Below are 502104 nucleotides of genomic sequence, written 5' to 3'. Positions count from 1 at the left end.
AAAGCACTGAGAAAGACAGTGATGACATAAGACACTCAGGGGATTCACCACTTGATCTGGGTCTTATGAAAATACTTTAAGCTGTACCAAAATTCAATTTAGAGCAAAATCAAATTCAGGCATGATTGAAGTCCAGCTCTCAGTCAGAGCTCAGGGAACAGTTTCAGTCGTTCGCCTCTGTGACGGAGCTGAGCTGCTCGGGGAGAACAGGACGGTGCAGTCACCGATGTTCAGGGAATGGTGACTTCAAGTTGGGTCTCAGATCACAGCAGAGCTTTAGAAATGTCTGTTCCTACAGTGATCCTGAAAAGTCAATGCACTGTAAGTTAAGAAAACACATGCGAATAGATAAAAACACCAGAACATGAAGGAAACCTCTTCACCAATTTGACAACTCATGAACAAAACACAACCGATTATAGAAAGATAAATAAATAAATAAGACGGTGGCTGCTTGGTGAAGGCGCATACGACTTAGCTGCACGATCCATGGTTCGATCCCCTATCACTGCCCTTCCTTCCTGTGTCTCTCTAGTTTATTAAGTAAAAGCAAAATGCCAAAAAATTATTTCTATAAATCTGAGGTGGGGGATTTGAGTCACATGATTTGACTCAAGTCAGACTTAAGTCACAAATTGTTTTCTAAATTTTTTTTTAGATAAGTTACATTTTGCTTTTGAAACATGATCGGGTGAGTTCTAGTGTGATGCCTGCAGACCAGAGTCCAGAAATACATATACTTCAGATGGTAGGAGGAAAAAGAAAATGGCTCGGTGCAGTTCCACAGAGAGACGTATAGTAATTAGCACGGCCAAACAATCCTACACATTAAAGAAAGTAATCAAAAAAAACCTCCCGGATCCGCCCCTTTAACCAGATCTGCACCGGTATTCAAGGTGCTCTTCCCTGGCCCCTCCCCCACCCCTGTAACAATAACAATAATAAGACTAAAAAATAATAATTGTGGTAGTGGGTGGCTGCAGTCACAGATCTGGACTCTGCATTGCCACAAATATCAGTAAGATTCACAGAGTGTAAACAGCTGCAACAGTTTTCATTCATGTTGCAAGTAAAAGTAAACTTTTCATGAGCACTGTGTTTAACTGATTTCAATGTGGAACTCGATGATTTCCTTGATTCTCAACACAAGACTTGAAGATTAAGACTTGAGACTCGCAGGTGTGTGACTTCTTCCCACCTTTGTAAAAAAAGAAAAGACGCCCAAAACAGAAATGCTGCAAGTCACACGGTGACAAACAACAGTAGTTTCCAGGGGACAATAAAAAGTGATGAACACGCCTGACTGGCCTTGACACAGTTGGGAGACATTATTTGTCGCCATGGTTACCGGCTCATTATGTTACTGAGGTTGAGTATTCATCAGTGGTGTTGATGTGCAAACAAATATGAGGTTTTTTAATTTTAATGTTCCAGATGTTATTGCAGATACTGTGTCTGCTGTAACCCCAGCAGTAGATTGTAGCAATTAAAATAACAGTAAATATTTTCTGACTCATGCAATCAGATTATTAAAACATAACAACAATAAAAAGAATTAAAAGGACATTGTTGGCTCATTTTCATGAAGTGAGTTCCTTGTTGTATTTATAGTATTACACATTTCATGAGCTCATAGGCATTGCACTGCAGTTAATAATACTTCAAAAGGAATACAGCTAAATTAAATTTATACAGTATAAAACAACATTTGCATCCTGTTTCACAGACACACCTCCAGATTATGAAAACACGTTAATTAACAAGTGAAAGTTGTGGACTGGGCAATTCACCTGAGCCACAGTTTGGTCCTTTATGCAGAACACTACAATGATGAATAGCGCACACTAAGGAGGTCTCTCATAGAAAGGTGCAGAAGCATGGGCTGTGGTAGCAGCTCACCTGGCGTCTGATGGAGCTCCGGATAAGGTCTATTTATCAGCCTGCCTCAGTGAGAGATAGCCCTGCCAGCACATCCACCGCTCACAACGGGCTACCTTGAATAAATAATGGAAGATCTGTGGGAGCGAGGTGGCACCCCTGCCGGTGACCACAGCTGAAAGAGGCTCCTCTGTCGCTGGACTGGAGGGGAGTGTCGGCAGAATGATGAATGTTTTTATTGGGCTGATAAAGCTTTTTATACATATATATATATAGAGAGAGAAAATGAAGGAAGAAAATGACAGCATGTCCACACAACAGGGATGAGTATGTCATGACTTGCTTTCAGTTTTCTTTCCAATTTCCCAGCAAACAGTGTGAATGTGAGACATAAATGAGTTGATGCGTTTTCCCGTCTGACACGAGTCTTGAAAGTAAAAAAATCTGCCCCTAATAATCCGTACAAGTGAGATTTCAAATCTTGCACCTCTCAGAACTGTATTTTGCTCTTACAGCTTATACCGAGACACGTTCTGTGGAGCAGTTTTCGATAACCAGCTCTGCAAATCATGTTTCCAGGGATTTGGACCTGTCAAAAAGCCACAGATGGACAGAGAGAAGTGAAAGTTTTCACACTTCACCTCTACAGATATTCCATGAATGCATCACATGTGGGCAACGGGTAGATGCTAGCTACAGCACACATCATCATGGGCCCCATTTACAGGGGATTTTGGGCAACAGGAGTGCACTGTACAGTGTCTTCCTAGTTGTCATTTCAAAATATGCCAATATGAGGGGCCACTGGGGGCCCCTTTTCCCCTTGGGGGGCCCCAAACATTTGCCTGGTTTGCCTCTCCTGGCAGTTCACCTCTGATGAGACCACTAATAATCAAATCCTGGATCAAAATATCACTTTGCACAAAAAATATGAATTGATGTTTGATGTAACATTTCATGCATCTGGAGATACAGTCTGTACAAACCAGATGTTCGTCCCATAAAAAGAAGGAAGGGAACAAAAAGATGTTTTAACTCCCTTTTCCTTACATCCATTCGCAGCGGTGTGTACCACACAGCTTGAAGATTGCTACCGTCAGCTAAATTAAGCATCTCATTTAAAAACCTAATTGCAGCTAATTTAAAAATCTGTTCCCTCGAAGTAGGACCGGTTAGATACGTGTAAGAGATATCTGAAGAAGAGATGCCTGTATTCACAGTCTCTCCTCCTTTATACCAATACTCCCTAATACATGGGGCACCACCTTTTAATAAGGTGTACTTATAAAGAATGAAGAGGCTGTAACTAATGGCTACATTAATGGTCAATAATTAAAGCTTAATAAATCAGTAATACACTATTAATAATGTAAATATATTATAGAACAGAGGTCTCTGGTAGGCGGACCACAGTCCAGATCCAAACCCAGACCCATCCAATCCGGATCTCGATGTATAACCTTTAAATAATTGAGAATTATTAAATTTTGAGTGAGTTTTTCTAGCCTTCACGGCGCTGGTCATGTGACACTACTCCTAGGTCAGCCAATCACTGCAACTCAGTCAGTGAGATACGCACACATGGCGAGAGATGATGTCGGAGAAGTAGGTGGGGGAAGTCGGACAGAAGAGGGAAAGACAGAGAAAAGGTCGTGTTAAAGCTGTTCAGTTGTTAAGATGTGCGGCGTACCTACCTTTGTCGCTATGGTTACTATAATAACGCTCATGGCTTGGTTAGCTCTATGAAAATATTAGGATTAAGGTTAAAATAAATACTTCCTCAACATTACACAGTCTTTGTCGTCATGGATACATTATAAACTGCTGGTTTCACATGGGACTTTGTCTCTCTTTATACTACGTCACCGCACTTTTCCCTTTGCTCCTGTCATCATTACTACCACCACTAGATGTCGCCTAGCAACAAAACGTAACTATGGGTCATAATAATGTGCTGCACAGACGACCAATGGGCTCGTTTTTTTGCAGGAGGACAGTCTCATATAAACGTAAAATGTTCAGGAACTTTGCTTGAGGAAATTTTGTCTACCTGGACCTCTTTGAATTTTAATTGAAGACCCTTGTGGTGGTAAAATTATCTTATTTGGATAATTGGAGCAGTTGAGGGCTGCTCCACCAGTATCCTCCTTTAAATATTAGTAGAATTTTTGGTATTAATATTTCTTACACTATTTGATTAAACAGTTGTGAGGACTGCAGACCTCAGACCTCGTTACATGCCATGATTATGTGGTTATTTCACAAGAGTTCGTAAGGCCAGGGTGAGAGTGAATTTCATTTTTCTCACGTGTATTTCAAATAAAAAGAAAAAACCTCTATAAAAGAAGAGGCTGTGAGGAAACCATTTTTATCTTCAACTCTTCCTTGAGAGCGTGTTTCTGAATGCTCTGCATGCAGCCGCTTCTCCAACCCTGCATGAGCTTTCCTCAGCAGTGTGGTGCGACTGTACTTTAATTAATAATGCAGCCGTCTCCATATAAAGTGGCCAGTGGATGGAGGCAGTGCTTTTACTTGACTGAAAAATGTATTAAAACCACAGTGATGAGGGAAACACAGACCAGAACCTTCTCTGCTCACTGTTAACACACATGTATGATGAGATGCAGACAAAAAACCTGCCTCCATCCCTCAAGAAAGAAGATGGAAAGGAAGAAAAAACAAGTTTGCCACTTGTTGGTGAACCTGACCAAGGCTTTTTTTTTTTTTTTGCCGACAGTCAAAAAAACTTGATGCCTTTTTTTACATGTAACTCGCTGTGAAAAGGTTGGTAATATACGCAACGAATCTATATTTCTAAACTTACTTTTCTGCACAACCTAATAATTCAAATCAAATGAACAGAACAGCCGAACTGCTGTGGCTTAATGGGGAGCATTTGGGGGTGGGGGTAATCAACCTTAAACATAGGAAGTGATGCAGGTAAAAGTAAAAATATCAATAAAGTAAAACAAAATAAAACATAAAATATTATTAGATATTAAAGTTGAGCATTTAAAATGTAATTTGAGTAAAAAGTATACGTGTCAAAACATATCCTACTTCCTACTGGCCCATTTCAAAATCATAGGCTATACATACATTATATCATTTGATTTGAATTATTAATGCATTAATGGAAACACAGCTTTAATGCTGCAGCTGGTAAAGGTGGGACTAATTTTAAATACTGTATATACATCTGGGCAGCTTGTGAATCTTTGACCAGGCATCAGTGAAGCCTCGTCTTCTTGGCTTATAATAATAATACACCGTCATTTATTTGATGATTTTATTTTACACTTTTCTAAAGTTGTCAGATAAATGTAGCAGAGTGAAAAGTACAATGTTCTACTCTGAATTGTAGTTGAGTAGAAATATAAAGAAGCAGAAAATGAAAATACTATTATTATTATTAAACTGTGCAGTTATATAAAATATTAAATCACACAGTATGAACAGAAATGTTGTCGTCCTGTTTAAACCATTCTCAGTCTTCATACTGAAACCAGTGATGATCCCAGACTCTGCACATCGAAGAATGTGCAGACTATTTGCAAGCACTACAATTTACAGATGTTCCCTGAATGCCTCACATGCAGAGTGTTGGTAGTCACTACATCATGCATCGCTTGGGGCAGCAGCAGTGCACTGTATAGAACTTTTATGGGAGGTTTAAGAAGGTTCATAGTTGTCATTGCAAAATGTGCCAAAATGAGGGGCCACCAGGGGCCCCTTTTCCCCTTGGGGACCCCAAGCATTTGCTTGGTTTGTCTCTCCTGAAACCCACTATCTTTGTCAATGGTGGAAGAAAGAAGCAGAAGAAACCTCAGACTAGTGGAAGCCACTATTTATTAGTGGTAATAACCGTAATGAAGCTGCTATATCACAGCTGTACAGTTATCTTTAAATAATGCATGGCCTCTGGCCAATGGCAATAATCTCCATGTGAATTGAAAACAGTCAGAAGAATATCTGTAGATATTATCTGCTGCTCCTGAAGCTTAAACAGTGAGCCATAATGAAAATGTACAGTATTTAATTATACAGAAATATTTAATATTTTATTAACCTGTTGAGTTTATTTTTATTGTCTTCCAGGTCAGTGTTTATACAGTTGTATGCATCTGGGCTGTGTTGGATGAAAAGCTGTTTTGCTCTGTTTTGTGAAGTGCACAGAGGAAGACTCTTCAGGTTGATGCTGAAACATAAGTAGGACTTGAAGTCGTTAGTAATGTAATGAAAAACAGTTGAGCAACAGTGAATCATCACTTAATGAAGACAAGAACACAATCAGCCTTTTGCTTCCTAACATTTATTCCCATCTGTAATTTGATGAAGCTAAGTGTTGTGAAGTGGTGAAAACAGAAAACATGATGATGTGAAGTAAACAGTCAGTACAATCAGCTTTTATGCACCAGGGTGCAGTTAGACATTTTTTAAATATCATTTCTGACGGTCAGATTAGAGTAATCTTCATGATCTCCATGAAAGGTACTTAATTATTTAGCGCCTTTGATCAAATGCTTGACGTCTCTAAGGGTGGCAAAAATTAAGCTTTAAAGGAGCACTTCATCAAAAATGCATTAACTTTTTTGAAGTGTTTTTGGTGATTCTCTCATCTTCATTCTGATGAAAATGTTGGGCTGTGCAAGAATAATAAGTCAGCGGCCCTTAAAAAAAACACATCTGACTGACTTAAAAACATATTGACACAGTCATTTTTTACTAATTTTCTACTTGTTCAATTAATGTGGTGAAAATAACAAATTTGGATTTTGATATTGATGCACCAATACCTGAATCAGAGCTCTCAGTGTGACCATGTGTATTTGCTGCAATAAAACGACTTGGAATTTAGTGAGGAAGCGTCACTATCAGTATCGCATCTCAAGTACGACTGTGTTTAGTAAATGTTAGGATTTCCTCCAGAAAATCACAGTGTCTCATCCGATCGACTTTAAACTTCACAGGTGAATTGCTGAGGAGCTGAGGAAGTGCAGTGTCAACTCTGAAGTTTTTTTGGATGAGAGGTTCTCAAGAAAGCTTCAAACATCTCTTTCGTGCACGTTAGAAGACAAAGTTGGAAGTACAGTACGAGGGCAGTTTACAGCACGCACATCACATGCCAGGTCACTAGCTGATATTCTTCTGACCACAGTAACTGTTGTAGTATTTAATCGAAGGTGCTGAGGGCACCCGGTGAATGTAATGACAGAAAAGCAAACCCCTTTTATGCAGCAGCGGCCACACAACAGGGATTTTTGGGGTTACCACCTGTCCCGGTTTTCCCGGGATTGTTCTGTTTTTTGAGTGACTGTCCCGGAAAATTAATATTCTTTCCTGGGACATGAATTGTCCTGGTTTTTGTAAAATGCACTTATAATTTCGAATTTCATAGTTTCAGATAAAACCTTATTTCTTTCCTTCTACTGCGTTTCTGTTTTCTTCCTTGTTATGTCCAATCCTGTGTCCGTAAACGTATGAAAACACTGCCCAGTTTACCTTATACTGTATTACCTAGCAACTGCACCCCATCCACATCCACGAGCCCCGTGACCTGGACATCCTGATAGCCGAGTGATTAGGGTGCATACCAAGTGGGTGCAGCGGGTTCCTGATTTGACTCCTGACTGGCCAGCAACCTCTCTGCAAGGCCTAGCAAGAGGGTTAGATAATGATGACACCCACCCCCACCCCTCCAAAAAAAACAAAAAAAATAGTGAGACCAATTGACCACACACACTGCAACAAAAAGCTGCTATCTGGATTAATGCAGGCCAAGCAATCATCCCCCACTGACAGACTCAGAGCTGTGCACTAGCACCAAAGAAACTGAGTAGTTTCAAACAGTTATCTCAAATTCTCTCAAATGTTACATTCAAAGAAGCTACCCAAACGCGGAGCAGATGTTATCCTTGGCACTGTGGTGTTACGTGTGTGATGTTGAGAAAAACTAAATGCTCATTTTATCTAAAGAAAAAGAGAACGAAGAGTGTGTCTTTTCTGCAGACGGCATCACGTGATCCTTTTGTTCCTGGAGAATGAGTGAAGATTCAGACGTCCTCATGGCTGAACATTATTTCAACCCAGCGTGCACCCGCTGTTTATATGTTGGAGGCAGTTTACTACCAGCCATGTTATAAAAAGTGCAGATTTGTTCCATTTAATAATAGTAACAGGTGCAGCCTATTTATGGCTCGTTTCCTTATGTGTGACATAAATCATGACAATAGTCCTTCAAACATTCATTTCTTGTTTAAATCCTTGCTGTTGCTGCTCTGATGGTGAGTTCACAGACTTTTCTTATCATCATCCTTTAGTACAACCTTTGTGTTTAAATTCTGAAGTAACAAATCATGCTGTAATTGCTGCACACACACACACACACACACACTGGAGTGTTTATTTCTTCAGGGAGTCCCTCTGAGCCAGATCTAATCTATGTAAGAGGATGGATTAGGTTATAGATTATTAATCTAAGGATGGATGGGGATGATGAGCTGGTCCAGCCTCTGGTGTTTTGGCTTTGCCACTGTGAATGCTGAGAAATTGATCTGCAGGTCACTACTCGGTTCACCCTGGTCTATCATGGAAGAGACGTCCCACTGCGCCTCTGGAGAGCATTCATTCATGTCGTGGGGAGTCCCCGAGCGGCTCCTGAACCTGACCAGGCTTCGCTTGGATTAACGCGGTGAGAGAGCAGCTGCTGCCTGCAGAGCCTTAAACACCACCTTCTAATTGTCACGATGAAAGATGAGACGCTGCATGCGGATCTTTTTTTCATCTTATTAGTCAGCATCCCACTGTAAGCAACTTTATTGCCTTCTCAAGTCGCTCTGTCTCCTGTGCACGTCGTGTCAGGGAGCTGCTTGAATTGAGCAATCATGAGCAATCGAAACACTGTTCTCACTGTGGCAACTTTATTGTCTGAAGTCAGGGAAGCAAGAGAATGGTTTCATTTGCAGAAGTCCCCAGGTTCTTTGAAGCAGGAGTGGACTACAATGAGCGTGGACCCCGGACATGGATGGATGCACATGTTTGGGTTTTATTTTCATGAAGACAGAACACTGGAACACTGGACAGCTGAGAAAATAGTTCCTGTTGTGGGTTAGTTTGGTTTAAAAAGACAATTTACACAGTACACATTAAGGATTTTCATTTCTTTTTAATGGAGGGCTGCAGGAAGGAGTCCCACAACCTGGAAATGAGTTAGCGTTTTAGCACTCCCAGTTCCCTCGTCCTGAAGTCTATGGGTTTTTTTAATTGGGTTTCTTGGTTAGATGAGTAGTTAGGTTAGTTAGATGAAGCTAAAGTTAAAGATTGATGGGTCGACAAAACATGACAACTTTAACATGAGAGATCGCTGTTTGTTTCCCATTTCAAACTGATAGTCATTACTGTTTCTTTTAATCATGGCCACATCTTTAACCTTAACCGTGTGTTATTATTTTAACCACGACAGCCCGCTAACCGTATCGCAGTACTTATTTCAACCGAAACCTCATTCTTTTCCTAAACTGAATCGAGTTGTTGTTGCACCTTATCCTAACCAAACCTTTCCCATAGCACTGTCGCATCGTGAAAGGGTTAGTCATTGAGTTTTCAACAATGACTTTTAACATTTTGGGCACTATATTAAACCGGATGCAAAGTGCATCACAAGTGTCCTTGCACTGTTGCAGTTGTCTTTTTCCAGTACGGTGCCCACGTTGTTTAAATTGCAAATACAGTAGTGACCATCTCAGCGCCCATGGGTGTGTTGGTCTTGAAATGTGGCGTTCTCAGGTGCATCGTTGGTACATTGCTATCTCGAGGCAGCCTGTGACAAAGGCCTCGTCACTCTAAATGGGGGCACATGGTAAAACTCTGGTTCATGCACAAACAAATGTTTCCCCTCTGTTTCCGTGGTGAGTGCACGCACCACACTGGACATTCGTTCATACATCATATTCCTCCCCGACAATAACATAAAAGAAATGCACCACACACATATAGTTTATTTCATTTTACCATTGTTTGCTTGTGGTTCCCTCCTTCTCTCCTCCGAGGGCTAACCAGAGCAAATGAAGTGGGCTGTGTTATATAGTGGTGGCAGCTTCCTGTTTGGCAGGTCATTCCATTGTTCCCTGAGTGGTAGGGGGGTTTTTGCCTTGACCTTGAGTTGACTGCTTATTTGTGGTGATTTATTATTGATTGAAGAATGTTTGATGGGGGAATGTATTAAATGTGTATTTGTTTTGCAGGTCTATTGTGGATCCTATTGCAGAGGTAGTTGGTGGAGCAGAATAGGAGTCTGTGGTTTAATTGGGAGTTGGTTGGGCTGGGGCGGAGCTTAGGGTATATAATGCCCCGGCCAACACCAAGCTCGAGAGAGAGTGAGTGACGCACGCCAGGGAAGCACATTGTGGGTGTAATTTGGGCGTCCGTTATTATAATTGTACACTGTAAATAAATGCACGGTTTAACAGCAGCTTGCGACTCCAGCCATCATTCTTTAACAACAAGAATTCCACGTTTGTTTGACACAGCCAAAGCGATTGCCCAATTGACCAACAAAAACCTGGTCTTTAGTCAGTGTTGCAGTATTTCAGTTATTTTAAGGGCGCACTGTCAAGAGCTTAACATGCACCTACACCGGCAGGTGCACAACCTCTGCCTGTTACTCCCAATCAGAGTGTGCCACAGTGTTTCCCATTCATCTCCTACACTACATTTGTCCACAGTTTCTTAATAACAAGTAGACTCTGATTCTGTGTGAAACACTGCATCGTTATAATAATACACCGAGGTGCAAACACCCTTGGCCTTTAAAGGGAATGGGAGATGGTACTCTGATTGGTTTATTGTATGCTACGCCCAAAACACTGCCATGAGTAATTGAGGAACTTAAAACCCTTTTGAACCATGCGCCTGGAGCAGCGACTGTTTTTTTTTACATTTGCACCATATGCTTTAGACCATGCGCTTTGGGCTGTTCCAGTATATGGCTGTTAAGTTTGGAGAATTTATTGAGTAGATGTGAAAGTTGAGTAGATACCAAAGTTGTACTCAGAAACAAAGTTTTAATGGTCGGATTTGAGTGCCTTTGAATATCAGACCTTATTCTCAACACATACCTTCAGGCATATGCTAATGCTGCAGACCTACAGTGGGGACTGTTGAGAGGATTAGCAACAAATACAAACAAAACAATCATAAGCCTTCAATAAACACAGGTATGTGGTTTTCTCTCCCCAGGTGTAATGCTTTCATCTTTTGCTGTATATTTGGAGGGATTTTATTCTCTAGTCTCTAATACTTGGACACGGAGGCTGCATCTGTGCTACATGACTGTCTTTATGGCTGCTTAGAATCCTCTAGTAATTATTCCTTTCTCTTCCCAAAACATTTTTACACAAATTCATCAGCCGACAGAGAGATAATGATGTCATGAATATGAGCCTTATTTTTTCATTAGCTCTTATTGGTGAGCATCTATCATCTTCTAGATGTTGCTGTTTTTATATTGTTATGTACTTATTTGTCCGTGTGCATGGTTTGTATTGTATCGTATTCTAAACTAAAGATACATTGAAATTATGGTTTTATGTGTATATCCTGTGTGAGCTACAGCAGTTGCCTCAAAATGATTCCACTGCTTTTTATTGTTCCATATCCATTCATACTAATAATGTGTAATGAGGTTTCTTTGATTGCGTTAATATCACAACAGTCCTGTTGGTTTGTGGTCTAATTGCCAAACCTGATTGCTCATCTCTCCCATCGCCCCCTCATCGGCCCTGCACCACATGGATTCATCACACTGTGTGTAAATATCTTATTTTGAGAGAATGTAAGCGTGATGGCACCGGCCTGTCAGAGCGCAGTGGCAAATTATGGCTTTGTGAAATGACAGTGCTGTGGGGTATTATTGTAATTAGGAGAGTGGATCAGTAAAGGCTGAAGATGAACAGAGCCGCAGAGTGTGGGTCCCTACACACACGACTAGTTCCTTGTTTGAGCCGCAATGACCTGGATGAGGCTGAAAGAGCAGTTTATCTGACAAAAATGGCTGATTGTGTTAACTATCAACAGTTGTTGTTGTGGTAGTTGAAGAGCTGAGAAGGCCAAAGAAGGTATGGAGAGATACAGTGTTGGGTGGCCTTAAAGGTTGTGTCTGCATCTGTGAATGAACAAAATTACAGCAATCACTGCATGATGTATGTACCTCCTCTGAGTGAGTTGACTGAAGCCCCTTTTCTCAACCCGTCTCCAACCTGAACAGGCACACTGTATAGAGAGTGGTGTACATCGTCACCATGGTTACTATAATAACGGTCATGGCTTGGCTAGGTTTATGAAAAGATAGTGATTTGGGTTTAAATAAGTACTTCCTTAACATTTGATGACCTTTGTTGTCATGGTTACATGGAACACCACTCTCCTGACGTGGACTTTGTCTCTCTTTATACTACTGTCACCGCACTTTTCCCTATGCTCCTGTCATAATTACTGCAACCACTAGATGTCGCCTAGCAACAAACGTAACTATGAATTATCATAACTTGCTGCACAGACGACCTGTGGGCTCAGTCTCCCTTTGCTACACCTGTTATATCCATAGAGCTTCGTGCTCCCATATGGAACAGTTTAAAGCGGTTGACAATGATAACAATGGGAAATTTACCACTTGAAACTCTTCATGACTTTTGAAACAATCAGTCTTTGATTTCAGAAAGAAGGAAACTAAAGCAACTGTTAATTTCTACCTTGTAACCATCAACTGCTCACTGCCTCTGGCATATTTTATGAACTGTATCTAGTTACTTTAACTAACTAATTAACTCCAGGAGTTGGTTCAACACTGACTTTTACATGAATGTTTCTTGTTTCTTGTTCTTGAATCTTAAATTGGTCTTAAAATACACTTGTTGGCTACGTAATGTAGAAGGTAAAAGGCAAAAAGTCATCATCCTTGCCACCACAGATAGAAGACATGGAAACAGCATTGTTCTTGTCTTGTAATGTTGACCATAGTTAGTCTGTGTATTATTTCGTAGAAGGAAAATCTACAGTCAGACTGTTACTTAGCACTAACGTAACCCTGGCTGCAAGGTTATACACTTGTTTGTGTTTTTAAACACTATGTTTCACTTTTACATGGGGCTACACGAGATAAAGATTGAATGAGGAGTAACTGATGTCTCTGGGGAGAGTCAGTTCTTCACATAGTACTGTACAATCTGCTTTTGTGTTTGTATGGACAAAAAAAAAAAAGGTGTGACATCATTCCCAGCTCCAACATCTGACTTCTCCGGTAAATGTAACACAGCAAAAGGTAATTACTGTTTGGAGGAGGGTGTTTGGTTTATGTTAAAATATAGTGTACTGTACAAAAAAAATCATTGACAAAATGTTTTTGACAAAGAAATTTCAACTCAAGGTTCTCTTACTTTATTTTTCCAAAGCTCATGTTTGCAAGGTCAAGAATAAACTTTTATGTATAAATTAATAAAATCAGTTCAGTTTAAAATAACAGACAAAATGTGTGTATACATAATTTTACCAATCACATCTACTTCTCAGTGCTGGGACTTTGGCTCTTGTGATTCCTACTGTTTGGAAGTTACATTGAATCTTTAAGCTAAAAATGTAAATCAATCAGAGCTGAACGGTTGGTCAATTAATACACATGAAGCGCCATGTTATGACTCATAAGTGTTACAAGAGATGGACCCAGGTACTCTAATGTTAAGCTTGTCAAGATCTATCAGAAGTTTATTATGAGGGAGTTGTCACCTGTAATGAAAGCCATCAGGTGTGAGGGATGATGCTAAAATGGCATGATGATTGTAATTCAGTTCATTGCATGAGCACTATTAATCTTAAGTGGGCAAGTCACTTGAAAAGCATTACAGTGATTAAAACTCACACAAAACACTGTGACTAATTATTCATATCAGCGAACCTTTGGATTCGGTGCATTAGCACAGAGCAGGACCTTAGCTTTTTGAAGCCCAAAGTGTTAATAAAATGAATTCTAGCTAACAGGTGCTAACTCGCTAACTTTGGCAGTTGTTTCGCTTGCTAGTTTAAGAGGCACGGGGTTGTGATTCACTTAAAGGAGAGAGTGGTGACTAACCCACTGTCATGAAAAGACATCAGGTGACATGAAATAAAGACAGACTTTTGAAAATGGGCATTTTGAAAATAAAAATTCTATTATGAAATAAAAATGAGGCCATATAAAACATATATAGCGTATATATGACATATATTTTTATATATTATAAAAATCAGAATGATAATATAACATGATCATCAGTAGAGCTTTAATATTTTCAGATTTTACAAAATGTTGCTCAGTATATCTATTTTACACAATGTACCGATGTGATTATCTATTTCATAATTATATGTTTTTATAATATTGGACACTTTGGGACTCCATACTAGCTCACCTTATGGGCTGCTACTAAAGGCAAAGCATTTATCGGTTTATCGGTTCATCTATCATGATGTTTTGTTTTTCATTTCATTATTAGTTTAATCTGTTCTCGCTGTATGTTAGATGTTTGAATTTAATCCATTTTGTGGCTCATTAATGTAATGAGCACAACTGCCGTGCATAAGCCTTGTCTTCTCTCTCGCATTGGTATTTATGTTTTCTTACCTAATATTTTCCCCACCATCTGTACTCTTTCCTATTGTGTGAATAAAATAGATCTTAAAATTGAATGCACATTTTCACTTTATGGTCTTGCTTTCCCTGCATGCAGGGGAAGCCGAGGGCTAAATCCAGTGTAACGCACATGTCAGTATCAGCACCTAATGGTCCCATTGTCACGCTTTCTGTCTGCAGGATAACAACTGGCATCACAAACTCCTGCCACTGGTCATGAAGATTTGGACAGGTAATTGCACTCATTTCATGCACGCAACCCAACTGAGTGCAGGCAGTGGAAGGATGAGAAGACTTAAAATCTCATTTGGAGTCCATTCCAGGTACAAGGTGAGCACACCCCAGAAACGATGACCCATGAAATCAAGGTGTGGACAACCGCCTCCACCAGGCCCCATACTCATTATGACATCTTGCAAAACAGGGAAGAAAAGGTGACGGAGACTGCAGGACAGAAATTCAACCTTGAGAATGTATACTACAGCATATATGCCGGGAATACACAGTGTTGACATGGTCAGGGGGAATCAGCAGTGCCTGTTATCACAGCATGAAGTTAGATGAAAGGGTTTCTGTGGATCCTTTTCATTCAGTCTCTACATGCACAAAAAAGCCAGGTAATCAGACATTGTTAAGCCTGCTTAAAAAATGCAAATTGCTGGCTTTTGGTTTCATAACAAAGAGTAAACAGGGACAAGTCTTTGTCTCCCACTGAGCTGTGATGGACTCCGTGAGATGAGGAAGCTATTTCCCCTTCAAAGCAAATTGAACAGAATTGATTCCGTCCCATCCTTTTGCGAGAGTGCAGCTTCAAAGAGGATGTTTCTCCAAGGCCTCGTAACCAGTGTCATCTTACTGAGGCAAACCAAATCCCCTGTGTTGTGTGTGTGATCCAGTCCCCGCTGAACGTGTAGTTAATTAATTCCTCTTACAGACAATTAGTCTGTTCAATCAAATCCTTTGGGCATGTTTGAATTTGGATAAGTCCAATTTCCCACTAAAGCTAATGATTAATCACATTGATTGCCCACTGTGTTCATAAATAGATTTCTTTTTATCACTACACAAAGTCAAACCCTTTCTTCTCCTTGATCTCACAGTTCTGGTCATGCATAATGATTTACACCACAAACAGCTTTTTGGTTTATTAATATATCTCATTATGTAAGCTGATTAAACTTTAATGCTGATCACAATGCATATGTATGATTTCACTCACTAAAATCTGAACATTTTAGCATTTTTATTTTACATATCAAATAACCCTGATCTGCAGTGCAGGACTGCTCATGTTGTGACAAACACTTCAAATGCGTGTTCATCTTGTAAAGATCCACTCACAGTTCAAGAAATGTGATAGGAAGAAGAAGGATAAACACACTTACTTAGCCTTGGGATATTTTGTATTAACATTTCTATGCTTTCGAATCAATTCAGTGATGCTCCAGGGACAAGGGCATGTGCAAAGGGGATAACTGATGGGTCAGTTTTCATGTGAAGAAATTACTTTTTTTTTTTTTTTTCTTGCAGAAATTGATTGCTTTTAGTTTTTTTTGTTATATTTCCACCAGAACGAACACACATTTTGCAGTTAGCTTTAATATCCTTCAGTTTCTGAAATGGGAGTTGAATGTAATATTCCCAAACAAGATTTTTTTTTTAATGAATTTAATTTCATAATAATGCATATTGGTATAAAAGCTGAACATTGTTCTGTAAAGCAGGTTGTTCCTTTTTCAGTCATCAACATGTGAATGCACAGCACTATTATTGTACTCAAAAGAAGCACACTTTTAATGGAATCGGCAGCTATACTCACAGTTATCAGTAGATTCAATAACCTGAAAGGCTTGTATAGTGACATATCAGCAGAATGGGCAATAACACATGGAATCCTGCTTTCTAATAGTTATACATGTCCATTAGCCACGGCTTTTGCATGTGTCTTCTTCACTTAATGTGAAGCTCTCAGGAATTGCTTTAATGCTGCAGCTCTGTCGGTGTGAGGAGAGAATGCGGGGCCATTCATTTAGTTGGTTGAATCCAGTTTCGCCCGTAGGTCCCACCAATCTATTACCCACATCCACCGCTCGCTGTGCGTCAAGCACTGTGCACACAGTGGTGCTTTGTAGTGACAGAACAAAACCCAGTAGTCATTGAAAGAACCTATTACATGATGCATGCATGCTCAGTCATGCACATCACCTGTAGTGCTCTGCCTATGGCTATCTGAAGGAGGAGTTATTAGTTATTGAAGAGTGATATGTATCTCTCTGCTGTTTAATATGATGCACTAACAACACAGAGGAGAGCTTTTTATCATTTGAGATGTGCTCATGGAAACACATCTGCACCTGGGCTCAGCTGCATTTTAGAAAGCAAATGCATGTGTTTATATACTTGTTAATGGGTAAAACTTTAGCTGTTTTTCAAACAGGAACTAAAAAAGGAACTCTTGTTGTTGAAGTATTCCAGTGTGTTCTGACATGGCTTCATCAGGCATCAAAGCACATGAAAAGCGTGTAAGTTTGCAACATGTCAGCGATTTTTAAAAGCTTTTCATGTGCAGATACAGCGACAGACAGAAAGACGTACAATTTGCAAGATACAAAGACTGCACATTCAAACACGCTCACTCCTGCATGCAGCTGTACACACATGCATACACACTCTCATCACGTATTCAGGCATGACAGGTAATGTCGAACCTGAAGCTCTTGTTTCACTCACAGTATGCCCCCCCCCCCCCCCCCCCTCATGGAACCAAGTCCACTGCACAGCCTATTAATTAATCTGCCAATACACAGCTGCACATGCAAAGTAATTACAAGAAAGGCTGAACATGTATGAGCCACCACCTACAGTAATTTACACCTGCCTGTACATGTTAAATTCCTTTAGCTGTATCTAATCAGATGACCCTAATTAGCACAGCGTAGCCTCCTTCCAGTATTAGCACCAACCATTCGGTTTATATCAAAGCTTAAAGCTTAAAAGCTTAAACAAACTTGAATATGATATGCCTCTATGCTGAGAATTAATACACTGCGGAGTGGGACGACAGCAGGCAATAAATGAATACAAATGAATAGCATTATCTTGTGTGGTGTCTCTCCCCACCATATACAGACATTGATATGCATCCTCAGACACTTGTAGAGCAAAAACCTAGTCAAGACACAATGGGCAGGTTTTCTGTACAACATCCCTCTAATGAACCCCTCAGATAACAATGCATGATGGGAAACAGATGTGCTACAATTGTCCAATTAGCCCCCAACCTTTTGATACAGAGGGTCCCTAAATATCTCAACATGCTCAGCCATAACTATTTGCAAAGCGGAGGCCCAGGGAGACATGCAGAGAACAGAAATTAGGAAAAAAGAACAAGAACAAAAAGAATAAAAGACATTTTTTCCCCCTCTTAGACAAAGAAGCAGAGCTGAAACACCATGCCACCAGAGGGCTGTGTGTAATTTATCAGCTTCTGAAGGCCACTGCAGACACATTTACTCACTGTGTCATGAAGAAACATATTTCTCCCCTGCCTGTGGAATCACCTCATATCAGCCCCTCTCCCCTGTAACCGAGAGTTTCCCTCAGCACTGTAATAAGATTGTGTCGCTGTATGCCATACCATCCATGATTAGGGTATTTATCAATGCTAAATTCTATTATTTATCCATATAGTGTCAAGAATAGTGAATTACGTATGCTGGGCGCTGAGTACACTTTTATCTGACTCTACTCTTCCTAAGGTGTACCATTGTAATAGCTTTTATGGAGGAGGGAGAAGATACATTCATTCTATTTTCCATTTCACAAATGATATCATGAACCAAAATGGTTTGACTGCTGGACACTGGAGTCGGGTACAGCAATCAAGGTTTAAAATTACTTGCGGCAGTTTTCGTTTTTGTGGAAGTAGATAGACTTATGAAAAAAAAAATTGCTTTAACAGTTAGTGACATTATGACATGATCCAAAAGTCATCCTGACAAACAGAGTAAAATATGGTGTACATGATGGGGGTTTGACTGCAGAGGTTGGATATCCCATGATTGTAAGAAGCATCACTTTTATCCTCCTTGATCACCATCATCATGTCATGGATAATGACTGGTCAACATTATGTATAACACTTTGTCATACATAATGTTGTGTATGTATGACAGTTTTAATGTTTATTGTCTGAAGGCCCTGAAGGCCCCACGTTTAGGTTTAGTAATCTGTTGTGTTTGGGACTATGCACCACTAAAGCTCTGGATAACCTAAAATTATGAGAACCTTAAGGCAGTTCCTCAATTTTTACATAATTCGAAGGCTATAGAGTTAATATCAGTTCAAATTTGAATACCTTTATTGGCCTATTTCAGTTGATATTATGCTTACACAGCACATATTGTACTGTACTAAAGTTATGTTTTATCAAATTAACACTAATTAGTTGAAGCACAGCATCTACAGCTGTGTGCACTCGGCTTAATGGGAAATCAAAACCACCTGAAGGAGATTTGTGAGTTAAACAACCTGAAAACACAACACTGACATTTAATCACCTTAAAGGAGCTATATAAATGTTTTGTTTTTGCTACATAGCCAATGTTAGCATTAACAGATGTTCACTCACTAGTCTAGACGAAATGTTATGAGCTCAGCATCGAACTTCATTCATTTACTCACCAACAGCTGTCTCCAGAGGTGGAAAGACCAATGTTAACTCTTTCTTTGCTTCTATTTCTATCAATTCTTTTCTTCTACTGAAGTTAGCATGCTAACCAGCTAGCCCCGGTTTAGCTGGACAGTCGCATCACTTTCCGATAGCGAGTCACTGTAACCTGAAGAAGTAGCACTGACCAGAGGATTATAACCATCACCACCAGAAAATACAGGCTTCAAATAGCCCCTTTAAGCCAATATGGCTAACATGTTAGCAAGGAGTTGCCTACTCAGTCATTCAGCAGACACAGTGGCACCAAGCATTCATGACACCTGACATGTTTTGGTCTCTGGCAACTCCTGAATGAAATATGCTGAATGAATATCCTGAACGCTCTTTGGCTGCTAACTGCTCTATATTTATAATGTCTGATGTTTGTTGCTGAGCAGGTGCCAAGACAACAAAATTATTCCAGCATATGGCCGCATATTTATGGTTCATCTGACTCAACTGTACACCCAGTTCCTTGGCCCAAGTCCGGCCCACATACATACATGACTATCAAATGCTATGTCCACATCTTGACACACATAAATCTTATTGGCTGTCTGCAGCTAAACAGTGGAGGATAACAGCAGGAAACAGCCCAGATGTGGAGGTATACGAGCCAGACTCGGGCCGAGGACCAAGGCATATGTTGGGGCAGAAGTTTAATTTTGCTTTGTGGATTACAGTGGGTTTATCTTCTTCACTGACAGCAGCTGTCTGCTGCTGCTGGAAATAACGCTGATGAGAGCAAAGAGAACGGATCAAAGCAATAAAAAAAAAAAAAAAACCCAAAGCAGTGGGTTTGAAGAGGCAAAAAACTTCAAAGATCTGAGGGAAACTGTAAACTCGTGTGGTAATTCTTTGTGACTTTCTTTGATTTGCTGCTACAAGCAACACCTTTCATATTAAATGTAACAATTTGATCCATTTTTAATATCAAAAGGTTGATTGGAGCAATGCTCCATAGGCAAAGAATGGATACACCAGCTTGGTTCATTTTTGCCCTGGGATTTGCTTGCAGGTTATGTGTGTTTCCAGTGGTGTCATAGATTCCATTAAATTGTTTTTTTATGCACAATGCATTAGATATCACGTGAAAGCAGATGCACTGCTATTTTACATAATTTCATGTATCTATCAGTCTATGTTGAGTTTTGACTTGCCCACTTGCTTTATGAGAAGCAAAGAGAAGGGATTTCAAAATAATAATAAAAAAATCCTACATAAATTTCAGTGCTCTGTCTTTTTGTTTTTGTGGATGTTGGCAGAAACCTTGTCATACTTTAGGCTTTAGGCTTTACTATCCTCTGGCCACCCCATTCAGAAAACTCTCCGGTCGCTCCTGGTTACCACTCATCACCGGTCATCTGTGCACATGCCTACAGACCGCGCAGCGCTGCGCGAGGCACACAGTCTACAGTAGCTGTCAGATGCGGTTGCGCGCTTCGCTTCCACCGCACAGCGAACAAAGACGGAAAACAGTGAACATCCCACGCTGTAGAGTAAAACAGGAGACTCCTTTTGTTTTTCTTCTCTGCTGTTTTTGTGTGTGTGTGTTTGAGACTTGGCTTGGAGGACAGTTTGTGCCGGCGTCCCAAGATGAACCAAACCGCCACTGTATCGCATCAGGTTAAATGCCAGTCTACGAAGGCCATCAAGGTAGGCTTTATGAACCATTCTCCTTCGCTGCATTGAACTTACTCCTGTTTTATGTAACTCTGTATCATCAGCAGCAGCAGCAGCTCTGTCACTGCTCAAAACTTCGGTGCGGGCTTGGTGAGCGGGTATGCGCATTGACGCGCAGCGCTTTGGAGATGGGTTGAGGATATGCATAATCAGCATCCCCGTTACAGCCCGATGAAGTTACGGCTCCTATTTGAAACAGTTTTGATTTGAACATGAAAGTATGCAGGTAACCTGAATCCTCTTGGCTCGGGTTTGAATGAGGGAGCTCCGGCTCTTGACGTCCAGTGTAAACGTGCTGGATGAGGAGCCACACACACACACACACTGGCGCAGTGGCGAGATTTCATTCATATCACGTCATGCACCTTATGATTATATTGTCTGTATGGGCTGACAAGGAATTATACAGAGTCTGCCTTTAGACAAAGCGCTGCACTTGTCTCTGTCTGCGACTTTCACGCGGCTATGGTGAGAAAAATACCTGAAGCATCGCGCCATCAAACACCATTAAACACATCTGGTGGTGCAGAGCAGTTGGTTAACTTTGCCCTGCACAGTCTCTGGAGATCATCCCGATTTTCAACCTGTTGTTTGAATCAACAAATTGCATTTAAGTGGATGCACGGATGCTGCAAGAAGTGTGTGTGTGTGTGTGTGTGTGTGTGAGAGAGAGAGAGAGAAAGAAAGAGAGAGAGAGAGAGAGAGAGACAGGTAGCCAATTAACAGCGTGATTTTCTGTCACAGTCACGATCGAGAAACGTCTCCAAGCATCTGCATTTTCTTCATTTTGTGCACTTAAACCTGCGATGGAGAGAAGAGGAGAGAGAGAGAGAGAGAGAGAGAGAGAGAGAGAGAGAGAGAGAGAGAGAGAGAGAGAGAGAGAGAGAGAGAGAGAGAGAGAGAGTGTGTGTGTGTGTGTGTGTGTGTGTGTGTGACTCAACAACAGAATCGATTTTGCCGCGGGTCCTGCATCACTTTTCAACCTCGATGTCCCACCAGAGAAATTTAGCTTGGGGCAAATTTCATCGATCCTCCTCCCTGCCATCCCAGAGGCTGCAATTTTGGAATATAAGGCTGAATGTGAGAATAAGCAGAGTTCAACTTTGGGATGAAAGATGGGTGAAAATTGGTTAATAGGATCAATTATGCTTTTCTGTTTTTATTTTCTTGTGGCGTTCGAACAGTTGGAATCAGAAAACACTCTGCGCCTCCTTGTGTGTTTCCAGCTGCTAAGATATGAGACATCATCCACAGTCATCACTTACTGCTTATACAGCCTCCTGATGCTGGGACCTTATCTGTGACCCTTGTGCTGAGGCCAGCTCCTCATCTGTCATCTGTCTTTGTGGTGCTGATGTAGCTCAACGCACAGCGGCTGATTTTTACCAACCAGCCATCCAACCATTTTTATAAAGCCACAATTCAGGATGCTCATAAAAGGCAATGGAGTGTGTCTGAAATGAAGCTGTGGCTTCCACATCGTATGTTTTGGATGTTTGAGTGTTATTTTTCCTCTATGTATTAGATGTAGACTTCTATATGTATTTAGTATTTAGAGTATTTCAAGTATTGAACATTGCACCCCTTTGCATGGAGTTGAAATAAAAAAATACGCTTCATTATCCTCTGAAAATATAAAGCTGTCGGATACATAAAGCTGATAATATGCTACATGTATTTTATTTTTACAGTAAATAATAAAAATCTAGCAACTCCTATGTGCAACCTAACCAAACTGCAGCAGGGATCAGGAGTAATATCCACAGGCTAACATGCTAATAGACTAACAGGCGAACAAGCGGAAGTTTGTAGCGCTGAATGGCGAGCACATACAGCTACGGTAAGCCCTGAGGGACAATCGTGTCAGTCGTCACATGTACTGCTTGAAGCTATTATGTTTTTAAATATGGCTTTGTTTTTGATTTAGGTTTAATGATAATTCTGGTTTATTTCAGCTGGTTTCTCGTTCACGTAGCTGTTTTGGCCGTCGTCAGTTCATCAGTGGGATCTGGGGAAAACAGCAAGATTGCTACAAGTCTGATCATGGAAGAAGCACAATCATGATCAGGCAGGTCGTAAACAAGCCAAAGGTTCAGCCATATTGTCTGAAGCAATTTATTTAGAGGTGAAACTGAAATTGAGCAGTTGGTAAAATGTTGGTAACAATAGTTTATGGCTCAGGAAAAGTGTGTGTTCACAACTACAAAGTACTATAGGTCAAAGTTGTTCTGCCAACCTTGATAGATGTGTACAGCAGACAGTGTGGAGAATAATTTTACCAATCACTTTGCTTTCACCTCCAAATAAGTTTGGCTAACTCAGGGCTTTGACTTGCTTTTATTGTTGCTGCATTCACTGATGTCAGTAATTCACTTGGTGAGTACAATGTTAACACAGAGAGGATGGACAAACTACCAAGACTTACTGTAATGTAATGTGATAAATCAGTATTGTCCATTTCAGCTCCTGTAAAACAGACTTTATATATTTAAATATTCACGAGTAAATGAGCAACAATTAACGTTAAAAGAAAAAAAACATCTCCATTTTTTATTACTATTCAGTTAATCTGCTTCTTCGTGCCTGTGTGGGCGTCGTTTCATCAGATTTAATTGACAATGACAAAACAAAACATCGACCGTTATCACATTTTGACTCAAATTTGGCTAAACTCTGATTGGTGCAAAGAGGTGCATGACATCACCTTTGCCAAACCAGCGAGAAGAACAAAGACAAAAACACAAATACATAAATCTCTCATGTGAAAGAACCAAAACTTTGGCAGAAACTCCAGTGGTTCCGGTGGATTCCATGATTCATAGTGAGAAGCTGACTGAAAACACCTGCTGTCAGGACCTTTACGCAAGAGGAAGGAAACAACAGCGTATCAACATAGTGGATATTTCACATAATGGATAATGGATAGTGAAATATTGTTTTTCAGGTTTTTATTGTACATAAAATATCCCTTCAATCAATGGAATGAATAACATCCATCCATCTGAATGTGAACAAAGGCGGTGGTTGAAAAGCCACTGAAAGTTTTCCTTTTTGTAAGAGCTTAGAGAAAATATGTGAATATGGTGACAGATACAGAGAGATATTTGTCATTGTGTGCCAACAGTAGCTGCATCGGATCTCTACACTTGGTTTGAACTCTGTTCATCACTCAGTTAGTCGTGCTCGATGAGTCCAAGCCACAGCTTTGAGAGGGACTATACCAAAGTGTCCAAATGTGACCTGTTTAAACCTGCATGGGACCATTTATAGAATCAGAGTTTCACAGTCAGTCAAGATGGAGGAGCCGTCTCCTCACTTTGATTTGAAGTATCTACAAAGTGTCTCAGAGGGGAGGGCGGTGGTTTGGGAGTTTGTGGCTGCTTTAAACCAATGAAGATCAATGAGGGCAATTAGACAACGGCGCCAATTGGTTGGAGCGGCCGAGGAAAAGAAAACAGACGGAGCAGAAATGACGGTGACAATGTCTTATCCTTATTGTTACGTTTAGCCTGTGATGTCAGTTTTAAAATGGCAGAGGAGCAAGTGAACAGGTGTTACTTTAAGTGAACCAGAAGAATTGGATTGACAGTGCTTGTCCTGGTTCGCTTCACTACAGCTTGATGTGCTGACACATATTGATACACGGGTAAATTGTCTGAGCGAATATAAAAACCATACAAACAATATTGTGTGGAAAAACAGAAGTTGCTGAGACAAAATAGTTTTGGATCTTGGCTTCCTCTCACAGTGGCAATAAACAGAGCTTGAATTACTTTTCCTTGAGAATATTCAGCCTCATATTCTGTTGTTTAGAGGTTTGCTGTGGACTGATGCTCTGATGGCTTGCAGGAGTGCCTGCTTACAAAATACATTTTATGAATCTCTGTGTGCAGCTCTGTCGTCTTTCACCGTCTTGTCTTTTTTCACTTTTATGGAAATCGAACCGAAGGTGCTCGCTGCATTCGCAATCGGAGTTCTGTATAAAAACTACACCCGAGGTGAGCAACGCTTTCTGAGTGTCCGACACTGTAGCTGATGCACGGTGCCTTCAGCTCGAGCAACCGTGTCTCAGGAAGGAGTGGAAAAGCAGGGATCATGGTCAGGATTAAGAACTCCAAAACTCTTCTGTGTTGCACAAACCCCCCCCCCCCAAAAAAAAAAAAAAAAAAAACGCTAATCTCTCCATGTCTGACCCCTGTAGTCTGGTGCTGAGGTCGCAACAGCTCTCTGTTATCCTCTTAAATGCCCCCTCTTCATATCATAGCTGTGGCCTTACGCCACTAGCCAAGATAAGAAATCCAATTAGGACAAGGCAGCAGATTTTTCGTGGGTCTTAACTGCCCGGGTCTCGCTGAGTTTAACAAGGCTGGATACAGCCCAAGGCTCGTGTCATCAGCGGTCCTTGGAAGTGTCAGGTCCACCCACATGCAGATCGCAGCTATAAACTGGGATTGTCAGGGAAGCAGGGAGCTGTGTCAGTGCTCCTCTCCCAGTGTGCACATCAGTGATGGGAGCACAAGGCTGTGTAAAAGAATGTGCTATATTTCTCAAGCTGTGCTGTAACGCCGTGGGTTTACAGTGATTTTACACGACAGGGATCTCGACAGGAAGTTTGGTAAGTGACAGTCAGTGATTTATGTAAGTGCAAAGGACTGAGCCTCTTTTATTTTTGAAATACCAATTTTAGGATCCTGTTTCATGATGACAAGATGAAGTACGTCTGAGCGAGAGCAAACGGCTGTATCCGACACCCACTACCTGCAAGCCATTTATAGTCACATCACTTTAAAGGTGCATGAGTGACAAAAAGCCTGGAACTGAAAATTAAAGTGACATGAAGTCTTCAAACAGTGGGCACAACGGTCTCTTTAATAAAACCAGAAGTTCTGATTGATAAAATCCCTGCCCTAGAAAAAACAGTAAAGCAGTTTCTGCACCAGGAACTGGAGGCATAAAACTCTGTGTAGGCTCACAATTACAACCTCGTCTCACACGCACGGAAATATACATGCACACTTTTTTAGATAGATTTATGAGTGCATGAGCATGGTATTGTGCAGTCAATACAAACACGCAGAATAATTCCTCATGCAGCTTTGTATCCTGATATGTTCCACATCAGTGCGTAAAGTCCGTCACGGTGCTTGACCATGAGGGTGAAGAATATATATGAGACGAATCATTTTTAAGGGACTTGTATTCAAGTTTCTCACCCTGAAACTCAATTATTTATTTTTTTTAATGGTGTTGATATTAATGCAAGATTTGTGCAGGTTCTGCCGCTTTACAAAGTATAAAACATTACAAAACATCCACACCTCTTATAATATTCACATCAAACCCCTCAAGTTAGAATCTTTAAATTGTTCATTTTGAAATTGTTAAATGGTTCAGAAATGAATAATAACCTGTGCAGACTGGTTGGTGTCTTTCTGCTGCAGCTGTGGAAGGATGCTCCGCTCCTATAACACTGTCAGACTCATAATGGACAGTTTAATTAAAAAAAAAAAAAAAAAAGAAAAGGATGCAGCAGAACCAGATGTTGCTTATTGTCTCTCTTTTATTCCACATTCTCAACACCTAGTGTGAGAATGTGGAATAAATTACCCACAACTACACTCACGACTGAGTGGAGATTCGGGGGTATTTGTGCTAGTAGTGTGTAATGACTACGCCTTAGCTGACTGGCTGACTTCTCAGAAATGCACCTGTTAACTCCTCTGCTGCGACTCACAGTGAAGTCTCTTTGTCACGAGTCACATGCCAAGGTACAGCGTACAGTACAGAAAGAAGTGAAAGGAGTGTCAGACTCGGCAGCAGGGCAGACTGTGCAGACCTGCAAAAAAAAAAATCTATATTATGAAAAATACTGCATTTGGTGGGAAATACCAAAGATTATATTTGATATAATGGAATATTGGCCCAGGCCTAGCACACAGGACCTTAATCAGTTGTTTACATGTTAATATTTCTTCCTCTCTCCACCAGTCTTCAGACGTTTCAGTGAACATTATGCGTAAGACTGTCATTGATGGTCTTGTGGCATCAGTGAGGTTCAACAGTGTCAGAGCAGCTGTCACAACACGTGGCTGTTACACAGCTGAGGCCATTTAGAGTCAGACTTTGAAACGTCTGGTTTACTGCACTCTAACTGCCTTAAATATAGACATTTTAATGTACATAACAACAGGCTAATTCAAGAGGCCTTTAAATAAAACATAAAGTTGAGCTGACAATCCCAGTTAATTAAACACACCACTGATACTCATAATATTTTATTATTAGATAATGTCTAACATTGTACTTTTTATTCATTCTTCACCATATGACAGTGGATCCACATGGTCCACAGTACAGCTGAGGTGTCCGTGTTCTCACGGCTTCTTCTTCTTCTCTTATAAAAACCAGTTCAGGCAGAGGTCTCTGCTGCTTGCATGTTTAATGTGTGGACACACTGATTATATATCTGGCCTCAGGAGATTTCTCTGACTAACACACCTCATCAGTGAAAATACTTTATCTATAATGTCATTAATTATACGTGTTTTAATGGCTAATCATCTATTTGAAGAGCAAATTGAATATGCCTTCGCGGTTTAACAATATTTATTGATTGCAAATTGAGTTTTTTCAATGTTGAGACTAAGGTTGTAATTATTGATGATAACCGTATATTTAAAAAAATGAAATATCTATATGAGCTAATATTACAGATATGATAATATGGTGATGGCAGATTTTTTGTTCATCAGTTCATCTTGTTGTCTCTTCATTATCCATGACGTGTAATTGTTCTTTTTGTGGTTGTTACGGTTACAGACTGTCTCCCCACCTCCCTACTCTTCAGTCTAATTCATTTGCCAAAAAAAAAGAGACAAATGACACAAAAACCAAAGTTAAAGGTTCATTTGACTGATAGCATTATTTTTATATTGTTATATAGATATGGTGAGGATATCGTTATCGTGATTTCCTTTGATAATTGTCTAGTGAAAATCTGATATTGTGACAGTGCTAGTCGAAATCATTATTTGGAAAGCCCCTTCACCAAATGATAAATGATTTCCTCTGTATTAGACTGGCCCAGTGGCGCAAAAATACTCTGGTGTTGTCTCACGTCGTCCATGAAAACTACCTCAAAATAGAGCGTTTGTGTTGCTGCAGATATATTGGGAGTTTAAACACTGATGTGCTTTGATCCACCTCAAACAGCCTCATTTCAGATAAGACTTTGACAAGTTCTCATGTTGCTGCTGAAGCGGAGACCCAGACTGATTTCCAAGATAAGTTAGGAAAAAACAGTGTTGCTGTGGATGAACTCTGTCCTGAGTCAGAACAAAACAGATTCGAATTTGTAGCACTTGTAGTGTGTGCTAAACAGTTTAATGTGAAACTTGTCCGTCATTAAAATAGTGCATATTCAACGTGAAACCCCCAAATCCCCCCAGATGTGCTGTGTTTTCCACCAGTTCAAATGATGCTGGCTGCGTTGCTGCGTATTGCGTGATGTGCGTCTGTGTTAAAAGACAGAAGAATATCAAATGATGAAGGGCGTTCGTAAAGACTACAGATACGATCCCTTGTCTGGATAAACAAAAATATTAAACTGCAAACATTTCTCTTTCATTTATATTTGACAGTGCATGTTCGCAGAGGCGCGCTCCTCTCCTCTCCTCTCCTCTCCTCTCCTCTCCTCTCCTCTCTTCTCCTCTCCTCTCCTCTCGTCTCCTCTCCTCTCGTCTCCTCTCCTCTCCTCTCCTCTCCTCTCCTCTCTTCTCCTCTCCTCTCCTCTCCTCTCCTCTCCTCTCCTCTCTTCTCCTCTCCTCTCCTCTCCTCTCTTCTCCTCTCGTCTCCTCTCCTCCTCTCCTCTCCTTCCTCTCCTCTCCTCCTCTGCTCTCCTCTCCTCTCTTCTCCTCTCTCTCCTCTCCTCTCTCTCTCCTCTCTCTCCTCTCCTCTCCTCTCGTCTCCTCTCCTCTCCTCTCCTCTCCTCTCCTCCTCTCCTCTCCTCTCCTCTCCTCTCCTCTCCTCTCCTCTCCTCTCCTCTCCTCTCCTCTCCTCTCCTCTCTTCTCCTCTCCTCTCCTCTCCTCTCCTCTCCTCTCCTCTCCTCTCCTCTCTTCTCCTCTCTTCTCCTCTCGTCTCCTCTCCTCTCCTCTCCTCTCCTCTCCTCTCCTCTCCTCTCAGTGGCGGGGGGACGAGCTTTGTTTGCAGCCTCCCTCCACCGATAGCTCTCATCTCCGTAATTCAGCCGGCTGGATGCTCGACAGCTCAGCCAGCGGGTTATTGAACCTGCGAGGCGTTCCCCCTGTCCCGACGATCTATCACATAAACAGTCTTTAAAAAGTGCTCGGGAACCGGATCGCTCTGGCTCTAATAGATTGCAAGAATCGGTCTCATAAGAATGATTGCATTGGCTCTTGAGGTTGGTGAGTCTATAAATTATAGAGCTATGCCAGCTGATCCCAATGTATAGAACCCCCCCCCACCCCCTCTCTCACAGAGGAATATGTGATAGATGTGTCTCTAATTTGTTTTGCGGTTGAGACATATCTGCCACTCATTTGCATAAGAGCGCTTTCTCTTGAGGAGGCTTATTTGTCCCTGTAAGGAAGAATAATGTAACATGATATAACCAGTCGTTTTCCAAGCTGTGCATCTTACACTTGCACTGGTGGGACCTATAGAGTCCTTACTGCTGCTTAATGACTTCACACTTGACCAGGAAAGTAGTTGCTCTATGAAAGGAACTATGAAAATTTAAGAAAAAAAAAGAAAAAAGCAAAAATTCTGCCCAGATTTTCTGGAGGTCACATGTTTCCACCTAAAACTAAACATTTCTCCTTATTAAAAAACTGAGGTTTTTACTTCTGAAACAAACCCATTCATAATTACGTCTTTAAGACTTTTGAAGTTGAATCTGTGCGTCAGTCTGATGAAGCAGAGTCTGAGAAAGAGACAGTGAGGTTATGTCAGCGCCCAAAGGGGGTTCAGGGCCTGCTGTGCACTGAAATGAATAGGTACGAATGGACCATCAAATGCTGACAGGATGCTCTGGATCCTGATGTGTAAAATGAGTAAAGTTCTGGAGGAGGTTTCGCAATAAAACAAGTAGCATATATTTATAGCACACATATATATATATATATGTATTTATACTGGATGTAGCTGTATAAGTGATAAGTTAGTATTTAGGTAAGTAAGTTTTAGGGCCAGAGTGGATATCATACAACACTTACAGTTTATTAAGAGCAGAAATCTTGGCGTATCTAAAAAAGAACCTCTCCATAAGGGTTAGTGTAAGTGTTTAGATCCCACAGGTGTTGTTTGTTTTTGTTGTTGCTTGCTTTATTGTTGTCTTTCATGGTGTTCTGCGGTGTTTCCATATGGCAGGACCATATGTGCTTGTTGTATCTGGTTGTCCTGATTGCAGGAGAACAGCTCAGACACATGGTTTTGACATGATGCCGTTTTTCAGAAGCCATCTACTGAAGATATGTTTACTTTGGGGTCTCGGACTCTCACTTGAATATACAGTATGTAGAATCATATGGCAGGGAGTGGGACAACGCCATGGGAAGTTTGGTCTCCGGGTTGTCACACAATTACAGTGCATGTAAATGCATCAACACATTTCTTAACTCAGCTGCTTTTTGTGTGTTTGGTACTCGTATGGCGAACAATGACGAGCACAAGCTGCCGCAACATTTATGAAGATTTCTGGAGAACACCTCAATCCTATTATTATAATATTTCATAACCATGGTGCTGTTGCAGCAACGACTTACAAGTTGTGTATGTGTTGATCAACCAGTCCTCCAACCTGAACAACCATACAGTTTGTTCCAACCCTCTGATACGCCTCGTAGGAGTGTCTCCTGAAATAGCAACCCCCTACAGTGGCAGGTGTACTGGACCTCGGTTGTCATGGTTACCATAATAAACAGCGGACTGTGCCGACAGCGGCGTACCTACCTTTACGTCCATGGTTTCTATAATAACGGTCATGGCTTGGTTAGGTTTAGGAAAAGATCGTGATTTGGGTTAAAATAAGTACTTCCTCAACATTACACAGTCTTTGTTGCCATGGTTACAGCATAAACTGCTGGTTTAACATGGGAATCGAACAGCGCTCTCCTGTGTCATATTCAACCATCCACCACAGCCTCCTCCTGATGTGGACTTTGTCTCTCTTTACACTACGTCACCGCACTTTTCCCTTTGCTCCTGTCATCATTACTACGACCACTAGATGTCGCCTAGCAACAAAACTTAACTATGGGTCAAAATAACCTTCTGCACAGACGACCTGTGGGCTCGTTTCTTACAGGAGGACAGTCACATGTTGATATGTGCATTTAAACCAAATTTTGGTTGCAACTGTATCGCAGTGCTTTCACCTACAGGCCAGCGGTTAGTATGACATAACTAAATCATAACCTTCTGGGGGTTTTATTCACATATGTTTTGTCTCAAATTAAGAGTAGACTGTAGGAGGAATGGTATGAGCTTGAATATTGAGTTTTGACAATTTTCAAAATTTTCAATATGCTTGTTTTATGTATAAGGTTTTGCATGGACTCGCCCCACCACCTTTAAATGAATTCATTAAACAGAGCTGACAGTGTCATTGGCACCAGGGCGACTACGAGAGGGAACTGTAGAGTGAATAGTAAAGGGAAGTAAATATTGGAATGTCTCAGCTTCAAGCCGTATCTCAAACACTGGCTTAAGTCGAACCGGATCGGTGATCACTTCGTATGCTGCAAACTGTATTGGTCTTTTTATTTGTGTACTTAATATTTGTAGTAGTGTATTGTGACTAGTAATGTTTTTTTGTTTGATGTTAACCTGCCCAGGGACTATGGATGTAAATGAGCATTTTTGCTAAACTCTTGCATGTTTACATTGTGTATCTGTACTGATCTTTATTAACATGCATTGCCCCTATCAAATAAACAAATAAATAAATGAATACGCTTTCTGCACAAAAGTGACAATGGCATAAAATCTGTTTTGTCCAAAATGAGATTTATGTATAAAGACAGACACTTTGTGGCAACCAGGATTTAGCTGCCTGCTGCGGCTTGTCAACACCCTGAGAAACACCCACTTGTACGAGGTACTTAATAATCTGTTTCCAGTTTGCACCACCGTTCAAACCACTACCTTTTTAGCTTCTATGAGTCAGTGGCAGAGAGAGAGAGCACAGAGCACAGACGGCAGACGCAGCACAATGCTACGTGTGACATTAATTCAAAAGTGTTTAATCCCTCGTGAACATCTCTTCCACCACCTCTGACACCCGTCCTCACAGGTGTCTTCGTCCTCTGGGATCGCTGCTACACTTCTCACTGCTCGTTTACAGAAGTCAGCCGCTACATTTAATACCTTTTTTATTAGATTCCTTAAAAATCGACATATATTATATGAGTCCGGACAGACATGGATGTAAACTGCAACTTAATTTCATTTTTCTTTTTTTTTTACTGAAAACAAACTGAACTAAACTCAAATTTTGTTGTGCATTCATTAACTGAACTGTTTTGGAACTGAACTGAACTGAATGCAGTTGTATCGAAAAGGAAAACCCGTAATGGATCTTTGAGTTGGAGTTTTACATTGTATTATATATTTCTTTATTTTTTATTATTATTTTATTTGACATATTTTACGCCACAAAACCTGTAAACAGACTTTGATATGTAAAATTGACAGAGTCAAGGTCCATTCACTCTTTAAACAACATCCATATTAATAAAAAGATGGGAAAGAATCCAGATGCCTGATGAAGACAGTGAAATGATGTTGAATGCTCTTGGTGAAGCTAATAAGTGATCCTGGTGTCAAGATGTTTTTGTCAAAATGTACTTGTGCTTACATTTACACATGTCACAGTAGAGAGAATACAGGTGCAAATAATAAACTGGATGATGGCTGTCCTGTTGTTGGTGTTCATGCTGCTCACCGTCACACTGTCATGGCTTGACAGAACAGAGTCCTCTTTAAAGGGGACCTATATTTCTATATTTTTATTCTGGGGTTCCACTAGAGCAGCTTTGCATGATTCACAGTTTTGAAAAAAAAAATCCTTATTTATCTCATACCGCTTGTTATGTAACCGCTTGAGTTGAGCCTGATTGAAAGAGGCAATATTTGCTCCGGGCTCTTTAAGGTCCTCCTCCCTAAAAACATCATTTTCTTCTGCTTGGGGGGGGGGGGGCACCCAGAGACCTTGTGCTTGTGAACACCAACACTGAAATTACTGGTGAAAGCAAACTAATAAAACTACTACATTACATAACTGATTGGAAATGGCTACTCCTCAGATCCATCTGTGCGTGCTTGAGCCCCATCTGAATATAAGAGCGAACAGCACCAACATACGACAAAGACTACAGCAGCAGTCTATGTTTAGTAAATATTACACCCATTACCTGCTTATTATGTGACATAATGGTGCATATATTCCATCTATCTATAAAACGTTTTTCTATATATGGCTCTTTTAATAGGTGCACATGTGGGAAATGCACTACAATGCCAACTGAAGTGGAAAATAACTACTGTGAGGACACACAAACTAACACTGGTAGTAAAATGTTATTCTGCTGCTGCTAAATGACTGTATATTACTATACATATAATATACTATACACATAAACTTGGAGGACGAGGTGCGCTTGGAAGAAGAAAAAAAAGCATTTGAAACGTAACGTTCAGAGCTTTTGTTTCACCTGGACTTCACTTTTACATACCTTTACCTCATGATTTGAAACTTCCCTTTTCATGTTATTAGTTACACCTGTGATTTTCCTGCTGCGAAAATGTCGGCTGCGAAAAAAAAGACATGCTAGGTAATCTTGAGGCAAACTTTCAAGCAAAGTTGATTGAAATATTTCAGGTAGTCTGAGAGAGATATCCTGTGAACTATTTAGACAAACAGATCTGAAAACAGCCTCCGCGGTGGACGTAAAAGGTGAGGGCGACCAACAATGTCAGACCATATCGGTTCTACGGCAGCTGATGACGTTTTGTCAGCTCCAGGGTCAATTTAGGGCTTTACACTGCTGTTGTCTTTTCTTCTTTTTTTCTTTTATATACTGTTTGTGAAGAAGACCTTTATATGTATTGAGTATTCAGTGTCGTGCACACAAGAGTGCAGGGTACACCAACATGATATACCAGTGTCCAGGGGCATCGTTATCACCCCGAAATATTAAGAAATTGAAGTGTTTTAAGTCACTGTGATAACTGTGTCGATGCTGCGTGTGTATTATTTGCACAATAAATAAACAGAAATCTACCAACTCATACTGTAAGCATCTCGTATTATGACAAGAATCTAATATTTAAATCAAAATTCACTAAAAGGCACTAAAAGTTGTGTAACTTAATCAGCAGCAGTGAGTCTCTCCAAAGTCTGGACTCAGGAGTAATATCCACAGGCTAACAAGCTAACAGGCTAACACACTGAGTTTACTGTCCGTCTTGCGAGCCCCAAAGCTCCCAAGCGGTTTCTTCTTCTTCTTTGGCATCTTTGGGCTGGTGCACTAGTTAAGACTATTGCCTCCCCGGTCTTGATTTCAGTTCAGAAACATTAAAACATTTCCTTTTAACTGCCTGGCATTGGCTTTCTGAATTTTTAAGCAGGACACAAAAGAAAATATTTCACTTTTTAGCATCCTTCATGAGTTAAGATCTTTTCTTCCAGGGATTTCTTGTGTCTCCTCCCTTACTTTTTCTATTTTGCACTGGTGGAGTGGTCAGCATTAACACACACACACACACACACACACACACACACACAAACACACTTTTATTCCAAGATAAATATTAATACACTGTCAAATGCCAGCTTGTTCCCCAGGGAGTGGTCTTCAGTAAAGTGCTAAAGAGACATTCTTTGTTTCAGTGTTTCTTTTAGGGAAATTATTTTACATTTTACACTCATCTTCAGATCATGAGTGCATTAGTATGCCAGCATTGTCTTACAAAAGCAGTGAGCCGCCTGATGAGTGAGAACAAAATTTGAATGTTTTTATTCTAATCACCATCAGCAGACTAACAAGCAAGTGCATTTGGGGCTGATCCACAACTGCTGTGACCTCTTGTACAATGTCTGATGTCAACTTTATCACACACACACACACACACACACACACCTACACACACACACACACACACACACACACACACACACACACACAAACTCGTAGAAAAACAGCAGCCGGCTGAGAGCGTGAGTTCATTTATACAGGTGTGGATTTTATTCCAGGTTTACAGAGGGGAGGACAGGTCGCTGAATATAGTCATTAAAACAAAACCTATTCATCAAATTCACCAGCTGACACTATTGGCAGGAGTGTTTTTTTGTTTTTTTTTCCGTCTGAGTGATTTCTGTTCTGGCTGCAGGGAGAATATTGCTTCAGATATACAGTATGTCGGAGGAGTACGCTCCTATGAAGGATGTCAAGTCACATTTTAGATATCAGTGTGTGTTTGAGCATCTTTTAGCTTATTATTTTGGCTTTATGGCTCACAGCTTGCTCATGAACCTTGTTTCCAGCTGTAGCAAGCAGCTGGTGTTACTGCTAAGAGAGGAAATATTGAACTTCCATTCATCATTCTTCCATTGTGTTTGCTTTTCTCTAACACATTTGACACAACTTTTCAAGGTGGTGTGTTTACAACTTGTACTGCTGTCCCCGATTGCTTAAAAAGCAATTACTGCTAATGAAGAAAAACAGGAAGAGTGCTGCACAGGGTCAAAAAGGTATCGTGGAGAATCTAAAGAAAAATGTGAAACCAGATCCATCTTCCAGGATGAGGCCAGTGGTCACATAAACTAGCAAAAAACAACTGTCCAGTGTAATAACTCTTATGAAAGTTGAAATTGTACGACGGCAGTCCGATTATAGAAGTGAAACAAAAGATCCTTCATAAATATATGGATACGCCAACACATTTCGACTCACAGAGTCGTCATCAGGGCAATTACTGCTATTTTTAAAAGGACGCTTTCATTGATATATTTGTATATTTGCTTTAAAAAGCTCTTCAAATCCTATATATTATACACCTCTACCTGCTCTCTCCTGCCTTAATGTGATTATCACTTGTTGGTGACCCGGTTGTAGTCAGACAGCAACAGTCAGACAGAGAACCATCTGTTTCACAGCTTGGCGGCAGTCTGTCTGCTGGTATGCTGCCTCAGGACTCAACTCTTTAAGTCTAAACCTAAAGGTGGGCGTTTGTGCTGTGAATACATAGACCAAACATAATATACGCTTCAGCTAAACGAAGGGATGATATCCTTTTTCTTTGTTCTTAATGATTATTACCTTGCCTTAAAGTGGCTGCTGTTTTGAAGGTTTCAAAATCGTTCTTCCCTTTACTTTGCCTGGAGTCAAATTCACACATACAGTACTGTTTGTTTTTTTTAAGCATCAAATAAATTTTAGTGATATTAATACCATAGACTGTGGATGGGTGTAGCCTCTGTGACGCACACACAGGTTTCTGAAGAGCAGTTTTGAAGCTCAGAGTGAGCTGCTCCACTGTCACCATCTTGGCAGTGCCTGACTCAGCTCCCAGCTAATCCAAATATGGGCAAAGAGGTGGAGCGTGTCTGGAACTGATACTTCAGTGCATGCCAGTTTAATAAATGTGGCTAGCGCACGTTGTCATTAGCATCGTTTGCACAGCTGGGTGCCCTTGGCGTCTTGCTTGAAGGCTAACCCAAGGCTAATATATTTTCTGGCCAATTAGCTGGTTAATAAGCCAACTAACAAGCCAGGTATGATGACAGCATCACTGATACCTGCTAATTAGCGCTAACATATACTGTAAATAAAATAATACTAGAATTTCACTCACCTCAGAAAACAGGAGTAAAGACGTGCTTACAATCTGTTAGTGAATTAATCGCACAACACCACCACAAACACAGAGAGGTAATGTTCAGTTACTCAAATTAGCTGAGGTGACGCTGGGTAGACACCTAGCGGCTAGACACTGATTGCCCCCCCCCCCCCGTGACTGAACCCACCTGTCAAAGTGGCCACGCCCTCAATTATACATAACTTAAAGCCTTAATAAAATGTAAACAGGTGAGTTATATAAACAGTTGCCATGCAGGAGGAAATTGGCTACAGAGACCAAAGCAGATTTTGTACCAGGCTGAAAACATGTTTATTTCTGCTGTAAAGTTGAACATTTTAACATGGGAGTCTATGGGGAGTGACTCACTGTTGGAGAGAGACTCTGGCACTGGTCAGTTTTTGGCACTCACATGTTGGCTTCATTTTTCAGCTGTAGAGGTTGCTGCTTGATTATTAAACCCTTTGGCTTTTTGCAGAACCCAAGTCTCGTGGCCTTTAGAGTCATGTCAAAAAAATATTTTTTTGCTACTATAGCAAGTTTAAAGCCTCCTTCCTCACAATTTCCCTTATTTGATAGTCACGGAAAATATTCATGAAAACCTTAGTATAGCAGTAAATGTGTTTACCCTACTCAATGTCTTATGAATTATAGCCCGTTACCCTTTTTTAAGTACACCACTGGTCTATTTAAATGCACATTAATCCTCCAACAGTATGTAGAATCCTTAAATATTTAAGCATCAGCATTATGTGAAGGTCATATCCTGTTCACAACAGCAGGTTAAGCTCTTGCCTTGAAACACAGATGAAAAACACACGTACACTATACTTTTCTCCTGCGCTGCCTCAGCACTGTACTGATGATAACATACATGCACTCTAAATATTCACACAGGGACATTTTTGAGATGTGAATATTAATTTAGACGTATCCTTATAAAGGATAAACTTTAGTCACTGTTCGCTAATGGCCAGAGGAAGAGAAGGCAGTGCAGAGGAGGAGAGAAACATGCATTAGCATGTGTTGACATCTGAATGTTACTCCAGGTAAAATGGCCAGCGAGGGGCCACGGGGCCATTTTGGCTTTCAGATGACTGTCTCCTGGCAGTACAGGACATTTACAAAGATTTAATTCAGAAAGTTAGTCTGGCCCTAAAAGGCATGCTTTGACATTTTAGTTAGCCTTTCTAAGGGTAGCAAATGCTCTATCTATCTATCTATCTATCTATCTATCTATCTATCTATTTATCTATCTATCTATCTATCTAAAACTCAATATAGTGATATAGTAAGTGATTAAAAAAAAGACAATACTGAGACAGAAACTTTAAAATGTCAAGTTTTCCCTTTAGGCAACATTGCTGTACATTGAAACATCTATCACATCTGTGACTCCCACACTCTGCTGCAGAAATCATACATCAGTAATTGCCTGAGATGAGTGGAGAAACAAGTGAGGTGGCATATCCAACTCATTTTTTTTAATGCACAAAGCGCTTCCTTCTGTGAAGGAACACTCTGCATTATTTTTCTTTAAATGGACATAAACACATTTAAATGCACGAGCTCCTGGAACAGGTGCATGTAGAGATTGGCAGGTGAAGTTGTCTTCTGTCCTTGAAAAGTATCAGAAGACAATGACTGGTCACCTTTGTGAAATATCGCAAAGTCTGGTGTCAATGGCAATATTTTCTATTTAGCTGCATTTCTGTTACTGGGAGTACTGAAATTCCTGTCAGTGTGTACAAATAGCCATACATGACATGGGGGGAACCCGAGGCATTCCCAGGTCAGGTGTACCCCGAGACCTCCTACCTCGGGTACTGTTATGCGGTATAATACAACAACTAAGCCATACATATTACACATTATGATAATAATAATGATAATAATATGAGAATGAAAATGTTAGTGCAATAAGAAGTATAGTGCAGTTTACATAGTATATGTGCCTAATAATATGGGTATGATGATATTAGTGGAATAAAGTATAATGCAGTATAATTCAAAATAAGCAATAAACTACACATTATGATAATAAGGATGATGATGGTGAGAATGATATTAGTGCAATAAAAATGATAATGAAGTATAAGAGTACATGTAAAGATGGATAGCTCTGCATGGCCATTTGTTGAACATTAATAGCAGCATCAGTCTAGGTGCAAGTCACTGTGTGTGTGTGTGTGTGTGTGTGTGTGTGTGTGTGTGTGTGTGTGTGTGTGTGTGTGTGTGTGTGTGTGTGTGTGTGTGTGTGTGTGTGTGCGTGTGTGTGTGGGTGCGGTTGGGGTGAGCGAAGAGACAAGGATGGCTGGGAGTTGAGGAGCTGAACAGCCTTTGGGGACAAAGGTTGCCCTTCTCCTCTGTGTCCTGAGGGGGGTGGGGTGGGGTGGGTGTGTGTGTGTGTGTGTGTGTGTGTGTGTGTGTGTGTGTGGGGTGGGGGGGGTCCTGTAGGATCCTGCCAGCTTGGCATCTGCTGCTCACATAGGCTGGAGGAGAGTCCAATAATACGGGAACAGACTCCGACAGCGCTCTGCAGGCGTTTTCTGTTCTGGAGGGTAATGGAGTGGAACCAGCAGGTGAAGGAGAACATCTAAATGAAGGAGAAGTGAAGGATGTCCTCGCTGACACCAAAGGAGTTGAGCTTCTTCAGGAGACACTGCTGCCATCTCCTGAGGATCTCCTCTGTGTTTGAGGCAAATTTCATCAGGTCATCAAAGATGGTTCTGAGGTTCTTCTTGTATTCCTCAACAATCTCCAAGGGCACCCTGTGTGCAGCGGTGGTGATTGCTGAAGCCAGTCACCTGAGCTGAGCTGTGTTGCTGTGAAGAACCTGAGACAAGAGCACTGTGTCATCAGCGTATTTGACCATGTGACAGTTTGAAGAGCAGGGGTGAGAGGACGGAGCCCTGCAGGGGACCAGCTGAAGTGTGGAGGAGTTCGGGGGAAGATGTTGTCGACCAGCACTGTCTGTGACCTGATGGTGAGTAAGGCCATTATCACCAGGATAACCAGGTCAGTCATCTGACTGCAAGCTGGTGCAAGGTGTTGAATGCCGAGGACAAGTCTGCGAACAGAAAGCTGAAGTGTCGGGGAGTTCCAGATGCTTATGTACGGTGTCTCTAATGAACGTTTTAATCCCTCTGCAAACTGGAGAGTTTCCATCTGTGAGTCTGCTGCCTTGATGATGTGGTTTTTGATGACCCTCTCGATAGGCTTCATCACAAGAGAGGTGAGAGCCAAAGGCCTGAGATCATTCAAAGTCTTGATAATGCCCTTCTTTGGTATGGGAATAACAGCTCAGCGCCTCAGGGTACGACCGCCGATGTTGTCTAGCCCAAGTGCTGTGCTCGCTTTGGTATTCTTGAAGGCTCTCACCACGTCCTCTGTGTACACGGGGAGGGCAGAGGTGGTTGTATCTAGCTGGGGGCTGTTGTCTGTCTCAGATCTGGTGTTGAAGGAATTGAGGTCATGAGGGAGTGATGCTGGGCCTGCAAACTGATTGAAACTGCGGGTGGTGGAGGCAGTGTTCACAGCTTCCATATTGTCGAGGCTGAGTGGAGGTCCGCATTTGGTCCACTTTGTCTTTCTGTTTCAGTCTGACGGTTCTGATGGCATGTTTGACCTCTGTGAACCTCCTTGTTCTCGCGGAGCCAGTGAAGTACGCTCCTTTCTTGATGATTTCTATGAGTTCTTTAGTCACCGAGGGTTTACTGTTGGGAAAGCTTGTGACCTTGTGGGAATGATATTGTCCACACACAAGGATGATGAGACTGGGTCCACTTGTTCATTGATGTTGTTGGATGGGGCTATGAGGTTATTCTAGTCAGCGGTTCGAAAGCATTCCTGTAGCTGTCAGTGCTACCACTGGTGGAATTACCTTCTCCGTCCTCCTTACAAACAGTGAGTAGGTTGGTACGAGCACTTGGCGTGGTGGTCGGCAGAGCCTGGGGTCGGAGTACAGTCTAGCTCTGCTCTATTTGAAAAATGCCTTGATATAATGTCTGTTGTGATTTGGCATTATATAAATTAAAATCGACTTGACTTGACTTGGGAGGGTGGGGGCTAAATGTAGAAGTGGGACTAGAACCATGGCATTTTTCCAGTGTCTGACGACTTGGTAAAAGCCTTAAGGATGTCCATGTGAGTTATTAGTGACTAGACTCTGACAGCAATAACTACTGAGGACAAAGGACAAACCCCTTCAACTGAGATGGAGGGAACATATCTTTTATTTTAAACATATCTAAAAATGTATTTATGCTACAGTAAGAGGATCAATGGAAGATGATGGAAGATGGAAGATGACACACTGTTACTTCAAGCTTCTGTAAATATGAGTGCAGGAAATGGACCGATTGGACAACAAAGTGATTCATTTATTTTTTGTTTATTGTTTGTTTATTATTTAAGTTGATTAGTGAGTTTAAGGAAACTCCTGACAGACAGGACTGGAAAATACAGCCATCCTCCTGCAGCTCTCCCCTCATAGGCGTATGCACATGTTTCATACACACAAGCAACACAGTTGCAGCAGTGAGCCTCTGGCTACAGTTAGCAGAAGGCTAAACTGTTAGCAACATTCAACATAGCGACTCACTGACTGCTTTCATGGTAAATCTACCTGCACAACCAACCACTACACATTTAGTTACTACAGGACAGTGGGGTTAACAGCCTGTTACCTGTACAGGAGGAGTATAGCAAGTTCGCTCCATCTCTGAAACAGACATCGACACATGTCCATCTGAAAGGGCAAACATCTGCATTTGTAGAGCAGCCAATGGGAATGCTCTCTCTCCCTGAAAACACCTGTGGTTGGCCAAAGTCTCCCATCAGGAGCCAGAGGTCTGAAAACAGAGCCAAGAGGAAGTGCAGACGTCTAGTTTGCTCTCAGACCAGTTAAATTACAAAATGGTGACTGTAGAATTTTTTTCCCAACGATGGTAAAAAAATCACTGCCTACCCCAGGCAGCTTTCTCTGGGGGGGCGGTGTGGGAGACACATCTCCTGTCTTGGCTTGAAAACAATATATTTGATCTGTCGACAGTACCCTGAACGGCTGGCTCTTCAAACAGAATATAAAATGAATGGGGCGGATAGGTTGTGGGGGGGGGGGGGGGGGGGGGGGGTTTGCTAAAACTGCACCTGGTTGAGGAGACTTTCTGACGGAGAACTCTTTCAGCACCAAGGACGAAGTCTTTGAGGCACTCTGCATGTTGGTGCTGAGTTGTTTTATTCTTTGTCCTTGTTAATCCGGCAGAGAAAGAGGGTGTTGATTGGTGCTGCGCTTTGAGATTAACGTGCGAAAACCTGGCCAATTAACAGTAGGATTCATCTACTGCACTGCATTAAGCGCTAAGTGATTTTGTTCACGTTACAATCAGGAATAAAGAAGGCGACGGCTGACTTATCCATGGTTTTAAATGTTTTTTTTCAATGAAAAATAGCACAATTTATGATAAATCATTATCAATTCTCCCTTACAAATGTTTATCCAGTGTATTACCAGGAACCATAGATGAATTTGTATTTTGTTCATGAGTCACCAGCAATAACGTGTATTGGAGTAGACATTTAGTAATATCTCTTGTTGTAATTATATTTTTTGTGTGGGGGTTGTTTTGATTGGTTGTCTGTTTTGTTTGTATGTGTTCATGCCGGGTCAGCACTATAAGAAAGGTGTGTATTTAATTCGGAGACTGTCCTCCTGTATAAAAACGAGCCCGTAGGTCGTCTGTGCAGCAGGTTATTATGACCCATAGTTACGCTTCGTTGCTAGGCGACATCTAGTGGGGGTAGTAATGATGACAGGAAAAGTGAGGTGATGTGGTATAAAGTCAGGAAGAGGTTGTGGTTGATGAATGGATATGACACATGAGAGTGGTATTCGATTCCCATGTGAAACCTGCAGTTTATGTTGTTTCTATTATCCATGTAACCATGACAACAAAGATCACCTAATGCTGAGGAAGTACTTATTTTAACCCAAATCATGATCTTTTCCTAAACCTAACCAAGTAGTTTTAGTGCCTAATCATAGTAACCGTGGCAATAAAGATGGGTACGCTGCAACAGTCCTATCAGTCGTATCAGAGAGTTGAAAAAGACAAGCTAAATGGTTGTTCAGATCTGACGTCTTGTTGGTTTGTATCTTGCTCTTCCAATATGTTCTGTTATCCACACATCCAAAAATAGAAGAGGAAAAAGAACGAAGTGTTTGGTGTAAATCAGCCACAGGTTGTGTGATGTGACAGACTGCACCTTTAACATCTGAGTTACCACATATTGTTCCTGTGTCATCATCAAGCTTTTACCAACTATATCACCTTTGTTTCAGTGTTATAACCTGCTGAGGGAGCCGGTCTTGCTCTGCTTTGAGGCACCTGAATGTAGAATACATTGTGAACATGTCGCAGTCCCTGACTGGATATTCACTGAACAAAATAGGCTGGACTGTGAAATGAGTGTATTCCTCATTGCCTTTGCTGTGGCCCAAGGCTGCCAAAGAACTCTATAGAGAAAAGAGGAGAGTTATTGCTGTGAGTGTATTTATGTGTATGCTGTGTGCATTTGTATGTATAAAGTGTTGTACCGATGTGCCTGAGGAGGAAGCCAAAGCTCATCCCAGTAACACAGTGGAGGGGAAGGGAAGAGGTGTCAAAACATTAATGTAACGGTTGTGTGTTCCTCCATTCACCGCTCCAGTGTGGTGACAGAGCTGCAGAAACAGGAGAATCGCATAATGAGTCGCTGCGAGAAGAGAGTTCACAGGAACACGCTTGTGCACATGCAAACATACACACACACACACACACACACACACACACACACGCACACACACACACACACACTGCAGGAAAGCTGCTTAAAAAGATGGCTTGGAAAGAGAGCCGCTGGCCCCTGTTGGATACCAGAAGAAGTGACCGAGAGCTGGACACAACCACTTGGTTGTTTTCAGATACTTTGTCCCTCAGCGTTCAACCCTTTGTTTTTTGTGCACAGTTTTCACTCCTTGTATTTACAGACTTTGTTCTGGCCAAAAACACTCAGTTTTTCTGCTGGTATTTTTGGGAGTTCGATATGAACACCAGGAACTAGCCATATGCCTGCCTCCAGGACTGACTGAACAAGTTTTTCCCTCAGGGGTTACTGTAGCTGTGTTCGCCCACTGTTTTCAACACTTTCCATGTAAACCGAACTGCAGCTCAAATGCTGAAAAATACTGAAGAGACTGCTGGGGAGCTTTGGGGCTCGCCAGATTCATTTATACAGAGGGTCAGCTAAGAAAAAAAACAGAACCATGTGTAAATCTATACTCTCGCTTTACAAATTTGTGGGTACAGATTGCAATTGTGAGAGAACGGTTTATAAACTATGTGCATGGATTTGTAAACCGGGAGTATGGATTTACACATGGCTTTTTTTACCATAAAGGGGCTCCATACATTCTTGTATCACAGCAGAGCTTATTACGCAGTTAGCGTGTTAGCCTGTGGACATTACACCTGATTCCCTGCTGCTGCTGTTCAGTTAAGTTACACAACTTTTGGTGGCAGTTAGTAATTGTATTTCATTTTTACATGAATACTTTTGTCATCTCGAGACAAATGCTAAGACGTGCAGTTAAAGCTAAAAATAGGGGACGCTGCGCGTACCACATAGGTTAAATCCGAATGGCACTGGCCATCAGTTGGAATCCGACCAGTGGCCCTTTGCGGCCCCTCTCTCTCCCTGACTTTCCTGTCTCTCTCTCACTGTGCTGTGTCCTAGGCCAAACATCCAGGCTCCCCTGAGGGCACTGATCTTTGCAAAGCCAAATATTTCATTATATTTCTTTTTAATTCATAGTTACTAAAAAACACTTTTTTTAACCACAATTATGTGTCATTTTCTTCAGGTGTATTCCTTATTATATTTACACTAGCTAATATCGTAGGTTGTCCGGGTCTTTGTGGTGTGTGTACGGCGGGAGATGACACAGCTTTTGTTTGTTTCCGATCTTTTTGGTCAACTGGGTGTTTCAGGTCCGTAACAATAGTCACATCTTGAGTTTGTTGTTCGCTCTGTCCAACACTTCTATGTCTATTTAATCTACAGTGTGTATCTTTTAAAGCGTGAAGACACTGAACATTAAAAGCTGACAAAAGAGAGAAACTCATGTCTCTCATGTCTTCTCCTGACTAGATAATGGCTTCTCTTCTACATGCTCAAAACAGGAAAATTCCTCAGAAAGCAAAGCCAGTTCATGGTGCAATAGGATTTAATGGCAGTAATAATCTGTAGCAGCAGCAGCAGCAGCAGCAGCTTGACAGGTGATGCAATTTCCTGGGACTTTGCTTTTCTTCTAATCTGGTTTAATAGGATGTGAAGCTTTGGTTGTGCTTTAATCTCAATGAACAGACCACAATCCTTTAGCATGCTCATAGCTAAACTTGATATGACAGGGTACTCAGCAAATTATTTACTTGGAAAGAGATTATTCTGTGCGCTGAAAAGTGATGTAAGTTTAGCCGAGGATTGTTTTTGCCAGCGCGCTGCTGCTGCTGCTGGATGTTTTTTTTTTTTTTTGGGGGGGGGTGTGACAGGGACACAACGCTGGCTCTTCATTGGTATTCCAGAGCTGCTCTGCCTGTCTTGCTTGTACTATAGAATGCATAGACTTTGTGACAAAGTTGATGAAGCATGCATTTTCGTCATAGTGCCAGGGCAGAGTGCCGACAGTGCCGATGGAAGCATAGAGCAGCAGCAGGAAACTAAAAAAAAGGGTTGTGTGAGGACATAAGTAGCGCACATACACACACAAGTTATGTAATGCGTTTTAGACGGACAGATTGTAGTGCATGTGCGTGTGTTTTCTCGTGTTTGTGTACCATATCTCTCTATATACTGTATCCCTAAGCATGGCAGCTTGTATGTACTGTCTACTCCTACATATTTATATCATGTGGCATGTGCATAATATCTGATGTATTCCCCAAGCCCTTCCTTTGCTCTTCAACACTTCATGGCATGGATTCCTCTGAGACTCTGCTCCATGTTGACATCACCGCATCACATCATTTCTGCTGATTTGTCAACTGCACATTGATGCTGCCAATTTCCTGTTCTGCCACATCACGAAGCTGGTCTACTGCATTCAGGTCTGGAGACACCAGCCTGGACTATTGACACAAGGCAAGGCAGGTTTATTTATATACCACTATTTGGACAAGGCAAGACAATTCAAAGTGCTTTTATTTTGTTTGGTTTATTTCTTTCTTTGATAGGGACAAGGCAATTTAACAGTTTCAAAGCAAGGCATGAAACTAATGTGGTGCACAAAGAGTTTACAGCTGTTGCTAATTCTCGACTCCTGTCCTTAGTTAGGATTTTACATGTATAATGTAATTAAAACAGTCAATAGCAAAAACAACACAAAGCAGACAACACAATTGATGATATCCTACAAGTAATTAAAAAAATACAGATGTGCATTCTAAAAACAACAGCACTACAAGCAGACAAATAGTCAAACAAAAACAATACATACAATACAATTGACGAGAAATGGGCTTTGCAGAGGCATGGAAATACATTACTAATAGAACATTAAGATGACATTAAAATAGCATTTAAAAACAATAAAAACAAATCTGAATAGATAGAAATATATAAATAAGTCATATCAAGATTGCATTAAATCAGGCAAGAAACTCAGGACATGATTTTAAAAGAAGTGCTGCAATGATAAAAGACATTAAAAACAAGCAAATGCAAACATGGCACAATATTATAAAGATGTTATTTGTGTAATTTATTGGTGAGCTTCAGTAAACAGTGAAGTTTCAAGCCCCGATTCAAAGGAGCTGACAGTTTCAGCAGGTGAGGAGCAGAGAAACTAAGGTCCATGGATTCATCCTGTTGACACCCTATTCTGACCACACCATCCTACCAACTGTCCAGTGTTGGTGAGTCTGTGTCCACCGCAGCCTCAGGTTTCTGGTCTCGGTGACAGGAAGTGGAACCTGATGTAGTCTTCTGCTGCTGTAATCCATCTTCTTCAAGGTTCAATGTGTTGTTCACTCTGAAGCTTCTCTGCTCACCATAGATGTGGTTATCTGAGTGACCGTAGTCTTCCCGTCAGCTCCAACAAATCTGTCCATTTTCGTCTGACCTCTGACTTCTCTTATCAACGAGCTGTTTCCGTGGATGTTTTCCTGTTTTTGGCAGAAACCTCTAGAGACTCGTTGTGTGTGAAAATCCCAGCAGTTTCAGAAACACTCACACCAGCCTGTCTGACACCAACAATTGTGCCCCAGTCACAGAGATTTCCCCCCATGATTTATACGTATAATGTATGTGTATGTAGCCGATACAGTATTTACTATATATATATATATATGTGTGTGTGTGTGTGTGTGTGTTTGTGTTTTTCCTCCTCATTACTGATTAATGATGACTTGTCCTCTGCCTTGGAGCAAGCAGCTTGTGCAACATTAGCAGCAACACTGGCTCCTAATTGTACAATGAAGCTACTCTTGTGTTTTTGCCTATAAATCAGAGGCTCACACCCCCCCAACCTACACTAGAAAGTGGAAGGGAGTTCCTTCTGGGGAAACAAATGGAGGGAAATTTGTACTAAATAGACTCTTACTTTGAAAGATGATGACTGGATCCAGCTTGGCGAGACCAAAAACCCCATGTTTACACTGCACCTCATGTAGGTGATGAAAATGTATGGATCTGATAAGGAAGTCTGTCATTTAGTTTTCTAAGCTCTAAGCATAAAGAAATCTGCCAGGGGCTTGTGACATATACACCCCTCTGCTTGTGAAGATAATGATCATTTTGCCACCGTGAGTCCGTTGTCGCGGTTCAGAACGTTTGGACGCATCTTGTGTGTTGCTGAGCTCGTCTAGTGGCCCTCTCCTCTAGCGCAGAGCTGCCGCACATTTAACTTCGGGGAAGACGCAGTGGGACCACTCTGGTGAAGAAGTGATACTGTAATGATTAAATGGCTGAGTGCTGAGTTGGGTTCAATAGTGGTGGCAAGCTGTGCCCTGTCTGCTGCAGCCCATAATTAAACCATCTGAAGAGGGGCAAAGAATAGTGATTATTCATGGCTGGTTTATGGCACATTCACAGGGGGCTGGTGCAATACTTTCTTCATCTTGTCATGTTTTCCTTTCCCTCTCAAATTAGCCTTTGTTTGCTGCCTGTGCATTTGCCCTTTGAGGAACTTGGTCAAAGGGAGACAGCTCGACACAGCTGCAAAATTTTGAACAGTTATAGTATTTTTTAAAGATTTTGGTACTGCTTATAATAAGGATATATAGTACGTAGAAAGACATTTTTTAAATATAAAAGAAAACAAAAAATTGAGAGAAAAGGCCATTTTCTCAACAAGCTTGTTGACCTCCAAACACAAGCACAGTCACCCCGGTTGCTCAGCTTTATAGATGAACGATAAGATGAGTTGCACACTGTTGGTCACGATGTGAAAATTAATTATCTGAAATTTTGAACTCAAGGTCTTCGTTAAAACACAATCATGGCTCAGCTTTGTAGAAAATGAAAGGGCCACTGGGGACTTCAACTGATTGTAATTTAGTTCAGGAGATCAATCAAGTCTTGAGAGTTGTTAAGGTACGTCAGTGATCATGTTGGAGACCAGATAGTGAATTGCATTGATTTTACACATCTCTTTCAGTTGACACGAGGAGTACTATGAGTACTACTACTGCCTGCCAACATTACAACAGCTGTGGTGTGTTTTTTGTGGCTCTGTAGGAGCTTTGTTCAGTCTGATTAAAAAACCCAATAATGTCATGAGGGAAAAACATGAGTGTTTACCAAGTAAGGACAAAGAGCCAGACAGAGTATAGTCAAAAATGGACATGGACATGTACTGTACATGCATGTGGTTGTGTGTATACTACATTAAGTGGATGTATTCATCTTCTAACATTACTCTACTGCTAGAAGTGCACAGGCACCCTGCGCTGTGTTTCCATATCTGGTGTTTTTACAGCCATCGGTTGTAGTGTGCACCTGTTCTGTAAAGGATAGAGATTTATATTCCTTGTCCCTTTGCAGTCCTTCCTCTCTTTATTAAATTAGACTGACAATACTACATTGGTGAGAGCAATACTGAATTGGAAGTGATATCTTTCCTTACATCTGATCTCAGAACAGAGTACTGTAAAAGGAAGGTAATCACACAGGTGGGAAACACAGGAGGGTAGGAAGTAAAGAAACCTGGAACGAGACATAATGTTAGTATCAAAATAAAACAGGGAAGACAAGACTTGAAACACTAGGGAATAATGATAAAAACTTAACCACCAGGACGGGGCGTGACAAAGCCAGGAAAAAGGAACAATGCAGAGGCAGTAAACTGCAGGGTTGTCTGTCCTTCTGCCACGAGTATCCCAACCTTATGGAGATGAAGTACTAAATCACCCTTTGAATATAAACAGCTGGCACGGATTACTGGATGTAAATGGAATCACCAAAACATGTTATAGCCCCAGGATTGACTGGCGCAGGTGTATCCTGCCTCTCTTCTGCTATACATACTCAGATGGGCTCCAGGCCCCCGGCGCTCTGAGCTGTAAAGAGAACAGCTAAATGTTTCACAGCAGCATTGTTGCCTGTGTCTGAATCTTGTTCCGTGAATCTGGAAAAAATTTGATGTCTCTGGAGACTGTATGTCCTACACAGAATTGTAAGGAAAGATAACACTATGTCATTTTTTTCCTAGGGCAATGAAGAGAGCTAAAGTATTGGTAGCTGGAAGATCAGTGCTGGGTACTAAGAGATAGGTAACAAAGTCAGTGATGCATACAGAGTGTTGATGTTCTGAATAAAATTATTAAACAATCCGTGAAAATGTATTTTGAAAGTGTCAACATATGATGGTTAATAGAAGGGGAAGCAAAACCAAGTAATTTCCAGTCACTTTAAAGGTCCCATGTAGTATAAAGGTAGATTATAAAGTATTACAAAGCAGGTCTAGATTCTATATTAATACTGTGAAAGTATCAAAGTGCTCAGTGCACAGAAAAATGCACACTTTGTGATGAACTTTGTGATGTCACAACTAAAGAGTCACTGCCCTCAGTCACGCGTACCTGAACCCAGCCTTGAAGGATTTCCTGTGTTTTCCTGAAATCTGCTAGATGCTTAGATCTTAGTTCTTAAAACCAGAAATCTATTTTCTTATGGATCAAAACCTCAAATAAAACACTGGAAAAGTGTAAAACACTGAGCCTTTAAGTAGAATTAAGTAGAATTGAAGCAGTGTCGAGTACACTGGCCACTGTGGGGGTTTGTGTGATTCAGTCTCAAAACAAAAAAAAGAGAAAAATTAACTTTACTCCTACATCTCACCTACTCATTCACACTCAAGTCAGACTACCATGAAGAAACCTCACACTTTGTAAGTTCGGCTAAAATTCAAAGAGAAGCATTCTGTCACCCCCCCCCCCAATCCACCTGCAACTTTTGTGATTTATAGTTGCCAAGGCTTTGACTTATTTATTTATATTTTCTCAAGATAGCTGATCGTAAACCAGGAAGGCGAGGGGAGAGGGTGGAGTGGAGAAGCAGCTTGATAAATGGTCTGTGGAAAAAAACGAACACCTGATAGGCCATTCCGACGGCTAAGAGGCGGATATTGGCCAGAAAATAAAAACGCCTCCCTTAGCTCAGATAACACCTCAATCTGTCTCTTAAGGGAGTGAGAAGAATAGAGCGATGGTTCCATTAAGGGGCACAACCGATTCTTTTCACTATCTTTTCAGTAAGTGTGCCTTCGTGTCCCCTTTTTTGAATGCCGGTTGTAGCTGTTGTCACTGTGGCTGGGGCTCAACAATATGGAAACCAGGCAGAGATGAATTGGCCAATAATCAGTTTCCCCTTCTGGATTTGCTGATTACCAAGCATAGAGAATCGAACATAGAGCCTAAACAGAGGGCTCATATGTGTCCTCAATTTCTCTAAACTGGAGCTGAGACAGAAAACAGATATAAGAAAAGCTGTTTTGTGTCCTGTTTGAATAAAAAGAAATGAGGAACTAAATGGGCTTTCCATTGCTTCATTCAAGCCAACCATTTTCTGTCTGTGAACGCTGTTTAGTTGTTCCTCAGTCTGTTCAAACTAACAAAACTGCTGCTGACATCAACTGTATTAAAGATAAACCTCCTCCTCCTGAACTGTGTGCTCTGAATATTCAATTCTGCCTTTCACTCACGAGGCTCCTGTGCAATTTCATCTTTGTGTTCGGAATTATTTTTGTGAGCAGCACAAATAGGCAAAGGTGATGCTGAAATTCTCGCTCAATAAGCAGACCTTCAGTGATGATGCATCCTTTCAGACAGGATAAATACAGTGTGCATTGGTTGGTGAGAATGCTCTCCTGCATATGTAAACAGAGGGAATGTCTGCAGAGAGCAACCATATGTCATGTCTCCAGGCTTCACTCAAAACTGGGTGCAAGGTCTTTGTTGCTGTTCTGTTTGAGAGGAAATTGTACATAAAACTCCCTGCTTATGCATTTCCTCCTGCTGGCCAGCAGGAGTCAGCATTGTTCTACATGAGAGGTTGGTGTTGCCCTACAAAGACAGAGCAGTAACTACAGAAAGCAGAGTTAAAAGCTCCAATGCCTTCATTTAATGCCTTTTTAGGCAGGTTATTTTACTCACTGCCGTTAAATTACCCATTCATAATACCTAATCAATACATATATACTCTCTGGTCTTGAATAATCCTCAGGGAATGCAAGGGGGGAAATATAAGAGCACATTCAACAAGAGACCCATACAACCCCACTGCATAAGGGAAAGTTACAGTAAGTCATTCCTGTCTAATGCAATAAGACTCTATACTGCATCTCTATAATTCACCTAAACACTCTCACCCTTGCACATTGGCCCATATACCTATTGTATATTATTATATGAATCTACTTTCTAATTACCATTGTATACTTCTATGTATATTTGTCTTTGCTATTTAATTGTATTTTAATTGATCTGATTATTTGCAGTTCATGGAGTAATTGAATTAAATTAAATAGGTTTCTGTTTCACTATGTGGCTGTCAGTTAGACTACCAGGAATATATTGCAATTAATACATTGAATTATTAATCACGTTAATACATTTAAATGTGTGAAAGTTATCCTAACCACATCAAAATATGCTCCTTAATAATAGGGTGACCAGACATCCCGTTTTCCATTCATTCAGCCGCTGGAAATGTCCCTTTTAACTGAATTAAAGACTGACAGCAGAGCAGAATGTTTTTGCCAGCAGAGGGCGCTGGCTGCTCCGGGCTTCACAAATGATGCTAAAACCATAAAAATAGTTATCCAATCAGATTTGTGTTTTTGTTGTCTCTAGGCAAAAGGTTAGCTAGCCCACTCATTGGTTAGGAGTTCACTAGGCAGTAGACTAAAGAAAACAAGCATCCCCAAAGCATGTTGGAAGAGGTGGAGAAGAAAAAGTTGCCCGCTGTCTGCAATGGACTTCACATGACAATATTCACAACCTGGAATATTTTTATGAAAACCCTTTTGATTGTAATGATCGGCGGACCCTTATGAACAAAGGGAATATAAATAATCAAGACAGAGATTCTGACCATTTACCTGTTTTGCAAGTGTATGATGCTGGTAAATATGAAATGAACTATACTGTTGTGTTCACAGTCTCTGTAAAATGGACTTAACCGTTGAATTGTGGAGACGCTATCTGAGCTAATGATGTGTAGCATGTTAACATCGACAAATGTTTAAGCATTCGTATCATCTTTGTGCCTGTTGCTACGCTGCTCTGCACAAGCTTTAAACTGGTCACCAGCGACCAGGTGGGTTTTAAGAGGCTCAGTTCCATTAGTTGTATTTTTTGCCCCCACTGTTTGAGCTTCATGTAGAAAAATAGCAAATCAACAAAATTATACTCAAGAATCTGGACCACAATGGGAAGATTCATATCTATGAGTCAGGCTAGCTCATATAAACTGCCCTGTTTTAAGAGTCTCATGTTGATGGCTACATAATGTTACATGTCTGTTTTCCGTCTAAAGTAGCCATGATAACGTTGGCAAATTTACGGTTCCACTTATTTTGAATTTGTTTGGAAAATGTTGCTAACTCCAGCTGGCTAAATGTCAGTGTTGCTGTGGAGCACATTGCGGCTATGCTAGCTTGGGCTAATGGTTGTGGCTGGATTGTTTTTTGTTGGCTCTTGTGTACACATTAACTTTATTTAGTTAATTTGGTTACAATTACAATCGTTTACCGAACCCCTAAGTATTGCCAAATTGCTGAAGTTTTGCTAACGGGTAACATTCCACACTTTGCCATTTTATCCAGGTGTGAAACTGTAGCTAAGTTTATTAATAAATTACGTGGTATCAGATTGGTGCATATACTCATGTCTCTCGCTGATACCTGATCCAGTATTTTTAGCAGTATAGGGGCATTTCCTATACTAGGAACAACAGTAGTTATTAATTCTGATTCTGACACATACGTGTTACAGAATAATTGCCCTCTTGATATCAGACACACAAGGCGAACATTTTTCATCAAGTTATACACTGAATGTGTCTGAATGTCTGAATCTCTGAATGCAAGGCAATGTCACAGTTTTCTAGAATTGAGAACAGGAAGGTGGTAGAAGGAGAGGTATGATACCACAATCTGAGTTATTAAAGTGGAGGAGGGGCAGCACTATAGACAGCAGGAGAGGATCAAATCCAGAACAAGAAAATGTCACACTGCACAATGAAAGATAATAGGAAATCTCTCATGTAGTCATCGAATCACCCTGTGGAGTTTGGGGTCACACCTTTAGTTTCTGGGCCTACCTGGGGTCCGAAACACACACACACACAAACACACACACACACACACACACACACACACACACACACACACACACACACACACACACACACACACAGGTGTTTCTGCTGTTGTACACTCATCCTGTCAGCATGGAGGATTTATTGTCAGCAGCCCAGGCTAACAAGAGGCCACACAGAAACCCCTCCTCCTGGGTTCATCATCGCTCCTACCAGTCATTGCTGAAAAATCGATATCTGATGCTGTGACACAGCACGATCGAGAACTTTCCTGAATGTTTTCCCCCTGTTTTTACACAATATAGGATGCAGCAAGCGACCCAGTCCTTCGGTATCAAAGAGATTGTTTGGAGTGAAGATGTGGCCTAGTGTGGTGAATGAAAATAGTTCTGCTCCCGTCTTCTGATTAAAATGCAGGCATCAGTGCTTGGATGTTAACGGTGACCCCTTAAATTGCATCTCAAAGACAAGATGAAGATGATCCGTCTTCATTTACAGCTCCCTGTATCAGATTGGGCTGTTGTGTATATTCAGTTGATCTGCTCATAATGTTATGAATTTATAGTATATAAGGTTGTCTCTCAGAGTGAGTACCTATCTGCATTCCTCTCATCTTTCACATATCAGTATAATCAGCAAGTACAACACTGACATTCAGAGCCTTGACAGTAAAGCAGTGGGGACTCCTCGGCATACTAAATCACACAGAATATGAATACATAACAATGCTCTGAGGCACTTGTGATGCATGGATGTGCATAATTACACAACACAGGATTTTTCTCTCAGAGGCACAGCTTTGTCAGGAAATTGTCCTTCCTTTTGACATAAGTTTTATCTAGGGGGCTTTAGCAAGCTGCCCCCACATACCCTGTGAGTGATGGGAAGATGTGTAATGAAAAGATTCCAAAGAATAAGAATAAGGCTGATAATTATATGGTATTGTGTGTTCTTATTGTCATCAAATCCCATGAAAAGAGCAAAACAAACAATGCATGTACTCTAATGTATTGTGTGTGTATTCAAAGGCTGGTGCATGTTGTCCCCCGCTTCATAGAGCTGCATTGTTGCTCAAAAACTATTAAAAACACATCAGGGAGCCATACTGTTGCATCAGGTGACATTTTCCTTGATTAACCATGAGCACACATGCAGTTATTTATTTGTTTGCTTTACACTATACCTATGACGGCAAAAAAAAGGTAATCTCTGAGATTATAAAATCATACATTAGACCGCTCCTGAAGGCTCTGTATTTTTTTTTTTTTTTTTTTTACTTACAGTGGCCCTAATACACCGTCGAAGTCCAGCTGTAGCCCAGGAAATTAATTTTAAATTATTGAAATATATATATTTGTGACTTGTTAAATATTTAAGTCTTCAGTTGGAACCAATGTTAAAATTGTAGAACAGCTTATCCTTAGAAGGCAGAGGAATGCTTTTAAGAATGGGTCCCCATTTTGTTTGTGTCTCCTCTCACACAATACACAGTGCCACTGGTTTCACAATATTCCCCTGATCTATGGGTGATGGTGAAGAGCCAAGAAACCTAGCGACGTGCCAGGAAAAGGCTGGGAAGAAAAAGACTGCCGGCTAGTAGCACTGATGTAAAGAATACTGGCTCCAGTATCAAAAAATAAAATCGGCTTTGAGGAAGAAAAAAACATTTGATGCTTTTATCAACCGCGAGGATACACTCAGTGGTTTTTGGTTAGAGACACTGAATGCAAATGTTGGCCATAGACCTGAGGTGTGTATTTACAGAGGATGTTATAATTCCAGCTGTGAACTGTTCTCCTGTTCCTGTTATCCTTCACGTGGCATAGGTCCAGCTTTGTGTTGCTGCGATGAGACCTTCAGGCGTCTGGTAGAATGAAGGAGAAATTAGACTGGAAAAAGTCAGAATTTGAAATGATACAGACTTTGGCAGAACAATTCTCTCCTGGGTCTCTAAATGCAGGACAGAGTAGCAACCTGTGATTATCACATTCAGGACAGAATAATAAAAATATAAAAGGGTGTATAAAAGATGATAGAAAGGGAAACTGGTTAAAAGGGAAGAAATAAAATGAAAAAGAGGGAGAAAGAATCGGGAATGCTGGGAAAACGAGGTGCAGGTATGAAAGCCTCAGCCTGCAGCAAAGCAGTGGACTAATGGACACATGTCTCATGTTAATGTGTGTCCCTGCAGAGTTAATGGTGTTATCGCATTATACATTGTGCTCCATAATGTTCGCACACTCCACCAGTTGTTGCACAAGTTGTCAGTGATGTTATGTTTTCCACTGTGAGTTGGTTATGTTGCTGTTGTATCTCTGTAGCTACCGATAACACTGCAGTTCAGGGTGAGCTCTACTGTACTGACTCTACTGTTGTTAGCATATGGGAATCTTAAAAGCATGCTAATGTGTTGTTGCTTGTATGAAGCAGGAAGTCTTGTGCAAACCACAACCTGAGTTCCCACCAAAAAATATTCTTTTATTTCTCTTGAAGGCAAAGGCTGGTGCAGCATAAATATGATGCAGCCCGCTGAATATAACACAGTGTAACATCTGACTGGTGCATGGTCTGAGAAAGCCTGCAGTGGTCGGCAGGGATAAACTGTATATATATACAGTGAGCAGGGCATTCAAGTCCTGTATATCAAAAATGACCAGCCAGTGTAGGGATGAGCCTTATTGATTTATTCATCAAAGAGAAGTTTTACTGATGTTCGGAGCTTGGCAGGTGTTAGGATCAGACACTGGTGCCAAAGTTTAGCGCTGAGGCAGAGTGGTGAAAGCGCAGTGGGATATATTTATTGTGAATGTGTGAGATGGTGGTGGGGGGGGGGGGGGGGAGCCACTGTCCTGCAATTTCAGCTCAATACATAGCGCCTGGACCAGTCCATGACATTGTGGGCATGGAGAGATGATGAATGTATGGACAGGAGTATGTCTTTGTTTTTGTGTATGTGTGTGTGTGTGTGTGTGTGTGTGTGTGGGTGTGTGTGTGTGTGTGTGGTTGGCTTGTGTTTATGTGACAAAGCGATGCAACAGCTGTCTCCAGGAGTCTTAACACCAAGACTACAGGGGCCATCTGGTGAATTTTGTGTTGTCCTGCCTTGGCACTAGCTAGTCTTCAGATGATACAGATTGTTTTACTGGATGAAGAGGAACAAGCAGAAAGGCTTTTATTCTGAAATTCCGTGTGACGGTTCTTAATTATTATAGGGATAATTTGACATCTTGTGGAGTATTGTTCGTTGTCTTGTTGAGAATTAGATGAAATATTCATGTTGCTTTCATCTCTGTATGCTAAACACAAAGCCAGCCAGCAGCCAGTTAGCTTATCTTAGCACAGAGACTGAAAATAGGGGGGAACAGCTTGCCTAGCTTTGTGTGGAGGTAAAAAAAATCCACTTATTGGCACCTTCAAAGCTCAGTGATTAACTCCAGGAAATCATAAACCCCGCAAAACCAAATTCTTATTATACTTCAGTTTTTGCACGGATTAAACAAATGTCATATAATGTGTCATTAAAAGAGCTTTAGATGTGCTGGTAGGTGGATTTAGTTACATTTGGACTGTAGTCGAAATCATGTCGGCTGAAGAAAAGATGTTCAGATTCAGCCGTCTCAGGCTGAAGGATTTACTGAACGCTTGATGCACAGAGGAGAAAAAGATGAGCAACACACAGTCAGAAGGGAATTCAGAGTCGTGTCACACCAATGTCCTATATATTCCTAGGTATCACATGGTTACAACATATTTCCGTATCTTACCTAAATAAGGCCAGTCTATAGTCTTCATCTGTATGTGTATGTGTCCTCTATTGGTCACTTAAACTAAGCTAAGTCACATGTCTTAACTAACTACTGCTACATATGCCCAGATATTTACCTCACTTCTCTCATCCTTGTTTGGAACTGGATTTGGGCTGTTTTCTCTAAGTTATGCTTTCCCCACGCATCTTTACCTGTAAGACCATGGTTTCCGTAGCTACGGAGGGAGGATAGTAGTGTCTCCATCTGGACACAATCAGTCCTAATAGAACTAAACAGTGGACCATTGTCTACCATTGTGAGATCTTTATAACCTGTACGTGGAGTTCTTTGAACGTTACTTTCGGCCTTCTCAATAAGAAAAGATGAGTAAAAAAAAAAAAGGTGCCCCCTCTTTCCAGTCTTTATGCTAAGCTAATCAGACTATAGCTCCATAGATAGTCTACAGACATGAGAGTGGTATTGATCTTCTATTTCCCAGAATGCCAAGAAGAAGAACTAAATCTTTATTCTTCTGTATTACTAACTGCTTCAGATATTAATAAGAGGAGGAGTGTTGTGTTGTGTCGGCAGATGCATTATGTTTTCTCATTTATAGATCTGTCCTGAACAAAAACACACTCCTATGTACATCCTACATATTGTGCACGTGTACTTTATATCCTTGCTTCTCTTAATGCTAGATGTCTTTTCAGATTATATTACAGTTACTATAGAAGGAATGACATTGTTTATGGCTGTGGAGGAATTAATTACACCAAAAGTGGTTACCCGCACACGGCAGCAGGAACCAATCAGGTCTGATTTGAGCGATCCGTTCAGCATCTCTATCAGACAAGTGCCGCATGCTGCCTCATCAGATATGGACATTGTTATGCTGTTCATTGATAGCATGGTCAAGGAAACATAATTGAAATCTACATAATTCCTCATAAAAGTTTTGAACGGTAAGAAGAATTGCCCTGAACTATCTCCACTGGCTTCCAGTAATGTGTTTCTTATCACAGTTGCAGGGGCTGTAATGCACCATGGCACAATTTTGTTATTAGATGCGCATTGCAGCTTTTAGGACAATTCCAATTTTTTTCTTGAGGTAAATGATGGCTGCTTCTTTGGCCTGAGAATAGTTTGTACCCTCGGTGAATAAATGCATCTTTTGCCTCTACAGTAACCGGGACAGAAACCATGCAGAGCTGAAGGGTCATTTGAATCTGAGTTACAGTAAAGTATCATTCGCAGTTGTCAGTCATATGTAGGCATATGACTCGCAAGGTCTCTCAGTGAATTCTTAATCTTTTTCAATGGGCAACATTGTTAAGATTTTTATCATTACTGTACACCTCACTGTGGTTTTGATTTTTTTTTTCTTTTTTTTCCCCATAGTAGGACTTTTATTTTGTATTTTACAGGGATATGTTGTCCATTTCAGTTATATATTTTGAAAAATAAGTTATATTAAAATATCTATAAGACTGTCAAATATTTTTTGTAAACATACGGCTGCTCTTAAACCTTGAAGTTGCTATAATTAATTCTTTTGCATGTGGAAGAGTACGCTCGTCATGATGAAATCACATAGGATTATCATCTGATATTTTACAGCGCCCCTCAGATCTGTGGAGCTTCATAGCATTTGTCAGCTCTTTCCTTAAATGTTTGGCTGCAACTTTCCTGTTCTGGTCCACTGTCACTGAGCTGTGAAAACTCACTGTACTGTACCAACCAGCACCAGAAGCAGATAGTGTTTAAGGTTAGCTGATTATTATAGGGGAGCATATTTCCTTCATGACTTGGTAGAGACCAAAACAAAAGCAAAAAAGGTCTTAATTGAACTTCCATTAGCAAGTGGCTAGATTTTCGCTTTGCCTCACCAGTTGTGCCCGCCTTTACTGTTATCACCTCGCAACCTTGACAACACGTAACTTCTTTTCAGAAAAACTTGAGGTTTTAAGGACCTTGGTTTTTGAACAGTTGTACCGTTAGCTGTTGAATGGAGCTGGAAATCAATACTTACATTTAAAAATGGAATCCTCAGGCTCTCTTTCAGCGTTATTTGCTGCCATATTAGTAATTTTAGGCAGCGACAGCTACACCATGGTGCAATGACGTAGATTCTGTATCGATACTTCCTACCATTGTAGCCCAACTGTCTGCTACGGGAGAATCACTAGTTTGCCGTATCCTGTCATACGTGAAAGAGTTAGTCGGCAATTATACATTTTTGTCATATTTGATACTGTCATTGTGTTCACATTCAATTATACCATTAGGAGTTTGATCATGAGCGTATTTGTTAAGGATAACTGCTAATTTGACTGATTTTTCCAGTTTATTCAGACATGCTGAGAGGCAACCACGATAAGAAGAGAGCTAGAATCATGTTCCAGTGGGCGATTTGGGTGGAGGTATGCTAAACCCTTTGTTAACAAAAACTCCAAATCAACAAACTATCGTTAACCTGCCCTTCTCCCTCTCCAGCCCACAACCTCACTGTGCTTTGTGTTGATGAAACCATGACGCTGTCCATGGTGCTGAAGTAACAGAAGGATTTATACAAACTCCTAAAGCAAATATCAAGAGCTCTCAGGTCATTTTAAGAGACAGAATGTAGCAATGTTCAGAGTGACCTCAGTCTCTTGAGGTAGTGAAGTAGCCGTTGTTAGAGCTGAAAGTTGCTTAGCGATCCATTATTACGGCAACCATTTGGAAAGTATACGGGTGCCATAGCCGTCCCTTGCTTAAAGGCCATTTTCTTTTCATTACCGGCCTGCAATGAATCTTGGGATAGCTTGGGCCACAAAGGATCCACCCATTGGATCCTACGTTGCCCAAGAAAAGAAGGATGCATTTCTTGCTGCATTTGAAGGAACCTTTGAAATGGGACAGCCACTGTGACGCAATCAGTCTTCAAATGCAGCCTCCAAAGGATGTGGCGCCTGAATTGGGACGCAGCTAAAGTCATACCCAATCCCCCAGTTAGTGCTTCCCTTCATGTCGTCTGTCTCTCCCAGGATATAAAAAAAACCCATCTGTATTATTTGAATCCCTCATACTGCCCATTATGTTGGAGGTTAAATGATGTTCATATTTGCATGTGAACTACCAGAGAACCGTCCAACTATCACATGAATAATAAGCAGACGTACTGTAACTACCTGCACAGCAAAATAGAAATATGTATGCTAACATTACCCTCTTAATGTAAGTCCCATGTGGTCCTGGATGACAAAAAAAATCGCTGTCCTTTGCCAAATAGCATTTTAGTCTCCAGTGCACTACAGCAGCAGTCAGACTAAAAACCATGGAGAACCTTTTTAAACCAGCACTCTCTTCATTTAATCTTCTTGCTCCCTAACCTGATTCCCCTTCATCTCCTTTGCCGTCAGTGGCCGGGGGAATCTAATTCATGAGAGGTCGATGACAGAATGGGGCCTGTGGTCCTGTTAAAAGGCTCCTGTGCTTCTGCCAGTGTGGAGAGATTACTGTGTAGTTAAAGCTGGACATCAAAGGATGACCAACAGGGAATTTATTAGAGTGGGTGTTACTGGAGTTGATATGAGCTTGATAGAAATTTATGAGTGAAATAAGAGGGTTTTTCTTTTTGTGCGAGTACTGACAACACTTCAGGAAACAGGATTTTAGTATAACTGAATGACCATTGCAACAAAGGTGGGCCGTCGTGTGTGTGTGGGACAGATTAAAACAAGAATGGTCAAAATAGTAGCACAGGGCAAGATATGCTAACATTTCGTCAAAAACATTAGATCCTACGTTTCCCATGATGCAGTTCAAACCTTCTCTTAAATCCTGTCAGCTGTCAGTGTGCTGGTTTTTGAAACTCCACATATCCAGAGGTTTTAGGTAGGAATTAAGAATTTGTTAAAGACTGTAGTCTGTGAGTGGAGCTGAAATGACCCCGATGATGTCATCAGGATCATTTTCTCCAATTCTATAAAGCTCTCTTCAGCTTACACCAAAAAACATTACACCAAAGATACACTATCAAAAAAGATGACGCATTACAAGCAGCGCCCATGGTGTGAAATGTTAAACACTTCCTGTCTCCTAAGTGGGTGTAGCGGTTGATTATTCATTGTTCATTTTCGCTATGTTAATATCTGGTCAGCCCAGTACAAGATCATATCAGCGTAAAAATAATCTCTGTTTTCCCTTCAAAAACAGTTAAATAATAATAATAATAATAATGGTATTGTTATGCAAAGAAACAGAAGTTTTATTTAAGTTTTAATTCATGGTTTCACATAAACTTCTTGCCTCTAAACTTCTGATTGTTTGAAGGTGATGACTAAATCAGAACTGACAGAGAGAAGAGATCTATGTTTCTCGCTAGAGTTTGTTGCCGAGACAGAAACAGGTCTCAAACAAAGTTCTTCTGATCCGTCTGAAAAATTGTGATAAATGGGACCAATATTTATTTCAGTGACTATGAGGCAAAAGAATCAAAATCTGTAATCCCGTTCACTTCTCCCATTGGAGCGGATAGACACTGACTCGCTGCTGGTCTCCTTAAGGGGTGGGGAGGTGAAGAAACCCACCTGACACATTTACAGGAAATAAGTCTAAATGCACCGTCCCCTTCCTCAGCTGTCTCTGGTTATACAAGTAGAAGTAGAACATGCGACAATGAGTAAACCGACCTTTATGTGTAAAATTGTTGAAGTTCCTCTCCAATCCGAAATCTTTCTCCATGATATTGTCTACCTCTCTGAATACCTGACAGAAAATGCCAGCTCATTTTCCTTTCCTCATCGCCACCCTGATGCTGCAGCCTTGAGCACAACAGAGCAGAAAAACCTCAGCCACATCAATGCGCTGGGCCGCTGTTCTGGCAACAGACATTTTGCTTCGGTCAATTTATGATTCGTATTGTGCTGCTGTTGACCTGCCTCCAGAGAAGAGCGGCTGGGTTGCCCACAACAGCGATTTTCCCCCCCTGCAATATGAGCACCCCTTGCCCAGGCATGAAATTGACCTTGGCCTGCAGGCTCGGCGCTGAGATAAGCCCAAACAGGCGCGATAAAAACTTGATTCCCCCCCGGCACGCATGGACCGGAGTGGTGAAAGAGCAACCTTGGAGCGATGACGTCAGGCGTTTTATTATCCTCTTGCTGCAAGTGGTGGGGTGGGGGGACATGCAGAGAGTCTGAACGCAGGTTGCCTACCCACCTGTCTGTTCATACCCTTGTGTGGTGTATTAAAATTCATGAGATACGTTGGTTTGAATGCCAAGGTTTATGGCAGCATTCTCTCTCTGCATAGGTCCTCAGGGATGAACACTGGGAGAGATTAGAGAAGGACGGTGGGGAGAGATATGGGATCAAGAGGGGAAGAGAGTGAGGGAGAGAGATATGGAGGATATGAAGAGATAAGGAAAGAATGGAGGAAGGGGAAGTTAAAGATAGTGGATGGAAGTAGGAATCTCAACCGTATTGCCAGACACAATGTTGAATTCATTAAAACCCCAGATCAGATTCAGTGTTTGTAAAATTATTTTTTTCTACAATATCTGCACATAGAGAATTTCCTATAGTGTGTTTGAGGTTAGGACAAGATTGTGGATAATGGTCTAAAACAATATTCACTGTGTTCAAACTGAACTTAAGATACGTTTCCTTAGAGGTGGTAAGATTGTATACAAGCCAGTGGAAAGTAAGTTATACCCCCATACACATGCTGCATCAGTTTCTGACTAGTTTACAGCTAATAAATATATGAATGTGAATAAACCATAGAGTGTAAATAAAGATGGATGTAGACTCTATGACATCACCCACAGATTTCTGAAGAGCGGTTTTGAAGCTCAGAGTGAGCTGCTCGCTGTTGGCATCTTGGCAGTGTTTGACTCCGCCCCTAACTCCCAGCTATTCCAAAAATGGTCAAAGAAGCGGGGCGTGTGCGGAGCTGAGACTTCGATGCACACGGGTTTGTGTCAAGCATATGCTCACCCTGAAGCAAATTCCAAGGCAACCCATGCAATATCTATCGATATATTTCATCAAAAACCAAACATGTCAAACCTACGGGTGCTTGAGGAGAAGTCAGGGGATCACCAAAATCAGGAGCAGATCATCTGGGTCCATCCAGATAATGAGACAATTCATTGGATATAAGTGAAAATATTGAGCTGCTGGTGGCACGAGATGAAAAGTCAGGGGATCAGCACAGTCTGAAGGATTCACCCTCTGCGGACAAAAGTCAAAGTGGTGGTGGTCAAAGTGGTGAAACAGCTGATTGGCCGGCATTACCAGCCACGCCTCTGCTGTGGCTAAAGATGCAAACATTTCTTGTAACTCTGTTATGGAACTTCACCATCCACCACAAAGACCTCCATACCTCAACTTTTGTCTCTCTACTTACACACATTACTTCACGCACTGGCGTACGTAAGTCCTGCACAATCATTCAGGATAACTGACAACATAAATTCTTAGGGATATTGGTCAGACAGATTCTGAGCAAGGATGAGAGGAAAATTTCAGCGACATGAGCGCTGGGACAGATAAAGGAAGAGAGACACAAGGAGCCAGAGGAATTGAAAGTGGCATAAAGCAAAGAAGTAGTAGTGACAAGTGGCAGAAACTAAATGAATTGCTTGAGGCGAAAGAGAATAAAACTCCAAAGAGGTTTGAATTGCAGAGAGCTCAGGCATGCTTATACAAAGCAAAAAACATGGGGGGCTTTTAGAGAGTAAAAAGTTTCCCTGTAGAGAAGAAGGCTGACCAGAAGCAGGTTGTTGACAGTTAACAACATGGCAACTAAGACGTGTAGTGTGATGGATAGGGGGAAAGTGTAGGTGAGTGAATGAGGGGGAAGTGAGGTGTGCAAATGAGGAGAGAGGGATGGAGTGACCGAATGAGCAGGAGACTGACAGACTGAGAAGGCGAGGCACTGACTGAATAAGGGAATGGGACACAGCTGACTGACAGATAGAGAGAGAAAGTGAACAAGGGAGAGATTGGGTGACAGTCTTATTTAGTGAGACATTGGATGGAATGAGAATCACAGGAATGTGTTGGAACAGGAGGCTTTAGGCCGTGTAAAGACACAGGGGGGCAGTGTTGCATTGAACACATACACCACTTGGTCCTGCAATTGTGATGAAGCCATGGCAGTCTTTGCAGCTGAGGGGCTTTAGGCAGGTTATCATTTCAGAGGTTCAAATTTAAGGCATGTGGTATTTTAACCCCTTTGTTTATTAATGTAATAACCAGTTTATAAAAAAATGAATGGTTAACTCAATCAATGTTATTCATATTATATGATATTCCTTTTCATCATATTACATTTTGACATTTACAGATGGCATCCAGTATATCAGTACATTTATACAGTAGATTAAAGCATATTAGAATAGTTTTAAACCTGCTACTATTAGATGGATTGCCCTGTAATTTGGTGCAATCATCAATCATCAAGTTCCCCTGTGAATGAATTATAATCATCTCTGTGAGCCCTTCACTTCTCATGTAGTGCCATCACCAGGTCAAAATCTTTCAACGACTAACTAAAAAAAAACTGATGACATTCCCATCATCCTCGGCTGTACTTTGTGTGTAGGGCTAATTAGCAAATCTTAGCATTCTAACATATTAAAGTAAACGTTATACCTGCTTAGCATGGTGGCATTAGCATTTAGCTCAAAGAATCAATGTGCTTGCGCACGGCTGTAGACTTAGAATTGTTGACAAATACATTATTAAACAATTGAATTACCCTTATATTTGCTTATAACAGTAGCAAGTTGTGTAATAAACAGTTTATTAAGTGTTGTTATACAGTTTATAAATGGTTAATAGGTGGGTTTAAGCCAAGAGTTGCCAGGTATGTAAAAGACAGGTGCATTTTTCTCTCAGCAACCTTCTCAAAAACATTTGAGGAACATGCTTGAACACATGAAGTAGAACAACATCCAGTTCAGTGTCAGGAGAACAACCTTCCGTATTATCGCTCAATATGATTTAGATTGAAAAACTTATTGCAACATGTGAAAAGCATGAATATGTTTTACTGGAACTTAAATGTCCTCCTGGTGACTGTGACACTCTGAGAGCTTCCTCAACTGCATTTCATCTTTCGAAGCAGAGTCTCTGATGTGGTGATCAGCTGACAATGCTTTAAGTTGAACCCCCGAAGACAATGACAAAGAGCTGCTAATTAGGAACCAGAATGAGAGCTGCCATAGGGAAGTCAAGAGCTGCAGTGATTCCCAGAAGGAGGGTGAACAACAAGAAACCTTCTCTGCACTGTGATTTGCCTTTTACATGACTGGATTCATGCACATGTTTGTTATTTATAATCACTTCAATCTTCCATTTTGTTTTAATGATGCGTGTTACTCCTGAGCTAGCCCGCATGTTGGGAACAGAACCTTGACACAATGACGTAGAGCAGCAGTGAAATTGAGTAAGTAAATACAACAGATTGGATAAGTTGGATATAAATGATCAGTCTGTCTGTTCTGTCTTTAAATAAGTTAGAATAAAAACAGATGTCTTCATGGGATTCAAAATCCCTCCTCTAAATGCCATCGTATACTATTGCTTTCTCTCTCTTTCTATTTTTTGTCTGTGACATTTCCAGCAGTCACAGTTATCTAAGGAGGAATTATAGTTCTGTTGAAAATAAGCACACAGCAACTTACACAAGCTCCACTGCAGTGACTATTTAACTGAACTATATGGTGCAGAAATGTACATTTACAATCATCAAATGTGTACATGCCGATTATCTCAAGTTTATTGTATTGTAGTACTCAATTCCTGTATGTACGCCAAGAGAAGTCTTGGTTGTTGTAATTATTCCTTCTGCCTGTACTGGCAGTGAAGTGATCCCCTACTAACGAGACTTATAGTTATGTTAAGGATTTATGGCCTTTGCATGCAGCCAAACTGACAGCAGGACGAGTGGAGATTGAAAGAACTGTGATTGGTCATCGGCTGCTTGTGTTTGCTACATGTTTCTGATGCCAGTGGAGATTGTTGAGAGTGAAGACAATGTTAATGGTCCCATATTGTATAAAGTGAGATTTCCATGTCTGAATGTATGAATTCATGTATGGTTTCAAAAAACAAGCCTAAATGATTCCAGCCATTATGCAAATGCAAAACGAAAGCTGCCATTTCCAATCACTCATTTTACTTCGATTTAATATGAGATAAAATTATAACATATTTCAAATTCAAATGTGAAAACCTAAGTTACATCATCATTTTCAAGGTTACGTTCTGTCAACATCACCTTTTCTAAAATGTTAAAGGTCCCATATAGTTTAAAGGCAGATGTCCGCGTGTAGTTTGATTATAAAGCAGGTCTAGGTTCTATATTAATACTGTGAAAGTATCAAAGCCTCAGTCCACAGAGAAATGCATACAGCCTGTATTCAGAAACTGAGTCTTAAAACCAGCTGTCAGGACTTCTGTAACTTTGTGATGTCACAAAAAAGCAGTCACATCTCTCAGGCACGCCCCCAGCACCGCCCACCTGGACCCACCATCCAACCTTGAAGGATTTGGTTTTTCTGCCATATTTTTATTATATGACTCAGAAAACAGTCAGCCAATCAGAAGAGAAGCTCTCAGTCATAAGACTACTTAAAATGTTTACAGTGAGTAGTACCCTCTTCAATAAACAAAATCTCCAACCAGTACAACCATATAGCTTGTTTGTCCGTACCCTCTGAGACAACCCACAGAAGCATCTTCTGACATATCGCCCCTAACTCATACAAGACCTTTGTCATCATGGTTCCAATAATGAACATGTGGTGATGCTTATTGAATGGTCATGGTTTGGTCGAGGTCAGGCACAAAAACTGCTTGGTTAGGTTTAGGAAAGGATTATCATTTGGGTTAAAATAAGTACTTCCTTAAGGTTAGACAACCTCCGATGTCATGGGTTAGGGTTAAGGTAAGTTAAGTATTTCCTAAAGCTTAGATGACCTTCATTGTTGTGGTTACAATAATAATGCAGTTAATGTTGTGGAATGGTCAGTTGAAGCAACGATGACTATTGGTTTCAAACAGGAAACAAACACTGGACTCCCGTGTCAAAACCCTGTGTTTTTTCTTACCCATTCATCCACCACAACCTTCTTCCTAAAGTGGACTTCTGTTATTCCTTCTAGGTCACCTGACTTTCTCCTTTACTCCCATCATAATTACTATGGCTGGTAACGGTTACCTAACAATGAAATATAACTATCGTTTGTAATAAGTTGCTGTAACACAAGACCTATGGACTGTTTACAGGAGGACAGTCTCTAATACACAGTACATACATTTGAATTTTGTATTCTTACCTTGCACCATTTGCGTGAATCTGACCACTGGACCATTTGTCCAGCTAATGAAACAGCTAATGTACAAACTTTATTGACATTGGGTGAATTTGCCCCTAATTGCATCCTTCCATCAACTTTATACGGAACTTGTCTTGCATTTTCAGAACACACCTTTAGACAGGCTTTAAAAAGAACCTATCCTTGCAAGGTGTTCTTGTAATTGGGGTTAAAGCCAGTTCTGATGTTGCAGTGGTTGAGTAATTAAATCTACAGCACATATTTTCCTACCTACTTTTGGGTCATAAGCCACATATTGAGAAGCTTTACAAGGGTCAGTAGTTTTGGCTTTGCGATGCTCCACTACAGATTAGATGTCCTCTTTTACAGTTGTGGTAATTAGAAAAGGCTTACTTGGCACTTTCCCAGGGGTGTTGTCCCCAGAATATTGCTCTCAAGGCTGTTAAACACACAATTAATTGCCCTGATGACTGGTTGTTCCTTTCACCTTCCATCCCCTCTTGTGTAGTTTTATTGTTTCCTTTTTTTTTCTTTCTGCTGTACTTAATGTCTCTCCCCTACTTTTGTTCTTCCTCTCCTCTCTTCTGGCTATATGTGATGAGGAAATGAGTTCTATTTTAAGATAGCCCACGCCAGACTCAAACACCCATGGGCGTCTCTTTCTTTAAATCTGTCTCACTGTGGTACTTCACCCGTTTCTGTGTTAATTATATGGCCAATTCACAAGTTTCGAACAGGAACTGGAAAATTATTATTAATAACTTGAGACCCAAATACATTGTTTTGTTCATGAGGCAGTTCGGGGGAAACCAGTCCCAAAGATTTTGATTTCATTGGGAATCTTGTTATATTTAGTTAAAACAGTGAATTTCATTAGTGAAATCAGATGGATTTGCTGTGATTAGTGTACTTGCTTGCAGACATTAACTAAATCCATGCATTTTTTTGAACAGTCTTTACCACACTGACCTTTGAGGGAACAGAGAACCGGAGAGTCAAACATGGAGGAAGATATTGTAGCCTTTAGCTGTGTCACCTTTAACCTGTTCTGTGAGACAGGGGTCAATGGACAATTCTCAGTTAGCAGGCTAGTCAGCTGGGTCACTAATGGGTCAATAAGTTCAATTACATATAAATACGTCAATGGTACTGATACCTCTTGTGAAAAGGTAAAAAGTACTTTACCAACTAGTCATGTGGTCACTACCTTACTAATGGAAACTCACATTTCTGATGCAAGCAGTTTTTGTGAAATTTAAGTTTTGATTCAAGTAAAACCAAATAAGTTAGTACTTGGAGTGCAGCACTCACAGAGCTTTAAAGAGGATAAACCAATAGCAAACAGTCTTGACCACGCTGACCTTTGAGGGAATGGAGAACTGGAGAGTCAAAAATGGAGAAAGCTACTGTAGCTTATAGCTGTGTGTCACATTTAACATAACCTGTTCTGTCAGTCAAAGAACTGTTCCACAAAAGAGGATTGATTTAGAGACAGTTGCGCGACAGGAGTCAATGGACAGTTAACAGTTAGCAAGCTAGTCAGCTGGGTCACCAGGCCTTGCATTTTCCTCATTACCAGGTTATTGTGGTGCTTATCTTAAAGTTTTGCCTCAAGTACCACCAAAGAATTTAGTAATTAGATTTCAGTACTCACAGAGCCTTAAAGAGGATAAACCAAAGTCGAAGGCTTGTTGTAAATCAACCAATTCATTAGAAAATCCTCTTAAATTGATTTAACGTAGGTACAGCACTCCACAAACTGTGAGCTGAGTTCATATAAAATGTAATTTTATCTGGAAATAGATGACTGATCACCTTATTTGCTTTGAACAAATAAAGACTTAATGTAATTTAAGGGACATCATCAAGTTTCGAGACTGCACTGCAGGTCTGAGCTGATCAGGTGACAGGGAAAAGTTTCATAAATCTGCTCCCCAATTAAAGATGAGCATAAAAGAGAGAATTACCCCAAAGGTGATGTGATTTAAATAACTCCTTTTAATAGGCAGTGGCTCGCAGGGGTTCGCTGGCAATTATCACTTGTGACCCACAGCAATTATCACCTGCTCCCAGCAGACAAAAGACAATTTTCAACTAATTGAGTGCTAAGCCAAAGGAATTGTGAGAGCTTGACCTTTCAGTAGTGGTTTGGAGGAGGCACAGGCACATTTTTGAGGCCAATAAGCCGTTTTGAAAGTGTGACAATCAGCTCTACCTTCCTGACCTCAATGATGTGCAGAAAGCCATGGAGATGGAAACAATACTAGGTTTATACATCATAGTACACTGTATCACATCAGTTAGTTAGCCAGCCAGATCTAATAGTGGCTTAGATTGCCACTGGTTTCAGCAGCATTAGGTTGAGTGTTTGATGCTGAGGATGGCTCTTTGTCACTGGAGGTTCATAATCATGACAACCCCCCACAGAAAATGTCCCTGAGATACTATACTATTTTCTGCTATTAGTGAGGCAGCTGATGTTATTGGTGACATCTGCTAAAACAAAGGCCAAATTAGTATGTGTATGATTCAGGCTGTGGTGCTATCTCAGTTTATTCCAGGCATTCACAGATCAATTCTTTTAATGTAGAGATGTTGGAAATACAAAAACACTGGTGGAAAATTGACATTGTCAGTTAATGTCATTATTTTACAACTGACTCCAGGCAGAGACAAAGAGTGTAGAGAGTGTACTCAGTAACAGACAGAAAAGATTGAGAACCATGAAGGGCAGTAAGAAGGAGATTCAATGATGTAAAAGGCCATTTACAGTGAAGTGAGTTGTCTCCAGATGAAGCCACTCAATCTCTAAAGCTATTTGAATAAATGTCCAACATACACAAATATTTCTGCTCTGTGGATTTCAACTAACTCTGCTTTGAACTAGTGCTGACGTAGGGATGGGAATTGATAAAATGTTATTATCGATTCTGCTTATCGATCCGATTCTTTATCGATTCCTGTGGATTTTCTGTGTGGAAAAAAGTAGGCCTCTGAGTCTCTGAACACTGAACAAGATAGATAACTGCTCTGTAGTTGTTCAATCCCTCGAGGACGGGGGGCTGTCTAACTCTTTAGGTCTGCCTTGTATTCATTTACTAAAAAAGAAAAAAAAAAAAACCCTGCACATCACTAACACGTACCTTCACTGCTCTGCTGAGACTGAGAAGCACTTGTTGACCGGCGGCTTAGAGCATCAAACACATGGCACTCCTGATATTAAATGCCCTGCTGAGTCTTCAAATGTTTCATGTTTGTTTTGAAATGAAGCCACACTTCCTCGACTCCTTGGTTGTCGTTCGCGCTGACTGCCCCTCGCGAAACTGTGACGGCTTTGTTTTGCGAGACACGCAGAACTGAGTGGAAGTTCTAGTGCTGACCTTAATCTTATTTTCCTCATCATCGCGATATGAACATGTGCAATAAACACATTGCAAAAGACGCAATGTCTTTATTTGATCAAATTTTTTATGTTGCAGAATTTTAGAAATTTATTAAAAGGAAAAATCTGAAACATCATATAGACATTAGTATTCAAATCCTTTCCTCAGTACTTATGTGAAACACCTTTGGAAGCGATTACGTCCTCGGTTCTTGTGACAGGCTCTGCACATCTGGATTTGGGGATTATCTGCCATTCTTCTCTTCAGATCCTCTCAAACTCTGTCAGGCTGGATAAGGACTGTCGGTGGACCGCCATTTTCAGATTGGCTTCAAGTCAGGGCTGTGGCTGGGGCACTCAAGTACATTCACAGAGTTGTCCCTAAGCCACTCCTGTGTTGTCTTAGCTGTGTACTTAGAGTTATAGTCCTGTTGGAAGCTGAACCTTTTGCCCGGTCTGAGGTCCTGACTGGGGTGTGTTTGGGGTGGGAATACTTTCTGGATGCACTGTAGGCTACATATGAGGTCTGCATAATCGTCAGTCAAAGTGATGCACTACAGTACCTGGTGCTGGTCTGTGTAGGTGGGCACATGCTCTCCTGAAATGATGGTACGGATAATAACAACTGCATGAACCAACAGAACGTTAGACAGTAGACTGATCTACTCATTTTCCATGTCTGAATCCTCATAGAAAAAGTTTTGTTTGGTCTCTTAAAAGTTTTCAAAGATAAGATTATTATCTTTTTTTTTTTTTTTTACCAGTTTTTAGTTCTACAACAGTGCAAATCTTACTCAACAACAAGTCTTACCTCTACATTTACACCACCTGCTGCGGTTTGATTATCTGCATAAAGGGATTTAGCATTATACCCGCTGCCTCACATGCTGCCTACACTCTATTTAAATAGAATTTGCAGCCGTCACCCCTACGTTAACAAGCCAGCGTAGCCAAATGGAGCGCAGCCACAACCTACTTGCTCACTGACTATGAGAGTGCTGTAATTTGCTAGAAGCCACAAGTATACCGCATCCACACTGATGGAGAAGCACAGGCTGCTGCAACAAAGCTCCTTCAGACCTGAATTTTTTTCCCACTTGTAGAGATGAGGCTAAATGTGTTTATGTCATTATTATATGTTTTACAATACAATCAAGGTCACTCCTGACAATGTAAAATCTCTTGAAAACCATATTGTGGATTGTAATATTAAGCAACAAAAGTACTAGAAAAGTCTTTGTAGCGTTTGTTGAATTATATTTGTTTGTCATTTTATAGCTCATTTAGGATTCTGGAGGCAGTTGCACCAGCTGTTTTTGAGTTTGAGTGTTTACATATAGACATAATTGAATTAAAGTGGGTTACAGCACACAAACATGTTTATGTGGGGCTTTGATCTTACAAAATGCTTCTACCTACTAACAACTAGATGTAATGACTGTGTAGTCAATAACCAGCCCAACAATTTGCCTGTTATGGGAATAAAAACGCAACATATGGACAGAATATTTACTATTAGCAGGTATTATGTGTCAGGCCAGACCCACTCCATCTTTATGATGGTGTGGATGTTTATGCTCATGATACCCATCAGGCATAATGACGATCGTAGACTGGCAGCTAATGCTCATAAGCACTTGTAAGTTGAACTGTCAATTAAACTTTCTAATGAACTTTATCTTTGTTGTGTATATGGTTGAATTCTTTCAGACTGGATGCCGCCACATATGTTTCTTTGTAATTTGCACTTTACTAAAGGCTCGATAGATAAGACATCTATTACGTTTGAATGGTGCAACCCAATTTAGTACCTCGCTAGTTTGAAATCAGCTACGCACAAACTGAGTGATGGATTTATGAACAGCAGTCCTGGTGTGTTCAAAGCAGACTTTGTTGAAATCCACAGAGCATAGACTGTATGTTATATATGTAAGCGTATATGCACATCACTCTTCTGACGGCTTCTTCATTTGTGATTCATTTGCAGAGAAACATGACAAAGTCAGCCTATTAAACCTGGACAGCTTGTGCTGCAGCCACAGAGTTGCTGGAGATGAAAGCTAGCTTAGCTACGTTTTCATACCCGAGCCTGTTAGATGAGCCTGACCTCTGCTTGCACTGCAAGCTTTGCCTCAGAATAGATGTTTCAAATGCGGCTTCATTTCCTCAGCACAAGACAGGAAATGAAATCAAAAACACAAACTACTTGTGTTCATTCGCCAATATAAATTCTAATTAAATAATCATAATTACAACCTACTCCATCCATGGTATCATATAATACTACATAGCTATGTTTGGCGGACTGCTGCGTAATATCTGTGTGAGCGTGTGCATGCGTGTGTGTCGTAGATGTGCTCTCGCATCCAAATACATACTCAGTACTAAGCTTCCCTAGGTGGTTAATACTGACAGCACTGCTGACCCATACTGTACATGTAATGACAGTCCTGGATCGCAGCTAATTACTGTAGTATATCAATGATATCCTAGCTTATACGCTCTGCTGTAATGAGATATACAACTGTATATTCAGTACACATGCAATAAACTCAGAAGCACAGAAGTATTTAAATTCTCTGCAAAAAGCAGTTGTAAGAACAGAAGCTGTACCAGCCCAGTTAAAGTTTAAATGTATGCACATGACCAGGAGAGTCATACATACAAAACATAAAGGACCTGAGCTCTTCCCAAAACGATTCATAGGGTGTAATTGAAAAGGGCATTGGGTGCTCGCAAAGACTTTGATTTCACCCTCACTGAGGCCAGATGAAGGAGCTATTTTGAGCGTGCTGAGTGCGCTGAAGGTCAGCTGAGACCATGGGCTTTGATCCTGGATACAGATACAGCCCGCGTTGTGAACGAGCTGGTGTGAGGGAGTCTCGCAGTTTTCTGTCCTTACTCATTTATGTTGCAGAATTCTTGACATAGTAGTCGTGTTTGTATTTTTATTATTTATCTTATTTTTTTCTGTAGTTATTTGAGTTATTTCTTCTCTGTGTGGTGTACATGTAAAGAATCTTGCTACAGTTTCACTTAGAAAGGCTGTAAGAGACAGTCCAGAGTATTAATGCTATGTTAGCTCGCTAGCACGCTATACTGTTAAACCTTGGGCACAGGTGTATTCTTAATGGCCCTTTCCTTGAATAATTGTATGTCCTGTGCAAAAACATTACACAACCACAATCCCTCTTATCTAATTTACACACAAACGCCACCTCCACTTCAAATGAATTTCCCAGTTGTGGGATTAATAAAATGAATCTAATCTAATCTAATCTAATCTAATATAATCTATTGTTTAAACCATAATTATGAGCAGCTGCGTGGGAAAAACGCTTCATATCAGAGATATTGGGAATTTGTGACGGCAGCAATATCTCCCAAACAAACAACAACATACTTGTCAAAATGGCTGCAAATGCACCAGCAACAGTTAATAAAATCTAATATCAACACAATTACAACCCTTCAGATAGTTTTCCGGGAGCTATACACAGTTTGTATTTTGGTTTCCCTTCGTAACAAACAGCTACAAATATTTAACACAACAAAATGTAGGATATTTATCTGGTTGGACGACATCCATGTCGGGGGGGATACAGGACTGAGTGTAGATGTTTATGGTCCATTGCTCAGAGATATAGCCAGCCCAATCATCTGCTCTGCTCCGCCTGTGGACAGCTCGGCTCGTGTGGTCCGCTGATCAGTGATTAGGTCGTCAGCTGCTGACAGTCCCTGCAGACACCTGCAAGACACATCATTTACAGTGATGCTCTGGAACACCAGACTATCTCACTTTAATCCTGGGGTTATTGTTGTGGATGAAAACAGTTAAAACACTGGAAAGCAGACACAATAAAACAGAGTGTGTTGGCCTGTTAGGTTCTAGATCTAATCTGGAATTACATGAACCAACTTTCAGTGGTTTAGATCCGGATCGTTTCATTTCATCTCTGTTTGACCTTTCCATTCAACCCTCACAGCCTTTATTTATATGTGCCATAAGCTTATGTCCAGTTACACAACATGTCCTACATGAACACACACTTTTTGGGACAGCACTTGTCTTTAATAACCCCAGTCCTGTCAGGCGTGCAACCTTCCTTTGGGGTCTGACTATAGTTTGATTTAAGTGATAGTTGTGGTTTTGTGTGAGGTACCTGTTCATAGTCAGTGTATTACCTGTAGTAGATTTGGATTGGCACCTTTGAATTGCTCTGCGCACTGTATTATGCCACACATCAGCTGTTAGAAAGAGCTCTGAACCGGAATGCCAGTTTGTGAACCGATGAAAGGAGTGGGATGAGTAACATTAGACTGGAGATAAAACCTACAAAGCGAAGGTTCTAAAGAGCAGGTGTTTTGTGCTGGGAGTCAGTCGCTTGTTGATGTTAGGGTACTGCCATTTCTAAGCTAACCTGAGCTACTGTTGCACACTGTTGGCGAGTGGGAGAGAGGCATTGAGGCAAGGCAGCGGTGAGCGAGCATAAAGCCCGAGTCCTTTACAAAGAAATCAGTCCACAGGCTTTTATAGGCGACTGAGAAAGTCGGAGAAAGGTCTCGTTTTTCATGTTACAATTGGTTTAAAAAAGAAAGAGGATTATTACAAGTAATTTGATTCACATTTTTACATATTGTATTTTTAAGCATGTGATGGTTTGGAATTTCCTGCATGGAAGGTTTTCTGACACAGGCTTAATAACAGTGGCTCTAAATGAAATATTTAACCTCAGGTGTGCTTGTTTCACAATACGTGAGCTACAAGGTTGCTACGCTTGAATGGAGCATCACCTTGAAAATCACAGGCATCTCACTGTCTGTCATTCACTGGCAGGTGATGGACAGTGTGATATTAATATCAGTGATTAAAATCAATGACCCTGTCCTATTACTGCCAGTCAAACTGGAGAAGGCAGAAACATATTCTGGTTTTATACTGGACTATATTTCATTACTCTACTTTTTTTTTTTATGGAAACTTCCTTTTCTGACAGTGGAGTAAATCCACTTGTGTCGCAGCTAATATCCCATGTAACACGTGCATTAATTGAAGCTGTTTATCATTCCTCTGTTGTCCTGTTTCACAGCACAGTTTACAGAGGTGGGTTCAGTATCCGGCTCCAAGAACACAGGTAGATCTTTGTGTATTACTTTTACACTCAGGTCACAGAGTTAAGCATCAGTTCTCAGAGCTTTTCCAGAGTCTTGGCCTGGTAGGTGTCAGGGTGGGGAGGAATCACAATGAAATCAGCACTTTAGCAGAACTTAAGACACAGTAACTTAAAGAAAATATAGGGGTGTCTCTTTTTAAACATATAGCAACGAACTGTACCAGAAATCAGCTGTAATAGTCTAAATGATTTTTTTTAACCTATTTTATTACATTTCTTATCCCGTATTTATACATTTGAATCTTTAACACTCTATATGTATTTATATGTTTTGTAGGGATTCTTTTTAGCCCTTTACACTTATGTCTGTTCTGACAAAATGTTTTATTACTAGTCATATTGTCGATGTCCATTTATCTTTTATTTTCATACAAAAATAACAACTTTTTTTTTATTGGTTCATACAAAATGAGCACGCCTTCTATCCCGGTGATACCTGGATATGGAAAGTGAAATATTTGTTATTGAGTTGGGGAATACATTCAGAACAGTTGTAGGTGTTTTAAATGACCTTCTGTGTTTGTCATGAATTTGTTTTTCAGAAAAAACAGATGCTTAATGTGGAAGAAAAAAAAGTACTACAAATGTGATTCAATTAAAAACCAAAGAAAAACAAAATCTGTACTTTGAATCCATATGACCTAACTCCTATTTTGAAGTATTATGAAATTGTTTTTTTTTTTTTTAAAAAAAATCTTTTTCTCAGGCTTTCAATCACATCAATGCCAAATGGAGTCGGCTCAGTTGTCCAGGACTTGGATCTGTTCATTACATCCATTGCACTTTGAAGATTTCATGTTTGCCTATAAGTTAGTAGGAAGTAGCTCTAGTTTTAGTTCACATCAGTTTACCTCTAAATATATTGAGATAGCTGCAGCCTCTTTCAGATGCAGTCTTTCTTTTTGCCTCCTGGGTAATATTTTTCAGGGCCTTACTGAATAAATGCAAATTAGAGGTAAAAATCATAATGATGCACTGTTTTGATAATTGTGGTAAAAATGTTGTCCAATTACACTTATTGCCTTAATGAAACTACTGTTGAGATGTGTAGAGTCAGTCTCCAGTTTATTTGGTACAGATACAGATACAAATAAAACAAATCCAACAGTCCTGTAATAACTGATTCAGTTGTATGCTCATTTTGGTGGATGCAGGTTGTGGCACTGTTTAACTATATTGCAGGGCTGTTGTATCAGACTGCATTAGTTACAGGGGATGTACGTAATATAGTGGCAACACAATTTGTAGATGCATATTTATATAAGAGAAGAAATGACTGCACTGTATTTCTGCCTCTCTTAGCCTCAGTGTAGTAGCTAGTGCTGGTAATCCATTTACACAATGAAGTGTATTTTTTTTTTTGCATTGTCCCAAAATGTCCCGACTGGTAACACAGTCTATTGTGTAACTTGTGTTCTCCAGACACTGTATGTATTGTATTGTATTCGTCTACCATTTCTTCTGGGCTGTAGCACACAGTCATTCATTCGAGCAGCGTCTGGCAGCAGTGAATTCATTCTTGCTGTGCAGTGGGGGGGGGGGGGGGTGGGGTGGGGGGGGGGGGGGTTGAATTACATGTTGGTGTGGATACCATGAAATGGCTTATTGATTACATTGGTGCGGGGGTGATTAAAATTCATTGAAGGGGAAAGACACACAACGGCAGGTGCGGCGACAAAACGCTCACCCCGACCTTCCACACGCTGCGTAAGCTGTACATTTCAATCAATTGTTGTCCAGTGTTGCTCATCTGTCAGCCACGGCACACTGGCTTGTATAATACCTGACAGTGACCGAGATCGACGCTCATTGTGTGTGTGTGTGTGTGTGTGTGCTGTACATTCACTCGGGTGAATGTGGGTAGGTGGAAACATGTTGCGAGCCCAAACATGTTGAGATAAGACTTATATGCCTCGGTTCTGATAACGTCCTGCTGATACTGATCTGTGGCTGTGGTGCATCTGTCATCAATAACTTTACATCCGGATTCAGACGTCAGATGCTGCTGATTTGAATAATGGGTTCAATTGTAATATACTGTTGGCTAAGACAGATATTGTCAGTAACTGACGACTGTTATCATCTATTTATACGACAAACAATTCTTCAGTCCTGACTGAGAAGATTTTGAGTTCACAGTTACTTTATTGTATTCCTGTTTCTTACACATCCAGCAGACACACAGAAACATTTGGAGCTTTATTTTAACAATCCAAAACGCACAGTCTAAAGCGCATGGTGTAAGTGTATTTAAGGCGTGTCCATATCACTTTTGTTATTTTTTATGGAAAAAACAGTTGCTGCGCCAGAGTGGTATTTAGTCTCTTAATTAATCATGGGAGGGTTTTGGGTGTAACAACCAAAAAACCGATCACAGTGCCATCTCCCATTTTCTTTAAAAGGCTGGCGCGCTTGCACCTTGGCGGATTGCTATTCTAACGGCGCGCACAAAGACATCTTTTATGCTATATTAAGAGTGTAAATACATTTTCAGTTCATTATTAAACTGTGGAAAAATGTCTAGGAGACGAATGGGAAACACTGTGGCACACTCTGTTTGTATTATGTGCCCGCCCATGTAGGTGCATATTACTCTCTTGACAGTGTGCCCTCAAAATAACACTGAAATACTGCACCAGTGACTTAAGACGAGCTGGTCAATAGTGTAATCACTTTCCGCTGCCTCAAGATAACAATGCGCCTCATTTTAAGACCATCACACCCATTGGCGCTCAGATGTGGGCGCTAGCAAATGAGAACTGTGTCAGCCTGCAACTGACAAAGACACTTGCCTGGTGTAAGATATGGCCCCATGATTCATTTGGGGTTTTGTTTCTGCACAAATGACAGCCTGAGAATATGTGGCATTTAGCTGCTAAATGGTCCAATGTGTTCTTCTTTGTCTTCCGTTTATCAGAGCTAAAATAGCTGTAGTAGTAATATTACACCATATTTCTAAGCACCTTTCAGGACACCCAAGGACTCTTTACTGAATTTTCAGTTGTGTCCTAAAAGAATTTTTGAATTTATAACCTGCTTCAGTTACTTCTGTCTTAAACTAGCTCCATGATGTGAGATCAGAGCTCTGCAGGGACCAGACCGTCTGCCGCAGGACTCCTTCATCCTCTGGTCTCTGAAGACAGGCCTTTACGACTCTGACTGTATGTTTGGGGTTGTTTTCCGGCTGCACAATGAGACTGATCAGACCGCTCCCTGGTGGTTTGGTGTGATATACTTTATTTTATATCCTGCATACATTTACACTGTAGAGCAGTTGACACAGTGCTGTGGTGTTAAGCTTTTGTTGCCTCACAGTAAATTACTTCTCCTTGTGGAGTTTAAATGTTTTGTATGTGTGTGTGTGTGTGTGTGTGTGTGTGTGTGTGTGTTCCCTCTTGGAGCTCCAGCTGCCTCCTACAGTGCAGAGACATGCTGATTACATAAAAGGATGACTCTAAATTACTCAGGAGTGTGATCGGATGCCGTTAGCCCGTCCAGTGTGTGCTGAGATAGATTCCACCCACAGGATGGACGACTTGATCAGTCACTTCCGTCTTTTAAATGCACCTGTTGTTATGGATGATGAAAATGTCAGTCTGTCTTGAAGGGAGCGTCATTTTGTGGCTCTGATCGGAAACCAGAAAGGAACAGATTCATGTTTGAACAGACACACTCTATAATTTCACATCAAATACAGGATTAAATGAGTCTTTTGGAGCTTTTGAAAAAGTGAAGCAGCTTTGCTTTGAATTCTGAATGACTGACTTGAATCTTTCATCTGGCTCTTTACAGCTTATCTCGGCAAATTTAATATGTATTTCACTGCTGAAGTACCTTTGGGCAAGAGAGCTCCTCCAGTGCAGCTGCTGAGCATCCAGATGTTCTGTTCATAGTGGTGCGGGCAGCTCTCAGGTCTACATCTGTCTGAGAGTTCGCTCCTCCGCAACTCTGCACCAGAAATATTATTGTTATCATTTGTCATTTTGCATTGACAGTCTAAGGAGTGACACCCAAGCACCCCCCACCCCTCCTTACCCCTCCCACAGTATCAAGATCCAAGGCACTATGCAATATATAACATAACGACGTTAACAGACAATAAGAGACTTATGAAAGCAGCCATCTTTCTGCATGATGTATAGTTTTCCCGGGCAGTAGACACAGAAGTGATTTATCATTCAGTCTGCTGAGCTTTAAATAAACAATGACTGTGTTCACACCAAGTCAAACATATTGTGTCTATTCTCAGGCTGCTGCTGCTGCCGCCGTCCTCTCTTAATTCTTTCTCTGGTCAAGGTCAAACACAGAGAGACTAAGAGCAGCAGGAATTGATCAGCCTCCATTCGTTGTATTTACTGTGCTGCTTTTTCGACGATTTGATTGCCGTAGATCAATCTGTCTGCACCCCGGCTGAGGTTGCAGCGTTTGGGAATGCGACTGAATTGTGGCTAAATGGATCTGAAATCGATACTGATCTCCCGGTTTTGCCCAGTAGTAGACATAATTCATTCAATAAGAAAATACACAAATACAGAAAAAAAGGCTGAATTGTGCCAGTTCAGTGTGCGCGCTCTATTGAAGTTATTTCTCTTACACAAACAAAAATCTAAATACAGAATAATCACAAACACATAGGAAGACAGTGCATTAACTTACATCCATTCCCCGGAGGCCTGACACTTTATACATGACTTCCCATTGAGATTTCAAATCAAGAGACACCTGGCCAAGAAAGCCCCATCAACATACAGACAGAGAGACTATTATGTGTAGACAGTAGCAGTGTGCACAGCTCTATGGTGGCGCTCACAGATAAATAGTCTTCTTGTTTGATGCGAGGCAACGAACGAACCGACTCCTCCCCCAACCTGAACATCCACACAGGTCCTTTTTCTTTTTTTTTTAAAACCCTCTGACACGACCCAGAGCAGCGTCTCCGGAAATAGTGCCCCCACACCAGCGGGCGGACTGTACCGACAACGGTGTACCTACCATCATCGTCATGGTTACTATAATAATGGTCGTGGTTTGGTTAGGTTTAGGAAAAGATTGTGGTTTGGGTTAAAGTAAGTACTTCCTCAGCATTAGACGATTACTACAACCACTAGCTGTCGCCTAGCAACAAAGCGGAACTATGGGTCATAATAACCTACTGCACAGATGACCTATGGGCTCAAAATCATCTCCTCCTCTGTTGAGGTCATATGAATGTTCATACATCACAAAAGTATTGTGTGTTTTACATGCATTTATTTACCAGTGTCTATTAGGTATCTCTGTAGTGTGGGTATTTGTTCTTTAACTATTTCTTTAGCTGTTTGTCATCATGTGATGCTGTTGTCATGGCCACGCCTCCGTCCTTATTGGGGGTGTGGCTTCTCTGTGATTCTCTCACAGATGTATCTCCTTAAGTCAGGGGTTCACAAACTTTTTCAGCTCAAGACCCAAAAGAGAAATTTGGTCTCTCCCCGGGACACAAACTTACAGAAATGCATCATGTATTGCCGTAACATCTACATATATATACTAATGTTATAGAACACAACATACATGAATTTAAAATGTATATGAAACACATTTATTGATTGTGGTTTCATGTACAAAAGTAACTTGACATCTTCTGTCAGTGAACAGGGCCCCTCAACCCGCTGAGATGTGGCTGTGCTCAGAGAGGGCGCACTAAAGCAGTTATAACAAATCAGAAGATTTGAAGCTGAAGATAATGACTCTGCAGACATCAGCTGCTCCCCAATGGAATGGGGCTTCTTTGCCTTGGCAATGTGGAGGCTGACTTGCTATGATGCCTTCAGTGCTGCTCTGTTCCCTTTGAATGCCTGGTAGATGAGGGAGAGGACATTATCATTAAAAATCACCAGTCATCACCACATAGTCACACACACACACACACACACACACACACACACACACACACAGAGCTCTCACCCAGTATCTTTCTAACTCCCTCTCCCATCTCTTTTTTTTAAGCTTTCAGTACTGAGCACCTCCCGTCAGAAAACGCACTGATGCCTCTCCTCTGCATTTCCAAAGGCTTCGGTGGAGCCGACATTTATGAGCTCTTCTTTACATTTTCGCTTTGACATCATGGACACCGCAAGCTGCAGTCGTCACTCGGGTGCCGCTCACTCACTCTCTCCACAGCTCGCAGGAAAGCCAGAGTGTGCGTGCAGGTGTCACTGACCAGGGTGCGTGAAGAGGGGTGAGGGGGAAGGGAGGGGGGAGTGACAGCCCCACATACAGCACTGTGTAGCAAAAAGAATACCAATTCTATTTTGATTAGTAAAATGAATTCAGTCGATTCTTAGGCATTTTACTCTGCCAGTCGGTGACCCAATAAAAACAGGCTTGCGACCCATTTTGGGTCGGGACCCTAAGTTTGGGAACGGCTGCCTTAAGTAATCATGTATTCTCTTTGTCAGTTGCAGTTTAAACCTCACCTTTCTCTATAAATTGTCACATCCATGACTGCTGTTTACGCTGATGATGTCTCCCAGCTGCCCCACATTAAACAAGAAGACTTTTTATCTGTGAGTGCCAGCATTCTGTTTGTTCTATTATTCGGCGCGTCCTCATTGATATAAATGAGGTGGGCAGGTGTTAATAGAAACACCTGTCCGTATAACACAATACAGTTCAACAGCACCACAAACTGCAGCCTCTAAATGATCGCACAGCTGACTGGAAACCTCTAACCGAGGTTCAATAAACAACTCAACATTATAACCTTCATGAAGGAGGGTTTATTGCAGGGCTGCTGTATCAGACTGTGGTAGTTTCAGCTGCCAGCTGAGTGTATATTCCTCACAGTAACTGTTCCATTTACTTCCTGATGTACTGCAGTACTGAAGTGCTGTGGTGTTGCTGCTTTGCCTTGTCTCAATTTGCTGTAAGTGTGTAACAGAAAAGGAGTGGATAATGAGTCTCTCTAAATACTCTAGTCAATATCAACATCAATACCAGCATCAGAAACTTTTATGGTATCTCCATAGTCTTTGTAGCCGCAATGAGGCACACGTTAGCTGCTCTGTAACCCACTGTAGTGTGGCTACACCCTCTACAGTCCTCTCTGTGGAGGGTCAGAGGACATGGAGGGGAACTGGCTGACCACTGTTTATGGACAGTGGTGCAGAGCTGGTAGTCAGAGCTAAGCAGCCCTGAGAAGCCACTGTCAGACAGGAAGAGTCAGCGTGTTGGGTGCGTGTGCTGTAGCTGAGCTACACTCAGAGGCTCTGCAGTGTATATGAGTGTGGGGGATTGTCAGTGCACAGCTGTAACATTACTGTGTATCAGCCCAAAATATCTTGTCAAGTTCTGGATATAGTGCAGGTATTTTGGACCCATGTGTTGTGTTCACTGACACCGCAGAGGAAGAAATCATGTATGATGTATTTCCATCGTTTATCAGTCTCACTAATACAGATGTCAGCAGGAGCTCTGTATGAGCTGGGGGTGGCAGCTGATATGTTATTGACCACTTGCCTGTTACAGTCAGGGAGGGGGAAGAGAATCTGGCTGAACCACATTTTCAAATCCAAGCAGTCCGATATGATCTAATTTTGAGAAGAAAGGCAAAATGTGTTATAAATCATAATTATAATCATGATGTATAATTTATAATCTTTAAACATCAAGTCAAAACATTCCTCTTCAGCCTGACTTTTAGATAAGTATGGTTTTTAGTCATTGCTCACTTTATTTTATTGTATGTATATTGTACATTTTATTTTATTCAATTTTATCTGTTATTGTATTATCAATATTATATGTTTTCTTATGGTTATTGTAGCTTTTAAATTCTATTTCACGGCATCTGTAGCTTCCTTATTGATTTGTCCTTTGTTCTGGTTTATCAGTCGAACCTGTGTGAAAAGTGCTATACAAATAAAGTTTGAATGATTGATTAAACGAATTAGAAACTCATCTTTGGTGTAACCTTAGGCTTAACAGATATATGCTTAACCCTGCAGCTTTAAATTAGAGACTAACTAACTTCAACCAAAAACATGCGCCATCACACTATGTGTAATAGTTGTAATAGATCTGATTTTATGCCTCTGATGATTCATATCTTTGTCATTGAAGTTACAGCCGTTGTAACCATGATAACAACTGTTAATTTGTTGTTGCAATATAGATGTACTTTTATGTGTAGATGTAATAAAAGATGAATTATATAAATGTATGTTTTTATTGTAGCTTATATATAAAGTATATATTGTAAATACACAAGTCAAGCCAAAAGTGTACGGTGAAAGTCTGTCTTTAATATAAGCTTCAGATAAAGGCCTGGTGCTCTCTGCAGCTGAGGGAAACCCCGGCCACTGTGTGAGAATTTAAGGTAAATACAGGACTGGAGTAAATGTATTTACTGACTTTCCACCAGCGGCTGATCCATGAAGGCGTTCATGTCAGAGAAGCAGAGGAAAAAACTAGGTGAAGGATTTCATCCATGGTGATCAAGAACCTCTTTAATACCAATAACATGTCTCTGTTAGAGAAACGCTGAGGTTAAGACAACAGAGAGGCCAGCTCCCAAATCACTACACCCTCTCCAGACATGTACAGTACAACCTCCACTCACACACACACATACATACACAAACACACACATAAGCCCATGTTTGACACATGAACCAAAGGCAAAGGCGTACACGTGTAAACACACACACACACACCCACCTGTACAGTGTGTCCTTTACGTCATAACTGCAACTGCCACAATTTCTTTGCTATTTAAAATTTTTGAGTCACGACTTCTATTGAGTCTTTTGCTATTTTGACATACACAGGAGCAGAATGCGGTGGTTTCCTGTGCAGACGAGCTCGAGGATGAAGTGGGTCCTTTAAACCCTGTCTCTATGAGCCAGACTAACCAGAGAGAGGCTACAATTAAGGGATCCATTTTAAACAGAAGTGCTTCACCGTGCAGCGAGAGGAAGTCATTGTCCCGTCGGCCTCATGTTTTAACCATGAAAGCCATCTCACTGATAGGAGAGGAATGGGTTGCCTTCTGAAGAATGAAATATCCAAACCACTTCTGTCTCTGTGAATACAGTTTCTTCACGTTCATACTCACAGCTAATGGCAGCACGGCATCAGTGAAATGAGATTTCTTTTGGAAACAGGCTGAAATAATATAAACAGCTTGGCAGATTTAATCATTTATTTTAAAGGTCCCATATTGTATAAAGTGAGATTTCTGTCTTCTTTAATTGTAAAGTAGGTCAAAGTTCTATATAATCCTAGACTAGAACACTAAATTAATTTAGAAAACAAGACGAATCTGGCTATAGCGCAAAAGCAAAATGAAAGCTGCCATTTTCAATTACCCATTTTACTTTGATTTGATCCATTTCAAATTCAAATGTAAAAAACTAAGTTGCATCATCATTTTTAAGGTTACGTTCTGTCAGTAGCACTTCTTCTGCCATTCTTCACAGAACTTTGGAAATTTTAAAGGTCGAAAAGTAGAAAAGTAGATGTCTTTGATTATAAAGCAGGTCTAGGTTCCATATTAATACTGTGAAAGTGTCAAAGGGCTCGGTCCACAGAGAAATGCACACAGCTTGTATTTAGAGTCTTAAAATGAGCTGTCAGGACTTCTGTAACTTTGTGATGTCACAAAAAGTAATAACCGCTCTCAACCATGCTCCAAGCCCCACCCAACTGGACCCACCATCCAACCTTTGCAGGATTTGGTTTCTCTGAGTGTTTTACCTGAAATCTGCCATATTTTTATTGGATCACTCAGAAAACAGTCAGCCAATCAGAAGAGAGGCTCAGAGCCTCCTCTCTTCTGATTGGCTCGCTGACCTGTTGTTCCTAGAGCTCCAGAGAGAAGCCGGAGAGAGGAGATGTAAAACTATATAGAGATAGTTTTTTGATACTTAAAATCACAAATATGTCTCCTTATGGATCAACACTTCAAAACACATGAAAAGTGTAAAATAAGGAACCTTTAATTTTATGAGCACTTTGCTATCAGGGTGAAGTGCTGCGCTACAGTGCTTCCTATATGTGTTAGTTAAATGATGCACACTGCTGCTGCAGCACCACATTGTTCTTTGTATGTGTATATATTATATCACTTGTCATGTGCAGGTGATGAAGTAACTGTGCTCTGGCTGCATTAAGCTAACAGTGTCACAGCTAATTTATAAACAAACCAATTATACTGAGCTTCAGGTCTCTGTGTTATTACCTACAGACAACCGCCCACTGCAGCAGTAGCAATGTATTTAATGCAACTCTCTATACAATTACTGAGCAAACACACGGTGTCAGTTACTATATTACGAGAGCTCCAGAGAGAAGCCTGAGAGAGGAGGAAAACTACACTGAGATGGTTTTTCTTCTTAAAAGCACAAATATATCTTCTTATGTATCAACACTGCAAATAAAACACAGGAGAAGAGGAAAATATGCAGCTTTAAGAAAGGTTTTCTACCTTTGCAGACGACAGAGTTGTATTCTGTTCTATTCTACAAGAGCTTTTGACTAGAACTATGTATAGAAGATCCTGTACCTGTTACTAGTGGTGAGCAATACCACACAATAACACATTCAGCACATTCAAGCTAGTTCAGTGTCCTCAGTGGAAACCCTGAATTGCTAACAGCTAACCAGACTGTGGAAGCTGTAAATTAAAAAGCTAGAAGGATCATTAAAGTATAACAGTTGGCATTTCATTATAACAATATACTACTGCACTAAGTCTTTAGTGATGAAGCAGAACATTGTGCCCATGTTGCTGAAAAGTACGACTCCTTGGTTTTATATTTTCAACCAGCAATGAGCTGGTTAAAGCCTGAGGCAGGTTGATGTAGATGCAAGGACTCATTTGTAAAATCAGTTTGATGAGTCTCAACAGATGTGCAGTGCAGTACAGATGTTGCCCTACTTGTTGGACAAGTTGTGGTTTGTTAGCAATATTTTTTAGCAATATTTCAGTTTTTATCACATCCCACAACCCGCTCAGTAGATAATTACAATCAGCTCCATCTTTACCAGCTGGCATAAAAAAGCACCTTATATGTTAATGCATGGTGATGATTATCCAACAAAATGTTATTCTCTAAAAAACTATTAAAAGATACTTTAAGTATGTTTTGCTTATAATATAGTAGTAGTAGTAGTAGTAGTAGTAGTAGTAGTAGTAGTAGTAGTATAGTAGCAGTATAATATAATAGTAGTATAATATTTATGTACAGTTACTTGTATAATTTTCACATTATTTATAGTTTTGCTTAAGTAAAGGAAATGAATTGACTCAGTTTCTTCCAATTTCTAGTGCCATATTTTCATTAAATCTTAATCCGCTGTCTAATTGCTTCATGCTCAGATGAGATCAGAAAAATGTGTGAGTAAAGATGTGCCTATTTAATGTGTTTCCTCTTGAAGCAAATGCACCCAAAAAAAGTAAATGAACAATCCACTTATCGCTGATGTTTCCAAGCCATTACCATATGTCCCAGTTTGCTTGTATTTCTCCCTTTGGTCATGCTGAAATTACACCAAGATAAATAGTGTCACCTTGGCACGATATTAAGCGTGTCCTTTGCTCTAATAGTAAGATCTCAAGTGGCAAAAGCCCCACGATGATGGACTGTCTGGGTTCCAAACCGCCTGCCATCCATCTATTCACCATCCCAAAATGTGGTTTGGCTAAATGTCTCTCAGTTATCCTGCCAAGTTATAGTGAGGCAGAGAGGATAAAGCAGAATCTAACTGGTTGTCATTTTTGTATCAGGAATGTAAATGTATAGAAGAGAACGTCCGAGACAGAACATGCTACACACACATCCTCATGCTAGAGGCTGCAGTGCAAAGGCTGAGTGTGACACAAAACACACACACATAACAGTATCATATTCCATCACAGCGGTCACCCAGGCTGCATGATATACAATAAGACTGAGATAGGGTATTGTTTCCAGCAGTGCAATGAACCACAGCACCAATATACTTGTAATACTGTACAGAATGAAATGTAAGCACACGCTACAAAACATCCACCGACTGCGTGCAATGACCAAAACATCCACTGGACTCTGACAGCAGTCCCACAGGGCTAATAATGGCTCTGTCTCTGCACCCTTTGGCTTAAAAATATAATGTCTGTGCACCGGGGCGATGCTGAGGCTTGTGTTGCCAAACACCAGCGTGCCATTATCACTGCTTCCAGAGTGGCAGCGAGGCGGTGACATTTAGCAGGGTGTCAAACTCACTGGAGTCCTCCATCAAACAGCAGCGGCCAGAATAAAGGCTCTGTCAGAAATACTGACAGCTGTAATATTTCACCTGGCCCTGGAAGCCGTTCCATCAGCCAAAACACAGACGCAGAGAAATATTTCTTCTCTTTACACCCCCCTCCTCTCATAAGGATACATATGAATATTTTGGGGGTTATTGCCTACACACAGTTGTTGTTATTGTTGGGCTAATGTGGAGAAAGTTAGGAGAGCAATTTTTCTATTGTGCTGCCTTAGAAGGCGTTTGGAGTGAGGTTGATTTACCAGCAGAATAGATGTTTTCTCATTAAGTCGAGTATTTTTGTCTTTCATTTTTATTCATTATAGTGGCTTTGATAAATTTGGGATTTTGGCTGAGTGTGCCTGGCTAAAGATGAAAGTGGCTTCAAAGTGTGACTCCACTTTCACATTGTGGATGTGTAGCTCTGTAGTTAATCAGCACAGTTAAGAAAAGTGTAGAAGGAATCACATCACTTAGAGTATCTGCTGTAACAGCCTCTACAGTGACTTTGGAGGGGGCTGCAGGCTGATGGAACTTAGTACGTCTCATTTAAAATAGTCTAAAACAGAAGGGTAATGGGTCCTGGTGGCAATCATGTGATATCAGTACTGATTAAAAGCAAAGGGAATGATGTAGGGTCTCAGAGTGAGCTGCCCTGCCGTGGCCAACTTGGCAGTGCTTGACTCTGCCCCCTAACTCCCAGTTAACCCGAACATGAGCAAAGACGAGGGGCGTGTTTGGAGCTGAGATTTCAGTACATGTTGGTTTGTGACAAGCATACGCTCGCCCTTCTGTCACTCAAAGAGGCCACGCCCTCAAGTACTCGTAACTTTAAAACCGTTGTGTCCGACTCACTGTTGGAGCCAGACTCTAGTGGTCATTAGAGGAACTGCAGTTTTTAGTTCTTCAGTGTTGGCTTCATTTTTCAGCTGCAGATGTTACTGCTTGACCCAATTTTATAAAACCTTATACATAATAATAATGATATTAATAAAAACTTTATTTGTATAGCACCTATAAAAACTGAGTTTACAAATTGCTTTACAAACGAATCAGAAACAATGATAGTCAAAAGCAGGACAGAAATAAAGTCAAGTAACAGAGGGAGGACAAACAATATACAGTAATTTAATATAAATAAGGACAATTATTTATTCAGTTATGATTTTTCTTCCCCATAATTGTAGTGTGTAAACAGATTTAGGTCCCTACAACATGAGGAATACCTGGACTACACACACACAAACACACAATAAGTGTCAATTATTGGTTGGGTGCTGGTACAGGTCTACCCTGTTACACTGCAAAGAAATACAACGACACAACTGCAATTTTTACTCAATGTAAGTATTATGTTCACATATTCACATTAACGCCTCATTCTCCATCTGAATAGATTTATAGCTGAGCTGCAATCAGTCTTCATAGGACAGTTGCACCTTAGCCATCACCTGCTCTAATTTCTGGTTTGAGTATCACCTTTCAACACGTTTAATTGCCATGCTGCTGCTCTCCTTCCTGACGAACACACAGAGGCGGGGTGAAAAGGGCTTCCTGGCAGGAGGGAGATGTCACGGTTAAGGTCATGGATCATTTTTAATTGATGTCACAGACGCTGTACTCAGTGTCACTCATCACGTCCCACCACTGGAAATCATAGCTATTCATTTTTCTTAATATATTGTATATTCAAAGTCCATTCATCCACTGCAGTCACAGTGTTTTATGGTTACATGATTGCAGCGCAGCAAATATGTCTGCCTACAGTGCCACTGGCTAACATCTGAAACAGTAAGTACACAATATCGACTGTGTGTACGTCAATACTAATGCATGCAACATGCCTGCTACCAATCTGTCAGTGCTCTGTCAATATCTGTAGCTCCATGGATCTCTTTTCCATCAAAATGCAATGAAGACTCAAACCATAATCAATCATTTAATACTCGTGCTGATGGCAGACTAATGGTTGATGACATGACATGATTGAATGGACCAGGGGGATACTACAGCTTTTCTTATGCCACCTTCCCTTTGTATGAAATTATAAGAAAAGTATGGTAAGGTTTATTTCTATAGAGACTTTAGACAAGGCAATTCAAAGTGCTTTAAAAAGACTTCAAAACAAAATGAAAAAAGGCATTAAAGCTACCCTGTGGAGTTCTTCTTCTACTAAGAGCGCTTCAGATCAGTGTGTTTACAAGTCAGTCCCCATGTTGTTTGTTTTGTGCGGACTCGCGACGGTGGTCGGGATACTCAATGATATTCAATACTCATGTTGCTATACAGCTGACTGTGATGATTACATGCAAAAAAACCAAAAAAAAGGCTGCAAACTAATAAACATGGAAGTAAACTAAATAAGTTGAATAAATAACCTAAATATTTAAATATTGAATAAAATATTTAAAAAATGAAGAAAGGGAATGGATACACAGAGCATGTGAACATAATTTTGTTTGTTTAAAAAAAACAATGAAAATCAGTTTAGCAGCTGTGTGCAGAAGGCAGCATAATAAAAATATTGTAAACATGTATCTTAATACATTACTAACATGTATGAAATGTGTATGCTGAAAGAGATACTGGTTTCTGTAATCATTTCTACCCTCCATACTGACCATGACTCCGCTGTAAGAAATGGGGAACATCCACAGTCCTTGTTCCATGATTTAATTACACTCTGAAGCTTAGCTTCAGCTAATAAGAGTCTGAGTCAGCCAAGTCAAATACGTATCTACCAGGATGGAGATATGGAGATATCCACTTGGCTACCTTTGACTGCAGAAACCTCATATTAGCTTCAGATGAACTTGAATCTTTTTGTTTTTTTTGCATTGGGCAGGAATTGTGAATTTCTCTCTTGCATCATTTACAGTGTTGTCACTGTACAGGCAATTGCATAGTGGCCAGCATGGACAAGAGAAATGATTACAGTGATCAGTAACTCTCATTTGAACTCTTTCAACCTGCATATGGCCACAGGTGAAGATTACATGATTGCCTCATCTTTGCTAGGTAATTGTTGGCAACTGTGAAAGAGCCATTATGCATAAAGAGCACAGGTACGTTTGTGTTGCCAATAAAATGTTGAGTGCAGGACTCTTACTTGTAGATTACCTTGTGGTGTATGTTTACTTAGTCACCCTCTGTTATAAATGTGTGTGCTTGCAGACTTTAACCTTGGAGAATCTTTTACTTTCTCAGTTTGTCCCATAGAGTGTATATAAAGATGGACGTAGCCTCTGTGACGTCACACACAGGTTTCTGAAGAGCAGTTTTGAAGAGTGAGCTGCTGCACTGTTGCCATCTTAGCAGTGCCTGACTCCTCCTAACTCCCAGCTAATCCAAAAATGGTCAAAGAGGTGGGACGTGTGTGGAGCTGAGACTTTGGTGCACGCCGGTTTGCAGCAAGCATACGCTCACCCACCTGTCACTCAAAAGAGACCACACTCTTAATTATACATAACTTTAAGCCTTCATAAAATGTAAACAGGTGAGTTTTATAAATAGTTGTCATGAAGAAGGAAATGAGCTATAGTGACCATAACAGTTTTTGTACCAGGTTGTAAACATGTTTATTTCTGCTGTAAGGTTGAACATTTTAACATGGGAGTCTATGGGGACTGACTCACTGTTGGAGCCAGACTCTAGTGGTCATTAGAGGAACTGCAGTTTTTGGTACCTTAGTGATGACTTCATTTTTCAGCCTGAGTTTGCTGCTTAGTTTCTTATAGTTATGTACAAGATGTTTTTGTGGCATCACAACAAGTTTTGAAGCCAGTGGTGGTTCAATATACTAACACAAGTGTGATGTGGAAAGTTGAAACCTCCAGCACACAAGCACTTCAAATGGACTTTTCATTGAAGTAGCAGGCATGTTGTGTCCAACAGTTAACCTTTTGAAATGATTGATACTTGTATATTTAGATATTCAGTGAGGTTTAAGGAGGAGATGTAACTCTAAGAAGTTTTGTGTGCTACAGAGGTGTCACTTCTCTCTAAATCCACACCCTCAGATTTGTTGTACCTTGAGCCCCAGCTGATTCTGACTCAAGTGACATGACTCAAGGACGTTTGTCTCTGGAGCCACAACAGGATGTTTTTATTCTTCTGCGCCGGCGACAGCCAGAGCCGGAGGCATATTGCTTTTGGGTTGTCAGTCTGCCCCGTTCTTGTAACACCTTGACAGAACTTCTTCAAATTTGGCACAAACATTCACTGGGACTCAAGGATGAATTGATGATAATTAAATTTTGGTGGTCAAAGGTCCAGTTTGTGGTGACCTCACAAAACACAGTTTTGGCCGTGTGAATGCAGTATCTCAGTAACGCTTCTTCAGATTAGGTAAAAACGTTCACGGTCACAGTGACCTCACAGAACACTTTTTAGCCATTACTCAAGACTTGACACAGGGATGTAACCTGAATGTAGTCTGAGTGACGGAGGCAGAGAACCATGAGGATTGTGATTCTAGTTTTTTATATTTGCTGTAGCAGGAGTTTTCCTTCATGATATCAAGCACTGGCTTTAGCACAGTTCCTCTAATGTGGCTAGAAACATAACGAAAATGAGATACTGCCCAGGGATACAGGTGTTACTGTTGCTGTGGTCTGACAAAAAAAGAGATGATGATAGAAATAGAATCCAGGTGATCATTAGTCATTACTGACTTTTTAAAACCTTATTAGAGGCCTTTCCTGTCCTTCCCTCTCGCTGTCTCTCTCTCACACACACACACACACACACACACACACACACACACACACACACACATGCATAGAACCGATGTTAATCAGCACCTTTCATCCATCAAACAAGCAGCCTGGCAGAGTATTACCACTCTACTGGCTGCTTTTACTAATTAAAGAGCTTCACTAATTGAACTTTCTATTTTCACCTGAGCTCTTCATATTTGGCAGTGGTGTGAGTTAAAAGGTAAAATAAGAAAACACACAAAGTGACGAGGTCAGGAACCTGTGTGTACTGGTGATACTGAGACATGAGGAGAGCGGTGCTTATTAACAGCTGTTGTCTCTTCGTCCTTGTTTCTCTGAGATGACGGGGGAGGTGTGTGTTGCTGCAGTGTGTGCTGGACGCCTGTGTGCCTGTGGTCAGCGTGTGAAGAGCTGCCGTCGGCTGACCGGGCTCATACGTCCTCTCCATCACCTGACTGATCCACGCTGATGCAATGTGGAGATTTGCAGGCAGCAGGTGGATGTGTGGAGACAATCCCCAGCTTATACGAGGAGAATTGCATTAGAAGAAGATTAATTCAATTCCTTCTCTGGTGTGTCCTCGGACAAAGGTCCGCGGGAAAACAAATCATTGATCCTCCCGAGAGGAAAAAGAAGAAGCTCATTCTTTAGGAAATTTGTCTGAGAGATAGCGAATTGTTTGCCAGGAGAAGACAAACTCATCCACAAGTGCACGGTTCATTAAATGTGTGAAGCTTTTGACAAATGCTCTCTGCAACAGTTACACATTCTGCATGTACAGTACGGAATGTCTACGGTCAATAAATGGATGAGTGCATGCGGGTGTGTGTGTGTGTGTGTGTGTGTGTGTGTGTGTGTGTGTGGGTGTGTGGAAGTGCATAACTGAGTTTCCCTGTGCCCTTGTTTGTCTTTTTCATCATATAGGCTCATTGGTTAAAATGTCAAGAGCATCAGTCTCCTGAGATAGCAAAGCCATGCTGCGCTTTTTAGGCCAAGGGCACCTTTTTCAGGATTTGTGTTCTGCATTGGAAGAGACTGGCATAATCAAATGACATCACTGAGATGCTTTTGCCCTCTTCGGGTCCTCAAGAACTCTCTCAACACATATCATCATATATACATGACTACAGTCATATACGAGGCAGTTGTCTAGCGTGCTTAACAACTGCTGAGGAGAATTTGGATATCCAAAACTAGCATCAGTGTAGTTTTATATCTCCTCTCTCAAGCAGATTTCAGGTAAACACTCAAAGAAAAAAAATCCTGCAAGGTTGGATGGTGGGACCGCAGTGACTGCTTTGTTGTGACATCACAAAGTACCAGAAGTGAGTGGGCTCATTTTAAGGATCAGTTTGTGAATACAGGCTGTGTGCATTTTCTCTGTGGACTGAGCGCTTTGATACTTTCACAGTATTAATATAGAACCTAGACCTGCTTTATAATCAAACTACACATGGGCGTCTGCCTTTAGACTATATGGAGCTTTAAAATTAAAAAAAGTTCTGTGAAAAATGGCAGAAAAGGAACTACAAACAGAACGTAACCTTGAGGAATGATCAGTTATGTTGTTCACCTTTATTCTCAGTATTCTAAACAAATGACAGTGAATTCTACTCTGACGACGACCTTTGAACTACTAGTGAAATATTGTACCGATGTACTGCTGCAGAAAACTAAACGTGGTGCATAATCCTTTTTCTTGCGTCGTCCTACATGTATATATTATTATATATTACATTTTCTCCTAAAACATTATTGCCCTGAATATACAATGACTTTTTCTTTTGGAAAGTAGGATTGTCACAACCTCTAACACACACATGTATGACAATGTCTTCTTTCTAATTGTAATCTGTTTCAAAGCATGCCACAGATTCACTGGGCACACCTGGCCATGAAAGTAGCAAAGTGTGCTGGGCACACCCATGTCATACAGGGCAGGGTTCAGGTTCACACTGCCAAGGTCTGGCCCAATATGGCAGCTACATTATATGGACCAGAGTCGGTCTGACATGGTCTTTTCATGCCACAACACACAGCTTTGTGCTTTACTGGGTACCGAACCGATATAGAAATTTTGAACTGTGTTTACCTTTTCATTTGTTGTCCCCGGATATACATTACACACAGTACACCCCTCTTCCTCTGGGGCTGAAGCCACAAACCACACTGGTGAATGACATGCATCAAGACAGACCTCTGTTATTTTCTGTATAAACCCATATTCTGTGCTAGTGCTGTGCACAGACCACGCAGACAGAATGTGCCATTTTCCTATTTTCCAGCACCGATGCTCTGGAGAAGAAGCGCTGTGCTTTCCTCGCACCTCAATTACATCCTGATGATCGTACCTTCACTGCTTGTCATGTGTTGGTTCTGTCATGGTTTGTTAAGGCAGACACCTTTTGTTAGTTTTGTTTGGACTTTCTCAATTCCTGTTTTATTTTGTAATTGGTTTCCTTGTGTGTCTCAGTGTTTTCGCTTCCGGTCTTGGTCCTGTTTCTGTGTGGTGATTGTCTGCCCCGCCCTAATGTGTTTCACCTGTGTTCAATCAGCCTTGCCTCCTTGTCTATATAGTCTTTGTGCTTCCCTTTGTCTGTGTCAGTTCGCCTGTTGTCTCTCTGGTGATCTCTGGGTTTGTCCTTAGTCTGTTCATGTCTCCTGTTGTCATCCCCTCGTGCTTCGGTTTCCTTTTCAGTTGGGTTGCCAGTTTTTGCCTTGTTTGGATTTTGAGTTTTTGTAAATAGTTACTTTTGGTTATTGTAATCGTTTCTTTCCACCAGTGTTGTGTGAAAGCTTTAAGTTTAATAAACCTGTCTGCACCGTCTCCCAAGTGTTGGCTGCATTTTGGGTCCTACTTACCCCTCAAACCCTGACAACCCCTCATAACCGTGACAGGTTCTCCTTAGTTCTTTATTGTAACCATCGTAGAAAGAGGAAAAGAAACTCACTAATGAGGAAGAAAAATACCTCGATCTTTACAATCTGCATTCTTGGCAATATAAAGATAATTAGAAAAAAAAAAACATTACCTCAAAACCTATTGAAGTCAAGGTTGGCTCTTCAGTTGAGGAATTAAGAGAAATAACACACAAAACTGTTCTGAATTCAGTACAGCGTCCCAAAGTTAATTTATACATCAATGGTCCCATATTGCATAAAGTGAGATTTCCATGTCTCAATGTATGAATTCAGTAAACAAACCTGGATGATTCCAGCCATTATGCAAATGCGAAATGAGAGCTGCTATTTCCAATCATGCATTTTACTTTGATTTAATATGTGATGAAATTATAACATATATTTCAAATTCAAATGTAAAACCCTAAGTTACATCATCATTCTCAAGGCTATGTTCTGTCAGCAGCACCTTTTCTGACATTTTTCACAGAACTTAGCTACTACTACCACGTTTAGTTTTCTGCAGCAGTACATCGGTACAATATTTCACTAGCAGTTCAAAGGTCGTTGTCAGAGTAGAATTCACTGTCATTTGTTTAGAATACTGAAAATAAAGGTGAACAACATAACTGATCATTCCTCAAGGTTACGTTCTGTTTGTAGCTTCTTTTCTGCCATTTTTCACAGAACTTTGGAAATTTTAAAGCTCCATATAGTCTAAAGGCAGATGTCCATGTGTTGCTTGATTATAAAGCAGGTCTAGGTTCTATACTAATGCTGTGAAAGTATCAAAGCGCTCAGTCCACAGAGAAATGCACACAGTCTGTATTCAGAAACTGTTCCTTAAAACAAGCTCTCAGGATTTCTGGAACTTTGTGATGTCACAACAAAACAGTCACCACTCTCAGTCACCACGCACAACACAAGTCCTGCCCATCTGGACCCACCATCCAACCTTGCAGGATTTGGTTTCTCTGTTTACATGAAATCTGCTATATTTTTATTGGATCACTCAGAAAACAGTCAGCCAATCAGAAGAGAGGCTTAGAGAAGAGGAAAATATGGAGCTTTAATTGTGAGATATGAGAGGACGCTGGTGTGTATGTCACAGCTTCTCATTCCGTGGCAAAATCTTTTTCTTTTTTTGTGCTTTCCATTCCTATTTTGTCTATTGTCTATTGATGTCAGCCTTTGCCGAACAGCTGCTAGACTAGCCCTGCTAGCAAGAGATCCTTTGTCTCCACCACTCAACTGCAGACCAGTTCTGTTTGGCTGCTGCTTTGGCCTGAGGCTGAGGGTTTCCTCCACAGCCTGCGGCTCCAGCAGCTAGCCGGCGCTCCTCTGTTCCCTGGGACTCCTACCTCACCCCGTTAAGGCATTGCTCCCCCCGCTGTTCATCTGCCACAGTGCTCCCTCTCTTCCTTCACCCTTGTGGGTGCTCCTCAGTTCCACCTGCTCTCTGGACTCCATGCCCACAGCTGTGGTCAAGGCATGTCTACCGGCTCTGTTCCCCCCTCATGATGGACATCATCAACTTCTCACCGGTTCAGCACCCTCCTGATTTCAGTCTTACCTCACCAACCGAAAACAGTTTGTCACCATTGGAGGCTCTAGCTCAGCCCCTGCCTCAGTCAACCACCGTGTGCCCCAAGGCTCTGTGCTTGGACCCCTCCTCTTCACCATCTACATGCTCCCCCTTGTTCAGATCATCTGATATATGCTGATGACACATAGTTTTAATCGCGGCACGAAACCCTCCTCCCAGCTCCCCCCACAGTCACTTGTCAACTACATGCACGAAATCAAAATCTGGATGTCATCTAACCTACTCAAACTCAACAGCAATAAAACAGAGCTCATGGCTGTGGCTCCCAAGGCCCAGCTCCAGAAGGTTGGAGATCAACATGTACTTCTGGACATTGACGGCTGCTCCATCTCCCCATCCCCAGAAGTCCGCAACCTGGACTTAACTCTCTCATTCCAGGCACATGTCCATCACCAAATCTGCTTTCTTTCACTTCAAAAACATCTCTCAACTCCGGCCATCACTCTCTGACTCTGTCGCAGAGACCCTCATCCACGCCTTTGTCACCACCCGTCTGGATTACTGCAATGAAGTCCTATTCGGGGTTCCAAGCAAAACCCTGGACAGGCTCCAGTATGTCCAGAAATCAGTTGCCAGGGTTTTCACCCGCACCAAGCCCTGTCAGCACATTACCCCCTACCCTCAACATTACCCCTCCAACTTCAACGGCTTCCGGTCAAAGCCCGCATCCAGGACGAAAACCTCTCCCTCACCTACAAATCTCTCCATGATCTTGCCCCCCAGTACCTGTCTGACCTCCTCCACCCCTTTACCCTGTCCCGGAACCTACAGTCCTCTGACACTGGTCTGCTCTCCAACCCCCTACACCAGCCTGCGATCTTTTGGTGACAGATCTTTCATTGTGGCAGCCCCCACCCTCTGGAACTCTCTCCTGGAAGAGATTCACGCAGCTTCATCTCTGGACACTTTCAAAAAACTGCTGAAAACTCACCTGTTCACCAAGGCCTATGGCCTCTTCTCCAATCTCCTCCAATCATTGCCATCCTTATTCTGTCTCTGTTTATTTGTTTTATTTATTTTTTTGTGTTTCTTTCTCTGTAAAGCGGCCTTGGGTACCTTGAAAGGCGCTATGAAAATCCAAGTTATCATTATTATTATATGAGCACTTATCAGGGTGAAGTGCTGCGCTACAGTGCTTCCTATATGTGTTAGTTAAATGATGCACACTGCTGCTGCAGCACCACATTGTTCTTTGCATGTGTATATATTATATCACTTGTCATGTGCAGGTGATGAAGTAACTCTGGCTGCATTAAGCTAACAGTGTCACAGCTAATTTATAAACAAACCAATTATACTGAGCTTCAGGTCTCTGTGTTATTACCTACAGACAACCGCCCACTGCAGCAGTAGCAATGTATTTAATGCAACTCTCTATACAATTACAGAGCAAACACACTTGACATCAGTTACTATATTCAGGACTACGTGGTGTTTCTACTGATCCTGTAACCTCTGTGTTTTCTGAAGGTTAAGCAGCATACTGTGTGACAGAGATGAGTTACCACTGTCATTGTGTCTCCCATTAATCCTCTTTTAATCCGGCTGATGTTACTGTACCACTGAACACACACACACAGACAAACACGCACAGCCTCTACACGTGTGCCTTTACACACACATACACTGACACACACACACACACACTCTCTCACACACACACACACACACACACACACACAGGTAAATACAGTTGTTTTCATTCATGCTACTATTTGACACCAGTGTAAAGTAAGGACAGAGAAGCAGAGGGATATACAACAGTGTACCTCCACCCCTATCATAACCTCAACACACTCTAACAGAACTTTATCTGTAAAGTTTCTTTTCTATTCACAAATATTAACCCAGAACTTCCTTCAGCAACCTGAGCGGAAGCCTCTGCGCATCATGTTAAAAACAAGAAAATGTGTTCACCATGTGTTACATTATTCAGCAGAACCTCATGAAAAATGAAAGCAGTGTGAAGGTTGGAAACATAAACAATAAAACATTTAAAAAATCTAGAGTGGACTGTTGACTCAGCTTACTATTATATTATTATAAGTATAATAGTCCTATAGTATTCCAGTAGTGACTTGGAACCTGTGTGGTATGGTTTAGTGACCGTACAATAACAGAGGGTGAGACTGTCTAAATCAGCTAAAATAAAAACTTAAAAACTTTGAATTGCACTTTTGTGTACGAGATCTGTCCCCTCAGCCCTCATTGTTCTGTTTTCTTCTTCTTCTTCTTCTTTTCTTTTTTAGAGTAGGGTTGAAAGCGTTCCCAAATGATAGCGGTTACTCCAACAGCTGTGTCCCAATTCAGGGGCCGCAGCCTTCGTGGCCCGTCGTAGTCGTCGTAGCCGAACTGAAAATTAGACGGAGGATTTTTGCAATCCGTCACCAGCTGTCCGAGTCTTTACTATTGTGTCACAAAGCGTGGCTCTTGTCGTCTAGCAACCTTAACAACACGTGACTATTTTTCACAAAAACTTGAGGTTTTAACAACTGAAGCGCTGGCTGTTAGCTGCTGAAACCCAATATTTACATTTAACAGTGTAATCTTCAGGCTCTCTGTCAGTGTTTACTGTCATATTATTGTAATTACAGGCACACAATGAATCTTGGGATAGGTTGAGCCATGAAGGATCCACCTGTTGCAGCCTTCGTTGCCCAGGAAAAAATGTTGCATTTGAAGGAGCCTTCGAAATAGGACAAAGTCCTCTCTAGCCTTCTAATGCAGTCTCTGAAGGACGCCGCCTCTAAATTGGGACATAGTTAGTGTGTGTGGAGCTGCTGCAGTATCTCAGATATGTACTGTGGGTCTTCTTGGTGACTGACTGCTGCCTGGTCGAGGCTCAGTCTCTTACCTGCAGCTTCTCTTTGGTTCACATTTTATCTGGAAATCTAACAGTTGACATTGTAGGATGTTTACGGGATTAAACAACAGGTTTCAGTGTTCTTAAAGAAGCTAAGATAAGTAGCCATTAGTCAAGGCTGCTATTTGAGAAAGGATAAACACACACCTCACTCCATTAAGTGTATTTTCTGTTTCATACTTGTAACTAATCCCAATTTAATTTGACTTTTAACTTCTTTCTGCCTCCAAATCCTCTGAAAATACCAAAACCAACTATGAGCCAGCCTCTCTTCCCCAGCCTATCTGTGCCATCAGCTGCAAACCTAACATTTCCTGCTGATGATCAAAATGTCTAAAAATGGGTCACAAACACACAGTTTCCCAAAACAGCTGGGCTTGGTAGTTTCTAGCAAATGTTACTCAAACAGGAGTAAATGGTACATTTGTTGGGGACTATTTCCAGCAGCAGATTAAAACCCATTTGGTGCTCTGATACATACATAATTCACAGCAGTAGAGTGGTGACTCCAGAAAACTGCTGTGCCCATGTTCATCGTAATGAAACAAGGTGTCAGCCAGTAGATGACACACAGGAATATCATGTATCAGGCTTTCATTGATGTTACTGGATGTTGTTACCAGATGTGGTTTAATCCTGATTTAATCCTAAACAATACAGCATAGCCAACTGTAGGTGATCACTGCTCCCTTCATGTAACAGATAAACACAAACTGAAAATCAGCTAACTTTCCCATTAAGAACACCCATAACAGCAGCACGATAGCAGCACCTACCTGTCGCTCACATTACAACAACCTCTACGATGAGCTCTTACAGGGTCTTCTTCTCCTGATGGCTGTCATTTTTTCTGTTGTGATATTGGTTGACAAATATGTGCTCGAGTTAGCATTGCTACCGCTATCACTTTAGGAACCATTGCCTGTACATACAGATGGATGTAGCCTCCATGGTGTCGCCCATAACTTTCAGGAGAGGAGTTTTGAAGTTCAGAGCGGGCTGCCCCACCGTTGCCATCTTCCCAGCGTCTGACTCCGCCCCTAACTCCCGGCTAATCTAAACATGAGCAAAGAGGTGAAACTTGTGTGGAGCCCAGACTGCGAACATACGCTCACGTGCCTGTTAGTCAAAGTGGCCACGCCCTCAATTATGCAGAATTTTAAGCTTTTATTTAGCTCTAAAATGTAAACAGGTGAGTTGAATAAAAATTCATCCCCGTACAGTTGTCATGAAGGAGGAAGTTAGCTATAGACACCAAAACAGTTTTTTGTGCCATACTATAAATTGGACGTTTCAACATGGGAGTCTATAGGGATTGACTCACTGTTGGAGCCAGACTCTACTGGTGATTCGAAGAAGTGCAGTTTTTATCACTTCAGTGTTGGCTTCATTTTTCAGCCCTGGAAGTTTTTCACACAGAGCAGGAAAGAAAGAAGGAAGGAAAGAAAGATCCACAATGAAGTAGGCTTCAACAACAGTCACTCTTTAGAAGGTAGTTTGGGCTGTAATTATTACTGAGGTGGGGATGAAAAGTTATCTACATATAAACTCTGGAATTTAAATCACTGACCAGTGTAGGTAATAGAATCACCCCACCGCCACTATAATAATTATACTACTGCTACTACTACTACTACTACTACTACTACTAATAATAATAATAATACATTTTATTTATGTAGCACTTTTCTTAACAAAATTACAACAAGCATGTTACAGAAAGAAAAAGGAATAAAAACCAGCAATTAAAAACAAAGACATCATAAAACAGAAGTAACACAAAAATATAAATTGTCCATATCATGGGAAAAAAACAACATATCAAACATTCACAAAAGCTTTCTGATGAAAAAAATTGGGTTTTTTTGGGGGCATTTTTGCCTTTATTCTGATAGGACAGTGACAGACAGGAAAGTCCGGGAGAGAGAAAGGGGCTGTGGGTCAGACTTGAACCCACGGCTGCTGTGGGTAGGACTAAGCTTGTGTGTTACGCGCCCTAAAAGAATGTTTTAAACAGAGATTTAAAAGACACTAATGATGCTGCCTGTCTCATCTCGACAGGTAGACTGTTCCACAGTTTGGGGGCTCGGTCACCCTTAGTCACTAGCCGAGTAATAATAGTAGAATAATATTAAAATGATGATAAAATAATAATACAATAAACAGCAGAGCTCCGTCCACTGATCTAAGTAGAAGCCCAGGCACATGTGGGAGAAGTAAGCCCAGTGTGAATGGGGCTTAGGATGAACTCTTTTATTTCACAGCCAGTAATAACACGATCAGACTGTCTTTTCATGACTGGTTTTTGAGATGCAGGTGCTGACAGGTATTGTTTTTGAGGGCTTCAGACCATGAGTTTGTCTCCTACAGTGTGTAATGTCACAAAAAAAAAAAAAAACCCTGATAGACGCCTGTTTCTTTGTCTGTGATCAAAACAACAGCAGGCTGCAATCTGGTGATGGTTTGTTGCACATCTAGCTCCCCTGAGCTTCACCTGCTGAGTCTCCTGTAAACACTGAGTCACGTACAGCTGAGGTCAGAGGGCAATTCACACATTCAGCGCTGTTGCTTTTTGTCTGTATGGGCAACTCCATCATAGACACAGACACACACATCTGCTGTTTCCTCCATGGTGTCGGCGAGTCATCAGTTTCCCACTCATAAATGGGGAATGAGTGATGCGGCTCATCTCGCAGACATCCAAGGCCAAACCCCTCCCCTGCAATTCCTTTTCTTCACAGCCTCCGGTGTATTTATTAAATGTCAAGCAGCCAAATCGGTCTTTTCCGGCCCGCGGAGAGTTTTCAGAATGGGACGTTGAAGCTTGCAATAGGGAGGCAGGCAGCTCTAACCTGGATGGATGAGCACCCAGGACACAGCCTGTAATTTAGATTTCATTACGATAGCAGCACAGGTACAGTAGAAGGCAAGAGGCGATTTGGTGAGGTGGAAGATGGTGGTGAAAGATGGGGAGCCCTGATGGATCACCAGGGAAAGCACTGCAGGATGGTGAGGAGGAGCGGCCTCAAGGGGGAGATGGTTGTAGCAGATAGTAAGTGACAGGACGGGAATAAAAAAGTGGGTGAGAAGGAACACAGGTGAACGGTTTTGTGGAGGTTTCAAGAAAGGTCACTGTCCCTGCTCTAAGAGGCGTGAGGTCCGTTAAGTACCAGAGTGAATGTTAAAAGCGGATCAAAAGATGGACATTGATGAAAACGAATGGGCAGGTGAGGGCATCCGAGGGCAGGGGAGATTTCTCCAAAGGGGTGCTGATGAAAATGACCATTATAGAGGAGACACTTTATTCAGCAGTTGCTTTTTTTTTTTTTCTTTCACATCCTTGCAGAATAAGAATTATATCATCTCCTCCGTGTCTCTTTGGCCTGTGACTGAGCTGGAAAATCAGAGCAGCGGGATAAGCATAATAACATCATTTCCCTCGGATAGAGCTGGAAACTAGTCAAAGCAAGTTAATATTCCAAATGGGTATTTAATAAGCTGTGCAAAACAAGTCAAGTGAACAGTGAGCGGCGTGCATTGCAATCCTATTAAAACTTTTGCCACTTCTCGGGTCGTTCCTCTGATCTGTCAAGCTGCAAACCCTAATCTTACTCCCAGATGTAACTTCTGTCGCAGATACTGAAGGTCTGGATGTCATCTCCTGCAGCCAGCTGTTAATTAGATGTTAAGCTGTCCACTCTGCTGCAGCCTTATCAGCTAAATTGTCTTATTAATGAGCTTCAGCTTTCTAAATTATTTAGTCTTGACATTTGAAAGCTGTTTTTTATTTTGGAGATTGATTCTTGATAGAACATCATGAACTAATCATAAGTTTACGCCCATTTAAAAAAAAGAAAAGCACAGCATCATGTTATTAAGAAAGAAAGAAAGAAAGAAAGAAAGAAAGAAAGAAAGAAGGAAAGAAAGAAAGAAACTTCTTGGGAAATGTTTGCTGATAAAATTATTGTGCTACCCCTCCCCCATATAAACGTTCTGTCTCCAAAATGTCAGAACAGTTTTTCAGCCTGATCAACTTGTTTTTTTGAGGTTTTAATAGGTTTTTAAGAATTGGCAAAAGATATGATTTACAATGCTAAAACCAAACACAAATACAGTTAGGTCCCATATTTTCCTCTTCTTCTGTGTTTTATTTGCAGTGTTGATCTGTAAGAAGATATATTTGTGGTTTTAAGAACAAAAAACCATGTCAGTGTAGTTTTACGTCTCCTCTCTCAGGCTTCTCTCTGGAGCTCTAGTAACAACAGGTCGGTGAGGTGAAAAATATCGCAGATTTCAGGTAAACACTCAGAGAAACCAAATCTTTGCAAGGATGGATGGTGGGTCCAGGTGGGCGGGGCTTTGGGGTTGTGACTGCTTTGTTGGGACATCACAAAATTACAGCTTGTTTGGAGCTGAGACTTCGGTGCATGTCGGTTTGTGGCAAGCATATTCTCACCCACCTGTCACTCAAAGAGGCCACGCCCTCAATTCTCCATAACTTTACACCTTAAGAAAATGTAAACAGGTGAGTTATATGAACTGTGGTCATGAAGGAGGAAATTTGCTACAGAGACCGAAACTGTTTTTGTATTGTCATATACTGTTTTGGATTGACTCACTGTTGGAGCCAGACTCTAGCGGTCATTAGAGGAACTGCAGTTTTTGGCAGTTACAGGTTACTGCTCCGTTCCTTTCAAAATAACTTCTGTATTGACCAAAAGAATGCAAAAGAATGAGAGCAACATGTGCAGCTGTTTGTTAAACTGAGGACACAGAGGACGCCGAAAGTTCTCGCATCATATTGTTTTATTAAAGAAGACAGTGGTGTGGCTGCTGTGTGCACAGTACATGTTGTTTTCCACTCAACAGCAGCGAAAAGGTGTTGTTTACCTTCCGAAGCCTGTTGTCTGCTCCTTTTTATCTAACAGCGCCCTGTGTGTGTTTCTTCATGTGTTATAAGTGGTAAAATTTGTGCTTCTAACTTACCACTAAACTCTGCAACAAATACAATACAGTGGCTGCTTCACAATAAAATGCCTGAAGAATATCTGAACGATTGAAACCACAGCAGCAGTAAATAAGAGAACATTGTGGGAGCAAAGGACACAATGGAGACTCTACTTTTTTTATGATGCTTCACAACAGAATCCACCCCTTAGCAGTTGAACGCTTTAAATGTGAGTGCAATGCAAGTATTTGGTTTGCATTTAGCAGTAACACACAGCCGTGATACAGCTGTAGGAGAGGGATCAGTGAATAGGAATCAATTAGATAAGAAACTCTGAATCTCCTGGGCATAGGAAGACAATTTGAATCCCCCACAGTAAGAAGTGACTTCACCATTAACAATTAAAAGTGAATAGTCTCAAGAATGTGGTTATAATTAATGATCATCTTAAGGACTTTACGAACAACACTTACTTACATGCTATTTCAATCTGATACCAAGAAACAGCAGGGCCAGCATCACCAATACTGATATGTTACTTATTAAAAGTGGCTACTGAGGCCGTGTGTCAGGATTTATGAGCTGGATGTGTCATTAACTTCTGAACACTGAACTGTTACAGATTAGCCTCAGTTAAACCAGACACTAGAAGACACTGAAAAGACTTTGAAAAGACTTAAGTCTGACACCTTCTCACATCTAAAGACAGTGTGTCATAAGTTTTTAGTCTCACACTATAAGATTTTTCACTATTTGCAAGACTAGATTCCTTTGAGATTATTTCCCATCATGCTCCTGGTCGAAATTTACGGGAAGAAAAAAAGTTTTTTTTCTTGCTCTTTAATTTTACATAATAATAATAGTTATTATATAAAGTTTGGAATTCAACACTATAATTGTCATCTGCACCTAAAATGACTGTCTTTTGTTTTCAAATTATGTTCCTTTTTTCCAATTGCACTTGCCTCCCTTATGTATTCAATGCCGGCCTTAAACCAGCGCCTCCATGTTCACTATCAACTCTGTTTGCTGCTTCCTGTTTGGTGCTGGAGGTGTTTAGTGTTCACGTCACGTCACTATTTGCATGAACCAAGACCAAAAACATACAATAATATCAAACATGTTTGATTTAATCGCAATGTCGAGAACAAAACAGATGGCAGACATGTTCAAACAAGGCTTATTTGGCTCGTTGTCAAGTTAGATGACAATATTGATACCACTCTCCTGTCTTAATGCTAGACATGGAGCTCCAGCAAGCAGCCAGCTAGCTTAGCTTAGTATAAAAACTATAAATGGGGAAATAGCTGTTCCAAAAATCCACCTACTAGCAGCTCTTAAGTTCAAGAACACCTTTGTTTTGTCTGCACTAAAACTAAGTTGTGGTTTATTTTTTGGTCAGTTTGGGGAAAGCGGAAACTAGTTATGAACATAACGTTGACACATCGGCACCTTTTTAAGTAAAAAATGGTGAACTTGTTAGTAAAGTTGCTTGTTAACACATAAGTTACGCAACCACATTAGCAACCATTTGAATCTGTGTTTCTGCCCCCCCCCCCCCGATGAACGTAATTCCAGTGTTCAAGTTTTCTAGCTCTGTTTTGGTCTCTACCATCTCCTGAGGGAAACATCTGGCTCTTAAGCTGTTAGATGCTTCACTGTGTTCAACCGCTCATTGCTTGATTGCTGAAAGTGAGAACTGTGAGAACGATGAAGCGAAACAGTACATTTTCATCTGGCAACCATAAAGCCGAGGGGAGCTGCAGATTCAGTTGGTAATTCTCTTTAAGGTTCTATAGCTGCTTTAACTTTGGAGACAGGCTGTTTTCCAATAATCTACCGTAATGGAAAAAGATCAGCAAATCTGTACAAAACAAAAAAAAAAAAAATCACTACAGACCTGCACTGAACCAAAGCTCCTCTCTCCTGCAGTTTCTAGCTCATATCCACTGTTCTACCTCTCTGCGGCTACGATGCAGAACGTCAGCTGTAAACGTTTAAATTACACAGCTCTGCCTCCTCTGCTGCCAGATGAACTGCGATTGCTACATTCATTTTTTTATTTACCTGATAGCGTGACAATGAGCGAGATGTTCATTTGATGTCATGACAATAAAAGATGCTGAACCTCACAGGTAAAACATTCATGCTTCCTCATGAACAGAATATCAGTGATTTGAAGTTGTTTCCTTTCAGGAGGCAATTTGAGGCGTGATGAGTTCAGGCGCTCTGATTGCAAAGCTTGCTGGTTTTGTGGGCTGGATGCCATCGGGTTTTGTGTGAAGTCACAGTTTGGCACTGTAATTAGGAACCATGTAGAGCGTACTGGGGATTTGAAAATCATTTGTCTCGGCTGCCATTGATTCAGGAAAGCCAATCACACAATTCACTTTCAGGTATTTTACTTGCAAATATATGATAGCATGACTGATTCATGAGCTGGATCCGAGCCAGCGTTTGGTTCTTATTGTTGCAGCGATGCTTTAAATCTAAAAGCTGTTAGAATTTCAAATGCGTGTGAAAGTGTGCAGACCCTGTGAAGCATCCTTTCCTTTCACGCCAGTCCTTGTTGCTCTCAACTGACAACAACCTGATTGAAGGCAAATGGATCAATAAAACAATCCCTTGAAACCTCTTTCCCGCAGTCCTCTGTGCATCCACATAAACCTCCGGGTGATAGCATCTAACACGTGGCTAACAGTCCTGACTCTTGGAGAGACTGCTGCCCTGGCCTGCAGTCAACTGAATGGCTATCCATCAGAATGGGTTATTTTCTCTGCATCAACTATGTTGCTCTCCTCCCACACACTGCTCAGAGAGATTTGGCTGTGTAGCATGTTGCTCTGTTCTTCTGTCTTTTTCTTCCTGTCTCCCTTTTTGTCCCCCCTTTTTCTGTCAAATCAAGGAGAAGCTTGAAAGTGATTCCCCTCAGTTGTTCCACAGTCCTGTCACTTGCTCCGTTTTAGATTTTGTTTCCTTTTGGGTTTGACACAAATTCCTGAATCCAGTTTAGAGCAATGTCGATTTCCAACCCCGTCTTCTTGAAAGTATGTTTCTGTACAACTAAACTGCAACAGTAAATATGTTTTGTAGGAAGTATAATAGCTGCCTGGATCCCAATGTATCTCTCTTTTTCTTTCTTTTTTCTTTTTTTTATGAAGTAACATCAGACAAAGTTTTATATTATTAAATCTTCATCCATCTGTTAGTTCATTTATTTAAGGTCCATATAGTATAAAGGTAGATGTCCATGTGTTGTTTGATTATGATGATTGTATGCACACAGCCTGTATTCAGAAACCGAGCCTTAAAACCAGCCGTCAAGACTTTGTGATGTCACAACAAAGCAGTAACTGCTCTTAGTCATTCCCCAAGCCCCTCCCACCATCCAACCTTGCAGGATTTGGTTTCTCTGAGTGTTCATCTGAAATTTGCTATATTTTTATTAGATCACTCAGAGAAGAAGAGACTGGACGAACACACACCTCAGATATAACCAGAAAGTCACAAAAGTCTTTTGAAGACCAGTTTGTGCAGAGACCTTTAAAGAGAAGAAAGGTTTTAGTTTGGATCAGATTGGACGATCCATCAGAATATTTAACACATCACATAATATTATTTTCTAAACTCTGTGCTTGAGAAATATTATCAAAGTGCTTCCTGGCAGCATCAACTCTGATGCCTACTTCTCTCTGCTTAAGTAGTAATTTGTTTTTGGCCTATTACATGATTAATGCACTTTTAAAATCTAATAAGTCTCTGAATTTTGGAGCCTTTCATTTAATAAACAGTGGGTATATTGATTATTGATTATAGTAGTTTTGTGTAAAGTTCTTATCAAAGTATAAAAGTTTGATTTGTATTTGTTTTATTTTTCCATCCCCATATTAACTAAACAAAAATATATATATGAAAGTAAAAGTACACAATTTTAAGTGTATAATGATGTTTGATTAAAGATTAAATTATTTTTCTCACAATATTATAACAAACTTTGACATTTCGGCTTTGACATACTCAACATGTGGTTTCCAGCATCATGTGTCATCGACTGTATTCTCCATAATCACTCTCAAAAACTTGATTTCAGACACTTTACTCTCAACATCACCATCTAATTTTCTCTTAATTACCAAGGATGATGAATTCTTTCTTGCTTAAACTCATTGACAGTTATAATAGTTATAATTAAACTAACTCTTCAGAAGTTTCAGTTCTTTTTCAAATGTATCACGAAGTTCTTTCAACTTCTCATCAAATTAGAATAAATAAATAAATACTTTATTTATTTGTAGATGATACAAACTACTCAAATTGTAGCATCTACTGATAGTCTGCATGTGGAGGGGATGGTGTTTATTGCATGGGCTTCTTCATCTGGGCCCAGAATTGTCTAGGATAACCACTGGGAATCACAGAAGTAACCTTAGGTAATTTGAATTTAATAGTATTTATCTAAACATATTTTCAGGTAGCTGCATGTGCAACCCTTCTAATATAAATCTTTATATATTTTTAATGTTTTTTTTTCAGATAAAAAAAAATACCCCTACTGCATATTCATCATCTTCTACTGCAGTTTATGTTTCCTCCACCAGCTCCACTTGTGCCAGTAAAGCAACCAATCAGTCGTTTAATCTTCAGCCTGAGTCACGTCACTGACTCTGGCTGAAATGTCGACTGAATTAGCAGCTGTTCTAACTGCGAGCATCATGAGTGGGTGATTTAAGGAGTGAGGGAAAGATGAACCTGAAGGAAGAGACGAGGCATAAATTCACTGGACTGGAGCCTGTGACCTTGAATAAATAAGCTCTCACTAAATTTTGACATCATTGGGTGGACTCAATATTTCCTCTGAAGGGTCTGGGAGAGGGCGGCTCCTGCTGCTGCTGCAGACACTGGCCCACTTAAGAGCCACTGGTGGTTTTCTATCTGGGCTATCATTGATCCCAAGGCAGTTGCACGTTAATGTTTGAGCTAGCTCGAGGAAGCTTTAAGTCAGCTGTATCTGGTAACAATGAACAATGTTTTGCTCTCTCTCTCTCTACGGTAGCCCCAAGGGCACAAAGTTAGCTGCTTTAATTCCTTCCATGTCTGAAAAGAACATGCACGCTTCTGTTTACTCAAACTTTAAACTCCCCAGAGGGTTGAGTCTGGAATAGACTTTTAGTTATCTTCATATTAAATTTAAATAATTACTTTAACCAATTCCATAGAACCTTAACTGCTGATTGCGTAGGATGTGTTTTCACAGATGCCTTATGACCAGATGTAATAAAGGATCTCATGTTACTGATTTACTGTGCATAGTGAATAAATATTGAGGAAGACGCCAACATATTATTAGTGTATGAAAGCGATGCTGTTTATAATGTCAAGGTGTAATTTTCTACAAAAGAAGGCTGATGGTACATATAATCCAGCCTGTTGGTAAACATGGGAATTTACAAATTGAATTTAAGTGCCTGGATTTGGGAGAGCTCAAATGCATTTTTACTGTGGGCAAAAGCATTTCCCATACGCCCATATATGAATATATGAAATGTATGTACATACAAAATAAAATCATATGTAAATATTATATATGAAACCGATGTAGTTTACCAAAACTGTTATTTTTGTGCAGCATGTATATTATTGCTAGTGTTTGATCAGAGGGGATAAAAACAAATCATCTCACTGGTGCTATGTTCATTTTTATTGACTTTTCTCTCATTTTTATGATGTGAGATTCTCTCTGTCATTTCTTTTTTTTCTAACATTAGACATGCTTTGAATTGAGGGTTATTCCCTTGGGAAAGTCAGCAGCGTTGCAGCTCTGAGGAAAGTGAGCATAGAGGGCTTTAAAGGTCCCAGAGGGAGCCCTCACAAGCCTGGAGCCTTGTGGACCTTTTAAGTTTAGTGTAAGACTTTCTGATGCACAAAGCCCTGAGAAATCAGGAATAAGTTTTCTCTGCCCATGTTGTTCATGTCATTTATGGCTGATCACAGTAAATGTCTGCGCTGTTTTTCCTCTGTCTGCCGCTGTTTTTGTCCGTCCTGTAGCTACAACTCAATTTGTTCTAGTTGCCTATTAAATATTCATATCCCTTGTAAAGTAATTGCCCTCTTTACACTTTGTTTCTATAGACAGGATGTCTATATTGATTAACACTGTTTTCCAAATCACTTTACAACAGAAAAACTATCTCAGTGACACAGGGATTGTTTTTACTATCGGCCATGTTCCGTATAAGTTGCACATGCAGCCTTCGCTTTTCTATGGCGAGGATGAAACATTTCGCCCAATGTCAAAGAACGCCTGAGGGCTTTCATCGCCCTTTACTCTGCAGCCAAACTCCTGCTTTTGCCTCTGTTGATCAGCGATGGGCAGAATGCAGAAACAAGCTTTTGAGAAGAGAGAATGTTTCAGTGCTGCTACATGATCGGATGAGACCGAGTGTCTTTGATCATAGAGGGAGGGCTGGAGCTTCTCATTACCCCCTCCCTCCTCCCTCTGCAAAGACCCACAGGCTGTATTGATTTTGAATAATGCTTTGTGTCTCCACTAGCTGTATACATGCATAATTTGTCTTCATTATGTCTTGGGCAGAGGCATATCTGTGTGTTTTTGCATTTATTTCAAAAGCAGGTTTGGATGTAGAGGGAGAGGTCGGGATTACTGTAAGAAAGGCGGCAGCTAGAGAAACGTACACTGTAAACTGCATAGCCTCTGTTATGAGCTCGAACTTCTGTGCATCAGTACTGATATTAATATATTTCACCAGTGGTGAAACATGCCTATACTGTGTGTATATATATATATATATATAGGAAAGTGTGTTTTGTTTAAATTCCATTAGGATTTTACTGCTGGGTAATGTTGCATTTGTTGGGGATGTTTTCATGTGATGCTCTTGAACATATCAGCAGCGGCAGCAGGATGGTGTATGTGGTTTGATATTGAGTCAGAATGAATTGGCGTGTGTGTTCATGGTAATGAAGGATCAGTCAGTGCAACAGTGTGGCTCACTCGTGTGTTTTCAGTTTTTGGACAACAGAGCTCCAAGACACAGAGGAATACTTGTCAGGAGGATCAATTCATTGTTTGATGTGGGTTTTTTTGTGGGATGTGATAAGAAAAAGAAACTGCAACTTGTCCAACAAGTAGGGCAACATCTGTACGTCTGTTGAGACTCATCAAACTGATTTTACAAATGAGTCCTTGCATCTACATCAACCTGCTTCAGGCTTTAACCAGCTCATTACTGGTTGAAAATATAAAACCAAGAAGTCGTCCTTTTCAGCAACATGGGCACAATGTTCTGCTTCACCACTAAGGATTTAGTACAGCAGTATATTGTTATAATGAAGTGCCAACTGTTGCGCTGGACATCATTGATCCCAGTGGGAAATTCTAGCTTTTTACTTTCCAACTTCCACAGTCTGGTTAGCTGTTAGCAATTCAGGGTTTCAACTGAGGACACTTGGGCTGGGTGGATGCCTGTAGCTCCTTTGCTTGAATGTGTTGAATGTTTTCCTTTCCATTTATTGCCCACCACTAGTAACAAGTAAAAATCATTACAATAGAACAGAATACAACTTTGTCATCAGCAAAGGTGGAAAACTTTCTTAAAGGTCCAAGATTTTATACTTTATGTTTTATTTGAAGTGTTGATCCATAAGAAGATATATTTGTGGTTTTAAAAACAAAAAACCATCTCAGTGTAGTTTTACATGTCCTCGCTAATAAAATGTGATCTAATAAAAATTGGGAAATAAAGAGATTTCAGGTAAAACACTCAGAGAAACCAAATCCTGCAAGGTTGGATGGTGGGTCCAGGTCGGCGGGGCTTCGGGCATGGCTGAGAGCAGTGACTGCTTTGTTGTGACATCACAAAGTTCCAGAAGTCCTGACAGCTGGTTTTAAGGCTCAGTTTCTGAATACAGGCTGTGTGCGTTTCTCTGTGGACTGAGGCTTTGATACTTTCACAGTATTAATATAGAACCTGGACCTGCTTTATAATCAAACTACACGTGGGCGTCTACCTTTATACTATATGGATCTTTAAGTCATTCGTTACATTGACAAATGAAATGCTGCTGCAGTAATGGCGACTTCCATCTTGGCATTGTGTAGGTGTAACTCAAACTTCAGTAATAAAACAAGTGCTGTCTATCACCTGCAGATAAAAGTATGTGCATACCAGCAGGTGTCTGATTGAATTGCTAGAGTCTGAGCTGGTGTGGCCTTCCTCTCAGTGTGGGCGACACCCTCATTAGGATTTCATTCAGCTCATCTGACACACCCCTGATCATATCAACAAGCACAGTGGGACAACACAGCAGTAATAAATAAATTACACTGACTGCAAAATGAATGACGTTGCAATGTCAACAGCAGGGTGCCTCAGTGCTGTGCAATCGCAACCCTGTCGCATAAAATTGAATTAATGAATTAGTATTTGCTGGATGGAACACAACATGTTGCCTCGCAAAGATGTATGCTTGTTGCAGCTCAGTGTGATGGCGTTCGGCCCTCAATCAGGCCACACTGCACTTATTCTGTCTAATCTCATAATTTCAGTTCTTACGATGCTGCAGAGTCAAAAATTAGAAGATAAAGTAATTATATGTTGCACTATCTGGACTCATTCCACCTCTTGATCACTATGCAATAAACTTAATAACCTGAAATCTTTCTTTTTTTAGAAAAGCAAAGGGTAAAAGTATTGTTCCCCTCTTGAGCGGTATTTTACTTAAAGGAGCTATTTGAAAGTTTTGCTATTTTGCTTAGTATTGTGAGTTCAGCATCAAACACAGATTTTATGTCATAGAATATAATGTTATAGGCACCTTAACCGAAAACCCATTCAGTAAACCCATTGACTCCGGGACGAGAGAAAAGGAAGTGGTAAAATGCTAACTAATTTCCGGGTCATAGGCAAACTCATTCCTGCAGCTCTCTGTTTCCATCGGCTCTCTAACAACATGAAGTTGAGACACTGACGTCAAACCTACACGAATACTTTATGATATACGGTATACTCTCACTCACTCACTCATTTATTGGTTTTAGGACTCATTCCTGCAGCACTCTATTATAACCTGTTATATAATAAAAACAAAGCTGGCTGAAACTCTTGTCATGCAACAATCACCACTACTCGCTCCTGGCAAGAGACCGCGTTCGGAGGCAGAGAAAACTTACAAATAGACCCTTTAAAGTGATATGTTGCAAAAAAGATCCTTTTGCTCAATTTGTAGTACGATGAAAAAAGCCTCAGCTGGTCATTTGGTGCATGTGATCATGTGAAAAGCCCAAATTCTGGAACAAATCAACCATTTTAACTCCAGTATTCATGGCACTGGGCTGTTCATACTGATGCTGATACTGTTGATTTGCTGCTTCGTCTCTGTCTGCTTGTTCCGATCACACAGTAAGACATAGACTGAGGGATGATTGATCTGACCATACAGACAATGATCTATACACCCACGCACACACACACACACACACACACACACACACTTCAGAAAACAAACCTACAGATCAAAGAGACAAATCAGCAAGTGTGTGCAGCATGGCTTTATAGAACACACACTGACAATGTCCAGGTTTAAAAAGCAGTGATTGCTTTACTTTACTTTTGAAGTCAGAACTCCAACCCATCAATCAGCACTACAGGTTAAAGCTTTCATGAAAGAACAAACAGAAATCAGAGAGAATGACTCATTGTTGATTGATTTGATTTGGTGTTTGTGACTTTGCTTTACATCAAGCAACATGACTTAAAGGACACGAGGAACACCGACCCAGGAAGGAGCTTGACTCTGCTATTTATTAGGAATCCAGGGTGGAAATATTATTGCTATAGTCAGAAGTGCTGGCAGTTGCTATAATAATGTGAGGTGCTGAATGTGTGAGTTGCTCCGGCTCAGCCACAACGGCACACAGTGGAGTTTGGTCATGAAACTTTCATTAGCGGCCTGGTGGCGTGGAGTTCCTGAATGTCTGCACTAAATTGCCCCAGGGTCATAAATACTTTATCAACAGTGAGACACTTCAGCAAAACACTTCCCCAGGGCAGCCCCCCCCCCCCCACCCCACACACACACACACACACACACACACTCTTTCTCTGCCACTCCACACCTCTAGTAAAGCATTTCACCGAGCAATTGCATACTCTCGCTACCTTATAACTCACACCTCACCTTACCAATTATATTATGTCATGCTCATATACCGTCACTGCACAGGCAGAAGTGTTTGTGTGTGTGTCATTATTGGAGTGGCATGTTCCCCTACTATTGAGTGTTAAGAAGGATCTTGTCTCTTTTTCTTTTGACAATTTAATGAAAAAGATAGAGACAGAAAACATCAAATGCACTGGTGCAAAACTCTAAACTTATATCTTTTTAAAGCACTGTCTTTGATCCCGTGCCCGCAATTCAGCCCAGCCTGCTTAGCTTTAATGCCACTGCCTTTATTCTCACAGTGGCGTGCATGGTAGCATTTGAAGTGCGACACCGAGAGGAGTATTCGTTCAAAGAACCTCAGCAGACCTTAAACAAGCTGGAGAACGAGCGCATCACAAAGAAACTGAGAGCTCAATTTGAAGTGGAAAGAAATAACCGTCAGATCCTGCAGCAATCCCACTGCAATCACTGTAACTGTAACTCTGCTGTATAAGTAGACATGAATCCAGCCCAGAATGTGAGTCATCAATCGTGAATCATGTGAAATACAGATTGTCTCATCTCGCCTCGCCTCACTCTCATGTCTTATGCTCTGAATAGAAGACTGGCATTTTTCTGTCCTAGGTTTTTCTTATTTCTTCTCTTATATGATCTATGTGCATTTTGAATGTAGCAATGGGGAAAGTGTAGGTCCGTGTCATTATTTGGGTGCACATGGTATCAATGAAATTCTTATTGAGTACCTTTTTATAAGTACTAAGAAGGAAACCAAAAGTTTAGGGGATCATATTTTTTTTTTGTTTAGGAGGGACTCAGAAATGCAATGCCCACCACTAGTAACAAGTGCAGGATATTGCTAGTCAAAAGCACGTGTGGAATAGAACAGAATACAACTTTGTCGTCTGCAAAAGTAAAAAAATTATCTTAAAGGTCTCATATTTTACATTTTCCAGTATTAATTAATTAATTATTTTATTTTTATATATTATTATATACTGTATAATTCTTAATAATATTGTATGATGTGTTAAGTTGTTATGTTTTTCTTTAAATTTTACATTTCATCAAAACCAAATAATCCCTTTAAATATAGTAAACAAAACACTGGTAACATGATGCAGGGTAGAGTCTAAATGTGACGCTAATTTCTGACTTTTGCCATTTGAATTTGACCATTGGGCTGTTTGTGCAGTCCATGTTGATTCTCCCTAAATGTACCAACTGTACAGACGTTAACTGTATGCTAGCTAACAGCACACACACTGGCCATGTTTATTTGTATTTAGTTCAGCCTCTGACCGACGCCAGTATATCATTGATTAAGAAGACAATGACATACTGCCCTACCCTCATCATGAGGGACATATGTCTGAGTTTTGTGGATCCAAAAACACAGAAAACACCAGAACAGGAACATCACCATAATATAACCCACAACTTTAAAGATGCTTATGGAGGCTAACCAATGTAGATACAATGTTTACCCTCAGATGAAACAATCCACTAAAGTTTATCGTATATATCCATCATCCAAGCACATCCAATATGTGCATCACTCTCTCTTCCAGGCAAACTCCATTAGTCTCTCTCAGAAAGTGGTGCACACAAGCAAAGGTCAAGAGGAATTTATGCTAATGAGAGCTCCACTAATGCACTCAACACATCCACACAGAATGAAACAGATTTTTATTTCCTTGCTTTTCACCTCAAATTCTTTGCGTGATCCAACCCTGTTGTTGACCTTAAAAGATGACCACCCCATGTTACACGTTTGTTACACAGTATTTACTTTACAATTATTTCACGTCTCTGACATTCTGAAGGTGGAGCAGGTCAAACACAAGACGTCAATATTTGAGCATTAGTGTTTTGGGTGAAAGAGATGTTTAGACTGCCCTACCAATGTGAAGGTCTTCTGCTGGCATTTCTCTCAGTTCTGTGAAATATTGGACGGGGGATTTACTCTATGTTGTCACTGTGTGGTGGAAATCCGAGTGGATATACTGTCTTCTGAAGAGCAAATGCCCTGTTTTATCTTCTTGGCATCAAGGAGTGGTGGTTTTGGTGATAAGATTGGCAATTTTTGAGGGAATTTGTACTCACAACTTCTACTACGGTTGATCATGTGATATCCGTTAATTTTGTGGGCCTGTTTTGTAGATGGTGCCTGTGTCAAAATCCATTTTTAGACCTAATAATTTCAGTTTGAAGTCAGTAATAGTGAATTTAGACTTCATAATATCAGCTAGCTAAAGCCCTGACCCAACAGGAGTGAGGTGTTGGGAACAAAAAACAGTGATGGGCAACTGGCTGTCAGGTAAGCTTCTCCCTGAGCAGTGATTGTCCAATCACATCTTTTCAACCTGCACAATATTTCTCTCTGAAATGCAGTGTAGTAGAAGTATAAAGTAGCATAAAATGGAAATGTTCAAGTAAAATACAAGTACCTAAAAATTGGACTGTACAAAACTGCTGAATTCCTGAGTGAAAACAATTAAAGGGGTTGTCTATTATAGAAACTAATATCAAAAGGATAAAAGACTAACTTAACCACCACAGCCACACAAAAAAGATAAAAGAAGCTAAATAATAAAGTCTATTGATGTCAAAACATATCTCTACAACAACTAATCCTCCATTCTCTCACTGCTATATGACATTTTATATTGGTAATATCAGCTAGCTGCCATTAGCTAATCTATAGCTTGAGGCTAAAGGTAGACACTAGCTAACTTTATTGTTTATCTGTACATATTTGACACAGTCTAATCTAATTCAGAAACTCAGAAGGTAATAAATTAAAGTGTATTAAACAAGCTAGGTTGTTAGCTTCTGCAACTGCATGACATACAGGAGCAGAGACTTCACTGTGAGCCACTGAGGCAGGCAGACGTACCCTGGTGGAGGTTATGTTAAAAATACAAGCCCTGTTCACAGCTAGAACATCCACTGTGTAGTATTATCCCACTGTGTAAAGTTGGATGCTATCCCAGTTTAAGCTAACATTAGCAACAGCCTGCTCTTTATTGGATTTGGAGATGTTTACACTCCACCAACCTCTGCCAATGTTAACCAACATAGCGTTTCATGTACCCCATCCTGAAAGTCTTTTCTTTTTAGCCATTAAAAAATGAAAATATTTGAAAGTATAAATGTATGTATGTCAGCTAAGCAGCCAAAGAATGGCATGTCCCTTAACGAGCTTTGCAATAGAAGAACAATGTTATCTCTTTATTTTTCAAAGTATTTGTATCATCACCTAAGTGACAATGCTGACTTTTTTTTTTACATGGGACCTATTATCTTAAGTTACAGTCTTTTAGCATTATATCATGTAGCCATTAAGTTCATATTAAACTCTAACTTCTACAGGATTCTAGTTTTAATATGTGGCAGCTGGAAACATTAAAAAGTCAGACTCAGTAAGCTCATGAGCTAAAGTTATGGATGAAGCTACAGCTGATAAAATCTGGTGATGGCAGCTGTCACTTCAGATGGAAAAATCTGGCTCCAAATGAGAAGGGAGCTTTCATCTGTCTCTGTCTTAAATCACAGACCTGTTTGCAAAATAACAAATAACTACAAAGAACCACATGTCAAGCTTTCTAGACCGCAGTGGCAGATATACAACTTGAGGCATGGGCACAAAACAAATATTTGCCCCGGTGCCTGTAGGTTAGGTTGCCCCTGATTGATAGCCAAGTTGAAGTTACAAGAAAATCTAAATGTGGTAAAATAAAAAAAAACAAAAAAACAAAAACAAAATGGTGCAAGATATTTACTCTATGTTCTCATTTACAAGAGCTCAGAAAGAAGAAAAACATCTCAGTACAAGTATTGCTGCTGGAGAGATGTCGCTGTGCTAACTAAATTATAAGGTCTGCTTCTCATAACAATACAGCTGCAATAGCAGCACTGAGTGGAGCTGCAGGCCGACCTGGAGCGACTTACTTCTCAAAGTGGATTGATTACCCTTGTCTACAAAATGGAGCACACAGATCGATTTGTGCCTTTATTATAATAAGAGCGGGCTAGTTTTTTCAGCACTGCTATATTCAGCTCCACTCCTGTCAAATGAGATCCCATCTCTCCTCCACAGATGACTGACAAATGACAGACATATGAATGCAGATGCTTCCACAGGGGAGGGGGGGGGGGGGGTCACTGAATGATTTTATGAAAATGATGTGAATCATTCTGCAATGGCTTTTACACAGTCACCAGATCTGAACCCAGGATTTTAGAGCTCTCCACCACCATCATCGAAACACCAAATGAGGGAATATCTATTTGAAGAATGCTGTTCATCTCACTTTATGATAAAAAATGAGCAGTTTTAGTTCATTGATTTTGTTTATTCAATTTATTCTCCTGTAATGTGTTTGAGCTAGAGTTTGGGACTGATTTGAAACAGTAATATCTGAGAAGGATGCTTGACCAGGATCTAGAGGAATGAAAGCCTTCAGTGAGGGCAGAGTCTTCTTCAGCGTTGCTTTAGCTGAGGTTTGATTTAGCATTGCACACAAAAGCTGCACCCCAGACTCAGATAACATAGCTACTGAATCTCAGCATCATTGAGCAGGATAAATGTCACAAATCAAAACAATCGATACGAATATCAAAAATCCATCATTTTTAAATATGATGTTGATGGACATTATTCTCCAACCACACACCGAGCAAAAGAAACGGAGAAGCTGCTCACAGTTAGAGAACATTAAAATAAACTGTGGATGGTGGTGAAAGAGCACCGTGAACACCTTGGAAAAAAATATGAAAAACCATGTTTGTGAGTCGTCATTAAGTTTTATTATAAAGTTGCATAATGCACTCATTGCATTATTTGTGTTTAATTTTAAAACAGGATGTTATGTGTAAAGTGTGTTGAGTTCCTGCAAAAAGCAGTAACATACACAACCAAACTCTCATAGAATATACTGTGAAACATGTGAACAATATTTTACTTGATTAAAAGTACAAACATGATGCTAAATTTTATCAGCTGGAAGACCCCAGTTGATGTAATAGTGGCCTAATCTGTTTCAGTTTAGAGGTCGTTGAAATTAAAAAGTGGGAGACCCACTGGTTTAATTTCATTAAGTGCAGTATACTTTATAAACTGATGTTTTCTATGTAGCTGTAGAGTAAAAGGTTTCTCTCTGAAATGATGTGGGATAGAAGTATTAAGTAGCATAAAACAGAAATACTCAATGAACTGGACTTAGTTACTGGTGTGTCGTCATGTTAGTCAGTGTGTGTGTGTGTATGTGTGTGTGTGTGTGTATGTGTGTGTGTGTGTGTGTCATGCCTCACAATACGCGTGGTAATTCACGGCAAAAGTCAAACGCAGATATAAAATATCGATCGCAGTCTGGCGGAGGCATTAGAGATATGAGAGTTAATATCTCGGCCTCTCACTCTGCCTCAGCGCGAGGGCTTCAGCTGCTTCAGCGTCTGACCGCAAGAAACATGGCTCTGTCTTAAGCCCGGCCTAAGTTTGATATAGCGCTGGTTCACAGGTGTCATCTCACTGCTAAGTACTCCAAATACCGATGCAATTGCATTTTGGCCCTGCACGTATTTAACAACCCACAGCGAGCTGCGGTGAATCTCTCTTTATTGACCGTTTAAGCTCCTCGCTTTAGGCCAAGTAAAAGCTCCTGTATAACAAAACAACAGGGTTTTCAGCTGGAGAGCAGCCGCCTCGCGGAGACTGTGGCCGCTGTTGAGTGCATGATAAAGAAAGCAGAGCCGTGGCGTGGTGTACGCGCCTACGCCAGGGATTGAAGAAGAATGTGCGGCGGGGTTTTCAGCACCGCGGACAGCTCCTGCACGCCTCCGGGCTCAGACTGGACCTGGTGCAGGGTTCCAGCTCATACACTGTAGATTAGGAAAACTGTCACAGACAAACAGTCTGCAAACACACGATCTACCGGCGACAGCAGTTCGTGCTGCACTCTAAACGTGAGCTTTTTTATTTCTTCTTTGGATCCTGCAAATGCAACCCCCCACCCTCACAGGAAACCATCACAAGACCACTTGAGCACCCCTCCTCCTCTTCCTCCTCCTCCTCCCCCCTCCTTTTCCTCTCCCGTTATATCCCCTCACCCTCCAAAATACCGGCATCCCTGAGAGTAGACAGGGAGAGAGTTGCAGAGCCCCTCACCTCCTCCCCCCAGACCGTACACCGGAGAAGTGGTGGGGTGGTAAAATGTGAGAACACTTCTGCTTTCTCGGTTCGATAACGAGCGTGTCCGAAACTCTCCTCCCTTCCCTGGCGGGGGGTGATGTGAACGCACAGGCTGCGTTGGCTTCTCGTCAGACGCTCTCCAAGACCTCGCAGATATTCACTCGTGACGGATCTGTCCCTCCGCTCCTCCACTCCTCTTTAAGATTCCGCATTTGACAAGACGGCTCTGCCCGCCGCATCCTCCCCTCTCCTCTCCTCTTCTCTTCTTCACACGGAAAACGGGAATTTTCTTCAGGATTCAGCCAAGTTTTATCATACGAGGAGTTTACAATGACAGCAACCAAGGAGCAGCCGAATCAGAGACCGAATCAACCGCAGCAGGATGAGGTGGGCAACTGGCTCATTTTTTTTTTTTGACTTGATCTGCAAGTTTCGTGCACTTTATATTGTGCATTGCGCTAAACTCTATAGGATAACCTGTTCTGCAAGGTCAACTCATGCACCAGTAACATTTAGCTTCATTAGGTTTGCTTCAGAGTCAGCTGACAGCCAGGTCTGGCCACATACATGAAGTGAAGTGTGTGAAATGTGTGAAAACGCATTAGTTGATTGGCTGTGGAGCCTCGTTTCCATCAGCACCAATTTTCTGCACAGATGAGGATTCAAGTTGGGATGATGCACATGCCAGTGTTAAAACAATCAAGCCGTCGTCAGCCGTGCTCTCAGCTCATTGTCAGCTGTCACAGAAATCCTTAACGCCATGGGCGCATGCAGAGTCAGTGAAGAGGGGAGAGAGAGAGAGAGAGAGAAAGAGAGAGAGAGAGAGAGAGAGAGAGGAAGACTGCGCAGGGCGCATTGTAATTCAGCCGTTGCCTCCTGTCAGCTGCCCCACGACACCTTGAAAGAGAACAGTCGTGGAAAATCATTTAGTAAGAGAGGAAGGAATATGCACATTTCCTCCACACACACTCACAGTGACTTCACCCCAGCGCTCAGTCTCTCATCAGGCAGCCGCTCTCATTCGACCGGAGGGGTTAAACATTCCCGTTTTAGGTACCTTACAGGTGGCGTCGCGCACTGCATTGAGACCAGGGTCTTTGCTATATGACTGGTGTGTGAAATTTAACATCCATGCACTTGTGTGTTTTCGCCAAAAAAAAAAAAAAAAAAAAAAATCCGCTTCGCCTCGATCGCCATCAATTATTGATTTCTCCTCCGTAAATGTTCTCAGTGTTCCTCCAGGCACGTGTAACCTCTGCTCAGCCAGTGTGAGGCAAGTTTCATATTCCTCTGCGGGTCTTCCTCTGAGAGAGCCAAATATATTCTGGGTGCTCTTAATTGAATTCAGCCGCGTAGGCCTATTATTCTAAGAAATCAAAACCTCGGCCTCGTAATTGACTTTTCTGTGCCTGAAATATGAGAAGGCCTCGTGAGATGTGGTTGAAATGTGAGAGCTCACTAGGCCTGCTCTCTCCTCTCTGTTCAAAACTCAGTGGATACTACTCTGTGGCCCCTCCGGCCGTTTCAAAGTCATGTTGCTGAATTTATGTGTGAGCAGATTTCAATGATATAATTAGTGATGATACTGTGTGTGTGTGTGTGTGTGTGTGTGTGTGTGTTTGTGATCACAGCTGTGAGGAGCTGCTGTTGTTGCAGTGTGAATGTTGGGATGCTTCTATTAAGTTTGTTGGATGCTCTTTTCGTGTGCGCTGACTCCAGAACTGCCGCACAATATAATATATGAAATATATGAAAATGAAAGATGAAGATTGACGTGGTTGTGTACGCCCATTTTTACCCACAGTCTAAAAGCCTTGGTACATTTTAGATCACTCTGTGTCAGGCAGTCAGCTGAAGTTATTGCGTAAGAGTTGGTGTCACGTTTGCAGATGTTGGCGGGGTGAGAGTGGAGCCTTAGCAGAGCCAGTGCTATTACTGTCCCAGACTGTCTGTATACAGAGCTGCTAGCACGCTCTTAACAGGGTTACTCTTCATCAAAGTTGCATGACCATGCTGAAGGACTTACACAAGAGTGTGTGTGTGTGTGTGTGTATGTGTGTGTGTGTGTGTGTGGGGGGGGGCACTGAGGGATCTTTAAATAAGAGGTGAAGAAGAAAACTGAGCTCTGAGCCATTTTAGTATCTGCATGGTGGAGGATCAGCAATTCTCTCTTTCTAGTCTGTTTGCTTTTGCTACAGTTAAGTGCATTGTTATGCATTGAAAGCCTGTTTTTTTTTGTCAGTGATTTAGGTATGGCGAGAACATGTGAATATCTTGCTAAACAGATAAGGTTGGTGGGAACTGAGAGACATAAATCTATAACTCTCCATTTTGAAGATAGTTTTTCTGTCCACTCACAGGATTTGTTGCTCTATGTTTTTCAGCAGCTCTTGGAGATTCTTTAAAATTCCAAGATTTTTTTTCAAGTCTACCTTAATCCATCATTCATAGAGTACATGTACATTAAAATAGTGCAACGACAGTGACCTGTAACTCTCTCAACATATACAGCTTGTGACTGTTGCACTAGAGATAAAAGTGAAAACATCCAAATCAGTCCTTTAAAATGATCAGCATTGTTAGATACAGGGATCACACACACATATTTGATGTCTACATCAAAGCAAGAAACCAGTGACAAGAGCCAATATTCAGTATATTTAAAGTTGGGCCACAACTGTATTTTGGCACTACTTGCATTTATCTCACCTTCAAAGTCTTTCATTAGCTTCAAATATTGATATTTTGCACATTTTCTATTTCAGAATAATAATATTTGACATTTAAGTAATATTTGATGTGAATAATTGCATAATTTAGAGTAGATTTTTTTTCTATTTCATGAAATACATTTTATTCCTGAAGATGTCAAACATGATAAATCATCCCAGAGCAGCAGCTACTCAGTAAAATTGATGAAGTTTTTTGGTGAAACTTGCTGCAACTAAGGGCAACAGTCTGAAAACCAACAACTGCATCAAACCTTTACTCAAAGTAACTTTTACTCAAGTTTCACTCAGGTCAAATCATGTCTTATAGGGGAACTCCACCAGCTGCATGTATTCCCCCCAAAACATCTGGCGGTGTGGAGGTCGAGCGACTCACACCTCTGTAGCCCGCTCCTCATCTGCGCATGAGGCTACATTAGCTGCATCTTCCTCCTACAGTCCTAAGACAAGCAGGTTAGGTGAAATGGAAAGTAGCCTGCCTGAAATAAAGTATGTATGTATGTCAGCCTGGTGATAGACTGCTGACCTGTCCAGACACATGGGATGAAGTGATGATAGAAAACAGATGGATGGATTTTTTTTTAGTAGCAAACCTTGATAGTGATTTAAAAAAAAAAAAAAAAGGCTTGGAGACAGATGGATACATGTTGCTGATGTGACAGCCCAGACAGATAGCAATATGAAACTTGGCCCAACATATGCCCTGGTCTTTGGCCCGAGTCTGGCCCACATCTGGGCAGAGTCCTGTTATCCTCCGGTACTGACTGACGGCCGGAAGATTTTCCATTTGTGGAAGTTGCATCTTACAATCCTGATGTGTATGAGGCAGCTTCGGGCGTATGCTGGGCCAGAGGAAAACAAGCATGCGGATTTATTTTACTGTCTGACTTCACCCTCGATGTGAATAATCATAACCTTTCCCAGCTTTTCTTCATACACATAAAGCGTGAGTCCAGTCGGCCAATGCTGAATGGGCGCACCGGAGCGCTGTTGGCAGGGAAAGTGGACGGTGTGGCCAAGCTCGCTCTAGTTTCACTGAAAGAAAAACCTGAGAACAAACCGACTCATTTGACATTGTCTGGTCTCAAGCTGAGTTACTGCCTCCTGTAACCACAGACATAACACAAGCTGACTGAAAGGTTGACCTGTGTGAGCGACCCCGTGGCCAACCCAGGCTCTGTGCAGTCAGTGGGGTGTATAGACTTACCACCTGCCCTGACAGAGTGTCCTCCTTCGTTGTGTTAATGGAGCTGTTGTTGTCTGAGCTTGGGACAAAAGGCAAGTGTGGGGAGAAAAGGATACTTAGCTTATTGTGAGTAAGAGGTACGGTTTCACATGCTGTGATCCTCCGGCCCGGGAAACTGTAAATCACACTAATGGAGAAAATGCCCAGGACGCTGCTGCTGCTTCACAATGGCCTGAGAGAGGGTTATAAAGAGAGGGATGAGCACAGGGAGGAGGAGAAAGAAGAGAAAGAAGGGGATAGAGATAGAGAACTTAGAGGGCAACATGAGGGGAGCAGAGGGCAACTAAGAGAAAGAAATGTAGAGGAGGGAAAGTGCAGAGGAGGAGAGAGGGCAAAGGCGGGAAGACGGGAAAGTACAAGGGTGTGAATGACCGAGTGATTTATAGAGGCTGAAGAGGAAGAGGATGATGGGAAGGACAAAATGAAATGAGAGGAAGAGGTGCTAATGTATGACGGCTTTGAGTAATACACAGAGATGGGAGTGTGAAGTACAGGACGGATTTAGACTTAGCGGGTTTTTGCAGTTTTATCAATATGAATTAATGTAACTCAAAAGTGACTTGTGAACAATATAAGTGATATTGTTAGAATAACGTCTCTGGCAATGTCTCTTGTCACGATGAACCTTCAGTCTGAATCTGCGCCCCTCCTCGGCTTTACAGAGCTTTATGGTGCGTTTCAGCTCATTGTTTATCTGTCCACCACTTTACTGCTCTGGTTCACGCTCACCGCTCCCAAAACATCATTTATGGCCACAACAGGCGGCTGTTTTCAGACAGGAAGCTGTACCTGCCCCCCCCCTGCACACGAGCCGCTCAGCAGCCAACAGCAGGCAGACAAAGACAGAGTGGCGCATGTATTTCAGCTGATGGAGACCAAAAACAGAGCTAAAAGAGAGAGAGAGAGAGAGAGAGAGAGAGAGAGAGAGAGGACACGACTCCCAATGAATGATAATGTTGATCTGTAACTGCTGGATGTATGAATGAGCATATGTTTGCAAACAAGTTCACTTTATAATCCACAAAAGTTAATGACATCTTAATACGGGTTAGGGTTAGGGTTTTTTTAATATCTCTTGCGGAAACTGTGACATAAGCACATGCTTAAGTTCAAGCATTTCAATGCGGATCATCAAAAGAAACAACTGATGGCGTCAGTTTCCCAGCTCGGTATCTAGGGCTGGGAAATAAACCGAAACAGCACCAAAACGTCTTGGTCATGTCGATTAGTTCGGTCAACACTTTCCCCAGTGTGTGCGTTCACAAACTGTCAACAGATACTTCCTCGAGTTCACTCTCGAGCCTTCGCCCCGACCCAAGCAGCTTGTATGTAAAAAGAACGCCATGTCCGTCGTAGGGTCCCCTATTGGCTTCATTGAAGAAGAAAAGAAAAGAAAAGAAGAAATCATAGTCAAACACTGCAGAAAAACAATTGCAGCGACCAAAGGTAACACACCATTGATTTTTTTAATCACTTGGAACACAATCACAATGACGAATAGCTCAAACAAAGACAGAGACCGATAAGCACCAAAGTAATCGATCATTGATTGTAATCGAGGTGAAATTTTTGAAATAATCGTGATATTGATTTGAAGTCAAATCACCCAGCCCTATGAATTATGTCTTGGATAATTCTTATAAAAACACAGTTCTTCTAAATTGATAACAGTATTTTCTTCCCTTTTCTTTTTGGGTGGATCAATGAAAGAGAGAGAGAGAGAGAGAGAGAGAGAAAGGGCACGAGAAGAGTCATTTTTGAGGACGGGACTTAAAAAAATGGCCTTAATGAAGGAGGTTTGCTGCAAATACTGAAGCAGCCTATTAGAATTCAGGATGTGTCTTTGTATGGATGGACTGTAAGGTCATCCTAATAAATGTTCAGCCCACATACTGAGGTCGATCACATGGAGGTGCATTTTCGAAAATATGACAAATGTGCTCACTCACAGTGCAGTATAGGGACATAGGACAGAGGTTCTCCATCTGTGAACTGGATTCAGATTCGGATTGATTATATTTCGGTTTATTCTTATACATATTTTCATTATCAGATTTAATCCAGCGGTTTCAACTTCTTCTGATTACACGTTGCTTAAAGGCTCCGGGCGGACAGCTGTTAAAGGCTGGGGCAGAAGCAGTTCTTCCACATTGATGTTTCTGTCCTAAATGTTCCAGCCTGTGTGGTGATTCACACTTGCGACCTTCATGTCATAAGCTCTCCTCTGTATCCGGAGGCGACCGGTGCCCTGAATTAACCGACGCTGACACATGTTCTGTCCTCGAAAGGATTAAAAGGCAATTACAAAGTTTGAGTCATCAGTTGTGACACAGACAGGGGACAGACTGTGGTAAAACCTGAGATAACAGGAATTAGGAAGAGGGAACAGTCAGACCTTGTGTGTGTGTGTGTGTGTGTGTGTGTGTGTGTGTGTGTGTGTGTGTGTGTGTGTGATAACAGGGCACCTTGTAAGTGCATGTATATGCATTGGGAAAACACACCGCTCAGCTGCCTTAATCCACTCAGATTTGATGGGTTCAGGAGTAACTACCTTGTATCTTCCACTCCGCCATCTTTGAGATTTTCTGTGTAGATGCTTATTTTTATTCCTCGCTGGTCTCAAAAAAATGACCTTGCTTCGGGCAATTTTCTTCAGCCAAAAAAAGAGAAACATCAAAGTGAGATGCCATAAATATGCCCTGACTGGTCAGCTGTAATTGTGGTGCTGGGTATTTGGACCATTCTGAACAACGGCAGCAACAAAACGGGGCAATTACAGCAACAAATGTCCTGAGACACTTGCTCTCTCCGACGCATGCACTTCCTTTCTTGTTTATTATTTGATACAATGATATAGACAGTCTGCTTTGGTAAACATGAGCCTTCTGTGTGCAGTTTACTGTTAGCATGATGCAATGTGGAGCCACCAGTGGATGAGGTTTCCTTTCAGATGCAAATAGAGCTGCAGGGATGATGTATTTTTTTAGGAAGTTAGCATCACCACAGTCCCCTCGACAACAGGCTAAAGGAAGTTTTCCATTGTCATTTGGATTATTACAGAAAATAAACAACAGTTTCTGATACTGACAGGTTTAGTTCAGCAGGATCATCTTCTCTAATGAACATCACTTCATGATGTTTGAAGCCTAAATACAATCAGCAGAAGTAAAAAGCTAATGCTAGGCTATAAACCAACTACACCACAGTCACATGACTTCAACGTCTCCACCACTAAACTTCAACTTGTAGTTTGATTTAGCTCTGACCTCTTCTACAGAAGCTTTTCCTCTGACACAGTTAGTGACAGTTTGTATAAACACAACCAGGCTGTAAAGGTGGACTGGTGAGTGGATCAGTTTTCATCTTCAACGTGATGATGTTTAACGTCCCCGACAACCTCTGTAGTCTCATTTAGACACTTGTTAGCAACCAGGACTGGAGTATTTACTGATGGATTTTAGACCTTATACCTTATACCTTCAGGACCAAGGAACAGGAAGTGGTAAAATGCTAACTCATCTCCAGGTTTAAGAACTCATTCCTGCAGCACTCTGTTTCCATTGGCTCTCTTACAACATGAAGTTGAAACACTGACCTCAAACCCACACAAATACATGATGACATATATGAAAGTTAATTATAAACCGCGCGCCTTTGATGATCTTATGTTTATGTGTTAATTAATATCATATGTCACTGGTGCAGTTTCTCCCCAACACTGAAGCGCAGACATGGTTTTGAGTTTACTCCATGAATGTTATTCTCATTAATATTGACAAGGCGGCTCCTGCCAGGCCTTTACTCACCACTAGTTCATCAGCTGAGCTCAGATGAAGTGAGTGTTTCTGGCAAACAAGGTTTTCCGCACTTTCAGGACTTATAGTAAGCACTGAGGGCAGGCGGGGATCGATTTCACTCCCCAGGGTAGATAATCAACGGCTCATCTGAAGGGCATTGATATTGATAGCGCTCTGCAGATAGACAGATATATCCCTAGGCCATGTTTTCACCGAACATGGATGTATAGAGTGTCTTATACAGACCTGTACAGGATGCGTCTCAGCTCACAGGTTCACAACAGGTAGCACCAGTCTTACAGGAAAATGTGTGGTTTATTACAACTTGGATCCTTTCAGTGAGCCAGGCCCTGAAGCGGTCAGTGGACTCCTGACCCCATGGTTAGCTAAATTTTGTAGAGGCTGCAAACTAATCCTCAAACTATCAGGTGTAAACATCCATCAGAGTTTACCGAACAACTCCCAGGCCCAGCTTTGACCTTTTATACTCAGTCAAACTTGTGTGCACTACAGGTGCAGTCACTTTAGCTTTTAGCTCCAAATAAAGCAGAGTTTCAGAAGTCAGACAGTCAGAGGGAAGTGAGACCACGGAGTCCTTCCAGCTGTTGAATTCTCAAACAGGCAGCGGCTTTATAAGGAGTGTCTTTCTTCTATGCACATTAATTCACAATGTGCATACGGAGATAATGCTATTCTTAATAAGTGTGAGTCACATTAACTCTAAATTGAATCTAAAAATATATCATCATGTATCTGTGTGTTCAGATTTGGCTCAGTTATGACTCAGAGAAGAAGTAAAGACTTTTTTGTTGTAGATTGCAGCAATCAGGCAGCAACTGTCAAAGGATTTTACACTTGGCTAAATATCTGAATCCATGGTGCATTAGACTTCATCTGGCTTCAAGCAGACTCTCTCTTTATGACTGTCTAATGTTATTTTCTGACTGCACTTCAATGCATAACTTGGACAAGCATATATGTCATTTCTCAGGAACTTCCACAGGGCTTCCATTGCGCTTCTTCAGGTTGAGGGGTGCAGCTCTGCTGTTGCAAGCTTGACTGATGAAAAGTAAAAAAAGAATGAAATTATTTTAATTGCCCCCAGGAGTGTCAGCTCTGAGCCACTATTGCTGCTGCAGCTACAGACTGTGTTGATTAGCAGGGCAAATCATTAGGCCAAACAAGAAATAACAAACTTCACATTGTCTTTAGAAAACTGGTGTGCACTTGATCCTTTCACCTCATGCTCTTTGCCTCACCTCTCTCCATCTATGCCCCCCCCCCCCCCCCCGTGCCTCCGTGGGAAAGTGTCTGCCATGCCAAGAAAGCAGAATTACAATAAGAAGATCAATCACAATACAAATCATTTTGAGGTTCTTATATTTTCAGTTTCTATCTTTGTCTGTCCGCGTGAATCGTGTCCACTGCTGCTGCCGCTGGCTGGTGTCAACACACTGTCCAGTGATGCAGGAGAAGTGTTTGCACAGCTTTATTTCTATACAGCCGAGAAAAGTCCCAAAACTCATATAGTGTATTGAAAAAGAAAATAAATAGGACAGTCACATGAAAATGTTATTATTGAGCTTTGAACATCATCATTATCACATCATCTGCCTGTTGGAGTTGCATCAGTGCAGCCTGCGGTTATCGTCTTCATTCTGCTGAAATATTGAATTTTATGAAGACTGAACTTCACCGATCTGACTATAATTAGCATAAAAATAGAAACAGTTTAATTCGACCCACTGCATTAACCATTGCTCAGCTTACCCCTAGAGCTCATTTGAATGGCAACCTGATTACTAAGGTCACATGCTAACAAGCTAACCCCACTGACTGACTTTAACCCTAGCAAACCTGCAACTAACCACCTACTGCATTGAGACACGGAGCCGCTCCTCTAGTGAGTCACTAACACAAAATTCAAGACAAATAATATTAACAGTGTGAAAACAACTTTTCTAAATAGACTCACTCTCAATTTGCCCTTTCCAGTCCTGCACTAACCTTGATCTACAGAGCTACAGTAAGTCACACAGCGATTTTTCCTGTCAGCCTCGGTGTTTTCACACTTCACTAACTCAGAAAAATAAATCTGTTACACCTTTTTTTTTTTGTTGTTTTGTTTTGAAAGCTGCCATTTCATGAATCGAGATGTCACTGCCATCCAAAGATGCCATGGACTCCATTCATATCACAGTTGGTGTTTTTCAGGGCTGGCTAAGCTCTGCATATACAGTCTTACCAACCATATTTAAGTGAGGATCCTTTTAAAAGTAATGCCGAGACTGACTCCATGATGTTGAGATCAGAGCTCTGTGGGGCGCAGGACTCCTTGTTGCTTTTGACTCTGAAGATAGTTCTTTATGACTCTGACTGTATGTTTGAGGTCACTGTGTGGGACTGATCAGACGCCTCCCTGACAGTGTTGCGTAATGGATGTGAAGAATCTAAAGATGAAAAGTACCTAAAACTTTTGTGTATTGCTGTATTTCCTTTTTTACTCAAATCAAATGAAAAAAAAAAACAATGTCTGCTTGTATGTCTTATTCCTCTGTGCCATAGAGCTCTATTGTTTTCTACTTATTTTGGATCAAACCCAAATCCACCATCCTGCTGCTAGAAATATTCATTAGAGCACCAAATGTATTAATCTGCAGCCAAAAATAGTCCTCAACAAATGCACCATTTACTCTGCCTAGCTGTTTTAGGAGAGTACCGAGACTCTTCGCTGAGGCTTCGTTAACCATCTATAAAGACTTTCACTATGCTCAGCTGGAACTGAAAACTGAACCGTAACCAGACCTTCATTAAAGATATGGAAAATCATAAAAACTCACAAAGATCATTTTTGCCAAGGTCATCTTGGAAAGGCACTGACAATGTCACCCTGACGATGAAGGTGCCGGCTGAGAAATGTTCATAAAGATCATTTTTAAAGAACATCCAGTGCAGTTGTCTCATGTGGAGGATGTTGTTTTATAAATTCTATCCACAGAGCAGCAGATGAGCTCGTGTATGGATGGTATTGTGCATTTTATGACTAAAGCATGAAACTTTCTCCAGTCTTTCTATAAACAATGACGTTTATTTTCAGACGTGGAGGCATTTCAGATTTGACTTCTGGGACAGGGTAGAGAGTGACCAGATTTCAGGCTGTCAAATTTCAATTTTCTTCACTTTTTCACAGGCATGAAGTCGATGAACATCGATTATATTTTATTTTTATGCTTTATGAGTACACATAGATCGCACAGAACTGCTGTGGTTCACAGTGGCTGCCATCCTGTTGCTTGCTTCACCAGGCCCCAATAAGAAAGGCTTGGCAGGTCAAGGTAGTTGTGGTCAGTTGCCACGGCCAAGAGCTTGCTGCTTGTTTTAAGCACGACCAGCTTGTCGGGACTGAATTCTTTCAGGTCTGCTGGCTCTTACTCAGAAGGGACCATCATGTCACGAACATGTACTGAGCCACATGATGTCTTTTGCTTCTTTTAACTTTTTTGAAGTTGTAAGTTTTTTTAATTACTGGTCCACTTCCTCTGCCCTATATACTTGTATACAGACCCCCTAAGCTAAATGGTTTTATTGATGAATTCTCTGAGCTCTCCTCTCTTGTTATACCCAAATACGACTTGAAAAATGCAATGCTGCAATGGTCAATGACCTCTCAAGGTCACCAGAGGTCGGATATAAATTGCCTGACATATCTTAAAACCTCAGGGTGTGTAGATTATATGCTGAAACTGTCATGCTTTAGTCATAAAATACAGTTCCCTTGTTAACTGGCTTAAATAATTAAAGTTTGATAGTGTTAACTGCTCCAACTAATCTGAGTATGCATGCATTTTACACTCTTGAAAGTCAGTGTTATGTTATGGAAGAAGTGTATAACGTTTGACGTAGTGGTTTGTCAATGGGGGCACGTTCTGTTTAGCTGCAGTTAGGACACAACAGGTAGACGTCTTTAATGGCAGCCAAGAGACTCGGCCCCAGGATCTGTGAGGTTCATGGTGATAGTTTAACCCAATTAAGAATAACAGTCGTGTTATGTTGTTCATGCACTGCAGCCATTGTCTTTATTTTCTCAGTGCAGCACAGACTCGTTTCTGTCTTTGTGTGAGAGATTGGGGCAGATTGTATTCTGCTGTCAAGACACCCACCTAATAATCACCAATCACAATCAGCGAGGGGAGAGCCACTGTAAACATCACCGATGGCGAGATGATCAAATCAGTTGCCGAGGCACACCTCCTCGTCCGACTCCCCGCCGAGCTATCCCTCCTCTCCACCCCTCCATCCCCGCTAATTCCCTCTCAACTAGCAATTTTATAGCTCAGTGCCCGCTGAATCCTCCAATGTCACCCTATAGGTATAGAAACACACAGCGCCACTTTTCAACCACATACAGAGAGACAATTTCCTGTCTTCACCCGGACACATCCAGCTCCCATGTTGATGAGCCTCTGTTGTTACTCCTGCTCATGTCAGGTTCCCCCCTTCACATTTTTGTCTTTTTAATAAATGAGATTTTGTTTTTGAATGGAGAGGAAATGGCTAGAACCTTTTCTAGCCATTTCCCTTTTTTTTTTTTAACAGAGCATCGTTGTCAGCTCTAATTGCATTCAGAGATTTGACTGCAGGGGACAGACAAAGGCTTTGACGCCCACCATGTAAATAGAATAGAAAATCACATTTAAATGTGCAGAGAAAACTCGCTGTAAAAAAAAGCTGATTAATGGAATTTGTTTTATTGTCCTGCGTCCTTCATGTACTGTAGGTGGCTTGAGCTTAGATTTAGCCACTGGCAATGGTCTGATGCCAGTGAATACATCTCATTAAATCCTCTGCAGGCCTTTGTTTGTCTAATAAAATCAGGCGTCGCTCCCTTTGTGTGCATCAGTGACTTCTACAAGGCAAGCATTAGAATTAGCATTAAAAAAGCTTCATACAGTAAACAATATTAAAATGCCTTAACTACTGAATACATTTATACCTCAAATGCCTTTCTTTCGAGAAAATGGTCCCTCCAGTAATCAGTCCCCATACAGTATGTGTATTGTATCATACATTTTCTTTCACCTGTTATTCACTGTAAGTAAAGGAGGCGTCAGAATTCAGATGTGACTCAATTCTTTGTTTCATGTCTGTTATCCTCGACAAACCAACCTGACCGACACATGTGCATCATTTCTGCCACGTTAATCCTGCAGCTGGGGAAAGAATATAGATTAGAGCAGTGGTTCCCAACCAGGGGACCACGAAGGCATTGCAAGCGGGCTGACGAATCATTTACAAAAAAGTACCATTTTGGTGACAAGATGTAATTATAAAAAAATACAAATACAAAAGATTTTTAAATGTTTTAAAACAATATGATCTCTTTTTTCTTCTCTTCTTGTATTAAGAACTAGTACTAGCAGCTTTTCCATTGCAGTTTTGCACAAAATGGAAGCGATTTTCTTTTAGAAAAGTCGACAAAACAGAATTGTGACTGGTCTGTGTTTCCATTGAGTGTTGTTATACAAAAAAAAAAAAATCCTCTCGTTATACTGGTCCAGTTAAACATGGCAATTGATTTCCAGGATCTGCTAAGTGTGGAGAAAAGTGCAAAATTTCAGAACTAGTTAAAGGCTGAGGTGAAAGGATAAGTCCTACGTGTCTTGGAGGTATGTAGTTAACAAGAGAGTTAACAATGTGGCCTTATCAGGAGGAGAATTCATCATCATGCCATATTACTTAAAGGTAGAAAAAGTGTTTCCATTTCAATTTTGCGATATGTTGCCTTGTCAAAAAGTTTTTTGCTACAATTGAGAGTTTTTCCATAATTCATGTGTTTCGATTTCAAATTGCGCATTAAGCAGGTTAATGGAAACACGGCTACTGTCGTAAGCCAATGATAGGAACTTCTGTTGTCACGGCTGGCCACATCATGTATTTGTTGACTATCTCAGTCTGATTGTGCGCTAAAATATTACATCCTTGCCAAAAAGTGGAGAGTCAAAATGGATAGCTGGCTGGCAAGAGGAAAAGTTAGAAGGAAACCGAGTCAAACAAAAAAGAATAATTTGGAGCAAGTTCAGAGTTCAGATGATGTGGTAGTGACTGTGAAGCTTCCTACATGTTTCCCCTGCTTTCAGTTCGGTCCTGAATGTGTTTGATCATTATCATTAGAATAAAAAGTGCTTTTAGAAGTCATTATTTGGTCTCTGTATTGTTATGGGGTTAGATGTGCATCACTAAAACATTTTCAAGTGGGCCATGAGTTGGAAAAGGTTGGGAACAGGTGATTTAAATTATATAAACTACTGCTTGATTTAAATAGACAGACACTTAGACAGCCTTGATACAGAGCCAACATTTACATGACCAGACAAATACAAGTATCATCATCATCTCATGTGCTGAACATCTAAAAGATGAATGTTCCTGTCACCTCGGATAATATAAATACACAGTGTTTCAATGGTGAGTTTGAACCGCCTGAACTCCCGCATATACAGACTTAACTTTGACATTTTCGCTCCTCTGTCTTTTTCACTCATCGTTTGAAGGTTGGTTCAAATTCAGCTGCTTTGCCTTTCACTCTTTTGTCATTGGTTATTTCGCTTTGCTGAAGCTATTGAAGGCGTTTGCTTAATACAGGTGAAGGTTGAGTCAGCTCGGGGATACGCTAACTGATGGTTCAGGAAAACTTGTTTGATATGCAGTGATACCGCTTCACATTTACTTTTTAATATGCCAGACACAGAAACATACATATCCCAGAGGAAGGTGTGCAAAGCTACAGTTTATTTAATATAACAAGATGTATTTTTTTTTTCACCCACTAACAATTTTAATGCAAAAGCAGAGTAGCAAAGGTGCTTTATTGTTGCAGTTTATTCCAGATGACAGGAGAGGAAGAACATTAAAATCTACAGTCCAAACGATGCAATTCTCATTAGTGAAATATTGTAAAATGAATGTTAATGACAAAAAGAGATTTAAGTTGGTTTGGAAATGGAGGCATGAATGCTACACTCTTATTTTAGGTTTGTTGTTTTCATGATGTAAGTCTCACTGTTGGAAACAGAACTCTAGTTACTGATAGGAATATCGAATGCATTTACAGAGACTATAATCAATAAGGCAGCACATTTATTTAGTTAACGTTAGCATTAACAGCTGTTTACTTACCAGTCTAGAAGAAACGTTCAGCATTAAAATTCATGCTTTTCCTCACCAACAGCTGTCTCCAGAGGTGGAAAGCATCACCAATATTAACTCTTGTCTCTGTCTCGTCTTTTCTTCTACTGAAGTTAGCATGTCAAACAGCTAGCTCCGGCCTGTCTCGTCACTTTCCCATATTGACTCAATGTAGCATCTGGTCTGCCCCAAAGATTTAACACTGCTCACAGGACGTATTATAACCTCTTGTATTATAAAGACAATGATGGCTGAAGCCCTTGTCGTCACCACCACCTGCTCCTGGCAGGAGACCACGGTCAGCGGCAGAAAAAATGTACAAATAGACCTTTTAAAAGATACTGAAATTGAATTATGTGCAGTTTGCATTGAGACTTAAGCCATGTTTCCACCGCAGGAACTCTCCCCAGCAACCAGGAACCTTTTGAGGAACTACGCCCGTTTCCAACGAAGGAACCAGGGTCTAAATTTAGTTCCGGGGTAATTGATCGCCCCCCCAGAAAGGTACCTGGTTGGGGCGGTAGTACTTTCCAAAGGTTTCCAGGAACTTTGGGGGTGTGGTCTGCAGTGCTGAACATTTCTGACTGGTTGAGTACTCGCTGCATTTTATTTCATGTGCGATGTTTAAAAGTCCGCAGAGAGTGAGCACCAAGCGAGCAAACACATTTTCCACACTGTGAAACAGGTCCGGGAGAAGGTAAAAAAACTGAAACAGGACTTCAGAGAAAATAAAGGACCACAACAACCCGAGTGGCGAGAGTTGCCACCGATCATGTATAATACGGAATATTTGAAAATAAAATTCTGTGTCCCGTATTGAATATATACTGGATGCAGTTTGTTCCGTATTTTCATTCATGTTATGTCCTGAAGTGCTGTGAATAATGTAATGTCAATTAATAATTTTGTATAATCTTCCTGGGACTTTAGGCAGAAAACAATGGGCCACAGGAACCTTTTAGTTCCTGAAGAAAAGTCCCTGGAACTAAAAGTTTGATACTAACTTAGTTACTAAAAGCTATGAGTCATATTTGGTTTGACTTGGTTTTCACACATAAAAAGTGAAAAAGGGAAACTGGGTCTGAAGCTCATCTCCTCCTACTTCCTGACTGAGAAATCTGGACTAGGCCTTGTGCCCCGCCCACCACCTGCTCCCTCCAGGTGGACAGGTGAAAGAGCAGAGAGCATCAAGATGGTCAGAGGAGGAAACATCAGAGAGACTCAACCTCATGTTTGAGCCTCAGTCAGACCCAGACTCAGAGGAGGAGTCTGTTGAGACCAGAACCAGAGACTAGCAGACGGATCAGAGCGGTTAGCGCAGTTAGCATCTTTTATTTGTCATTGGTTCACTGCAGTTCAAGGTGGAAACACTCAGTCATGGTGTTGATGATTATTTCACTCATCACATGTCTTGTATTATATAAAAACATCATATGGACATTAACAAGGTTAAACACTTGATTTTCATCGGAGGGTCTTTAAAGCAGAGGAAGAAGAGGTCATGCAGGATTTTTCAGTTTGACATGCGTGAGGAGAGATGACAATATAATATTTTGAGCAATGAGATTTTATATGTATTTTAAAAAGCTCCAAGTTTCAACTTTGTTTGGAGAATTGGGGGAAAAGGTGAAAATAAATTGGTGATAATTGTGAATATGGAGAAAGTGAGAGAATACCAATCACAATAGATTAACAGCAAGCCTCACTTTGACTTTCCATATTTCTATCACTTCTTCACCACCTTCACTGGTATGCCAGGAACTAATGCTGTGATCCTGTTGGTTGTGTATAGCTAATCTCAGCAGTAATATTTATATTCAGTGATACCGCACTGCTGTGTGACTCAACACCCTCGTGTATCCGAAACCAATAAGGCCGGGACAGTGACTAATTGAGAATTATCTCACAAGGACCAAAGGCCAATGACAGTGTCCTTCAGGCCAAGGCTGATAATGCTAAATACAATAAGATGACAACATGTAGCTAAGCTTTGCCGTTTCCTATTAGCCAGTGGATCAATCTCAGATGTTAAGCTTCAACACCCCAGCGTGGCTTTGGCTGCGGCTGTCAATGAGTCACGAGGCAGTGAGAAATGGTATTTCATGGGTAAACAAAAATAAGCCCCTGCAGATGGCATTATTTTTTTTCACCCTCTGCGACCTGCTGTCATCTGCTCAGCTTCTGCCGAAATGCTGCTCGTCATTTGTCACACTCTCTCCAAGGTCAGAGTCCAGGACAGGGTAAACTCACAGCTCTATAAATAGCCCGACGCCTCCAACATTTCTGCATGCGCACGAAGGGGCGTGCGGACGTCCGTGCGCGGCCAGACGGTGAAGGAATAGGCGTATTCGCTGGAATTTGATGAAGCTTGGCAGGGATCTTAATCAAACATCTCAGAGGCATTTCATTCTCACTCTCTCCCACTTTGAAAATCAGATGTTCCAGCAATAAGTATGCAGGGATGTGTGTATGTTAGAAACATGCAGCAGTTTTCACATTAGAAATAACAACAATCCATGTCAGTCTTTCTGTGAACCTCTATGCTCAACCCTAAATGACTGTGCTCTTCCTATAGCTTTCAAATGCAGCAAAGGACACAATGCTAATGTGCAGAGCATCAGAACATCATTTTTTTTTTTTTTTTTTTTATTTAATGGCAGTCTGGTCTCATTTATTGTCTCCAGCTGAGCGGGAGGAGAGTGATCAAAAGTGCTGTTACCAAATGCGCTGTTATGTAGTGACTTTAAAAAGCATGGCAGTGCACCTTTTCATACAACATCAACATTTACAGCAGTACTACAGTAGTAGTACTGCAGACTGATCGTGCAATATATATGGTACAGCATATTAGAACATATACTTTCAGTCTGTGAAGTGAAGCAGAAAAGCATCTCTGTGTCTCTGCTCTCATTATATGCCTGCTTTAATAATTTTTTTTTTTTTTTAGTTTAAGTTGTTTTCTCTTGGTTTTGTCAGCTATTCTTCCTGTTTCAAACACAGATGATGTGATATGTTGAGGAATCAGGAGAGTTTATCTCTGTTGTCCTGTCATCCTCTTTACTGCTCTTTTTCCAACACAGATGCCTTCCAGACAGAAATCTGGAATAATCTTACCGCAAATGACATACTCTGAAACTGTATGCAAATAATTAAAGCCCCATATGGTCCCATATAGTCTAAAGGCAGATGTCCATGTGTTGTTTGATTATAAAGCAGATCTAGGTTCTATATTAATACTGTGAAAGTATCAAAGCCTCAGTCCACAGAGAAATGCACACAGCCTGTATTCAGAAACTGAGCCTTAAAACCAGCCGTCAGGACTTCTGGAACTTTGTGATGTCACAACAAGGCAGTCACCGTTCTCAGCCATGCCCCAAAGCCCCGCCCACCTGGACCAACAAGCCAACCTTGCAGGATTTGGTTTCTCTGAGTGTTAACCTGATATCTACTATATTTTTATTGGATCACTCAGAAAACAGTCAGCCAATCAGAAGAGAAGCTCAGAGCCTCCTCTTTTCTGATTGGCTCACCGACCGATATATCTTCTTATGGATCAACACTTCAAATAAAACACAGCAGAAAATATGGAGCTTTAAAGGGGCTGATTTTAGAAGTTGATTTACTAACTGTGTAGAGTACGCCTGTATGTTATAAATGGAAGAATGTGATTCTGGTTTTAGATAAATTGCAATGACGCAAAGCTAGAAGACAAACTTATGTGTTTGCATATGTTCATGTGCACACCCTGAACCCTCCATTGTCAGTCAGATCCTGTTGGAATTCATGCATGGGTTAACACCATCATCACTGTTCACTCAGCTATGGCCCCTCAATGCCTCCCTAACAACAAATGTGTCCCATTATCTTCTGTGGTCTACTTGACTTGATGAATAATTGATTGTACTGATGGAGTGTGATGGAATTTATCCCAGAGAGAGAGAGAGCCAGGTAGAATTACAGTCAGATAAATTAAAAGAGGGCTCTAATCATTGTCTGGGTTGAATGAATAAATAATAACTGATTGAGGTAAAATAAGAGCCAAGGGTTTGTACACGTGCAGGCGTGTAGTATTTCTTTTTTGTCTGTCAGGACATTGAGATCTAACATGCGAATACATTTATGGTTTCCTTTTAATTTTTTGTAACCCCCTAAAAGCACCATTTGGATGGGATTCACATTACAGGGGAGGTGGGAAATAAAATATTAACAGAAGAGGAAGCCAGAAACCTCTCCAGGGGGGTGCAGGAGGGTTGAAGTGGGGTGAAGGGAGCGATGTGAAGCAAAAATACTGCATTAAGTGAATCATACATCAAACTCCGCCTCCTCCTTCTTGGAATCACCACTCCATCAAAGTCTAACACACAGACACGAAACACATTGAAATGATTCAGTGTGACTGCACTATGCAGAGGATTTCATTATCTCTCAGTGTTTATACAAATAAACATAAATAAATAAACCATAAATCCACTTGAAAACTAAAAAAAGATGCTTCAGAACTTCCCAGAGAATCATCAGCTTTCTAAATTCTCTTCAGTATCACAGTGATCCAGTTGTAGCTGTGCTGTACATTCACACAGAGGCACACGATCAGGAGAGGCAACCCAGGCAAATGCTTGTGGCCCCCAAGGGGAAATGGGTCCCCTGATGATGTATGCTATGGCTAGCATCTACCCGTTGCCTGAATGTGAGGGAACATTGTGTGTGTGTGTGTGTGTGTGTGTGTGTGTGTTTGTGTGTGTGGGAGGGGCTGGAGGGGCCCTCCCCAGAGTCTATGATCTTCATCCATTGCAAACAAGAAGTGCTGTTGGCTTATTCAGTAACTATTAACATCGACGGTTTGCAAAGATGAAACTAAATATATGACTGAAATATATCTTATTGTATTTGCAAAAACAATAAGGAAATTGCAGCTGTATTATTATTGCATAGTACCTGCATTGACGCTTAAAATCACTGACCAGTACAGGAAACGTTAAAATCATCCCACCTCCCCTGTAGAACTCGAGTTTAATGCACGTACATGTAGACCTCTGTAATAGTGTCCCGCCTAAGAAGCAGCTGTCTTATCAGCAGCAGAGGAGCAGGCTGATTAATATCAGAATGAATAGATAAAAATAGTTTTCAAGGGAGCTCCATGATGTGTAAACAGACTACAACATTCGTCTCTATTGATAGATTTATTTTATTTCCTCAGCTCACTGTAGCATCTACTGTAAACGCCCATAGAGAAACTGAAAAGCTCATAAAATTGCTGGTCAGGATCAATAACGTACAGATCAAAACATATAGACCGAGGGAGATTTGAGTGATTTGAACAGCTGCCTGTGGAGATTACACTTCACTTCGCCGGAGGAAGAAATAACACCGAGTGCAACACACACGTCCCTTTGAGTTTATTGTTTTATTTTCAAAAGTGAAAGCAGAAAACAGATGATTGATGTATGTCAAACACACTTCGAAACACATCTCTCTTTTTAATAGAATTATTTCTTGATTTAAATATCGTTCAGGTAGAGCTCTGTCATATCTTTAACACTATTAGTGACACTGCATGTAGTTGTCATAGTACATTTAGCCAATCTGGACCCTAGTTGTTTTATACCAACATAACAAATGGCTACACAGGGACTCTTACAAAGTGAAATATGTTTGTTTGTTGTTGGAATTTGATTCAGGGCATGTTTGGTGCATCTTCGTACGAAAAATGGAATATGACTTTTTTTGTATTATATTTTGTTATAGTTTCATATCAAATGTACATTTGATAATTTTTCTACTGAGTAGTTTGAAATACTTTTTCGAAAGAAGCTCAGGCTAACCAAACTAGATTTGTCCCATGGGAAGCTTTGCTGTAGTTCAACGTCTTCCAGTGTAAATTATTTGGTAGTTTTGCAGTGCTTCCCCAGCACTGCAAGGTACTACGCCTCAAGCTGCCGCAAGAGTCAGGTAGGTGTCATTCAGAGTAACAAAAGTGTGTGAAGCACACACACACACACACACACACACACACATATATGTTTATATATGTTAAACCTATATATATATATACCCATTAATCGGAAGCTCTCTGGCTCCTTCACTGCACATGTTGAAGTGTCCTTGGGCAAGATACTGACCCCCATATGTCCCCCTATGAAACATCAGTGTGCGAGTGTGTGTATGGTAAAAAACGCGCTATATGTAGGAAAAACTTTATGAATGTGGCTTGTAATGTAAAGTGCATTGAGTGGTCGACAAGACTGGTAAAGCCCTATATAAGTTCATTCCATTTACCACTTGTACAATACTGGCCCTGGTCCCAGTGTGTGTGCTAATGTAGGCTAAACATGTATGGGACTATTTTCTCTACTGAACCCACAGAGATGACAGTGATATCAACCTCCTCATCCAATACACCATGAGAGAGCAAAGCTTCTTCACAATATAACTTAACTTTAGCCTGAGTAGCTAAACTTAATTTGACCTCTAGCTTTAAGGATAGCAACTGTTGTTTGCACAGTAAGCACCAGAGGTCACTTATAACACTTTAGCCATTTTGACATTTTGTTCTGACATTTAAATATATGCAATTATGCAATCACTGCAGATATGACATGGCAACCTTAGCAAAGACTATAAATAAAGTTAACAGCAGATTCTACCCCTGCACAGCACAGCTATACATTTATAGGTGTATAAAGCAGGTTACCAGTATAATAACTGTCGGACTCCTACGAGCTGTCTTGGTGTCATGTTGCTAAAGAGGGACACAAGAGAAAATGAAGAGACACTTTTATAGGAACGGGGCTTTGTCCTTGTACTTTTACTTTCAGGCACGGAGAAATGAAGTGCGCAGGCTTTCTTGTTCTTACTGCCCGGCCTGTCAGGAGTTTATTTATAACCCAGCATGTCCCTGTGCAGACTTACAGAATGGCACCTTTATGCGAAATAAATGAACACATTTAGAAAGTAAATGACATGCTGACAGAAAAAAAAAACAGCAGGTAGAGGAAAGTGTTAGTGCATGTGTTGTTTGTGTTAGTGGAGGTGACATCAATCAGATTTTTCTTTTTTATTATAAGAATAATAATGTGTCTGATAAAATCGTGTTAATGTCACAGAGTAAAGGTTCTGACAATACTAGTTAGCTAGCTCTTCTTTATATATATAATAATGCCTGTAATGCTTATTGGTCCCATTTTATAAAAAAGCCCATGAAGGCCTCAGTCTATCCTCCAGCCTACATAGATTTATAGAGAAATTTATTTCCTCTGATGAGGGTCTAACGATTATGATAAAGCCCAGTTGCCGTCTCATTCCTTCTGGTGGGCTAACCGTTTATCAGGGTCCTTTCTATGCTTCTGCAATAATGGTAATTCAGTGACTAAGCTGGTCAAATTCTCTTAGTGCCTCTATCATTGCTCATAATTAGGTCAATAAATTGAGGATGATGATTCAAAAGTGGCTAAATAGGAAATTGGGGGAGAAAATGAGACAGGGAGAAAGTGCGGAGGGAGAGGGAGAAAGAATCTCATGCATGGAGGCACAAGGGCAATTTAAAAGTTGCCGTCAGTTTTCAAGGACACATCAGCCCTTTGTGCTATTAATGAAATGAGCAGCGGTCCAAGTCCTGATAATAGATCAGTCTTATGAGTCCAGTGGGGGCTGTGAGTGATGTAAAACTGCATCCATGTTATATGTGTCTGCAGTCCTGGTGACGATGAGCTGCGTCTGTGTGTTAGAGAAGGTCAAAGTACTCTGAGGTTCACCTGTCACTCTAAAAATATATATATATATATATATATTAACAGCCAAACCGTTTTCTATATGCAAATGTATTACATTAATATATACTGAATGTCCATATATAAAATATACAGTACATGTTTGTAAAAATTCTATATAAAACCTATTAGAAGTTGGTATATTGACATTGACATTGACATGTTTATCTTTATGTATGTAGGTTTATATTGTAGACATATGTTACATAAATATCTATCCATCCCAAAGCCTGTCAGTATATGTTGATATTATAATCAGTCTGAGATGACTTTCCCAGAATGAGAAGATAGAAATGTTTAAAATTAATGAGGAATTAATAATAAAAACATATATAAACATATAGAATTTTTTATATGTATGTTGTTTTAATAAACTTAAATTAACATATATGGTTGCAAAATGTTATACCATATAATAAATCACTATATAGACATTTTTAAAGCTCCATATTTTCCTCTTCTTCTGTGTTCTATATGAAGTGTTGATCCATAAGAAGATATATTTGTGGTTTAAAAAACAAAAACCATCTCAGTGTAGTTTTACATCTCCTCTCTCAGGCTTCTCTCTGGAGCTCTAGTAACAACAGGTCAGTGAGCCAATCAGAAGAGAGGATAATCTGAGCTTCTCTTCTGATTGGCTCACCGACTGGTCATATGGGACCTTTAATATATGTACAAACAAACTTAACAAAGGTATTTCATATATGAACATATATGTCCACATATCCAGAGGATGTATACAGTATATGTGATAATAATATATTGTTACATTTCTGTATGGGTCTGTCTGCTGCTGTGGTACATGTGAAATAACTGTGGGTACTTGAGTTATTATTTGCTCATCAGTCAGTATTTAATTTCTAGTCGTGACCAAACTGAGCCACACTGATTTCAAACCACCAAGTCAAGTACATAGAAGATGTATTTCAGAAAACATCATGAGAGAGACACAAAGAAAGCTCCTTTGTTTTCCCTCCCCTCCAACCAGTCAAGGTGTATTGGGTTGGGGGCTACTAATCACTGCATTTCACCTGCAGGGTTTTGTGGGTAATTGAGGCCAGGAGACGCTGCCGAGTGGAGAAATTTATAGGTGGGAGGCTTAATTCACCTTATCAGAGGCAGCAGATGTGGTGGAATACCCGCTTTAAGACCCTCTAATACCAGGACTCTGACGTGGAGTTGCAGGAAAGAGCTTCACAAACTCTCCTGGATAGCTGTTTCACTGTCGATAATATCACACACAGTATACTCCACGGTCACTCAGATTGCGAGCACCAAGCCTTTTCTGCAGTCTCTCTGGTCAGTGGAACATTTGAATGCAGGTGCCCGCTGTATTTCTCATCTGCCGGATGTATCAACATCTCTGTTTCAGGGTCATAACACAGAAAGAAGTGACTCCTGGCTTTGGCAGACAGACTGTGTCAGGTCAGAGGGTGTGAGTCGAAGGGAAGGTTGGCCAAGGAGAATGACTGAACCATGCAAATGCTTTTCAGCTTTGCAGCATTGAAACATGAATCAGAGACTCCGGGTTTCATTTCTCAGGCTCACGGTTGGGGCTCGTGCAAAGCTCTTCACTGTGCAGGGGGATTGTATCGGTGATACAAAACCTCACTGTCACCCATATTAATAGGTGCCGTAAACACTGTGTGCAGTGTGATCATCAGGATGGAGCTGTGTCGTGCTATGTGCTGCGCCTCTTTCGTATTTGTGTCTGAACAAATATCTAGCTTCATACAACAATCAAGTTTGTATGTATCACGTCTGTGAAACTTAAAGCGATGTAAAATGTGTACATCTATTCAAGCCTAGCTCAGCAAAGGGAGGGGCTGTATTCATATTTGCCCCTCTGACCTCCATCTCTCTCTCTCTCTCTCTCTCTCTCTCTCTGTCTGCAGGACCTGGGTGGGGTGAGTCCTCCTCAGAGGAACTGGAAGGGGATTGCCATCGCTCTGCTGGTCATCCTGGTGGTCTGCTCCCTCATCACCATGTCGGTCATCCTCCTCACACCAGGTAACACATGAGCGACTGTGCGCAGCTCTGTGGATGCACCTTTCCAGATCAAAATGACTCAGGGTGCGTCTGAAATTAGTCGAGGTGCACTAGTGTGGACACCTAAAAGTCATCATCATCCAAAGAAAAACTGATAATCGCCCAGTTTATATAGCTCAGCTTTTTATGTAGCTGCTTTTATCTGGATCAAACAGTCATAATGTGCAATTACACATAAATACAATCGTTGTCCATGGTAACAGCAAAAGTAAGGGGAATTTTAATATTTCTTGTAACAAAAAAATGAAAGAAGCATGATTTATGGATGGTAGATATATAAGATATATAATATTATTACTAAAATATATAATTTATGTATATATAAAACACATGGTCTCAAGTCTGGTCCCAGATGTGCTGGAGCACAGCTGGTAAAGCTGCAACCAGTAGACACACCTGCACAGGCTGTTCTTTACTGAGGTCATCTTGCACTTGTTGAAGTTGCGGGAGAAGGGGTGGGGGTAAGTCAGGCGGTGGGAGTGAGACCGCCGTCTCCATGTTGCCTTGGTGTCTGCATCGGCGGACGCTGTGTTGCTGCCGCTCTTCAGCTGTGGCCTCCCCAACCATTTCCACATATCAATACACCAGTAGACTGAAGTTGTGCAGACTGACATGATGCATCAGACCTGCACAATTTCAATCACTGTTTTGCAGAGAGCATTGCATGATGGTTAGATTAACCATCATGTAATGCTCTCAGCAAGATTTCCCACTCACCACTCACAATCAAATGATGACACATTTATTATTCGACCTTTAGTTATGTTTTCTTGCTAGGCGACAGCTAGCATCCGTAGTAATAGTAGGGAGCAAAGGAGGAAGTCAGGTGACGTGGTATAAAGAACATGTATAATGGATGATGATGATGATGTTTGGAGGGTTGGGGTGCGTGGATGGATAGTTTGTGAAACTGATAACTAAGGACTACGATCCTGTAACGCTAAGGAAGTACTTACCACCAACTTTCCTGAACATAATCAAATAGTTAAAAAAAACAAAAACAAAACAGTGTTGTGGAGCTCTCACAGTTCCACATACGTAAACATCAGTTCATTATTGTTACCATGACAATTAAGGTCCAGTACTGCTGCTGCTGGTTCGCTGTACAGGTCATATTCAAGGATAGGGAAAAGTTACCTATATGGTTCTTTAGGTGGGAGAACACACTGACTGTACGATGTGATATAACGCAAAACTAACCTTACATAACAATAACGCTGCTCTTATCAGTATTTCCTATATTAACAATGGATCAAATAACTAGAAGTAATGTAAAATGGTCATACTTGATGATCCTGCAGAAAATCTTCACCCAACTCTGCAGTTTCCTTCAGCTCTACTGAACTTTTAAGTTTCTTTAAGATCATTGTTTGGTTTTAGGGCCCGTAGATTCTGTTGTAATCAACAAAATTACAACATAAATCTTTAATAATGATTAAAATAATTAATAATTTTAAAAAATGAATGCAGGTGTAAGTATTTTGGGGGCGACTTCAACAAGAATCCTTAACAAGAATCCTTAATGCTGTAAGAGTCTAAACGTGTTTATAATTCGTGCCTTTAACACGGCCATGGATGAACAGATGAACCTATAAGAATAAGAATATGTGTCCAAATTAAAGTTGCACTAAATCATTTTTTTGCTAGAAATAATGGATATAACGTGAATGGGGTGATTTGTAATGATGAACCCACAGATAACGATCAGCACATCTGTACTCGCCTTAAGTATACGGAGCATTTTAGCATCTCTCAGCTAATTGTGTTCTGTTTTACTGTTTCAGTTCAGCCAGTCCTATTTCCATCTGATAATTATCTGTTTAACTCACACTGCCTGACCTGCACCAAACAGGAGACGGGTAGAGTGAGTGAATAGCTGCTGAACATGGCGGCGCATTCAGCAGATGTTTTTCTCAGGAGTTGGCTGACATCCAACCACCGCTAAAAAAGCAGTGTGAATATCGTGCTTACATTTGTCAGGTGGCTAGACACACAACTTCAAATGAATGATAATGTCCTTCTGTGTTTGCTGCATGTGTAGATACAGTGCATTCAGAAAGTCTTCAGCCCCCTTCTGCTTATTTACATTTTCTTATGTTGCAGCCTTGTGCTTCGACGCTCAATCACCCGTAATGACTATGTGAAAACAGAACTTTAGAAACTTTTGCAAAGTTATTAAAAAAGAAAAAAACTGAAATATCACACTGACATACTGTAAGTTTTCAGACACTTGAAGTTTGGCTCAGGTTCCTCCATTTCTCCTGAGCTTCTCTGAGATGTTTCTGCACCTCGACTGGAGTCCACCTGTGGTAAACCCAGCTGATTGGACATGATGTGGACAGACACACACCTGTGTATATCAGGTCTCACAGCTGACAATGCAGATCAGAGCAGAAACCACCAGGAGGAAGGAACAGCTGCAGAGCTCAGAGACAGGATTGTGTCGAGGCTCAGATCAGGGGGAAGAATCCAAAAACATTTCTGCTGCACTGAAGGTTCCTCAGGGGACGGTGACCTCCAACATTCTGACATGGAAGAAGTTTGGAACAACCGTGACTCCAGCTGGTCACCAGGCCAAACTGAGCAATCAGGGAGAAGGACGTTTGTAAGAGAGGACACCGAGAACCTGATGGTCACTCTGGCTGAGCTCCACAGATCCTGTGTGGAAATGGAGAAACTTCCAGAAGTGTACAACACTATTGTACACTGTATACCTGCTCCCAAAAATGATGAAAGATAGCACCCAGCATTACTCAGATGTAAAAAACCATCACAATCCTCTGCCCGTGCAGCCTCGCTCCCCCCTGGTGAATTCCACGGTTGGTTATACTTTCATTGCCTCCATAAACAAACATGCTGTGCGGAGTGATCAAGGAAAGCCAATATGGCTGACATTCAAAACGACTTGGCCCTCCTATTCTGCTCACAATCAGCAGCTGTCCTATTCAGAAGGAGCTTTCTATTGGCGCATTCTCTTTCTGCTAAAGACATAACATTTCATAACTAAAAATGAAACACATGGAACAGCTGCGGGATTTTCCAGCCCAGTAATGATCACATCAGTGAACATATGAAAAGCTATTGAGAGAAAATATATTGTTCCATGTTCTATGCATTTTTTTTTTCATTGTCATGTGTGTGTCTGTGTTTGTGTTTGTGCCTTTATGTATATATCTCGTTTAAAAGGACACTCAATACGTCTGTCTGGCCGGCGGATGTAAAAACATCCAGCTGTCCATGTTTTCTCGTTGACTTGGAAACACAGAAGACTTGTGGTGACTGCTTTAAGTTTTTTGGTTTTTCAGGTTGCAGGGAGGAAGTTATACAGTTATATTTAACTTGACAGAATCCCACTTTCAAACCTAAACATTAAAGCTACACTAATCAACTTTTCATGTCACACCAGGAGCATGTGGAAGGGGCTTTTGGAGTGTTTCGTCTTTTTGTTGCTAAAAACAGCTTCCTACTTGATGAGTGCAGTAAAACTGAGCTGTACAGGAATATGCACACATGCGGAAGGAAGTAAAAAGCTCTGTACAAATGCAGAGCTGGGTGATATTTCTCTGTGGGCTTGTCACCACAACGCACTCCTGTCGCATTATACAAAGTCATTTGAACTTTGGGATCAATCATGGTTGATTAAAACAAAAAAAAAGGATTTTCAAAGGCTTTGGTTCCGATCCCTTAAATTGATTGATTGATGAATTGTGACAAGTCACGTACTGAGGAGGATATTTTACAGTTGAATAGATTATGTGCTGACAGCACTCTTTCTAAACTACTTCAAACAATTCTTTGGCTTTAATATACCACAAAGTCTTGTCACTTAAGAGCCAACATAGACTGTATGCTAAGGTAAGGTAAAATCAACCAATAATAGACCATACTGTTATATGGCTCAAACACTAGTACTTATATTGAGGTAAAATGTATTTGATATATGATTTATAATGTAAAAACGTGACATAGTTTTTTGTAACCGCATCTGCACCACCTGTGTTTGGGAAGCTTATAGTCTCTAACACATGCACACAGGTAAATTGTGCTCAGGATGCGTTCGGTTCCCAGTAGGGATGTGCGATCTTAACCATGGTCTGATCGTCCGATCATCACCCATGTGAAATTGCCAATAACGTAGAGCTTTTTATGTGTGTATGGGGTTGTCTTCATTACAATCAGCTGATTGGAGTGTGTGTTTGTGTGTGTTTGTTGCAATCACAGTTAAATGCAGTTATATGTTAAACTGCGGCAGGGCAAATTAAATTAAGTATTAATTTAATACTACAAATAATAAGTTACTACATTAATGGGAAAGCAATTCAAATATCGTCTCTACAGCAGAAGTAAAAAGCTAATGCTAGGCTACAAAACAACTACACCACGGTCACATGACTTCAACGTCTCCACCACTAAACTTCACCTTGTAGTTTGATTTAGCTCTGACCTCTTCTACAGAAGCTTTTAATGTGACACAGTTAGTGACAGTTTGTATAAAGACAACCAGGCTGTAAAGGTGGACTGGTGAGTGGATCAGCTTTCATCTTCAACGTGATGATGTTTAACCTCCCCGACAACCTCTGTAGTCTAATTTAGACAGTCGTTAGCAGCAGGCCTTTTTTTAACAGATGTAGAAGCTTCAAGAGTCAGGACTGGAGTATTTACTGATGGATTTTATGATAGAATAAAATGTGAAAAAAATGTGTGGAGCTTGTGTTAACCACAGACCTCAGGCATTTAACCAAAAGCCCACAGACTGCAGGACGAGGGAACCAGAAGTGCTAAAAATGCTAAGTAATTTCTGGGTATTAGGACTGATTCCTGCAACACTCTGTACCAAGGTCAGCTAATCATAGAACTGAGAAGAGAACATCTAAATGGGAGACACATTTTACAAAAAAACACCATACAACTTAATTCATGGCTTGTTTTCTTGCAGCTGACAACCAAGCTGGGAGTGACACCAAACTGACTGTGGAGGATTTGTTCAAACCCGAGTTCAAGGTCCACGACCCCGAAGCCAAATGGATCAATGGTGAGTTTTTCTGTCAATTCCTTCAGCTATGAATGGAAATAAGCTGGACCCTGAAATGGATGGAGACATGCGATTGATACGTAGAAAGTTCTGAGTTAGTGTTTATTGACCTTGAGGAGATTTCAGCTTCTGTGCACTTCAGCAGAAACACAAGGCTTGATTTCTTTGTTCACCACAGATGTAGCTCCGTATGACTTGGATCTATTATACAGTTACTTGAGTGACAGCCTGGTAAACTGCCTATATGCACCTGTCCCCTACTGCATGCTACCGCACATATATTTATACCAAACGCAGCCGGACTCTTTCTTGACACGACGTCTGGATGAGTTGTGTGAGTGCGCTCTGCAGAAGCAAACAATAGGACTGCTTTTGTTCAGCGGCAGGGGGATGACATCTCTTTCTCTCTGCTGTCTCTCCTGCTTTGTAATTGAAGCTCCCTAAAAACAGCCAGCAGCCACTTTTAAACAAGGCTGACATGTTTCACCCACCTTGCATCTTGTTATGCAAATTCAGATGTTGGGATTTATTTTCCCTCTACTTATTTACATTGTATTGATTCCTTATTTGCCAGAAGGGGATCATATGTTAAGCCCTGGAAGGCTCCGGCTGGAAATAAACCGCATCAAGTGAAGTGCAAGTGAATCTGATTATGGCTTTGCTCAGAGGGAGGGAGGAGATAAGGACACCTCAGAGGGAGAGGAGGGACAGGATTGTTGCGTTCACACTTTGCTCTCTGCGTGCAGATTAGTGTGTTTGTTTTGGCTTTTCCTTTTTTGTTGCCCATCGACCGCCTGACGCTCGCTCCACGCCCCGCGGGCAGGAGAAAGAGGCGAGGCCTTTCTGTCCATCAATATTTCATTCCCCGGTGACATTTTTTTTTCCACTATCTTTGCAACGCCATCTCATTCCCCAAGCTGACCTCAGGCTTGACAGAGAGAGCAGCGGTGTTGTGCGATGAGGCAGTCAGAGAAGTTAGCTTTATGGCGTGGCGTGTGGATGGATGAGGCAAAATAGACCCCAGACAAATGGGAGAAGATAACAGACGGACAGGCGGGAGGAGAGATTGATCACTGGGATTTGAAGCAAAAATGAGATTTTCTTTTTTCCTAACACGGAGGCTTTGGAGGTTTGAGGTTGAGAGTCTTTCGTCTCTGTCTGCATTAAGGGGAATGCGAGGGGGCCAGGTCATGTGCTCTAATGAATGATGGGATGCAGCGGAATAACAAATCATATTTAACGTTACATTTGCATTCCATTAACACAAATGTGCCAGAAAATAAAATTCCAGTCATCATACACGTCATTTACAAGTATTCCATATATTAATGGATGTATTTCTTTCTCTAATTTGTATATTTTTGTGATTAAAATTTTTTCCAACACAAATAATAATGTGCTGGAATCTGCGAATGTATACTGCTCACTGTAGACACTACAGTAAAAAAAAATGCAAATACATATATTGAATTTCCATATATGTACATATAAACATGTAAAAATATACGTATATATGAAACCTATAAATTGGAACAATTTCATATATTGACATATATGTCTACCCCATGTGTATGTATGTATGCTTATATTGTAGACATATTTATGTTGCATACATATATATCCATCCCAAAGATAGAGTAAGAGTTGTTTAACATTAATGACAAATTAATATAAAAAATACATATAAACAGAGAGAATTTTTATATTATTTTTATATATATATATGTATTTTTTTGTTGTTGTTTTAAATAAGCATATATAAATTAAATATTTATTATTAACATTTATGGTCATAACATGTTATACCATAGAAATTCATCATAGACATATTTTTAAATTAATCTACGTGTAAACATTATACTATCATATATGTTTTAAACTTATATCTTCATATATCCAGAGAATGTGTATATTACATTTCTATATGGGGAATAATGTATAATGATATAAGGGAAGAAAGCAAGAAAATGAAAAAAATAACTTAATGTGTAATTTTATTTAATTATATCTAAATATGTAAGTAAAGTCTGCTGTAAATGAGCATCTGATTTCAGTGAATTAACACCTCACTGATGAGTATTTAGTGCGCATGAATGTAAATCCCTGTTCACTCCGGTTCATTCAGGCCAGGGGTCTCTAACATGTGGCTCGCGAGCTCCCAGCGGTTCAGATATAAACTCAACTTTTCCAACAAACAAAAATATGTTGCCATGGATACAGAAAATTAAACTGCGGGATTAAACTTGAGCCCTGACTTTTTAGTACATGTTTGTTTACATTTTGGAAAATGAAGTGTAGTGAACGATCTGTTTTAACTTCCTGTTCGTCATGTACCATTGGATGTACTGACAACCATCACTGATCACTGAGCGAGGAGCTTCTTCTTCTCTGGTTTCTAATCAGATTTATGGAGCTTTATTTACAGCGGTGTTGTCATGTCTGTGTGTTCTGATTGAATCACGACTCAGATTTTTGTCTGATGTGAGTTTGAGACGTTTGGGACATTGATATGTGATGACTTGTATTCATCTTGGTTTGGAGATCAGTTTGAGTGTTTTGATAGTTTATGTGAATAAATGTGACCAGTGATGTAAACCATGAGGAGCTCTCAGCAACTTTTATCTAGTCAAAGTAGCACTCAGAGGAAGAGGTTCCAGACTCCCGCTTTAAGCTGTTGTTTGAACTTGGTCTCCACCAAACAATCAGACTCAGACCTTTTTTTTTTCACATGGCGTCACCTTCCTCCTGAAGCGCGGTGCAGGTTGTTTGTGTCTTTAAAGTCTTGTGGATCAAGATGATGATTTCAGCATGAATTCAAAGGCAGAAATGGTAAATGTTCTCCTTGTGCTTGTAAAAAGGAAGCAGTAAAGAATCTACATAAGATCATATGGGAAGTCCACTAATTGGAAGGTCGGCGGTTCGATCCCCGGCTCCTCCGGGCCGCATGTCGAAGCGCCCTTGTATCCAAATGGATTTTTGTCAAGTCTTCACTGAAAAGTAAATGGATTGTTACAACCATTCACCCACATGACCCCGAGCCGTCCCCTCATTATTTATGTCCATCTGAGGTCCAGTCTCATCCTCGACTAGTGGCCAGCTGTTACACTGCGAGCTCTCTGGGACCACACCAGAAGATGAGTGAACACATAAGTGCAGTGAAGTGGGCTGTTGTTGCACATTGATTGCCACCAATGGTTTACTTGTCACTTCACATGACATATGATGTTTACTGACCTCATGCTGCACAACCATTTTTTTCATTTGCTGGTTTTGTCTCTTAACCTCCAGTTGCCGCCGGTAGCTACGGTAAATAGAAATCTAATTTACATTCCTAAATGTTGGGAACACGCCTGCATGTTTGTAGGAGGCCATGTGACCTGAAACCCCCACATCCACCACGGACTGCAGATTAAAAAGCCTTCGACACAGTTATGTTTGACTTTAACTAGCTCACAACCTGCTCGACGAGCTCACTGTGCTGCAGCTCGATGTGTCTGTGAACATGGGAAGAAAATGTAGAAGAGCCCTGACGCTCAATTTATCCAGATCATACAAGATATTAAGTTATTAATATTATTTGTTTTCTTCAGTGACTAACAGTCACTAAACCAGTGGTTGGTGTGGAGTTTTCTTTCCACCTGATATGTCATGTCATATTTATTTTATCGATAATATGGTTTACCAGATTTACCTTCATCCCACGTCTGATCTGGATTTACCAGATCAGACGTGGGATGAAGGTGAGTATGTTCAAGGCTGGAACATAAACAACTCCAGATCATAGACAGAGTTCACCCCTGTCCGTTCACATGTTGCAACGAGCGTGACAGACGTCACACTTACGACAGCCAAATGGTTCGGGTGCACAATCTCTGAGCGGACGAGTCACTGGTCTGCCTCGATCGGCCGAACGTTTGGCTGTATGTCATTCCCCTCTCTCTCTCTCTCTCTCTCTCTCTCTTCACATTTCCTGTCTCTCTACACTGTCCAATCAAATGAAGGCACAAAATAACTTTAAAAAAAGTAATTTGAGTTTCATGTTCTTCTTTTGTCTCAGATTATATAAACTCTGGACTATAAAGAGGATCCCTTTTATACTGATAATTGTGGTCTCTGTTGATTCCTCTTAACATCATTCTTCACAGTCAGACATATTATCTTCTGGCAAGATGCCGTATTTTACTTCTATGGAAATCTCCTGCGGCTCCATCTATTTCTCTGCTCTACTTCTCCTCTCACACTCTTAAAGTTGTTATGTATTTTATAAAGTTAGAAAAGATAAGATTCTGCGTGAAAGACGCCTATGCAAAGGTTTCTTTCATTACTTTACCTCCATACAAACCTTGCTCACTGACTGATATTCCTACACTATAATTCACTAGTAGCATATCATTTTCTACCATAACAAAAATGAGAAGCACTTGTAATTATCTACCTCTGCATTCATTTTGTTTCCCCAATTAAAAAAGATTATTAAGAAGAAAAGGAGACAAAATTATAATAGAAGATAAATGTCCAAGTATACCGATGACGTTAAATCATAGTGAGTGGCGATATGAAGATACGGATGGTTGCTGTGATGTGACATTCCAGCAGGGTGATTAGTCAAATGGAGTGCATCGTTTGCCTCGTCTGAGATTAAATTTGCTGGTGAGAGCCGTGTGATTCTTCAGGTGCACCTCCATCTCCATCTCCCGGCTTAATGGAGCCAGTTTTCCACAGGACATTGTTTCTTTGAAATGTCTCACCATCTCATCTGAGACACGCTGATGATGATGATGATGATGATGATGATGACTATAACCCACAATTACATGTAGGTTAGACTGCTGATTGGCCCATTCATCATTAAATCAGTCACATCATCTTTTTTTTTTTTATATCATTTCACATATTTACTGTCATTGTGAAACACATTAAAGGGTGCGTTTGCAGGATTTCACTCGTCCGCCTGTTCTGCAGCGTTCCACTGAAATGTGCGTACGGCTGCTATTGATGAAGGTCTGTGCAGAGATTACAGGGAGACATCTGGTTAATGTCGGGGACACAGGTGTAAAAAATGACCGACAACAGTTTGCTCCAGCTGTTGTGTGTGTGTGTGTGTGTGTGTGTGTGTGTGTGTGTGTGCGGGCATTTGTTTTTCACACCGGTGCATGTGAGGGAGAAAGTCACATTCAGCCTCTGCCGCACGTGACGGTGAGTCACAGGCTGGTCACCCTCAGTCTGCCACTGACAGTCTGTTAGAGAGTTCAGACACACATCACATCACATCACCATTACCCCCTCGCCAGAGGTATAAACCACATAAGACACAAAACACGGTAAGAACATTGTACACGTACTGTAGCACGTAGCGTAACATAAAGCAGCGGTTGGCACCTGGCATTTAGATTTGTTTTTAATCTTACAGTATTGGACTGACACTCTCACATTTAGCATTTAGTTAAATGCTCATTATATTTTTATCCATGAGAGTGAATGACACAAACAGACACGTCAGGCTGCTCTGTAGTCAGTGCACAGCGCCTGGTGCTAATGGTAATCTCCATCATGGGGCAGCAACAGTTACCCACAAAATCACTTCCCCTCAGCCATTTTGCCTACAAAGTAAAAGCACAATAAAGTTTGGTTGTCTTTTTGGGATTTTTTTTTGCACCAATCCTTTATTTCAAGTTATTGTGACCTTTCATTCTGACACGTTATGACAGGAAGTTCCAAAGGTCCTGTTGCTTGCTTGACAGACCTCAGAAAGAGTATTTATACGATGTGCCATATATAAAATAAATAACACCAGCTCAGTAAATCAGTCAAATATACAGTATATATGTGACTGAACAGTTACAAACCACATTCTAGTTGCATTGTTATCAATCAATTTCTTTATTAGTCTTTAATTATGTTCTGGTATTTATTGAATTAGAAAAAAATTGGACAGAGACCAAACTAACTTGTCGACTGACATTCAGCATGACATGAGAAAGGCACAGTAACTATTTCATGTTGTCACATCTTTCGGCCCAATTAAAATCTTTGTAATTCATGTGATAAGAATTTCCATAATCACTTGAAAATGTTTGAACTTGAGTGAAATAATGTGCTTGTGCCAAAGCTTTACGAATGCACCTCATAAATACAGAACATGGAGAGCAGTGTCCTTATCTTATTAATGTCACTTCAGAGTAGACGGCTTTTTCCCCACTAATTAGTAGGGTACCATAAATTACTGTAAGTCCAATGTTTTCTTGACCCATTCATCCTCCCTGACCTTCTCCCTGAGCAGACTTTGCTGCTCCTTAACAGCATCCCCTGTCCTCCTCTTCTGCTCCCGTCATTGTCTCTGCAGCTCTGAAACTACAGTCACTTGAACATGAACATATGTTGTTTCGGAGCTCTGTGTAATGCTGCAGTATCACTCTTCTGGTCTGTTGACTTGACTGTCTCCCATCTCCATTTGGACCATGAACTGTATTAACAGAGGCTTGTAACTCTTCAGTGTCTCCTGGGGAAAAAAAACAGTTTAGACCTGACAGAAACTTCATGTAGAATCTCATATTACATCAGTTTTTTATTGCCAGATTAGCAGAATTTGATTTGGGGCCACCCCACTGCCTCCGAACCTCAATACTATTGACTATTATCAATGTTTGATTAGTCACACACTTGCTGTAATTCTAACACATCCATTATCAGTGTTATCAGCTGTAGCTGTCGCTCTGACAGGGGCAGCAGGAATCGATTAAACCTGTATTAACCAGCCTGTTAAAATAATATTGTATTATTGTGTGATTACCATTGGCATATCACTGAAGATGATACTGATTAAATCTTGTATTGACACAGTTTGTCAGGAGTGAAGCTCTGCCTATTTACACTGCAGTCGTCTCTGATGTGAGGTGTTGCATTAATGAAGCACATCTGGCAGATGTGCAGTGTCTAGTTTATGTATGGATTTTCATACGTGCTCATGCTATGAATGTAACAACCAGAATGAGCGTGCGGGTGCTCTTCACTTGTGCGGCATGCTAATGTTTTTTATGCTAACGTGTGTTTCACTGGTGTCACTTGATGTTTTTGGACACACACACACAGGTCATTTCTTTCCACATGAGGAGCTAACTTTGTGCAAGGCTTTGTTCAGCACCATCACTGCTGCCAGCTGCTGTTTCTCATTGGAATCCACTGTGCATCATGTTAGCTGCAGGTGGCATGTGGTTAAAAAGGTCTACAATGGAAGGATGTGTGTCACATACAAACTCAGGTCTAAGTGAAAAATTTGATGTATTTCCAACAATGTGCTTTATTCCTATAGCGAAGATGTTCATATATAAGCTGTTATGTTACAGCAGAAACATGTTTTCTACCCAGCTGCCTCAGGCATCTCCTCCATAGGTCATTTCCAAAACTCCAACACTTCAAATATCATGGGGCTGTAATTATATTTTACCACACTTTTCTCAAATTATACCCAAATGATTCTTTTCCATACTCGATCTCTCTCTCTCTAATGTCAAGTTCAACACCATTTCTTAATTTTTATTTATTTATTTATATATTTTTTAACATCAAAAGCACATATATATGACACCAGTCCTCTCAGAGCAGATTCCAGAAATATTTTCTGTTTTTAATCTTTGTTCCCATAAGATTCTATAATCCATAAGCACAAGGAAATAAAAGACGTGATGAACTAGCATAAAAAAAGATAACAAAGTTGGAAACTGTCCTCTAGAGGTCCTTTACAATTATACAGCCCATATGCCCACGTATATAAATAGCTTCTGAGGACCAGGATGGAGTAAAGAGACTTTAAGATGTAATGTCAAACTTTATGCACATCTGTATGCAGCTGTCCAGCTCACCTCTCGGATCAATAAATGATCAGTAGTAATCTGTTATTGAATCTTCAGCTGTCGATACTGTTTACCTCAAACAAATTGCCCCTCAGCTCCACCCAGTTACCCCATCAGCTGTCAGTTCACTTCATTCACCGCAATCAAATTCACCTTTTTTTATTCCCAGGTTTGTTACGGACAGATGAATAATTCCTGTCTGGACAAGAGTACAGTCGTGTGTTCGTCTTGTACCTGTGCACCTACCAAGCTGAGCTGTTGGTTTCCATAGGGATGTCTCCATCACGGCTTCTTTCCCAGCAACAGCATCTTTTCACGCATGTACGAATGAAGGGGAAATCTGTGCGAGAGAATGACACATTTATACACATGTCAACATGAGCCAGGTCGGCGTAAGATGTGCCTCACCTGCTGCGTCATGAACAGGTGACGTGTCTGTAGCTACGCTGACTGTGATGATACTGAGGAGGTGGAAACGCAGGAAAACGGGAGGCGACATCCGCTGAAGGAGAAGTCACGGCTGCGGTCGAGTGTGCGTCCTTGACGATGATAAATACTTTTCCCACTCTGGTCTAATTACTGACATAAGCTGACTAATGCTGGTTCATCTAATGGAGAATCCCAGTTTCCAGCCAACACATCATCTGCTTGACTTGATTTATGTAGTGCAATGTCCCTGCTCGCCCTCAGTGTCATGTCTGAGCACATGTCTGCTTTTTGATCCTTTTGTGCAAGTCTTCTGCAAAAACTGTTAATCCCTGTGAAAGTGAATGTCTTTTACAAATCCTTCTTTTATTTTCTGCTTTCCTCTGTTTTTCAGACAGTCTGGGAGAATATAAGTGAGGATCTGGTTTCATTTTTTGAGGGGCCGCTTAACCAGACATAATGATACCATAGTAAATGATGAAATAAATCAAAAACTAGTTTAAAAATGTGGTTTATATTTAATTATTATCGATGCACCAACTCTGAAAATTACATCTAATTTCATCGATAAAGAACTATCCAAAGACAATACTGTTTACATTTCAAACTATAAGTCACAAAACAAAATAAAGCGTCAGGACTGAAATGTAGTTTTAAGTCACCAACCATCAATTCTTTTCTCAATGATTTTTAAATTTAAAAGATGAAACTACACACAATGGCGATGTGAAGCAAAGATACTGTGTGAGGTGGCAGGGACAGGTACATGTCAGTGTTCTGAAATCAATAGGAAGTTATTGTTATTTAGCCCAGTGATTTGTCCAGCAACGCCATGGTGAGGTCCTCTCAGCAGAGGCTGTGACGCAGCTGATGGAGGCAGTTGAGTCAAAATGACTCCGCTGACTCAGAGTCATGACAAAGTCAGATCTTAACATGTGCACACAGTTATCTTGTTTTTTCGTGTGGCCACGGTGTCTGACTGTGAAAACCTCTGATCTATAATGAGAAGATGACTTGATAATGAAAACGATTATTAGTTGTAGTTCTAAACTTTTATGACTATAATCTCTAAAAAACTCCATGGAGAGGAGGATGTGTGAACAGTTTCACGTTGTGTCTGCAGAGCTTGATGTCTGGAGGAAATCAAAATGGAACTATTGCTGTGTCTCAAATCAGATACTTCAGTCAGTCTCGGTCTCACATGGTGTATGGTGTGTGTGGATTTCAACAGGGTAGTGTTCCCAAATCCCAATTCAAACAATGCTGTTGCACATGTGACCACGATTGTCATCCCCCAAACATATCGGCCAGCTGCTTTGCTCACTTGACTTGAAAATAAACATTTTGCTTTCCTGTATGTGCCCCCTGGATCATGCAACATGGAAATTAAAAGTCCCATACAGTCTAAAGGCAGATGTCCATGTGTAGTTTGATTATAGATCAGGTCTAGGTTCTATATTAATACTGTGAAAGTATCAAAGCCTCAGTCCACAGAGAAATGCACACAGCCTGTATTCAGGAACTGAGCCTTAAAACTAGCTGTCAGGACTTCTGGAACTTTGTGATGTCATAACAAAACAGTCAGATGATGCAAAAAGCCATTCCTCAAGCCCTGCTCAACTGGACCCACTATCCAATTTTGCAGGATTTGGTTTCTCTGAGTGTTTTACCTGAAATCTGCTATATTTTATTCAGGTCACTCAGGAATCAGTCGGCCAATCAGATAAGAGGCTCAGAGTCTCCTCTCTTCTGATTGGCTCACCGACCTGTTGTTGCTAGAGCTCCAGAGAGAAGCCTGAGAGAGGAGATGTACAACTACATTGAGATGGTTTTTGGTTCTTAAAACCACAAATATATCTTCTTATGGATCATCACTTCAAATAAAACACAGGAGAAGAGGAAGATATGGAGCTTTAAGACACTATGGCTTTCATCAACGTGTCCACTTTCTTCTGTCACTGTTTTCAAAAGTTTAAAAAGTATGCCAGTGGTCCCTCACCTTCTGCTACTTAGCCAAGATGGGGATCGAGGAGTGTCCAACGTTTTACACTCAACTTCCTGCATCATCTGGGTACTTACAGTGCTGCATGATGTACTTGTCAGTGTGAACACATTCATAATAACAAGTGTGAGTGTGAAAGTATGAGATTTTAGACAACATTTATCTAACTGTTGGAGACAAAGTTAGGACTTTGAGGAGAACATGAGGGGAGGACACTCTCCTCCACGGGAAATGAGAACCACTGTTTCTGATGCCCAAAGGAGATGCAACAGATAATGTCAAGATGATCTTCGCCACCGGCGTTCCCCTCGAGCGAGACACTTACCTTGGCACTAACTTATCCTATTACCCTCACTGTGGGGCAGTGTTTTGGTGAATCATTGCTTTTCTTCCACACCTTTTATTCTACATCAAGAATTTGGCACGCAGCGCGAGGCTCTTGGCTTGACTGCCAATGAACGGGCCGCCACCCAAGTCGAAGCTGGATGGGGTGCGGATGCTAAGACAAACTTGAACTGAGGTTGCATGCTAGTGGGTATATTTCACGGGTGTGTGGAATTAAGATAGCGTGCACATTCGCTTCATTAGTGCTAAACGCATACAGTAATTGCATGTCAATGTCAAATCATGGTCTGATTGTCAAATAGACATTGGTGTGCCGGCAGATTTGTTTTTCTTCTCTGGATGACTCGTCACTGCCTCTCAATTCAGCGGGTCTTCTCGTGGCGAGCTATCAACTCACCTTGATTTTCTTTCATTTTCCTAATTAACTAAATGATCACGCTCATTAATCTGTATTCCCCCGCCACTCTGTGCGGTGGCGAAAAAGGAAGAAGAGATCAGCCACGCTGCTGTCAGCCGCCACCGATCTGCAAAGTGGTTTGCAACATATGGATCGGTAGCAGGGAAACAGCGTCTTGAAAAAGTAAATTGGATTCTTTTTAGACTGTTTTTCCACTTGTAAGCTCTTGCAGCATCATTCTCAGGGGTTAATTAGGAATCGCATGCTTCAGTGACTCCCATTAATTAACATTAGAGACTCCCCAAACTGTGCTGGGAACTGCTGCTAAAGCATAAGTGAAGGGATGGCGCTGTGTGTGTGTGTGTGTGTGTTTGTCTCTCCTGACATGCAAATGTGTGTTGCACATACATACGTCTGTTAGAGTGTGAAGGTTGATAAGCTGCTAACTCTCAGCTCCTTTAAAGCTCCATATTTTCCTCTTCTCCTGTGTTTTATTTGAAGCGTTGATCCATGAGAAGATATATTTGTGGTTTTAAGAACCAAAAATCATTTAAATGTAGTTTTACATCCCCTCTCTCAGGCTCTTCTGATTGGTTGTTTTCTGAGTGATCCAATAAGAATATATCAGATTTCGGGTAAACAGTCAGAGAAACCAAATCCTGCAAGGTTGGATGGTGGGTCCAGGTGGGCAGGGCTTGGGAGAGCAGTGACTGCTTTGTTGTGACATCACAAAGTTCCAGAAGTCACATGGACATCTGCCTTCAGACTGTATGGACCTTTAACCCTCCGGTCGTGTTCACCTCCCGCCCCTTACTTTAGTGTTCCCGGTCAAAATTGACCGGTCTGTTTTAACTGCTCTTAAATTAGCACAAAAACCATTTTTCACCACCAAATTTTTATTCAACATTCTTTAGCTGTGAACAATGGCTCAAAGTAGTGTTTAACATGAATTTATAGAATTAGACATAAAATAACTGCAGTGAAAATACAAATAGGCACTGAAAATGTATTACAAAATGTACATGTAATGTAAAAAATAAATAGAAAACCAAAGATCCCTCTGCATCCCACAGACTTTTTGTAGCCTCATTGTTTGAGTGATATACTCCTGCTAAAATCAACAGACCTATGTAGGATTGGAGGTCTATCAGGTCGAAATTTCTCTCCAGGTTGGAAGCTGGACTTGATGTCATCCACACGAGATGTAGCATACCGTGTTGGCCCTGACGTCATCTTTAGATTAGATTAGATTAGATTAACTTTATCTATCCCACAATTGGGAAATTCGTTTACCACAGCAGAAAATAAACATCTATAGAATAAACATCGGAATATGGAAATATACAACAAAAATATACCAAATATACAGTAATAATACAATATACACAATACACACGATATGTACATGAAAAAGTGCAAGTTTGCACATAGTCAGGAAGTTGTGGAGTCTGACAGCTGCTGGAATGAAGGACGTTGTGATCTGAGCGTCCCAGCGTGATGTTGATGTTTTCCACTCTCGCTCTACTTCCTCTGTCCTGGGTGGATGAAGACCAGAGCAAGTGTCCACTCTTGGACTGGAATGTCTCCTCAGGTGCCTGTTCTTCAGGTGCCTCTCCATCTGTTGACTGGTCAGTCTCCTCAAAGTCTGGATCAAAATCTGTGTTGCCTTCCACTTCCGAGACATCCTCCTCTGTCTCTGGTTCACTTTCAGTCATCAGTCCATCATGTCCAAAAACCTGGACCAGAACCTCTTCGACAGAGAACCGCTTGGTCAGTTGCCTACTCATTGTGCTCAGAGTAAAAGGAGTGCAAGGCAAACATCAAGCTATATATATATGGGGTCCGTGTGAGGATGATACATTGATTAGTCTGGAAGGTGCGGTTCACGTGGGACGATCGGCACATAAGCGCGGGAAAGAGATGTGTACCCGCAAAAGACATTGTTCAGTCTGAAATGTGTGAGTGAGTGAGTGAGTGAGTGAGTGAGTGAGTGAGTGAGTGAGTGAGTGAGTGAGTGAGTGAGTGAGTGAGTAAGTGAGTGAGTGAGTGAGTTGGGGTGGTCTGTATGAGGATGTTTTCTGTCTGATGGATGAATATAGTCTGGATACCCATTCATTTCCTATGGCGGTCACTTTTGACCGGGAACACCACAGGTGTAACAAGGTTGATTAAAACACTCAAAATTCAATGAAAGAGGTGATCATCACTTTTATATGTTAAAGTGCATAGTGTGGAGGATATCATAAGGCCTTGAGGCAATCAGATGTAAAACACAATATTTATGAGTGTTTTAAGTTGTAAATCGGTCAGATTTGACCCGAACACGACAGGAAGGTTAAGTTATTCAGTACAGTGTTTGTCAACTATGAGGACATATTTTATATTAGTACATCTGTGTTTTCTTTATTGTCATTTATCATCCGTTTGTAAAGCAGGAGGAGGATGAGGAGTTACAGTTGTTAACAAATAAATTACTAAATGTTTATAGCTGCTTACAACTATATTATAGTGTGTTGTAAACCAACATTTATATACATCTACTACACATGGTTTATTAACTATATGATCTTTTCCTAACCTCAACATCATGTATTAAGCAGAGATATTGCACACAGCTTTGGCTTTACTTAAGGACCTGTTTTATAATCAAACAAGACATGGAAATCTCACTTAATACAGAATGGGACCTTTAAAGCAGCCGGACAGAATCCTCTTCCTTTTTCTCGTCTCAGAGACAAAATATTCAGTTTCCTCATTTGTGTGAACTCCAGTGCCACCCAGCTCTAAGTTGAGCCTGCTGCTAAGCTGTATGTTTCTCACACTCCTCTCCTTCCTCCATTAAGCTCCAGTTAGCCCATCCTATTTTTGCAGCTCCTGACATGCCCATTATCACTGCTGCGAGCTGTGAGGAAACACTGATCAAAAGGGAGAGATTGAATCCTCCACTGTTTTCTCCGTGGCCTCTCTCATTGTGTGTGATTTTTAACAGAGACAATGCCAAAGTCAGACATGAGCACGGCCATTAGTACATCAGAAGTCTGGTGATTCAGCGCTGTTATCATAACTACTATTTCTCAATATCATTTTCCAGTCAGTGGGTTGGACTGTGGGTGCTTCATTGTTTTGTATAATAACCCAACATGAAAAAGCAGAGAAACAGCTTACCAAAATAGAAAATTATAACGACGCCCCAGCCTTAAAAACAGGGCTGTCAGGAAGCCGTCACAGTGCATGATGTGTAGGCTGGAAAAAAAGGGAGGAGGGCACGGAGTGTAAAACACTGTAACAATCAAGTGAAGAAATGAAATGTCTGTCACACTCTCTGGAAAGAGCTCTTCTTGTCCTCTGTGTGTGTGTGTGTGCGTGTGTGTGTGTGTGTGAGCGACGGGGACGGAGCAAGTGTGTGACAGCTGAAAAAATTGTTCACATCCATTGATGCCCAGCGAACAGAAAATGATACAGAGGTGTCAATTCACGACATGAATCTTAACACTGGGAAGAAAAGCAAACGCCCCAGTTTCAGCTTTAAATACACTGTTTTCTGTGTCCTGTTGAACCGTGATGATAAACTGCTACAGGCTACAGTCCTTACAGGCAGCTTTCAACAGTCTGACTCCATTACAGTGGCACTGAAATGTTACTGAAGTCTGCATGAGAGTGGACAATCTGACGATCTGCTATGGTGGACGATCTTACATTGGCATGTGATCTTCTTTTCAGAATAATCCTACAGATTGTGTCATTAAAAGGTGCGATATTTATTTATTTAATTATAGAAGTTCAATAGCTGCTGACCAACCAGAAGAACAAAGAACCACCAAACACCGAACAGGAAGTGGTATGAGGTATAAGAGTTAGCAGCCACTGAAGTTTCAAATTAAAATACTTACATATAGCACCTCATAAATAAATAGCAGCGCTGTCTAAACAAATACTCCAAATGAACTAAGAAAAAAATTGAGATTGGTTGTGACAGAATTTATAAATGTGACTCACTTCCTGTAAAAAATGAGTCCACAGGCTGTTTGTGCAGCAGGTTATATGACGCAGTTAAGTTTTGTTGCTAGGCGACATCTAGTGGTCGTAGTAATGATGACAGGAGCAAAGGGAAAGTGCGGTGACGTAGTGTAAAGAGAGACAAAGTCCACGTCAGGAGGAGGTTGTGGTCGGTGAGTGAATATGACACAGGACACAGCTATGTTGTTTGTTTTATCCATAACCATTTGACAAAATTAACTACATTGTTATTATTGTAACCGTGACAACAACGATCTGTAATGTTGAGGGAGCACTTATTTTAATCCAAATCACGATATTTTCCTAAACCTAACCAAGTAGTTTTAGTGCTTAAACTTAACAAAGCCATGAGCATTTTTATAGTAACCATGGCGATGGCGGTAGGTACACTTCTCTCGTTATAGCCCATGTGTTTATTATTGTAACCGTGGAAACCGACGTCTGGTACATCTGCTGCCGTAGGAGCTCTATTTCAGGAGACGCTCCAGTGGGTCGTATCAGAGGGTTGAAAGGAGCGGTTGTTATAAACAGAAGACAGCAATTAGGGCGAAGAATAGTGGCGAGCAGACACGAATCACAACTTCCACTCAGGGCTTTCACAATAAAACCAGAGCGGAAATAGGATGCAGATCGAGGTTCAGATCATGAGGCTTGTCATATGATCTTCTGGTCAGATTGCACAGCCCTACGTGTGTGCCCTACGTATCCCCTATGTGTACGCCATATCATATCAAACACGTCTTCATTTCTGCTTGCACGTTGCTGTGATAAGAAGATATCATCTGCGAGCGCATCGGCCTTAATGACAACACAGTGTAATTGTTAAAGGGCATTTTGGTGGGGACTCTAACGAGGCAGAGTATTGATTGGCTCGGACCCGGCTGTGGAGAGAAGACAGTGATGTATTGGATGGAGGTGGATAGCTGACGGATCTCAGCGGCAGGTCCGCTGTGGGTTAAAAACCACCAGTCACAGCCCATTCACACTGACACAACTCAGCTTTGTGTCCGTCACCAGACTTTATTTACCCAAGCATCTCAAACACTATATGGACAGACATCTCTCTGTTTGTGCCATTATTAGAATATCATCAAAAACCAGAAACAGAAATGAATCATCTTAAGGTTAAACGGTTAAACTTTACATACCTCAGATTTTCTCTAAAGGCCGTTTCTCTTTTTTTAGCTGCCTGTGAAATGACTTCATGCCTCCAGGTCTGATGGCTTTTAGGCTCGTTCAGGCCGGTTGAAAGCTATTCATAGCATTTTGTTTGCAGGTGGAGAGAAGTATACTGGGTTTTTCTTTTTCCTTTTTGCTCTCTTATTTCCATCCAAAAAGTAGAAAGGGGGCTTTAAAATTGTGGGTGCATCACAAATTAAAGTAAAACACAATTTGCATCCAAATGCCAAATGATTTGGAAGAGAATAAATTACACTTACATGAAAAAAACCGTCTGCCATTCCCAGGCACAAGGCAGATTTATAAATAATTTGACTGCCTCCTGAGTAGATGGTTAGAGATCAAGGTATAAGATGGTAAATTTCCTCTACCTGAAAAATTGGTTTAGGTTTTCATCCTTGTCTTTAAACAAATCAAACATAAAGAAATGTTTCTTGCCTTTCATATACTGCATAATACAATGCAGCTCCATGTTGACAGGCTGTGCTGTGCTGTGTTGCACTATGAATTGAAATGGACCCTTTGTCTTTCTCAGACAAGAAAAGGCAGCTTGTGAGTGCACAGAGAGGCTATAGGTGTTGTGTTATTTTGATACAGATTTCATAGGAAGGTCGTTGCATGTTATTTCATACCATCCACAATAGTAGCAACATTAACAACATAACATAACAAAAGACAGTGCGCAGTGTTTGGTGTGGAAGAGGGAGATGCATCAGAATTCAATTGTTCAGTGTTGACTGTGGGAATGTACAATAGTAAATGTTCTGCCACAGCGTGCAATGTTATATTCAACATGCTACAGTTTAGTCGTCGTAGTTCAGTATTGTATAGTGTTTTGTACTACATGCACTGCGCTATGTGTTGTGCTTTAATACATGCTGTATGACTGACTATTAAAATGAACACCAAGCAGAATACATGTGTTATTATACATGTAATATATATAACAGGGGTCTCCAACCACTTTTCCTCTGAGAGCTACTTTGACTAGATAAAAGTTGCTGAGAGCTCCTCATGGTTTACATCACTGGTCACATTTATTCACATAAACTATCAAAACACTCAAACTGATCTCCAAACCAAGATGAATACAAGTCATCACATATCAATGTCCCAAACGTCTAGAAACTCGCATCAGACAAAAATCTGAGTCGTGATTCAGTCAGAACACACAGACATGACAACACCGCTGTAAATAAAGCTCCATAAATCTGATTAGAAACCAGAGAAGAAGAAGCTCCTCGCTCAGTGATCAGTGATGGTTGTCAGTACATCCAATGGTACATGACGAACAGGAAGTTAAAACAGATCGTTCAGTCCAATTAACTCTCCAAATCGTATACAAACTTAACTCACTGCAACCGTGTTTGTTGGAAAAGTTGAGTTTATATCTGTTGTGTTATCAGAAGAGTTTCTATCACTGCATGACGTCTACAGCTATGTATGACATGTTACGATCTTACGACGTTATGCTCAGTTTTTTCGTGCATAATCCTACGAATGTCCGGAACCACAAGCGATCAGCCCCTGCAGCGACAGCCTCAGGCTAAATGGCTGCCGCTGTTTGAGTCAGTTGCATTTGGAGCAGATTTACTGAGTTGCTCTTAACCTTTGGATGAACTACTGGGAGCTGGCGAGCCACATGTTGGACACCCCTGATATATAGTGTGTATTATAGTAATATTGCAGTTTTTGTGCAGTATATTGTAGCATTACAGTACATCATACACACTATACATGTATATATCTAATAACATAGCGCTGATTCATGAATCAGTTGATTAATAATAAACAGAGTTGCTAATTGGTTACAAATTTGCATAATTCATTAAGCTGAAGTCTCTGTATGTCTGACAAAACGAGCGATTTGGAGATATGACCTTTTGCTCAGGGAGCGTTTGATGAGCACCGACATGTTATAAACTAAAAAGAAAATAAACAAATACCAATAAATTATTAAAGCAATCATTACGATGTAATATAGTATTGATTATCGTTAATTTCACTTTTATCATCTCCATATTGGTTTTGTTATCATTTCTATAGGAAATAATGACATTGTGTGCATAACATGTCACCTCTGAGATCTTTGAATCTGGCAGTTTTGCTAGAAAGAAGTCTGCAAGAAACACGAGGAGTCACATGATCAGGTCGTAAACACACCCACACTTTAGCCATGCTTATTGTTTATTTGGAGAAAACAAAAGGCAAACAGTAAAATTATGACCCACATAGACCACTGTAAACATCCAGCACAAGTTTAAGACCAACTTCCTGGTACAGCTTTGACCTACTGCACTTGCCGTAGTTGCGCTTGCACAGTTTTCCTGTGCAGCGAAGAATTATTGCTGTCATCACAGGTCCAGGTCCCCCTCACCTCACCTCCAAATAAAATGCTTTAGATCATGTGGCTACATCGTTGACGTGTTTAACAACCTTGTCTGATCATCCAATCAAATCCAGGCTTTGTTAAGGTGAAGTCATCGTGTTCCCAGATCAATATCTGGGAACGTGATGCGGCAATATCTCAACTTGGCAACTGCTACGCCAGAAATATCGTTCAAACCTCAAGAAGGAATGAAAACAAACGTGAGAGCTGCAGCTTCCACCAGCGGGTACCGTTCACTGACGCCCGGTGTCTATCGGCTGCCTTCCCATGTTGCAGCTGACAAACCTGAGGCTGGAACGGTCGTTAATGGCCGTCATTACAATGACAGCAGCTCTTAGACTTTACTATCTGTACTTGAACTTGTACCAGGCTGTGTGTGTTTTACTAAACCTCAGAAACTCAGCGGAGATTCCCTTGAATAACAATGAAAAACTCCTTTATTACACATCTCAAGAGAGCAAAAAAGTAAAATGTGAATGGCTCTCTGCCCGACGAGAATCGGATCTCAGCACCCTTTTAACCGACTGGCAGGAAGCCATTAGCTGTTCATGCCTTAATATACATTAAATACATGCATGGGACTTCCAGGAAAGAGGCCTTCTTGGTATGATAACACAGAACATCTGCTACTTGATGTCTTCACATTCTTCAGCCGCATGAATCCCAACAGGCAGAAGAGGAGTGATTAAAGGCTCATGAATAAATGATTCGTGCTTCAACGGCAGCAATTGTCTCCATGTGAAAGGAGGGAAAAGGTGCAGAAATCTCCAACCAGCAGGACTGATGTTAAGAACTTTATTCTAACTGTCTTAAAAAATAATTAATTTCCTAAAATATGTCCTCAGACAGGACACTGGAGAACTTAGTATGGATCTGTGGTGGCAGTTGTGTCCAGTTTTGGTGTGATTCTAATACAGATCCACTTTGCACACCGCTGTTCCCGGGTGTCATAGGGGTCAATGCATTATGGAGTGACATTCATATTCCATCTGTAACCTGCACAACCCTGTGACATTTCACTGCATGAAGTGTTCAGCACATTTCATGTTCCATCTCAGATACAGGGCCAATGTGAAAGGACGGAGGTTGAGGATGAATTAAACATAGAGGGTTTAAATATAGACTCCTTGGGAAAATGGTACCTCATTCTCCAACCTCCATCGTCACATATCAGGGGCCGCGCTGATAGATCAGAGAGACACAGGTCGGTTTTTTGAAAAATAATGTCTATGTTATTTACAAAAAGCAAAAAAGAACAACAAAAATACATCAAGCCATAATTCTGGGCCCATAAAAGAACTAAACTCAAGCCCTAAAAGAAGTGAACTTAACAGCACAAACTCTACAATAACCACAAAACATGTCAGTATAGTGCTGCACCATATTAACTGAGGAAAAGCACTGAAACAAATAAACTCCAAACTCCACATGCTGGAGGAACATGGTGCAGTCCAATTAGTAATCAACACCATTTCAGCAGGTCTGAAGGAGCTGGGACTCCTTTTGATGGCTGGCCAGGGCAACTCCAGCAGCAAACCTCATTATTAACTTCATGACGATTAAATAACTTAAGTTTATGAAACTAATACGGAAAAATTGACAGAGAAAGAGAATTCAAAGAGATAACTGGACCGTCAAATATTGCAAATAAAACTCTGTATGTTATATCAAACCAAAACCTGTGTCTGCAAGTATTTATTGCATATTGTTTGTGTATGTGAATTATCATCATGTGTGTTTTGGAGCATGATGAAAGCAAGTTAGGGTGTAGCATTAAGCTGTAATACTTGATGTGTTTCATCTTCCACTTGGAACCACTGGAATGCAGAACTGCAAAATAACATGGGTCTTAAATTAGTGATGATGAAAAAGCTGTGGGACTTAATTCCTTCTACACGTTTGTTTTTTTAATGAGCGTGTGATTAACACACTCAATAATTGAGACCATGTCGGTGACACCCGCTTTGCAATGCAAATCAGATGATCATATGAGATCATATCAGGCAGATGTGTATCAGAACAGACTGCTAAGAGGGAGTGAGTGAGCTACAGTCAGCTACACCGGTCCATCTTTCAACGCACTGTCTCACACTATTAAAGATATAAGTTAGAAACCTTCAAACACCACTCAGCCACTTTAGCAAATATGCGGTAGGGCTTGGTAGAAGATAAAGAGGATAGCAATTAAAGTGAGTCTATCTATCTATCTATCTATCTATCTATCTATCTATCTGTCAGTTTAAGAATTTTCATTGTAGAATTTTGCCACATTGTCATTTCTTCATTCTTTGGATTAGATGAAGTTGGCAGTGGAAGAAGGTATTAAAAATGCTTATTGGAGTCGACCTAAAGTTAATAGTTGGTATGAGTTTCTACAAGGTAGGAAATACAGGAAACCTCCCAGCATGCATCAGGCTAGCAGACTCGTGGACTTAAGCAGATACATTAGAGAAACCATGGATGTATGACTGAGACGCTTCATGTCATTTCCCAGTTTTCACGAGCCGCTCGTTTTCAGAACATTCTGATTTTTCAGATCAACAGATCAGGAGAAAATGAACTTTACTGGAGACCTGCCTCTGTCTCAGCACCATACTCTCACGAGATGTTTAGATGGACCAGAGTTACTTTTGGATTGACTTACTTATATGTGAAACCTTGCCCTGTTTCTCAGACTGTAGTTGTCATTTTAACAAAAACACTCAGACTCTATAAATATTCTGTGCTGTCGCTGCCATCCCTCCTCCTCCCCATTCTCACTGAGGTAAACAGTGCCCCTCTAACTGATGCGTGAGCTATAAAAACCTTCTATAGACTAATGTCACGTCTCAAGGAGGCCAGGTCGATGTCGGCATTCCTTGATGAAAAAAAAAAAACAATCAGATAAAGGTATCGTCATGCCACTGCCAAACTGGGATTAGTCAGGACTATGCCAAGGGAAGCCAGCCGCCCCCTGTCCTCACAACCAACCAGATCATGTTTATAACATCATTCACATTGAAATTACAGGAGATAACCACTAACTCAACAATTAATTAAAGGATAAGGAAGTACGCCAAGTATTTGTGTATGACAAGCACATAAAACAGAGTTTGTAAGTCATGTGTTTGATACATCTGTTACTTGACGACGTGAAGCTGACTTGAATGCGTCTTTTATTCATTGTCGATCCTGTACTGACCATTAAACCGCTGGTTATGCATTTAGGTGGGAGGCTGCATAAGTGAATAAGATGTTTAGGGCAGTGTGTGTGTGTGTGTGTGTGTGTGAGAGAGAGAGAGCGAGAAAGAGAGAGAGAGAGTAGGTAAACCCAAGTGAAGATTAGTATATATCACATGTGTACAAGTCCTTCATCTTTATGATGCAATGTTGTGTAAAATGATACCAGGAGCTCCAATAACAAACCTAATCAAGCCATGACTGTTTATTATTGTAAATATGGCGATGAAGGTCTGTATGTTGCTGTCAGTATACTCCATGTGTTTATTGGTGTAACCATGACAACCAAGGTCCGGTCCACATATCTGTATATTTCAAGGAGACATTCCTGTGGCTCTTATCAGAGGGTTGGAACAAACGAACCTGTGTGGTTGTTCAGGTCGGAGGTGTTGTTCTATTTAAGAGGCCAAAGCTTGAAATGAGCCCAGTTTGAAAATACAACACTGCAGCTTTATATATACAGTATGAATAACATGAATGACCTACCGCGGTTTAAATCAATCATTATTGCATCTCTGCTTGAAATAGTTTGTCTCGATTAGAAAAAGCCAGTTTCATTTAAATGCATAGATTCTAGTGACTCGTTACCGTAAAGATGGGTCACAGTTAACATTTTTTCCAGCTTAGTTTTGCACCCCGTCGCGTTTAAACACTTAGCTCAACGCTTTTGGCCGCGCTCGCGATGTTACTGTATATACTTAGAGCCGGTGAGGTGACCTAGTGATGAAAGACCTTGAGATAATGGAAATGTTCCTGTTAGAGCCACAGGGGAGGTGCAGGTTACAGGCATAACTGCTGACTGCACGGAACAATGCAGCATCCAGGTGCATGCTGGGAGGCCGGGAGGCACCTTCGAAGCAGAGGTAGAGAATACCCGAGGTAGAGAAGCCCTCGCTTTGAGGGGGAAGGACCGGCTCCGGTTTCTGTAACAGTATTCTCGGGAGAAGCTTGTGTGTTGTTCACCTGCTTTTATTGCTGACATTGTTTTAGATGACGGAGACGATGAGGAAGAGGAGAACATATATGCAGCTAAAGAATGACATGATAAAAAAAAAACTATATTCCCTTCATCTCGTGTTTCATAAGCATACGCATCCTGAAGCAGCAGTGCATGCATAGCTAGATGGAGAGCTTTTTTTCCCCACTGCATGTCATTCTGAGTTTGCATATGTGCACAAGTGTCAGAGTCAAGAACTTGATGGGGTTGGAGTAGGTGCTCGGCACACAGAAGAGGGATCTGTTGAAAGCAGCAGTCCGCCTTTTTGTACTCGTAAATTATCCGCAGGTCTGATAAAAACGAAGCGTGTCATCATTAGCGCGTTGCGGAGGTGGAAGAATTAAAACGAATGGGCATATTAGATGTGATATACAGAGCGAGAGTGTGTTGGTAATTTCCCTGTTTGTTCTGCACACGCGCTAAAGACATCATTGAAGCGGCACTCGACTGTATCAATCCTTAAAAATTCAACCCCACTGGCGCGTGGCCCTCGGACATTGTAACACAAGCCCAACAAGTCAATTAGAATGATTCAGAATGGCTTGTTAAATGAGGTTCAACAATTAATTAAAGGATAAGGAAGTACGCCAAGTATTTGTGTATGACAAGCACATAAAACAGAGTTTGTAAGTCATGTGTTTGATACATCTGTTACTTGACGACGTGAAGCTGACTTGAATGCGTCTTTTATTCATTGTCGATCCTGTACTGACCATTAAACCGCTGGTTATGCATTTAGGTGGGAGGCTGCATAAGTGAATAAGATGTTTAGGGCAGTGTGTGTGTGTGTGTGTGTGTGTGAGAGAGAGAGAGCGAGAAAGAGAGAGAGAGAGTAGGTAAACCCAAGTGAAGATTAGTATATATCACATGTGTACAAGTCCTTCATCTTTATGATGCAATGTTGTGTAAAATGATACCAGGAGCTCCAATAACAAACCTAATCAAGCCATGACTGTTTATTATTGTAAATATGGCGATGAAGGTCTGTATGTTGCTGTCAGTATACTCCATGTGTTTATTGGTGTAACCATGACAACCAAGGTCCGGTCCACATATCTGTATATTTCAAGGAGACATTCCTGTGGCTCTTATCAGAGGGTTGGAACAAACGAACCTGTGTGGTTGTTCAGGTCGGAGGTGTTGTTCTATTTAAGAGGCCAAAGCTTGAAATGAGCCCAGTTTGAAAATACAACACTGCAGCTTTATATATACAGTATGAATAACATGAATGACCTACCGCGGTTTAAATCAATCATTATTGCATCTCTGCTTGAAATAGTTTGTCTCGATTAGAAAAAGCCAGTTTCATTTAAATGCATAGATTCTAGTGACTCGTTACCGTAAAGATGGGTCACAGTTAACATTTTTTCCAGCTTAGTTTTGCACCCCGTCGCGTTTAAACACTTAGCTCAACGCTTTTGGCCGCGCTCGCGATGTTACTGTATATACTTAGAGCCGGTGAGGTGACCTAGTGATGAAAGACCTTGAGATAATGGAAATGTTCCTGTTAGAGCCACAGGGGAGGTGCAGGTTACAGGCATAACTGCTGACTGCACGGAACAATGCAGCATCCAGGTGCATGCTGGGAGGCCGGGAGGCACCTTCGAAGCAGAGGTAGAGAATACCCGAGGTAGAGAAGCCCTCGCTTTGAGGGGGAAGGACCGGCTCCGGTTTCTGTAACAGTATTCTCGGGAGAAGCTTGTGTGTTGTTCACCTGCTTTTATTGCTGACATTGTTTTAGATGACGGAGACGATGAGGAAGAGGAGAACATATATGCAGCTAAAGAATGACATGATAAAAAAAAAACTATATTCCCTTCATCTCGTGTTTCATAAGCATACGCATCCTGAAGCAGCAGTGCATGCATAGCTAGATGGAGAGCTTTTTTTCCCCACTGCATGTCATTCTGAGTTTGCATATGTGCACAAGTGTCAGAGTCAAGAACTTGATGGGGTTGGAGTAGGTGCTCGGCACACAGAAGAGGGATCTGTTGAAAGCAGCAGTCCGCCTTTTTGTACTCGTAAATTATCCGCAGGTCTGATAAAAACGAAGCGTGTCATCATTAGCGCGTTGCGGAGGTGGAAGAATTAAAACGAATGGGCATATTAGATGTGATATACAGAGCGAGAGTGTGTTGGTAATTTCCCTGTTTGTTCTGCACACGCGCTAAAGACATCATTGAAGCGGCACTCGACTGTATCAATCCTTAAAAATTCAACCCCACTGGCGCGTGGCCCTCGGACATTGTAACACAAGCCCAACAAGTCAATTAGAATGATTCAGAATGGCTTGTTAAATGAGGTTCAGTAATTAATTAAATGTCATTATTGATGAAGTCTAAAGGCTTGGTGTTGCGGAGGAGGTGTCGTGCACCATCTCCTAATCTTTTAATCTAATCAGAGAATGTTACTCGTTTATTTTCTCTGGTGGTCAGAGGCGGCGGTGGGGGGGGGGGGTGGGGTGGGGGGGGGGGGGCTCTAATTTAAGACGCACGTCTGCTCTTATCGTGACAGTCACAGGACGGCGGGAGATTCACAGCAACAGATTATTGGATGCAGCTTGTGGTGAGCAGCATTCGGCGCTCGTGACTGACGTGTGCAGGGATTCAGTGAGTGAGAAATAGCAGTGAACATTAACGCAGTCTGTGGTGTTTGAATGAATGTAAGGAATGCAGGAGGTGGAAAAGGAAACTAAAACCCCTCGAGTAGAAGATCTGCCTTTACAGTCAAGAGCGCAATTTTCACTGGGGACAGGGAGACGGTTTGCCTTCCTCATTTCCAGCTTGATTTACGCTCTAAAATATACAGTTTCATTTGGTTTTAGTCTATAAAATACACAGGTTCAGTTTCAGTTCGATTTTCTCTCTAAAATATCTTTAAACAACATTTACTGATGGTCCGGCTTCCAACATCCAGTCAAGCAAAGGTCAGACAGTTGATAGAAATGTTTGTAAGCTTGTCTAAATTGCCTGCAGTCCTTATTTTTTTTTGCCTTACAGTCAAAGTCCGCTCCTCAGAGCTGAGAAAATGACCACACACTCATCTGCTTGTTTTTCAGGAAAAGATAATCAACTTGTCATGATAAAGTTATGATATTTATATTATGTATTAATGGTAATATTCTCCTAAAACTGTTAGAATTGAAGGCAGGGCAGGACAGAGAAACACTGAAGATGCAGCCAAATTTAAATGAAACTAAATGTTGAATCAAATTGAAATTTTCTTCCTGAAATTCTCTTTTGTCTTTGTGAGAAACAACAAGGACTGGGTGATCTTTTCAAACCAGGACTATTGATGTAACATGAAATAATTTTCTTGCCATGATCATCAGTAAAACTCCCGCCTCAGGACAGATTGCACCTATAATAAATATGAAAGTTTGATTCTCTTCCTGCGTCCCTCTGCAAAGATAAAGCTAAACTATACTCACAAGTGTTTAATGAAGGAATTGAGATTCTGGTTGGTTTTGGTTACAGCGCCTCTTTGAAGTCAAAACGTTCAAAGCACCCCAGAAGAGAGAATTCTACCTTCATTAACATGAAGATGATGATTTGAAGTATGTAAACTCTCCACAGCCACTTTAATGTTCTGTAGACACTCATGTCCATAGAAAGATTCAGAGGAGGGGCTATAGTCTACCCCCCCCCCCCCCCAAAACATGTGAGTGTGTTTGCTCATTAACAGCCATCGCTCTGAGTGGGTTATTGTTTGTATAATGTTGTTGTCATGCAGCTCTAAACAACCTCTTGTATCATTCATCTTCTGCTGATTTGGAGTCTCTCTCCTCTCGGGGTTTTATTTTTTCTTCCACCAGCATTAGTACAAATCTTCAACATCCTAAAACGTAATCCCACCAAGTGTGTGTGATGACACTTGATGTAATGTATTTCTCCATTTATCTCTATCAGCCGTGATCTAATCCAGAATAAATCCATGGTTTTTTGTAATGGTTGTTATAATGTTTGTGGAACAGAATTATGAATAAATACATAACTGAAGAAGCAGATATTTTTAAATTACAGTTCAACATCTACAGTATAGTTGCAAGAACAGACAATGTTAAAGTACTGTATATTTATAATGTACATTTATAATGACCATTTTTATATCTATTGTATTCTTATTAATCTCCATAGACATCTTTATATTACTATAAGGAGTGAATTTCCAGTTTTGTTATGCAATGTGTGACATATACAGTATGTCCCTATATCAAGAGTGATGTTGCCATGTATGTCACCTATTGGGGGATATATTATGTCACATACGTATATACTGTACATCTGTATATATGATGGTATAAGTTTATATATTGAATAGGCTACGTATAGTCCAATTTGTACATTTATTAAAAATATCCATATGATGAATTTTCATATGGTATATCATGTTGCGACCATATATGTAAACCATATTTATTTATGCAAGTTTATTAGAACAACATACATACAATTTCTATATTTGTATATATGTTTTTCTTATTAATTTCTCATAAATTTTAAACATGTCTATCTTCCTGTTCTGGAAAAGTCATCTCAGACTGTTGGACTCTACAGTTTATCATATCAACATGTACTGACAGGCTTTGGGATGGATATATATTTATTTAACATACAGTATTTATACAGTATAAGAATACATACATAAACATACATATTTGTATGGGCTGGACATATATGTCAATATGAAACTTGTTCCAATTACTAATGTTAAATATGTAATTTTTACAAATATGTTTTTAATGTATATCTACATACTGTATATTCATATAAGGAAATGTACATTTATGATATGTTTATTATATAGTATATGTACGTATGTATGTATGTTTATTTTATATATATTTGAGTATGTACAGACTAAAGAAATATCTCTCTATAGTAAGTACACCTTGTATTGTTTGTTTGCAATACATAAGGATGTCTGGATGTACTACAGTACAGCATGTACCCAACAGAAGCCAGTCAACATATTAATGTCTTCTTCTGTTCAACAACCAGAAGACTCGAGTGTCTGAATCACAGGTGCCATTCTTAATTAAACACTCTAGCAGAAGCAGCGGCTGGGCCTGAATCCTCACATGCTGCCATATTTACTGTCGGCATCTGCAGAACCAAGCTCTGGTGTTCTATCTTTAACACGTCGGCTTTGAGCTTGACCAGCTGTGACATTCGCCGGGAACCTTAGGGACCGCAGACGCAGAACTCCCGCATTACGTAACCTTGGCTAAATAATTTAGTGTGCGCTATGCATATTATATTTTCCACTTGGCCCAGACAATGCGCCCCATTGGCTGTGCATCTTCATCTGCTAGTGGACGGGCTTTGAGTCAGGCCAAAATTTGCTGGTGACTGTCTCATGTAGGGAAGCAGTGAGGAGGAAAGGTTAGTGGATGGTAGTGTGGCCCGTCGGACTTACATGCAGGAGATCAGAGCTTGTGTCTGTCACCGTTGCTGGAAGGACTAAAGTAAAAGCAGTAAAACCAGAGTATAACAACAATACTCCATTGTAAGTCCTGCATTCAGAATTCTACTGAAGTAAATGTATTTAGGTATTATCAGCAAGATTTGTCTGCGAGAAGTACTCATTGGGTAAAATGGCCACTGTCAGAGTGCTATATTTATCATATATACATATATGTTTAATTATTTTCTTAGGTAGTTACTCTAATCATGATCCTATTTGATAAACTGAAATATTTCCCTCTATGGTGGAGTAGAAGTATAGAGCAGCATACAATGGAAATACAAGTAGAAGTACAAGTACATCAAATTTGAGTAAATGCAGAGAGTTACATTCCACTACTGCCCGACTGTCACAGCTACACCTTTTTACCTTTACCTTAAGTTACTCTATTTAGCATTTGTAAGCATTATATAAACATTTGATGAATGGTTTACGTAACATGATAATGCAGAGACACAGCTAGAAAGAGCTCCATATTTCCCTCTTCTCCTGTGTTTGATTTGAAGTGTTGATCCATAAGAAGATGTATTTGTGGTTTTAAGAACCAAAAACCATTTAAATGTAGTTTCACATCTCCCCTCTCACGCTTCTCTCTGGAGCTCTAGTAACAACAGGTCGGTCAACCAATCATAGGAGAGGAGGCTCTGTGCCGCTCTTCTGATTGGCTGACTGTTTTCTGAGTGATCCAATAAAAAATAGCAGATTTCAAGTAAAACACTCAGAGAAACCAAATCCTGCAAAGTTGGATGGCGGGTCCGGGTGGGCGGGGCTTGGTGCATGGGGTGTGGCTGAGAGTTCCAGAAGTCCCGACAGCTGGTTTTAAGGCTCAGTTTCTGAATACAGGCTGCGTGCATTTCTCTGTGGACTGAGGCTTTGATACTTTCACAGTATTAATATAGAACCTAGACCTGATCTATAATCAAACAACACATAGACATCTGCCTTTATACTATATGGACCTTTAAGTGTTTGTTCATGCACAGTGCTTCTCCTATGAAGATATATTTAATGTTATTGTAACTGTGTTGTCTTTATTGTCATTTATATATTTGCTTGTACAGCAGCCTTTGGAGGTCCACATGAGGAGTTACAGTTGTTAACAAATACATTAATAAATGTTTTTAGCTGCTTACAACTATATAATAGTGTGTTGTAAACTAACTTTTCTACAGCTTATAAAAGCTACACATGGTTTTAACTATATGAGCTATGTATTTACCAAGCAGAGATATTGCAAACAGCTGTGACTTTGCATGTAAGGCGGGAAAAGGTTGGTATTGAACATAATATAGTCTGCAGACTCTGGCAGTAGGTTTGTTGCTCTGGTGAAGCTGCTGCTGATGTTGGCCGATAAGGTCTGGCTCACTGTCAGCTGTTTTTTTAAGGCATATTTTACACACATTTCATATATACTGTGGCATTAGCATTTCCCTCAAGTGACAAAATAAAAATAGGCATGCGATTAGGAAATGTGACACAGTGCCAGTGGCTTCTATAGTTAGCACTAAATACGTTTTTTTTCCCCCCTTTATTGCCGCCTCCAGTCAGTGGGAAGAATTAATCATTTATTTCCTGACAGTCATGGTAGTTATGTGGGCAGCAGGCTCTGGAGCTGGACAGTTAAAAACCTAAATAAATCTGCTGTTTTCAAAGGAAAATGACAATCCGCTCATGGCTCACTAAGTACAAACACTGGGAGAGAGATATCATTACTGCAGCCTCATTTATTCCTTCAAGGGTCCTGTGTTTGGCTGCTTAGCAATAAAATTGTAATAAACTCACCTAGAAGAGAATTTGAAGGTATTATTAGTATTTGAGGGTTGAAAATGGCAGTTTTTTTTCTTTTTCAGCACGTTTCTCTCACCTTTTGGTATCATGGTGATGTGCTGGGAGCTATCAGGAACCTCTGTGGATATCATGGCCGGCTCCACTCGGTGACATTTTCTTCCTCGAGCGAGAGCGAGGTGCATAAAAGTTCTTTAAAAAAAAACATTTTCGATTATAACTGCTGTATGTCCACATGTTGCTGACATTTGGAGAGAGAGCTGTCACTGTGAGGGAAGCAGGGGGGGTTGTTGGCAGCTGCATCATTTGTGGATGTTGCAGCAGCTTAACTGACCCCTGCAGTTTCCTGCTGGTTCGTGTAATGTGTCTTCAGAGGGAATTTTCACCTGGTGTCATTAACGGTAATTTGAACTGTTTGTGTATATTCAGCCCAAACTCTAATCAACTGAGCATGCCAGTAAAAATAAACCTGCGTATTTGTGTTCTTCTTCCTCTGGTTGAAAACAACTTCAGTTATCTCCCTCCGGTCTCTCTTCTTTTTCCTCTCATCTCTGTGTGTTTGATTCGTGTGAATTTTTCCACTGATTTTCTATCGCCTTTGTATACAAACACACTTCCTGTAAAGTTCACTGTCTGAACCCAGTTTAAATCCAAGCAACAGAACATTTTCAGCTTCTTATCCTAAACTTCTCTTTGTTTTTTTTTCCTGTGAGGCTTGGTTGTGCGACTGCTCCAAGTCGGATTCAATGAACTCAAACTGGAGGTAAATAAAATGTGTTCACAAGGAGCCGCACATGTGTGGGATTTGATCATTAGTGTAATCAACTCCTCTGAAACTGCCACATGGGGCTGATTGTTCCGCTCTGTTTGGCATTACAGGACCTGAAACAATAAAACACATTAACAGTGCGGCTGCCAATGACGTGTCATCAGAGCAGCTTTGTAATATGACAGCCACAGACATGAAGAGAGAACAGCTCGACATAAAGCTGAAGCACATATGAAGGGATATATTATTATCACATACAGTATATACATCATCTGGATCTATGGAGATATAAATTTATAACACATATGAAAGGCCCATGGTAAAATTTGTATATGTACATTTATTAAAAATATTTATATGATAAGTTTTTGTATGGTATAACATGTTGCAACCGTATATGTTAAGAATATATATTTAATTTATATATGCATTAAAACAGTATATATATAAAAATTTAATTCTCATCACTTTCAAACATGTCTATCTTCACATTCTGGGAATTGGTATCTATAATATCAACATATACTGACAAGCTTTAGGATGGATATATATTTATGTAACATATGTCTAATATAAGAATACATACATAAACTTCCATATTTGTGTGTGAGATTTGATCATTAGCGTACTGATCAAATGTGTGGGCTGGACAGATACGTATGTCAACATATGACATTGTTCCAATGTCTAATTGGTTTTGTATATAATTTTAAGATATATATTTTTATTTTATATTCACATATATTTCATATATGAAAATTCAATATATGTACATGGAGTCACATCCATAGATACTGTAGACAAGAGAATATTATAAAGTACAGCAGACTAAAGAGGCTAACGATTACTGAAGTGTTAAAACTGTTGATGAATTTTGATTTTTTTTCAGTTCGGTTCTGCTTCATACTTAAAATCCAAATTCATTCAGATTAAAAATTATGATTCTTAAATCAAACAGGCTTATTTTCCCTTATAGGCCCATAGTCTCCTCCCCTGCTAATGCTGCATATCACTGTGGTTGTGATCCTCCCATACAAAGACGCCACCTTGACTTTCACGGCTCACTGTTCTCTTCAACATGGAGCGTTCAGAGGATTGAGAGTTCAGGTTTCATTGGTCATGACTCATGCCAGCCTCCTCCTCTAAAAACGCTGATGATGTGTTATCTTTTAATTCAGTTCTTGTTTCTGACTGAAACACAGTTTGAGCCACAACATTACATCATTTGACAGGGTCTAACATCAAAGAGCATCACATAGTGACAGATTATGAAGGTATAATCTGACCTTTGCTTGAGGAGAATATTGTGTTATAAAACACACACACACACACACACACAAACACACATGCTGCAGCGGTAGCATGTGGCGTGAACAGCTACCATTACTTAATGCACGCAGGTCCTACCTAAGCTGCAGAGTTAAGCCTGGTTGAAAAAAAGCCAAGGTATTTCATTATTCATCGCTTTACAGACGTAGGACATTACTTATACATTAGAGTCTTAGCTTGTTCTTTTTCAGCTACAAATGTTTCATTATTTAAGGAGACAAGTGCAGAGCAGAGCAGAGACCTGTGGTGATGTTTTAAAGATCACAGGAAAGAATTCCTCTCATTGACATGCACTGATTTCAGCTTTAACACCTCTGGACATTAAATTAAAATGATATAGATGCTTTGGAAAATAATGTCATTTGGTCACAAATTTTCAGGGAGATAGAAGTCACACAGATCCAGAGGATTTACGTCTACTTTTTATTTAAAGCATATTAAAACCACGGATAGGGTCGTATGAGACTACAGGATACTGCTCTTAGAAAACTATGTTTTTCTAGATATCATATCATATATATTCTGAATCATGCCTTCATGCAATTATTTCTGTAACACTTAAGGAGCCATTTGACAACTCCAGAAGAAACTTCGTGGATTATCGTGGAAGACGGAGAAACCTCAGGGTGCAGACGGAGCGCCACCCAAACGTAGCCTTGCCAGCTGTTCGGGATGAGCGAGGGTTTAGCAAAGACAGCTGTGTTTACTTGTGAAGCTCTTCATTACTACTGTAACCCAGACATGACCCTTACACCCAACCACCAACACTCTGTTCTCCAGGCTCTTCTCCTTTAGAAAACAAGCCCATGCCAGCAGATTTCTTTTGACCAGCAGGTACATTTTTATTGTAGGCGACCTCTCGTGGCTTTAGGCAGCTATGACGGGAACAAAGAAGGAAGTCAGACGACGTAGTATAAAGAGCGACGGGTCAACAAAACACGGGACTTTCTCACAGGAGATGGTGAATGGTCTGCACTTACAGTATGTAGCACTTTTCTAGTCTAATCAACCAATCATAGCTTTACACTACAAGCCACGTTCACCCATTTTTATTTCACACTCACACTCACTCACCGATGACACACCGGGGGCGATTCAGGTTTCACTGCTTTCCCATGGACACTTGGACATGCGGACAAGAGGAGCCGGGAATCGAACCACAACCGTCTGATTGGCCAGTTCGAGTTCGAGACCGCTGTTCATTTCCCATTAACATTGTGGCTTTTATCCATGACCGTTGCACAATCTGAATCGTGCGTTTATTATTGTAACCTTGACATCAACTGTCCGGTATGCCTGCCACTGATACGTTCCCATGGGTCTTAACATTGTTACCATGACAACACACCCTCTCTAACCTGGAGAAAGTACCTGTTTAAACTAAGACCACAAACTTTTTCCTAAACCGAACCAAACCATAAATGTTTTTCAACCTTAATCTGCATGTTTAGGATTGTTACCATAACGACAAATATCTGGCATGCCCCCCACTGGTACGCTCCCAAACGTCGTATTATTATTACCATGACGACAAAGGTCCAGTACGCCTGCAGCTGATACGTCGGGACAAGTGACCTGTATTGTTGTTTAAGTTGGACTACTTGTTGGTATTCTCTCACATACTTGTGACATTTACAGAGAGACAGATAATACACCTCTACCCCACTGCTGTCATGGACTTTTCCATTTTATTTTTTACAAACAATATATGTATAAAATATATAAAAAGTATATTTTATTTGGGAAATGTAGTGCAGGAGTGAACGTGAAGGGTGATACAAATATAAAAACTCAAGTAAAATAAATATGCTCCCAAAAAATACTTAAATACCACTGGTCTAGACAACCTATGGTCCAGCACAGAGAGCCTGAGTGAAAAGAGACAGAGAGGATAAAATAGAGAGACAGAAAGTGTCAGGAAAAAATATGCTGTTAGTACAAGGTTTAACAGAGCGACAGGCTGAAGGCCTGAGGAAATCAAACAAATAGCAATTAATTGATAGTTAAGGTGAAGAAAATGAGTGTTAAGTTTGGATTTAAAGGCCTCCACAGAGTCGGACAGTCTGATGTCAGCAGGGAGGGTTTTTGTTTTACATGAAGGGGGCCTGATAGGAAAAGACCCTGCAGCCGGCAGGCGTCTTTTTTAACTCTGGGGAGCCCTGTACTCAGAGAACGCAGAGCAGGGGATGGAATAAAAGGTTTAAGGAGATCAGACAGGTATGAAGGGGCCTGCCAATTTTAAAATTTTGTAAGGCATGAGAAGCACATTAAAGTGTGATTTGACATGGACAGGGACCCAATGGAGGGAAGCTGAAATGTTAACTGCAGCATTCAGAAGCATTTGAAGAGTTAGTAGAGGCCTGTGGCAGGGAAGTCTGGGTGATAACAAAGGAGCTGATCTGGGTCTCGGGCAGAAAGAACAGAAGTGTCTTGGTGATGGTGACATCTCAGTCGCAAAGCAGCAGTGGAGTATGATATGTCAGTTATGTACAGTATTGGGAAAGTTACTTTTAAGACATTACATACTGCCTAATTACATGTTCTATTTTTATCATATGTCGAAACAGAATAAAGAATTAAGGTTTTTAGAGATGGGAGCGCAAGGACAGCTGTCATGTAGTAGAAAGTCTAACTAAGGAGCAGTGAACATCGTGAACAGAGCTCATTATGCATCTATTTCAGTACAACTCTGCACGTTCCTCTTCACTCCTCTTCAGAGCTGCCCTTGGTTGAAAACATCAGTATCTTGTTCATGCTGAGATTAATGATTGTCTGTCTACATCCTGTTCAGGACTCAGCTCAAATTGCAGTCATGTCATATATGTGGTATTTTATGTTTTATGCTAAATTTAAATATGTGGTGTGGTTGTATGACTGCTAACTTGGCCAGAGAGTTTTCTTTATCTCAATGGGACTTCCTGGTAAAAATGAATTCATTTCAACACAGATCTATAATGTGCACTGGAAGTTGTATACTATAAAATTAGAATAAAGAAGAAGAGGCAAGATTGAATAGAGGAGTGTACTTACCATAACAACTACCAACAATGAAGCTGCAGGTCTCTTACAACCTCCGACTAACGTTAGCAAGCCAGCCAAGAGACACAACATGTAAATAAGACAACTTTGGAGCTACTGGAATGTGCATTTCTGCTCTTTTGGGAGACACTCAAGCCTCTGCAGCAGGCTGACACTGTCTGTTTACTGTACGCTGAGAGACCAGACTGAGACAGATCCATCAAACTCCTGTCAAGACAGCAAGAAATCCAACAAAGGGTTGCAGGGGTTAGATTCCATATTTTACACTTTTCTGGTGTTTTATTTGAAATTGATACCCATAAGAAGATACAGTATATATCTCTGGATGAGAGCGGTGTCTGCTTTGTTGTGATATCACAAAGTTCAAGAAGTCCTGACGGCTGGTTTTAAGGCTCAGTTTGTACAGGCTGCGCTTTGACACTTTCACAGTATTAATATAGAACCTAGACCTGCTTTATAATCAAACAACACATGGACATCTATTCTATTCTACTATATTGAGCTTTAATGTAATACCTGCAACTGGAAAATTACTCGATTTAACTGAACCTCATGGACATAGACAGTATATGCACATTGGCACAGTTGAAAGGGCCCAAAGAGCTTAATTTAAGAGCTGCTGTTGAGATGAATGTGAAATATCTGTCTGCTGTTCTCCCTGTATCTAGTTTACTGTTTACACACAAACACACTTGTATCTCCAGCTCATGCTGTCGTGTGATGATTTTTTTCAGAAAGTGAAACCGTCTACAACGAGTGTGATAATCAAACAAGATAATGCAAGTGCGAGATCGGGAATTACGATGAGTCATTTTCATTTGACGCGGTCTTTGAGCGTCCCTCGTTTAGGAACGATCTTTGGCCTGTGGTCCCTCGACAATAGAGTCATACACACACTGACTGTTGGATATGATGATGTCTATCATTGTGACGGGCACACAAGGTCAACAATGGTTAACAATAGTGATGTTCGGCAGGATTAGTACAAACTCACTCTTAGTACGGACCCATATTTGGCAATGAAAAAGAAAAAGAATTAGCTTATTTGTTGGTTTATTTATTTATTTGTTTATTTGTTTGTTTTTATCTCTCACATTTTTAGCTCATTTGATTTGAAATAATATTGTTTTTACAGCAATGGAAAAAGGGCCAGATTTGATATATTTAACAAATATGTATTACAGTTTTCATTCAGCTTGTAGCCACAGATTGCATGTCTATAACACCTGATTTACTAAGACAGCAGCCCTCCAGATGCATTCTGGGACTGAGGAAATATTTTTAACCCGCTACATCCGGACTATGTGTTTCTTTTCTTGTCAAATAAACAGCTGATTTGGTTCTTCAGTTAAAGCCCAGCCTCCATCTCCAGCGCTCAGCCGCCTGGCCTCTGGGCTTGCCCCACTGATGGCCGGATCTGGTCCCCGTTTCCACTGGGGCCCCCCAACCCTACCCACAATCGACTGACATATACACACCACACACCACACACCACACACCACATACACAAGCTCCTCTTTTTTCCTTTTTTCTTTTTTTTTTGTTTAATTGGATTATAATTATAGGCGTATACATGTTGATACTGTATGTTTATGTGTGTAGTGTGTAGCAAAAACTAGATGCCGTTTACAATTTCTATCATTATTTTTTTTACTTTGTTGTCTATATTTACACTTGTCTTCTCTTGTTTTGTAATCACCTGATAAAAAGGAAAAAAAAGCTCTACATTTCACAACCTATAACTTTCTGAAATAAATTCTGGAAGGAAAACTAGTTTCAGACACACAGTTGACAACTTGATGCATAATGACAACTGGTGAAAGACAAGTGAGAGGACAATTCATTATTGTGTGTTTTCTCCCCGAGCCTGTGTTAATTACTGCACCTGTTGTACTGGAAAGGTTGAGGATTATGTGCCTTGCTCTAGGGAATATTGTCAGTCGTTGGTGATGAAAATATCTCCTCTTTTTTTGGCTGTTTGAATGCTGGATAAATTAATTGTCAGCCTGAAAACAGAGAGCAATATATTATTTTTCATTCTCTTTTACTGTTTACGGTCAGCAGCACATTACGCATATAGATTGTTAAAGGTCCATGAAGTATAAAGGTAGATGTCCATGTGTAGTTTGATTATAAAGCAGATCTAGGTTCTATATTAATACTGTGAAAGTATCAAAGCCTCAGTCCACAGAGAAATGCACACAGTCTGTATTCAGAAACTGAGCCTTAAAACCAGCCGTCAGGACTTCTGGAACTTTGTGATGTCACAACAAAGCAGACACTGCTCTCAGCCATGCCCCAAAGCCCTGCTCACCTGGACCCACCATCCAACTTTGCAGGATTTGGTTTCTCTGAGTGTTTACCTGAAATTTGCTGTATTTTTATTGGATCACTCAGAAAACAGTCAGCCAATCAGAAGAGAGGATCAGAGCTTCCTCTCTTCTGATTGGCTCCCCAACCTGTTCTTACTAGAGCTCCAGAAAAGCCTGAGAGAGGAGATGTAAAACTGCACTGAGATGGTTTTTGGTTCTTAAATCCACAATTATATCTTCTTATGGATAAACACTTCAAACAAAACCACAAAAAGTAAATTGTTAAATATGGACCTTTAATTAGAACAAGTCGGACACATTGCTATGTTCACCGTTAACCGTTGATGTTCTGTACACGAGTGCATGTGTTCATCATCATCATTTAAAGTATGTTTGTGCATGCTATTGTGTTGACAACAAGGTATTATTGTTCGTGACAATCCCCCATTCCATGACATTTGAGGTGGGCTACGTTTCTGAATGTTTGGCTTTGACACAAAACAAACAATGCAGTTACGTCCAACCAGTCCGGCTCAGCACAAAAGATGTTTTCCTGGCTGTGCCACACAAAGCTCTTCCCATCAATACACAACATGCTGTGTTACGTGGAAGATGAAAAATGGAGGCCTTCCCTTTGTGTATGTCTGGCAGTGAAATCTCACTTTTGATTCTCACAGTTAATCACATTACATCACAGCCGCTCAAAGTTGAGCCTGTCTGCTGCGCTGGTACTGTTATTCAATTTGAAGGAACAATGAGGCTGAAAAAGTATTTGTTTTTAATGGCATCTGTGCAATTGTAAATGGATTTCTGGATGGCTGCTTTGGTCTGTTTGTGCTTTGAAGTTTTTCTCTGTAGGGATTTTTTTTTTTGGGGGGGGGGGGGCTGCTTTCAAAATTCACTTTACTTCATACAGATGTTTTTTGTCTTTCTGTCTCTTTCTATACACAGACTCGGAAGTCATCTACAGGAACAGTGATGGCCACGTCATCAAGTTCAACATCCTCACAAATGAAACAGAGATAGTCCTGACAAACACAACATTTGTAAGTTGATGTCAGTCTTGCACACCGTATATATATATTTTTCATGATACTATAGTGTATGTATTTATCTGGCTCTTTTTTATGTCTTTCTTGTTTCCACTAGATAAATTTCAATGTGGCCAAATATGCTGTCTCCCCCGACCTGAAATATGTTCTTTTTGCTTATGATGTGAAACAGGTAAGTTCCTTATCAGCACCTGCACAATGATTGTTTTTGCATAAAAAAGAAATTATATTATATTATACATACATACAATAATGTACTGTACTGTACTGGGAACTAATGACAGACTGATCTAAAATAATCTGTTTTGCAAGTTTTCATGTTACCGCACTTCCAAGTCACTGTTGTCATGGAGCCTTGTAGATTATTGTCCACAGTGGGCTCAGGGTGCAGCAGCTGTTTTCCTAGTGATCAAAGGAGGAGTAAGCAATTTTGGAGAACTCAACAGCAAAACAAGACACCCCTCTCTTCAGTAGTTCTTCAGAAGCCCCCCCCCCAAAAAAAAAAAAAAAATTCATGGACGTGCATTGCCAAGGCAACACCACAATGGCAGAATCCAGAGCATTTGATACCGCGTGAATGTGAATACTCTTTCTCATCGCTGAAGCAAAAGAAACCATATAACACATCACCAAACAAACGACATGCACACAAACATCCAAAACACAATGGAGTAAAAATGAGAGTTATTTGTTTAGACAGAGGAAGAGGACCATCGATTTGTAGCTATGCTAACAAGGAAGGTAAGGTTAGCAAGCACAGCATTTCAATATATGCATCCTATGCACCAGGGTCGGACTGGCCATCAGGACTAATAGGACAAATTCCCGTGGGCCTCGGCAGCAGTAAGTCAGATTCATGTGCTCCAACACATTTGTCGGCTGGTGGACCACCACATTCATAGTGTTTTTATTGGCTCGCTCTGTGTGCCTGCCATTCAGGGTGCAGGCCAGTCCCACCTTATTAATCCAGGGCTGAAGTTCTTTCCCAGTCTGACTGTGTAGTCTCCGCCATTGGAAAGCCACACTGTTATTAACACAGCTCTTCGTCCTTGCCTGACCACATTACTTCTTGTTCAATTTTTGTTCTTACATTTCATCTTTGACTGTTCCTTGGCCTTCTTGCCTTCTGCTCATGTTGTGGAGTTTACACTGCCATCACGCTGCTACTGGGAGATGTTCCCCCCATTCACTCACCTAAATAATGCCGCCAGTCTCTCGTCTGCAATCCCAATAAATCCAGTTCAAAACTCCACATGGTGTTGCAGCGACAGAAGGGTAGACAGCTCCTTCTCTTTCCTCTGCTAATACTTAAATTAGCACTATCCATTAGTATGCACCAGATTTGCCGTCTCTTGCGCCCACTGCCCTTTCCCCATCTCCCTTTTTCTCTTCTTCTTTCCCTTGTCCTGTGCAGACAGCGAGCGGATAGTCATTGAATTTGACAAAAAGTGTATTGGATCAGAATCACTTTCTCCACTTTTAAGTAAAAACAGAAATTTAAAATTACTGTATTACAAGTTAAAGGCCTTGATCCAAATTGTTACATAAAATTACAGAAGTATTATCAAAGAAAATTTTCTGTCCTAAGCATGAAATGAAAAATCTTCTTAGAAGTGGTCAGAATTATTTTCTCAGCCTTCAGAAGCTCCTGTAGATTAAACTTGGCTAATGAAACACTTAATAGAGTGTAGTAAGGATGTAATGACTAACTCTTAAATACACATTACAGACTTTAGACACTCCGTAGCCAGGCAACTTTAAGGCTGCAAACAGCCCACGATGTAATACTTGATGTGGGAGCAGGTGTTACAGACTCACACCTTTCAAAAAGAATATCTAAGGTTGTGAACATGTAATTATCTCGCTCCGATTATAAGACGACTCCCACTTTTTCAAAGCAAATTTCCATAAAAACATACTGTCTTATATAATCTTTTATCCTCATCAGTATCTTTCAACAAAACCTGTATTTTTGGCTTTTTTTTTTTTACTTTTGTATTTACAGGTTTTGCATTGGCATGTAGCCTGTCATCATTTTCATTTTCATGCCTGTCAATAATAATAATAATGATAATAATTAATTTAAAAATAATTCAGTGCAACTTCCTTCTCAAAAATATGATCACAGACTTTAGGCAGCAGGCAGATAATAGATGTCCATCAATAGTGCTGTTCCAGATTCTGAATCACCACCATCATCACTGGATTGAAATAGATATGTTGTGCTCATTGACACCTATTATGGAAACAACTGATCCAATCAGAGCACTGTAGGCAAGATTAACAATGATGATATCAGTTTTCTGTGATGCAGCTATCCATGATGTTGTGAGACAACATGTGTAACAATACATTCACATATTTCGTCAGCTGATACATGTCAAAAAAACATACTCTCTGCATCCTGTACTGCAGCGTTCTCACTTCAAAGAGACTTCAGTTCATGTGTATATGCTGTGAGTTTGGCTCAGGTGAAGGAAATCTGCAGCAGTATTACCCTTTCTTAATGATTTCTTGTAGTAATAATTCACTCATAGATAGTTCAAAAACCTGGTCAGATGCTTCAACTTGATTTGTTGTTTCAAAGTCGTTGCTGATGTCGCTGACGTTCTGATTTGTTTTTTTGGGGGGTTTTTTTGGACACAATTTGCATAAAACGTGGGATGTGATTTCTTTCTGTTGGAATATGCACTGATTTGTTTGTAAAATTCCTTCAAATATTCATATGCGAAAGCTTCAGCAGTACCATCACTGGACACCATTTGCACGCTGAGTGCCGTAAATCTGGTGCCGTTCTTCTTCTGATGTTTTTTGGAGGTTGCCAAACAGCTTTTTGATGCATTACCCCCACCTTCTGGTGATGCTCACGTTCATTATTTGCAAATGGTTCACTGTTCAAAAAATAAGCGCGTTCAATGAACAGCTTCATGCCAAACACTGCTCTACTGTGTTAGGAAAATGTCACTGACAGGATGAATGTGTCAGTTACTGTTGTTAGGGTGAAAACAACTTGAGGTAACATGATGTTGAATGAAATCAAAAAAAAAGAATTCAGGATTATTATCTGGTCAGCGTATTCAGCTGAATTTAATGGGTATGCTATTATTATTTCTTTTTTTTAAATGCCCTGCTGTACCAACTTTTGGCTCTGGCCAGAGTCAGAAGTAAATTGAATCTCTGTTAAAAAGTCAGTAATATACATCACCCTTCCTCCTGTCGCTCACGTCTTGTATTTTAATTGGTTGTAAGAAAAGACATCCATGGGTTCTAAATACAAACCCATGCTGAAGAACATTGTCAGGGTTGAATAAACATCTACACTGTAGTCCTCTGGAGCTTAATAAATTTTGACGAGGGCCGGGGTTGGGGGTGATTAAAATTCCATTGTGGCCCGTGTGCGACTGGCAGGTCATATTCATTCACTAACAGAGCAGCGGGGCAAGCTTGAACCATACTGTAATTACCAGCTTTCCATCAGAAAAGAGTAGATGCAAAATGAGATATGCAAATTGGACCCTTCACTGTGGAAGGGATCAACTGTGAGGATTAGTGACAAGGCGATTAATCAGAACTGATTTGCATATTTTGCATGAAGGGTTAGACCTACAAATTGGATCAATAGACCCAATAACCACAAGCTCAGTGAAGGAAGAAGGTCAAAATTATACTGTTGGTCTGTTTCTGAGTTTTTAAAGCTACATATTTTCCTCTTCTCCTGTGTTTTATTTGAAGTTTTGATTCATGAGAAGATATATTTGTGGTTTTAAGAACCCAAAACCATCTCAGTGCAGTTTTACACCTCCTCTCTCAGGCTTCTCTCTGGAGCTCTAGTAACAACAGGTCAGTGAGCCAATCAGAAGAGAGGAGGCTTCTGATTGGCTGACTGTCTTCTGAGTCCAATAAAAATATAGCAGATTTCAGGTAAATAATCACATCCTGCAAAGTTGGATTATGGGTCCAGGTGGGCGGGGCTTGGGGCATGGCTGAGAGTGCTGACTGCTTTGTTGTGACATCACAAAGTTACAGAAGTCCTGGCAGCTGGTTTTAAGGCTCAGTGTCTGAATACAGGCTGTGTGCATTTCTCTGTTACTGAGCGCTTTGATACTTTCACAGTATTAATATAGAACCTAGACCTGATCTATAATCAAACTACACATGGACATCTGCCTTTAGACTATATGGGACCTTTATAGATGTTGCCATTTTTGTAAACTCTAATAATAAGTAACATGTAAAATTATTATTCATTTATATTTAACTTTGTTTGCAGTTTGTTCAATTACTCAATGTGTAAAAGAAACACAGCTTATTCATACTCAACAGGAAGGCTGAATGTTTATCAGTTATCTAATGAGAGCTACAGGCTGCTACCCCAGCACAGAACTGTGTACAACAAAATCAAATGAAACAACAAAACAAAGTCAAGTCATCAAATATACAATATGCCTTATAAACAAGGATAGACTGCAAAGCCTGGGTGAGAATGTGAAACTAAAATCATCATTCATTCATCTTTGGATATAAACCTCTGAGAGTGTAACTCCAGAAAGCCTCTTTACATTTCCTGAGGAAGTTTACGTCACCATCTCTGTAACCAAAATGTATTAATACTGATCAATCAAGGTTTGGTTCCCTGAAAAATTCATCAATACATTTTTCTTTTATGTATATTTATTATGATATTTGGTTCCTTGTTACCTGAGCTGGTGAAGTGGTGACAGCAGAAGATATTTTTTTAGGAAGACTCCATTTTAGGTGTAAGAGAAACAGAGTCAGAGCTGAAAACATAAGAATGAGCACTCACAGCTCATCTGCCTCGTGACTTGACATGTTGTCAAGAGCTCTGAAGGCAAAAAGGCAAAAAGCTGAGGAGAGTTGATTTAGTGACCCATAAATAATGAAAAACACTTTGCTGTGCATTTTCCTCTCTGGAGCGCTTGCCAAACTTGTGATGAATAATTAATAAAACAACCAACACGGCACGCAACAGCTACATAAAATGAAACACAGTGAGAAATCTACCTGTAATTAAAAAGCCTGTACACATATATGGTTTCCCCTCTTCATGTCCAGTACGTTCATCAGCTGTGCCAGTTTTTCTGATGCACAGATTCCTTACGTTTGTGCTACTTTCTGATTTTATTTAAGAATTTTAGTTCATTTTTATTTATGATATTGAAGATCATTATGTGTTTTTTTTTTAAATTCTGTTTTGTGTCAGTTATTAGAAATAACATACAGACTATCAGCCTTCTTTAATATTTTTGTATTGATCCCACAATCTCCGGACAACCTGAAATTACTGTACGCTACCTGCTAAGTGACCTGTTGATAATAGTTTATTCATGTGTAGACACACAGCCACACACTACTGTGCTCGACACCTGTGTGATGAAGAGCGATAAGTGCAGGTCGTCCAGGAGAAAGACATTTCTTTTCTAACAGGTTCCTCTGCGGTGCTCTGAGTGAAATAAAACATTCACCGGCGCTCCAGTAGAGAGATGTGACAGTGTGACAGAGTTTCCGTCTTGTTTTTGTGTTATGGTTTTAGGATTTCCGGACCCAAATGCAGACAAACACAATCAAAGGCTGGTAGCTGCAATGGGAAAACTTGTAGATATATACATTAGTTATAAGAACTAAAACGTCTAAGACTGACAGGCTGACAGAAGCCCTGGGGAAAAAAAAACAAAAAAAAAAACATAAAATAAACAGGAACAAAACTAGAGAATCCAAACTAAGGCAGCGCAGGAAGTGGAGCACAGGGGAAACTGAGCAGACGACCTGACAAAGACTTAGGGAAAGATAGAAGCCCAAACCCAGCGCCACCCTCATGGACTCACAGACTTTGAGGCACATTCCTGGTCAGTCCCTGAAGTCTTGGGCCTGTCCCACTGTCAAACCCATCAAGTGTATGAAGGCTCTGTAGCAGACAGTTCGGGCCTCATACTTTCCATACGTTAACATTATGCACATTAGCACTTCCTGTTCCCTTCCTGTTCCCTCATACGAAGTCTCTGGGTTTTTTGAATGGGTTTTTGGTCAGATGGCCGAAATAAGGTCTGTGGTTATATATATATATATATATATATATATATATAATATATATATATATATATATATATATATATAATATATATATGTAATTCATCAGCAAACAGTTTTTAACAAGTGTCTAAATGAGACTACAGAGGTTGTCGGGGACGTTAAACATCATCATGTTGAAGATGAAAACTGATCCACTCACCAGTCTGGTGAGTAGATCGGTCTACCACCTTTTCAGATACGTGTTTATAAAATCAAACTACAAGTTGAAGTTTAGTGGTGGAGACGTTGAAGTCATGTGACCGTGGTGTAGTTGGTTTATAGCCTAGCATTAGCTTTTTACTTCTGCTGATTGTATTTAGGCTTTACACATCATAAAGTGATGTTCATTAGTGAAGACGATGTGCTGCAAGGTGCTGTCTCATTCCTCTAAATAACATTTTGAACATTTACAGCCTCTCACACTCAATCACTTACCAGGTGATATCAATTAAGTCCGTGAGGGTTAATCCTTTGTTCTGGTTCAGACATTACAATTAGTTTTGTCATGTTTTCAGGGAGAAATAACTTTGCATGATGTTCTGGATTTTTTAACCCTGACTAACATGACAAGAGTGTAGGAAAAGCTTGACCATCACTGGGCTGAAACAGGAGGATTGGAACAGCCACACTAATGGACCCTGTCCAAGATAAAGAGACACGCCCCCCGTTGGCAAGCCGAGCTGACGGAGCTGACGGAGCAGCGGAGGCAGAGAATCATCCGGAAGACGGGGCTCGATCAGGGAGTCAGGCCTCAGGCAGCAGCAACAACACACATCTGTCAGGAGGAGACAGACACCACAACAGCTGCTTTGTGGCTGTGTCTCGTGATGTTACATGAATTGCTTTTGTCCATCATAAAACATAAATATAGATACAGAAAAGCAAAGTACAGCAGGTGGAGTTGTTACTGTATCGGAATCACTTTTCACATTTCAAAGGCATGGAAGAATAAGGCCTTATTTTATATTTTTAGCAGAAAAATCCTTTAAAAAGACGAAAACTAATAATGTGTTTCCTCTTAATACAGTTTGACTACCCTTCATTTTTGGACACTGCACTGTTTTTAGCCTACAGAATTAAATAGTGTGTTTGTTGGGGACTATTTTAAGTCCCAGATTAATCCACATTTGTCGCTCCAGGGGGTATTTACAGCAGCAGCGCCATGATGTCACGGAAGCTCCAAACACTGGAGGAGGGATAGGACGTGACTATGTAACATCATGTGAACAGTGAGGTGCGGCTGGGTTACACGTACATTAACGAAGCACAGTGGTTGTTGTTCGATCTGTTTTTAAACCTGCAGTTATTGATTTTTTTTTTTTTTTTTTTTTTTCTGCCCACATGGGGGCACGGCAAAAACATGTACTGACGTGTCATCACCTTTGAAGGTGACAGGATGAAGTCGTGCGCAAACAGTTGCTTAGCGTAAATATCCAAGAAGAAGCCGAGTCCCAATTAAAAGCTGGGTCCCTTTCAGCGGCCTGGTGTGGCTGCACATTATGTCCAATAAGCGCAGGTCTCAATTAGACGGCAGGTTCTTTGGATCTATTGTTGCGAGAGAAACGCTCATGCTCAAAAAGCATGGCAGCAACGAGAAAAAGCTACAACGTGAAATTTAATTATTAATACCTATGTTATCTGTTCATACTTAATTTAATAACTATGGTAACCTTTGGCATCCTTTCTAAGGTAGGCTACTGGTATTTATATGTGGGTCTCTCACTCTCTCTCTCTCTCTCTCTCTCTTGCTGTGGGGTTGGCATGGAGTGTGTCATTTGAAAGCCTGGTCATTTTTATACAAGTAATATTCATACTGGTTTAAATAATCAGTTTGATAGTATTTTCCTTCCTTGCTGTGCACGAGGTTCATGGAGACGCCTGTCCCAAATATAGGCCGGTTGGATTCAGTGACTGAAGTAAATAAAAGTCTGGGCTATCAATTGAAGTTCTGCGGTAATTCAGCAGTTGCAGCGTTCATTCAGGGTCATGTTTGTGTTCTCTTTTAGCTCTGTTTTTGGTCTGTGAGGGAAATATCTGACTCTTTCACAGATAAATGCTGCACTATGTTCAGCAGCTGGTCTCAAACCGTGTGAGTCTGCTGAGCAGGAGGTGGACAATGGCTTTTCAGAGCCGCCCGCTGCAGCCAAATGCTCCGGCATAAGAGTGATGAGAGTGAAGACTCGCTGCGAGGGATCCATTTCACTCTGACACGTTGTTTTCACTTTTTCATTTGTTATTATGAAATTATTGATTGTAGCTGCTTTAAGTAAAACATTTCAATCAGAACATCATATGTGGAAGTCACCATCATGTCATCATAAGACTAAAGGTTTTTTTTTACTTTTTCATGCTGTGCAGCTCCAGTGTCACTGAAGTTTTAACGTCACAACACTATTATTACAAAGTCAACCGTGGGGCCATCGAACACATCTGTGAATGCATGTGGGCGGACATAGACACGGTGCCATTGACTGAAAAGAAACTCTAATGAGTGTGTTCATGGTAAGTACAGCAGTGTGGCTCGCTGATGAGCTTTTATTAGTGTGTTTAGACAACAGAGCTCTACGGCACAGATGAACACAGCCCACGCTCACAACAGTTTCTGATCATGTGTGCTGTACCCAGCGTATGTCCGTTACCTGTATGTGGGGGGGGGGGGTTGAAGAGACATCTGAAAATTTTAGCGTCTACCGATATTCTGCACGGGAGGTGTTTAGGGGACGTCAGTAAGTTGTGCCGTGTACCCAGACTGCATGTGAGGCGTTTATGGGAGATGTGTAAATTGTGGCATCTGCCAATGGTCTGCATGGGAGGTGATGGTGGTGGTGGGGGTGGTGGGGGTGGTGGTGTGGGTGGGGTTCTATGGGCTTCTTTGTCACAGAGTCTAGGATCATCATTGCACAGCCTTAACTAAATGCTGTCAGCGTGTAAACATAACCATAGAAAAGTTTAATAATGGAATACAGGTGGATTATGAACTGCCGTGACTCGGGGTTGACGAAGAAGATGTATGAAGCTTTGGATACACAGGTAATACCTGTTAGTTCAGCTCATTGTTGGTTTCAGCCTTTTCATGGATATTAAATAACAAAAAGCCTCATTATTTATCAGCCCACAGATTTGAACTGTTTGTCAGTAACCTGTGGCGCATCTTTCCCTGCTTCCCCCCAGTGCATTCTGGGAAATACTCCAGCAGCCTTTGAGAACAGGTTAAGTCAACACTTGAAACTGTTGCATTCACAAGTTTAATCACAGCTATCACGGTTAATGCTGATGAAATGAGAGCGTTACAACAGCCGTGTAAAACAGCTCTGACTCCGTGCAGTTTATTAAATCAGAGTATAGCTATGAATGTACACAGCTGATTGACTTTCCTGATGACTCTGGCGAGCAGAGGGATGTTCATGCTGTCTGTATAATTTATAATGTTTCAGTTCAGCCTGTGCGGATGCTGCTGACAGCGATGAAAATAGGTGACAACAGTGTGTATCTTATTTATGACCAAGCCTGAGCTGGAGATACAAATGAATGCAAAATGTGCTGAACATTTCATTGCCCAAGAGAAACACAAGAGATGGACAACGGCCTCCTGGCTGTGAAACATTTGGTGAAAGCTGGCAAAGACTTGCATTTTTTGTCCATAATATATATATATATATATATATATATATATATATTTTTATAAAAACAAAGTTTTTCTTTCTGACCTGCAGCACTGCTTTAATGTGGTTTGTTGTAATCCCAGGCTTTGATCTATGAATTGCACCATGAAGTCTGTGCTTGCAGTTAAGCATAACCTGTAATGAATGATGGAAAGAATAACAAAGAGGAGCTGGATCTGTTTTAAAATGAGAAAATGAGTAAACAGGTCTTCAGCTAATCACAAGCTTTGATCCTGTGCAGGCTTTGAACTGATAAATTGTTCTATACTGCAGTCTTTGTACTTGGAATTCATACGATGCTTTTAGCCGGTCGTATATATGGATCGTTTCTGATGTGAGTAAAAGAGGCTTCTCTTTGAGGAAGGTGTTGCAGCTTCACCTCTCTCTAGGATTACACACCACTATCTGACTACATCTGTATCTGGGAGTGATTAACCCTGATAAACGCTCATAATCTCTGGGATTCCTGTGTTTGTCACCGCTTTCAACAGGCTTGTGTTTTTTTACATCTTGTAATGCTCTTGTCTGAGGAAATCGTCGCAGCCGTGTGACGTTTTCCCGTTCATTTGACAGTCTTTATGTCATCTTATGACATCTAGCGTGGACTAACAGCTTCCACCACATGTTTCTGCATTCAAATCTGATTGGAGACTTTTGCTACACCCTCTGCTCCTCTCTTAATCTGCATATTTTCGGTTACTTTTCCATTGAAGAAGAAATAAATAGCTTATTAGCTTTGAGCCATAAAGGCGCCGACATGTGTGGGCTTGAAGTTGACTGATTTCTCACTGATTCTGAGAGACAGCCTCCATTCTTCGCATGTCATGTTTGCAAGACATAAATGGATTGCATGCTAGCATTTGTTCTGTTTTGTTGTTTCCTGCTATACCAGAACCAGAGTTCTGCTAATTTCTGGCAGTCTGTACAAAAGTTGAAAAGCTATTTCCCCCCCAGTGAGCGCAGAATAATGCCGATGGAGTTGTCTTAAAACTCATTTATTCTATTTTCATATGAGATGAGTTCATATTCCAGCGTCCCACTTTGAGCCTGAAACGCTGATGAAAGAACAGAACGAGCTAAGTGGTGAGTGCGGGTGGGGAGTCACAGATGTAATGCAGAAAACAAAGGTTGGAAAAGAGGAGACAGAAACTATCTCTGCTGTTTCAGTTGAGCCCACCTGGTATTTTAGAAAAATGAAGCAAATATCCCACTGATGCATAATTTTTATGGCTTGAAAACGACACCTGCATCCTGAAAACCCCCATCTGTATTCTGTTTGTGTGTAAATACATTTCAAATGACTCTGTGTGAATGGCGGCTGCTGCGGTGAATGTTGATAGCGACTATTATATATCAACATTTCTCCAATCATGTCAACAAAATACAAACAGCGCGGCTTTGTGATTTTGTCGTCAAAGTACCGCACCTGTGTTCCTAAGTGTGTCTCCGAAAGCCTCTGGATAAGTACAGGATATTCAGAAACACAAAATAGGAAACACGGTTTTTATATCCAGGAAACGCTTCTATTAAAAAGCATCTGCCATCCAAATCTGATACAGCTGCTCATTGAGCCAAAGTATGGAGGCAAAATATACTATGAGATGATAGAAATGTCTCTTTCAGAGATTATTCATGTTGACTGCATCTATCACTTTAATATCTCTGGTTGTGTGAGGCCTTTGCAGGCACTGTTGCAAATCAATAAGCAGGACTGCTTTATCTGACTTTGGGATTTAGGGGATTTTGCATCAGTGTGATGGAACAACATGAACTGTTGGGTATCTTTTTTATAATCCTTGTAATATATAATATAATACTATGATATTATTTGCAAGTAAAACTGAAAGTAAGTAAATGTGAGCAGTTGTGGCTCAGGAGGTAGAGCGAGTTGTTCCCTAACCAAAAGGTCGGTGGTTCGATCCCTGGCTCCTCCAGTCCACGTATCGACGTGTCCTTGGGCAAAAAGCTCAACCCCAAACTGCCCTTGATGACTGTTCCATCAGTGTGTGAGTGGATTTATGAATGTGGCTTTGAGTGGTCTCTGAGAATAGAGAAGTGCTATATGAGTGGAGTCCATTTATTTAATTATCCCTCAGTAAAAATATTAATAAATAAATAAAACCTTGAGTGCAGTATGTGTAATGTAGGAAGGCTGCGCTAATCATAAAGAACAGTAATGTTAACAGCATATTTTTGTGCTTCAGACTGGCAGCTGCTCATGGCTGATTAGCTCTGACTAGCAGCTCTACATCGTTAGCCGTGCTACAGTGAGAGGTGGTCAGTCAGTGTCCCTTTGTGTCCCCTGACGCCCCCCCCCCCCCCCGTCACAAACAACGAGTCCATGAGGCCACGTCTACAGTCGAGCAGAATCTGTGGATCTAGTTACTCTTTAATCCAAATACTTCCCTCTGCTAACAAGAGTTTTTGTTTGCCTATGGTCTGAAAGCTTGTGTTTCTTGCCCCTTTGGACCTGTTTTTATTAAAAGTCCCACATTTTCCTCTTCTTCTGTGTTTTATTTGAAGTGTTGATCCATAAGAAGATATATTTGTGGAACCCAAAACCATCTCAATGTAGCTTACATCTCCTCTCTCAGGCTTCTCTCTGGAGCTCTAGTAACAACAGGTCAGTGAGCCAATCAGAAGAGAGGAGGCTCTGAGCTTCTCTTCTGATTCATCAAATAAAAATATAGCAGATTTCAGGTAAACACTCAGAGAAACCAAGTCAGACAAGATTGGACAGTGCGTCTGGGTGGGCGGGGCTTTGGGGCATGGCTGAAGGCGATAACCGATTGAAACACTGGTCAAAGCTACAAAAAATAAAGTCTCCTAGATTTCCTTTAAGATTGCTGTTGAAAGTTTCAAGGAAATTGCCTATATGTTTATGTGTTTTGATTTTTGTTTATGTGATTAATCTATGGATGATTTTTTTTTTTTTCTAGAATAATCCTTTAGTTAAATCAAAGAAGTTGCAGCCTTTTGAAGTTTAAGATTTTGATCTTTGAGAATAACCCTTGCCGTGCAGATGAAATATTTCGAGATCTCTCAGAACCAGACTGATGGTGTGTTTCTTGCAAAGTCTCCAAACAGGCCTTTCATCATGGGAAGTTAGTGCAGTGTCACAAACATGAAGGTGAAAAAGTTCAATAACCAAAGCTTCATACCTGTAAGTGCACCTAGAGGCAGTGTTGCTGTGGCAACTGCATAGTGTCAGGATGCTGTACAATGTCAACAGCACATATATTAAAGTCTAGAGTTTCTTTGGTAGCCATTTGGCTGACATGTTTACCGCCGCACGGATCCATCCAGGGAGCTGCTGCCACTTGGCGATCGATTCTGTCCTGGTTTGTGAGTGGACTGATGCTGAGAGCGAGAGGAGGAGACTCGGTTACACTTCTTCTGTGGTGACACTCCCGAGACACTCTCTAAGTGCTGTTTTTCTCTCTTTTTTCTTTTTGTGCTGCACAGAAGATCTTATAGTCCTATGTTGTACAATGATTCCACCTGGGACTGCACATACTGTTACGTTGTTGTCTATAGAGAACTGAAGTGAAAGCAGAACTCTGGGTTCTGTTCCAGAGGACATATACCTTTAAGAAGAAAGTTTAACAATTGTAATTTATTTTGAAATTATATAATATTATTCACTGATGATGAAGCAATTCCCTCATAGCAAAATGTAAGAAATAACTATTTAGATATAACTCTAGAACTATAATTTGATCTTGTTCCATGTCATTTTCAGATCCTGTTACTTTTTCCCACAAGCCCCAGGGATATCAACAACTTTACAAACTAACTTACCTTTTTGTAAAGACAGTCCTAAAGCAGAGAAAAGAATGAGGAAGAATAAAGCAGAGCCAATCTCAACATCTCTTGAGCTGTAGCTCTAAATGCTAACATATTAATCATTCTTCAACTTTGTTAAAATCATCAACCGTTCAATTTTTAAGTGCCATAGAAGATAATCACTCTTCTAATATAGATAGTGAACCCCATGTTTAACAGTTTCAGAAAGTACCTCAGTGAAAGATAAAGTAACTTACTGCTTTTTGTAGTTTATAAAATTACTGGAAGCTTGTGGCCAGAAGTTGATGTCAGGTGTTCCTCTCAAAATCATTTATTGTTAATGACAACTGGCACAACTGGAGTGTCAGAATAACTTAATTTCTAAAACAATTCATATGAACCAATGTGGTAAATCATAAATAAGCTATCGTATTTGCTAGCTAGCAAGTTCGACAGCTGGACTACCCAAAACCAAGGAGCCAAACTCTACAAAACTGAGACGATTCAAGGACAATTGAAAGAACATCTTGAGACTGGATTTGTGACCATAATTGAAGCACTACAACCATGATGTGAGTCAGTGGAAGAGGATGGGAAGAACTGAAAAATAACAAACCTTTTTTTAACATTTAAAAAGAAGGACTTTTCTTACTATTAATCAGGATAGTAACTAAAACATGATTGTCATTCAGTTCCAATCAGTTTTACCTCATTTTTACTCACCTTTCCATATCTAATGGTGTTAGATTTTCATTTACAGGTTGTATGTTAATTACTCAGCTACTCAAACTTATAGTGTTTTTGTCTTATCACCCAAGAAAAGGTGATTACAGATCAAAATCAAAGCTGAGGTTTAAGATATTTTAACTTAGCAGGCAAATGTTGAAAGCTAGTACTAATAAGATAAAGGATTCAAAAGGATTTGGATTTGATTAAATGCTATAAAACAATAAGCCTCATCATATTATCAGAGGTGGTCACAATGCGTGTCTAAGGATTAACCTTGTTATATATATATTTATATTGCTCCCATACTATTAGTTTTGGGCATTATATTCATCTTCGCAGCCACTGTTGTGTGAGAGTGTTGAAAATGTCATAATCTTTTTTGTTTTATCATCAAGCCTGCGACAAAGGTCACCGTACCAATATCAGCCCTGTACCTAATTTAATGGAGTGTTGGTGGCTCAGTGGGGCGTGTGCAGGGTTTGTCTATATTTCATGGCAGAAAATTAGGAAGTTTCAACATGTCAAAGTTTGAGAAATGCGTCAAAAGCACCTTGGGGAATCAGTTTCTACTCCCAGGCATAGTTCTCCACAACACAGAGAGATATTTGTTATAACGCCTCCAAATTTATATTGAGCACACTCAACCCCCTGTGTCAACTGCAGTACGTTCAGTATGTGCATACTCTGCATAAAGTCGATATGAGTCACTTGGAGCTTGGTGAATCCTCTTCTTCTCTCTAAACAGCAATTTACTTTTGGTATGAACAAGAGTCTGTATTATTGATGTTCCACCTTATTGCGATGGGTTGTGCATGGGTGCTTAGGCTGGAATCCAAAGCCTCATTGTTGTCTTTGTATAATGTCTTTCTAACTGCCATAAGCCTCATTAACCGTTTTGTTTCTTCAAATGGGCTTTGGAGAAAATGATAGTGATATACTCTGCAAGGGTTAGATTTCATTCACACTGGCACATAAACCTGGTATCGTGCGGAATACTTCACATTTATGGGCGAGGCAGCAAACTGTAGTTACTCCTGCAACACCTAAACCTGCACAAGCTGATTTTTTGGGCGTCTTGTTGGCCATGGAAACAAGCTGTTAACACAACAGTCAGAGCTTATGGCCTTTTAAGTTGATATGGTGAAACTATTAGCGAGCAGTTACTTGTTTACACATTCAGCAGACAGAGCAGAATTTGATTTTTTGTTTTTCACTTGGCAAATGTAAGTCCAATATTCACTTTCCTTTTAGTTGTGTTTGAATTTCCACCTTCCTCTGAGGGAAACGAACAAGATGGTGCGGTCATGTCGTGGTGGCGGCAGGACAAGCAAAGTAGACCAGACATCCTTCTCCCCAGCGATGTTTCCCAGCTCCTCCTGGGGGATCCTGAGGCGTTCCCAGGCCAGATGAGATATATGATCTCTCCAGTGGGTTCTGGGTCTACCACGAGGCCTCCTACCAGGTGGATGTGTCTGGAAAGCCTCCAATGGGAGGCACCCAGGAGGCATCCTAACCAGATGCCTGAACCACCGCAACTGTCTCCTCTCAACGTGAAGGAGCAGCGGCTCTACTCAAAGCTCCCTCCGGATGTCAGAGTCTGTCTTGATATCCAACGACTCGCACTCGTAGCGTTAATTTAGAATTTGCTCTCGTTGAAAGGGGGCACCAGTCCTCAGGGAGGACAACAATGAATTATTTCATTGATTAATGTGATCAATCTCATATCGGAAGCCATGACTTGGACAACGACTGGGTGTAAATAAAGGAGTTTATTAACTAAACTACTATCTACAGAGTAAATGCAAGGTGTAATAATCATAAAGATGAAAATAATAATGAAAACTGTTGCCTGGTGTCCATTGGTTGATCCTCTGGAGCTGACCCTTTGACCCTTGGGCTTGTTGGGATCTCTAAAAGCATGGTCTGTTTGTGGAAGAGGGGTCCTTTGTCTCTGTTTCCTATCGATTTGATAGTTTGATGGTGGGAAGAGTAACAAAGTGTCAATTATGGATCCATAACTCTGCATGTCCTTACAATGAACTTCTTTAATGGCTTGTGACTGATGCCAGGCCTGGTATGTCCGCTACACACTCTACAGTGAAGAAGTTGTGGGACAACAACCTCGCTCTCAACCCAAAGAAAACAAAGGAGCTAATCTTGAAGAGGTGAAGGAAAAACAACGGCCACCATTCCCTCAGCATCGATGCCGAGAGAGCGGAGGCTGTTCAGAGCTTCTGCTTCCTCCTCCACATCAGCCATGACCTTTGATGGATCGCCATGATCAAGAAAGATCTGCAGAGGCTTCACCTCCTGAGGAGCTGGAAGAAAGCACAAATCCCACACCAGCTGTTGGTAATCTTCCACAGATGTACCATTGAGTCCATTACAAGGGCATCACTACATCACTACATAGTACCCTTGCTGCACGTCTGAGAACAGGAAGGCCCATTAAAGCAGCACAGAGGATCACCGGCTCACAAATCCCTTACTTTAGAAGGAATCCACACAATTCACTGCAGTTGAAAAACCGTAAAGATCTGTGGATATGACCCCCTGATCCTCCCCGACCCTGCATGCCCGCACCCATCAGCTGAAAAACTGATCTGATGTCACACTGCTGGCTTTACATTAACATAACATGACTTAAATGACAATGACATGAGTGAAATGCACAGCATAACAACACAGAGCTAATGTTATATTCCAATTTATCACGATTGTAACTTCATGATTAATGTGTTTCCAACTTGTTTCACAAACCCAAACGCAGCTACAACAAAAAATTAATACCGTCAATAATAACATGATCACTGCACTAAAAAGGAATATGATGAAATAAAACTCTGGCTTCGCTGCTTCTGTTCCTGCAGTCTCCTTATACACAGTGTGTCTGACATAGTGGAGAATATCCTTCCTAAGAAATGTGATAAGCTCTGTGAGTGTAAAGACAGACAGCTGTAACCAAGTCCACCAATTTATTGAGGAAGTCAAGTCATGTTCCTGCCATTGTGTGCTGGGAAGCAAGCGCGCCAGCAGGCATAACACACTTGTAGAAAGAAAAAGGCTTAGCCTCCGCAGGGACGGACAGCCTGAAAGAATGGTCCGAAATGAACTCCATCTCGGACAACACCTTCCGAGAGGATGTAGAGCACTTGTAGCCTCTGGCTCGCCCCTCCCCGAGGTGTACCAGGGAGCACTCCAAGCTCTCATTTGTGCCATTGGGGTGTGTAATACCTCTTGCTATAACATCCTTGCTAAAAACGAAAAGGCGCTGATAGCTCTGGTTTCTCCTTGGTGGGCTACACTTGCCTCTCTGTGGCTCGTATCCATCTGAGGAGATACATCCGTTTCTGTGCTTATGTTTGTGAGTGCACAGCTACACAATCCACTAATATGGAGCCTACTGTGCGTTTATGTCTCCCATTATATGTCTGCATTATTATTTTTATAAAGAGTTGCACTCTGGTCTTCCTCACTCACGAACAATCAAACATCTCTCTAGATTCAAATGGCAGTGGAAGGAGGTATTAAACAATTTTCTATCCATCTATCTATCTATCTATCTATCTATCTATCTATCTATCTATCTATCTATCTATCTATCTATCATGTGCAGTTACCTGAAGCCCAAATTAGATTGAAGTGTACTTTCCAAGGAGGACAGAGTATAAATAGCAAGTAATCAGGTGCATCTGTGAGTCCTTTGTATTAGCAGTGGTGAATTCTACATCAGAGTTGCATGTTGTGATATATTCCTCTGCTCTGTGTCAGAGCTGAATACATAAGTGTCATATCCATGATGAAATGCAAAAATGTGGCCCGTCCCTGTGCCTGATCACCCGCCACGGTCAGAGGTCTATTATCATGTCAGGCACAGCTTCTCCATGGGGAGGGGATGGGGGGGTCAGACAGCTTTACATGCACCCCTCTGTCACTTTGAATGCCTCTCTCTCTCTCTCTCTCTCTCTCTCTCTCTCTGTCTCCATTTCTCCCGAGCTTTCGGCGCAGAGGCACTAGACGATGATGGGCTTCTCAGATGGAATTAAAATGTCTCGTCCTACAGCTGTCACCCATGCAAATTGCATTGTCTACAGATTCTATCACAGAGAGCAGCCAGCAGTTTGCTTTGTCTGATGCCTTCCTCCTTCTCGCTTTTTGTCGTGATGTCATTATCTGTGGCTCTGCTGCTCCTCTCGTTAATGTTTCAGACAGTCATCTTTTTTAACTCTCTCTCTCTCTCTCTTTCTCTGTGTTGATTTCGCTGCAGGTTTACCGTCACTCCTACATGGCCTCCTACAGCATCTACAACATTCACACACGGTGAGTGTTTGTGTCTTCGTCAGCAGTTTCAGAAAAAAACCCTGACACCGGTGAAAAAAAACAACACGAAAATGTACTGCAGTGACATTATTAGTAAGAACTGAGTGAGAAAAACTTAGTTTTTCATTATCTAGTAACATGTTGTGACATGCATGAAGGAAAAGGCAGGTGTTTCTCTGGTTGTCTGCCTGGTGGACCCAAGCTGGGGCCTGAGGGCCCCTCGTGTTCAGGGACAGGACTACATTTGAAGACGTTATTTAAATTTGGCGGGGCTGTTGAAAAAAGGATTCTCCAGCTGATTGAGGACAGTCAAAATGGACTGGAGAACACTAATTGAGTCTTCAACAATGCAAATAGACAACACTGCTGTGTTTTCACCAGAGTCAAAAATACACAAAGCTGAAATACGTAGTCAACCTAGAATAGGTGTACAGTTACTGGAAAAGCGGCAGAGCAGGATTTCGAATCTGTTGGACAATGGATCCAAGAGGAGGAGGAGTCACAGTCGAGCGCCTCCAACAACTCCTCCAACCCTGAACAACCATGAAGGTTATTTGGTCCAACCCGGTGATACCACCCATGAAAAGTTCATGTGTAGTTGAGATAAAAGTTGGAGACCAGATCAGTTGATCAGCTAGTCTGTAGGGTCCTGCTGGATCTCTGGATCAATCACAGACACCCTGCTTCTCCCGTTAGTCATGGGGCCCAGCAGGGTTCCCATCACTAATCAGAGAGGATGAAAGCTTGATACAGTTGATGGGATTTTTTCGCCTTTTCTAACATGAGTGTTATTCTATGAGGTTTTGTGATTAATTCTTCAGATACCGTGCTGTTTCAGAGCGCCACTCTGCGATTTTCTTTTTATCTCAGTCACCAGGCCGTGAGTCCGTTACCAACTTGTGCTCATTTGAATTTTTCACCTGCTTGTCGATTGAACCAAGAGAAACTGATGCATAACATGTTTTATAAGAAAGGGGAAAAACAGTTTTAACAACTTTTTTTCCCACATTGATTTTAACTCAATAACTGCACTCCACTCCTGTATTAAAGGCCAGTGCTGTGTTTATATTACAGGCAGGGCTGAGTATCTTCAGTAGCCTGCTGCTAGCTCGACTCTTAGCGATACTTTAACAAATAAACATTACGGTATAAATGTTAGTTTTATTTTTAACCTCAATCTCTTCGCTCGCTCAAACGTGTACGTGTAAATAAATAGCCAATCACCGGCACTATTTGTCATGGTTTGCTATGGCAGTCCTGTGTCTGTGGTGATTGTCTGCCCCGCCCTAATGTGTTTCACCTGTGTGCAATCACCTCGCCTCCTGTGTCTATATAGTCTTTGTGCTTCCCTTTGTCTGTGTCGGTTCGTCTGTTGTTTTTCCCGCTGTTGCTGTGTCTTCATGTCTGTTCATGTCAGGTTCTTGTCTGGATTTTTTTGTTAATTAAACATTCTGCACCCCATTCCCCTGTGTTGACTGCATTTGGGTCCAACTTACCTCCACACATCGTGACACTATTAAGCCGGGAACACACTGGATGCGGTGCGTGTGCGTTGCTGCTGCTGCTCTGGCTCTACATAAAGTTTGCAGGTTGTAGGATTTGTAATTTAATTGTGACATAAAACGGCATTAAAATGTCTGTGTACACATGCAGCTGCTAAAATGGTTCAGAAATGTATTTATATCTTTTCATGTCCGCTTTCATATCGACACCCTCTTAAAATAATGGCCTAAGTCATTTTTTCAGGTTTTTCAGGAAACACAAAAAACTCAACAAAAGAGTCACACTTTTGACATAGGCCATTATACAACCGGGGGTAGAATTGCATGTTCCCCTCAACTGAGGATTCAGGCGATTTTACCAGAGGTGGCCAGCATCATGAGGGGGTGATTTAGGCAAAAAAAACATTTTTGTCAAAACATGACTTAGGCCATTATTTTAGGAAGGTGACGATATTCAGCCTGGACACATACGACTATAGTGGAAGGTGTCAGTTTTGTGTGATGTTGCTGGTATGATGTGAATATGACATCAACAGGTCCTTTCCTCTTGTTTTTCCTGGGAGAAAAGTAGAGAAACAGACGAGACGCCGACGTGTTGCACAGCCAGTGTATCCGCTCTGATCCGTTAACACATGCGCTGAAATGAAATCCAAGACTCACTTGTTGTCTTTCCTTTCAGGGAGGTTTGGGAGCTGGATCCTCCTGAGGTGGTGAACTCAGTCCTGCAGTACGCTGCCTGGGGAGTGCAGGGCCAACAGCTGGTGAGAGACTTTTAGCACCACCTCACTGCACCTGAATTAGCTTTAATACATTTCAGGATCAGGGAAAATGAAACAGTGCACTTTTCTGTTTTATACGTGGAGGACATTGTGCCACATGAACGGACACACCAAGTGTCACGGCACTTTTCTGTGTTTGTGTCTCTCTGCTTTTGCCTGTGTAGCTCAACTGTGGAGACGCAAAACATTCGTCCTGTTCTGTGCTTTGCGTGGCTTCAGTGCCAGAATCCCCCTCTCTACTCTCAATGTTCACTTCTTCATACCTTCGTTCATACCTTCCCTCACACCCTCTTCTTTATCTACACTTGACACATTAGGAGGATTTTTTTCTTGTTGTTGTTGTTGACATCTAAAAAGGCTAAAGCCGAGTAAAGCTGCTTTGACCATATTTGCAAATTTCAATGTGGAACATTTAAGCATAAATCAAACGCGACTCCATTAGGAAGTCATTATGGTGATAAGAGAGCTAGACAGATGTGAAGGCTTTTTAGCTCTCGAGTGGCACACACAGCGTCATTAGCCAGAAGAGCATCTTTGGAAAGAACGACGTGTGTTTTGTGAGAGAGGCTGTAAGTGAGCCTGGTGATTCTGTGGGAATTTGTTCATTCTCGCTGGGAAGATGCCGGAAAGTCACATACAGATCATGAATTAGAGGTGTCTAATGATGATTTCTCCCACTTTACACCTTTCTAATTATGTTTTAATTCTATTTATATCACATTTGATCCACTTTGATCTTTTGTGAATTATTCTGTGAAAAATCATTCTGGCTGTCTTCTAATAGACTGCTCTTATCTTTTCAATCCACCTGTATTTTCAGTCACCTTTAGTCAGAGGGATTTCACAAAGGTAATCACTATTAGCACTATTACCACAACATTGCAACTATCAGGAAATTGCAGCATGTGGTCTGCAATAAACACGGCCACTCGGCGGGATGAAGCCAGAGGCCTCCAGGGGGTGAGCAGGAGAGTCGAAGGGGGAGGAAGGGAATACTGCATGATGGGAATCTGAGTCAAATATTTTACACCTTTTTGTAGTTGATATCTTTAAGTGTGAATTACACTTCACAGGGATCTCATTGTCTCTGATCTCCACTGTGAATAATCGTCCGTGAATAATCTTAGAAATAATAAATAGATGATAATAATATAAATAATAAATAGAGGGTTCAGAACCTGCTGGAGAATCATCACATTTTTAAGGTTTCTTTTCTTCTGCAACTAATCCAGTCTGTCTGTGGTTACACTGCAAACAGAAACTGCTAATTTGACATGCTTTTAGTTGCATCAGTTTGCACACATGTAAATAAATACACGCTAAAAAAGTCTCAAAAAAGAATGTCAGTACCTCCCTGTAGCTGACGTTGCAACAGCCCTGTTTAAGAGCTTTTTATGAGGTCTTCCCAAATACATGTCTACATGTATCACCCTGTTTCCATCACCTGGATGAGCAAAATGGTTTTTTTGACTTTCACACAAAAGATTTCACACTGACCTGATAAAAAAAAAAAAAAAAAAAAGTAAGATGATAATCAGCCCTTCATGCAGAAAGAACACAGAGATCCACTTTAGAATCGGTGAGTTGATCCCATGAACTAGTATTCTCTGTTCCCTCATTAAAGTGAACATGGGTAATGTAGTTCTTTCTGACAAACGAGGCCGTCATTTGTGACAGTTGTATAAGCTCAAAATTAGGTTCGAAAGATGTGTTCTTGCGGAAAAGTTGGGACCTGCAGAGAAACATTTCGGTGACCGCCACATACTCCGCGTCTCACCTGAAACCGCTTCACACACTCACCAAAACACTGAGAGAGAAAACCTGCATCATGGAGATAAATACGGTGTTTATAGGTTTTGAATGTAGACTGCGTGATCTCATTAGCCATGTAAATATCTTAAGTTGATTAATGAATATCAGAGTGAGCTCCGGTGTGCTCCTGCCCCCACCTGTCCATTCTCTGGAGATGTGCAGCAGTGCTCCTCTCTACACTGGTTGTGTTAACAGCTGCTGCAGCTTTAAGCTTCTTAAACTGTCTCTTGTTTGTTTTCCCAAAGAACAATATATGTATCAAAGTTCATTAAGGGGAAATACACTTAATGTGTATCAGTCTGAATCTAAAACCTGCACTGTTATGGAATAATGTCTTCAGAAGCAAACAATAGGCTATAAATTACAATGTTTTGATTCTTACCATGTTGTTGGTTATAGTCTTTTCATTTGATTTTTTGACATTTATAAAATACAGAACAACCCCGGTGTTATCTTTTAATTGTAAGCCAAGGTCATGGTGAAAGCTCTCAGATTCCCACATTAGCTTCAGCAGACGCTGATTCAGAAATGTTCAAATGTAACTGGGAAGGAACGACTTTCAGTTCACAAAACTATTTATGTAAAGAACTATTTGATACTGTTTTTATTTAAAATGTCATCCAGAGGAAATGCAATGAATCTCAACAACAGTCTTTGTGGTGGTAACGTACGAAAACAACTGTTTACATTAAGGCTCTCTGATTTTTCCTTTTTCCCTGTGCTGAGATCTCAGAGACATTCTCAGCTTCTATAATTTGATCAAACCTGTAGAGAATAAAACCTGAAACGCTCCACAGTTTAGCAGAGAACTTCCTTCTTGCAGACGGTGCATTTGAAGTGGGTCTGCTGTTAAATCATAATTTCTGAATTAATCTGAACCTTTCAGCCCAGGCCCAGCGCGCCCTCTGGACTGATGATATCTTGATGCCTCGCAGTCAGACAGCAGAAGGCCCAGCTGACTGTGAGGTTGTGTCAGTGCAGGGAGAGGCCCCTCTGCTAATGAATTTTTATTTAAGATCACATCAGGCCACATATTTCTGGCATTCAGGACAGATTCTGTTTCCATCTGAGACGGACTGTGTAACTTTGAGAGAGTCTCTAGTGTTTGTTTGATGTGTCAAATAAGTTCAACATTGTTTTTTTTTTTCTACAGGGAAATGTAGGCAGCTCTGCACATATAGTGGACAGTACTGCTGCTCTCTACTTCCTCTCTTGTTGCTGGGCTTTGAGAACTCTGTAAAGTTTTCATGGACAGATATTGGGTCACTGTTTTATGTCACTCAAAAGAAGGAAGTTGCAAAGGAAATGTAGGTAGCACTTCTTGCATGCTGGGTGCTACAATCAATACAAAAGACCTCCTTTCTGTTTTGTTCCAAACACCTATGAAGCTTAGAAATCAAAGAAAGAAAGATATTCCTTATGAGTGAGAATCATCACGTTTTCAAGTTTTCTTCAGTGTTAAAGTCTTTGGGTACGATGCCATCAGGAACTGCTAATAGCTAATTCGGCTAATTCGTTGTCCGTTCTCCAAAATGTAAACAAACATAGGGTATAAAAACAGGGCTCAAGTTTAGCCAACACCTAACTGACTCCATTACACTTCGTGCTTACATGGCAGGGGAAAAAATGCATAATGGGAGCTGTAGTTGCAACACTTATTATTATCCCTCAAAACGGGCTCAGATGTGCCATCAGCATGGTCCTCCGCTCTTCTATCTCCACTCTCACCATTCACATACAGCTGTTTACTGTGTGATGAAAATCTCTGGACATAAAAATCAAAAACAATTATAAATGAAAGAGGAGATTGGTGCATTCAGAGCGGTGCAGTTTATTTGAAAACTCCTGATGTAGATGATTCTGGTTTTGGGACTTTAAGTGGTGTAACAGGTTTACTTCCACTAATACACTTTACACTACATTGGAGTTAATCACTTGATGGCTTTCCGACAACGCCGTGCACCTTTTAATCCTAAAGGAATACTTTGGATGCCTGAGCAGATACTGTGTGTATTTAATATAATAATGGTTAATCCAGTGGCTGTGCAAAGCCCAAAATCTGAATCTGACTTTACAGCCATGTAAACCATTTCTGTGCTCCGTACCCGTACCGTGTAAGATCTCTGTTGTGACTGTGCGCTTTGTCTCCACAGATCTACATATTTGAAAACAACATCTACTACCAATCTGATGTCAAGAGTAACTCCCTTAGGCTGACGTCCTCAGGGAAGGAGGGGGTCATCTTCAATGGAATTGCTGACTGGCTCTATGAAGGTACATATCAACAGCCAACACGTGCACTTTTAGACCTTTTTCCCGGTGGCTATTTGAAGAAACCGAGACAAACAGATAATGACTTGTTGAGAAACTGGCTCAGCCACAGTGGATTTTAAACACAGCTGAGGTACAAATAATGATAATATCTAACCATATTTTCAAAGTGTTAACACACTGTCTCATTAAACTGAAAATGCCTGTGTTTAGAAGCATTACCTTAGAAAAGACAGTGATTAAATATTCATGTTTGTTCCAGTACATATCTAGATCTCCCACTGGATGAAGGCGTTTTATGTGCTTTAAAAGAACACACACTGCATACACTCAGGCACTTCGGCCCATCTCTCTGGAGAGGCGAAGATTATGTAAATCTTTAAATCTAAAAAACACAAGCAACCGCAATATCCTCACTGCAGTTTTGTCTTCTTCATTCCCTTTTTTGTTCTTAAATAAATTTGTTAAGTATAATAATTTAACAGTCAGTGATGGCTGACCCCAAATTAGAACGTCATATAATACCTCTTTTATTACTGCAGCTTTTTTTTCCACTTCAGTGTGTTTGGTTCTTCAGGACTTCAGGAAGCGAGCGACTGTGTTTAACCTTTAAGGATTAAATAAGACTGCATTTTCTATGACATAACTATTAGAGTACATCCAACGGGACATACCCAGTGACCTGTGTTATTACCAAAGTAAGACAGATCAGCATCATCAACTGAATATGAGTGTCATGTACAAGGTCAGTGGCAATCCTAGACTCTGTGGGGCCGCAGGTACAGAAGCCCATCACAGCCAATTGAACCAACCAACACGCCGCTGTATGGCAGACGCTACAGTTTACATAATGTTGCCTAAATGCCTCACATGCAGATTTTTAGCAGAAGCTACAATTTAGAGATGTCCCCCAAACGCCTCACATGCAGTGAACTGTATAATGTCTTTATGAGAGTTTTAAGGAGTAGTTTGTAGTTGTCATTGCAAAATGTGTGAATATTAGGGGCCTTTTTGCCCTCGGGGCCCCAAGCATTTATATCTTGTGTACGCCTCTGCACAAGATATAACTAAAGGCAGTTCAGAAACTTGACCTTTTCGCTGCTATCACAATGCACAGATATTTCTGATGGTATTGACACCATTTAACCTTTTTCTTTATTTCTTTACATCTTCTAGATTTAATATCGATAAGAGTTTGAAACACGAAGTAAAGCATAAAGTGTCAGGGTCCTAAGGTCAATGTACAGCTGGAGAATACTCGGAGCTGCTATGAGTGGAATTTGAAAATGTCCAACTTTAGCCCCAGTGGCAAAAATACTGAAATTGCAACAAATCTCTACACATAGTGGTTTAAAGTGCCTGTTGTCATATATGTCGTGTGACTTTGTGTCATAAGACACTGAAAATCTTGCTTTTTTTATCCTTAAATTGCACGATTGCATTGTGTGTCTCCTTCCGAACAGAGGAGATCCTTCAGACCCACGTGGCACACTGGTGGTCACCTGACGGAGAGAGACTGGCCTTCCTGGTTCTCAACGACAGTCTGGTGCCCAACATGCCTTTACCTCGCTTCACCGGCATGACATACCCCAAAGGAAAGCAGTACCCATACCCCAAGGTAAGCAGCGTTATTTAGAAAACCGTAGCGTACATGTCACTGTGCAGTCTAGTCCTGCAGCAAATTAAGAACAACCTGTCTGTGTTGCTTTCTTTTAAAGAGGATGATGACAAAATAAGTCTCATGTCTCTGCTTTTAGTACAGAGCTGCTGGAGTAAGAGAGTGGTTAGCATAGCTGAGCATAAAGACTGGAGAGAGGGGGGAATAGCTAACCTGGCTAATCAACTTAGCTGACTAACTTAGCATGTTGTAACTCATCTGTACACACAGAAACGTTACAGTGACAGTTTGAGGCTAAGCACAGTCTGACTCCACCCTGTATATAAAGGAGCTTTTTGTAAGTTTTTTGCTATCGCTACATAGCCAATGTTAGCATCATCAGCTGTTTACTAACCAGTCTAGAAGAAACGTGAGATCAGCATCAAATAACATAAACGTATTATAACCTCTTGTTTTGTAAATACAACAATGGCTGAAGGTCTTGTCAGGACTTATGAGTAAACAGCTGTCAATGCTCACGTTAGCCATGTAGCAATAGCAAAACATGCAAACAGCTTCTGTACTGCACAAACATGAGGTAGGTTTCTGTTTCCTCATCTCACTCTCAGAGACAAAACAAACTGTATATTCTCAGTGTTGAAGTTTATTTTAGTTTGGTTTGTTACATTTTATTTGTGAAGGACGTAGTTGATGTCATACAAAGAGAGGAGCTGTACCAGTCCTGGCTAACTCTTCAGTCCTGGGGCGGGTAAAAAAACGCTAGGCTTTTCACAAAGGTTGTACTTTCCACACACTTTCCCTTTTCTAAGTGTCATACGGGTTTAATGTGGGGGAAAGTTCAGTTTACTGTGAGAGTAATTTTGTTTATCCACTGTACAACCAACAAAACATAGAATCTATCTGAAGCCGGTATGAAGTAATACCTGTTCCCCACAAAATGGATTCTCAAATACTCTATTTGTGCTTGGATATTCTGGTTGTTTATTTTTCTTATTACCCCTATACTATATTGTAACAGCTTGATGTCGCAGTTTTACATTTTCAACCCAGTGTGAAAGCAGCATGCTAAATAAAAAAAAAAAGAGGGAAAAAAGTCTCTCAGAGTTCGTGTCGTGCCGCCACTATCCACCAAACATTGGGTCATACAGGGCGACATTACACAGTCACAGTGGCAGGGAATTAATTACGCCACTTGAACTGAATGCCGTGCGCCGCAGTGATCATACACATAACCCGGTTATCACAAAGCAGCATCTTTGATTGAAAGCAACACCTGTTGTTCTGTGTCCCGGTCTTTCTGTAGGACTCTCCCTGCGCATCATCACAAGTGTTGTTTGGGAAGCTCAGCAAATCAAAGTACTGTACAGCGAGAAAGAAAACGACTACATAGGATAAAAAATGAACCTCTAGAATTCATTTATCATCACACAGCACTGATCTCAACAGATTCATAATGTCTGAGGGATGTTCTTTCTCTGGATTTGTAGGCAGAACAACATTCAAATGAGACTACTGACAGAATGCAAACTCCTGACTGTAATTTACAATTGCTTAAGTGAAGTGTTTCTGCATTGCATCATGTTTATGCATATTTGTCTAACTGTGTGTGCATTTTAAAGGGCTTTTTAAAGGGGCTGCTCTCCATTAATTATTCATTCCAAATGGCTCCATCGTAAGTCACACCGCCATTTTGGATAGAAGAATTTTGTCATGTGAGGCTTTTACAGCATGTCTAACATCTGGGCTGTTGTGCACACAGGCCGGCCAACCCAACCCGGCGGTGAAGCTCTATGTGGTGAATCTTTACGGGCCGACGCACACGCTGGAGCTCATGCCTCCAGAGACGCTCAAACTACGGTGAGAGGGGCTGCGTTTTTGTTTTGTCAGATACTTCTTACATTTTTAAACTTCAGATGGTAATTCTTTATCCTTCACAAGACACTTTGCATGTTTTAATTGGGAAGTTCTGTGGACTGCAGCCTGCTGTGCCCCTGCATTGCAGTTATTCTAGCCGTAGTTTCAGTTTAGTTCAGCTAAGAGCTAATATAATGAAGGATAAACAACATTTCCCACCATGGTTCTGGTGAGGTAAACCACCAAACGTTTTTTTTATTGTTATTTCACAATGAATCCAACTGTATTTCTCATTTTAATATATTTTAGAGATCTCATTACACACGTCTATACCTAGAACTCAATCTGAAAGATGTTAATAAATCTCCTGTAACTTCACAGATGAAAGTATAATCTATGTCAGCAGGACTCTTTCCTGCCACTACTGTCTCTTGACACGACTTGCGCTGAACCGACCGAGTTCTGCTGCAGAAAGAAATGGAAAATGTTCACTTTGTCTTAACATAGAAATTATGTTCTTTGTGCACAAAAAAAAAAAAAGTCACAGACATCTCTTGTGCCGTGAAAGGACTGGGCCAGAAGAGACACGACAAAAGAAAAGCAACAGCTTGACATTGAAGTAATGGGTAAATGGGAATCAGGTTCAATTCCCAACTGCAAAAAAGCCTTTCCACTGTCATTTTCAATGTCAGTAATTTGCAGTTTTTTTTAATATAACAAAGCCCAGTACTTTAAATCCTCTTTTGACACTAACATGGAAGTGGTAACATAATTGTTTCATGGTAACATAACCATCACATCACATCTGTTCAAGATAATGCTCAGAAAAAGCATCTTAATGTGATATAAATAATTAGCATCTTCTAGGCTTCCATAGTACCCATTCTTCATTTTACAGCGGCATGAAATAACCAGTGTGATTATGTTTTTTCATAGAGAACATTATGTGACCATGGTGAAGTGGATCAGCAAGACCAAGACATCTGTCAGGTGGTTGAACCGGGCCCAAAACATCTCCATCCTAACTGTGTGTGACACTACAACCGGAGCCTGCGTCACGGTACGTGTGTGTGTGTGTGTGTGTGTGTGTGTGTGTCTCTGTTTGTGGGTGTGTGAGAGAGAGAGAGAGAGAGAGACAGAGAAGTGTGTCCTTGAGTAGTAAACAAGAAAATGGAGAGTCTTTTGTTGTGTATTTTACTACTCACTTGAATACATGTGGAATTTTTCTTCCCTGTGTTCTGCAACATAACGCTCCACATTTACTTCAACCAGCGCTGGTCAAACTCCAGTGAAGTGCTCTTTGTGAGGTTTATATTTGATCATGCCTGGTTACAAATCTTTTGTTATTATTTCTGATTTGATTTCTTTTGTCATGTGTTTGTTCCCTGCATTTGTTTTCTTTTACTTTTTCGTGAGCAGCAGTTGTTTTGAGTATTTTCCCTCTTTATATCCGCCAAGTGTTTTGTTGTTGCGAAGAGGATCTAAGGAAGATTGGCAAAAAATAGTGGCATCTATTATTCATGAAAGTAGAGGTACCTTGAGTTTTTTTTTTGGTGATGCTCTCATTAATCTTCGCAGCAGTTACGCAGATGAGTGTTATCAGCATTGCACAGGCACACAACTATTTTAGATACTGAGATACAAAACATTTCAAAAACACCAAAAGCATCATGAACGAACCTGAGGAAATGTGTTCCAGATGATAGGAAAAAAATTAAACATGATATGCAGGTATGAAAACCTCACCAATCAGAGTCGACGGGAGTTCAGTGAAATGATTGGACAGCACCTCATTAAATCTATGGAACATTTAAATACCGCATCACACCAGTTTTTAAAACTGTAAAACTTTGCTTCAAAATCAATCCCCTCTGTAGAATCGCTGTGATGGGATTTGCTGCCACAGTGGAGCTGTGTCTCGCTAGCTTGGAGAGCTTCCCCCCCTCTCTCAGTAACTATTGATTTAAATTGACTGTCCGCTAAGCTCCATCCTCCCTTTAGTTACTGCTGCCACGCCTGTTGAGCTTTTCATTCTCACACTGCACATATTTAAAGTTTTCCGCAGTAAGATTTACCACTCCTTAATTTCACACGGAAATAAACAAACACAGTTTTTCTCATTTCTACTCAGCGACCACGGACTGATGCTGATTTCATCAGCTGTAGTGACAGACATGTAGTGTAAGATAATAACAACTCTGTCAGACGGCTGGAAATTCAGTCTCTGACTTTAGTGCTTCAAAACAACAACCCTGTATGAAAATATACAGTCCACATGTCGGCCACAAACATATTTATTATGTTTAAAGATGGAGGCTACGAAAGCCCTGAAAGGCAAGTAAAACACTTTTATTTTGTGTGTGTGTTGAACAACCTATGAGACACAAGTGAATTTGTTTCTAATTTATATTAGTTTTTATTTTATTTTATTTTTTTTACATCTGTGAACACAGGTGAATGTGTTTTTTCTTCACCTGTGCTGTTTCTGTAATACTCATTTTGTCCTCAGGAGGCTGAAGTGCACCACTACCCCAGTCTAAACAGCCTAAAAGATTTCACACTTCCTTCTTAGAAACAACAAAACAAAACAATAAAACAAACAAACCAAAAAATCTACATCAAAAAACCAAAATTTCATCTGTTGCTATGGAAGCACAATGTATTAACGTGAGAAAAAAATGCTCTGTTTGATCTCAGAACTAAGATATTATCTCATTAATTCAGAAGAACAGAGCTGCTTTTTTTAATTCTTAAGTGAATGCAACATGCTATACAAGTGAATTCAAATGTATATTCACTTGCTTATCAGGGCTTCCGTACGAAAGCAAAATAAATAGCACACATCCGCTGCAGTTCATCATATGGAAGACGTGAATACGTGGCAGTGTCTTTCTTGTATTGCAGTGTAGAGCTGCTCAGCTCTGGCAGTAATTAGAGCGCTTCTTGGATGGTTTGGATGCTGACGGTACAAAAACATGTTCGGACAAACAACAAAGGTTGTATTTAGTCTTAATAAGTCCTATGTTTTTAAACAGTACGACACTTCACTTTGAGAGGATTCGAGAGGTCGAGTTTGGCCAGAACCGTTGTGTCTGTTAAACTACTAATTATTTGGCTGTGAGAAATCTTTGGTGAAAATCGCAGCACATCTGCTGGAGCACAATCCGTCCATATTGTCTCTGTATTTGGATGACACAGAGCGGTGTTAACCCCGCAGTTGAACTGTGGGACTCAACAGGCTGCTCTCCGGTGCTGTGGCTCCTGATTTGGTGTGATTTGCAGGAACAAACACGCCGCCCAAGCCAAGAGGCGGCTTAGCTCGGGCCTGGACACAGCATCCAGAATCCCCTGCCAAAACTCTGGCTCCCGCTCATGCATATTGGGTTGAAATGAGGCGCCCAGACCGTGAGTGGTATCCCCAGTGGTGTGTTAAAATAAACAGCAAAATAAGGAGTCCATTATGTGACAGATGATTCTGTCTGGAAAACATTTCACTGAAGTGTGAAAAATATGAAAAAAAAAAAAAAAACAATATAACACTTTTCCACACATATTGCTGACATAATAGAAAATTCATTTTTCGACACAATGTGATTATACTGCATCTACAATTCTGTTCCATTGTTCACAGTTTTCAACCCTCTGTGTAGAAAAGCAGCACCAGAAAAGGAAAGGCTGTAAAAGATGAGAGGATTTTGATGGTTTTGGTGAATAAAACACCAGACTGACATTTTCCTCTGACTCCTTTTTCAGAGACATGAAGAAAGCTCTGAGCTCTGGCTCTCCAAGCAGGTAAGGTTCTCTGCGTTCCCTGTGGGTCTGTAGTAATATGCCTATAATTTCACTAAATGACACCTCTAACGCAGTATCTTCCAAATTGTGTGACAGTTTTTCATCTCATCTCAGTGTATTTGTATGTTCAAACTCCTCAGTACTGTCTGCATCTTGAAGGAAGACTCTGTTCACCTGATCACACAAACAGCAGCAGTCACAAGGACTCATGCGGGGGCGGACTTGCACGGTCTCAGGGATTTGTCTTTGCCGAGATATTCTTCTTCCATAGGAAAGGGGGAGGGGCGGACCCGGACATGGCCCCGCCAGTAATCGCACAACACTGTGCTCCGGTCAATCAAGGCACATAACAATCGATTTTCAGCTGCAGTTTTTTTTTTTTTTTTTTGTCTCCAAATTTTTCAGCGGCCGACCAGGAAAACTCCCCGTACTCCTGATGACCATCTGTTCAGACCTGCATTAACATGCGTCTTCAGTCATCTGATCTCAAGTGGTCAGCAGTAAGCACACCAGTTCACACCTGGATTTAAAATGTGTCTCCAGTGACCACTTGTGATCAGATCTCACTTCCCTGCTCTATATACCAATAAACATGTATGTTGTTGTTTTTAACCAATCTGACACACGGGTCCTTGCACGATGTGTTCGTGTGTATGTGTGTGTGAGACACACACAGAGAGAGAGAGAGCGGCATGGAGGCTTTGAGCTGCTCTTAGCTCTACACTGAAATCAGGTTTTTATCCATTTGAAACGGTACCACTGGGTTGATGATGAAACTGTTGGGACCAATCAGACTGTGTCAGAGGACGTCAGTAGAGCAGTCTGTCCTTCAATGTGGCTCAGGTCACATTCATGTTCACACTGCTAAAAGAATGAGGTCACATGTGGTCCAGACCACCTCTGAATGTCTTGGGTGCGTTCACACCTGAACTTAGAGCTGACCACTTGTGATCGGATGTTAATTCCAGGTCTGAACAGGTTTGAACAGGTCTGAACTGGTCTGAATGTCGCCATTCTCTACAGCAGATCATTTTCAGACTCTGAAACCATTGAAACCTCAGCCCTCTCTGCTGCTCGGCAACATGCTGAATTTAGAAGCAAAGAACAGAGTCTTCCTTGGGAGATACAGACAATATAAATGTTGGGTGTATGTGGCTGGTTGAAAATCAAAGATGCAGTCATTTAAATTAGTGTTTTTATTCAATTTATAGAACTAATCCAAAAAAAACCATGCAGAATTACAGCTCAAATTGAGCTTTTTATGGTGTTTTCACTGTTGGGAAGTATTTAAATAACCTTGACCTCACTGTTTGCACTAGTATTTTCAGGAGAGCTATGGACATGCTGAGATCAAATAAAAGCTAGCAAGGCCGAAGCCAAACACTGTCGCTAGTTCCATTTAGATGTGATGAAATAATAATCTGAACTGTTACTGAGTTCAGAATGAGACACAGTCACTTTGGCTGTGTTTAGACGAGCGAGCGCAGTCTGCTCTCAGCTTCAGCTTGTTTTATTTACAGAGAGGGAGGCAGACGAGAGAAAGTTCCTGACAGGATTTGATCGTATAGCCCTGCAGCCGTACATGTTTGGCTGTAGCTGTGGGTAATTTAACCACTTGACAACCTTGGCACACAAAGCTGCTTGTATTTGTTAAGGTGGTAATCTGCGAGATGCTCATTTACCAACTGTGAGGTTGTGTCAGTGCAGAGAGAGAGCCTTTGCAAATGCATTTTTATGTAAGATCACCGCGTAAGACTTCGACAGATCTACAGCAATTTTCTTGAAAATGCCAAAGGCTCATTCTGTGTAAACTCTCTCCATCTGCGTTTGAGAATGTGTTAGAGTTACTGGCTGAGAGATATATTCAGTTTCAGTTACACATCTTTCAACTTTAAATGTGAACTATTCAGTTAAGCACTGCCTCAATGCACAGCAGGAACATCTGCTGATTTGGATGTGGTTAAAACATCTCATGAGGTTAAATAAGATTTCCGTCACTTTGCGACAGATGATTTTCTTTGGCAGTGATTTTCTGTTGGCCAAGTTCAGCGGAGGACGAAATGTTCAGATGTTACTGGACACGAAGTAACAATACCAATAAGCAAAAATGAGTATAAGTCAAAGTCTGCAAGTATGCAACCATAAAGGCTCATGTTAGTGTTAAATATTTAATTATTGGATTATTATTAGTTACATATCGGTCAGCATTTTCATGTAGTTTCTGGTCAAGATGGATTAAGTTTTGATCTGTTTTTTGGTAATTACATGTATTATTTACATGTTCACTAGTGGTTATCAAAATATTGATTTGGATAGAAACTAGTAGCTATAACTGCCAAATACATGTAGTGAAATAAATCTATATTTGCCTCTGAAATGCGGTGGAGTAGTGTATAAAGTAACAGAAAATCAGTGGTGGAAGAAGGTTCTTTCATTTAAGTAAAAGTAGCTGCACATACAAATAGTGCGTTACATGTAAAAATCCTGATTTCAGAAGCATTACCAGCAAAATGTGTTTAAAGTGTCAAAAGTAAAAGTACTAACCCCTGTCAGAGTTATATTATGATGTTGTTGTAACGCTGTTTATTGAACCATGACTTTCACCACTTTTAGTGAACGGTGAACCGAACGAATCACTTTACAAATGATGAACGTGATCGTGAGCAGGCGCTGCTCACGTTTTACGACAGTTTTACGGCACGCCGCATGGCGTCTCCATAGATACGGCCCAGCATTGGCGGTGTTAGTGGTGCAGACGGTAGAGGCGCATCTACTACTGCTGAAGCCAGTTTGTTTGAGCTTTTGAAGCAGTTTTATGAACAAACAAGTGAAGACTCAGACGGATTATATTTATATATGAATTTTAAATGTAACTCATGTCTGTGATTCTTCAGTGGTGTACAATAATTCAGAGTGAGTAAGTGTACTTTTTTATTTTTCCATTACTGCACAGAATTAAAGTACTTGAGTACATTTGTAGGCACCCATGACATTAGTAAGTGCATTATATATTTAGTTGATTTTTGAAGTGAAAGGAATTAAATCCAACACCTGCAGCAAACGAACATTAACAAGCATGAAAGTACATCAGTTGTATTCTACTTGGTAACATCATTACCAGCCTTTTTGACTCTTTAGATCTTGTGAGGCAGGTCAAGGATTAGGTCATCAGATAACAAATCTGATGACAAATCCAGAGCTCAGACTCTTCAACCTTGTGTTAACAAACAACATGGCCTCCTCAAGAAACTGACTGAGGAAGTAAAGTGAAGCTAATTGATGCCGACACAGCAGGGAAGGGCTATAAAAAGATATCAAAGTGCTTCCAGCTTGCAGTTTCCATTGTCTGAAATGTCATTTATAAATTGTACTTAAGGCAAATTGTGGAAGTCAAGACAACATATGGAAGACCAAGAAAACCTGCAGAGGAAACAGCTGGGCAGAAAGCCGAAGCAAAACACCCATATGAAGGATTAGCTGACACGGGAGTGGTGGCCCACAACTTCACCGGGCAGCGCTGATGCACAAACAGTCGACAGGGACGAGGCATCAGACAGAAACCTTACCTTCGACCTCATTACGAAAGTCACCGTCTGAGCTATGCAAAGTGACATCTGCTCATTTTTGGAAACAAGTACTGCAGACAGATGGAGTTAAAATTGAGCTCATCAAAGGTGTGTCTGGAGAACAGAACACCATGCCAACTGTTGAACATGTGGGTGGAAATATTCTGCTTTGGGGTTTCATGGCAGCCAGAGGGACAGGACACATTGTATGGACAGAGGGAAGAAAGGATTCTGCTAAATATCTGGATGCAGTCAGTCAAGAAAGTGACAGTGAGGAGATGCTGGCTCCTACGTCAGGACAAGGATCCATAGCAGACCTCAAAATCCCCCATGAAGAAAAACACAAGCTGAAGCCCCCACAGTCTCCAGTCTGCCCAAACGTCGGCATATGCCCCAAAATTACTCAGAAACAGATTTTTTTTTAAAAAACCGTCAAAATATATGCACCAGTTCATCCTGAGATATCTTCACTTTTAGTCCCTTGTATGCCTCAAGCCCCTAAAACACTATATCCTACATTTCCCATAATGCAACTAATAGCAACTAAATGCAACTTTCAGTTAAACCCTACCTACCGAGCAAAAACTCATATCTTTCAAACACCATGTCTCCAGTTTGTAATGGAGGCTTTTCCTGTTGTAAAATTTAAAACCCCAGATACAGTCCCAGATAACTCTGATGACATCACTATGACATCAGCAGGGTTATTTTCTCAGATTTGTGAGAGCCCATCCAGAGCCACAGACAAGTGTAGTATTCGCTATAATAAGTAAACTGGTGTTCATGTGTGAAATCAGTGAGTGGAGTGCTGTGTTAAGTGCAGCACTTGCATGAATGCACTTTGTTACTTTTAGCCCCTGTTTGAGTTACAAGTAGATGGTACATGGTGCTGCTTTCTCTCTGCTGGTCATGCTTACTTTTCATTACCCTTCCTGGAAATGGATTCACACATTCAGTGTAACATCAGTCAGCAGTCGCAGCAGAGGCAGAATGGAAATACATTTGTATGAAATTGTTGCAGATTACTACTTTCAGGATAAAAAAGTTGTTTGACTGTGGAGGATGTTTGCCCATCTGTCATCATCATCATCATCATCTTTATCTAGTTCATGTTCATGCAGTCGAAATCGACAGTTAATGGAATGGAAGCCACTGAAAAAGGCATATGTACAATTATGTTTCACACCTTTTTGCAACAATGAATAAATATCAGACACGGTTGAAGAATTTGCCCAATGTTTGGATCCAGGCTTAAATAGGAATGTGTTGATAGGTGATAGATGCTGTGCAGTTGATGCATCTTTGCTTCTTGCAGAACCAAGAACCGGTGTTCTCCAAAGACGGCAACAGGTTCTTCCTGACGGTTCCGGTCAAACAAGGAGGTCGTGGAGAGTTTCATCACATCGCCATGTTCACCACACAGGTGACGGTCCAATTTATTGTCAACTTAACTTTCTGTTGAAGCTGTTGATAGCCACAGTTTTCACACACATAGACCCTCCATTCTTATACGATCATAAGCATAGGTTTTGGCAGAGTGGTTTTGAAGCTCAGAGTGAGCTGCTCTGCCGTCACCATCTTGGCAGTGCCTGACTCCACCTAACTCACAGCTAATTCCAAAATGGATGCGGAGTGTGTGTGTGGAGCGGAAACATCTGTGCATGCCGGTTGTGCTGCTCACCCACCTGTCACTCAAAGAGGCCACACCTTCAATTGTACATAATTTTAAGCCTTAATAAAATGTAAACAGGTGAGTTATATAAACAGATGTCATGAAGGAGGAAATTAGCTCTAGAGACCAAAACTGTTTTTGTACCAGGCAGTAAACATGTTTATTTCTGCTGTAAAGTTGGACATTTTAACATGGGAGTCTATGGGGACTGACTCACTGTTGGAGCCAGACTCTAGTGGTCATTAGAGGAACTGCAGCTTTTAGCACTATATTGTTGGCTTGTATAGGATGGATGTTGTGTGTTGCCATAGCTTCAATAGAGCTGTTTTATTTAAGCTGCAGTCGAGTGTATGCTCTCAAATAGTTACCAAAAATTGAGAAGATTACTCACAGCGGCCTTTATTTGTCATTCTGTTGTTGGACCATTAATTGAAGTTTTGCCATAATCAAGAAACTCATTTATTTACTTTCCTCCGACCCAATATAGACACAAAATCCAATAAATAGAGCCTGTTCTCATCAGCACAGATATAAAAACAAGTGGCATGTTGGATTTCAGTAGAAACTGGGTTTTTGGAGGGCAGGGTTGGTGAGCTATAGATAGTGTCTGTGGTGTTTTTGAAGCGCAGAGGTTACTCACATTTTATTCCAGTTATAGCAACAATTTCTCCAATAAAACATTCATGCAGTATCAGTTGTTGGATTAATGAATCACTGGCTGAACCAGCAGAATATAATTAGATCTGAAAAATGTTTCTACAAATAAAAGAACCAGTGTGAAAATTGTGTTTATGAATGTGGGGCCCAAATGAGTGTTACAGATATGATTCATGTTGGTGTTTTTAGATCTGTCACCTCTGTGGTTAAGGTTTGGGTTTGGACATGGTCAAAATAACTATTTGGTTTGGGTTAAGGGTTGTTGGATGGTTGATGGTGGTCATTGGTTAAAAAAATTGGTCAAACGAAGTCCAAAGTATTAAACATAGCAGACAGTGCTGCTCAACTTCCAGGCTTCATTGGAGAACATTTCTTAGATCAGACTGAACGTGTTGTACATTCACTCACCAAACACTGAAGTTCACTGAACTCACTATCATGTTGATGAAGCCAGTGTGTGACATGGAGCATGATCCTGCTGGAAGGAGCCATTAGAAGCTGGTGAACTGGGGCCATGAAGGTTGAACATGGTCAGCAACAATACTCAGACAGACTGAGACATTCAGACCAGGATTGATTGGTGTTAAGAAGAAAACATTCCCCACACCACCACACCTCCACCACCAGCCTGGACTGTTGACACAAGGCAGGTTGTCTCTATAGATTCAGACTCTGACTCTACCATCTGCTGACTCAGCACAGATCCAGATCCATCAGACCAGGTCTTCATCTGTCCAGTGTTGGCGAGTGTCAGGTTTCTGGTCTTGGTGACAGGAAGACTTACCTGATGTAGTTCATCCACCTCAAGGTTGGACATGTTCTTCACTCTGAAGCTTCTCTGCTCACCACAGTTGTAAAGAGTGGTTATCTGAGTGACCGTAGCCTTTCTGTCAGCTCCAACCAGTCTGTCCATTCTCCTCTGACCTCTGACCTCTGACCTCTCTCAACAGCACAGAGCTGCTGCTCACTGGATGCTTTTTGTTTTCCCTCCATTCTGAGTAAAAACTGTGTGTGTAAATCTCAGGAGCGCAACATTTTCGGAAATACTCAAACCAACCCGTGTGCCACCAACAACCATCTACATGATTTAATGCATCGTAGGCGTACAGGTGTTCCTAATCAAGTGCTCGATGAGTCTATCTAACAATTAAAACAAAATCTGACACTAAAGGGCTGTAGCCTTCAACAGTCAATAACCCGTAACATTATCAAATTAAGATGTAACAGGTTCCCCCAATCTCTCTACGGACACTGGCTTTATTACACATAACTTATCTACATGAAGGAAGTGACAAGTTGCGCGTTATTTACTTTGGCTTATGTTGATACAGCTGCTGGCAACACCTGCTCAGCTGAGACAGATGTCCCAGGGATGCACATATACTGTTGCATTTGTTTTATAATTAGTTGGGCCCTTACAGTCGGTCAGCAAACACGAGTAACCTCATTAATTTTATTAAACAGTCGGAGACACCACCTAGTGGCTCCAGCAGGTATCACAACAACCTACACAACATTTTCTGGCAGTCACACCGCACATCCTTGTCTAATGCATTGCTGAGAATAAAAATATACTTTTAATCAGCACTACTTTTGTGGCTCTATGAGAATGTCACAGTACTTTTGTACAGTCCAGTGCTCCTGACAGACGTCCCACTCAATTGCCGTAGCAACTCTCTATGCCTGAAACTTGACTGGGTGAGTTTGTGTTGCATTTGTCGCGGGGTTTGTTTATGTAAGTAAATTTGTACTTATTTAAATAATATTTGCTTTGCCGTAGTAGCAGCTTGGTAAAAAAAAAAGCTCTGTTTCATCATCAAACAACCTTGGAGGAGAAACCAGAAACGAATGAAAATGAGATAGTGGAGGAAAATGAAGGAGAGAGTCGGGACCCCCCTGTTAAAGCATCTACATGCAGAAAACGTTTCAGCCATTTTTTTCAGTCATCCATCTCCCCGGCGTCTGACAGAACACATATGCTCTATTTCAATCAATCCAGCGGTCACGTAACAGTTTAACATTCTACTCATATGATACGCCCATAAACACGACCGAAAGCATAGACATTCGCCTCCTGTGGAGATACGCTGCTGCTCTGCTAACGTGCCGCTCACGCTACAGCTCCTCTGTAGATACAGTGTGTTACAGTAGCTCCTCCAGTGTTCCAGGCAGTGTTAGCCAATATATGCTGTGTAAAAGTCGGTTCCCGCCTCAGAGAGCACTGGTATGAGCAGCACTCCTGGATGAAAAGTCTTTCATTAAAGATGTCACTTTTTGAAGATATGCTGTATCCTGGTCTGTGTTGGTTTGTCAAGATGTGAGCTGTGTACTCTGTTTATCAGCTGTTAATGTTTGTGTCAGCTGTCTGTTTCTCTCTCCGCCTGCCTTCTGTCCTCTCTACTATTCCTTTCAGAGGGCTTAACTTATTTTCTCATATTTTTGTTTTTAAACTGAGATTGCTTTAGCACTTTTGAATCATTAGAAGTCTTTCTACTGGGCATGGTACTTCAGAATTGACTTTGAAACACCACATACTGGTCCCCAGCCTTGTTTATTCTTGTATTAACTACAAACCTTGCCCCAGTAAGAAACAAATCTGGATGTGCATATGATTTGAATAAATTGTTATACCGTCATGGTTTCGCTTAATGACAGCTGTATTCTATGCCCAACCATCCACCTGGCCTTTTCCCTTAAGGCGTGTTCATATTTGCCTGGAGTGTTTTTCCCGTATATGTTAATTTGCCCTAAAAAACTGCCAAAATATCGTCTGGCACCATAGCAACAATCGCATATGTGTGGACTGTTCTTGTGTGTTTCTAACAGCACATACTTAAAATCCCCCTTTCAACTCTTACTGCTTTAAATGTGTTGAGTAATAAAGAAGAAACTGGAGAAACAACTTTTTTTTGGCAATAATTTGCAGTTACTTCCATATATACACAGTGGTGGCCAAAATTATTAGAACACCTGACAGAAATGAAAATATTGACCTGTTTATTTGCCTCCAAAACATGATTTAATTTCACAGTGTTCATGAAACATGCAGATGGTTGCTCTGAACATGGCAAATATCAGATGAAGTGAGTCCTACTGTTTTTATCCACTGTTAACTTTAATATCTGGTATGTCCACTTCTTGCAGCATAGTGTCAATATATTTCCTGAGACACTAATGTTACCCCATGCCTTCTGCAACTCAAGCCAAATGCTTTCCTTTGAATGTACAATAGATCTGTCCAGTTCATTTTCCAACTCGCTCCAAATTTGCTCGATGGGGTTGAGGTTTGGACTTTGAGGGGGCCAGTCCATCATTTTCAATGTTCCAGCAGATTCCTTCTGATGTCGCAGGTAGTTCCGGCAATAGTTAGAAGAATGTCTAGGGTCATTGTCCTTTTGGAAAATAAATCCAGGCCCAATAAGACGACTCCCAGATGGTTCTCCGTGCCTCACCAGAATGTTGTGGTATACTTTCTTATCCATGGTGCCATCAAGTCACCAGTTCCTGAGGCTGAAATGGCGCCTCACACCATAATGCTACCCCCTCCGTGTTTAACTGTTGGCAAGAGACACTCATTTTTAAATCTGTCCCCCTCCCTCCATCGAACATACACTCTTCGCTTGTTGCCAAACCCATCAGTCCACAACACTTTGTACCAATCTTCCTTCGTCCATTTCTTGTGTTCTTTTGCAAATTTCGGGCGTTTCAGTCTATTTTCCTCTTTCAGCAATGGTTTCTGTTGCTATTCTGCCAACAAGTCCTTCTTCTCCCAGTTTCCGACACACAGTTCTTGAAGACACTGTTGCACCATTAGTCGTTGTGGTGTTGATCTCGTCACGCAGTTCTCGTGAGGTCTGTCTTCGGTCCTTAAGACCGAATTTTGAGATGCTTCACTTGTCTGTCTGAAAGTTTATTTTTTCTACCTCTCCCCTTTCGGTTCTGGTGTGGATTGGCGGTCTAAAGTGTATTCTACAGTGCTTGGACTGCATCTCAAGTCCTTGGCTATGCGGCAGTAACTCCAGCCAGCATCAAAAAAGGCCTTTATTCGAACCTGTTGCTCACTGGTTAGCTCCTTCTTCACCTTAGCCATGTTCAAAGAGCAACATGTGCTTCAAGACTACTTCTAGAGGCCTTGTACATTCAAAAGAATCACACAGCTGTGTCCAAAGACTCTTGCATCACCATCAATTTAACCACGATCACTCCTGACAATGATTACACAAGTAATTTGGCTTCTTCTGTGAAGGAACATGATTGTGTGACATGATAGTGAAATAGGCCTAGCTTGTTTTTGTAAGGAAAACGACCTAAATCTCCTTATGATGGCTCTATTCTATGGTTTATAGAGCATGATGATGACTTTGTAGATATTTTATTTGATTTATGGGTATTTTAATGGCCAATTCAACAAAAACAACTGAAACCTCTTAAATATGCCAAGTGTTCTTATAATTTTGGCCACCACTGTATATATACAGTATATATATATATATATATTTTATATATATTATATGTAATCACATCATGTATCTAAAACTCACTTAACTTATAGTCTGAACACATCTTAAAAGATTTTGCATAGTAATGTTACTTCCACCTATGCCGCTGACAAACAAATGTTATTCACATAACTACAGGAAATAATACACCTACATCATTATACAAGTATAGACCCAGGCCTTTGAACAAATGACTAATGCTGTTGTTTCTCTGGTAAGAACTCAAGGTCTCTAATGTACATCATACAGCTGAGGTCTGAGCATACAGAAGAAAAAAAATAAACATATTAGATGGACATATTCAAATAAATATCTTCATCTTCCTCTGTTTCTCTCAGTTCAGAGCAGATCAAAACGAAGTCCGGCATCTAACATCAGGAAACTGGGAGGTGACCAGGATCATCGCCTATGATGAGAACACTGACAACCTGTGAGTTTAACCTGTTTCAGACAGAAAGATATTTAAAGGTCCCATATAGTATAAAGGCAGATGTCCATGTGTTGTTTGATTATAAAGCAGGTCTAAGTTCTATATTAATACTGTGAAAGTTTCAAAGCCTCAGTCCACAGAGAAATGCACACAGCCTGTATTCAGACACTGAGCCTTAAAACCAGCCGTCAGGACTTATCGAACTTTGTGATGTCACAACAAAGCAGTCACTGCCTTCAGCCATGCCCCAAAGCCCCGCCCACCTGGACCCACCATCCAATCTTGCACGATTTGGCTTCTCTGAGTGTTTTACCTGAAATCTGATATATTTTTATTGGATCATTCAGAAAACAGAAGAGAGGCTCAGAGCCTCCTCTCCTCTGATTGGCTCACTGACCTGTTGTTACTAGAGCTCCAGAGAGAAGCCTGAGAGAGGAGATGTAACACTACATTGAGATGGTTTTTGGTTCTTAAAACCATAAATATATCTTCTTATGGATCAACACTTCAAAATAAAACACAGGAGAAAATATGGAGCTTTAATCATCCGGTGTGTCCACTGATGAGTCACACATGAGACGAGACAGTGAAGGCTACAGTACATTTTCTCCTTTTCTCTTCAGTTCGCTGTGAATACCACACTGCCACTGTACACAAAAGAGTGTGTGTTTTGCAGACAAATGACAAAAGACATAATGAGGATTGGTGTTTAATTGAGCACACCTCTTTACTCTTATTGTTTTTGTTTCCTGTTGACAGTTATTTTCTCAGCACAGAGGGTTCACCACGAAGACGACAACTCTTCAGGTTTGTTTTGCACTTGGTCGTTATACAGCGCCCACTGTTGACAGCTGTTATTCTTAAACATCTTCCAATGTGCAATCACAAAGTGTTTTGATTAAATAAAATACATTTGTGACATTTGTCAACTTTGCAGGGCTCTCGCAAAACACTCTTATTTAACTGGTGTTTGTATTATATCTGCTCCGTTTTTGTTTTGAATACTACCATTTCATTTATAGTGAATACAGTATCTGCACATTTGTATTATTTTGTCTTTTAATTACTATCAACACTTAAAAGACCAATATCTACAATGAATTTCTGAGCATGTGACCACTGTTTAAAAATACATAACACAACAATAGAATATTATTGTTGTGTTCTGGTGACTCACTCCTTCATTATAATACACACAGTCAGCGTGTTGTTATGAAATAATGTGACAACTGAGAAATTCTCACATTGGAGAAAAAATGTTTTAAAGAATAATAATTAATTAAGAATAATTAAATATAATAGTTTCAAATCAACTAAATAGCTTACAGTTTTTGGAGAATTGACAATTAAGTTTTTGCTATGGTGTGTAACCTGTATTAGGTTGTGACTACAAGAGGGTGACATGGGATTGGATGTTTCACTCCTGTCCCATCCCACAAAAATACTCCTGTCCCATTCCATTGTTGGCAATGTGTTTTTCACAGGTTGAGAATTCACTTGTGGTGTTGGATGTTGCTGCGTGCATGCAGAGATGCAGTTTAGAGGGGGGGAGACTGTGACCCCAATTTACCAATGTTCCCTAAACGCCTAACATACAGGCAATCAGTAGACACTAGCTAGACGGCTACACACAGAGAAGCCCCGAGTCTCCACTGAGTTACTGTAGCGCAGCAGCTCAGACAGGTCTGTGTCCAAAAGTTTGACAAGAGTGGTTCTAATTTAAGATGTATGGGCTCTGCAGGGAGCAGCCTCTCTGGCACCAACGTCATGCACCATAAGTGATAATGACTACATAGTTAATACTTATCAGCAGCACAGGTTCATATTTGGTTTTGGTGTATTAAGGGGATTTTTTTCACCATAATGAAAAGATAAAGTAAAGCCAGCACCACCCTTAATGGTGATAAAGTTTTGTGCACCTTGTCTTACATACTAATTTAATATCTTCTCTCCTCAGCGTTAAAACTGTGGGTCTGTTCCCACGACGGTGTTTAACATGCGAGTTAAATAAAGCTCACTGCCTGTACTTTGATGCTGACATCAGCCCCACAAACCAGCACATCATCCTCCACTGTAAAGGTAGGCCATCCTATTTCAAGGCTCCTCCGGTGTCTGTTGTTAAACTTTCAGTGTGTGCTGTTTCCATAATGTGACGTATTTCCAAGTGAAATGGGGTTTGAGGGTGAGGCGTCATTACAAGAATGGGTCTGGATACCAGCTGCAATACAATGGCAGAAAATCCATCTCCACCCTCACCATCCTCATACAGATGATAAAATGTGATAATATGGGTGGACGATATACCGAATATTCTCAATGTATCTCAACTTGTCCCACGTGGGATTTAGTAAATGATATAGTACAAATATGCATGAAATTTGCTTTGGCGTCAGGCTCCTCTCTCTCTCTCCTGTGGTTATCTCCTTCTTGCAGATATTCTATGCATCAAAGGGTTAAATTGCACATTTATGGAATGCTTCAAAATATCGAGATATATATTGCGTATCAAGATATAGCCTTAAAATATTGCGATATTGTTTAAAAGCCACATCACCAAATCCTATGTGATAATCTAAGCATATTTGAGTGCACTAAATTAATAAATAATAAATGAGTTCAAATTATTGGTACAATTGAAGACAACACTGCAGCAGATGATTGCAGGTAACACCATCAAATCCACGTTTTTGAAATTAAAATTATATTGCTTTATTTTCCTAATTTATTCGGCCATTTTCTTTCCAGCAGAGATCATCTGGCAGATGTCAGGGTTTGCCCACTGTAATCTGTCACCCTCCATCTATTCAGTTTTAAATTCATCTCTCATCAGTTCCAAATGAGAGGCATAAAATGAAAACAATTAGCCACTCTATTGTGTATAATTACTTTTAGCTAGCGTTATGAGGTAGCTTATTTAATAGAGTGTAACTCCTCATACTGTTTGTGATTTCAATTTATTTTTGCGCAGATGAGATCACCTCATGCTCAGAAGCGTTTGGGCTTTGGTGAGGTGATTTATTGGACAATAATAATGTTCCAATTCACAAAAGCAATAAAAATTATGGAGAAAGCTAATTGTCTTCCGAGGGCCAAGTTCACGTAACCCTGACAAGCTTGTCCTGACACCTGTTTTCATCAAGAACTACACAGGCCTTTTAATTCCACTCATAAAATGATTCTGATTGGTTTCGTGTTTTCAGGCAGGTACATGCACATAACGAAACCATTTCCCTACGTGACTCAAGAATGCAAAGGTCAAAGCTAATACAACAGAGAAGTTCAAGAAAATGAAAATGGCAAGCAAGAGCTGCAGTTTGTGTTTCAGTGCAAAGACGGTGGAGCAGGAGGAATGTGTTTGTGGAGGAGTTTTGCAGCTGCCAGGGGAGCTATTCATCCGTGGCTCAGCTTTTGAGCGAGCCTGCCATCCTATTAACCTCTGACTAAGTATTTTGCAAAAGGACATTGAAAGGAACTGGCTTAATTTGACAGTCTGAGGCTATTAGGGAGGCAGTATGGGTGACCTTTAACCCCTAATTGATGCAGGTAAGTTAGGGAAGGTGACAAGCAAAATCGAGGGACGACTGCTTGTGTTTGACTTTTGTGTAACTACTTTAGAGAAGCAATCTGTCACACGGTGTCCTTTTATTGTTCTGGTTTTAATAACACCAAAGATTTTACTTTCTAATTTTTAAATTTATACACAGCACACACTGCAGAGAAACAGGATAATGTTTAAATTACTTACAAGCTTCTTTTTTTTATCCTTTTAGGTCCTGGAGCCCCTACTGTGATCTTACACAGCCTCAATAATTCAAGTAAGAACTCCATTTAGTCTTGTGGGAAAGACGGGGATGTGATGACCATCTTAATCACTGTCTGCAGGGTGCCCTAGTTTTTCACAAGAAAACCAAGACTGAACCCACTGGAAGATGTGGTTTCAAACATCTGTCAGAGTCACTGATCAAGACGATGCAACTTATTCAGCTATGAGAAAATAAGCAGGAGAAAAAAAACTCATTCTGTTATTTTGCATTGAAAAATTCTGTCTGAGCACAATCAAGTTTATCGTGTGTGTCATCTGTGCACAAGGAAAATGAATGGATTAAAAAACACAGAAAGGAAATGGATCAAGATGCAGTAAGGAAAATGATTGAGTCATCATCAGGAAGTTGCTCTCACCTGTGAGCAGCATAGTAACTAAATGCGGCTGATTCAGCTGAGTGCCTCCTAAACATCTGAGGGACCAATTAGGTTTCCATCCTTCAAGCATGTCAGGTGTGTGTTTTGGTCCGAGGCTGTAAACCGGTCTGAAGATTTAAGCTCGTGTTGGAACTCGTTCTGAACAAGCTGCTGTTGTCTGAGGGTCTTTGTGAGAAATTTAATTCTTGCAGTGAATTTTTTACAGCTGTTGCCATGGTTACAGGAGTTTGCAACTGTCCCAAAGTTAGCTGAAAAGACACTGTTTACTTGTTTATCTACCTTGTACCATTCCCCATGATAGATTGTGTGAATTACAAGCACGACTTCCATTCATTCCACTGAGCCTATGTCTGTGAGAGTTAGCAGTAGCCTACACTACAGGTGTGTTTCTTTTTCTTAGAGATTAATTGAGAAATAAATGATGTGGGAACACGACGTGCCACACCTTAACCAGCATCATACGTGTTCCTTCTACAACCAAGAGACATAATCTGAAGAACACAATCTGAAGAAGTGGCCTGTGATTGTTACTGCTGTTTGCTTTCTGAAAGTTAGGTGAGATCTGTCAGCTAAATACAAAACTACCGCCAGCAGCCGGCTAACTTAGCTTAGCACAACAGGAAGCATGGGGAAACAGCTACTCTGATTCGATCCAAAGGTGGAGAAATCCACCTACTAGCACCTCTAAAGCTCATTAACTGTGTTGTATCTAATTTATTTCACTGCAGGTCATACCTAGCTTCAGTGACTCTGGCTGTCTGAACATGGCCTCACTCCTGTTGACATGACATTGTAGCTACCTGCTCCCTCCATTCACTTGTTCTGTGCATAAGGCAAATCAATCATCTTCATCTTCTATAAACACGAAAGATAGTTGACTGAAATCAATGCTGGCTTAACTTGTCACTGAAGTAACTAAGTGTAAGTTTTGCTATTGCTACATTGCGTTAGCATTAACAGTTTACTTCCTGGTCTAGAAGAAACATTGCAGGTTCAGCATCAAACATCATTCTTTTACTCTCCAAGAGTTGTCTCCAGAGGTGGAAAGCAAGCTACTGAAGTTATTGCGCTAAGCACCTAGCCTCGGCCTGTCTAGTCACTTTGCAATAATGAGCCTGCAGCCTCCAATCTGCACTGAGGATGTAGTGTTTAAGGTCAGCACAGTGTGTGTGTGTGTGTTAAGTGGGATTATGGACAAATTTAGTCAAAAAGACATAAATTATTTAAAGTGCCCATCTGGGCATCTTTTACATTATTGTTTTAGTTTTCTTTGACTAAAATTGTAAAACATTTTAGGCCTCAGTGATTACTTTACTTTGTGTCTTTAGTTTTTGCTGACAGAACGATCACTGTCAAGAAGACCAGACGAGCTTACAAATCAAGATTTCTTCCTTCTGTTCTTTTTTTTAAATCTTCCTTTCCCACAGGCATGAATACACACACACACACACACACACACAGTGTACACACATACACACAGAAAAGTTAACAGCTGTGCTGCAGAAAAGCAAGCAATTTGCCCAGAGTTATTTGGATAGGCCCTCCATCCACAGCTGGGAACTCAAGGCCTCTGGTGGTTTCATAATGAGACGTCTATTGATTTTGGGTTTTCCATTAGAAATGCTGGATGAATTCCATTTCATTTAGCTGCTTCTCAGATGGCTTGAATGGAAAAATGGCCAAATCAGATAGTCATTGTTTATTACATGTGGAGAAAATCGCGGGGCTCCTGTTTTTGAGGCTGCTGTGTGACGACTAAAATGTAGTTTGAAAAATAAAAACTTTATTTCTTTATTTTTGCTGCCAAAAAAAGAGGAGACAAAATATTATGGACAGTTTTTTTCAACGCAGCAGTTCCATTTTCAGAGCTGGGTGCGTCATATCAGGGCTACACTGGCCAGCAGCACACAATGAGCACAGTATAGAGCACAGCGAGGAATAACTTACTGGTTGTTAACAAGGAAAACAACTGCGCTCGGGACAAAGAAAAAAGGTGCTATTTGAGCCCAGGCTGCTAAAAAAAGAAACTAATGCATTGCTTATCAGAAGGGAAGCAATGTGGTCTTAAAATAGCTGGTAAGAAAACCACAAACCTGGACTAGTTTGACTGAGATGTTCAATATAATCTGATGACTAAAACTAGGTATGGTTATAAAAGAACAGACTAAAATGCTCAGACTAAAAAAAACAGGACAAAGGATAAAGGACAGGATGAAGATAAAAACTAATGAGGACATCTGACACAGGATTAGGGTGTAATAAAAAAAAATATATATATTATTAAAGTTTGAATTAAATATTAGCAGCAGCTAACGTTATCATGACTGCTGCTGCTGGTAACTAATGAAAACAGACATTATGCAGCATCAAGTTACTTATACATCGAAAGAAAAGCCAGTTCTGAGTCAAGCTGGAGACATTTGGTAGGGTTCTCCTTTCAGTACACCCAGTATGACCAGTATTGGCTCTGGTCCACGGTGAGGCTGCAAAAGATATTCAGCCTTGGACTTGTCTGCTGGGACCAACTGCATGAATAACACTGATGGAGCCAGTAAAAACTTTATGGATGTTTTGATTGTCCACCAGCCGACGGGGATTTGAGTCCCCATGACCAGTGCTCTGGTCTTATCTCTTTCTTTGTCTGAGCCTTTTTTTTTTTTTTTTTTTAGATGAAAATGCAGTTTCTTCAGTGGAGGAAGCTCTGGAAGGTTGCTTTCACCTGAATGCTGCTCACCTGTGGGCGGTCCCTGTGTGTTTATAAATGTGGGTTGGGCCAATGGTTAAACTGGAGGGACTCACATGCACTAACATGCAAGTGTTGCCAGACTGGATACCAAAAAAAAGGGATGCTCGGATTATAATACATACGGAGGGAGTGTGACTTTGTCCTCTACGCTACATCTTTGCATAGACAATAGATGTTTGCTGCTATATTATTGGTATTGGAATTTTTTTTTTTTAAATAGTACCTGTGTTTGCTGAATATATCATTTAGAACGTTCTCCTTTATCCGCAACAGTTTTACCCTAAAGAGATGACATCCAGCGATGTATTCAGCTTCCTGAACCATTTACATTCACCACAAAATGAGACCATGTCTGAAACCATCTTATCTGTCTTACATACTCTTTCCATCTCATCTCACTGTATCGTTGGTTCGAAACACAAATCCTCATTTCAGAATTGGTCATTTGTATGCAGCGACGATTTCTAGACTCTTTCACCTCTTAAACACATCGCTGTCATTTTTACAGATTACTACATTCTTGAGAACAACTCTTTGCTGAAGGCAGTCTTGAAGTACAAAAGGATCCAACTGACTGACTTCAGAACCGTTCCAATGGAACATTTTGGTGAGAATAAATTGGTTTCTCTTCTGTTACTGTGAGTCACAGATAAATCGGCAGTATAGGTACATCAGCTTTTCTTTAATTTCTTTTCACAGATTTACCTTTGAAGATCTCCTACCCACCAGACTTCTCTGATTCACGTCACTATGGACTTCTGTTGGTGGTGTATGTGGCCTTATACTTTTGGACCCCACTGTTAGATACTGCAGAATATATCAGAAATGCATACTGATAAATTATGTTTTTGTTTTGACATAAAATCATACAATCCTTCACCAATGCTTTTATCCGAGGAGTAAGAGAGGACAGAAAATGTATTCATATTTAATGTGTGAGGGCCCAGTTATAATCAGATCCCTGATAGGAGCCACATTTGCATACAGAGTAACCAAGGCCATGTTAAGTCGGTCACAGGATATCTGTGGCACTGTGTGATTGACTTCTCTGCACTTGCATTTGAATAATAAGCCAGTAAAAAGGAAATTCAAAACTGAAAGGGAATAAGTGTTTACATGCCGCAGTGACACATTTATATGATAAAGGTGATTGTATCCAAAGCCTGAGGAAGTATTTCTTACTCCTCTGTGCCACAGAGCTGCATAGTTGTCAAAAGAAAATGACTGGGTGACATGTTCCAGCTGTTTAAGAGACTTTTTTTTACATTTATTATTGTGTGTGAGTGCTACAGACAGGTGTGGGAAGTTGGTATTATAATTTTCATATTTTAAATTTCAGTTGTGTATATGGAAGAATACAACCCCAGATGAAACTACAACAACCTGCCTACTTCAGTGAAATAAAACAAATCTTTCAGTGTTATCTATGGTTATCTTTATCGTTAATGTAATCTATGCTATTTTACTAACCTATTAAGAAGAATTTTACAAATTGTCTCAAATTAGGATTGTGTGAGTTTACTTCATGTCTCCTGCTCTGCGCAGTGACAGCGCGCCTGGTGGTCAGGCAGTGAGCGACCGCTTCTCTCTCAGCTGGGACTCTGTCTTGGTGAGCTCAGACGGCGTCATCGTGGCTCGACTGGACGGTCGGGGCAGCGGCTTCCAGGGCCAGAGGATCCTGCACGAGGTTCATCAGAGACTGGGAAGTGTCGATGTCCAGGACCAGATTGCAGCAGTAGAGTATGCTGTCAAATTTGTTTCATTCTATTTTACACAAGCTTTAACTCTTATGTGACAACATTTTATTTAAAACATCTGAAAAAGAGTGATACACTCGAACACTGACAATTCAGTTTTAAATTTCCAGCAGAATATCATCCTCTAGTTAATATGTCTAATATGTGGACTAAGAACTGTTCAATAGAAAGATAACTAAATAATAAATAGTAATCAAATACAAAAAATCTAATAACCAAAGAATAAAATATCCTATTTAATTATTTTTGACTTCAAAAATGCAACATTTTCTTTGAAACATTCAAACATAAACTAAGATTATCAACAGAATGGGAAGAAATAACAGTTTTGACATCATGTCAAAGTCTATGTCTATGTGTTGTGTTGCAGAGATACAGTATCTACTGAAGTTAGCATGCAAAGCAGCTAGCCCCAGCCTGTCCTGTTATGTAATACCACTTTGCACCTCAAGAGGTGACAGTGAGTCACTGTAACGTCCGGTGTGCCCTCAGTCCGACCTGACAGGATGAGGCAGTGACTGTGAGCTGCAGCCGCCCTCTCTCTAGTGACGCTGCTGCTCTCCTGCTGCTCTCCTGCACCTCTTCATCTTCCCCTTCTCTCTGCCTGAGCAGACTGGGTGTCAAATTGTAGTCACCAGTCTGACAATAACTAAAGAAAACAGCCGACCAGTTATATAATCGCATTACAACGTAAAGCTGCGTAGGAAACATTATTCATCAGTCAGTGCAGGTTTGGCAACGTGTCTGTATGCTGAGGGTAGATTTGCTCAAGCTAACGTTAACGTCACGGCCAAATAGTTCATTTCCTTGCTTCTTACTATAGTGGTAGACGCCCAGACTCTTTGGTAATATGCTGCCCCCTATTTGTTGTATGAATTGAACACCTGGCCACATTGTTCATTTAAGAGCTCCTGGTGTGGGCTACTGGACTGTGGTACAGATGTGTTTTGTAATATGCTGACAAAACTATCTCGCCTCAAGGCCCCTTTAGTAGCTGCTCTAGACCTTTTGATTACATCACATGATCTTCATCAGCGGGTGGAGTTGGCTGATTTATCATGGATTTGTAGATGCTGAAAAGATCATGGGTTATGAGTATGAGTATTTCGAAACATACTTTTTTTTTTTCCTTCCTCGTGGATGCAAACCGAAAAATAAAACTGGCATTGATCTTGTTTGCAGTCACAGAAATTGTTTCTCTGAAATGGATTTTCTCTTAATCTTTCGCATTATGGAGGCATGTCTTGTTAATTTTACATGTTGCACATGAAAGATTTCACACAAATCATATTGTCTTTAAAGAGAGCACAGGCATCATGCTGGCTTTTGCAGAAAACTGCGTCACTGAAATGTGAGGATTTTTATAGAAAATGAACAATAAGGCAGGTGCAGGTCAAACCTTGTGTGTGATTGGCTGTTTCTTCAGAGAGCGTGTGATCACGTCGTCATGCGAGAGCTGCTCTTAAAAGTCACTCAAAGAATTTGCGAGTCGTTTCATAAATGCGTCTTATTTTCCAGCTGGAGCAAACACCATGTTTTTCCTCATGAGTTGGTTGTTAACAGTATTTTCTCAGAACCAGGTTGACCATGCTGCTGTTCTTTTTGGATTTCATTACTGATATATAACAATATTCATGGATATTAATCTTTTCCAAGCAGATGATTTGCACACACACAGTTTTCCAAGATGCCAAATATAATGTTGAAAACAGAAGAGTAAAAAAACAAACAGGAAATATAAAATAGAATCTGTAAACTGTATGGACGGATTATATTTACTCAATAACAGCTGATATAAAGCTGAGTTTCAGATATCCTCAAAGTGCTTTAAAAAGAAGCTCATGTGATGTATGTTTTCTTTTTTTTCCAGATACATGATGAAATTTCCATATATTGATCGGACACGGATAGCAGTGTTTGGAAAGGTGAGATAAAGCTCTTGTTTATTATGAGATGTAAAATGAAGTCAACCTGCAGACCGTTTTTTCCATTTGTATATTGTGTCGCTTCTGTTGAACAAAATCCATGCACAGAAAACGTTGTCAGTGTTTCATAAATTAATATATTACGATATACAGTGTACAGTATATGTACAGTACATAATACCTTTTCTATATAATAAGATAAAAGTGCCTACATTTAATTTTAGCATTCCAAGGACAATAATGGCTACAATAAGTACATAACAGAGGGCTTTTGAAAAATGTGAAGGTTATACTGAACGTCTGGGTCCGGTCCGTGGTCTGCCTATTGGTGACCTCTGCTTTATAGTCTAAAGGTAGATGTCCGAGTATAGTTTGATTATAAAGCAGGTCTAGTTTCTATATTAATACTGTGAAAGTATCAAAGCCTCAGTAACAGAGAAATGCACACAGCCTGTATTCAGACACTGAGCCTTAAAACCAGCCGTCAGGACTTCTGGAACTTTGTGATGTCACAACAAAACAGTCAACACTGTCAACCATGCCCCAAGCCCCGCCCACCTGGACCCACCATCCAACCTTTGCAGGTGTTTACCTGGAGCATTAGATCACTCAGAAAACAGTCAGCCAATCAGAAGAGAGGAGGCTCTGAGCCTCTCTTGATATCAACACTGACCTGTTGTTACTAGAGCTCCAGAGAGAAGCCTTAGACAGGAGATGTAAAACTACACTGAGATGATTTCTGGTTCTTAAAACCACAAATATATCTTCTTATAGATCAACACTTGAAATAAAACACTGGGAAATGTGTCAAGTGATTATTTTGTCACATTTCCAGTGAATGATTGAATGTCATTTTTATACTTTCACAGAGTTACTAATTAAAATGACATAAATGTTTATGTGTGTTTGCTCAGGGTTATGGAGCCTACATAACATTAATGATGCTCAAAGCGACTGACAGCCTCTTCAAATGTGCATGTGCGATGTCACCAGTGACAGACTGGAAACTCTACGGTGAGTACACGTTCCCTCTGCACCGTGTTGAATTTACATGTGGATCTCAAATCACACAAACGCAAAGATGTCTTGCCTGTCAAAGATAAGTACATTTAAATACGAGAGTTGATGCAGTGTTTGTGTGGAGGCAGCGAGAATAACTAAAGGTGGTATTTTGGTGTGACAGAAAGTGAGGTGAATCAGGTTCTTATACAGAACAACACCCTTTACAATCCCAAGACGCCACAGAGGACTCTCTCACCTACACAAGGTTTTATTTCCTCCTCACTAAGAGCATTTCATCCGGGGCTCAAGATGACAACAACTCCACTTTGTTTAGGTACTTAACTGCAGCTGAAGCGCCGTCTCCTGTCGCCACTGTTAAAGAATGTATCACTTCTCATTTGCACAGCGTCAGCGTTCTCGGAGAGATACCTCGGCATGCCATTACGGGATGACAGCAGATATCAGGTGCGTGTTTACCGCCTCCCCGCGCTTGTTTTTGCCGCTGAGCTTTGAAAGCGCAACATCACTGACACACCTACAGTTTAAACTCCCACGGTTACCGAACGTCGCCGCTATCAAAGTCGGAGGCGGCGAGGCGGGTTTTTTTTTGTTTTGTTGTTTTGTTTTTTTGTTTTTTTCATGCCCTGTAAGATTTTGTCACTCTTCTCTCTTTGGTAACTGTGTGCTCTAGTGTGTCAGATCACATGCAGGAGGTTTTTTATTTTTATTTTTTTTATAAGCTGCTGCAAAAGGAGTTGCCTGGCTCTCTCAGGCCTCCCGCGCAGACAAGATGTTTAGCTATCAGAGGTGTTTTCCACAGTAATAAGGAAGAGGAAGTGAGGAAGCACATTCTCTCCTCTCAGTTTACTGCTGCTTTGCATTTCCTGCATTTTACATCTCTTTTCTTCACATTTTGTACAAGCACAGAAAATCATGTCAGTGGGAGACACTTTATCGCTCGGGAATCTGAAATTGGATTAAACGACTGTCTTCGTGTGCATGCAATCAGGATATAATGTAAAATTATGACAGTGCTGTGCATTTGATCAGATGTGGTATCTTTGTATTGCTTTCCACAGCGCCAGTTCTATCTATCAATCTCCTGCTATTTCTGATTTCCTCGCAGTTTTCCAGCGTGCTGCAGAACGTTCAAGCTCTTAGAGAGCAGACACTGATGCTGGTGCACGGCACAGCAGATGGTAAGAGAAAATAAATTGTGATAAAAATCAAAATACTGTATCTGCCGTGCATCGCCGCTGAGCACAAAGAAGCACGCAATCCTGGAAGGTAATGAGGCAAATGGTTTTTAATCAAAAGATAAAAAAGAAAAGTGGGTTATCTAAATTGATGCTGGGATTTCCGGAGGAAAACATTCGCTGATGAACCATGCATGTCGAATTTTGTTGAGGTATTTCCATCCTGCCACAATCTGATTGCCTTTTTCTTTTCCCCCCCCCCCCGGTTTGGATTCAGGCTGAATCTTGCTGACATGTTTTGTTTCTTTTGCTCCCAGCCAACATCCACTTCCAGCATACTGCTGAGCTCGTCAAGAACCTTGTGAAAGTTGGAGCAAACTACTCCATGCAGGTGTGTATCGCAGACACAACAACAAAGTCTTTCTACTGCATGTGTTAAAACAGGGATGCAAATGTACACGTCCTCCAGTGCAATACGATTATTATGCGCAATTGTGTTTAAAGTCTTTATAAGACTATTTATTCTTTACTCTGTATGTATTATGTCTATTTATTATTACCATTTTATCATAATTATATTTTGTTTTGACCCTACTATAAGGAGTGGAGAGTTGCCAAACTAAGTTTATGTGCGTTCCTATAACAGCTAGAGTAATGAAAGTATGCAGAGGAACGGGGATGTAGAGTTTGTAAATTCATTTGCACGTATCTTGAAGTGTGGAATCATCTTCGTCTTCAGACATGTGACAACCCGACGCGCTCGTTTTCTAAGCAAACATGCCCCTGAACGTGACACATTTTTAATCCCTAAGGTTCTTTCTTTTAAAAAAGAGAAAAATGTACAAAATTGGTCACATTAGAACAAGTAAATGACTTGTGTCTTGTTATTTTGTTGAAGAGAAACAGATTGACTTTGATTTGTGAGAGAGAGAATTTGTCATTTATAATACATTTAGATTTACCTCTAGTACAGGAAATGTGGAATTACATTTTATGCATGTAAAGCACTAAACCAGTGGTTCTCAAAGGCTCCTTGAGGAGTTTCCTGTGGGTCCGTCCATAAGTAACACAATGACAGAATGTGTGGTTATTTTGATCATGGGGTTCAAACACTTTCTGTAATAAAACATCTAAAAGCAGAAATCTAATCCCCCATCTAATCATTTTTTGTCCCAGAGTCCTGTGGTCTAATTTGTGTCAGTTCACGGTTCCTTGATGTGAAAAAGATTGAGAACCACTGCACTAAATAACCAGGACGCCAACGCAGTATTACAGTATATTCTGTTTTTCTTATCACCTTATAAAGCTGTTACAGTGAACTTGTTAGCATACATTTTAGTTATACATGTGGCTAATATGAAGAAAAAATTAGCATTAATTTAGAGTCTCTCTCCCTGGTATTCACTCTACTTTTAGCTCTGTTTTGGTCTATACCAACTCCTGAGGCAAATATCTTGTGATGTTTTGTGGGTTTTGTGTGATGTATTATTACTTGTGTAGTGCAAATTAATAGTCTAATTAATTAATATGTGGAAATACATTGTGTAGTCGCTCCCAGATAGTATTGTCTAAAGTGACCAGCAGAGGTCCCCATGTTTTACAAAATTATTGTTCACCCTTTCACCAAATAAGTTAATATTCTACTAAATGTTCAAGCTAATGTTCACTTTCTATAGCTATTGCTCGTTGTTGGTTATAGTCCACATTACAACCTCAATTCATCAGTTCTAAGCCATACTTTACATAGGAAAACAATTCGCCAAAGTGGTATTGATCATTATCATATTAGCAAATGAACCATACCTTCATATGATGTAGCTATTATATGCATTATTAGCCTCTTTAGTAGGGTCTACAGACTGTTTAACTTTCTGTGCCATCTGACTACCTTTTTCATTCCTGCAAACACCATTGTTTCTTTCAATTTAACGTTCTTGCTTTTTTTTCTTGTTTTTGGTTTAAAATGAAAAAATCGAAATACCATGTTTTTTTTTGGTTTGACTCGAATAAACGAACTGCATGAATGTACATTAATTGCTAACCCTGTGGGTATTTCTTTACCATTTACTCACCAGATCTACCCAGATGAGGGTCACTTCCTGTCCCGGCAGAGTCGCCAGCACCTCTACGCCACACTGACCAGCTTCTACAGGGAGTGTCTGAAGGAGGAGTTACTACCGCTGCCCGATGACGAAGAGGAGGAGGAGGAATAGGCGGGAGGCTTTGAGGGTTAGACCTTCGGCAGAGCTTAAGATAATTTTGCTAAAATCCGTCAAGGCTTTTCGCATTTGGACCAAGTGTTTAGCCAGACATGGACACTGGGTTAGAGCTTCTAATGCTCTTAAGTGTGTATGTGTGTGTGCGCGCTTGTGTATGTGTGTAAGTGTGTGTGTGTGTGAGAGAGAGAGAGAGAGCACTCCAGTGTGTGACTGTGTATAAATGTGTTGAAAAGATTACTGACGGACACGACAGTGACACTTGCATTGCCGGGACTTGAGGCGGGAACAGCCCTCTAGCATAAAGTCATTTCAGTTTCGGGACGCTCCGTTTCTCGGCAAAGCACACGGAAGACTGCTTCCATCTTGTGCAGGCTCTCTGGGCTGCAGTCATCCACACTTAACCAAGTGCATGGTTCTTTTTTCTCCCCCCTCCTCCTCTCTTCCCTCCTCCTACACTCATTTTTGCCATGTTAGTCTACTTTGTGGTAACACTTGGGAAGAAAAGAACACAGATGTACAATACTTCTGATCTCACCTCTCCTTTGGTTGTTGTATTGTTGCACAAGGAAATGCTCCAGTCATCTACGAAAAACTTTTAGTCACACGAGTCCACCACAACCAAGCCGACCCCTGAATAAGTGCAATTTCCTGCTGAAACCCTCTGCCATCGCCCACCCTGAATGGAAACAGTCTTTATGGGTCACACTTTATTGTACAGGGGTCTTGTGTAGACATGTACAATGCCTTATGAGGTTCAACATACCGTAATATTACCTGCTGACGTCGGTAGTCATCCATTTGCAGTGTCATGTGTCAACCTATGTCAACTCAGGTCCTCGAGACACAGCATCGCAGTCAGTTTAGTATCTGAAACAGTTACAACACTACGTCGGTTATATGGTCATAAATACATTATGGATCCAATATGAAGATGATGGATATCGGCCATACAGTTATTTCAGTTTCAGGCCACACTGCAAAAGTTCTCCATCTTAATATGCCATTAACCTGGTTTTGGTAAATCAAGAGATGAAATCTGTCAGAAGTCAGATTTTTATTGAATTCAAGAGACAGTTCCTGAGGTTTTGGACACTCTTACTTCAAGAACAAAAACACAAACATTAAAAGTGATAATAAATGAAAATGGGTGTACTAAGATGGACAATTTTACAGTGTCAGTAAGGTGTTTGCATGTCTACAGGGAATGTGTCAAGTGTTGCCACATTTTGTACAGTACAATACAGCAGAGTGTGTACATAAATATATTTTTGAGATGTCAGATCTCATAGAAAGTTTAGTCTATGGGGATGGATTGATTTGACCTCGATGTCTTGTATGTTTTTTTCCGTTCTTTTCTGTTTTTTCCTTTCAGCTGTTGATTTTCTTCTTAGGATGGATTTTGTAAAGCTTCTTCTTGTTCTTTTTGCTGTTTTAAAAAAAGGGAAAGGGCAGGGTTGAGGTTTTGGGATTATTGTGATTGTCCTCTAGTGATGATTATAAATAAATAAATCAAAACTATGAAAAACAATGAGTTATACTGATGTGTAAGGTGCATGCTACAACAGAAAATCAAATACATTGTGTTTGTTTGCAGGATTGATGAATGATCCAGTCAGCTGAACCAGAGTGCAAATTATACAATGACAACCAGGAGAGTCAACCTTTTCTCCTGGGTGAAAGGGAACCCAGTTATAGTGCAGGTGTCAAGGTTAAGAAATGGTACGGTCCACTGTAGGGGTGTCTAAAATCATAGAACGAGATTCCTCCAGGCATGAATATGGGAAATAAATTGTAACTCTTACCCCCCGAGTTCCTCATCTGAACACTGGTCCCATATTTTACACCTTTGAAGTTTGAAGTCTTGATCCATAAGGAGATATATTTGTGGTTTTAAGAACCAAAAGCCATCTCAGTGTAGTTTTACACCTCCTCTCTCAGGCTTCTCTCTGGAGCTCTAGTAACAGGTCGGTGATTTCCATCAGTTCTGGATCGTGTCAAACAGCTGCTCTGTTGTTTCTACATTTACGTGGGTCTGCCGAGGTGAAACTACAGTGGTGCGTCGCTTTAAAAGGTCCTCTAGTGATGTTGCAGTGGTAAGGAATTGTGGGACAGCATTTTCTCCTTCCTTTCATAAAGGAAGGTCCAATGTTTCCTTTTGCTAAAGGCCTATAAGATCGGAAGGACTGAAGCTCCTTATTTTTTAGAGAACTTGACCAGCTCCTATCATTGCTCCAGCTCATTGCTTCAGCTCATTTCACTCAGTTAGGAACCTTCCTAAGCAAAAAAAAAAAAAACAGCCCAAATCCTGCAAGGTTGGATGGTGGGTCCAGGTGGGTGGGGCTTGGGGCATGGCTGAAGGCGGTGACTGCTTTGTTGTGACATCACAAAGTTCCAGAAGTCCTGACGGCTGGTTTTAAGGCTCAGTTTCTGAATACAGGCTGTGTGCATTTCTCTGTGGACTGAGGCTTTGATACTTTCACAGTATTAATACAGAACCTAAACCTGATCTATAATCAAACTACACATGGACATCTGCCTTTAGACTATATGGACCTTTAATGTTTCATTTGTTTTTATCATCAGTAGTCACATTAAGAGAGAAGCTGGTCTCTCATGGCCTTGGGACACCTACATTAATGATTTAGCAGAAAGATTTGCTTGTTTAGAGCGATCTCTGCCTAAATATTGTGTGCCTGTGTGCATTCATCTGTGCCCACACTCACTGGCCTGAATGGCCAAGCAGATGTTTACTGTGCTGAGGGACAGAAAGTCTTTAATCTGCAGGATGTGAAGTAGCAGAATACGTTTTGGTGTTTCTCATCAGCACAGATGAGCCTCACATCCACACTCTGATATATTTTCATTCCACAGCAGGTTTTTGTTGAGTGTTTAGAGAATAAAACAAAATCCACATCAGGAACATGCAGTACACCGTCTTGTACAACCTGCAGTGAGATGATTGGCAGTGTGCTCCACTTAAATGTGACACACAACAACTTCTATACAAGAATCTGAGATAGAAATAGAAGCAGAACAAAACATGAGAAAAAAAAAGCATATCATAAACAAACATGGGACTTAATACATGACATAATGAGGTGATATATCCAACATTGTCATAGAGACAAAGAAATGTGGCATCTACAGGAATGGGCTATGGCTACTAAGAATTTTAAATAGGCCTAGGGATGCCAAGGGACAGATGGTAACTATACCATTTGTCCCTTAGCCATATGGTGGATTTACAGTTTGTAATGGCAGAATGACTGGAGGAATGATTACAGCGGAACCTGTTTCAGTGTTAACACATCCAGGCACTTTACTGTTGTTTTAAGATATGTGAAATTATCCTTTAGCTGATTTATTTATGTATCAATTTTTTTTTTTTTTAAGTATATTGTTTGGGCTTTTTTATGCATTTATTTGATAGTACAGTAGAGAGACAGGAAATGGGGAGGCAGAGAGAGGACTCGAACCGGGGCCAACTGCAGCGAGGACTGTAGCCTCTACACATGGGTCGCCTGCTTAGACCACTACGCTACACGACACTGCACATCAGTGTAAATGTGCTGATGCGAGCCAGAAGTCAACTTTTCAAATACTGTTCCTTGGCCAGATGTTAAAGTTGCCAATTCCTGATGAGATTATATGGGCTAATGTTGTTATTAACCAGGAATCATTCCACGCAGTAAAAACTGCTGTGTTGGAAAATGGGTTGCAGCACATAGGTTTGTTCTTTTCCTGTATATATCAATGTAATATATCAACAACAAAGAGCAGCAGTCATTGTGTTAGCTCTATATAAGAACCTGAAACATCCCTTTCTGATTAGGGAACAATTTATTCTGGTAAATATATAAAGACTGAATCAAGCTGAAGCTGAATGTTAGATCTCGATATGTGATGTCGTTTTTTTGAATGAATTATTTCAAGTATCACAGGTGTACTCAGCTTTCCCCAGTGGTGATCCTAGACTCTTGGTGGCACCATGCAAGACACCCCCCCCCCCCCCCCCAACACCCCCACTTACAATTTACAGATGTCACCTAACCACCTCACATGCAGATACTTCAATTTGCAGAAGTCCCCTAAACGCCTCACTTGCAGACTATTGGCAAAGCTTCAATTTACAGGTGTCCCCTAAACGACTCACACGCAGGCAATAGGTGGACACTAGCTTCAGCACCCATCAGTAGCAGTGCACTGTATAGTGTCTTTATGGGAGCTTTACGGGTGTTTATAGTTGTCACTGCAAAATGTACAAACATAAGGGGCGTTCAGGGAACCCTTTTTGCTCTTGGGGGACCCAAGAACTGGTTTGCGCCTCTGCACATCCCAGCAGGATTGATTCAACATTTTCCATATGTCTTTCCTGCATTCATATGTCCCTCTGCTTCCAGCGTCTCCAAACTCAGGGACCAAAACAATCCATCTGCCATGTTGTTTATTAAGCTGAGAGTAACAGTTTAGGTTCAAGATATAATGTTGAAACCAGATATTTGGTGCTACTCTACCGCGGCTTAATGCAGAGCTGTTGAGTCAGACACAGCAGTGTTTGGAGGAGGAGGAGGCTTCATTACACCTCGAGCAGAATGAGAGCCCCTGTAACCAGCGGAAACGCACTTCATTGCAACCTGTTTTGTTAAACTTGTGCAGACGCAGAATGTAAAATGGCTAATTTGGGGTTGCAGAGGGAGGGAGGTGCTGGAACTACTTTTAGCAAATAACTGTCAGGCGCAGTGACTGTTGCAGCGTTCTTAAATCCTGTTTTCACAGTGAGGCTGCCAGGTTCGATTTCATTGTACCAAACATGGATTTTTTTCTAAACAGACATCACTTCACTCTCTGAAAGAGAGCGAATAAGCATATTCCAGTTACCTCTTATATGTTTGGGAATTCCCTCAGCGCTTCATTGGATCAAAAAAGTCGCAGCAGATATGAAACAGCTTCCATGCGAAAACAACTTTGAGATAACATCCATCACTGCTGCTACCTCTGAGCCTCGTACTGGTGCAGCTTCAGCAGACTGGTCCGTCCTATCAGCCATGGCTGCAGTCAACTCTTCATTTTATTGCTGCCTCCTTTACACATCAAACAATGCAACACAGAAGAGAGAGACTGTCTAGTTTAACCATTTATTTCAGCTTATAAATTATCCCAACTTTACAAACACCATGCAGTTTTGTCAGAATCAAGCAAGTGCAGAAGTGTAAGCGGCACAGGATCATGGTCAGAGAATGATCTGTGGTCAGTTTGCTGTTATTCGAGGAAAGATATGATGATGTGTGGTATAACAGGTGTATTATTACAAGTTAGGTTTCTCCATTTTGTTCCCTATTTGAAACCCCTTTTCACATTTTGGGATATTAAATGACACATTTGACATGTCCAGCTGGTCATAAACACTCAAAAGAACAAATTGCAAAGAATGGATTCATCTTTAAGAGGATTTAACATGAATTTTGTAGGCTATTATATAATAGTTATAGATGTAGTCTCTTCAAAGTATAGATAAAAGACATCTGAAAATTTTATAATACCTTTTTCTGATGCCTATAAAATCCAATATTCTATAATATGACACATTTTAGTAAATCCAGCATGTGTGTTACTTAAGTAAGCCCAAATAAGGTAACTGCAATGATACAGCTAAAAATCTAAATCACAAAAAGACAAAGGAAGAACAAGACACAACAACAACAAATTGAAAGCCCAACGGGAATGACATGACAAAGATGCTGCATGCAGTGAATCTGAGACAAAAATCACATCAGTTCTTCTTGGAGTTCTAAGTGTGTCCCAATTCAGTGGCCGCATCCTTTGGAGGACAAAGTTGTGGCCTCTGAAGACGGCATAGACCATGAAGGCAGAACCAAAATGAAATGGTGTGGTCTGCAGAGGATTTCCTATTTATCCTCAGCTGCTGTTACAATGGAGTCTGCCTTATTCTCTTTTTGAAAAGTGATTTATCACTGGCACGCAATGAATCTTGGGATAGGTTGGGCTATGAAAAATCCACCCATTGGATTCTTCATTGCCCGAGAAAGGAAGGATTCATTTCTTTGGTCGATCTTAAAGCAACCTTTGAAATGGGTCTTTAAATGCAGCCTTCAAAGGATGCGGCCTGTGATTGGAGACTCAAATATTGATATCATTCATTGGGACTCACACTTCCCGATCATATCATTATCATTACCTCTGATTTCTGTGATCCATTTAACAATCAATGGAAAAAGATGCTTCAGAACTTGCCATCAGGTTTTTACTTTTTCTGCAGTATCAAAGTCATCCAGTGAGAGTTGTTTGTACATCCATGGTGACGTTGCAACTAAGAACTGCTAAGAGCTAATTCAGCATAGTTTTAAGGTTGCCAAAATATATGGTATAAAGAATACCTGTACCTATCTGTATGTGACATTACAACAGCCTGTTTGAGGGTTTAAGTTTTTTCTATCATCATACAGGTCTATATATTGGCGTAAGGATGTTTCAGGCTGTCAGACTATAGAAAAAACATTTTCACACTGAGCTGATGAAAAAGGAAAATACAGAACATGGGACCGCAACAAGGGGAACCAGCAAATTCAGAGAAAAACACACATATGCTCCAGACGGCAGGTGATGTGAAAATCACCCCACCTCCCCTTGAGACATAAATCCAGTCCAAAAACGGCTAAAGCTTCACATAACGGTTCTCCTTCCCTGAATGTGGTTAAAACCACCATATGGTTATTGTTTTTTATTTAGTCGGGCAAGCTGAGGAGTCGGTGGACCACTGGTGAAGGTGCAGACGCTCTGGTGATCCTCAGGGCTGCACAGTATTCAATCTTCATTATCTAATCAGATACTATGGTGAGTCTGTGACCTGTGTTGGCTCTAAGGTTAGAAAATAATGACGACTGTAATGAGGTAAAGGCACCTGCAACTGTTTTGTGATATGATCTCTCGAATATTAATAATAAGTAAAGTTTTGTTTGCAGTACATAGAAATAGTCACAGTAGATTAGAAGTAGTCAGCAAAAACTATACTCGAAAAATACAAGTTTCTTTGATACCCTGACATTTGCACTCTGATACAAATCTTACAAACAATAAGTAGAATCTGAAGCATTATATTACAGCAACTTCCATTACATAATTTCATCTGCATGACCCTGTAATCCAAATATAATGCTACTGATCGTCCACACTGTGGGTCAGAAGGTTTTCAGTGATGCTGTTGGAAGTGCTTTCACAGATAGCAGCGCTCTCATAGCTGGCTCATCACAGCAGTTACTCCTCATAAAACTGTCTCTCCTCCCCGTCAGGAGCTTCTATGGGCTAGTCATCTTCCTCAGATGTCTGCGGGACAAAGACCTCGTCCTCCTTAAAGCAGTGCCTGAAGAAGGTGAGCACTGAGTTTAGCATGTAGTGTCGGCTCTTGACAGAAACAATGTTGTGTCCTTCATCTGGGAAAATCTGGGTGGCGGGAAAACAGGAAACAGATTGTTACTGGTTTGACCCTTTTAGAGGCCTCAGAGTCACAAGTCACAAAATAAAATCCCAGTTAAAAGGAAAAGGCTGGTGATATTTTATATTTTTTCAACTGTCCATTAAATGACCAAAACCAATAATTGATTCCATCTCTCAGTATTTTCTGACATCCTGTCCTGTGTGTAGCTCTGAGCTCCAAGCTCTTTAAGGGATACAAACGTTCCTAAATGTTCTCATTTCCTAAAACAGACTGTAACTTTTAGTAGATGTTACTCAAACAGGAAGAAAATGTGTATTTGTTGAGGACTGTTTTCAGTCACAGATATGCTAGTGAGTGTTTACAATGGATGGGCGAGACTGTCCTGTAAAAACATGAGCCCATTGGTCGTCTGTGCAGCAGGTTATTATGACCCATAGTTATGTTTTGTTGCTAGGCGACATCTAGTGGTCATAGTCATGATGACAGGAGTAAAGGAAAAAGTGTGGTGACGTAGTATAAAGAGAGACGAAGTCCACGTCAGGAGGAGGCTGTGGTGGATGGCTGGTGTTCAATTCCCATGTAAAAGTAGCAGTTTATGTTGTTTCTTTAATCCATGACCATTCGACAAAGTTAACTATGTTGTTATTACTGTAACCATGACAACAATGATTGTGTAATCTTAAGGAAGTACTTACCACAATCTTTTCCTAAACCTAACCAAGTCATGACTGTGTATTGTTGTAACCATGGCAATGAAGGTCTGGTATGCCACTGTCGGTACAGTTGTCGCGTTTATTATAGTAACCTGACAACCAAGGTCTGGTACGCCCGCTGTCATAGGAGCTCTGTTTCAGGAGACACTCGGGGATCGTATCAGAGAAAGCGAACGACCTGTATGGTTGAGGTTGGAGGAGGAGTTGGCTGGACACTGTATGGAAGTTTGAATCAAAGAAACAACAGAGCATGTCCTCATGCTAATGAAGGAACAGTGCAACAATGTGACTCACTGAGGTGTTTGTAATAGTTTTTGATGGGTCTATATTAGGCTCTGATACACACAGTCCTTTTCACTGGGATGCATTCATTGTTGGTTTTGGTCTTTTCATGGGATTTGATGACAACAAGGAAAGTATTCACAAAAAGTTGAGAAAAATAGACTCAATCTAGTTACTAACTGATCATGAGTGGAAAAACAATGAGAACTCCTGAAAATAAGGGGTGTGTCAATCCTAACTTGAAGACTCCTAACGCGTAACATCAGTGTGAAGCTAGAGGAGTTCAGAGGAGTCCTGAGACCTACTTAACCGAATTAGCCCAATAAGGTTCCTTAGCTACTGTAGAAAGACAAAGAGCTTAGAATATCATGTTTTAGCAGAATTTTCCATCAAACCAGAAAGACTTTCACAGATTCAACAGTCCATCTGGAAACTGGTCCCCTCGCTGCCAGCCAATCACTGTAGACCTCTGAGTCAGCTCTTTCATGGAACATGACATCATCTATAGCAACTGGGTCAACCCTGCCCCTCTTCTTAGCTCAGGAGCTCTCTTTTTTAGTCATAGTTGCTGTCAGCAGTTTTGTGAAAAGGTCTTTTGAGGAAACTCTTAGCTGGGAACCTTTAGTTCCATTTAGAACGCTGTCTGTTTGAGCTATAAATACAAAATCAAGGTCTCCTCTTGTTGGGGAAGTGAATTGAATTGTAACTAAGACGAAACGGCAGCAGTCACCTGGAGAGTGTAGTTAACATTGGACGCAGACAGCAGTTTGACCAACTCAGCAGAATGTTGGAAATGAACAGTGGCTGAAAGAGAAGAGATAATTAAAATGGATTCATCAAAGGCCTGATACAACAGATACTCAGTCCATTACTCTCCCACAGTTGGGAATTTAATGACAATTAATTCCTGTACCAAAACATTCCCAGAAAAAAAGAAACTCAGCAACAACTTACTTCTTCATTCTGAATACAATAGTATACGTTTTACCACCATTATACCACATTTAACCAATCAATGCACAGAAAGCTGAGGACAGTTATTGTGTATTGTGCAATGTACTTTCTAAGTTTGCTGAAAGTCCAACACAGTGGCTAAGTGGGGAAGGAAAATACAGGATTCTGCAGTGTTTCATTGACAGTTAACTGTATTATGTTCGATATGTTTAGTGTCAGTTCCAAGGAAAAATCCTAATATTTCTTCAGCCAGGAAGGAGTGCAGAATATCTTGGTATTTGGTTTGTCCCCTTCTTGCTTTAATGATAGCATTCACAAAACTTGATGACCCATTTTATCCCAACAAGATGTGCCAATATTCCACAGAGCTTCTCCTGGTGTCACAGACTGCTCTGCTTGCTCAGTCTTTTAATGTGTCCCTATAAATGTTCAACGAGGTTGAGGTCAGGTGACGATGGAGGAGAGTCCATGACAGTCAGGACTCCTTGGTTTTCTGTGGTCTTGAAGTAGTTCTAATAAAGCTTTGGGGTGCGTTTGGGGTCACGATCCTGTTGCAGTATGAATCCTTCTCCACATAGATGTAAACCAGAGGGTGTAGAATGTCTCTGAAGACTGGAGTGGCATTCCTCATTGGTCAGGGTGGAGTCAATTCAGTGCAGGTGTCCAACTCCATGAATATTCCCACCACCATGTTAAACTGTGGGATTGATTCTATCTCCTGTCCGTCTCCTCACATACATCCTTCTGTTACTGCCATACATCTCAAACTTGGATTCATCAGTGAATCCATCCACTGTGAAATGCTGGTATTTCTTACCCCACCCGGAGTGTTTGGCCTTGGTTTAGAAACTTGCAACCCATCTTCTGAGACCAATACTAAACAGTCTGCTTTTGACAGGACTTTTGCTGATTGCAGTCTTACAGATCACATTCTGTATCTGTGGTGAAGATGCTTTTCTATCTCTCAGGGAACTCAGCTTGATGTACTGATGTTCTGATGGTTTGATGACTTATGGTCTGCATGATCTGGCTTTGAATACAACCATCACAATATTACTTAGTGAGGAATGATGTGCTGGGAACCTCGAAGTGCAGTCTTATTTATAAAAGCTGAACACTGTAATTTTATTGCTGACCTAGAAACGGAGCAGAATCTGAAATATTTCTTCATTTTATAACAGTGTTTTTAAATGTTTCTGAATCCTCAAACTTTCTGATTATTTCCAGATTTACATGAAAACATCAGATTTTCAATGTAGTCTCAGACTTTTGGACCCGCTGTATATTAAATATAGTTTTCATTTAAAGGTGTGGGACAAAAACAAGCATTAAATGTCACAAAATAAGATTTCACACCAGGCTCAAGATGAAAAGATCATGACTGGAGTTGTTAATGGTTAGCCTGGCTATAAACCCTATGATACACCTACATATACTCACCATCTGCTGTGCCATGGATAATAAGGAAGTTCAGTGGACTCAGTGCTGTGATGTTACTGAGCAGAGTGGAAATCTGTTGGAGACAGTAAACAGTTAAATCACCCTCCACACACAGAAACAGCAACGGTTTCATCATCATCTAGATGTCTAATTTAAAGCTAATTATCAGGAAGTGAAATTAAATGCAGTTACACTTCAGGAGCTTGTGATCTTATGTTTGTAAGAATGAAGAAAGAATTAGGTTAGAAAAAGAAAATAACATTTTTGAACAGCATCAGGTCCCACAATAATAAATATTTAATAATATAATATAAATAATACATATTTATAAGGTAAGTCCAGTCAGTTGTGGCCTAGACTGAAGTAAGTACAGTAAGTGCAGTTTACACCGCACTAAGGTGGACGGAGAGGTGCAAAGTGAATTGTGGGTATTTTGTTTGGAATTGGGTCTGAAAAGTGTCGGCCGAGAGCAGAAGCCTCTGAACTAAGTGTGTTTCTGGTGCTGAGTTAGTCAGCTTGTATTTTGTTGCTTCTTTCAACAAGTACAGACTAAATACTTGTTCACTGTAAATTGCCATTTTCTTTTGATGAGAAAATCAGTGTTCATTACAACAGAATTGCAGGTTTGTGTAATGAAGTTATCATTTTAAATTTCAACATAGTATGTAAGAATCATCTTTTTTCCACCAGAAGCTAATCAAAGGTGTGAATCATTTTCATGGTAATAGTTTTCCAATGATGCCTTGTAATTGCCCAGACAATTGCAATTTGGACTGTGCAAAACTCAAAACTGTGAAAAAAAACCTAAACTTTTTTTTGGATACTATGAAAAACATTGCATATGGCGGAAAATATTGTAATGTTTGATATTATCGAACATTGGCCCAAATCTACTGCTGTATCACATCAATTTCATGTAAATAGCTTTAACAAACGTGTTATTTTATTGTACAACAGTAAGCTACTTCATAAAGCAGTTAATATGTATTCAGATCAGTGTGTTGCAAAACAAAACTGGCTTTAATAGGGGAATGACATGATTGGACTCCCAATTTCTCCTTAAACATAAACTCAACCAGCCACTCAGCGCAGTCCAGACAGTAATAACCTCTTATTGTCTGGTGGAGCTGCCCCACTGTGACTGGCACAGCTGCTTCAGAGGGAAATACGAATGGCTGAGAGGACAAAATTTATCACGGCTCTCTCCAGTTAAGATTTCACTTCATACAGCCTTTTTTGCACATGTTGCCAACGCTCCTTATTCTGTATGAAAGAATAACAGACGTGCTTGGACACTCACCCTTGCCCCTGTATCTCATTCACATGTTCAATGCCGTAAGAAACTGTTATACATACACATACAAGTGTGTACACGTCTATTTCGTTTCCCAGCATTGTTCATAAGGTCAGGAGGATAAACTGGTTAAAGTTCCCATATTTTAGATGTCCATGTGTTGTTTGATTATAAAGCAGGTTCTATATTAATATTGTGAAAGTATCAAAGCGCTCAGTAACAGAGAAATGCACACAGCCTGTATTCAGAAACTGAGCCTTAAAACCAGCCGTCAGGACTTCTGGAACTGTGTGATGTCACAACAAAGCAGTCACCACTCTCAGCCCCGCCCACCCAGACCCATTGGCCAATATTACAGGACTTCAGAGAGAGGCTCAGAGCCTCCTCTCTTCTGATTGGCTCACCGACCTGTTGTTACTAGAGCTACAGAGAGAAGCCTGAGAGAGGAGATGTAACACTACATTGAGATTTTTGGTTCTTAAAACCACAAATATATCTTCTTGTGGATCAACACTTCAAATAAAACACAGAAGAAGAGGAAAATATGGAGCTTTAAGTTTTGATCGCTCTCAATTCAAACAGAGAAAGGAACGAGGATGTATTCTAGCTGTGCGAACAGTTAATGCTGAATTAATATAAAGACACATACAGACGGTTTTCATTCACATTGAGTCTAAGAAAACCTTCAAAGACACAACTGACATTCTGTCGTACTTTGTATTTGTGATCCTCTTTCACCGGAGAGCCAAAGTATTTCTCAGTGAAGGCTGACCCTTTATAAAGATACAAAGAAAACAATATTGTGAGTAGGAACAGCATTGCTGTTTTAATTCACACACATTTTAATCATGAAAAGACTCCCAGTTGATGATTAATATACAGTTTATTAGCCTTCTTAAGTTTGTTAAACACTATGAATAGATGGACCAAGACTATTACAAGTCTTATATTGTAAATTTGACAACGAATATATGTCACTGATGAGCAAATGCTAAATACTTGTACACTTGGGATAAGCTACAACTTCAGATCACTTTAACATTGTGAGTCTGTATGATATTCCATCACTGTATGATTCTTACCATAGAGTCTCCAGTTTGTTATAGGAGCCACAGCGATGCCACATTTGAACATGGAGCTGTGGGAAAGGAGCAGGAGCGAGGACAGGAAGCCTCCGTACGCCTGGAGAAGACAGACATCCCTGCTGCTTAAGAAACGGTCTAAATTTTAAGTCAAAATGTATTTATTTGATAGAGAGGCTACTGTAACGTTACCTTTCCATAAACGCCAACTCTGGTGCCATCGATATACGGCAGCCTCACCAGGTGCCTGAAAAATTAGAGTGCATTATTCGAGCTGTTACTCTTTCACGCTGACAAAGAAATCAAATGACTTTTCTAGAACTCGTGTAAATAGAGACGTCACTCGCTGAATTATTTTCATGACTCAGCTCTGCTCGAACAAAGGGGACTCTAGAGTCGCCATACCCACATATCTACGGTGGCCCTGAGACCTCAACTCACTGCAACTTTACCAAGTGATTGTTGCAAGGAAAGATAAAGTAGTTATCACCATGACAACTGTCCTTATGCTGTCTATGAATACTGCAAACTTGTGGTCAGTGTTTTAGCATCTGATGAGACTTTACATATTATTCTGATCCTCCAGCTGGACTTACTAGATTACATTTCATTGTCTTACTGTTACCTTAATCAACACATCACCACCAACAGCCCCCTGCACTGTTTTCAGTCTGAATCTCTGCTACTACAGCGAGCTACCACAAGCTGACCCCAGAAATTAGTCTAATGTAAAGACTGAATGTCAAATCCTTTATAATTCTTGTTTCTGAAAAACAGTAAGTAAATTCTGACTTAGATGCTGGGATAAACTGGACGGTTTAACATGGGAGTCTATGGAGACTCACTCACTGTTAGAGCCAGACTCCAGTGGTCATAAGAGGAGCTGCAGTTTTCGGCTTCCTTTTTTCAGTCCCGGAGGTTGGCGCTAGGGCAACTTCACAAAATAGGCTATTGTATACACAATTTGTTAGGCTGGTCTAGTACTGGATCATTTTCAGGCCGAAAACACTTACTGCAGAACTGAGATTTGGTCCTGGACATCGACACTTCCCAGTCTCTGATGAACCTCGTGCAGGATCCTCTGGCCCTGGAAGCCGCTGCCCCGACCGTCCAGTCGAGCCACGATGACGCCGTCTGAGCTCACCAAGACAGAGTCCCAGCTGAGAGAGAAGCGGTCGCTCACTGCCTGACCACCAGGCGCGCTGTCACTGAGAAAGAGCCGAATAATAATAATAATGTCGCCAAAGATGCCAAAGGTACATGAACTTAATTTTCTGAGCGTTTCTTTAGAGCTTTGTGATTAATAAATGAACTAACTCTCTGTTTACATTGTAATCTCTCAAATTAAATGAGAATTTTAGAATATAAGTCTTTAAAAAGTAAGATTAAGATATGCTTCTACAAATTGAAAATGTGCAATGTGCAAATGAAATTACATACAGAACCAATAAAAGTGGGTACGCCTTTGTTTCATCCAAATCTATGGGGACAATCAACTCTAGAGGAAGTCCTGCAAACACAAATCAACAAGAGAACTTCAGGATTTGATTCATTCGTCCGCAATTAACCTTTCATCGTAAACTCACAGTTTAACATTCAGAGTGCATTTTAATGGGGAAGAAGAGCTCAACACAGTGGCTTCATCAGTCATGAAAAAAGATGGAAGAGGTGACACAACTAATTGCTTTTCTTGAGTCATTAGTTTGAATGGTTTTGCTTCATTAAGGTTTAAAGTGATAGTTGGGGTTATTTGACGTGGGGTTGAGTGAGGTACTTATCTATGGTCAGTGTATTACCTGCAGTAGATTCGGATCAGCGCGCTGCCATGTTGAAGAAGCAGCAGGAGCACCGCCACAGAGGCTGAGTGATGTGCTGCTGCGGGCGGGGGTCAGCAGAAAAATGTAGTTTTAAAAAAAATGCCCACAGAAAAAAGTTGAAGTGTACGCTTTTATTTTGAACGTTTTCATCACTTTATCTTGCTGTCAAACAGCCTTTCCTTTGGAACTGACTGAAATCTGACTCAAACAGCTGATCTGCAGAGCAATACATTGCGCACCTTAGTTGTGATTGTGAGTAGTAATACAGTAGTTCAACGGTTCACAAACTGTAGATCCAAAGGAAAGGGCTGTTTGACAGCAAGATAAAGTGTGCACTTCAACTGATGTTAGTTATTTTTTTTTGTAGGATTTTTTTAAAGTGGCTTAAACACCACTGCTTCTCTAGACTGGCAGTGTGGTAATCTGAATCTATTGCAGGTTATAGATAAGTACTACTATAGATAAGTTACTAGATAGATAAGAACTATTACTTCAACATCTCTTTAAATTTCATGTTTATTATAATAGAAAGTCAAAGAAACCTGGACTCAAATGTTTTCCCTCAACGCCTCTTACTGTCTGGAAGTTTCTTTAAAAACCTGTGTGAGTGATTCACAGTGATATGTGAGAGCGGTTGAGGTGAAGAGCCAGTCATGTGATCATTGTTGGAGGTGTTAACTGGTGTGTATCAGCAGATCAAAGATGTCAGGGCTGCGCTGTCAGCACAGAACAAGTGAGCGTATCACTTAGAAATGATTCTTTTTAAATGAGTGTTAAAATGTCACACTGCACTACGCTGCCATGTCTAGTTGCCTTTGACCACGACTGTATGTGGACTGTGACCTGTGAATGATTATGAATTGACAGGTTCAATGAAAACCCTTCAACAGCCAAAATAAACCCGAAATAAAAACAGTGGCTCATGTGAAAAAAAATAAGCCTGTGATTCCATTTGTGTTCAGCTTTTGGTGACAAGTTTCCCATCTGACTGTGTGTCTACACAAAAGGCCTTAAACACGTATCTCATTGTCTCTAATAGTGAACACAGATTAGGGAAAGGAAGCCATATGGTAAGCCATCCACTCTAATTAAAATTATATACGATTGCATTTGGGATTCCAGGGCTGTTTCATAATCACCTCAAAAAGCTCTGCACCTGTTCACTCAGTTGTGTTTATCATGAATCTACATATCTGATTTTGTCCAGTTCACGGGCACATACATCATTACATTGGAAATTATCACAACTGTCTTAATGAGAAACCCGCTTACTCTAATGTGTGTAGGAGATTATTATAAAGAAAGAAGTTACATTGGCCGTATACTGTACAATTTACACCTAACTGTTTCTAACCAAGTATGCATGACAAAGAATTAAAGGTCCCATATTTGACACTTCCGTTGATCCATAAGAAGATATATTTGTGGTTTTAAGAAACAAAAACCATCTCAATGTAGTTTTACATCTCCTCTCTCAGGCTTCTCTCTGGAGCTCTAGTAACAACAGGTGTGTGAGCCAATCAGAAGAGAGGAGGCTCTGAGCCTCTCTTGATTGACTGACTGTTTTCTGAGTGATCCAATAAGGGCCGATTTCAGGTGAACACAGAGATCAAATCCTGCAAGGTTGGGTTCAGGTGGGCGGGGCTTGGGGGGCATGGCTGAGAGTGGTTCCAGAAGTCCTGACATTTTAAGGCTCAGTTTCTGAATACAGGCTGAGCGCTTTGAAACTTTCACAGTATTAATACAGAACCTAGACCTGCTTTATAATCAAACAACACATGGACATCTGCCTTTATACTATATGGGGCCTGGAAGAGGATGTTCTGGAACATGTCAGATATACCTGACGCTAAAACACTAAAGGCTAATAATACAATGAAGTGAAATTTACCAATTCTGGAAAGAGTCTATGGCAACCTGGAGTGTTGTGTGGATGGAATATATGCTGTATGTGAAAGGTTACACAACTGAATTTTAACCTAAAATTGGTTCCTCCACCCACTGATTATGACTCACTGTAACATGTCCATTTGTTTCTAAACTTTCATTGAAAACAAGGTTGGTTGTTGTAAATATGGCGATAACTGAGGTAATGATGATATAGATAACACTTAAGGATGAGTTAGAGAACAAAAACATCACCATCGCTAACCATATTACAACATTCTGCACGTAGAGGTGACTGCAATGTCATACCAAGGTTGTTGATTTGTACAGTTCGTCTTTCCCACTTGGGTATCGTCCTGTTCATCAGTACATGTTTTAATACTGTGTTCCCTTCAAACGTCTTGTGCTCTGTTAGAAGACAATAGAATTACTTTAGTTCAGAACAATCTCAGAGTTGTGTGTAAATTACCAAACACAAAACGGTCACATGCATCAAGAAACTGTTATCTTGAAATTTTACCAATCAAGGTCAAACATGACGTAACATGATAAGAGAGGATTAATCACTATCTCTTAATCAGCGAGCCCGATGGTGGCGGAGGAAAATGATGGTTTATCTACCGCAGGGTCCCCTTACGCTGCTGAGTGCCTCTGATGTAAATGTTTCAAGCACTTAACGTCTTAATCTTAATTACACCTTCATGTCCATTTTTTACGGTCCTGAGTAAACATCGGTTGATTTTAGTGACTCAAGTGAGTTGATCGATTTAATGCACTTTTCAGACACTGAAGGAAGACTTACTGAAAAAAAGAAAATCCAACTTCTACCCAAATATAATGAAAAAAACAAACCTGATGCAATTGAGTGAAAGAGTCTGAATAGTAAATTGGTTGAAGTTTGCCAGTGCCACAATACTTACTGTTCATATCATTTAGTTTGTGAAGAGTAGACTGGGGTATTCCTGGACCTGGGGGAAAAATAACTCAGTCAGGAAAAGCAACAAACAAGACTAGGTGAAAACCTAGTGTACGACTGGACCACGTGCCATCACAGCCAAAATCCCAATAAAGCTCCTCATTTACATATTTTTCTGTTTCTGTTATCGGAACATTGGAACAAGTATGAAACGACAACCATGTTTCCATTGCAGTTTCGGACAAATTAGAAGCAATTTTTAAGAAAAGTTGACAAAACACGAATACGTGTTTCCATTGAGCGATGTTATGAGAATAGAAGTGGGTTTTCTCCTCTCGCGATATCATTACAATTAAACATGAAAATGTATTTCCAGCAGTCTTCATGTCTTTCATTAATTCATTAATTTATAAGTTTGCTATTTCAAATTGGGCATTAAGCAGATTAATAGAAACACACCTAGTGACTGAAGCACAGCCCATTAAGACTGCATGCTATATTTACTTGTAAAATGATCACTCAGACAGAACGTTAGAAGCATTCACATCAGCTGCTGTGCTCTCAGTATAAAGAGCACAGGGTGTGTTTGTGGAGGGAAAGCCCGGCCTTGCCCTCATGGCACAGTAATGATGACTCTCTTCAACAGAAAGTAGCTAAGGTTTGTCTAAAAATGTGTTAAATCTGTTGCAAAAAAAGGAGCTACGTTAACAACACTGATTATTCATGACAGATCATTTTGAAAGAGCAATAGGGAAACTCCAACAGTCAGCCAGCGAATAAGGTAACTTTATCACCCAGTCAGTCAGTCAGTCAGTCAGAAATGTGAAAAAGGCTGCGAACACATGCGGTTCTTCAACATTTAGGAGTTACTGCAGTGTCAAACCAAATGACATCTTTTACCTCTGCAGCTGAGAAGCACATGTTGGTAGTTAGGGCTGAGGATGGCGTCGTAGTAGGTGCACTTTGATTTGAAGAGGGAGCACGTGAGGCATTCTTTCTGAAATGGATCCACAGTGGAGACCCTGTTTGAGGAGAGCAACAAAGATGTCAGGGTGCAACAGAGGTCGATTACAGAGGATTTGCAACGTTTGTTTCTAACCTGCAAGCAGGAGACAAAACGAAGGAAAAATGTTCCAAAGTGAAAGTCAAATTAATAATTAATCAACACTATAGCACATTATAACACTGAAAATACTCTGAAGACATTTTATAAATATTTTTTTGGGGGGTCTTTTATAGTATAGTGACTCATTCTTTGAAATATGCTTCTTTGTTTCGGTGGAGATTGATACCACTCCAATGTCTGTTTGATCAACATGATTAGTTTAGCTTTGCATTAGCTTTCACAGTATTGAAATAGAACCTAGATCTGCTTTATAATCAAAGAACACATGGACATCTACTTTTAGACTATATGGACCTTTAATAAATGATGGTGCTTTCTTTAGGCTTACTTCTATATTGAACTGAAATCGATATGGTACCTGTACAATTGCCGCTGCGTTGAGCCTTCCTCTGTGCTTAGGAAATAACTGAAAAACATAAAGTTAACTTGTTATAATGGAGTTGGTATTGTTCTATATATCGCACTGTATGGTGTGAGTAACTCATGCTTACACTGAGTTGGTGGTCTCATCATAGGCCAGAATCTGAGAGACTTCCCAGCTTCCTGAGGTCAGGTGGCGCATGCTGCCCTCTTGACCCTCAGACTGAGAAGCACAAGAGCGAATACATCACAACAGAGCAGAGACGTCATGTTAACATGACCTGACATGGTCTTACATGGGTGTTGAGTTTTTTGCACCTAGCCTTGACTTTGATTCTAACACTTTTGTTCCACTTATTATCTCTACAGAAACTGAATTAATCTGGCACAGAACCCAGAGCCTCCAGTGGAGCTACCGTCTAACACTCCCCTTAATTTATTCAAGTGAACGTGTTCTTAATTTTCTGGTGTTTCAGGGAATAGAGTTACGATATAATTTAAAATGATGAGACTTCCAAATGGAATCACATAAGCAGTATGAATAATTGGAAGGGCCTTACTGTAGGCAGATAAGAGAACAAAAAGGAAAAAAGTACACACACACACACAAGACGTTTCATTTAAAGAGTGAAAGCACCAAACTGAATCTGTTCCTTTGATTAAAAGTTTGTAATAGTTTTACTTGGTTGGAGATCATGGTGATATGGTTGAATGTCCCGCGGCCGCCGTGTTTTAAGGGCATAGTGATGAAGAGTGTTGTGCAATCTCTGGAAAATACTGGCTCCTCGTTCTGCGAAACCAGACAAACAACAAACATTTCCAAGCCATTTTCACACTGTCGTAAATTCTTCCACCACAAGTTATGAGCATTGACTGTGTTGGAAGGTTAAATGGAAAAATGGGTTTTGGAGGCATTTCTCATCTAAAACATATTTTGCCCAATAGTTTTCAATTAAGTTCAAAAGGCCGGCAGACTGTTTTTAGCACTGGCGGCCAACTATCATTTGCTATTTCATATTTCACTGTCCTGTAAACAATCCCTTATTATTCATTTCTCCTGTTTTACAAATAAAATGTATCATAGTTTATCAAGAAGCCTCTACTTTTCAGATCCAGTTTTCAGTTGTTGTTGATGTCGTTTACTGTTAGAACAAAACTCAGAACTTCACCCATGTTTGCTTTTTTTCTCCTGATATATTCAGTATAATGTACGTTCCAACAGCAGCGATCCGACCAGTACAACAGACATGTCATACACACTACTCTGCTGTTTTGACTTTCTCCTTCTCTTCATGATGTTGCACATATAAAGCAGCTCAAAGCTCATCATTTGTCCCTTTCATGTTAGAATTTTGACAATAGACGTTTTGTTTTTTTTTTTGCTTTAACTTATCATGATGATGTAAATGTTGATTGCACAATGCAATGTTTATAGAATAATTACACCCTCAGTGTGTGTTTAGATTGGTTTTTCCTATCAACATTGCTTTCACTGTGTCATTCTTTCTGCCACAAGCCCCGAAATTTTGCGGCGAAATAAAGGTTTGATTTATGACAGAAAGAAGTGTGTCTGCCACTGGTGGCTTCCTCCAGGTAGCAGAAACGGCTGCGATGATGACTGAGAATGGGAAATGTGTTGAATGGACTGTGAACTTTGCTGATTCTAGAGATTTTAACACTAAACCCAATTTAATGATGTGGGATGACACTATAGACACTGAGTCAAATCCCCCGGGGTTGTATTGTTTCATGGTTTAAGTATTTTGGGCTTTTTCTCTATTGATATAATTTTGTTTGTTTCTTCTATTGTGGGTGCAAGTGTGACATAACCAGGTTAGAGATGACAATAATTACAACATATATTGTCAAACTAAGCCTGGTGACTTGCCCTCATCAATCATCCATCCTGCTCCAGCAGTCAAACCTTAGCATTCGGTCCAGCATCCTACTGAATGCTGAAATTCATATTCTACCAGTTGAACTGGGTGTTACGCTATATTGTGTTTTGCAGCTTTCGCTGATTCCATTGTGTAACATCGTATTTTTTTGGGCTTTTTCCTTATTCTCTGGAGAAACAAGTCGTTTGCAAATCTGCCAAGCTTCCCAGCTGACAGCTGATCTGGCTGCAATTTCACTTGAATCTAAAATTAGTCAAAGGCGACCAACTCCGGGCTAAATCCAGTGTCAGCCAGACTTAACTTGGAGCAGCAGATTGATAAGTATGATGATAATGTTGTACTGACTGAATTAGCACTGTAGAAATATACATAATGCTGAATTTATCATGCAAACTGTAGTAGATTATGGTGTTTATCAATATGGCCTTTATTTTAGATTCGGCTATAATTTAATTTCCAGCCAAAATGATCAGGATTCCCTAAAAAAATAAATCGACACATCAAAAATAATGAAGCTCTTCCGGAGTGAGACGCTCACCTGACGATCAAGCCACTTCTCTGATGTCATCACATGTTTCTGAATGGAACAGATCAGAAATCAATCCATAAAAACTGCTGTATGTTTATTGGAGATTTTAGGTGTTTTCAACATAAACTTTTTTTTTTTTTTACCTTTGTGCAGTCACCTGTGATGACATCACACAGTGAGAGAATGGACATGTTTTGAGCTCGGTTCACCCAGCGCACACTCAGCCTCACCTCCGTCACCCATTTCACCATGGTGATGTAGTACTCACTAGTAAAAAAACACAGATGGAAAAGTGGTGAGCGAATAACAATAAGATCTTACTGTTATTATAAATGAACGTTTTGTATGAAACGTACCTCTTTTCAAAACTGTCGGGAGGTCTGAGCTCAGTTGTTAGGGAGCTGCCATCTAGAGTGACCACACAGAGTCTGACGGTGGGATTGATCTGACCCATCTGTAGAAAAAAACAACATAAATATATAATTACATTCACAGGCCTGATCGAGTTCGATGTGATATCCACGATGCATTGCAATACACTATAGTAATAACAATAAGCACCGAGCAACATGCTGCACTTGTTTCTCTATTTTTATCTGCTGTCATACTGAACAATGGCGGGAGGACTGTAACAAAGAAAATAAGGAGAATATGAAACAAGTACAGAGAACAAACTGTGCAGGCCCCCGGGGCGAGTCAGTTGTTTTCCTTTGCTTAAGCCTCCTTCAAAAATAGAGCTCATTAATCGACATAACGAGGAAAATCTTGGTAATTCAGAGTGACCTGTCACAGAGATGACAGTATCTGTTCTGCACTTGTGCGTTCTTATTTTTATTGGTTATTATTCATGTCTTCTCCAGTCCCACACTCTCTCCTCTTTTGGAGGTATAAAAGCCTCTTTTAATAATAACTGTGTTCAGTTCTGCTGATGCTATTTTCTCATATACATGGGAGGTATAACATCATGGATCAAACACATTTGAAACTTGAGAAAAACGAATGCACAGTGGGCTATAGGTCAATAATTACATTATTATTTTCCTGCTCTCGAGTACAGTGCCGCTATTAACGTATAGTATATAGTATGTGTTGTACTCTGCTCTAATGTTGTTGTTGTTAAGTTGCCTTTAATGAATAGGACTGTGAAGACAGACAGGAGATGTGGGGATAGAGAGCAGGGGAATGACGTGCAGCCAACAGTCTGACCAGGAGTCAAACTGAGGACTCAGGACGTTTGCACCCATGTGGTATGTGCCATAACAACTATCTATAGGGTTATATTATTGTTTCATTTTACATGCATTTCAGTTACATTGGTCAAGTCAAGACAATTATATTCACACAGCCCAATATCACAAATCACAAATTTCCCACCAGGGGTTTTGAAATCTGTGCAGACATCTGTCTTTAGACGCCTGATTCAGAGGAGCAACAGAGGAGGGATTCCTCTTCCAGAATATAGGAGACACTTGTTCAATAATGTCTCGCACACAGTCATTTTGTTTTTTACTATGTCAGTCCTTGAACCTGTCACGGCCTGTTTCTCTTTTAGCCAATCGGTGATGAGCACTGTGACCTATCACGTTACTGGATGGGCGGGACTGAGACGAACAGCAGACAGAGACAATGGGGGGGGGAAGCTCATTCACAGCTGTCAAGCTAAACACTTCAGTTGGGAAATGTTTGTTAATTTATTTATTTACAAGGCATACATTTTCTGTTTGTGCTCTAACCCTTTAAAACCGGGAAGTTGGAGCTGTTTTTGACAATGATTTCACTTAATTGGCAAATGCAGTAACCATGGCTACTGCAGGTTAGTTAGCTGTCACTCAAACGCTAAGGGACTGAGAGTGTGAGGATGACATGCTTGGAGTTTTCTGGGTATGATCTATGTAAGGACTATTTGTTTGCTGCACACACAGGTAAACTGTGCCGCAGGAGTTTTATTCTCCACCTCGTCCGTTAGACATTTCCAAAACTCATCAGCAGCTTTCAGAGTTTTCAGGAAACCTTGATCACTGACAGATTCCTGAGCTCCGGTGTGCATGCCAACAGCCTGGTGGCACACAATGACTCACAGAAAAATCCCGGGTATTCAAAACTTTTTTTTTAGTTTTCAGTTACTTATCCTAGAGAGGAATTCAAAGTGTGAACCACCTGTTCTGTAATAAATATCCTGTTATTCCCTTTATATCTTGTGCTTTTGCCTTGTTCATATGTTGTTGTAGTTGTTACTAAGGTAATGCAGAGTAGGTAACATTACTGTCACATTAATAAGTTAACCAGGCCTCTCTGCACCTTAACCAGAGTCATATGCTCTATTTATTGTAACTGTATTGCCTCCTCATTTAATATTATAGTTATCATATCTAAAGGCAGCAGGACAGCTACTGTATATTGATAAATCTGCAGACTCCGGGGCGACCCGAGTGGTTAGAGAACATCAATGTGAGCGCAGGTGCCCTGAGCAGCGAGTCCCGGGGTCGACTCCCAGCCAGTGTCTTTGCTGCATGTCACTCTCCTGCTCTCTGTCCCTGCATTTCCTGTCAATCTCCACTGTCCTATCAAATAAAAAGGAACAAAAAAATAACTTAAAAAAAAAAAAATCTGCAGCCTCTGATTAGAAAAGTGCTACACCAGGCTGCTACAAAGAAACCCCAGACTGGTCCGTTATGACTCAGTATTCTGTTGGTTAAGTGGGAGGTGTTGGAATCAGCGGCTCATCAGTCCTGTGTGTCGCTGCTTCGCTCTATTTTTGACGTGAGCTACAGCGGACTCATGCTGTCATATAAAACAGCTTCATCTACAATTTCTTACCATTTTTTTTTTTATCATTGTACTAATAAAACACCACATGTGCTTCTGGCCCCCAGCGTTGACACTGTGTGATTCCATACAGACAACAACAACATGATTTCCTAAAAAAAAAAGCATCTTTCCGTTTGTTGAGACGTTGCCGTCATTCTCCCTCCTGATTGGCCCAGCCGTCAGTGAGGTGACCGGATCACAGTGTTTTTAATTCGTGAAAAGAACCCTCCCACCTATCTGCAGCTTGTTTTGCACCTTTGCACCGCTGCACCTACATGAACTGAAATAGCAGGTGAGCCTGGAGACACCCACACAGTCTGTCAGACCAAGAGGTGCTGCCTTGCATTTAATAGGGCCCTTCGTCTTAGTCTTGTTATTTGCAAATATTTATACAATGTGGTGCTGGCCTAAAAAAAAACAAAAAAACAACAAAAAAACAAATCCAGAATGACATTCTTTAAAATGTCAGTTTGCCAGTGTGAATGTCACGCTAACAATGACTGTGTATTTTCTTAAGCGCAGACACATGATACCCATAAAGCATAGTCTCTGGGGTGTGCTTTCTACTGTGCATTTCACCACAGAAGTGAATCCCCAAGAGACCGACGCTGACGCGCCACTGTCGAAGTGCTTTACAGCTTCAGCGCTCTCATAGACAAAAGGAAGGAGAGGGAAATTAAATCTCTGCTTCATTTAGTCCCACAAGATTACCACACTGACCTCATTCAAAGATATAAGCAACAGAATCACTGCGTGTGTGTGTGTGTGTGTGTGTGTGTGTGTGTGTGTGTGTGCATACAGTTTTCACACACTGTGTGGGTATGGCTAAGCTAAAGCGAAGTGCTTCATTAATTAGAAGTCTTCCTGTGAACACACACACACACACACACACAACACACAACCCCCCCCATCTGTGTGTCTGAACCGGCAAATGAGAATGCCCTCTACCTTATGACCCTCATTCCACCGCCGCCCCCCCCCCCCCCCCCCCTCCACCTATCTCCACGTCTGAGAGTCATTTGATACGCTAAAGATCCACATCAAGGGATGGGAGGTGTGTTACCAGCCTTTATAAAGCATACCACACTCCTTTCAGATTCCTTCAACCCTCCCTCTTCAAAGGGAGCAAGTCAGCGTTAACATGAATTAAACAAGAAAAGGATTCACTAACCTTCGTGGATAAAGTGAAGCACAGAGCTCGCAGCTGTTTTATTCATAGCAGCGGTTTGATACAGTGAAGCCGCTACATCGGCTGTAGTACTGTCAGCTTGTAACGGCTGTTGTACAGTATCAAGTAAGCTAAAGGATGTTGGGAGCAGTGGGAGTTCATCTGGATGTAATTATTTGTAGCGCTGCTCCGCTGATCGGAGGAGGCTCGGGCTGACTGCTATAAGAGTACCTTTGGGTAAGGGTACTCCTTCCCTCTGGGATAGAGAGATCCTGTGAAGCGAGGCAGCAGCATGTTAGGGACCAGGGAGTCGTTGACCGTCAAGTAGGCCAGTCTGGATCCATCAGGTGACCACCAGTGGGCCACCTGAGTGTGTAACACCTCCTCTGGAAAAGACCGAGAGAAGAAAAATCTGAAAATCTGAGGCAGTAGAGAGGAGTTTTACCAGGAAAACACATTGGAGAGAAAGCTGTGAGTGGACCACAATCCCAACAGTCTATCTGCCAGAATAGTAAAACATCCAAGATTGATTTTTACATTTTTTTAACTTGTTTTTAAAGCACTTGCACCAGCATATATGTTCCACATGCTATGAACCCGTCTGTTAATTGTTCTGAAGAGCAGGACTAAAACCTTGGGCGAGGCAGCTTTCAGCTTTTATGATCCGAGCTGCTGGAACTATGAACGTCTCCCCGAGGATCCGAGAGCAGCCGGAAGTGTTGAAATGACTCTTCAGTCTGCCTTTTTATTAAATATGGTTTTTATTCATTAGTAAATTTATTTAATTCACTTATTTTATTGCATCTATGTTGTATATTGCATTTTATTCTACTTAATGTTATTTTATCATGAATTTTCTCACGTTTCTTTTGTTTGCAAATGATAATAAATAAATAAATCATATAGTATTCATATAATAACAGTTTTTCTCAATCGCTTTGATGCAATTCACACATCAGAAACGTCGTTCTCGTCTCTCCCCATGCAGTTCTCAAACAGTTCATGCATTTCTCCCAACACTAACTCACATGTGCAGAAGCCTCTAAAACAATCAAAACCTTGTTCACATCGAAACATCAGCAAACTCAGTCAATCACTTCAACCTTGTCACCAACCAGAGCTTCAGGACTTAGACGCCAAATGTTTTGATGTTTTGATAAAAAAAAAAAAAACTTTAGAAGATGAGAGCTGCAGAAAATATAGAGCGAAAAATGTTCCGACACAACAATGTGCTGCAGTTACAACAGTGACATGTCGGAAGAATAATTACATTCTGTTTCAACGTCGTACTGGTGATTACTGTGAGCGTTTACATTTCAGCCTCTCAACAGATCACTGTCCTGTCACTTTACAACACTGGATGGAAATGTACATACAAACCTACGAACGACAGAAGAGCTTCAGATTCAGAACATGGTGTATCCAAAAATTTACTGTAATGAAGAAAGTGTTGGGCATTTGATGCAAAGACTTGATTTTTAGATGTGGCTTGTGAAAGCTTCACTGCAGTGTCTCATTTTGCAGCAGATTTGTGGCACTTTGTATTTTGTTCGTGTGATTTTTGGAAACAGTTTAGAAAACTGGTTTAAAAAAAAAAGTGTGAAAGCAGTTGTAAAAAAAACTGCATCTGTAAATTTGCACAATATAACTGTAACTGAGGAAAGTGATAAACATGGAACTATGCATTCAAATACACTGTATGTATGTGTGTGTGTGTGTGTGTGTGTGTGTGTGTGTGTGTGACTGGCCTTGCTCTTTCGTACATATTTGAGGAAAGTTTGAAGTGATTATAAAAACACTAATGCAATGCAGGATCGTGTCAAAGTGAGTGAAAGGTTTGTTATTCTATCTGACGAAGGTACAAACCGCGTTCAAGAGCTGTTTAAACATGAGCTGTTTAAACATGAGCTGTTTAAACATGAGCTGTTTTGAGATCTGCATTAAGAGTTGAGAGAATGATGTTTCTGATGTGTGAATTGCATTCAGCATGTCACACGGTGAGGTCAAGTTTGGGTTTGTCCTGTCTCCATGTCTTGTCATTTCCTGTTTTATTCTGAAAGGTTAACTCTCCTCTCGTTTCAGGTCACTTGCCCTTCCTCATGTGTCACCTGTCTGAGTGTCTTCCCTGATTCCTGATTGTGTCCACCTGTTCCCCATTTGCCCTAATGTGTCTTATAGTCAACGTCTCCCTTTGTCTTGTGCCAGAGTGTCTCGTTCCTGTCGTGCACCCCAGCCTACTATCACAGTCCATGCCTTGCCTTGGTCTCTGCATTATCGCACTTATTCTTTACCTCCAAGTGAGTGATTTTTGTTTGTATTTTCATAGTCTAGAGTTTTCTGTTTGTCAAGATTGTAGCAGTTTTTGTAGCCTCCTTTTGGAGTGATTTTCTGTTTGTATTTTGATAGTCTAGAGTTTTCTGTTTGTCAAGTTTGTAGCAACTTTTGTAGCCTCCTTGTAGAGTGATTTTCTGTTGGTTTATTCCTTTTGTTTTAGCGGTTTTGTCCCTCCCTTTGGAGTGGTTTTTTTGTTTATTAGATTTTTCTCTATAGCATAATTTTCATAGCTGTTTTTATTTCGTCCCTCTCTCTCTTGAGGTAGGAATAGATAAATAGTCTGCCAATTGTTACTCTGCATCTGAGTCCTCTTTCAAGTCCAGGCCTGACACAGCAGTTACAAAGTGCTTCACAATTAGTAATAAAAATGCATAAATTGATTTTAAATTGAAATTATAGCTTTATAATTTGTCATTGTTGCACTAACTTGTATGAAAATTGCTTCAAAAATAAAGTTTGATTAATTGATTGAAGATCAGCAGCAATGACACCTTCCGATTTCCTTCCATCAAAATAAGCAGTTGTCAGCTGAGGACTAAAAAATTCTGGCTTCTGTGATAGGACGGTACAAGTGTAGAGGTGTTCAGAGACTTGTAAATCCCTTTTTTCCCTTCAGATATTACCTTGCCCTCACAGAAAAAAAAGCTGTTATTCAGGTTACATACAGGCTGTCTGCAGCCTCAGAGGGAGACTGCAGACGCTCTGCAGGACTCAAACACCTCCTGCCATCTGAAAACATCAGCATCTGCATGTTTCTAATCTAGATTTTTTTAGCAGGGTTAGTGCATTGATAATGCAGAAATTTACATTTTTATTTTTCTTGTAAGTCCATTATAGTTATCAACTGTAACAACTGGTTCTATCACAATTTATTTAGTATACAAATAAAACACAGGAAATTGCATTAACCACATAAATCTCTTTTCAGTTTTTTTTTTTTTTTTTTTTTTTTTTTTTTTTTTTTTTTTTTTTTTTTTTTTTTTTTTTTTTTTATGTGAAGAACCTATGACTTCATTTTGACTTGTGATTTTTTTTTATATTCATATATTATCAAAAATAGTTTTACAGCTCCTCCGCGTGGAGCAGTGCTAGATACTCTATAGGTAGTGTCTGAATACCTCCGCCTTTTCACTTGCTTTCTGCTGGCCTCTCTCTTACCCTCATACAGCCAGTCTGCGATGCCATTGAAGACGATCCCGTCCTGTCCAGAGGACGTGAGTCTCCACGAGCTGCTCTGAACATCTGTTTGGTAGTAGATGTTGTTTTCAAATATATATATCTGTGGGCAGAGAGGCGATATAGAAAAAAGTAAGACAAAAACAGTGTTTTATATATTATCATATAGACACATAACATACAGTACTGTACTGCATGCTATGTACTGTGAGGAAAAATGCTATGCAGAGGGACAATGTAAAAGACACACGCAGATCATATCTTCATGTTTTCACTTGCTTTGATTCATTTAATTGAGAATGCATTTAAAGATTTCAGGGGCGAATTACTAGAATGATTCAACTATTCAGGAGGATTGAAATATCATCCATATTATATATTAATATAATATAATAATATGATATATATACTGTATATATTTAATTGAATGTGTGGATGAATGCTAATGTTAGCTATTCTAACTTTAGTCTTAAATTACAGTTGAACTAAATGAAGCTTAGCGCAAGTTCAATCAGGAAGACTCTCTCTATCCTCCCTCTCTCACCCCACTCCTCGTAATCAGCTGATTTCAGGTGCTCGGGAACCAATCACATCGTGCCACGATCTCATACTGCCAATCAAGTTGTCATTTCAATGCGGTTGCTGCGACCCTCCCCCACCCACTTCACCTCCGAGTCAGGCCGAGCTCATCATCACTCTCCTCACCTCCACATCTCCAGCTCCTCCTCTTTCTATCTCCAGGACCACCACCAGTGTCTAAACCCTGGGGGGGGGGTTTCGTATAATTTGCACAGCCTCACCCCCTTATCACATATGATGACATCACGATGGGGTCTAACCGCTAAAGACTGTCATATCTCTCACTTTTTCCTCTCTTTGCACATGGCAATAAAAATGTATTCGTTAAGCAAATGAGTCTTTCCTGATTGGACTAATGTTCGGCAGCAGATAGAGCATTGATATGATTTCCAATATTTAATGTCATAGATGATCTAATGTTAGCAAACACTGGTGCTCAGTCATGAGCGGTGAGACAGTGGAGGATTAGTTGTTGTTTTGACATCAATATAGAGTTTATCATTTCATTTTCATAGTCTTTGTGTGTCTGTGGCGGTTTTGTCTTTTAGCGTTTTGATATTAGCTTTTAACGATACATCCACTTTAATTAGTTTACCTGGTTGGGTAATTGAACAATATTAAAATCCGAGGCTGCTAGGCGATATGTAGTGGTGGTAGTAATGGTGACGGGAGCAAAAGGGAAAAGTTTGGTGACGTAGTATGAAGAAAGACAAAGTCCACGTCAGGAGGAGGTGGTGGTGGACGGATGAATATGACGCAGGAGAGCGGTGTTTGATTCCCATGTGAAACCGGCAGTTTATGTTGTTTATGTTGTTTCTTATCACGTTGTCATTATCCGTGACCGTTTGTTGTTATTAATGTAACCTTGACAACAAAGATCATCTTTTTAATTTTAACCCGCTGATCTTTTCCTAAACCTGACCAAGCCATTACCACTATTATAGCAACCTCTGTAACGTTCGATACGCTGCTCTCTCTATTTGAGGGTAGGAACAAACGGCCGACATGCTCGTATGGATTGGAGGACTTGTTGTAAAACCCATGTGTGCTGAACTAATATTCACAGTGTTGGAAAGTAACTAAGTACCTTTGTGATAAATTAAAAGAGTAATACACTAATGTTCAACTCCACTACATTTCAGAGGGAGATATTGTACTTTTTACTCCACTACATTTATTTGACAGCTTTAGTTAAACAAGCAAGAGACTGTAAGGATTGTGACACTGAATCCCGCGCCTGCTCTGTACCGGGTTTCCTTGCGCCTGGGAGAAAAAGTTGACCCCCTTGATTGTCACTGTATAATTTGCGCTCACATGTCACACAGACGTGGCAAATCCTTGCCTCGCCTTTGTCAGAACTAAGGCGATAGAACATCTCTGCCGACCAAATTGAGAAGAAACCTGGTGATGTGATCACACGGAGAGAACGCGCTCACTGATAAAAACATAAAAACCTATTCTGACTCATTTCTGATGAGAACACGGACGAAGATGCACGGAAAGCTCATGTGTAATGAATACGTTGTCATTAGCACCGTGACACACTCCTGCAGGGCTTCCAGAAGAACAGGTTCCACCGAGGGCAGGTATAAATACTGAGGAAACGAGATAAAGATGCTATCAAATGGTTAATTACTTTCCTTGACTGCACTGGAGAAAATAATGGACTGAATATTCAGCGCATAACACACTGCACGGTGGAGACATTACTCACACAGAGAGCTTTGGTCACCCGACATGATGTCTTCCAGCAACAGCTTGATTAGTCTGACTGTTGTTGGCTTCTCTTCAAAATAACTGTTTAGTTTAAGCGGAGTCTGCCTTTCCTTTCAAGTGGGAAAGAGTCTTTGATCAGCCTTTACCTCAGAGCGCAGGGGACCAGGAGAAGAATAAAATGAATTATACATAAAACATTATATAAGACATAAAATTAAACGTGGATTTTCACCTTTCTGCGTGCAGCAAGGCGTCTTCATTTTAAATGACAAGACTGTAAAGTAAAGCCAAACTACATTTACTTTCACTGTGGATTCATCAATTAATTGTTTCATCTATAAAATAGCTGAAAATGATGAAGAATGTGTTTCACGGTCTAACTTCAACTGTTACAATTTGCTCGTTTGTTCAAATTAAATTGCTACGAAACAGAAAAAAAAAACATTTTAGAAGGTTGAAAAACGAATAAATGATCATTTAAAAGTGATTAATTTAACTGATTGATTAATATTCTGTTGATGAACTAGTTGATGAATTGGGAAATATTTCTTCCTACAGCTGTTTTTTTGACTCATCACCTTTAAATCTCTCCTGGATCTTCACAGGTGTAAAATAAAGTTATGAAGTGCGTGATTTGACCAGAAAACCATCAAAGAGCCTCCAGACAATGATCAGCAGAGTCTTATATCTCTCCTCTGTATCAAATCGTTTCACATTAGCAGATCATTTCTACTGGATAATTTCTGCATTATTATTCATGCATGCTTATCATCCAGAGACGGGATTTTATCACGGAGTGAACATTATGCATGTTCTTGTTTAACCCAGTGCTGTGGAAAACCCATAACATTCATTGAGAAAAGGAGGATGATGGGCCAGTATGAACTGTCCTCATTGCATCTGTTGATGAGGAGATGTGTAATTGAAATTTGGTTTCCCCTCGGTTGGGATCGCCCAATATTGCACAGAATTTGAAAAAAATTGAACACAGGAGGCGTTAAGGTTCAGGTTATTATGTTTTTCTTTGACTTGTTTGAATAATTAAGGGAAAATGTTATTCTTTCACCTCACTTCTATTCCCCTTCACAGTTTTTTTGAGAGCTTTATTCGACCCTGGAAACTACTCACCAGCTGCTGACCATGAACACCCCACGAGGCGAACTGGAGGACAGAGTCCGACACCTCTGGAGGATTCAGCTCCCGGACCTCTCTGATGGAAGGACGATGAGGAAACGTGAACCAATCACTGACTCTGACTATGTCCATGGTCTGAACTCTCACTTCTGTTTATCTCATTAATTTGGGTTAAGACAAAAGACTTGAATTGTATGCAGTTGATCTTGGTGGTAGACACATGATTATAAAATGAAAAAGGGAATTTTGTTATGCCAGGTCTTTATGTAGTGTACAGTGTACTGTATGTAGTTTCTCACCTTGTATACAGGTTGTAGATCAGGTACGATGCTAAGAAAGAGTGCTGGTAGACCTAAAAGCAGATCACAAGAAAAACAAGTTCAAAGTTATGATGAGCAGACCTGATTATTAATGGAGGTCCTAATTATCAGTAATGGACCATTACTGATAATTAGGACCTTAATAACCGAGAAAAACAGAATAATTTAGATAATCATGGCTAAATTATTCATCAGTCTTTTTTTTTTAAAGGTAAAACTAATATTCTTAACATAGCATTAGTCTTGTGTGTGTTTTGTGATTTTCTTGCAACACCAGCATTGTGTACTTTTACTTCAGTTAGTCATTTCCTGCCTTTTTGATAGATCCAGAGTGAGGTTCCCCTTTATTTAATTGGACAGTGATATCAATAACACAGCATGGTTTTCCATTTTAGAGGAAGTGAGAGTGAAGTGAGAACAATGCTTTGCTGTGCTCTGTTGTTCAAATTACGAAAAGCCGCATAAAAGCAATGAAGGTGCTGTTTTTCACACAATGAAGCTGACAAATCAGCAAGAGCTCAAACAGGAAATAATATCCCCATAAATAAAACCAAAACACAAAAAGTGTAGAGTGAACCAACTTTTAGAAAGAGAGTTTCAGCTTTAAAATTTGTTTTCCATATTTGTTCAGTTTTCACTTCCTGTAATTACAGGCTTATGGTAACACATCTCAGCTATTAACAGACGGCATGTCGCAGTATTAGGATGATACAGGCTAAAGGATACTCAGAAGTGATTTGACCTTTCACTTTTTGCTACTAAATTGTGATAATTTTATTTGTTTATTTATTTGCAAATTTATTAAAAAACAAAAAACTGAAATCTCTCATTACATGTGCAGTCAGAACCATAATTCAAGTCCCTTTGGCAGCAATTCGAGCTGTGAATCTTCTTGGGTGAGGCCAAAGCCCAGACCACCGAAGCGAAAGGTGAACTGTCGCCCCGGTCTCTGGAGCAGGTTTTCTTCAAGGACCTCTCTGTATGAGGCTGCATTCATCCTTCCCTCGGTTCTGACCAGGATGCCCCCCCCCCCCCCCCCCCCCCCCCCGCCACCACTATGATTCACTGTAAATGGGTGATGAGCAGTGACTGGTGTTCACCAGAAATGGTGTTTAGAGTTCAAATTTTGTCTCATCAGACCACAGAATCTTTTTCCCTATTTTAAATCCTTGAGCGAAGGACATAGTCAGTAGGGAATAATTTCCAACACAACCATGAAAAATACAAGTGTGCAGATGTTTTGAGGCATATCTTCGTCTCTTAGCGCTAACATTAGAGGCTAACATTAGCTTTTTTCCCACTGATCCAGCATTTGGGCTGAGTTAGGCCAATGATGTCTCAGACTAATCTCCCTACCTGTCTTTCTCAAAGATATTTCAGTAGTAGTATTTCCTTAGTGTTGGTCCAGTCTTAATGTTGCTCATGGATCAGTCTGAAAAATAAAGATTGACTCTCTTTTTAAGCCAAAAAACATCTAATAGCTATGTTACTAGGGTAACAATCATTGACACCTTCACTGACCAGTAGCACCCGACAACATAAAACAGGAAAACATGGCTCATAATTTGCAGGTTACTAACATTGTTATAGAGAGAGTGATGAGAAGGGAAAGAGTTTTTAAGACACTGCAGCCATTGTTTTTTCCAAATCACTTTTTCCTTTTTATTGTTAGACTTTTCATACACTCTTGTAATTGTTGTATACTTCCTAAAGAGAAGCTGTTTTCTTATTTAGAAAAAAGTCTTAATTTACCCAGAATTCATTGTACCACAGTCTGGCTTAAGATGGTCAAACTAAACTGGTCTTTGTACAGCACAACTGCAGATTTATACTTTTCTTCATATAAAAATCTGTCATTACAAAACATTAAAATTGTGCCTGAATCAGGTTTAACACTTCATACTTTACACAAACAGGCCCTGAATAATATTTCAAAACAGATAATTTACCAGTATTAATTTGCGGTGCCAACTGTATAATTTCACAACGTGGCTAATCTTTTGCAATTACCGGTAAAAGTATTTTCTGTCATATATATATACATTTCAACTTTCAGTCTGCAGAGCCACATATTTGATCGTCCACTAATATGTGTCACGAAATGTCCGGAGAATTTCCTCTCACAAGTGCCTCTGCATACTAATCAGCTGGAGCGTTACAGTAAGCTCACCCCACAGCGATACGATAAATACTGTAGAGCCACTCCACTCGCCTCAGCAACAGATCAGCTGCCGCTCGGCTGATCCACTCATCACCCAGCCTTCACTCCTTATTTGGACCGCACTCCTCACACAGGAAGGAAAATGCGATTGTATTGTAACTTTGACTGCTCTTCTCTTCTTCCTTCAAAAAAAGATGTCAGCATCATTCAGCAGACGCCCCTCCTAGGTGACAGCTCTGTGATGAGCCCTTGATAAGGTTGTCAGCAATGGGTGACACTCCAGAGGGGAGGGGTGGGGGGGGGGTTGAGGATGCGGAGACAGGCAGTGTTGTGTTTGATTGTGGCGTGCGGCAGTATCCTCAGCAGAATAGGGGCTACATGGCACTTGTAAATAATTCCGAGTGTTTGATTTGTACGGCTTAGAATATCATCACTTTGATGGTGTTTGCAGCACAGTCACGACTGCAGCTGCAGAAACATTTAAATTCTGACACTTAATTGGAATTTTTCTCACATCTGAGTCGTCCCTCTGCTGTTAACATATCTGGAGCTGGTAAATGACTGTTGAGAGAAATACTGTGAATCTGTCAATGGGATCTAAGCGCTATTTTGAAGGCGTTGGATGGTAGAGAGGACGGACATGACTAAAACAAATGTGCTGTATGTGAGCGTGTAGACGGCAGTGCTGCAGTTTGGTACACCAGTTATTTGAACGCACAGCAGTCAAAAATGAAATACTCGATGTGTCTGGAATTAAAATTCATAGTGTAAAAATGATATATAGCGAATATTTTCGCTTCAATAGCCTAGATGTAAAAATGAGGGATAAAGGTGAGGCTGTTTGTTGTACTACAGTAACATTATGTTGACAATGAACTGGAAGTCACCTGTTTGTCACTAGTAAGGCAGTGGAGCTGTGAATGAACATCATAAATTCTACAAAGTAATTTAATATGTTGAATTCAAATTCATTGAGAACAAATTGTTTTAAGTCCTCATTCGCCCAAACCTTTTTTTTTTTTTTTTTTTTTTTTTTTTTTATAAAAGCAGCAGCCATTTTTAGGCGGAACATGATGCACACTGTCCTTCCTACTGCGATGTCACAAACTCAAGAGTGTTCTGTAAAAACTCTGATAAATCCTCAAGTGAACGGCTAGAAAAGTAAAAGCTTTACTGTTCTTCAAGAGAATTTCCAATTTGAACTACATTCATGCTTCATACATACATACACCGACTGACAGGTGAAGTGAATAACATTGATTATCTCGTTACCATGGCACCTGTCAGGGGGTGGGATATATTAGGCAGCAGGTGAACATTTACTCCTCAAAGATGATGACTTGAAAGCGGCAAAATGGGCGAGCGTAAGGATCTGAGCGACTTTGACAAGGGCCGGATCGTGAAGGCTGGACTGCTGGGTCACAGCATCTCCAAAACCGCAGGTCTAGATGGGTGTTGGTGGGTTAGTGCTAGGCCTGCGTGATACGAGGAACATTTGCGATGTGTGATAACACTGGTCAATATTGCGATTTTGCGACAATTAAACAAATATTGCAGTGTGCATATACAGTTTTGCTGAGTGAAGCTGAATGAAGAAGGCTGCAGCCTGACACCAAAACGCGGGAGTTTTTTTCCGGTTCATTTGGCTCAGGCCTTGAAAACCCAGTGTGACTGCAAAAATATTTTAAGTTTTGAAATGTGTTTATTGGACATGTTCACATCGCGGTGAGGATAGATAGAATGTTCCTGCCACGCCGCTGTTTGAGGAACACAACAATGAGTTCAAGATTTTGACTTGGCCTCCAAATTCCTCCGATCTCAATCCAATCGAGCATCTGCGGGACAAACAAGCCTGATCCAAGGAGGCCCCACCTCGCAACTTACGGGACTTAAAGGATCTGCTGCTCGCGTCTTGGTGCCAGACACCACAGCACACCTTCAGAGGTCTTGTGGAGTCCATGCCTCGACGGGCCAGAACTGTTTTGGCTGCAAAATGGTGACTTACAAGAGATTAGGCACGTAATCATAATGTTATAGCTGCTGTTTTGCGGGTGCATTTATTTTGTACTTGTAGTGCAGGTAACTTGAACATTAGTAGTAAAAGACGACCATTAAAAACGTGAGTCACTAATAAACACTGGTTAGAGGAGAGTTAGAGAAATAATGCGTGCTTCACAGACTAACAAGCACTTCTTGTGACAGATGTTGATCTGATAGCAGCTCCGAGATATATTCAGACATTTTTAATTGACCATATAATGATTTGAAAGTAAGAAGTCTGGCAACGAAGAATGTGGCTCATTAAATCAGCCTCTATTTACTCACTGAGATCAACTCTCCTAAAAGCTTTCTGCAATTGATGATTGGGTTAATTAGTGCTCTTTGCTTATTTTCACACTACAACTTCATTAACATGCATTTCGTAATTATTAAAAATGGGTACTCTACAGCTGCAATAATCAGCACCTCAGTAATTATCTAAGCGTACTACTTGAAGTCATGAAAGATACCCTTTACAGTGTGCACGGAAGCCTGCTGACCATAGAGAAACAGAATATGATGTATGGTACCCTTTGACACAGCAGTATACAACAGCAGAGAGCCGGCATGATTATGATAAATTCATAAGACAACTGGAGACAGCGGTGCCGGGGCAGGCCATTATTCTCCATAGATTACGGCTGTCACTTTGATGATGAACACATCTGCTCCGTCCATCTCAGGAGGAGATAGCACCTTTTAAAACTCTGCTGTCTCAGTCCCATCAAGCACACAGAGCTCATTATCCAACCCACTTTGTTCACCAACACCGAGATGTTCCCGTGGCCGTCAAATTACAGAACGGAACAAGGAGGAAGGCGTGTAGTGTGATTTGCAACAAGCAATTTCACTGCCATTGGACACAGGGACCATAATGGACCTCTGGTGTGATAAATGAAAAATGTTCCATTTCCCGTTATAACTACTTGCATGAAACATAAAAGTCTCATGCGGTTTCTTCAGCATAAAAACGTCACAGCTGCCAGTCTCTTTTATAACGGAAACCTGGGGGAGCGGTAAATAAAAGGTTTAGGTGCACAGGGACAATTTGTGACCAAACCTGGACCCTATTTGAATCACACATTGTTAATTTTATCTTTTATTTATTGCATTGTGCATTTGTTTTTGCCCGTATGCAGTTACCATGGAACTGAGTTCGAGGAGCTCAGGTCAGAGCTTAGGGATATTTGATGAAAATGAACCTATAAACAGAAAATTTCCAATCTAAAGTTGATTTGAAACTGGTAATCCTCTTTGTAAACATATTCCTCTGCATAATTTGAGGTTTAATAAAGGAAGAAGAAAGAGGATTAACACATTATTATACGTGCACTTTTATTATGGATCCTACACGCTGTTTTATAAATGAGGCCCCAGGTTACAGTTCACAAAAACACACTAATAGAAACGGGAGTTCTGGAACAAAGCTCTATGAACTGATGATAAAAAACCTCAACTTCTATCAAAATGATGGAAAGAGGAAAGTGTGGAGAATAAAAGGAACAGCTCATGACCCAAAGCCACCACCTCATCTGTCAAACATGGTGCTGGTTCTGTTCGGGCATGTAAGGCTGCCAATTGAACTGGTGACACTGGGATTTATTAATGGTTTCTCCGTCTCTGCAGAGGACCTCTGAGGCTCTCTTAGAGCGATCACTGGACCCTTAGTCAGGTGACCAAGGTCGCTCCTGCTTCAGGAACTACAGACTCTAGGAAGAGTCTTGATAGTTACAAACTCCTTCCTTTTCACAATAATTGAGGCAGCTTTAGAAATGGCCCTGATCTATGCCATGCCACAGTTATATGACAAAGGTCCACAGAGAGTTTCTTGGACTTCCTGGCTTAGCCTTTGTCCAGCCATGCAGTCTGAATTGTGGGACACAGATGTGTTTTCTGTTACCTAAACTATGGCCAATTATTTCAGCTTGCCACAGGTGGACTTGTGAAAATTAGAGCAAAGAGGACGCACCTGATCACAATCTGGAGTCCCACAGCAAAGGGTCTGAATACATTTATTAGTCGTTGTCATACTTTTTGCACTCCACAATTTACACATAAAGATTTGGTCAAAACTATTACCCTTCCACTTTTCTCCGAAATAAGCAGAAACTGACAAAAAGGTTTTCCTTCCTATTCTGTATTCCATACGATGTGGAGAGGTCTGCTGAATCCACTATCACAACAGTATTAGACTGGGCAGTATAAATTCTCAAAAAGAAGTGAACAACTGCACTTACAGCGTTTATTGATGGGGCATATGTGTTTGCCGGACTAACAGGATCAGGGAAGCGACCGAACTGGGGTTGACTGCCAACACAGCTCACGGTCCACGATGAGAAATACGCAACAAAGGTCGCCGTCTTATGTTTGGTAGCTGGGAGTCCCGTCTGCTGAACAGCAAGTTGCGAGACATGTCGGCGTCCATGGTTTTCCAATAAGACCTTATGGGAACAGTCATGGAGGACGTTCACCTCTACAAACCGTTTCATGAGAATATGTTGAAATGGTAAGTGTTGGCTACTAAATCATGTCATGTTTAACGTCTGTTATGTCGAGTTAAATGACGTATTGATGCTACACCAGCTCTTCTGTGCAGTCTGTTCACATTTTTCGTTACATGTTTTGTCGCTCTGATTGGTTGTAAATCTATCCAATTGGATTTCGTCTGCAACCATTGATGACGCTCCTTCGATATCGAAAATGAACCGAGAGGTCCCAGACCCATTTGCGAACGGGTCTATATTTAAATTTGTTAGGTGATGCAGTGAAGCACCCAAGGGTCAATTTTGTTCTCTACACTTCTGCCCCACTTTGCTGCGCTGCACTGCTGCAGAATACCAGGGGTTGAAATCATATTTTGGTGCAATGTCTTATAATTAAGTCATGAAGTTGTCATGTTGATGCAAAGCAGCCGCCGAATCGAATTTGACAAAGAATTCCCAGCTGGAAATATGTAAATGTTGCATTCACACACTTGAGGGTCCGTTTTAGACATTTTCATGATAAACAATTAAGTAGAATTTCTGTTGTTTCTTTGTAATCACAACAACTGAGGCAGTTTGTGATTTTCTAAAGTGCCTCTCTCTCTCTTACAGATGGTCGCTAACAAATGTCCTCCCTATGCTGCAATGTTAATGAGTTTTCCAGGATTGTGTGCACAGCCTGTTTCTATCTTTAGCTCCACACCTTAGAGGACAGAGTCCCTTATCTCTGCTGCATGGTTGGATCACATATCGATGAGATTAACACAAAGGACAGAAAGAGTTACTGATAGGCTTGATGTAGGATTTGAGAACAGTGATTATTTTGTATTATACGATGGACTACAGCTCCAGTACTGGAATTATCATTTACTGCTACTTTCTTTTATTCATATGTAGCCACAGATTTTTTTAAGCCACCTTGATGATGCTTGAAAGTCACAAGACTATCAGCATCTCTCTTATCGCAACCTTTTCTATGTGGCCTTGTTGGCATTTCAGTCAATGTCATTGAGACTCTGCCTTTGTTCAATAAATGATTCAAAGTGTGTATGAAGTATTTGGATGGACTTGTAACACTTGTAAACTCAAGCTCAACAATAATGTGAGTAGTTTGTAAGAAATGAGTGAGGAAAACGACCGGATAATTAATGCATTGTGACAACTGAATGGAAGACTATATAGTAGATAATGATGAGTTTTCCAGGCCTAAAAACCCTGTTTCTTGTTTATAAACCATTGGCTTCATAAGCATCTGCATCTGCACCCATGGGTTAAACTGGCTGGAGCCCACCAGAGCTCTGACACGCTACCATTTGGATGTCAGGAGCCAGAGCTCAGCTAAATAGCTGTGGTCATCACACAGCAGGAGACTTGATAAGTCTGTTCCCATACAGAGAGGCATTGTGCCACTGGCCAATTTAGACACATGGCACAACAGCTGTAACTGCAGAATTTTAGTGTCTTGTCAACCATAAATTAATTAGGAGGTGAAAAAAACAATAAATAAATAGATAAATTAAATGAAAATGAAAATGTTGCCCCGAGTAGTATCCAGCTATTTAGATAGTTTGATTCTTTGAGGTGATTAGAATTTAATTTGAGGTAGAGGATTAAAGCAACATCTCTAACAGTGCTGTTGTTACTCTGACCGGTCTACATCTACAGATGTTCACAGTTATTGGTACAACTTTATACTGAAGCAATGGTCCAAAGAGTGACTCCTTTTGGGTCCATAATGTCCTTATTATGAACTCTTTGTGACTGATGCCCGGCCAGCGCTGTTCACTACAACTCTTCATTGAAAAAAATCGAACGACAATATCACTTTATGAGACATATCAACAAATGTTCGTCTGCTGTTGCAATATTTGCAGCCGTGACAGCGGCGTGACCCTGGAGAAGAAAATTATATACTATAGCATTAGCTCTATCAATAGTTTGCATTGTACATTTTAAATTGTGTAATTGGAATCGGCTTCCATAAAAATTCATTGCAGTCATTTGAATTATATCTGCCTGCAGAGAGATGCAAAGAATAAAACTATTCTGTTTGCAGAATCTTCTCACGACAATGGAAAAGCTGAAATAGTGAAAATATAAAGTGCTGTGGATCAGCAGCTGAGCACCAGCCTGTACAGCGCCCATTCTTCTGATAATTGTGACTGAGCATGTTTCCTCAACACACACACACACACACACACACACACACACACACAATCCTCTGTTCAATCCTCAGCACTCAGCAAACACCATGTGTGAAGCAGAACTAAAGCATCAGGGTAACAACATAAAGCTGTGTTTTGTGATGTTGCCATACACAGACTGCCTTGGCCTCCAACATTAACAGGAGCATAATAACCTTGTTATTAGAGCTATAAATGGCTAAAAAGAGTAAAAGTAATCCAAATCATATGTGCAGCATACTGTAGGTCTGTGATCAGGGGATGTGGAAATCTAGAAAGAAATTGACCGTTCACTAAGGCGTGGCTGACCGCTCAAGCTTCAGGTTTCATCATTTCATCATTTTTTTTCTTCTGCCAAATTACTACAATTAAAGGAATAGCGCGTGGTAAAACGCTGCTCAATCAAATCAGCCCTTTGTGCCGTGCGGGTAGGGGCATCAGTGTGTTCTCTGTGTGTGTCAAGCGTTTTATGCACTTAAATGTAATTGCTAATGCATTATCACGATGCTCAGGTGAATGGCATCAGCCTGTAAGTGGACAAAGACCTTAAGGCCATCCACAACAAATAACGATAGATATAACAATAACTATAAATATGTTGTTTTAACTCAAGTGGATGTTGGAGTTCACACCACAACTACAGTGGCAAGAAAAAGTATGTGAACCTTTTGGAATGTCATGGTTTTCTGAATAAATTTGTCATAAAATCTGATCATCTAAGTCAAGCAAATATAATGTGATCTTTCATGTCTTTATTGAACACACTCATTCAACATTCAAAATGGCAGTGGAAAAAGTAAGTGAACCATTAGAATAAATAACTGGTTGACCCCCCCTTAGCAGCAATAACCTCAACCAGGCGCTTCCTGTAGCTCTGGATCAGAACTGCACATCGTTGAGGAGGAATTTTTGCCCGTTCTTCCTGGCAGAACTGCTTAAGCTCTGTCATATTCTTTGGACGTCTCATGTGTCTGGCTCTCTTCAAGTCAATCCATAGCATTTTCTATTGGGTTGAGGTCTGGGCTCTGACTTGGCCACTCCAAAAGGCGGATTTTGTTTTTCTGGAACCAGTCTGTTGTGGACTTGCTCCGGTGTTTTGGGTCGTTGTCCTGTTGCATCACCCACTTTCTAGAGAGTTTCAGCTGATGTACAGACATTCTCAGATTATCCTGAAGAATTATCTGATAAATTTCATCTTCCCCTCAATGATTGCAGGCTGGCCAGGCCCTGATGCAGCAGAGCAGGCCCAAATCATGAGCTTTCCTCCACCATACTTTACGGTTGGGATGCTGTTTTCATGACGATATGCCAGATGTAGTGCTGGGTGTTTTTCCCCAAATAGTTCAAGCTTAGTTTCATCAGTCCACAAAACATTTTGCCAATACCGCTGTGGAGTGTCAATGTGCTCTTTTGCAAACTTCAGGCGTGCAGCAATGTTCTTTTTAGAAAGCAGTGGCTTCCTTCGTGGTGTCCCGCCGTAGATCCCCTGCTTGTTCAATGTTTTACGTATTGTAGACTCATGAACAGAGATGTTAGCCAGTTCTAATGATGCCTTCAAATCTTTGGCTGTCATTCTGGGTTGTTTCTTTACTTCATTGATGAGTCTTCGTTGTGCTCTTGGTGTCATTTTGACTGGGCGTCCACTTCTTGGTAGAGTAGCAACAGTCCCAAAGTGTCTCTATTTGTAGATTGTTTGCCTAACTGTAGCCTGGTGAATTTCTAAAGTCTTTGAAATCACTTTGTAACCCCAGCTTTATGTAAATCAACAATTCTTGATCGTAGATCCTCTGAAAGCTCTTTTTGGCGAGGCATGGCTCACATAAACGTCTTCTTCTTTTGCAAAACAAACTCCAAAAGTTTGAGGGGTTTTTTTCAGTCAAAGTAGCTTTAGGCCACACCCCCTGCCAAACTCATTGTCTTAACGAGACTCCAGCTATGCTCAAACCTGACACCAATTAGCTTTTTTGAGGTCATTAATTCAAGGGTTCACATACTTTTTCCACAAGCACTATGAGGATTTTTTGGTTATTCTCAATAAAGACATGAAAGATCCAATTTTTTTTGTGGTATTATTTAAGACAGATTATATTTGTCAATACCCTTGACTTAGATGAATATCAGATCACATTTTATGACAGATTTACTCAGAAAACCATGAAATTCCAAAAGGTTGTGAACGTGGTGAACGATATCACCAGAATCACTTTCAGTGATTTGATGGATGATAGAGAAACTGACAGCCGATCAAACTACATATGACTTCACAGGCAATTGGACTGTGTGTTCTGCTCTTTAATAATAATGTTACAGGGTCAATACAACCAGCACTGCTGCAATATAAGAGAAACCACCCGGCTGACAGATCATGACGTCACATTCAATATGGCAGATGACATTAGAGAGAGTCAGTATTGAGGTAAAAAAAAACCCCACCCATCGATAACCCAAAAAAACTTTTATACAGACGCTAACAAGAAAAAGAGTGCTGATATAGAGTACAACAGCACTGGGACTTTTAACTACATGTGTCACTCTGCATCACAGGTGTTCTATTAACCATTGATCAGCGTCACATTAACGGTCGTTATCTTTCTTAGATAACAAACTTTGCAAAGAAGTAAATATTTCCAGAAATAACATTTGAATGAAATGATGTCTGGTCATCAGAGGAGGATGAAGGGAAGAAACCTGGATACTTCAGTGCACACCTGACATGTAGACAAAGTAGCAAGCTAGTGTGCACTGTGCAGATCAGGAAAATGTTTATGTGTTGCATAGCAACAGTCCAGTACCAGTCCAGTTATGGAACCATTTGTGTTGGCGTAGCCAAATAAATGATGAAATAAACAAACAAATCATAATCTGTTGTTGCTTATTTAACTAATATGGCGCTCGTAGAACTGGTCAATAAAAGCAATATCACACTTGAGGTCGTGATGTTGTACTGAATGTCAGCACGGCTGTGATTGTCTTCGCTATTCAGTACAACATCACGACCTCGAGTGTGATATTGCCTAATTATAGTTGTAATTATTGTTCTTGGTGTGGACGGCCCTTTAAGCTGGAGGTGACAAGAGATACTGCTGTCAGTATTAGAGCGTATGTGAATTATAATGTTATTTTGTGCTTTGGGATTAGACAGTTAATCAGACCCATAGACAGGCCGGTGTTCCTGTCAGGCTGCAAAAAGCCTACACTATAATAACCTTTATGATTGGTTAGATTAGACAGCATGATTAAAACAAATAAAGCCAGTCTATATAATAACAACGGTTATGATTCTGTATTCAAGTCGCTGATATCCACATCAACAGCCCCTATAATGGAAAACTTTGTGTCTTCTTTTGTTTGACAAAATTATATAAAAGTGAGAGAGGAACTGACAACACCATCATAACAGTGGTTGTTGTGTTGGACTGCATTGAATAGGTATTATTGTGTTCATCTGTTGTGTTGTCTGCCATTGTGCTAACTTCTATTGTCTGAACCCAAGAGAGAAATGAACCTTTTCTTTCACTGAATCATTCAATAATCTCCAAGGACAGACATTCTCAGGGATCGACACTTTTATGATCTTACATCATTAGCAAGTACTTTCCTTTATTAGCAGGCGTTTGCATTTTTACAGTTAAACATAGTTTTGTGCACATGGACATAGAAGAATGAAACTTACTTTGCTTTTGACTCTGCTACAGTGCCCTTCATTGAAAACATCAAGTGTGCTTTAATTTAACTGGCTTTCCATAAAACCCAATAACAATACGCTCTTCTCTAGTTGTAGATCTTCAAACATTTGTTCAAAGCACTGTATTGTGCCTCAGTGTTTTCAACAACGGCCAAATGAACTTGTGTTAAAAAGAGATTGTAGATGGCCAATCAGATGTGACATACAATTAGCTTTGTTCCATTCAAAAAGTAGGTCAAGAGATTTTTGTGTTGCGTAGTCTGAATGAAGCGCTCTTCTCACCACAGTGAGGAATAACACTGACTACAATCAGCTGTGTATGTACAAAAGACAACAGGTTACCGGGAGAAGTCGGGTCAAGGACATTGGTGAATATGCTTTTGTATGTGAATATGTACCTTTTTGCATATTTTCAGTATTATGGCTGTTATACTCCTACAGCAGACATGTTCTTCTCCTGTTACCACAGACTACTACGTGACATTTAAATGTCAGTATTATTTCATTTATACCCATCACTTATAAATACACCTGGTCACCATACCTGGGCAGTGTCCGACTGGGTCAACACCTACGCTGTCAGCTGACACATGTTGAGTCATTTGGAGAGAACACCAATGCAGCTTCGACCCAAGGTCACTGATACTGAGGATTTAGAAATGTGTTAACCCCTTCAAACCCTAGGATTTCATTTCATCTCCATTTGGAGCGCCAAGTGTTCGAAAGAGCTTTTCTGCACACAAGACACCAATCACACAACTTGACCTCCAGATGGAGTATTTCTGTTGCACATTGGCCATAGAAACTGGAAACTTGGCCACTACGCCAAACTCTGAAGGATTGAAGTAAACAGGCAGCACTAAATTCCATGTTACACCTGCGAGGTTTGAAGTTACATTGGGTAGGTACTCCAGTGTAACCAACAAAGGGCACACAACTCTTCTTTCAGGTTTTCACCCGGAACTCACGAATAAGTCTCCTGTCAGTAGTGGGTGCGTAGGAAAACGTATCTACGAGCTGGAATATTATAGAGGATGGCAAGGCACTGATTTAAAGTACGTTTGATTTGTTTGACCACAGCTGTTTCCCTGGGTGTAGCGTAGCTGGGCCCACAAATAGCTCAGTGACGATGATTTAAAACGGTTAAGGAGAAGGAAAGGTTATGGAAAAACACACTGATAAATTTTCACTCTTCCACTATAGTTCTCAGTGTGTTCCTAAATTTTTCAACTTAGTATCTTGTGCATCATGGGGGAAAAGTTGTCATGGTCTCAGCCTGGAGGCTCCAGGGTTTTGTTTTTTGGACTTTCTTGGTTTTTGGTTTTCTGGGTTTTGGGTTTCTGTTCTGGGTTTTGAGTGTTTCTGGTTTGGGTGTTTCTGGTGTTTAGTTTTGTCTTCCCTGTCTTGTGCTCTGTTTCCCCATGCACTTCCTGTTTTATTTTGATAGTCATGTCGCCTCAGTGTCGGAGTTCTAGTTTTGCTTCCTTTGGTTAATTCCCTGATGTGTCCCACCTGTGTCTGCTTCCCCACCTGTTCTCCATCACTAATCAGTTCCGTTCCTTTAAGAAGCCCTTGTTCTGTCTTGTCCTGATGGGATCATTGTTTGTTGGTTGTGAGGTTTAATGTGTGTTTCGGCGACTCATGTTTGGACTTTGGTTTGTTTTGGAATAAATTCTTTGACACTGCTACCTTCTCCGCATTTGGGTCCACCCCTTACCCTTACTTACCTCAAACTCGTGACAAAAGTAAGCGACAACCCTGGAAATATGTTTACAATGAAACTGGAAAGGGCATAGTTAAACTGGGGGCCCCTTAGCAATCGTTAATGACATGATTATCTCTGAACGAACGAGTGACAGATTAAAACACTAACCCTAACTCGATGTGTACTGCCCTTCAGGATCACCACCAGGCTAAACGCATGGTAGAATTTCTAAACCTAAATGGACTTAATGCATACACAAACATCAACGTCCAACATGTGAGGCTCTGATACAGATACTATCAAGAGTAAAAACACCTTCATTAATTGAAACAGAGACTGAAACTTGCAATATTCCTCAGAAAAACTGTTTTTAAACTGTTTAAAAAAACTACAGGGCTTATGTATGTGATTCTGAACTGTTCCTGTTTCATTCTCACAAATAAAACATGTCAGGTTTCTCATTGATTCAGACCTGAAAGATATTTCCATGTCGGTCACATCTCCAATTCAGTTCATGAACTGTCAGCAGCCCCAAGCCAAACACCAGTGTCAGAGTAGATGCAATCAGAATATTAAGAGGTTCTCACCTGCTTGACATCATATCCCAGAAGAACAAAGTTCAGATCTGGAGAAACTGCAAACTTTGATGCCTTAAAAGTCGCCTGTGGGAAGAACAAGAAATGGATGCGATGTCAACAACGCTATTTTTTTCATTCGACTTCTGAAGAATACAGCATGGGTACACAAACCATATAAGCTTATGTCTTGATGCAGCACCAACTGACACTCAACAACAAGCAACCTGCTGATGGCAAAGTGGATTGCCACTGTAATGATGAGCAAAATAATTATTTTATATACGAAGCATTATTGTAATAATATTTTACTTACAATAAAAATGTTCAAATCGCTGTCCTACTTACAAATGTTGAGTTTTTCAGCAGGAGGTCTGTTTCATTGTCGTGTGTGGAAACTTTCAGAACATCTCCGTCCCAGCTCTGAAAGATGATTTCTTCCCCTAGGACAGAAACACACACACACACTCAAGTTCTGTGTTTGTGTAACAAATATATATTCAAAGAGCTAAATCAAATCTTTGTGACAGGCTGCGAACAAAGAAACACTTGATTAGACGTAGACAGCATTTTAAATGTAAGACTCCATTTTTAGATAGTAATTCTTTATTTATTTATTTTTTTTGTACCAGTTTTTCAACTGACAAAATATAATTAAGTTTGCTGGAAAATTTGGATTTGTTTGATTTTTATCTTGGCAAGAGGTCAAAGTAAAGCTGTCTCTAAACATGATAAACAGTCTGGACTATTGTTAACCTTATGTTGTGCAAAGCAGTGTTGCCATGGCAACTTAAGCCACATGGATTTGTGGTTATGTGGTGTGATGTTGACTGCTGTGCCACTCTTAATTTAATTTGCAGAAAAACGCCCCGATCACATAAAGTGTGTCCATACCATCAGGGAAGTGAAACAGAATGTTTATTGACACAGATGTCAGTCTGTGATGGAAGGGAAAGGTTGGTCGCCACCATGAAAGTCGGTGCTCTACGCAACCCTCCGCTGAACTGACCTCAACAAATGTACTTTAACATAGCTATAGGGGACCACTACTTCCTTCACTGGCGCTGAAGGTTTGGATGGAAACTGTGTGCTCCTCAATTGTCCATGAACATTATTCTGTTATTCATGATTAGTGGGAATCATTCAAGTCCTACAACCTGAACAACCATATACTGTATGTCGTTTGTACCCTCTTTTTTTGTGTCGTTAACAACTAAGACTACCAACTTTTCTGGGTCATAAAAAGAAAAGGAATGATTTTTGATTTAAAATTTCTTCTCTACTGTAACTGAACCCCCTTTGACCAGACCGCTGTGAAGACATACCCAGCCAATGCATTTGTAGTGTATGTGTGAAAGCTAAGATCTGATGTTGCTCAGTGGTCAATACAACATCATCATGGATAAACCTCCTGAATCTCCTGAAGTATTGTCTATGAAACCGAAGCTGATGTTCTGGTTATTTCTCGGTTTGTTATGACCTGCAAACAAATACAGGCACAATAAACTCAATCGAGTGGCATCTATTGTCGACATGTGAGTGTTTTGTATTATATTTTGTCATAATTTCATATCACGTGTACATCACGTCAATTCAGCAACACACTAGATCTTCGTCGCTATGGTTGCAATAATAAATGGTAATGGTTAGGTTACTTGGTTAGGTTTAGGAAAAGATCATGATTCAGGTTAAAATAAGTACTTTCCTAAAATTACACAATCTTTGTTGTCATGGTTACAACAATAACAATGTGGTTAGCCTTTTTTGAACGGTCATGGATAATAGAAACAATATAAACTGCTCTCCTGTGTGAAGTTCCTATGTTTCGTTGACCCATCCATCCACCACAACCCCCTCCTGGTGTGGACTTTGTCGCTCTATTTACTACGTCACCTGACTTCTTCCTTTGCTCCTGTCATAGGAGATGTTGCCTAACAACAAAAAAAGCAACTAGCTGCACAGATGACCTATGGGCAAAATTTTTACAGGACAGTCTCGTATCATTGGTTCCTCTTCAAGAAAACAGTTTCTCAGGCTGATGGTGTGTAGACAGCAGGAGCCTTAAGATTTTTTGGGAGGGGTTAAATAGGTCCAACATTAAGCTGCCCCAGAGGAGACAAAGTATTTGACAAGAGAGAAGAAAACAACAACAACAAAGATTCATTTAGGAGGATCTGTCTAAGAAACTCGGCACAGTGAGATTAAGCTTCAACTTTTAAGAGCAGAGAAAGTGACAGGAGGTGCCTGCATTAACTCCAGTCTAATCCCAAACCAGTCCTACAGTCCAGAGAGGCCTGATTTCCATTAAAGCGGTTGACAGGTCTAAATCATTCTGAGGTCCCCATCTCATGTAAATGTCAATGAATAAGCTCGGTGGCATCAATCTCAGGCAAGAGGGCTACAGACTAGAAAACACTCAAAACACTTTAAGCATAATGACAGGAAAATAAATATGAAAGACAGATGGGTCACTGATAAAGAAATCCTCTGAAGGGCTTTTGTCATTTGGAAACCCTTACCCACAGCAAAACAAGCCACAGTCTTTTGTGCATATTTTATATGCTGCACATGTATCAAATCAGTGGTTTTATGAAACATTTTACAGCGACAGTAATTGGAAAATTGGGCTGCTATCCCTCCAGAGTTGACAACAGTTCCATCAGAAAAAGCTCTGAGGATAAAGGTGACATGTAATCTCAGCTGTGATTAAAAGTGTCAGAGATACTCAGTGATTTGCCACTGCTTTGTTAGGGCAATAATTAAAGGAAATCCCCAGTTTCGCCACTGTTGACACTGTTACCCAACTGATAAATTACACATCTCGAGCCCTTGAGCTTAATATTGTGGTGTGAAGAAAAAAGCCAAGTTTGAGTTTGACAACGTGGTATCAGTAAAAACAGCAGACGTGTATTTTATTGTTGACAGACATTGTTGATTCAAGATGGATGGAGAATTTGGGGTAAATAAGTGGGCGTTTTACCCTAATGTAGTACTTATTTAACACAAGGAGGGATGATGTTTTCTGCTCCATCATTAAGTTTATTTCAGTTTAGCAAGAACACATTTTTAAGGGAAAGCCTGTGTTACAAACTGGTGCCATTCAGTTTGAAAGACAGGAATTTAGAGACTAACGAAAAGATTCTGCTGAGTTGCATTATGGGAATTGTAAAATCAAATGTTTTTGGAGCTTAGCCAACATTAGGGAGTAAAAGTAAGGATGTCAGCTGCTTCCGTTTAGTTCACCCTGTTTTTGTTTTTTTTGGTCTCCACCAACCTGGCACTCATTGGACAAATGCTTTCATTGGCCAAATGAGTAAATGCAGTATAACTTCCAAGGGAGGTATCTGGCTCTTTAGCTGCTAAACACTCAATTACATTCACTAGCTAGTTGCTAACTGTGTCCAGTGGGTTTATCAGAGCTTTTTGCTGGAAACAGCTGCCTGGTACTCCTGGAACACGGCTGATGAAACTTTTCCGGCCAGAAAACCAAAAACAATAATAATCCAAAATAGAATAACACACTAAATGGAGCTGAGAGGAACCGCGGAGTTGCGGTTCATTACTCCAAGTGACACCTTACACATAACACATAGTCCTTTGATCGATTGTTAACATTAACAGCACTGATTAGCTCAGCTGTTCACAGTGCGGATGCTCTCCTCTCACCCAGTGTGTTCCTGTGATTCTTGTTGCTGTTTTTTTTTTTTTTTGTTACAACTGGAAGAAACTGTAATAATAATACAGCCAGTCTTTCACTCATGTAACTGTCTGTAGTACATAAGCTGTGGAAAAATATCAGTTAGTTTGTGGCCTGTTTCAAAGAATATCTTAATGCCTGGTCGAGGACTGCTGAATCATGTAATCACCCCGACAACACCATGCAGATACAGAACCATCAGTTTGTGCTTTGGAGCAATAAAAGTTTGACTTGGTGAGCAGAGGCCAGACTTTTAAAAGTTCTATAAATGAGATTCTAAACAATAGTATATCAGCAAACAGCTAAGTTCTATGTAAAGATATAGTGGAGTAATGGTGTCCTAAGCAGAGAGCAAAGTCCCATTGCCTCTGAATGTGTTGTCGTCTGAGCTTCTCTGGTCTTTGTGTTGGTCTCTGGTCTAGTAGCACGTGCGTGTTAGTGCATGTGAGTCCCTCCTGTTAAACTGTAAAAACACAGGCTCCGCCCACACGTGAGATGGCACAGTGCAGTACTCGGTGTTCAGGTGAAAGTGACCTTCCAGAATTTCCTCCACTGAAGAAACCAAGGTTTCGTACCAAAAAGAAAGACGAATGAAGAGATAAAACCCGAGCACAGACAGACAGGTCACGGGAACTACTGCCTCAAATCCCGGTCGGCCCGTGGAATGTCAAAATCCAAAAAAGTGAAGTTTTTACAGTGTCGTCCAAGGTGGAATTTGTTTCCCAGTCCAACTGTAGAGACTCACAGAGATGGAGAGCTCGACAAGCTGCTAAAGAGCTCCAGCTTGGAAATTCAGCTCCGCTCAGTTAGTGTGTTATTGTGTGATAATATAGAAGGTGTTCAGTCAGGTGCCTCTGTTGCTCATAAATACACAAAGTTCGACTAAACGAGCAGACAGTGACTTGATGGTTATTTTTTCATAATCATAAAAATTCATATTACTTTATTTGGAATACAGTAATATATGAATATTTTGTCAGGTTCGAAAAAACTTGTTTTTAGTTATTTATTAGCACTGATCAAAGTGAGCACAACTCGGCACAACACATCTGAGAATTACATTTTTAATTTTTCAAATTAACATAAATCTGCCAGTAGAGTGATTTTTCATGAAGCTAGTGATTATTTTGAAACAACTGATTGCAGTTAGTGTCATTTGTCATTTGTGTCATGCTCTGTTTTTAACCTCACTGCAGAGTGGCCTAGTGCAATCAGAAAAGCTTCATGCATGAGCATAAAGAATTGTGCACAATTATGGTACTTTAACTTTAACTGCTCTTTGCTAGGTTTGCTTGGGTTTACACACTTCTGCACACGGTTAGGACCAGTACACTGATTTCACTGAGCTTAAAACTGCACTAATCAATATATCTATATTTACAATGCGGTAAATTCCTTTGTGAGTATGACTGGGATCACTCGTACAGACACATAGAATCATCCCCCAGCTTTGCTGTCATCATGTCATCTAAATGCTCTAATGAACTCGGTGTACGCTCGCTGCTCAGCACCGAACAGCAGCAACTAGCTGGTGAACATAGTGGAACATTTAGCAGCTAAAGAGGCAGATATTTCTCTCAGGAGTTGGCGGAAACAAAACCAAGGCTTTTGGGACTTAACATCCACCAGGTGCTCAGAAAAACAACTCCAAATGAACGATGATGTGGCTCCATAACTGCTGGACGAGTCAATAGACAACTGTTAACTAATGTGTTGGCAATATCAACTTCATAATGTGATAATCTGTCACATTTTGTGTTTTCAGCTTCCTCCACTGCCCCATAGTGGAGCAAAAATCAATTAACATTTAAAAAGAAAAATTTCCACAGCTGAATTAGACGACCTGCATGTCAAATACTCCTGGAGGGAAGTTGTGATCATTGATTGGCTAATTATCAAATGCTAATTAAACTACTTTCTAAATGGAATTTACAAGAATTTCCACACGCACAAATAAGAGGATGATATTATTATCAGTATTATAATTATTATTATATACATGTTCATATTAGTAGAATGATGATGGGAACAATACCTGTATATGTATGTACGTGTATGTGTACGTATATATTATACCTTTTTTATTTGTTTAGCGTTTATTTTTTATGTTTTTACACTCAATACACAAGCACACACATACACCAAATACCAATGAACATTATAATCACTTATCGATTTACTGACTTATGTTTTCCCCTCTCCTTACCCCCATTACAAAAAAGATGATGACAGTAGTAACAGTTTTGTTATGAAAGTTTTCATTGAGAGTTTTCACTTCTATTTATTTCTCTTAAGAACGACTTACAACAAAAGGAGATGTATTTTTTGATAAAGCCAACCCTGTTGGGAAAACCATTATACAAAAAGACAAAGGAAATTTGTTCAAAGTTGCTCAAGGACTTTTGTTTCTGGGGCAAGTGAGACAGGCTGGGGAGCAGGAGAGGCTTTCAGACTGAGCGTGACTGAGAGGAGGCAACCACAGCAGGAAGAGGGAAGGCTCAGACAGCTTGACAAGCAACAATACCACATAACAGCCAGACAGTAACCATCCACCGGGGCTCCAAAACAAAAAGACTGTTCCATTACAAAAAGTCATATTTGATGTGTTATTTATGGCGTCAGCAGGAAAAGAGTCTCTTGGATGAGCCTCTTAAGAAAAACAAAGGGAACAGTAAGACGGTGGCACAAACATCTCTCAGCATCCCATTCAGGCTTCATTTCCAACTGCTGACTGTGACTCAACATGCGAGTATCATCATGATATGACTTTATCGTTGCGTTAAAATGGTGTCATGGTCTCAGCCTGGAGGCTCCAGGGTTTTGGGTTTCTGTTCTGGGTTTTGAGTGTTTCTGGTTTGGGTGTTTCTGGTGTCTAGTTTTGTCTTCCCTGTCTTGTGCTCTGTTTCCCCATGCACTTCCTGTTTTATTTTGATAGTCATGTCGCCCCAGTGTCTGAGTTCTAGTTTTGCTTCCTTTGGTTAATTCCCTGATGTGTCCCACCTGTGTCTGCTTCCCCACCTGTTCTCCATCACTAATCAGTTCCGTTCCTTTAAGAAGCCCTTGTTCTGTCTTGTCCTGGTGGGATCATTGTTTGTTGGTTGTGAGGTTTAATGTGTGTTTCGGCGACTCGTGTTTGGACTTTGGTTTGTTTTGGAATAAATTCTTTGACACTGCTACCTTCTCCGCATTTGGGTCCACCCCTTAACCTTACTTACCTCAAACCTGTGACAAATGGTGCATTGTGTTGTACAGTAAATGCAAATAAATCTTAAAATACAGCCAAGAGTTCACTTTAATCATTGTTTTCTTACTTAAAATGTGCCACATGCAATCAAACATCATATCACTTGTGATGAGTAATGAGTGCATGTAGAAACTGATCTTGAGTATTGGGGAAAAAAGGAAGGAAGACCATTAAGCAACACACTAAAGTACCTACACCTGAGGCCAATACGCCCGGTAACCTGCTGTCTTTGGGTTGACGCAGCCAACTCAGCAGAAACATCATTAGAATAATCAGACTGAAGAGACGTCTGTACCACTGTGCATTATCATTACCAGGCTTTAGACCTGAGCTCATACTGTAATAAACTGCAAGATAAACTCACAACACATAATTGTAGTATTCAGACTGCACACCAAACCTGCAAAATAATATAATCAATGATCTAATTTAATTTAATTAACACTGACTAGAGCATCCGCTTTCGCTCAGCTCTTCATCAGGCTCATGAAGCTGTGTGGCGTGCCAAAAGCTTGTGCAGTGATTAACATACTGGTGGGCAAAATGGACTTAATTCAGATAAATATATAGCTGCAAAAATTATAAAAAATAATAATAATAAAAATACACAGAGCAATGCACATAGGAAATAATATAAAAAAACAGAGAATACAATAATAATATAAATACACATATACAAATAAAGATAGTTCTTGAAGGCATTATAAATATATAACCTAAATGATCTTTTGTTACTCATAGTTTTCATTAGGTTTAAAATGTTGGACTAAAACTTGTCAATGTTAAGTCTTTTTTCAGCACTCACCCTGAAGTTAAATATGACCTCAGCTCTGAGACGTTGCAGGTTTACCAGGCAGGTCCGTGTCTACAGCTACAGACTGGGTGGGTCAACACTTCACACTGAAATATCTCAACAGTTGTTTGGCGGACTGCCATGATACTCTGTACAGACATTCCTCTGGTCCCCAGAGGATAAAGCCTTCTGACTTTGTTCATCCTCTGACTTTTATGTAGCGCAACCAGATGGTTAAATGTTTCACTAATGCAATAAACGTCTAGATGGATCAGCACAACATTTGGTAGAGATGTTCATGGTCCCCAGACAATCAATCTAAATGATTTTGTTGATCCGGGGACTTTTCCCGGAGCGCCACCATGAGGTTGACACTTGTGTACTTTGGTGACACAACAACTTTTAGATGCATTGACATGAAATCTGGTAAAGACGTTCAGTGCTCACAGTCATCAGTCTCAGCCTACTTTGTGTTGAAGCTAATTAGCAAATGTCGGCATGCTAACATGCAAGCCGGCGAACACGGTTAACGTCACACCTGCTAGACGTCATCTTATTCAAATTGTCAGCATGCTAACAAACTGATGTCAGCCGATGTTAGCATAGCTGCTAGCTTGGCTGCAGACGTCTGTTTACTAGTGATAATGGTTTTCTGTGTGTCTAAAGCAAACGTGTTGTCTTCAGAGAAGGAATAACTTACTGATGAAAATATAACATCAGGTCACCTAGCAGGACAAGTTGGGCACAGCTGGATTTTAAGATTGCGGGCACAGTCAAATCTAGTCTCAGGTTCAGGCATGTACTAGTCTGGCACAACCGATATCAGCCAGTGCTCCCACCTCACCATATGCAAATATTCACACCAAAACAAATTCCCCTTTCACAGTATTTTTAAGTCGCTGCATCCTCGCTCAGCACCACCCCAGACGATTGTGATTGGTTTAAAGTAGGCTTGGGCGAGATATTGAACATACTCAATGTGTCACGGCTTGTTCCACGTGGGATCTATAAAATGACAATATTTATGTATCAAAAGATTTAAATCATGCATTTAGGAAGTAATTTTCAAAACATCCCGATATATATGTAGTGTATTGCAATATAGCCTAAAAATATTGCTACATTACTTATATACCATGTCGCCCGGCCCATAGTTTAAAGAAATGCAAACAGCCCAGAGTGTTTTTCCCCTATAAGCAAAAGCAGGTGCAGCTATGTGAGACTATGCATGTAGAGAATAAACCACAGGCTCAGTGTAAAGGCTTAAATATGCAGTGCTTGGAATTCCTCCGTGATCCTTTAGATCTTACAGAAATTATTGAACAAGTTTTCATCAAAGCGCTCAAAGTCTGATGAAGTGCATTCAAAACAAACCACCCGTCAATGCGTCTTTGATTTCTTTTAAATGTGTTTATTATTCTCACTGTTAAAGTTTCAGTCTTTCATTTGTTGAAGATTTCCAGGGTAAACTTTATTCTTTCTCGACTTTGAGAGCTTTTGATGTTCCTGAAATAGAAGGACTGAGTTTGTATGTTCAGACTCATGAGGAGTTGTGAAATCTGTGTGATTTTACATGAATTCATCCTTCTGCCAGAATTTTCAATGATCTGATTTTTTATAGAATTTCTAAACAGACTAAAGAAATATTGAAACAATAATTAGGAAAACATAGTCTTTAGGTAAATACTATGTATGGAAGAAGCTGAACATAATGTTGTTTGTAGTGTGGATTGTTATTGAATTATTATGCTGCCTGAGGACGAGCACAGAGCTCAACATGCTGTGCTAATCTGTGTGTTATGGCCATATTCATATGCATCTTGTTCTTCTGTTCATTTCTGAACTCTGAAGCAGCAGTGAAACAATCAGTCTTTGCTGCGTGGAGCTTTGCACAGTTTTGAAAAGCAAGATTTCCTTTTTTTTCAATTTGTTGCAAGATTACTTTAGATTTCACAACACGGCACAATCAGTAGGATCATTCCTGTGTTTGGAGATGTTCAACTGTAACAGAAACAGCAGTCTGAGAAACAGAAAGCTTGTATTGTGTTGTGGTGCTACAGAGACACCTCAACCCACAGATCACAATCTCCAGATGCAAAGGAACATGCATCTTTGGCCCCACAAAAATCACATCATCACCATTTTCATAGCCTATTTTTTTCAGTTAAAATTAAATGCAAAACTCCAACTGCAATTGTCATTCATCACAATCTAAATATCCGTCAAAATAATCGCCACATCATTTTTTATTTTTTGTTTTTGCATTTCGTTCAGCCTTCATACGAATCCTTTTTAATGCTCAAGTGTTGTATTTGCCTGAAGTTTAGACTAAAGTTTCTTTTGTCATGACATCCTCATTCCCAAACCTTTATCGTGAAAATGTTGTGACTGAATGTAATCTGGGGTTTGACAGAATTATCCAGCATAAATTTCATATCAGTGCAAACTTCATGCATACTCACCATTAATCCACTTCGCATCAGGGTCATGTATTTGAAAGTTTCTTTGGAATAGGTCGTCCAGTGTCAACTGTGAACCGAAGGGTTTCCCACTGTCATCTATACAGGGAGGAAAAGATACGGTAAAAATACACCAACAACAACCAATCAGCTGTCAAAGAAAAGAATGAAGTCTCATTAAAATTCAGCTACAAATAATGAAGAAAAGTCACAAGGTGAATGAAAACCTCAAACAATCAAACTTTCTGCGCATAAACATACAAACACACATGAAGGAGAAATATTTCAAATGCACCTGCACAAAGCTGATTTTTAATAAACAAGTGAGATCTAATGAAGGATAATTCTGGCAGGAAATCTCTTACAGATGTGACTTATTCAGTCCCTGCTCCACTATTTATCACCTCCCCCTCACATTGTCTCAGTAAACAGTTACAACATGGCTTCATTCACCTCAGACACTGTCTATGACTACACACATTGTAGATGAATAAAAATGTTCATTAAGGCAGAGCAAACTCGAGAGTTTGCAGTACAAAAAAAGTTAAATACAGACGAACCTGATAATTCATACTGGAATAACAAGTCAAAATTTTTCCATTCATTTTACTCAAACTCTGCTCAGCCCATGAGATAACGAGGTGTCGCTGCCAGCGTCTGGCTGACAGAGTTCATGGCTCACTGTATGATATTGTGCTGTTGGTGCTACTCATGCATTTACCAGGATAAATATACCCTCATGTCAGGCGGCGATAAGGGACCTTGTATACAGTGTGAATGTGCATGTAGATCTGATAAGGGAGAGAGAAACATAATTGATCCACCTCTCCACTCGGAGGACGTCATCACATGTCTGTGGTGTTTATAGAGTGACAATCATTTGAGGCGTAAGAAGCATCTTTAGGAAACATCCTCCATATTCTCCATTTTCCATTATCATGTTCGGGAGCAGATATATAAGGGACTCTTACCTTTTGACAGCAGAACAATGGACAGTCCAATGAGTGAGAGCACCAGCAAGATAACCAGCAGAGAGATGCCAATGCCCTTCCAGTTCCTGTCCGGTCCGATAGGCCCTACGTCCTATGGAACAAGAGAAACCTCATGTAAAATGATGATGAATCATGTGGGTAATACCCAAAAATAGCAACACACACGATAAGGAAAACTGAGGGAAAACAGTTTTTTTCTTTAAGTAGAGTGTCTTCTCCAAGTGTATCAAGCTGCTGAAGTCTCCTTAAGCAATGGGAGTACCCGCAGTAAGCCTTTTATGCTCAAAAGGCTCTGCAGGGGTTGACTGAGCCACACTCTGTCAGGGGTTGAGTCAGACTGTGCAGAAATCTGAGGACACAAAGAGGCCACAACCTCCCCCTTCACACATCAATAAAATATTGGTGATAGTCCCCACTGTGCTCTGTAGCATTCAGAGTTTAAGTTGCTGCAGCGAAACAGTGTCCCTGAAACCACAAGACTGGTCAGAGGAAAACTATTTAAAGTATGAGTATATATATATCAGTTTATATCTTCAGTTTATTTCCTCATCCACCACGTTCCGTATAGAAGGATTCAATGCCAGTGCTTTTTTTATTGAACATAATGAGGAGGTGCTTTAGGCATAATGTTAGATGAAATGTTCCTGAACTTGTTGAGCAGGTTGTTCAAGGAATAAATACACAAACATCTGCAGACAAATGTCCAGGAGAGAAAACGGGATGCAAAAATAAAATTACGTCTTGATCTTATCATGTGGGTGTTAGTTTTCTGTCTCAGTGATTAATGCAGTGCAGTCATCCAAATTAATTAACAAATTTAGAAAATATTGTAAATTAAGGTTCCATGATTACGAGACACATTTAACAAACTGAGATACAGTATTTTCTTTATTTTTATTTTTTAATTTTATAATTACATGATTACGATCATAATTAACTTTAGCTAACCTTTCAGATTATTAGACAAAGGTTTTTTTTTTTTAGATTATCAAGATTAAGTCGTCAGTTAATACGCTGCTTAATTATAAACTGATTAATTTGGGTTTATGGCACTTGGAAACTGGTTAAGTACAAGACATGTTCCTGCCAGCTGGTCACAGCAGGACATGAACTTTGACCCATCAATATAACAAATAACGTTTATGTTTGAATGTGAGAAACATAGAGAGAAATTTTATTTGTTTATGTTGTTTGTTAGCTTGTAACTGGCAGTGGCTGAAACACTTAGTCATAGTGTTGACAGATTATTTCACTTATCATGTCTCGTATTATATAAAAACATAATTTGGATGTTAACAAGGTGAAAAACTTGATTTTCATTGGAGGGGTCTTGCCTTGCATCGCCTCTGACTTTGCACGAGGATTATACTTGAAAATGAGAAGTTTTGTGAGTGGTCAGACGGTGCAAAGGACATTGGATGAAGTTAACTTCCACGGACAGCAGGCCCATCGCCAGGAGGGGGGGGGGGGGGGGGGGGGGCAAAGGGTACAGATGGCCCTGGCTCAAAGCCCGGGGGGGGGGGCATGCTAAAGTCATGAAAAGGTCTATGGTTGTGTAAAATATTATTGTGAGAATGGTGAGATCGAAACACTTGCTCAGTCAGATCTCTCTCTCGCGCTCTCTCTCTCTCCAATGTAAAGTTACTTCTTTAGCTCTGACAGTGAATGTTTGCTCCCTCAATCCAGACGAACAGTGAAAAAATGTTTTCACAGACTGGTCCTGAGGAGGCACAAAGACAGTCTGAACCGGAGCTATTAGCAGAACAGTACTTAGAAACTTAAGAAGACACACGTGGGGAAGCTGTACAGTGCAACCCATTGTGATTAGCTGTCCAATTTATTTGTTTTGAATATTTCTAGGTTTCAAGCAGCTGAAGCAGCAAGAGAGGGTCAGGGAGGGATAGAAGCTAATTAAGAGGGAGATGTAGGAGAGGAGGAGGAGGATGGCAGAGAGACAGCTAGAGGAGGAGCGACAGGTACTGAGCGAAAAGATGACTCTCAGTCTCAAGACAGGAGAGGAATTTTCCAATGTAACAATAATCCCAAACAGTGTAAAAAAATCACAAAAGAGTTTTTGAAGAAGAAAAAAAGTGTAAACTGTGACCTGGCCAAGTACAATCCAATAGAAAACCTTTGGAGTATTTTATAAGAGGTAGAACAAAAAAACCAGCAGAGCACAGCTGAAAAGAGACTCATTCACGGAGACTGCCCTCATGTAAAAAAGGAGCCCATCAGGTCGTCAGTGCAAACATCTTATTATGTAGTACTTATAACGGGAGCAAAGGAAGAAGTTAGGTGACGTAGCATAGAGAGCAACAAACACCTGAACCAGAAACACCGATTATGGTTAGAGAAAGCGAGTGGTTTTGGTTAATTGTAAATAAACACGTTGCATCTGGAGTCATGAATCTTTTCTATATAAAACAAGACCACAGTCTTTTAAACTGAATGCTGTGAGAGCCTAAATATAGGTAGCAGGCCCACAGGGAACAATAGGGAACAGATGAACTCACAAAGAATGAAGGAAGACAACCACTTTATAGAGTTCAAATTTTTGTTGAAGCTATTTTTTGGCCATATTATGATAGGGACTGTGGGAGAGAGACAGGAAAGTCAGGGAAGACAGAGAGGGGTTGTCGTGCAGCAAAGGCATCACCCAACATCACGCAGCATCACACAGGATCACCCAGCATCACCCAGCATCACCCAGCATCACCTAGCATCACACAGGATCACCCAGCATCACCCAGCATCACCTAGCATCACACAGGATCACCCAGCATCACCCAGCATCACCTAGCATCACGCAGCATCACCCAGCATCACCGAACATCACCCAACATCACGCAGCATCACACAGGATCACCCAGCATCACGCAGAATCACCCAGCATCACGCAGCATCACCCAGCATCAAGCAGCATCACACAGGATCACCCAGCATCACCCAGCATCACGCAGCATCACACAGGATCACCCAGCATCACCCAGCATCACCTAGCATCACGCAGCATCACCCAGCATCACCGAACATCACCCAACATCACGCAGCATCACACAGGATCACCCAGCATCACGCAGAATCACCCAGCATCACGCAGCATCACCCAGCATCAAGCAGCATCACCTAGCATCACGCAGGATCACCCAGCATCAAGCAGCATCAAGCAGCATCACCCAACATCACCCAGTATCAGGCAGCATCACCCAGCATCACCCAGCATCACCCGGCATCACCGAGCATCACACAGCATCACCCAGCATCATGCAGCATCACGCAGCATCACGCAGCATCAAGCAGCATCAAGCAGCATCACCCAACATCACCCAGCATCACGCAGCATCACGCAGCATCAAGCAGCATCACCCAACATCACCCAGTATCAGGCAGCATCACCCAGCATCACCCGGCATCACACAGCATCACCCAGCATCACCCAGCATCACCCAGCATCACCCGCATCACGCAGCATCACCCAGCATCACGCAGCATCACCCAGCATCACGCAGCATAACCGAGCATCAAGCAGCATCACCTAGCATCACGCAGGATCACCCAGCATCACGCAGAATCACCCAGCATCACGCAGCATCACCCAGCATCAAGCAGCATCACACAGGATCACCCAGCATCACCCAGCATCACGCAGCATCACACAGGATCACCCAGCATCACCCAGCATCACCTAGCATCACGCAGCATCACCCAGCATCACCGAACATCACCCAACATCACGCAGCATCACACAGGATCACCCAGCATCACGCAGAATCACCCAGCATCACGCAGCATCACCCAGCATCAAGCAGCATCACCTAGCATCACGCAGCATCACGCAGCATCACAGCATCACGCAGCATCACCAACATCACCCAGTATCAGGCAGCATCACCCAGTATCACCCAGCATCACCCGGCATCACCGAGCATCACACAGCATCACCCAGCATCATGCAGCATCACGCAGCATCACGCAGCATCAAGCAGCATCAAGCAGCATCACCCAACATCACCCAGCATCACGCAGCATCACGCAGCATCAAGCAGCATCACCCAACATCACCCAGTATCAGGCAGCATCACCCAGCATCACCCGGCATCACACAGCATCACCCAGCATCACCCAGCATCACCCAGCATCACCCGGCATCACGCAGCATCACCCAGCATCACGCAGCATCACCCAGCATCACGCAGCATAACCGAGCATCAAGCAGCATCACCTAGCATCACGCAGGATCACCCAGCATCACGCAGAATCACCCAGCATCACGCAGCATCACCCAGCATCAAGCAGCATCACGCAGCATCACCCGGCATCACCGAGCATCACGCAGCATCACCCAGCATCACGCAGCATCACCCAACATCACCCAGCATCACCCAGCATCACGCAGCATCACCCAACATCACCCAGCATCACGCAGCATCACCCAGCATCACGCAGCATCACGCAGCATCACCCAACATCACGCAGCATCACCCAACACCACCCAGCATCACGCAGCATCACCCAACATCACCCAGCATCACGCAGCATCACCCAGCATCACGCAGCATCACGCAGCATCACCCAGTATCACCCAGCATCACGCAGCATCACGCAGCATCACGCAGCATCACGCAGCATCACCCAGCATCACGCAGCATCACGCAGCATCACCCAGTATCACCCAGCATCACGCAGCATCACGCAGCATCACGCAGCATCACCCAGCATCACCCAGCATCACGCAGCATCACCCAGCATCACGCAGCATCACGCAGCATCACCCAGCATCACGCAGCATCACGCAGCATCACCCAGCATCACGCAGCATCACGCAGCATCACCAAATGAGCAAATAGAAGAGTCAGCATTGGCGTTGCTTTCCACCTCTGGACACAGCTGTTGACGAGTAAAGGAATGAAGTTTGATGAACTCACAATATTTCTTCTAAACTGGTCAACAGCTGTGAATGCTAAGCTATGACTATGAAGCAATAGCAAAACTTACAAATAGCACTTTTAAATAGCTGTAAACACGATGCTTTTTTTCTTTCTTTTACCTCCTATACCTCCTAACCACTGCTGCAGCGATGTTTCAGATCATGTCCAGCAGCTTCCTGATGCTCCTGTAGCATCTCCATCTTTCTGAAGTCTCACAATCTGGTTTCTTACTTCAGGCACTTCCTCACCATGTGGAACCATGTGGCATTACACACAACCAAAAACTGAAAAGCTGTGGTGCTCACAGGTTATTTAATAACCTTGTTCATACAATTAGCCTTAACTGGGAATCACAGGTTTGATTAAATTAGTTGGATTGAGTTAGTAGCTATATTTTATTGTTTGTTATCTTGAAACCAGCCCACAGGGTTAGTAAGTCAAAAGCTTGAAGATGTAAATGGGACAGAACAAGTCTCTGAAGACCAGGCCCATTTCTGGACCTGTCTTTAAATCTTTATCTCCCTGACATCAATTATGCAGCCATATTTCATTTGCAGTGACAAAGCAGTTTTATAAATAAATCTCTCGCTCACAGAGCCCCGAGCTAGTGAAAACCTGTCCATGTATTTATGGATCTATTTGCGTTCCAAGTGGTTTAATTGGAAGTATGATATAAAGATAAATATCCTTGCCAACTCTACATCTCTCTGGTTCTGCTCTGCAACTTCAACCTTCCACCTTACAGTCCCCGTGGCTTCTGGTGATTAAAATTCTGGATCAGTTACAGTAAAGTAATTTTCCACAGTGAAGACTTCTCCTCCGGTCTAGATTCAACATGGTTGTGTTTGTGCTGTCATTGTTTTGTTTAGCCTCATTAACTGGAGCAACCCCACAGAACATTATTTGCCATTGTGGTTTTTCCATCAGATCGTTATTCAGACTTCCAATGATACACTGAGCTGTCAGGCCATTATGCTCCTGATGGTGCACATTTTCATATGTTGGATTTCAGTGGGTCGTGTCATCCCGTGCTGTGAAAAAGTGATTTGAAGCGTTGTCTAAACTGCTACGTATCCATTTCACAAATCACTTAAATAAATCCATGAAAATATACAGGAGCTGATAAAGGCGTAAGGATCTGGTTGGAGCAGTAGGAACATGTCCCTACCAATATCCAACGGCTACTGAATTTTTATCAAAACATTTTAATATAACCACTGGCTGTAGCTACATGTGGGAAGATAGACTTTGACCGTGGCTTAGCTATAACAAATAGTCCGACTTCAGATAGACATCTAAATTCATCCGTTGCATAAAGCAGTTTACTTCTTGACTATCTTCGGCCAGACTGTGGTATAATGAATTCCAGGTACATTTTTTCAAAATAAAGTGGCGACAGAGAAACCGCATCCAACCATTCAGCTCCATTTACACCTCTTTTGGAAGAATTCAACATTTACAAGAGTCTACGAAAAGTGTAACAATTAAAAAAAGGCTGTAAGAAGCAGCAAACATCTGTCAATAAGATGTTTATGTAGGCTAAGTGAGGAAGACACCATCCTCATTCTAACAGATGTGTGCATGGAAATACAAAGACAAATCGCAACCCGTACTGATTCAATGAGAGACAGTGGATTTTATTTTTCAATACGGGATGCTCCCGTATTATACAGGACAGATGGCAACCCTAACCCTGTGTGTTTGGTAATTAGGCTGATTTGGTGATATGCTCAGGATGGCAGCCAGGAGCTACTTTACAACAAGTCAAGAGCTGCTTTTATGTGTCCACCAATGTCAAAATCAGGCCTACACCCCTGGGATGATCCAACTATCAACCAACAACAACTCAGTCTGTTTTTTTTGGAGCATAAAACGCATAAAACAAGAAGACAAATGAAGATGTGAAGCTCAGAGAAGTAAAGAGTAAGTGAATAATATTATTTTCGTTGGTCTCTATAACTTGTTTTGTTTTCCGCACCGTGTATTGCGTTGATTGGTTGGAGTTATTACTATTGTAATGAACATATTAGAAATACTGAATTATCCCCTAAAAGAAACAAAGAAGTAGCATATTGTGGTCAAGGTTCATACATTTCTCCAAAAGGAAAACAAATTAATACAATTCCCAAAATGCACACAATTTCCCACTTCTAATTTCCATCTTGGACATACTTGGGAGTACTTCTGGGCTTAGTTCATTAAGTGAGGCCTCTCTGATGGGAGATATACTGTATGAATCAAATTATGTTGCAATTGCCTTTATTCAGAGTTGAACAAAAACTTTTGACTGCTAACGCATATTCTTTCTCAGCAGTCATCATCAGTTTTTTAATTAGGGCCTTCCTCCCATTTTCTACATGAGTTAACTTCTTAATGGCCAATTAAACTGGTCAGATTAGTATAAATATGAGAGATCAGCCCCTTTAACTCTGATTTATCGGCCACCAAATCGTCCACTGGTGATGAAGCTTTGGCAAAAGTTGAAGAAGGGAAATCTCTTCCCTCATGATCTGCCTTGGTAATCTATGGGTAAACATTGGCTATTACTCATGGGTCACATCAAGGAAAAATTCCTAACTTGCAGATCTTAAATGTTCTTCCATCTTCACTATTTGGTAACCAAGGTGATTAGGGTTAAGTCAGAAGCCAGCTTCAGATAGGAAAAGTGTATTATACAAACCTCATAACTTCCCAAAATTAAAAAAGTAAATAATCTCTCCTAACTTTAGGATAGGTACGAGAGATTTTATAGCGTAAGAACATCTTGGGACTTCTAACTCATCTGTCTTCATATTAAGTGCCGCTTGTGTCCCATTTTCTGTACATTTCAAATATAAAAATCTAATGGATTACAAAAATACCTCAGCAAGATGAGGTGAGAAAAGTAGCATTGGTTGCTAGGTAACAGACATGAAAGTTGATAACCGATTTTGGATTGAGTATTTAGATTTCCTACCTGAGATAAGATAGGAAAATAAGAGTAGGATTCCCAAAGTTAGGATTTGCTTCTGTGATATCAAATTATGGGAAATCCTCTCCTATACTCTTCCTGTCTTCACTTAAGACTTAAGATAGGAAGTTTCTATAATACAGCCCCTAATCTATTTCTATCCATCACTTCCGCATTCCCACACTGTCAAATCCCTCCAGTCTCAATCCTGACGTCACCCTATCAATGATTTGACCATCAGAGTCAGGAGCTAATTATGTGCAACACATTTCAAATGTACACAATCAACCCATTGTTCATAGGAAATTGTTGAGTGATTCAGCTTCAAAATTATCATTGTCAATCAAAGAAATATGTTGAATTAAGAGTTTCATTTCATTTCTGATTTACTAACAGTCTGTACAGCTGCATTGACCTCACCCAGTCTTTTTCCCACTTTTGTGACTGTTTTTGATGGATATGGCTTGGTCCCTTGATAGCTAAGTAGGGGCCATGTTATTAATTCCACCTACAAAGCTCTAAGGGATTGACTGACTCTCCACGTGAGGGACACAGCCATCAGTAAGCATAACACCAGTGCTATTTGACTCACAGAGCAAATCAGACATGTGGACGGTGGTTAAAGGTGTAATGTGTAAGATCGTGCTGCTTGATCCACCTCCATAGGGGGCAGCATTTCCCCTCTTTGTCCCTGTCCAGTTAATCATGTTGTTGTTTTCCCCATGTTCCTTATCATTTAGTATTTATAAGTGCATTTATTGTTGATGGTTAGAATTGTTGATAGCTACTATTTTTCAGCAGTAACAGATGGAGCTCTATTTTAACAGTCCAAGTGCATTTCGTGTTCATATCCCTTTTGCTCATTTAACAGTCACTGCACCAGACGCACGGTTCAAAAGGGTCGTACTCGGTCTCAGTCTCAGTCAGTGAGCCCATTACATGCACATAGCAGCTCTGTGCACCCTGCAAGTGGAAGGGCTTTGAATCAATGCACTGCGCGCAGTTCTACAAAGAAGCAACGGCACAAGTCACAATGTTAGACACTGTCTCTGTTATATGATGAGTAAATAAACCTTCGGTTCATTTCGGACACATTTAGTCTATAGGTGATGAATGGGAAACACTGTGGTGGATTTACCAGGTAGTAAGAAAGAACACTTCTCTGCAGGGCCTCATTTATGTCCAAGGGGACATCCATGACCCATGGCAACCTTATACAACACACAGTATGTCACAAAGAAGCGTGTATAGAGTGTATGCGCTCTGTGTACCGTACTAATTTAGGAGCATATTACTGTCTTGATAATGCACCCTTAAGATATCAGTGAAATACTGCCATTGACTTCAGATCTGGCAGGTATATTTGCTATTTAAACAACGCGGTTGCTGGACGGGAAAATGACAACTGCAAAAGAACCTTCCATTTCGCATTTTCGCGATACTTAAGATAAAGCTATGATAGAGATAAGATAGAGCTCCTTGATGTTACTATTGTAAAATAAGTAATTAGGGTCATTTAGGTCAGCGCTCTGCTTGTTTGTCAGGCCAGTGTTATGAATTAACAAGAATCGCAGAAGCTTGTTGTTCCATCCACTGCAGAAGGACAGACACAAACGCATGTGTTGATTAGAACGCAACGTTATCCATACGTCAATTCTATCGTTACTCCAGGGCGACAAGGTGAGAGGACTTTTAGGTAAAATCTTAATCACTGTGACTGGACAAATGTAATCTTCTTATCTTGGTAAGCCAGTTTGCCCTTGCCTTTGAAGCAAAAGGTACATCAGGACAGAAAATGTGTGTGTTTGTGTGTTAGAGGGTGTGTTTTCTTTTTTCTGACTCCCACATGAGACACCAGAGAAATGACATCCTCTGGCCTTTAAGATGCCAGGTCTTGGTGTTTCTGTGTCAGCACCATGCTAAAGGGCTCCTCGCTTACAAAGCAACACTATAAATCCAACAGATTTACCATGACAACAGTGCTACTGTATCTCACATTCTAACCTGTCAGGAGATGCAAAAGCGTTTCCTCCATGTCTTCCAACAAACTGAAGTGCTCATGCTATTTCTGACACTTTCTTTGTGACAGCACCGTGTGATTTGACATCCAGTGAAATGCACTCCACTATCTGTACCATTATGCCAGGTGCTGTTATGAAGATACACGGTTGCAGAAATTGAACTGTGTAGAAAAAGGGTTATAGGTGGCGAAGCTCACTGAGTTGTAGAGCAGCTAATCACTGTCATAATCTCTATCTTAAATGAAGGTTCGTCCGCACTGTGTGCTGCAGCAGCGCTGAGGATCAGATCAGTATAATTTAAACAGAAACATGTCCATGTTATCACAGCAAAACATAAGCACCAAAACCAGCTGAGAGACAAACATTTAAACAGAATAAACTTCAGACAGAGGTCACCTTTGTGTAACTTCAACACACAGTATGTAACTTCAGTTGCTAGGGGTCTCTCAAACAAAACAATAAGGTTAACGTGGGATCATGGGATTTGTTGTCTTCATCATTGCTGCCAGCTTCTCCTGGTTTGGATTCCCTTCAGTGTCAGTCGTTCCCTGAGGTTTTTACCAGCAGCTGAATTATCCACAGAGGTCTCCTCCTCTCCATGACAAACCGACCAGGGGATTACAACCAGTAGAAACACTGAATAAAGCAGTTTCACGCTAAAAAAATCTGAAATTCACCAACTTTGTTCAGCGGAGACAGGACGTCTCGGGGCGATTGAGATTTGAGCTGTCTAACTTTTACTCAGCTTTTTTCTTTGATAACTTCAGATCCAGACGTCCGACGACTAAAATCCTTCATCTGGTTCAAATATAGAGTTGAAAACCACCAAGGTATAAAAAGTGTGTGTGGCTTTAAAACTGGACAAAAGTCCATTTTGAGCTTCAACCAGGCAAGCACAACACTGACCCATATGCAGAGGTGATATGATGTCATTGACAGGCGGCCAACTGACACCGTATTGTTACCACAATTAAAATCACAGATTTCTCTAGTTGGGAAATTGCTGGAAACATTTTGGATAATTAATAGTAGATATTATAACTTGAACTCTGTGACACAGTGGCTACATACACCTGAGACATGAAATGGCTGCTGGTGCAGTGGAAATTCATGTGAGTTCACCAGGAAAAAAAAATGCTGAGCGGTTTGTATACGGTATGTCAAGAAGTGAATCGGATGTTAGTCACATCAATTCTTCAAGAAGTCCTGTCCAGCAGGGTGGACAGTATGTAACCCAGGCATCACATGGTTACAACACATTTCTTGTACCATACCCAAATGTCGTATACTCTTCACCTGTCTGTGTCACTAAACCTAAACGCTGTCACATGTCTACTGCTACATGTGTTCTACCTTTTGCCCGACTCCCAACTCATCCTTGTCTGGAACTGGATTCATGCAGCTCTCTCTGAGCTCTTCCCTGCATCCTTATCTGTAAGACCTTGGTCGTCATGGTTACTGAGGATGGGAATAGGGCCTTCAGGACACTATCAGTTCTACTCGAAGCGAAACAGTGAACCATTGTATAACACTATGAGGCCTTAATGACATGTACCCTTGGAGAGTTGGTTGTGCCTACAAAATAAGAGAAGTCGACTAGAAATAAGAAGATTCCTTCACAGCTGGTGTTTATCACTCTGTGGCTTTCTTTGTGTCCTTCAGGTTGAGAGCTGGAGCCTCAGAAACCGGCTCTCTTTCCAGCATTTGAGCTCACTGTGTTTGAGACCATTTAATGCTTTTCATTCAGAAGCAGGAACTCTGGCACAATCCAGCACATATTCAACACACAAAGGAAAATCCAGCTATAGATCTTTACGGTTTTAAAATGACTCGTCTTAGGATAAGAGTCTCAGGGTTTCTCATCACACATGAGTCTTTAAAATACAGATTTTTAAAACACAAAACTATGGATAAATATTCATAAAGTGATTTTTTTTTTTCCTAATTTTCTGATTTTACTTTCTCATACACATTATATAATGTGGTTATCTATCGCAAACTCTATATTAAACATAAATGAGTTGAACAAAAACACAATACTAACTATTATTCATCTATTCTATTCACTATTCATCTGTTTTTTCAGCCAGTTCTCAATTTGACCAGTTTTAATATGCTGCTGTTCATAACGTGTACAACCATCTGACTGCTGACCTCAGAGCAGGAAATGACCTGGCATTTTAGAGCGTTTAAGATTCCATGGGGTTATGGTTAGGGATTTTGATGAATGCTGATGTGGACTCTGAAATGGAGATGGAACCTCCATTCTGCATATTTGGTGAAGATACTCCTTGTACTGCCTGCATAAATGCATGTCCAGAGTTTGCAGTGTAAGCTGGCATTTTAGGAAGTAAAAGTGTCTGGAATTACCATATTTACCTCATTTCTTGGTATAGCATTAATTTGGAGGTTTGGAAAAAGCGTCTTTGTGTCAGTCATGTCACAATCACAGCTGATTTCTTGTCAAGTTTTAAGAAGGAGGGTCTTTTGTAATATGAGTCAGGCTGAGGACTAGGTTAGGGATGTGGGTACATGAGAGTGGCTGGAGGTGATAATAAAGAGCAGCTTTCTGTTGGGACTGATCAGAATGGTTTCACTCATCACTGCAGCATTTAGGTTCAGAGTCAGCCTGTGTGTATTTGTTAATTTGTGAAGCTAAGAGAGCTCAGTGCACGTGAAGCTGAAAATGAGCCGAGTTCACCAGGGTTTCAGGTGAGGCCTGCGCCCTTTGATTGGGAATTGAAGGTGTTCAGTCTCTGGTGGGGACACTGTTAGTAGCTGGTGTGGCAAAGAAGCACAATCCGCCCTGTACCCAACAACAAATCATTTTACCAGTCCTCCATGTGCTTTGACAAGACGATAGTTCACAAACATACAGCTGCACACAGACACACCGCACACATGAGAAAAATCACAGGCTCCTACAGGAACTAGGAACTAGGAACTCTTGATTCATTATTTTCAGTTTGCCAGGAGACGACTGCAGGTCAACCACTAAATCTCATACTTGACTGCATGTCCACTGACTGCCATGTTCTTCTCCTTTCAGCTTTTTATTATTTATACAAAAGTTGAATATTAAAACCATGTATTTGGGTAACATATTCTGTATTCCTCCGGCATCCTTCTCAATCATTATTATCTGTAGATCAGTGGTTTTATCTTCTAACCTGAGGGCCTGGGCTGTTGGGCCACGAAGGTAATGCCAGTGGACCAACAAATCATTTGGAATACAGAACAATTTTGGTCAAAAAATGTAATTATAAAAAAAAAAAAAAAAAGATGTTATCGGCTGGACCACATCATATACTTGTTTGCTATCTCAGTCTGATTGCATGCTGAAGGATCACATCCATCCATGGCAAAAACATGGAGTATCAAAATGGATAGCTGGTCAGCAACAGGAAGAATTAAAAGGAATGAGAGTCAACAGCATAGAGTGTAAATATAGATGGACGTAGCCTCTGTGACATCACCCACAGGTTTCAGAAGAGCCGTGTTGAAGCTCAGAGTGAGCTGCTCCACTGTTGCAATCTTGGCAGTGCCTGACTCCACCTAAGTCCTGACTAATCGAAAAATGGGCAAAGAGTTGGAGGGGGTGTGGAGCCGAGACTTTGGTGCATGCCGGTTTGTGGCAGATACACTCACCCACCTGTCACTCAGAGCAGCCACACCCTCAATTATACATAACTTTAAGGCTAAATGTAAACAGGTGAGTTATATAAACAGGTGTCATGAAGGAGGAAATTAGCTCTAGAGACCAAACATGTTTATTTCTGATGTAAAGTTGGACATTTTAACATGGGAGTCTATGGGGACTGACTCACTGTTAGAGCCAGACTCTAGTGGTTATTAGAGGAACCGCAGTTGGCTGTCTGCGTTGGCTTTATTTTTCATCCCTGCAGGTTGCTGATTGGTCAAGAGACAGACAATGAATTGCCAAGTGATTTTTTTCCCATTTCAAACAAAAAGTAAAATCGACCTTCACCTGGTCCCACATGAGCATGTGTTAAGGAAGGTTAGGCTTAATATGTGTGTATGTTTAACTCTGATCACTGACTAATTATTGATCTCATCAATTTTCATCATGAGCAAAGAATCATACAATTTAAGTCAGGAGCACACCTTTCATATGACTGCACTTACTTTTCTATGAAATAGAATTGCTTTGCAAGGCAACTTGCCTTGAAGAATAATCTTCAGTGAACTGTGTTGTCCCAAAAGCTTTTCAAAACAAACTGCCAAGAAACAAATAGTTGCATAAAATTGTGTTTGGTTTAACAAAAATCATTTGAACTTTGGGGACCATTCCTATTATAACAAAACAAACAAAGTGCTACAGAAGTGCAAAAGATGGATTATAAGGCAGTAACTCCACTTGCTGTGAGCTTCAAAATAAGTTGTATTTCGCTCTGTCAGCCCGAGGTGCTCTCCACTGGAGGAGGGTTTGAGCATCTGACAGCATACATTTCACTGTTGCCTATGGCATGACCGAGTCAGTGTTCAGTCATCTGACCAGAGTTGTGAGATTTTCTCCAAACAAATCTATTCTCCAAAGGACACTTTTCCAATTTTCAGCTTTATAATAATGCAGTTGTTTCTAAAGTGGGACACTGTGGACCCCCCTCCGACAGCTGCACCCCTCCAGCAGTCCCAGACTTACAAGCAACGTCTTTTCTCTGTGATTTCTAAGCAGACTGATGAATATTTAATTGTGATGGACATCAAAGATAATGATGTCCTCAGGAAATGTAAGTCACACCGAAACACTGTTTGAAAAGCTCTGTCTTAGTGTTTCTGTGATGCACATACACTGTGACTCATCCAGCCAGCTCCAGTCATATAGTGTTTAGATAGAGTGAACTGAAAATAGCCGGCCTTTGACTTTAGAGTTCCTCCATGTATCATGTGTGTATTACTGATGTAAATGCAAACAGCACAGAGAAAGACACATAAGATTCATAACTGTTTTCTTCTGTGACTCTGAAACCATGAAAACTAAAGTTAGACCTTGCAGTTAAGCAATATAGCGGAGCAGACAACTGCATATTTCAGGGAAATCAGTGTTGTGCAAGTTCACACTTCACAAGAGCTAGCTCAAAGTTCAGTTCACAAAGGTTAAAATGAACTAGTTCACATTCATAGTTCACAATTTTGAATTTGAACTAAGTTCACAGTCCAAAAAAAATGAACTATTCCACATTCATTTCTTGTTTTTTTCAGTAGAAACTCCTCCTACAGCTTCCATCCCAGCCTCAAGACACTGCCACTTCTCAAACTACATGAATTACTGTTGTACATGAATTACTTCTATAGAAAGATGACTTTTAAAAGATAGAAAACCGAGTATATAAATATATATATAGTTAATGTGTCTGTTTATGCTGTGAGTTTGACTCAGGTGGAGGAACTTTGCAGCTGTTGCTTCGTGCTCTGACCCTTTCTTAATGATTTCTTGTGATCATCACTTGCAGATATTTCGAAAGACTTGCTTCACCTCAACATGTCGTTTCAGATTAGTTACTGATGTGGTTGTTTATTCAGACCCGGCGGGGAGATTTTCCTGTTGGAATCTGAACTGATTTGTTCATAAAAGTCTTCAAATGTTCATATGAACCGAGTCCAGCAGCATCCGTAACTGTACTACTGTTTGTGTTGTCAGCACTAGACACATGACACAGGCCGGGTGCAGCCGCAAACCTCTGCGTGCAATACAAAACACAGTTTTTCTTCTTCTGGTGTTTTTTTTTTTTGGCAGTTGTTGTGTGTGCTTTGTTCTTTCTCACCAGAGTGAACAACACTCATATTGATGTTCATTAGTTGCAAACAGATGTGTTCATGCACAACACTGTAGCTATGAATTAATATATATTAAAGTAATATTTCTACTTTTTAATAGTTTTCATTTTCATATTGTATTTGAATGGTTGTTGGTCTTAATTATTTTATGTTCTTAATGGTTTTTATTCATAATTATCATTTCTGTTTGTTTTAATTTGTGTTTAATAATTTATCTTTACACTATCCACATAGTTTTTGTGGTCGCAACTTCCATGATAACTGAACTAATGTACTTTGTGCAGCACATTGTGCTTCCACTTGGATTTAAATGTGCTGTATAAATAAAGCTTTGCTTGTTTTCTTGCTTGAATTCAGGCACCAAATGGCATGTAGGGCACATGACAGGTTGCAGAGGTGGTGCTCTCGTGAATAGTGTTGTACTGTAGGTAAAAACCTAAAAACTCACTTTAGGTGAAGTACGTGAAACATATTCTGGATGCAGTAACTATTTAACTTCTCCTGCTTCGTGAATAGACATAAATTTCCTCCCCTCTGACATTTATTTTTCCTTTTACAACTCATTCAAGTATATTGTGGATTAACTGCCTGATGAAACCTAAAAATGTATACTTAAGAAGTTTTCAGCACGGCAGTGGTTTTTGGCCACATGACTATAGAGCTTTAATGTAACCCGTCTGACTTTAGCATGTTCATCTGTCCACAGAAATGGAGGAGCAAGCTGCACCTCAATTCAAAATTTTACCAAGCACTTTGTCGGGTGGGAACAACATTTACATGATGAATTGGCAGAGCGAAATATTCTAATAAATATCCCAAAGGCTGAACTTGAGAGATAATACATCACCCAGCTTTGAGTGTGGAGCCCGGACCACTTGACATTTCTGTCATATAAAAGCAGGGAGGAACGCTGTGCTCCAGCGGTTATTCAGGACACTGAATATTAAGAGAAAGCAGGAGGGAGAGATGTCCTCTGGTTGCATAAAAAGCCTCACAAGGTTTTTATATATGAACATTGTAACCTCTGCAACTACAAACCTGAGGAGATAAAGCAGTAGAGTGCAGATGGAGGAACAATGGATTCATTACTCATCTTAGACAGAAGGTTCATCTCCTGCATACGAGTCCAGGGCCAACAAAGATTTCTTAATAAGTTGATGTATTAGTAAATAAAAAATCGAAATTGATTTTATGATTTGCTGTCACATTCTGAAGTCTAAAGTCTAAATATGGTTACCATAGTTACACAATGAAGCATCCTTAGGGGGGCGGGCACATAACCTCCCCAGCATGCACCACTACAACAGACTTATGTCTATTTGTTTGTCTGTGTTCCTGCATTGTTGATGGTGTTATTGTGTTCTACAGTGTTCTCCACAATGTTCTTCACACACTTGTATTACAGTACATTATCATGAATGAATGCCGTTAGACTGTAAGCGATTTTTGTGAGTAGATTTAATTCATAGATGTGTTTTGCTGTGCTGATATCCTGCTCTCTGTGGTGTTCTTCTTCCTGCAAATATGAATTTCCACATTAATATCACAGTTGAGCCGAGATGGGGACTCAAGTTTTGCGTCTTGGACTTGAGGCAAGATTTATGATTTATGTCTAATAGTAATGCATGGATCAGCTCTGATGTCATCCAATACCACATGTAATCAAAATCATTTTAAAGGTCCATACATTCTAAAGGCAGATGTCCATGTGTTGTTTGATTATAAAGCAGATCTAGGTTCTATATTAATACTGTGAAAGTATCAAAGCCTCAGTCCACAGAGAAACGCACACAGCCTGTATTCAGAAACTGAGCCTTAAAACCAGCCGTCAGGACTTCTGGAACTTTGTGATGTCACAACAAAGCAGTCACCAAAGCAAACCCCAAGCCCCGCCCACGTGGACCCACCATCCAAGGATTTGGCTCGGAGCCTGCTCTCTTCAGATTGGCTCACTGACCTATTGTGACTATTGCTCCAGAGAGAAGCCTGAGAGAGGAGAGGTAAAACTACACTGAGATGGTTTTTATTTCTTAAATCCACAAATATATCTTCTTATGGATCAACACTGCAAATAAAAAGCAGGGCAAGTGTAAAATATGGAGCTTTAAATAAATAAACATTTATTTTTTGGGTAAAATGAAAATGGCAACAGGTATTTCCACAACAGCCTTAGCACAGTCTGAAATTTTCATTCCATTCAAACTAAAATTCTGAATGTCTCTGCTTCTTCCGAAACACAAAGTTCTCAAAAAATCATAACATTTGCCCACTGTCTAAAATAAAGAATAAATCCCAACACATTCAGCAATGAAGCTTAAAATATGTTCACATTTTAGAGAATGCAATTGTAATTAATAATTTCCACATACAGTATATATTAATTCACCCGCAGCCCACTGGTTCGCTCGGTCTGTGAATTAACCGCAGTGCCCACTGATATTACTGCGACACCGACATCACTAGTGTCTACAGAAAGAATCGTCTTAGTGCTGAGTGCCACAGTCAGCATAAGGAGGCCGGAAAGTACTGAGACTAACACACTGTTGGTTTTGATCTTTTCTAGAGGTGTGAAAATCTTTCAGTACCAAAATGGTTTCTCTTCGCATTGGCAGTTTTACTTTTGATTACACACATGGGAGCACCTTATTCACAGATGCAAAGCAGCTGCAGGCCAGTGAAGCTCATTGTCTGTCTAATTCTACCTATTGAGGCCGCGGCTTGCTACGCCACCATAAGCCAATCGACCTACTGAGGAGTGGCTAGTTTGAGGGAGCGGAGACATACTGTTAAATGAGAAAGAGCATGCATTTTACATGACTGTGAAACAAGAACCTCACTGCCTCAAGGTGGCACAAATTACCTTCTTCCTCCAGGCCACACTCCCACTGATGTTAACCAGTAATACCCAGCAGAAATCAAGTAGGCTTATGTATGAAAACATTAATTGGTGCATAGAATCTAAGGCGCGCGCACACACACACACACACACACACACACACACAGGATATGTTGCATTTAAAGTCATTTTCAGTCAACTGGAACTTTTAAAACTTTTAAATACCAACTTGCTTTTGATTATAGTGTTAAAAATGTATTTGATATTAGTCCAGTCCAGGGCAAACGTGGTGTGAAGTCATTTTGCTTCACTTCAGCTTTAATGTTTCAGGAAAGTTTGGTGATAATACTGTTTAGTGGGCAGAGTTGGTGAAGTGAACTAGAATATATTCAACTGAAGTAATGAAGTTTGATGGCTCTGGAGCTGTCAAACTTTTACACTCTGTTACTGGCTGAGTAAAAATTTACCATTTTTATATATCATGGATTTATCATAGCTGCGCCGTGAGTGGTGAATTAATAAAATAACCTGAGGGATTGCAACTTCGAGTTCAGCTCAGACTTTTCCACCTTTTTTAAATTATCCAAAGCATGTTGTTGCAATGTAAATAAATAAAAGACAGTAACGGCACAATCCAAGTCTACATCTGTCTAGTAGAAAGTCCCCGGGGTCTTCTTCAGTGTGAAGATCTGAGACGTTGCAACACAGAGCGCAGCCAAAGAAGTAGAAGGCTGGAGGACTGCATCACATTAACACTGCAGGCTCTGTGCACAGTTGAAGTGTTGCTTGCTTTTTGTGAGTGTGTTGAGGTTGTAGTATATGTGTGTGTGTGTGTGTGTGTGTATGTGTGTGTGTGTGTGTGTGTGTGTGTATGGAAGGACATATGGGAAGTAGGGCAAAGAGTTGCATGTATGACATATAACATACATACAATCATTCAAAAAGATATTTTTTACTCTCTTCACATCTGAGCTGCTTCTCTCCACATATTGGAGGACATTCAGAGGCTCTTTGATTTTATACGACCTTAAGTCCTGTGTCTGTGCTTCATGTGTGATTCAGACTGGAGTCATGACTTCCTTTCATGTCATCTCAATATTTTAATCTAATCTATTTAATCGTTCTGAATCTAACCTTGTTGTGAAAAACACATATTTAATTAACATTATGAGGTTGTGACCAAAAAATACATTGCTACTATAAAACTGGCGTTTCTGCCTCCTGAAACAACAAAAAGTACAGATCTCAATTATTTATTGAGATTGGGTTGATGAACCCGGACGGCTTCAATGGAGGATTCAAAGCCAGGTTCAGATTTGATAAAATGGCATTGAAGCCACAGCTCTAGTCACAAGAGGAATATAGCGAAGCTCACCTGAATGTTTTACTTTACTCAGCACTTCATAGCCAAGACCAGTGGTGGAATGTAACTGAATACATTCACGTAGAGTACTGTACTGTTCTTAAGTACAGATTTGATGTACTTGTAATTCACTTGAAGCAGTTATCTACAGTGAGGGTGATGACTGCTTTGTTGTGACATCACAAAGTGGCAGGAAATGGAAAAGGAAATTTAAATTAAAGTAATAGTTCAGGTTATTTGACCTGGAGTTGTGTGAGGTACTTCTCTATAGTCAGTGTATTACCTCCTGTAGTAGATTCAGATTGGTTTCCTTTGGAAGTACATTTTCTCAGCCGTTGGAATACCAAATTCATGCACGCAAGCGCACTTACATTTAATTCTGTCTCTACAGTACGTGCCTTAGGTGTACTTGTGCGTAGGAATATAGTAGTTCAACGGCTGAGAGAATGTACTACCACAGGAAAGGGCTGTTTGCTGGCAAGATAAAGTGGTGAAAATATTTCAAGTAAAGCGTACACTTCAACTTCTCGAGGCGAGGAACCTTCAGATGAATTTAAAGCTGCATCAGTTCCTGTCTATAATATTACAGAAATCTGTGCGACCTGCAAAATAAAGTAAAATACTACTTACATATTAATGTATCCACAGTGACAATCTAATAGGACACAGTATAAGACGTATATGTTTTACTGATAGGGTCAGTTTTGTCTAAGTATATTTTGTAGATAATACTGGCAATGAAATGTTTTTACAGTGGGGTATTGTTGCTTTTACTAAAGAAAATTAACACTTCCTCCACCACTGCTGGCGACTTGCTAAATCGATGCCATGCTGTAATCTGCTAATACTAATTAGAGCCATCATTTTCTCATTCAGAGACCTGCTGAAAATCTTTTTTTTGATATTATCTCCACTTTTATTCATAACACCTCAGTGTATTCTCACTGTAGATCGTCACCACTCTTACGCCAAATCAGATTTCATGTCCATTATGAACGCTGACCGCTGTCAGTGTGCTCCAGGCTCCTCTGTGAGCAATTCAGAGCATTAAGAAAGGAAAAACTCTCAGCCACATTTAATGAATTAATTTGATGGGTTATAACAAAGTGAGTTTTCATGCACAGACAGGTTCTCCAGACTCATTTGCAGAGGTGAGCGGAGCCAAATTGAGGTCAGGAAAAAGGTAGTGATATTATCAGCCAATTCATCTCCTTTTAATGAGCTTTTTAATTAAAAGAAAGAAAAGTCAGTTAAAGGTAGTTTTCCCATCCTGGAGACTTGCTGAGACAGGAAAGCTCTGCCATTTTAGTGAAAAGCAATCAATTGATTTATCTGCAGTGTTACAATTAGCACCATTTGCTTTATGAAAATAAGGTCAGACAGACATTTTATCAGTAAGGATGATTGTTACAGGTGGTAAGATAAATATATTGCTAGCTAATCCATTTCTGCCTCAGTACAGCAATGCAACGATGTAAGAATTTTACAGCATATACATATACATATATGGAAGTTGTGATTCATGTCTTTCTGCTATTTTGACGCCTCTTTCAGATGTTTGTCTGCTCGCTATTCTCCGCCGACAATGCTGTGTTCTGTTTACAAATTGTGTCATGACCATTCACACTTTTTTCTTCGTTCACAGGGAGTGTGTGTTTAGACAGCGCTGTTATTTATTTATGAGGTTCTATATAAAAGTATTTCAATATAAAACCTCAGTCGCTTCTGACCAGCTAACGCAGCTTACAGTTAACATGGTCAGTTTAACTTTGGTAATTAAATATCTAAATGTTGAAACTTTTAAAGACACATCTGTGATATTCATCTGAATAGTAAAAGTAGCTCATATATTATATAATATATTGCACTCAGTCCCTCAGTCACATGTCTGTAACATGTGTTAAGTGCAAGGCGGTAAAAAAGTTTAAAATGTCCAGTACAGGTAGCCAGAGATAAAATGACGAGCAAGCAACAACCTCTGGGGTTGAAAAATTAAGCCAACACAAAATGCCAGAAACAGCGGTTCCTCTAATGACCACTAGAGTCTGGCACCGACAGTGAGTCAATCCCCATAGACTCCCATGTTAAAATGTCCAACTTTACAGCAGAAATAAACATGTTTACAGCCTTAACCAGAGTCAGACACTGCCAAGATGGTGACGGTGGAGCAGCTCACTCTGAGCTTCAATACTGCTCCTCAGAAACCTGTGGGTGACGTCATGAAGGCTACGTCCATCTTTATTTTCAGCCTATGGCTTTACCACATAACTATGTAAAAAATAAAACAGTAAAAACAATAACAGAATAAATACGGAATAGTTATGAGTATCCCAGATATATTAAAAAAGTGAATTAAATTGTGCAGTACATGTATACAGGGATAAAATATGCAAATCAAGAATCTCTTAATAGGTTATGCTACGACTGGTCACAGTGAAACGATCAGCTGTAAAGCAGCCTGTGGGAACCTGTTTAACAGTCTTGTGGTTGTAGTTCTCAGTGGTGGATCTAGCTTGTATGGTGTCCTGGTTGAATACCCCCTTCAGAATAAATATGTATGTATGTATGTATGGATGGATGGATGGATGGATGTATAAATACTGCTGAAAAAAATTAAAGGAACACATTGTATCTTGATGAATTAATTATTCAAGTTGAAAATCTTCACTGATGTACATTGTATAATTTGTTGAGAACAAAATGATGTATCAACGGTCAATGGAAACTAAAATCATCAAACCATTGAGGGCTGGGCTGGGCATACCTGTATGCACTCCAAAAAATGTCTGGGCATGCTCCTGATGAGTCGGCGGATGGTGTACTGGGGGATCTCTTCCCAGACCTGGATCAGGGCATGACTGAGCTCCTGGACATTCTGTGGCGATGCATTGATACATAACGTCCCATCAGTGCTCAGTTGGATTTAGGTCAGGGGAACATGAGGGCCAGTCAATGACATCAATGCCTTCGTCATCCAGGAACTGCCTACACACTCACATGAGGCTGTGCGTTGTCCTGCACCAGGAGGAACCCAGGGCCCACTGCACCAGCGTAAGGTCCGACAATCACTGAGGATTTCATCTTGGTACCTAACAGCAGTCAGGGTAACGTTGGCTGTGACATGGAGGTCTGTGCGACCCTCCAAGGATCTGCCTCTCCAGACCATCACTGACCCACCACCAACTGGTCATGCTGGATGATGTTACATAGTAGCATAACGTTCACCACGGCGTCTCCAGAGTCTGTCATGCCTGTCACATGTGCTCAGTGTGGACCTGCTCTCATCAGTGAAGAGAACTGGGCGCCAATGGAGGACCTGCCAATTCTGGTGTTATCTGGCGAATGCCAGTCGAGCTGCACGGTGCTGGACTGTGAGCACAGGTCCCACTAGAGGACGTTAGGCCCTCATGCCACCCTCATGGAGACTGTTTCTGACAGTTTGGTCAGAAACATGCACACCAGTATCCTGCTGGAGGTCATGCTGTAGGGCTCTGGCAGTGCTCCTCATGTTCCTCCTCGCACAAAGGAGCAGGTAGCGGTCCTGCTGCTGGGTTGATGCCCTTCTACGGCCCTGTCCAGCTTTCCTTGTGTAACAGCCGCTCTACTAGTATCTCCTCCATCCTCTTGAGACTGTGCTGGGAAACACAGCAAACCTTCTTTTGACCGCACGTATGGATGTGCCATCCTGGAGGAGCTGGACTACCTGTGCAACCTGACTGGGCTGCAGGTGCCGCCTCATGCTACCAGTAGTGACAAAGACACTAGCAGAACAAAACTAGAGAAGAATCAGTGAGGAAGGATCAGAAGAGAGGAACTGTCTGTGGCCATCACACGTAAAACCATTCCTTTTTGGGGGTTGTCTTGCTTTTGCTTCTCCATTGAACCTGTTGTCACTTTCATTTGCACCAAAGCAGGTGAAACTGATTCACAATCACTTGTGCCTGTGATTGATATCCCTGAATTTTAACTTACTTGGTGTTATACTGTTTTTTTCCGCAGTATATATATATAACTTAATTATTACACATTACACACTTCAAACAAGACACACATTCTAAATTGCACAATTGTCATCTAAAGCCTGATGACCTTTCCTGCTTTCCTTGATGCAAAGTTATCAATTAGTACCGAAGTTAAATACAAACATGAATACCAAAAGTAAATACCTAAAGTAACAAGAATATAGATAGATAGATAGATAGATAGATAGATAGATAGATAGATAGATAGATAGATAGATAGATAGATAGATAAATACCACAAACCACCCCTCATCTACCACCACCTCTGAGAGAGAGGGAGGAGACCTTTTCAGCAGAAGTCTGCACAAACTAGAAAGGGGCAAATAAGCGATAGAAAACCAACAGCGCAAATGTAACAATTTTTTTTTTTTCCGAGCGACGTGCTGCCCCCTGACAAGATGCCGCCCATGTCACCTGTCTCTAAATCTGCCACGGCTATTCTAACACTGCAGATCCTCCTGCCTGATCTCAGAGGAGCACAGAATTTGTGACATGGTTGTGAAGGGTCCTTGATAATGTCTTGTGAAGGCATCGGCTCTGGTGAGCCTCCTGAATAGACTATAGGGAAACTTACTCCCCCTTACAGAGCTTTAAATGTGTCAATGTGTCAGCACACTTTCAACTGTGCCTCTGAAAAGGCTTGTGAGAATATTAGGGGGGAGTGTTGCAGTTTCTTAGTAAACTGAAGCAGTCCTAGTGGTGTTCATGGACCAGGTGAGTCTGTGTGAGACTCTCTCCAAAGCGGATGCTGAGGGCTGTGTGCTTAAACTGTGACCCTCTCAAGTCAACGATTGTCTCCTTAGTCTTGTACCAGATTATTGTCCACACACCAGCCCACTAGATGTTTGACCTCCTGCCTGCACGCTCTTTCACACAGCCTTGTGGGTGCTGGCTGTGCTCACCAGGAAACCCAGAATTCAGCGAAAGGGTGTTGAAGGATTGTTTGTTTCCACATAGTCAGGATGAAGCAAATTAGTTGAGTTTTAATAAATAAGAATTAAGGATGTTTTTCAAACTCAACCCATGACAGTTGCTCATTTAGTCAAGAATATTTAATGGTGTAGAGAAAAACTTGAATAATTTAAAATCCTAGGAGCTTTAACATCAAGCGTCACGTCTGACTCTGTTATTACAACTCAAGATGTTTGTCGTATTGTCTGTCATTTCTATTTGTTTATCAAATTAGATTACTGCTGAACACATCACATCTCATTAAGTCAAACATTAGAGGGATTTTGTTCATTCAGTCTTTCTCATTCTTCAACTCAGTAACACGTAACACAGAAATTATGTTTATGTTGAAATGATATGGATTTATGTTTTTACAATTGTTTGGCTGGAAGCTCATCTCCTCTTACTTCCTCATTGAGAAATGTGGATCAGGCCTTGTGCCCCGCCCACCACCTGCTCCCTCCAGGTGGACAGGTGAAATAGCAGAGAGCATCAAGATGGTCAGAGGAGGAAACATCAGAGAGACTCAGCCACATGTTTGAGCCTCAGTCAGACCCAGACTCAGAGGAGGAGTCTGAGACCAGAACCAGAGACTAGCAGACGGATCAGAGCGGTTAGCACAGTTAGTTAGCAGTTGTGCTAATGCTAACTCTCTCTCTCTCTCTGCACTGACAAGGTTTCAGGTTTATTTAGCCCCGCCCCCTGTCCCCACAAGTTGACAGGATTGGCTCCTTAGGTTTGTGACGTATGAAACCCTGGCAGTCTGAATCTGTTTTTATGAGACTGTCATTGGTTCACTGCAGTTCAAGGTGGAAACACTCAGTCATGGAGTTGATGATTATTTCACTCATCAAATGTCTTGTATTGTGTAAAAACATCATATGGACATTAACCAGGTTAAACACTGGAGGGGTCTTTAGTGCATCAGTCACTTTTGTCCGACTACAGCATCTGCATTTGGATCCTTTTTCCAGTGTCTTTGCAATAGTTCTGACAGTTTTAAAATATTCATACCTTCATTCAACCTTTGACTCACCAGCTCTGGATTGCTCCACTGTTTAATTGTCATATCACATGTTAATCCATGTCATTTCTCTGAGGCCACAAACAAATGTTGAACAAATGCATGTTGGGAACTCAATTAAACTTGATTAATTGAATACAAACAAAGCCGGGGGACACTACTCGTATATTCAGTAGTAAACTGTGATTACAGGCTCTCATGGAATCACAAAGTGTAGTCATGACTAAGTGGTTCATAATGAATTTTATAGGTGATTCATTGACATATACTCTGCAGTTACCAGTAAATAATAAGTGGCTGCACAACATTGTAAATGAAGCTACTCTCATGTCCCCTCATCTCCTCTGACCATCTTCCTGTGGAGTTTATTTGGTAAGCAAACACACACTTGCATTGGAATAATTTGTCAGGTTAATGTCCTCATTTCAGTTGTCGTAGACAAACACTATTTCCATAGAGACATTCGGGTGTTGTCACTTTGGGAAGGCGCACAATTTGTCAAGCTCAACAAACAACTGAACTGTCATTTTAACCTTGAGCCATGAACAGATAAAGCGGCACACGTTCGGACCTTGAAATCATATTAAGACATTTTTCTCATCTTGTTTTGGGAAAGGTCAGAAAGCTGAAAGCTTAAAAACATTTTATGGACAGTGAATATCATAAAGAGTTACAGTCTTTTTAAGATGAAATTCCCTCTTTGTGTTACTATCCTTCTGCCACAGCTGTATAAATACTAAAAGGTGCCATATAGTATAAAGGTAGATATCCATGTGTAGTTTAATTATAAAGCAGGTCTAGGTTCTATATTAATACTGTGAAAGTATCGAAACCTCAGTCCACAGAGAAATGTACACAGCCAGTATTCAGAAACTGAGCCATAAAACCAGTCGTTAGGACTAATGTAATTTTGTGATGTCACAACAAAGCAGTCACCACTCTCAGCTATGCCCCAAGCCCCGCCCACCTGGACCCACCATCCAACCTTGCAGGTAAAAGGAGTGTTTGCAGGAGTGTTTTACCTGAAATCTGTTACATTTTTATACAAAAACAGTCAGCCAAACAGAAGGGTATGGTGGCCCAGACGGGTCAAAGCAAATGCAAGAGCCACAATACGAATGCATTTTATGTTTGTGTTGTGGCTTATTTTGCATTAATGTTGTGGCATTTGTACTTGTGTTGCTGCATCTGGGCCACTGTAGTGGGGGCACAGAGCCTCCTGCCTTCTGATTGGCTCACTGTCCTGTTGTTACTAGAGCTCCAGAGAGACGCCTGAGAGAGGAGATGTAAAACATTTTTTTTGGTTCTTAAAACCACAATTATATCTTCTAATGGATCAACACAAATAGCACCAAATAAAACACAGGAGTGAAAGATATGGGACCTAAAAGGAAAAGTGCCGGGAAGCAGAAAACAACCTCAACCCTAAGGGTATAATGAGTCACACATAATTACAGCAAAAAATATGGAACATACTGTATATTGTAAATGTAGCAGCGAACTCACAGATGTCCAAGCTTCCTCAAAGCAGATTTTGTTGTGAAATGAAATTGCTGTATTTGAAGAAATAAGGATACTGACAATTACGAAGCAGCAATAGAACTGCTGTGCTTGGAAAAGTAGAGGCTGGAAAATATTTTTCCAGGAGAAACATTAATATCGTTCCCTTTCATCGCCTCACCAAATAACCCGAGCAAACACCTCCTCTTTTTATCTTCACTTCTACCTTTCAACAGAATGACAGCACTGAAATTCAGAACCAAAATGCACTTGTATTCCACAAACATAATAATGAGGTTGTTACCATGTTGTGTGTTTACTGGCAGGCGTACTGTATATCCAGTCTCTCCTCACCATCTGCTGTCATGACAGTATGCGAGGGTGGATCTTTTTGCAGAGTGGCATGAAGATAAGATAGAATACTGTATGTGACAGGGAGCGAAACAATGCACCGCCGCCTCGCCATGCGGCACATCTCATTACTCTGGCCACCCTGTCGACAGCGGGATCATAATTAATCTTCATTGAGCCGCTGGGCTGTCTGACTGACAGGCTAAATGATTGGGGCGGTAGAGGGGGTGGATAACAATGTCCTCCAATGTGGCGTTAAAGTGGGATTCAGTGGCGTTTAATAGCAGGTTTAGGACACGTCGTAAGTTATGACTTATGGCGACTATTGACTTCTAAAGGAGGTTAAGAACAGAGCAACAACAAGGGGCTCAGTGGTTTGAGTCACATTAAGTTTGAAAGTATTAACCCTGCTGCAGTGACATACAATAGGTCAACATCATGATTCAGCGATTTAATTTAATATATTGCAAGTTTTCTATCTCCCAGGGAAAAAAAGAGTAGGCATGGCAACCCACTCGTTTGATTTAAATATCAAATCATTTATGCAGGCCTCAGTCTCCCCAGACAAAAAGATTCAGGGATCTGTTTACATCATGGCAGTAGCCAGAGGGTGATCAATTCACCAAATCGATTGTAACTCCTTTTGAGCTCATCAGTTTATTGCATTGCAAAACAGCCTGGAGGGAAACAATTTATTCCACCAGTAATGGCATGCATGCATGCATGCGTATAATGTGATTTCTGCTCAACTCATATCCACTGATGCTTTCAGACTGCTCGACAGACCTTCAAGAGGAGCTGTTAAATGAAAGGTTTGAGCCACAATCTCTTTCAGGATGAAAGTCGGTCTACAAATCTGTGAAGGATTTAAAACAGAATACAAAGTCTTTATCTCAGATATAAATGCTGTGTACGTTCACACATTGTTCCTTTTCATTAGTCTCAGTCATTGTGCAGAAACCTAATGCTCACTCCCACAGTTAGCCATGAATGGATGTCACAGAAGGCTAGTTTCATGTAATCATCATCATGGGCTCAGAAAACCTGTCTTGTTGGCTCCTATTATGTCCTGAGTGTTGTGAACCACAATGCTCTGATCCTAGATGCAATCAAAGAGGTTATTGTCATGGTGTCTATTCATTATTGAAAGTACATTTATCTCAAGCCTGCAAGTAAATTCTTGACCCTCTGCAACAAAATGCGTAACAAAATGATCTAAGATCAAAAGTCCACTCATTAGCTTTTGGATTTGGCTTTCAAATGCATTTAATTTGACTCGAATCACCCCTTAAAACATGAAAGATCAATGGTGAGGAGTGGAACGTCTATCGGTCTTGAGGGTGGGTAGGCAGACAAGGGTGCAGCAGGCTTGGGGGAATTTCATTTTCGTTTTCAGCAGTGTATAATCACCTGAAACTGAGAATTGTTGTCTTTGTTTTTTAGCTTAGTAAGAACCCTTGATATCTATTCAGGAAGCAGGTGCTCTTCCACGGAGCTCGCCATGTCGCACTGCCATGTTTCTACAGTAGTCCAGAACAGACAGAGCCTTTCATATTTTTATGTTACCTAAAGGCTACTGTAGTTTCTCCCTTAAATATTCTTTACATTAAATATTCACGACTTAATAAACAGCAGTTGGGTTGGTGTGGTTTGGTCATATTTGATTGACATTGGCCTGGCATCATGAAGCCTGGATGGTACACGTGGTATGTGACATTCCCTTTTTCCAAAGAAATTCTGCCACTTTAAACAAATTGGAAATGCTCAGGAAAACACATACAGAAATCTCTCATGTGAAATACTCAAAACTGTTCTAACCAATTATTAAATTATAATGTGGGACAGGACATTTGTTTTCCAGGGCTTTAAGAACTCTATTGGTGCTTCCTGAAAGACAGGGCTCCCTGGAGAGGGAGACTTGAGTGGTGTATGACATTATTGTGGGAGACACAACATCTGTGAAATAGCTGAAAAAGATCCTAAGGAAGAAGCCCAATGACCACTGCAAACAGACAACATCAGCTGTCTGAGAACGCCAGATCAAAATGGTTACAGCACTGCCAGGGAAGGGGTCAAAGGTCGAGGACCACTCAGAGGACAGCTGCAGAAAGATTAATGAGCACCACATCTGAAGCCAAAGACCATCGTTGACTAGAGACAGGGGTTACCATCTCTTCCCCCACTTGTTAATTATTCCTAACACATAAATGAAGTTCCGCAGGTAAAAGTCCTAAAAAAGCAAGCAAGTGGTCCTTTGAGCAATATTATTTCCTTATGTCTGAAACAAGAATAAAATGAATCTGTGGCTGTATACAAGCATAGATATTAGCTGCAGTGAAATCATTAACTTTTTTAAATCACACTGAATCAAAAAGAATTATGTAATTAAACACAGTTAATCACACATTGCGGTTACTGTTGCCTGTAACACCCACTCGTGACATTATTCAGTGTGTAATGAGCTAAATGAACTTGATTTAACGCACAACTGATGCTATTAAATCCAGTTAACACATTAGCCATCGAAACTCGTGTGGTAACTTGGCATTTCATCCATTTGAAACTATATTTACGCTAAGAAGCCATTAAATAAATTAAAACATATAATGGCACATTCAGTCTTTATTTTTTCCACAATAAATGGAAGATTAAAAATTATATTTAAAAAAGAACAAAGAAATAGAGTTGATCACAATACACATTGTTATATGTATTTCATTTCTATGTGCTGTTTAATAATTAAATGAAAAACATACGATAAAATGACAATTAATTACCTTTTGTCTTTAATGAATTGATAAATAGTTTTTCATTGTGACGTGAATTTTCTGCACTAAAAAGAAAACAAGATGAAGAGATCTATTGAACTCCTGTACATGTTTTTTTTTTTATTTAGCATCAATTATGTGGAGACACATAATGAGGAGAAAAGACTCTTTCTGAAAACTAACGACAGCTGCTTTGTATTTAGTGGCAGGTTTAAGTTCTCTGCTGAACAACAATGAAATCTTTATCTAAATAACTGCCATTTTATCAAATGTTTTTTTTTCATTTAATTATAACATAGTAAATGCATTCATAAAAAGCAAAGACGTAGGTGTATTATATTTCACTTTATTATTAAGCATGCTAAAATACTACTATCCTGTGTGTAACATGGCTTCATTTCTGATTTATTTTAATACATTAAGCACCTCAATTTATATTTTTGCAATAAACACAGTTCAGATATGGCAGTAATGGTTTGTTTGCTCCTCAAGGAACTGACGGTAATCTTATCTCTAACAAAAAGTGATCTAATTTTTTTAGGTTGGATTCGATGCATGACAATCCCTTTCTCTTGATCTTAGTAACACTTAAAAATACCTAAACCTCTGGGGGTTTTATTTTGAAGCCTTTGACAAGGCGCAGCTTTTTCATCTCGGAGAACAAAAAATGAGCCCAGCAGGCCTTAATATGCTTAAAAGATGGCTACACAAGCAAGACAAAACAATCCACTTACTTTGAAGGAGTGGGAAGTATGAGCCAAAGCAGTTCAACATGCTTCATTAAATCCAAAGAAGAAATGTTGAAGTGTTGGCATGTTCCCAGAGCTGCTATTAACCAGAACTCACACACAAACTCACAAACATGTATTGTTGTGTTGATACTTTTGATACAACTTGAAAATGAAAACAGACTTCTTTTTCAAGCCCAAAGAGCGGACATATCAAGTATTCTGCAAGTCAGTGAGTCAGGCATCTAAATGAGTTAGTATTGTGTTGAAGAAATCAGCTTAAAAGGTGACTCTTACAAGAACATCCTGCTTTCAGAAGCTGTCAATGGAAATCTAGTTTGGTTAATTAAAGCCACTTAGAAAAAGTAGTTCAAACTACTTAAAAAAAAAAAAAAAAAAAAAAAATCCGGGGTTGGGTTGCGGTGGCAAAATCTCTCTCCATTGCAGTGTTCTGCAACTCTTCCCAGGGGATCCTGAGCGATCACAGGCCAGATCACATATATAATCCCTTCATCATGTTCTGGGCGTCGCCCGAAATACCTCCACTAGGACACGTCCTAATTAGATGCTCGAACCACCTCAACTGGTCATACAAAAAAAAAGGTCATACATTAAACAAAAAATAAAAATAAAACACCCCACTAATCATGGGAAAGTGCAAGGAATGTCACCTTAAGTTTTGTATACAATAGTTGCTTAACTATGTCCGATGATGATGATGATGATTCTTCCTCAGGCTGCTGCTGCTGCTATGTGAGCAACAACACCTGCCCTTGGTTTTTGCCCCCAGCTGGACACGCCTTCACAGTGGTCGGGGGGGCTGGGGGGGGTTCGATTAAAGTAGCAAAGCAATGGCAAAATAAAAATGAAAAAATAATTTCTTTCCCTTTATCCAAAATTGTTTGTAATTTTAGTTGCTATACAAAAAAAGGCAAAAAGTAATTTAACTGTTGGAATCACTATGCACATATGAATGTAATTGAACTAAACCACAGCAAAATGGAAACTATTGGTTTAGCTCACTCCCCCACACAATGACTGGCTGTAGAGCTGGCTGCCAGTGATGACAATAATCTTATCCAAGGTCTTTATCATACAGAATACAGAATTCCCAGATTACGTATTCAGCAGGTAAGTAAATTCAATATCCTTTGTAGTATGAATAAAGAAGAATTCAATGATACAATGATCCCCTGTTATCCAAATAAAAGGGTTTGTTTGTGAACACCTGCATAGTCGTCATCAGTTTCACATGGGGAGCTGCACATTCAGGCAAGTCAAATCAATGCCAAATTAATTTATCCAGTGAATGAAAGTCAAGTCTCCACGAATCTGTAATGCAGTCAGACATCATCGCGCTCAAACACAAACATTTCGCCACGAAAAAATGACTCAACCCATCCGACTTCATTTTTCTGCATTTTTGCCTCTCAGATACGTCATAAATTAGCTGCATGGTTATCATATTATGAGCATGACCTGATTGGTGACACTTTTCCTAACCCAGTGCTTCCTACATTTTAATCAGAGGTTCCTCACGCAGCAGTGGCGGAAATAAAAGCAAAAAAGAGAGTTGCTTTCCACAACTGGCAACAGCTCTTGCTGAGGAAAGGAATGAAGTTTGATGCTGAACTCAGGATGTTTCTTCTAAACTGGTGATCAAACAGCTGTTAATGTTAACATTAGCTATGTAGCGATAGCAAAACTTACAAGTAGCATTAAAATGTTTGGTCTGTTTGGTTGTTTTGTTAGTTTAGTTATTGTGTTTTAACTGTATGTTTAGTTCACGGGTTTGCTTAGTTTTGTTGTTTGAAACGATGCTTTGCACTTGGCCTTTAGTTCATTTGGTGTTTTTCTGTCAGTTGTTTTGTTTGTTTTTACACTGTTGGCCCTCCCGGCGTTGATTTGGTTATTTCCCCAAGGAATGTATTCCACTGCTGTGATCTAATAATATAATAATGTTTCTCCGTCCCTGTACGAGTGCCGTAGGTGCGGCAGCGAGCGTTTCCGGCCCGACGGTGGTACAGTTCCTCACCTGTGCTTCATCAAACTGATTTTCAGTTATAAGACAAAAGTTGAACATACAGTACAAGTTTTTTTTTTTTTTTGATAAACTCTGAGCTTACATTCCTAACAAACTGAGATCATGATACACCAAGCTGATGAGCTCAGATAGCTTTGCTTTCCCTCTCAATAACTTTATTCATGAAACAGATTAACCCAATGGTGACAGAGATCCCAGGGGGAATGAACAGTGGAGAGAAAATCACTATAGTTAACAGAAATACTTTTTTATGAACTAGTTTGTTTCAAAAATGTTGAACCCTTGAGAGACTTTTAGCATTAGCATCTGAAGACACTGGGCTCTACTACTATACCTCTCTCTATCTTCACTTTTCTTTCTGTGGGTCACCTCTGCTGTCCGTCAGTCAGCACCAGAGCCTTTTCTACGATTAGCGTTTGTGTGTTTGTCCTTCGCAGTATACCAGCACCACATAATCCTCATTATTCCAACAATATCCATTAATACAATTGCTCCTGGAGCCACTGGGACCAGCCCCATTTCTTTCAAGGCCACTGAAGCTTTAATCTTTGGCATGAACCACTTTCATGCATGTGTTGTGGCTGTCAGCTCCAGGGTTATTGAGACAATTTCTATTTTTTTCTTCATCAGCTCCATTTTGTTTTTTTTACTGTGATTTGCCTTGATGATGAATTTCTGATCATTCACTATTTCATGCCTTCACCTCCTCCACTGTTAGTACATACTCGCAACCACTAATGTGGCATGATTCTACAATGGAAATGCTCCACAGTAGAATACACATACAAAGTCACCGCGCTATAGCAAATATCCTAGAAAATGATAGATAGCATGTGTGCTCTGGACTCCATGCAAACCAGGATACATACATAGTTGATGACTGTGATGAAATGATATAAACTGAGATGATGTAAAAGCCCCATTCAGACATAATTAGTATTACTGTGGAGGAGGGTAGTAAAATATTTGCTCTGCTCCTCTGTAACTGAAATTAGCATTCTGGTCTCCATTTAAGCCACTAGCAAATTAGAGTAGTATAAAGTGATAATCCACCAGAAAACCATGTGACTTTTATTATTAGCATGAGAATGAGAAGAGACAAGACTTTTCAACTAGCTCCTGTGGAGCTTTTCACCATCTTTCAGTCCACCTTGAACAACATGGCTTCCAAAAGCTCTGATAAACTCACTGTAAGCTCCCTATAAGTGACTAAGTGACAAACCAGTTAATGGCAGACAGACAAACTTATCAACTGCTAAATACTCCAGTTTAAGTTTGCTCTGTATTTGGAGCAGCTAAGGGGTGAAAAGCAGAGTCAATAACTTACATTCATCAAGTGGACACAGGCACTCCAAATGCTAATGTCGCTGCTGTCTCCTAGAATTTACATTTATATTGATTTCCAAAAGAAAAATCTTTATTTAAATAGAGAGAGAAACATAATGCTGCCTAGATTGTGTTTTTATATTAACATAATCATTTTGTAATGAACATACAATTATGCAAAGTTAAATGACCTGTTAGCATCCATAGGATGTTTTTATATAATACAAGACATGTGATGATCGTCAGCACCATGACTGAGTGTTTCCACCTTGAACTGCAGTGAACCAATGACAGTCTCATAAAAACAGATTCAGACAGCCAGGGTTTCATACGTCACAAACCTAAGGAACCAATCCTGTCAATTTATGGGGACGGGGGGCGGGGCTAAATAAACCTGAAACCTTGTCAGCCACTGCAAGTTACAAGCTAACAAACAACATAAACAAATAAAAGATGCTAACTACGCTAACCGCTCTGATCCGTCTGCTAGTCTCTGGTTCTGGTCCCAACAGAATCCTCATCTGAGTCTGGGTCTGACTGAGGCTCAAACATGTGGCTGAGTCTCTCTGATGTTTCCTCCTCTGACCATCTTGATGCTCTCTGCTCTTTCACCTGTCCACCTGGAGGGAGCAGGTGGTGGGCGGGGCACAAGGCCTGTCCACATTTCTCAATGAGGAAGTAAGAGGAGATGAGCTTCAGTCTGCAGAGGAACTGTAAACAAACTACTGAACCAATAACTACTGAAGAAATCTGCAAAATGTTCGCTGAAAATTTATTTCATTCATTTTCCTACACACTAATTTCTTTGCAACTAACGCATATTAACATTTCTGTTATGGTTCTGTTTAAACAACTCAAAGCAGTTGATTAGGGGAACCTTGTCAGGTTACGTCCAGAATAATAATGTTTGCTTTTCCTTTATTTAACCAATCCGTACAAGAACACTGAGCTTCCTTCACTGGATTAAATGTTTCCAATAATTAGACTCCAAGCAGCAAGTGCACTTCTTCAAAACATCTGTGGCAGAACAAATTTTATGAGGTGCAATATGTCAATATTGTGTTTACAGTTTCTTCATTTGCCCTCAAGTGGAAAAAAAACTGAGTATTATTAAAATGTTCACCAATAATTGAATTCATTACACAGATAGTTAGAAACCCCTCAAATTGATTTTCCTGTGTTAAAACATAATTCCTATTATGCTTTCACAGTCACATTTACATGACATTATTTGATGAGCTCCTGCTTTCTGAATGGTGGTGATAATGAATTGGCATCAATCAGGTTCGTAAAATCCTTTATCTTCTTCTTCAGTTGAGCTCAAACTGTGCACTGAGCTGATGAAACTCAGACCAAACTCAGCTCTGAGCTTTAAATTGTAGACATGCACTTTTAATGCAAAGCTTCTTTGTGGATTGAACTTAAATTATGGACAGATGAGCAAAAATCACTGACCATGCAATATTAAAGGACTCCAGCCGCCCTTAGAGGAATAAATTCCATAGTAAAACAGCAAGAAATTGCAGGCAAAATGGAAGAACTTATATTACTTTGGATTTGTGTTTTAATAAGAAAGTGATCTTTTTAAAACTCACTGTTGTGTGTGAGATGTAATTCTTGGTTTACAGGTGCGTTCACGTTGCTCAAAGCCTCTAATCCAGATTTAACATTTACAGAATCTGTGCCAGCTACTAAAAGTGAAGCAGTCCTGCAACTCAACATCAGATGCATGTGGGATTATAAAGAGGTTAGGAGCAAATCTCCCTGTGACTCATGTCAGATTAGACATTTAGATTCACTATTAATGACTCTGCAGGATGGCTCTCAATCTGCCTGGCATTTTATACCCACACAGTACATTGCACCAACTAAATATTAAATCATAAACGGCTTGAACTAACAGGCAAATATCCATTAGGATACTGTGACATGCTCGGTAATTTATGAGTAGATACCCTGCAAATAATGTTTAAACAGATTTATTGAGTTTTACTTCAACCACGACACTTGTGATATGCAGCATATCTACATCTATGAGCTGAGGAAGACATGATGAACCATTTCTTTACTCAAAAGATTCCCGTCCATGGTGGGTTAAGATGATCATATCTAAATTGGATGCTTGTAAACTGTATTTCAATAATAGTTTACCATTTGAATGATTATGTGACAAAAATATGTCATTACAGATGTTGTTTGTACCACAACACTGATGGAAACTAGTAATTAAAACATTTTCCACAGTTAACTTTCACTTTTTTGGCTGGACCACAACAGCAGGGCCACAGTTGAGTAATCATATCCACCATTGATCAGCTGAACGCCACATGACTGAGAGTTTCCCCATTGGCCGATGCTTTTTCAAAATGAATTGGCTCAAACAGTTTCTATTAGGGAGTGTTTACAGCCTGCAGTGCTACCAAGTTAGCGCGCTGTCTCTAGATTTAGAGACTTTTTGGCTGGTGTGCAACAGCAAAGCAAGACCTTTATTTACCTCAACCTCTGAAGGTAAAAAGGTCTTTATTTCTAACTCCCTCTGTTTGATACATATAATTGGTCATAGTTGTATTTTAGTACGAAGCCTTGTTTTGATCCACTCCCATTAAAGTTACATTATGCATCAATACACTTAACACTTCCTGTGATCATTTCGGATTAAAAGCCTTTTAAAGTTTCAATGGGCAGAAACCCTTTATGTCTTAACATGACTTTTTATTGCTGTGCTGCAGTAAGAGTATTGTCTCATTTCCTGTTGCTTCTGTTCTTTACACGCTACTTGTGCTAGTTTCTTTAGCTTAGCAGTTTGCGATGGCTTCTCTCTCTCCCTCCCTCCTCGGTGTGTCTCATGTTTAGTTATTCCTCTGCCTCCTTTAATGATAAGGTAATAAATGCAGTTTATTTGCCGTAATAGAGGCGAGGCTCGTTGTATTGGAAGTGCAACTCCCGAGTAGCCGGGAAACCAGGGCGGCTGATGAGCCCGTAACAAGAGGCGTAGCCCCAAGCCCTCTTTTCACACCTATACAGATCCACTAGGTTTATACCAAGTCTTGTCTCATAAAATGTCCGATCATGTATCTCTGTGAGTATTGCCATGATGTTGAAGCATCTGCCTAATTCTGTATTACATTATCAACTCCAAATTTTGCCACTGGCTATACGGAATTCATCATCACTGTTTTCTGAGAACAGCGCCTCATGTTTTACCTCTACAAGAAAAAGAAATCTATTAGGATTAATAGCCTGCTGAGCAGCAATAAAAAAAATCCATGAAAACAGCCTCAATTGTTTTGTTTTGTATCTTTGTTTTGTATCACTTTAAACTGACTGAATTACTTTGTGATGTCAGTTTATACAATGTGCTGTCACTTGCAAATCCAATGTAGTAGATGATATAAAAAGGAATTTAACCCACTCGGCGACATACAGCATCGTGTTCTCATGCCATTGGCAGAAGTGCTAACTGGGAAATAAAGTTTTTCAGCAATGGCACAGAAAGCTGTTGAAACCTTGAGGTTTAGTGACAACACTATAAAATCCAGTGAATATTGGACGTGGTTTTGGTAATGGCCTCACAGACTATTTTCCATGTCTCAAAAGCATAAACAATATAGTTATGTTCCTGAGCCTTATGCTTTGCTGTGTAATTCTGGTTAATATCATGGGAGCAATTTGCTAGGTGCTTAGGACTGCATTACATTTCATGCCTTGATTTATCTCTAGGGATAGTGCTTAGGTCTATCTCAGGCGGGGTGATACAATTAAGTGTGAGGGAGGTAGTGTTCGGGGCACAGATTAGTGCTGAAACCTCCTTGTTATTCTTATAACCCAGAATTATCAGGAGAATGTCTAGAAAAACTTAAAAGGAGTCGGAGGGCACAGACTGGAGCGCTGGTAATCAACCTGTGTTTGGAGCAAGATGCATGATATATAAAAAAATAAATAAATTGTGTTGTTTGTTTAAAGCTGCATTAATGACTGCTTTAACACATGGGACAGAGGAAGTCCAAAACAAGCTGAAAACCATGTTATTTCCTCACAGTGTTATGTGTTTAAAGTGTTGGTAGCTGCTGTTTTAGAAATCCAGCAGACACAGAGCAACATTAGCTTTCATAGCTTCAGGTTCTGTCCACCTGACAGTTATATTCTCTCTCTTCATTTAGCTATGCTTTGGTCTCCACTTAGTTGGGCTAAACAATTAATCGTTTTAATATTGAATATAGTATACAAGGAAAAAGCTTTGATTTTAATTATATCATCAACCTGCTCATGTTTTTGGTGAATGGTGAACTGAACAAATCAGTTTGCAACTAATAAACATGAACTTGAGTGTGATTTAACTCTCGAGAGTCTACAGTCTAACTTTACTGCACCTCTTCTTCCACTTTCTGCACAACAAAATGTAAATTGAATTGCTGAATTGCAATTGTACACCAGTCTTTTATGAGTTGTCTTACACTCACATTGGTTTCTCTTGGCTTTTTAAAGTAATCTCTGTCCGTAGTAGTAAATTAATGCGGCAGTGATTTGGGGCTGGAGATGGAGGAGGATGGATGTGTAGGAGGAGGTTCTATTGAAAAAGAAAAGCTCAGAGCAGCTCATTTAAAAACAACAACAAAAAAAGAATGAACGCGAAATAGTTCATTTTAATCTGTGTGAAATGAACTATGAGCCAGTTTATGTGAAGTGTGAACTGGTCTTAACAAGATGCATCAAGTGCAAGCTTAAGATGGCAACAATTGACAAGAGTTAGCAAATAAAAGACATTATTGGCTGGTTAATATGCTGTCTTTGCACTGGTGTCTGTTTGTGCTGGGTCAAAGACAGTTTTATAGAAAAAGGCACATCACACTGAAAAAAGCAGGAGAACAGGAAGCCTTTGTGTACATCAATGATCGCGTATATTTCAGACAGATAGCTGACCGTTAGCTCAGTAGCTGTCCGGTCTCAATGACAGACAGCTGGTGAACGGAGATGATGGTAAACTTCCAAGCACATCACATCATTATTTTAAAACTTAAAAGCTTTGACTGCAGCCTCCAGGATTCAGGGCTCGTTCTGTCAGTCTGTGAAGCTAACGCTAGTGTAAGCAGCTACAGCACAGAGCTGTCGCGTAATTAAAGGTCTTCGGTCAAAGATCAAACACTGTCAGGTGTGACCCATTATCATTATCACCGTATCACCATTTTGAATGTCATTATTGCTTTGAGTATTATTCAGTAACCTTAAGCATATCACTACAGTAATACCTTTTTTTTGCAGGGGGCATTTTTATACCTTTACTTGACAGCCACAGTGGAGACAGACAGGAAATACAGGGGGAGAAAGTAAAGGAGTGAAAGTGACATGCAGTTAATGGTCCGGCCGAGAGTTACCGGGGACCCGTTGCTCGGGGCTTTTTATGCCTATGTGGTATGCGCCCTGACCACTCGGCCATCAGGTCACCCACCAGTGAAAAATCTTAATACAAGGGGGTAAGACTGGTAAACACTAACACTAGGTTCATTTCTCTTAGTTTAGGAGTGAATTTCCTGCCATGTTCACAATTTGGGAGAGGAGGAGACAAGGGGTAGCCAATCATCTACTGGTTTTGGGAATTTGAAGCTGTTACCATAGCAACAAACATTTACACCCTTTCAAAAACAGTAGCACAAGCCAGTTTGTTCTGTGTCTGCCACACAATCCCATCAACAGTCAAATCCCTGACTCCACGCAGTGACTGGATGGTGAATGAGGTATCGAAGCTCACTTTTCCACAGTTTGACACATTCGACTCAACTGTTCGATCCTGAATATGACAGATATCAGGGTTTAATACAGCAAATGAGTCTTTAGTAATGATATAAAGGCAGCTGGTGTTTATGCTATTTTTTGCACAGAAAAATAGAAACCGTTTTATACTAACTGACCTCAAATGGTTTCCTCTGCTGTTAGAGAAGCACCTGTGGCGTCAGACTGATGTATCACGGACCTGCATGAACAGATGGGCTCCACTGCATCGTTAGTACCCACAATCCACAGGGGCGTCCGCGGCATCATCAGGTTCTGATTTAGCTCCGATCATGAATATTCATGACTTGTCTTTTCTCCCAGACAATGTGATGAAAGCTGAGGCCAAAGTTCCATTGAACATATGCAGCTGGATACGGCTCAAATTATCGTCCTCGTCCTCATTTATCACCGGATATTTTTGGGCACATGACCACGAGGGTGTGGGTGTGATGCCACGTCATTTTGCAAGGTGAACATAGGATGTAGAATTAAATGTTTTCGTGTCCCTCAGCTGGTGGGACCATGTCTACCAGCTAACTTAGAACGTATCACACATGGTGGTGATGGACTCCCTCTATTAACTAACTTGTCACTCATCATCTCTTGACCCATCCTCGCAAACAGAGGGGAACATGGTGCTTTGGTAGTCTGCACCTTCCTTATTTTGTTTGCTGTCGCACATTTTAATCTGCTGCGCTGATTGCTTTTCGCCCGCCTTGGCTGACGGCCCTACAGAGCCTAATCACAGGGCCACGGCCAGTTTTATGTCACCGCTGCCCAAACATAATCAACGAGACAGATTATGCTAATGCGCTCACGTCCGGAGAGTAGCGAAAGCCTCAGTGCTTAGATAGGACCACAATCCCAGGCAAAGGCATCTGACAGACGATTCATTTTCTCCCGGGATCGGCTATCTTTACTCCATCATTTAAGATGTACAGTACGAGTGGTTTAGCTATTCTATTTTCTCTCCTTTCATTGTATAGGTCACACGTTTCTACATTAATGTGGAGCTTTGTAAATGCCACGCAACAGATAAGTAGAATTTCTCCCGTTTGGTTTCTCTCATTGTCTTGCATGGAACTCACTGACCAGGGTGTTTAACAGACATCATGCAGCTTCGTATAGTCTGACCAACAAGCAGAGAGCATGAAAACCTGACAAGGAAAAAATACTCAAAAAATACTTGTGGGTACGTAAGAAGTAGCTCTCAATTCATTTTTTTTCCTCAGTCAACAAAAGAATATTGTCCTTGGTTACCTTCAAAGCTTACACATGGAAATCTTCACAAAACCTTTTCATGGTCACCCGGTACCAGCATTTTGCATGAGAACTGAGCCTTGTTAAAAAAATAAAATAAAAAAAGATGTTGCCACAGATTTGACTGCTGTGTGTACGATGTTGTGTAGGATGAATGCAAACCAGCAGCGTTAGCCTGGAAGATCTCACCAAAGCTAAAACCATTATTATTGTTACCTTTATGTTTCAACAAGAAATAAGGGAACTTGTGAAGTCACTAACAGAGTTTTATCAGGAATAAAGGCAGAAGCTGTTGTGGCATCGGCCCTGAGAGCTCAACGCACTGCATCTTGAGAAAAAACATGTAAATAGACAAGGCACAAACATGCATTGTCAAATTGATGATGTTTTCTCAATGTGTTTGTGTTTTGTCTGTTTGTATGTGTTTTCTTAAGGTGCAGTGCGGTGAGCTCTCAGGACCACCGTGATTACACGCTGCTCAAAAACATGAAGGGAACACTTAAATCACACATTGTATCTTGATGAACGAATTATTCAAGTTGAAAATCTTCACTGATGTACATTGTATAATGCGTTGAGAACAAAATGACGAAACAGCAGTCAATGGAAACTAAAATCATCAACCCACTGAGGGGTGGATTCACAATTACACTGAAAATCAAAGTAAAAAATTGAAATCACAGGCTGATCCAACTTGCAGGAATTTTATCACGGCATCTCATAATGTGACTCAGTACTGTGTATGGCCCCCGCGTGCCTGTATGCACTCCCAACAACGTCTGGCCATGCCGTAGGTGCTCAATTGGATTTAGGTCAGGGGAACGTGAGGGCCAGTCAATGGCATCAATGCCTACGTCATCCAGGAACTGCCTCACACTCTGCAGCAGGAGGAACCCAGGGCCACTGCACCAGCATCAGGTCTGACAATCGCTCTCAGGATTTCATCTTGGTACCTAACAGCAGTCAGGGTACCACTGGCTGTGAGATGGAGGTCTGTGCGATCCTCCAAGGATCTGCCTCTCCAGAACATAACTGACCCACCCAACTGGTCATGCTGGATGATGTTACAGGCAGCATAATGTTCACGATAGCGCCTTTCACGCCTGTCACATGTGCTCAGTGTGAACCTGCTCTCATCAGTGAAGAGAACTGGGCGCCAATGGAGGACCTGCCAATTCTGGTGTTCTCTGGCGAATGCCAGTCGAGCTGCACGGTGCTGGGCTGTGAGCACAGGTCCCACTAGAGGACGTGGGGCCCTCATGCCACCCTCATGGAGTCTGTTTCTGACAGTTTGGTCAGAAACATGAACACCAGTATCCTGCTGGAGGTCATGCTGTAGGGCTCTGGCAGTGCTCCTCATGTTCCTCCTCGCACAAAGGAGCAGGTAGCGGTCCTGCTGCTGGGTTGATGCCCTTCTACGGCCCTGTCCAGCTTTCCTTGTGTAACAGCCGCTCTACTAGTATCTCCTCCATGCTCTTGAGACTGTGCTGGGAGACACAGCAAACCTTCTTTTGACCGCACGTATGGATGTGCCATCCTGGAGGAGCTGGACTACCTGTGCAACCTGACTGGGCTGCAGGTGCTGCCTCATGCTACCAGTAGTGACAAAGACACTAGCAAAACAAAACTAGAGAAGAATCAGTCAGGAAGGATCAGAAGAGAGGAACTGTCTGTGGCCATCACATGTAAAACCATTCCCTTTTTTGTGAGATGTCTTGCTCTTGCTTCATTGCACAGGTGAAAGTGATAGACACTCACTTGTGCTTTCTGAATGGACAGATTGATATCCCTGAAGTTTAACTGACTTGGTGTTCTACTGTGATGATTAAGTGTTGCCTTCATTTTTTTGAGCAGTGTAGTTACCTTTGGTACACAAGATCTTTTTTTTTTTGCATTTTGTTTTTACCCACAGTCAACATTGCTTTCTTTCTACCGCGACCATGGAAGTAGTTTTAGTGTAAGTAGTTTTGCCTTGACCTAACCAAACTATACCCAGAGGTATCAGATCAGAAAATAATAATGACAGCGCCGGTCAGAGTGCTGGAAAAATCATAAATCAGAACTTATACTCTACTTCAGTATTTCCATGTAATGGTCCATTCCTGTCATTAAGACACACATCAGCTCTCTGTCCCCTTCAGCCATTTCACACATCCTACCCAGGGGCTGCTGCATTTCTCAGGTGATTTCCAGACCTGTCATTCACTACCTGTACACTTTCTCCCTGTGGGTAGCAGATTCAGTAAGCCACCCACTGCGCACTCTGCCAGATTTTAACCTGTGTAAGGGAAATTATTGTGATTGAACAAATGTGCTTTCTCTTTCTGTTGGAGTTCATTGCCTGACTCATTGCTCATATTGAGAGTGTTATCAATCTGGCATTTGCACAAACGAAAAGACCGGGTGTGAACATTGTCCTTGGCTGCGTCAAGATGACCAGAATGTTGTGATTATCAATTTTTGGGAACATCCTTTTAAGGAAATGTTTGGATAAGAGTTTTCCAGTGAAAAGATCACAGGCCTGTTTTGATTTGTGTCTTTGCAAAAAGGCATTGACTGAATGTTATAAGTTCTGTCTCTGCTAGTCCGAATGCCTTGCACACTGCCCTCACTTCACCTATTGGGCAAAGAACTCTTTTTCCATGTTGTTTTGTTAGGATAAATGAATCATGGGCCACCTTGCAAAAATATTAGCCAGTCGCTAATCCTGTCCCCTACCGCTGGCATGGCACCGGTCAACGATGACTGGCGCAGTCCTGAGCGGTCTGCCAGTTCTCTCTGAAATGCCAGTGTGGTCAGCACTTGTAAGGCAACTCCTTGCCATGTCACTCTCCACAGCTCGACCCAACTCAGCACACAGTTCCAAGAGGATTGATTGCTCTTGTAAATCTGAGATGGCTGATCATCATCATGGGCCAAGAAATCTTCTAATTCTGTCACTCGCCATGTCCTCTAATGAAGTCAAAGCTGACATTGTTATTAGAGCTTGAATTGCATCCTTTTGTGCATTATTTTATGTCCACTTATATATATATATATATATATATATATATATATATATATACACAACATATATACATACACCTGGATGTGTTAACTTTACCAATAAGCCCCATGTGTCTGTGCTGTGTAAATCAGTTGGAGGAGTAGTTGTTTATCTCCAACAGACTCATAAACCAGTTCCTGTTGTTAGCAGTTTCACTGCATCGCCTTTACGCGTCGTCAGTTGTCTGAAACCATTAGAAATGTTTGTATGACATGAAGCTGGAGCGGTAGCAACACAAATTCTCACCTTCATGTCACTCTTGATTCGTCCGACCATGAGGGTGAAAGAAGGCATACCCAACATTTGTGCAAGGCCCCCGTAACTCCACACCCACAATCACTCATTCCCACGTCACGTCACTCTCATCCCCCGTTCACCCTGACTCTGTTTACATACCGGCCCACAAACACTTGTCCTCTGCCAGATCATCAATATTGCTGTGTGCATTGGCATTCTGCACCTGCCTACCTGTACCTTTTTCAATCTGCCCCCTCTTTTCTGGACCTGCTGTCTGAAGTCGTAAACCTGTTTATGTTCTGTTACGTCTTGTAAAGTTCCTTTAACTGAACTGAAGTGTGTGGGTCCTCCTCGCTGTGGCCTCATAAAACCAAAGTGACGCTTTATACGTCTGTGTGTGATATTTCAGAGAGAAATATTGTCCTTTTTTTAGTCCATCGCTGTTAACCTGGGAGACGTGCTTACGAGTTACTTGGCAGATTTAGACTTAACATTAATCATATGATCGCCTTATGAAAGACGATGCACTGATTTAGATTAAACTACTCAACAGTATGTAACGTTAAACGAAATTAGCTCCGCTTCAGGAAGCTGCTACATTAAAATGCACTAATGATCTATGACATTTCAGTTGATGCATTAACTGAAAATTATATTGTAGCTATAGTATATAATATAATAACACTCAGAAAAGGGGTCATTCTGCATAATGAGTACTTTAGCTGTTAATTCTGTGTTCAATGTATTTGCTTGTCTTTTTAAAGTACATAATTACATATCTGAACAATCTGATTACTACCTCCAGCAGTGACCATATATAGGTTGTTTTGGAAGGCACTGTCCTTCCGTACGGCGTCAGTCAAACACTGACTTTAAATGTGAAACTGCTTCATTCAGTGTTTTTAACGGTTAGAATCCCCTGGTCTGTTTGTCACCCTGAACCACCGACACTGAAGGAACCAAAACTAGGAGAAGCCGATGGTAATAGTCGTGAAGAACAACTCCCATGATCCCACGCTACTTCATGATGTCACTTTTGTTATTGTTTTATTTGAGAGGACCTTAGCAGCGGAAGTTGCATACTGTGCATTTAATTAGACAAAGGTCAGTTATGCACAACAGTTAACACCTTCTCCTTCCTCACAACAAGGCTCGTGAAGGGTCTTTGTTGTTGCTCATGTGCAAATATTCTGGCCTGTATTATTATGTTTCCCTGAATCTATAAACCTAAACTAAAAGGTCTGACTGCAAATGCCAGTTGCCCAGATTGGCTACGTTCCTGAGTCAGTATTCATCAGACTTTTAGCTGAGAGTTATTTGGGCTGAGGGGTTCGCCTGTATTGGAATTCTGCTCCTGTACTGACCGACTGGCTTTGATGTAGCTTCACAATTTCATGGCTTGCACAGATCCATATTATTCCCTCAAACTTTCTAATTGTGTTCCAGTCTCGGTTCCTCCTCCCCTGCAGCAGACCTCTATCTACAATCACTGACAAAGTCCAGGCCAACTAATTGTTATTGCCCAGTGGTTATAACATTTATTACTGTATGTTACCGATGAATTCCCAACAATGTCTTGATTCATGTTTTATATTTATGATTTCTCTCTTCCTTATCAAAACTCAATCTGGGCTTTGGCTTTTTATACTCACCAAAGCATAAAGGTCATTGTACATCAGCACTGTAAATTGAAAATATATTACATCTAGTCCTCTAGCCGTGTTCTTTTATATCTTTTAATGCACTCATTCTTGGCTTGGGATTTTTTTCTTTTCTGTTATGAACTATATAGCCCAAAGACTTTTGTGAATTAGTATTGCGTCCATGCAGACACAGGGGAGACGGCAGGCAGACCTTGAGGAGGTAGATGTGAGTCGCGAGGCCTTGCTACTCCTGCTCATTAGTTACATGAAGGAAAGAGGTGGGACAATACACCGGCAACACTCAACTACATCCCTCTCGGTCTCCCTCAAACAGTAAATGCACGAATATGGCTATGTGATGAATAATAGATCCCCACATCAAAGAGGGGGACCCCCCCCCCCTCTCTGCAGTTTTCAATACCCAGGGCTTGAGTGGACCATTCTTGCAAATATTACTCTCTGAGCCTCTGCCCAGCCAAGGCTATCAACAACCCCTTCTGGTCTATTTGCTCTCAGCACTGTCCAGTCCCCGAGGTAACATGTGCATGCCTGCATGAATGTATCATAAGGAACAGACATATGAAGCATGCATATGAAGATTAGACATCTGACTGCACTCGCTCTTTTCTGCATATAATATTTACCTGCCTGTGTAAATGGACACGGACCAATATATCTGTATTTATAGAGGACCAAAATCACACAAATTGAACACTACACCAGTTGACAATTTTATTCCACACAATTCTGTGTGATTATCTGTGTTGAAAACACCCAAGAGACGCTTGTCTTCCTCCGGAGCTTCAGGACCCTTATCCTCAAAGAGGTGAAAAGGTGAGTCCTGTCTGTCTTTTCCTTCTGTTTCATCCAACATTGGATTGATCCTTGCATGGCGACTGCTTGCTAAAAAAATCATTTGCTTCTGATATGCAGAGCTGGCAAATCAAAATGTCTTAGTCGGCGAATGAATCCACATCATGTCACATCACTCACAGACACGCTTCAGGAAGTGAGCTGCAAGTGAGCAATGGGTTCTGTGCACGATGAAGCTGCTGTATTTTTGTATTAACAATGGATGAAATAACTATGTTTAATGTGAAAAGTGTCACTGGTAATAAACATACAGAGAATTATCATCTGACTCAGCTTTAAGTTACGTGTTCGTGTCTTTCAGCTCTTTGTTTTGGTTTTACTTTACTGTTTTAGTTTCGCCCCTCCACTCTCATCAACCCATTTGGCAGCTGAGCCAAACAGCTCTGATAATGACAGACTTACATTGTTTGATGCTGCATTAAATATGTTCATAGACAGTTGATGTGAAATGGGTCACAAAAGGCTTAGAACCTGCAAATATTCATCATCCAACTCTGCAGCTCCCCTTAGTTCTACAGAGGGTTTTAGTGTCTTACAGCTCATTGGTCTGATTTTATGGCTTAGTTTAAACTTTGTGTTTTGGTTCACTACAGCTGCAGCAGCAGCTGTTTTCAGGAGAAAAGTTCTAATAAACCCAGTGTACACTACCCGCCAACACCAACATGGATTTAAATTCATCAGGTGGCTCACAGCATGACTCCAAATGCTGTTGCTGATGTTGCTTTGCGTCTGTTGGATGTTTAAATAGGTCTCTTTTTTTTTTTTTTAGCAAAGATGCTCAATTTTATAACTTCGTAATATATTAATGGTGTGTTTGCAGCTGCCCCCAAGAGGTTAACAAAAAAAAAAATCAATGATTGCAAGTTTAAAGTTGCCCACAACAAATTCCCCCATGTGGACAGAAGAATATCTTGATCCTGAACTCTTGATTTTCATGGTTAATGCTATATTGATAAGTATATATTGCTAGCTGTGTGATGCTGATTAATGCAGTTAGTTGTTATGTATAAAGGCTGGCCATGTGCTGTAATTGAGGTATTGTTAAGAAAATTGTACTTTGAAAATCCTGCGTTGCCCTGTGTGTATCCTGTCCTCAAGTAAGTTAGAGATCTAAAACAATAGACACACTTCATTGTGTGATTGTTCCTCATAAATGTATGCTGTCAGAATAATTAGCAATAAACACACACAAGCGTTGTTGCTTGAGAGATCCCTACCTCACCGTATATCACATCTATCTACACAGGACACAGGAAATAAAGTTTGAGGAAATCCAGGTTATTCTGAAGTGAGAACATAGTTATCTACTGCGCAGCACGTATCTGACTGTCTTAAAGGGAACGGCAGCTTTTTTTAGCAGCACAAAAATGGAAAATATATTCAAAGTACAAGGCATTCAGTCCTGTTCATCACATCTTCATCTTTCCTTCATCTTTTACCAAATTCAGTCGATTTAATCTCCAGGTAAAAACTTTCACAGGTTATATGGAGACACAACTTTCTGATCACAACTTCAAGGTGTTGCTGCTGATCAGCCACTCTTTAAACTCTGAGTTTAAAGCTTCATTAAATAGAATGCAGACTCCAAAATAAATGCACAACAGGTTTTACGCTGTCACAAACGTGATTCAGCCCCTCTCATTATTGTCTTGTTTCTATTGGTTTTATTTAAAACTTGGTCATTTATTGTTCTGTGTGTATACAATTAAAGTAGAGCTCAATTGAGAATTTTACTGTGTTGATTTATTCATTTCTTACAACAAACATGTTAGCAAACATTGCCTAGTCGAAGTTGTCTGGCAGAAACTGAGGAGTTGGCCAATCTCTCATTACCTGTGAAATTAAATATTCATAGGTGTTTTCACCACTGAGTTATTTACTTTGGCTTTTTGCTATTTCATACAAGGAAGAGCTGCATACTGTGCACTTGGCTTATGTTGGCTTGTGTGCTGTTGTCCACAGTTTTAGAGAAGTGGGTGTGTGGGTGGATGGAGTCAGTGAGAGCCGTTGGGACTTAATCATACTGACCAGCAAACCAAAACAATGAGCCGAGAGCACCTTAAAACTGAGGAGAGCTGCAGAATGTGCTGTTGATTCCCAGCGGGATCGGCAGTACTTTCACTTTACCTGGACTCATTTGATTCAGCAATATGAAACGCAAAGCAACACGCTTAATGTGGATTTAACAGTAAAGGTTCAGGTGACATAAAGTAGTAGAACCACATGGAGCTGATTTTCTAACATTGTCCTCCGAACAATGTTCAAACTATCTAGTTTTTCAGAGCAGTAATGAGAGAACTCTTCACTCACTCACAATCAGGCCGGCCTGTTATTTTAGTGGTCAGTATGTTTCAGTAAAAAAAAAAAAAATACATAGTGTTACAACACAGAGAGAATTTATATATATATATATGCCTATTTTGTATATAAACTCACATATATATTATATATATAGTTATATCTAAGATTGTCAGCATAACTGTGTGCCTACATGCTTTGCAAAATGTGTGTAATACAAAATGTAGAATACCTGGCTCCATTTCTATCTTTGAAAAAATCAGGAACGTAATTTCTCACTGCTCTTCCTGGTTTTACACTTTGAAGGTGCCACTTGTTAAAATACATATCAGTGAGACCAGACACTCTAAAATCTTCTGCCAGGGGCAAACTACTAGTTATCATTTGCAAAAAGGTTTTTTAACCATGCTAATGGTACAACTCTAGCTGCAGCAGTTTAGTCCAGACTGAAATATCTCAAAAAGTACTAGAGGGATAAGCACAACATTTGGTACAGGCATTTAAGACACCAAGAGGATGTAACCGACTGACTTTGGTGATTCCCTGACTTTCCATCAATGGCCATCATCAAACCAAACTGTCTTGTCCAGTACATTTTTTATGACTAAATCCCATCAGCCTCAGTTGTACATGGTGTTTAGTTCTAATTTTAGCATGCTATCACTTTAACCTGTCGTGGTAAAAAATGTTAAAGATTAAACCTGCTAGATTCAGAAGAATTTTCATTTTGAGCATGTTAGCATGGTGTGATTAGCATTTAGCTCAAAGTACAGCCTCATACAGCCACTAGCATGACTGTAGATTCAAAGTCTTCTTAGTAGTAGTAGTAGTGTAGCAAATGCTATGGACTTTTTTGTAAACAAACTTATGTTAACATTCATGATTTCTCAAGGCTAAATAAATGTGCTGAATGCATTTCTTCTTCATCCCTGCCTTTGTTTGTGCATTGCTACATTCCGTCGTATGTTACAACCACCACGTCAATCAATGGAATAGTGTGGCTGCATCAACAAAACTGTGCATTATATCAACCTGTGCTTTCTCAAATATAAAAATGCTACAAATATGAAAATACAGAAATAGGGAAAACACATTCAACAACAATTGTTGGACCAGAGGTGCTCTGGGATACTGGGGGGGGGGGCGTTTGGATAAACGTCAGCATCATACAGATAATTCTGTTTATCTATATCTAACTTTGCTCTGACCTTGACAAAAATGAAGACTCAATTAGCATTTGAGACTGCCGGCCATATTAGCAACATGCAGTCCAGCTGCCGAGTTGACCAGGTGTTGCTGTCCCATGGTGAACAGTCTTATCTTCACAAGCCTTTCAGTTATTTTCCTTTAGCTCTCTTTGTCTGTAGTGTTTTGAAATATGTTATAATTCCTTCTAGAAGATAAATTTGGTCTCAGAGATGAAATGTAATATTTCTTACTGCCAGTTTGTCTGAAGGTAAAGACAGCGCTGCCATTCATAAATATTCACAATTGATTAGCTATTATTCCCTCTTTTGAAATAAGTATAACTGTCTTCTCTTGCTGCTAATCCAAATTGAGCCCATCACTTCACTCCCCTAGTGCACCGGAAGAGTGTTGCATTTCTGATATGCAGCACTTCTCTCCTGATGTTTCCACTCTCTACGTGCTTTATGGCGCATTGACCTTAATGTTTGCGCTTTCACTCTGGTATTTGTTGCATTTCTGAATGTGTACTTCCCATTAATGAATGGTTTCTCTCTAACAGGCAAAAGTCAGTCGTAGCTTAGAAACACCTATTTATACTACATTTTCTATATTACGTTTCTGTGAAATTCTGACCAACAGAATGTTTTTGTTTCATTACAAAAGCTATTTTCCTTACATTTGTGAGAAAACAGAATTGTATGTCATATGTAGTTTTAATAGAGCACAAAGGGCCCCGTCTCTGTGACACTTTCTTATTCACTTTCAGGTGAATAAGACAGCGGAGGAAGTGGCTGCCAGGCAGACACCTTGAATGCAGAAAACATAAATTTCCATAGATATGAGACAAAGCCCTGGTGGTGCCTTTGATATTTCATGGAGCTTTTCTTTGCCCATTTGATTATGATAAGGTTAGAGACAGTGTGCACCAGATGGAGTAGCAGCCACAGTAAATATGCTTTTTCCAACCAGGAATTCAATTATGGGCAGCAGATGAACTGACCTCATATGCAAGCTGGAAATAAATATGTCTGGGATCATCCAGATGAGGTCTGAATAATAGACTGGTAAAAGGACAGGGTGAATAATCACCCAAAAGAAAGATGAAAACAACTGGCCGGTGCGGTGCTCCTTTGAGGTGCTGTGTGCTGCACTGGTTTCAATCACTAGCTTAAGATCAAAGGGGATAGCTGGCCTCAGTGGTCCATGTGAAGAAGCTTTTAATTACAGTCTGTTAGGCTGAGTCCTTCACTCCTGGTTTCAGGAGGGAGAAGAAAAAGAGCTGACTAATGTAATGAGGCTGTGGTGAGATGGAGATCGCATAATGAGATTGAAAGGATTAGCAGGGAAATCTGGGGCATTTTATTTTGACCTCTCACTTGATTTTTATCAAGTGCTTACTTAACCTTGTCCTAGTGAGGTTTGCATATGGCTGAAAATGAAAGTGCATATATAGTCATTAGTTAACAGGTAGAGGTAAGAGGAGATAATTTCATTAGGAGATTGGAGGCTACTGACTACTTGGCTACTTAGTTGCTATTGGAAAGTGATGGGATGGGCCAGGGCTAGCTCATTAGCATGCTAACTTCAGTAGAAGAAAAGATGTGATAGAGACAAGTGTTCTTATTGCTGTTGCTGTCCACCACTGGAGACAGCTGTTGGAGAGTTAAGGAATGAAGTTTATACTCACAATTTTTTCTTCTCGTCTTATACGGTACGTAAACAGCTGTTAACACTGATGTTTACGATGCAGCAATAGCAAAACTTACAAATACCGGCTTTAAGGAAAGCTACTTTTAAACAAAATAGTTTTCCGTATGACATTAATTTGGACAGTTGCTTCATGTAAAGGTGGAATTATGCTTTTGCATTGAGTTTTCTTCACATTGTGGTTTTCTGAAGGTGACGCTACGCTACATTATTATATATACTATATATACTGGTGTTTATTAAGCAAGGAATGGACAATTTCTTATACTTATATAAGAAATTGTCCATTCCTTGCTAGTGTTACCAATTTAGTGATTTCCTTGCTAGATTTACTAACGCCCAGTGACTTTATTCAAAAATCACCAACAAATCTAATGACTTTTTGAGTACAGTGAAGACCAACCAGTATGTTTGGCAAGCATGACAATGTTCTAGTTTGAACCTGAGCCAGTAAGCAGCAGGACCAGCTTCCACACAGTGTGATCAACACAGCAGAGATGCCATTGTGACATTATGACAAAATTTAACACAAATGGTTCATATTTGATATGACTCTGGATAAACAGAGATGTAATGGAGTGGTGGAGCATACAGCCGCAAAGTGGTGATTCTAATTCTAGTAACTATTGATATACTCTTTACCCTGTAAGCAGTGAGCTTGTAAGCTGGGTGTGCTAACATTTGCAGCTCACTTTAGAGTCAAACACACACTATATTCCATACCATACACTTTTTCACTTTTGTTTTTGGTTTTGGAAGAAAAAAAGACATCGTCCTCCATACTCTTTACTTTGCCAAATATTTTTCTTACAGCCTGATGCACACAGCTGCAACATGTGGACAGTCGCTGTTTGGGGAGGGATGAGCGATCGAATGCAGTTTTGTGGCAGTTCTGTATCAGTCACAGTATCTTTGCTTTACATGGGAGATAATTGCATTCCTGTTTATCTATAATCATAACTGTACAACTTGACTCACAATTAACAAAAACAAATGTTCTGAGAAATATACATAACAACCAACATGAAGCATTTGTCTCATTTGAATCACAGTAGCTCAGTGTTGGAGGAGTGTAGGAAACACACAGTCAGTGTCATCACCCTGGCTTGATGATAGGCCCTGCACCGTAGACATGGATGGCCAAACATGTCTGAGGAGTGAAGTAAATAGATGATTAAATGGAGCATGGACAAGCCTCCTAGTGTCAGGGATGTGCTCAGAAACACACCGGCCCGTGAAAGGATAGACAGATGCAAAGCTGCAAGACATCCCATGGTATTCCTCTGGAAAAAATAGCCAACTTTTTTCTAGTAGTAAACTTTTTTTCTTTTTCTTTTTTTTTTTATGAAAGATGTCATGCTCTCACAGGGGCAGAATACATCACCATTTCTTCTTTTTCAGGATAATATAAAGACTCTTATAGAGGAGGGCAGTGTCTGGGTTATTTATTGCATGGATGCTGCAAGAGGCCAATACTTTTCCTCCAAATAGAAATAAGTACTTTTCAGTGATGTGTGTGTCTCTGGTTGTCTAGTAGGTTTATCTACTTTAGTGTAGGAAAAAAGATGATAATAGACAGAGATAGCTTTCATAGTCCATTGTGACACATGCAAATACTTACAAAATTCAGAATTGCTACACACACACACACACACACACACACAAACAGACACACACACACACACACACACACACACACATTCAGAATAAACGACTTAATTCAAAAAAAATTATATACATCACTAAATTCTTATCAAATATGGTGCTAAATGTGTGTTAAACCAGTTTTGTGCACCAGGGGACAAAATGACTTAAACAAAATTATTTTTCTAATAATGGATCAAACAAGGATGTGGAATATGAAAAGAGTTACTTGTAGTGAAGAACAAACATTCTGCAGTTGCGTTTAGGTGATTTTAACGTTGCTATTTTGTTTCAGTCTATTTCCAGCTCCAAGAGCAACAGTTTCCTGCTGGGAAAGATCTAATAACACCACAGCACACCTGCCAAGGACAATAAAGTAAATACCTAAAATTAGCGAATCACTAGTGAACACAGTGGAGCCATCAGGAGCTAAACAGGAGTTGGTGGTAAGTGGTTGATTCAAACACTCCAGAACAATATGGATTCCCTCATCATCAATACAACTCATCTTCCAAAACCATTAAATAGCAATAAAGGTTTTATGATGTGACAACATTATGGTTAAGGTTTGGCTAAGTTGAGGCACAAAAATAACTTGTTTAGGTTCATGGTTTTGGTTTAAATAACTGTTAAGTTTGGTAGATGTTCCATCAACAGAGTGGTGATGCAGGGATAATGTATTTTATTACCAACAAACCAATACCAAGCATCCTCTCCACGACATTCTGGCAGGGCAGAGAAGCAGCTACAGCTGCAGCAAACGTCTCATGTCACTGTGCTGCAGAACAGAGAGGTTCAGGAGATCCTTTGTTCCCACGGCCATCAGGCTTTACAACACCTCAGCCAAAGGACGTGGACTAATTAGTTATTATTATTATCAACAATGATGATGATTTGGGCTGCACGGTGGAGCAGTGGTTAGCGCTGTCGCCTCAGAGCAAGAAAGTTCCGGGTTTGAGTCCCGGCTCGGCCGTGGGATCTTTCTGTGTGGAGTTTGCATGTTCTCTCCGGGTACTCTGGCTTCCTCCCACAGTCCAAACACATGCAAATGGGGACTAGGCTAATTGGATGCTAGGCTATAAACCAACTACACCATGGTCACATGACTTCAGCGTCTCCACCACTAAACTTCAACTTGTAGTTTGATTTGGCTCTGACCTCTTCTACAAAAGCTTTTCCTCTTACACAGTTAGTATAAACACGAGGCTGTAAAGGTGGACTGGTGAGTAGATCGGTTTTCATCTTCAACGTGATGATGTTTTAACGTCCTCGACAACCTCTGTAGTCTCATTTAGACACTTGTTAGCAACTGACCTTTTTAACAGACATAAAAGCTTCAAGAAATCAGGACTGCAGGTATTTACTTTAATTTTATGGCATAGAAAAAAACATGAAAATGTGTTGAGCTTGTGTTAACAACAGACCTTATTTCAGCCATCTAACCAAAAAACGATTCACAAAACCCAGAGACATCAGGACGAGGGAACCAGCGGTGATAAAATGCTAACTAACTTCCAGGGTTTAGGACTCATTCCTACAGCAGTCTATAACTATATGTTTAAGGTTAGGGAGCAACAGGGGTCATGAGGTTTAAAAAAACCCCTATGACTTCAGCTAAGGCCTATGACTAACAGACAGTGGACTGTCTTGTTAAAGTCTGATGTTTTCACTTCCCTTGAACATTTAGGAGCATAAACAACTAATGCAAACACAATGCCACACAGCTTACACATCTGGATTGTAATTAAGCAGCTGTTTGCTAACATGTTAGCCAATTTATAGGATTTGTAAATGTTGTGTTGACAGATTGTTTTTCTGCTGCCTCCATTTAAAGCCGATTAAAATACCAGCTCATCATGTCCCTCATCTTTTTTAATTGTAGTTAAGATAACATACAAGAGCTCACTAACTGCAGACATTCAGTCCTGTTAGTTTTGCTTCTCACCACCTGACAGTAAGTCCAGTATTCACTTGTTTTCCAGCTCCGGTTTGGTCCGCTGCCTCCTGAGGGAAACATCCGACTCCCTTTGGCTCGTTAAATGTTCAACTTTCTTCACCAGCCACTTGTTTACTTTGGCTCCTTGACAGTTTTTTGCAGCAGTGTATAATCAGTCTGTGTGTGAGGGTGTGAGTCAGTGAAAGCTGATGGGACTCAACGACCGCACTGACCGACGAACCAAAACAATGAGCTGAAAGTGGCTGAAAGCTGCAGAGCTGAGGTGATTGAAATCATTGAAACTATTGATTCTTTCACATTACAGACAGTCATTGGATTTTACTCTTTGTGTCACATGTTGTTTTGCTACTTAAGGAGCTTCTTTGCTTTAGTATGTGAGGTTTATACAATCCTCATTACTATTAACAATCAGAATTCAGGCTGAGACCATTACATATGAATAAGGAGCGTACCCATTGTTCTTCATTGGGGTCCAGTTTCTGCCTTTACACAAAAAGGGAGGGAGAGACAATAATAGAGGGATGTTCCCACAATTCCTGGAGGTGTTTTCACAGCCTTAGACACCATTGGTGGATACATATCTATTCTTTTTGAACACTGTACCTTAAATCCCGTAACAGCAACCGAAGAAAAACAAAAGCCTAGTTGAGTCGTCCTTTTCCTGCCGGTATACAGTCTTCTCTTTAGTTTTGTATTCCTATCAGATTTTGCATTAATATGATATGCATGGAGCCAGTGTGATTGCGCTGGAGAACTCCAAGCCCCTCAGGAGGGGAGGTGTGGGGCATCGGATGAATTTATAGATAGGGCTATCTCCTGAATGCAGCCTTTGATATCTCTGCCAATGAATTTAAGCTTTCCAGTATGAGATATGAGAGAGCTCGGGGAGAGTGAGGGGCAATCTGGGCTCAAGTGCACAAAGTCATTCTTCCAACTGACAAGCCGCTGATATCCTTTTCTAATCACGGCGTGCCTCATGTGTGAGCTGATCGCTGTTGTCGTCTGGAACTGTCCATCTCCTCCTCTTCTCTGCCACATGTTTTATTGTCTCTGCTAACTGAACAACTGATGGTTGTTCCCGGCAGCAGTTGGCATCTTTACTTCTCTTCTCTAAAGAGGTAAGAAGATCTGCAAGTCTCACGAGGCTGAGACCCAGTGGTGACTCCAGAGTATTGGGGCCCGAGGCAAAAAATGGCAGGGGGCTCCTCCAATCAGCATTCATCACAATTTTGTAATAAATAATCAGACACCAAGAAAAAAATGTGTAAAATCTAAACATTTTTTTTAATTTGAAATGTTCAGGTTTGTAGAATTTTCAAAACATCACTATAAAAAACATAAAAAACGTATGTCACCAATGTCACATTGTAAATAAGCTACATAATAAGGCCAGAGAGTTACTGTCGCTTTATTTTAATTAAATTAAGAAATTAAATTAAATAAATAAAAATTTTCTTTAGAATTAAAAAAAAAAAAAAGAAATCTTGTATGTACTGTATGTGCAGCTTTACTGAAAATAGTTGCCTCTGAGATATCACTGCAAATCATCCATTGTTTGTTTCAGAGACATTCCAGTGGAGTAATGTTTGTCAGCCCTCGGGTGCCCCCTTACAGCCTGGAGCCCCGAGCAGTTGCCTGCCCTGCGTGTTCAGCTCCGCTGGCTTGACAAAGAATGTCAGCAGATAAGCTGCAAGTGTGATAACTGTGGATTCAATCTTGCCTGTTGCATCACCCATCAACTTCCATATTGATAGATGTGACATCTTACGATTATCTGTCTATGATTACATTTAGATCTGCAGCTGGACGAGGACGGACGTCAGGACAGATGTTGTAGTTACAACAGTAAGAGTGTGGTAGCAGCTCCTGAGCTCTGTTCATCAGTTCATCACATTATGAGAAGGAAAGCAGCTTCTGGAGGTTATTATATATTATTCATATTAACATTAATATTATTATTGCATATATTATTCATGTTTCTCAAAAGAGGCTTTTTTATGATGCGTGTCCATTTTGTAGATTTTTCTCCTCACTTGTCACTCATATACACAGGCATCAGACACTTCTCATTATTTTTGCTCAGTGTGAGACTCCCCCCCGCTGGCTATAACAGGTCATTACAACAATTTCTCCTGTAGATTTAAATCACAGTGAACAGTTTCTGTCTCTTCTGCTGCAGCAGGCTTGACAGCGTGATTTATGATACATGCTGGAGGCTATGAGAGAAGCATAAATTTGCTCAAAGTTTACCTACCCTAGCAGGGTTTTTTTTAAAAACATATTATGTCACTAGTGCAGGTAAAAGGTAGATCATAATCAGAAGGGAGGGGCGGTGAGTTGTTGTGTTTTATACAGTTAAAAAAAAGTTGGAGACTGGCTTTGGCAGATGAATATGTTTCCACCAAGGAATTCTGATGAGCCAGGAAAGAAAAAAAGTTTGTAAGAATGTTCAATGTTATTGTATACATATTATTAGTATTTTATCAAATGTTCCTCATGTAAAAATGTAAAAATGCTGATCTTGAAATTAATATTCCTGTGAGGTACAAAGGGAACAAAAAGAGAGAGCGAGAGGCACATTTTAATTACAACAGTAAGTCTTTGGTTTTTAAATAACTCCTACAGTAAATTAGTTCAGTGTAAACTGTGAAGTGTGTGTGTGTGCATTAAATATAGCCGAGAGTGTAAAATAACAATTGTGATCCTGCATCATTTAAACAAATCAGTGGAAGTGTGAGTGCAGCAGTAAGGTTATCGGATGGCTAATTATCTATACAAAAACTCATGGTAAATGAGCATTTACCATAGATCTGAATAGAATAGACACTGTGTCAGTTTGTTTAGTAAGAGACAGAGCCAGAGCAGCTCTGCAACAGTTCTTCAAAATAAAACTCCTTGTATTCACACACAGCAAAACAAAACTCATTAACACTTCACTTTAGTTGCAGATCATGAATGAAGATATAAAACACAAACATCATATGCCTTCATTGTTGAATAATACTGTACATTAAGCACTTAAATAATTACCTCATATCTGCTTACAACTAAGTTTTATCATGTTTTAAACCCTTTATTCAATGTTTACATGCTGATAATGAATGAATGCATTTAAAGTAAAGTGTTAAATTTTTAAACAGTCATGTTACACCCTGAGGAAAACACATAACACTGTCCTGTACTGAAGCAATGATTTGTTTCCAAACTATGCAGATCTCAGAATTATTTACACTGTAACCTTTGTATAAACTTTAGCCTGCAGCTCTGTGCCTAATTATGGCCACATCAAAAACCAATGTGAAATGACAGTATCTGTGTTTATCAATAAAAAAAAAACTTGCATTTGCATTAAATCTGTATGTACTAAAGAGACCAACGCATGTTTAGACTTAGTTTGCCTTTTAACCTGCAAATAACATTAAAGCCTATGTGAAAATATTGGATTGCAGTACGGCTTATTTCCCTTGTCACTGTTAATGATTTAAAACCTGCTAATGCATTGAGCGCACTACAAACATAACCGGTGGCTAACAAGCAGCCCCCACCAGCCATCTGTCCTCCAGCAGAGATCTCATCACACAAGGTCTGGATCTATTAAGCAACCTTGACTGTATTTGCCCCGAGGCACAACTTTTATGTGACACTCCACAAATGACATCATAGATCCTTCAGGTATAAAATGGCCCCTCCATCATTAAACCATGTGTGATTTATAAATGTCAGAGAAACTGCTCAGTCTAACGGTTTTCTCCTGGTGCATTTGTTTAAAGCAACAGCACACTTCTTCTTTATCTGATGCGCAGTGTTAAGAAATTCAGAGGAACCAAAAAAAGGAGGATGCACATAAATTATACACGTCCTTTAGGCTTGGGCCACACTATTACGTTTTTGTTTTTCACACTACTGTGAAAAAAGAAATAGAGACTTTTGGAAACACTGCGGAACTCGTTTTAGTTTGAGAACCTCAGGACTGCATTGTAGTCTGGACGGGCAAAAACTCAGACCCATGGAAAGAATGATGTATACACTCGCAGTCACTCCCTGATTGGTTCTTATCAGCCAATCATTCAAGGCTATAACTGTCTTTGCTGTTCCTCATTCATAGTATTTTGTGCAACTAATAAACTGCAGGGTAGACAATCTGCTTCCTGTTGACACCGGCTCTCGTGCTTGCACAGTGTACCTGAATGCTCATGTACGTATGTTCAGATGTGTTAGAGCTAAAACGCTCATCTGGACGGAGATCAATTAAGTTTTAAACGCCGTATTAAAATGAGTACGTAGTAGTGTGGATATAGCCCCCCACACACACACACACACACACACACACACCTTCACAACAACAGAACTGGGGGGAGCTGAATCCGACCAGTGACCCTGTAACTTTCACTCATGGGTCAACAAAACACAGGACTTTCACACAGTAGTCCTTGTTTATCTTGTAACCGTTTCATAACCTTACCCAACCTTATTACTGTAACCATAACGACAAAGGTCTACATTGGACATGCTCCTGTGGGGGGGTGGGGACAATCTACCTATACGCTCATTCATATTGGAGGACTTGTTGGTTTTCTAGGGTGCTTAAAGGCATTCTGGGAATTGTGGGAAACCGTCAACTGAAGTAGAACAAAACAAGATGCAACAAACAAACAAAAGATTAAATAAATAAATAATGATGTTTCCATGTTTCGTCCTTCACAGATAACAACAGGCATGGTCTTTAGAACCCAGTTTCACAGAGAGAAAATATCAAAACATCCAAGGACATGTTGCTGTTAAAGCTAATCTTATATCTACACCTTCATTCTTTCCTTTGTTTTGTCACATATACGACTCTTTGAGAGGATGGACCACATACAGGCTATCTGCAACATGTGCTGTCATGTCCTACGTTCTGTTGTACTAGCTGTTGTAATAGTGTGGTGTTCTTCAAAAACAAACAACAACAAAAAAGAGATGGCGAAAGAGAGACAGTCTGCATGCATATAGACTTCCTCTCATTGACGCACATTCACACAGAGAGGGAAACACAGCCCCCCATGGATTCATTCCCTGAGCATGTTCTGTTCTTCAAAGCCAATTCAGGCTCATGCATGTCTGTATCCTATGGAGGCTCTCTTTAGGAGGATTAGCATAATGAGGCCGCGCTGCAGCACATTAAACAGTCGCTTCTCCAGTCCTTTCTTCACCTGCACCTCAGATCTTGTCTTTCACTCACAGGCTGGATGACCGCCACCGTCATCACGCTCTGCAGGGACGCGCAACTGCAGCAGAGGATAACATGCAAAAAGGTGTGGGGGATTTTATTCTGACATTGGGTGTGCGCAGCGAGCCTGTAAACCCACATGTAATCAGATACAGATACAGAGAAGCTGCACAGATTAAGACTGTGTAAATGGAGGTGCAATGAAGGACGTAATGGTAGGTAGTAAACAGGGAACACGGATGGTATGTGAAGTGGTGCTGGGCTGCTAACGGAGGCTTAATGTAATCAATATTGTTTATGAGAAGGTGTGTGTGTGTGTGTGTGTGTGTGTGTGTGTGTGTGTGAGAAGATAAGGATAGGATAGTGTGCAGAGCTTAAGCACAACATAGGACACTGAATATCTGCAGGAAACTGCAGTCACCTGAAGGTGAACAACATTGGTGGCAAAAGTAAGTTCAGCCTGGATCTACTTAAAATCCATGTTGGAATCAGGATTTGCTTGGCTGTCCTCTCCACCTCTGCACAGATAGGTTCATAAACCTCACTTAGAGGCAGGCTTAAAGGTGCAATCTGTGAACCAAATGTAAACTAGAAAGCACTCAAGTACACATATACCTCCTCCAGGACAACAAAATCCTGCAAATGTAATAAAGAAATGCATATAGATTTGTATCAAAGCATACACAGAGAATTGTAGTGGTTTTCTATCTAAGTCCTGCAGAGGTTAGGGGGAATTTTGACCATTTCAACTGATTTTTCAAATTTAACACATTCAGATTTTGTGTACAGAATATCAAGATGTTCAGATTTGCAAAATATAAAACAGTAAAAAAAAATTGCATCTTTCCCATTTTCTTGTTTTTTTCCCCCCATTTATCCTTTTAGTGATAAAAGCATTTTACCACTCCCAAGAAAGTCACCAAAAATAAAATATAAAATGCCACCAGGAGGAAAGGCTGAGGCTAATCTTTTTCATACTTTCTCTTCCAGTCATTTTCCTCCTATTTGTTTTTTTTTTTTTTCTTGTTTGTTTTCTGGGCTTGTTTGTTTTCTTCGGCACATTTCACAGCATCATCTCCAGCAGCCCCTCCCACTTCTGAGTTGCCATGGAAGCAATCCACACATTTTCCCCCGTCGGCTGAAAACAACAGCCGTGTTCTGGAAAACCTTTCATGGGCTGACAATTGCTATTAACAAGCGGAGCGGAGGCACCTCTGTTCCAGTGGCTGACTTATTCAAATCGCTCCTTCGCTGAACAACTGGAATGATAAGGAAGCAGCTGTATCTTATTAGGTATAATCATAATTGACAGGTATCCAAAAACACACAAATACCCACGTCTCCTCTGGTTTATTGCAGAAGGATCGTGCTCAGCCAGCTGGAAAGGAAGTGTAACAGTAATCCGAAGACAGAGGTGCATTGCAGCTGTGTGAAGCTCTTGTGCCCGACTATCTGTGAACCGCTAAGCCAGTAACATATGGGAATGATATAACTATATGTTATATCTAATGTGTATACACATACATAACCGCAACATATATTTTCCATTTTTCTGAAGAGGATAAAACTGTTTTTTGGGGTATCCAGCTGTGGACATCAGCTGATTGACATGTGAGCGTTGCTGTGCTGTCAACTATAAACACTGATAGAAATTGTTTTCTCCCTTTTTCCAACAAGCCCACGTTGGTTGGTTACGTGCCAACTGTTGGCCATTTGAGTGTTCTTAATTGACATATTTGGCAGGTTGCAAATATGTTTATACTGAATGTATCTCACAGACAACTTATTTGTTTTTCAGCAAAATATCTGATCTCACAGTAAAAATATCCACTTGTAGTGACTACAGCATTATTAAACAGTTTTATGGTTCTGTTTAGAATAAACTCGCATAGCCAAACCTGTGTCCACAGTAATGTGTCAGCGCTCTGGCTGCACATATCTTCCTTCCTCCTTCTTGCAATGGGGAAAAAAACACTCTGGCTTGTTTGCATTTATACAATGACAATCGGGGGAGTCAAATTTTTCTCTGGGTTAAAAGGGAACCTCGAACAGTGAAGGCATCTACCTCAGTGAACTGAAGTGTCACAGTCCTTACAGTCTCTTGCTTGTTTAACTAAAGCTGTCAAAGAGATGTAGTGGAGTAGAAAGTACAATATTTCTCTCTGAAATGCAGGAGTGGAAGTATAAAGTAGTATAAAATGGAAATGCTCAAGCAAAGTACCTCAAAGTCTTAATCAGGGGGATGGTTAAGATTAGAGAAAGACTCTTTAGAAAAAAGTTGACATGTGACTTTAGACACCACATACCTAACCACAGAAAAAGGACTAGGGATGCAAATTCTGGTGACAGAGTTTTTTGAACCCACCATCCATCCCAACCACCTCCTGGCAGATCTGCTGCCGTTAAGAAAAGTAGAACGAGGGGTGACTAAATGGTTTAATGTGTTTGAAAATGACCCAGCTGAACACTTATAGGTGATTTTGGAGTCACATGTCGGCACTCTCCATTACAATCACCATCACACTAAATGAGGGAATATGTTTTTGGACGGTGACTAAGAATCTCTGCCAAAGGAGCCTGAAGCTGTTCCTGAGGCCCAACACCTTTCCTCTTATTTTTTCTCTCCATCTGTTTGTCAGTTTTATCAATAACAGCTTCAACCTTACACTAACTCTGTGTCAGAATCACATTGTGTGTTGGTAGTTCTTTGATTTTTCCTCGGTGTGATAAATGGGAAGTGTTTGTCAGATAGGACATAACTGGTACCAGAAGGTGTTGTAGTGAAATAGTCTTTGGCTCTGCACCTCACTTGGTGTGAATCATCTCAGGCACTGTTGTGTTCGATTGGGTTTCACACCCTCTTACCCAGGCCTGCTCTGTATCACTCTGTTAAAACTGCTAGATTCATTGGACAAGATGAGTCTCAAAGTTGCAGCTCTTTAAATTTGATGCTAAAATTACCCAGATGAAAAGTAATTTCCATTTGCTGCCAATCCAGTGGTTTAGGCACCATCTGGTGCTCGTAATGACTTCATGATGACTCATTACCTGCTTTAGTTTTACTTTTGAGTGGTTCTGAGATGGCAGACCTTAGATAATGTCATGTTACGTTATGTTTAAAAGTCCTGAACATGTCAAAACCCATGAAAGAAACAAAACCCTACACTGTGTGGTGCAGTCATCATTGCTATTAAAACATGTGACTGTTAAATCTCCTCATAAACCTAATGAAGTAAAGAAAGCATTACACAGTTGAATTCAGAGGCTACAAGGCTCTGCTCCTGTAAAATGAGCCCATAGGTCATCTGTGCAGTAGGTTATAGACCATAGTCACGTCGGCCATTTTCCTCTGACGTCATACTGAGGGTGGGAAGTCTCTTTAAACCACTTTAATATCTCTGAATAAATCCTGTGGGAGAATGGCGAAATGTTCGAAAAATGTAGTTATTTACTTCACTTTCATTCGAACGAATTGATTAATGAGCAGATGAATTTCCGAGGATCCCCAAAAGGATTTCAAAAGAAGGATACAGCAACTGGATTGAATCTTACATCCATGTTGTTGAAAGTAAGTGCAGCCCACACTGGAAACTCTGTGAATTAATGTTATGCGAGCAAACGTGTTTGCAAAGAGCATAAATGTCAGTGTTAGCGTTACTAAAGTTGTCAGGTGACAAATCAGATCACTGATACTTAATCTCTGATTGTTTTTCTTATGATAGGTTTCACGTTGCAAGGTAATATCAAATGACAGAGTCAGGAAGCAAGGAACTTATTACTGCCAGTTCAGTTTTGATTATAGTCAAAGTTGAGGATAGCAGTAGGCTACCATCACTGTCAGGGAAAAGGCATACCGTAATATGTGTAAAAACAAGCCGTCATACAGGGTACCCATTGTCATTTCAGTTGCTGATTGACCGCTAAGCGGTGACGTGACAAAGTCTTTTCAGATTCCCGTCATTTATATGAGTTACAACCTGTACACGACAGTACAGCATTGTCCTTTCGGGGACAGAATTCGAGCTTCTTATCCTGAGCGTGACATCTAGTGGTCGTAGTAGTTATGACAGGAGCAAAGGCGAAAGTGCGGTGATGTAGTAGGCCTACCTTCACCCAAATCACGAGCTTTTTCTAAACCTAACCAAGCCATGACCGGTATTATAGTAAACTTGGCAATGAAGGTCCTGTATGCCTCTATCTGTACAGTCTATGTGTTGATTATTGTAACCATGACAACCAATGTCCAATATGCCTGCCGCCTTAGGGGCGCTATTTCAGGAGACACTATGGGTCATATGAGAGGGCTCACGACCTGTGAGGTTATTTAAGTTGTAGGACTTGTTGGTAGAATACAATAGATTATTGGTCATATTTAAGTGACATGACATAACAAGATAACTTAACATACCATGACAATATCCACATTACAGAATGTGTAAGAGAAAAGCTGTTCTGGTTTAAAATTGTCTCTGTTTCATGTCACAGATGAAACAGGAAGTCCAAACAGCTGACCAATATAGGGCATAATGCTGCCATAGAGAAAACAGACCCCTACAAAACCAGGGTTAACAGGATTGATGTAAACACACCCCACAGACGTGTCCGTACCGTGAGTATTTCCTGAATATGATTTCTTAATTAGTTTGACTGGAGGTGTATGGCAGGCATGTTAGGTCCAAAAAATAAAATAAAAACAACACAGCTCATTACACAGTCCATGCTCTTTCCTTCACAAATCATTCTGCTGCTGGCAGCACTCCTCCTGACCCAGATTTACACTCAGTAATAGGTGATATTTTAGGCAGCTGAGAACTGTATAACTAATAATCCAGTTTGTCCATTCAGAGAGACAGTGCAGAGCCGGAGGAGTGCCTATACATCAGGATTGAGATCTGTGCCTCTGAAGCTCTGGAGCTCAGCTCCCCAGAGTCCTGATCCCATCCCCTGGGCGAAATCTGGCGTCGGCCCACTCTCTGCCTACCAGAGCTTCGGCAGCTCTCCCTCCCCTCACCACAGAGCAGAGCGTTTGGATGAATTTACTGCTCGCAGACACAGCTTTGTTCTATTTTGATACAGTCATGGCCTGTTCTCCATTTCTCCACTTGACTAGTTCACTTTTCTTCTTCCTCTCAACATCCTTTACTCTGAAACAGTTCAGTAATTTTTAGCACCTTTTAAGTTACTCACAGAAAAATAATGGTCATCCCCAGAACCTCTTTATTTACTGGGTTGTTCTACTTTATATTGTTCTTTGTAGTATTAAAATAATCTATATTCTTATTTGAGTTATTTAATGATGGGTGAGTTAGTAACCATTGCTTTTGGGCTGAGAGTGGAATTGTAAATTAGCCAATGCTAGGCAATTACAAACATACAGATACTAAAACACACACACACATAAACACACAGGAACTTGTGATGACCAACATTCTTTCATCTACTTGTTTTCTCCCGACTTCACACTGATGGTGATTTCAAAGAAATGATTTTCTCTCTCCCGAAAAAACAAACAAAGTAGAATAATAATAATAATAATAATAATAATAGTATCCAATCTTCATCTTTTCATTACAGCCTCAGCTGTTCCTAACTGCTTGATTTCACTTTGAACTCGTATTCAAGGTGTTTGTTTATTTATATATATGATTTTTGTGTACACTTGTAAAGGTGATCATATTATCATTTTGTTCAGAATGTATGATTTTTTTTTTTTTTCACTCAGGGTATGCCCTCATTTTCAATAATAATAAAACAACTTAATAAACTTAATAATTCCATAAAACAGAATCAATGAACACAAAAATAACAAATGAGAAAACAAACAAAAAAAAGCAATGAACAGTTAAGAAACAACAGAAATGAACAGCTACAACTAACAGTTCATGTTCTTGTTTGACACCATAAATGTAATATGTTAATTTGAAATTCTGAAAGAACACTTATATTTCAGAAATGTTGTGACGGACCATTTTAAAAAAGATTCTTGACTGAACCAGTTGCATCTTGAAAATGATTCCTTAAAAAACTATTTTTGCACAAGGTCTTCGTGGCACCAGCTGTGGTGCCTCAAAGAACCATTTCTGAGGCACTTTTAAGGGTCAGAAATGGTTCTTTAAAAAGCTCAACTATCCTCTAAAAGATTATTTGCAGAACCAAAAATGGTTCCTCTATATCACCACTCTGAAGAACCACTTTTGGTTTCAGTTAGTACCTTTATTTTTCCGAGCGCATCATAATGATCTTTATTCCCCTGCTTTGTGAGCTCATTAATAGAAACTCTGTACAGGAGAGGAGGAATGATACTGTCAATTAATTTCACTCTCTGCATCCCTCATGGTTTACTGAAGTTATACACAGAGCAAATACAATTCTATACAAATTAAAGAATTTTTAGTTTATACTATATTGTATCCCACTCATATGTAAACACGTTCCTGTCTTACAGCAGGTAGAAACCTGAGGCTTGCATTGTGCTGCTCAGGATTACAGGTCTCACTCACACACTGTGTGTGTGTCAGGAATTATACAGCATCTCTTCTGGTATTCAGATGTTCTGCTGTGTTTAGCCCCTGACTTGCGTAAAGTCCTGACATTTCAAAGGTTATTATCCTAATTGTGTATGATTCTGCTCAGCACAGAATTTAATGACAACTGAGAATAATTAATTTGTTTAGGGGAAACTGTTGGTGTGACCCAGTTTGGAAAGTTGGCAGGTTTCTCATGAATGTTGTTTGTGCGAACAATGCACCACTCCTGAAAAATTCATTTTAACGGCCTTTCAGTTAATGCCTTCGCTTCACAGCATCTGCTTTCAGCAGTTTGGAGGAGAAGTGAGAAAGGTCAATCACTCCTTCATTATTAAAGATCTCATCTTTTTTACTCTTTACAAATTTAAAGGTCTTTATCAGCAACAAAATATTCTTGTACTGATAATGCTTTACATAGTTTCAAAAAATGTTACAGGATAATTTAAAAAATACCCGAGGTTTGACATGACGTCCTTGAGAGTGGGCTCATTTCCAACAAGTCGAAACGAAAAGGATTAAATGATGAGAGCTTAAAATTTTCATTTTGTCTGAAGAAGACAAACATGAAGAAATGCATGAATAAAAAACAATAATGTTGAAACAATCCAGGAAACAAAATGACTTTGAGTTTTACATTAAAATCATCATCAGGAGGAGGAGGCAGGAACAACAGAGTTGGGACGCTAGTTCGTAACAACATGAGACTTCACACCTGCACCTATTATATTCATTCTTTTGTGCATTCATTTAAATGTAATGGCTGCAGAGCTGAAAGCAGATGTTATGTAACATAACAGTGTTACGTAAGAACATTTAACTTCATGCAATGAAATCAAGTGACATTTGGAGAAATGTTAATGAGTTTGAATCAATCAGTATCTAGCTGGTGTATATTTTAATCATTATAATCAAAGTTTACTGTACCTCCTGATGGGGCTCTAAAAGTAAAAGTGGAACTTGCAGCTTTTATATTTGTTTTTACAAATATAAAAGTTGTAAACTCATCCCATGAGTGACTTGGTTTAGCAAGAAAATCACAGAAAAAAAAAAAAAAAAAGATCAGGGTGAAACCTAGTGTATGGCTGGGTGCGGTGAATGTGAGAAATAGTTGAAAACTGTAAAGAACTTACACTGGTTTGAACTCTTTATCTGTTTGCTTCTTTCGTCCTCTCTGTGCTAACATATACTTTAATACAGTTTTCACAATAAAGCTGTTCTCATTTACATGTTTTTCTGTTGCTGTTGTCAAACAACGGAACAAGTGTGAAATAGTGACTGGAACACAGCTCATTAAGACTACATGTTAACTTCCAATACATTTCCAAGCTGCTGCTAAAATCCTGATTTTATAACCACGACCTCGTCTGACAAAATCACCAAACACATGAATTAAAGGCAAAGACTGAGCTGTGATTTCAGCTTTATTTACTATAAAACGATCACGAGAGAGAAAGTTAGAAGAGACAGAATATCTTTCTTATTTTGTGTCTTACACAGTGGACAGCCTCTGTCTGGGTGAACAGGGAGTACTGATGACTCACCTCGAAGTAACTAAGGTTTGTCCAAAAAGTTGCTAGTTTTTTCACTAGGTGCTTTTTTGAAAAAAGTCTCTAAATCTAGCAGAAAAAAAAAGCATTAAGTCGGCATCACTGCAGGCTGTAAATGGCCCCATGTTTGTGAAACTGTGCCAATCCATTTTGAAAGAGCAGCAGCCAATGGAGAAACTCCAACACCTTGATCACTCAGCTGTATCAGTCAGTCACTCAGTCAGTCAGTCATGAACATTTGTGTTTATAGGGCCGGCCACGCTGTTGCGGCCCAGTTGGAAATACTGTACATTTTGCATGCAACAAAAACAATCCGCAAAGACAAAATCAATAAACCTCTTCCTGAATATTGATGAAATTAAATGGAAATATCAACAATATGTTATTACCTTTCATTATTGTTTGTAATTATTAATGAAAAAAACATGTTGCCTTTCTGGGGAGGTCAAATGCCCCGACAGGACTCATTCCTTCTTTTACCACCTGTCTGTTTCTCAGTGTTGCTTCAAAATGTGGGTAAACTCCACATTACACCACAGCTTTAACTCAAGATTTATTTTTCATAATGATTTTTGCTCCTGGAAAAAAAAAAAAAGAAGCTTGGTATACTTGGAATCCATATTTCAAGCTGCCATGGGCAACTGTGAGAGGTTTAAAGAAATCCATTTCAGTCCTATATCCTCAGACTGGAGGCCCACTGCCTCCCTGCTTTCTCCCCTTTAATTTCACAACCTGCCCTCCATCCAGAATCACATGAAAGTGTTTACAATGATTTTGCACTAGCACTCATGCAGCAGGCCTGGCAGACAGAGCGCACTCACATTTTCAAACTTCCCTGTCAGCAGACATGCAGCTGAGGCAAAGGTAGAAAAGTAGACACAAGAATCAGGTCTAGGTTCCTGTCTTCAATTTAAACTTTGAAGTTTACAGATGATCTATTTCTACACCAGAATAAAAATCAGCATTCAATTTTCTCTGTGCTGTATTCCTGTCTCCCAACTTTATACTACTAAAAGCTCTGAATATTTGCCCCTATGCTTCCATCACATGAATCCAGTTTACCCTTACATGTCTAACATGACCTGTGTGACTCCAAATTAAAATGTCTAAAAATGACTGGACCTATGTTAAATATTTTTGTTGAGTTAATGTTCTGACATTATCCCAAATGTTTCCAGCAATTTCAAATCTAGAGAAATGTGTGATTTTAATCATAGTAGTGGTAATTGTCATTGGCCTGTCAATGGTCATATCCCTGTTGTCAAATTAAATTCATTATTAATTTGATGATCCTTTATGATAAATTCCATGTACACAAATGTAGAAAATCACCCCCAATTTTATTGGATTTTTTATGGAATTTAGAGAATATATGCAGACTCTCGACCTTATTAATACTAAAAAGAAAAAATAATAAGAATGTCAAACTTTATAATGAATTCTTTGCAGAGGAATAATATGGTATCTATATCATTTTCTTTTGTTTTTGTCTCAGTTTTATCATACTGTAGTTTTTTTCAATTTTTTTCATTATATCCCGTCATATATTTTACTATCATTACTCTTGTAGCACATTTTTGTATTTTATGTATATTTGAATGTTTTTGAATGTTTTTCGGCTGGCACAGTAGTTCGGTGGTTTGCTCTGTCGCCTCACAGCAAGAAGGTTCCGAGACGTCCTGTGTTCGCCGAAGAGCATCGGTGAAACACATGGCTTTAAATGTGCAACAGCTTTATTCAGTGTTTCTGCTGGTTACGTATAAGCAGCTGGTCTGTTTGTTGTAGAGAGGAGGAAAACCTCTTTGGATGATCCACCTCCAGGTGAAAACTTCCTGAACCACTGACACTGAAGGAATCCAAACCAGCAGAAGCTGACGGTAACGGCGGCGAAGACAACAGCAACTCCCATGATCCCACACTGCATCACAACATCACCAAACGCTGTCTTTTGTTATTGTTTCGATTGAGAGACTCCTAGCAGCAGAAGTCACAGACTGCGTTTGAGCGTTACTGAACTCCGTTTGACTGCTGAGATTTTCACCTTGTCTCACCACAGGAGAGACAAACTCCTCCCTCGACCTCCATCAGAGAATCTCACCAAACTGAGTCTAAACTGTACGAAGAGAAGCAGGAAGAGCTGCTGCCCCTTGTTGAGCACTTTGCCTGACTGCTGAGCTCGGCTCACAGGTTTTCCAGAGGGAGCGATTGCAAAGCACTTCATTAGTGTGAACGCCTCGCTGACTGTTTTTAAAAGAGCAGAAGAAGATATTGAAGGATACGGAAGCTTGGTAGCTTTAAGCTTTTCTTATTGATTTAATTTAATCACCTTTGAGGAAAATCACAGTGGTCATTCACTTTCATGCAACAATCTCCACGAACGTGAGTGGGATGAATTATTATAACCAATATAGTGGACTTACAGTATCCCAAAATGAAAAGTAGTGTATAACCGATGGTCTCTAACCAAGTAATATATACCATCATGCATCGCGCTGGTGCAGAGAATATATTTTGTGTTCGGAGTGGTTTTTCATTTTACAGTTGAGCTCACTGTACAGTCCTCTACATAGATCTCTCTGGACAGTGAGTAGAGGGGAGTGAATGAGTGAGTGATTTCAGACACAACCTCTGTCCCAGAATCCCAGCTGCGTCCGTCACTTTTGTGTTTGCAGCATGTGTGTTGTCGAATTGATGAAGATGTTTTCTGAATTTGTGTGTTCGTTTTCTTAAGTTGCAGTGCGTTGAGCTCTGTGACGTGCTACACTGCAACCTTTTTACACACAAATACGAATCCACCGGGCCAAACTGATGCAATGAATTACAGTTATAATCCTATATTAATTATAAGAAACCCAATTTCATACATTATGTATGGTAGGTATTCAGTGTATATGCATTCTGTAATTTGTTCCCCTTAAAACAAAGACTAGATTCCTGTGGTATTCAAATTGCAAACCCACACACAACGGATTCACAGGAAACAATGCATGTGTGCATTAGTGCAGAAGACAACAGCGTTATACAGCATGTGGGATGTGGCAGATCCATATATGTGGGACCTGTGTTATTAAAACACACACTCATTACTACTACAGGTGTTGTCAAATTAAGCAGGACTCAACTCTTCAGAGCTAAAAAACTCAGGTATTTTGCTCTGAGCCAAACCCCCTCCACAGCCCTGCCCCAAACGTGATAATCAGGCCGCACTGTACCACAGCCAAGACAACAGTATGCATAGAAATCATCTGGATAATATGTAATCAACATGCAATGGGAAAAACACTTCACACCTGCACTCTAGACAATGATGCAATCTATCAGAAGTGCACGTCTGCCTTCCACCTGTCTTCTTAGCTTTGCACTCCACATCGTGGTGCCAAGCAGGGGGAACTGCTGGGAAACTGCAATCACAATCATCTCCTTTCAGAGCCAGAGCTCAGATTGGTTCTCCAGCTGTTCCACCGGTTTTCACAGGGCACTGACATCGAAAGATCAAAGCAATATTAAAACAGATACTACGATAATTTGTTTTTCTCACAAAAGTGACTGATGAACAAAGGGGTGGGAATTATGAAAAACGCATTTTCATACCTCCCCTTCTGCTCAATGCCTCCTGGGTAACGGGTGAAGGCAGAAATGATGGGAACGAGAGTTAGTCGCTGTGTTTCGGAGTCATCTGATGACAACAGCCAGACTCTTATCCTCTCTTTGTTGTTTGTTTTCCAATTACAATGGCCCCCGTGAAATCTAAGAAGCTTATATACGACAAACCGAAGATACAGCTGGCAGTGGTTAAGTAAGAGTTGAACCAATTTCAAGGATTTTTCTCATGACTTCATCATGTGGAGCAGAGCCAGCGCTGTACAGAAAGCTGACAGCTGCATTCATCCCCATGTCTGTAAGCAGTGCGCCACGTCTCTGCAGTCATTCAGCAGCTATTCAAATCCTGCTGTGGACCCTGTGACATCTGCCTGGAACTATACATATATTTAAGATGAAGAAACACTGCCACTTGTCAAATATTATAAAGCAGCTGTGTAAATTATAGTGTTCTGCTGTCTCACGGGGTTCAGCAGTGAAAGCATTTGAATTTACACAGTCTACACAGCTTAAAGAGATTTTTTTGTAAAACTTATCTTTACTGATTTTGAACATGATACATCACTTGTCCACAGCCCATCTCTTTTTATAACACAATAATCAGCAATCAGCAATGGATGAACCCACAAAGACAACAACACACTGAAGAAGTCTTCCAGGAAACAACTTCCCTCCCTCCAACCTCCCACATACTGTATGTACTGATTGATATCAACGTATATGAAAACAATAATGATGGTTTACAAAATGACGATGATGGATTAATTACCTTAACGTATAACAACATGTTTATCTGCATACGTACATTCATGTCTATCAAAATGAAAGAAAATAGAAATTACCACCTTGTGGTTGAATGTCTCCACCAGCCAGACAAGTCACAGGAAATATGGTCACGATCTCCTCCTGAGTTACAGCACTGAACGACGGCCAGGAGTGTTTTTGCAGAACATTATGATGTCACAGTGAAGATCACTTAACTTTGTTACTTCTGTGTCATAATTAATGAATAAAATTGTGAGTTATGGCCAAAAAGATTTTTTGTGAGGTCACAGTAACGTTGAACTTTGACTTTTGACCACCAAATTCTATTCAGCTCATCTTTGAGTCCAAGTGAATGTTTCTGCCAAATCTAAACAAATTCCCTCAAGGTTTTCTTGAGCAAGAGGCTATAACTGTGTTTTCTGAGGTCACAGTGACCTTGAACTTTGACTTTTAACCACCATTTGAAAAAGTTTGCTTACCACGTTCACGAGAATTGGACGGATGGACGGAGAACCCAAAAACATAATGTCTCCGGCCCCCTCTCCAGCGAGGAGAATGTGAGAAGTGAATCCATTCTTTTAAGAAAAATATGAGTTTTTTTGTCTGATCATATGTACGACTTTAACTCACTACGCAAGAAGCTCATTAATCCAAAGGTTTAAAGAACACAAGCACTTCCAATGTCTAGCAATAAATATTTTTGCTTGCAGGCAGAGGTTAACCAACTTACTTTCATGAGTTCTGAGGTACAATACTCTTAGAATAAAACAAGAAGACACATCTCTGGGAGTGCAGGGATTTCTTTGTGGATGAGGATGTTTGAAATTGTGTTTGATTATTCCTTTCCAAAAGTGCTGTATGTATTTATACCTCTGCATATGGTGAAACAGTGTACCTTGGATTGAACTAATTTATACTGGATCAATTTACATCTACTATTAATAGCTAACTTTTGTGCTTGAAGACCCTTCCTGCTCTGTAATTTCTGTCTGAAGATCCTTTTCACCATTCTTGTTTAATTTGCGGATTCTGTAAATGTCCTTAATAATCTGCTTGGATTTTAATTCAACCTTTAAATATTTTTGTAACTGATGGTCAATTTGCTCCAGGATTTATTTTACAATAGAGTACCAAGTATATTTCAATCCTAGATTTTCCGCATTGCCTGTCCATAATCCCTCAGAGAATGGCTTGTTATTGTTGTGGGCTCTGCATACAGATATAAGCAGCATTAATAAAGCTGCGAGAGTTTTCACAGTCGACTGAATGTCTCGACGCCCCCGGAGCAGCAGGTATGTCAGTGATTTTTTTTCCATATGTTTGTTTTGGTGAAAGGTTCAAAGGTTCTCCTCAAACACCAGGACGAGAGCCCGACTGTTCGTCCATCTGTCCCATAGCGGGAGTTCCCCGTGGTTCTCGGGGCCCCGATGTGCAAGGAAGACTTTCCTTAAATTACACACTGAGCATCGTTAGTCTGTGTTCATCTGGGGGCTTCATCAGACCAAGCAGCAAACTGTCTGCTCACTGGAGGAGACTGGAGTTCATGCTGCAGTGTTTTGGTTTAACTTTGTATCTGGGAACATTAGACCTTTGAAGTTTTTAAGATTTTTTGATCTATTTCTGCAGAAAGAATAAAAAACTCTCCCATGCCAGTTTTGCACGTTATCTTGAACAAACAGCCACTTTAAGTTGCTCACAGCAGCTCATTTGTCTGTTGATACCCTTCTATGAGCACATGCAGAGCCCACAATCTTTGTCAACCTGCTGTCTCTCACAGTAGACACTGCAATTTGCAGATGTCCCCTAAATGCCTCATATGCAGGCTATCGGTAGATGCTAGCTACAGCACACATCATCAAGGGCCCCACTCTGGGGGGTTTCGGGGCAACAGCAGTGCACCGTATAGTGTTTTTATGGGAGGTTTAAGGGGGTTTACAGCTGTCATTGCAAAATGTGCCAATATGAGGGGGCCATCGGGGGCCACTTTGCCATTTGGGGCTCCAAATATTTACCTGGTTTGCCTCTCATGTCGGTGCGCCTCTGGTCTCCCACATTGTTATGGATTCAGACTCCATGTTTGGGTACGACGGACATTTATGAAGCTAGAACTGTTGAACTGATCAGGGATCAGGTAAACACTCATCAACAGCTCAGTGCCCCTTCTCTATTATCATGAATTGAAATCACTAGAGCCACTTTTTCCGTCCCTTCGATGAGACAGGGAGAAGGACGGTTAATTTCAGTGTAACTTAAGTAGCTGTTATCGCAGGGAACATACCCTGTAGCGGCCACTTCCACAGACCCCTGACTGACATAGTTACAGCTGGGAGGAGTAAAGATTATGTAAGTAAACACTGCAGGATGCGGTTTGAACAACTGGATTTTAGTCCGTCTTGAATGCCTCTCAGCTTTTTGGTATTGCTTAGCTATCCGATCCACCCACTGTATCTGGCTTTAAGTGTTTAACGGTGGATTTTGCTAAACTAGATGTCGCAAATTCAGAGAGATGGGCCCGACAGTGAGGTGGCAAAACATAAGACAAGTTCCAACCTTAACCAACACGCTGTGAGCACAAGACAAACACCCACTGCTCTAAAACACGACATGTGCCTTTTATCTGCATCGGCCCCCACAGCAGCTGCAGTTCAGCCCCAGGGCACTTTTATATCCTGTTGACATGTCGCTTTTGATGACAACATTCCTGCTGGGGAATCCAAACAAAGTAACATAATGGCAATCTACCATTCACTGAAAGCTGTGTGATCATGACTGTGGTTACACTTCCAAGAGTGCGGCAGTACACAGGGACAAATGATGTTTAAGAAGCTCTCTCTTAGCTCCGAGTCCTGCCTCGAGTACTTGGGTAGTCCACAGGGAGAGAGAGTAACCCTCTGTAATCTGGTGATCTCTTTGTACCACCCTCTTTTCTTGGGTCGTGACAAATGTACGTCAGTTAGAGGCATGTCGGGCTGAGTAACTTGATCCTTTCGATTTCAGCATCTCTGTAGAGATGAACAGTCTGAGCAGTACACGAGTGTTAAATACTCATTTAAAATGTACTAAATTACAGCATAAATACAGCAAAATGCATGTATTTTACGCTTCTTCAGTTTGACATTTTGTGAACTAAGCTTATTATTATATGGTTATTTTATGATGACATTTTTCCGTTAATTATAAAGTTACAACCAGCAGGCAGTTATCTTAGATTAGCATAAAAAACTGTGTAAAAACAACAGTATGAGGTTTTATAAGGAATTTTGTACTGGACTATTTGTTGGCTGGAAGCAGTGATTTTCTGGACACTCTGCTGGTTGCAATGCAAGCTCACGGCTACAATTAAACAAACATGATAAATTTATCCAATCTTTATGCTAAGCTAAGCTAACCAGCTTCTGGCTGTAGCTTCATATTAAACAAACAGATATAAGAGTGGTATCGCCCCTCTAGTCTAACACTCGGGAAAGCGAATAAATATATTTCCCAAAATGTTGAACTATTCCTTTAAGGTGGGGAGATGCAAAAGGTTACATATTGTAACTCTAGTTCCATGAACACCACACAGACTAAAGATAAAACCATGTTCAATTCAAACAATTGGATTTAGGTGCGCACAAACTTGTTTAGCTTTGTGAAACAAACCCATTAAAGTCCCAACTGTCTGTATAAAGAAGTAGTCACACAGGTGTCATGAAGGAGGAAATTATCTCTTGAGACCAAAAGGCTTTTTTTGTACCAGGCTGTAAACATGTTTATTTCTGCTGTAAAGTTGGACATTGTAACATGGCAGTCTATGGGGATTGACTCACTGTTAGAGCCAGACTCTAGTGGTCATTAGAGGAACTGCAGGTTTTGGTTCTTCATTTTTCAGCCCTGGAGTTTGACACTAAAAAATACCCCAAAGAGTATTTCAAAAACTCTATTGTTACCATATTCTGTGTCTATTTTTGGTTGATTATTGTTCATTTTTTTTTAAAAGAACTGAAAAAATAAGTGAGATTATTCTACCTTCTCCCAGAACCAGTTAAATCTTTAATACCAGTTCAATCAGTTGGCCTTTTGCTGACACATTTCAAAGTAATGGATGAAAATCCTATCAGAGTGAAATTATGAAATAATCTCACTACACCGACATAATAAAATACATCTGGAACAAAACAACTTCCTCAGACAGATGTGACATAATCAGAAACAAGACTCATACACTGAGTCTGTAAAATTCCAACTGTTCAGAATGTGTCATTAGGAAAATTGTTAGTCTGAAAAGAAAAATGGCTCCACTCACATCCACAGTTTAATGGATAGACGGAGGGAGGCAGGAAAATGAAAAACTGTATAACCCCCAGCAATGCGTGTACATTTATTTCTCTTTCAAAGCCCATGGGGGGGGGGGGGGGGGGGCCATGTCACAATTGTCCTCATTTTCCATTTTCTGCAGCTGGTTTTAATGGCTACAGGATGCTGGATGTAATGAGACTTGCACAAAGTGTAGCATATACCAAGGTGATTTAAATTAATTTCTGCTCCTCAGAGAGTAACTATCATTTCACACAACAAATGTGGCTCCAGAAATAGCACTGTCAGCTGGTCCATTAGTCTGTAAATCCAACACTTCCAGAGTGATAGTATATTGATTAGATATATTGACATTATCTTTAGAACATACAGACAGTGTTAAAGACATTGATCCGCTAACAAACAAATTTCCACTTGATCAGCGTTTCATATCCTGACAGAATAAAGCTAATCAAGTTCCATGTACTAATAGCATGGTCAACTATAGGAAAACATGCTAAGAAGCTAACCCTCACATGCTAGATTCCAACACTATACATTAGTGTGCTCCTCCCTCACTGAAGGACTCACAAATTACTGAAGGATTATTATATTTATCATTTCCCTCCAAATTGAAAACAGTGTTAACTCCTATTACTCCTGTTTTGAATTACATCTGCTACTTGCAGTGCAGTGCATGCACAACTTAGTGCAGATCAAATCAGACAGACAGCTCCACCCGATTCAAAGCACAGCTGCTGGAGTCTTCACTAAGAACAAGACAGTGAAACGTAAAGTTCTCAGACCTTAGCACTGGTTTCATGTGTATCAGAGATTTGACTTTAGTACACTGCTGTTAGATTATAAAGTACTGAACGGTTTAGGTCCAAAATACAATTGTGATCTGCTGCTCTCAGTCCAGACCTCTCAGTTGGTCTGGGACAGGTCTGCTCACTGTCCACAATGTCAAAACCAAACAGAAGCAGTGTCCAGTCTCAATGCACCACATCTCCAGAGGAAACTACCAGAAAACTTGAGGTCTGCTCCAACTCTAATTTCTCTATAAACAGAGGCTTAAAACCTTTATGTTTACCTTTGCCTTTTATCAAATTACATATGGATGTATTTATTCATATCTTGCACTGCACTGTCACTTTGCTGTATGCTTTTATTCTTCAGTTTATTCTGTTTTATTTGATTTTATCTTATTTTTCTTCTCTAATTTATTTTGTCATTTTCATACTGCCCTCTCGTTCTTTTATAGTCTTAATATCTTTTTTATGTTTTATCTTCCTGATGCATCTTTCTGTTCTTGTTCACAGTTACATCGTCATTCAGTGAAACAGATCCAGGCACAGAAAGGTGATCTTGTTGGTGATTGTCTGTAATCCTGAGCAGGTACACTGCACCTTCAGACATGTATTGTTAGATCATCTGTACTTTGCACCATCTTTGTTCTACATATACTTTTGTACGTATTATTTTATTCATGTACATTTAGAATTCATGTATATGCACATACAGTACAGCATTTATTTCACAGTGTTTTACAGCCTACTGAGAATCATGGCCAAGGTATTTCCCTCCAGAATAGGTAATAACCACTTGGCCTATATCTTATCTTCTTATACTAACACTGGCTTGTTGGTATTCTATCACATTAAGAATGCTACAAACAGAGTACATTGCTGACATCAGCTTAAACAGGTGAACTTTCAGGTGACAATGTAACTGGTGAAAAATGTTGCACCTCCACCAGGTCAAACTTTGCTCTTCATAACTCCCCATCCCCTTTGCAGCACTGAGGTAACAGCAACACACTCAGTTTCATCCGCTTCACAGCAGGAAGCACAACATAAATGCACGCGGGGGTCGTCTTCCAGGATCCATATTAAATGTTAATATTTACGTTGCCATATTTGTCGGTTATTCAAAGTCCTATAAATAATTGAATCAAGTGGATCCACTCTCTGGAGAGAGAGAGAGAGAGAGAGAGAGAGAGAGAGAGAGAGAGAGAGAGACTGTCCTCAAATGGGAACACCATTTGTCCTGCAGCTAAATCATTCATCCAACACTGTGCCCGCACTACACGAACACAACAACCCGTCATACGTCCACTCGCTGAGAGTGTTTATATCTCGTTTAAATGACTCGTAACTTCCTCCACGTGGTTCACTTTTGTTGCTCGCGACTCATGTGAGCAAAGCAGCCAACTTTATTCTCTCACTGAAAGTTTGGCGTCACATGAAAACGGTGGACGGCTACAAGCAGCTCTCTTACCTTCCCTTCAGCCGAGTACCTCCGCGTGTGCTGCGCTGCTCCTGCGCTCTGGTTCATGTTTCAGCACCCTGGACAGCTCCGGTGAGGACAGAAAAAAGTCAAGTCAGCTTCCCTCCGATCGACAAAACTGCTGCGGCTGAGAGTGGACCCACAGACTGACCGAGTGGCCGACGCAGGGAAACTAGTTAACTGGTTCGTTTTCGAGCCGCTCACCGGTTCGTCTTCTCCTCTGTGACACGCATGGTTTCTCAGCCAATGATGCCGTGCGCGTAAAGACCGGCTCTGCTGGTGCGCCAGCTGTGAGCTGCGAGCGGACTGTTCATTCATCCGACAGTAACGCTGCAGCCAAGTTAGCCCTCACTAACCCACACATAAAACAGGCTGTGAACAGTCTGACTGGAAACAAATAAAGGGCTATAAAGGGATTTAATCCATCCAAATAAAGCATAACTAGACATGAGGTGGCTGTTGCTGGCACAGGAATTAACCTTTTGTACTAAAATAAGAGATAGCATATTACCCCATGGACACAGATTACATAACATGATAAAAAACAGTCTGCTGCATGTAAGAGCATCGTGTTTATAGAGCTATTACATTTCTTACAGTGTTTCCCCCGAGCTTGTATTTTCATGTTTTAACCACATTTTATCAATCGCTCTGGAACTATTCTGAGAAATGTGCTTAAATAATATGGTAGTCTCTTAGGAAGCATGTTTATCTATTCATGTGTATAACCATGGGAGGTTCTGTGTTGTAATCCCTGAGGACAAAGTACATGCAAGAATGAAAAGAAGCCCCTTCCAAATCCAAAAATAGAAGTGCTATACAGCACCATGTGGCTCACCCACCTGAGATGTTGCTCAGGTTTTGGTGACAATTTTGTTGTTATTAAAATGTTGAAAGTCTTCTCTTCAAGGTGCAAGTTTACCTCCTTCCAGCCCTGTGTGCAGCCTCCTTCAATCCCAGGTGTTAGATATCAGGATAAAACACAATGTATGAATCAGAGTGCATGTGGATAATAAACTCTTTGGACAGTAAACTGTGCAGTAAATTGTTTTGAGGCAAGTAAAATCGAAACCAACTGTTCTCATATTGTTCCCTGTAGTTAGAGAGTGAGTCAGATATGCAGTGGTTGTTCCTCGTTTGTTACATTTAGTTACAGGGTAACTCAAGAGTAGAAGGGCTGTAATCTGAAGCATTGATAGCTGCCCTGTGTTCACTCACTGGCTGAGTTTGTTCCCAGTTGTGGCAGCCAGTGACAAAGTAGATAGAAATTTGCCCCTCAATAAATACAGTTTAACCATAACAAAAGTTTGTCCATCGTATTGTCTTCCTAATGTTAGAACACAAAAGCCTCAGCCATCTTCAGTTTATTATTAACAAAGAACAAGAACCACAAATAAAAAAATCAAACTCCAATGAATGTAAACTATTAACATTCAACTAAAACCACAGAATACAAAACTTTTAAAAGATTCATCAGAATAAATCCATTGTGATTAATTGTAATTTTCTGTCACTATCGGTCAAAACAGTAACAACAGATGAAGTAGTGTGGAATCATGGGAGTTGCTGTCTTCACCACTGTTGCAGTCATTGCTGTCAGTTTCTGCTAGTTACCATTCCTTCAGTGTCGTTCAGGAGGTTTTAACCAGGAGCCAAATTATCCGCAGAGGTCTCCTCCTCCCCGAAGACAAAAGGACCCAGTGATTCAATCGGGTAAAAATACTGAATAAAGCAGTTCCACATTAAAAATCAGAGTTTTATAGAGGCTGGTTGGCGGATACAGGAGGCCTGGGAAGGGCTGAGAGCTGAGCTGCTGCTAACGTTTGCTCCACTTGTTTCTGTAATTATTCAAGATCCAGTCGTCTGATGACTAAAATCCTTCATCCAGTTAAAATATATTTAAAAGCGACCAAGATCTGAAGTGTATCATAAAAATGTGGCTTAAAACGGGATAGTCAATTTTGACACTTCTGCCAGACAACCACAACATTGACACATGCACATAGAGGATGTGAAATGACCAAATGAAATGGACTGATAGGATATATATAACATAGGTCAAGTCGTTTTTTGATGCAGGAAAGTTAGCTATTTTACTGTACCTTTAACACCTGAACTTATTTTTGATAGGCAACACCTTGTTTGCCCACTTCATTTCCTGTCTTCTTCTTAAGCAGTGAGTCTAACTCTGTGTCTTGTGGAAAAAAAGGAAACACTTCTCAGGAACATCTCTAAGCAATGTATTTACCAACCCACCGCAACTGCAATGTCAACTGTAATTGTGAAGAAATATGACAATCACAAGGTTTTCTCCCGCTCTCAGTAAGAGTAAAGTGACTAACGGCTTCATGCTAGTGCACATAGTTTCAGCTGTGCACTTCTGCACGACTTTAGCATATAATCCATCACCACACACAAACATGCGACATGCTTACCCCCCCAGTCAGCTGATTTATGCATGAGAAGAAACAAAATTGCTAGTTTAAAACACAACAATTTTACTAAACTAACATTACATGTGTTTTTGAATTACCATGACAGTGCTTTCTGAGGAAAGGTTCAAAACAAAGGAAGTGCGGCATATACAGTTTGGAAAATAAAATGCTCACAATGCTAATATACTAGTGTACTGATGTGCACGATTTTAAATGAAGATACTGACGACATATCAGTAACACTTAAAGTATCTCGGAAACGTGACAGTGGAAATGCTAACCCACATCCTTCACAATAAGAGTCTGTGCTTCGATCCAGACAATATTCTCCCAAAATGTACAATGTCCTGTTCATTAATTATTTACATACACTTTTAGTGCCTACCTCAGCTACCTTTGCCGGTAGCTGTAGCTTTTGGCCAGGAGCAGGTGTCATCAGGTGATACACAACCTTCACTGAGTGTTTCGACCCTCAACCACAACACTCTCCGGTTCGGGCCGGCAGTGAGTGGCCAGCTCACTCCCCACCTGCTCCTGGCCTCCAGCTTTCCTCCTCTCGCTGGCTCCATATCCAACACGAGGCGCGTTCCGCCTCCCCCCCCCCATCCTGCGAGCAGCCTGCTTCTTGCTCCGCTCGTCCAGGCCCACAGCTGACATCAAACGCCAAGCCGACTTAGCTGGGAAGCCCCTGCATCCAATCTCCACCGGGAACAACCATGCCTGCCAGCCCTTGTCCCTGCAGTCTTGGATCAGGGGCTGGTATTTTGAGGCCTTCCTCTCGTGGGCCTCTTCACAGCCTTCCTCCCATGGCACAGTTAATTCGACCAGAATTATCTTCTGGTCTTTGGTTGACCACGGCACAATGTCTGGTCGGAGGGTTGTTTGGACCACCTCCGAGAACTGCAGTCTCCTTCCCACGTCGACCCTCATCTCCCAGGAACTTGCGGTTTGAAGAATGTTGGACTTTCTTCTTGTTGTCGGGGTAGGCCTATCTCCTTCCTCGAGGAAGGTGATTGCTCTTACTGCGGTTGTGCCCGCTGGCCTCCTCTTGCATCTCTCCCGCTCTATGGTGTCTGCAAGTGAGAGGAGGACTTTATCGTGACGCCACCTATACCGCCCTTGGGTTAAAGCTGTTTTGCACCCAGACAGTATGTGAGCCAAAGTCCCCCTCTGACTGCAGAGCTTGCAGAGTGGATCCTCTCTCAGTCCCCATGTGTGCAGATGTGATGGTAAAGGTAAGTATAGTATAGTGTAATGCGCACAGTTGAATAACTTCTACAGTATAGAATTTCTATAAATTCCTCCCAAACATCAAGATGATAGTTCAGTAGGTCAAACTGTATCCTGTAAAATTATTATTATTATTCCATAACTTACCATGTATGTATAGGTACGTACTGTACTGGTACAAAAAACACAGGAACAACAGAGTAAATTACGTTTCAGGCTGTTTATCTCCCAGAAGGAATTAATACATATTTCAAAACACTACAGACACCAGAGCCAGCGGCAAACTACCACAGGGTTTGCATAGATAAGACTTGTGTTTGAAACATTGCATCCTGATCAGTTTCATTTAACTGATCTGGAGTGATCTTCATCTGAAGCAGTAAAACACCATGGATCTTGTAGGCCTAATAATCTATAAATAGCATCATCACTGCAGTGTTGTTTCTCATCTGTTCAGAGTCTTACAACATAAAACTGAGCTTTAGATTATAATAACATGTGAAATGTACTTTTAGGTGCACTCAGCCCTTAATAAAGGTGCATAATTATTTCCCCAGTGTCATAGAGACTTCATCAATCCAAAGTAATCCCTCAGAGAAAGATGCACAGCCATGGAGAGTCACCTTCCTATAGGTTGTCGTTGGAGACGACAGGTCAGGTATCCAGCCCATGCCTGTTAACATCAATTACATGAAATAGATTGGTTGTTTGTTATTAGACTCACTTTTGGAAACAGACAGTAAACCTCTGACATCTGGTTTGGAGCTCGTGTTGCACTAAACATAATCATCTCTGTCTATTAAGACCAATGGGTATTTCATTAAGGATCAGTTAGTATTAAAGGGAGCATCAATATTTCTTGTGGCAGCAATAAAGAAAGGCCTTTTCATTACGTGAACGCCCATGGAGATACAGTAGGAATTAAGAGATTGGACAGGATCCCCCTGGAGTTTTTAGTCTGCTGCTGGTTGAGGAGTCAATAAACCAGTGGGGGGAAGATGGAGCCCTGCAGCTGAACCACCCTGAACATCCTGAAGGTTAGATGGAAATGATGGAGAGGTGGTGAGTTGTGTAACAGTGGGTCTAAGCAGCATCTAAAAAGCCACTGGCTCAAGGATTGTGGGCAAAGAGATGATTGGTCCAATAAGATGATGTGAGAATTTCTGAAACAGAGGAACTCTGTGACAAACAAGTGACAAAAATGTTCAGAGTTGGAGGAAACAGAGGAAATGTAGCAATAGAGGACAATGAATGAATGTATGAATATTTTTTATGCAAGAGTCATACACCTTAAAGTGCCCAGACCACATGGGCTTACAAGACATGACTTATATTACCGTCAAAGACAGGAAATAAAAAGAATAAAGCAAGCCAGTACACGGTTCTGTATACATGTGTCAGATATAAACTTCACACATTAAACACACAAAACTGTCATATATATCGATGGTAAGCATTTAGCATTTAGCGAGTGAGCTTTGTCAAACATCTTGCATGTAAACATGTATTGTTAGTTCTACGATAGACCTGGAGGTGCAACCTGGACGCATCCTCAAGTGTTGTGGTTCTTCATATTCCACACCCTCACCCAGGTGACCCAGCTGGGGATGATCAGGCCCCGACTTGCGTCCAGGTAGCGCACTACGCCACTCATCACCCCTCTTCAACCAGAGCTCAACGGGATGACTCCTCTGCAGCTTCTGAGACGTTCTCGATGGCTCTCATAGCTCATAGCGAGCCTTCCACCCATTCCTCCAGCACTCAGCTACCAGGTCAGCTAGCTTGCTTTCTTTCCTGGCCTTCCTCCCTCTGGTCTTCTTCAGGGGACAGTCTATTCTAGCAACAGCACTCGCTTGGTTAACCCAAACATCAGGACCATGTCTGGCGTAAGTGTGGTAGCGACAGTGAAGTCCGGAAACTTCAGCTGCTTCCCTAGATCGACCAGGAGCCGCCAGTCTCTCGCTGTTGCTACAGCTGGAGCCTGGTGCCCTGGATTAGCAGGACTCGGGATGACGTCACACACTGACTGGACTAAGAACTAGAGTCATCTACTTTCATATCAAACAACCTGTAATGTCCCCTGTGCATTTTCAGGAAGAGATTAACATGAAGTTCATAGTAAACTGATTAATTCTTAACATCACATAAATCACTCAGCTCACATTATCTCTCCGGGTCTGGGACTGAATGGATCATCCAGTTTCCTCATCCAAAGAAATGAATGAAAAAAACATGAGAAAATAGAGCCTCATTACCTAACTGTCTCCAGAGAGGCCATGATATGAATGCAGCTTTCATTTATAGTGCATGGTCATATATGAAATTCAAGGTTAGAAATACAGTACATCTTTTGTCACCACACAATGTGTTGAGTCTATGGGAAAAAAAAGAAAAGCTCACTTACCTCAAAAACATGTAGCAGCCTATTAATTCAACTGCAAAAATCAATATTGAAGAACAATGCTGCCTCCTTATTTTCTGACATACACAGCACAGCATTTTTAATTCTGTGTTTTAGATAGTTAAAAGTGTTAGTGTTTTCTTCCTGAGGATCAATTGAATAATGGATGTTCAGACAATCCTGTTATCCATGCTTGCCTGAGGGCTCCAGGTGTAACAGCCACCGGATGCATTATTAAAGGTCTATACCTTAGTAGCCATGTTTGATTTGTTTTTTGATTTATTTTAATCTATGTACTATCTATTTCAAAATTACTTTAATTACTTTGCATGTAAAGCTGGAAGTGTTGATCGTTTGCATGAGTTTTCTCCTTGTGTCTTGATTTGGATGAACGGGCTGCTGAATGTGAAGATCTGTTGTAGGTGTGCCAGGTGTGACAAGGAAGTGAACTACAAGTTGGATCAGCACAGAGAGGGTGTCGGGACCAGACTCGGTTTAAACTATTTAACTACTATTTATTACTATTCTTTTGTCACAACTCTGCTTTATCAAGATCGGCTGACTCTTAAATGGAGAGCCTTATCAGTTGAAGCGGCTCTGACGGTAGACAGCACATTACTACACACTTCATTGTGTAGTAGTAGTAGTATTATCTTCCGACTCGTGCTGTACCAATATTTTTTAATTACTTTTAATTACTTGGCTATATGTGGAGGAGAGTTTTTACATTCTGTGACCAACGCCATATTCATATTAACCAATTTGCATTCTGTATTGGTTGAATTCTGGGAGCGTTCTTGCCAGTCTGTAAATAAATCTTCCCTTTTTTTTTGCTACTCACTTCTGTTTTTATTGATGCTTGGCTACACTCTCACAGCCTCACTGCAAGTACCTGTGTGCTTATCGCATTAAGAAAAGTGTTTTGCTTTAAAAATGTGTGTCTTGCTTTCTAAAGAAAAAGGGAGTGGCGCTGTTGGATTTATATTGAATTTAAAGTTTGTCTAAAACCTAGCTGTTGGCAACACAGGTATGATGCATGCAGTTGGATGAGCTCTGAATTACAGTCCAACCAAAAAAAAAGAAAGAAAAACAAGGGATCAAACCAAAGGTATATATAAAATAACTCAAATTTATTATGACAACAAAATAAAGTTTCTATATAAATAAAATTTAAAAAAAAAACAACACTTCCGTGATATTGGAGCGATGAAGGGGAAACATGGGGAAAAAAGGACTTAGACTCAGGCAAGACTCCATGTTCTCTTTCTACACTAAAATATATCAATAAACCTGATTGAACCCTCCCCTTAAACATAAATAATAAAAACAGAATGACTTTTGTATCCGATCAGAACAGATTATAAACAAATCCTGTCTGAATCATTTGTCGTCCTCTGTCGTCTCTGATATTTGCTTCAGGAGAAGCAGAAATATCAGGGATAAAGTTGTCAACTCTCTGTATCAGGAGCTTACACAAACTAACTTCTCAACAAGTGTTTGGAAATTATAGGTGAGGTGCATATTGTTCAAATACATTTGATACTAAGACATTTAATCACCCTCACTCAGGAAAGAAATATAATATATAAGAATCCATCAACTGTCTTTCAACACATCATCTATATCTTGAAATGTCCTTGTGGCTTATTGTATGTAGGCCGTACAAAAGACAGTCTCAGACTGACTGAGCATTACGCTGCCATTAGAAATGGAAACATGGATTAAGCCATTGCTAGAAAATACAAAGAGAAAAACCAGGGGTCATCTACTTCCCTAACATTTATTGGCATTGAAAAAGTATGCCCCAGTCCAAGAGGGGGTAATCTGATAATCAGCTTTTAAGAAGGGAAGCATTTTGGATTTATACACATTTGACCCCTTAACCCTGGACTTAATGAAACACAAGATTTGAGATCATTACTGTGAGGTGAATATCCTCTGTTATATCTCTCTCCACAGGTTATTTGGAGAGATGAGCTACTAAGTCTCCTGACATTCACCCTCTCCACTCTCCACTCCACAGTGACGGGACAGCTGCAGGACCTATAGTGGACCTGTGTAAATAATTTGACCTTTTCGAGTTGTGCATACAGGAGTCAGTTCGTATTTTTGTTAATACTGTGTAAAACCATGTAACTTTTGTAACTCTAGTGATGTTAATAATGCCCGGATTTTTGATAATGTATAATATTGTTGTCGGAATATATTTGTTTGGAAAATGTTTACCTTTGTAATATGTTTATCTCTTGATAAAATGTTAAAACAGAATGAGGCGATGATAATTGGTCATGTGACCTATGAGTATGGATTCGTCACACCTGTGAACGCTCTTGTAATTCTACTGGGTGAACCGCGAGTGAAGCGCCTTGTTCGCTCTCATTAAAAGTCACAGTGAAGTCATCTCCCTGTGCCGTGGTTTGATTTTCATATCAATAAACCTGTTTAATGAAAGCAAAGCACATTTACCAAACTGAAATATCTAATGGGGCAATATAGATAATATTTGCACAATATGTTGACATGAAGAGTTTATCTCCTACAATGGGTAAATTGCACCCTTATTTCTTGGCCTTGCGCTTGACATTTATAGTATAGGAAGTTTTGTACTATTATTATATAACAAAAAAAAAAAGTCTGAATGTATTTCCATGACGAGGTTTACTGTCAGTGATTTAATCAAAGCATCAATGTTGGTATTACGTGCAGGCAGCCAGCCCGAACCTTTGACAGAGTGAAATTACCTACAAGCTATGTTCGACTGCGGTGACATTTTCAGATAATTAGCTTGAAACACACTCGGAAGAGATCTCACACTATTGTAGTTGTAGGAGGAGATGGGAAATGTGTGACAGAGGGTGTCACACCAGTTCTATCTTGTTGTGAGCTCTTACGTAGTGATAGCAAAGTTGCTGTAAACTACACCAGAGGTTGTCCACGCTGCCTCAAACATCAATGAGTAAAAGGCTGTCTCTTCTGTCAGCTCATCACAGTTTGAAGGCCACTGCTTTCCTTCACTTGAAAGCGTGTATCCAGTTTTAGAGAGTGGGAGACACAACCTTTTGATGCATGAAAGGTCGAGGTGTGATAGGAAATGTGTCACTGTCCAACAGCCGATCGCCAAAATGTCACCGGGCAGTATTGGCCTGTACGGACGGTAACAGCACAGAACAAGACTGAGCCGGTGTGAGTTTTATGGTTTAGAAACTATTTAAGCAGCTTAATCTCTTTAAGATGGAAAACCTAAAAGGCTCGTATCCGTTATTGATTTTCATAATTAAATCCCTACCACTTAGAGAGGCGATGATAAGCACAAGGCAGAGCTGTCTGTTTTCACAGCGTCAGCCACTTCTTGATGTTTCCCTGCCCATTCATCCGTCACACACTCACCTGTAGTTCCAGTTCCTCGTACGTGCATCCGGCCAGCATCAGCCTTCAGTGTGCTCCCACACCTGCTTCACATTACCCAGTTGGACTGTGCTGAACATCAATCCAATGTTCACTCATCCACTCATTTGTCCACCAGAGATTTCAGAGGCTAATGAATCATCATCCGTTTGTGTCAACACTGACTCAAGCTTGGACAAGTGTCATTGTGGGGCGGTTTGCCCATGCGATGTACACTACATATTTCATTTACACTGTAAAATTTTACATGTACCGAATAAAGCATAACATTTACTCTCATGTCTGCCTGACGGTCACTTTGCCATCAAGTGGAAATCCCTTAGGTGCAGACTTTGGAGAACTTGGACACTGCAATAAAACGGGTGAGCGGTTGCAGACACAGGCGGTGTAACTTCCCCTAGAACAGGGGTTCCCAACTTTTTCCAACTCACGGCCCACTTGAAAATGTCAAAAATGTTGACGGCGCATATCTGACATGCAGCATAACAATAGGAGGCCAAATAATGGGTTCTCAGAGCACTTTTTATTATAATAATAATGGGCAAGCATGCCATGGAGGGCAGGTGAAGATCCACAGTCACTAACACAGCATCTGAAACATGTTGCCACTCTTTCAGTATAACAGAGTTTTAAAGGAGCTGTCCATCAGCACTACACAAAACGGGCTGTCTGCAATAGGCTAATTAACAAATTAATTATTACGGATTTGTCATGGTTTGCCGTGATGGACAATTTATGTCTGGGCTTTTGTATTATGTTTGGAGTTTATTAGTTTGGTCATGGTCATTTCTTGTTTTATTTTGTAGTTACTTTCCTTGTGTGTATGATGTTTTTACTTCCTGTCTTTGTCCTGTTTCCCTCCAATTTGATTGCCTGCCCCGCCCCAATGAGTTTCACCTGTGTTCTTGCCTCCCTTGTGTCTATTTAGTCTCTGCGCTCCCCTTTGTCTGAGCCAGTTCGTCCTGCTTTACCCTGTGAAAGGACTGTTTGGATTTTTGATGTTTCCTTGCATCCCTTTGCTCCTGTGCTCCTTGTGTTTTTGGTAAAGTCGTTTCACTCCACCTTCCAGCATTTGTGTTTTTTCTGCATTTGGGTCCAGATAACATAGAACATGACAGGATTATGTAACGGTAACATTCAACAAATGAGAAATAAATGAAATAAAAATAATGAAACTAAATGAAATAAAATAAGAAAAACCAATGTAGGTCTACATATGCTATAAATTCAGCACGGGAAAAGCCAGACCAAACTTAAATACAAGCAACAGCCATTATTGCAAAGAAACAAAATGAAAACATTGCACTCTTACAACAGTCCATTTCCAGTCGATTTCCCTCCCACTCCCCGCATAGAAAGACAGTATGTATTTGAACTTTTGCCCTATCTGCATCATCCACTGCTGGGGCTTTCATCCCCGACACGTATCCACAGCTGATCCGCCAAAAATGACACGTTTTACATCAAATCGATAAGCCTACAAACAGACACTAATTCAGTGTGATTGTACTGTACATTCAGCATGTAGGTGTAACCAGAGGAGAAATATTCAAATAAGTAAAGCAACAATTGCAACATAACAAAATTATAATATTGCACTCTTACTCATTGATTATTATAGAACTGCAGTGGATCGGTTCAACAATAGGTCAACAGTATGTTGACACACCTAATGAGACGACAGTCAGTTTACTTCTTTATTTGGTTTTTAATGCCACAAGCCACCAGTGCCGGCCCTGACCAATTTGGTGCCCTGGGCAAGATTTTAGCTTAGCTTCAGCTACAGCTTTATTGTGAATTCAGCTGTACTAATGTACTGTATATGTGAGCACAGAGGAGGAGGGAGGAAAACAGATTAAGAGCTGAAACTAGACTGAATGCAAATGCATCCTGGTCCAGTCATATACTTGTTTTTTTTACTTGCTCTTGTTCTATGACATGTCACAATATCTTCTGTGAAAAAGGTTTCTGTTTCCACCTACTCTTTGCCAGATCATTCATCTATTAAGCCCTCTAGGTGCAGTATGTGAACCTTTTTGCCTGTTTCCTGCTTGTCCTGTTTTTTGAACCATGCCTTTCTCAGACTTTTGCCTTTTTATTTTATGTCCCTCGGGGACATACCTGTTTTAAGTGCCAACAAAATGCTGACTTCTGCCTGTCTCTCTGACACAATCAAAAAAAAAACAAAAAAACTCTGCTTTTGACCTACCTACCTTGTCTGTGAGTCATACTTTCAAGTCCAAACCTTGGTTCACTGAGCCATTACAGCAGTTGTGGCGTTCGCTCTCAGTCTTGGGAAGTCTTGTTTTATTATCTCTGACTTATCTCGGTTTTTCCTGAAAGTTCTGAAACTTAACTTTTATTAGTTTTGCACAGGAATATCCAAGGAGTTCAAAGTTTTACCAAACTACCAAGCATCTCCATTTAAGACATGTAGTTTTACGCATAAATATGTGCAAACCTCATAGATTTGTTTTACAGCCTTTACATATTCCACACAGAAACACATGAAATACACACATGGTAACACCCACTCATTAACATTCATGCCCATGCCTGTTTCCCAACCTATACTTATATATGTGTGCGTGCACTCATCCGGATGAGTCTCTGTAGTGTGTCAAAGAGACAGTTTATTCATGGCAGAAAACTCTTCTTCATTTTAGAGTCCTGTATCTTCGACCAGATGGCAGTATAATGTAAAGTGTGAATTGAAGGGTGCTTGGTGTATTATGGTTAGCTAGTCACAGTAACATTTTCTCATATTTTAGTTAGTATGTTCAAATTTATTTTCACTTGAGTTCAGTTTCAAGTCAAAAAGTGACTGGAGTGTTTATTAACCTTAACTGCAGCAGGTAACAGCTTTAATTCCCTCTGTTTAATATGCATGATTGCTTACATTTTTCTACAAAGATGATGTAGAAAAAACAGTTTTGAATTAAAATCCATCTAGTGTCTCAGTGGACAGAAACCCTTCATTTCTTAACAGGGCTTTTATTGTGAAACATTGTACATTGTATGTTACTACAAACTACAGTTGGCACACACACCCACAGTAACTGAAATAGGACAATAAATAGACAACAGATGAGTAATTCGGAACAACAAAGTGTAGGCTACAGCGTGATCATAGTGTTGAGTTTATTAAACTCTGCTGGTTTGGATTCCTTCTGTGTCAGTTGTTAAGGAGGTTTTTATCTGGAGCTGAACTATCCACAGAGGTCTCCTCTTCTAAAAAAACTAAACAAAACAAAACGGACCAGCTGATTATAACCTGTAAAAAGAATAAAGCAGTTTGCTATACGGTGGACATAAGGCATCAGGGAAAGGTCGGGAGACTGGGAGACTAGCTGAGACTGCTAACTTTTGTTGCATTTGTTTCTCTGATAACTTATGATCCAGATGTTGAGGAGGTTTTTACCAGCAATTATCCACAGAGGTGTCCTCTCCATAACAAACTGCTAGAAACATCAAATAAAAGAGTTACACTTTAAAAATCAGCGATTCAGGACGTGTCCAGCAGCTGGGAGCTGAGCTGTCTAATATTTACTCAGCGTTTTTCTCTGATAACTTCATATCCAAGATGACTAAAATCTTTCATCTGGTAAACATAGATAGTAGAAAATGACCAAGGTGTTAACAGTGTATCTTAAAAATGTGCCTGGATAAAAGTCAATTGTGACATATGATCATAGAGGGTGTGATGTCACTGACAGGCAACCAAATGACACCGAGTGTTAACATGGATTAAAATCACGGATTTCTGTGGTTTGGGAATTGATGGAAACATATTATAATTTTAGTTGACTAGTTGGTGGTTGCTTTTTATTTTTTCTGTCTGGGTGGACTTGGGTCTTGACTTGATTTCCAAACAGCATGTGCCTGGGCCCCTTCTAAAAATGAGATGTAGATTTCCCTGCACTCCTTTGTTTCCACTGTTTCATGCAGGAGTCTGACGTGATGCTTTACCACATGGTTCAGCAGACGGATTTCCAGCGGCCACGTTTTCCTGTATCCACCCACAGTTTGCACATACTGTGGCATTTTATTGAACATTCAATGATTTTTCCCTTTGAGGAAAAAGAAATGTGAATGCATCTTTCCCACCATGTTATTACACCACAAAGCTCTCTGTCTTTACAATGAGCTGATTCTGTGCATTCAGTCCTGCCACGCTGCCCTTTCCCATATGGGTGCCAAGTGTACTAATCCCTCTGACTCTTTTATAATCTCTGGCCCGCGGATAATGTGTCTGATATTACATAACAAAGCTTTTTTTTTTTTCTTCACAATCTGTTCTTATTTTAGTCTCTTGTAGCCACTCTATTTTTGCTTCCTTTGTTTGAGGTGTATAAATACACGTTTACTCTGCTCAATCTGTTTTCCTTTCCTCTAACTTGTGTTTGATCTCCTTTAGACTCCAAACCAAGTCTAAATTTGTATTCAGAAAGCAACACATTAATGCGGGTTCACTAAATGGTTGCCACGACGATGTGGGTGAGGCTCCTCTGCAGTGACAGCACAACCCAACTCTGACTTTGTCCACTCAGAAATTCCTTTTAATCTGTCTCGTCTACTCCTCCACCCTGTTCGGCTTTTTCATTCATATGCAGCGTGTGTATTCTTCTTACGGTATACGATGACTGATTCCTCTTTGATCTACACGACAGAATTATTCCCTGCTGATGCAGCCAAGAGCTTCGCAGTGCACGTGCACGTGGACGAGGAAGTGCACGGGGGCCCTTGCTGTGTCAGTCCAAACCTGACCTCCTGATGTCACAATCGGTCCATCAGTCTCCCGGTCAGAGTGATGTGTTGTCTCTACTTCCTTCAATCAGCGACAGGAAATAGAAGAGCGAGATGAATTTCTCCTTCAATTCTCCTTCTATCGTCACTCATCTTTTCTTCAGTTCCCACAGGGGAGCAGGAGAGTGTTTATTTATATGTTCTGCAGCCGTCAGAGCCTTGTTTTTTTGTTTTTTTGTTTTGTTTTTTTGTATTAATTCTCAGCATTTCAATCCCAAGCTGAGGAAATGCTATTTACACACACGTCTGATGTGTTACACTTGAGCCAGTCAGCTCGACAGCCGCTCACAATCATTAAATAAATCTCCACCTCCACTCCCCACGATGCCAGATGGCATTATTTGTGCGCTTTCATTAGCAGTGACCACACCGCACCAACTGATGTGTTTTCCTTTTACCTCCCCTACAGAAGAAGGATATTAATGCGAGATGGATGCAACTGTTCCCCCCAGTAAGATGAGACGGAGGAAGCGTTCATCCTCTGTCTTTGATGGATTCCTAGAACTGTCGGCACTGCTGGAGCTTTGCAGGTGGAAGTTAATCATGAGACTTTCATTTATTTCTGTAATAGGAAATTGTTATTTTCTCAAATTGAAAAGTATTCAGTGTCAGTGTCCTTGCAATAAAATGGCTATAAAAGTGGTCTGGACGTCTTTTTCCCCTACTGGCTTATAGTCAGCTTCCATTTTCATGTAAAATTGGTCTGCACAGTAACAATAACCACAATAATGACACTTCTCACAGCTGAGAAACAGTAATGTGAGGCCCATTATCCTAAAGCGGAGAAACACTGGCCTAAATAAGTGATTATGAGAAAAAGTGACGTCTCAAAAAATAAGAAACTTCAAGAGAGCAAGATAATGGAATTTACATACAATTCATTTCTATCACTAAATATATTTTCCAAGATGATGTAAACACAGTGAGGATTTGATGGCAATGGTTTTTGAATCGGGGTAAATTCTAAGTAGTAGGTGGATGAGATTTATTTTCAATACTATCAACTGGGTAACGTTACCTAGTGCCATCTTCCATTCACATCGCAGGTGTAGGTGACCCATTAGCAAACTTAGCATCATGTTAGCATTAGGGATGTCACGATTCCAGAAATTTGCCATTCCTCCTGTTGTGATTGTTTACCGTGCCGCCTTCTTCTTCTACTCCTCAAGTTTGGTGTCAGACTAAGACGCTTGTAGGATCTCATCTCATTTTCACATTGACACATTCTTATTCTAAAAAATATTGATTGCAGCCACGCTAACGTTACAGTACCTGTGAAGTTGCAGCACCAGGTTTTCAGTCTCTCTTGTGTTGAGGAATGAAGCCGTGGAATTGTCAGCGTAACAGGACGGTCTGGGTGTCTGCTATATTACATTCGTCCTCCACAGTGTCCTATTCATCCAATTCATCCACCGTCATCATAGGTCTTCCTCCCTTAGATCAAGGGCCCAGCAGGAGCCACTGTTGGAATTTACCATGTCAGGGCCAGCAGGATCAACTGCCTCAGAGAAGAAAATCTCTCCTTATCATGACATGATAGCGGGTGACCAGCAGCACATCGATATAAGCTTGGATTGTCAATGAGTGTGGCTGAGTTGAGCTGCAGCATGAATCTTGAAAGATATAAAGAATACCCCCAAAACTGAGCTTCACCCAGGGAGAATAGTCTGCGAAAATAACCTTAATTTATTCCAAATATTTTACAGATGCTTAGAATATATTAGAAAATCAACACACACAGCATCTCTCATAAAATGTAGATTTACATATGTGCAAGGTTTATATTTCACAAGCTACATGCTGCGAGTACTGGAAGTCTGAAGCCCTGATTTAAAACTATTGATGGGTTTCATTAAAGATGTATGAATGAAAGTTGAACTGACATGAAGTGATTAGTGAACGTCAGATTGTTTAACTGTGATGGGAGTTGGGGCTGTTGAAACTGACAGAACAAACTGATGCAACAGAACAATAGTGTTAGTAAGTGAAGCATCGTTTCACACATATGACCTTTGGCCGAAAAACATACACACACACACACACCTACACACACACGCATACACACACACACCCAATGGACTATGTTGACAAGTTCCTCACATATTTAAAGTCAATCCAATACTTCGATACACCACTTTGATTAAAGTGAGCATCAGACTTCAGGCAGCCCAGCCTGAACTGGCTCATTTCAGCTTCACTGACGTAGAAGAAGTCCTACAACCTGAACAACCACACAGGTCGTTCTTTCCTCTGATACGACCCACGGGAGTCTCCTGAAATAGCGCCGCTACACCAGCAGGTGTATACCAGACCTTGATTTTCATGGTTCCAATAATAAATACATGGACTGAACCAACAGTCACATACAGAACCTTCCTCACCATGGTCTTAAACTGTCACGGCTTGGTTAGGTTTAGGAAAAGATCATGATTTGGTTTAAAATAAGTACTTCCTTAATATAACACAATCTTTGTCGTCATGGTTACAGTAGTAACAACTACTTTCACAGGGGAATCGAACGCCGTTCTCCTGCGTCATATTCATCCTTCCACCACAGCCTCCTCCTGACGTGGTCTTTGTCTCTCTTTATACTACGTCACCGCACTTTTCCCTTTGCTCCTGTCGACTAGATGTCGCCTAGCAACAAAACCTAACTATGTGTCATAATACGGACAACCAAGATACTGTTGGAAAATGAATGAAATATGTCACCGATACGTTCAGTATCCACACTTCCAAAATCCAGGCAGCATTGAATTTCTTTGTAAAATGCATTTGCTGTTTGCAAATGAGTACTAGCTATATACTGAGAGAATTTATTTTACAGAAGAGGCCGTTCCTCTCTCCTCTCTGCACAGAACCAGTACTTAAAACAGTATCGTCCATCCACTTGTGAGCATTTACCTCAAAAGGATGGGCGGGACCTTTCACTCTCTGTTCACAGCAAATTAGGCGGGTGACCTTCCTGCCTCCGTTCTGATTAACACCCCAGCTCCTCTTAAAGTGGAAGCTGATCTAATCAGAGCCTAGCTCACGCAGCTCCATGCTCTAATTCTCTTTTTAAACCTTTCTCACATTACCATTCTGTTTCAACATGTACCTCTTCAAGTCTGTTTTCAAGCTCGCTCTCTGGGGGGGCATTCCCTTACCTTTTTATACGTCGTCCATTAATTATGAATGAGACAGAGGTCTCTGAAGAGAGGCGGAGGAGCAGTGATGGTATAGGGCCAAGGGTAGGGGGATACACCAGGGATTGTGCACCTTCTTGAAGAGGAAATGGAGAGGAGGTCCTGGAGAGCTGCACATCCAAGTGTTCCTCGCCTTGGAGAAGCGTCACACACAGCTGAGTGATAAACCCCATAACGATTCCTCAGGAAGTCTCTCAGTAAAGCTTTTGTGCTTTGTTATGCAGCTTGAATTAAAATGCCACTGCTGTATTTTATCCGCATTGTACATTAAAAGCAATCATTCATTCTACGTGGACGAACATAGTGTAAGCTACAGGTTCAACCTTGAACCCACATTCAGAGAGCAGCAGGATCACATTTCCACTTTTCTGTGTATCCTCTGCTGGGACCGGCGCCATGACACACTTCACTGTACAGTATGGGTGCATGGCTGACAGAAAATGATTAATGCATGGGTCTATTTAAGGCTTTTTGTAATTACAGAGAGAATAGAGGGAGAGAAGCTAAATCCACAAAGGGAATAACCCTCGCAGTAAAACATCTGTGATGAATTGAGAACTGAGCCTGCAACACATGTACCAAAGAGAAATTTTATAATATTTTAATGATGTTTGACCTAGTATTTGAGAAAGAACAGTGCTATAACTACAGCTGTGGAGACTGGACGACGAAAGTGATTATATGAAAATAAAAGAACGCCACATTGGGAGTTATAATACATTTAATTTAGTCGTTTTCATTTCACCGTAAAGCCTCCTCTTAAGATCTCATTCTTATTGAAAATGGCCATGACTATGAAATGACTTTCAAAACTGCCAAGTTGTAACAGCATACTTTATTCAAGGATTCAAAACTCTAATATTTTAATAAAACTTGCCTTTAGATAGAGGATTAAACCCATTTGGCCTTTTAGCAAATTACATGAATCAGCTGCTATCCTGACAGGCGCTAGCCGTCCACAAATCTCCAGTATAATCCAAAGGATGGGAAAGAGCTGCCCTACATTATGCTCTCTTTTTAATGTGATATTCTGGAAGATAAATTTAAAGTTAAATATCATATGTGGAATATTTTCTATTTACGGACCTTATGATAAAAGTTTTAAAAAGATTATTCTTTAAAGGAGTCATTACATCTGCTCTGATAGAACTACATCATGAGTTTCTGTTATTATATTGCATTTTATAAAACAGAATCTATTCAGCTGTTTACTGTGTGATAAATACATGTGGTCGACACTCTGACCGACATTATCCTCCACACATCCTGTTATTCATTAGCAGAAGAAAACTCTATGAGACATGTTGGCGGATTTACTTTCTTAATACTAGATGAACTCATGCAACAAACCTTTATGCAATGAAACAATGAATTTATTATTTATATTTTTGGAAACAATGAATGAAATAATACTGAAATAATAATGAGAAAATGAATGAAATTATAGTGAAATAACAATGAAAAAATTAAACAAACAAAAACCAAAGTGATAAAGACTCAAAACGAATGTCTTCCTCGAGCACACTGGACTGTTTTTTGAAGCCAGTCGAGAACACGTCGTTCTGTTGTGGTGTTGGAGGTTTTCTCCACCTCTTCCTGCTGCTCTGTGTCACCCTGGCTGGTGCTCACGTCATCCTGCACTGCAGTGATGACAGCACGTTGATGGGGTGGGTCTGAAGAACTGGGGGAAGTGGAGCCACGGCAGAAGTTGGTTGTAAGCTGAGCTCTGGCTCTTCCTCTGCTTCGTACCGACCGTAGTTCACGTCAGTGTGAGTCTGTCTCACCTTGGAGCTGATAGACATCACCAGGTTGTCCCTGGTGGAGCAGGAGAAGCTGATATGTTGGAGCATGCTCCGTCAGATCCTCCACAGTCACCTCAGGTGGGATCCTGTTCTCCCGCTGCAGCCCGATCAGCTCAGTCACCAGTGCAGTCGGAGCCTTGTAAGAACTGATGTTCCAGCAGAGCTGCAGAGCTCGCTGATATATGGGTGCGCTGAGCAGCACCCTGATGGGTCTGTACACGCCTTCCATGAGCTCCATGAGGAACGTGTTGCCGTATCTCACTACAGAACAAGCTGAAGAGTCGGAGCGATGACAAAAAACTGAAAATGATGTTGAGCAGTTGAAGTTGAGAGCTCTCAAACACAGTCGCTCCGTCAGGAACAAATGAAGTCAGTGTGTTCAGGTGGAGAGTGTGGGAAGTCTGCAAAGACTTCTCTCCTTGTGGTTTGCTCTGACTTTATACATTTTTATTATAATTGAATGAAGGCCCTAACAATTCTGGGGGAATATAAAGCTGCCTCACATTGTTTTTGCTGTAACTGTTGAATTTTGCATTTGTACACATGTGGCCACTGGGATTTCTCCAAGTGCTTCAGATGGCCAGTGAAAGTTTACCTTGTACATCTTACTGCATTGGCCCACACTCCTTTCCTGGCTTGTATGTGTGGCCTTTGGCCTAGGGGGGGCTCATCAAATATTGTGTGTTGCAGCAACCCCCTCGATCCAGATCCATCTCTTTTGATCATTGTATTTCATCTCTGTTTTCATCGTCATTTCACTTTCATATTCCTGCAGATACATTAAAATCAAACCATAAATGATCTGCAATGACTGCTTCCAGTGCAGACGGGGTTTAAAAAGTCCTAACATGTTGGTGATGTTCGCAGCACTAACAGCAGGAGGTCACTGACTTGCTCTCATGACCGCAGGCAATTTTTAAAACCACATTTTATTATTAACCACAGTGAAAGAACACTGGAAGATGAAAAGATAGAATCATGTTTCCGTTTAAATAAATGCTGCAGCAGCGAGCAGCATTTATGTCAAATTACTAGGTGAATGAAAAAGAAAAGACAATCAACTGGAAAAGCCCATGTCAGCAGACTTCAAAATAATCTTAGTCCATGCAGATTAACACACTAAATCTGAACAAAATCAAAGCTAATGCAAGTGGAGTCTTATTTTATGTTTATCCAATACCATTACAATATATTGTTGCATTCAGCTGGGTGAAAAGCACATATATCACCTGGCCAACAGTTCAATTTTCCTCCGGTGCAAAGACCCTCTTCTGCTAATTGATTAGCACCCTGTCTGCAAATGGATCCTGTATAAAGATGTCTGCTGCCTGGTGTGACACTTCATTACTCAGTAGTACTTCTACAGTACAATTTACTAAGCAGGAGCAGTTGACTGTGCAGCTCCTGGACATAAAAAGCATCAATTGAACTCGACGTGACACAGACACAAAAACAGTTTCAGACCTGGTCATGGAGGTGCCTCGGGCCTGAGGGTGGTGCGGTCAAACTGATGCACAGGCCATTGTCACAATTTGCCCATGTGTGACTTCCTACCCAGACTTTGTTAAGCATTTCCTGTTTTATTTTGAAATCACCCATCTTTTTTGTCCGCCGTTATTTTTACTTCCTGCCCACTAGCCTCCATTTTGCATCCAAGTCAGCTAGCTCATGGCCCTCCTTTTCTAGTCACCAAGCTTTTCCTGGGAGATATCTGGGGGTTGGGGTCCCTAAGGAGGAAGCATGGGCCACAGAGATGTCAATCTGTCAGATCTCCTCAGAGCCTCAGTTTCCCAGTGACCCCAGCTTCCATTCAGCAGCACCATACCAAGCAGGTACTGCAAAGAGGAGCAATTTCCCCCTAGCCGAAACACACGCCTTGCTGGATGGTGTGAGGGCACCTTATGTCACTCTGATTGCTAGACTTGACAAAAGAGTAACATCCAAGATGAAAACCAACATTTGGAAGAACATCACCAACAGTGTCAATGCCACAGGGAGTGGGGAATTAAGAACTCTGGAACAGGTGAAAGGTCACAAAGGACAATACTGAGTCTCACAACCCTAAAACAGGTGACAAGCCGTATAAGCAGGGTGAGTTTACTGATGTTGTTCTAGACATCATCAGTGGAAAAAAGGGTCTGCGGCTCTTCCTCTCCCAGCTTTTTATCCTGAATCTTGAGGCACAGCATGTCAATCCCCAACAGCAGGGGGACCCTCACAGTTCAGAGGACCCCCAACACCAGCAAGAGGAACCCCCACATGCAAGAGGAGCCCCCACCCTTCAGGGGTGGAACCGCCACATAAGAGGAAACTTCTCACAAAGGACCCAAAGGATCAAGCTAGGATCTCTAGCTGAGGAGCAGATCAGACTGACATTGCTTCAACAGAGGGAGGTGAAACTTCTCCTCGCTGACAGATGCTGATATTCCACTGCCACAGGGGGGAATGTGGATTCTTGTTTTTCTGAGATTTTTTCTTTTTGTGACCATTTTTATTTTATTTTATGTTGACATCAGGAAACATACACACATACATAGATTATTTAGGAGTTTATAAAAATAAATCGTCCATGGTCATTTTTCTGAAAGCTTTGAGTTTTGTGTGTGTATGTGTTCTGATTGATAATGTTATTTTGATTAATTGTTTAATAAAGGCTGAATATTGTTTTGTCGTAGTCTGTCAATTTCATAAGCAAACATCAAGTAATAAGACTGATGAATATTTGCAATGTGTCCTTCATGTCTCTACATCCACCTCGACTCCAAGCTGAATCCACCCTGACAGTGGGATCAGGGAAATCCTGATATTTGGCATCAAACCTATCCTAATCTCCACCTTGGAGCTCCAAACTTGACATTTGATCTGGATTCTGGGTAGGATTATCCAAATTTTGTAGGATCAGGATGACATATTCTGTTTTGAAATACCCAATTTCTGATCTGGATTAAAAGTTTTAGAATACTGGGCCCTGCTCACTGGTTCTCCTGCTCCGTCCCTGCCCAGCCCCGAGGCAGTACCCCTGAGATCCCAGCTTCATTCCTTAGCTCCCCCCGCACACTTGACTTCTTAGTAGTCTCAGGGTATTTACAGCCTTGTGTTTTGCCTTTTGTGGTGCTCCTTTACTGTGTGCTTCAGGTCCTGGTTTTTTCTTGTTTTGCTCATCTGGATTTTGACCTTTTTTGCCTCTTTGGAATTTTGAACTCTTGTCTTATACCTTCTCTGGACTTGTTTGGCTTTTGGACAGCTCTCTTCTTTGACCTTTGCCGGTCTCACCATTCAGTAATCCTCATTCTGTTTGTCTTTGAGTAAAATAAATTTCTTCATTAAGTTGCTGAATGGGTGTGAAGCAAATGTGTTGAGTTCCAAAACAGCTGTCTTTGTGTGTTGTTCACTCTGTTGTTGTGATGCTATTGGGCCACAGTAGACATGCTGCAGAGATGAATTCATAAAAAACGGAGCTTATATTTTGCTTGGGACTGTGCAGTGTGATATGATGGTTAAACTGGTTGAGTTCGTCACACACCTTCCACTACATAATATAAAATATTTTCATTTTAAACACATTGAATCAGTCTGGACTGTCTGGGTTTGTTAGAAGATATCTGCACCTTTCTGACAGATAAAAAGATTTCTAAACCTCCTAATCCCCAACTTTCTCAATCTTCCCCGCAGCCACTGTTGTTGTTGTTGTTGTTGTTCTGAGTTCTTGTAGCTATTTCTGTTTTCCACACGTTATGTTTCTTCAACTTCCACATCCCACGGGTACAGCATGTAAATGAATTAGCAATATGCACCTGCAGTGAGTCTACATGAATTTATGCAGTGACAATTTTCAGCCGTGTTTCTATTCTGGGAAAGTTCTTCAATGTTAGTAAGTGTCTTACTTTGAAGACAAACTCAAATCTGTAAAAAATAGCATGTCTTTAGAAGATGTGACACACTTCAGGTTGAAGTAAGTTACTCAAAGATTTCCCAGAAATAAAAATGAATACAATAGACAATGGTATATTAGTTTCTGTATGTCAGTTTGAATATTTGAAGGGAGGACAGTTTAATTTGTCAAACCCTCACTCCAGACAAACAATTTTCCCTCTCTGAAATGCTCAGCTCATACAAAAGCTCCATAAAAGAGAGACTCTTAGCAGGCCAGCACACTTCTATCTTATTTAATAGGGAAAAAGCTACAAGGCTTAATTTACTCAGACTAAAAACAGCTCTTCCATTAAAGTCTTAACAATGAAGTGTTCAGGGTTTCTCCCAGCTGGAGGGCTATGGTGTGTGGTATGTTAACACAGGATCACACAACAGTTCTGCGAAATTCTGTGTCCTTTGCAGTACAAACGCAGAACACAAATACTGCCGACACGGGGAAGAAGAGAAAAAGGGACCAGACTAGACTGACCAAGTGACTCACTTAGTAGTTGAGCAGTCTTTACTCAGGTAAAAGGCCCAGTACACAGAAGTCAGTCCAAAGGAGCAACAGTATGAAATCGAGAGACTAAAGGTAAGGTCAAGGCACGAACCGGTCATACAAAGCCACAAGGTGAAAAAAGGGGAACTGGCACAGAGGGAAGGGAACACTGAGACCCGAAAACCGGCCCCTGCACCCTCCCACTCTGTGATGGAGTGTAACTCTGTGTAGAGTCACACTCGCGGTCTCTTCATTAGGTGGGAGGGTATAAATACAGCGGTAAGCTTTGAGATGCCCTCACCTTTCTCTGAAGGAAACAGGAAATTCATTGTAACCCAAAATAATTCATACAGGACAATGTAATTAAATCATTATTTATCTTATACACAGCACTGACAAAGATGCAGGTGTGTGGGCAGTGACATGGCACTCATTACATTCATTGCATAGTTAGTTTGCCAACTTAATCTGATTAAATCCCTGTTTTTTCCATAGTTCTTGAAATAAAATAAAAAAAATAAAAAAACTTATGTTCCGTTTTCTCGGTACACAGCAGCATGTTCATTCCAAAATGCAATGTAACTTTTAACTTGGCATGGAAATAGTCAAATGTCTGTTTGATGTGAGGTAATTTATGACTTATCCCTTGGAAATAAACACACGGAACATTTTTAGGTATATGGCCTTTCATCCATCCCGGACTCAATGCTGCACTCGTCTGGGAGTGTTGGAGGGCTTTGTGACACACTCCCACTGAAGGGTCATTAGTTTGGAACGACACTTGATGTGGCAGAGCCTTCACACGAACGCGCAAACGCAGTGAGAGTGGGTAAGGGGAGAGTGTATTGGAATTGGGACAGTGAGGCTCTGGGGCAGGGGACACAACGAGACACAGGTGCAACACATTTAGACGGGGTCAGCTAATCACAGAGCAGGGCAGGAAGTGAAGGGGCCTAAAATGAGACGAGAAGTGAGTATCAGAATAAAACAGGAAACACAAATACTGGGAAGAAGTCTTAAAGGACTAGGCTAGACTGATGAGGCGTGACACACAGCCTCCATGATCTGTCTGGAGAAAGAAATCCTGCATTTTACACCTGTCTGATGATGTTTTTCCCCCTTTATTGTATAAGACTGCTAACTGTCTGGTGAGATTATATTTTCCTCCCAAAGCAAATTTATAAATTTCTTGTTTTGGGTAGATGGTGTTACAAGAGATCATGGCTATTAAATTAAATGATCAACAGTCAATTAAAAGATAAACAAGTCCTCCACAATAAAGGACCAAATCCAGCATTGGTCGGCTCTCCAGAACAACACAGGCTTGTTTTCTGATCTAACACCACAATTGACACTGTTGTTCTTGTCTCCCAGCTATGGTTTAGGGAAACAATCATTTGAATTAAAATGACTATTTAACTGAGATCAGGGAGGTTTTGTTGTCACGGTTACAATAAAAAGCATGTGGTTAAAAGGTGAGGGAACAATAGTGGTCATGCTTAAAAGAAACTAACATCCACTGTATGTCAATGATCCCCTGTGTTAAAGTTCATGTTTTGTAGACCCATCCATTCACCCTGTCAGACATTGTGGCTCTATGACAATGTCACACTATTCCCTCCTCTTCTCCCTCCCCCCATAATTTATATGACGACTTCAGGGCTTTGTCACTTGAACGTTCTCATATATCATTTTGGGGCATTAACTGAAACTGCTGATGCTTTCGTTATTCATGTAATGACAGCCTCGTCTAGATACTGAGACTGTTTAACTTCCTCCATTTAGTGCTCTCGTCCATCTGGAGTAACATCTTCACTGCGACAAAACCAAGGCAGCCATTCTTTTTCCTGCAGTTTTGTTAGTTTAGCAACCTAGCATATAGCTGCCTCCCACAAAACTTCTCCAGCATCTCCATTAGATGCTGTGTTATAGGCTAGTAAAATGCATCAACTGTAGTACTTTCTTCTAGAAAAACCTAAAGACGATTTGAGACAAACATTCATGATTTGCCCCTTATTCATACTTAAACAGGAAGTATAGTTGCCTAAGAGGTTGTACTTAGACATCCACAAAGCAGCCTGAAGTGAAGCAGAGGCACACACATCATGGATGGACAAATACACAGCAACTTAAAACAGCACCCAAAGACTCAGACAGAGAAGGAAAAAGAAATAACGCACATATGTACATATCAGGTGTATCGTGTATATAATAACAGCGGCGTACTTAGAAACAAATAATCAAGATGGAACATTCAGCCCCTGGAAACAAACCTTTCAATGTTAAATTTATTTTTGAAGGATTGTGTGCTTTGTGCTCCCAGTAATTGTAAGTCTGTCTGTGCAGTTACTGTCAGAGGGAATTCAAAATTTCCATCAGTGGCCTGACATTGCTCTGTTTATTTCCAGACAGTTCAAGAGGAGCGCGGATAAGATTTTACATTATTGATGCACTCTGCCTGATTGTCATCAATAGCCGTGGCTATCTACTGGAGAGCCCCTCTTTACTGCAATACATGAATAGATGTACACAGTCTTTGATTTCAATTGACACACGCTGAGCTGCAGCTCAGGACTGGCAGGAGTCCATAGAGCTCCTGTCTCATCCGCTGCAGAGACGAGGAAAATAAAACAGCTGGAGCAGAAACGGTGACGACGCTGTAATCCACAAAGAGATTCAGGTTTCGCAGCAATGCCCTGTTACTGCAACTGTTTTCTGTATATGAGTGTATCACGTGGCTTGTGGGAGAAATAATTTTGAGCATGTGTGATCTTTGTTTACGTCCGTGTCGTCAGGAAACATTTGAGACACAAGATGAAGGTAATTCCAAGTCCTGATTATCTTTGTACCAATATCCACTAAGATATTCACACACCTGTGAATTTGTTGCCCAAAAAACAGAAACACTGCACAAAAATAGCCCTAACCATACCCACTATACTTTCATTGGCATATTTAAGGTATTATCTACTGTACGTCCTCATTTATTTAGTCAATATGAGCCAAGATAAACTAAAACATGTATTCCAGGACTTCCAACAGTCGCCATGTAAACTACAGCAAAGCCACTATTTACACTTTCAAGCATTAGACAAAATTTGGGTCAGTTGCAAATCTGTTCTAAGCTCAGGATGATCTGGTAGCTTGTTGAGGGCTGCCACAGCCGGTCCCTTGGTAAATGCTGAAATGTTAATGCATCTTAGTGAACCAAGGAGGTGGCTAGAAACAGTGATACCTCATACAACATATAATGAGCTGCCAGATTAGCATCTTAGAATAAATAAGCAAGTCTGGGTTAAAAAGGTTGAATTTGTGTGCTGCTAAAAAAATAATCTGATTTATCAGTAGTTACTAAACGGAGATGGAAACTGTCCAGCTGGTAAGGCAAGTTTATTGGCATATTTCATACACAAGGCTAATTCAAAGCTAATTTGTGCCTTACAAAATGCTTAAAACATTTGAAAAATAAAGAAAAGAAACATAAAAACATTAAAATACAAGTTAAAAGTGTAGGAACATTTTTTTAAAGTAAAGTTAAATATTCAAGGTTCAGTCAAAAGCAATGGCAGAACACAAAAGGTTTTAACCTGGATTTAATGAGGTCAAAAGTCTGACATCCCCTGGAAGTTTGCTTCAGCTCTGTGCTGCACATTAACTTAATGCTGCTTCTCTATGTTTAGTTTGTACAGTAGCCCTCTAGCTGATGACCTGAGAGGCCCACGGGGTACAGATGGTACAAACTGTCAGATGCCAGAAAGCAGCAGCACTTTGGACAAGGGAGAATCTAAGAGACTGTAGTAGCTTGGTGACAGAGGCAGGTAAATCTGGGTGTCATCTGCATAATGATAATACAGTTTGTATAAAGTGGCAAGTATGTTGGCTTGGTATTTAGGACTCCACTTCTTGTTCATACAATCCTACTGCTGAATATGGCCATGTAAGAAGTAATGACAAAGTCTGACAAATCCAAAAACAACTAACAACAGAAACCAAGGATGATGTTGAGCCAAAGCATTGAGCTACATGGGTTGCCAAAATAATAGGAACTCCTTACCATACAATGCAATCCAATGAAACAACATTGGAATTAAAATGTACTACTTTTGTGAATTTCATAATGTGAAAGTTTAGTTCCAAGTTTTTTAGTGAGTTGTTAATTTCATTGCATCTTTGAGGCTATAAAAGTGTTCTGGATTTACACCTTACATTTTATAGTCAAGTGTTTCCCTTGTTTTTCCACCCAGCATGTATAAAGAGGAAACATTTGTCAAATGTGAACAGATGTTGCCTTAAATTTGTGAATGTCTCTCACTTTGTGAGTGTCTGCTTTTAAAGGAACTATTTATAAGTTTTGCTACTGCTACATAGCTAGCGTTAGCATTAACAGCTGGTTACTTACCAGTCTAGAGGAAACGCTGCAAGTTGAGCATCAAACTCATTCATTTACCCATCAACAGCTGTCTCCAGAGGTGGAAAGAAACACCAATGTTAACTCTTGCCTCTATCACCTCTTTCCTTTTACTGCAGTTAGCATGCTAACCAGCTAGCCCTGGTCCATCTCATTACTTTTCCATAGCGACTCACTGTAGCCTCCAATCTGCCCTGAAGATGTAGCGCTGCTCTGAGGACGTATTATAACCTCTTGTATTGTAAATGCAACAATTGCTGAAGCTCTTGTCAAGCAATAACCACCACCACCTGCTCCCGGCAAGAAACCATGTTCAGCTACACAGAAAAGATCTTTTTAAGGCAAGAATTTTGCTCTTGAAATGAAACATATTATACAACCAAAAAATGTTGTCTATGCTAAAAGAAAATATTTTTGAAAAAAAATGTACATAATTTTACAGATTAACCTCAGTTTACTCATCATCACATATATTGCATAATATATACATATACACATATATATAGTTGTATAAATAATGCAGCATGGAATGAGAAGAAGTCATAGTCACTTCCTCAGAACCACTAAGCTTACAGTACATCATCTTTAAGCACCTTGTTGGTATTGTAATGGATGCAGTGAGTGAGGCTGCCATTATACAATATGTATTTGATCAGTTTCAGCTTTCATGTGATAAAGATACATCATAGCAATTTGATAAAAGGTGCATCAATTATAAGGTGTCAGCTTCTCTCTTTTCTGTATCTTCTGCTTTATGAGGGCATCAGTGCAAAATGTTGACAATGTATCCTCACTTTTTTTTTCTTTAGATTCTTTAAATAGTTAAGAAACTATTTTTACTTCACCTACATTTTTTGTAACTCAATGTCATAATAATAGTGTTAACAAGATGTTATTTTAAAGACTCTGCTGAACTCCATCCTACTAAAGCATGGTTGTTACAGCATATTTTAAGAAATATCTTTATATGACTGGTTTCAAATCAAAATGATATTAAGACTTCAAAGCATAACCTTGTTTTTTTATTGCTACACTCCTTCAAATATGCCACACATGTATACAGTGTCACTGCTAAAGTACTTTAGAGGCTGAAACTGAATCACTTCTCATTTTAGAGACTTTTGTCCAAAATCACAATTAGGAGCAGTTCTTATTTTTAGAAAGCTTTGTTAGCACAGACCCAAAGGGCTGTTTTATTAGTCTCCGACCATGTGTAGTATTTTTAGAAGCTATGAATACACACTGTTGCGACCGTGTGTGTTTTTGTGTGTCTGTGCAGGTCTCATCTGTACAATCTTTTTAGGTCACTAACACATTTTATCAGGAAACGCATGGCCAGCCTTCTGTGAGATGTAAAAGCCTCACAAATATTTGTGTGTGTGTGTGTGTGTGTGAGTGTGTTTTTATATCCCAGTGGGGACTTTAACCTGAATGCACACACTAACCCACGGGGACTTGTATCATCGTGGGGACAAAAATTTAGGTCCTCATGGATAGAGACTACTTTTTAAGGGTGTAGGGGTGAGGTAATGTATTATGTCAGTGAGTGTACTGTGTGTGTGTGTGTGTGTGTGTATATACCATATATATAGTATAGGTTTGAAAACAATGCTATGTGAAATGTGTATGATTACTCTTTATTGGACTCACAGCTGTGTGTTTTCTATCTGCAGAGTGGTAGTTGATTCAGGTTACATGTAGACCTGTATCCCAGCTACCTTGTCTATTTGATTGTAAAGTAGAACAGAGTAACCCAGTTATTTATTTCCCCGTGCATGTTATCAATATGCTGATCACATTTGTCTAAGATCTATGCAAAGCTTTTATTTGTGCACTCCTTTTCTGACTAACTGGTTGAACCTGAAGTCAATGACGCTTCACTGCAGATTAAATACAGAGATCAGAAACGTGGCAGAGGTTTTAATATGTAGATTCTAATCTGTAAATTAGAGTATCACATTCACACTTTTCAGACATTCCTCATCCAGGTTTGAGTAACTGTAGTTGTAACTTGGACACAGTCTTTACTGGACATGCAACAACACAATAAACTTGAATATGTCTAGACATAAGCAGAACAAAAGTAAGCCAAACAATGAGTCAAAGGAATGTAAGTGCACAATGTGCAAGTGAACGCAATATAAATGATTGATTACACATGTCTTTTAATGTCAAGATATATAAAATGTATAGAGAACTTAGTAAAGTATGTGAAGATATGCAATAGATTTGCAGAGCGTATCCTCAGGAACAAATCCAAGGGTTGTACAAGAAAACGTGTAGATGTGCACACATACACATTGTGAAAACTGTGTCAGTCTTCATCTGCAAGCATCACTGTCAACCTTGTTGGCTGAAGATGGGGCGAAGCTGGTGTAACACCAATGTTATACTTTGTGGATCTGTGAGTATGCGAGGGTCCGCTAGGGTCCGTGTTACATAATTTTTGTCATCTGAGGCTCTGGTGTGGAGGTTCACTGTCAGGATCTTAGTGTTTTTCTGTCTGGAGCTGGGCTGAGCCGACCTGCACACCTGCCAGCCGTCAGTAATCAAGCCACCTGCCAGCAATCTGCAATCAAGTCACCTTCACTCCAGTCTGCATAAAGCCTTGGTCCAGTCCACAGCTCTTTGCCAGATTGTCAGCTAACCCCAAGTGGTATAGTAAATATATCGGCTCAGAGATTCGTCAGTTTCTCGTTCATTAGCTCTCTCGCTAGTTTTATGACTGAGTTCTTGACCGTGTTTTCCCCCCTTGTTTCCGGGTCCTGCTTCTGCCGCCACCCTTCCAAATCCAAGCAGCCCAGCAACCCTTCCAAGCCCCAGCAGCCAAGCTACCCTCCCAAGATCCAGCAACCCCTGCCCCGCTCCAGCCGCTCCTACCTTTTTTTTGTGTAATAAACACCTGTGTTTCCTGCACCCATTCAGTGTCTTGTCTGCATTGTGGGTCCTGACTTCCATCCATCATGACATTCACGTTCCCACCAATTTATGTCCACTACACTACAAGAACACCAGCCGTGCATGAGCTGGAAAACAAACATGGATGCTGAGTTTAAAGAGAGGCTCTGTGCAATGGTCCAATGCCTCCCTCACCTCTACTCTAATTTAAATTCCAAATAATGACTACAGCAGACAAAGCATACTGCGCATGTATGGACGCATCACCAAAGCGGAGTATCTACGAAAACCACAATGCATCCGTGGTGTCCACAGCTGTCTGTGTACGCATGAGGCGAGTAACTGATATCACTGAGGAAGCACAGCAGGGCTGCTGAGCTGTGGGCTAAAAGACTGTCCTCCTTACAGAGGACAGTTTTATCATTCTTATCTCCTCTGCTCTGAACAGGATGTTCACATCTCTCCTATAGAACAGCGCCGATGATACTCTTTCAACAAATCCCATGAAAGCATCAATGACTGTATCCTACTAACTGCTCAAGTATTATGTGTAGTCAAAGCCCGATGTACTGTACCTTATTCCACATCCACACAGAAACACAGCTGAGCCTGTTCTTTAGTGAATGTGTAGCTTAATTATAGAGGAACTGTTTAATCATAATGTCTTTTGTGGATGTGTGTGTCTGCCAAAAACACAAAAGGAATTTCCGAAAGCATAAGAAATGACCACTACTGTAAATGTAAAATGTGTCTCTAGCATGTTACATTAAACACTTACTTGGAGCTTTAAATTGTTACTATGTCTAATAGCAAAATCTTGTAATATAGAAATGCATTTTGTCAATAATTTTATTTTTTTTGTTTGCTGTAAAGTGACACATTTGTGTCATTTTTATATATATTTCTTTATGTTATTTTATATTTTCATATTTAGTGCTAGGTTACCAAGGTAACAATACAACTATATAAAATCCATTACCGGGTGAACAAGTCAGACCAAGCTTGTATCCCCAAGATGAGTGTGTGACTGTTGAATGATGATCTGTAAATATTAACATTTAATCTGAGAGAGAAAGTGATCACACTGAATAGTTTTATTGAGACCGGGCTTGTATCCATCAGATCCCCTGGTGCTGCTAAGCAAATAAAAAAAAGTCAGTAAATCGACATTGGAGCTGTCTGTGTTTGAGTCAACCAGTCACCTACCAGCCGTTACTTCAACATCATCTTCTACACAGCGCAGAGAATGGAACTGTCATGTTGAAAAAGAGATTTAATGGGGTATTGTAAACTGTACATTTACACTCACTAAAGATGAAAATACTCCCCAGTAAATGCACCATTTCCTCCTGATTCAAGATGGTTAGTTTTAGGAAATCACAGTCTTTTTACAAAATGAAACTACATATTTATGACCCATTTTTAAAGAGTTACATCTTCAGTAGGAACAGATGGGTTTTAGACAGACAGAACATTGGGTTTGGTCTTTTGTGTAACTTTAACCTTCATGAATGACTCTCTTGTCCAGATTGCTATAAATGAAGTTACTAAATGACACCTGGCACACCGCAGCTCCTCGTTATCCCCCAGCATACACCCATCTCAACTTGTGAGTCTGTGTTAGAGTCCTTGAAGAATCTATAAAGTCCTTTTTAAAATGAATGTTTTGAAATCCAGAACACCAACCCATTACTCAACTGCCAAAGATTTTCAGATGCTTGAGGAAAGATAATAGACATAAAAACCCTGCCTACAGGTCTTTACAAACACAAACACACACACACACACACACACTGCAAAAGAATCTGTTTTTATTTGAAATTATTTAAATTCCACTAAATCCCACAAACGTAACGCGTGTTGAGGTTGGAGGTGATTTAGCTGTGAATTGAGCAGTGTGAAGTGTTGACTGAATTATTCAGATGTTTTGCATGTGTGTAGGTGTGTTTATCTAAACGCATACATTAAAGAACGGGAGCAGTTCAAGGGGCAATTATAAACATATCAAACATATTTCATTTTGACGGCCCGGCACACATCATTCACACACGCATACACACACACACACGGTGAAATCATAAATATTGCATGTTTCCATCCTTTATGAGAGTATCAGAAAGATCTTGACATTCACCCGCCTACCATCCGTGAGTTTCACCTCGTTGAAAGAACTTGAATGGTGATGAACTGCGCCGTTCTTGGCGAGAGAACATAACAAACTGGAGGATCAAAGAGGTTTGGGATGGTGCCAAGATGAGTTACGATATGTGGCTGAGCTGAAGTTGTTGTAGGATCTAATTCGTGACAATCCCATGGAAATCCTCCTCGGTTACTGAGCGAGGATTAAGGAAATAAATCCATTTTCTAAAACTGACTTGAAGAGTAACTTAACACCAGCCTTTTTAAAGCAGTGTTTGTCTGCCCTCTCTGGTTGAAAGTCAGTTTCACTTCTCACAACACACCATCACTGACTGGTGTGGTTGGTTGGTTTGTATTGTTTTCCAGCCCAGTTTAGCTGAGATAACGCCCGCTTTGATACGGTTAAGGTGGAGACTTCGGCCTGCTTTCGGAAGTAGGCGTGTTACAGCCGGTGTTATACTTTCTGTATCCGCAATGGTCCGCTAGGGTTCACTTGGCGTACATTTCGTCATCGGAGGATGGATGCATGGATGGATGCGTGGATGTCGCTGTTTTGATTTGACCTGTAGTGTGCATGCACGGAGTTTGTAAATGCCGATCTACTGCGCAACTACGCATCCATGACGTCTAGTAACTCTCCGTGTGTGTCCAGAAGCAAGTACTACTAAGGCTTTAGTTTTAGGTTCTTCCTTCCATTTCCACTGTGTTTTACAAACTATAATGTTTTTTTTATGCTCTGTTATAGGCAAGTAAGTATGTACGTGAGCGTTCTGAAACAACAATGGATGAAGGGTAGCTTACGTGGATTTTCTTTCATGTTTCAACATAGTGTCTTTTAAACATCAGTATTAAAAATGTGGGTCCAGGATCACAGATCAAAGTTGACAGTTAAAGCTGCATATTAAGTCACATGAATGTATGTTCCTGTAGTGGGAAAAGCTGACTGTGGAGCTGTTGAGACGCAGCCTGGTCAAACATGCTGGAATATGGTGGATTGCTGTAAGTGGATGAATGCTGAAAGTGAAGGAGTTAAAGGAACTACAGCCCAAGTTGGGGTAATAGAGTCTAAAACTGACAGATCAGATTTATGTGCTCACTGAAAATTATCCCATTTTTTTTAAATGGGTATCAGCTCTGTAGTAACGTAACCCTCCTACAGGGCTGATAGCGCCGGATTTCCGGCGTACCGAGGTGTTTGCAAAAAAAAAAATCAGGTTTACGTGATCTGACAATTCCCAAGATCCGAGAGGCGCTTTCACTCTAAACCACACCAGCAGGCATAGCCTACTTAAGCCAATCGGTAATAGGGTAGGGGGGTGGTCTTGGGTTTTGGCCAATCAGATTGATTCAGCAGTCACCCCACGTGCGAATGTGTTTTGTGTTTCCCATACACTACGAATGTATTTCCCACACTGGCAGCACGAAACATAGACAAAGTCATGGAGTGCAACTTTATGAAGCCAGGGGAAGACACCAAACTTGTAGGTAAAGGTATAAAGAATAAATGGCGTTGGTCTTGGATAGAGGAGGTGGGTAGAGACGGAAAGCCCTTTGGAAGTTGGTGTCAAAAACTCCGGCAACCAGGAGCATGTTTCTGCACTTTGTGTGCAAGGAAAATATTATATGGAACTAGCGGGAAAAAAGTGCTGCCACGGCACGAGTTCGACGCTAGTCATCAAGCAGCTTTACGAGCAATTCAACATGTCTCACGTTTGCCGGGGGCAACAGCCACAGCAGATATCCCACCCTCAATGACCGATCGCGTGGCTGATTTAAAAATTCGCTTGTGCTCCTTCATTGCCGAGTATGATCTATCGTTTACAATCGCTCATCCACTCGTCACTTTGTGTCAGAAATTAGCGGAGGATAAACTCGCCCTTACGCATCTGTCTGTCTCGAGGCAGCATGCAAGCTATCTTATTACACACGGCATCTCACCAGAATTTAAAAGAAATCTGTCTGACAAGCTTAAGAAAAACATGTTTTCACTCAACATTGATGAGGCCACGGACAAAAGCATGGATAAAATTCTAGATGTACTCGTCCGATGTTATGACGAGGATGCAGGCAGTGTGAAAACACAGCACCTTGCCAGCAAAAAGGTCAATGTTGCAACTGCCTCAGCGCTGATGCTGCAACTCTAATTTACATGTTTGAGAATTCACCCATTTGTGAAACAGAAAATCATAATGAGAACATCAGTCAGATAGTCAGAACATGGAACAGTTCTTTATGCCCACAGTCAAGTTTTTAGTCTGCACTACTGTACACAGGATGTGCAGAGAGGGTGTGCATGCTCCTTGCAGACATATTTCTTGCATTGTGAACAGGTCATGCTGGTCTTAGAATCATTTCGGGTGGGACAAACCTGACACCTGACACATTTCTTGGAGTTGGGTTCTCTGTCTGTATGTCCCTCACAATAGCTGCAGCAGCTGTTGATGCTCCTGGAAGGCACCATCTTCTCTCAATCTGAGGTTTCACTAGTGCATTATCAAGCTTCTCCAGGAAAATCCTCCGTCGGCTCAGTTTTCCCCTGTTCCAGTCCTTGTTTATTTCACACCATATCACAAACGCATTGTATGGACTCACATCAATGATGTGGAAGAAGATGACAAGGGGCCAACGGGCAGTCATGCGTCGGCAGCTGTATGTGGCTGTGACCTTGTCCAGGTTGTCCACGCCTCCCTTTGTCTCATTGTAGTCCAGCACCAGCAGACAGTTTTTTGTCTTCTCTGCTGCTCAGGGCAGCATCTTTGTGCATGGTGCTGAGCAGCAGGACATTTTTCCCTTTCAAGCAAGAAGTTCAGAAGGAAGCTCTAGTTTATTCTTTCTCACTGTCCCCAACATCATTACCTTCCTTTTGAGCAGTTCCTCACCCAGGGCGTAAGATGTGGAAAAAATGATCACATGTAATATTATGCCCATTCAGTCCTTCAGCCATATCAAGCACAACCCTTGTGCCCTGATTTTTTTCCCGTGCTTCGCCAGGAGATTTGCCCGTGTAAACCTGCATATTCCAGGCAAAGCTGGACTGTGCATCACATACTGCCCATATTTTGATGCCGTAATTGTCAGGTTTGCTTGGCGTATATTGTCTGAATGGACAGCGGCCACGAAACGCAACCAAGCACTCATCGACAGTCCCGTGGGGGCCTGGATTGTAAAAGCAGGGTAAAGGCTGCACCCACTTGTCCCACACATCTCTTATTGCTGCAAGTTTGTCACGTTTTCGTCGGCCCTGCCTTGTTTGTTTGTCATCAAAGGGGACATGGGACAAAACTTGGAATGTCGTCAGAGACATGGTGGCTGGAAATATTGCCCTTCCAGTCTCAGCGTTCCAAAGGCCAAAATGAGCAAGCCAATGTGGGCTTCCAAGTCAACTACATCCAAGTCTTTCCAACTGTCCCCATACACACGCTTCCCCTCTAAATTTCTCATCCCCTTTTATTAACTGTCAAACAGCAGTAGGGATTTGTCCGTACAATAGAACAGTACAAGACAAACAAGTTTAAATAAAGAAAAATGAATAAATAAATAATACACTTGTACAAAAAATAACATTTCAGAAAACAAGTGTAAACAGTGGTACAAACATGCAAATATAATTCTCTAAAGAGGTGCAAGTAACAGCCGACTCCTAAACAGATCTGGAAATTAGAAAAAATTAAACCAATAGTCCACACTAAGAAGGGGTAAGAAGAGAAGGTGTAGGTGGGTTAAGTGGCCTGTTGTCTACAAGGCCTTCCAAATGTTTTTGTACGGATGTTTCTTTGGTTTGCATGTTCTTTTTGCCTGTGTGGCAGAGCAATTAAGAGGGGGCCCATTGATGCTAATCATCATTAAATGATATGTTGGACAACAACAGTGTAGATCTCTTGTCTGTGCATACATTGTTCATCAGACTGAATCCTCTTTCACATTCAGCAGTGCTGCAACGGATGGTCTGCATGCATCGTATGAGTGGTATTAGGCTTTCCGGCTCTTTGTCTGGGTGCTCAAGGAAATCTCTCATACCATTAACAGCCACTCCATGTTGTTGATCAGACTTTGGAGGAATTGCTTTGCGTTGATTGGTGTGAGCTTTGAATTTGATTCAAGGGAAACGGATCCAAAATGTGCCGAAGCCTGTGCTTGGGAAGCCTCTTCAGATTTCTCACTTGGAGAGTCTTTGAATGATGCCATGACTCTGATAGTGCGCCTCAGAAACTCATCTGCTTTCAAAAGTGTGACTGAATGGGCCTGGAGTTGCTGAGACAGGTTTGAGAGTTCAGACAGGACATCATGCATAAGTCCAAGGTCACACAGAAATTCTTGGTTTTGCAAACGATGTGCCAGGCCTCTGTAAGTTTGCCTCTCTTTGCTGTTTCTTGTTTGGTCTCTCGCAGCATTTTCAAAGTGTTTGTTTAGTGCTTCATATGACCTTCCACACAGCCTTTACAGAACGAAAGCTGCTGGCCGCCCATCGTGTACTTAAAACTCTGCCAATACTCAGGACTTGTGAACCCACTTCTTGTGCTGCCTCCTGAAGTTCACGTGCATTCTTACTGGACTGACTGTAGAGATTGTGGATCTTCTCCATGAACACCTTGAAGCAGTTGACTGCCTGAACTTCATCGACAGCATCAGATACAGCCAGTTCCAAACGATGGTTCATGCAGTGCCATGTGAAAAGGTTAGGGTATCTTGCAGTCAGCCTGTTTGCAATGCCAGTGTTCTTACCTAGCATGACACTGGCACCATCAGAAACAAATGAGACCCAATTCTTTTGAAGCCATTCTTCACTGAAGCCTGCGGTGTTTAAACAGTTCAACAGAGCTTCCTCTATACCCGCTGCTCTTTGGCTTTCCAGCTCAACTAAATCCAGAAACATAAATTCAGGAGTAGCTCCATCTATAGAGGCTTTCACATAGACAATCATGGCAGATTTGTGGCTGAGAGATGTAGCCTCATCAATGAGAACAGACAATTTGCTTGAAGATGACACAATAGTGCCAACAATTTTTTTTCTGCATCTCTTTTGTTATGTGTTGCACAATTGCTGTGGAACTGTACCTCGAGTGCAGACTAGTACCCATGTTGACAGCTGAAGCTCAATAAGATCATAATGATCAGTGAAAGGTCGGTTCATTTTGGCAAGATAGTATGCTGTTCTGAATACAGCATCAGTCTCGGCTAACACAGTCTCTGACACAGTTCTCACTATATTTCCAAGTTGATCCCGTCTTCCTTTTTCTGTTAGCTCCTGAGCTATTTCGTGCGCCCTAGACATGTCATGTCGCCGAATTTTGTTCCTATAGGACGCTAGAGCTGTTTGTCTGTCACTTGTACCTAAGCACTGGATTTTAAAAGACACCCACTCCTCAGATGTTGATACCCTCTTCTCTGTGAGGACACCAGTGGACTTTGTGGCACTGCAGATAGCACAACCTGGATGTAAACAAAGACGTCAATAAATAACAATATAATACATATTGTCCTTTTTCTATTTATATTGGCATTCACCAAACCACCAGTTAGCTAGTGTTAGTGCCAATCATCTGCTCTTACAATAGCGGTTAGTATTATTACAATACACACGAGTTCCACTTACCAGGTACGGCGATAGCGTTAGCAGTCTCCTCTTCCCTGCCATCAGATACTAGAGCCTCTTCATCAGGCTCTCTTTCTGAGATGTTTGCTGCTCCATCTGTACTATCCCCCGAAGTGGCGGCAGTATTTACCGGACGAGCATTGAAACACTGAAATAGAGTCAATTGGTTCTTCTTTCGTTTCATTGCTTTTTCTTTGATGATGAATAATGTTCACCCATTAGTTTACTCTTTTTCCCACCAGAAATATTTTAACTTACGTAGGTTTCACGTTACGCCTGACGGAAGCCCCTGTGGTCCAAAAGAGCCCGCTTCGCGACCGTTCGCGACACAGATTTTAAAGGGAAATTGAACGTTATGTCAAAAACCCCATACTGATACGTATCTTTGCGCATTTTTTAGTGGTTGTACGGTAAGTCGGGACCTTTTCTAGTGGGTATACGGCATATACCTGCGTATCACGTAGACTACACCACTGACACAAACCTCTGTCTCAGACACATTCTCCTCTATGTCACTTTCACTGTCAAAGAGCTGTTCCAAAACATCATTGACAGTAAACCTTTTCCCAGAGGACATTTTCAAGTGAGCGAGCGTGCAGAGGAGTGAGGAATGATTTGGATAGAGGGCTGCCGTGCAAGCTTTTATATGTTTGCTCCTCCATTATTTTGCATGAACTACCAATGTCCTTGCGGGAATACCCCGCTCTCCACAGCGCGGGAAATATCAGTTCTACTTCGGCAGGTGTGAGTACAGTAGGTCACACATACACACACAGACACACACACACACACACCTTCATGCCCATGGTGCGGGAAAGTTCTCATGAGAATATTGTTTCCCCCTCCCCCATGTCACATTAGCACCAAAAATGGAAAATTATGGTCCCTTTACTCACTTCAACAACAAGGTAGACGTGCTGCGAAGAGTGTGTCCCACCAGACACACAGTATCAACTCTGCACCTGCAGGTGTGGGAATGTTAGGTCACACAGACAGACAAGTTTTACACAGCTAAAACAGCTTGGGGACCCCAGAGGAACACCAATGCGTGGAAAATGTGTTTAGCACATTGAAAAAATATCATCATGATAATTTTATGCTTAATCTGTTGTTCACTAACAACATATTTTTTTTGTATTGCCACAATATCCTATTACTACAACATATTATGGCTCTAGTGCTGACAATGTCGGTCAGTCGGTTGATCCACCACTTTGGTCCAGACTGAAATATCTCCACAAATCAAGTAAAGACGTTCATGGTGCCCAGAAAATGAATCCTAATTACCATCATTTTTCATACAGCACCACCAGCTTTTTCAGTAATGTCTAAACCATACCTCAACATTTGTGGTGCTGTTGAATTGTATCATATAGGTGTCTCTATTATTTTGTCCACCCCACTTATATATATGAGGATAGGTTAAATTACAAATACTACTCTGTATAATTCAATACAGCATCACAAACTACAGCCTCCGAAATGATCACACACTTGAATCAACACTTCTCTAAACAACAACTGTGTGTATGTCCATTCGGGGCATTTGCCGAAACGACGATGTTATCTCTCTAGACCACTTGACATCACTTACGATAAAACATAGCTATGGGTCATAATAAGCTGATTGCACAAAAGGGGTGTTTGTTTTTTTTTTTTTAAGACAGTCACATCTGTTTGCTTTTCTTTACCCTCCCTCCCATCTCTGTTGTTTGTCTTTATTCTTTCACTCTGCAAACCCACCAGGCAGAACATGTAACATAACACTGAAGAGAGGAACAGATGGAGTGAAAGCCGGAAACCATCTACAGGGAACACCAGTTACAGTAGTACAAGTAAGGCTGAGATGACCTCAGTGGTGGATGCAAAGTGACAACACGCTGCTCGACCTCATTTCTACACAAACAAATGTCTCGCTTCGTCTAAACATGGAGCAGGTTTCTCCTCTGCTGGGACCGACAGTCAGAGGGAATGATTTATATGGTGGTGGCAGGGTAACAGTTAAACGAGTGAAAGGGGGAAGAGGTAGACCCAACACAATTGGATAAATCAATAATATGTGTTGACACGGCTTCCAGATCTAAGCTTCCACATGTATGTGGTCGAAACGTCAATGGATGAGAGTCAATGACGACACTACACTGTGAGGGATGAAAATTAAAGGCTGGAAAGGTGTTCTGTCTCAATTTAGGAACACTTGGCTGTTTATTTTGAATGAATTGGTTGGGCCAAGAGAAAAGGGGAAGCACAATAACCAGAATGAGCTGCTATTCTCCATTCATTAAACATATTGTTATTGGTAATTGTAAATGATAATGTGAAAAGCAGGGACAGAGAAAAACTCTATGTATAAATCTTTTTATATTGTGTGTTAAATCCTCCAACCTAAACGAGTGTATGGGTCACTTGTCTCCAGTCTCTCATAAGACCTATGGGAGCCGGAAAGGCATACCAGCCCTTTGTTGTCATGGTTACAACAATAAACGTGTGGTTTAGCTTAAGGAACAGCCACGGTTTGATTAGGTTTAGGCACAAAAAACACTTGGAAAAGATCATGGTAATACTCAATTACGGTTAGAGGACCTTTGACGTCATGGTTACATTGATAAACACAAAATGAACGTTTTATATTGATCATGATTAAAAGAAACAATGGTTACTATTGGTTTCAGATAAGAAACAAATAGCAGTCTCCTTTATCAAAGTCCAGTGCTTTTTTGTTCACCTTTGTTCTGATGCAGACTCTGTCCTTTATACTACATCACCTGACTTCCTTCTTTGTTCCAGTCATAATTACTACAGCCACTAGATGTTACTTAACAATAAAACGTAACTGTAGGTCATAATAAGCTGCTTGCACAGATGACCTATGGGCTCATTTTTTGCAGGACAGTCTCCATAGGACTGTTTCCTGAATAAGCATCCTGACAGTGGCAGGAGATATGCCTCAGATAAAGTATTAAAAACTGTTGCTATGGGAAAGGTTTGGTTAGGCTCAGGCTAAAAACACATGACTTGGTTAGGTTTAGGAAGATTGTGGTTTGGAAATAAGTACTTCTTAATGGCTAGCTGACCGTTGTGGTTACAATAATAAACACATATAAGATTACAGGACTGTCGTGATCATGGTAAAAAGAAACAATTTTGGCAACCGGTTTGAAATTGGGAACAAACAGGAGCCTCCCATGTTAAAGTCCATTGTTCTATCGACCCATCCACGCAACCTTGAAATGCAGTTACGAAGCTTAGCGAAAGGTCAATCTTTATACTTCCTATCTACATGTTCTCTCTTCTTTCTCTCATGCGTTCGATCTTCCTTTTCCAGCTTCCAACTCAGTCAGTGGAACGAGGATGTTCTACCAATGAGATTTGACCAAAACCTCTGTAGCTGACAAACTTTTAAAAACTGTTCCTTTCTCTCCTGCTGTCTGCTGTCATTTCAGTCTCATGTCAATCCACACATGTCCATCTGAAGGGACGTGCACATGCATATGCAAGTGTAGAACAGCCAATAGTAACCCCTTTTCTCTCTGAAAACACCTGTGATTGGCCAAATTCTCCCGGTCTGGATTTTCTGAAAACAGGAGGTGCAGATGTCTAGTTTGTTCTCAGATCACTCGAAATATAATATGATGAAAGGTGATCATGAATTTTTGTCCATTGATATAAAAAAAAGTACTGCCTAGATATACAGGCAGAGATATACATTCCCTCTGGGTAGTTGTGTGTTGGATTGGTTAACAGGCCAGATTTAGCCTCGGAGTGGATCCGATACAAGGTTCCTACACATGCATTTCACCTTCAGCATGTTGTAGGCTACCGTGTAGCAGCGTGGACACATAATAAAAGTCTGAGAAATAATGCCGCTCTCTCTCATGTGCTTAACTGATCCTCCACATATTTATATTGTACATGTTGACAACAGAACACCCTCTTCAGCAAGATCACTGGTTGACGTAAAAAAAAATAATACCAGTGTACAGCGTGGTAAAAGTCACCACAGACACCATACAGAGATTCACCTGCTGCTGACCAGCTTCATCTGCATTGTGTGAACTTGTTTGGCAATGGGCTTGAATGTAACAGATGTTCATTTATATTTAAATGTTCTGCACTCCAGCTTTAAGTCTCTGGAGTTGATTCTGACAGCATACTGAAATGAACTGAAACCATCCATCCATTATCTATACCACTTATCTGTGTGTGTGTGTGTGTGTGTGTGGGGGGGGGGGGCGCGGGGTTGGAGCCACACGGATGACATGTAGAGACAAACGACCTGTCCAAACCTGCATGTCTTTGGACTGTGGGAGGAAGCCGGACAGACCCCACGCAGGCATGGGGAGAACATGCAGACTCCACACAGAAAGGTCCCAAGCCGGCCGTCAGGTTTGAGGCCAGAACCTTCTTGCTGTGAGGTGACAGTGCTAACCACTGCACCACCATGCCGCCCTGAGGCAAACCTTACCAAGCTATTTCTGTTTGTCCCTTTTCTCTCTCTGAAACACACACTCTGTTGAGGCCAAAGCGAACCACAGGAGTGCTGTACACTGAGACTGGAGGGGAGCATTTTACAAGAAGAATTAGGAACACCGATGAATTCCATTAATGCTGCAGACAAGGCTAAACACAGAGATACTGTACATTTACAGCAGAGAAGTTAAATAAATACAATCTGTATATCAGATACACTCTTTGTTATTGTCGGTTTTACATCATCTCTGCTTCTATGCAGTATGAGAAGTGAAGATTATGTAAGTCCTCTCCTCCAGTGTAGGTGTGGTCTGAGTGGCTGGTCACCCCTAGTTTATAGCTGATAAATCCACACTTCAGAGAGGGAAGATGTTCTCATATTTTCTTTCTAGTCATTTTTGATTCATGTGTCACAGGGATTCTGTTTGAGAAAATTTCTAAACTGCCTCTGATCTTCTCCATTAGCCCGTATCACAACAGGGGATCTGGTCACGAAATGTTTGAATTATTGAGGATGAGAAAGAGCATCAAGGTAGCGTCTCGAATAACAACTGTCTTGGTTTGTCATACTTGGCTGTTTCAGTTCAAGTGTGAGATTTCATCTAACAGAAACAGATGAGAAGACAGTAAATAAGGAAATGGAGGATCAGACTGCTTCATATAAAGTATAGTATTGATATAAAGACGGTAATGATATAGTAGAACATATTGGGAGATAAGTGTTTATCCTTGAAAAAAAAAACAGCCAAGTTTAACCATGTTTCTATAAAACCTTTCAAGAGCAAGAATGTTTTACATGAGACTATAAAAAAGCATTAAAAAGTAAAAGAAAAGCAAGGCAATATAGAATATGATTACATATGATTAGGATTTTAAAAGAATTAAGTAAAAGAAAAGAAAAAACAACTAAAACTGAATAAAACAAAATAAATAGAATAATAGAAAAAGGCAAAATATGAATGACTAGCCTCACATTTTATTTAATAAAAGGCAGTGGCAAGAAAAACATTTTAAGCCTTGAGATAGTCAGCAGGTTCATAATGATCATAAATACATTTTAAATATATTTTCAGTGTTTTATACTACAGACGATTGGTACCAGCTCTCTGACACAGGACATGCAAGCACTGCAGTGCTTGAACAATGCTGCTGACAAGTGGCGACTTCAGTCATTGCAGAATCATAAGCTTCATGTATAATAGAATTCTTCCTTCTGTAGTGTGGCTCTATGCCAGAACATGTGCACGCATGAGATACCAGGTTTATGCACATTTTAAACTCGTGATCAGTCGCAACTGAACGAATGCATCATGCAAAAAGCACATGAAGGATTTATCACACAATCCAGGGTTCACAAGAACATGAATACTTTATGTGAGGATGCCTTTTAACCTAAATCTGGCAGTTTTTCAGGATTTTGGAGCTCAGGTTGTTTTTCACAGAAGGGATTGAGACTGAACCTTTGAGTCACACATTCACAAACTTACCACCTGACCATCATGATCCTTATTTATTTCCATCCTCTTTTTTTGTTAACTTGCATATTTTCCCTCTGGAGAATTATTGCAACATGTTTTTATTGTTAATCCTTTATGATTAAAACTAGATTGTGAGGCTTAGAAATGACTGACATCAATATATTTTGCTTTTCACCTGGGGGAAGCTCGATTGCAAAAGTATTTCAAACTAAGCATCATGAAAGATGATTTTAAGAGAACATTCCCAAGTTTCAGACAGCTGGTGTAACATTCGGATGAGACTTTTGAGGTCAGGCTGTAGCAGACTACAAAGTCTAAAAAGAGTTCAAATACATCCCCAAATGTTTACTGTCATTAAAATGAAAGAAACTGAAGAAATTTAGAGAGGTCTACACCTACAGCAGAAGGCAAAATGAACGAAAATGCAGATCTATTCCCAATAAAAAAAAAAATAAAAAAAAAACGTCAGACGAGGTGAAGCACATTACAGTTCTGCCTGAGTTGCCAAGCCATTTTTTGGAGTAGAAAAATATGTGTAGTCAACAGCATCAAAGAAGATGGCTCAAAAAGGAATTAAAATACAGAAATCCCCTGCATTGGCTAACAGTAGAGGATCATTAGTGAAAAGAGAAAAGCCACTCTCTCTCAGTGCTGTGGAGTCCACTAAGACCAGACTAAAAGAAGTAAAAACAACCGGCGAAAGGAGAGAAACTGTCTCTAAATCCCTTGGGAGAAATGACAAAGAATATATCTAAACTTACAGGTTTCTCTGCTTTAACAGATTGGGAAACAGGAAATCATTCACAACTGGCAACTAGCTGAAATCAACCAACAATGACTTCCTTTTTCCCACTTTGAACGTGAGGCTTGAATCACATTCATACCATCTGTATTTAATACCTGCATGAACAATGACCCTGTTGTCAAAGATTTCACACAGTATCAAACCTCGCCCTCAGACGCTCAGTTACATAATCGTTGGGTTTTTCCTGATGGATGGAGCACTGGTGGTAACCCTCTTTTTAGTGTGAGACATAGTATACCCCAGTTTTAAACACAGGCCAATACATCAACTGGTTGGAAAGAGTTCAGTGCTGTTAGTTTGATGGATAATGATGCTCATACGCACGCAGCAGCCTCTCACTGACCTGTTAAAGAGACCACCTTTTCTGCAGCAAAACACAGGAAGCACTGAGAGCGATGCGAGAGAATCTTGAAGCACGGCACTTGAAGAGTTATCCAGGCTAGGCTAAAGGCTAACCCCGCCACACCTGCTCTCCCATCTATCCTGTTGGCTAACTCAACGCACAACAAGTTGGAGTTACAACTACTAAGTGCATGCATGTTTGTTTTCATTGAAGCATGGCTACGTAGCAATATTCGAGACATGGCCATTGAGCTGGAGAGGCTAACTTGCTGCTGAGCAGAGAGGGAATCATCACTGTCTGGTAGGCGGCTCATGGTAGTGGGCTGTGTGTTTATATCAATAAAGAATGGTGCAAGGATATTGTGTCCAAACACTGTTCTCTGCTATTGGAGTTTATGATTGTGACGTTCAGGACATCTGCTGAGGGAGTTCACCACTGTTGTTATTGTAGTAGCCTTCCACCTCCCTGACACTAATGTGACAGAGGCATGATGACAGCCGTACAGCAGCGTCAGCATTCAACAAACAGCAAGGCCAGACAGAACTTCAGAATTGCTGGTGACTAAAATCATCCAAATTCAAAATCTGTTGTGCCAAAATTTCACCAGCATACCAAATTTGCAACAAGAGGAGAAGATACAGTGGAACTTGTTTACATAAGTAGACCACATATCTGTCACGCTCATCCCAGTTTACACACCACACCTGAAACTTTCCAGACCAATCCATGAACTGATCACAGTATGGCCAGACTGCAGCACTGCTTCAAAATCACTGATCAGAAAAAGGTTCAGAGATGAGGACCTATGAGGACTGCATTGATCTGGAGGAATATACACAGAGACTGTGCCAGCTCAGATTAATAGGTGTATTGATGATGTGACACTCACTAAAACCATCACCTCACCGGAAAAGTTGACAGCAGAGGTTTGGACGTCGCTGAGGATCCAGGATGCTGCATTCAGATCCAGGGAGAAAGCAGCTCTCATAGCAGCAAGAACAACCTGTCATGGTGCATCAAAGAAGCAAAATGAAATTATGCACAGAGAATCAAAAGCCGCTTTGCTGACAGCAGAGACACATTGGAAGCTTTAGATGGGCTTCCAGGCCATCTAAGACTACTAATGTGCAGGTGATGAAGACCATCTCTCCCCCAGATGACCAGAAAAACTCTCTTTGGCATTAACTGTCACACAGCAGCAGGTCCAGACAAAATCCCAGGTTATGCCATCGAGGCCTGTGCTGGACAGTTGGGAAATGTCTTCATGGACATCGTCAACATCTCTCTGGCCCAAGAGGGCATCCCCACATGCTTCAAGTCAACTACTATCATCCCTGTGCCTAAGAAGTCTCCTGTGTGCAGTCTGAATGAACCGCCCCATAGCACTCACACCTGTCATCATGAAGTGTTTTGAGAGGCTGGTCCTGCAGCACATTAAGTCCAGCCTGTCTATCACACTTGCTTACCACTCCAACCAATCCACTGAAGATGCTGTAAAATCGCCCCTCCCCTTAGCCCTGTCCCACCTGTCAGGTTGCTATTCATTAACTTTAGTGCAGCCTTCAGCACAATAATTCCATGACATAACACCAACACAACAGCTGAGCCAGCTACAGATCTGAACACCTCCCTCTGCAACTTGCTCCTAGAAGCCCTCAGTGATAGGCCACAGTCAGTCCAGATTGGCAGTTACACCTCCAGCACCACCACACGTGTTTACCCTGCTGAAATACGACTGCACGGCATCTTTCAGTTCCAACCACATCATTAAGTTTGCTGGCGACACAACAGTGGTTGTGCCTCATCAGCGACAATGATGTAACAGCTGACAGAGAACAGGTGACCCTACTAACAGTGTAGTGTAAGAACAACAACCTTGCAGGAGCAAGGTTCCTGCAGTTGCTCTCCTCTGGCTGCACCGACTGGGAACCACCTCGGGGACGACAGAACTTTACCCTGATTGGCTGAAGGCTTCACTGACACGAAAGACAAGTTCTATGTTTTTATTGTAAGAGCTTCTGTTGTAGTTATCTCTCCAGAGGGGGGAGATAACCTCCTCCTTCTAGCAGCACGTTTTTCTTTTCTTTTTTTTACATAAGGGCACCGACACTATATTTTTAATTTCCAGCAAAACAGTTTAGTTTGTTATTGTAGGAGACGTAATTTATTTTCATCCTCCTGGCAACATGGTGGGCCTTGTTTTTTTTTTTTGTTTGTTTGTTTGTTTGTTTGTTTTTGACAGTATCCTCAGTCAATGTTACTCAATAAAACAGAAATAAATAATAATAATAATAACAAATAATTGTTATCTTTCTATTGTGTTGCTCTAGCCAGTATTCTATGTGTGACCTTTCTCCCATACACCTTAACTCCTCGCCCTCAATGTTTTCATAAAACATTATGTAATTTCATATGTAAACTTGTGTCCGGCCTGAAAATGTTAGAACATTTTTGGGTGAATAAACTGCGAGTATAGGTTTTTCAAACTAGTCTGATATGTTGAGGGTAACACTGTTTTAAATGAAAAAACACAACACACATCTGCAGTTTTTTTTAATGAGTTGTGTGAACAACCTGCTGCTTTGATACAGATGAACTGAGCTCAGTCGCGCTACGGGTAGCAGACGCTTCACCACTCCAGTCACCGCCAGTTCACATTGACCATCAAGTAGGGCGAAGTCTATCTCCAACCACATCTCCATCGCAGCGATTGATTCTGTAGTTTGTGCTTCATCCAGTTGAGGGCACCAGCATCTCTGACGTGCTGCTAATCGACTACAATTACACGGAAGAAGAAGATTCCGGTGCAACAGCTAGGCATCATCATGCCTACTGCTGTGATTATGGAGGAAAATTTTGATAAATTATTAGAGCAGTGTGAAGCTCAAGAACTCGAGGTAAGAACTGAATCGTGAGATTGATACATTTTTGTTCCAACACTGAATGTTGTCTCACAGGCTTTCTGCCGCTTAAGACTTGCTAGTTTCTGACAGAAAGTCAGGTCATGACCAGTTAAAGATAACGTTATAGCTAAGAAGCTAAGTAGTGTAAAGGCTAATTTTACTTTCACGCACCATTAAATTCATTGACGCTTCAAGTTAGCTCCTAAATTAGTATGTACCATGCGAACAATGCCCACAAACTGTTCAATTAAACGGAAGTGGCAGATATCGTTATAAAGTTAGCATACAGTGGTAGCCAGTTAGCTAGCTAGCGAGATATCATCGTTATGTTGGTAAACATAGCTATAGTTCATACTACACTATCGTTTAAGGTCTCATGGTTTAAAAGATGTTGCTAGGTTAACTGTGTGACGTCAGGTAAATTTAGGACTGACCATTTACCTTCATACTTATAATAATGTAAGGTAAATGACCAGTGCTATAACGTTAGCGGAAGCTAAGGAGCAAAATAACATAACTAACTGACAAGCTAGTGCTGGTTTACACGGGTGCAGTTTGTAGCTGACGTCACTTAGCTAATGTATACCAGCAAATAATTCTCAAAGTATACAATGTGGTTTCTTTAGAGAAATAAAGAGAACTCGATACTCTGCTTATTTTAGCCTAAACCTTTAATCACACACCTGCATTTATTTTTAACAGGCTCCAGGGGGCATTGCAACACCTCAAGTCTACGCTCAGTTGCTGGCGCTCTATTTACTTCATAATGACATGTAAGTCAACTTTGTGTCTGTCTTCAGTAGCTGACATGGTTTTTTTATACAGTGTTTTGATTAGAAGTGTGGGGGGTATGATTCCTTTCCAGATTTGAGATTGAGAAAATTGAGAAATATTAGTGTCATGAATTTAAAAATAACTTGACAAAACAGGTGGTCTGTTCTTTTTCCTCTTCTTCCAGACTTTCTTAGATGCAGAAGACACATTTTATCATTATACGTGTTGTGATACATTTGTAGTTTATATGAACTAAATCAGCAAAGGAAATTGTTACAGTAAACAATAAATAGTTGTCATGATCACTAATCACAATGTAAGTGTACTCTAGCTGTTACAGCTGCAGTACACACATTCAAATTTAACACAAAACTTTAACCCATCTGCCCTCTTAGAAGTGAATTTACTCTCATTCCTGGAGTTGTAAGAAAAAGTAATACATTGAGTGAGTGCAGTCAGCAGGAACAACAGTTGATTTAGATGGATGGCTTTGCAGATAATATGTTGGATTGTATAATGTATGTGTTTATAACAAAATACAGTAGGTAACTTCAGGCTGTTCTGTTCACTGCTGATCCTGTGTTGTATTGCTTCCTCAACTTTATTCTATGTATTGACTAACTTGTGTTGATGTGCATCCAACAGGAATAATGCCAGGTATTTATGGAAGAGGATTCCCCAAGCAATAAAATCGGTAAGCATGCTACAACAGCACAGACACTGCTAAGGAAGTACTGCTGAAACTAGGGCTGAACAATAAGTCGAACTATCATCGAAATCACAATATGGCCAAGTGAAATATCCAAATCACAGGAGCTGCAATTTGTTGATAAAGGGAAAATGTGCCACAACAGACCATAAATGAAGCAGAAATGCGGTGCTGCAGAAATGCCCCAGCCTACAAATCATTTTCTCCAGACGTAAAGTAACATGCTTGTTTGGTGATGAAATATTTACCAATTGAAATTGTCACTACTATCGTAACCGCAATATCTGCCCAAATGTTTTGCATATCCTTCAGTCCTAACTGAAACCCATTTCATTATTATACATGTTATCCTGCAAAGCACTGCTCATGTTGATTTCATTGTATGGAAGTTATTATATTTACCAATTTTCAGTTTGGAAATATCGTTAACATCAATATCTATGTGTAATTACAACTTGAAATTTGTTTTATTGTTGTTTTATTTTTGTTTGTTTTAATGTGATTTGTCATCTAAATTTTGACATCTAAATAATTCAGAGGAGTCTGAAAAGCCAGCATTAATGAGTAACATCAGTTAAAGTCCGTTAATCAAGTTGAACACACCATATTTAATACTAAATGCACACAATATTTTACCTCTTCACAACCATGTTCTGCCCATTACAGAAACATAACTCAACAGTAGGTAAATCGTAACTGGTTGTTAGTAACATCACATTTGCTGCCTTGAGTTTTATAATTGCATAAATGCTGGCAAATCATAATGATATGAAACCTTAGCAGCACTGTTAAACACAGTGTTGTGCCAGTTCACACTTAAAAAGAACTAGTTCAAAGTTCAGTTCATACAGATGAAAATGAACTAGTTCATGTTCATTTGTACCGTTTTTTTTTTTTTGTTTGTTTTGTTTTTTATATAAATAGGCCACTATACTCTTTTAATAGAACCTTGTTCTACTCATCCATCACCAGCCACAAATCATTGCCACGCCCAAACTAAATGAACTATTGTATAGCACTGAAGAATCACAGACATGAGTTTCATTTAAAACTGCCTGTACCGCTAGCACCAGCCATGCTGGGCTGTGTCTATGGAGACGTCATGTGGCGTTTAAGTTCATCCTTTGTAAACGAATCAGTATGAACGTTCATGCACAACACTGGTTACACACACAGTCTGTGTCTGCTGAGACAACCAGAGATAATTTAGTATTATCTTATGTCAATTGTACAATTAAAAACTGAATAATGTTATTGCCACTCAGATCACTACTTTTTCTCACATGCTAAACTCGGCTTAGGTTATCAGATTGTATAAAACGTAGTCTCATCTGGCCTCAGAATAGATTATGAAATGCTTCTCCACTTGTTGTATACAGGCAAACCCTGAATTAGCAGCTATTTGGGCTGTTGGCCAGCGTATTTGGCAGCGAGACTTTCCAGGCATCTACACATCCATCGCAGCTTACCAGTGGACAGAGAATATCCTTCCAGTCATGGAGGCCCTTCGAGGTAACAAGAAAAATCATGTCTGACCTTTCTCTCGCATCCTTTTTACATCTCATGCAGGCTTTCAGACTGATAACACTTACAAATATTTTGATGCATTACACATTGGGTTCTGCAGAAACTGTAGTGAAATTCCCTATAGTGAATTAAATATTTACATTTCCTCTGCATCATTACAATCAGCAGGGGGAATGAGCGGGAACTCAGTTCAAGTAATGATGTAACTCAGCTGAGGGGGAAAAAAAAAAAAATGAGGGGAGCAAATTTAACCGTTTTTAAAAGATATCTGGCAGTATGACATGGGTATCATGAAGGGTAATGCAGGTGGTCACAACTCATATGAATTAGTTATCTCCTCACATACTTACACCGATACTCTCTCATGATGTAACTGAGTATCCTAATATTTTTTTGTGTCTTGTTTTCACACGTTCTCTTCTCATATCTAAAGAATCATCTTGAGAAACCACAGTATTTGTATTATTCCCCTCATGCTCACAAATGTTTGGGCATTTCTACCATGTGATGGTTCCCTTGTGCAAGAGTGCAAGAATAGCTACTCCCTCATGTTTACGGTACTTTGTGTTACTTTGCCATGGATGCTGATGTACAGCATGTCAAAAGAAACTTGTGCAACCAGGGAAGATAATTATTTGGTGGATGTGTGGATTCACAAATTTACATTTTATAAAAAAGCGTTAGACAAACATACTTACATTACATACTTAATTTCAAGATAATATGAAAATCTCAATGAAACCTTTACTTTGTTTACTGTAGTAATAAGTCAGGCAGGTTATATAAATGTGAAACAAATCAATGACAACAAACCAAAAGACATAAAATGGAAACAACAACTTAGTCACAGGATGTTGACACTGACTTGTTTACTAGTGAGATCGAGCTCCCTCTATCAGGTGGGGCCTCACATGGACCCTGTTTGTCTCTGCTCGCTCCACCACCTCTGTCACTGTTAGAAGGGACACAGTGGCCACCGGGACATGTGACACATGCCACCCCGGGTAGGAGGGGCCACTTCTTTGAAAAGATCCCTGGGCAGCAAGCAGGCAGGAATGTTGCTCTGGTTGGTCAAAAGGATTGGGTGTCACCAGCTATGAGGGGCTGGTATAAAGGACAGAGCTGCTAGCTCTCAACCAGAAGAGATAACAGCATTTCACAAGTAACAGCTCACACCAAGGAGAAGCTGATAGAGCCCACCCTCCATTTTTGTAACTTTTTGAAACCAACAGAGAGAGTCAAAGTATTTTCTCTTCTGGGAAAGTACTGATCTAGCTGTAAGCAGAGACTTTTCCACAATGGACGTCCAGAGGACAGGAACTATGGTTCGACCCCCCAGCCCCATGGACAGCCTTGAGAAGCAGCTGAGCTGCCCCATCTGCCTGGACATGTTCACCAAACCTGTGGTCATCTTGCCCTGCCAGCACAACTTGTGCCGTAGCTGTGCTAGTGACCTCTATGACTCCCGCAACCCATACCGCTTTTCTGGCGGTGTCTTTCGATGTCCTACTTGTCGGTTTGAGGTCGTGCTTGACCGCCACGGTGTGCATGGGCTCCAACGCAACCTGTTGGTAGAAAATATTATCGACATCTACAAGCAGCAGCAAGAAGGCAGCGGCAGTGGAAGTCCAGAAACCACCCTGAAGCCTAAAGAATCCAAAGAACCAATGTGCCAGGAACACGAAGATGAGAAAATCAACATTTACTGTGTGACCTGCCAAGTACCCACCTGCTCCATGTGCAAAGTGTTTGGTCAACATAAGGACTGTGAGGTGTCACCTTTAGGAAGTGTTTACCAGGCCCAGAAAGGTGAGCTGAGTAATGCTATCGATACCCTGGTAGCCAGCAACGGGCGCCTGCAGGCTCTGCTCAACCAGATGGAAGATGCCTGTCGTGCTGTGCAGGAGAATGCTCAGTGTGCTAAGCAAGGGCTAGCCGAACGCTTTGACCTTTTGTATGCCGTCCTTGAAGAGCGGAAGACCATTCTACTAGAGCAGATTGGTAAAGAGCAAGATGAAAAGGTGGCAGCTCTGCGTGCACTAGCTCAGCGCTACGGTGAACGACTGCAGGCCAGTTCAGAGCTCACAGATTCGGCTGTGAGAGCACTGGAGCAGAGTGGCGCTGCAGAGTTTCTGTTGGCCTCCAAAGGCCTCATCGTGCAGACCAAAGATGCTGCTAAAGGTTCACTGGGGGAGGAGAGGCCAGAGCCAGGCTTCGAGAAGATGGACCACTTCACTTTGTCAACAGAGCATGTTGAAGCAGTCCTAGGAAAAATGGACTTTGGGGTGCGTGATGATGATGAATTTGAAGATGCAGAGGAGGAAGAGGAGGAGGAGGAAGAAGAAGAAGAGGAAGAGGAATAATAAACATTAAAAGTGAAAGTGTTTATGGACTTGAAAGAAATACTGTAATTTGAGCTTTTGAAGGATTTTTTGACAAAAGTGTTTAAGGCAGGGACTGTATTTGATGTAGAATGAAAGATGAGGTGACAGTGGAAGTGGGCTAAAATGGCTTGCCCCTATTTTCAGTGCAATATTTAATTTCAGTGTCGTATTCGTACCTTTTCTTAATTTTTTTTTATACTTTTGTACTTCTAAACCATTTATGGAAAAGTAAGGTAGATACATGTAAATGTAGAAAGTCTGAAGATGGCGTACACATCACTTTCTTCATTTGTAGCTTATGAAAAATAGTTGTTTTAGTAGTTTTTCTCATTTTGTGTTGAATAGTGATCTACCTGTAATTACCAAGTCTGTCTTTAATTGAACACAGAATAAAACTGCATGAAAGTTAACAATGTATTTTCTTTATTGCTAATCTTAGGGCTTAACATGACATTTAAATTAAAGGAACATACAAAGGAAGAAACACATGAAGACCCAGTATTATTTTGGTCATATAGATTGTCCTTGGAGTGCTTCTATCAAAATGTTTCCCAGCCTGTTGCTGCTCTTACTTGGCAATAGACTGTATTTAAAAATAAAAGTCCTTGCCATGTCCTGCCTGCTTTGCCTTTGCCGGTGAAAAGTGGGGGCTATTTTTAAGAGGTGAGAGGCTGAGAAATGATAGTGGCCCTGGAATAGACTGTCAGGGAAGGAGAGACCAGGTCCTGTTTCTCTTCCATAAAACTACTGCTATCTCACTCATGGACATCTTGCTCAGCAACTCCAACCCAACTCCAAAGTGCCAGAAGGGCATACTAAAGAAAGGCTGGTCCATTTGCCACAGGAGTCATCTCCTAATGGTCAAGAGGCCAAGGTAAAAATACATGTCTGCCTGGGGACTGGGTTACAAAAAGCCCCCTGCGATGACCTGCTTGGCTGTCTGTGGCGAGCATTTGCTCCGAGTCCTCATTTCTCTTCTAATACGCAGCCAGTCAGGTGCAAGACAGTTGGTCCAGCACAAGAAGCAGTTTTATGAAGTGTGACTCAGTGTTGACCTTTTACACATGGGACTTTTTATACTTTATAGAGGAAAAACAATCACTCTTTTAGTCATTCATCAGCAGTGAGACAGCATAGTGACAAAACAATAATATTTCATCCACATTTTTCTTTAACCACACCATTAAAACAGTTTGTTTTAATCATCATAGTGTCTAAAGGACTAAGGTTACGCTACAAACATAACTTTGATTAAAAGCCATATTATAATACAAATGAAGTAACTTAAAAGACAGTTGAGCACTGCTTTAATTGTCTTTAAGTGTATATTTTTCTAGCATTTCTACATATTTTTAGACAAGTGCAATAACAGGAAGAACAGGAAGCCCCTTGGACAGAAGAATGGGAAAGCACTCCTGACAAATCTCCAGCCTTCCCCCTCACAGCTGTCTCTTCTCATCCATCCCACTTGTTATTGTTACTGCTGCAACAGACTGGGAGCTGACTGTTGATACACATAAACCGTTGCTAGGCTATAAAACACAGCAGCCAATACATGCTGGTGTGTGTGTTGTTCCTTGCTGTTGTGAGGCCCTGTCACTCATACCGTTATCTCAACCAACGACAGCACCATGTCAAGTCCGGCTGGAAAAATAGAGCAGCTGGGATAGTTGGGAAGCCTAAGCCAGCGCCTGCTGACAAAGACTTCAGTGCTTAGTAGAGCGTCAGCACTGCTCATGACGTGCAAAATTCGTCTTAAAAATGCGTCCTTTAACATTTTGATTTGAAGTATTTTTGATTATGGAAAACTTTTAATAAAATGACAGTCAAATCAAAGGTTCCCTGACAACAAACGCACCATTTCACTTAAAGCAAACTCAGATGCTAAAAGTAGTCAAGGCATACAAGAGCTTTTGTTTGGACAAGCTTTATTTTATTTTAGGTCCCAGACCAACTCTAGTTAGAGTTGTAGTTGTGCATCAACATATGCTTATTTGAGATCATGAAAAGCAACTTCCTTAACTCAAACTCACAGAATTACCATAACCAAACCTTAAGATGGAAAATTTGCAAGAGCAGGAATAACATGAAATGAAAAGTGTTCCACACAGTCCTTTAGCATTTACTTGACATTTTACCAAAACACACACCTGTGATTGCTAATGATCATAGCAGCGTACGGCCCCTGGCTTCAAACACCTGTCACTCTTGATTAATAGTTGTACACGGTGCTGTTGCTCATTAGCAGTTTTGTTTACAAGAAACAAGACTCTGAAATACCATGTTAAAATGACATAACATGCTGTTCCTGTGTCTGTAAGTTCACAGTAAGTTGGCCATGTTCTCCATGCACTTTAAATAGAGCCAGAGCACTGTTTCAGCATGTATGCGCTCCATATGTATCTGATACTAATGTGTCTGGTTCATGGATCTTTCACAGAGAGCACGCGGCAAAGGGCTTACAGTCTCGTGGCCCAGGCCTACACTTCCATTACAGCAGAAGATTTCGCTGCTTTTGTTGGCTACTCAGTGGAGGAGGCGGTAAAGGGTAAGATTGAATTTTACACAGCCTCCTCACAGAAAAGTTTTACCGTCACACTCGTGTTTAAATAATTCAAAAAAGTAGTAAAAAAAAAAAAAAAAAAAAAGGTTTTGTATAGTATATTCCACAGGGGTGTAATGCAGTTAATTTCCATTTCATAACACTTCACACATTTACTGATGAGCATATTTTCTTCTCCTTTCCCACTTCTGTTTTTGTCCAAAGGTGTGGTGAGCCAAGGCTGGCAGGCAGACCCCTCCACCAGGATGGTGATGCCCAAAAAGCCAGGTAGGTGGCAGTATTGCTCTTTTAAATTGTGCCCATCATCAGCCCACTGTTGTGTTGTTTTCTCCTCATGAGTAATCCTGCACCCACTTTCCTGTTACTCTTCCTCCTACATTTTATTAGACACTCATAAAAATGTTGAGACCAGGGATTTAGGAGAGATTTCTAATCCCATAGAAAGATTGATGACCTTTTTCTTTCCCTAGAATCTACTGACGTTTTTCATTTGCTAACTCCATTTTTCCAAACTTCCCTGCTCCATTCTTTTCCCTTTCTTCCCCTGCCTTCCCTTATTTTGTATGAATTTATATCACGTCATCACATGTCCTCAAGTCAGAGGGTCACGGATTGATTGTAAGAGAAACCTATTGATTTTTGCAGACGAGGAGGAGGCTGTGGTTTGTCTTCCCCTCTGTAATCATCAGATCTTACTGCTGAAGCATCTGCTGTGCACATGTCCAGCCCCAAAGAAACGCTAACCCACTCACCATTAATCCCCACATGTCTGGGTTTTTTCCCCCTCCACAGCGCCACAGGAACTTAATAGCACTTGGTGATTTTGGTTGTAAAGTGGATCTCACACAGGAAATCCTCCTGGTTGGGATTAATGTTAAATGTGGTACCTGGTGTGAGCTCCAGGTTGTATGTCTCACGGTCACATGGGAGACTCCGTAGGTGGTGTTGTTAAACAGGTCGGGGGAGGCACTGAGCTCATGTCTTGATGAACTTGAAACCTGTGCCCTCCTGAGTCTCTCAGAGCTAGAACACGTGGGCTATAGAGTTAAAACTGCAGAGACGTAAGAAGATCGATAGCTCTTGGCACTATGAGGAATCCCCGGTCTGACTCAACTTCTCCTCCTCCGTGTTTCTCTCCTCTCACTCAACAGATCCTCCCCCCGTCTCATTGGTTCCAAATGAGCAGCAGTTGGCCAGACTCACTGACTACGTGGCTTTCCTCGAGAACTGATAACCCACCACGACCACTGGCACCACTTTTTTCGCCTGCTTGGTACTGAGGAAGAATACAAGTTTGGATAGACTCTTCCTCCTTTCTGCAAAGTCCCACTCCCCAATAAAAGACGAACCAAAAACACACCCATCATCTTGCATGAATGCTGCAAGCTCTTCTCCCAGACCTGCCTATTTATGTTCATTGACTAATTCATCTTCTCCCTGTTAATTCATATCCTGACAATTTCTTCTCTTCAAACTACAATGTTGTATTTATATTTTTGTGCTCTTTGAAATCCGCCTGATGTGTAAATTTGGGTCTGATTTCAAAGTAGGTATTACTTAGGAAGTATGCTTTACATCACAGTAACAATGTTTTTATTGCTAACCCAACAAACCCCTCACACACAATAGAAACACACAAACCAGTATGCACAGTACATTCTGTTCAAGCACTTAAAGGTCGCCTTGAAACAAACGTCATCAGGTAAAAGAAGTGTCGGCATGCATGCATCACCGTGTGGAGTTCAGTCCTCAGACCTCATACTTTGAAGTTTATGTTTTGACTGGTGAATAAATATTTTTTGCTGTTTCTAATTTAGTATTCTTTCATTTCTTTTATTCAAGACTTTTGTTTCAGGTTGGTACCGCCTTAGAGAGCAGCCTGGGCTCAATCAATTTTTAAATATGTTTGGGCTTTGGGGCTTCCCAGTATGATTTTTGTCTCATGCAATCATGACATGAGACAGCTGTGGCCTGGTATTAACAAATTGCATACATGAGGAAGAACCTAATTTGTTAGGAAGCATAATATAATGCTAATGTTATAGCCACATTAGACCAGCAGGTGACTTAAAGCTCCATATTTTCCTCTTCTCTTGTGTTTTATTTGAAGTGTTGATCCATAAGAAGATATATTTGTGGTTTTAAGAACCAAAAACCATGTTGTGTATAGTGTAATTTTACATCTCCTCTCTCAGGCTTTTCTCTGGAGCTCTAGCCACAACAGGTCGGTGAGCCAATCGGAAGAGAGGAGGCTCTGAGCCTCTCTTCTGATTGGCTGACTGTTTTCTGAGTGAGCCAATACAAATATAACAGATTTCAGATAAAACCAAATCCTGCAAGGTTGGATGGTGGGTCCAGGTGGGCGGGGCTTGGTGCATGGCTGAGGGCGGTGATTGCTTGGTTGTGACATCACAAAGTTACAGAATTTCTGACAGCTGGTTTTAAGGCTCAGTTTCTGAATACAGGCTGTGTGCATTTCTCTGTGGACTGAGGCTTTGATACTTTCACAGTATTAATATAGAACCTAGACCTGCTTTATAATCAAACTACACATTGACATCTGCCTTCAGACTATATGGACCTATAAAATGAGCAAATAATTAGAGTCAAATCTGTTCTGTTTCCTCCACATACATGCATAAAAAATGACATGGGTTGTTCTGGGAATTGAAATGAGTTGCAGCTTAATCGGTGATGAAACATTAACCTTAGAGGCCGTGGAGTTCATGTCTGTTTCACCATGTTGGACTACAGTAGCATGCAAACTTCAGTCAGTGTGAAGATTTAAAATAGCTGTACGATTTGTAGCTCATTTCACCACTTCTTCAAAGACAACATCGAGTCATCATTAAATATTATTTTAAATCTGTAATTAGCTTGAATTAACATCACTGAAAATTCATTGCCATTCTATTTGGTAAAGGCAAATCTGGCTGCCATCTGTTCATTTATAGAAAATAAAAGCCTTGTGATTTTTTTTTTCTTCTATAAGTCCCTTCTCCGTCCTGTTTTGAATAAGAATTTGAAACATACACCACTTATTTGGTTTAAAGTTATTTGATCTTCACTGTAGCTTAACGTGGAAAGGAAGTAGCGGGCACTTGATGTGATTTAGTGTGAAATCATGTACATCAGGGCCATTCTTTGCATGTTTGTTGTGGCCAGAAACTCATTTACTTTATGACATGGTGTGTTTTGCTTCAACCATGGTAAATTTTAGTCGACTGCAAACATGGAAAATGCCAGACTTTTTACATTTGCTTTGTTCTGCCTTGATCTCCATGTTAAATCCATTTTAGTAACAATGCTACATCTTATTATATGCATTGCTTTGATTTGCCTTTTAAAATAGATTGATTCATTACTCAGTGAATGTGGCTTCTTTTCTTTCATTCAATGTCCTGAATTCATCTTAGTGCTTTGGTTTTGCTCTTCGCTATAAATAGAAATGTCACAGTATGTGTTTGTGCATTAGCTGTATACAAACACGTGTTGACTCGAGCCCAAGTCCAGGCATGTGTTGAACCAGCTCTGACAGCTCAGCCTGCCAGAGCCAGTCAGCACAAGTGTGAGGAGGTAACTGATCCTCCTCACTCCGTTTTGCTGTTGACCTCGAAAAGTGTCACGACAGGACTAAATGTGAACGTGTTGGCACAAACAAACACACGAGTCTACTGGAGGGATGAAATGCTGAGCTGAAGTTGCTCAGACTAAACTACCTCAGCGTACCTGTATTACCTCGGTGTGTCTAATGCGACAGGCAGCAGTACAGCTTCAAGTGCACCGACTGTTTGCCACCTGGTTTAGAAATAGACACCAATAAAGGGAAAACATCAAATGACATATACAGAGCAAACTGGGGCCCTAATACAGATGTAGCGGCGATGCTGTACATGCTAAATCAGAAAACCGTGGTTTACATGTACGTCTATCGTGTGAAGCATGGCCGGTTAGCTCAGTTGGTTAGAGCGTGGTGCTAATAACGCCAAGGTCGCGGGTTCGATCCCCGTACGGGCCATCTGAATCTTTTCGTTACATGTGGGTCGTCTATCTGCTGTACAGTTAGCTTCTGTCAATGTGTCAAGGAGGGAGGTATCTGATAGAATACTGATAACAAATTGTTCATCTATGAATAAACATGCAATATGATAAATAAGTGTTTATTAATAAATACAAGGATATTTAAATGAAAAAAGTCAAACATTTATAAATCTATGATTAAATTAATAAACAAATAAATGTTAATAATGATTTTTAAAAAATTGAAATTAATATCTGTAATTCATTTCTACGAATCCACATTCAGTTCAGTACTACTGTGTCTGTTGATAATAGTATTGGACAGTTATGCATTACTTAGGATTGCATTGCAGTTACGTAATAATTTTTTCATCAACCTGAAATGAATTACTATTTGAAATTCTATAATTACATTACAGTTACATTACCCTGTAACTCTCAGTTTCTTCAATGGCATCAGTGGGAGAAAGTAACTAAGTACATTTACTAATTTGCAGTCATGTTCAATTTTGAAGTACTTGTACTTTACATTAGTATTTCTATTTTATGTTGCTTTATACTTATACTGTATGATAGATAGATAGATAGATAGATAGATAGATAGATACTTTATTTATCCCCTAGGGGAAATTCATGAATTTATTTAGGAGGGAGCTTCACCACATTTGTTTCAAAGCTTCAGATAGTACGGTAGTTACTTTTCAGATTTAGATTATTAGTACATAAACTTTTTCACCTGTTTAACCTCAGATAGTTTACCTTTGTACCATTTAAGCTTATGCACTGGACCTGAACTGGGTGTTCTAAACTTTTTGACACTTTCGGTGTCAGTGTGTATGATGAATATTGAATTTCGCAATTTCTCATATACCTGAACCCCAGTTGCTTTTGATGGCTAGTCCCTTGCAGAGAAGCCCCACCCCCAGTGTGTGCGTGTGTCTGTGTGTGTGTGTGTCTGTGCGTGGCTGATTGAGAACCACATAATAAAGTGCTTTGGAGGAACGCATTCCTCAGAACTGAATGCTGTGAATGCAAAGTTTCTGTAAATATTTGTATGTGCCCTGCATTGTTGAACACAGACAGGAAAGAGGCCCTGTGCAGCACAAAACTCTGACCTCGTTTAAGTTAAATCAGGGAGGACTGTGAGTTAATTTGAAAAGCCTGAGCTTGTGTCCTGCATGTGGATACTAAATCAGTCTTCAGAGGACATCTTTGGTTCTCTTTAAAGCCCTTTCAGACCCTTAATGCTGCGTAACTTGATCCATGCAGATAACTAATGCAGTTTTACAGATTCATATGACACATAAAAAATGTCATGTCAGTGCTGAGAAGCAGCTGGGCCGACACTTTGAAGTGAGGACATAAGGTCATACTGTGTTTCCAGAATAGGCGTCTTGGATTTTTACTACATCAAGGTTTAATGATCACATGTTGGTCCAGTGAAGAAGGCCAGTAAGGATCTACAACTGTTTCTATTAATGTTGATCTTTTCTGTTTCACCGACTTTTATTTCAACCTCTGAGTAAAGTGCCCCACAGAGACAAGCAGCAGTAGCTCCTTGCCTCAGTAAAGGTTAAAGGTCAAGAGTTCAATTCTAAAAACAGTAACATTAACTGTGTAAACAATACTCACTGGTCACTGCTGTTTGTAGCATGAAATACCAGCACAAGACAGTGAGCTGTTCATCATCAGGGATGTGTAGTGAATTCCAGCTGTTGTTACAAAAATAGTTGTCAGCACTTAGAATCAGTCTTTCCTTTGTTGAGTTTTTCATCATTTAGATACAAATGGTTTACATTGCAGAAGTCTTTGTCACTCAGATGTTTCCAGTCCAGCCTGTTTTCCTTGAAGTGTCTGAGATCACTGTTTTTATTATGTGTACCATGCTCTTATTTTTGTTTACAGTGATCTGTGGGACAGAGAGCAGATTGAAGAAACAGAGGATGAGAGGAGAGATTATTGGAAAGACCTGGACATCTTTCATGTTTTTGTTTCTTTTTCTGTGTGAAAAAAAAATAAAGAAGAAAATCTCATGGGATTTTAACTGAGTCACTGTCTTTGCCCAGATGTTCTCTTATGGCTGGAGGCTCTGGTTGGTGATGTCATTTTTTCCAGGGGTCAAAGGTGTCCTCTTCCTCATCACAGAACATGCCAGCAACATGATGTTACAGAGGCTGTCCGGTGACATTATTAGACTTTTAATTCTGGTGCACTAATGTGTTAGCAGTGTTTTCATCGATGTAGCCGGTTGAGGTGCAGCTAGTTTTAACTATTTTATCAGTGGTTTACTCCAGTGGTTCCCAACCTAGGGCTGGAGCCTTTCAAAAGGGTCACAAGACAAATATGAGGGGCCTGCAGATGATTAATGAGACAGGAAAGGAGAAAAAACAACTGCAACACAAATGTGCACTCACTGGTTTTGGATGTTTCTGTAGTTTTTGCTTTTTTGTGGAAAAACCTGGTCATTTTACGTCTTTGAGCCTCAAACTGAACCTTTAACAGCTGATAAACATCTGACAACAGACTCCAGACACTGACGACAGCTTTAATCTCCCACAACATGATGCATTGATTGATAAGCTTATTATATAGATATACATATATGTATGTATGTATGTATAATGATGTACATATGCATTTTTTTCCTGTAAAATCTGAGTTGCTATAAAATAAATGTAGTGCAGTAAAACGTATAAAGCAATATAAACAAGTTACTATGTACTTACAGGTTGTACAGTACTTGGGTAAATGAACTTAGTTAGTCTAGTCTATATATATATATATATATATATATATATATATATATATATATATATATGAGAGAGAGAGAGAGAGAGAGAAAGAGAGCGTGATGATGCTTGACTTCTTTTTTAACAATATTTTCTTTATAGATATCACAGTATGAAGAGATTGAGAAAACATTACCTTTTGTTTTTTGCGAATGAAAACAGTTTGTGTCACCTACTCTTGAAACCTGGACTTTGTTTCTAATAATGCATCAAATCAAATAACAGAAAACTATAATATATTAATATAATATTAACAGTGTATTTTGCTACACACCTGTCTATTCATTTTGAGATGGGTTAAATCAGCGCAGTTGTGTTTGTTCATGAAGTACGTAAAACACAGTCACATGGAAAATTACACTGGTGGTTATGTATACTTGTCCGTACTCAGTAACATTGCAACTTAATGGATGTTTTTAAAATATAGTTTGTGCAGTCTGAGTCTGGAAATGCTATTACATATTTGGATGGCACAGCTCAGCAGCCCTGGAAATGTTGAAATCAGGTGGAGATGATCTGTTCTCCAGAGTCATGAGAGCTGAGGGGTTTAAACAGGATGGGGGAGAGGTTGCATAAGAGAGGGGATGAGCCAGTAGGGGGCAGTCTTCACTGACAAAGAGTTCACAGTTGTCAGACTTATTGTTTGCTGTGACCAGGAACTGAGATTCATCATAGACAAGGTTATAAGGCTTTCATCAAAAGTAGCAATATTTGGATAAGAGGAGAAAAAGCAGATTTCCCCTTTTTTCACATTTTCCCTTTGCCGCAACTCTTTTTTTGGGGGGGGGGCTTGTTTAAATTTTCATTAACAGCAGTAAAAGTTCACTCACATTCACAGAGAAAATGTTTCCATGTGGGACGATGAGTCATGAGCATGAGACCAAGAGAAGACTCCAAGAGGATGTGGGAGACTGAACAGAGGACGGTGATGAGAAAAAGAGGGATGAAGAGAGGGGGGGATCAGAGAGGAGGAGGAGAGAGATGGTGTGAGGGGCCAGTAGGAGCCAAAGCGAGAGAAGTGGTGGGAGGAGAAGGAGAGTGAAGGAAGTGTTGAGAGGGCCAATTGACTAGAGCTGCATTAAAAGTGAATTTTCCAACACTATCATTGAGGTTAAGGGATTTTTAGAGATTATTGCATGGTTGCATTTAAATTATATATTCAAAATGAAGCTTTTTTACATGCACCACAGTTTCATCATTACAAGCCACATCTAAACAGATTTAAAGCATTGTGGATTCATAAATCACTCATGTTTCCACTGGTTTAGCATGAAAAATAACATGTGCTCTAAAAAAAAAAAAAAAAAGCATACATTTTTCATATATTTGAAAAAAAAGAAACATGCATCGCCACATGAGCTCATGAGAACCAAAAGAACATGAAGAATTAATTCTCACGAATGGAGAAGTTGCAGTTTTTTTTACGCAGCTGTTTTCCATGCCATGTGACTGAGTATGAGTTCCCAGATCCTCACATCTCTCATCCAGGAGATTTCCTAATCCGCTACTAAAAGTGGAGATATCCAGTAGGACTTGACTTGGCTTTAAGGGTGCTACTCACAGCCACAACTGAATAGGTCTTTTATAAGGCCACTATGTGACCTTCATTCATGTCCTGCTCCTGCAGGTACGTCGTCTTTTAGACTTTTTGTAATTGCAGAGGAAATTAAGTGAGGAAAATGAAGGGTAGAGTTAGGACACGTGAAAGCATGTTTTCATTTCAGAAGGCCTTTAAGTCTGCTCTTATTTCAAAAAGACACAAAGTTAAATATAAATCTTCATTTATGCCAAAAACATTTTTCAAATTAAGACTCACTTCAGAGTTACATAATATTTTTGGAAGGTATTAGAATGTGACAGACAGAGATAACTCCTGCAGTAAGTCAGCCTCAGCCAGCTGGAATAACGACATCACTCTTCCCCGCCAACTGTCGATTTCAGTCATTAGCGTGACTTCTGTTGGAGGCCATGATTCCTCAAATGAAAGATTTAGCTTTTTTTTTGCTTTTCATAGAAGAGTGTAGAATGGAATGATATTCTCTATTTGTTCCCTTTTTCAACAGATCATGAGAAAAGATAAGATATAATTTTATTAGTCCCACAGTGGGGGAAGTTTCCAGCATCACAGCAGCAAAGTGAACAGCACAAAGAAAGAAAAACAGTCCACAAGGTCCTGGGTCAGTTCTCTGTACGCCCTGTCAACTTTTGCAGGTGGCAGTAAGTTGAGCTGTAGAGACGACTCCTGTAAAAGACCAAAACAAAATGTGAACTGAGTCTACTAACAAGCATTGTTTTCATTTTTGTGTGTGTGAGTGTGTGTGTCTCATTCCTCTGTGCCACAGAGCTCCATTGTTGTCCCAAAAACTATTAAATCCTTTATTTCAACAGGGTGTCTCATTGAGATCGAGATCTTTTTTTCAAGAGACCTTTGTCGGGTTTATACAGAGACACATACATTTACAAGTATTTAAATGGACACAGATCATTCAGAGACATACATTAAACATTTTTACATTTAAGAATCTGTAACTTCATATTTTCTGAAGCTCATTCCATCTGTTTGCAGTACAGTATTTGAAACCAGTTTTCTGGGATCAGCGTGAGTAAGAGGTAGGAAGTTTAAAAAGTTAAAATGTTCTGTGACCTGACTTTGTGTGTGTAAGTGTGTCGTGTGTTTAAATGTAACCAGAGAGCAGAGATAACCCGGCAGTTTTTGCAGCCTTATGAACATACAATGCTGTTCCCTTCTATTTGTTAAGGAGCATCCCACCTTTTCATATAGGATGCAAGTGTTCAGTGAGGAAAGTGTCACCTGTGATGAAGCGCAGTGCGCCGTGATACACGGAGTCAAGAGGCTTCAGGGTGGGGGGAGAAGCATACGTGTTTACACTATCACCATAATCAGGAGCAGACATTAGGAACACATCAGTCAAACACATTGTCACACATTGTGACATTTTCCTTTATTATCAAGAACACACTGTAGAGGAACTGTGCACCGTCTGACTGTCGGGCTGGGGACACATGACTCTGCTGCGCAATGTCCCACGGCTCAAATACCATCATTACGCTCGCAGATGACACCACTGAGGTGGGACTGATGCACAGCGGTCACGAGTCTGAGGTGAGGTGTGCAGAATGGTGCTCCAACAACAACTTGGAACTCATCACCTCCGAAACAAAAAAAGGAGCTGATCATCGACTTCAGGAAACAGGAGGAAGAACCTGCTCTGTTGCGCATCAGAGGAAACATGGAGGACAGAGATCAGCCTCCAATTCCAGATGCCCACACACCTCCCAAGGACCTCACATGGTCCGTCAACACAAACCTCCCCAGTGAAGAGGGCGCCTACGACGCGCCTAAGATGCCTACGTCGAGCCACAAACATAATCAAGGACACATCAGGCCCAGGCAACCACCTCTTTTACTCTGCTGCCCTCCGGAAGGCGCTAAAGCTCCATTAAGTGGATACTCAAGTGCCATCAAAAAACTCAAATGTTACAATAGTTGCTGAGTCTGTGCAATAATATCTTGGTTAAATGCAATAATACTGCTGAACTCTAACAAGTGGTGCAATACAGACTATTAATCATCTGTTTTTATACTTCACGTGTATGCCATTTATGCAATTTATTGTGCATTTGTTTTGTCTTTTATATTTTTTATCCTGAACGTTTGTGCCACTGCGGATGTTAAGGAAGTTCAGAAAAAGTGAGCTATCGTGGGCAGCAGGTTAGGATGTGGAGAGGAAAAGTCCATGAAACATCAATCCTCTGACAAAGATTTATTCTCAAATATTGTATTTATAAACATGAGGGGGAAACACACATGGGCTGCTGCTTTGGAAACGAAACAAAAAGAGATTAAAGATTAAACTTAATAAATCAAAATAATCTCATATGTCCATCTTGAAGAAATAAGAATAAATAAAGTTTTCAGAGACTAACATGGACAAAGTATAAGAACTCTTACTAGAACTGCTGGCCCACGCAAAAGCTGAAAAAGAATGAATGAATTGGAGTGAAGTCTTTAAATAAACCAGGTAAACTCAGTCAGGTAAATGAGAGGTTGTAAGGGTGAAAACAAGAGCCAATCAGTGATGAGGAAAAGAACGGCAGTGAGGTACAGGAAGACAGGAAGAGGAGAAAAAAAGGGATCGTTACTAAAACAGAGATGCACTAAACTTTGTTGCTTAGCTGTGCAATGACAAATAAAGAAAATAAAGACATTTTATTCATTCTATTCAGTGCTGATTAGCAAATATTCTCACGTTAACCTTCCTGAACTAATACATTAAACCAGAAATGGATGTTAAGGGGCCATTAGCATTGCAGTAGACAAGTCTTGATTTAAAATGAATCTTCATTAGGAGTGAGTGAACGCCACAGAAGGTAATGAGACGCAAACAGGATTTATCAACAACAATAAACATGTAGAATGACATGTCCTTTAGGAAGCTCTAACCAAACACTCAATCAGGAGAGACGTCATTCTGAGTGATAAAACAAAACTTATATTGCCATGTGCACAAACAAGAGAAGAAAAGGGAGAGATGTGAGAGTCTATGGTGATTGGAGCCCATCGTGATGTCATCGCCCTGGGGTCTACAGACACTAGTGATGGGAAGGGGAGGGATGTGATGAGGAGTGGACTCGCAGCAGCTGACAGCAGAAGAAAGGAGAACAGATTCAAAGTTTGACAGCAGCTGCGTGACTGGCTGATAGAGATTGTGGCAAAATCTCATTGGTTTACTGAAAAGGCCCATAGTCAGCTGATTGGAAGAAGCAGGGCGAGAGAGCGAGAGAGAATTGTGAATAAATGAAGTATAAAGATTGAACTGATTCTGAGCTTCATTTGTAAAAAAGCTCACCAGTAGACTTCTGTGCTTTACCCAGTTACACCATTCGTCCATGCACTGTAAGTGTCTTCAACTCACCATCCTGCACCGCATGTGCCTGCGCTCCCGAAGGATAAATCCCAACATGTCATTGTGGTTTGAAAGGAGCCTCTGGAGCGCGCTCCCATGTTATTATTTTTCACTTTCTCTGAATTCTCTGGATATTTGAACGTACCGAGTCACCGGGCAAAGCCCAGGAATGTGGCGTTGTGTAAAACCACATCACACTGACCCAATGTACACTTGGTTTGTTTTCACACAGGAAGGTCAGATATTCTTCTCCCAACATTGAGTCCCATTTCTACTCTCTCTTTCTACTTAATTGGGAAAGATAAAACCAGGGAGGTTCCTTAAGCCCAAGGTTGTGGAGGTTTTCCTGCTGTTCCTGACCACAGGATCCATCGTGAAATTCAACGTCACAGATCCAGCTTCCCCCTGCAGGAAATTGACTCTGGTGCTATTGACCTACTATGTGTGTCACTTCAAATCTGAGAACTTTATTGGCTACTGTGCAGGGTGAGAGAAAACGTTCTGTAGGGTACAGGCTCACAAATGATACTGAAAAAAAATCAACTGAACTACGGCTGAAATAAAATTGAAACTATTTTCATTCCACTAGGTTTTCAACACAATTCCTTTAAGAACCAAGTTGAGAGCTGACTCCAGTTCTGCACACAGTGACATACAGTAAATCAGCAGTTTATCAGACTGTGCTTGATATTTTTCCACTGGAGCTGAAGTAAAGTTGTCCTCCTCTGAGTTTAAGAGGCACAGCTGCACGAGATACGAGCGCGTGTTGTGAAACTCTGCAGCTGAGACAACATGTGAGAGTTTGTTTGAATCACACATCAATTTTGCGTTCACAGATTTTATCAGATTTGATCTGTGAACGCAAAAAACACAAAAAAACAATAAAGTGAACGAAATGGCCCGAGCTGGCACGTGTAGACTCCCACTGTACACAGCACAGGGGAGCGGTCGGTCCCAGCAGCAGGTCGTGCTGGGTTTTTTTTTCCTTATTTATTTCTCATTGATTTTTTTAAACATGTCTATATTCCCATTCTAGGGAAAGTGGTCTCAGCATATATTGACTGGCTTTGGGATGGATATATATTTATATAACATACTATATGTCTACATAAACATACATATTTGTATGGGGTGGACATTTTTGTTTTGTTATGAAACTGTTCCAATTTTAACGTATATGTTTTGTCTTTTATATATGGAAATTCAATTTATGTACATTATATTTGTGTATGGCTACGAACATGATTTGTGACATCACAACTAGTTTGGATGTCTTTCAGTGAGAAAAGAGACGTGGGTGTAATTTTAATGATTTTAACTAGAAAAACCACAAAAACATCAATTTGTGGAAAACAAACCGAACACAGATTATTATTCAAAGCAGGTTGTTTTTCTGTCACCACAGTGTCAGTGGTCCCAAAGAAGCAAAATCTGGAAACGTTAAGATGTTTAATTAAAAAATTTGTTGCTTTTTATTGTTTTGGTGGAGGAGAAATTTCCTTTATCCACTTGTCATTATGTGTGAGAACATGTAAAGAAAAAACATGAAACGTGTCATCATGAAGAAACAGAGAATAACTTCAGCTTCTGAAACTTTCTTTTGTCCGCACGAGGAGAAACTTTCTCACTGGCCATAAAGAGAAGATGCAAAGCTTCTAAAACATAGCTGAGCTTGCCGTTTAATTTGCTTTAGGAAATTCAATACAAGCTCAAATCTGGGCTGCAGGCTGATTCTATTATACAACAAGTCAACAAAACCACTTCCAGAAGGCATGTAGACATGTGACTTTGCGCAGGTTGGCAAGCTAGCGTTGATATTGTAAAGCCAGGAGAGCAGCTCAGAAGAAAGCTGTTGTTGTTCTCTACTCTTACTGTGCCAGTATCCCCCTTCTTTGTTGGCATGATTGTTTCCATTTGTGAATAATAGAACATCCCATTGTGAACAGGCAGGGTCACTAAGGCAACCTGTCGCAGAGTTTAATTTGTTAACTTACTTATATGATATCCTCTCTGACCTGTAATGTTATAGCACCCGCTCCTTGTTTTCATTTAATAGAAATCATCTTCTGTGTGAGCATGTTTCACGCCGCTGACTTAGGGTGGAAAGAATGTTTTCCTCTCAGGCAGGAAATTAACTTCACTGTTATTGCTATCTAATTAAACCGCCACAGCTTGAAGTGGGGAAAAGCGGGAAACGGAGAAAAAGAAGGTGGCAGATTTTTTAAAACAGTTGTCAATTCGTTGTTGTGATTGCAATTACTGACTAAACTGAAGTGACGAAATCCGCCACGCCTGTGTTTGTCTGAAGTGTGTTGAACTTTTCAGAGGCCACTGAAGAACCACTCTACATAAAGGCCACATATGTCAGGCTGCTTTTAAAGTTTCCAATGCATCTTGTTGCACAGAGACAAAGTGTCTGTGTGGTCACCTTTCACACACCCACCTGTCTGAGAGCTCATGGTCATTCATTTAGTTGCTGCAGCCTTAAAGTCCTGGCACACCTTCACAGGTGGTTTTTGCATTTACGTTTTCATTTACTTTTATGTTTATGTTTACATTTACTCGTTTGGCTTTTATCTAAAGCGGCTGTTACGTTCTCCGATGGGGCCAGGGGATGAGGGGAGGTAATAAATGTAAAAATGTGCAAAGGAAAGAAAGATCAGGAAGCAAAACCATGTGTGAGGGAAAAACTAATGACTTTTATTATTAAACTCAAACACAACTAAATCACTGAAAAGTAACTAAAACTAAAAACTAACTAAAAGCGCTGGTTTGCAAATAACTGAGAAACCCTGAACAACCAGGAATCAGAGAACAAAAGAAAACAGGTAATCGGGACACCAAGCACCCTCCTTCACGGCAAGGAGTAAGACACATGCACACCCACACAGCCATGTCGGTGCCACACACTGGGCCACTGGCCCCGACTCAGCTCCCTCTCTCCACTATGACTCCTGCCGCTAATTAGTAAGTGGGTGCAGCTGCGTGCAGCCCATCTTCTCCCATTAGGAGGGGGAGCGGTACCTGGAGGGAGAGAGAGAGAGAGAGAGCAGCACACCGTACAACAGCACTAGGGTTGTTACAGTGACTTACACGTGGGTGAGAACACTAAACCCTCAGAGGCGGGGCTTGGTGTAAGCACTAAGTGCATCCAGGAGATGCAGGTTCACAGGAATTCCTGGGAATAAGATAAGAAGTAGCACTTGCGTTACAACTGCAGCCTCCACACGACCTGTTAGCTTTTAACTCTGCTTGGGTTGGACCTATGCAAATGTAATATATGTAGCCTACATATAGGCCATACTATAGGCTCAAAGTGTCACACGCTCATCAGCTAATTAATCCAAAACACCTGTGAAGGGTTCCTGAGTCTTTAAATGGTCTCTCAGTCTGGTTCAGTAGAATTCACAATCATGGGGAAGACTGCTGACCTGACAGTTGTGCAGAAACCCATCATTGACACCCTCCACAAGGAGGGAAAGCCTCAAAAGGTAATTGCAAAAGAAGTTGGATGTTCTCAAAGTGCTGTATCAAAGCACATTAATAGAAAGGTAGCTGGAAGGGAAAAGTGTGGAAGAAAAAGGTGCACAAGCCGCAGGGATGACTGGAGTCTGGAGAGGATTGTCAGGAAAAGGCCATTCAAAAGTGTGGGGGAACTTCACAAGGAGTGGACCGAGGCTGGAGTTAGTGCATCAAATGTCGTATTCCTCTTATCAAGCCGCTCCTGAACCACTAACAACGTCAGAAGCGTCTTACCTGGGCTAAAGACAAAAAGAACTGGTCTGTTGCTCAGTGGTCCAAAGTCCTCTTTTCTGATGAGAGCAAATTTTGCATCTCATTTGGAAACCAAGTTCCCAGAGTCTGGAGGAAGAATGGAGATGCACACAATCCAGGATACATGAAGTCCAGTGTGAAGTTTCCTCAGTCTGTGTTGGTTTGGGGAGCCATGTCATCTGCTGGTGTTGGTCCACTGTGCTTTATTGAGTCCAGAGTCAACGCAGCTGTCTATCAGGAGATTTTAGAACACTTCATGGTTCCTTCAGCAGACAAGCTTTATGGAGATGCTGACTTCATTTTCCAACAGGATATGGCACCCACACTGCCAAAAGTACCAAAACCTGGTTAAATAACCATCAGATAACGGTGCTTGATTGGCCAGCAAACTCGCCACACCTGAACCCCATAGAGATTTTATGGGGCATTGCCAAGAGAAAGATGAGAGACATGAGACCGAACAACAAAGCATCCTGGTCTTCCATAACACCTGAGCAGTGCCACAGGCTGATAGCATCCATGCCACGCTGCATTGAGGCAGTAATTCATGCAAAAGGGGCCCAAACCAAGTACTAAGTACATATGCAAGATTTAAACCTTTCAGAGGGCCAATATTTCTCTGTTTAAAATCCCCTTTCTATTAATTTTATGTGATATTCTAATTACAAATAAAGAGATTTTCAATTTGAGGTTTTCATAAGTTGTAAGCCATAATCATCAAAATTATATCAAATGAAGGCTTGAAATATCTTGAGTTGCATGTTATGAACCTATGTCATACATTAGTTTCACCTTGTAAATCTAATTGCTGGAATAAACGAACCTTTGCACGATATTCTAATTTTTTGAGTTTCACCTGTAAATATATATCCATCCCAAAGCCTGTGAACAGTCTGAGACCACTTTCCAAGAATGTGAAGATAGACATGTTTCAAATCTATGAGAAATTAACAGGACAACCATATATTAGAATATAGATTTTTATGTATGTTGTTTTTATTAAACTTCATGAATTAGATATTTAAATATAGGTGACATATATGGCAACATCACTCTTGATAAAAGGACATATACTGTATGTCATGTATTACATTTCTGTATGGGTGGCCAGAGCTGTGCTGGGAATTATGTACCATTAACAAAGTTCATGTAGCAAAAACCATGACACAGATATATGTTGAAAACCCGCCACATGTGCTAGAAAACTAAGAAAACAACGAGGGAAATATCGATCAAACACAGCCAGTGCACGCCAACCCAGCCCTGAGAGGAAACAGCTGTGCGGAAAAACCAGAGAACATGGACACACAAACATTACATCCATATGTGACTGTTGAACATCTCAATCTAAAGCTATCAATCACATGCTCTTGTAACAGGTGTGTTCCCCTAAACTTTTGAGGAGACACTGAAAGAAGAGTGATGAATGAATGATTGAGATGGAGCCAAATTCTCTGTGATTCTGTTTATATATATATATATATATATATATATTTAAAGATACCCAACACAACCTTGAAGATATTTACAGACTCATTAGAGAAACGTCTCTCTACTGTAGCCTCACAATTCTTGAACCTCGAAACACAGATGACGCTGAACACAAAGCAGTGCTCTTGGACACGACATAAATAGTAGTCAAAGTGCTTTTCCCACTGACAAGCCAAAATGTCTGCTGAATCCTGGGAACACGGTGACATCACTATACAACTGAATGTTTTATATGCACCCATCAGCAGGTAGAACAGTTGAATAATGTAATTTCCTCCTTGAAAATCAGTTTCTAACCTGCAGGTTTATGTTCATTCATACATTCAGCAAATTCTACACAAACTTGAAGGATGACGGAGTGAAAACATCTGTCGGCCTCGGGAGAATCTGAAGAATGCAGCCAGAGAAGACTCCTCTTATCAGAATGTGTTTTGAATCTCATCCGCTCAGGCTGAATCCCTCCAGCAATGATGACGTCACCTTAGCTGGAGGTCAGGGGCCTCGAGGAGTCAGAGTCAGTGGGAACAGACTAGAAATCCCTGTCCTCTGTGCTAACTACTTTTCAGACTTTGTGGTGAATTGTTAAAAGTTTCTTCATTATCATAATTAATAGGTTTTGTTCAGGCCAAATGTACATCAATGGTTTTAATTTGTGCATTTGCCTTAAAATCACCCACAAAAGAAAATGGCAAATAATCACAGACTTCTGTTCTTTGTTTATGGTTGGAAACTTTAGTGTGATATAACTACATGCAGATAATTTAACAGAGTGTGAATGTAGATTTTGTGGAGAGAGACTGGTATGTCATAATAGACTGTTAAAATAATTTACTTAGGCGGTTTTACGGAGCATAAATACAGTGTAATTTGGAATATTGCAAAAAATAAACCGACTGCAACCACTAACAGCTTAGAAGCACTTTAATATTGACATTTTAGATAAAGAATGTCGGTGTTGGACGTTTCATATTGTTATATTGTCATTTTGTTCTGCTAATTTAAACGGGTGAAAGAGGTGATTTGTAATTGTTGGCCAGTCCTGCCACACTCTCATCAACACTATGTGTGAACAGGCTCTCGCTACGTTGGCTATAATGCATGAGCAGTATAACAACTGCTCCTACATTTGGATGACGTGATTAACATAATCCAACACAACTCTGGAAACCTGAACAAATTTGACTGAGAAGCTGTTGTTATGCAGCCACAGCAGCAAAACTGGACAGACTGAGTATATAACCAGCTTTTGAGCTCAATACATATGTGGGAACACACACTTCTATTCACTCATACAGAAACGTAATATATGAAATATATCAACAGATGTTGCCACATATGTCAGCTATATTATTATCACATAAATACTGTATATCCAGATATATGAAGATATAAATAACATTTGTATATGTACATGTATTAAAATATCTATGATGAAACATGTTGCAACCATATTTGCTAATGCAATATATATTTAATATAGGAAACTTTATTAAAACAACAAACATATACAATTCTATATGCTTGTATATGTTTTTCTTATTAATTTCTCTCTTTAATATATATATATATACCCACACACACACACACACACATATATATATATATATATATATATGTGTGTGTGTGTGTGTGTGTGTGTATATACAGTATATATATATATATATATATATATATATATATATATATATATATATATATATATATATATACTGTATATATACACACATTGCATTACATTTGCATGTGGGCAGACACTAGCCTATGAAGAAGGCAATGGTATTTGGTTGAAAGTTCTGGGAAAGGCTTGCAACTGACCTAACCTTGAGTTTTGAATATTTTAGATCTGTGGTCTATATTTGTATGTATATGCACATCACTGACACAGAGACAGAGCGTCCATTGTGACAGTCACCGGTGTCATTAATAACATTAACAATGAGTTTGTTCTTGTATTCATGTCTCCCAGATTCATGACGGTTTGACAGTGAGCCAGGATGAACACCAGGGCCCTGAAACTGAAGCAGTAAATAGAACTCAGTCATTATTCATTTTATTGTTAACACTGTACAAGTCACACATGGGGTGGACAGGTCCTGGGGGCTGCAGCTGATGTGCCAGAACAAGTGTATCTCAAGAGGGTGATTTATTTGACTTCTGGATGTCTGGATTATGTAACACTTTTACCCCTGGAATAAAATCTGAATCTGCATCAGATAGAAGCCTGAAGTGGCCTACAAGCTTAAACAGTTACTGTCAGAAGAAGACGTCCCTTTGTGTGGTTGATACGCAGTCAAACCTGTCCCCCACCCAGCCAGGAAGGTCAGATATGTTTTCAGATCTCCTGCAGCAGCTTGCAGTGATACTTGTCACGTAATACCAGCTCTGGAAGTCTCTTAAAACTGGAGAAATACTGGATAATATGATGTTTGTCAGGAGCAAATATGTTTCCAAACGTTTTACAGGACAAAATTCATACTAAATTTGAAATCAGCAAATTTTGTTACATTTACTGGACTGAGTGTAATTACATGAGACTAATTATAGGCCTTATAAAGAATTGTTCCTCAAGTCTTCGGTTTTGTGACAGTCAATGTGAACCATAAAGCCCCTGGTGGTTCTTCTGTCTCCCCCAAAATTATAACATTTTTAAGGACAAAATGGAAAATTCCAGGAGTTAAGTAACTTTTGCTCCTTATATTCTCTCAGATCTCTTTGGCCTTTCATGTTAGACATTTAACTTGGCAGCGTACAACATTCGCTGGTCCAGGAAGATTTGCAGACTGCTAGCTCAGCAGTTATCCTGACCATGAATGGGCAAGCATGTTGGGGATGCCACAGAATGCCTGGTTTGGGCCAAGAGAGCCAAAGGAAACAGTGGGAGGAGGAGGAGGAGGAGGAGGAGGAGGAGATGACTCTGCTGGTGCTTTCTGCTATGACTTAGGGGCAGTGCATTTACAGCTCTGCTGCTCAATGTGAAAGTCATTACAGGCCCCTGACTTTTAATAGCTCTTGTGGAAAGATGTAGAGCCAGCGGTGTGAGTCATAGATGGGACGACTACAGCAGTAAAAAATCCTCACCCCTTTCCCCTCCCCTTGTTCTTTTGGCCACAAACAGCACGAAGCCACCAGGGATGAAGCAGAGCTCCCACGCTCCTTGTTTAACCTTGCCAAGTTCATCAATTGGAAAGTAGTCGAACAAACCACAGCTACATGATCGTTCACAAAGAAGATCGCTTCAACTTCAAGGCCCCATTAAATGCTCCTTTCCTTGGGTTTCCTAACATCAAAACACAGTTTGAACCCCCAATTATTATTTCACTCATCTTCAAAAACAGTTCATGCAGATGAAACCAAAGGCCTTTGGTTTTCAAAGTTTCTCCAGCCTTGTTCAGAGAACCCACACGTTCTTCAATGATTTCAGCAGTTTGAGTTTGTGGCCTGAAGCTCAGCAACCAACGGCATTCCCTCCAACAATGTTTACACTGGCACTACTACGGTCCTACATGAATCATCCGCTTGTGGAAATATACCACACAACCACCGGTTCGGTAAAGGCACCGTATGGTAGAACCAGAGGAGCCTGATCAGTGAACTGGAAGCAATGACAGCCCCAATTGTCTAAATGACTCCTGATAATGTGTTGCACACGAGGACATCGTTCCAGTTTGCAAGTTAGAGAGAAGTAAAACAGATGGTTTTCCAGTTGAGGCAATCTTCAATCAGCCACAGAGAAGAGAATTAGCACGTGTTACTCATTTTGTAAGCAGACAATTTGAATATGTAGAATTTGATCAACTTCTACCATCACATTTCTGCATTCTTTCAAATGAGAATCTAGTTAAATGTGTGTTGATTTCTGGAGATTAAAAAATTTAAAACATAATTTGTCTAATTTTCTTTTATTCATCAGAAAACCCAAATCAAACCAAATCAAAGATCTACAGTGGACTGGACTGCAGTGTCTTAGTATATGAAACCATGTCCAGAGTCCAGAGTTTGCCTAGACTGCCCAGACAATAGATGCAATATAATCCTGTATCAATATAAATGTCCAATTTATTGACAGAGGAAGCTTCAATAAAGGGGAACAGATACTGAGAAAAACTGTATCCTTGAAATAAAATAGTCTATAGAGAACAAAGACAGTAGTGAAAGGGCAGCATGAATTCGTTAGGACAGGAAGAGAAGGACTTTTCGTTATTTCACATGTTCTCTATGACCCTCTCATCACCTCCCATCCATCACCGACATGATGATTTGCATCGGTTAATGGAGCTGAGGTTATTTGTTTGAGTTCATATTCTGCTGTGTGGTTGCACGTTGGAAGAGAAAGGGTGGTTTGCCTTGGCTGGAGCTGAATGCCTCGGCAGTGTACCGCCGTGAGCTGCTCTTAGTCACTTCCTGCTCAGTGTGGAAATTCTGACACAGAGGTGCCAGTTGCTGTGGCCTCTGTTTTTTGTTATGCACAGAGGACAAGGACGTTTTTTTTCTCTCCCTCTCTTTTTCAGTTACTCCACGTACTCTACACCTAATAGAGTGTTACATCAAACAAATCTGAAAATGATGCGTGCATTTAAGCAAGATCGACTTCTAAAACATGTCAACTTGGACCGAAAATAAAAACCCTGCGTTAGAATAGCAAGAGTCTGCATTAGTGGTGGCGTGTTACCTCAGATACCAGTGCTTTACCGGGGGGGGGGGGTTGCCAGTCTATTACAGGGCTGACACATAGAGACAAACAAGCATTCACACCCACGGGCTATTTAGTGTTGCCGATTATTGGATTGTGGGAGGAAGTTGGAGTACGGGCAATCATAAGGAGAACATGCAAACTCCATACAGAAGGCCCTGATTGGCTGGCAGGTTCGAACTCATAACCTTCTTGCTGCTGTCAGTCGTCAGTGCTAACCACTGCTCCACTGTGCTTTTGATTGTCCAATGCATTATGTTGCCAGTTGACAAAAGCTGAGGTAACTTTTTTGTCCGATAGCGTCACCAGAAGTTTTCAATGCGAGGTTGTCAGGCAGCCAGCAGAAACTTTGATAGAACCATAAATTGACATTTTTACACAGTGGAGTTCGTACAGATTAAATAAACACAATATAACGTGATGAGTAGTGATCTTTACTGCTGCTGGAAAGGGGATTTTTTATGTTTGCATATGTTTTCATGTTGTCCGTCCAGCCGATTCCCTTGATATCTCAGTAACACCTTGAGAGAACTTATTCAAATTTGCTACAAACATTCACTTGGACTCAAGGGTGAACTGATTAGATGATTATTATTTGTTGGTTAAAGGTCAAAGGTCAAGGTCACTGTGACACAAATGAACTCAAATGTCTATAAGGATAAAATCAAGTGATTTTATTTTTTTTATATCTATATATATATATATATATATATATATATATTATTTATTTATATCCATTATTCACTGCTGTAGCTCAGGAAGGAGAGATTGTGAGCATGTTTCCTGTGACTTGGTGGGTTGGCGGAGACAAACAACCATGAGGAGGTGATTGTAGTTTTTCCTTTGTAAAAAAAATTTCATGTGCAAGAAAGTATCTGAAAAGACCTTCTGTTATGTTCAACGCTAACATGGCTTTTGGAGCAGTGATGACAGCAACAGTTGGTGGTTCACTGTATCAGCTTTCACAGACTTAATGAATTTGTGCAGCACAATGTGCCATCACAGCTCACAGTGAATACAGGGACGGCTGAGAAAAGTGTGTTGCTGATCAAGTCCAACTGGATACATACTACACAGTGCATCATGTAGGTGTATATTAACTATATGAAATGAGGTTTGCTGTGTGCACATGTGAATGCACGCTATTACACCCATTGCCAAGCTAGATACAGCTGTTTGAGGCTTTAACACATCTGTCTAAAAGTACAAATTCCCACCCACGGAGAGAAAGAGTCAGCGCTGGTGTAAATATGTCACGTCTCACCACTAAGTGTGAGCAGTTGTTGAAGGGTTTTGGATTTGAATAATTGTCCTCTTGTGTGAAGTTATAATATGCTAATTGGATTCAACTGTATGTGATGTGGGACATTCAAACACTGAGTCCCACACTAACTAAAGGCTTGACAGCAAAGTGTGTAAAGCAAGCATAAGCAAATCAGAATGTCATGTTTTTCACTGATCACACATAATAATGGGAACCTGCCTGTAGTTCTACTCAAAACATGGACTATGTGGCCAAAAGTATGTGGACATATAGACTTTACAGCCATATGCGATAGCTCAACATCTCATTCCAAAGCCACGGGCATTAATAAAAACAGCCTTGACTTCTTTTTTCCGCCAGATGTTGGACCCTGCTGCAGAGATCCGCTCCCATTCAGCCACAGGGGCATTCGTGAGGTCCATTAGTGATGCTGGGTGAAAAGGCCTGGCTCACATTCAGCATTCCAGTTCATCCCTATTCCAACTCACGCCGGTCAGAAGTTCTTCCACACTGAATCGGGGAAATGATCTCTCGTGGGCCTGACTTTCTGCAAGGGGGGCCTTGACATGTTGCAACAGGAACCGGCCAAACACATACTCTTGCCATGATTGTCACATATAATTTTATACTATGGCATTGAAATGTCCTTCAATTCCATAAATCTGCACACGACACACCAACTCTGAGAATTAATCTGAAAGATTGCGTAAACCTTTTTTTTTTTTTGTATGTGTGAGTCCTTGTTTTCATTACAATGATTTATGTTTAACATTTAGTTTAACTGTTCGTGTTGCACGTTGGGAAAAAATCGGTTGAGCGTGGTGTGAAACGACGCAGCGATGAAAAGGGGAGTGAAGTGGTGAGTATTTGAGAAAATCAGGGGAGTTTATCAAAACAATGAACTCTGACAAAACATCCCAGGAGCACTGACATCTGGAGGTTTTGTTTGGGTTGAGGACAGAGTGAATCCCCTAGCCTTTTAAATTCACTGACCAAATATTTAATCTTCTCCTCATCACACGACAGCAGAACTCACATTTATAGTGTCTTTACCTTGTTTGCTTCAAGTGTTTTAGGTCTGATCTCTCAGAGGGCGTCTGTATCTGTCAAACACTTCAAATCCTGGAGTAAATTGTATAACATAGTCATTTTTATATTGCCAATATGCAGTGTTTTGTTTTCAGACTGTAAAACTGGCTGAAGAAAACCGTTTAATGTTTGAGGAGTAATGATGAGCAATAACCACTGCACACACACACTCACGTTTTCATATGAAACTCACCACCACTGAGTAGTAAAACAAACTTGCTGTGGTTGCTATGAATGGGTAAATCAAAATTTCACACCAATAGGACAGGAAGTTAATTTCTTTAAGTCATGGAGGCCATTGAAATGGACAAAGATATGTACAATGTACTAGACAGAATGCAGTGAAAAATAATTTTAAAAGAAAGAAAGAAATTGTGGCTCCAAAGCCAAAAGCATCTATACTGGAGTCTATACACTCTGTCCTATCCGAAGACCTTGTCAGATATTCTTATACCTTTCTATACAATGCACACAATGTGGCCAAAAGTGTGGGGACACCACTGTCTGTGCTGAGTAGTTCCAATGAAGGGAAATTAAGATAAGTAATGTAATTGTAAAACAAGCGCCTCCTAAGGTTGTTTATCCACATATTCCTACATTGTGACTTCAATGTCTTCAGTGGCTTCAACAGCTAAAGCCCTGATTTCTTTTGAAGAACGTGTTCTCCATCAGTTACTGTTCCACAGCCTTTTCTAAGGTATGACTTTATGTTGACCTGTCTGTCTGAAGCATCACCCGTCCGTAGAAACTTCTGCTTGAATTCTGTATAAAACTTTATAAAACTCTATAGAGACTTCTGGGTGCATCGTGTGCATGCACTGTACTTAAAATGAAAGTCATCATCACCTTTTACAGGCTACTCGCATCCAGGTTGTCATCAGTCATCAGTGCATATATCACATGAAGTAGACCTCTGTATGTAAATAATGGTTCTTGTTAACAACTAACATATTGTTAAACTTATACTACATATTTACATCTACCTGCTGTCTGATTTGTTGCTTGGCTGTACAAACTTGTAGTGTAAACACATATGTTTTCCCACTTTACACTCTAGATGGTATTCACACTTCGCCAACTGTTTGACAGAAACTTTACTGGTAATAAACTTGGAGATGTTTGACTTTATAAATGAAATATCACCCAAACACATTACTTTTAGTTGCTGCAGCCTGGCCTTCAGATTCTGTGAAGCACCCAAATTAATGCGCCACAACGTTCAGAGGACCCAGGTCCTGGAGGAGGTGAACATGTTATAGGTATGGACACAAACTTCTTCTGGGAGCAGCAGTAATTACTTGACAAGATCCACTTGAAGCAACGAAGAGTTCATAACATACATGAAGTAGACACATTCGCCAATAAATGTGAACAAAGTCTTCATCCAAAATGTTCAGTGGATAAATGATCGATCCAGTTTTCCACAGGGAAATGTGACTTTATCAGATTGGTTTGTAAATTAGAAAATATTTGTAACAAGAATCTAAGGGGAGCATCAAATTCTTGACTCGTGACCAGACTGTCCAATATCTCTATGTCTAATATTTATATAATATTTGTTTGTGTTTACCAGAGGGAAGTCAGTATGATTATTCTTGTGTTTTTATTCCTGAAAATGTTCATGAAAAAAATGAATATAAACTTCAACCGTTTGTGATCTATAGGACTCTTACAGTTTGTGATGAATCAGATTAACAACTGACCACCATGTCTTGTCAAGGCATACCCTTAATCACACTGTATGAAAAGACTTCATTTCCCAAACATGATCCTAACCCTAGCCCCAAGCATGGTATTATGATATTATGGTATGCTTGTTATGTTAATTTCTCAGGTCCTGGGATATTACTCCATACTTTGTAGGACTGTTTTCCTTCACAGTAGAAATGGGTAGTAGCTTATTATAAATACTGTCTTTGTAACTTTAATTTCTAAAGTTCTCTCCAAAGATTTTTTATTTGCTGCTGGTTTGAGGTTTTAAAGGTTTGCTCCTCACATATGGTGGTCACAAAGGGTGAGTTAATATAATCACTTATTGTGAAGATTATTGGGGATTTACCCTATAAAAGTAATGTAAAATTTGAGTACCTCCAAATACCTACGTCACCAGGGATAGTCTTAAGGAGGCACGTTGTATTCACTGAGACCTTATCTGGAAGCAACTTGGGTGAACTCCAAGAAATGGCTCCCAGTTCTTCCAGTTGCTGTATAGAAATAATATACATGAAAGATGACGTGGACCTTCATTAGCATCTGTTTTAACGCAGTCTTTGAGCGCCATCTTTGAAATGATTTCAAATATATTCTGGTGCTTCTGACTCTTTGTGACCTTTTCGTGCCTCCAAGACTTAATTCAAAACAAGAAAGAAAAGAATCAGTTGCTCATGTTTATTAGAAAGTCTGATTCATTTTTATTTCCCCTACACCCAGATGAAACACAAATTTCAATAAAACCAGATAAAACAAAAATAAAAAACAGCTTGACAAGTACATTCCATTTCTCAACAGCCGGAACTTGTGTTTTTGAGGCAGTGGCTCCGGAAGTGCACTTTGTGTTACATTATTGTTTTTTTTTTTTTGCATCCAAGCAGTTGGTCACTGTCTTTTTAAATACACACACCACCGTACAAGACCTGTGTAAACGCTGCTGTGGATTCTGTGACTGTAAAAATAGTGAAGGAATGATTCAACAGGAATCAAGTGAGCTTGAAAACAACATAAATCAATAAAAGCCTATGTTGCTATGTGAATGTGGAATGTAAAAAAAAAAAAAAAAAAACACAACATAAAAAAGATTACTGCACTGCGTAACGCCTGCATGTACTGATTTATTGCTAATCTCTGTTCCAAGATATTCATATACGATTCTTGTTTCATTATAAAACTGCATTTTTAAAAAATATGAAAACTCATATGATGTTCCAGAAAACTTGACTTTACAAAACTGAATGCACTTAAACAAACTTCATCTGTAAAACAAACATACTATGTAGCACCAGTAGGTCAAAACAAATCATGCAGCAAATCGTGTTGCCTTCCTTCTTGCTGTGAAAAAGACTACTTCAAGAATTTTGGGTATGAAGTCCATTTTCGTGGATCCAGTGCAGCCACCGTTGCTTTGGTATTGCATCTTTGTAGCACGGCCATTTTGGATGTTTCTTCTCAGAATCCCCTAAACAGAGGTAAAAAAAACTGGCCATGTTTGTCTCTTCAGTCCTATGTTCTTATTTCAGCACTGACTCCTTGGCTGACGGATGCTGGTGATGAATGGAAAGGAAAGACGTGGTTAGTGTTAGTGTTGCACTCCTGTAACACTGTCACTCCTGTATTCACTGACACCTTATCTTGTAATAATAATTTCTGTATCCCACAATGATGATGTAGTATCTCATAATTGACAGGTCCTTATCGCCGTTATCTTTGTTATTCAGTTCTCTTTATTATTCATCTGTGTCATGCTGTATCTTATAATTACCAAATAGAGCTCTTGTTAGTGTAAAATCTGTAGCCTGTCTAATGAGTGTAGCTACAGACGCAGATGTGTCAGGTTGTTGTGGTAGGGGGTCAGTTAAAAAAAACACAACAGTGAGGTTTAGCCAAATGCTAACAGCTATGTTCATTGGATGTGTTGCTATGGAAACAGCAAGTTTAGTTCAGTTTAGTTTAGTTTTTATGGTTGCCCATACATTGTATCTCTTGTGTTCTCTCTCCTTCTTCCTTTCTGTAACTCTGTATATATGATGGAACTGTACACACCTGACAGACGTCAGACGAACAGCACATTAAAGGTTTTTTTTTTTTATTTGGATACAGCTTGTTACTGCTAATGGTGTTTGTCAATTAAAAATTATTTCTCAAAACTTGATGACACGTACTGTTGACAGAGGAAAAGCCGTGCTGTAGCATGCTGGTTTTTCTTCATTTGACAGTGCCCTGTGCATTGCTAATACATGGTCACTGATACTACTATGAACATGGCATGTACCTGGTTTTCCACAAGCCTTCACACACTGATCATGTGTGTTGAAGCGGTTCTGGTTTCCACCGCAGCCTCCGTACCAGAAACGTGTACAGGTCTTGCTGGGGGCATCGTAGTGCCACTTGAGGACAAACTTGGCACAAGTACCTTCCTCTTTGGGAAGCTGGCAAATGTCCACGGCTGTGAAGGCCGCTGTGAGAGACAAAGAAAAACAATCAGTGAGAACATGAGAACACATGCAACTAAAAGATAGATTTTTTATTCTTCCATAGTCGTAACATATGGAGCATTTGGTTTAGAGCAGACTTTGTATTACTCGAATATCTTGAGCCAATTTACTACACTGCTGACGAGGCGCTGGCAAATTGAACTTGCTCTGTATGAGCTCAGCTGCCAGAGAAACAATTGAACCAGTGAACAAGGCCTTCTATTCATTTTGTCCGTGGTTATGACTTGGCTCACTCCTGTGACAAAAGCATAACCTTCTCTTTTTTCCGCGCTTGGCTTTTAACTTATTCCATCCATTCCAGTTATTTAGATCATCTGAGGGGCAGCGGAGGAGGTGGGTGGGTTTGTACTTGAATACAAAGGACTTGTTGTTTTGCTAAATGAGCACATTTTGTGGAAATTGAATTATGTAACACATATAACATGGCAACACTTGAAGTCCAGATATACAGTATACCCAACATTAGGGGTGGTCTGAAAAGGTTTTGAGGATGTGGGTTTGCTTGTTTAAAACTAAACCATGAAGGAAGTTTCTTTTTTCTTTCATATTTCCTAGCATATGCGACCACATCAAAGTCAGCTATGTTGTCAAAAGAGGAAGTTAGAAAGAAAGGAACAGTGACAAAATATGTCCGCAGGAAACTGTTCATGTTATTAAAGGCCTGTTAATCTCAGCGAGTGCACATCAGATCTCACCAGGTGCCGGGAGGATCTCCACCTGTTCACCCCGCTTCACCTTGAGCTGAAGTTCTGGTTCTGTGGAAAAATTTAAAAATAAATTAGGTTTTACCTTAGAGACTTTTATTCAGTGAACAACCATCATTAGGATTTCCAAAATGGTGTCCACTGCAATGTAGCTATACACATTTTTCCAGTGCCTCATGTGGTCAGTGACAGGTTATAATATGATTTTACTTTCCAATCAAAACATGTGACTTAAAAATATAAAAAACCTACATCGGAAATAAGACTGCAGGTGCCAGTAGCAGTAGTAGCAAATAAAAATTTGTGAGTTGGCTGAAAACTGTTTCCATCTTTTTATTATTTTTAGCTGATTTGTTTTAAACCAAAAGCCTGTAAAAGGGTAAATATGAACATGCCACATGTCATTTTGATTTAATGCCTGGAACATGATGTGATGATGACTAAAGCTACAGATATACTGTATGTCCCAGACTAAAAGTCAGCATCCTCACCAGATTACGATCCATTGAGTATTTTAGATAAACTGATGTAACTATAATGTTTTCATGCTGTTAAATAACCCTTAAATGGTCTAAAAAATTACTCTAAATAACACAATTGGACATCAATGGCAGATTTATGCTTCAATGACATTACATTTTTAAGGAAAGAAAGAGAGAAAATGCTTTGAGGATGAGGAAGAACTGTGTGAGGCTGAAGCTAAAAGAGCAGGACAGAGTTGCTAACATTATGAGCAGATAAACTCACAATAGGTTTCCATGCATATATAATAATAATGATAATAATAACAGCATTTCCCCTTGCCCCTGTTCATAATGCTAGCTTACTGCAGATAAAGACACTGTATACTTATTCCTTAAATGTTTGTCCTTTTGCTTTTGCTTTTGGAAAGGTGACTAAAAAAGACGCCATCCTTCAGACTAGTTTCACTCTTATTATTATTTTGGCATGTGGGGAAAACCAAAGCTTGAGAGGCCTGCCATGCCTGGTCACGGTTGGTAAGCTGTGGTTGCACAATCGCTGTTCTGCGGTGTTGGGTTTAGTGAAAGGCCAGTTGTAGGTTTTGTGTCTGGGGCTGAAGCTCATACTACGCTGCATTAGATTGTTATCACACCAGACAGCGGCACATTCCCTAACAGAGCCTGGCAGGTACAACTACCACTTACCTGACCTCATGCAGTGTTTCAAGCAGAGGGTCTCAGTGTCGAACCTATTGTCATTGCCTCCACAACCTCCATACCAGAACTGTGTACAGATCCCGTTCTTTCTGTCAAAGAACCACTTAGCCTGATAGTCTTTGCACGGCATTCCAGGGTCATAGTCATGTGAGCATGGGTCTGCAAACTCATTAACTAGAACATGCAAAAAACAAAACAAAAAAACAGTAGTGATAGGGGACATACACAGAGAGAGAGGATGATTAAATCTACAACTACACAAGGCATACAGTTATAGTGTGCTGTTAAAAAGTTGCAAACAACAGATAAATTCATATTAGAAGCTTATGTGTGGTCTAATGGGGTCAAATGAGTCTAAGTGCTGAGGGGAAAAGAACTGGCATTCAACATGGCATCCTACAGAGGGGTCAGGCTGATATGATTATTGGGGAGTTTTTACATTTGAAAATTAAAAGCTGTCAGTAGAATGAAAATGGTAATGTGTAAGTTTAGGTAGTTAGTTAGAACTACAGCTACTGTTAAATGTTCATTAGTATTTCATAGTTAGTTCTTTTTAGTCGTCCGCATGGCTGTGTGGTCCAGGTTATCTGCATGTTATCATTTCCATAAATCAACCTCAGGAATAGTTTCTTCGCAGCCTCACTGCTGATTCCTTTCTGGAACAGCATTGTGTTAAACTGCAGCGTGCTAGTGCTCACGCTGGAGTATCAAAGTACTGCACTCACTGACAGCATTGCTGTTCTTATAATCACAGCTGACTGATAGCGGGGCAGGTGAAGAAGCTTGACCGTCCCATGCTTACAGCCAGTGAAGACGTTCTCATGTCTCTTAAGTCGGCAGCTGTAAGCATTTATTCCTAAAGCAAATAAGTGCATGTGTTTCTGTTTTCTAAGTAAACTGAATGACACAGATATTGCAACCTCAACTGTCTGGTTTGTCAAAACACATTATGCAAAAGATTTAACCTACAAACCAAGATCATTTTGAGCCTTACCAGTAGACTTCATATGTTTTCCTAAATGACCTTCAGTGTGCTTTGGCATGCACCAGTGAGCTGATTAACAACACATTTGTGCAACAGTCTATATATTGTTGAATTACAGCTTAGTACATTATGTTCTGTGAGTTGAACCATCGGGTTTTACTTATGTACTTACATTCTTCTTAGGAAACCCAGCCAAACACAACTCTACAGAGACACTTAGCTTTAATGCACCAGGCAAGTGAAGACAAAACGTTGACGTTGGGCAGAAAGTTCAAAGACAACTTCAAAATTACAGAATAAAAGTTAAACACACACACACACACACACACACACACACACACACATACATACATACACTCGCATGCACTGTCACTCACCAGTTTCTGGTTTGTCCAGTGGTTTGGTATTTACAGTACTGGTCCTGTGGCTGACTGGTTTACGCTCTGCTGCTTCTGTCAATGTGAAACAAGCAGTCAGCAAAGTTTGAGAGCTAATTCAGGAAAGTGTTTTAATTTGAATTTAGAGTACCTTTAGTTTTTTATTTTGTTTATTTACGATTAACAAAACCACCAAAAAGCTGTAATGCATGGAAAGAGTAAAAAACTAAAGATTGTGCTGGTGACACAATCATCCAAAAACATCCAAAATCTAAATGTAAAAATCTACTAAATGTCAGAGCCTTGAGGCCAAATGTAAACTCTGAACATCTAAATTCACTTATGAATAATTCCAGTCGACATGTTTTGCCCATATTTCCGAAAAAGCACTTAGGTAATACTGGACAAGACAATTCGATTTTTTTAAATGAGTGAGGAGTGACTGATGTAACTGGAAAAAACACCCACACCCCTCCACCACTCACAGTTTTTCTGCCCAAAAAAAGCCCAAAAATCATATTACCTGCAAAACTACGTGTTTGGTCTACTGCCATCTTTTGTGTTACAAGGCAGGGAAACATTGCTCATTGTTTTTTTTAAATAACAATCCCATTTTGTGTGATAAAAAGGAAGCTTACAGCACCTTTGCGTAGGTGTGTTTATGGACTTACTGGTAGTGACGATGCCTTTGCGGGTAGAGACAATTTGACCCTCCGCAGTGTGGGCAGTGACCACGACATGATACGTCTGAGCACTCTGTAAGTTGTCCACAGAGAGCTCAGTGCCGGAGACGTTGGTCTTCAGTACCAGGGCGTGATCGGCCAACCGTGTCACCGCAACCTCAAAGTAGACGAAGAGCTTGGGGTCGGCGCTGTTCCAACGCAGCTTCAAGCCGCTGGAGGTGACATTGAAGACGTGAAGCTCATCTGCGTCTGAGGTGATAGAAGACAGAGGTGTCGAGGCACAATGAAATCACAGGTTCAGAGAAAACAGGAGTCAGTCAGCCGCTGCGGTGGATGAAATAATGTTGCTTCTCATGTCCGGTCATCATTTTTAGACATGTAACTACCAGTCTGAGAGGAGTGTGAACAATAGTGCTGATTGCGGATTCATGGGCAGTCAGTGTTAGCGGTTAGCTCATGGTGAAGGAAACAGAAATGACCGGTCCAAATCAAACATCACTTACACTGAAACCGCCTGCAGAAGTATTTCATTTTAATAAGTTCATTTTAGTACATCCACAATCTCACCTTTGTGCTTTCTTTGATGAACTGCTTGCTGGTTCTCATGATGCTTCTGATGTTTCCTATAAATGTACCAATAAAGAGTGAATGAAACTATTAACTCACAATGAACAATAACATGGTGTCAAAAATATATACATATATATCACAAAACTTACTCCTGCTGCTGTGATGATGTGAAGGGGTTTTTTAGTGGCTGGTCGCTCTGGAACCACTTGCAGTTTTTGGAGACCTCGGGGGACATGTAGAAAGCGTTTTCAACTGAAAAGACAAACAGAGTGTCACTCACAGGGACTTGGCACAGAAAAGATAATAGATGATTGACAAATGCTGGTCTCTGTCTTCAACTTACTGCTGATATACTTTGGCAGCAGCTGGCTAAAGGTCTGAAGGTGCTTGTCATAAAAGCTCGAGATGCTGTCCAGCCTTTTGAAGAAGACGTCTGATGGCTCACTGGCCATGAGAGACAAGACGCGAGTATCTCTAGCACTCAGTTTTTCAGCCACACCCATGATGACCAGGAAGTAGCCTCTGCACTTGACCTCAGTGGCAATACGCACCAGCTGCTCCTCCTCTTCTTCCACGCTTCCTGTCACAAAGAGCATCAGTACTTTCCTGTCACGTGGGAGAGGCGCCTTCTCAAACACCAGCTCCACTGTTGATTCGATAGCCTTTGCCAGCGCCCGGCCACCCTCTAACTGCGGTGTTTTGTCCAGCAGGAATCTGACAATATCCTGAGCTGACTTGTGCTCAGTCAAGCCGATATCCACGCGGATGGGAGAGCCGGTCTTGTTGTGGAGGTACTCATAAGGCGCTTGCTGGATTACTGACACTCTGGCGTGGTGAAGGGACGATGTGGGATTTGAAGACACGTGTAGGTTTTCTACTATCTGAGCTATGTAGCGTTTAATCTCAGTAAAGACAGTTGGGTAGGTGGACTCAGAGCTGTCCATGACGAATGCCATGTCGATGTCCACATCTGTGGTGGAAGACCTCCTGTCTCGGGTGATCAGTGGTGGCACATAGTCACACATTTGGTCCGGAGAGCAGACATCTAAAAAAAGACAAAAAAAAAAAAGAAACATGTAATGTAATGTGATGTCACATTAGGTTATGATTAGCGTTATTTTCCTTATTTTTCCAAAAGTAAAAATCTGTGTTCATTTTCAAAGGTCCCATATAGTCTAATGGTAGCTGTCCATGTGTAGTTTGATTATAAAGCAGGTCTAGCTTCTATATTAATACTGTGAAAGTATCAAAGCCTCAGTCCACAGAGAAATGCACACAGCCTGTATTCAGAAACTGAGCCTTAAAACCAGCCGTCAGGATTTCTGGAACTTTGTGATGTCACAACAAAACAGTCACCTGCTCTCAGCCATGCACCAAGCCCTGCCCACCTTTTGGTTTCTCTGAGTGTTTACCTGAAATGTGCTATTTTTTTAATATTTTTTTTTTTTTAATTAATCATATCTATATTTATAAAGTATGTACTTATACAATTTTTACTATGGGAATTTCATATATGTTATAAAATTATATATTCATATATCCAGAGGATGTATATATGTAATAATAATATAGGTGACATATATGTTATATATTACAGTTCTGTATGCTCACAGAATTTTCTTTACACAAACAGAATCAACAGGATATAGAACAACGTTCATGAACATTAACAACAGAAATCAGACAATATTTTAAAAAATGAATATTGTTCAGTGAAAATGAAAAACAAGTAATAAATACAAATGTAAATATCAGTGTACAAAACGAGTACTTACCTAGGCAGATATGGCAGTTCATAACCTTTTGGATGACTGAATTATACTGTGGACTTCCAGGGTTGGGAAGGACAATTACCTGGGCCAGGGCTGTGTTGTTGACCTGGTGTACAAAAAGAATGTGTAATGTAAATATATCTCACAAACTGCTGTGCTGTAAATTTACCCTTTGAGATAAGTGATTTGTTTCTTTGTCGTACCTGCAGTGCTCTGGCGAGTGCTCTTTCCTCACGGTTGACAAGGAACAGAGTGGCAATTCCAGCATCATGGAGGCGGAGAGCTGCATTAGTAACCGCTTGTACCTGACCGAGTTGCGCACCGACAAAGAAGATGGCCACTTTCCTCATGAGGAAGCCGCTGCGTACCCTCTTGAAGGTGTTCTGGGCCACAAAGCTCATGGCCGTGTCCAAACTGCGCTTCTTGCCTGTCTGTAGGGTCTGCAGTCCCTCGATGCGCTGCGTCAGAGCACGCTTCTTCAATGCATCGGCGAAACGGACCTCAGTGACAACATCGCTGTTGTACAGGGTCAAAGCAACACGAGCTCCTCTTGGGCAGTTACTCTCAGAGATGGTGATGTCTTTGACCAGGCGCAGGACTGTGTCACGCATGTTGTTGAAAACTGCACGGGTGACACCATCAGAGACATCCAGGGCAAAGGCCAGCTCAGTGGGGTAGAGCGGGCATTCCTGCTTACCTAAAAGTGTACACATAGGTTTTATTTTCTGTATAGTAGTGGATACAGTACATACAAAGCAGTTATTATATAATAAAAAACAGTTTTTTTTGTACTTACCATAACAGCAAGCTGGTAGAGAAAAGGAAACAAAACATGGTAAGATATTTTAATTGCACACAACAGATTATTACAGAGATTATTACTTTTCAATATCATGGAAGGCATTTTGTGCTATTTTTTATTAACTTATACTCACGGCAGTTGTCTCTAATCTTCTGGACCAGGTCACATTGCTGAAGGGACAAAGAGACAAATGTTGAGGGGAGAAAGATGTTGCCGGCAGAAAATAGTTTTTCTCTGTTCATTCAATGAAATGTTTTTACACAAAAATGAGCACTGACCACAACTCCTGGTCCTCTCGGCCCTTTCTGACCCTGTGGGAGCGTAAACAATTGTGTTAACAGCTGGACGTGTAGTGGACAAACACCCGGCAATAACAACACTTTTTGTATTGTATTTGTATTTATATCAAATCATGTAAAGAAACTTAACAATATCACATTGCTCAGTAAGTGTCAAGATACAAGCACAAACAAACTAAATAAATACAGAAGATACTGTAAATCACAAATATGTCATTCATATAGTATTTACATGGTTTATAAGAAAACTTTAGAATTGGAAGATGCTTACATATGGCCCTGGATATCCAACCTCTCCTTTCTGTCCAGGTGTACCCGCATCCCCAGAGACACCCTGGAAAGAAATTAATTGACAGAATTGATTTTAAGCCCATTTATCTGTCAATAGTTCAAAAAAGAGCTTGACTTCAAAGGCGCTATCTGTTAGTTTTCCCTGCCGCCGAATGTGGTTTCTTGCTGGGAGCAGTTGGTGGTGATTGTCACTTGACAAGAGCTTCAGCCATTGTTGTGTTTACAAGAAAAGAGGTTTTAATACGTCCTCTGAGCAGCGCTACATCTTCAGGGCAGATTGAACGCCACTACTATGCTAATGTTAGCTATGTGGCATTAACAAAACTTACAAATAGCTTCTTTAAAGGTTCACTGCCTTCATAGACTGAAAAGTGACAACAATAATGTGCATGCTCATGCCACTAATTCACTACAAGGAATGCATCTTATATATTTGATCCAAAACTTCAAAAGCAGTCCTCTAGTGTATCTAGCCAAACACACTGTATGTGCCGAGTGATGCTCGTGAACAGGCTGCATGTTGGAGGATTTGCTGAGTGATGCCATCCAGTCTATACTATTGCATTTAGAACATGTGCTGAACATCAACCAAATCCAGCTGGGGGTATGAAAATTTACCCTCTGTCCACGATTTCCGATGGGTCCAGGTCCACCCTTGGTGCCGGGGTCACCAGCTGCTCCCTATAGTGATGGAAGTATAATGAATTAAAGCAAGTAATCGACACCAAAAGGCAGGCCCAATAACCACTGTACAGTGCTACATTGTGCAGCCTCTGTTGAAATTTCACTTAAGCGTCAGTGTCTTCCATTACCTTTGGTCCTGGGAATCCAGGGAAGCCTTCATCACCCTGTGGTGAAAAATACATACATACATAAGTATTGTAATTATTGTACCATTGAATGACTGTATAACTGCATGTGCTGTGAGATTTGTAACATAACAGTATTGTATTGATAATTCTCTCTTGAAACAGGCCAGAGATATTACACTTTTTATAAATCTATTCAGAATTCTAAAGTTGTATCAGTTCTATTTGTGTGTTTGGAAAAAGACAAACCCTCTGACCACCACAAATAGGTTGTATATGTACATGTATAGGCCTACATAACAAGGTGTCACAATTCACTTGCCCTTCTTCCTTTGGGTCCTGCAACACCAAACCCGTCTCTACCATCTTCACCCTATAAGGAAAACAAGGAGAAAAACAGCTTCATCAATCTTTTTTTCATAGAGAGATTATTAATTCAACTGCACAAGAGCAACATTCTTCTTCTACCCTTTGTCCCAACATTACAGTGTTATGCACAGTTATATGTGACTATGCTGTGTTATGGTACTCTTTCAAGACAGAACACAGGGAATAAGACAATCCTCACCAAAAGCACTAACCAACTAAAAACAAACCACATGCATCTTCAAGATATACAAGCCACAGTGAGAAAACTGCTTCTGAGACTTGTAGCCTGAAGCTAATCTTGAGTTCTCCTGTTCTTGGCCATAACTATAATGACAACAGTCTTATAACCGTGTACTGTATTATAAAGACCATGTACACCTGATGTTTTTGATTGTGGCAAATTTCTTATATTGTTCATTTTTCACCAGTGTTACATTATGGTTCATGCAAAAAAGATGTGGTTCCATCCTTACAGGCTCTCCACGGGGGCCAAGAGGTCCAACAACACCCTTAGGTCCTGGCTCTCCTGGCTCTCCCTGCAAAAGCACAGAGATATAGAGAATGAGACAGAGAAAGAAGTACTCAAAGTACTGTGTCAAGGCTTTAAGAAGGAAATATTTCTTTAAGTTGGCGTGTCACTTTTCAGATTTAATTAAGCACATATGTTGTTTTTTTTTCGAGCGGGGCCTTGATGTTTTCTTATAGTGCTTTCATTAGACTACACATGTGTGTCCAGTAATGTGAGAGAGCTTGGCTTTATCCAGTGTGTTTATAAATGAAACAACCCTGTTATGGAAGAACATAAGTCACACTAAGTTATGCAGTACCTTGCGACCAATAGGTCCTCTTCTGCCCTTATCTCCACCGGGGCCTGGGTCACCTCCAGGACCCTAGAAAACAAAAAAAACAGGACATAATAGTTAGGTTTATCCTGTTACAAACATAGCTGAAGATTTTATTTGATAAAATGGACCAAACAGGTTCACACACCCTGGGTCCAGGGTTACCGTCCTCTCCTCTGGGTCCTGGGGCACCATTTGGTCCAGATGGACCCTTAATAAAGACAAACCAGACATTGATGATGCACAACTTTCTTTCGTGTTAAAGCGAGACTTTCAACCCATGAGTAAAGAATGTACATGCATTTTTAGATTGATAAATACTCCAGTCACAGTCCAGTCAAAACAATTTGGCATATTGTTAATGCAGCCAAGAAAAGTATTAACAGTAATGACAACATTCACTATGATACATATTTTGGCAAGTGTATTTATAGACTGAATAATCTGCCAAATAGCGTGTAAGGAATGACAAACTTACTCTAGATCCTCCAATACCAGGCTCTCCCTGCACACCGTCAGCTCCTGGCTTTCCAGGAATTCCCTTTAATCACATACAAGCAGCAGGATTTTACAATTACTGCCAAGAGCTAAAGAGTTACTGTAATAAATGTTAAACAATGTATGTTAGCGCCAATAAAGGGACTTACAGCCTGTCCAGGTGGGCCTCTTCTGCCATCACCTCCCTAACAAAGTAGGAGGAGAAATAAGTCTTGGTAACCAAAAAACTGTGCCAAGTACGTTAAAGATAATGAACATGAGGCAGAAATTGTTTACCCTTCTTCCAAGTTCACCAGGTCCTCCCTTCTTTCCATCCTCACCTGGATCTCCCTATAATTTCACAACATATATCCCAGTAAAACAAACCCATACAAACAGCAATGTAATGTCAAACTGCTAATGTTGAAAATGCATCAGCAGGATGTCTTTTCTATAACAAGACAAGGTGTTCAGGGGGACATTACCGCTGGACCAGCATCACCAGGGTCTCCTTTAGGTCCTGCACGGTTGTTGTCTTGTCCGCTTGTACCCTGTTAGACAGATGTCACATTTTTTCTTTCAGCTACATTCAAAGAAAGCTGTCCGAGAAATTGGTCTTATTTATGTAATAAGCATGGGAGAGCAACTGCATGCTGACGGAGGGACATAGACCATCACATATTAAAGGACCAGCTGCTGTAATGTTTTACCGCTGGCCTCTGTTGAGGTACGTTTTCTTTTAACATGATGACTCATTCACACAGGTAATAAGTTACTACTCTACATGTAAACACAAATTTACCAACACTCTACAAATAACAAACATAATACTACTCTATAATCAGCCTTGATCAGTTCAGGTATCAATGTGTAAAAGAATATATAAATTTATAGATAACTGTTAATAAATGGCGCTATAACTTGTTTTCATAATACTCACAGGGTCTCCTCTGATTCCCAATTCTCCTCTGTCTCCTGCTTGTCCTTTGGCACCTTTGGCACCCTAAATATAACAAATATATATTTAGTGAGCATTTACCAACGCAAACTATATGACATAAAACATGTGTTGAAACAAAAATGTGAAACTGAAACTGCATCTATTCTCTCACTCTGCTGCCAGGTTGTCCTCTGTCTCCAGGGGGTCCAGCCACTCCACTTTTACCCTGCAAACATTTCGCAGATGCCAATTATAGCCGACAGTCATGCATAAACCAAATGCATGTCTTTGCCACATGAAGACATTGGTGGAACTCAGTTGCCACACAGCTAAGAAGCGATATGATATAAAAATGGATTGAATGACAAGAACTAATATAAAACACACTTACCTCCTCTCCATTGATGCCATCAAGACCAATTTCTCCAATTTCACCCTGCAACATGGTGACAGTTGGTTGGGTAATCAGTGCATGAACCTTTTTGCTGACAGCTTTATCTAATAATGAGGACTTTTAAAAAAAGAAAAACACTCACCTTTTCTCCTGAATACCCACGAGAACCCTGAACAGAAGAAAGAAATTGCATTTAGACCATTATATTAAATAATAATAATAATGATAAAAAAGCATATTCCCAATAACTTGAATGTTAAAGTTAAAATTGAAGCCTTTACCTTGGTACCTCTCTGTCCAGGACATCCCTGGAAACCCTGTGTTCCATTCACACCAGGAGGACCTCTCTCTCCCTGTCATTACAGAATAAAGAAAATTAAATAATCTGGTGGGACAAAACACAGGAGGGGTGGAATCTGAAGGAACACAAAGGGGTGGTAAACAAAAAACACAGTTTTTCACTGTCTTCTTGAATATAAAAACATGGTTAATTAACAGTTTACAGCAGGTGTCTGAAAGTCTCTCAAGGAAACATTGTTGACTGGGACTTAGCAAGGAATTCAAACTTACAGGTCCACCCTCATCTCCAGGATGTCCTTGGCTTCCTGCAAATCCTGGACTACCCTGAAAGACAGAACAATCAAATATTATTTCAGGATTTTATTGAAAAAAATTAAAATTGAAGGGTCATTTATACATAAATATATATATACTTATTTATTTATTTTTTATTTAATTAATTAATTAATTTTTTGATTAGATACCTTATTGCCTGGAAGTCCAACTGCTCCACGATCTCCTCTGGTACCAGTACATTTGCAAGGCACTTCACAGCACTCTCTTTCTGCAATATTGTCCTATGCAGCAAAAAAAAAAAAAAAAAATTAAGTCATTTATGGTAATAAAGATAAGAAAACACTTAAGTGTCTTTGATTATTTAGTACTCACCAGTTCTTCCACAAGCTCATAGTCCAAGTCCATGATATTGACTCGCAATGGTCTGGTGTACCTGAAGCCACGGCCATATTCCAACATCACAGCCTCCTCAAACTTGAGCACCCGCTCCAACCCAACCAGAATAAAACTGTTCACTCCTATTTAGCACATACAAGAGTTTTTTAGGAACAGTATTATTGTGTGTAATTACATCTGAATGTGATATTGCTATAATTTCACAGAGGTTTAAGGATAAATCAAGGGCAAGTTTGTACTGTATCATCTTTTTACCTGACATCTGAAGCTCCCCAACTCGCCTTTTCATTTCAGCATATGGGGCATCGAGACCATCAGTCAAATGAATGACAACCTTCAGGAGAAAACAACATGGTTCAGTCTCACACTTCCTCTGTCTTTTCATTGGTAATTTTGAACTAGGATCTTCTCGATCAAGATCCCAACCTGCTGACACCAAATTTGATTTGATAATCATATTTACCTTTAGCTAACTTTAATGTTGACAAAAATATGTATCTGACATACAAAACAACAGCTGTAGACTATTAAATTTAGACACACTTAAGTTTTCATGAACTACTTGAGCCAAATACTGAATGTTCTGGTTATAAACTGGATTGAATAGAAATTGAATAAATCAACTTAAAACAGCGTGATATGGATGAAAGATTAACTGATGAATGTGACTCCTGAAACTGACCACTAAAGACAAGATGGAGTTGCTGGATTAACAGGAACACTCAGGCCACTTGTGGTTGGACAGCTGTTTTTCAGATTGGAGGGACTTCCCTCAGAAAAGAATCTTTGGCTGACATCAACTTGTAACGAGCAGTTTAATCCAACAGCAAAATGAGAAAACAAAAACAAGAAGTTGCTCCCTGGATATTTTGTACACTGCTCTTTGTTAACGAGATATAAAAAGTAATAGCTGAAGATTGCCAAATATGTGTGACTATTTTTTTTTTCAGACCTCAGCTGTCAAATAACAGGAGTAACTAGCATGCTCAGGTGGACAAAACTCCCGTAAACCACCAGTAGAGTTAAACTGGCAAATACCAATCCTGGAATCTGCCCGATACTGAGCCTATTACTAGTTCAAACCGTTTCAGTAACTAACCTTGACAACATTGTCCTGTCTTGTCTTGAACCTATTGGTGTAAGCTGAGATGGTTTTGCCATTGAGGACAAAGGGGCCACGATTCCGCAAAGCTCTGAAGGCCTCAAAGAGCTCATCAGCATTGTCTGTGAAGTCCAGCTGGACAGGCTCAGAGGCAGAATCCATGGCTAGCATGCCCACTTGAACAGAGGGAATCTGCCCAGATGAGCAACTGATAGCTGCCATTTTGGAAATCCTCTGCAGAATGGTGCCCATCTTGCTCTGGAGGTTGGTCTGAGTACTAAAGATGTTCTGGCCATTAACATCAAAGCCAACCAACACCTCTATGTTGCAGGCTGTAAAACAAAGCATGGTTTTATTTAAGGCTGTTTTGTGAACCAGAGAAAACATCTGGAAATTGAAACCTTTAATTTTAAGTTGCTCATTAAATGTGAAATAACATGGCTATAAAGTCTATTAGCAAGAAAAAAATAATTATATGTCTCTTACTTTTTGGGACATCTGGCACACCAACACAAAGCTTCCCCTTCACTTCATCATCCAAAGTCTCCAAGATTTGCTCATTGAGCTCTGAAAGCTCCAGGAAGGTGCTTGCTCGAGCCACAGTGGAAGACTCACTTGCAATATTTTCTAGCTCATTCCCAGTGTTGCCCACTCCTACAGCAAAGATTCTCACACCTTTTTTCTTCAAACCAAGGGATGCTGTTTTGCTGTCATCGGCTGAGCGCCCTCCAGTGATAACCATTAGGATCTGAGGAGTGCCCTCGTCCATCCTACTGCCTTTTTCTTTGGTAAAGTGAACATCTTGAACATGGCGAATGGCTGCACCAATGTTGATTTTACGTCCACCTTTGTACTCTGTTAGTTCAATGGCATTCATAATGTCTTGCTTGTTCTTGTACGTGTTGAGGTACATGACATCAGTCACATCTGCAGCATAGTGTGCTAGGCCAATCTGCAGGTCGTCTTTGTCATTGTAGAACAGGTCAATTAGGTTGATGATAAATGACATCACTTCTTTGAAGTTGTCCCGGCCCAAATTGATGGAACCATCCACCAAAAACACAATATCAGCCTTTTTAGTTGGCAGGCCTGTTGTCACAAGAAAGAAGATAATATATTGAAGAGGATGGGGTAAAGAAGGAGAGCATGAGAATAAATGGATTGAACTCATTAGATTTTAGCATTTTTTGTCCATATAATTGGTTTAGGGTAAAACATATATTAAAGTATCTATAATATTTGTGTTTTGCAAAACTTAATACCTGGGTAGTCTGTGGGTGGTTCCTCAGGGATAGTCCCACTCAACCTGGTAATAACCCTATCCTGGAGTGCTGACAGTCCAGAAATTGTAGGAACCTGAAGAACATCATCTGCGGTGGTGGCAATTTGGGATAGTTGCCTTGTGTCAGCACCACCAGCTCCAACACCGATGCAGCTTACTCGGGAGCTCTTGAGCAGAGGTCCATAGATGGAAACATCTTGGGATGACCGTCCGCCTGTCAGAACCACGAGATGCTGGGAGGCCTCAGTGAGACGAACACCAGCAGAGGGTTTTAACTCATTCTGCATAACATATTTAATGGCATCAGCCAGGTCTGATGACCGACCACCCATCTGACGAAGTCTTTTGATTGCAGAAATAACAGCTGGTTTGTTGTTGTGTGAGTTGAGTGAGAATTCAGTTTTAACTCTGTCTGCATACTGGACAACAGCCACACGCACTTGATCAGGCTGCACGTCGAGTTGTTGGACAATTTGGAGGATGAAGTCGCGGATATGAGCAATGCCAGCAGCACCTGTATTGTCTGAACCATCAATAAGGAAGATAATGTCTTTTTTCCCAAGATGTATGGGGTCTGCAAATAGGAAGAAAGGGAGATATATGTTATTTCAAAGCATATTAGCAAAAGACTGATGCATTTTTTTTTTGTTAATTCTTCTGCTACAACAGAACTTGATAAGATTGAGAACCAAGCTTTGAAGAGGTTAACATGATCTTTACTCCTGCATCATCATTGTTCATTCATTTTTCAGTTACATGAGGAATGAAAAACAATTTTGAAAGGCAAATGATGAAAATATTAATCACTAATTGCCTTTATCAATTACAACTTGAAGTTGACCTAAACCTTCCATACGTGAGATTATTTAGTATTTCTTACCTAAATCTTCTGAAGGAGCATAACTAGCAACTATATCAGCGGTGGAAATTGTTTTGACAGAATCAATGAGCTGTGACTCCACTCTTGGAAGCTGCTGGAAACTGTCAACTGTATATACAAGTTCAGGCTTCAGGGAAATCTGTTTCAGTTCATCAGGGTCAGCATTCCTTGAGCCGATGGCAAGAGGGGCAACCAGGTTTCTCTTAAGTTGGTCGGCTGCAGTGGATACGTCATCTGTAGACTTGCCACCTGTAACTAGGATGAGGAACTGAGGAATACCATCCTCGATGCGGCTTCCCGCTGACCTCTGGTAGATGTTTCTGGAGACCCACTCAAGAGCACGACCTGTGTTTAGGCTGTTTCCACCTTTGCTTCGAAGTTTCATCACAGCCTGGCGTACCTCATCTTTGGTGGAGAATTCGTTCAGAAGAAATTCTAACTTTGGGTCATCGCTGTACTGCACAACTGATATTCGGACCGTATCCAATCCTACATCCAGCTTCTCCACAACTCTTCTTATCATTTCACGGATGGAAGAGAACTCACTACGCATGGCTGTCGTGCCATCAATTAGAAATACGACATCCCTCTTTTCTCCTCCTGTGGATGCGGGTGTGATTGCTGCTAAAAAAACAAAGTAAGCACAGTAACAAGGTATGAGCACTAACTACACAGTTCCTAATAGATAAAGAGAATATACAGTATGATTGAGAATGTCATATATCATGTAAAGAATAAGTCACACGCAGAAATTCAAACTTAATTTCAACACACACTATAATAAAGTAAGTGAGGTATACGATAATGTGTTTAAGCTGTATATCATTTTTAGAGATAAATCAATCGAGTAAAATTACCATCAGGAGTTGGGAATACTGGACGCATCGTGGCAATGTCATCATCTGACAGTTCAGTGAGAGTAGTGATTAAGTTTTCTTGGACTGTGTGCAGGCTAGGGAGGTCATCTACAGTGAAGGCAAAATTAGGCACATATGACACCACCCGGAGCTCTGTAGGGTGAACATCCCTGGTCCCAATGCTGAAGGGAAGAACTCTAGATTGTTTTAGGGAAGATGCTGGACGACTGATGTCATCTGTTGAAGATCCACTGGCGATGACGATTACAAACTGTGGTACACCGTCTTGCTTCCTGCTTCCGCGTGCTGCCGTCAGGACATCCTCACTCACAAACTGCAAGGCCTGACCCAGGTTCCGCTGTCTTCCTCCTCGCTGTCTCATTCCCCTTACAGCATTCAAAACACCTTCTTTGGTTGTATATGAGTTCAGATACATGTCAGCCTGAGCAAAGTCCCCATACTGGACCACACCAATCTGGATCTTATTCTCGCCCACATTGAGACTCTCCACGATCCTGCGGATGAACTCCTGGATGATAGGAAATTCCCGTCCAACACCATTAGATCCATCAACAAGGAAAACAATATCCTTCCGTGGTCCTGCTGACTCTGCTAAAAGACAAGGAGAAACATTAGTTAATGTTCTGCAACTGAAATGATCAAAATAAGTACAAGGTCAAATGAACATTACATCAGCAATCATACACTGATGTATGATAACCTATTACATGTCTTTTGGATTCTTTCCTATATAATAAAAAACATTTTTTCGTACATTTCTTTTTGCATGTCACAAGCTCAGTTTTCACATTAGACTGAGCGTGGTCTGACCACGGGAGATATAGAACAGTTACTCAAAGTGTTTTTTCTATGGAAAGTGGTTTTGATGACATTTATCACACCATAAGATCAATAGTTATTTCTCCCCTTAAATGTATTTCAAAAATCAAAAAAATATTTTAGGGGATGAACTACTTCTTTATAGCTTCAGTTTGTGCAAAAACACTTCTGCTATACTCTTAACAAGAGTTAATGTCATGATTAGGTAACTTCTATTTTATCTGTTTTGAAATACCTGCTTGTATGTATTTAGAACAAGTTTTATGTCACTGCATTTTTATGTATTACATCTACTATATATATATATATATATATATATATATATATATATATATATATATATATATATGTATGTGTGTGTATTCCAAAACAACAACCCTCTCCAAAGTCTACACTGGCTAAAAATCAATCTATGGCCCCTACAGTTTGACACTTCATATCCATAAATAATATGGATATACTATCAACCCAACAACCCCATACTTTAAAACATCTCTTTAAACTATTAACACTCAACAAAATGCTTTACTTTAATTGTGATTCATTTGTATGTTAACCATGTTTACCTATCTAACCACTTTTGCATATTTGTTATGTACTAGACATGTACAAATTATTGAGGGCTGATATTGTCCAATGATCAATTTGAAAAATGATTTATCCCTTGTGAGATTAGTTTTCCAAGAATACATCCCAGCCACGTCTCGTAATGTCGGTCGTCCACACCAAACACACAGGAAGCTACAGTTTGTGCTGAATTAAAAGTCATACATTTTTAAAACATCATGAGAAAACAACACAAATCCAATATAAAATCAACACTAGGGCAAAATACAAGAAGAAGCAAAAAAGTAGGAAGCTCCAATACCACAAGACAAGTTAATGATTTGAAAACATAGATAGACTTGGACAAAGTGATTTTCTACTTGTAATTGAAGCTTGTAAAGTGTTATATCTGTCCTATCATTCTTCCTGGGGTTAGTCTTGTTGTCTGCTTAATACATACAAATACAGTATTCAAAATTATTTGTGCTTAACTTGTGCTGACATGTTGCAACATTGCTGAGTCGCTTCAGAGAAGAACTGCACATTTTATTTTTCTGGACTAAAGCTTGTTTTGTTCTTATTATAATAATCCATAACATGAGAAACCTTATTTCTGGGGCTATCCATCCACCATTAAACCAATATCCAGTCATTTGGAACATAATTCAAAAATATAACTGGCAAAATAAAATAGAAGAGAATAAGGAGGATATTTACAAATTGCTTTGTGAATGTAGAGCCCACAACACTCATGACAATGATACAAGAAATGGAATTGATTGAAATGAGATTGCTCTCTTCAATATAACAAAAATGATGTTACAATGAGATAATAACACAGTTTGTGGATATGAATATATATGTAAAAATTAATAAAAGCCAGAATATGTACAGTGTTAAAAAACACATTGAGAATTGAATGAGATGAAAAGGAGAACTGGTTGCTGACAATGGAAAAGGATGCAAGTGAAGAAGATGACTCAGACTCAAGAGTGTCCTCAGAATCAAGAAGGTTCTTAATGTTTGAAGAGTGCTGATGTTTGAATACAGATTGCTTAAATTTTTCCTGAAAAAGAGAAGATTTTTTGGTGACCCAAAAGATTTTGTCAAATCATATGTGAGTTCTCCACATATAGGAAAAGAAGTTACGTTTTATCAAGCGCAGCAACAAATCATCCTGTAAAAAAAAGGATAGATGAAGAGGAAAATACAAAAATAAGTAGAAAACAAAAAGATACCATAACTGTTGGTGTTAAATGCATCACAGTGCATTTTAAGAACACAACATATGGTTCTACTTTTACTAAACAATTGGAAAGGATGCCATTTCAGGTACACAATGCCCTTAAAATACTTAGTTTACTATGATTTGCTAGCTAACCTACCAATAACAGTGGGTGATTCTGGGGTGACGTCAATAACCACAGCCTCCACGGAGGACTGAAGCTGCTGCTGGACACTGGAAAGATCAAAGAATTCAGATACAGAGAGTGCATAACTTGGATCGCGGGATATCTTTTGAAGTTCTATACTATCAGAGCTCCTGGTTCCAATTGCAAAGGTCAGGACACCCAGCTGTTTGAGAGCAGAGGCTGGTGCATCGACACTGTCAAAAGACCTTCCACCACTTAGCAATATCAGGACCTGTGGAACTCCCTGCAGGCGCCTGCTTCCGGCAGAGGCCGTGAAGACATTATCCCTCAAGTGCTGGAGAGCTGCTCCAGTGTTGAGGGGTCTCCCGCCTTTGTGCCTCAAACCTCTGACAGTGTCAAGGATCTGGCCTTTTGTGGTGTACGTGTTCAGATAGAACTGGACAGTTGGCTCTCTGCTGTACTGAACCACTGAGACGCGATCTTTGTTGTCATCCACACTCAGTGTCTCTACTACACTTTGGACAAAGTCTCGCATAGCTGGGAATCCAGTTCTAGTGCCATCAGATCCATCCAACAAGAACACAATGTCCCTTCCTGGAAGCTCTTTGTCAACTAGGGAACAAAAGATTTGAGACATATTTAGGTCAAACTGTCAAACATTTCCTGCGTGATGTTCTGATGATGAAAGCTAAACTCTATGTTTCCTAATTACTCTATCAAAACTGGTAGTGATGTTTGTCAAAGTGAAACTAGATCAACTGAAGATACAGTAATACACTTTAGTTGGAATTCAATTTGAAATACATGATAAAATGGAAATGAAATTGATCACTTTCATACCAATTAATATAGGTTTCACCAGCGTGGCCATCACTACCACTGTGCTCATTGCAGAGGAGAGCTGTTCTTGGACACTGGCGAGGTCAGTGAAGTCAGACACTGATAGAGCAAGATTAGGATCATATGATATCTTCTGCAGCTCTCTACTGTCAGAGCCCCTTGTTCCAATGGCAATCAAAAAGATGCCCTGCTGTTTGAGAGCAGAGGCCGGGGCGTCTACATTGTCAAAAGACCTTCCACCATTTAGCAGGATCAACATCTGTGGAACTCCCTGCAGGCGCCTGCTTCCGGCAGAGGCCGTGAAGACATTATCCCTCAAGTGCTGGAGAGCTGCTCCAGTGTTGAGGGGTCTCCCGCCTTTGTGCCTCAAACCTCTGACAGTGTCAAGGATCTGGCCTTTTGTGGTGTACGTGTTCAGATAGAACTGGACAGTTGGCTCTCTGCTGTACTGAACCACTGAGACGCGGTCTTTGTTGTCATCCACACTCAGTGTCTCTACTACTCTTTGGACAAAGTCTCGCATAGCTGGGAATCCAGTTCTAGTGCCATCAGATCCATCCAACAAGAACACAATGTCCCTTCCCGTTAGCTGTTTGTCCACTACGGAACATAAGATTTGAGACATATTTAGGTCAAACTGTCAAATATTTCCTGTGTGAAGTTCAGATGATGAAAGCTAACCTCCACTTTTACAAGCTGCTCTACAAAGATGGCACAACTGTTTTGTCAAAGTGCCACTGGCTGACCTGATCTTAGTCAAATATGCTTTTATTACATTTCAATTTGAGGTCCTAGCATGAGCTTGGAATGGTAAAAATCGGTCACTTTCTTACCAGTCACTGTTGGTGTCACCTCCGTGGCTCTAACTACCACTGTGCTCATTGCAGAGGAGAGCTGTTCTTGTACACTGGGGAGGTCAGTGAAGTCAGACACTGATAGAGCAAGATTAGGATCATATGATATCTTCTGCAGCTCTCTACTGTCAGAGCCCCTTGTTCCAATGCCAATCACAAAGATGCCCTGCTGTTTGAGAGCAGAGGCCGGGGCGTCTACATTGTCAAAAGACCTTCCACCATTTAGCAGGATCAACATCTGTGGAACACCTTGCAGGCGCCTACTCCCGGAGGAGTTTGTAAAGACATTGTCCCTGACGTACTGGAGGGCTGCCCCGGTGTTGAGGGGTCTGCCTCCTTTGTGTGTCAGCCCTCTGACCGAATCCACAACATCCTCTCTTGTGGTGTATGTGTTCAGATAGAAATTGACCTCTGCATCTCTGCTGTACTGGACCACAGAGACACGGTCATTGTTTTGTCCCACATTGAGTTTCTCCACCACTTTCTCAACAAAATCACGCATGGCTGGGAAGCCATTCCTTGTGCCATCAGAACCGTCCAGAAGGAATACGATATCCTTTTTGGCAGTGTCAACTGAGAAAATAAAGGGAAGACAAGATGTAAATAACCTTTTGCAAAGAGTACACTCCAGAACTAGTCATCATCAAGTGGTGCACTATCTTTTAGTTTCTCTGTCTGGCTTTTCTTTTTTCTTTTCTCAAAAGCACTTACAACTGGCTACTTCAATTTGAAAAAAGCAGGAAAGCACACCAGCACCTCTCTTCAAATGCACACATGGAAGCTAAACACGTATCGCACTGAATTTCTTTCCCTCGGTGTAGGTGAATCAAATCACTTAGCCCTTGGGGCGAGAGGACGTGCAAGTTAACGTACCAAGTACAGTTGGTGACTCTGGGGTGACGTCAATAACCGCAGCCTCCACGGAGGACTGAAGCTGCTTTTGGACGCTGGGAAGGTCAGTGAATTCAGACACAGACAGAGCGTAACTGGGATCGTGGGATATGTCCTGCAGTTCTCTGCTATCGGAGTTCCTGGTTCCAATTGCAAAGGTCAAGACACCCAGCTGTTTGAGAGCAGAGGCTGGTGCATCGACACGGTCAAAAGACCTTCCACCGTTTAGCAATATCAGGACCTGTGGAACTCCTTGCAGGCGCCTGCTTCCGGCAGAGGCCGTGAAGACATTATCCCTCAAGTGCTGGAGAGCTGCTCCAGTGTTGAGGGGTCTCCCGCCTTTGTGCCTCAAACCTCTGACAGTGTCAAGGATCTGGCCTTTTGTGGTGTACGTGTTCAGATAGAACTGGACAGTTGGCTCTCTGCTGTACTGAACCACTGAGACGCGGTCTTTGTTGTCATCCACACTCAGTGTCTCTACTACTCTTTGGACAAAGTCTCGCATAGCTGGGAATCCAGTTCTAGTGCCATCAGATCCATCCAACAAGAACACAATGTCCCTTCCCGTTAGCTGTTTGTCCACTACGGAACATAAGATTTGAGACATATTTAGGTCAAACTGTCAAATATTTCCTGTGTGAAGTTCAGATGATGAAAGCTAACCTCCACTTTTACAAGCTGCTCTACAAAGATGGCACAACTGTTTTGTCAAAGTGCCACTGGCTGACCTGATCTTAGTCAAATATGCTTTTATTACATTTCAATTTGAGGTCCTAGCATGAGCTTGGAATGGTAAAAATCGGTCACTTTCTTACCAGTCACTGTTGGTGTCACCTCCGTGGCTCTCACTACCACTGTGCTCATTGCAGAGGAGAGCTGTTCTTGTACACTGGGGAGGTCAGTGAAGTCAGACACTGATAGAGCAAGATTAGGATCATATGATATCTTCTGCAGCTCTCTACTGTCAGAGCCCCTTGTTCCAATGCCAATCACAAAGATGCCCTGCTGTTTGAGAGCAGAGGCCGGGGCGTCTACATTGTCAAAAGACCTTCCACCATTTAGCAGGATCAACATCTGTGGAACACCTTGCAGGCGCCTACTCCCGGAGGAGTTTGTAAAGACATTGTCCCTGACGTACTGGAGGGCTGCCCCGGTGTTGAGGGGTCTGCCTCCTTTGTGTGTCAGCCCTCTGACCGAATCCACAACATCCTCTCTTGTGGTGTATGTGTTCAGATAGAAATTGACCTCTGCATCTCTGCTGTACTGGACCACAGAGACACGGTCATTGTTTTGTCCCACATTGAGTTTCTCCACCACTTTCTCAACAAAATCACGCATGGCTGGGAAGCCATTCCTTGTGCCATCAGAACCGTCCAGAAGGAATACGATATCCTTTTTGGCAGTGTCAACTGAGAAAATAAAGGGAAGACAAGATGTAAATAACCTTTTGCAAAGAGTACACTCCAGAACTAGTCATCATCAAGTGGTGCACTATCCTTTAGTTTCTCTGTCTGGCTTTTCTTTTTTCTTTTCTCAAAAGCACTTACAACTGGCTACTTCAATTTGAAAAAAGCAGGAAAGCACACCAGCACCTCTCTTCAAATGCACACATGGAAGCTAAACACGTATCGCACTGAATTTCTTTCCCTCGGTGTAGGTGAATCAAATCACTTAGCCCTTGGGGCGAGAGGACGTGCAAGTTAACGTACCAAGTACAGTTGGTGACTCTGGGGTGACGTCAATAACCGCAGCCTCCACGGAGGACTGAAGCTGCTTTTGGACGCTGGGAAGGTCAGTGAATTCAGACACAGACAGAGCGTAACTGGGATCGTGGGATATGTCCTGCAGTTCTCTGCTATCGGAGTTCCTGGTTCCAATTGCAAAGGTCAAGACACCCAGCTGTTTGAGAGCAGAGGCTGGTGCATCGACACGGTCAAAAGACCTTCCACCGTTTAGCAATATCAGGACCTGCGGAACTCCTTGCAGGCGCCTGCTTCCGGCAGAGGCCGTGAAGACGTTATCCCTCAAGTGCTGGAGAGCTGCTCCAGTGTTGAGGGGTCTCCCGCCTTTGTGCCTCAAACCTCTGACAGTGTCAAGGATCTGGCCTTTTGTGGTGTACGTGTTCAGATAGAACTGGACAGTTGGCTCTCTGCTGTACTGAACCACTGAGACGCGGTCTTTGTTGTCATCCACACTCAGTGTCTCTACTACTCTTTGGACAAAGTCTCGCATAGCTGGGAATCCAGTTCTAGTGCCATCAGATCCATCCAACAAGAACACAATGTCCCTTCCCGTTAGCTGTTTGTCCACTACGGAACATAAGATTTGAGACATATTTAGGTCAAACTGTCAAATATTTCCTGTGTGAAGTTCAGATGATGAAAGCTAACCTCCACTTTTACAAGCTGCTCTACAAAGATGGCACAACTGTTTTGTCAAAGTGCCACTGGCTGACCTGATCTTAGTCAAATATGCTTTTATTACATTTCAATTTGAGGTCCTAGCATGAGCTTGGAATGGTAAAAATCGGTCACTTTCTTACCAGTCACTGTTGGTGTCACCTCCGTGGCTCTCACTACCACTGTGCTCATTGCAGAGGAGAGCTGTTCTTGTACACTGGGGAGGTCAGTGAAGTCAGACACTGATAGAGCAAGATTAGGATCATATGATATCTTCTGCAGCTCTCTACTGTCAGAGCCCCTTGTTCCAATGCCAATCACAAAGATGCCCTGCTGTTTGAGAGCAGAGGCCAGGGCGTCTACATTGTCAAAAGACCTTCCACCATTTAGCAGGATCAACATCTGTGGAACACCTTGCAGGCGCCTACTCCCGGAGGAGTTTGTAAAGACATTGTCCCTGACGTACTGGAGGGCTGCCCCGGTGTTGAGGGGTCTGCCTCCTTTGTGTGTCAGCCCTCTGACCGAATCCACAACATCCTCTCTTGTGGTGTATGTGTTCAGATAGAAATTGACCTCTGCATCTCTGCTGTACTGGACCACAGAGACACGGTCATTGTTTTGTCCCACATTGAGTTTCTCCACCACTTTCTCAACAAAATCACGCATGGCTGGGAAGCCATTCCTTGTGCCATCAGAACCGTCCAGAAGGAATACGATATCCTTTTTGGCAGTGTCAACTGAGAAAATAAAGGGAAGACAAGATGTAAATAACCTTTTGCAAAGAGTACACTCCAGAACTAGTCATCATCAAGTGGTGCACTATCTTTTAGTTTCTCTGTCTGGCTTTTCTTTTTTCTTTTCTCAAAAGCACTTACAACTGGCTACTTCAATTTGAAAAAAGCAGGAAAGCACACCAGCACCTCTCTTCAAATGCACACATGGAAGCTAAACACGTATCGCACTGAATTTCTTTCCCTCGGTGTAGGTGAATCAAATCACTTAGCCCTTGGGGCGAGAGGACGTGCAAGTTAACGTACCAAGTACAGTTGGTGACTCTGGGGTGACGTCAATAACCGCAGCCTCCACGGAGGACTGAAGCTGCTTTTGGACGCTGGGAAGGTCAGTGAATTCAGACACAGACAGAGGGTAACTGGGATCGTGGGATATGTCCTGCAGTTCTCTGCTATCGGAGTTCCTGGTTCCAATTGCAAAGGTCAAGACACCCAGCTGTTTGAGAGCAGAGGCTGGTGCATCGACACGGTCAAAAGACCTTCCACCGTTTAGCAATATCAGGACCTGTGGAACTCCTTGCAGGCGCCTGCTTCCGGCAGAGGCCGTGAAGACATTATCCCTCAAGTGCTGGAGAGCTGCTCCAGTGTTGAGGGGTCTCCCGCCTTTGTGCCTCAAACCTCTGACAGTGTCAAGGATCTGGCCTTTTGTGGTGTACGTGTTCAGATAGAACTGGACAGTTGGCTCTCTGCTGTACTGAACCACTGAGACGCGGTCTTTGTTGTCATCCACACTCAGTGTCTCTACTACTCTTTGGACAAAGTCTCGCATAGCTGGGAATCCAGTTCTAGTGCCATCAGATCCATCCAACAAGAACACAATGTCCCTTCCCGTTAGCTGTTTGTCCACTACGGAACATAAGATTTGAGACATATTTAGGTCAAACTGTCAAACATTTCCTGTCACCATTTTCATTACATCTGACTTTCCTTTCATTATTTCCTTTCCTTTGTTATGATTTTGAAAATTTAAATGGTTTCATTCACATATCCAATTAAGCTGTTTATTTGTGCATTAACTTAATCATGCAGAATACAATATCTATGCAAGTTCTTACCAATCACTTCAGTTTTTGGAATGTCCTCTTTCAAAATGTTTTCTGTAATTGCAGCAAAAACTTGATCTTGTATATTTTGAAGTTCATCCATTTCAGAGACTGATAAACTGTAACTTGGAGCATGTGATATTTTCTCCATTTCCTTTGGGTCAGAGCCTTTTGTCGCTATAGTAAGTATTGTGACATTGCTTTCTTTTAGAGAAGCTAAAGGCAAATCCACACTGTCACTTGATGGTCCACTACTTAAAACAACAAGAATTTGTGGCACATTTTCTGTGTATCTGCTCCCTGAGGCAGCTGTGAATACATTGTCTTTCACATATTGTAGAGCTGCACCCATTTTTAGAGGTCTTCCCCCTTTGTGTGAGAGCCTTCTGATAGCTGTTAAGACATCTTCCTTCCTCATGAATGAATTCAAAAAGAAATTGGCTTGGGCCAAATTGCTGAATTGAATCACAGCAACTCTGTCTTTCTTTGATCCAATGTCAAATCTTTCTATCACTTTGTACAGAAAATCTTGAAAGGCTGAAAAGGCATTTCTGGTATTATCAGATCCATCCAAAAGAAAAACTATGTCTCTTCCTTTTTCATCACTTTCCTCTGTTAATGGAAATAGATGTGATAGATGAGAAAAGATTAATGTTATTAACAATCATTATAAATATATTCAGAATCAGCAGCTAAAGGTGATTTCTTTAAATAATTGTTCAAATAATCTAAGTTCTTACCTGCTTTAGTTTCCTTCTCAACTCCCTCTTGAGTAAGATGACTCATCAAACTTTGTTGAATACGAGGAAGATTTGCAAAGTCAGGGACTGAGTAAGCATAACTTGGGTCAGAGGAAATGACTTGCATCTCAGCTGAATTTGACATTCTTGATCCAACTGCAAATGTGACAACCCCTGCAGCCTTAAGCATACTTGCTGGGCCTCGTGGGGAATCTCTAGATCTTCCTCCAGCCAATATTACAAGCATCTGCTTGGCACCTTCATGATGTCGACTTCCAGCTTTTGAAACAAAAACTTTATCCCTCACAAACTGTAGTGCTGCCCCAATGTACTGTGGCCTTCCGCCTTTTGGTTTCAGGCTTGCGATATGCTTAAGAACCTCATCTCTTGTGTTGTAAGTATTCAGATTGAAATTCAGTTCAGCATTGTTGCTATACTGTACAACAGCGACTTTATCTTTTCCCTGGTCCAGGTCAAAGCTGCCAACCATTTTTGCAACAAATTCACGTATGGCAGAGAATCTACTTCTGACATCATCAGATCCATCAATGAGAAAGACAATATCTCTATTCACGCTGGAGCTTGAACCTATGAAAGCCAACAATCAATCATTAATTTTCTTTTATGTGTTTGTGTGTGTGTCTGTGTGTGTGTGTGTTTGTATGTGCGTTTGTGTTTGTGTTTGTGTGTGTGTTTGTGTGTGTGTGTGTGTGTATTTCCTTGTTTTGCTATATTTTGGGGGTCAGTAAACTGGGAGTCCACAATACATGAGAGATAAGATAACTTTGGGACGAAAATGCTGTGTCCCACTTTTTAAATCAAAAGCTGCGGTTCGACCAAAAGTACCTGGAACTTTAAGTTCCAAATAGATGTGATAGATAAAAACAGATTAATGTTAATCACAATCATAACAAATATATTCAGAATCAGCAGCTAAAGGTGATTTCTTTAAATAATTAAAAGGTTCCTGTGGCCCATTGTTGTCTGCGTTTCCCCCGCAGCCTAAAGTGCCAGGAAGATAATGCTAAATTATTACTTTATATTATATTATTCACAGCACTTTGAGGACATAACCTGAATGAAAATACAGGACAAATTGAGTCCAGTATATTTTCAATACAGGATGCAGCAATGGTGGCAACCCTAGCCACTCTGGTTGTTGTGGTCCTGTTTTTTGTTTTACCTTCTCCTGGACCTGTTTCGTGGTGTAGAAAAGGGTTAGGATATGTTAGCTTGGTGCTCGCTTGCTCACTGCAGTCTTTTAAACATCGCAGGTGAAATAAAATGCAGCGAGTACGTAAGATTTGGTTTCCAGGGTTAGGTTAAGAAATAGGTTTAGGTTATACCTGTGGTAAATTTTAGGGTGAGGCATTTAGTTGTTAGGGTTAATGTTAGGGTAAGGTGCTGGGGAATTCATTATATCAATGATTGGCCCCCATAAATATAGTAAAACAAGGATGTGTGTGTGTGTGTGTGTATATATATATATATATTATATATATATATATATATATATACGTACATATATAAAATTTGAGAAATAAAATTAGGTCAAATAGATTAATACTTGTTTTTACTCACCTACAACAGAGCTGGCAGTGCCTTTGTGAGATGCAAAGGCTAAGAGCAGCTGTTGTCTTACAAGAGGAAATTCAGACTTCTCCTTGATAAAATACACTGCTCGAGGACTGTGTGCTAATTGCTCCATCTCCAGTCTATCTGTATTATTAACCCCAATGGTGAAAAGCGCAATTCCATCCTTTCTCAGTCTTTCGACTGGACCTAAGACATCATCGTCTGACTTTCTCCCACTTAAGAGAATCAGTATCTGTGGAACTCCCTGTTGGGCTCTGCTTCCAGATGAAGCAGTCAGAACATTGTTCTTCACATAATCAAGGGCTACACCAGTGTTCACAGTGAACCCTCCTTTCAGTTTTACATTGCTCAAATGACTCATGACATCGTCTTTCACTGAGTACGAGTTCAGGAGAAAATCAGTAGTGGGTTCTGTGCTGTACTGAATCAGAGCGACTTGTACTTTGCTTGGACCAATTTGTATTTGCTTGACAAATTCTCTGACAAAATCCCAAATTTGTGTCTCACTTGATCGCATTTCATCAGAGCCATCAAGGAGAAAAACAATATCAGCGCTCTGGAGTTCTAATTCTGCAACTGTGGAAGTGTCTGAAATGGATACAAACAAACATTTTACAAAACCATCATCTTTGATGTAAACAGAAATATTTTAATATACCTGTGGTATTATAATCATGAAACTTGTATGTCCACATAGATGGCATCTCTAAAATGTTTAAATCCAAACTATTGTTCTACTTCTTACCAATAACAGTTGGAAATTCAGTTGTTTCTTGAGTGCCCCTCAATGTT

General features: G+C 40.6%; 4 protein-coding genes and 1 non-coding gene across 10 annotated transcripts; 3 read left to right on the top strand and 2 right to left on the bottom strand.

Moving 5' to 3' along the window:
- The first annotated feature begins 20669 nt into the window (after nt 1-20669).
- Nucleotides 20670-249969, top strand: LOC130177519 (inactive dipeptidyl peptidase 10-like). 2 transcript variants are annotated; one of them, XM_056389356.1, is made up of 26 exons: nt 20670-20906; nt 146602-146716; nt 151692-151787; nt 190260-190354; nt 190458-190532; nt 208892-208944; nt 211126-211207; nt 215191-215311; nt 216772-216926; nt 218686-218783; nt 219717-219840; nt 222534-222572; nt 227454-227561; nt 233305-233396; nt 234156-234203; nt 235354-235475; nt 237167-237211; nt 240851-240949; nt 241042-241111; nt 241888-242082; nt 243970-244024; nt 244939-245038; nt 245433-245491; nt 246153-246225; nt 246540-246613; nt 248298-249969. In XM_056389356.1, exons 1-26 carry the CDS (start codon nt 20847-20849, stop codon nt 248433-248435), a joined length of 2391 nt encoding a protein of 796 aa, XP_056245331.1. In that variant the 5' UTR covers nt 20670-20846; the 3' UTR covers nt 248436-249969. The 2 variants fall into 2 exon arrangements, with proteins under 2 accessions (XP_056245331.1, XP_056245332.1); XM_056389357.1 differs by lacking the exon at nt 20670-20906 and adding an exon at nt 121910-122370.
- A 3593-nt stretch (nt 249970-253562) lies between these two features.
- Nucleotides 253563-388903, bottom strand: LOC130177060 (inactive dipeptidyl peptidase 10-like). The gene is made up of 26 exons (XM_056388475.1): nt 387881-388903; nt 307424-307535; nt 306456-306551; nt 296608-296702; nt 296272-296346; nt 281407-281459; nt 281102-281183; nt 277661-277781; nt 274400-274554; nt 270549-270646; nt 270336-270459; nt 270202-270240; nt 268448-268555; nt 267897-267988; nt 267764-267811; nt 267180-267301; nt 266284-266331; nt 265673-265771; nt 263100-263169; nt 262673-262867; nt 261852-261906; nt 261660-261759; nt 261292-261350; nt 259284-259356; nt 257620-257693; nt 253563-255899 (listed from the first exon to the last, which is right to left on the bottom strand). Exons 1-26 carry the CDS (start codon nt 387935-387937, stop codon nt 255762-255764), a joined length of 2388 nt encoding a protein of 795 aa, XP_056244450.1. The 5' UTR covers nt 387938-388903; the 3' UTR covers nt 253563-255761.
- Nucleotides 388904-436460: 47557 nt separating this feature from the next.
- LOC130177858 (COP9 signalosome complex subunit 8) lies at nt 436461-446373 on the top strand. 2 transcript variants are annotated; one of them, XM_056389840.1, is made up of 7 exons: nt 436462-436598; nt 437307-437377; nt 438024-438072; nt 439467-439599; nt 444439-444546; nt 444766-444828; nt 445713-446373. In XM_056389840.1, exons 1-7 carry the CDS (start codon nt 436527-436529, stop codon nt 445790-445792), a joined length of 576 nt encoding a protein of 191 aa, XP_056245815.1. In that variant the 5' UTR covers nt 436462-436526; the 3' UTR covers nt 445793-446373. The 2 variants fall into 2 exon arrangements, with proteins under 2 accessions (XP_056245816.1, XP_056245815.1); XM_056389841.1 differs by lacking the exons at nt 444439-444546; nt 444766-444828; nt 445713-446373 and adding an exon at nt 440890-442613 and having other exon boundaries at nt 436461-436598.
- A 2132-nt stretch (nt 446374-448505) lies between these two features.
- Nucleotides 448506-448579, top strand: trnai-aau (transfer RNA isoleucine (anticodon AAU)). The gene has a single exon. It is a non-coding gene; the product is annotated as a tRNA-Ile (tRNA).
- A 22401-nt stretch (nt 448580-470980) lies between these two features.
- On the bottom strand, nt 470981-498792 carry col6a3 (collagen, type VI, alpha 3). 4 transcript variants are annotated; one of them, XM_056389843.1, is made up of 47 exons: nt 498180-498792; nt 497286-497879; nt 496453-497052; nt 495559-496152; nt 494726-495325; nt 493832-494425; nt 492999-493598; nt 492171-492770; nt 489400-490011; nt 488543-489166; nt 487643-488236; nt 486867-487469; nt 486378-486712; nt 485534-485612; nt 485255-485400; nt 485071-485163; nt 484877-484930; nt 484588-484659; nt 484449-484475; nt 484304-484348; nt 484085-484138; nt 483913-483975; nt 483458-483523; nt 483270-483323; nt 483143-483178; nt 482974-483036; nt 482644-482706; nt 482481-482543; nt 482127-482189; nt 481607-481657; nt 481288-481323; nt 481094-481156; nt 480456-480518; nt 480164-480196; nt 480019-480055; nt 479880-479891; nt 479287-479780; nt 479087-479189; nt 477655-478356; nt 477461-477563; nt 477309-477364; nt 476730-476990; nt 476059-476133; nt 474685-474870; nt 473510-473569; nt 472592-472777; nt 470981-471863 (listed from the first exon to the last, which is right to left on the bottom strand). In XM_056389843.1, exons 1-47 carry the CDS (start codon nt 498700-498702, stop codon nt 471823-471825), a joined length of 11076 nt encoding a protein of 3691 aa, XP_056245818.1. In that variant the 5' UTR covers nt 498703-498792; the 3' UTR covers nt 470981-471822. The 4 variants fall into 4 exon arrangements, with proteins under 4 accessions (XP_056245818.1, XP_056245819.1, XP_056245820.1 ...); XM_056389844.1 differs by having other exon boundaries at nt 488543-489163; XM_056389845.1 differs by having other exon boundaries at nt 489400-490008.
- Nucleotides 498793-502104: the final 3312 nt, after the last annotated feature.

This window comes from Seriola aureovittata, chromosome 11 (assembly GCF_021018895.1).
Source record: "Seriola aureovittata isolate HTS-2021-v1 ecotype China chromosome 11, ASM2101889v1, whole genome shotgun sequence".
Classification (NCBI taxonomy): Eukaryota; Metazoa; Chordata; class Actinopteri; order Carangiformes; family Carangidae; genus Seriola; species Seriola aureovittata.
The sequence above is the reverse complement of the archived record's forward strand: the minus strand, read 5'-3'. Positions and strand labels throughout refer to the sequence as shown.

Coding starts and splice junctions, on each gene's coding strand:
- LOC130177519 (XM_056389356.1), top strand. CDS start 20,847: ATGAACCAAACCGCCACTGTATCGCATCAGGTTAAATGCCAGTCTACG. Junction 233,397..234,155: donor GATGAGAACACTGACAACCT/GTGAGTTTAACC, acceptor TCCTGTTGACAG/TTATTTTCTCAGCACAGAGG. Junction 246,614..248,297: donor GAGCAAACTACTCCATGCAG/GTGTGTATCGCA, acceptor TTTACTCACCAG/ATCTACCCAGATGAGGGTCA.
- LOC130177858 (XM_056389841.1), top strand. CDS start 436,527: ATGCCTACTGCTGTGATTATGGAGGAAAATTTTGATAAATTATTAGAG. Junction 436,599..437,306: donor GTGAAGCTCAAGAACTCGAG/GTAAGAACTGAA, acceptor TATTTTTAACAG/GCTCCAGGGGGCATTGCAAC. Junction 438,073..439,466: donor TTCCCCAAGCAATAAAATCG/GTAAGCATGCTA, acceptor TGTTGTATACAG/GCAAACCCTGAATTAGCAGC.
- col6a3 (XM_056389843.1), bottom strand. CDS start 498,702: ATGCGAGACTTTGTCCAAAGAGTAGTAGAGACACTGAGTGTGGATGAC. Junction 489,167..489,399: donor AGTATTCCCAACTCCTGATG/GTAATTTTACTC, acceptor TTGTTTTTTTAG/CAGCAATCACACCCGCATCC. Junction 485,164..485,254: donor ATGAGCTTGTGGAAGAACTG/GTGAGTACTAAA, acceptor TTTGCTGCATAG/GACAATATTGCAGAAAGAGA.
- LOC130177060 (XM_056388475.1), bottom strand. CDS start 387,937: ATGAACCAGAGCGCAGGAGCAGCGCAGCACACGCGGAGGTACTCGGCT. Junction 281,460..296,271: donor TGGGATATGATGTCAAGCAG/GTGAGAACCTCT, acceptor ATCTGCTTTTAG/GTCTACCAGCACTCTTTCTT. Junction 263,170..265,672: donor TGTACAAATCAACAACCTTG/GTATGACATTGC, acceptor TTGTGTTTGCAG/GACTTCCTCTAGAGTTGATT.